Below are 576,716 nucleotides of genomic sequence, written 5' to 3' on the forward strand. Positions count from 1 at the left end.
CAAGTCAGACAGAAGTAACCTACTCCTTCAGACCAGTGTCTAAAGCAAAGGGCAAAGGGAGAGCCTTGTGGAGGAAGCCTTAACCTACGGAACTGAAGGTTGTCTCCAGGTAGAGTTTAGATTGAGTTAATTCAGAGAACAAAATCTCACACGTTCAGTCACTGAGATCTGCATGTAGAGTGTGTGAGAATAGGAAAACAAATTGGTTTTCCCAACCTCTTGCACCTGCACAAGCTGAGAGTCTCTCAGAGCAAATAAAACCCAATTGTTTTAAGACAGCAGGTTTGTGTTCATTTGTTTTGGTAGCCCTAAGAAAGCATAGAACCATGAGTAACTTAGAAACTGAATGCCTCAATTCATGATTTCCCTGAAATAAGTGCTAAATTTTCAAATCTTCCTATATTCCAGGTGGGTTGTTTCTTGCTTTAATGACATTGTTTGAAAGATCACAGAAAAATGTGAAGTGCTTTGGCATCTGGCCCAAGGTGTTCCTAGGTTGCACACTGCCTCACTGCCCCTAGAAAGTGTTGTACTCAGACGGTGTGTATGGGCCTTTGGAGTTACACAGGGAGTGAGGCCACCGAGCAACACCTTCTACAAAGCAGTATCCATTTAGATGTAACATGATTGCCAGTGGCCAGGTTTATAAGAAAAGGCCAAGAAAAGAAGTTAGCAACAAGTGGAGGACCTGGAAAGGATGCTAGACAGAGAGCTCAGAGTGGGAGAAGAGGAAGCAGTCGCCATGCTAGTCAGATCCACACCTCAGTGCCAGATTTGCTTCCAAGTTTGAATCTCTGCTTTGTTCCCATTATCTATGTGTTTCAGGGTAATTCTTACTCTCTAACCTCCCTAATTGGGATAGTGATAGCACTTACCTTACACTGTAATTGTCAGTGCTGATGCATACAAAAATATCTTCTTGATATATACCTTAATAAATGTGAGTTGTTATTATGAACTAAAACATGGTATTATCAGGAGCAAAGTAAATTAGTATTGGAATTATCCTGGTATACATGAGAAAGAACATTCATTTGGTTGAATGAAGGGATCCTGTAGGGGCACGGCCCTTTCAGACACAGTAATGAGTCTTTCTTTGACTTGCAATTCAATCATCTGAGGCTGACTCATTTCTCATTTTTATAAAGTAAAATTTTACAGTAATTAATTATTGGGAAACTATTGGTCTTATGTAAAAATAATTAAACTTTTAAATAAAAATGGAAATAGAAGCGGTCATTTTGTATAATAAGTTAGCTAGCTTAAGTTAGAAAGAATATGGTTTTAGGGCTAGCATTGCTGCACAGCAGATTAAACTACCACTTGGAATATCAACATCCCATATTTTAATGCCTAGGATCAAGTTCCCCTCTGCTTCTGACCTAGCTTCCTACTACTGGGCATATCACAAAGGATCAGGTGATTGCGCAAGTACTTGGGTTCCTACCACTGATGTGGCAGATCTGGACAGAATTCCTGGATGTTGGCTGTTGTGAGCATTTAGGGAGCAAATCTGTAGTTGCACAGCAAGATCATGTTTTCTCTCTTTATCTTTCTCCCCCTTAATCCCCATTGCTTTGCCTTTCAAACAAAACAAACGTAAATAAAACTGCTTTGGAAAAAAGGAACATAATTCATTTCTGAGATAATATAGTTATAAAAAGTAAAGGATATCACTTCTCAGCCTTTGGCTAAGATCAAGTGTAATAAGCAAAGGATAAATGCAGACAGTATGGCATTGCACTAGGCAATGCAGTAGCCACTAGTTCCTAAGAATTTGAAATGTGGCTTATGTAATATAATTAACACGTTCATGTTGGAATATATTGGAAACAATTGAAATAATCTCATTTGTGATTTTTAATATTTCAATGATTTCATTTTGTTTACTTTTTTACTATGGCTGCTAGAATTGTTTAAAAGATTTATTTATTGTTTATTGGAAAGTCAGATTTACTGAGAAGAGAAACAGAAAGATCTTCCATCCATTGATTTTCTCCTCACATGGCTGCAATAGCCGGAGCTCAGATGATTCAAAGCCAGGATCCAGGAACTTCTTCCAGGGTTTTGAGCCATCCTCTGCTGCTTGCTTTCCTAGACCACAAGCAGGGAGATGGATGGCAAGTGGGGCAGCTGGGTACAATCCGGCAGCGATATAAGATCCTGATGCTAGCAAGGTGAGGACTTTAGCCACTAGCTACTGGGATGGGCCTAGAAATTTTTAAATTATACATATGTAATCAAAAGCTTTTTAATTAACAGGAATAAAATTACACATGTCTTGTATTTGCGTTCCCTGCTCTAGCCACTGAATATTATTGCATTAGGCAACAAGAGTCAGAAGCTCCTTCCACTCACTCATTCATGTAGCTCTCTACTATTGCCAGTCCCCTGACTGGGCAGGTTAAAAATGACACAATCATTCTGTTCACACAGTAGGATTGAAAGTCGCTTAAAGCAGAGTGAGATCCTTGGAGACGTGGCTCTGCTGTGCTGAATGAACCACCCCTACACCCCATCCCTTGGCAGCTGGTAGCATTTCTTACCCCATACAACTCGGCTTCTGATCCTGCCTTGATCTCTACCCTAACCAGTCTTTCCTCTATACCTCTCCCATCCACTGCTGCCCCTGCCACTCACCAGGAGTCCAGCACCAGGACCTGCACACATAGCACTGCATCCCCAGGGTTCACTCTCTCTACCTTAAGCCACTTCCAAGAGCTGACTCCTTAAGAGTGCCAAAGCAGCAGAGTCCTTTGTTTGATGGGTTGCTTTAAACAAATAAACAAACAAGCAATGCTAGACAAATACAGAGCTCAATGGCTTTCTGCCTTCTCAGTCTCACTTCCTCTCCCTCCTCTCTCTACTCTCCCTTGACTCTTCCCCAGATCCCATAATCTCTTTCGGATAGAAGAGAATATCACGAAGGAAGTGATTTCTTTACATGTGGATCTGCTTTGCTACAGTTTAGTCCCTACCGTATAGTTCTCACAGTGGAGAACTGGTGACCGTAGCAGGCTATGGGCACTCCCAGATGTTTCCATGCAGTTAATGAAACACCCTTTCTTCTATTTTCCTAATCAATAAATCTTGTAACATTTCTTTTTTTTTCTATTATTTGTTTTGGCTTTCTAACACCCTTATCTCATTGTAATTAGGTATCAGAGTAGCAAATTACCCAGATATGCTTTTCAGGTTCATATTTTCTAGAACATCTTTGTGTTAGGGTCCTTCTTCTCCCAAAGGTCTTAGTATTCCATTAAGTAATAAAGACAAAGCTTTAAAACAGAACACATGCAGCGAACAAAGAACACTTGCTTTCCACTTTCTAGGCTTTTATTCTTGCACAGTGTTCTTTGTCATAGTAACAGGACTATGTTACTGATTCATGTTCACTTCCAGCCCAACCCTCCAGCCCTTGCTGTCATTCTTGTATTATCTGAAATTCCCAACAGAGTGTTTCACTATCTTTCCTATTACCCTGAAGTTTTTCATCTTTTCTTCCATCCCGCTTACTTTAAAACAGGCAAGGAAAAGAAAACATTAAGAATGGTTGTTTTCAGGTCGTAAGTGAAATTGTGTAAAGTGGGAGCTGCAGTCTTTTTTATTTCCTAACTTATCTTATTCTCCAAAGTGAAAAATGCACCTGCTACTTAAACCATAATTCTTTTGGCAGTAGTTTCTTGGTCAGAATTGAATTTCCTTTGCCTTCAAAATAGCAAATACATCAAGAGTATTGTTTCATTCTCTATATTCAATTATAGAATACCCATAATATTTCCTGGCCCCAAAGATTTCTTAACGCCTTCAGTATCTAGTTCCCAATCACTATTGTTTTCAGACAATTCATCTAAGCAACATAAATGATATATGAAATTGGAGTCAGAAAAAATGTTTTTTATACATTGTTCTTATTTTAGTGTGTCAATACATGAGGCCAATTTTGGAGTTATGGGTGCAGAGTAGCTCCTAAGTAAAAATGCAGTGGATTATTAAAATAATATCTACCAGTTGATAAGAGTTTATCTATCAAAACCTAAATTGCATAGATTAAAACCATACATAAAATAAATACAAAATAAAGCATTAAAGAAATGAAATCCATGGCTCTAAAAATTTTTGCAGCCTTCATCAAAATGTCCTGATTGTAAAAATAAACATATATCTATGTTGGAAATCATAGTCATGTTGGTAATGGCATAAAAAAGAGATAAAATTACTTCCAAGAAGTGTTTTGTATATATACTTAATTTCTGCTGTGTTCTCAATGCCTGAGAATGCTTATTTCTTGTTGCCAGCCGCATCTGTATGTACTGGCCACATGCCGTACCCAAAATGGCGCCGGCTGGAGAAGCCACACCTTCGTGCGTGGTGGAGAGTCATGTAGCCTTCGCGGTACTGCGCAGGCGCCTAGCGCATGCGCAGTGAGCTGCGGCGTGGCCGGCACGTGAACACTGGGGACTGACGAATCTGGTCGCCCAGGACCCTGCGTGATCATGACGCCGACCTATCATCGGCGGAGGCGGGGCCGGTCAGCACATAAGAGCAGACAGCCTGCCGGGGTCGGGCGCCCTTTTCTTCCTCATCTTGGTGCGCGCAATAAATTTTACCGCAGAAGGCTTCACTTGCGTCTGCCTCTTATTGCGGGGCGATAAGACATGTGGGCGCGACAATTTCTCTTATTTTTCCCTTCCTATAGTAACTTAATTTGCTTTCCAACTCACATGTTCTCAATATTCAATGAGGTTGCTGCCGAGGTTCCTTCGCATTCTCTTAGTGGATGTCTACCACAAACTGCGTTTATTGAAGCAATGATTTTATGGTCCAGTTAGGTCTACTGGTATCATTAACTCCGAATCTATTTAAACTGCTGGTGTTTTTTAGGTGGCTCTGTGTATTCAATTCTGGAAGCTGACCTGAAACAGACACTTCTAGTCACTGTTCAAGTCATAGTGGTTAATTTTCTTTGGCTAATCTATGCTCAGATTTTATTTCCACAGAAATACAGGCCTCTCTCATTATTCCCAAAGCAGAAAAGATCTGGAATCAGAACACACATCCCAAGCTGCAGCCACAGTCACAGCCACAGCTCTGTTCCTGCCAGTCTCCATGTAATTCTGATATGAATAGAGAAGGTAGTGAGCAGGCTCATCCAACTTAATAAGCTTTCAATTTACCACCATCACTCTCTCCGACAATGTAAACCAACAGCGGCCCCAGCAATGCCAAGATTCTATTAGATTTCACAAATGAACATCCATCAGTTAGATATAGTCTAACAAAACAATAACTAAAACTTGACTACTAAAAAGAGCAATAGCGTAGTGGTTAAAGTCCTCACCTTGCACATGCTGGGATCCCATATGGGCACCAGTTCTAATCCGAGACCCCCCTTCCCATCCAGCTCCCTGCTTGTGACCTGCGAAAGCAGTCGAGAAGGGCCCAGAGCCTTGGGACCCTGCACCCGTGTGAGAGATCCGGAAGAGCTCCTGGCTCCTGGCTTCGCATTCGCTTAACCCCAGTCACTGCGGCCGCTTGGGTAGTGAACCATCAGATGGAAGCTCTTCCTCTCTGTCTCTCCTCCTCTCCATATATCCACCATTCCAATAAAAATAAAATCTTTAAAAAAAATAAAAAGGAGCGTATTGGAACTCATCGTTTATGTTTGCCAATTATGATGTTCCTAGGGATGGCACAATTGGCCCTTAGACATTTTTTTAAAGTGCACCTACTAGGAAATTCTTTATGCTTTGACTCCCAATAAGGTTATGCCAACGACCCAGGCAAAGCCAGATACTTCCAAAGACAGCACTAACATGAAGTTCTATACCATAGGTGAGGACAAATATGAACCTGAACAAATAATTTTGTCAAAATGGCAGTAAACACCCAGGAAACTATATTGTTCACTTTTCAACTGCATTTTTGTTAAATGTTATATCCCAAACCTTTGCCAGACCCCCATCTGTCCTCTCTCTGATTATATTATGCATTATGTCTTATTGTATTGTTAGCTTAACTCCACTTCCTCTTGATCTTGTTTTCCATTTTTATCTTAGCTTTTGAAGAAACTGAAACCCAAGCTTGCTTTAGCCTACCAAACACACAGCATTGGTCTGATATACTTCAGGATTTCATAGTAGCTCCACCCATGGACCCTACACGACCTCCTCACCTTTACCGTCCTCACTTATACAGTATTAACGACAGTGCCCAAGGGGTGGGCAGCACATCGGCAAAGATTCAGGAGTATAGGCCCAATTAGTAGCAGGATGAGAATGACTCCTCTCGTTTGCAACTGGGCCTTTAGAAATTTGAGAATTCCAGAAGTTCCTTTCATGTACAATACTCTACATGGGCCCTGGGAAGAACACAAAACCTCCAGTGCACTCAGATGCCTGCTCTCCACACAGGTACATAAGCCCAGCCAGATCAAAATGTAGCTCTGAATAAAATTCGAATAAAAGTTCCTTTCCCAGAAACAGCTCTCCTGGAGGCGACACTGAAGCTTAAACCCAAATCTTTTCTGTGTTCCCCCACTGGAGGCAATGGCAGGTGGCAATTTCCCTGAGCTCGGAAAGCCATTTAATCCCCTTCTGGAAAATATTTAAGTTGGCCTCACTCTGTTGCCCAGGCTCCCCTCTGGGATCCATGAGCATTCAAGGATATCTTGTCCTCATTCTGATAACTGCAGACTCTGGAACTCACCAGGCCTCCCTGGCCACGGGGGAAAGTACCCGTGATGTTTCCTTCGCTTTACAATCCAGCTCACCGAAGGTGAATTTCTTTCTGGTACTGATAGGAAAGTTTCCATGCACAAGTAATTAAGATAATATGGAGGGCAAGGGTTAGGAGGAGGATTGCCAGTTTTCTTCTTAGAACTGTATGACTTCTGCTTTGTAATTTAACACTGAATGCACTAAAATTAAACTTACCTGCACGTACCAGAAATTGAGATTAATGAAACCGAAATATAAGGTAAGGATTAACACTGGCTTTTACAACTGACCTTCTTCCAACTTCTTTGATTCCAAGAGATGTTTTTCTTCAAAAACTTTTTACAATGAAATTTAAGGTTCTCATACAAGGCTAAAGGCTGAACCTGAAGAAATAAGTTCAGAATCTGAAAATACAAGGACATGTATTGAGGAATTTTACCTAGACCCACACTTTGAGGGGATAGGGAGCTTCAAGGAAGTGGATGTGGTTGAAAAAGCAGCAGCAAAGCCCTCCTGGCAGCAGAGAGGAGAGACTGCATGGAGAAGCCACTTTATGATATAAGTGAGTTCAGATTTGCCCATTTAATTTTTTGTTTGTTTGTTATTTTTATTTTTTATTATCATTTATTATTTTATTTTGATAACCTTTACATAGTTGATTAGGGCATAAAGGGTCAAGGGCTACAGGAAAGTGGGTAAGATCTTTACTTCCACATTTTCTTTGTGTGTGGGGGAAGGTAAGGGAGAGATAAAGGGAGAAGCCCCACCCAGCCTCCCACCCATCCTAGGGTCCCCAACATGGGGCATACTCCAAGGACACTGCTCAAGTGGTTTTGATAGTTCAACATTTCTGAATTCTTGCCATCCCAAGCACGATGAAATCTCTCCAGAATCTACTGGCTGACATAGTTCATCTTAGAATCTCTGTTTGCCCAGATTTTCACTGCCAACACATGACTGGGATAAATGATCAATTTGTTCTGTCCTCTATTGTGGTACTAGATGTCCTCTGCAGGTTTTAATGGTCTGCCATATCCTATACATGCACTTGGATTTGCTGTTTATTGTTCCATCTGAGCTCTGAGGAGGCTCAGCTTTGACACTTGCACTGCATGATCAGGCCATGAAACCGGCACTTCTCTTCATGGTTGGGGTTCTGAGATCAGCAGTTCAGTTGGAGGGATCCCCAAAGAAAGAGATTTGCCTATTTTAAAAAGCACCTTCATGTCACGATTAAAAGATTCATGACCCTGGTTGTCCTGGTCACAAAAAAAAGACAGGAAACAGGAAAGCACAAATGGGCAAAACACAAAACATCCCATCCCTGTCAGAAGGGTTTGCCTCTGAGGAGGTGCAAGGATGGCTGTGTTGGGTCATTTGGGCCCAAGGCCCACCAGAGGAGACAGAACTCTACTCTGGGCAATCCGTAGGTTGTGGAGCACAGCCCAGAGGATGAGGAAAGAACCAGACAGCTAGAACACAAGTAGAGCACATTGGCTGCCTGGGCTCATTCCGGAAGCCAAGTGACCGAAGTGGGTGCATAGCTGATCTTGATTTTGTGGGTCCCATTAGGATGGTCTGGACTGAGCAACTGCCTTTAATCTTCCTCTGGAAGCTCTATATAATGTACCAATGGGTGCATCAGGAAATATGGGTGTGGGGCACATGAATACTGAACTGTGTGTAGGTCTGGCTCAATTGAACTAATATTAACCATCAGCTCTAAGTGTCCACAAAATAATAATGGTAACCAGAAAGGGTTCTATGAGTTATGGGATACAGAGAATTTGTTTTGTGATTGTGTACTTAATTTCACGTATGTTTCACCTGTTGGACATTTTCCACATTTTAAAGAAATACATATTCTTTTCAGTTCCAGAACGTTGAGGCCTCACATTATACGGCACATTATGATGTGGGAAGTCCACATGTGTGTCTGTATCAGAGATGAAGCACCTGGGCAGCACTGCATAGCGGGGCGGAGTAGGTGGCCTGGAGCTGGGCTATGGGCCACGGTCCAGGGCAGCCATGGAAGGGAACATCTCTGACAGAAGCATAAGGCTAGAGAAGTTTCTGGCAGGGAACACTAGTACTGCACAGCAGTACAAGTCAACTTAAGGCAGGCAGAGCAAGGAAGTTAATAGACAAACAGTGACACCACTTTCTCTACAAGTCTGTCTGGCTAACAGGCTGGCTGGCTCTTCTAGCACCCTCTTTTCTTAAGAGTTTTGACAACCATTGTACTGCCCTCCTACCTCAAAACAAATGTTGATGATGCACCATTTTGGATAAAGTTTTCAGAGAAGGAGAGGGTTGCCCCTTCTGGGCCCAATCCCAGTTGCGTTTCTGCCCGCAGTGGCTGACACCAAAGCAAGCAGTTCATTGGCTGGGAATGAAGCCTACAGGCCTTGAGCACCATGGAGGGAGCCACAGCTTCTGCACCAATACACCCAGAACCTAAGATTCTCCCCAAGCCCCAGGAGAATCAGTCTCTATTTTAACTCTGTCTTGCCACCACTGGCAAGGTCTTGCTCTCTGATGTCCTTCTGCTGTCTTCCACTACTAGCTTCCCCATCTGGTTTACACCATCCTGCCACAGGCCTCTGCTTGACACAGCAATGTCCCATCAGCCCTTGCACAAAATGCCTTTGGATGATGCTGATCCTTTAGGCAAAGGGTCTATACACAATAGCAGGAGTGCTGATCACTCAGGCCAGGCAGAGTGCCAGTGAGTGGGTAATGTAGGAGAATAGTCATTGAGACACATGAGAAGAAGGAAGTGGATAGGCAAACCATGGAACATCTTGGGCACACTTGTTCTCCCCTCTGTGACAGCCAGTGACACAGATGCAGCAGTTATAGTAATAATGAGATGCCAGGAGGGGAGGTGAGCATCACTGCTGGACAGAGCGTGTGATAACACCACAAATGGGCCTTCCTTCCTTCCTTCCCGACCTCAGTGTGGAGTATATTCCAGCTTTCTCTATAACTGTGCTATGTGTGAGTGATGCTCCTTTAGTTCTTAATTAATATGTGATGTGTACAAGAAATAAACATCAGGGTTATGTCATCGTCACAGTATACATTCACCTACCCTATCTAATATATCCAAAGATCTAAACCCTTCTTCCTAACCTAGACTGAGAATTTCCGCTCCTTGCACCCTTGGGTCTAAGTCACCCCCACTTTCATATATAATGTGAGTCACAGTAATGCAGAAATGCACCCAAATGCCCCTTGTGTGTTTGCATCAATCATCATTAAAGCTAGCAAGGATTCTCTCAGGAGAGTGTGATTGTGGGCAGTCCTAATTTCTGATCTGTGTATTTTCCAGAGTTTTCTAATTTTTCTTAACAGACACATTTATGTTACAATCAGAAGATATCACCCATCTCAGCACTAATCTCAACAAAGCATATTATGGCCCATATGCATTGCAATGTGGTTTATTACTATGGTCAACCACTTGCTGGTCCTCTGCCTGCCTCCCTTGTGCTTATGGCTGGGCTGTGCTCACAGAGGTCAGACTTCCATTCTCGTCACTTCCAACTGATTGTGCTGCCTCTGTGCTTCTTTCTGTCTTTGTGTTAGACCCTAAGCTCCATGACAGTCTTGAAATAAATTATGAGCACTCTGGGGCTCCTTCACAAGACACTGGGAGACTCTGCAGGCCTTCCCTGGTCTCTGTGACTTCTGGGCACCCCTTGCTTCGTTGTCTACACATCCCAGTCTCCATCTGTCTTCACATGGGCTCCTCCTTTGTGTGTCTGCCTTGGAATCCCACTTGCCACTCTTACAGGGATCCACATGATTGTACTCTGGGTCTAGGACAAACTCCTCCCATCCAGAGCCTTCACTTACCCACCTTTGGCCAGCCAAGGTCACATTCATAGACTCTAGGGAATAGAATATGAATATATGTATTTTGTTTAGGGACTGAGCAGAGATACCACCATCCTAGTCACAAAACCTAATATAAAATGAAACTTGCATTTTTCAATATCTATTGATTAGAATTATAAAAATGAATGGCTCCTCCAAGACTTGACCTCCACTGTGAAGTTCACCCGATGCAGGCTTGACAAGCCCATTTTATCTACTCCACATAAATTGTGCACCCATCCTTCTCTTCACATGCTAGAGTCTCTCTTTGTCTATGCACTTCCACACCCCTGCCAGCCACCTAAGATGTGTTCAGGACACCTATTTCCTTTTTATATAGTATTTATAAACAAAGAGGGAAATAGATCGTTCCATCTACTGGTTCACTTCTCAAATCTCAGGAATAATCAGGGCAGGGCCAAACCCGAGCCAGGAACCTGGAAGTCAATCCAGATCTCCTCCATTGGTCGAAAGGGGCCCACATACCCGCCACCACCTGCTGCCTCTCTTGGTGCACTGTGGTAGGAAGCTGGAGCAGAAGCAGAGCCATGAAGTGTGTTTTTACCTCCCTGCCCAGGCCCTGGCTCTGGTGCGGAGATAACTGCTGTTTAAATCAACAAGTAACCTCATCTTAATCACAGAGAATAAGGAAACCTAACCCCAGGTTATCACAAACCTCACCCTGAATTTTGGGAGCTTTTGGTTGAGTGGCACCGTATGAAACAGTTTCACTCTCTCTAGAAAAAGATACATGTGGACCGGAACCATTGTGGCCCTTGACCAGCCAATGGTGAGTACAGTGTTCTCTTGGAAGCTGCAGAGGCTCTGTCTCCCTTTGTCCAGTGGGGCGTTTAATGAAGTCAGTAGCATGCTGAGCAAACCCACATGGGGGGTCTGCAGCCCTTCCTCTCAAGGCTGATGAAAGAATTAATCTCCATTGGTGAGACTTTCTTTTGCAGTCCAGTCAGCAGGAGTTCCCAGCTGAGAGTAAATCTCACCTGCTGGAAGGCTAGAGATCCAGCACTGCTGAACATAGAGTCAACACTATAATTATTAGTCACATTAGTGAATCAAAGTAATTGAGTAGACAGCCAGCCCTGCTATGGAAGTCAGTGTAAGGGTAACTGGAGGGGCGGGGGAAGGGCATAGCTCTTCATTGACGTTCAAACCATGTTTCCCATAAGTGAGTCAAAGACAACCCAGTGTAGTGTGCCATCTGTATTCCTTTCAGGGACTTTGGTTCACTGCAAACATTTTGGGCCAGGATGATCTTGTGTGATGTAGATGTTGGAAATTCAGACAGTAGACTGGCTTAAGAAATATGTCTCTTCACTTCAGATCTCAGATGGTGTGTTGATATGAAGGCTCACTCTCCCTGAACCACAGCAGGGTTGTGAAGATGCTTTTGCATATATACAGTTAGGGACTAACTCCTCTCCCAGAACTGACAGCTGAGAAGAAAACTGCTGAATTCAGAGCCCTGACATTTGACAGCCCTACCTGCACCCTCCTTCCCAGACAGACATGACACAAATACACGTTTGCTACTGACATGAGGTCCCATGAGGAGTCACCCATGTTTACAAATCAAGGCAAAGGTCAGTGTTCTCACCATCAGAGAAGCCAGAACTACTGAGAAAAAAAAAATAAACAGGCGTAAAATTGGCCTTTCGGCAAAAAGACAACTGGCAAGAACTGTGTTTAGCTTTGCAAGGGCCAGGGCTTGCAGAGATCCTCAAAATATGGACGATGAAAAAAGGATCAGGTGGGGTAAAAGGGCACTCCCACTAACTGTTTCTGTCCCTGCGACCCAGTTGGCCCTGTGGCCTTGCCCTCTGTTGACTGGGTTGCATCACGAAAGCACCTGCATGCCATTGAAGGCAACGGCCACACACCTTTCCTGAGTCACTTACATTTGGGTTTGATTAGTTTAGCTCTTGCCTTCTTGAACACGCCCTCTCCTTAAAAACTACTGCAGCTTCCTGTTGCCTTGTTGTCTCTTGCTTTGTCCATCACAGCAGCAAACCTTGAGCTGCCAAGAAGAAAGAAAACAATCACCATTAATCCATTTTTTCAAAGCTATCGGTCAATTATGTTAGCTTGACTTTTGAAAAATGAAAATTCAAATTCTTTTGCATATAAACGTAGAACACTGGAAGAATGCGTGCTGCAATCCACACAGTGATGCTGTGAAAGGGAGTAAGAGAGGAGAAAGGCAACAGATTTTAACCATTTTTTCGTTTTGCTTAGATTTTTCTTGTTTGCAGTGAGTCCTAAAGTACCTTTGCAGTTAGAAGAAATCAATAGAGATATTTTCTATTTAAATAAAAGAAGAACAAGTTCATATTTGCTGCAACCTTTGCCAGGAGAGGGTGGGATGATCATTTTGAAATGGGAATTTGCAGAGGGATATGCTTGAGTGTGCATGCGCACACTTGCACTTATAATGCACTTATAAAGCATGCATCCACATGGAAAGTGCAGAGAGAGCAGAGCCACTCAGGGCTTTTGTCTTCTATCTGCAATACCACGAAGGGTGATTGTTTCACGTGCATTCCCCTAGCTATGCAAAAGAAAATGTTAACCCCTGTTCTGCCCCCTCTACACACACAAACCCTTCACCCGCCCCCCGCCATCCCACATTAAGAATTGCTGCATAAAAATAACAATGGAATACATCTAGAAGAAATGCAAGACAAGAATCTTCACTGTGGATCAGAAACAGAAAATCCTCCAGCGTAGTCGGCACCCACATCCTACTCAGAATTTGTCACTAGAGAAACTTGTGAGGTGCTAAAGGTAATTCAGAGTAATGGGACAATTCACTCTCAGCACCATGCTGGCTTCATTGATACAACTCCTCACTCAGAGGCCTAGTAGAAAAAGATGTGCTCACTTTAAGTGTAAATAAATCAGTTTGCTATCTTCTGTCCTAAAAATCGTGTATAACTTTCATAAATAAATGTGTACGTGTACACCACAAGTTTCCTTCAAAGAGCCCAAGGAGAATGCATGTTATAGGAAAACGATACATAAATTCTAAAACATAGTTGAAAAAAGTAAAATGCCTTTAATTTCTTTTTCCACAAATTTTGAGTACTATACATGATATATAAATAAATAAATAGAATATATTTAAAAATGAACAGAATTATCAGTAGAAACAGACATATAAACAACTGCCAGAACTATCAGGAAACTTAAGATAATGACAAATATATTAAAAGCAGTAATGAAAAAAGTGTAGATGTCACATAACATCGTACAGGAAATTTCATTAGAGAGATAAACTAGGGGCCCAGCGTGGTGGCGCACTGGTTAAGGTCATTGCCTTGCACGCCCCAGGATCACATATGGGCGCTGGTTCTAATCCTGGCAGCCCTGCTTCCCTTCCAGCTCCCTGCCTGTGGCCCGGGAAAGCAGTCGAGGACAGCCCAAAGCTTTGGGAACCTGCACCCATGTGGGAGACCCGGAAGAGGCTCCTGGCTTCGGATCAGCACAGCATCGGCCGTTGTGCTCACTTGGGGAGTGAATCATGGGATGGAAGATCTTCCTCTCTGTCTCTCCTCTCTGTATATCCACCTTTCCAATAAAAAAATAATAAAAATAAATCTTTAAAAAAAAGAGATAAACTATGCAGGAGAGTAAACATAAATAAAATCCACAATAACAGAAATGTGAAATATTTCCAACATATAGTCTAACACATGTAAAATTGAAATAGTAGAAAATAGAATACTATGGGAGAAATATTTGAAGTAATAATGGTTGGACCTAATGACATATGCTAACTATAGACTTGTTTCAAACAGAACGGAAACCATGTAGCAGAACACACCTACAGAAAGAAAACCTGAGTTTATCACAATAAAACCTCCAAAAATCAAAGACAAAGAGAAAAGCCTAGGATAGCCAGAGGGCAGAATAAATTCCTGACAGAAGCATATTAAGCTACATGAAATGACATCATGTATTTATTAGAATGACTGTCAAATGAGCTGACAATATCTAGCAAGGATTTGAAGGAAATAAGATTTACCTTGTTGGGGGAATATAAAATGGTAAAGCCAGTCTGAAATACAGCTTTCAATTATTTATAAAGGTAAGTCTACTACATGATGCAGGAGAAATGCTATTTATCTTGGAGAAAGAAAAATGTGTATTTACATAAATGTTTGTCACATTCTATTCATAATCATCAAAACTGGAATCAACTCAATTGGTTTTGCAATGGGTAAATGAGTAAAATATGTTGCATCCATTCAGTGGAATTGTTTAGCAATAAAATGGAACAAACTGTTGACTCACACTATCACATAGAAGAATCTCCAAGTATTGTGCTGACTGAGAGATCATTTTCATAATTTTACATGTTCTATGATTCTACTTGTATGACATTCTGGATATTCAAAATTCTCAGCATGGCAAACACGTTAGTGCTCAACAAGATTTGGTGGTTAGAGGACGGTGAGATTGGGACAAAGAAGCACCAGGAAAGCATATAACCAGGAAATTTAACCTTGTTCTTCAATGAACCTTGGATTAATTCATCCAGGTCAGGATTTTTTCTTAGCAGCATGGGATTAATTTTATTCATAGTAAAATTCAATTTATATGTTGCAACTACTCCCTTTGCCTTGTTGCCAGACAACATGAAACTTTCAGGTGAGTTGAAGTTATCTGTAGAAGTATGATATCCTGACGAAGTGACAGAGGACCATCAGCACTGTGGTAAATATGCATATCAAAAATTAACACTTGCTGGCCCACTCTATGCAACAGAGTCATGTTGAGCTAATTTCTGCTTTATTCCAATATTGTACTTTCCCACCTGCAATGCACAAAAGTAGACCGATTTTTTGTTATTTTGGTCTCCTTGCTTCAAAGGAGATTGGGACAGAAAACTGCAGATTTAGCCTGAAGTCATACTGTCTCCCTGGCCTTGGTTGGCCAAAACCTGAACTAAGTGGGGAGACTACATTGAGGATTAAACATATTGCAAAGTTGTTAGAATTTCTCTGAAGGCTAACCCATTGAGAAAAAGGGCTGAAATCTCTGGTGTTCCAATACCTGAGAACCCATATCTAACTACCTTCCAGTTCCCTGGGGGTGAACCTTGGTTAGAAAAAAAAGTGAAAAATGCTTGGGGAGGCAAATCTTTAAGCCTGGCAAGTCCCTAATGCAGTCTTTAGAACAGTGTTTCCATGGGTAAATGAAGCTTCCAGCTCTAAATAAGTCATTCTGCTCAATAGTGAAGTTGTGACTACAGCTCCCTTAATTAGTTTGCTAGATTCTCTTAGAAACTAAAAAGGACCAGGATCACCATCAGTAATGGATGATGTTAAATTTTCTACCAGTCTAGCTGTGTCCAACCTTGGAGTCAGGTTAACTCTGAAATAGTGAAACACTGTTACGTTTCTTGAATATAGTCAGTATTCAAAAATATGTTTCTTAAATACATTTCTTAAATATGGTCAGTATACAAGGTCCCATCCCTAAACTTAAATATTTTTATGCACCTATCATTTTCATGCTAGCTGACCCAGTTTCCAACTGCCTAAACCTCCAAAGTTGTTTCTCAAGGCTCTCAATTCCTTCTGGAATCACCTGTTCTGTAGGAGGGATGGTCTTTGTAGTATCAAAAACTTAAAGATGCCCAGGAGCAATCTACAACTCAGTTCCTTGCCTCTCAGGAAAGATAATGTTGAAACAGGTGTTTTGTACTGCTTTCAAAATTTCTAAATGCAATTCTCTCACAAAGGTAACTTGATTAATAAGTATGCATATTGCCTTCTTTCATGTCATTGACTATTTTTGCACTGATTTGATATTGTTTTCTTGAAAGTATGACCTATACAAACTCATTTGCACTCAAGTCTTTGTTTCACATCTTTTCATATACATCACATTTTTGTATTCCACATATTGGATACCACAAATCATTGAAAACATAAGACATTCACCTTTGAGAACTGGCTTATTTCACTAAGTGTAATTGTCTCCATTTGCATCCATTTTGTTACGAACAACACAAATACAGAAATAATTCTTTTTTATGGCCAAGTAGTATTTCCCCCTTCTCTCTCTCTCTCACTCTCTCTCTCTCTCTCTCTCTCTCTCTCTCACTCTCTCTCTGAGTGTGTGTGTGTGTGTGTATCACAGTTTCTTTATACAGTCATATGTTGATGGACATTTGGGTTGATTTCATATCTTAGCTATTAAAACTTGAGCTACTATAACCATGTGGATACAGGCAACTCTTTCATATACTGATTCACATTCATCAGGTAGATTTCCAGGAGTGCAATGAGGAGTAATACAATAAATCTGTTTTCAGGTTTCTTGAAAATCTGTATACTCTAATCCATAATGGATATACTAATATATTTGTTTAAATTCTCACAAACAATGCATTAGGGTACATTTTTCCTTACATTCCCTCCAGCATTTTTATTTAAAGTACAGTATTTACATAAGGTAACAATGTTGCGACTACACAATACAGATTTGGGAGCATAGTGACACGTTCCACTCCATCCGCCCTCCTGCTCATGTTCCCCAACCACACTCCTACTTCTTTCTTTTGTTTTTTTGAATGTTTACCGTTACATTCAGTTCACTTCGCAAACAGCTCAGGAAAGAATCAAAGCAAAAAAAAGCACTGTTTCTCACAAGTTTGTTTACAAAGACTGAAAAATGATAATCAAATATCAAAATGTCAATTTTGTTCATAAAGATGTACTCTTTATCTTTTGTACTTTTTGTACTCTCTGTACTATTTACCACAGAACAAGGAAAACATGATAATTCGTTTTTACAGACTGGTTTAGATCACTAAGTATAATAACTTGCATTCATTTTGCTGTAAAATATGGGATTTCAATCTTTTTATGACTAAGTAGTATTTCATAATGTGCATATACCAGTTTCTTTATTCAGTTATCTGTTAATGGACATCTGGGTTGATTCAAAATCTTAGCTATTGCGAGTTGAGCTGCGATAAATACTGGCGTACAAGTAAGTCTCTAGTACACTGACTTCATTTCATTTGGACGAATTCACAGGAGTGGGATGGTTGGGTCATATGATAGATCTATTTTCAGATTCTCAAGGAATTTCCATACTGTCTTCCAAAATGGTTGTGCCAGCTTACATTCCACCAGCAGTGTTTAGGGTATTGTTTTCCTCATATCCTGACCAGTGTTGATGACTTTTTGAAACACAGCCATTCTAACTAGGGCAAGGTGAAATTTTATTGCAGTTTTTAATTTAACTTTTCTGATAGTGATCTGGGACATGTTTTCACGTGAGTGCTGGCTATTTGTATTTCATTGTTTGAAAAATGCCTCTTCATATCCTTAAACAATTTCTTAACTGGATTCCTTGTTTTGTTACTATTGTTGAGCTATTTGAGCTCCTTTTATGCTAGATATTAATGCTTTAAAAGATGTATAAGTGGAATATATTTCCTCCCAGTTTGTGGGTTGCCCTTTTCTTTGATGTTTCCTTTGCTGTACAGAAGCTTTTTGACTTCATATCACCCCACTTACTTATCACTTCCTTGTGCTTTGGGGTCTTAGCCAAGAAATCTTCACCTATGTCAATGCCTGTAGTATTTCTCCTATATTTGCCTTTAGTAATTTAATGGTTTCAGATCTTAGATTTAGATCCCTGATCCATTGTTAGCTGATTTTGTGTAAGGTGTAGAGGAGTCTCATTTCATAATTTTGCTTGCGTAGGTCAAATTTCCCCAGCACTATTTGTTGAAGATAATGTGTTTTCTCTAAGAAGTGATTTTGCATGATTTACTTATTTATCCAAAATTAGTTAATTTTGCATGCCTAGATTAATATCTGGGGTCTCTAATCTGTTCCATTGGCCCACATGTCTATTCTTGCTCTGACACAAGTTTGCCCTTATTATAGCTGCCTTGAAGTCAGATGTTGTGATGATTAGTTTTATTTCTGTTGTTTAGAATTTCCTTAGCTACGTAGGGCATCTTATGATTGCACGTGAATTTTAGAGTCTTTCTTTCAGATCTGGGAACATCTTTGATATGTTTATTGGAACTCTATTGTATCTGTAAATTGGTTTGGGTAGTGCGAACATTTTTATAATATTAATTATTACAATATATTAACATGGAAGATTTTTCCATTTTTGTATGTTCTTATGTTTCTCTCCTTAATGATTTGTAATTTCCATTGTAGAGATCTTTCACATCCTTGGTTTAATCTATCCCAAAGTATTTAAATTTTTGTAGCTATTGTGAATGGAACTGATCTTACAAATTCTTTCTCATCCACAAAATTGTTTGTGTGTACAAAACTATTGATTATTGTGTATGAATTTTATACACTGAAACTTTACCAAACTCTCATAAATTTCAATAATTTCCTAGTTAAGTTCTTAATCCTGCTATGTATAGGGTCATATCATCTGCAAGCAGGAATGATCTGATTACCTCATTTCCCATTTATATCCTTTGATTTCTTTTTCTTGTCTAATGGCTCTTTCTATAAATTCCAAAACTACTTTGGATAGTAATGGTGAGGGAGGACTTCCTTGTTTGAATCCATGACTTAGTGAAAGTGCTTCCAATCCTTTTCCATGATGACTGATGTTTATCTTATTTTGTCTTGATTGTGTTGAGGTATGATCCTCCTATACCAAATTTTTAAGGAGTTGCTTTTCTTTTATCATGAAAAGATGTTTCATTGTGTTATGCACTTTCTCTATATCTATTACGATAGCATATGGTTTTATTTTCGGTTTATTGATGTGGATGTATCACATTTAGCAATTTGCATACATGGAACTACCCATGTATTCAAGCAATAAATCCAATTCAATTAACTTTTAGTTAGTATTTTTAAGTAATTAATAAAAAATAGTTTTAAAAGCATTTTACCAATTAATTTATTCGTATTTTGCTCAGTATTTTTGCACCTATGTTCACCAAGGATATTGATCAGTAGTTCTCTTTCTTTTTTACGTATCTTTTTCTGATTTGCTACTTAAGGTGATATTGATTTCATAGAAGGAGTTTGGGGAGGGGGGTTCCTTCTCTGTCAATTGTTTTGAACAGTTCAAGGAGAATTGAAATAAATTCTCCTGTAAAACGTGGGTAGAAATCAGCAGTGAAGTTACCTAGACCAGAAGTTATCGTTGTTAGAGGAAAGTCTTCATTAGTGATTCAATATCTTGGTTATTGGTCTAGTTAGGTTCTCTATGCCTTCATAAGTCAACTTTAGTAGATTTACATGTGTTAGTAAATCCACCAATTTCTTCTAGATTTTCCAATTTGTTAGCTTGTGGCAATTTCTAATGATTCTTTGTGGTATACATTGCAGTATTTCTTTTTTCTTCTTCATTTGGGTCTTCTTCCTTTGATTAGTTGGGCCAATAGTATAGCAATTTTAGTTTTAAAAAAAACAGTTCTTTATTTTACTGTTATTCATATCCCTTTTGTTTCAGTTTTGTTTATTTCATTTCTAATTTTAATTATTTCTTTCTTCCTAATAATTTGTGGTTTGCTTTGTTCTTAAGTTAGATTGTTAGGTCACTTATTTTGATGCCTTTAAAATGTCTTCTGGGGGCCTGGTGCAGTGGTCTAGCGGCGAAAGTCCTCACCTTGAACATGCTGGGATCCCATATGGACATCAGTTCTAAAACCAGCTGCCCTGCTTCCCAACCAGCTTCCTGCTTGTGGCCTGGAAAAGCAGTCAAGGATGGCCCAAAGCTTTATACCCTGCACCTCCATGTGGGAGACCTGGAAGAAACTCCTGGCTCCTGACTTCGGATTGGCTCAGCTCTGGTCATAGGGGTCAATTGGGGGTGAATCATCGGACGGAAGATCTTCCCCTCTGTCTCTCCTCCTCTCTGTATATTTGACTTTGTAATAAAAATAAATGAATCTTTAAAAATAAATAAAATGTCTTTTGTAGAAATTGCTATAAAATTTCCTTTTACTACTGTTTTTGCTATATCCATCAGTTTTGACATGTTGTGCTTTGATCATTAGGATTTTTTAAAATTCTACTTTTTATTTCCTTTATGATCCATTGTTCATTCAGGAATATATTATTTAGTCTCTGTGTGTTTGCATGTTTTCTTTAGTTTCTGAAGTCTTCAATTGCCAACTTCATTTCTTTGTGAACGGAACAGATAGATATTTCAATTTCTTTTTTTTTTTCTAATTCCCTGAGATTTGTTTTACTGACTAGCATATAATCTTTCCTGGAGAAAGTTCTGTGTGCTTATGAAAAGAAGGTGTATTCTGTATCTGCTGGATGAAATATTTTATAGAAATCAATTAGATCCATTTGGTCAGTAACGTTTATTAGCTCTGCTGTTTCCTTGTTTGTTTTATCTAGTTGTTCTGTCCACTTGGATTGTTTCTTTTTCCATGCTTTCAAGTTCATTACTTTTACGTAATGTATAACCTCACATTGATGACAGCAATTTTTCTTGAACCTAAAATCAAACGTATGTTTTGATTAGCATTCTTCTGAGGACTCAAGATGGCACTCAGCACAACTCTAGTTAATTCTCTGTGAAGTTCTCTGCTGTCTTGGACTTTGTTCCGTACATTGCAAACACTTGGGGTCCCCAGACCTCCACTCAAGAACACTTCTGGATCCTACCTAAGTGTTTGTTCCTCTGCGGTGGCCAGGGAACACAAAACAGTAAGCCAGAACAACTGTAAATGTCTCCTGATTTAGGTCCTTTCTTCCAGGATCACTGTTCAAAAACAGATAAAATATGTTTCATGCAAACAAAAGCAACAATAGGGAAAAAGACAACTGACCTATAAGAGTACCTGTGTCTGGGTCCCAGCTCCAGTTCCTAAATCCAGCTTCCTACTAATACAGACCCCTGAGAGAGAGAGAGCAGTGACAAACCAAGTAAGGGAATTTCTGCCCCCCGTGTGCAAGACCTGGCATCCCAGTTTCAGATCCAGCTGTGGAAGACATTGTATTTGAGAGTGACCCAGTTCTCTTCTCTTCTCTTCTCTTCTCTTCTCTTCTCTTCTCTTCTCTTCTCTTCTCTTCTCTTCTCTTCTCTTCTCTTCCCTTCCCTTCCCTTCCCTTCCCTTCCCTTCCCTTCCCTTCCCTTCCTTTTCCTTCCCTTCCATTCTCTTCTCTCTTTCTCTTTCTCCTCAAATTATTATTAAAGAAATATTTTCAAAAGCAAAGAGAACTCATCACCAACAGATCTTTAACACAATATTAAGTGAAGTTCTTCTGGCAGAACAAAAATGACACTAGATGGAAATTTGGATCCACACAAAGGAATGAAGAATGCCAAAAATGTTAAATATGTTGATAACTATAAAACTCATCATTCAAATGGATATCCGGTTTCCCCAGGACCAATCATTAAGTAGTACATGGTTCTCCCACTGAAATGTGATGCCTATTTTAATGCACATCAAATTCCTTGTATGTAATTAGATTTGCTTGTGTCATCTCTAGTCTATTCATTCTATTCTACTGACCTATCTGTCTATAATTATGTAACAGTGCCATTCCATTTTTATTTCATTCATTATGTAACTTAACTTTTGTTAGGGCAAGTTCACCTCATTGTCACTTTTCTGAAATTTGCTTGATAATGTTCCCATGTTTGTTTTATGGCATTAGCTTAAATGTCAGTGGGCCCAAAAATATAAAACCCAGTCAGGATTATGCCTTAGACTGCAATAAATACATACGTTAATTTATTTTCAGTGTAACGTTTAGCTAAGAACAAATTTCTATTAGGAGGCAAGATAGAAAAATCAAGACAATCCAGGTTTGGACAGCACCATGAGATGTTGCATTGCATGCTGAATCTGTGACAGCTCATGAGTCATTCAACAGATGCTTTGTTGAATGCAAACCAGTCAGGGGACATTACTGGAGGGGGTTGGTGTGCATTCTGGGCCAACCAAGGAAGGCAGGGAAAAAAAGAATGCATGAATACTCTATTAATTCTGACGTATCTAACTAGATAGTCTTCATTAGGGTCATAGTCAGTTTTTCTATGAGGAGTAACCTTAGTGCCAAAAAGATTCATCTAGGGAAGAAGGGGGAAAGGAAGCTATCATAAATCTAATAGAAATACACAGTCAGCTGGGGTAAAAGATTTTAATCTTTGATCATGGAGTTCTGTCAGACATGCCTGTAGGTGCTATTGGCTTCTCAAGGAGAAGATTAAAGAAGATAGGGATGTTGTGCTGCAAGTTGCTTAAGAGTGGAGACTGTGGCCCACCTGCATGGTTGGTGCTGGCTCTGTGAGTCCCAGGAGTGGTGTGTCCGGCAGGGCCTGGGTCATCTGGCCTAGGTCCATGGACCTGACTTCATGATGGGTGTTGGATCTGTGAGCCTCAGGTGTGACCTGGGTTACCTGATCCAGATCCTTGGGCCTATCTGTGCAGTGAGTGTGGATCTGTAAACCCCAGGGTTGGGGAACCCAGTGGGGCCTAACTCACCTGGGCCAGGGCCTAGAACCCACCTGCATGGTGGATGCTGGGTCCATGAGCCCCAGGGGTAGGGTGTCTGGCAAGACTCGGTTTGCCTGGCCCATATTCTTGGGCCCATCTGCAGGGTGGGTGCTGAGTCAATGAGCCTCAGGGTTGAGGGTCCTGCTGGGCCCAGGGCCATGGACCCACCTATGAGAACTGATCCTCCACTGTGTAAAGGATGGAGTGCTTGATGGCAGATCATGGTGCACATAGATATTGTAGCCCACGGGAGCCTGCACAGGACATCTGCTACCATAGTACAGACTGGAGAACAAAACATATGGACAACTACCCTAGCCAAACAATGGCAGCAAATATCTGAGTGAATGGACAGTCTAAGATCAACTCTGTCAGCCCACGGACATTGGAAGAAATTCCTCATCCATAGATTGGTGAAATCGACAGCATTTCAGAACTATCACATCCACCTGGGCAGAACCCTCATGTTTGTACCACATTGTGACCCTGGGTTGATACTGGATGTCTATTCCCCATCCTCAGGTTCCGGGATAATTGGGAGGCTGAGTATGGCTTCTCCTCTTATCTACTCCCAGCTCCCACCAGAAACAGGAAGAAGAATGAGAAAGTTTAGAAACAATGATCATAGGCATTTCTCCCTAGTCCTAGACCCTTCCATCCCTAATCAACTATGTAAACATCACCTAAAATAATAACAATAATAAAAGAACTTTAAAGAAAGAGAGAGAGAGAGAGTGGAGGTTGTTTCACCCAACTTTGTGCCCCTAGGACCTGGATCCCCAAAATAGATATGCAAAACTGAACACTTGCTTAGGACACTAAATGAGGAAAATGGATGATTGACACTGAAGGGTTAAAAAAAAAAAGAGGATTCTTATAGGCTAAGATGAAAGGAAAGTCTGCATATGACCTCGATTCCAAAATTCCTTGTGAATGAATTTCTATTTCCATTGATCTTAAGCTCATCTTTCTTTTTTTGTACTACAAAGCCTGAGATGGAAATGGAGTTCCAATGAATTTCTTTTTCTTTTTTTTTTTACCCAATGAGAATCAGCTCCTTTATTCATTCTGCAAATTTTAGTTAACTCGTGCCACATGTTGTCAATGCTGTTTCAATGTCCATGGGTTTAAAAGCAAAAAAAAAAAAAAAAAATGTCAAGCATTGTCTGCTCCTGAAACTCCCAGAAGTCACTGGGTCCTAAAATGGCCTCCCCTTGCCTTTGACATCCCCATTGTGCTACAACACCTTCTCCAAGTCAGGCTAACACTTGCTTTTCTTTCTCCTTGAACCTTAAGAATGAGGTGAACTCCCATTTGGATTCCTTCTATTGGAAGGCAGTAAGCAGATTATCCCCCGGCCTTCAGAGATCTCTAATGAGCAGAAACTGTGACACTCAAATTCTATGATGACAGTTTCTTTAGGGAGCTTCCCTTGGGAAAGAATGTCTGGGCAAAATGTACTTATCTGTACCATGCATAATTCTCTACTACCAGAGTAAGAATGGGGTTGAAAATAGTTTAGGACTCTATAATTAGTTGCAAGATCCTCATAGCAATAAGGAAATCAAATGGGAAATCTACCCCCTGTGTCTTCCTTTCCTGCTCTTAGATGTTGGTCCATTTTCAGGTGCACCTTCCCAAGGTAAAATATACAGTCTCCCACAAACATCTATTCCGTGACTGCTAACGTGCCCCCAGTCCACCCTCTGACGTCATTGACTGTGTGCCGGGTCTCTGATTTTCTCTGCTAAGTCCAGCTTAACCTCCAAGTTCAATTGAACAGTTTAGCTAGAAAATTGGAAAGACGGGAAACTGATGATCAATGAGTTCAATATAGTGTTATTGAAAAACAACTATACCCATTCATTTATGTATTGTCTAAGACTGCTTTATATTACTAGAGCGGAGTATAATAATATCTGCTTTCACACTAGGAGAGATCAGGCTCGTGGGGATGATAGGAAACCCAGGAATGGTTCTCTCACCATGGCTTTGGTCACACTGAGAGTCTGAAATTTATTTAAAGAGGATAAAACTGTCTCTAGGAACCCTCATGCCTAAAATACTTACTATCTGGACTTTTACATAAAGTCTTTGCTGACTTCTGTTATACTGTGAGAGGGATTTAGAACACAAATTCTGTGGCTTTGTTGCATGCAAAACACAGCTGATTATGTGAATGGTTTTATATTTAAACCTATTTTTTGAGCAAATATGAAGCTTATATGTTGACCAGGGTAGTTTATCCTAAATTGTAATAATAATAATAATAATAATAATAATAATAATGGTATGATATCTCTATTCCTGGTTTGTTGATTTCCAGAGTCATTAATGCTACTCATTCCACTGGGTTCAAAGCAAGACTGATAAGTAGGAAAGGAGATGTTTGAGGCTACCCTCTCACAAAGTTTCTCAAGCATTAGAACTTTGATAGCTCTAATTCCACAGCACTGGATTTGGGAGGGTCAGTTTACTTTCACATGTGTTTTTCTTCCTTGAGTCATTTGTCAACAGAAGGAATAGAAAAATAACTGAGACTTTCAAGGATTTAAAGGAAATTTCAGCTTTTCCTAGGAAGCAGGAATTCATGAATACTAAGTTATTCTACTATAGATGATCTTCCTAGGGGACCATAAGAACAGAGATGCCCCATACTGTGCAAGTAATAATTTTGGTTACTTTGGGATGAGACGATCTGTAGGTATAGTTGCAGCTAGTGGATAAATTAATTGGTATAAATTTCCCTTTATTTGCTAGAAGTACTTCTTATTTCCACTGGGAGGAAATGATGCTTAGCTAAAATTTCTGACAAACCTAGATCAACACAGTATCAGGAGCATGCTTGGTCACCGCCACCCAGTGGCTGAACAGAATAACTGCTTTACCCTGGGGATGGGGGAAGGTGAAGAGTCCCAGGAATAGGTTTCACACAGTGGGCCTCAACTGGGTTTGGTCACATTGAAAGTCCAAAATCTACAGATTTAATTGCATAACTGTAAAACTAAGAAGCTTTATTAAAGTTATCAGAATTAATAAGGATACTTAGTAAGAGGTTGGAGATAAGACAAGTATACAAACCTGTGGCTGTTCTTTATAATGGCAATAACAAATTTGAAGTGGTAAATGAAACTAATAATTCTACTCATCTTAGTTATGAAAGCTTGGGGGTGGGAGAAAGCTGGTTTGAAGCATCCACTAATACCCACAAGATCCAGGACTGGGAACAGGACTGGTAGACGAGGTCTGAGGACTCCTCTGCCAGGCTCCCCTGTTGAGTACAAAAGCTGGGGCTGTGGGCAGACTTGTCTGCACCATCCATCAGCCTACATGTTGGCTGGGTTTGGAAGTAGGTCAGACTAGGCTAGGTTTCAGCATTTGTTGATACTCAAGAGAGCCAGAATGAGTGTGGGACAGGATGGGCTAGGCTACAGCACCCTCTGCGGGTACATGAGAGCCAGGTTTAGTGGTGGTCCAGGTTGAGCCAAACTGCAACACCCCCCAATGAAAGATGGATGAAGGTGAAGGTCCATTGAGTTAGGCTAGAGTACCCACTGGTAAGTGCCAGGACTGGGTGCTGCCATGTCAGTCTAGGCTGAAGCACCCACCCGCACAAGTGAGATCCAGAGCTAGGAGCAGGCCTGATGGGGGAACTTGAAGAACACACCTGTTAGGCACAGCTCCTGCTGGTGTGCGCAAAAGCCAGGTCAGGCTAAGATGGACTGCAGCAGTAGTCAGCAAATGTGTAAGCTAGGTCTGGGCTAGGCAAGTCTACAGAATGTACTGGAACAAAGGAAAGCCAGGACAGGGTGCAGGCCAGGCTGGGTTGGACCATAACACACACCAGTTCACATAAGGACTGGGGATAGGCCAGGATAGGCTACATTGCTGCACATATCAGCAAGAGCTAGGACTGGAGGCAAGCCATCCCAGACTAAATCATAACACCCACAAGCAAGCATAAGTGGGAGTGGGCCTAGTAGAGAAACTCCGGTGACTCCCTTGCTGAGTGACTGTTTCCACTGGTGAGAGTGAGAGCTGGAACTGGGGGTAGGCCAGTCTGGAAGCATACCAGACTAGGAAAGCCCATGTCAGGCCAGGCTGCAGTACTCATCAGTGTTTGTGTAGGCTAGGTCTGGGGACAGAACAGGTTGGGCCAGGCAACAGCACCCTCTGGCATGTACAAGAGCCAGAATGACTGTGACACAGTAAGGCTAGGCTGCAGTACCCATTGGAAAGTGTCAGGACTGGGTATGAGTCATGTCAGGTTAGACCACAGTATCCCCTGACAGGCTCAAGGTCTGGGCTAGGAGCAGACCTGGAGAGGAACTGTGGGCACCCCTGCTGAGCTGTAGTTACTGCAGTGGTGTATGAGCGCCAGGGCTAGGTGTAAGCCAAGCTGGTCAAGGCAGCAGTGTCTATGTGTAAGCAGGGTCTGGGAATGGGTCAGACTGAGCTAAACTGCAGCACCAGTGGGTGTGCTTGAAACTGGTTGTGATACAAGACAGACTGGGCTAGACCATAGCAGGTGTTAGCATATGCAAAAAACAAGGTTTGAGCAGGTCCACCGTGGTTATTGGGGGTTGCTCCCAGCTGGGTTGTGGCCATCTACTGGCGTTTGTGAAGACTAGGCTTGTGGTGGGTTGGGCTGGGCTAAGTTGCAAAACCCATCATTTCATATGAATTATGGGACTCGGAGCAAAGTTGACTAGGCAGCTGCATCCACTGGTATGTGAGTCGGCTGGTACAGGTGATAGACCGAAACTGACCCTGCATTAGCTATCTCCCACAGGAATAAAGTCTGAGGTCACCGCAGGTGAGGTTTTCTTGGGGGAGCTCCCTAACTAGTCCATTGGACTCAAATCCCAGGCACAGGGAAAATCAGAATATGTGTCATCCAACCTTGGAGTGAATACATTAGGACTGAGCCTCCTCAGTTGCTGATGCTTATTCATCGGACAGTATGCCCAGATGCATACAGGGATCATAACAGCCAGCTCATATAGGCCAGTAAAGGATACTGAGTGTCTCATCACAAAGTGGAATTCAGAACAGGTTGGACCACTCTTCTGGCCAAGCTCTACAACATGTTCCTGGACCCATGGATGCACTAAGTTGGACTTGGCCAGCCAATAGACCTTGGAAAGATTGTCTCAATCCTGGTGTAACAAAGCCAGTGACATCTCAGACCTATCAAAACCACTTAAGTAACACCCGTAGAATACTTTTTCTCACGTTGGGGTCACTAGGCATCATCAAATGACTGTCTTCCATCCCTGGGATGTGATACACTTGGACAGGAAGGAGTGTCCCTCTCTCCTTCCCCCCAAAATGTGTGTGCCCAGAAAAACATATTGAAACATTTGTCCTACCCACCTTCTTCCATGCCTTGACCATCCCCACCCTGATCAGAAACCTACATGTGTGTGCAGCCCTCTCGACTATGTAAACAACATTAAAAATAACATCAAAGAAAAGAAAGCCTGGGGAAGTGAACCTCCTTTGCACCAACAGGATTAGCACACCTTTAAGCAAATTGTGAAGACTTCCCAATCTTCCCTGAGACCTTCAGCTTGTTTCTGATACTTGTTTTACATCAGTCACCTCTGTAATCCTGAGTTCTCCCATTAGTAGTTTATATGGGAGTTGTCAGACTCCGCACTATGTTCAGCAAGCCATTACCCCAACACACTCTCCACCACTCCCCTCACTCAGAAATTCTTTTATTGAGCTCTGTAAAACTCCTACTCTGTGATCAGAAACTGAACCTCTAAGTGCCTATCCTGACTCCCTTTGACAAATGTAACAGTCATGTTCCACAGGACCAGGAGGGAAATAACCATTAGTCTTGCTCACTCCATGTCCCCCAAAATCCCTTCTGATGACCTAACCCTGTACATTACTGAGAGAGAAAGAATCATCATTAAAGAGATGCCTTCCTTACTTTAAATCTGTAGAGTAGTGGTTCTCAACCAAGGAAAATTTTGCACACCAGAGAAAATCTGAAAAATGCTTACAGAGATTTTATATTCTACTGCAGGAGGAGAGTGATACTAGCATCTGTTAGCTGGACATCAGGAATGCTGCTAAATGTCTTATAATGGACCAGACAGGCCTCAACCTCACAGAACTATCTGGAAAAAATGCCAAGCGTCAAGATTTTGAAGTTTCTGATAATGAATCAACATGCATGGACACTTTTATTCTTTTATTCCAATGAAGAACACACTCTACCCTGCCCCCATAGAATTCTGTATTACTCATGGTCAGGAACTTCCTTGATATTGCTACCTCTCTGCGTAAGCCTTCTGTCCTCACTCTAATATACACAGTCAAACATTCAGCAAAGATTACAAATCAGACATCTTTGTGCTAAGGATACAAACCAGGTATGAGTTCCTGCCCCTGTGAAACCTGCATTCCAGGGAGGGGAAAAAAATAAACATTATCAATCAGTGAAACATACACTCTGACTAATAGCTTGAAAGGGGGAGAAACCAAGAGAGAAAACTAGAAGTTGTATGAGAATACATATGCTGAATTTTAAATAGAGTAGCCAAGAAGAGCTTTCTCACATGCTAACAATCCAGTGAAATCCTGAAGGAAGTGAGAGAGAGACGCATGCAAATATCTGGAGGAGGAACATTGCAAATAGAGGGGAAAGAACATACAGATCCAGCTCACCACAATTTCATTTTCAATTTTTTCAACTTTGTGGTGCAATAACAGTACATGTTCAGTAGAAACTGCACTTAAAACACTAAATTTGTGATCTTTTCCCTTGCTAGCAATTAGAGTGGTACAGCATGATTCTTTGTATTTCATTTTACTTATTTACTTCAACAATTCTAAGAATATAATAATATTCCCTTCCTGCCTCCCTCCCTCCACTTCCTTCCCGCCTTCCCTTTCCCTCTTTCTCTCTCCCTTTCTTTCTTTCAGATGCTAGGCAGTAACAGTTGAACCACAGCTGCCAGTCAGACATGTGATCACAAGAGGCAACAATGGATCCACTACAGTGTGCTGGGGGTTGCTAAGTGATAGCATTCTATAGTAAGGTGCCTTAGTCACATTTTCAACCTGCAGTGTTTTCAATGAACAGTGGGTTTATTGGAGCTTAACCCCATCATAATTGGAGGAGGATGTGTAAAAAGAAAGAGAAAACCTGGTATAGGGTTGTCTGAGGGGTCCGACAAACAGAGAGCTAGGCTGCTGTAGCTGGAGCAGGGTGAACTGGAAGGGAATTAGAGCAGATAGAATCAAGGTAGGTAGGGAGGTTTTCACTAATTTGAGGTCAAGATCCTTTGGGAGATTTTAACAAAGCATTTCATCACCTGACTTAGTACTTTAACACAGTAGATAACAAACTATGACCACCAGCCCATTTCTGCTTTTGTAAATAGTTTTTATTGAAATACATTCATTCTGTCATATATTGTCTGTCATTGCCACCAAGCTACAATGGCACAAATAAATAACTGGGACAGAAACCATATGGTTCACAAAGCCTGAGATAGTTGCTGTCCAGATCCTTATGAGGTGTATGGATTTTCCTAACAATGTCCAGTCTGAACAAAGCTAAAGACAGTAAGCTGAGTGAAATAATTCAGGATGCATCCCTGACCAGGATACAAAGAAACAGGTGCTTCCTTCCATTGATGCTGGGACAATGAATTATTTTAGACTTTCGAAAAAAGGTATTATGATGTAAGCATTAAAATGAAAACACATATAGTTCTTGAACAAGTAATCCCACATTGGGAAATCTACCCTATAAAAATAAAGCTAACAATTTAAACACACATAGACTATTTAGACATTACTTGTCCTAGCATAGACACTATACAAAAAAGATTACATATTTGAAACAAAAAGCTAATTTCCTTAACATACAAAGATGTCTCACAGAGCAATATTGAAATAGAAAACAATTAACTTGTTCTAAAGGAGATAGAATACAAAAGGACATTTTGTGGGAAAATTTTGAATTGCTTTAGAGACAGAGAAAGATACTCCTTCTCAGCATAAGAATAATATAGGTAGAAACTGCCCCCAAGATGTCAGTTCTCACCTATCATCAGCAAGACACAGGTCTTAGATGGCATACCACATTGGCAAGTGTTGGGGGCACTGACCATTTCCTGCCCTGTGATTGGCCCTTTGCCCTGATTGGTGTGCCTTGGTTCTCTTTAAGTTGATTGGTCAAGTTTGACAGTTAAGCGGGGGGCTTGGCGGGGGAGGGGCTGGAGCGTAACGGATATAACGGTGATAACGGTCAACGGACAACGGTCACGACGGGACGGAGGAGCAGAATAAAAGCGCCTTGGAGACTCTCTCAAGTGTCGGGTGATTTCTTCCGCGGGACGGGAGGACCCCCGATACCTGGTGCCGTGACTCGGATAGAAAGAAGATAACTGGCGCTGTGAATCGATAGAAGTCAGCTGGTGAACGCCAGGAAGGTAAGCTGAGCAGATCGCTCAGGGAGCCGCTTAGAGCGGGGAATTAGTTTACAACTGAGCTTTTTGCTCAGGAAGCCGCAGCAGCGGGGGGCCCATTTAAGCTGAGGTTTCAGGTTACCTCAGGGAGCCGCTGATAGCAGCGGGGACGTGCACGTCAAGTTCGCGGATTAGCGACGAGCCAAGTTCGCAGGGTAGCGACGAGTCGAGTTAGTCCAGTTTGCGGGTAGCGACCATTAAAGCTGGGTTTGCCGCCATTCAGGATCGCGGTTTGCCGCCATTCAGGATCGCGGTTTGCCGCCATTCACGATCGTGGTTTGCCGCCATTCACGATCGTGGTTTGCCGCCATTCACGATCGGGTTTCCGCCATTCACGATCGGGTTTGCCGCCATTCACGATCGCGGTTTGCCGCCATTCACGATCGTGGTTTGCCGCCATTCACGATCGTGGTTTACCGCCATTCACGATCGTGGTTTACCGCCATTCACGATCGCAGTTTACCGCCATTCAGGATTGCGATCTAGCGCCCATTCAAGTTCGCGGTTAACGATCAATTTCTCCATTTGACAATCGGTCAAGTTTGCAAGTTAGCGAAGATCAGCGGTGTTAGAAACATGGGCAATTTAATTTCTTCAACGCAGGAAGAAGCTTCCTTAAAAGGTGGAGATAGCAGTGAAGAATACTCAGACTCAGGCAGTCAGGCGGGGGCCTCTGGTGAGGATATTGATGAACTCGCGCAGAAACTAGAGACCGCTTCAATGCAATCAAAAAGGTCTATCTGGCAGCCGGCTCCCCCTCCGGGAGACCCCCCACTCACGCCAACTGCGCCGCCCTGGCAATGCCAGGAGCGAAAGGGAGATCGAGTATGTGCCCCCTCCCCTCGGGGTACAAGTTCATGGCGCGATTTTGCCGAGGCAGGCCAAGTGTTTCCAGTTACAGAGGATAGAACACAAAATCCCCCAGTTCGTTCCTGGGTCTCAATTGATTTCAAGTTAATTAAAGATTTGAAGACCGCTGTTGATTCCTATGGTGTTCATGCCCCCTTCACCCTCGCGGTGCTGGAACAGATAGCAAGCTCAGCATTGACTCCTGATGATTGGAAAAATTTAGCTAAAGCCACCCTGTCCCCTGGACAGTATTTGGTCTGGCGGTCAGCCTGCCGCGAGTTAGCATTAGACACTGCACGCCGTAATGCCCAAGCAGGCAATCCTGCATGGGACGTAGACGTACTCCTTGGGGAAGGTGCTCGAGCGGGACAGGAAAACCAAATAGATTACCCCGAGCCTGTTTATGCCCAGATAGCCACTATAGGGCGCAATGCTTGGAGGGCCCTTCATAGCAAAGGCGATCTGCGCTTTTCCATATCTAAAGTGATCCAAGGGCCTAATGAGCCCTATGCGGACTTTGTGAGCCGCCTCATGGAGGTTGCATCAAAATTGTTTTCTGATGTAGAACAAGCTATGCCATTAGTGAAGCAATTGGCCTATGAAAATGCTAATAAATGGTGTCGTGAAGCCATACGCCCTTGGAAGCATAAGGACTTGGATACATGGATTAAAATCTGTAGAGATGTGCATGATCAAGTTACAGCTGGAGTTATACAGGCAAGGGAACAGGCTAAAGTGATAATGAATGCTATGAAACAGGAGAAGGGGTTTAAAGGGCGGGATCAGATATGCTTCAGATGCGGTAAACCGGGGCACTTTAAAAGAGACTGCCGCCAAAGAGAGCCCACTCATCTTCCTCCTCAGCCTCGGCTATGCCCGAGATGTAGGAAAGGGAATCACTGGGCTAATGAGTGTCGCTCAGTGCGAGATATTTCTGGCCACCCCCTGGAAGGGAACTTTAAGCCAAAAAACGGGCAGAGGGGCCCAGCATCCCGGGGCCCCCACAGAGCATACGGGGTGCACCAGGAGCAGATAGAACAGACAACCAGGCAATACGCCGAGCCACGCCTGGAAGCGCAGGATTGGACCTCTGTGCCACCTCCCACATGGTATTAACCCCTGAGATGGGCCCACAGGCACTTGGTACTGATTTTCATGGACCACTTCCTAATGGCACAGTGGGATTGGTGTTTGGACGGAGTTCTAAGACCATGCAGGGCCTGATTGTTCACCCAGGAGTAATTGATTCTGATTATACTGGCATTGTCAAAGTTATGGTTTCTTCACCAAAGGGAATAACTGTTATAATTCCAGGAGAGCGTATTGCCCAACTGTTAGTCCTTCCTAGCTGTCATGAGAGTTGGCGGAGTCGCCATGCCACCCGTGGGGACAAAGGCTTTGGATCCTCCGGAGACGCCTTAGTTAATCTATCTGTCTCCCTCAAGGACCGACCATTGGCCACCCTTATGCTACGTGGCACCCCATTCGAAGGCCTTTTGGACACTGGGGCAGATGTCAGCATTATTAGGCAATCAGATTGGCCCAAAAAATGGCCCCTAAAGCAATCTAATCAAACCTTACGAGGCTTAGGAGTGGCTAGCCAACCACAACAGAGTGCATGTGTTATTTCCTGGGTGGACCACGAAGGTCACAAAGGGTCCTTTCAGCCTTATGTTTGTGCCATCCCTGTGACCCTATGGGGCCGGGAAGTCTTAAGTGCTATGGGACTTCGTCTTAGCAATGAGTCCTACCAAACAGGAAGCCAACAAGCATGGAATATCATAGAGAATATGGGTTATTCAGGAAAGGGTCTAGGTAAAGAAGAACAAGGAAGAATAGAACCAATCGTGGTTAGACAACACCCAGGAAGGGCAGGGTTGGGTTTTCAGCTGGGGCCACTGCGAAACAACAGCCATTGAAGATTACGTGGATATCGAATGAGCCCATATGGGTGTCGCAGTGGCCCCTAACCTCTGAAAAGTTAATGGCTGCCCAGGAGTTAGTGTTAGAACAATTATCATTGGGACGTATAATGCCTTCAGTATCTCCATGGAACACACCTATCTTTGTTATTAAAAAGAAATCAGGGAAGTGGCGGCTTTTGCATGATCTTCGGGCTATAAATGCCACTATGCAACCTATGGGTGCAGTGCAACCTGGTATGCCTTTAGCCACCGTAGTGCCTAGAGAATGGTATCTTATTGTGATTGATATTAAGGATTGCTTTTTTTCTATACCTCTACATCCACAAGATTCAGAGCGTTTTGCCTTTACTTTGCCTTCTATTAATCATCAAGGCCCAGATCAGAGATACCAATGGGTTGCACTCCCACAAGGTATGATGAATAGTCCTACTATGTGTCAACTATATGTAGCTCAAGCACTGTGCCCTGTAAGACGAAAGTTTTCTCGGCTTTGCATATATCATTATATGGATGACATTCTTGTGGCAGGAAAGCAGAAAGAAGAAGTGCAGGCCGCCTTAGTGTGCTTGAAGCAAGAACTGGCACGGTGGAAATTGCACATTGCCCCTGAGAAGATTCAAGAGGGCCCCAATGTAAAATATCTGGGACTACAGATGACAGCCCGTCAGGTTGCCCCATTACAGGTTAAAATCAGAATGGATGGTTTAAAGACCCTTAACGATTTCCAGCAGGTATTGGGACATATTAATTGGATCAGACCATATCTTCGTATTACCACCAAAGATTTAGAGCCCCTGTTTTCTATACTTCATGGAAACCCCGCATTAGATTCACCCCGAGAGCTTACTTTGGAGGGACGCAAGGCCCTTGAATTGGTCCAGAGTAGACTCCAAGAAGCTCAGGTTGAGCGTTGTGATCCTTCACAACCATTGTCTGTTCTGATTATACCTGAAAGTATTCCTGCTGCGCTGCTATGGCAGGGGGGGCCTTTAGTCTGGATCTATTTACCCATGCAACCCTCCAAAGTGCTTGCCACCTTCCCTGAACTTATGGGCCAAGTGATTCTTAAAGCAGTGGAGAGAGCCCGAGAAGCCTTTGGTGTTTATCCTAGCTTATGTGTTACCCCTTATTCTAGAGAAATAGTTGCCAGTCTATGCCAAACGGTAGATATTTGGGCCATTTTGCTATCCTGCTTTTCTTTGCAATTTGATACGCATTATCCATCCCATCCATGGGTGCAGTTTTGCAAAGAAGTCCCATTGTGCTTTCCCAAGGTGGTTAAGGAGCGTCCCATTAGTGGAGCGCGGCTTGCTTTTACAGATGGGGCTAAAGGTGGTACAGGGGCAGTTGTCTTGGATACCCAAATTTTCCCAATTGCGGTTGCTTCCTCTTCTCCACAAACTGCAGAATTGGCCGCCGTTGCTTTGGCCTTGCGGTTAGTGCCTGAGCCCCTGAACATTCTTTCTGACAGCTTATATGTGGTGAATGCTGTCAAACGCCTTGAGATGGTAGAATATATTTTACCTCGCTCTACAGTGCATGAGGCCCTGTTTCAAGTCCGACAATTGTTATTATCCCGGACCAATCCTCTTTATGTGGGCTTTATTCGGGCACATTCCAACTTGCCTGGATCTTTAGCCCAAGGCAATGACAAGGCTGACTCTGCTTCTAGATTCCTCTTAGCATTTTCCGTGGAGGAAGAGGCAAAGCGCTTTCACCAACGGTGGCATGTTAGCGCACAAACCTTGGTAAAGCGCTTCCCAATCTCTCGGGATGCTGCCCGCACTATTATTAGACAATGCCAAAATTGTGTCCCATTTTTATCCCAGCCTTGCTTTGGGGTTAATCCCCGTGGTCTTATGCCTAATCATATATGGCAGATGGATGTTACCCATGTTCCCAGTTTTGGTCGCCTTTCTTTTGTTCATGTCTCTATTGATACCTGCTCTGGGGTTCTTTATGCCTCAGCTCATACAGGGGAAAAGGTTCAAGATGTTATATCTCACTGCCTTCAGGCTTTTGCAGCCTGGGGAGTCCCCCAGTGTTATAAGACTGATAATGGACCTGCCTATGCAGCCAAAGCATTTGATAAATTTTGTTCTGAATTTGCAATTAAACACTCTACTGGCATCCCATATAATCCCACAGGCCAGGCTGTGGTAGAGCGTGCCCATGCAACTCTCAAAGCATTATTAATAAAACAAAAAGGGGGAGTAGGAGCCACCCTATATCCCAAAAGTCCTAAACATCAATTGGCTTTAGTTACTTATATTTTTAACTTTTTGATTCTGGATTTGGATGGCCATTCTGCTGCCGAACGCCACACTGTTGGCGCAGGCCCCTGCAAAGATTGGGTGATGTGGAAGGATGTTTTAACAAAACAATGGATGGGCCCGCATCCTGTCTTACGACGGACGCGAGGAGCGGTTTGTGTTTTTCCGCAGGATTCTGATGGACCGGTGTGGGTGCCAGAACGTTTGACGCGAGTGATAAGAAAGCCGGAGCAAGATGAACCTGTGGACGTGGTGGATGCTGACCAGCCTGATGTTCATTCAGATACCGAGAGGAGACAACCAGAATCTCCAGCTAAAACTGCACCATAAAAGGTGTGCAGCAAATATTGACTCGCTGTCTAGGGCCTTGGAAATGGCCCCCAGAATGGACTGCTGTCAAAGTACTGTGACTCCTAGAAGAGTAGCACCTGATCTTGCTGTGACCAATTTATTTCCTACCTGTTCAAATTGTGCCTTTGTGGGGTATAACTATATATATGGTAACCCTGTTCAATCTGTTTCTGCTCAGTCTTGGAATGTCTGGGTACTTTGCACTAATAGGGGTGGGTGTTCAGATATATCAGCTTTTGCATTTATTGATAAGGTAGTGATAAGAAATTGTAATTATAGTAGTAGTAGTTCTAGAATATGGGAAGAAAATGTTAAAGTTAATTGCAGTTGTTATGTTATCTATAATGCTATTTATGTATGTGTACAAGCTCCATTTATGTTTATTGTTAATTGCTCTGTAGTTAAGTGAGCCCTTAACCAGTGTTGGAATGGCTCTGGCACTGTGGTGCTGGTACGCATTCCACAACTTATTTCCATCATATGGGGACCTCCTGTGTGCTTAGTCTACCTGGAATGTGTGTCACTCCCTCTATTGTCACCAATGGTTCCCGAGCACTGAATTTGTCCAGAGAATTATCCGCTACGCTATCCCCTAGTGGAAGCTGGTCCATACGACAAAAGTAGAGATTGCCACAGTAAAGCAATGGACAAATTGCATACTAAAGGATCTTTCCTTTGCACACCAATGGGCTGGTATAGTAGCCATGGGCCTTATATCATTCTTTGGGGTCTGTGGATGCTTCATCCTTGAGCACAGCGTCAGCAGCAGTAACAGCAGCTGCTAGTGCAAGCTGTGCTTGCCCTTCACAGCAGATAATCCCTAAAAGTCTGGCTAGGCATGCTGGACCGGTAGCCAGAGACGGGTAAGTATCCGATATGGCTTCACCAACCTAAGACAGGTGCCACGTTCCTAGCCACGTGGTTAGCCCATGATGGGTAAGGGGAGCCTGAACTCGGAACACCTAAGACAGGCACGGTCCCTTGCTTAATAAAACAAGAAGGGGGAGCTGTTGGGGGCACTGACCATTTCCTGCCCTGTGATTGGCCCTTTGCCCTGATTGGTGTGCCTTGGTTCTCTTTAAGTTGATTGGTCAAGTTTGACAGTTAAGCGGGGGGCTTGGCGGGGGAGGGGCTGGAGCGTAACGGATATAACGGTGATAACGGTCAACGGACAACGGTCACGACGGGACGGAGGAGCAGAATAAAAGCGCCTTGGAGACTCTCTCAAGTGTCGGGTGATTTCTTCCGCGGGACGGGAGGACCCCCGATAGGCAAGGGTGACAAAATTCAACACTTGCCTTTCTGGAGGGACTGAAATTGGCACAATCCGTTTGGAGAGCAACTGAGCTACAGACTTCAAAACTACAATCACATATTTGACCTGGAAATTCCAGTTGTAGAGACGCTTCCTACAAACAAAATGATATATGTGTACACAATGACAGAGTTACAGGCTATTCATGTCTATAACAGTCAGGGTAGAGGAACCAGGGCTGTTATTAATGTGTGCGCACGTTAAGTGTACACTGGCCTACCCATATGATGGAAGCAAGGCAATCATTAAACAGAATGAAACCAAATAATAAAAAGAAGGAGGCAGCTTTGCATGTACCGCTACAGAATGCTTTCCAAGATGTATTATTAAGTGAAAACAGTAAGTGAAGACAGTGTGGGAAGAGTTCTGCCTAGAATAGAGCACATGTTTTCATGCACTGAATAGCTCTGTAGGGCTTCAGAAGGGGATTGGCGACAGTGATTGCTCTGTGGAGGAGAAATAAGTGGCTTTGGGACAGGAATAAAAGGAATACCTAATTTTCACTGAATTACACGTATTCTCTTTTCAATTTCCTTATCACATGCATATACATTACCTCAACAAAAATATTAAAATTTTTCATCTTTACAAAAAAGTTCTTCGGGTTGGATTCCAAAGATGTGCACACGATGTGATGAATAAGAGTAGGCCATGGCAGAATAATACTCCCAAGTGCAATATGATCCCATGTTCATTAAAACACTAAATAAAACTGAGAAATGAGACATGAACTATGACCATGCATCACCGTGATGGAAATTAATTTGGATAGAGTAGAAAAAGATGAATAGATTTTCCTTTTATGTCTCCTAACATGAAATCTATTAAAACAAAGCAACATTTTTTAAATGTTTAATAATTTTAATACCATAAATAAAAAATACCTGGGTGGGATTATGAATGATGTTTATTCCCCCATTGCATTTCTGGTAAATGTTCTGGTACGTATTGCAAAGCACTCAACATCACAAACAGTTGCATATGGTCAGAATCATTCTATCCCTGTGGTCTGCTGCCCAGACATTGTTTGAAGATACAATCTCATTTAATTCTGTTCTACCTACACATAAGAAACGCTTAAGAGTCCACACAGGTGCTTCTCTCTACTTGTTGCTTGATCATCAGTGTAATCTGCTATGTTACTGCAGATGTTCTGTGACAAACCATACTTGAGCTGGACACAAAAGGAAAAGAAAAACAATAACACTGATCCTGCCATTCCTGAATATACTGCTATATTGCTCATCATGGATTTTTTTTTGTCCTTTTATTTTTAAAATATTGGCCCACAACTTCTTAATGAATTTTCTGGAGCTTCCTTCAATTTTACAGCCAAGGTAAGAGCCTTGCTCACCTCAATCATGGCCAATTCCATTCAGATCAACAGAAAACGTTAAGGGGGCACTAAATTGAGCTTCTCCCAGGAAGCCAGAAGTTGCATCAGAGGCTCGTGCACTGCTAAGAGCTGCTTAGTAACTCCCATCTACCCAGTTACAGCAGATGCTCCTCTTGTATTTCCCACTTGCTCTCCAGCTGCTCCCTGCCCAATACAATAATCCTAGCCACATATGGCTATTCAAATACACATTCATTAGAATGACAGATGTAGAAGGAGGCTGCTAATATACTCTTGAGGAAGCTTAGAGGACTGATAGGAAGCTCCCTGGGGAAAATACAAAGCATAACTCATTGCCCAATTCACAGCAGGCATGATGGTATTCCTTCCTTTCTCCCCTCCCTCCTTCCTTCCTTTTCTCCCTCCTTCCTTCTTTCAAGAAATCTTCACCTTATACACATCCTGTGCTCTTCCAGGTGTCAAGGATAGAGCAATAAACAGACCCCACAGTCACTGCTATCATGGCATTTACTTACCTTAGAGCAAGGATATAAAGCAATAGATAAAATAAATGAGAAAATGCAGAGTTTATTGGGTGGTGCAATTGCTCAGAGAAGAAGCGGGGCTAGAATGGATATGTATGTGTAATATACTTCGGGGAGGGAACCACAGAAAAAGTCACATTTGAGAAAGAACTGCAGAAGATGGGACGGAAACAGATGTATAATTAAGGAACAGAGTTGAGGCAGAGGAGCTATGAGGACCTTGAGATGGGAGGAGCTTGAAGTGTTAGAGGAGCAGCAGGGAGGGCCCTGTGTCTAGAGTGAGGGTGAGTGGAGACTAAAGAGGTTGGCATGGCTACCTCTAGAACTCACTGGACTAGTGAGCTTTGGGCTCTTTGCTCAGGCATACATTTTGCTATTCCCTGAATCCTTTCTTGTTTGTCTTTCCAGATTCTCCCCTGCTTTAGGCTACCATGGGAGGAGACTCTGTTCCCCAAACCAGTGCTTCCTACTGGCCATCCAGAAACTCTCCGTCCCTAACGCTCCCAGCACTGCAGCCTCCCTTCTGAAACTTTGAACCGTGAGCTCTGAGTCTTCATTGATCTCTTTCCTTCCAAGTTCTACTCCTCAGCAAACAGCCACCACAGCAGTGCATACAGGGTGCCCCTCCTAGTCTGATTACTCACTAGAGCACTCCAGCTGCGATCCCCAACTCTCCAATTAGGATTTACAATCCACATTGCTTTTCTCCTTGAAAATCCAAAACAGTCCATTAGCACCAAGGGTGATATGCCACAGCGTAGCAGAAAGGACAGGGTCTGCCAAAGCATCTTGGTGCTGGGACAGGATCCCAGATCCCACTGTGCCATGTTAGCCCTTTTGCTGGGCCTCAGGAAGTGAGGGAGGCGATCAGAGAGGAAGAGACACTGAGGGGGTAGGATAATAGCTACTTCATATCCAGTAGAGAAGTACTAAGTAGTCTAACTGGCACACACAGCCACACCAGAATCTCTCAGCTCAACGCATGCCCTGCTTATGACCACACTTAGGACTTGATACAAATCACTCCAATTTCTGTCTGATGGCTTAACCTTCGATTAATAGCCATGAGTTCCTCCAGCAAAAATGATCAGAACAAGCTAAATTAATCGCTTGTCAGTGAGTCACTACTCCCATCAGTACAGCCCTCATAGAAGGGGCAGAAGTTCTCTTCTTACAGTCATATTTGCTATAAAGAAAGATGTGTGAGTGGATGGAATTCATCCACTTTAAATTGCTGAGATAATATGCCCAAGTATACCCCCACCAGCTGCTCCTTTTCGTATGGAACATTCGCCTCATGTTCACAGCTACTGAAACAACAGCACACGGGCTTGGCTTGCCTAGAGCTCAGACAATGAGCAGAATCTCGGGAGCTAACAGAAGCTTGTTTGCGACCCTAGCAAGTCAGCTTTGTGTGGAAGAGAGGGACCGCCTCCAAGTTCCTCTGCCCTCATGCTTCTCATTAAGTCCCAGAACACAGCCACTTCCTGAAAAACTCCTTAGCCCAAGCAGTTGTCACTAAAACTTCAGTCTTTGCTGAAGACTGCCCACTTCGTGGGTATCAGTCCTGCTGTGGAAAATGGGATGGGGATGGGGAAAGCAAAAGGGCAAGCACGCCTCCTCATGATGCCTCTCGCAAAAGTCTGGCCCCCTTGAACTTCTCTCTTATGAGAAGTCATTCAGCTCATGCGGCCTGGGAGTGCAAAGACCAGGAAGCACCCTCACTCCACATGTGCCCAGGTAATGCTTTTGGCTGTCTGTTGTTACTGCATTGTCAGCTAAAATACTGTTGGCCAAGGTTTCTCTTTTTATTTAATATTTACTTATGGTTCACTCCCTATATGGCCACAACAGCCCTGGCTTAAGCCAGGCTGAAGCCAGGAGCTACAAGCTTCAGCAGCAGTTCAAATATTTGACCCTTTTTTTGGTGCCTTTCCCAGGCCATTTACAGGGAGCTCAATCGTAAATGAAGCAACCTGGGAAGCAGACATTGCAGGTAGCAGTTTAACTCATGCCACATCAGCTCCTGGCAAAGGCTTCTGATATACGGTAGCAAACTAGGCATACATTTTTCCACCATCCCTCTTGAGAGAGCTTCTCTTTACCGGAATCTAAAGGTGTCAAGCCCCTTGCCCCAGACACCATCACCAAAGTGTTATTACAAACTGACAGTGCAAGGGAGAAGAGTCCCTGGCAGAGGTGGCTTAAACAGAGTACAGCTGGGGCAGGGGCTGGAATGGACCTCTGACAGCATGACCTGAGGAGTGAATCAGAATATGTAAATTAAGCATTCCATCGTTGGAACAGTCAGTGATTTGGGGAACACACAAATCAATAGGGGTTTCTATTAATACAGTAACTAGCGTTAAATCTCTTTGGGCTTAGTTTGTCTTAACTGTCACGACTGCTGTTTTGCAAGTCACAGCACTACCTACTGCTCACTGCAAATAGCGGTCTCTATTTTCAAATACAAAGAGAAATAAATCCAGGATAACAGGGTGAAACAGAAATGCAGAGACATCAATAAATGAAAAATTACACCAAATTCTGGAAAACAAAATGCAAATGAGAACAGTTGGTGCGTGAATAGATGGAAAAGAGGCAATCTAGACCATTCTCTAAGTTACCAGGAGAGGCCATCCTTTTGTGTGACCAGAGACTAAGTAGTAATTATTGTGTCACACAGTGCTTCCTGGGCCAAACATGTACCATGTGCTTCTTTACATTCTCCTATTTCATCCTTTTTAGAGTTGTTTTTTGTTTTTGTTTGTTTGTTTTTAATGAGCCTACCCCTACAAGAAGTAGGCCTAAGCCAGGCGATAGCTGGGCACCAGGAACTCACTCCAAATCTCACAGATAGTTGACAAGGACCCAACCACATGAGTTATCACCTGCTGCCTGCCACAGTGCATATTAGCAGGAAGCTAGAACTGGAAACAGAGCAAAGACTCAATGGGCACTCTGCTGTAGACCACAGGTATCCTAAGTAATGTCTTCACTACTAAGTCAAGCACTTGCCCCTCATTTAATCTTTACAATGACCTCAGGTCATGGGTGTTGTTATCCATAGTCCATGCAGAAAGAATCTGAAAACTCAAAACTAAATGAATCATTCTCTAATTTCTCACAACAAGAGACAGTGTTTGGACTCAAGTTCACAAAACCTGACTGCAAGCTCCCTATAGCAAGGATTGCACCTTGGTTCATAAGCTTATACCCACTACTCAGTTTAGTATCTGGCAGTAGACACTACACAGACATTCACACACACAAAAAGTAAGTGGATGCAAGTTTGTATGGGGTGGCAGGTGGTAGATGACTAGAAGGATAGATTATTTGATCAGTCGGATTCAAGTCACTATGGTCACCAGAACACAGTGTCTCTCCAAGGATCTAAAGAAGCCTGTAAGCAGGCTAGAGTTGATATCTCTAAGACATGAGTTAACACCAGAGGCGTACAGGGACTGATTCCCAGAAAGCAAAATTCAGATTTAGAATGAAGACAAAGTGGGCAACAGAGATGAAGGATGTGAGAGCTATAGTCAGACAACAAAATGTTAGGAAACTGGACAGAAGAGTGGAGAATGGCAAGTGAGGTCTGGGCCTCACCCCCTGGGCCAAAGAGAGTCTGCTATTATCTCATGCTTGGACTGAACCAAAGGCCAAGAAGCAGTGAAGCATGAAGTAGAGCCCGGAGGCTCAGGGTGCCAGGTGCTTACTATATTTGTTGGTGTATTTATACCCAACCTGCTTCCAAGAAGAGCATAAGGAGATTTGCAAGGACACAGAAAGTACACGGTAATGGAAATAAGAGCAAGATGAAACAAACAGTAAGGACTGGGTCATAAAAAGTCAGAAATGACACAGACATATACATCTTAGCATCTTGCACACGGGCTGTTAGAGAACCACATATCTGCCTTGTGATGTAGAGAGGACAATACTAAATACACACACACATACAACCTGAGGAGTCAATAAATCCACCCTGTTGGTGATATAGAAACCAGTTACTCAAGAGAAGCACAGTCCTCCTGTTCTTCAACCAGTCAAGAAGGTAGCCCTACTTTCAAAGACTCTGAACATCTCAGAGAGATCCCTGTGGAAGTTCCCACTACAAGACACCCATGGTCGCCCTGTTCCTAGCCCATCTCTGGTCTCAGGCATGTGGACCAAATCTAGGCAAGACTCCAGGCCATTCATACACGTGGGACTGAGGGACGTCAAGATCATGCTCCTCAGTCCAGATTAGACCAAACTGGTTTTCTCCAATTTGTCCTGGTTGTGTATTTACTGTCAAAGGTAAAGAGGTTAGAAAAAAAGAAAGAGAAAGAAAGAAGCAATTAGAAAGCAAGCAAGTCCTTTCATTCATTACAAGTGGAGCCTGTCAGTAGAAACATATATAACTATGTTCTCTGAAACAGGGATTAAAGAAGGGAGCCTCCAATGGAGGGACACTTCCAGAATTTTCCTCCATTCTTTTATTCTCTGTACTGATGGATCACCCAAAACCAATTGCTAATGTCTCTTGATTAGGTAAAGCTCTTCTTGTCAAGGGCTGTTACCATAGAGGATCTGGTTTCCTTCTATTCTCTACCCTAGACTTCTTGGGCAAGTGCATCTGGCTGCAGAGTCAAACCTTTCCACAAAAGGGCAAGTGCCAAGAGCTAGAACAGAGACCAGAGATGTCAGTAGGAGGCATTGGCAAGACCATTTTGCTGTTCATCTGAGCCCTGCATTCCAACCTTCCTGTTACCCTTTTCAACTTCCACGACTCAACACATGTTGTTTAACATTTAGGGAGGAGGATGACTATCAAGTTTCCTGAAAATTCTATGAAAAAGTATACACTATTCCTTGTTAAAAGATGAGAATAAGCCACTTGTTATGATTTGACTATTTATGCTCCTGCAAAATCCAGGTGGAAACTTAATCTCTGATATGATGCTCTTGGGATGCAAGGCCTTTCAAGACATGATTAAGCCAATATCACCATGCTATTTTTAGTGTTTGGCTTTCCTTATAAAATAGACTCAAAAGAGCTGACTGACCCATCTGAGTCTTCCATCATATGATACAGCAGCAAGATTTGCCATCATCCTGGAAGCAAAAGGGAAGTCTTCGCCAGACACCAGATCTGCCAGCACCTAGAATTTTGGACTTCCCAGCCTCTAGAATAAATCCTATTGCTTATGAATTATCCATTCTAGGAGATTTTGTGCCAACATCACAACTAAAATACACCTCAAGGGTAGGTACCATAATTTTTCTTTGCATTAGTATCACTTCTCAAAACACCTTGTACTGACTAACATGTAATTATCCACTTTGAATCCCTTGAAATGGGACATCTGAAAAGTTTCCAATTTCTATTACCAAAACTAGACTTTTGGAAATCTCAGCCCTGAAATCTCTGTAATGAGTATGTTGGAAATAACACAGTGGGTGATAGGGACCTAGTTTTGCGATAATGATCAGAGCTGAAACGACCTGAAACTCTTGGTATCCTGGATATTTTTCCATAAGAGCTGACTCAAAGCATTAGGAAGATTTTCTAGAGAAATCACAGGGGTTGTCCTTACAATTTGTAGAGAAAGAGGAAATGATGGTTCTGAAGCATGAGAAAACTCGCCACTCTTCCCGAGGAGCTTCAGGGGTCCTCATGTGACCTCATGTGAGGTTTAATCTATTTCTGGGTCCATGAGGAGCATCAAAGTCGCTATTCGGGAGCATTATCATCATGCTATTTTTAATGTTTTGGCACTGAAAGATCCCTGACTAATCAACTTTTCCAGCCCAGCTAAACCTCGCATCCAAGGCTCCTGCTCTGTCAGCTCCCCTTCCCTTTATTTCATCTTCCAGCCCTCAGAGACGACCAAGAACAAGAGGGTCCTTCAGCTGTGACGTTCTTCTTGGAAAGTGTCCATCAGCTGAGAGGATTCCTTAAGGACAAGGGTACACTGACCACACTACCCTATCAGCATTCTTCAAAACCTTTCCTTCTTTATCAAGAAAAGAACTAATGCAACTATTGTAGGAAGAATGTGGGAAATACTAAAGTTTGACTGTTTCCATCACAACAATGGAATGAAAATAAACAGGTGACTATTCTATCTGAGGAGTGCTGAGCAATCGATTTACACAGAAGAAAATACAGGCATAAATAATCAAGGCTAGCAATGCTTCTCTCTGAGGCATAAAATAAATGCCAATTAAAATAACTTTAGGTCATCCTTACACATCAATTTAAATGGGAACTAAGTCATCATTGGCGGATTTGTTTAAAAACCTGTCATATATTATGCTTTTAATTCCCTATGTTATTCTGTAATGGGTCAGGAGAGCAGAGAAATCTTCCACCTTCTTAGAGTGTGTGGGGAAGATGTTAAGTATAACCTATCAAGATTATAACAGGTAACTTACAGACAGCAGACTCGAATCTGCATTAGACATTAGCAAAAACTATAGAGACATACAGTGGGATCCAAGAGCGATCCTGAGAGCCTCTTAACAGGAGGTCAAATGCACAGAGCGGCGGGGGGAACCCCAGAATGGAGCAGGAGGACAGGAGGAGGCTTGTATTCCAACCCTGGAGACTCCCAGATCCTCACCAAGGACTATCAGTATGGGCACCAAGGACTATATCCCAATTGCCGAGGAGATCACAGGGAATTGGAATGCCCTCGTAGGCCGAGAACTCTGAGGTCATCCATTCCCTATTGGATCTCCCACACTGGATGGAAGAAGCTCAGATCCTTCCTCACAGGATCTAATGTCATCAGAACAACAGCCAGGAGCCCTGAGCCTGTTTCTGAGCCCTCAGAAACAGAACAATAAACTTCCTTCGGGACTCAGGAGAGGAGCTTTCTCTGGTCTTTACTTAGTTCGAACTTTGGATCCCCACCCTCTCTTGCAATGACCATCAGGGTTGCTCCGGATGCCCCCCCAAAAAAACTAGATAAAATAGACAAAGACCAATAAGGAAAGGTTAGAAGAGGCAGGAAGCAGTCAGCTTGGACTCACATATACCTTACTAGGTAGGACACAATGATTAGTTACTCTTCACTAAGGTATTGAAGATTTCTCTGCACACCCCTCCTAAAACTGTTCTGCTCCTCAATTGTTAATATTTGGCATGTTTTAGTTATAAGCCTGTCTGGACCAGCCTAAAATTCGCTAGAAGTTCAGTAGAAGTCATGCTTGAATACTATAAGCTGATAAATATAAAAATGAAAATAGACACGAGACAACTGAATAGTACCATATAACTATTTTAAGGTGTGTAGCAGCTGGTTGTGCATAAACTAAAATTAAAATGTCGATGGAGTAGTCACAGGATGTGGTTAAGAACTTACATTTTCTAACATACTGGTCACTCAATACCATGTCAGTTAACTTCATGATGTTGTAAATTGTTGTTGAAGTTGTGTGGTGGCTTTTCATTGGAAGAGATGATATTTTGCCAGCTCTACTTTCAGACCAGGGATGATCTCCCAATGAAACTGCTGAATTTATCTGGACAATGAAATACCAGACTTTCCACATGGTGCCTGCCCACAATGAAGGAATCAGGACTAGATATGAACTGTACTACTGCAACAATATGGAGGAATTCAGTTTGGAGGGTTTGGGGGAATCCCAGAGCCTATGAAACTGTGTCATAAAATGAAATTTAAAAAAAAAAACTGTCATATATTGTAGGAGAGCAGTAGTTCATCCCCATGTCTCAAAAGGTTTGATGCTTAATGCAATTTGATTTCATTCCATGAAATTTACTCAAAGCTAACAAAATCTGCTTTTCTATAAAATGCATTAAAATTTGGTATAAAAATATTTCAGGCAGGCGATGTGGTACGATAGGTTGAGCTTCCTCTGGGGAAACCCACATGCAGTTAGGATGCCTGATTGAAATCCTGACTTCTCTGTGCATCCAATCCAACTTCCAGTTAAAGTACTTGGGTCCTTGCTACTCACATAGGAAGCCAGGAGACCTGGCCTCCAGCTTCAAGCTGGCCCAATTCCTGCTGTTACAGACATTTACGGAGGGAACCAGTAAACAAAGACACCTCTCACGTTAATTGTAGTAGTAAAAAATTGTAAATCATCTGATTCCTAACACTGGGAAGAAGGTTCTTCAAACTGTGATAAGTGAATATAACTGTTTTTCTGCTTACTAGTTAAAATTTCTTTAAAAAGAACATTCAGTGAATTCACAGTTAACATAATTACTGATGCGCTATATATCTTTACATGCCTCATGGTTTTCATTCTTCCTCTGTCCCACTTTTGCTGTCTTTTTTGTAGCAAACAAACATATTCCAATGTTCCACTTTAATTCATCCTCATTGTTTAATTATCTATCTAATTTTCTTAGAGATTGATCTAGGAATCACAATGTGTAGAATTAATTTATCATAATTGACTTCGTATGGATGCTGATTTAATTTTGGCACAATACAGCAACTCTCTTCCAATAAACTTTGATTTCCCTTATCCTTTGTGTTATCATTGCTGTTCATATTACATGTTTTGTATCATATCACATACATTTACATGTAGTAGCATATATTGCATCAAATATGATATGTCTATGACTTTAAATATAATCTATAACCAATCATGTTTTATGTCATGTATTATACACCAACAATTTAGCATCATGATTATTACTTTAAGCAATCAAATTTTTGTGGAAGATTTTGAAGTGAGAAGAGAAACGTTTAATCTGTTCTACTTCTCCACGTGTTTAACATTTTTTGGTGATCTTCATTTCTTCTTGACTTGAGAGACTGGTGGAATGTCATCATAGCCTCACTAACCTTTCCCCACCTCCCTTGGTCACTCCTTCCTTCCCTCCCTCCCTGTGTCTCTAAATCTCAAATAAATAGATAAAATTTTAATAAAAGAAGTGTAAGCAGAAAGATAATCAGCATTAAAGACTCCTGTGATCAGGTTGGACTCCAGTAGAAACCCAGTGGGATGCTGGGAAAGCACCTGAGTTGTGGCACTGCAGACACAGCACTTCTTCTTGCGTGCATGATCTTGAGTAACTGATTAGCCTCTTGAGTCCTATTTTCAACCTGTAAAATAGAGCTAATAATACCTATTGTTGCAGGATTACTGCAAGGAATAGAATTTTTTTAAAGACTTATTTGTTTTTATTGGAAAGGAAGATTTTCTTGGAGAAAGAGAGACAAAGATTTTTCTTCTGCTGGTTCACTCCCCAAATGGCTAAAATGGCCAAAGCCAAGAACCAGGAGCTTCTTCTGGGTCTCCCACTTGGATGCAGAGCCCCAAGGCTTTGGGCTATGCTCCGCTGCTTTCCCAGGCCATCAGCAGGTAGCTATATGGAAAGTGGAGTAACCAGGACATTAACCAGCACCCACAAGAGGTTCCAGCCAATCGAACTATAGCATTGGGCCCAAGAATTATAATTATCACACAAAATATATGTGGCATACTATGTGAGACACAGTGAAAGTTTAGTAAGTGATCATTACTTCATTATTTCTTTTGTGTTTAGTATGTACTTATAAGTTATTATTATAAATACTGGGAATTGATCATTTATTCAGAGCCCTCATTTCTAGAGGACCTGTCAAGACACTGAAGGAACAAGGTGAAGACTCAGTTCCCTGAACTCAGAACCAAGACTCCACTTACTCGAATGGGGAGCAAAGATGAAAGCCAGACTGTGTTCAAAAATCACCTCTATCTTGCACTAGAATTTTGCATTCCTCCTTGAAGCATCTGATGGATCTCAAGCTAGCATCACTTAACGTGTTATAACTCTCCTTTTCTACAGTGGATCCATTATAGTGACACCTTATTTAGCACCCGTGACTCAATAACAAATTGCTCCAAAAATTAGAGGCTTAAGCAATAGCAATGCTTATTTTCTTATAAATATTTGATCTGAGCAGGGTTGGGCAGAGTAGCTGGAATATGCGCCACAGGGTGGTTGGCAGCTGGAGATGAAAATCATGTGAAGACTTGCTCCCTCCCTCAAGGCTAGCTGCCAGCTCAAGTCCTAGCAGGGAATGATGGTTGGAGCACTTACTTATGACCTCTCCATGAAACCTGGCCCTGGCTCTAGCTCTTCTCTCAAAATGAGGATTAGGTGTAAGAGTGACTAGTAAGAGAGGGATAAAACCCTAGCTTTAATGAAAAAAAGTCAATATTAAAATTTAAAAGGCGCATTTTGGATGGGATATAGCGAGAGAACTATCTCTAGAGAAAAGAAAACTGCCACTCAACTTTTATTTTATGCACATGTATAAAAACACATCATCAAAACTAAGTGAAATTAATTTAGAACAGTAATTTGATCTAAATGAAAAGCCATGATTGACAGAGTGTTATGGAATACACTCTCTGCAGCCACACATGTTAAATGACTGCTTTCAGGAAAAGTCTTCTTAAAATAATTAGTAACTTTTAAAATAAACATTGATGCTTCTTCAGTAGACTTATCCTTCCTGGCTTCCTTGCAGTCAGTGACAACTGGTTTCCTTAAACAAGTGAGAGATCTGAACAAACAAATACAAGCCAGACACTCATCATCAACCTACAGTATTTCATATAAAGTGAATTTTTCAATGGGATGCGGTAAGAATTTATTGAGGGGCCAGCGTTGTGGAATAGCAGGCTAAGGCTCCACTTGTGGTGCTGGCATTCCATATGGACACTGGATCAAGTTCTAGCTGCTTCACTTCCAATCAAGCTACCTGCTTATGACCTGGAAAAGCAGCAGATGACTTAAGTCTTTGGACCCTTGTACCAACATGGGAAACCCAAAAGAAAGACTTTGATCCTAGCTTGGGATTGGATCAGCTCCAGCCATTGTAGTCATTTGGGAAGTGACCCAGCAAACAGAAGACACTCTTTGTGTCTCTCCTTCTCTCTATAATTCTGCTTTTCAAAATAAATCAGGGCCAGCACAATGGTGTAATGGGTTAATCCTCTGCCTATGATGCCAGCATCTCATTTGAGCATCGGTTCTTGTCCCAGCTGTTCCACTTCCCATTCAGCTCCCTGCTTACAGCCTGGTAAAGTAGAGGATAGCCCAAGGCCTTGGAACCCCTGCACCCACATGGGAGACCTGGAAGAAGCTCCTTGCTCCTGGCTTTAGATCGGCTCAGCTCTGATGGTTGCAGCCATTTTAGGGGTAAGGCAGCAGAGAGAAAAGTTTTCTTTTTTTTGTCTGTAACTCTGACTTTCCAAATAAAATAAATCTTTAAAAAAGAGTGTTTGTGAAAAATTAACATGGAATTCCACATAAAGTATAAGCTGACATATACATACAATGGACTGTCACTCAGCCTTTGCTGTAATGTGGAGGAACCCTGGAAACATGGTAAGTGAAATAACCCAGGACCACACTCTATGATGCCATGTATGTAAGTTCTACACACTTGATCTTAGCCAAAAGGCCGAGAAGCAATCATGTATGTAAATTCTAAAACTGCCAAAACCACAAAGATGGCTGTCAGGGCCTAGGGAAAAAAACCTTGAGGAGTTAATGTTTATGAATGAAGGCTGATTTCAATTTGGGGAAGAAGGGTGAAATTTGGCAGATAGTGGTGATGGTTATAGAATAACATGAACATACTTAATACTATACTCTTTCAAATGGCTAAAATAGTGAATTTTATCATTTATATATATTTTGTCACAATAAAACCATGTGAAAAAAATAAGCCAACTGATGTATTTTTTTTATACTTGCTAAATGGCAAACTATCATTATCCAATGATTTCTATTGGAGAAACTATCACATCTCCCTATCTGGTGCCTATTTCTCTCGTTATACCACATCCAGAATCCCCTACTGTCCTCACCAACCTACAGCCTTGTTGAATCACACATCTGGGTCCCGTGAGAAGACATCTGGTATACCTGGTTTTCACCAAGAGATAGTAGTGCATCAAATACTTCTCCCACCCTCACCTGCATGTCACCTTGCTTAAGAATGTGTTTATATCCTGCATGCTGCATCCAGGAGGTGCTATACCAGGTCTCTCCCAGATTTAACTCATATTAAAGTGAGAATTTTGTTCCCTCCACATGCTCCTTACCACTACCACACAAGACCACAGTGGGAACTGGATAAAGACAGTTATCAAACCTAGCCCAGAGGATTTTAATATAACTAATAATAAAAAAATAGCCTTTTAATATGAAAACATCTGAGAGAAAGTGTAAATGAAAGGGAAACACTGGGATAACAACATAAAATAGGACTTCCTTGGGTACATTAGGACTTACCGTCACCCTAAAATGGAGATCGCAGTACAAAGTCACCATGAGAACTAAATGTGGTCATGCTGTGAGAGCACTGTGTGCGACCTAAAGAATTACACAAGTGCATATCCATATATCGAGCATATATCGTTCTTGTGCGCTGATTACTTACCATCATTTTCCAAATTTCCATAGTGTCATGCTGTGATTTTCAATAGGCATAGCATTAAATCCATTTATTAACCTTGGACACATTGTCAGCTCCACTATTTCTAGGCTTTCAGATAAATAGCGTGATAGTTTCTATCTACTCTAGCCTGCCTTTATTGTCCTTGTTTATGGGGTTGAAGATTCTAACGAATCTCATTGTCCTGGGTTATGTTAATAGGCAAGGATTTAATATTCTGTTGCTATTTTAACAGAATCTCTTACCACTGCATTTTCCCCTCCTTGCGTCACTGGCATATGGAAATATATTTTGTCTGTTTCGTAAATTGATCTTACATCTTCTCACACATTCATTACTTTTAATCTCATTGCCTCCTAAGGTTTCAATGCCAAAATCTCTTTTCCAAATCCCTTTTCCCCAGGCACCAAACAGATCCACACACCTCTCTGTTGTCCGCATATCTCACAGACCCATGAAACTTAGCATAAGCAGGTAATTTATCTTCCTCCCAGAACCTTCTCCTCCTTTGATACAAAGGAACTTCAACAAATCCATGAAAAAAATTGAATTAATGATAAGTTTATTTTGGGGTGAAAATGAAATTTAAGCATAGTTTTTTTTCATAGTAGTCATTTCTGTGACCATTTTTAAAAGATTGATTTATTTTGTTTACTTGACCTACAGTTACAGAAGGTGAAAGTGAAAGAGATCTTCTAATCATTGGCTCCAGCCTGCTTAACCTGCTGCACCAGCACCCGACCACTGCACGAAGACCTCACTCTGCTGTTCCAAATCTTAATGAACCACACCTGTGTTAAAGTCAGAAGCTCAGATATCAATCCTGACCCTGTTTTCTCTCACATTCACACATCAGTTCTTGAATATTTTGCATCTCCTCTTTTCTTGAATACAATGTTTTTGTGCTCCCCATGTTCAAACCTGAAAATACGAGGGCTTTGTTTTCTAAAAACCTCTTCTCTCTCTTCCACATTGCTTGACTCTTCCCTTCTCTTCATTCCCCCCTCACACTTACATGCAAATTGTGCCTCACATTTCTGCAAAAATGATATTTCTGAAAGCACACTGCGCCTTCACTTAGAATCCTTCCAAAACTAACCAAAACTTTTTGGAGAAAGTACGAACTTCATCCTCCTCCTGAGAGGATACATAACACTCAGGGCTTTTTGTAGCTGTAATTGCATCCTTACCTCTCAATACTGAACCAGGATTCGTCTTCATTCTAGTTGCACGGATTTATTTGCTGCCATTCAAAAAAGCCATTTCATTCTCTGGACTTTGGGTGGCTCCCATTCTTTCTTTCTAAGGACTCTTTCAAGTCCTTCAGGTCTGCTGTAAGAAATCAACCATCTTCAAAAAGCCTTCTTCTACACCATTTATGTCTCCACCCCAGCTCACTGAACAGGGACCCACGTGGTCAGTATAGCATGAATGTGATGCATGGATGGGATTGTCTGTGACATATCCTTGCCTTCCCAGGGAGCTTGCTATTTGCTGTTGACTTGACAGGTTTTAGTTCCAGCTTAAACAATAAGGATGGTTATTTGTGGGCTTAATACTTGCAGAGGTACAATGATGAAGGACTGTGCAGATGGAGACACGTGGAGCCATGGTGGTAGCCTGCTGGATTCCAGGTGAGTGATCACAGAAGGCGAAGTAAGCAAAGATGTCAATAGAATGTGTTTTCAGCATCCAGCGTGATAGCCTAGTAGCTAAATCATCACTTTGCATGTACTGGGATCACATATGGATGCTGATTCATGTCTTGGCTGCTCAACTTTCAATCCAGCTCCCTGCTTGTAGCCTGGAAAAGCAGTAGACCACAGTCCAAAGCCTTAGGACCCTGACCCACATGGAAGATCCAGAGGCTCCTGGTTTTGGATTAGCTCAGCTCAAGCCATTGCGACCACTTGGGAAGTGAACAAGCAGACAGAAGATCTTTCTGTCTCTCTTCTCTCTGTAAATTTGACTTTACAATGCAAATAAGCAAATCTGTTTTCTAAGGGAAAAAAAATGTGCTTTTATTTTTTCAGTGTGTTTCTCTCTTTAAATGCATTGAAGGAATACATGAACAAACCTTAGTTCCAGTAGTTAGTCATCAGTGTACTAGAAAATTTTATCATGGTATAACCAGAGGGACCACTGACATATTTCATTCCCAACAGACAAACTGCCCTCCCTCTGCCACTGATGCCGACTGGGAACAGGGCTAGCCAGAAACTACAGCACATCTTATTCACATAGCATTGTGTATTCTAACTTTCAGTTCAATTGTGTCAGTTTTGAAAATTGCTCTTATGGGCAACTGTCTGACAAATTCTGATTTGTTGTGGTTGTTGCTGCTTTTTTTTTTAAAGATTTATTTTTTTTTTTCTTGGAAAGGCGGATATACAGAGAGGAGAGACAGAGAGGAAGATCTTCTGTCCGATGATTCACTCCCCAAGTGAGCGCAACGGCCGCGATCTGAAGCCAGGAGCCTCTTCCGGGTCTCCCACGCGGGTGCAGGGTCCCAAAGCTTTGGGCTGTCCTCAACTGCTTTCCCGGGCCACAGGCAGGGAGCTGGAAGGGAAGCGGGCCGCCGTGATAGAACTGGCACCCATAAAGGTGAGGACCTTAACCACTGCGCCACCGCGCCGGGCCCTGCTGCTTTTTAAATTAGAAATTAACCTTTCTTCTGTAATGGCTTGATTAAGCTTACATAGTCTGGGTATGCTATCCTGTAAACACCACTATTTTTATGCTTTAATTTTTTATGTAAAAATAGTGTAGAAATAAGCTACATTCTTTAATTTTAAAAACTGAAGTGAAATATAACCTGCTTTTAACCTAAGTTTTTTTTCTCTCATTACCAAAGGAGACATCCAGCAGAGATAAGACAGGTAACTGGGTTTTTCTAACTTCTCACTTTCCTTAATTGCTTCTATGATTATATCTGTTTTGAAATTCTATCTTCACACCTGGTAGTATTCAGAAGATTAAACTAATTCAGTGATTTATAAACTGAATCAGATGACACATCTTTTTAAGTAGTCAAGATGTTCTCATATTCATTAGAAGATCATAAATATTCATTCACTAAATAGTTATTGACTACTATGTGCCAGATTTAGGATGTAAAGAACCTATTCACGTTTTTTAAAAGATTTATTTATTTGAAAGACAGAATGGCAGAGAGGAGTAGGGGGAGAGAGAGAGAAAGTTGTTCCATCTGCTGGCTCACTTCCCAAATTGCCACAACAACCAAAGCTGTGCCAGGCTGAAGCCAAGAGCCAGAAACTCCAGTTAGGTCTCCCACACAAGTGGCATGAACTCAAGTACCTGAGCTTGCCAGATGTATTAACAGCAAACTGGATTGGAGTTGAACTGGTTCTCGAACTAGCACTCCATTATAAGCTCTGGGCATCTTAGTGGTGGTTTACCCAAGTGAGCAAACATATCTGCCCTACTATTCACATTTGTTGCATACTGGTCAATTTTTCATCACCACTATGTGATACCTGCAGCAAGCTAACTTTTTAAAAAGAACTTATTTTGCCTCATGGAGCTGAAGTTTTACAGTCTAATGAGTTTCACACTCCATTGGTTCAGCCTTTAGTGACAATGTTCTTGCTGGCAGAGTCCTAGAGCGGCAACAGGCATTGCATGGAAAGAGCCAGGGGAGGCTGTGCCCACCTTTATGCAATCTGTTACCACCAGGATTCATCATGGGGACTCCACCTAATGTACTAATCCAATATAATCATGTGTGAAAGGTTTCACCTCTAGATGCCATAACTGGATTAAATTTGTACCTACTTAGTGACATAAACACAAGACTTTGGTAATTAAACCTGTGAGTTCAAGGTGACAAATATTCAAACCATTAACACATTCCAGATCACCTCTAAACTTTATCTCCTAAACAGCCTCTACATATTGTTTCCTACAGTTGTGGTGATGGCAGGATGGTTCTGCTTTAGGCAAGTGGGATGACATCTGTTAGGCTTGCTTCACATGTCTATCAGCTGGTAGGTTAACCTGTTAGATGACCTCATTCATGAGTCTCACAGCATACAGATGTTGGCTTTGGTGTCTAGATTCCCCTCCGTGGCACTGTTCTCTCTCACAAGCTAACGCAAGCTTTCTTACCTGGCAATCTCAGGGGTCCAGATGCAACAAGTCCCAACACAGCTCTACTGACATAACGCTATCTGATATCCTCTTGTGCAGAACAAACTACATAGGCAGTCTAGTTTCAAAGGATTGCAAAATGGGCTTTATCTCTTATGGGAGGTCACATTGCAAACGGTGGTTGCAAAGGAGGTCACTGTGACTATTTTTCTAGGCTTTCACAGTTTCTCCAGCCACAAATTGATTGTATCTTTCTCATATGTAAAGTTCTCCAACTCCCATCCTTCAATAGCTAAAAAATCTTATCCAATGGTGAGCAAGTTTGAAGTCCAGGATATCATGGCCTAAATCAGGGCCACAGGAAGCTTCTCTTGGTCCAAAGACTATGAGCTCTAATAAGTTGCCTGCTCTATCTCTACCACACCTAATCTACAATAAAAATAGTTAGGGCAGGCTAACTGCAATAGGTACTCCCATCCCTAAAGGGAGAGAATAGAAGGGGCCTACCAATAATTAGTCCATAGCAGCAGTGAACTATAGTCTTTCTTATGTTGTTAGGATCCCCTGCAGGCAGTGTGGGAGGCCATGGTGTGCAGACTTGATTGTTTCTTGATCGAGTCCCAGGTATGCTCCCTGGGAACAGGGACAGATATCCCTGACAGTAGATATCTGTCCCTTGTTCACCAAATGTTGTAGATTCTCCTTCTGGAATGTAGAATTTCTGAGACGTATTTACTTTTCCATTAGAATGACTTGTATTTGCAGTTGTCTGCTGTTGGAAGAGAATTCTCTGTGGATATTTAGCAATTTTGCACTTCCTACGGAGACACTGGCTGCTTTTGGTTCAGGCTACCTTTTTAAAGTACGTATAGTGAACAACTTTGGAATGCAGAGATAATGCCTCCTTTTTTAAGAGAATGTTTGTTTATAGCCTTGCAAGATAGACAGAATATGTCCCTTTGGACCAATGGGCAAGCATAATATTGTCTAATACAAAGATTTCAGTTCCCTTTGGCAATGCTCTACAGTGGTGCAATGCATTGTGTGTACAGGTGCCATTTGACTCTTTTCCTATAATCCAATGGGACTGGGCTGCCAGAAAACTAACACCAACATGCTCATGCTGTTTACTGTGCTGAAAGTAATAAAGTTGGTTGGCTCTGAAATGAGGGGTTCATGTCTTCTAACGGTACCCATGCAACTATAGAACACTGACTTGTTAGGTTGTCAGTAGAATAAAAATTTCAGACGTTTCACAGTTCTTGACACAGGCTTTCAACATATACAAAGTTTACAGGAGACCATAAACTTCTTTACAATTTGAGCAAATCCCTTGGGATTTTTATGTCCATTCTCTTGGACAGACACTACATGCACAGTTCTTTATAACGAAGTCCTCTCTCTACTTCAAGTAGCATCTTATGCTACTATATAGTGTAATAACTGAAAATTCTTATGTCTGGGGAAATCCAAGGTAGATGAATGAGAAAAATGCATGATGTTTTTGACTTTGGGAAGATAACAGAAGAAAATCAGAAATGCATTCTCAGAAGAGAGTTGGAGAGAAGTTTGTGGAGGAAATTCTACAGAAGTAAGAGAGATGCTATGGAATGGCATAGACAGTACAACCAAGAAGCAACAAGCAGGAATATTCCCTGCAACTGCCACAGCTGGGAGTTGGAGGAGACATCGTCTTCTGGGAGCAAGGTGAGAGCAAACTGGGTTAGCCCGTGTCACTGGTGATAGTGCCTGAGGAAGAATCATGTGAAACAAACTGACTGAGACCCATTTGGAGTGTTAGCAGGAAGGCATGATGCCCAACTACCCCATGAATACTAGGTTCTCTCCATTTCCCCACAGGGGAACTCTTGACTAGCAAAAAGAGAGTACTATCTTAATATCAGTAGGGGCCGTGTAATGCACTGATGGATTTTATCTAAGGGATAAATTCACTTTCCCCACTGACTTTGAGGACTGCATGTATGACTGGCAGGCGGCTGAAGGAGCTGTGAGATCCTGTCATTCCCCTACCCCCACTGTATCACAGGTTCCTGGGTTCAACTGCCAAGGTGAAGCATTCACATGCAGCTGTTTCTGGGAACACCCCTGCTCTCTGCATAAAAAGAAAGGCTCCCAGGGCTGAGAGTGGATCCTCTCCACCCTGTGACTGTGGATCCTTGTACAACTGTGGATATTTTATGAGTGTATAAAATGGCTTAGGGTATAGTTGAGTCTTTGAAAATCACCATGTCTTGTTTCAGGGGCTTCAAGTTCCCTGACTGCCTGGTATGGCTCACTTCAGAGGGTTCTGTGCTCAAACCGGGGTTGTAGAGATCCTTTGTGTGGCTCATGCATCTGTGAGAGTAGGGATTGTAGCACCCGAAGCAGAGAAGTGAGGTTGCAATCACACTAGCAGACGTAAACTTACCCTCCTCCCTACTGACAATAGAAATCCATGATGTCCAACATGGGTGTCACTTTGCATTCTTGTGCCACCCTCACGCACTGAACAGAGCTCTATGGCCCAAAACAGCACACACCTTTGAGTATCCACTGAAGGAGCAGTCACTCCATTATGTCACAGAGGTGTAATTCAAAGATGAAAACCTTCAGAGGAGAAAAACAAATGTTTCCACAGCATCGGCCATTGCACTCACTTGGGGAGTGAATCATCGGATGGAAGATCTTCCTCTCTGTCTCTCCTCTCTGTATATCCGCCTTTCCAATACAAAAAATAATAATAATAAAAATAAATCTTTTTAAAAAAAGAATATGAAGACAAGAGATTGATGTAATGCCTGAAAATAAAATTTTTAAATTTATCATAATATTACTCAAAAATACATAGAAATAAATAAATCTGTACATGACATGGATGAAAAATTTTGCCAGGAGATACAGATATTGAAAACAAACTAAACTGAAATATTAGAAATGAAGAGTTCATTTTGCCAAATAGAAAATTCAGTGTAAAGCCTCAACAATGACCTGGTTATGCAGAATAAAGACTATCCAAATAAAAGATAAATTCTTGACAATATATGTCAAATAAAAAAAATTAGAAAATGTGAATGTAGGATTTAAGATTTATAGTAAGCCAACATTCAACCAAACATATTGTCTTAAGAGTTCTTGATGGTGTCGAAACAGAGACTGAATTAGAAAGCCTATTCAGCAAAACAATAGCAGAAAAGTTTCCTTATCTGAAGAAAGACAGGTACATCCAAGTACAGGAAGCACATAGAACTCTTAGTAGGATCAAAAAAAAATCCTCACCATGACGCATTTTAATCATACTTTAAACAGTAAAAGACAAAGAAGAGATTCTAAAATGTGCACAAGAAAAAATACCAGAATATCTCCAGAGAGTCCCTACTTAGATTAACAGCTGATTTCTTATCAGAAGCTGTGCAATACAGAAGAGAATGGACAGATACAGTCCAAGTCCTAAAAGAAACTGTAAACCGATAGTCCTGTACTCATCAAAGCTTTCATTTGTAAATTAAAATGAAATAAAGACCATCCAGCCTCATAAACGATTCTTAAGGATGTACTGCACACAAAAACAGAGAATAATAGCTATCATTATGAAAAAAAAAAAAATGAAGGCAGAAGATCTCTTAGTAAATCTGTGAAGGAAATCCAAAGAAAGCAACAGGAACATTTATGAGAAAACATTAGGACCAAGTCAATATTTACCAAAGGAGCCTTGAATATAGATGGCCTAACTTGCCCAATCAAAAGACACAGACATGCTGAATGGGTTAAAAATCAAGACCCATCTACTTGTTGCCTACAAGAAACACTCATCACCAACAAAGACAAGCACAGACTGAAGGTGAAAAGATATAAAAAGATATCCAATGTTGACAGAGAGCAAAAGCAAGCTGCTGTAGCTATCCTAACATCAGACAAAATAGACTTCAAAGCCAAAATTGTTACAATAGGCAAATAAGAACAATCCAACTAGAAGATGTGAATGTAATAAATGTACATGTACGCAGTCAGAGCATATGGAAATTTAAAAAATTGTTAATGGATCTAAAGGGAGTCATATACTACAATGCAATAATAACGAGGGATTTCAACATTGCACTTTCATTAATGGATAGGTCAACTAGACAAAAAACTAACCAAGAAACAACAAACTATTAAACAAATGAACCTAATTGATATCTATAAAACATTTCATCCCACAGTTGCAAAATACATATTTTTTCCACCATTGCAGGGAACGTTCTCCAGAATAGAATATATAGGAAGCTATGAATCAAGTCTCAACAAGATAAAAAGAATTAATCAGATTATGTATCTTTTCCAACCTCAATGGAATTAAACTGGTAATTAACAATGTGAGAAATTTTAGAAAATAAGCAAAGACATGTTCCTAAATGCACAGTGGGTCATTTCATGGAAGAATCAAAAACTCTTGAAAATGAAAGATGATAACACAAAATTTAAAAACTTATAGACTTCAGGAAAGTCAATGCTAAGAGCAAAGCTTACGTCAATTAATATCTAAATCAAAAAATTGGAAAGGCATCAGACAAATTATCAATCAATGCATCTCAAGAATCTATAAAATGGAAAATCAAACACAAAATTAATAGAGAAAAGAAGTAATTAAAATTAGAGATTAAATAAACAAAAATGAAACAAAAAAAAACACACAAAAGACCAGTGAAATTAGGAGCAGATTTTAAAAATTAATAAGCAAAATAGGGACCCAGTACGATGGCCTAGTGGCTAGAATCCTCACCTTGAAAGCACCAGGATCCTATAGAGGCACAGGTTCTAATTCCGCAAGCCCCACTTCCCAGCCAGCTCCCTGCTTGTGGCCTAGGAAAGCAATCGACTACAGACCAAGGCCTTGGGACCCTGCACCTGCATGGGAGACCTGGAGGAAGTTCCTGGCTCCTGGCTTCAGATTGGCACAGCACTGACCATTGTGGTCACTTCGGGAGTGAATCATTGAATGGAAGATCTTCTCTGTCTCTCCTCCTTTCTGCATATCTTACATTTTAATAAAAATAAATAAATCTTTTTTTAAAAGGATAATTTTTTAGAAATAAAATAAACAAAATTGATACACCATTAACCAACTAATGAAAAAAACGAATGAAATGCATAAAATCAGAAATAAAAAAGGAGATGTGACAACAGATACCACAAAAATTAAGCATCAGGCATTACTACAAATGTCCATATGACAAAAAATTGAAATCTCTAGAAGAAACTGAAGGATTTTTGAACATACAAAACCTACCAAAATGCAGTCATGAAGATATAAAAAACTTAAATAGATTAATAATCAGGGCACAGATTGGATCAGTAATAAAGAATCTCTTCACAAAGAAAAGCCCAGGGCTGAATGATTTTACTGCTTGATTCTATCAAACTTTTCAAAAACACCTAATTCCACTTATTCTCAAACTATTCAAACAATTTAAAGGGATGGGGAATCCTCCAAACTATGAGGCCAGCATCTCTTAAATCCAAAACCAACCAAAGAAACAACAACAACAACAACAACAACAACAAAAAAAAAACAGCAAAGAAAGAGAATCATAGAACAATATCCTTGATAAACGTAGACAGAAAAATCCTCAGCAAAATGCTAGCTAATGGAATCCAACACACATCAAAAATCATTCACCTGGACCAAATGGGATTTACTCTTGGAAATCAGCAATGCTTAAGCATATGCAAATCAGTAATTATGATACCTCACATTAATAAATTGAATAATTAAAACAACAGGAGAATCAAGATGGCGGAATAGGGTAAGGACATGTTTAAATGCATGGAAAAACATTTAATCAGGATAAAGCAGAGAGGACATATTTCAGGAAATAGGAAAGGACAGAACACCAGCAGAGGGTTACCTGGAGACTGCCAGACACAGGAAAGCAGAGGACACAACGGTGTGATGGTGCAGTGACTGATATTCCAGCAGCATTCAGCTAACGGCCATCTGAACTCCACCAGCAGCCAAAACTCCACCAGAAACCAGGTAGGAAGGGACTTTCACTAGGAGCTTGGGAGCTGAACCCAGATAAAGAACTGTCTGTCCTGCTGGCTCATTTGATTTGACCAGGAGCAGAGACAGAGCAGCAGAGCCCAGAGGAGCAGTGTGAGAACAGGATGGATTTCACAGCCCAGTCAGCCCCCTAGAGCCAAATTGGGAGCCATTTTGTGTAAAGAAGCAAAAGCAAGGGAAAGGACTAAGCATATGCTGAGCTGGGAGTGAACTCATTTCTGACTCAGTGAACTGCAGCAATGTGGCATTCTACAGGTTCCACCCGGGGCAGGTCTGGGTAGTCCTCAGACCTGATGGCCAGCAGATCGAGAGCTCTAGTGTGGTATGTCAGGCGCCATTTTGTACACTGTGACAATGGCTTTAGGCCTGCAGAGATAACAGTGAACTGCACATGTGCTGAGCTCGTGAGAACTCACTGACATCAGGGGATTGTGCTGGCCCCACAGGAAAATAATACTGACTGTGGCATTGTATGGGTCAAAATAGGTCCATGTGGCACCCAGACCTAATGTCCAACAAGTTCTGACAACATCAGCGCCACCAACAACATAACTATATAGGATACCTGGTGTCTCTCTAATCCTGGGACCTGCTCCAACTGGAAATGGGAGAAAGATTGCAAAGACAGCAGTGCAGCCTCAGCACAGTATCAAAGGAGGAAAGTGGTGAGCCAGGAGCTGGAGCTGTGGAGACCACGGTAGAAATCTAACATAAGAACCCAGACCTGGAACTCGCCGGAGGTTGTGGCACAAGTGGCTGCAAGCAAAACAGTGTGTACCAACTGCAATAAGTAAAATTGCATTGTAGACCCATGGGTGACACAGCTTAGAAACCTGCCCCAAGGAGAAGAATCTGATAACCAGAAGTGCAATGACCAAGAGCAAAAGAAGAGACAAAGGCACAATGAATATTACCGAAAACTCCCCGGCAAAGAAGCAAAACCCTATGCCAACCTCTGAGTTAACTGAGAAAGACATCGAGAAAATGGGGCATACAGAATTCATAAGACTCATTTTGAAGATTCTGATCAACAATCAGAAGCACATAAAAGAGTTCAAAGAATTTAAGGAAGAAATAAAGCAAATCAAGGCTGATATATCAGAAATTAAGAACACAGTAGAGCAAATTACAAGTACAGTGGAGAGTCTCCAAAACAGAATGAAGCAAGCAGATGAAAGAATCTCAGAATTGGAAGATATTTCCTGTCATCAGGGGGAAGCAAACAAAAAGTTGGAAGCAGAGCTGGATCAGGCAAAAAAAAAGTATTCAAGAATTGAAAGACACTATTAAGAGGCCAAATATAAGAGTTATGGGAGTCCCAGAAGGTGCAGAAAGAAAAGCTGAGTTTGCAAATGTATTTAATGAAATAAAGGAAAATTTCCCTAATCTGGAGAAAGAATTGGGAAACAACATCCTGGAGGGGCACAGAACTCCCAACAGGCTTAACCAAAAGCGATCTTCACCAAGACAAATGATCATCAAGCTCTCTTCAGTCGAACATAAGGATAAGATCCTTAAATGTGCACGTGAAAAAAATCAATTGACATATAAAGGAATGCCAACCAAACTCACAGGAGATCTCTCACAGGAAACTCTATAGGCAAGAAGTGAATGGAGCAACATATTCCAGATTCTAAAGAAAAAAATTGTCAGCCTAGGATAACATATCCAGCAAAGCTTTCTTTCATCTTTGAAAATGAAATAAAATTCTTCCACAGTAAAGAAAAGTTAAAAGAATTTGCCTCTTCCAAACCTGCCCTACAAAGGATACTTCAAGATGTTCTCTTGACAGAATTGAAGAATAGCACCTACCAAAACCAAAGGCAAAGGGGAAGAACATCCCAGTAAAATGACATCAGAAGACTAAACCAATGAACAACCCCTTCCTAAAATGACAGGACCAAAGTATCATCCATACATATTAACCCTGAATGTAAATGGCTTAAGCTCAAATGCCATAGATTAGTAGACTGGATTAAAAAACAAAACCCTTCTATTTATTTTCTAGAAGAGACACTTCACCAACAAAAAATCAGCAGAATCTGTATTGCATGGGTTTTGTTGTTTTCGGTTAGTTTCATCTCTTCAAAACACTTTCTTCTGATTAAACCATTCAATGACTCATAGAAGGTTCTTGATTTTCATTTCTTCAGCTACACGTTAGTCATTTAGTAGTATGTTATTTAACTTCATGGTGTTGTTAATTTCTTTTTTCTTCCTGATGTTGATTCTGTTTTGTGGCTTTTCATTTAAAGGGATGTATAGTAGCTGTGTAATGGAGACTGTCATATCTAGTAACATGTCATTTAACTTCATGGCATTGTAAATTTCTATTTTTCTTTCTATTGTTGATTTTGTATTATGTCTTTTCATTTGAGGGGATGAACAGTAACTGTGAAATGGAGATTAACATCCAGATGTGAGGATACAATGCAGTGTGCATTTCTACTTCCAGACAAAGATGGACTTACAATGAAACTGTTCACTATTTCTTGACAATAGGATTCTGGACTCTCTAACATTGTCCATGCCCGCAATGATGGACATATGACTGTGTATGAAGAACTATATTTTAGTGATGATATAGAGGAACTAGGTGCGAGGGAGGGAATTGGGGAGGGGATAAAGGAAATGCCAGGAGCCTATGGAACTGTATCATAAAATGATAATAATAATAATAAAATGTTAAAAAAGAAAAAAAAACATGATTATCTCAATAAATGCAAAGAAAGCACTTGATAAAATACACCATTCTTTCATGATAAAAACCTGAAGCAAAGAACCTACATTATGGCATAGTGGGTGAAGCTGCAATCTGCAGTGCTGGCATCTCATAGGGGCACTTGTCCAAGCCCCAGCTGCTATACTTCCAATCCAGTTCCCAGCTAATGTGCCTAAGAAAGCAGTAGAGGATGACTTAAGTACAGGCTTAGGCTCCTGTAAGTGTGTGAGAGACCTGGAAGAAGCTCACGGCTCTCACCTTATCCTAGCTATGTTCTAGCCATTTCAGCCATCTGGGCAATGAACCAGAAATGGAAGATCTCTCTCTCTCTCTCTTTCTCTCTCTCTCTCTCTCTCTCTCTCTCTCTCTTTCTCTCTCTCTCTCTTTCTCTCCCATAACTCTGCCCTTCAAATTAAAAAAAAAAAACTTACCCCCCAAAAGTTCTAAAACAAATTGGATACAGAAGGAATATTTCTCAAAACAATCAAGGCAATAACTGACAAAATCATATTGAATGGGAAAAGTTGGAAGCATTTCTGCTAAGATACGTAACCAGATATGGGTGTGCACTTTCACCATTGCTATTCAATTTAGTTTTGGAAGTTTTACCCAGAGCCATTTAGGCAAGAAAAATAAATCAAAGGGATGTAAACTAGAAGGAATAATGTCGAATTATCCTTGTTTGAAGATGACGTGATTCTATATATCAGAAGTCTCTAATAAGACACTATTGAGACTTAGAAGTTTAATGAAGTTAGTTTGATATAGTTGCAGTTTACACAAAAATCAATCATCTTTCTATACATAAACAATTTCATGGTTGAGAAAAACTTTTAATATCAGTCCCATTGACAATAGTTGTCAAAAAAGATAAATACCTTGGAGTATAGTCAATAATGTGAAAAATCTCTACAATGAAAACTGGAGAAGTTAAAGAAAGAAGTAAGATACTGAATTAATGGAAGAATCTTTACGGTCATGGATTGGAAGAATTAACATCATCAAAATGCTCTTACTGCCCGAGAAATTTACAAATAAAGTACAATCCCAATCAAAATACTAAGGACTTATTTGCTTCTCAGATCTAGGAAAAAATTTTTTAAAGATGTTGACATTCATATGGAAACACAGGAAAGAATTCCCAAATAGCTATAGCAGCCTTAAACAACAAAAACAAAATTGAATGAGTCACAATAACAAATTTAAAGACATACTAAGGGCAATTATAATTTTTAAAAACCTAGAACTGGCACAAATATTGACTTATAGACTAATAGAACTGAAGAAAAAAATCCCAGAAATTAATCCATGCATCTATAACCCACTCAATTTTAACAAATGAACTAAAAACAATCCCTGCAGAAGAATCTCTTCAACAAATAGTGCCCAAAAACTGGATCTCTGTGTATGGAAGTATAAAACAAGAACACAACCTTACACCTAATACAAAAATCAACTTTAAATGGACCAATGACACAAATCTATGACTTACAAGACCAAATTATTAAAGAAGAGCATCTGGAAAACTCTTCAAGATTTTGGCATAGGCAAAGACTTCTTGGAAAAGACCCCAAAAGTGTAGGCAATAAAAACAGAAATCGACAAAGAAATCAAGCAAAGAAACTTCTGCACTGCAAAGGAAACTATTAAGAAAATGGAAGAAAATATTTGCAAACTATGCACCTGATAAAAGAAAAATACCCATACTCTATAATAAGCTCAGGAAACACCGCAACAACAAACAAACAATCCAGTAAGGAATGGGCAAGGAAGGTGTATAAGTCTGAGCTATCCTGCTGAAAAATAAGAGGCACCTGCAGAAGTAAGGGGCTCCCTGAGCAGACCTCTAACCACCTTACACACTGCAGAGTGCTATTGCTCTTTGAAAATGGTCACAAACCCTTTCTCTTCCTTTACTCCTGACTTTACATCCTTTAATAGCATGTTACGGACTCCGTTGACCACAGATGTATTTGTAAGTTCAACATAGACCAGCTGAAGTGACCTGATTCTAAAGAGCCAACTCAGGGCTGGTGCTGTGGCGTAGCAAGTGAAGTCACTACCATCAATGCCTTTATCTCATGCAAGTGGCCAGTGGGAGTCCCAGTTGTGCTACTTCTGATTCAGCTTCCTGCTCATGCTCCTAAGCAATAGAAGACGGCCCAAATGTTTGGTGCCTGAACCCATGAGGGAGATCTCAAAGAAGCTTCTGGTTACTGTGTCAAGCAAGCCAGTCGACTGTTGTGGCCATTTGGGGAGTGAACAGTAGGTGGAAAATCTCTCTCTCTGTCTCCCTTTCTCTCTCTTCCTCTCTCCCTCTCCCTCTCTTTCTCTCCGCAATCCTACTTTCAAATAAATAAATTCAAAAAGTCAATCCAAGAAATCATGACAACAAGTAAATGTTTATTGCTCTGATTTGATGTAAAGCAAAAATTGTATATGCAAAAACAGACTTTCCATCTCATCAATTAAGAATTTTATAAGCAAAGAAGTATGAGATCACAAAAGGCAATTAGCAATAGTTTCTTTTCATGAAATTTTTCAATAATATGTCCTATAGATTCATTTTCTCATATGGAAGGTAAGTTATAAAAAAAATTGATGATCGGGTGAGTGGTAAATTGAGGAAGTTGCATAGTTCACCTTATCTTTCTGCAAGTGGAAAAATATTGAAATCATTTTATTTTATTAGTGGAATATTGAGATTTTGCAGAAGGGCATTTTAGGATGACATATCTAATTTACCTATTGATTTTATTTAATAACATTAATCTTGCCCTTTGGGGATGCTCTAGTCCACTTATCTCTTATTAGTGTCTTTCATCTACTTTCAAATCCATAAAACTCCTTGTAATTATCCTGTCAACTGGGAAACTGCAGCAACCCATTTGGGCTTTTCCAGTCTTCATGCACTTCTACTCCAAAACCAGGCCTAATATGGATCAGCTGAGACAGACAACAGTGACAGGACCAACTATGAACTGGGCAAAAGTGCCAGTTCAGGTGTGGCTGTTGGAAAGCATAGAGCTCTGGCCTGTTTAATGTTATTGTGTTTTAGGACATGCTGACATAGGTAGCTTTTGTTTTGTCTGCCAAGATATTATTGCTTTGCTACCAGTGCCCACCCTGCTCTTGTGCACAAAGCATGATTATTTATATATTCACTTTGCCTATAAAACCCTGTTTTCCATCCCAGCAGTGTGCTATCCTGTGAGATAGCTGCCGCCCTGATCCATAATAAATTCATTTTCCTTGAAAGCTTGAAGACTGTCTTCTGATTTACCACAAGGCGTTATATAATTATAACCGTTTCTCTTTCATAAAGATTTTTTTTCTCCAAAGCCCTTGTTTGAGGTCAACAAAATCATTCCTACTTTGACCTATGTAGAAGTCATTTCTACTTCCTTCTGAACACCTTAGAAGTGTACTCTAAAGTTGTTATTTCACTCAGCAAGTATTTACTGAGCATCTATAGTACGGAACATACTCTGTGTACGTTGGAAGTCACCAACATGCCTTGCCAGTATAACCTCACACCTGCTCTGCTATTTCTTCTCATACTGTGATTATTCACAAATCCTAACTCGTATGTAGTTTTTCTCCGCATTAGTTGTCTCTTGGAAACTTGGCTTTGATTGAACTTTGCTCAGCTGTGGTCTTGAATAGTATCAGTTATTCAGGGAGTGGTATTTCTCTGTGTCACCTTTATGGACTTTTTTTTCTGTTCTCATTAAACATGATTCAGATTGCACATGTTAGTTGTGTTGTACAGGACAGTGAAGTGTTGAGTGTTGGCTGGCATAGCTGAGCATTGATGATGTCTGGAAAGGCTGAAAGTGAGATTTCCAGTCCCAAAAAGTAGTAGCAAGTATACAACTCTACTCAGAACTGTAACTAAAATTCTTGCCAGGAGAGAAAATTTGATTGTAATTATGAATTGCACTTTTGCTTACCCTACCACATCCAAAGCCATTGACATTACAGCACAATTGTTCAGAAACCAGGCTCTGTAGTTCTACCCCTTGTGATCCTGGGCAGATAGTCACTTTTCCGGTCTCAGTTCCCTCATCCGATGGAATGCAATGCAAATGACCTCTGTGGAAAGTGAATATGAGAACTCATGCAAAGAAATTAGGGTTGTGCTTGTTAAAAGGTAAATATTTAACAATTGGTAGTTACTATTAAGATATCTGCCTCTAATACTGGATTTTAATAAATGAGAGTGATTGATTTTTGCATCTTTCTATATCTCCTGTGAATTTGATCTCATGTTATTTTAATTATGTGTTTATTCATCTGATCATTAGAAAATCATGAATTAATAAGATTTGATAATAAAAACATAAGCAAAGGGCAAGTAAATATATTCCTTCCTTGTAAACATAGGCCAATATTTGGTCATCATGGCATATATTGCCAACTGGATTTGGAAACTCTCCAAACAAAGGCATAAATGAATGCTCTTCTACTGCCATTTAGCATTTTAAATTCTAAGACTTATAAAATGAAAAGGTAGAAAACTCCAGCATGTCTGATTTGCTTACTGGTCTTCCAATATTAATCTGAAATGAGCATGATTTTCAAAATGCACATGGAAAATAAGAGTATTCACCTTGTAGAAGTGTAGACTCAAAAGCGTTAGTGGTGTGATAACATAGCATGCTAAGTCTCTGACTGCAGTGCTAGCATCCCATATCGGATTGGTACCAGCTTTGATTATTCTACTTCCCATCCAGCTCCCTGCCTGTGGCCTGGGAAAGCAGAGAAGGATAGCCCAAGTCTTTGGGTGCCCGCACTCAAATGACAGACCCAGAAGAGGCTCCTGGTTTCTGATCAGCCCAGCTGCAACCATTACAGTCATCTGGGAAGCAGATAAGCATATGAGAGATCTCTGTCTGTCTCTTCTCTCTCTGTAACTCTTTCAAACAAACAAAAAAATTTCAAGTTTTAGTGCACTTTACAATTTTTAAAAAGCATCACTGTTCACAAAAATAAAATCCTTGTAGAACTGCAACAGTGAAATTAAATGGCCAATACAAATTCCTAGAACAGCCAAAGAGAAAATGAAATGAAAGTAAAATTTGTGTCATTGAGCTTCTCCATTCAAAGCGAAGCTGTTCATTCCATTCTCATCATGTTTGGAAGCTGTAAGAAATTTTTCACATGACTGTTTTATCATATAAATATGCAAACTATAGCTGACAAATTCTGAGAAGACAGAAAAGATGAAGTGAAGTTTATGGATTGGGGAGAAGGCCCCTCCTGACAGAGTTGCTAATCCTGTCGTCTTGGGTCTTACGGAGGGTTTGGCACCTGCTGGAAGAGTTTAACGCCATGCAATGTCTCCAGAATCCCTAGGGCAGGACTTCCCGAGGTAAGACAGTGTAGCTGAGCTGTGTGCACCGTTCAGAGCCCAAGCTCTCAGCCAGCCGCACAGATGTAGATAAAAAACTTTATCCCCCAGCTGAGCTGGAGAAAGAAGACCTGATGTTTGAAGACACTAAGAAGATTAAAGCATTTGATTTTTTTTTAAGCTTCAAAACATTATCTTCCTTATGGCCCTTACTGGAAGAAGGGGATTTGTTGGTTTTAAATGTGCAAGATAAAAAAATCCTTAGACTCCTAGAATGTGGCCCTTGCAGACCTAGACTTTCATTCTCCTTCTTGGGTAAAGCTCTTGACCGAAGACACAGAGGGGCCTCACCAAAACTCCACACAGAGTCTTGGGGGCCTTCCTCTCCCTGAGGAGATAGGGCCCCACACCTCAAGGATGTGGAACATCAGGCAGTGATGGTAGGTGTGAGGCAAACAGTGACCACAGCACAGCTTCATATGCAAAAAAAATATACGTTAGCATCATTGCCACTGGCTTACTCCTTGTCCCGGCTGTCAGTTACGTGAGTCAACACACAGGAGAGTGTTGGTCTTATTTATGCATGCTTGAGACAAGGTTTAAGGACGAAGCTCTTCGTGCATTTCAACCAGGATTCAAGAGGGTGGTGTGGTTTCTGGTAGGACATTTTTAAAAACATGAACCAGAAGGAAGACTGGAGGTGAGAAGCATCACCGGTTTCATTCAGTGGCTCAGCACGTTAAGTCACAACTTGAAATGTCCACATCCCACATCACAGTGCCAGCTTAAGTTCTAGTTGCTCCTTTTCTCATCCAACTTCCTGCTACTGCACCTGGGAAAGCAGGTGATGGTTCTAGTGCTTGGGCCCCTGCCACCTAGGTGGGAGATCCAGATGGAGTTCCTGGCGCTCCTGGCTTTAGCCTGGCCCAGTCCCAGCCAGTTGGGGCATGAGCCAGCATATGGAAGAGATTTATGTCTCTCCCTCTCCTCCTGTATCTCTACATTTCCAAAAAAAAGAAAAATAACAATAAAGTAAATCTTAGAAGGAAAATCCATTCAAGTTGCTGACAAAATGCCCCTTCTCAGAGCAGCGCAGTAGGAGATGGTAAACCAGCACTCTCTTCTGCTTGACCTGACTGATGTTCTCTAGCTCTTATCTCTGTAGAGTTCATTTTATGTTTCTTTGTGTGTTCAATTTTTTCATCCATTCACTTCTTATTGATGACTCACTCTGGCAGGCTTTTTTCTCAGCACTGGGATGATGGCACTAAATTAAACCAACCAAGTGACTACTCTTCTAGAATGTTCATCCCAGTTAACAATAATAAACAAGTACCATATCTGTCAGATAGCAGTAAGTGCATCAGAGAAAAATGATGCAGAACAAACGTGCAATGATGACCTCTGAGGCCTCTGAGTTGACAGGGATACTTTCAGGATGAACCATCTAAGTCAACAGGAAAGGCCTGGCAGAAAAAATGACAACTGAATAGAGATACAGGTCATGAGAAGGAGACAGCTGTGGCTATCTGGGAGGACAAACTCTACCAAGCAGTGCAAACAGTGAAGACAAAAGCCCTAAGGCAGGAGTGTGTGATGTGTTCGAGGTGTAGGAAGGAAGATGGGGCATGGAAGAAGTACAAGTAATAAGACAGTTGTTAACTGGTAAGCTCAGAGTGACCCTGAGCTCAGAACATAAAGAATACCTGGAGGGACTTTGCCTTCAACACTGAATAGGCTGGAAAGTCATTGGGCTAAGTTAACAAAATGAAAGAGAGGACACCATGCAAATTTGAACTTGTAATATATAATGATTGTTTAAATATATGTCAGATATGCATGGGATATGCCCAACTAATTCAGTCCTTGCTGATTACTGAAATTCTAATTTAACTGTATATTTTATATATTTTTTTCATTTAAAACAAAATATGTTGGGTCCAGCACGGTAACCTAGTGGCTAAATCCTTGCCTTGTATTTGCCCATATGGGCGATGGTTCGTATCCAGGCTGCTCCACTTCCCTTCCAGCTCCCTACTGTGGCCTGGGAAAGCAGTGGAGGAAGATCCAAAGCTTTGAGAACCTGCACCCATGTAGGAGACCCAGAAGCTCTTGGCTCCTAGCTTCGAATCAATGCAGCACCAGCCATTGCAACCATTTGGCGACTGAACCAGTGGAGGAAAGATCGTTGTCTCTTTTTCTCCTTCTCTCTGTAAATCTGACTTCCTAATAAAAATAAATAAATCTTGTGTGTGTGTGTTTGTGTGTGTTTTATTTGGCCTAGCATGATGGCTCAATTGCTAAATTCTCCCTTTGCAAGCACCAGAATCCCATAGAGGTGCCCAGTTGTGTCCCAGCTGCTTCACTGCCCATCCAGCTCCCTGCTTATGTCCTGGAAGAGCAGAGAAGGATGGCTCAAAGCCTTGGGATCCCTACACTCACATAGGGAGACGAGGAAGAAGCTCCTGACTCCTGGGTCTTGTGTCCTGGCTCCAGGCTTCAGATGGGCTCAGCTCCAGCCATTGCGGCCATTTGGGGAGTGAACCAATGGACAAAGGATCTTTTTGTCTTTCCTTGGCTCTGTTAACCTGATCTGCCTTTCCCATAGAAATAAATAACTTAAAGAAATACATTATTATTTGAAATCTGGAGGCAGCACCTATCTCCTGATTAATTCCCCAAATTTCTGTAAGAGCCAACACTAGACCAGTGTAAGCTGGAGAACTGGGAGCTGGGAACACAATACAGACCAGAGGTTTGAGCTGTTGATTACTGCCAACCAAGGTGCCAGTCCACAGGCAGCTACAGTCAGAACAGGAATGATCTGAATCTAGACATTCTGACGCAGGTTATAGAGACCAAACTAGGGGCTAAACCACTGCTAGTCAAAGCCTACAGCTCAGGAATCCTGCATTTTTCTTTGCTAAATCTGGCAACCTTATATTGGAAGCTTTTAACAAAGCACTGACTCAATGTGAGTTCTCTGATTTAGAGACTCGGAGAACCTTACCAACTGTGGAGCAGGATCATCACTCTAACTGCAGAAGGATGTTCTTCCTTACAAATAGGTACAACACCAGCAACCTTACATGTGCCTGGGCTCCCACAGTAAGAAGCCCAGAGTGTGAAGATTCTCATGACTCAATAACTCGCCAGTCCCCAGAATGGAAAAACACGTCCCTTCTCACACCCAGCCCTCTACAGAAACACGATGAGCTGCACAACCCAAGTGGTGTCCTGCTGTCCCAGCATGCCAGCACTAACAGAAATCACCAACAGAGAACTACCACATGAAGAACTATTCCAAATCTGTGCTTCAAAATCCCCAGTTGAACCTGTGGGCCTCATGTGAGCTAGATAAGGGAAGGGCCACAGTGGGCTGACTGTTCCCACTGGTGCAAGCAAAAATTAGAGTGGATGAGGGTTGGTTGGGCTTAGCCGCAGCATTAGCTGGCAGAGGCTGGCACTGGGAGCTAATTCTGTCAAGTGAAATGCCAGAACCACCTGGACAATGCATAATCTGGGAGTGGGAGTGGCCTAGAAGGGAAATAGTGGGCACCTCCCTCGGAGTTACCACTCTCACTGGACAGCACGAAACCCAGGCTAGGAACAGGGGGGGCTAGACAGAAAAGCACCTGCCAGTATGTGTGTGGGCTGGATAATAGGTTGGTTGGGTTGAACTCGGCTTCAATGTCCATTGACATGTGCGAGAGCTAAATGGGATGTGGGACAGACTGGACAAGCCTGCGGTACATGCTGGCAAGCATGGGTAGGAGGCAGAACTGGCAGGGGTTTTGGGGAGTCGCCCCAACTAGGCTGCAGCTCCCACTGGGTTTGCATGAGGACCAAGTATGAAGTGGGTAGGATCGAGCTGGACTACAACACCCGTTGGTTCATGAGGAAGACAGGGCTGGAAACAGAACTGACCCAGGAATTGCAATGACCGGCATGTGCATAAGCTGATTGGTGTGACGGACGGTGTTGGAGTCTGTACTGGCAAACTCACTCAAGAATCAGGTCTGGGATCATCTCAGATGAAGTTTCTTTGGAGATCTCTCTAATTGAACTGCTGATCTTAGAACTCCAACCATCAAGAGGCTGTCAGCCAGTGGACTCTGAATAGGTTTCATTGCGATTGGAACTGTGAGATTGGCAGCAATCCACAACTGATAACTATCAAAACTATTTGAGCAGGACCCTCGGAGCACGCCTCCTGTTGGGGATTGGGGATGGGTGGGAGGTTGGGTGGGGCTTTTCCCTTTGTTACTGCCCTAACCCCAGATACAGGGGAAAGTGCTAATATTAGCTTGGAAACAATGGTATTACCCACTTTAAAAAACAAACAAACAAAAAATCACCAGTGAGAAGGCAGTGCTGAAGGGAAAGCACAATCAAGGGACGCCAGGGCTGCAGAAGACTGGGGGGAGCTCCTTTGCTACTCTCACAGCCTTGGGCACCCAGCTTCTCCTTTCCTTAACATAGCATGAGCATGGGAAGTGGCTGAAAGAAACAAGAGAGGAGGAAAAGGTGGCCCAGTTCTGGCCACCAAGTAAATCCAAGAACGGGATAGATGCATATTGGGGCAGCTGGGGAGAAGCTTCTTGGTGTCTTAGATAGCTTCAAGAAGAGCACACGGTCCTCCTTCCCTGCACAGTATAGGACACAACGGCAAAGGGCTTGGAGGACCAGCCCTGTACCCCTACAACATAAAACAAGGAATCCTTGCAGGTCAGGACAGAGGAAATTGATTGCTAAAGGCAAGGACTGGTCCCAGCACCAGACATCCAGCTCTGAACCCAGCACTGTGATCTCAGGTGCATCGAACACCTGTGCAAGGGTTACAGCCTCATCAATGCCCCCTGAGCTGGCATCTGCACAGCAGAGGAGACTCTTTCTGCTCCCTCACTTTCTGAGAGAAACCTGAAGCTGTGGAATCACACCTGACCTCCCCAGCTTGCCTCTCCAATTCCATCCAGAGCAGCAAATAAGGATCTGTCTGATTGATGCTTTTGGGAGAGAACGAAAACAGAAAAATAACAGTCCACCTCCTGGAGACTCCATTGCTGCTCCTCCACAATCCCCAGCTCCAGCTATGGTTAGTGCTACCAGGGAGTAGGTGGTGCCTCTTGGCGAGCTCACCAACCCACAACACAAAAGCCACATTCTCCAACCCAGCTCTGTCAGTCATAAGCACCATGCTTTGGTCCACCTTTGTGTGAGAATAACTCCCCTGTCTTAGTTGGTTCAATTCAGGAAGTCCTTTCACCCCATTGATTTCACAGGGTAAAAGCTACATCACATAACAAAGCAGGCCAACAGGATGAGGCCTGTTCTCTGCAGCATAGGAGAGGTGGCCTGTGGGTTAGAAGCAGCTCTTATACACACTCAATAGCCCAGTTTTTCCCATTTGTGGTTCCACCATCCCCACTATTGGTTTCCTACACAAAATGAAAGCTAAGTCATTGTCTCAACCACCCTCCAGTCCACAGGACGGGAGAAGGGAGGATGGGTGCCATCCTCTGCTCTGGCCCAGAATTTTACTTAACTCCAGATCCAGACCCATGGCCACAGCTGACGGCAAGCAGAACACAACTGTACCTGGATGGCTGCAATTCCCAGACTGCTGCTGTCTTTGGATGTTTCATTGCCTCCTTCCACCAGGTAGGGTGATCATATCCAATTGGGTGCACAAAGTTGGGCTGGGTTTGAGCATCTGTGGTGACCAGGGTCTCTGCTGCACAGTGACTACTCTTTCCCAGGCTGCCTCCCCACAGCAGTGCTTGGGCCTTTTCCTGATCCTTACAAGATCTGTGGCAGAGTTGAGGTGTCTGTGCTCAACAAACTCAGCAGCCATGATACAGGAGCCAGGTTCAGTCTTACTTGGGGCACAGAAGACAATCACGAAGAGTTGAGCTACAAGCAAGTGGGAGAACAGACTTATTCCTCTTCACAGGCCAATGTCCTTCCTGTGGGCTACCCCAGAGTGTGGCACCCATTCCCAAGTGAGCCATGTCCATGCAAGAACATTCTGAGATTTGTTCTTAGCTTTGTTTACTGTCAAGAGTCCTGCTCTAAAACATACTATCCTCTCCAATATCTAAGAGTTTTTTTTTTTCTTTTTTGTTTTGTTTAGGTTTGGGTTTTGTTTTGTTTTGCTTCGTTTCGTTTTATTCCTTCTCAAGTTTCATCTGCTCGATGTGGCTATCTCTGGGATTCACTCTCTGAGGTTTCAGTCCTGAAGGCATACAAACATCAAGCGTCTATACCTGCTCAGGATCAAGGGTGTGTAGTGGCACAGACCCTAGGGAGGGGCCCTCAACCCAACCTACAAGAGCTTCAGCTCTCACTGAACAAAAAGGACCACCATGTGTGGACAAAAAGCAGATTCTCCAGCTCTCAAGTGTAACAGGCCAAGATGTTCTTTCGCAGCCCCACGCTTCAGCTACAAGTTCTGTGGCTCAGTTTCCCCTGCTTGAAACCATGATCAGGTGCTGATTCACCACATAGGTCACTTGATTCCTTCAATTCCCTCTTGTCTTGTCTTTTTGTGACAAGGCTGTGATTGGCATGGATCCCTTGACAAGCCTCATTCCACTTGCCAAGTGCGTTAGCCTCTGGTAAAGTTAATGGAGAGTGCAGTGTTAAAAGCACTCTTTCTTTTAAAAGCTGTAAAATCGTGAATCTGCCTCCATGGCAGTGTTCTTTAATGGGATTTGAAAATCTCCTTTGTATAAGAGAACTTGTCTTAGTGGACAGGTAAAATGACTGAAAAAGGAAGATTTCAGTGGCAATGCTTTTATCCTCCCTTGGATCTTTTGGAGTTGGAAGATCAGGTCCCAAGTGCTATAAAGTAAAAAGTAGCATTGCATTGCACTGAGGGAAACTCATTCATCCTGCCTGAAAGGAGAGGCAGGAACCAAGAGAAGGGAGCAAGGAAGGAGGAAGGAATCTCCTGCTCTGTCCCTGAATTCTAGCTCTGTCACCAAAGGGCAGCGTCTCTCTGGCCTCTTCTCCAAAGGCCCAATTGGCCAGGGCACTGACATTAGGTTAGTCAGGCACTGATGCTGGCAGAAAAGCAGAGCCTTCAGCTGCTGCGTGCTCCCAGAGGTGTTAAGAGGTACAACCCCTTTTCTGATTCCCCTTCAGGCTGTGTGTGTTGAATGGGTAGGGAGGAGTGAAGGTGGATTTCTCGGACAGTCACATAGCATCAGCAGAATCAACAGCAAGCTGGAGGAATGGAATGGGATGCTACAGTGATTGGAGGGCAACCAGGACTCAGACGTGTCTTTGCATCCTCAGCTCCCATGATGAAAGTGCCTGCCTGCAGCTCTCCCTCATTTAGAAGAGCCATGTTTACCACTGCAGAATGTAAACAGTCTGTACCCTACCAGGAGTGGCCTTCCTTTTCTTACGGTTTTGCAAAATGCTTCCTGGGAGAGATCTGAGTATTGTGCTGAGAGTGCTCTTCTGCACCCTTTAGCTCCTCACCGATCCTTAACCACCGTGCATTGAAGACGTCAGCCCCCTTTCCTATCCTCCCAGCCCTTGTGCCTGGGGATCAGGGAAAAATCTGTTTCCCCACACCCAGAAACACAAGGACATGGAATTGGGATACAGGGGCTTTGCACCCTACAGCAGTCACCTGTGTAAACATTTAGAGCCTCCAAAGAATGACCAGGTCCCACAGCCAACCCAATTATCTGAATCATAATAGGCAGGCCTTGGACATCAGTGACCACAGGGATGCATTGGAAATCTCCTGAGAGAAGTTTCAAGGTTCTAATGTCTGATCTGCAGCAACAGTTTGACCATCAGTCCAGGAAAGGGCAGCAGCAATTGCCTGTGGGCTGCTGGGCAGACGATTCCCATTCTGTGTCTGCCTCCTTCTGACCACTTCTCCATCACAGGTAGGCCCCTGGGGTCGTCAGGCATTTGCCAGCTAATCATTTGGGATTGGGAACACAGACCTGGTAAAATAATAATGCTAATAACAACTGCCAAGTGCTCTGAGGCAGGCATTATGGAAAGCACTTTTACATATATAATCAAACCTAATCCTTTAACAGCCTTACACAGTAGACCCTGACACACAATTGGACAAATGGAAAACAATCTCAGACAAGTTAACCGACTGCCAGGATCACACAGTTATTAAACAAAGTGCCAGACTCCCAACCCAGCTCAACTGATTCCACTGTGTGTTAGCTTTTCTGCATCTTCTTGGTTGGTATGCAATGGGGGGGAAAGACAGTTTGCCAAAAGCTAATCTGCCAACCTGTCAAGTCATCAATAATTTCCAGGAACTATCTGAAAGGTTCATAGCCATTGTAGGACACAGGTAGTTTCAACAAATTTTTAAAGGGTTTCCCCCGTAAGATCGGGAAAGGCTCTGTCCCTCCACTGCAACAGGCTTCTGCTCCAGATGCTCACACTTGTTATATGCTGTGACTGGCCTTTATCAATGCCTGCACATGTGTGCTCCACCCCTAGCTCTTGGCTAGAGCCAAGGAAGACAGAGCAGGAGATGACCCCCTAAGCAGAACATCAGAGAGATGTACCCCTCCTCCCCACGCACCCCAAGCAGGCATTCCTAATCTATCAGAAGCAATGAATTAGTTACTGCTCTTAGAAGTCATTGACAAGCGCCTTCCAGTTCATATCCCTCTGTACTATGGTGGCATCCTGTCCCAGCCTGAAACAAGCACATGTTATGCTGTGTCATAAATATCTGCTTTAAAAATAGCATTATTGTTCATTTGTTTGTTTGTTTGTTTGAGTGGCAGATGGAGAGATCCCAATTGCTGGTTCATTCCACCAAATACTGGCTAAACCAAAGCTAGAGACAACTCATTGCAGGTCTCCCCCTTGGGTGGCAGGGACTCAGTTACTTGAGCCATCATTACTGTTTTCTAGGAACTAGGAGCAGAGCTAGGACTCAAACCTTGATAGTCTGGTTTGAGCTGCAGATATCTTAAGCAGTGTGCTGAATACTTGAACCTTCCTTGTTAAGTTCACAGGAATGACCAATCCCAGCAATGTCTTGCATGTGAGTGATTTTAAACATCCAGCCAGCCAACATCCAAGGGTTTCCTACCAGTAGTTTTCCCATACTCCAATTTTCTAAGGACAGTTCTTTTCTATGCCTGCTATTCTAGTATTTCATCAAGTTATCACTCTCATCCTCACAGTTTCCTGGTCTGAAGGAGATTATTATGGTCATCCCAATAATAAGAGACAGGCTTTCCAAGAGAAACCTCACATATTATGAGCCACAAACTGAATAGCCAAGGTGTTGCCTCACATCTAGTGCCTGTGCCCTGGTCCCACAAAGGAGCTGATGAAATAGCAATCTGGCACAGAGGAAACACTATAAACATTTGTGTAATTGAATTAATACACCTTTTTATAATACAAGGCTAAGGTCAAGAATGCTGTGAGCTTTTAAATTGTGTCTTCCAGAAGGATATTTTTGCACTAACTCCTGATGACCATGAACATGACCTTACTTAAATAGGACCTTTGCTGAGGTAACCAGATTAAGATAAGGTCATGCCAGTAAAAGGAGGGCCCTAATCCAGGAAAATAGAAGATGGACACAGATACACAGGAAAGACTACCACATGAAGATGGTGGCAGACACTGGAATGATGTGTCTGTAAACAAAAGAACATTGAGGGTCATCAACAACCTTCAGCAGCTAGAAGGAGGACACAGAACACAGCCTCCCCTGGACTCTGCAATGTGGACCAAATCTGATGACATCTTCATATTTGCCTCTGGCTTCTAGAACTCCAAAATCATCAGTTTCTGCTCTGTTGAGGCAACCAAAATGTGGCAGCGGACTCCAGAAGCTAGTGCCGATCATGCCTTTTCACTATGAACAAGACATTAAACCATCGTAACCTGATACATGCGGTTCTTCATAATCTTACCTCAAACTGCCCCTCCACCCTCCTGGCCTTTCCTTCTTCACTCCTTTGGACATCCTCTACTCAAGCCATGTGGACTTTTTTTTTTTTTTATCATTTCAGGGACATTTTTGGATTATGTCATGATTATGTGTCTTGGTATGTGTTGCTCCCTCTGAGTTTGTCTTCCAAATCTTCCTTACATGGCTACCTTCTCTGGTGGCCTTCTCTAAATCTTCCCAAAAGGATGCAGGGCTTCATTCTTCAGAATCCTGTAGAACATTCTCATCTCACTCCTGGTGTTCATTGCAATGACCTTTATTCTTGTCTACTTTTCTTTTTTGGATATTAAGCCTTTCTAGGACATGTGCCTTTCTCCTCTATAAATCTATGCTGCCTACCCCAGCACCTGGCACAAAGTTGGGGGCCTGAGGAATTCAAATGATTAGATTGCAGAAATGAGAAGGGGGAGCTCAACATTTCACTAAGTGGAGGTGAATGTGCAGCTGCTTGCAGTGGAAGATAAGGGTAAGAAGGAGATGTGCCGTAGGAGAATGATTCTCATGAAAGTGAAGAGAAGACACAGTGGAAAATATGTAGGGCTCAGGAGTGTCCTTCCAGGTGAGAGATGGAAAATGAATGAAGGGAGACAGAAATGAAGTGCTTCACCTGGACTCTAGAGATGCAAGAGATGCACTTTAGACACAAGCTGGAGTCTCGGTGGCCAACTTCTTGAATAAAACAGTAGAGGACAAGAACTGAGGAGTCTGAGGTTTCAGCTCATGAACGCAAATAGGCAATGAACTCCTTCAGCATGAGAGTGATGAGGGCCCAGGACTGGGGATATCCAGGGAGCAAGTAGGGTTCTGGACCCTCCTGGAAATTCCTGGAACATAGTTGTCCACATGATTCTTGAGCTCACATGAGATGGAGGCTAGAGGAAGAGCTTTGGGAGACAGTAAGTACAGGGAGAGCTAGTCAAGGCTGAGGAAGTGAACACAGTCCTCCAGGGAGAATGCCACAGCAGACAAAGCAATGGGCTGAGGACAGACCGCTGGTGAGCATCAAGCCAGGACATCCTTCTCCCAGGTCTTCAGGGTGTCCTCACCAGGGACAGGCCCAGGACTGCCACGTGGCTCTGCAGCAGCTGTCCTCAGAGCGCCTGGCTGCCTCCAGAGCCACTCTCTTAGGAGGAATAATTCTTTCAGTCTGCCATCTCTCAAAATTATTTTTCTGTTTGCTAATAATATTCAGGCACAAAAAAAAAAAAAAACCTCTGGCTCCCAAGCTTAAGTTTAATGTGATGAAAATCCATATTCACCTTGAACAGGCTATTTCAGATAAAAGATATTTATTTGATCAGACTCCATTATGCCCTGGGCTAGATCCCCTGCCTGCAACAAAACAGGCTCAGTCCAAGGTTTTGGAGACCATTGTTCAGGGTCCTTCAGTCCCTGGAACACACAGTAACCACAAGAAGAGACAGATTAAAAATTAATGAATGTGCTGTACTCAATATCTTGCCGTCAAGGATATTTAGGTAGATGAAAGAGCTAAGGGGGAGGGGAAGATGTTATTGCTAATGTTTTTCTTTATAAGTATTAGGTGGGAAAAACTGGTGAAGAAGGCGGGGGAAGAGGCAGGGCAATAGAGACAAGATGAAAGGCCTGCACTAAGAAGCAAGGCCAGCCGAAGGAGGCTCTTCAAACAAAGGGAGTATTTCTAGTCTTGTATCTTGAAGTACAAAGTGGAGGTGTGTGTGACAATGAAGTGTGGCCTGTGGTAGGCGAAAGGGCAGGACATTTCCACCCATTGCTTCCCCAAAGTCTGGCCAGTCCTGACTTGAATAATGAAACTGTCTGGGCAAGCCTGAGGCCAGTAACCAATACTTTTCTAACAACAACAAAAAAGGGTATAGAGATGTCTTTGGCTTATCTATTTTCCCCCAAAGAAAAACAGAGTCTTCCTGCACAATCACATCTCATGGTCAGAAAGCAGCTTTGTGCAGCTACTGGCCAATGTGTGTTTCTGAAGATGTAAACCAAAATTAAAACCACTCCTCTCGCTCCAAATACAGAAGCCCATCTGCTGAACTTTGAAAGAGAACAAACCAATACTTTTAAAAAATTAATTATCAGATCAATAAGATTTTCTCAAAACAGAAGAGACAGATGGGGCAGACACAATGGCTCAATGGCTAATCCTCTTCCTGCAAACACGGACATCCCATATGGATACCAGTTCCTGTCCCAGATCTTCCACTTCCCATACAACTCCTGCTCATGGCCTGGGAAAGCAACAAAGGATGACCCAAAGCCTTGAGATCCTGCATACATGAGGGATACCTGGAAGAGGCGCCTGGCTTCAAATCGGCTCTGCTCCAGCTATTGTGCTGTTTGGGGAATAAACCAGTAGATGATAGACCTTTCTCTATCTTTCTCTTTCTATCTCTATCTTTCTCCCGGTCTTTCCTTCTCTCTTTAAATCTGCCTTTCCAATAAAAAAAAAATGGAAAAGAGAGATAGAGAGAGAATCTGGTGAACTGGAAACAAACCTGCTATTTCCTAATCGTGTGGAGTATTACAGATCCAGAACATCCTTTCCAAATCAAGCCAGAAACAAAGTAAGATTGTATGTGGATTGCTTGAGAGCTGAGTTATCTGCACAGCAGCCTGACTTTTGGTAAATTGCATTAATTCCCTATGGCTTGGGAAACAATGGAGACAAGCTCAGGGCTGCCCTTCCCTGATGGCAGAGCTGGTGTGAGGGTCCTTTTACAAAGGAAATATTCCAGAACCAAGAGCCCAGGCCCTGTAGAATGCTGTGACCATCACCATGCCTCTGAATCCCATCCTTGAGGCTTGACAAACCCATGGACAAACAGACGTCGGCAGAGCCCCAGGGCCCTGGCATCTGAGGGCATGCAGGCTCTCCCAGCGATCCCTACGGGCAGTCACGGTGACAGCCCTGTCTTCAGCCATGCTAGCCCCCCGGCTGATGCCCTACCCTCCAGTCACACTCCATCCACCGAGTGTCTGCACCGGCTGTAATGCTCAGCCATCCTGAGAGTGAAGACAGTCGGGACTGTCTCGAACAGGCAGCATGCTAATCTGATTTCTTTTCGGAAGGTAACTGGGTATGCAGGGCAACAGAAGGGCTGGTGTGGGAGAGCTCGAGGGCCAGGAGAGCAGCTGGACATTTAACCTGTGCCGGCTATCAAGGCCATGGAGGAAGGGCAAGCAAGGGCTGGAAGCTACTGGAGAAGGTCCAAAAAGATGTGTGACAAAAAACCAACAAATTTGGTGACTATATCGGTGAAGGAGAAATTGAGGATAAAATTCCAAGCTGGGGAAATCAGGTTAAGAGAGATAAAATTAACTGAAAAATAAGCCCAACTGATTTGGGAAAGAGAAAAGGCACCCAACTGCCTGAAATATTTTCTTGCATTTCTCATCTTGGGCCCGGGCAGGGCCGGAGCCGATAGCACAAAGCTGACGTTGCATTGAACCCCTAGTGTCTCTTTTCCTATGCAACTCTGAGCTGCCCAAAGGAAAGAACTGCTAATGTTCTTTTTTTTTTTTTTTTCAGCCTCAGCATCTAGTCCAATAAGCACATAATAGATATAGGGCATATTTTTGCCAAAGGGTGAGTGACACAGGGACAATGGGGACAGCCTCGCTGGAAAAATCTCACTGTTACAAGTCAGCCTTAGGACTAAGATGGTTTCAGGTAAAGAGTTGTCAAGATTCCTGCTTTGCCTGGGCTGCAAACGGCCTGTATGTCTAATGTAGTATCAGCAGCAGCCCTTGGGAGGACGTGTTCATGAGGCAGGAGGTCAGGGTGCTGGTCTTGTGCTTTGGTTTTCAGGATGGGCAGCCATTAATAAGGACCTTGGTTCAAGGGAAGTGCCATGTCCCTGAGGGGGGAGAGGGGACAGAGGCAGGAGGCTGGAGCCATGAGAACAGAACCTGCATCTATCCTTGTCCTAGACACACTGGCACGCGGGAGGGGAGGCCCCAAGGAGCTGGAAGTGAGCCTGAGGATGTGTTCCCCTGCTCAGCCATGGAGAAAACCCTTCTGCGTGGGTCATGTGAGGGAGCAGTGCTACAGGAGAGCGATCCCTGCCCAGAGCCTGGAGAGATGGACTGTTTGCCTCGGTTTCAGAACCACTCCTCTCTGCTCTCAGATCACCTCAGGACACCCCCTTCTCCAGAGCTGCTGAACATGTTTGAATAATCAGTAAATCAATAGCACTGATTATTGGACATCTGCAGCATGCTATCGGAGAGGAAAGCATCAGTGAGTAGACTGGGGGGACTTGGATGCAACTGGCCTCAGAGGCGCCTCCAGCACCATTTGACCTGTGCTCTGTTCCACCTCTTAAGTAGCCTGAACCCTCCTAGACCAAGAAATTGATCATGTCAGCAAGAGTTAGATTTTTCACGCAATGTCTCCCTGCCTGATTTTTTTTTCTACGAGCATCTCCTTCTCCCCTCCACCTCTCCACCAGTCCCCAGAAAGTGGTGGGGTGCAGGGGACAGCAATGCAGGACCACTGAGAAGGACCTGACACAGGCTGCTCGGCACTGCAGGGAAGACTTCATTTTCACATTGCCTGGCCGGAAGTCTTACCTCCCCATTTCAGGAGGTAAGGGTGGATGGTCCTTTCCCTGCCTGTGAAATCCTGCGAAAATGTGTGCTCATGTTCACTGGCCAGAGGTTTTCCCTCTTGCATTTCTCATTTCCTTCATATCAGAAGTGAACAAATTTCCGTACTGAGAGAGTCGATGGGAGCTTGAGGCGACAGAAAGAACAAACAAGGAAGAAGAAGGGAAGACGAGAAATAAAAAGTAGGAAAAAAAGGAGCTGCCAAGAGGGTGTGAAAACAACTTGCTGGCTTCTGTTGTCTACCGTGGCCTTTTGTTTCCCAAGCCCAGAACACGCACAGTCCCCATCTTATTGATTCCCTTCTGGGAGCCTGGTTCAGCTTCCGCATTGCTTGATGAGCCTCTAGCTCACTCCCTCCAAAGGCATCAACCATGGTAGTGAAACTCTGTTGCAAGTACTCACAACAGAAACTGGAGAATTTAAGCTGTGAGACACAGAAAAACAGTAACATATAAATATGTACAGTTTTGCTCTCTGTTTTTTTTCTGCCTGAGAATGTTCTGGACTTTTTCCTATAAATTTCATAGACCAAGCAGAGGAGAATCTTAAAGTCAGACTAGGTCTGCTTCATAAATAAGGGGCGCGAGGAGAGAGGGCCCTTGCTCCCAACAGGAACAAGCTATGGGAACAAGCTTAGGATAGCTATGGTGGGGGAGGGGAGAAGCTGCATGTCCTTCTATGGGTTACGTGTCTGAAAACACCAAATTGGAGACATGGCTGGCCAGGAAAATGGCATTAGTGGGAGAGGGAAAAATGAGGGAATCGTGACAGTTTAAAGAAACCAGGCTCAATTTTCTGCCAGACCATCCCTAAATTCTGTCACTCAAGGAAAAATGACAGTCATGAGATCCCAAGGGTGCTACTGACACACAGTGAGTCCCGGGTTCCCAGATTCCCCCTCGATGGAACAACCTCCTTCTTGTCACTGGATGTCAGTGAGTGGTTTCCTCGGTGACCAGCGCTGCGAAACCAACCCCTCCCCCAGGGCTAATTGGGAGACCCTCTGTCAGGAGGGTGGGACTCGTCAGCTGGACAGGCTGTTAGCCACGCTTCACCAGGGACAAGAGGCTGGCTCCCTTGGCGGTTTAGCCAGTTTACCCGGAGTATCCACCACTGCAAGGGCTGAAGGGAACAATCCTCCCAGAGGGTTTACTCAAATTATTAGGATTCCCAGAGGTGGGAAGTCACTTTCTAGCAAAATGAAATTGTGAGGAATGACTCAAATAGCAGTCCTAAAAATTGATAAGACCCCCACCATTTTGGATTTGGAGCTATTTTCCTCATAATCCTGTTCTTCACAAATCCACTGTAACTCCATGGCACCGTGCATGATGGCACTATCCACCAATCCCTTGCAGCCCCTCACCCTAGTCCCCACCCACCTCCACGCCTACCAATCCCCTGCAGCCCCCACAGTCCTATCCACCAATCCTTCGTGACCCACTCATGGTATTTGCCAATCCCTCGTGGTCTCATGATACCTGCCTTGCCTCGGCCCCGCCCCTTCTTGCCATCTGTCTCTTCCTTGGAGCCCCCCTCCTGTCACTGTGGCAGGAGATCTCTCTTTCTCTTCCTCCCTCTGCCTCCATTCTCTTCCCTGCGGCCATCTGGAACAAAACCTCCTGCAAGGCTCGCTGAATCTTGTATTTCAACCAGCAAACTAGAAAGAGCTCATATCGAAAAGAGCTAACACTGAAAAGACCTAAACAGAGTGTTCTGTTCCCAAAAGTAACCGTTCTGGATTCAGTGGGAAGAATGTTTGAGATTGGCTGGCAAGTGGATGGAGGTATTCCCAGCCCTGATGCCACAGCTGCAGCTGCCTGACATTGAAAGCAGCACAGCTGGTTAAGTCACCACTTGCAATGTCCATATTCTCATAAAGAGTGCTGGCTCAAGTCCCTGCTCCCCTGCTTACGATCCAGCAGAGAGATGGCCCGTGTCCTGGGGTTCCTACCACCCCTACGGACGGGAGACCTGATAGAGTTGCCCCACTCCTGACTTTAACTTGACCCAGCATGGGCATTTGGGGAGTGAACCTGCGTAAGAAAGATCTCTTTGTCTCTTCCTCTTTGTATATGACTTGAAAACAAGCTGCATACCTGGGCCCTAGCTGTGGTCAGTGAACCTGGGAACCCACTGCCTTGGTAGGGAACATAAAACCTCCAATCCTTCAAACCTCCAATCCTCAGGGAACACATGGACTTCTCACACCTAGGAGATGTGGTTCTGCCCAAACAACCACAATAACTCTACCCCAAGAGCTGAGTCCTATCAGTAGCCCTGGGAACCTTCAATTCTCCCCAAAGTCCAGGGGAGCGCTTTTGTGCCCAATATTAAAAATTCAATAATCTCTGTTAAACAATGTAACATAGATAGATGCTGAAAACAGCCCCTGTCACTATGAAAACTAGTTTCATTTTCTCCATCCAACAAAACTTTTCTATTTTCCCAATTTTCAGTCATGATCACGTAAAACATTTGTAATCCAAAAATGCGGTTTTTAATTATGAAAAGAGCTAAAATCCCTTGCTGTTGCCCATTGCTCCAGAGTAATTAACCTCTCTAAGCCTTGGTTGTCCCATCTGTGAAATAAGAAGGTTGCACATGACTTGTTTGCCAAGATCCCAATCAGCACCAATATTCTGGAAATCTGTGAAAAATCTCATTACTAGTTATACTAACATAGCCACAAGAGAGCACAATCCTCAAAAGTTTGTGAGGAATCTCAATTATTTGTACCTAACTTAACATCCACAAAAATTAAACTTGCCTTGGCTAAGGAAAGTCAGTATAAACATTGATTCCATTTTATCTTTGGGAGAGGTTAGCAACCTATTCAATTATCAGACATTATTAAAAGTCTGTTATGTGCTAGGAACTCTGCCAAACATTGTTGTAATCATCACAATTCTACAATGTTGGTGCATTGTCAAGGAAATGCTAGTTACTGCATCTCACTCATTCCAGGATTAAAATGTACATTCCTAAATGGTATAGAAGGATTTTCTCATCCAAAAAACAACCTGAGTGCTAAGGCTGTCTCATTGTGTTCCTCCTGCCTTCAACACGTGACTTATGAGATCCTAGTTTTCTCCCTGAATTTGTAAGAGGACAAGAGCAGCATGAAAGTTTTTAAAGGAGTGATGTCGTCAGCTGTCCTCCTAAGTCCCACTGATGTCCCAATGGTTCTCCATGATAACATAGCCCTGTGTAAGGGGTTGCCTGGTCAAGCCTTAGTCTTCCTTTGCCTCAAAGGGATTTATTTCTGCAGGTGAGGAAACTAAGCTTAAATGGTAAGAGATAACTCTAGAATTTAAATGCAAGATTTCTGACTGTAAGATAAATACCACATTCACATAAATAACAAATAGATTATAATTATGAATTCTGCAATAGTGATGTGGAAGCAAAAATGACCAAAGACCCCATGGGGGAAGGAGGTTAATGTTGTGTGTCAGAGATGATGGGAGTCAGGATCAGAGATGTTATGGGAACTGCTCAAGATCACACAGTCAGTGGCTGCACTGAGGCTCCAAGTCCAAAGGCCTACTCCTACTGGTCTACCTGATCACCTGAAGGATGGAGACCTGCTTGCCAGCTGACAAAAGGCGGAGTTTGAAAGAACAAGTTGTCTGAAGGAGCCACAGGCGATTTGTGGACAATGTATCCAATGGGGAAAATAAACCTATGCATAGGTTTCAAGAGTTTTTGCACTAAAATAAACCTCTTTTAATTCCTTTCCCATGGAGAATCCTCCTTAGTCTGGAGATGGGACAAAGCCTCCGGAGAAAGACCCAGTCTGCTACAGATGGCCAGTTATCTGTTACAAAGGCAATCAAACTGTCTATAGCCAGGCCATAAGTAGATTACGTCTGCAGAATATTATTTCTTGGATAACTCAATTGTTAGATTGCTTGTCAGCTTTATTTTTGCATAAAATTGAACTTTATGGTTTTAGGATAATAAAATCTTCCCATTTATATCATGTTCCTACCCACTAAGCTTTCACTAAGATATATTCTTTTATGTAAGAGCTATATACTTTGATTAAAGCAGTTACAGCTACATCTCATTCCTCACTCAAATAACTGTCTTGATCAATTTTTATTTTTCATACTTTCCCTTCTGCTCCATTACGCCATTCCTCTAGAATGGCTCTAGGATATTTGCAATCTCTGGCATTTTTTTTTTCTGTGTATAGGTGTTGACCTATATGTTTAATACTTGTGCAAATCAACCTGACTTGATGTTCTTCTTCATCCTTTGCAACCTGATTAAAGTCATGAATCTCTGAAATATAACTGTGTTTTCAAGATTGTCATCTAAATTATGTAAATAACTAGCACTGTAATTAGCTCAGTCTTCTTTGATGAGCTTCCGCTCAGGTCCAAGGTGCTTGCATCTGTATTTATGGGTTCGAGATGTGCTCGTCTCCCAGATGGGCAGGCCTGTGCAAGAGGTAAGCCTCTGCAGGGAAGTATCCAACAGCATCCTGACTGATACACAAAGATCCACACGCAACACACACGCTTGCAGTCCATCCTCAATCCTGAAAGATTCTTTCATGGATGCAGACAGTTGAGTCTGTCTCCTAATTCCTTTCTGGACTTTATAGTGGAACACTGTTTTCCTATCCAAATCTTTCTAGAGGAACTCTGCCTGCTTCTTGCCTCCATTTAGAGCAGTTAGGCCAATTTCCCTTCATAATCAATGGCTCTTCTCTATATGCAATAAGAGGTAAGGCCTTCAGACTGACTTTCCAAAGGAGTCCGTCCCTGAAACTCCCATTGGCAGCATTCCTGTGAAATAAAGGGGCTTTAACCAAGGTTCTGCCACTTAGGAGTATGAGAGTTCAGCTCTTTGAGCATGGGGCTTCTCATTCTGATGAAGGAATGATAATATTCATCTTACGGGGTCATCATGAAAACCCAGGGTCGGGGCTATGTACATCAGGATCTCTGGAAATGTTGCTTCGGGATGTAGTGTTGTACTACAATTGTATGCACAAGCTCTGGATCAGGATGACCATCTACCGCTTTTCAGAGATCTTGTACAACCTCCTCAATTTATACAGATTTCAGTTTTTCCGCCTGCAAAACAGGCCAACAGCCCCCATCTGACCGGATTGAGTGTGAGTACCTGGAGCTGAGCTAGGCATTCTGTGGCTGAGTTCATTCTGGTCTAACACAGAGAAGTAGCAAATGCTCAGGAGAGCTGATTCCCTGAGTTCTTCTCACAGTGGCCCCAGCACAAGATTCCAGGAACTTGCTGCCCCCTCAGCAAATTGGAACACTGCTCTATTACCAGGAATGGCTTCTTGCCCTGTCTCTTCACAGACAAAACCATATATCCATAACTTCCTTGTTTTTTCTTTCTCTGTTTTAAGCTTAGTGTGGCAGGTGGGGCCATTTGGAGTCTTTCATCTTGACTTTTCCACCTTTGCCCATTACTCTAAGTGTCCCAAGTCCATGCTGCTCAGTTACTGACCTCCCAGGAGTTTGCCAGACCACAGACTCATCTGGTCTTTCTCTTGTGCTGTATTGGGTTTTTTTTTCTTCCTTTCTTTTCAAATGATCATATGGCAGTAAAAAAAAAAAAAAATTATCAGTATAATCAAGATGGAAGAACAGGGAGTAAGGACACATTTAAACAAGCAGAGAAACATTAAACAGTGTGAAGCAGAGAGGGAAATATTCCAGGAAATAGGATAGGACAGAATGACAGCAGAGGGACACCTGGAGACTGACAGACACAGAAAAGCAGCAGACACAGAGATGCGATGTTGCAGTGACTGATACTGCAGTGGCATTCAGCAAGCAATGATACGAACTGCACTGGCAGCCAGAACTCCACTAGCAACAAGGTGGGAAGGAGCACTGGGAGCTCAGATGAGCCCAGACAAAGAACTGCCCATCCTGCTGGTCTGTTTGATTTGACCAGGAGCAGAGACAGAGCACAGGCTCCAGACAGGTAGTGTGGGAACAGGGTGGATTTCACAGCCCAGCCAGCCCCCTAGAGCTGAATTGGGAACCATTTTGTGCAGGGAGACAAAGACTATGGGACAGGACTGAGCATGCACTAAGCTAGAAGTGAATTCATTTCTGGCTCAGTAAATTGCAACAACTTAGCATTCTACATGTCTCACTCAAGATAGAGCTGGGTAACCCCCAGACATGATAGCCAGTAGATCAAGAACTCTAGTAGTGACATATCTAGTGTCATTTTGTACGATGTGATAAAAGCTTTAAGACTACAGGGACAACAGTAAGCTGTGCATGCACTGAACTGAGAGCAAACTCACTGAGCTCACTGCATTGCACTGGTCCCACAGGGAAAATAATAGTGACGTTGGCATCATATGGGTCAAAATAGATCCATGTAGCCCTCAGACCTAACTGCCAACAGATTCTAGCAAGATCACCACCAACAACAACCCAGATATAGGACTCCTGGCATCTCCCTAATCCTGGGAACTGCTCTAGCTGGAAGTAGAAGATATGTTGTACAGACAATGGTGCAACCTCAGCACTGTATCACAGGATATGGAGACTGGTGAACCAGGAGCTAGGACTATGGAGACCATGGTGGAAGTCTAACATAAGAACCCAGACCTGGAACTCGCTGCAGGGAGCGACACAAGTGACTACAAACAAAGAACTGTGTACCAACCCCAATAAGTAAAATTGAACTGTAGACCTATGGGTGACACAACTTAGAAACCTGCCCCAAGGAGAAGAATCTAACAGTCAGAAGTACAATGACCAAGACCAGAAAAAGAGACAAAGGAACAATAAATATTACTGAAGACTCCCCAGCAAACAAGCAAAAGCCTTTATCAACTTCAGAGTTAACTGAAAAACACATTGAGAAAGTGGGAGATACAGAATTCAAAACACTTGTTATAAAACTTCTTATCAACAATGAGAAGCACGCAATGTAGGAATTCAAGAAGTTTAAGGAATATGTCATGCAAGAAATGAATCAAATGAAAGCTAATATGCCAGATATTAAGAATACGGAAGAGCAAATTAAAAGTACAGTGGAGAGTTTTCAAAATAGAATGAAGCAGAAGAAAGAATCTCAGAATTAGAAGATATTTCCTCTAACCGGGGGAAACAAACAAAAAGCAGAAAATAGAGCTGGTCAAACTAAGAAAAGTATTCAAGAACTGAAACACACTATTGAAAGGGCAAATATAAGAGTTATGGTAGTTCAAGAAGGTGCAGAAAGAGAAGCTGGATTTAAAAATACATTATTGAAATGATTTTTAAAATTCCCTAATCTAGAGAAAGAATTGGGAAACAACATCCAGGAGGGGCACAGAAATTCTTAATTATATCTTGGCACTAGGATGCTGGATTCTCTGTCATTGTCCATGCCTGCAGTGACAAACATATGACTGTTTATAAAGAATTATACTATAGTAATAATATAGGTGAATGCAGTGAAGGTGAGGGGATTTAGGGAGGGGTTAAGGGAAATCCCAAGGCCTATGTAACTGTATCATAAAATGATAGTAATAATTTTAAACATTTAAGAAATTATCAAAATTAGGGGGCAGGATGATGGCTCAACTGGCTAATCCTCAGCCTACAAGCATCAGAATCCCATATGGGTACCAGTTCATGTCCCCACTGCTCCACTTCCCATCCAGCTCCCTGGGTATGGTCTAGGAAAGCAGCAGAGGATGATGACCCAAAGCCTGACAATCCTGTACCTGTGTGGAAGATCAGAAGCTTCTGACTCCTGGCTTCAGATCAGATCAACTCCAGGTGCTCTTGCCATTTGGGTAGATGAAAGATCTGTCTCTAGGCCCGGCAACGTGGCCTAGCAGCTAAAATCCTCGCCTTGAACGCCCGGGATCCCATATGGGCACTGGTTCTAATCCCAGCTGCCCCGCTTCCCATCCAGCTCCCTGCTTGTGGCCTGGAAAAGCAGTCGAGGACGCCCCAATGCTTTGGGACCCTGCACCCACGTGGGAGACACGGAAGAGGTTCCTGGATCCTCGCTTTGGATTGGCACAGCACCGGCCATTGCAGCTCACTTAGGGAGTGAATCATTGGATGGAAGATCTTCCTCTCTGTCTCTCCTCCTCTCTGTATATCTGATTTGGGAATTAAAAAAAAAAAAATCTGTCTCTGTCTTTTCTTCTCTCTTATAAATCTTCCTTTCCAATAAAAATAAATAAATCTTTTATAAGAGAGAATATTTCTAAGTTAACTGGTGTTAAAGGGTGTACAACTGTGCATAGTCAAAAAATCACTAAATGGTACTGGTTAAAACGGTGAATTTTTATAGCTTGTAAATTATATCTCAATAAAGCTTTCTTTCAAAAAAGAAGAATGGAGTCCTTACATGATCCCATCCTGGAAAGGTCTCTATGTTCTGCCAGTCCCCCTTGGGAGCTGCCAGGAAGCAGCTGTGCTCTTGGTACAATGCCACAAGTCGTGAGGATAAGCATGAATATTAATTGATGATTACATTTTCAACCCAGCTCAGTGATTCTCAACTGGATGTGATTTTGCCCCAAAGAACATTTGGTCACATTTGATGACATCTTTGGCTGTCACAACTGGGGTGCTACTGTCATCCAGGATGCTGCTAAACTTCCTCCCCTACCAGACAGCCACCCTAACAAAGAATTATATCTACCCCAAATGCCAATAGCACTGAGATTGGAAAACCAGTTTTAAAACAATGTGACAGGCTCCTCTTACCACCTCTCTTTCAGTGCAGGGTTATTTGTTGACATACCATAAATGAATATCTAAAGCATTTCAAAATTTTCCCTTCCAAGTATTTTTCCTTATGGATAATTGTAGCAATAATATTATAGTTCCAATTTATTCAAATTCACAAAGAAAACAGTTGTCCTATAATTTCCCAGTTTATGTCTCTTTTGTAAACAAAACTAAGTAAATTCTTTATAGAGATATGAGACTTTCTTTAAATCAAAAGTTTTTATGTCTAAATTATTCTCTAAACTTTCTACATATCCCTCAGGGTACAAAAAATGATTTTATTTAACTGAACAAAAACAATACTACTCTTTCTTTTTAAAATGAAATGAATAAAAATATGGAAAAACAGAAATGTGTGTCTACTTATGGAGTATCAGAATCAAGAAGTAGTTTGGTGGTTAGAAAAGCACCAAGACTTTGAGTTGGACTGAGTTTCATGCCAGCTCTGCCTTGATCAACTGATCACTGCTCCCTCCAAGCTTCCAATTTCTCTACTGGAGGAACAGGAATGTTCTCATTCACTATTGAAAATCAAAGCACAAATGTGCCAAGCAAATCCCTTTAGGATAGACAAAAGGAAAGTGTTTCTACAACTGCTACACTGGAGGGCTTTACACCATATTAAGAAACTGACACCTCACTCAGAACTTAGTACCACGTTTACCTCTCTCTGACCCACCTGACTCTAAGCCAGCTGCAAGGAAGCAGACTCACATGGATCCACCTCTAAGCTGAACATCATTAACCTATTTTAACTTAAGCTAGCATATTTGGAATACTGTAATGCTCTAGGACCGAGTCTACCTGGCTCCAGTTAGCAATGTCTAGAAAGTCAAGAGCAGATTAAAAAAAAATCAAGCCACCCAATCAGATTTAGGAGTCAAATACACACTTTCAAAATCAAATGGTCACCTCCCTCTTGAGTTACCACTCCAATTGGAGAGCATGAGAACCAGAACTGGGGCAGGCATGGTTTGACAGAATGGCATCCACCAGCATGTGCGTGGACTAGATAGTGGGTCTGGTTGGGTGGAACTAGGCTTCAATGCCCATTGACATGTATGAGAGCTGAATGGGATATGGGACAGACTGGACCATGCTGCTGTACATACTGGCAAGCACAGAAGCTAGGACGGGGGACAGGCCTGGTGGAGGTTATTGTGGGTTGCCACAACTAGGCTGCAGCACCCACTGGTTTGCGTCAGGACTGACTGTGTGGTGGGCAGGATCAGGCTGGACTGCAACACCCATTGGTTCATGTAGAACACAAGGCTGCAAACAGAACTGACTCAGCGATTGCAATGACCAGCATATACATAAGCTGATTGGGGCAACAGATTGTGCCAGGCCCTGTACTGGCAAGCACAGGTCTGGGATCACCTCAGACGATGTTTCTCTGGGGATCCCTCCAATTGAGCTGCAGATCTCAGAACCCTAACCATGAAGAGAAGTGCAGGTTCCATGGTCTGACCATGGAGTGCATATGTCAAAGCTGAGCCTCCTCAGAGACTCAGACAGAACAATAGACAGCAAATCCAAGTGCATGTAGAAGATATAGCAGTCCATCAGAACCTGCAGAGGACATCTAGTACCACATTAAAGGACAGAGGACAGAACAAATCGATCATTTATCCCAACCATGTGTTGGCAGTGAAAATCTGAGCAAATGGAAACGCTAAGGTGGACTATGTCAGCCAGTAGATTCTGGAGAGATTTCATCGTGCTTGGCAAGATTGGCAGCAATTTAGAACTATTGAACTCTCCAAGCCATTTGAGCATGCCCTCGGAACATGCTCCATGTTGGGGACTCTGGGTGGGTGGGAGGCTGGGTGGGGCTTTTCTCTCTATCTCCCCACTTACTCCAGATACAGAAAAAAAAAATAATAATAATGTGGAAACAATGGTCTTATCCACTTTCCTGTAGCCCTTGGCCCTTTGTGTTCCTATCAACTATATAAAGATTTTCAAAATAAAATAATAATTTTTTTAAAAAATCAAATGGTACCAGAGCCTCAGCCTTCAAAGTGTTTTTAATTTTAAATTAAAGCTGTGTCATTTCTCATTTCCCATGGGTTAGAAACATGTTTATAGACTTCTTCATGGGCCAGGTCAGCTCTAGGTGAGAAGGAATCATGTGCCCATCCATACACAGTGCTATACCCTTTGAGCAGTCTGGTTTACACCCCAGAATCCCAAGACAACTCAAATGGACCCAGAGGTTCTGTTATACTGTGAGCCAATTCTCTGCCCTCCAGGAAGTTCTCTGGCCGTGGGAAGCTCTAGAATCAATAGGATACCTCCTTACTCACCAGTCTGAGAACAGACCACATGCTGCAGGCCAGCTCTGAGCTAAAATCAATTTCCAAGTCCAGTGCTATTGTGATTTTGAATTAGAAATGCCCTCTGGCATATGAAACATGGGTAATGGAATGTAGCCAGTAGTCTGTGTTTCATCATATGCCACAGGAGCAGGAGTAAAGGCCTCATTGGCTTGAATCTTTATCAGAGACCCCCTCAAGTGACATAGCCCTCTGCTTAGAGCACCTGCTTCCATACGTCTCTCCCTCAACAAAGATGGTCGAAGTGCTCACACACCCACTGATCAAATTGTTCCCTCTTTCCCCCATTGAAATTCCAGCAACTATCGTACTTGAAGTAACCTGCTTAGGGTTGTAACTGCCCACAGACTGAACCAGGGACAGCAATCATGTTTATTCATGGTTGGGGTCCCACTGCCCTACAATACCTGGGCCAAGCTGTGAGAGGAGAGAACCAAGGAAGAGGAGAGTGAGGGAAGGATATGGTGGTGGAGGTGGGAAAGAACAGAATCCAATAGAGTGTAGTACACTTATGTTCACATTACCCACAAGAAATGCAATGGCAAGATGGAATTGGATTTGTTTTTTAGGATCATCGCAAGGAATCCCCACCAGCTTGCTAGCTTAAAGCAATAGAAATGCATCCTGGCTGGTGAGGCCACAATCCCAACGTCAATGTGTTGGTGAAGGATTCAGGGAAAAGCCCTGCTTGACTCTTCTGTTTCTGGTAACCCCAGGCTCATGGTTGCATGATTCCCTTCTCTGCCTGGCTTTGCACTTGGACTTCATGCTTACAAGTTTCTAATCTGTTCTTTCTCTTAGAAGGACACCATTTGTTAAATTTACAGTCTATCCTAAATGCATGATATTCTTACTTCTACATCTTAACCTAACCACATCTGCAACTAATAGGGTAATATTGCAAATAGGGTCAGATTCACAGCTACAGTGGCTTAGGGTCTGCAATTTCTTATGGAGTAACACAGCTCAATCCCCTACAGAAATAAACTTCACATCCTCAGATTCCACCCCACACATTCCCAGCTTGGTCCTCCCAGAATGAGGACCCTACTTCAGGGTTTGCCAACCTTACGTGCACAAATAGAAATGTGTAGCACATATGGAAATGACTCAAGTGTTTCAAAAATGCACTGAGGCAAGGGGGCTCCAGCTGTCCTAGGCCTGTCCTAGGGCTCCCCACTGAAGGGACCACTATTTCTACAGCCTTGTGACCCATTTTCAGCAGCTTCAGCTACCCACCAATGATCTGTGAACACGTCAGAGGAGTCACACAACCAGGGCTCACCCTTTCCAGCTTCATGCTATCTAAAGCTGGCAGAAACCTTAATAGCAAAAATCCACTGTTGGAAGCTTCTCCTTCCCCATCTCTTCCTCCTCCAAGTTCTGTGCCACCAAAAGTTCTTGCTCTCCTATCTTGTCCTCTGAACGAGGAAAGGCAAGACGGGCTGGTCTCCACCTTCGCCTGTGAATCCTCAGATCCTCAGAAAGACTCAGGATCCCGTTTCTCCCCAGGAACTTCCTCCAGCCATGTGGAATGGATCTTACCTTGGTTGCTTCAAACCCAGGGTGGAATCCTCTGTTTTCAAGCTTCTCTTCTTATTCCTGGGGCTTCTGATTGTGTGAAGGACATGTCCAGCATTTTCAGACGACAGATACCCTGGTACCCTTTGCAATTTCACTCAGGCATGTGGATGGGGAGGAGTTATTATTCTTCAGTGTGGCAGGTATTTTGGCCTAAAGTCTTGAAGTGAGGAAGCTGAGGATTTCCATTATGTGAAGCACTCCCATTCAGCCCCAGTGTGAAATTCTGGAAAAGGCAGTTCCTAGATAGAATTCACTTCACATATCTACTTTGTATTCTGACAGTGATTGGAGTGTAATCTGTTCTTCCTGAAACACCCTAATCAACTGACTTGGCCAAGTTCTTTCCTAAACAAACCCTGTGCAGCTTCCAGTTCTTTTTCTGCAAGAAATACCAAATTAGCTGCTTTGTGGTTTTCTGGTGAGCCCTGAGACCTTCATTTCATTATCAGGCACTCCCTGGTCTACACGGAAGTCTGCCCAGAATATCTAACATTGTCTATTGTTGAAATTCATTTCATTTCATGTCAGTGCCTGCTTCCGCTGGTGATCTCACTCATGGGCTGTATGTCACAGTGTTACCAGTAGAATGGGTGGGTAGGGGGAGAATGCAAAAATAAGATGGTTATGATGGTGAAAGAATCCAATTCCTTTGAAATACCTGTAATTTTTTTTTTCAGATTTAACCATTCATCCTTTCACCTGTGCAAGGCTGGTAGTCAACACTGGCTGATCATAATCAGTGAATTCTCCTAGAAATATATTCTCAAACAGGCTGCAAAATAAATGTGTGACTTAGCTTCCCACATTTGCATGAGAGGTTGCATTTATAAAGGCGACTTCTGCAGAGAAAGGCCATTGTGGCGGGTGCAGTCTTGTCTGCTGTGGCAGAGCTCACATCTCCACGAGGGCCCTGATAACCCTAGGAATTTGACAGGGCTCATTTGCAGCTTCAGAGACAGGAACCATTTAAATTCACAGCCCCCGTAACAGCTGGATATAAGAAATGGTGATGATGCTGACATTTTGCCCCTTAACTCAGCTCTGAGTCAGAACTCAAACTATCACAGTGCCAACATTTTCAAAGGATGATTTTAATGTTCTCAGTTACATTAAGATGGGCCATCTATATGCTTGTACTGTAGCCTATGACCCCTCTGGGATGACTAAATGGTTTAAAATACAGGGACCATACTTAACTAGTCAATGAGGGCAAGGGGAGAAGCCAAGTCAGGATTATCTCAAGTGAACTTGGAAGTTTAGTCACACTAGCCAACCTCCAGCTTCCCTGTCCTTCCCACACCCCTGGTTCCTCTCTTCAACACACCACATTTTTGGCAGCCACACCGTGATGCTTCCTGTGACTTTGTGGATAGCTGTGATATGGGAAGAGGACAGGGATGGGTGGATGTTGGCAGTTGTTACCTCTGCAGTGCCTACTATCACTTCATGGCTGCATTTTTGCCATTGTCATTGCGTAAGACAAAATGGACATGGCTGACTGGGGCTTTCAACAGAGATGTTTGTTCTCCTCATGTGCTCCCGCAATTCTTCCCTCCTCACAGCCAAAATGTATGTGAGGAACATTCTTGTCTTTATCTAGTCTGTTGCTCAATTGTCAATACCTCCCTTATTGCAGTTCCCACCTACTTCACTCTCCCCAGCTCTCTCAATCTATTTATATCATGGAACCTAAAAGCACATGAACTTGCAGTAGGCAAGTGACATTTAACTCCTTCAACTAATCAATGTTTATCCAAAAGAGACTAAGAAGCATAGATTTGGAAGAGCATTTGACAGCATAACTGCTCCAACCATTGACCCTAAAGGAAATTGTTTTAATCTTACAACAATAAATTGTCAGAATTTGTCTAGAGATGAAACTTCCAAAACATGTTTCCATAAGTCTGTTCCCAATATTTCACATTCACTGCAGTGATGGCCTTATTTGCTCTTGCTTGCTAGAGGAGAGTAGTCTTTAGAGAATTTTCCATCCTCCTTCCCTTTCTTACAAACACTTCAATCATCTGTCTTGTTCCATGTGGCTTCATAATCATATTCATTGCATTAACTACCAGCAAGTTGACTTAGGAAAGCTAGTTTTCCCACCTATTTATAGATCCTAAAAATATGTCCCTTACAATGACATCATTGTTCATAGGTCTATATGTGAATACTCGCATGCTATTTATCTCCTTGGCCATAGTCAACCTTCACCACCTGTTTCCAAACATGGATTTTATATCTAGAGAGTCCAAGGCTGCTTTGCATGGGGCTATTCAAAAATGCATATATTTGTTTATTTTTATTTGAAAGACAAGACTTACAGAAAGAAATGAAGAAACAGAGGGAGAAATCTTCCATTCACTGGTTCACTCCCCAAATGGCCAAAACAGTTGTTGATGAGCAGATTGGAAACCAGGACCCTGGAGTTTTTCCTAGGTCATCCACATGAGTTCAGGGGGCCATGAGTGGACCATCTTCCACTGCTTTCCCAAGCAAACTGGCAGGCCCTGGATTGAAAGTAGAGTAGCTGGAGTTTGAACTGGACCCATAAGGGCTGCATCACCCTAGGTAGAGACTTAACTGTGCCACTGTGTCAGCTTCAGCTCCTACATCAGGGCTTTTTTCCCCCTAGATGGATGGTGGTAATTTTATTTCTTTGAAGAGCAGAGTTAGAAAGACCTTCCAACTACCAGTCCACTCCCCAGATGACCACAATGGTTGGGTCTGAACCAGGCCAAAGCCGGGACCCAGGAGCTTCATCAGATCCAGGTCTCCGACATAGGAACCTGGATGAGCACATGAACTTTGGCCATCTTTTGTTGCTTTACCAGGATTAAAAGTGGGACAGCTAGGACTTGAACTGTTGCCCATATGGGATGCCGACACTGTAGGTGGCAGCTTACCATTGGCCCTTGTATCAGGATTTCCCCCCCCCCCCCACTCAAACTTTGGCTTCTAACATCTCTGATTTATCAAGGACATTTTCCCCTCATAATTCTTTCCCTCAATTAAGCCAGCTAAGAAGAAGAAAACCATCACAAAATTAGTGACCAATAAAAAGATCCATAAGAATCTCATGTGGGGAAGACACATAACACCTTGCATTTACTGGGCACAAAATGTATTTGTTGGTTAGAACTCATTTCAAGTCCAGACTGTGCTCTTTAAATAAATTTCCAAACATGCTTGCCATGAATGTCTCCAGTGAGAAATCTGCTAGCATGCCCCCCAGGGAGAGAGCAGGGCATAGATCATCCCTGGGAACACCTTGCTTCTGGACACACGTGTCACACTTGGCTGAGGGACCTGGAAGTTCACTCTGCCTCTACAGCTCGTTGTCTCCACTCACAAGACAGGAACCGTACACCACAATCACATGTTAAGCTCTCAGGTCATCAGTTCCATGATTCTATTCCTTTCCTTATGCAAACATTGTATTCCTTAAATTAAATTTTTTCATGTGAAACCAAAAATATACCCAAAACATTACAAATGAGTATTATAGTTATTAATCATTTACCAAGAGTGAATAGTTCGTAAAGTGTTATTCTAATTCCTTGAAATCTTATCTTTTAAAAAAAAAAGCACAAATGTTTGAAGCCTCAAGTTTGAAACAATTCACTGATGCCTTCCCTCTGTCTCCAAAGAGCTTAACACTACGCTAAGACAGATAAGCTTTTCATTTCCAGCCTTGCTTCATACTTTCAGAATATGTGCAGATATCCACAAACTGTAGCTCATATTTCTGTGTGAGCAGTTTTAAATCTTATATAATGATGTCTTGGCCTAAACTCTTCAATCCTTCTTTCTTCTAAAGCCTCACATGTGAAATCCCTGTTTTTTTTTGTTTTCCTCCTGGGAGTTCCTTTTGATTTATTTCCATCCTCACTTGAACTCTTTGCTCTTCCTGTCACTATCTGAAAATGCACATTCTTGAAAAGGATAAGAAAATTTTCACCTCACATTCCAGAATTTAAATGTTACATGATATTAAAAAAATACAGAAAGTGACATCATTTTGTGATATAGTCTCTCTCAATGGATCTGTAGCAACTTTTAGTTCATTTGTCCTATAGAAAAACAATTTCTCCAGGATGTTGAATGACAGTTTGATTTCATTTATTACTAGTGGCCTTTGGGACTGCTTCAGGAAAAGCTGCTAAACACTTGGATGGACTGGCAAATTTCTCATACTTATTCATCAACATTGTCTCTCTGAAAAGGTAAAGCACCAGGGAGCTCTCTGTCTGGTGGAGTGCCGCGGAAAATACAAGTTCTTTGATAATTGTGGTGACAGTCACTGTTCTGGATATAAAGCATAGGGAGAAAAGGACTGAGACAAATCAAGGCAGATGTTAACCTTTATTTGTACTACAATCACATGCCCTGTAATTATCAGACCAAAAGGAAATTAGAGTCAGCATTATTAAATCCCTTCAGCTAAAAATGCAAGAGGGTGATAATGACCATTCTCTTCAGAACATTTCATATCAATATCAGAGTACAAAGCAATATTCCAGCATCTGATGGAAAAACATAGCTTTTTGCATTCCAGATTTAATGCTCTGAGATACTGAGAGTCCTGACTATTAGCTAAAATTACGCAAGTCAACAAATGGTCAAGCCAGAATTTGAACTCTGGCACAACGACATTAACCATTCGAAGATCTGCTGTTAGACAACAAAACATCTCTAAAGCCGATGAACTGTCATGCACCTGGATGAGTAAATTAATTCCACATTTTGGTGAACATCTTCCAGATTAGTAACTATCCACCTGAAGAAATGATCCTTTTCTAAGGTCATAAGAGACAGGAAACGTGAGAAAGGCCAGCTTAGTACCCAACGGAGTATGTCACATGAAACAACCAGTTGTGATGCTAAATCATGTGCTATCCTGCATCTGAGACTCCAAAATCAAATTTCAAAAGCAAACGCTTCTTTGAACACCTTTTCAGCTTCCTAAGAAAGTATGACAAAAGGCCCTCAGGAAATCAGATATGATGAAGGGAATTTCTTAGCATGAAAAAACAATCTTCACACATAAGGCACTGTTACTGATCCTTTAGAAAATAACAAAGGGAAGTCCAGCTTCAAGTGCAGCCCGTAGTATTTTATTCCTACCCTCTGACCACTTCCCAAGTTCTTCTCATCACCAATTAGTGCATTTCATCCTGTTCTCACCTGATGGGAAAACATCAACTTAAAATGTTTAAATATTAAGTTGATTTAATCTTTTCTGCCATCACCATAATGATGGCTAATATTTACTGTAATACTGCTTCTTTTGAGGCACTATGCTCAGCACTTTATATGCTTCGTCCCTTGTCATCATTAATATGATAAGTTGTATGAAGTAGCATAGGAACAGGATAAGTAGGTAACTCAAAAAATAATTGACCTAAGCATGAAGACAATGGAACAGAAAGTCCAGAGCTGGCTTCAGATGCAGAGTTCACTGCTTGGACCAGTTTTCTTTCTCTCACTCGATGGCTCTACTGTCCATGGATTACCTCTGTTCATTGTCTCCACTTTGTTTGTGCCAATGGTTACTGTGTAAGGAGATGGAGATCACTACACCAACAGAATACTGTGGTTGCACACTGGAAGACAACATGGCACAACCAGATTATATCTTCCACTCAAATGAACAGGCATTGAATGAGACACTGAAGTCATTATATAGTCCTGAAGAAATAAAGTTGTGAGGAAATAGATATATTGAAGCATTAGAAAACTGAAAGCAGAAATGTGATTCAGATGCTTGTTTTTATTAGTGCATCTCAAGCCTTGGCTTTATTGATATTGAGTTCAGCTTAGGTGTGTATATGAATACTCCTTTGAACAGAGCATAGAAACCAATAATGTGACTGTTTCTGAAATATTGATGTAATCATTGAGATTAAAAGTGTTGTGCTCTCACAATCTACAGAGATCTAGACAGTATTGTTGGCAACCCCAAGGACCACTGAGGATTTCAGGGGCCAAGAGAAGCTACACTGGCTATTAAAGAGAACTTTATGTGGCCTTGCAGCTGTGTAAAGCTGGGGGAACTCTGCAACAAGTGCCTGTATCCAAATCCTGTTTATAACCTCCCAAGGTGTCAAAGTGACATGTAACAGTGCTCAAAGTCTCTTCTGTCCCCATGACTGGACTTGGAAGGGATGTCAGGAAATCAAAGGAAGAAGAATTGAGATTTTTTAAAAATCTAAGCAGTCCTTAATATAAGACTGCAAATCTTTAAGGTAAAGACCTGTCAGTGGGATTCACTATTTCTTTACCTCCAACAAATCAGTCCCAGAAGGTAATTCAAAAAGCCATTTCTCAGGCTAAAATGTCCATAGGTGTAATTCTCTGGCTTCTCTTAAGTATGCCAGTCCTGGCAAGGGGACAGTTGAAGCTCTGCAAAGGTAAGGGAGGGGTATGTGCCAGCACAAGCCTTAGTGCCCATCACCTGGGACCATGACATGAAAGGGGACCATGACATGAAAGAGGCCCATGTGTTCCCACAGAGGAGAAATTGGAAAGTCACTGAGGTTTTGGATGTGGGAAGGCATTAATTGCAATGAACTTTCCTCTCGGCACTGCCTTGACTGTGCCTAACAAGGTTTTCATTTTTGTTAATGACTTCATTCATTTCAAAAGAATTTTTTTTTCTTCTTTGATGTCTTCTATAACCCACAATCTATTTGGCAGAATGTTGTTCAGTTTCCAAGTATTTGAATATATTCTGGTTTATTTTGGCTTGTTGGTCTCCAGCTTTACTCCTTGGTGGTCTGAGAAGATGCATGGTATGATTTCTTTTTGTTTGTTTGTTTGTTTTTTTAGCTGAGGCTTGTTCTGTGGCCTATAGTGAGATCAATCTTGGAGAAGGTTACATGTACTGATGAAAAAAAAAGTGCATTCCGTGTCTGAGGGATGAACGGTTCTGTAGATATCAATTAAGTCCATTGTGGACTCTCTTGCTTCCTTGCTGAGTATCTGTTGTGTTCATGTCTCCACTGAAGTTAGTGGGGTGTTAAGGTCACCCATATTACTGTGTTGGAGTTTATTTCTCCCTTTAATAAAATGCACTAATATTTGTTTTACATAGCTAGCATCCTTGGCATTTGATGCATATACATTTTTTATCATGACTTCCTCCTGTTACATGGGGTCCTCACTCATCTCTGTTTATGCTTTTCACATTATCTGATATTAGAATTATTATCTGATAATATTAGAATAATTACATAATATCTGATGCTAGAATGGCTATACCAGTTCCTTTTTCTTTCATTAGCCTGCAATATCCTTTTCCATCCTTTCATTTTCAGCTTCTGTATGTAAATTTGTTGCTGAGATGTGTCTCCTGTAAGAAACAGATAGACTGATTCTGATTTTTTTTTTATCAATTCTGTTAACCTATGTCTTTTGACTGAAGAGTGTAAGCTATATAAATCCAGGGTTAATAGTGACAGATAGTGATTTGGTAGTGATTTTAGCATCGGGTTTCTCATTGTTTGATTTAGTTTTCTTTTGAAGTTTTATTGAGATGGTCTCCAATTCTGCCTTTGGATTTGCTAGGTGTTCTTTTTCTCTGCCTGGAACACATCTTTAAGGAACATTTGTAGGGCTGGTCTAGTAGAGGTGAAGTTGTTCAATTTTTCTTTGCTTTCCAAGTATTTTTATTTCATTTTCCAATACAACTGAGAGTTGTGTTGCGTATATTATTTGGGGCTGACATTTTTTTTCTCTTTTAGGGTCTAGACTATGTCATTCCATTCTCTTCTTCCCCAAAGGGTTTCCTCTAACAGGTCAGCCATGAGCCTGACTGGTGCTCCTATATGAGTTGTCTGAGTTTTTGCATTCATATTTAAGTAACTTTTCTTTATGTTCAACTAAAGAAAGCATGATTATAATGTGTCATGGTGAGGATTGCTTCAGTTCAATCACGTGCGGGGTTCTCTACCCTTCCTGTACTTGGATTCCCCTTTATTTCTGCATGTTGGGGAAATTCTCATCTATTATTTCATTGAATACATTTTTAAAGACTTATTTATTTTTCTTGAAAGGCAGGTTCACAGGAAAAAGTAGAGTCTTTCATCCCCTAATTGGCTCCCCAGATGGCCACATGACCAGAGCTGAGCTTCCAAAGCCAGGAGCCAGGAGCCTCCTCTGAGTCTCCCATGGGGGTGCAAGGTCCCAAGGACTTGGGCCATCCTCCACTGTTTCCCAGACCACAGGCTGAACATTGGATCAAAAGTGGAGCAACTGGGACATGAAGTATAGGAACTGATGCCATAGGATGCTGGCACCATAGAGTGGAGAATCAACCTGTTAAGCTAAGATGCCAGCCCCAGTAAAGCAACAATTAAACACTTTCAGGAGTTAGAAGACCAAGAGAAACACACTTGTGAAGCACTATGTTAAAAGTGAAAGGGTACAAAGCTCACTGAACATATTTTTCAACACAACTTCTCTCTCCATGCCTTTAGGGACTCTCATGACCCTTCTGTTTGGTCTTTTGATCATGTCATTTAATTCTTGTATGGTTTTCTTAGCTTTACTCAGATCTCCCCCAAATTTTTGATTGTGTAAATATTTTTGCATGTGGCATCTTCCAACTCTGAAATTCTTTCTTCTGAATCACTCATTCTATTATTGACTCTTTCAACTGAATTTTGTGTTTGCTCTATTGAATTTCTCATTTCAGATTGATTCTGTTTCAATGCTGTCATAGCAATTCTCTTTAGTTCTTTATCTGGCAGTTCTTTGATCTCTTCATCAGTTAATTCTGAGATTGAAATAGTCTTCTGCTCTTTTTCAAAGGAGGTATCGTTAACCTCCTTCTACATCCTCTATCTCCTCTTTTGCCTTTGCATCACAACTCAGATCACTGAGTTCTTCTCCTTGGGGACAATTTTTAAGATTTGTCATCCATAAATCTACAGGTTGACCTTACTAATTTTGATCCATGCCTGGTTCTCCATTTGCACCACTCAATCCAGCGAGTTTCAGTGCTGGGCTCCTGTACTATACTTCTGCCATAGCCCCCACAGCCAGGGCTCCTGAGTCACCATTCTTTGTTCCCTATGATCTGTGTTGTGGTTGCACCATTGTTTCCTCAGCCATAGATCCAACAGTTCCAGAAATTAGGGAGACACCAGTTATAACTTTATACCAGATCATGGGGCTGTCAGCAGCACTTGTCGCATAGACTTCTTTTTTCCTTTCATCTTCTTGCTAGAACCTGCTGGAAGTTAGGTCTGGGGCCAACTCAGATCATTTTGGATGGAACCTGAGGAACACCAACCCAATAATATTTTCCCAGTGGGACCAGTGCCATGCATTGAGCTGAAAATGAATTCTTTCCTGGCTTCGTGCATGCACATTTTGCTGCTGTCCCACCAGGGACTTTGCTGCAGAATTCAAATAGCACCCAATGTGGCACAGGTAGGGGTCTGGGCCATGAAATCCACGCCAATCACACACCTGATCAAAAAGGGCTCAGCCACTATACTTCTGCTCATGATCAGATTTTTAAAACTCAGTGACCCACAATTCTATGACTTGATTCACCTTCTGCTTTCCCAGTGATTTCCCCTTTTCACATGACCATTGGTGGAACTGCAATCACTGCTAGGATAGCCACTGCAGTGTCTCTCCACAGTCTCTGCTGCTTCCCCGTGTCCACATGTCTTAATGTATCATGCTGCCATTGACACATGACCAGCCATTCAGTGGGGGAGGGGATCTGTAGCTGGGCTCTTGGGCCAAACCATTAGCACAGCTGGACAAACAGAATCATGTTCAGTTTGAGGGTGGCCTGCTCCAGGCTCTCGCGGCTATGCTGCTATTCCTTACATGGAAGGCATGATTAAGGCTTAAACAAGAACTTCTGGAAGGGTATGTGTAGGCTCAAGTATAATTCGTGGGGACCTGGCAACCAGCATGGGATCGTCTGAGCACCACAGGGTGTCCCCCAAGCCTGACTATTCTCCCTGCCCTGAGTTGTCACCACACACCTCATCAGACCCCATGTTCTCACTCCTGGAACCAGGCACTCCTTGTAAACTCCTTGTGAATGAGTGCTGGAGAGTGGTCAGGGTGTGGCAGGGTCTCTCTTGTTCTATCTATAACCACGTTGACATATTACATAGCTTATTTTGGAAAAACACTGACCTTAACAAAAAGAGCGATACTGTAACTTCTGGAGCCAGAAATCAGAACTTTCTAAGCTATATGCTATCCCTTCCATGTCAGACAAACCACTATTCACCACTGCTTAAAGCATCTCAGATTCTTTCACTGGAAAGTAAAGTTAAGCTTACAAATATTTTCCCCTTACATCTCACCAGAGGCTGTGAAATGTAACTAGAAGGCATTTATGATCTCTGATGAAAGGTACTCATTAAGCATAATTGTTATCATTACCTGAATTCTATTTTTACTTGCCTCATCTTTTAATATATAGATGGTGTGACGGGTGTTCAAGAGCTGCGGTGGCAGCATCTCCCCCACTCTCCTTGGGGCTTGTCCTGGACTAGACGGTGAGCATTTCAAGACCCTGGGTCCCAGGTCCCTGGGCACTGCCCTTGCGGCACCCAAGGTCTCTCACTCCTGTTGGGGGCGTTTCCTGCCAAGCCTAAGATCTCCTTTCAACACCAGTACACTGAGGTTTCGCTTGCTGTGGATACAATTAGTCACCTTCGCAAAATGAGGAGCAAAGGGCTAATCGTTCCACAAGTGGACAATTGCTGCTGTAATTATTAGCCCTGTAATTTTTCATCCATACATAATTGCACACACTGCCGAGTCGAGCATGGCTGCCTTCCTGCGATGCCACCCAGGAGGTGCCTCATTGTCACATTCAGCTCTTTTCCACTTGGGCTGGTCACAGTTGGTTGTGCTTTTCCATGATGGTCATTTTCTTCTCTGAAACACAAATGCAGAAGCAGTTTTGCTTTTTTTTTTTTTTAACTTCCTGGGACAACTTAAACACTGAAGCAGCTCTCAAGTTACATGGTTTGTGGTAAGTGTCCCTGTAGCATTTACAGAGACAAATGTCTCTCCAGTTTGTAAAGAAGGAAGCTAGGGAAGGGACCAGCATTGTGGCACAGCCCAATAAGCCACCATGCACAATTCCTACATCACTTATGTGCACCAGTCCTGGCTGCTCTGCTTTCCATCCAGCTCTTTGCTAATGTACCTGGGAAAGCAGAAAGAGACGGTCTAAGTGATTGGGTCCCAGAACCAATGTGTGAGATCTGGATAGAGTTCCAAGCCCTTGGCTTCATCTTGCCCCAGTCCTGGCCATTGCAGCCATCTGAACCAGCAGATGGAAAATCTCTATCTATCTATCTATCTATCTATCTATCTATCTATCTATCTCTCTCTCTATCTCTTTCCTCCACATTGCCTTTCAAACTAACTAAATTAATTAAATAAATAAGTAAACAGAAGGAAAACAAAATGAAGAAGGAAACCAGGAAAGCCCCTATCGGCTTGCAGTGCCAGCTTTCCCCCGGACTAGGCTCCTCTTCAAATCACTAAGAAAACAAATTTCATCAAAATCTCATGCCTCAGACTATAAAATGTCCCAACAATGTGCGCCCAAGCTCAGCACGAAGTGAGCCACTGGTGTCCCCAGGCATGAAGGAATGTAATTTGTAGACCCAGGCCTGTAGCCAGGAGCCAGTGTGAGAGATCAACTAATGTGCTTAGATTTCACGTGTGAAGTTTTGGCCAACTCTCTCGAGGGGCTGAGCTAGCATCTGCTGGGCTGTGTTTCGGCTGCTTCTCCCAAATCTCCGTTCATGGCAGAAGTACACGTGGGTGATTGAGGAAGCCTGGGAGGAGACTGTCTCCCTCTAACTTACAAAGCTGCTGGAGAGAATTCTGTGTACCAAGGGCATCCTGCTGTTCCCTTCTTCCCCAGCAAGGCTGGATGTCGTGACAAACAAATTTACCCCGGCCCCCGCTGAGCCACAGACTCGCTCACTCACTGGTTTTCAGCTGAAGACTCGCAATACTCAAGAGAAGTCTTTTTAGCTTTGTGAACTCACATAATACAAGAAGCCACAAAGCTTGGTAATGCAGGGAATGGCAAAATTGACTTAAAGGATTTGGGGAGAGTCATGCTATTAGGCAACCCTTTGATTTTTTTTTTTTTGCATGTTCTTTCACTGATTCCAAATAAAAGCTAAACTCCCTAAAAGATATATTATGTACCTGCTGAAATTGAGAAATAGACTCCATAAAATCATCTGCTATGAAAGAAAAATCTGCCTATTTGTGGAGTGCAAGCATGCACCCATGTACCCGGCAGCGAGCTGCCCTTTCCCGAGGACCCCTGGGAGCTGGGAGCTGGATCCCACTTAAGAATGCTAATAGACTCTATGAGATTATGCATTGCATTGCCAGCACCAAAATTCCCTCTTTTTTTTTTTTTTTTTTTTTTGCCTTTGTGAATAGGATCCTAAATGTGCCACATTTGCCTTTGTGAGGATGTATCTACTGCTGGGCCTCCATGCAAGCCCAAGTGCTTCAGCAGTGTTGATAAGAGGGATGGGAAGCTGAAGAGCCTTATTTTTGGTCCTACTGTTCACCCCAAAAGGAAATGTGCTTCTTACTAATAATAGAGGATGTGACCAAAAACACTGAGTCTGTTTATTTGTTCCTAGTTCATTTGCCAAGGCTGATATTTCTCATCAGACCGCTTTTAGAAAGGCTAAGACAATTAACCTCTTTCTCACTTGCCCTGCCAAATGCCAACGTCTGGCAGATTTTTGTTGAGGAAGTTAACTGAAGCCCAACCCCTTCCCACCCGGCCAGCAGCCAAGCCAAGTGAGCGCATCTTGGTGATGACAACAACTAACATTTAATAGGGCTAGGAGCCAGGCATCGCTGTAGCGTCTTGTAAGTTAAGGCGGTTAATCCTCACAATGATCCCATGAGGTGGCTCCCCTGATTCTTCCCATTTCAAAGTCGTAGGCAATGAAATACAGATGCTCGGTAGCTTGCCCAAGCTCAATACAGCCAGTAAGTAATGAACATCAGCAGACATTGCCTGTCCTCCAGGCAATGTTTGGGACTTTAAGAGGTCATGAGGGGTAGGCTCTTAGAGGCGCAGTGAGGGCACTACTTGGGACTTTATATTAGAGTGCCTGTTCGAGTCCCTGTGCTGCTCCCAAATCTGGCTTCCTCCTAATACATAACCTGGGAGGCAGAAAATAATGACTGTCAGATTGATAACCATCTAAATGAGTCCCCTGACTCTAGTGTACACTGCTGATTTACCATGAATGCTGCAGTATTAGCATATAAAAAGGCAACATGTTGATCTGGTTTCTCTTCATATACCATCTGTTGATGATCTTTTGTTAATCTGCATGTAAGTACCTTTGTTGGACTAGTGTTGCAGTATACTATGTTATGTCATAGCCCAATATGCTAGAATCCATGTGGGCACCGGTTTAAGTCCCTGTTGCTCCACTGTCAGTCCAGCTTCCTGCTAGTGTGCCTGGGAAATCAGTAGAAAATGATTCAAGTACTTGGGCTCAAGTACTTTGGCTCAAGTACACAAATGGGAGACCTGGAGGAAAGTTCTGGCTCCTGGCTCCCGACTCCTGACTCCCAGCTTCCAACTCCTTGCTCATGGCTCATGGCTCCTGGCTCCTAGCTCCTGGCTCCCGGCTCCTGCCTCCTGGATCCCAGCTCCTGGCTCCAGCTCCTATCTCCTGTTTCCCAGCTCCTGGCTCCCAATTCCTTGCTCCTGGATCCTGGCTTCTGACAGCCCCAGGCCTGACATTGTAACCATTAGGACAGTGAGCCAGGAGATGGCAGATTTTCGCTCTGTCTCTTTCTTTAATTCTGCTTTTCAAATAAATAAATAAATCTTAAAAAAAAAGCCCTTTGATATTTTAGAGTAAGTTTCCAGTAACTATTAACTTTTGCAATAATTTGATGATCACTGAAATTTTTGTGGGATTTTTCAACAAAAGTTGAAATTTTTCTTTTCAACTTTTTATTCTGATAAAATTCCTTTACCCTCATTTCTAATGGCTTCTGCGCTTTGTGTAGGTAAGGAGCTGAGAACCAGAACTAATGCCAAACAGGGTAGAGTTACAGAGCTTCAGTCTGGATCAGATTAACCTCGGCTTTTAATTTTTTAAGTTTTTGTTTAGTTTCCAAATAAATTTCCTTTAAAAAATATTTATTTGAAAAGCAGAGTTACAGAGTTAGAGAAGGATAAATAAAGAGAAAGATTTTCAACTTCTGATTTACTCCCCAAATGGCAACATGTCCAATACAAAGCCAGGAGCCAGGAGCTTCTTCTGGGTCTCCCATGTGGGTGCAGGGGCCCAACCTCTTGGGCCATCCTCTGCTCCTTTCCCAGGTGCATTAACAGGGAGCTGAATCAGAAATGAAATGTCAGGATTCAAACCAGCACTCAAAAAAATGCTGCCATTACCTGTGGAAGATTTACTCACCAGCCCGTGTTTTTAATTTTTAATAGTTTTTTAGATTGTGTGTTTCATTTATAAACCACTTAAGCAGCTTGAGAGTAATATGTAAAACATCTCACTGGTTCCCCAGCCCAAAGTCTTCCAAGCTTGCCTCTCATGCCTAACTGTTCTTCTTCAGAATAATTAAATCCAGGAGAAACGAACAGTCTTTCTCTAGGTCCACCTTCTTTGGTTTCCGACTGAAAACAAAAGGCAAAGAATGCCATACTTGGCCCATGGCCCAATCAACCACTTGCCTTGCCAGAAGTGTGTTCAGCAGGGGCTGCAGCTTGCCAAGGCTGGGACACTCAGACCCGGAGCCACAGACTCCTGGCCCTGTCCTGCATCCAGCTTGCTTCTGCATCCTCAGGAAATTGATTATGGTGAACAAGAGACCTGCAGACCACAGAAGATGATTTTTTTCCCTCCACTCCAAGCAAAGCAAAGCACAAAGCCCCAGTTTATCAAAAAGGCAATTTCCCCGCAGTACTTTAATTAAGTGTTAACCTTTCTGTGAAGAATTATAAATTGCATTGGAACATAAACGTCAAACGACGACATTTAAGACCTGAGCTGAACTTATGTAATGTTTCCAATAATAAGTGTGTCTATTTAAGATGCCAGTTAAAAGTTCAAAACCCTGATTTGTGGGTGCCACCACAGAGAGTGGGTGGAGCCTACAGTGTGGTAGTCTCTGGGGAGATGTTCCAGAGTAGTGACAGATTTTTTGGACCAGAATTGAAGCTTGCTTACTTTGAACCTGAAGATCAGTTCTCTTTCCATTCTCCTGGGACTCCTCCCAGCAGCCGTCGGGGACATCCTAATAATACTACACATGTCCACAGGTGAGATCCAGGTTCGTTCTACAGTCAAGGCTGATAATACTCTTTCTCCTTCAGAACAAGCTGGGAACCCCTGACTGACAGCCCGTCTGGCCACTGGGTTGATATTCCTGATTCCAATCTTCCAAACTCCTTTCAGTCGGCTTCTGCGTAAGAGACAGTTTTTCCATCCCACCAGCTGACAGGTGTCATCAAGCACACATTTACTTTGTTAGCCCTAAAGTCAGGGCATCAGTAACATCCGTAAGAACCAGGTTGATCATCATCTCCGAGTATAAGAGTGTCTTGTAGGAAATTAGATAAATGTGAACTCCTCCACACTGTCAGGCTCATCACTCAAGGCCACCTGAGTCGTGGTGACAGCCGGTGACAGCAGGATGCGGGGAGTGCCACAAGACCCATGTGTTCGCCTACAGCTCTCCCAAGCTGTCTCCCTCTTAGTGCCAGGCAATAAGCTTGGCCCCAAGAAGAGCCCCAGCCGACAGCCCTGGGGACCCTGCCTTGGAGACGCTGCTTTCCAGGCCACTCCACAATCTGCTGACTCTAAGGATGAATAATTCATCACCCTCTGGGTTAATATCTGTTTACAGAGAGTTCTGGGACAGAGGTTTCAGTCACTTGTGAATTCCTTTGCTATTTATTCCCAGGAGAGTGAGAAGACCTGGGAGGCAAGAGGGAAGCCCTGGTAGGACTGTCATTACAGTTCATAGGGGCAACTGTTTTAACAAAGAAATGAAGCATATTTCCAGGTCTCTGAATTGACCATTGCTAGAAAGCTTCTGCTTATTTAAGTTACTTGAGAGAAAATGAGAGAAAAAGAGAGAGATCTTCCATCTGCTGGTTCACTCTCCAAATGACCCCAGTGGCCAGAATTAGGCCAAGTAGAAGTTAGGAGCCAGAAACTCCATCTGGGTCTCTCATATGGGTGGCAGGAGGGGCCCAAGCACTTGGGTCATCTTCTTGGGTCTGCTTTAGCAGGCACATTTGCAGGAAGCAGAATCAGAAGTGGAGCAGCCAAGATTCAGACCCACTGTACCACAACACCGGCCCAGACTACTTCCCATTTTTAATGAATCAGGAAGGCATCTCTTTCCCTTGGGTTACAATTGTGTCTTTTGCTGCCGTGGACACTTTTAATTCAGACACTTTCTCTTGCTCTTCAACAGCCCTGGCAGAGGCTGGAGACCAGATCTCCCAGGCACTGAGATCCATTTCCAGCCACCAACCACAGCATTTAGAGTGCCCCCCTAAATGAGGTGGTGCCTCCAAATGCTGCAATGACATACTGCTCACTGCGGTAGTGGCCCTGTGCCCTCGGAAAATCCTCCACTGAGTTTTCACACCTCATGTGTTTATGAAATTCCAAGAACAGCTCCAGCAAAGCCTTGTCACAGACACACTTCACTCTCAGGTCCCTAAAACAGTCCTCCTGGTCTGAATACATTCCCCACAGCCACCACCACCACAAACATGACTGTGATGATCATGATAGCTCCAGCATCTGCTGCTATCCTCCTTGTCTACCTAGTTCCAGCCACATACCTGAACTTCCCAGTTCAGCTCCTACCTTGAGGGCTTCGCTTGGGATTTTGCATTGTTTCTTCCTCCCATATGTCCATTTAATTCACTCTTCCATCCATTTGGTCAAGTGCTTGACCCTTCACCTCCTGCCTGCCAGAGTGTGCATCAGCAGGAAGTTAGAAATGCAAGCAGAGCTGAGAGTTAAACCCAGGCACTCCAATACATGATGCAAACATCTCAGGCAGTTTTATCTGCAGCACCAAATGCCTCCTTTACTAATAATTTCATACCAGGTCCTGTAAAGATGGTAAAGTTTGCAATAGATAAACATTGTTGGACATATTCAGACCATAAATAAAGGAGGATTGGTGAGTAAACAGACTGGGGAATGGAATGCTAGACAGATGAAAGACAAGAAGAAGGGAAGGGAGGGAAGGGAGGAAGCAAGCAAGGAAGGAAGGAACGAAGGAATGAAGGAAGGGAGGAAGGAAGGGAGGAAGGAAGGAATAGTTGGATAGAAGATGGTCATACAGAATTATGAAAGAATAAATGGAAGGAAGAAGGATGGATGGTGGAATGGATGAATGGGTAGATGGAACAGAAGAAGGTAGGAATGGAGGGAGGGAAACAGAAAAGAAAGAAGGAAAGCAGGCAGGAAGAAAGGGAGGAAAGATGGATGGGTAGAGGAAGGAAGGAGAAAAGGGAGGGAAGGAGGATAGGCAGATAGATAGAGGAATGGAGGAAGGATGAATGGATGAATGGATATAACTCTGCAGAACTGTGCCTCCAATTTAGTATGTCCTCTCGAGGTCCTGATCCGCCCCTGGCATTCTGACCCTCACCTTCTCACCAGCAGAGCACAGTCCTGCCTGGTGGACACATCAGGAACCTTGGGCTTTGATCTCACTATTCCCGTGGTCCTCAGCCTCTGCTGTTCCCCTTCAGTTGCCCTCTTCCACACATCTCTCTTTCCTCCCAGCCTTGGTTCTCCCATCCCAAGAGCTCTACTCATTCCTGGTCTCTTTTTGCAGCATCATCAACCCATCCCCACACCACTGGGGTCCCCAGGAGAACAGATGAGTCTCTTCCTTTGATGAAGGCCCCTCTCCAGATACTGTAACTGGCTTGGCCAAGTTTCCAGAAGTGGATGCTTTGAATGGCCAGGTTCACCCCATCCTGTGAGGCTCCCTGGGGTTGCACTTTTGATCTTTCCATTTCTTCCCTTCCTCGTGGGGCTGGAATATGTGCTCTGGAGCTGAACAGCTTGAACTTGAACCTTGCTCTGTTACTCTCAACCGTAAAACTTTGAGCTGCACCTCAGCTCAGTGAGGTAAACACTGTCTACTGACAGTTCACAATTGCTCTACTCAACAATTCACAAAGGTACTTTTTGAGTTTAGCCCCACCCTTGGGTGCTATTGGTTGCATTATCCCTTTCCAATACACCTCTGCTTTTCCTATTTGTTTTAGTTTAGGCAGAACAAGGGCTGTCGATGGGCTCACATAGCTGGGAAGAACAGAGCAGAAGTTAGGCAAACCTAGCCAGGCCCTCCAGAGGTTAGCCCCCTGTAAGGTTTATATGTGCCTGTGCAACATATTTTATTCCTAAGGTGATGGCCTGGTGAGGATTTTTCCATTATAGCCTCACATCTTGCAGCTGCCCAAAACTCTGTGCTTCTGACTTTCCCCAAGCTTCTTAAGGCAACTCTCTTTCCCAGGAGGGAAAAAAAGGAAAGAAAGAAAAATCATGATATCAGAGAACAGCCAGGTAGAATGGATCTCACATGATACTCCCCCATCTTCTATCCTCCACACTGGCATGTATGCATTTATGATGATAAGCATTTAAGCTAAAGCAAAATATCTCCTCTTAGCAGTTGAGACAACATAACCAAAAAGCAGGGCCAGCTCAACTTCTCCTTATTCAACCATGTAAAATGCATACAACATGAAGTTTGCCATCTAAGCATAACTCTACAGGTGCCATGTGCATGGCTGTGCAGTCAACACCCCATCCATCTCCAGAATTCCTCATGCTTGCAAATCGAAATACTAATCTCATTTAAACATTAAGTCTCAGTTCTACTAACCCCAAAGCCCCGACAACCACCACTGTCATCCTCTAGGAAGTTTACTCTTCCAAGTACCTTGTGCAAGTAGAACTATCCTTGTGGTGGCTGGTTTATTTCACTCAGTCAGGTGTCCTTAAGGTTCACCCTTATTGTTGCATGTGTCCAAAGTTCCTTCATTTTGAAAACTGAATAATAGTTCTCCATATACAAGTGAAAGCCTTTTAAAAATCATTTCAGCTTCCCAGCTACAGACTGTCTTGTACCTAAGCAAGTGTTACACTCCTGGGAGAAAAGCAGGCAGCAGCTGGAGGGCATTCTGGGCTTGGTTACTGACAAATTTATATTGACTACACCAGTGTGCCAGCATAGTTGTGGGAGACCTAGGTTGAGCTACATACCACACACTGGCACACATGAAAACAGGCTTGGAGGCATGCCTAGTTGCACTACCCCTGTGAGTGTCATCGCACGGGTTAGGCCATGGCAGACTGGGCATAGGAGGCAGATACCACAGGGGACTTGTGGGCTCACCTCTGTGGTACTGTAGCACCCAGTAGTTGACTCAAGAGTTGGGGTAGTAGAAGACCAGCCAGGCTGTACCACAGACACTTGCAGGAGCTAGATCTGGGAATAGGCCAAGCTGGGCCAAGCTTCAGCACCTTGTGCCATAGACAAAGGCCAGGAATAAGGACAGATCATGCCAGGCAGAGCTGTGGCACCTATCAGCATGCAGCATGTGTAAGATCTAGGGCTGGGAGCAGGCCTCTTAGGAGAGACTGGCAAACTCCCCTGAAAGGCCACAACTCCCACTGAGGAACACAAGAGCCAGGGCTGGGGTAGGCCAGGCCAGGCAGGGAGCACAGCTGGAAAACCACTGAGATTCAACTCAGGACTGACTCCACAGGTCATGACCTTTCTGCCTCCTCACAAAAAGTGGGGCCAAACTGGAACTGATATGAACTATGTGTCTAGATGGAAGAAGGCAAAAGGCCTTGTGCCTAGCAGACAAAACACATTTTTCAATACAGAACTAAGAAAAGCCCAGAAAATTTGGCCCAAAGGTCCCAAGTGAAGCTTGATTCTCTACTTAGAACTGTGTGAAAGGGACAAGGAATTCCCAAAGTCTGCCCAGAAACACGGAGGAATGGTAGAGAGACAGCATACCAGGCAGTATTCAAGGCTGTTGAGTGGCTAGAGAAGGGATAGAAGAGTTTTAATGAGGAAACAGTTACAAGGAAATGCATCCCCAGAAGACACCCCCAAACTGGACTTAATAGGAAGATTGCTCTGAGCGCACAGACGAGCTCTAGGCTACAGAGCGCCTGGAGTAGGCACGAGCTAGGCAGTGCCAGGGAACACAGAGCTTCCTGAGAAAGTACTGGGCATCACTGGGAAGGACGTTAGTCACAAAGAAGTTAATGAAAACAAAACCTCCTCCAGGGTAAACATGGGGTATTCTTTAGCACAATGAGTAGATCCCATGGTGCAACATGGAGAGGGGAAGGAGGAAGCTCCTCTGGATATATCAGCACAGCCTATTGCTGGCAGTGGAAAGCTCGAGATGATGCTAAGCATCCTCAGAGATGCCCCGTGAGCGATCTGAGACACCTATCCAGCCTGAGATCCGCTCAGCACACACATCCCTAAGCATTGGGTGTGCTCCTCTGGTGGTACTTTGTGGCAACAGTGGGGCTGTGACCAGCATGCAGGGAAGCAGGTATGACCACAGAAGCCCACGTGGAGTCCCAAAAATGAGCCCAGAAGCTGTCATGTGCACAGTACAATGCGCACCTGGAGGACCCAACCAGGAGGTGAAAGAAGTCAGTGCTCTCCCTAGCCAGGTGATATCCTGGAGCCCCTCTACTAGTCCTAGCTTGTCTGTGGGTGCTTGATCTTGTGGTTTGGGACAAGAAGAGTAGGAAGCTGGAACAGGCACTGTCACACACTGATATTCAGTCTCAAAGAATGGGTATAGGGTTTCCAAAAGAGACCAAGTTCACCCCACACCCCAATCCTGGCATCCAGTCTGACCCAGCTCTAGTTGGGAGAAGAATTTTGAGCTGAGGTTGTGAGATTCATTCTTAGTGTCTTGCCTTTGAAACACCTTACAAAACATGCAAATCCAAAGTGCTTCCTCTGCTGCCTGGAATCTCATGTGAGGACAATGACAAAGCTAAGACTTCCTATGCCCCTCCCAGCCAGCCCCACGTGTAAGTACCACCACTTCCCCTGCCCCCAACCCTGAAGGGTAGGGCCCTGCCCTTGTCCCTGGGTCTGGCAGGTGAGCCTTGCCTTGCCCTGATCCAGGAACCAGGCCCTAAGCTGGGTTATGGGTGGCCTAACTCAGGCTCCCAAGGACCACCTTGAGCCAGGTTTGGTCCCAGGAAAGAGGCCACCTGTTAACAGGTAGGCTCAAGTTTAGTGAGACAGAAGGGAATGTGTGTAGGAGATAGAAGATCATCAGAACATATGGGGTAGTGGGAAAACCATATTGTGTAAGACAGGCAGCCAATCAAGCTCCCTCAGTGCCAGGAGGAATGGAATTGGTGGAAACCCAGTGCGATTGCACAGCTACCACACTGCACAAAAGCACCCCACAGGAATAGGAACGGGGGCAGAAGCTGCACATAGAAGATGCTAGCTACCCTCAGCCCCAGGTCAGAGCTGTGGCCCCAACACCACCGTGAGGATTAGGAGCTCTTTCTTATTCATGTGAAGATGCAGTCTGCACCTATAAGCCCCCCTGAGCTTCTCACAAAGGAAACACTCATCACATATCACTGTCCTAAATACAAGACAAATGAAACAAGTATGTCACCCCCTTTCTTCTTTAGCACATTTGGGCTGCACAATGAGAGATAACTGTACCTGTGCTCAATAGGCCAGCTCAGCCAGCTCAGCCTCAGCAGTTGACTGACAAGTGCAGGAGAGAACACTGCATAGGTCCTGAGCATCCTTATTCCATAGGCCAGGAATCTACCTGATGTTGAAGGGCTGGGCATCACTCAGAGTCTAACATTGCAAGAACCCTGAATGGAGACGTGTCCCCAGTCAGGGCAGTTGGACCCCTACCCACTGCCACCCATAGGCACAAGAATCCTTCATTCCCATTAGCCAGGGTGCAGGGGATAATACCCTCCTGGTGGCTGCTCTGCAGGGATGACATATAAGAACCCTCCGAAGTGCATGGGATTGACCCTGCTCCACAGCGCTCTTTTGGCTTAGTAGGAACAGCTGGCCAGTGAAGTGTTTGCTAGCAATTTAACAAGGCTCAAGCAGCAAGAGGCATCTGCCGATAAATCAAAAGGGAGCGCCCAGTGAAATGAGGCTTAATTTAAATTCCTATCTCGAGTTGAGAGCAGAGCCTTGTGTGCCTGCCGGTAGTATCAGTACCAGCAAGAGCCTGGCCAGTTTGGCATCAGCTGGAACTGGCTTCTCTTTCCCCAGTAAAACTAAGCCAAATTGCTCAGAGCAAGGTAGGAGAAAACAGGAGAAAAACAAGATGCCATTTCTTCTCCCACGGCAACAGAAGATCTGAACTCAACTGGGAAGCCATAAACTCACAACACATTCACTATGACTGTCCTTGGGATTAAAGAGGTCAGGTCCCACACCTTAGAGCATCAAGTGCCTGAGTGACCGGAGGACTTGTCCTGTGCAAACGTCACAGCCAGAGCCATGGAGACATCAGGGAAAACAAAGACTGCTCCTTGCTCACACCGGGCTGGCACAGACCCCACCACCCCCACACAACCAAGGATTTGAGCTCAGTCGTCCCCAGGCTGTGAACTGCCCAGAGCCTTGGTATTGCTATGTGCAGCTGCCCCGATCTAAATGTACTTGATTTGCCCCCTTCCCATCCTGGACTTTTCATTAGGTAATCAACTTCCCTTCATCACATGCACACTCACTGCATGTGGCTGTCTGACAGAAGACAGTGCAGGCAACTGAAGCCGTGAGTCATCCCAGCTGCCATGACTCAAAATTGTCTGCAGAAAACTGTGTGAGTGGCCTGTCCCAGCTGGACAGCTCCCAGGATCCCTTCTGCAGGGGAACAATGATGGCTTCCAAGCACTGTGGTACTGGATGTAACAACAGGTGGCTGAGTGATTAGAGCCCATTGGCATCAGAGGAACCTTCTACCACTTAGAGTGTGGCTTAAAGTGCCTTCAATGAGCACACTCCATCCTTTCTGAGGTGAAGTCAGTCCTCTTCCCCACCTCCAGCCTCCTCTCAGCTTCTCTGCCAATGCTGACTTCCTCCAGGACTACCTGGGAAACCAGTATGTGCTCTTCAAGAACCATTCCTACCAGAACCCTTCTCAAGGCTGACCTGCCCAAACAAGCCTGAACGATGGGCAGGCCTGAGAAACTGTGTCCACCTGCAAGGAAAAATGAAAAGAGACAACATAAACATTTTGTGGCATAGGCCTCAATGACCAAGGTCCCTTCCACATGTTGAGGCTATTGCTGTAGCTACTAGCTTTCATTCTCATTGAGCCAAGATTGATGCTGGGTTAGCCAAGATTGATAGATGGGTTTCCAATGAGAGCAGCAGACACCCACAGATTAAAGCTCTCACACCCATAGTGCAGGTAGGAGTCAGAGGAAAGAGGAAAGGTGAGCACAATAATAGGCACATTATAATGGCTTGTGTTTTAAATAGCTTTCTCAGAAGACTCACATACTAAGCTCATGGGCTTGGCAGAAACCTAATCATGTAACTACACCTATCCACCCATCTGGGAAATGGGTCTATCAGCTGGGCATAGTGTCACCTTCTATAATAAATTTTTTTTTAATGAAGAGGAGGATGGATTCCATTATGCCATTGCATAGGTCTTGCCATGAGGGTCTGAGATGGGGCAGTAGCATCTACACTGGGTAGCTCTACCCAAGCAGCGTCTCAGAGGATGTGACGACCTCACCAGCATTGGGCACAATGGTTAAGATGTCTCTTGGCACTTTCATTGCCCATATCAGAGTGCCTGGGTTTGAATCCTGACTTTGCTCCCAACTCTAGCTTCCTATAAATACGAACTCTTGGAGGCAGCAATGATAGCCTAAGTACTTGGGTTCCCGGTCACCCAGGTGAGAGAACTAGGCTGATTTCCTGACTTCTGGCTTCAACTTGGCCCAACCTCAATTACTGCAGTCATTTGGGGAGCAAACCAGCAGATGGAAACGTGATCTTTGTTTCCTCATCTCAAATTAATTAATTAGAGGAAAGATACCCTACTTGAGACAGAAGGCTATAGCAATCATCACAGAACACAGTCCTGGTTGCAAACACCATCAGTGTCTTGGATGAACATTCCTTAAAAAACAAGATCTTGGCCCCAGGGAGGAGCAACATGCAGAAAAACAAGTAAACGCTCCACAAGGGGACAGGAGAGCATCTATTCGGGAGCCCCCAGGGAAGCGTTTCCAGGCAGCACAATTGGTACAAATCCAGGTGATTTGTCTTAATTCTGACCCTGGACCACGCCCCCCCCTTGGACAGCTCTGACATCCAGGAAGATTTAGACACATACGGAAATAAAACTCCTTTCAGCATACTCCATGTCTACACTTAGCAAATGTTGTGGTGATTGGTCCGAACTCATCCCAAAATCTCATTACATGGGTTTCCGATGGGAGACACCCACAGGTTAAAGATTCCTCCACCTTTCTCATGCAGGTATTTTGAGCATGGGAGTGTTTGTTTACATCGGTCTTCAGATGTTTTTTGACAACTCGGAGGTATTTAATGGTCTGAAGTAAGAGAAAGAAGGGAACAGGAGAGCCAGAACCTTCCCACATTGCAAGTGGGAAATGAAATATTGTGTCCATCCTGGAGAAGAGTTTGGCAGTTTCTCACAAAGGATGCTTCACATCCTTGCCAGCAATGGGGAGGGTCAGGGCTTAATTTTAGTCATTATAATAATGATGTCGAACATTTTTCTATATATTCTTACTGGCCACTTATAAAGCCCTACAGAAAGTCTGTGGAAAGATGGAATTAAAACATAAATTTATTTTTGTGCAAAAAAGATTCCAAAATCCGTGCAGCTTCTTATAATATGTCTTTTCCATGTCTTTTATGAAGGCCACCCAGGTATTCTATCCGGTGGTGCATCATTAAAATGTTTTGCCCATTTTCTGCTTATATTGTTTTCCTGCTGTTGAGGGTTAAAGAGTACCTGGCAGCTTCTAGGTGTAAATTCTTCATCAGGTATGTGCTTTGCAAGTGTGTTCTTCCCACCTGCAGCTTGTTTATTTATACTGTTAAGAGGAGCTTCACCTAGCAAACTTTTTTTTTTTTTTGCATTTTGATGAGTCCAAAAGAACAGTTGGCATTCATGGATTGTGCTAGTGGTGTCCTGTCTAAAGAAATCTTCATCTATCCCTCAATCACAAAGACTTCTCTAATGCTTGATGCTGAAAATTTGCATTTACGTTTAAATTCATGATCCATTTTGAATTAATGTTTGTAGAAGCGCAAAGTTCAGGTTGAAGATGCCATTATTTTTTGTTTACCTTGCCTTGAATTATGTTTTGCAATTTTATCAGAGATCAGTTGGTTATACTTTGAGGGCTTATTCTGCACTGCTGTGTTTTGTTGATCTATATAACTGACCCACACTGTTACTAAAACCAGATACTATGGGGCCATTTTGTTCCAAATGGTAGGATTTCATTCTTTTTAATGGGATGAATAGTTAGAAAAGAAAAAAGCATTACTATCTTCACATATATGTGTTAGACTCAATCTTTCTATCTTTGTAAAAGATCTTGCTGGTACTATCTTAGAATTGCTTCAAACCTATAAGTCAACAGAGAACTTGGTCACGTTGAGGTTTCTGATCCCCAAATGAACTATGCACTCCACTCATTGAGTTCTTAAATTTTCCTCAACAGCATCTTGTAGTTTTCAGTTTGCAGACCATGTATCCCTAAGGAATTCATTTTATTTGAAATTGTTCTGAATGGCATTATGTTTTTAATTTCAGTTTTCAGTTGTATTCTGCATTTTAGTTTTAGTTTCAGGATATTTACGTTGATTATAGGGTTTTCTATACAGAATCATATCATTTTCAATTGGAGAGATGTTTTATTGACTGTGATATATCATTATGTTTATATGTTACTGAGTTCAATTTGCTGGCATTTTAGTGAGGGTTTTGTGTTCATGGTCATGTAGGTATTAGCCAATAATCCTCTATGTCTCTCTACTTTTGTTCAGCTTTGGTATCAGGGTAAAGTTGGCTTCACAGAATTAATAAAAAGTGTTCTGCATTCTGTAAGAGATCATATAGCTATTTCACTAAAGTGCTAATAGAAATAACCAGTAAATATGGAAACTTCTTTTTCAGAAAAAAAAATGCAGTGACGGGACAATTCAGATTATTTTTCTAATCTGGAGTAAGTTTTCAATAGCTTTTAGTTTTTGAGAAATTGGTCCATTTCATCAAAGTTGTCAGATTTATACGTGTTGAGGTCTTTTTAGTTTTATCTAGGCATCCTTTAAATATATTTGGGATCTTTAGTATTATCCGCTTTCATCCTTGATATTGATTATTTCTGTCTTCTATGTTTCTTTTTTTGTCAGTCTTGTTAGAACTTAATTTTATTAGTCTTTTCAAAGGATTAAATTTTAGTTTTATTAATGTGCTGTGTTATTTTCTGCTTTCAGCTCTTATGGCTTTTTATCTTTTGTTTGGTCTTGTTTCCTCTTCTTTTTCTAGTGTCTTGGAATGAAAGCTTAGATTATTGATTTGAACACTTCTTTCCAAATGTAAGCAGTTAGTGCCACAAGGTTCCTTCTACGCACTGCTTTAGCTGTACTCTATCGATTTTGATATGCTACATTTTCTTTTCATTCAATTCAACATCTTCTTAGTTTCTCTTGAAACTTCCTACTTCACACGTGGATCATTGAGAGACGTTCTTTTCTATGCATTTGAAGATTCACCTAGTTTTTCCTTTATGCTGTTGTTACTTATTTAGTAGAGAATATACTGTACTTTAGATGATTTTAATGTGTTTGAATGTTGGTAGGACTCAATTTATGGATTCACAATATGATCTACTTAGTGGATATTTGACATGTACCTGAAAAGAATGTTCCATCATTGAATAGATTTTTCTATACAAGTTAATTAGACCATGTTAGCCAGTGAATCCTTCCATATCCTGGTTGAAATCTTACCTAGTTAGTTTTCTCAGTTGCTGAAAGAGCAGGTGTTGAAGTCTGTAACTACCTTTGGACGTCTTTTGGTGTGTCAGATTTCACTTCAAATATTGAAAGCCCTGATGTTTGGCAGATTCACACTGGGTTGTCATATCTTCTTCCTAAATGAGCCCAAATCATTAGAGAAGGTCCTTCTTTTTCCCTGGCATTACCTTTGCACAAAAATACAAACTGCCTGGTGTGAAAAACTGTATCTTCTTGTTGATCAGTTTTGCATAGTATGTATATATTTTTTTGAAGATTTATTTTTGTTATTTTTTTATTGGAAAGGCAGATATATAGAGAGGAGAGACAGAGAGGAAGATCTTCTGTCCGATGATTCACTCCCCAAGTGAGTTCAACGGCCAATGCTATGCCGATCCAAAGCCAGGAGCCTCTTCTGGTCTCCCACACGGGTGCAGGGTCCCAAAGCTTTGGGCCGTCCTCGACTGCTTTCCCGGGCCACAGGCAGGGAGCTGGATGGGAAGCGGGGCTGCCGGGATAGAACCGGCGCCCATATGGGATCCCGGGCGTGCAAGGCGAGGACCTTAACCACTTGCGCCACCGCGCTGGGCCCAGTATGTATATTTTTTACCTTTTGACATTTAAACCATATAACACTACATTTCAAGTGAGTTTCTCATAGACCTACGTCATTGGGACAATTTTTTTCTCCATTCTGCTAATCTCTTTGTAGTCTTTTGTCCCCCATGTCCTGTTAATGAGAAAGTATAAAGACAGGTCGAGACCAAGAGAAAAACAGAGAGAGAAAAAAAGAGAGACAGAGGAACAGAGAAAAGAGAGCGAAAGAGATCTATTATTTGCTGATTCATTCTTCAAATACATCAAAGAAGGTTGGGACAAGCCAAAGGCAGGAGCTCAGAAATGGTCCTGGGTCCTCAGTGCAGGTGGCAGGACCCAATCACTTAGGCATCAGCTGTTTCCCCTCAGGGTGCACATTAGCAGCAATTTGGATTGGAAGTAGGGACAGTCCTAGAACCCAGGCACTCGGAAATGGAATGTAGACATCCTGAAAGGTATCATAAGTACTGAATCAAAGGCCTACTCCAATTTTCTGTCTTTTAATAAGCAAATTTAGGCACAACACGCAATATAGTTGTTGGCATTTGGGGATTTAAACCTGTTCTATTGTTTTCAGTTTGTTCATTCCTTTCTTATGCTTCTTTACTTCCCCTTTACTGCCTTCCTTTAGGTTGCTGGAACGATTTCTAGAATTCTATTTCCATTTATCAGGAATAATTTCTGGTATATGTCTTTTACAAAGTGGTTGCCCTAGTGATTATAGCATGTGCACACACTAAACTCATAGTAGTCTACAGTCACCAACAACTTACCTGCTCAAGTTACCTGTCCAGACCTAACGTCTGTGTCAGCTTTTCTACCAACATCCCCACTGGGTGCACTGGGACCACATCTCAATGTTACTGTATTTGCTTCCAATCATCAAAATTCTTTAAAACTCAAAGGAAGCACAATTCACTCTTCACTCTCCCACTCCTTTCTGCACATGAGTTCTCTTTCAATCTGCTTTGTGCTTGAAGAGCTTTGGGTACTTTTTTTCCAGCAGGTATGCTATCAGAAATTCTTCTGTTTCACTTGAGAAGGTCTTGCTTTTACCTTCATTCCTAAGAGATGTTTGTGAGACGTAGATTCCTGAGTGACATTTCCATCTGGCCTCATGGTTTCTGATGAGAAATTCATTATCATTAAAATCCTTTTGGGCCTGGCGCAATAGCGTGGTGGTTAAGGTCTTGCCTTAAATGCACCGGGATTCCATATGGGCACTGGTTCTAATCCCCTCAGCTCTACTGCCCATCCGGTTCCCTGCTTGTGGCCTGGGAATACAGTTGAGGACGGCCCAATGCTTTGGGACCCTGCACCTATGTGGGAGACCCGGAAGAGGCTCCTGGCTCCTGGCTTCAATCAACTCAGTTCCTGCCATTGTGGCCATTTGGAGAGTGAATCATCAGATGGAAGATCTTCCTCTCTGTCTCTCCTCCTCTCTGTATATCTGCTTTTTCAATAAAAACAAATAAATCTTTAAAAAAAAAAACCTTCTTCCTCTATAGATAAGGCATGTTTCCTCTATGATTGCTTTCCAGGTTTTCCTTTGTCTTTAATTTTCAAGAATTTCTTTCCTCTGTCATCACCATTCTGCTATTAAGCCCACCCTTTGAGTTTTAAATTTTTGATTATTATACTTTTCAGTTCTAAAATTCCCCATTCTTTTTTTAACACCTTCCTTCTTTTGCAAAGAGTCTGTAATTTTCTCTTTGTTTCAAGAGCTTACTCATAATTACTTATTGGAACATATTTATTATAACTACTTTTAAATCAGCATCCAACATCTGAGTGCGTGCCCTAGTCCTAGCTGTTCCACTTCCAATTCAGCTTCCTGCTACGTAGCCTGGAAAGCAGTAGAAGATGGCCCAAGTGCTTTGGGCTCCTACTACCTATGTGAGAAATCAGAATGCAGTTCCTGGCTATATATTTTTCATATTATTATTGATACCTTGGTTTATTATTTTTTGTCTTAATGTATCTCACTTTTTTATGTATTACATAATTGATTAGGGCAAAAAAGGGTCAAGGCCTACAGGAAAGTGGGTATGACCATTATTTAAACAGTAATATCATTTTTTTCCCTGTATCTGGGATCAGGGGAGAAACAAAGAGAAAAACCTCACCCAGTGTCACCCATCCCAGGTCTCTGATGCGGGGCATGCTCCGAGGGGCATGCTCTGAGGATCCTGCTCAAGCAGTTTTGATAGTTCAACAGTTCTGAATTCTTGCCGGTCTTGCCACTCCAAGCACGATGAAATCTATTCAGAATCCACTGGCTGACACAGTCTCTTCATGGTTGGGGTTCTGAGATCAACAGTTCAGTTAGGGGGATCCCCAAAGAAACTTCGTCTGAGGTGATCCCAGACCTGATTCTTATGTGTGCTTGCCAGTACAGGGTCCAGCACAGTCCGTAGCACCAATCAGCTTATGCACATGCTGGTCATTGCAATTGCTGGGTCAGTTCTGTTTCCAGCTCTGTCTTCCACGTGAACCAATGGGTGTTGTAGTTCAGCATGATCCTGCCCACTTCATACTCGGTCCTCACGCAAACCCAATAGAAGCTGCAGCCTAGTCGGGGCGACTCCTCATACCCCCACCAGGCCTGCCCCTGCCCTGGTTCCATGCTTGCCAGTATGTACAACAGACTTGTTCAGTCCTCCTTGCATCCCATTTAGTTCTCGTACATGTCAATGGGCACTGAAGCCTAGTTTAACCCAACCAGCCCTGCTATCCATCCCACACACATACTGACAGGTGCCTTTCTGCCTAGCCACCCCTGCCTTAGTCCTGGTTTTCATGCTCTGCAGTGGGAGTGGTAACCCAAGAGGAAGGTGCCCACTACTTCCCTTCTAGGCCACTCCCACTCCTGGATTATGCACTCTGCAGGTGGTTCTGGAGTTTAACTTGACAGAATTCGCCCCCAGTGCCAGTCTCTGCCAGCTGATGCTGCAGCAAAGCCCAACCAACCCTCATCCACTCTAATTGGTGCTTGCACCAGTGGGAATAGTCAGCCCAGCCTGGTTTTTCCCTGATGTAGCTCACATGAGGCCCACAGGTGTTGTAGCCCTGCCTGGTCTGGTCTGCCCCATCCCAACTCACGCTTTCCAGTGGGAGTGGCTGTCCAGTAGGGGAACCCACATTCCCCCTACTGGCTTTGCCCCCTCCCTCCCTGGTTCTCACATGTGCTGTTTCGGCACCACAGCCTAGTCTGGTACGGTCCACCTCACCTTGGCATTTGCTAGTGGACGTTGTAGCCTGGCCCAGCCCAGCCCACCCCCAATTCCAGCTGACACTGGTGACAGTTACAGCCTAGCCCAGCCCAGCAGGCATCCAATCCCAGCCAAATGTGTTGCAACCAAATCTAGCCCAACCCATACTCTGTTCTGGTGCTCAGATTCGCAAGCGGGTGATCTGAGCTGGTTCAGCCTGGTCTGCCTCCGACCTATGCCAAATGTATGGCAGTGGGTATCTTTCTCTGGCCTGGTCTGGGCTGCTCCCTATTGTGGCTCTTGCGTTCACCAGTAGGGACTGTGTCTCGACAGAGGAGTTTCCCAAGCTCATCCATCAGAACCTCTCCCTATACCAGATCTTGCGGGTAACAGTGGATCCATGGCTCAGCCCTACTTAGTCCACCTCTTGTCTTTTTCAGTAACAGTGGCCTTTCCTGACTGGTCTTCAACCCATTTCAGTCCAGCCAAGGCTCATCCATACCCAGACACTGCTCACACGTGACTCAGTAGGGGCAGAGATGTAGGCTAGTCTGTCTTACATCTATCCTGGTTCTCCAAAGCACTAGATGGTGCTGGTGTCTATCCCAGCTAAGTGCATTCAATCCCAGTTCACACTTGTGCCAATGGAGACTGCAGCCATATCCAGACCAGAACGCAGCCCCTACTCTGGCCCCCACCATTGGGAACCCCAACCCAGCAATGGTGTATTCTCATAGCTCCCTAAGTGGGCCTATTCCCAGCCCTAAATTACGTGCATGCCAGTGGTTGTTGTGTCCCAGTTGGCTTAGTCCCTCACCTGTCTCAGCTTTTGCCTTTGATGCTGTGGCCTAGTATCCCTGCCTCATGCAGACCAGTCCGTGTCACAGACTAACTTGGCATGACCTGTGTTCCATCCTGATTTCTGTTCTTCCTTGTGAGTTAAGATTTGCTCAGCCTTGCCCAGTCCATCCCCTTCAAGTTGCAGCTTGACTCATCCCACATTCTGTTTTAGGATGCACATTCAGGTGCTGCTGCCTTGACCTACTCAGACTGTTGTAGGTTCCTTTATCCATAAGTGATAGCAGGTTCCATGGTCACACCTAACTCAGCCCATCACCATCCCAACTCGTGAGTTAACCAGCGGGACTTGTATTTCCATAGGGTTGTGCCCACACTTCCCCCACAGAATCTAACCCCAGACCTGGTTTTCTCACTTGCTGGTTAGTGTCTTGACCCTGCCAAGTGTGATCTATCTCCCATTCCACCACTCAGTCAGCTACTGGTACCCATGCCTGCCAGACAGGCCCCGAGCCATATCTTTCATATGGACTGGTGTGTGGCAGTCATTGATGCTGTACGCTAACAGCCCATCTCAGTATTTCCATGTGGGCTGGTGAATCAGTCTGGCCCAAATAGAACTTATGGACTCTCCTCTTCAAACCACCAGATCTCATTCCCCACACTTGCAAGCAAGTTTCGTGACCCCGTTGCTGGGAATCACACAGAATTCATCCCTCACCTTCACTCACACTGGCCTTATCAATGGACGTCCCTAGACAGCAACTATATAACCTCAAAACCCTAGAGCTAGTTGCCGGGCAGCCAGCAGACAGAGCCTGGTGCCATTGGGCTAACATGCTGCCCGACAGTCTAGGACTTGCTCACCATGTGGCGACAGTGTTCTTGGGCTGAGTCTCAAGCATTGGGTCCGACCTGGCTTGGACACCCTTCGCAGCTGCCACACTGCAAAGGGCTCCTTTCACCCCAGTCCCTGGCCGCACTGGGTTCTGGCTTTAGGCTTTTACCTGGCCCAGCTCTCACTTTTGCAGCCACTTGGAAGAATAAATCAATGGAAAATTGAGTTCTCTCTCTCCCTACTTTTACAAATAATCCTCACATTAGTATTATGTCAGGTTTGGCATTTGTTGATTCTACATTCTCATCTGAATCTGATTTTTCTTCGTTGCTAACATGAAGATTATTTTGATTTTTTTTTTTTTGATACTTTGATGAGACTCTGGCACCTATTAACATGCTCTGTTTTAGGAAGCTGTACGACCTGTTTAGGGTCAGAACACACTTCTGAGGACTTGTAATTTCAGTACTGCTTTAGCTTTCTAGGACCATGAAACGCTATTTTCATCTGTCCCTCAGTGTGCTAACCTGAAACCTGTGCAGTGTGGTTTTGGTTCTCAAACCTATAGCTGAGATGATTCTGAACAGTCAATTATAGGTCAATTGAGAGTTTGTCCATGACTTCATTCCTAGATTTGTTTTTTAAAATCTCTTTCTTCAGAGAAGATTACAGAGAGACCCGGTACTCCCTCCCCAGTCTCCGCAGCTGCTGGAAGAGTTGCAGTGAAGGAACAATGCTGCTGACACCCACTCAGTGCACAGGCTCCATCCCACAGATGGCCAGTAGGGAGGGACTGGGCTGATTCCCTAACACAGCAAAGGAATGGTACAGGGGCTCTGAGCACCATCTCCACAGCCATGTCTCTTGGAGGGGAGGATGATGGCTGTAGCTTTTCCTTGTCTTCATATACACAGGGTGGGCACAGTCAAAGAAGTTTTGACTGTTAGAATCACCTTTTGCCTGGTGCCTTATCTAGGCTAGGCAACTTTTTCCCAGGGTTTTTTTCCCCAGCTTTTTCCCAGTTGGCACTTCCAAGTTTGGGATCTGTGTACAACCGCTGAGCTTACCACGGGGTCTGACTCAAATCCGCAAAACCAACAGCTTGCCACTTGCTTTCTTCCTCCTTTCAGAGTTCTTTGGCTAGTGCATCACATGATTTGTCCAGGGATCTGATTGGCATGAGGAACGCTCAGCTTGGGCATTAGGGTAAACCCAGCCTGGGAAGCAGGCACCCCTGAGGCCAGCCTTAACTGCCAGATTGTAGGCTGGGGCAACCGTGGCTAAAGCTGGCATTGCATTGGGCAGGTGCATCTGTTCTTTGCATCACATGAGAGGAGAAATTTTCACAGACAGTGGTAGTATGCAGCCCAGCAATTGATAAAATTTGGGGGTAAATCATTTGACTAGACAAAGAAGCAAGCAACTCACGGGGACTTCATTGTGCCTGGAGATGGGTACAGAAGAGAGATGAGAGACAAGGTTTTTGCGCTGGGCAGGGCTGAGAACCAGCATGATGTGGCTGTTACTGGCACAGGCCACTTTCAGAACTCCTGAGACAGCAACAGCACCAGTGCACACTTTCCAGGTCCTTTCTTTGGCTTTTTGGCTTTTCATTTGGAGGCAAACTGGCTCCAGCAATTTGCTGCAAAGGCAACAAGCAACAGCGAACAAGCAGATACAGAGAATAGGCTGGGAGGAAGAGAGTCCCTTAGTCACCATGCCTCTGTCCAGAAGAGCCAGGGTGAGTAGGGCAAACTCCTCGTCCTTGTCCCTAGAGCCCATGCTCTGGAGGTGCTGGGCAAAAGTCTCTTCAGGCAGGGCACCAGCAGCACTGCCTCCTTGGAAAAGCAGCCGTCGCCTCTCCTCGGCAGCTGAGGCAGACTGTAGGGGAAGAGCCAGCCAGAAGATGTGCATCCTTGGCATGCCACCCAAACCGAACGTGTTTTCTCTGCTCTCCCTTTGCGATAGCAAGTGAATTCACATTTCTTCTGTTTGTGGTGTCTTAAAAGCCAACATTTTCAATGTGTTGTGGGTGTGGAAAATGATCATCCTACAATTGGCATGGCAAGATTATTTCTTAAGCGAGGCATTTCCTCAGAGACTGAGCTGCCATTTGCTCAGTGTTGTGATTTAAGATTGCCTGGCTGCTCAGGGAACAGAACGACATAAAGAGATAAACTTGCCCAGCGATGTGGGCGCCAGCCTCAGCCCCTGGTGGAAGAGAAGACTGGGTCTGAGTGAGCACCCAGGCAGCCAGTGCTCATCTGCCTTGTGTGGGCACCAGGTTCTACATCTGCCCATCTCCATCCTCGGCCTGCTCCAAAGCCCCAGCAGGTACCTCTTGCTGCAGCAGCAAAAACTCACTCAGGGAGGAAGGGTAGAAAATGGCCTTTTCTTGAGCCATATCCAAACAGAATGCAAAATCTGTGCAAGCAAAGTGGGCATGCTTGCTTTGCCACCTGGTCTTGATGCCCGTTCCCTATCCTTGTTCATTTCCACCTAAGAAAAACAGTTGGGTTGGGCTTTTGGCTTAAATTTACAGATATGCCTCAGTGAAACACACAAGACTGGGCATTCATGCTGCCTAAATGAACTTACTCTATGGTGTTGGTTGATCATTCCCCTCAAGGAAAAAGCATTGGCTCAGACTAACAGGATTTCGGCTGCAAACAAACCCCAATCCCTATATAGACATCTCTGGGCCTCTTGCTGCTAATGTTCCCCTGAAATCAGATTCTCTCCAACACTAAAACTATAGCTGAATTTTTCCATAGGAATGGCCAGCCTGCCCCAGAGGGAAACAGGAGCTGATACTGTTGCTATTCACAATAAATTGGATCGTGTCACCCTCCACCGGTCTCTTCCATGATGCCACTCTGCAGGGCTTTCTTTCAGCCACACATCTGTCACATAGATGGATGGATAGACATAAGGATAAATGGGTGGAAGAGGGGATGAGCAAAGTAAAAGGGACCAACAGTAGGTTGCCCGTGAACTAACTCATGAAGTTAAGGTCTGTTGGGTGATGGGAACCCACCAGTCTTTGTCTTCAGTGCACTATGGGAAAGCCCAGCTCGTTCCTGGCTCTGAGCCTCACTGATGGACAGAGAAGGTGGTAAACAGGACTTGGAGCACTCTCTCCCACACTGACCCCTATGCCTCTTCTTGGCTGATTTAAGAGCATGCTCTCCACCAAGAAAGGACCTTTGCTGAGCAGCCAGACACAGAGCAATATGGTTGCAAGACCAAGAAGAACCAGCCTCCCCTGTCCTAATATTGCTTAGAAAATGATTCATGAGACTGGAGAATGTTTAAAAATATGAGTTTGAGGGCCCGGCGGTGTGGCCTAGCAGCTAAAGTCCTCGCCTTGAACGCGCTGGGATTCCATATGGGTGCCAGTTCTAATCCCGGCAGCTCTGCTTCCCATCCAGCTCCCCACTTGTGGCCTGGGAAAGCAGTCGAGGATGGCCCAAAGCTTTGGGACCCTGCATCTGTGTGGGAGACCTGGAAGAAGTTCCTGGATCCTCGCTTCAGATCGGCATAGCATTGGCCCAATTGTGCTCACTTGGGGAGTGAATCATCGGACGGAAGATCTTCCTCTCTGTCTCTCCTCCTCTCTGTATATCTGACTTTCCAATAAATAAATAAATCTTTAAAAAAATATGAGTTTGAAAGCTCTGTAGTAACTGCCTTGATAAATTCCAGCAGGGTAGGAACAGCAGCAGAGAAACTCCACGCCAGGAAGAGCCATCACTCTGCAGCTTCTGGGCAGCACATCCAAGGGGGTCATCCTTCCATCTGGTCCAGGGACTGGGACCTGCTCCCAAGCCTGAGGTGGTGGGTCTAGGGGCACTCACCAGCAAGACCTTGGAAGGAGTCATGTGGGAATAGGATTGCAACATATGTTCACCAGAGGGTTTTGCAGGAGCTGGACTAGCTCTTCCCCTTTCATTTCCCTGGGATTATTGCATCCCTGTCACTCACCTTGAGTAATATACTCCTGGCTCTGAGCTGGCTAGTGAGGTGGGCATGTATACACCTGGGTTTAAACCCCAGAGTCCAGCTGAGGCCTTCTTGATGAGGGAATCCCCACAGTCTGCTTCCTCTATCATTCATTCTCTGACTGGTCCTAAATCCTTCCCTCTTTCTTCCATTGTCTTGCCTGCTGGATTGCATCAGATGGGTAAAATTTCTTGATGGAGCTACTCTCACCTGCCTCTCTCTTCCCAAGAACATCACAAGAGCTGCAGGGACCCAACATCCTCCTCTGTCAGGCAGATCATCAGGCCAGAGGCTGTCTAGGCTTCCTAAGGGCCCAGAGTGTTTCTCTGAAGGCCTGGTGAGTTCTTACCTTCTCATTCTCCAAGGCCAAGAAACCTGCTCCACACCCTCCTCAGCTGCTCAGCCCGCCTGCTCCTGCTTTGCCCAGAGCCACGGGAGCACCAGCCACCCATGTGAATATCAGCTACCCATGGCTCTGCATATTACAATGGAAGGTGGTGAAAACTACATAGCTCGATAGCTACCTGCTGGTAGTGGCTCCTGCAGAAGATGATGCATTTCTATCATCTAGAGAACTCTCTTGGACAGACTCCCACAGGGTCTAGATGCAAGGGCTAAGAAGGGGAGGTTGGTAGAGGGCAGAGGTGAACCGGACCGTGGCAGTGTTCCCCAAGGGGTCTGGCCACTCATTCTGCAGTCTAGGACAATGATTGAAAATGCAATATCTGACCATGATGTGTGCATTTCTCTGGCCAGTGCAGGCTGGGATTAAAGACTGCCTCAACTTCTAACAGAGCCACTCTCTACAAAGTAGGTAGGTCCCATGTCAATGGGACCAGGATTGGTCTCTTGCTTCCCTTTCATATTCTTCCTTTGCTAGGTGTTAGGGTCTGCAGCCTTCCTCCCCCATCCCACCCCCAGCACTCCTGCCTGTGGAACCTCGACTTCCCTTTGTCACTCACAGATCCCTCTGCCTGTCTCTGTCATGTAATGCTGTGTTTCTTGCCTCTCCTCCCACACACTCTCTTTCCACTCTGATCATTTATGCTGGGCATGTTCCACTCCCTGCTGCTTCTCTCCTCCTCTGGCCTCCAGCTGGGTTCAGCGACAGGAGAGCTGGAGATATTTGTGACCCTCTCCTCTTACCACCTGCACTGTCTTACGGAGATTCCTGGGGATACATGCTTTTCTCAGGTCCCTGTCACACCTACTAAGTTCCCCATCACACTGCCTCCTTGCTTTGGTCCCTTCCTGCCAGGAGGCAGGCACAGTCCCTCCTGGTTATTGGGCTCATAGCTCACCATCTCTCATCAGTTCTCTTAACCCTGCCTGTGCCCCTGTAAATGCCCACTTCTTCAAACATTCCCCTCACCCCTCTTGAGAAGGTCTCTTTGCTTTTCCCTGGGATGCAGAATGGCACAGTATGCTTCCCTGAATGTTATCTGTCGCTGCACTAGAATCCCCTGGAATCTCCTAGAATGTGTCCTTACAGCCACACAGGGAGCATTCTTCCTTCTGACAGCTCTGGTTGGCCACTGAGCCCAGCCTGCTGGCTCTCTGCCAGTGTCTTCCCAGGGCTGTGGTCAGACAGCGGCTGTGGCTGGAGGTGTCTTGGGGGCTCCTCACGTGTCTGATTGTCTCTTGGGCTTGTTCCTCATCTACAGCCTTCCCACGCGGCTGCAGCTTCCTCACAGCCAGGCAGCTGGGCTCCCAGGCACAGGTCCAAGGAAGGAGCTGGGTGGAAGCTGCATTGTCTCTCAGAGGCCCACAGTGACACTTCTGTGGCTGGTTCTGATTATGAGCTAGCCATAAAGTGAGTCCAACCATATTCAGGAAAAGAATTAGACAATGCTTCTTGTTATTAGAAAGTTTCAGTTATTTAATCGACAGGCACAGTGTCAGAGAAAGGGGAAGGCAGAGACACACAGAGAGAGATTTTCCATCTGCTGGTTCATTCCCCAAATGGCTGCAAAAACAGCCAGGGATGGACTAAATGAACACACCAGAGACACAACGACTGAGTCAGCATCTACTGTCTCCCAGGTGCATTAGTAGGAAGCTTGATAGGGTACAGAGGCAGGGCTCAATCCCAGCTGAGACATGGTATGTGCGATGGCCAAGCAGTAGCTTAACCTGCTGTGCCACATTACCCATTGCAGATCTAGCCTCTTAATGTGAATAATATTCAAGAATCTTGGGGGATGGGTAGGAGCAGCACTGTGGCTCCACAAGCTAATCTCCTACCAGCAAATGTTGTTATCCCATATCGGCACTGGCTACTCCACTTCCAATCCAGCTCCCTGCTGCTGTATCTGGAAAAGCAGTGGAGAATGTCTCAAGTCCTTGAGTCCCTGGCCCCACATAGGAGATCTGGAAGAAACTCCTGGCTTTGGATGGACTCAACTCAGCTCCAGCCATTATGGCTATTTGAGGAGTGAAGCAGTGGGTGAAAGATCTTTCTCTATCTCTCCTTTCTGCAAATTTCCCTTCACAATTGAAAACATTATGTTGGGCCCAGCGACGTGGCCTAGCAGCTAAAGTCCTCGCCTTGAACGCACCAGGATCCCATATGGGCACCGGTTCTAGTCCCGGCAGCTCTACTTCCCATCCAGCTCCCCGCTTGTGGTCTGGGAAAGCAGTCGAGGATGGCCCAAAGCTTTGGGACCCTGCACCCATGTGGGAGACCCAGAAGAAATTCCTGGATCCTCACTTTGGATCGGCATAGCATTGGCCGTTATGCTCACTTGGGGAGTGAATCATCGGACGGAAGATCTTCCTCTCTGTCTCCCCTCTCTGTATATCTGACTTTCCAATAAATAAATAAATCTTTTTTAAAAATTATGTTAAAAAAGAATGCATGGATGCTATAAAATCAGCACAGATGGCAAAATCTTGACTCCTTCTCTAGTCACCATGCACAAGCCATGTCAGCCATGCCCTCTTGGATTCCTGATGTGTCATGGAGCAGCTCATGACACATCAGGGTCCCACACACCTTGGGTCCCAGGTCTTATGGACCCCTTCTCTAGCTTCTCTCTGACACTTCTCCTGTTCTCTGGCCCTGCTGCCCCTGTAGGAGCTGGGCCTGCATCAGGTACCTGTACCATGGGGATGTACTACAGTACATATCACCACCCTCCTCTTTCCCAGCAAAGAACCAGGTGCCCAAATCGAAATGGACTCACTCACAACCAGGCAGCTGACTGGAGGCAGCTGACTGGTACCTAGGGCCGGGTGCCACCACCACTTACGACCCTCATTGCCTGGGGGTCGATCTTTGGATGTTCTTCAAAGACCTTCTGCCATTAGAATTCTGGGCTGGCCTCTCCATTTCTTTATTTTAAGCCTATGTGTGGTCTCAAATGTTGGATTTTGTAAAGAAGCTTTTTTTCTGGGATATTAAGTGGCTACTTTTACTATTTTATCTATTCCAATTTACCATGTAAAGAGGCAATCCAGATTCCGGGTGGCATCATTGTGTGAAGGAACTATTCTTGCTCTGAAGGAACTTCCATTCTAAAATTACTCAAGACGCAGACAGAGGAGACAGACGCACGCGGAGACTCTGCTTGGCTTTTTTTGGTAAGGGCTAGGGGAAGCGCAAAGAAGGGAGAGAAAATAGAAAAGGACAGAGGAAGATCAGCGTTGTTCACTGGATGCAATTAGCTTGAGAGATGGCAGAGAACTCGATGGCTCTGTCCCCATCTGAGGAAAACGTGATTCCAAAGCTGCCCACTTATTTTTTGCATGTGGAATCAGCCATTTTATAAGACTGATAAAAATCAAAGACAGCCCCAACTGAGCTTTAATTTTGGATTGAAAGTGTGATCTTTCATTTCCCCAAGAATTCCCCTCCCGCAACATCTGAAATGACTAAGTAATTGTGGAAAGCTCTGGCTCCCCTGGCCAGCAACCCAGCAGAGTCCAGATTCACTGCCTGTCAGAGATGGAGGCACCAGCAACAGCCCCACGCTTGCTCCTGCTTGGGCATTAAGGAGTCTACACTTGCTCCTATGGGCATTAAGGAGTCTACACTTGCTCCTGCAGGGGCATCAGAGTCTGGAGTTTAAGGACGCACCTTAGGGAGCAGTGTTTTCAGTGTTGTTGGCTTGTTTAGTTGGGTCAAGCCAGCATCGGGAAGAAAACAGCTCCTCTGGACCCCCTGATGTATCTGAGCTGCCACTTTTAGGTTGGGGAAATGGCGGGTTGGAGGCAGCCACATCTCACTCATGAAGGAAATGTTCCTTGCACCTTCATGTTCCAAAAAGTGCTGTATTTCTATCAACCCTCAAAAATAAATCATTCCTCTCTCCTCCACATCTTCCCACACTTCTTGGCCAACCTGGACCATGACAGCATAATGCCTATACCCCTGTCCCCTCACTGTCCCCAGCTGGCCTGCACACATGAGCTGTCCTCTCTCAGCCTCAGGCCCATAGCTACTGAGTGTCAGTAGCAGGGCAGCAGCCACCTCCCAGGATGGTCTGGAGGGCATTTGGCACCAGGTTTGGCACAAAGTTGGGGTTCAGAGAATGCTTGCCAGGGCAGGTATTGGACATGGCATTGAACACATTACTTGGAACAGCCACATCACATATGAAAGTGTCTGGTTCAAATCCTGGCTACTCTACTTCCCATCAAGCTACCTGTTTATGTGCCTGGGCAGCTTCAGCCTGGGGATCAAGTAGTAGCATCCCTGTTACCCCAACGAGAGACCTAGGTGAAGCTTTAAATTCTTCCTTTTGACCTGGCCCACCCTGGCTGTTGCAAGCATTGGGGAGAGTAAACAAAAAACGGAAAATCTCTATCTTGCTATCTGCCTTAGTCTCCCTGTTTACCAAATAACATGAAAATTAACACATTTTAGAAGCACTTGCCATTGTTGCCACCCCTCTTGCCATCACCATGCAGCCTGCAGTGGCTCTGGGTTCCTGCTGCTGGTTCGTGCTACTGGCACGTGGCCCCTCCTGCTGCAGTCAGAATCTGTCAGCTGGAGGGCTCTTCCTGCAAGGTCTGTGGGCCTCCCCATGGTGCTCTCACCATGTCCGCTTGACCAGGAGCACAGAGAATGATGCTTCTCCAAAGAGTGCCGGAGCTGGGTCCAGTTAGGGCTGGGGAAGAGGCAAAGGCCGAGTTCATCTCTGGTCTTACTCAGGGGACAAATTGTGAGCCGGACCTGTGGGTCAGTCAGGAGCTGCCACGGGTGGAAAACCTGACCTCTCCTTCCTAGGAAGGACAGGGTATGCCTTTGGCTCTGGTATCACATGGGGATTGCTGGGTGAGGGATCGCACAGGGCCAGTGTCTTAGACCTTCCCTCCACCCCTCCATAGATGTGTCTGAGTCTTGTTCCCTCATCAGGTCTGGGCTGTATTTCCTTTCTGCAGGGGGAAGGAGAGGCAGCAGCTGAGTCTGTGGGGTGGTTGGGATGACGGGATATGGGGAGAGGGAGCAGGGGACAGGGACTTGGGGTATGGAACTGAAAGTGGGCTCTGTGAGGGCTTTCTGGAGGAGGAGGAGTCTGGAATGGAACGGGAAGGGTGAGCAGGCGCTAGTGGCTAGCCAGATCGTAGGGTGGATGAAGGACAATTCAGAAACACCATGTGCATGTGTTTGTGTCTATGCAGTGGTGTACATGTTTCTGTGTATGTGTGGTGCATGTTTATGGTGTGCATGTGTGTGTGTGGGTGTGGGTGATGTGATCAGTGTGGTGTCAGTGTTATGATTTGTGTATATGTGTACGTGCTGTGTGTATTTGTATAGTGTGTGTAAGTGATATGGGTGTGTGCAGTGTGTGGTGGTATGTGTGCTGGATGTGTATTTGTGTAGTGTGTGATATGGGTCTGTTTGTTATCTGTGGTACATGTGGAGTGTGTGCAGTGTGTGTGTATTTGTATCGTGTGTGTGACATGACTATGTGGTGTGTATGGCATATGAGGTATGTGTGCAATGTGTGTGCATGTTTCACTGCTATAATCCATTCTAGGTGGGTGCAGCTGCATGTCAGAGGGCTCGTTCCTGGCAGGGTGTGTTTCACAGAGGCGCTGAAGGCTGCGGTTTTTCTCAGTTGAGCTCTGGTGGGCCCTCGGGGATGCTGACAGGTACCACCAAAGGTCTACATGTGCCTCCTGGACACACGTGCCAGGGGCATGCGTGGGCCTTGCAGAGGTTGCACACCTGACTGCTCCACTTCTGCTGGAGCGAGTGAAGAACAAGGCTGCACAATTTGTTCATGCGTTCGCTCAGCAATTGGAGGCAAACGAATCTATCTTCTAAGACTTCAGAAGCTGCACTTTTGTTTTCTTATCGAAGCAGCACTTGTCTACAGGTTAAGAAGTCAAACATGACCACAGGTGTACAATAGGAGACAGGTGTCAGGCCCCTTCTGGCTCCCTCCCCATTCTCCTAAAAAACAACATCTTTCTGGTATTGACCTCCGTGTCTATAATGCTGCTGGAACTTTTATTTTTCCAGTTTTAGATTTGTTGTGGAAGAGCAGGTCAATTCTCTCACAGAGGGCCCACCATAGCTCACCTGAGAAGAACCACAGCCTTCAGAATTCCTTCCTGACTTTTCCCAACAGTTACATCTCTGCTTCCAGTTAAATCAGCAACGAGTGCTGGCTGCACAGCCAAGCTCCCTTGTGCCACAGGGTTTTTGCACATCGTCATGGTGGTGATGACTATCATTGCTTCGTTTATCTCTGGGACTGTTTGATTCGTTCCCAACCTCCCTACCCCAACTGAGCCCAAATCTCCCTTTCCACTTTTAGGCACAATGAGCCACTTGCTCTCATAGGTGCTCCCAGGGGTCACTGGGGTCTCTGCTTCATCAGGTAGGAGGAGCTACGTGCAACTTTTTTGAAAAGCTAGTAGAAGTTTAGACATTGTTTTTGAACCATATTGGAAAAACACTCTAATCCACGAGTGTGCCATTGCTGTGCTTTGATACCACTACAACCTCTGCTGTCCTGGTCTGACACAACGACATGAGAAAATGCAGCTTCCTAGATCATACATGGGCATTTAACTAAATGCTATCTGAGACTTTCCACGTTAAAAAAAAAAAAGCCTCCTGGGCTTATTTTAATGAATAGATAAAGCTAATTTGTAATTAGTACATTTTGTTGTTAATATGCAAATGAGGATTGCTGGTATCCGTAATTAGCACATTTCTAATTGTCAAGGAGGCTGTTAAGGCACTTAGGATAGCCTGTAATCCTCACCAGTCCCTAACTGCTAGTGACCTCTGGCCTCACCTCCTGCCAGGATTCCCCTGCAAGCTCCACAGGCTCCATCCACCTCATTGTCCATCAGACCTCACCTGGTGCCTGGTTCTAGCATGGAGCACACAGTCTGTGTCCTTCCTAAGACACAGGAATCTCAGCCATTGTCTTCCTTTGCTACCTCCTCCTTCTGCAGAGTCCTCCCGGCAGGGACCTACCACCATCCACACGGGTTGCCCCACTACCCTGGGCCGCCTAACAGATCCCTGCTCTTCCTCTCCCTAAGCCTCGCCATCCCACATCCAGTCTCTGTAGATCTGTTGGCTCCTCCACTTGCAGCCAGCATGGGTTTTCCAAACCACGCTTTTTTTTTTAAAAAGATTTATTTTATTTTTATTGGAAAGGCGGATATACAGAGAGGAGAGACAGAGAGGAAGATCTTCAGTCCAATGATTCACTCCCCAAGTGAGGGCAACGGCCGATGCTATGCCGAAGCCAGGAGCCTCTTCCAGGTCTCCCGCGTGGGTGCAGGGTCCCAAAGCTTTGGGCCGTCCTCGACTGCTTTCCCAGGCCACAAGCAGGGAGTTGGATGGGAAGAGGGGCCACCGGGATCAGAACTGGCGCCCATATGGGATCCCAGGCGTGCAAGGCGAGGACCTTAACCACTGCGCCACCGCGCCGGGCCCCAAACTACGCTTTAACCTCACATCCATCAGGTCTCTGTTCCAATGTGGCATCTGCTGGAAGACACCCAAGATACCTGATTCCTACTTAAGTCTGACACAAGGGTATCTCCCAGGCCAGGCCATAGCCCCCCAGACTGACTGTATTTGCCTATGGATTTGTCTGTGTTGCTCCTTAGGCGCAGGGCCACACACAGCCAACCCCTCAGCTGACACACAGGAGGCCATCAGTAAATGCTTGTTAGAGGAATGACTGAGTTAGTCATTCCAGATCATTTCCAAACGTTCCCCATGAATTTCCATGATTGGTGTCATCTGCTCCACAAACTGACTTCTGCCTGCGTCATACAAGGGTGACCTTTGCCTTGAGCTTGAGCAATTGCTTGTGAATTCTGTACTAGGAAGGCCTGCGTGGCTGAGGTATCTGGTTCTACTGCTGTTCCCCACCCTGTCCCCACCCAACCAGGTAAGTACACAGTCCACTCTGAGTGGGGTTGCAGAGTAGTCAAGAAGAGTACCCTGCCCCAGGAGCGAGGAGGTCTGGGCTTCCACACACCTGCGGGCTGGGGCCAGATCCCATGTCTGGCTTGGGCAGCTTCAGCACAGGGATGGGGCCAGCCTGTATAGCCAGGGCCCCTTCATCTCTACACCATTGTGTATGACTTGCTTGCCTCCTTCGCCCACATCTGCAGCCGCCAGCCTGCCCGGCCCCAAATGCAGATGAAGTTTTTTGATGGCAGGCTCTAAACGCAGAGGAAGATTTTTTCTCTTTGGTGGGAACGTTGGAAAATAACATCTTTCCAAGTGTGTCGGAGATCAGAATATGAATAGGATGGGGTGTGGTAGGAAGGAGTTGTGAAAGGAAGGGGGCCGGACCACAGCTTGGACCAGTGCGGAAAGGGGCGGTGGTGAAGTTTGCTTGCTTTTCTCTATGAAATGACAAAATCACTGTGGGGACATTTACAGCCAGAATCTGACATTTTTAAATCTCTGAAATCTTCCAAAATAAAGAAATAAATAAAGCCTTGGGCCCTGTGTGCTGGCAAGGAACAGTCTTAAGGTCATGGGGTTGTTTCAAAGACCCCAGCAGTGCTGGCTAGTGCAGGGGCAACTGAACTGTCTTTCAGGTTGCTGGCAGTGGTTGCTCAGGCTGAAGGGAGCTGGGGTGGACAGCTGCGTTCCTCTGCAGCCCCAGCCAGCGCCCAGGGTCCCTGTCTTCCCTGCTTTGGAATGGAGGGCAAGAGACAGCAGTGGAGACAACACCGCTCACTGAATCATGACCACCTTTACCCTTGGGTGATCAGGGCCAATCCCATACCTGGCGCTCACCCACAGGAATCTAGAAGGTTGGGGCCTCCGCTTTTTAGCACAGGAACCCATGAAGGGCACTGGAGCCTTGAGTTCCTGCCTCACAGTTTGTGACCCTAGGACAGTGAGCTGGGGGTTGAGGAGGTAGACAGTACAAAGCTCAGGAACAAGCACTAGACCCAGAAGACAGAGGTCAGCCAGCTCACACCCCAAAACTCTTCCATGGGGATTTCATCATGCTATCTGCTGCAACAGCCATTGTCCAGCTGTCCTTTAGGAAGCAATGTGATGCCCACGCCCTGGCAAAGATGCTGGTAGCACCTTCAGGGAAAACCTTTCACATTGCAGAGGTGCTACCCTCAGGATGGAAGATGCAAAAAGGGCAAGAGAAGAAGCCAGACTTGGTGGCCCCCTCAGAGTATGGGCCAGAGGTGCTGGTGTAGCCTGATATAGATTCCTCAGCACAGGCCACACCCTTGTAGGAAGCTCCGGACACAATGTGGTTCCAGGTCTCAGGTCCCCAAGTCAGCAGGTTTACACTGCAGACAGCTTTGCAGTTCTCAGGGTCCACCTGAGTCCTACAACTCTAATCCACAAATGTACCAGTTGGTCATTCCATTTAGAAACAGAAGTCAAGGTCAGCTGTGTGTCTGGCCTGCCTTTACAGTCATCTTTACAAATGCCTACCCAAGGGTACCGAGAATAAAGAAATCTCTTGACCCAAAGTTGTTTCATGTCAGTAGCCCACATAATGCACTTCTGCGTTTTGGGGAACTGATGTGCTCTAAAACACTGCAACTTCAGGCTTGTCCAAAATGTTTTCCCATGTTCTGAAACTTATTGGCTCCCCACAGCTTTTGTGTATCGAGCAGGCAGAAGCCCAAGACTCTCTTGCTGAAAAGTTCTTCCTCATAATTTCCCCCAGATTAACCTTTTGGTTTTCAGAGTTGACAAAAATGTCTTTCCCAAGAGAAGAATTCTTTGCCTTCGTGCTCAATTACAGAATTCTCCTCGAATGCATTATCAATGGCCTGTTTTATCTGAATTCCAATAATTTACAACCTTGCAGTTCCATCACTGCTGATAAGCAGGGTATGCCTGCGCTATGAAGGAACGAGGCTGCCCAGAGAATCAAGGCTGGAAGGACCTGGTTTTCTTCAGAACACACATCAATCACAATCTCGATAGTTTCCAGATACTGAGTGGGAGTGCATCTCTGCTATTTTCTTGCCACCTTTTTGCTTTTGATCATTTATCTGAGCAGCACTTCTCTGTGGTAGGTTTAGTGACAATGTTAGCAATGGATTTCATGCAGGTTTTTCAGTACAGTACATCTAAGCTGGGCTTCCAGGCAGCACAAGCATCCGGTGCCTAACAATTGGAAAAGGTGCTGGTTGTCAGGCTAGCTTCTCTATTTGGTTACCACCTTTTACTCCCCAGCACCTGAAGTGCACTGTTGGGAGTGATCCTCAGAATGGCAGTGGGGGATGAGGAGTCACTCTTCATCCACACTCTAGCTGGGTGATGTAAGTGCAGTGCTGGGCCGAAACATCTCTCTGGGGACAGCGAGGCAGAGTGAGCTTTTTGGCAGGGCACTGGCTCTCCTGAGAAGAATGGAAGGGACGAGCAGACCGGCTCCTTACTCTGTGTGGTTTGTGCCCTGCTGCAGACGGAGGAGGGCTGGAGCCAGATCACTGTGGCTTTAGCAAGCCCTGCAGAGCTGTGCTGCCTTTGCCCAGAAAAGGCAACTTTTTGTTATTCTCAGAGGATCAGTACAGGTAAGGGGAGGTTCTAGAAATGGCACCCTGTGGCTGGATGCAATGATGGGGTGAAGGAAAGGATCACAGACATGAGTATCCAAACCTTGGGCTCCTACAAGGACAGACAGGACAAAGCCCAGCAACCCACATGGCTTTGGTATTTGAACAAGAAGTTGTCTTAGCTTCAAAAGAACTCAGAAGCAGAGAAGTTGGTGGTGGATGAAGATCAGCCAACTTTCTGCTTACAAGCTGCTGCGATTTGTTTCCCAGCATTTTCACAATAGACACCTTGTCTCCTCGAGCTTGGGTGAGATCAAGGAGAACGGAGTCTTCTGTCTTTTAGGTCCTGTCAGGCTGCCAAGCCCAGACATGAACTTGCAGAATTCAGTTTTTATGGGCTCATCCCTTTGTTCCTGCTTTAAGGGGTTCACTCCTGGGTGGAATGTGTTTTGTTCGCCATAGAGCTCCCAACAGTGCTCCTCCATTATGGTCCTTCTTTAAGGAAGTGGCTTTCTAACATCCAGACCCTGTCAGCCTCCTTTAAGCTTCCAGAGCTAGTTATGCCCACTCATCTTCTGCTATGTATCACTGATGATTCATCTGTGCAATATGCTGGCTATCCTCCGCCCTAACACACCTTAACATTTGTAAATTTTGAGGGTCAAGTGGACAGCCAATTCAGCTTTATACCCACTAGATCCTCTAGCACACACCAGGGTTAAACACATGCTGCTTGGATTGAATCGTTCAGTGTTGTGGGATAAATATTCAAGTTCCAAGAAGAAACGCTGCATAGACACCCCAGTGGTGATGCTTCAAACTTGAAAATTTCCTCTGCAATAAAACTGTGTTTTTCTATCAGCAGCAGGCTTAGCAAGCCATGTGAATAATTTTAAACAGCCTGAAAAATTACCATTGATTTCAAAGCATTGATTTTCTGCACCGCAGTAACACATTAAATCTCTTCTCTGAAAAAGACAAAGAGAACTAAAAGAATAAACTTTCACTTCAAAGAGTGAGGGTAGAGGGGTATTTAACACAACAAAATAAATTTAATAAGTTGCCTGTTTTTATACCGATGACCTGCAAAGGACATTTTGCTGCTATCCAAAAGAAATAATAAATAAATAAGTAATAAAAAAAAACCTGTTATATAAAAAGGTGAAAGCTCAGATGTACCCCAAGGCAAGAGGGAGTGGGTGCCGTGCCCAGGCATGGGCTGGCTGGCTGGCTGGCTGTGATGCGGTCATGGGGATGCATCCTGTGGCTTGGGCTCTGGAACCCACCATATGTGTGGTGAGGAGCCCCAGAACAAGGAGCCAAGCCATGCCGCTCTATACCCCCATGTGATCAGCTAAAGACAGATTCTTTATCACCCTACTTTCCCTGCAACAAACCATTTCTGTCTGGTTCTAACTGGCTCTAGAGAGCCCCAATGATTCGGTCTCAACCACCATGATCAGAAACATCCAGGAGGAGGAGTGGGGCAAGCATCTAATGTACATTTTAGTGGTCAGCAAAGAACCTATTAACAGCATTTGGGCATGCACAAAGGAGGAAGCCTTTGGCTTTTTTTTTTTTTAAGATTCATTTTTCTTGGAAAGGCAGATTTACAGAAATAAGGAGAGACAGAAAGATCTTCCATCCACTGGTTCATTTGCCAAATGGCCACAACGGTTGCAATTGAACTGATAAATCCAAAGCCAGGGGCCAGGAGCTTCTTCCAGGTCTCCCACACACAGGTGCAGGATCCCAAAGACTTGGTCCACCTTCTTCTGCTTTCCCAGGTCACAAGTAGGGAGATGGATGGGAAGTAGTGCAGCCAGATCACTAACTGGCCCATCAGGGATGCCGGTGCTTGCAGGCACAGGATTAGCCAATTGAGCTCTCATGCCATCTGTCTTTGGCTTTTGGTGACCAATGCTTCCTCCCTTGGAACCCAGCAGATCAGAGTGTGACCAGAAATTGAGCACTGGAACCTTTTTAGAAGTGGGGGCATCTATTGATCCAGAGGATACGGTGCTGAGGTTCTCTGAATTGGAACTTACCTTATCTGCCTCTGTGCATAGGTGGTTCTCCCTCACCTGCCCAGACCCAGACGCAAACCTGGGGCACATTTGCTTTGCTTCCAGGTGTTTGCCAGTGAGGTGAAACCCATCCAGTCTCTTCTCCAAAGCTTGTGCTACTATGTTTGCTTTAGTGCAGGTCGGGCAGTGGGCCTCTGTTGCAGCTCAGTGTCTTCCTTGGAACTGAAGGTTGGGCAGCAGGCTCCTGTTGCTGCTTAGCACCTACCTTGGAGTTCAGTGCTGGCTTTAGTGCAGGTCAGGCACTGTGGAGTTGTGCGCAGGTTGGGCAGTGGGCTCCTGCTGCTGAGACCTGGACTTCAGCTCTGCAGAGGGAACCTCTTTAGGCAGTGTTTTTAATGTATCCATTTCCTTTCCTTAGCAGATTTTGTCTCTGTGACCTTCAATTGTCATTATTTATTCCCAGTAGAAAATGCACCAAGCTAAAATAGTATAGCTTTGTTTACATTGAAAACCAACCCTCTCTCCCCACCCCTCATTTTTTATTTGACTTTTTGAAAGGCACAGTTACAGAGAGAGGCAGGGAGAAATTGATCCGTCATCTGCTGGTTCACTTCCCACATGGCCGCAATAGCCAGAGCTGGACTAAGTGGAAGCCAGGAGCTCAGAGCTTCACCTAGGTTGTCCACATAGGTTCAAGGGCCCATGAATTTGACTCATCTTCCTCTGCTTCCCTCGGCTTATTAGCAGGGAGCTGTATCGGAAGTAGAGCAGCCAGGACTGGAATCATTGCCCATAAGGGATGCCTGCATCGTAGGTGGAGCTTAACCCATTAGCTTACAATCAATGCCTCTTCCTTTATCCTACTCAGCCTGACCAGAAAAGTTTCTGGAAAACTTCCTTAATTTGGTTTCAAGCTCATAAGAGATTTTAATATTTATTTATTTATTTTTAGAACACATCAGTTAAATCTGTTCATCTTTTTTGAGTTGAGGGACTGGAAGAAATCACACATCGTTTCTGATGTGATATACCCATGGGCGGTTTTGCATCCTACCCAAAGATAGCTCAACTTCATTTTAAGATGTTTTTCCTTCTTTGGCAATCAAAAAGTTTTCTAAGTGGATGCATCCTTATGAGTTGCACAAAGCTGAGAATATATCAGTGTTTCCTGTGGTCTTCACTTTGTCACGGGAACACTCCCAGTGACATTACCAGCCTTCTTAATGGCCTTTATGAGTGTCAACCCATTGAAAGAGGTTAAGGAAGAGTCACCTCTGGACAATATGTGGACTTTCTCAAAGGTCAAACTGTCCAATTGGACAGGTTTTTTTTTTTTCCATCCTCACCTTTACTGCCACGGGAAATTATGCTCAAGTCTCACTCTGTCACCTGTAAAATGGGAAGCAGATGCTCTCAAAGGCTCAAAAATTGGTATTACGTTTTTCTTTTCTCTGGGATGACCTTAGAAGATGTTTAGGGTCCAGGAAGTAGTTCCATTCTCCCTACATTTCCTCTATTACGTCTCATGCTTGTCATTATTTTTCTTCTATCCCATGAATAGTATATGAAGCCTAAGAAGACAGGCAAATAACACCAGGAACTGAGAGATTACAGAGTTCCTGGATCAAGCCATGCCTAACATCTGCCCTCTACAGTTACTTACAGTGTGTTTACTGTATTTATAGAAGGAATATGATAATAATATTTTTTAAAAGATTTACTTATTAAACCTTAAGGGCAGAGTTAGAGGAAGAGACAGAGACCTTCCATCTGCTAGCTCACTCCTAAAATTGTCCCAATGGCTGGAGGTGGGCTGGTCTGACACCAGGAGCTAGGATTTTCCTCCAGATCTCTCAGGTGGCCACAGGGGTCCAAGCACTTGGGCCATCCTCCATTGCTTTCCCAGGCACATTAGCAGGAAAATTGGAAGTGGATCAACCAAAACTCAAACCGGTGCCCATGTGGGATGTCAGTGCTATAGGCTGCAGCTTTGCCCACTACATCACAGTGCTGGTCCCAATAATAATATAATAACAGCCCTGATACCTAGGGTGAGGCAACATAGGAAAATCAAACATAGGAGGAAGGGAAATGGCACCTGCCATTCTTAGTTCCCTTTTACTTTTGAAGCTAGCTAAACACTCTGATCTCAGAATTTGGTCTCCTTACTCTTTCCCATTCTCCCAGGCTACCAGCCCCTTCTGATGTTCCTTGATTTCTTACCCATCTGCAGGAAAGTCCTTCATCTTTTCAACACTCTTCTATTCTCACCCTGCCATTCTCTGAGCCACCAGGACAATGGCCTTTCACATCAGAGCAAAGATAGAACATGAACGTTTAGTGTCAGCCCCAGGTAAACTAAGGAAGTAGGATATCTACCTGGGTCTTGCATAATTACGATGAGCAAAAATGAAAGACAAACTCTCAGGAAAGAAATGGCTTTGCATGAAACCTTGAAATAAATCCTTTTTGAAACATTTAATGAGAAACTTGAACTTGCTTTCATGAACATACTTTTAATATGGGGTTTAATGCTTTAAATGGCTGTCCTCAAATCCTGATCAAAAGTTTTTAATGATAGTTTCTTCCAGTTCTTAGTCGTCACTATCAGTGAGGAATTTTGCACATGTGGGAAATTAGAAAAAATTTTTGCAACTTTTCAAAAATGTCAACGGTTGAGATTATATTTAAAGAATCAACTTTTTCTCATCTCTACATACAAACTTCTCATGCTGCTTCACTGACATTTCATGTGATAATACAAATGGACTTCCGATCCCATGGGATAATTTTCACATTAATTCATTCCAAGGAAGATGAGGCCTTGATGTGCAGAATGCAAACGCATTATGAAATCAGTTTTCCCAGTACTTAAAATGAAGACCTCCAAGCTGCCTGTCATATCAGAATTCTCAGGATGAGCCCCTCCCCGACCCCCCCCGGAGCTTGCACCTGCCTTCTAGGTCCTCCTTGTTGTTGACACAGGCCTTGGGGACCAGCCATGTTCTCTGTCTGTGTCCTTGCTCTGTGGCTGGCCCTGGCCAGTTTCCACGGTGCAGTGGCTCACACCCTGTGTATTGGATTTTGCCACTGTGCTTTCACTATTGGGGACCCCAAAGTGTTCCCCGTGGTTGAAGGCCATCCCAGGTTTCACCAGGATCAAAACCTGTAACTCCTCAGTGACACAGCAGGGCATCGCCCAGTAGTACTTGGTAATCCAGGCGGCTCAAGCCATCACCAAAGGAATGCCTGCTGCATGACTATCGCCCTAAAAGAGCATCAGTTGATGTGCTGACACAGATTCAACTCCAAACTCCCTTTTCTGTTTCTTTCTCTTGACCCAACCATTCCCATCATACTTTTGTAGGCCACCTCCTCCCCAGATTCAAGGAATTTTCTGTCTCTGGCTCCCAGGACTTTCCTGGAATAGTCAAAATTGTCTTCTGCTTCCTCTGTCCTGACACATTTCTGCTTTGATTTGTGGAGTTGCAATCTCTTTTTGACACCTTCCTTTCTTTGCCGTTACTTTGTTTTTCTACTCACTGATACTGAGGTTTCTTCTCACTTCATCATCTGACTCTCTTGACTTCCTGATCTTTCTCCTCACTACTTTTTGCCATTTCTGATATTTGGACAGATTTACAACCTTTCCGACCACCTGACACATGCGGCTCCACCCCTAAACTTCTGCCTTCTCTGTGAACAGGTGAACCCGTCTCTTGTGTCAGCACCTCCAGTCCATCATACCTCCAGAGTTCCCTCATTCTTCCCAGACCTCCCTCTATCCCTAAACAACTTATCCTCATGCTCCTGTTTCTTGAATTTCCCCTTCTGGACTCAAACCCTGGCAGGCAGCCCTGCTTCTTAACTGATTGAGCCTGCTCAGCAAGTTGGAGAAATAGCAGAGCAGCCAGTGTGGCTGTTCGGAATGAAGAAGGACTGGAGATGAGATCAGATAGGTGCAGGGGCCAGTTTTTGCAGGGCCTTGTGGACTTTGATGTGCATTTAAGACTTTGTTCTGAACAAGGTGGAAGGAACTGAAGTTTTTTTGACTAGTAGAGTGACATGTTCTAAAAAACATGATACTGACAGCTATGTGGAGAGGGGGGTGGGACACTGGTTATGAGGCTATGGCAATAGTCTAGATGAGACAAGAGGTACTAGAGAGGTGGAGGGGTTGTCAAGTTCTGGTTCTATTTTGAAGTGAGTTCTGACAACATTTCCTGATGGATTGGACGTGAAGTGCGACAGAAAAGAGAGTCAAGGATGATTCAGAAGCAACTGGAAAAACACAATTGCCATTAACCAGGCTTCATAAGAAGACTGTGGGATGAGGAAAAATAGGAGGAGGAAAGTTCATTTTTTTGGTATGTTAAGTTTGAGGTGACTTTTTAGATATCCCAGTGAAGATGTCAGGTTGTCAGCTGGATATCTGAGTCTAGAATTCAAGACAGATCCAGGCCAGAAATGAATCTGAAACTGCTCATGTCTAGATGGTGTGTGAATTTACATGGACAGAGGGCAGTGGACTGAGTCTGGCTCACCAAACACTGGAAGGTCAAGTGTCAGCAGCCAAATGCAGAGTTCAACAAGGAGAGCCTAGTCTGTGACTTGTTACAAACTTGTCTGGACAGGTTAGTGTACATGTAAGCACACTGTCACAGACTTCGCATTACTGGGTTGATGTAAACAGCAGTTTATTTTACTGTTTACTTTGGGGTGGCATGTAAGAAATTATGAACTATTCCTGATAGTTTGGTTATCTAAGTGGATTTGACCCCATGGAGGGCATTGGCAGCAGTGACCTGAACAGTCCCAATGGAGATGAAAGCCTTTTGGCAGTGAGCTCAAGAGAGACAAGGAGGAAAGAGAAAAAACAAGTGCCATCAAATGCTTCCAGGAAATTTTCCAGAAACGAGAACAGAGAAATGGGTCAGTAGTAGCTGGAGATAGATCAAGAGGCCATGGGCAGACAGCTGGTTAGTTTCAGAAGGAATGACAGCTGAATTTCTGACCACTGTACCACTGCTTTAGTCACGCCCCTCCACGGCACCCTTCCTTACATGCGCTGTCCACACTACCCCCATCCGATTCCTTCCACCCACCCACCAAGGCCAGATGACCCACATCACCTACCACATCCTGCTTCCTGCCAGCTGGGGGCGCTGTCTGCAGCTGCTCACTTCTGACCTCCATGCATCATTTTCCAGAAGTGTTTTCGTGAGAGGGCTTTGGTTGTGGGGTTCTACTGGTCTCAGTAGCTTTTGTCTGCAGTGTGTGTCAGAGTTCTCTGTTTTTACTGTAGATCAAAACTGCACAATGTTCCCCTGACAGTCTTCAGAGGGGAGGCAGAACTGCTATGAAAACTATAAAGTTTCGGATTCCTTTAGATCCTGGAAGGTAGCATTCGGTAGCAGCAACAAGAATATCTTTCACTTTCCTTCAAGGCTGGAAGGGCTGATTCACACTAAGAGAGCAGGGACTGGAACTTATTTTTAAAACCAACAGAAAAGCCTCAGCAGTTACCCAGGGCTTTCTCTTTGAAAAAAACATCAAAAACTGGGTAGGAACGGTAGGCAGAGAGAATGAGCCTTCTAGTTTAAGATATAGCAAGCTCAGTGAAACTCTAAACAAGATACAACTACAAACACTGCTTCGCTTCCAGCTCCCTCGGGGGTGTGTCACAGTGAGGGGGCCAGGGCACTTCCTCAGGGTCTTCCTGTGGACCAGCTCCCTGCAGAAGCACCAGTGTTCAGCACTTTTAAAAGGTGAGAACAGAGTGCTTGTGATCAGGATGAAAACACAACAAGCATCAGAGATGGCGTGGGAAGAAATTCCTAAGCAAGAGAGGCTGTTAGGACGCCTGAGCGGCTACCCCGAGAGATCACAGCATAAAAGGTGCTGGCACCTCCCCTCCTTAGTCCTGATGAGTGCCCATCATTGCCAAGCTGTCTTATGGGGTCATGGCATAGTCTAGGGCCCCTTCTCCCCAGCAGATGGCAACTCAGATACAGTGCAAGATCCAGGAGGTTGGTTGTGGGCACGATTCCCTGGTCTGAGATGTAGTGAGGCTGCAGGGGGAGTTGAGCCAGATGCAAGCAGCAGCTGCATGTGCAAAGGCTCCTGGCCTCAGATCTGCTGGGAGGAGCAAGGAGTCACTTCTCCTTATCACAGGGCAGAAATGAGCGCCAACCTAGACAGGAGGAAAGCGGAGCCCCAGAGGCTTGTCTGTGATGTGCCTGGCAGCTCGGGAGGGACAGGGCTAACAGGATTGAGGTTTGGAGTGATCACTCTGGTGGCAGTGATCTCAATCTGGAGAAGATGTGACTTTTCTCTTGGTCTGTTTTGTGGTTAGATTCTGGAGGTGGGCACTTAGCCTAGTAGGTTAGAACGCCTGTTATGGGGGCTTTGACTGTTGGCTCCAACTCCAGTTTTCTGCTGAGGCACACCCTGGGAGGCAGTGGTGAAGAATGAAGGGGTTGCGTTCTTGCCTCTCACCTGGGAGACACAGATTGAGTTCCAGCTCCCTGATTTGGGCTGAACCCTGAATGCTGTGGGCTTGTGGGAGGGTAACAAGTGGGAGACAGCATTTGGTCGCTTTTTCTCTCTGCTTCTCCACAAAATATTAAATAACTGAAGAAAAGTCAAATTCTGTTCTTCCCTTCTAGGTCTGACTATGCTTATTTTTGGCTCCAACAGCTGAGAGTTTTGTCCTATTTTTTTTTTTTTTAACATTCAGATAATTGCATTTTTTCACCTATACACCTAGGTCACAAGGGCACAAGACAATCAACCCCTATAATGAACCATTATGAGGTAATTTACTGTGGTCAACTCTGCTTATGAAAATGACCATCAGTTACAGAGCCATGAGCTGCTGTGGCTTTGAGGGTTTCCATGGCCCCTCACCTCCAGGCGCCTGGCTGCAATTTCAGCAGCACAAAAGCTGCCCACCACAGTCCTTGGGAAGTTCTCATCAGTGTGGGGTGAAATGGAGAGAAGCCAAGAACAACGTCGTCAATCTTTCACAAAACAAAAGGTGTCTTTCCAAAGGCCTGCTCTTCTAAACTACATGCTACTTCCATTTTGAGTGTTAAGATTCCCTTCATTTTATTAAGTGAGGGCAACACAATGTTTTTTAAAGCCTTAGGTGGCAACATAGCTGGTAATCTTACATCCAAGCACTCACATATATATATTTTTAAATGTGAGATTTCAAAGGCTGGGTAGGCCTGGTGTGGGGGCTCTCCTCCTTGCTGGCAGGCACAGTGGTCACCTGCTATCGGTCAGGTAGAGGGAGGGGGCTCATCTAGACTAACCAAGGCAGACAGCGAACTGGGCAGACAATCAGGGAAAGGTTGCCAAAGTGTAATTTCATCACATGCCTCTCTAATAGCTTTGGAACTTAGCATTTTTAAAAAGCTCTCTTGCTCCTCTCCCTCTCTATCTGAAAGGCATACAGAGACACAAAGAAGAGGGAAAGACAAAACTTTTTAATCATCTGGTTCAATTTTGCCATTAAACATGGCCCTGGCCCAGGACTTTTCCTATTATGAGTTTCCAACTTAGGAATATTTGGTTCCTCACTCTCAAGTTTCGTTGTTGTTTTTTAGGTGAGGGGATTTGCTAGGAAAAAACCTATTCATAGTTCAAACGAACTAAAGTGCTAACTGCATACTACAAAAATGCACAGTCAACAAAAACAGTAGCTTAGACGGCATCGTTTCATATTTATTTTTGAGTGTTCGAAAAGGATCAAATGCATTAAAAATAATGTAACAGCAGACAGCTCAGACAGAGGAACAGAAATACAAACACCATACAAAGATTTGTCTTTGCTGCCCCCCCTTCACTTCAAAAATTAAGTCACCACCACCCCTACCCCCTGCACGTCAATCTCATTGGTTGGTTTCTCAGGAAGAAAAAGAGAGGATTTCTGCAAGCCTCTATGCTAATCTCTAGAACACAACAGAACCAGACGGACTGATTATACCAGGCGTGGCTGGCAGCAGCAGGGACGCAACACGTCACCAGTACAACAAAGCAGATAACACACATGCTGGTTTTTTAAATCAGTAGTTTTATTACAATTCACACTGACACACAATTAGCGAAGGAATGTTCTGACACTTTCTGAGCATTTCACGGAAAGCAAATGTTAACTACCCAGGCAGGAGAGTCATCCACACCTTTTCCAAACAAAAAGCAAAAGTTTTTACATGTGGTAACTGAAGGAAACAAAGTTCTCGAATTCCTGTCTGAAAACAGCCTGTGTTCCAGGGAAGCAGACTGAAAGAGGAAGTGTCCTCCTCGCACAGCGCAGAGTCCTGCCACCACACCCCAACCTTGACCTTTCAAGTGACTTCTGGGGACACTGCAGCTGCCGGGAGGTGTTCAGGGGCTACAAGAATCTACTTAGAGGGTTAGCTATTACACTTCACTGTCATTGAAAGGAAAGGATAAATTAAGACAGTTAAGTTTTCCTAAAATGCACAAAGACAAGGGAAAAAATACCTGGGTATATAAAAAATGAGATGCTCTTTTCACATAACTCATTTAAAAGGTTACAATTACCATAAACATTTAACTCCATTAGAGATCACTGGCAAGGCTTGCTTTTATATATCTGCAAGAGGGCCCTGCCTCTGCCCAGGTCTGGAGCCAGCAGTGTGTGTGCCAAGTCACCGGCCCCGGGGAAGCAGGCGTCAGACTACTGGGAGGGTTGCATAGGCGTTTTTCAGATCCACTGCGTAAGACACTATGGGATCTTGAGAAGTTTCCTCTCTCAGTAGTCCTCGTGCCTGTCATGTGCTTCCATCCCTTTAGTGTCCAAACACACCAAGCGTTCTGGGAGAAACACACCGAAAGGATGTTTTAGATGAATTCACCACACATTATGGTACTTGGGAGCAGCAAAGGAAAAGAGCCTAATCCTGACCCTGCTATTTTAAATAGAAAAGCATTACAGGAGGAAACTAAAAGGAAAAAAAAAAAAGAAGACAGGCAACTATCAATAATTTTGGTAAATCTGAGCTATGGAGAGAAGTCCTTGTCACATTCCGTCCACTAGGGAACCCATTTGGATTTTCATGTCTGACTGCATCAGCAGAAGATACACTGCTGCACATATTTACAGGTATGTGCATGCACAGTTATAAAATTCATATCATGAAAGTCTTTTAGATACATACACATGTAAAACCTGCACCCCTAAAAAATAAACACATTAGCCAGTAGTCAGTTAACTCTGTAGAGTTTCTTCACAAACCAGTCAGAACAGTCTCCCAACAATGGCACACGACCAGCTGGCTGCCCTCTCAGGTCCATTACCTATTGATAAACATTTTAAAATTCAGATGTCTAATAGAACATCCCCAGAATAGAACATTGATGGAATTATGGCTTTGCAAACAAGGATCTGTATTTCCTTGATGTTTCATTTCTATCAATGTTGAGGCTTTCCCTCTGTGTTTGCCCAGCAGTGGGAGAGCATTTGCTCAGGACCACATTCGATACTGTGACACACCCTTCTTATCAAAGGACTGTAGCTGGTATTTCCTTTGCTGTTTGCAGTTTCCTTTGCTGAGGGAACCATCACAACATTGTGTCTCATGCTGCTGGTGGATCACAGTGAGTTGTGTGTGTTCCAAGGTAACTTATGATGTGTGGATATCTTTGAGGTGAAGCAGAAGTTGCTCTGGCATTTAAGAAATGAAAAAGCTTCCCAAGAGAAAAACATAAAGGACTGGGTGGTGAACAACAGGCTCCACGAAGGAACTCAAAATGTTGCCTGAATAAACATGCTGGATATCTGACACTGTAGTTTAAACAAGACAAAAACACTCAAAATACTTCCTTTAGAAACGATGCAGTTCGCAAAAATGGAGTATTATTTTTTTTAACTTTTTCATTCTCCCCACCACAAAAACCTTGAAATAAAAGAAACCACACCAAGTTGTTTAGTATAGTACAAAACTTAACAACCTTGTCATTTGCATTTGAATACAGGAATCTCAGAAATATAGAAAATCCATGATAATGATAGCAAGAATGTTTAATGCCATTGCCCACATTTTTTAAAAGGAAAATTTTTCATAGTTGATACAACTTCTAAAAAATATTTTTTTTTCGGATGTGCTCACAGTTCCAGATTGCTAACCTATAAATTAAATGGGAAAAGTATCCATATATATAAACAAGGCCTCTTGTTCATTGATTTCAATCTTGGTTAAACCTTTGGATATTTCAATCTTCAGATGTCATAAGGTAAGGCTGAGTTCATTGGATATAAATAAAATGTTTAAGTCTATGATGCACTGCAGCACTAGAAAAACAAACGCATCAAATATTTACAGGTCGGCTACAATATCTTAAGAAAAACTAAACTGTCTATCAGTATCAAGCCACACTCATTTCTGAACCCTTTTAGTTGCAAAAATAATAATAATAATAAACAACAGGAATTTTTTTTCTCACTCCTGTCTGCTCTTAACCCTGAAGTCAAGGCAGGTCTTAGGTGGCAGGGCGCGGTCTTTTGGGAGGCGGTGGGGGCATGAGCTCTGCGTCGGGGTCCAGATGATGCTTTCGCTTCTGTCCTTGAAAAGCTGCAGCACATCTGTCGATGAACTCAAACAGCATCTCCTTGGTGACAGGGTTTGAGATGCTATTGCACACAGCTGGGGACAAAGGGAGGCAAGGGTCCCACGTGAGGGTTAATGAAGGCAGCTGACTCACCACAGCGGCTTTCCATCCCAATATGCTAAATATTTGCATTTCACCAATTTGGGTGATAAACTTCATTTAGCTTACGCCAATATCCTCCCCCCCACCCCACAACCTAAAGAAGTCTCCAAGGGCCACGCTTCGTGGCAGTATTTACTTTAAACTCAAACTTTAAGTATTTGGAATAGAGCGTGTGTCTGCACTATGGTTTTCTAGCCCTCCAAAACAATTCTTAAGGGATTTTTGATGTAGCTTGGTACACTGAACTCCAGAAAACATGCACTCTAATCCTACCCAGCTATCACCCCTACAGAATGAAGAGGCCACACTGCAGCTGGCAGACTGTATTACTATAATAACATTTGAAGATTCAACAAAATAACCTAACACCTAAAGCACCTTTTCTTAAGTGATTAAAATTTTGCACCAGTCCTTTTAATTTTACTTAGTCTGTCTTGAAAAAGACACTGACTTAATCATTTCTGTTTTTGAAATTAACTAGCTTTGTCTGAACACAAAGCTAATTAATTTCTATTTCTAACAAGAATCACTGAATGTGCAACATTGATTTTTAAACTATTGAGTTGCCTAACCAGGCAACTTTCATATTTCCCTCATAAGCTTATCATATTATCATTATCATCACCATCATCAACTCAGCATTGTACAAAGTAAACAATCCTATACTTGGTGTTCTTCAAATAAGAGCAATGGTACTAGTAGTGTGTACCTCATAAACTTTGTTTTGTTCCCCATGAAAGACTATTCTGAATTCCCAAAGTGCTCATCTTGTACCAAAGAAGGAAAACTTAGCTGATTTTTTAAAATGGTTTTCATTTACTTTGTTCTCTATTATTTCTAAAGCTATTTTAGGAATGGAAAATTACATTTCCCCCTGCTAATTTTGTCTTTTACCATCTGGCAAACAATGGTTTTATAGTTTTGAATAGATCTGAAATTATCTGGTTTTTACTATTGTTCAAGAAATTCAACTTGTATACATCCCAGTGTGTTGCACTTTACACTTCTCTTTTAGGCATGTAGACACCAATTTACCAGTCCAGGAGAGCTCATGAGCCATCGGGAGTCAGGGAGGGCACTGACTCAACACACCATCTTTTTGGCTAAACAAGGATTGGGTCCAAATGACCAGCTCTTATTAAGGCAACAAGGACTGCACATCTGAGCTCTGCGACCTTGACTCTTGTGTGTGTTCCACCGAGAGGCTGTGGTACTTACCCATGGCAGTGTTATAGGCATTAGGAAAACTTTTGTCTGTTCTCTGTCTCATGAAGACCCAGCTGTTATTCTCAAATTTGCATTCTATGATTTTGTTGTCATACTGTTTTAGCTCTTTTGTCACCTGTTTTAAAAGAAAACCAAGGAAAATATTTAAATCATTTGAAAGGCTTTTTGCTTGCACTGTGTGACAGCCACATTAGGATATGCCAGAAACACCCCAGTAACTCTTCATGTGGAGCTCTTCGTCAGCCGACGTGTCTCATCAAGCCTAGAGCCATGGAGTGCACTCCCTTGCACACAAGCTCATTTATCCAACATCTTATAAACAGTCGTGAAAATGGCTGTCAATACATGGCAATTAAAAGAAGTTAAGTCGAAAGCAACCACTTCTGGGCCAAAGGCAAGTATGTTACCACGGGGACCAATGCCTTTAACACTGTTTGGGTCCCTATGGCTTCCAAAACTGCATATACTGTCTAGGATTACCAGTTTTCAGGAAGGTCACATCATGTACATTCCTACATCAAAACCTAAGAAATGCCCTTTACTGGTGGAAAGAGAAAATTACACATAAAAACGAAACACTAGGATCAAATTCAGGCAATGTGCAAGTTAAATGTAATGACTTCCCAAAAACCCTAGATCTTTTACCCATTCTATCTCCAAACTAGTATGAATTTGGAGCTGAGGTGACTGTTTACTTTAGCTGGTGGGTTTCTGGCTTCTTTACCCCAGATGATGGAATATGAATTACAACTTACTCTATCAAAGCTAACAAGTATCCATGGTAACTACAGAACTCCTTTAAAACTCTTTTTAAAGGAGATTTCATTGGGCTGTGAGAATGGTTTTCATAAATAGGAATCTAAGCTTATCTTTGCAGTTTCAAATCAAATGCCAGTCATGGTAATATTTTAATTTTGCCTTCATCTTTCATAGCTAACAACTTTTCCTCACAATATAGTAGATTGCAATCATTTAACTTCATTAGCATTATTTGAAACACTCTCATTTTTCTATCCTTCTATTCACTACCTACCTAGGACCATGAAGGGAACAAAATTTCTTAAAAATGCTTTTAATTCACACATTAGGCAGTGCATGTCTTCATTCAAAACTTTCAAACTGTTTCATTTTTCCTTAATGGATATTAGGTTTGACTAGACTACTTGCATTTTCAATGAGTCCAACAGGACTAATATATTCAGTGGTTCCGGAACTAAACCTGCCTCCAAAATGATATTCCAAATGCCAAATCTGCCAAGCTTTTTCTCGAATATTCATTATTTTAGTTTCAATCTCCTTCTGATGCCAGGCCAAGGGACCTACTTCCTTTTATGTCTGATACATAATTTATAGCTAAGTATTGGGAAATTGTACTTATGCATACCATACGTAATGCTTAACAAAAGCTAAGTTTCTAAATCAGAGTCTCTTTTCTAATTCCTGAAGTGAACAAGTGAACTCCAAATTTATTGCGTCATTGGAAAAACAACAAACAAAAGTGTCTAGTACACAGCAGACAATTAGTAAGATTGCTAATTGAAAATAAAATCAGGGCCTAGCATGATGGCTCAATGGTTAAATCCTCGCTTTGTATGTGCCCGGATCCCATAAAGGTACTGGTTTGTGTCCCAGCTGCTCCATTTTCCTTCCAGCTCCGTGCTTGTGGCCTGGGAAAGCATTAGAGGATGGTCCAAGGTCTCAGGACCTTGCACACCCATGGGAGACCTGGAAGAAGCTCCTGGCTTCAGATCAGCTTGGTTCTGGCCACTGTGGCCACTTGGTGAACGAACTGGTGGATGAAGGCTCTTTCTATTTCCTCCTCTGTAACTCTGCCTCTCCAATAAAAACAAATCTTAAAAAAAAAAAAAACACAGAGTAGTTTTTTTTTTCTTTTTAAAGAAAAGGAAATTAAGCAGTAAAATTTTGCTTTTCAAAAACTGGTTAAAAAAAAAAAGGTAGTATTAAAGTTACCACCATAACCATTTAAAGCATGTAATTCAGTAGTGTTATACCATTGTGTGCAACACATTTAAACTTTACTAAAACTCAGGACCTACTAAATGCTAATTCCCAGCTCTTCTGCTGCACCGACCTTGATCACCACCTGATTTCTATGATTTTGACTACTTTGCATAAGTCATACAGTGTTGGTTCTTTTGTGCTTCTCTTATTTTGCTTAGTATAAAGTTTCTGACGTCCATTCATGCAGCATGTGACAGGAGTCCCTCCCTTTTAAAAGCTAATAGTCATATATATATATGCATATATACAACTGTTTATTTAACCATTTATCTGTCAATGGACATTTTGGAGGCTTCTACTTCCCAGTTATGGTGACTAACAGTGATGAACTGGGGTGCAAAAACGGCTCTTGAAATTCTACTTTGGATTCTTTTAGATATATACCCAGACATGGAATTCCTAGATCATATGTTAATTCTCTCTCTCTCTCACTTTTATTTAAGGACCTCCACACAGTTTTCTAGGGTGAGTACACTGTACCCTTTTCACATTCTCAATAGCAGTGCACAAAGCTTCCAAGTTCTCATCAAAAAACATATATGTTTTTCAAGGATGGCTTGCTAATGTGCACCCTGTATATTATTAGCCAACAGTGTGGTGAGTTTTCTTTCTTTTTTAAGATTTATTTTTATTGGAAAGTCAGACTTTACAGAGAGTAGGAGAGACAGAGAAAAAGATCTTCCATCTGTTGGTTCACTTCCAAAGTGGCTGCAATGGCTGGAGATGAACCAATCCAAAGACAAGAGCCAGGAGCTTCATCTGGATCTCCCACACAGGTACAGGGTTCCAAGGTTTTGGGCCATTCCCTATTACTTTCTCAGGCCATAAGCAGGGAGCTGGATGGCAAGTTAAACAACTGGGACACAAATTGGTGCCCACATGGCATCCTAGTGCATGTAAGGTGAGGATTTAGCCATTAGACTATTGTCCTGGGCTTAGTGTGGTAAGTTTTATCACGTATCTTACCATTCTTCAGTCCCCAGCTCCAGAATTCTTACAGATTATGTGGTGTTCAAACTGATTATAGCAATTAAGCAGCATTACTAACTTTTTGTGTATCTGCCTGTCCATGCATTAACTGTCTGGGAAACAGAGCCTTCCAGAAAATGCACCTATCACTACTAATTTAACTATACTTCCATGTTTCAGTGCATACACTGTTCTTCATTGATCACCCTAGTCAGATTGCCAAAAGAGACACACTGTAAGGCACTCATCTGGATAGTGGCAAAGTATATTTAACTGATAAAAAAAGATATTATCTCCCAAATGTGTACAGACAAAAGACAGTTTTCACGAGTGAGATGAAAAGGATGATTGGCATACACGGAAGTGATTTAACTTTAGTATCCAAATGCTAATTCATTACTATGACAATAATCCTCCCTGGCCAATCACCTATCAATATTTACCAAAGCAGGACCTCCACCAGGTCTATACAGTCAGCCCTGCATCATAGTTAATACAAGTTTCAAAGTGAAAAGCATAATATATTTGTAAACCAAAATTTTACATCCGCATTTCTCATTTGCATCAGATTAATAAGGTGCTATTATTTTGGATACACGTAAAAGCAACATAGTTTACACCGAAACTTGCTCATGTATTATATATTTCATTATACCATTTCTATTATCTAATATCTTATTGAGTACTGCACTCTCATACTATTTGGATCTCCATAATCTGGGGTTAACAGACTGTCAGAAGAACCTTACCCACTACCTCTGAAAATTTTAAGTGACCAATTCTAAGGTATTAAGTACCAGGAATGAGGGTGCACCTCCCCTCATCCACAGACAGAGAGACTAATAGTTATTCTAGACTGCCAATTCTTCACAGAATTACTTTTTGTAACCGAGAACACTACTGAGTCACAAAGACACACAGTCAGTGTTGCCTCAATGGGTCTGCATAAAGTAAGCCAGGATTATTTAACAAAGCACCCTAGAACGTATCGTTTGGTTTTGCTATTACGAGTTTCTCTCCCCCTCCTTCCCTCTCTTTCCTTCTCCTTTTCTTCCCTCCCTCTCTCTCCTCTCTCAGTAGTCTGAGAAAACAACCAGGGTTTCTTTTTTCTTTCTTTAATTTTGAAATCATTTTAGATGGACAGAAAAGTTTGAGAGACAATTCAGGAAATTCTTGCATTTCCTTCATTCAACTTCTCTATTTAACACACTTATTAACTAAAAAAATTACGGCAAGTACAGAACAATGAACTATAGTTTCTGCTCAGACTTGTCAGCTTCCCTGCTCATGCCATCACCTATGTCAGAATCCAATCTAGGAAGCCACATTGCGTTCAGTCCTCTGTAGTTGGTCTTAACGCACAACATCCCAGGTTTTCCTTCATACTTGTTTTGCAGAACTTTCCTCAATTTGGAATTGCTCTGGTGTTTCCTTAGGATTGGGCTGAGGTCAGGGGGCTGGAAGAGGAGGGTGCAGAGGGGACGTGCCCTCACTTTCTGACATCCGAGAGCATGTGACAGCAACATGACAGCGCTGCCGACCGGGCAACTGGCATCTGCAATGTCTCGCCACTGCAGAGTAGGCTTTCTCTTTCCAAACTGTATTGATTAGCGGTGGGTCATTACAGTGATCCCATACAGGGAGCGGGGAAATGAAGCTTTACTTTCTGAATCTGTAGACATTTATTCAAACAGCCACAGCAAGTATAAATTTCTGGGGGATACTCTGGTGCCATGCAAAAACTCTGTTTCTTAAAGTTTTCCTCATTAATTTTAGCATTCATCTGTGAATCTTGCGCCTGCAGCAATTACTGCTGGGGTGTTCCAATGGCGTTTTCATTTTCCCCCATTTCTTCTACTTGTATTATCTGAACTTCTTGTACAGGGAAGCTATGTGCTTCTTCCTTTGCTTCATAAGAGTATTCATCTTATTCTTTGCTTTATAATCAAACTTTATCTTCACTAACATTGTTGCTCAAATTGTTCTAGCTTTGCCACTGGCTCCTGAGACTTTATAACTGGCTTCTAGTTTTTTCCCAGAGGAGCTCTTTACCAAGATTTTTTTTTCTTCAGAATAAAACTACCTTCTAAGTCCAGGCTACAGTAAGCAAGTACTACCAGTACTTGACTTGTCAAAATTTAAAACTTTTGTTGAAAGGAAGGGATGAAGCGGAAGAAAAAGTAGCAAGGGAAGCAGAGGAGTGGATTTATAAATACATTTTTACTTAGAGGTTTCCACCCCACCTTGTGGACAATGTTGTCTGCAGTTAACTAAGTTGGTCCTCTCCACTGCAATTCTACTTTTTGGTAGTTCAAGCTCAATTTCTGTAGTGGCACAGAAGGTGGGTTTTTAAAACCTACCTCAAATAAATGAACATAAATAAGAATTTCTATGTAAATTATTTCATTTTTGAAAGGTTTATGATGGCAGAGAAAGCAAAATTATATAAACTTTCACTGTCAGAACAGTACAAACAGCTTACGTTTGAATTACCAGATAATGCCATTTAGAACGGCCACTTAAACTAGGGTTGTGATGTAATATCATTTTTTTTAAAAAAATGCAACCATCTATGAAGAGCATAAGATGTTCAGCAAGTCAGTTTTTGCTTTGTTTTATTTCATTTGTTTTGAGAACACATTACACTACGATTTCAAAAAAAATTTTCCCCATGAGCCTTGTGTTGTGGTGCAGCCGGTAAAGATACCGCTGCTGGTGCTAGCATCCTGACGGGGTCCAGTTAAGAGTTCCAGCACCTCCACCTCTGATTCAACTTCCTCCAAACACTCCTGGGAAGCAACAGAAGATGACCCAAGCTTGAGCCTCAGCACCCAAGTGGGAGACCCCCGAAGAAGCTCCACGCTTCAGATCAGCCCAACTCTAGCTGTTGTGGCCATTTGGGGAGCCAATCAACAGATTAAATTTCTCTCTTTTTCTCCCTCTTTCCCTCTCCTTGCCTCTCTGTCTGTCTGTCTGTCTCTGTGGGCATGGGAGCTGGTGTGTCTCCCCCTCTAACTCTGCCTTTCAAATAAATAAATGAATCCCTTTTTTATAGTGTCTCTCCACTAGAAAATGTTGGCTTTTGTTCTACTGTAATCAAGAACTACTGTGTAAATGACACACTTTACATTAGCTAGAACAGAAACACAGCAGCAGGAAATCTCTCCTTTATGAATAGCTGGATTTTTAAACCCTTAAATCAGACACTTTACTAATGAAAGTAGCCAATTAAAAATGAAGCAGCTACAATCCCAGCTTACTCCTTTTAATGTCTTTACTGACAAGTCACAGCTCCAGGGAATGAAATTCACACTAAACTGTAGATTACTACCTTCCAAGGAAATCAAGTTGAGTAATAATTATTCAAATTTTGATATATCTTTATATAGAATAACTGGACAGATAAACAACGACATTCATTCATAACTGGTAGATGCTGAATAAGAAATAATTTATCCTTTGTTGCCTGTAATATTTTCCAAGCTATTATTTGAAAAAAAATAATATGAGAATTCCATAATACGCTATGCATCAAAGATGACAACCTTCAGGGCCTGGCATGGTAGCTTTGTGGTTAAAGTCCTAGCCTTGCATGTGACGGGATTCCATATGGGTGCTGGTTCATAGCCTGGCTATTCTACTTCCCAACCAGCTCCCTGCTTGTGGCCTGGGAAAGCAGTCAAGGAGAGCCCAAAGTTTGGGGACCTAGCGAGCACATGGGAGACCCAAAGGAGGCTCCAGGTTCCTGGCTTGTCTGATTGACTCATTTCCGGCTGTGCAACCACTTGGGAAGTGAACCAACAGACAGAAGATTTCTGTCTCTCCTACTCTTTGTAAATTGACTTTCCAATAAAAAAAAATAAATCTTTAAAAAAATATGACCACCTTCATATTGGCTTCTAATGCAGAGAGGTACTCCTGGAGTTGCTGCACACTTATGGGGACATTTGGGGTATTTTAAATGTTTAGATAAATGTGGTGATTGCTGCTGTACCAATTATTACTTAGAGGGACTTACCTTTTTTCTTTTTTTTTAAGATTTATTTTACATACTTGACAAGCAGAGTTAGAGAGAGAGAGAGAGAGAGAGAGAGAGGAAAAGAAAGAAAGAATGAGATCTTTCATCCACTTGTTCACTCCCTAAATGACCACAATGGTTGGGACTGGACCAGGCCAGGGCCAGAAACCCAAGTCTTCCACATGGTGTCAGGGGTGCTAATACTTGGGCCATCTTATTCTGCCTTCTCAGGCACATTAGCAGAGGGCTGGACTAAACTGGAGCTGCCAGGACTTGGACTGGTGCTCATGTGATATGCTGGCATCACAGAAGACTGCTGTCCACAATACTTGCTCCACAATTTCACAGTTTCGATACTAGGTTCCTTAAGATATCATTATATTTGCAAAATCCGAGTTTCTGACAGTTACTTTGGCAACAGAACTCAACGTAGAATAGAACTTGAGGTGTTGACCAATTGATTCCAAAATCTGAAAAGTTATGCAGCCCCTAGTATATGCTTGGATTTATCTACAATAAATGGAACTGGAAGGTATTTGTTTCCCTTAAATGTAGGGTATATGAGGCCATAGCAACCAAGAAAATCTGCTCATTTCTGTCTTCACTCTTCTTTATCCATTCTTCCCCAGTTCCTGGTCTCTAAAATTACATATGCAAATTTATCTCCAGCACTTAGTGGAAACCAACCAGGTTAGAGCAGCGAAAGATACCACTGGAGCCCCTATCACCACATACCACGGAAATATCTACCAATTTAATACACTAAATATGCAGACTTAAACCATTAAAATTTGTTCTTCTGATTGATCTTCCGACTGCCACAGTACTTGGTTTGTAGCAGATCCCCGGGGAAGATGTTTACAAAATTCAAGAGGATCATGTAGGCTACCAACCTGCTGTACTGTTGACAGCTATTTAAATATGGTTTAAATATAGCCTGGTATCATATTGGAGCATTCTTCTGCCTTCCTCTCTCCTTTCAGTTTTTTCTTCCCTCCACCAAAACAAAGCAGTTTGGGGGGCTGCAGGAACAGAATGAAGGAGTGAGGGGAAAAGAAAGCAAAGGGGGATGTCTTCTTAAACATCCTTTTTTATTGGTCAGGCAAGATCAATTGTTTTTGGAACTGCAGAATTTATTTTTATATAAATAAATAACAATCACTGAGCTGTCAATATGGGTCAAGCATTATAAAATGATTTGTATCTGAGTTCAAAGAAAAGCTGGGGGAAAAAACAGGTAACATCTATTTCCATGAATTTGTGACACAGTCACACAATCTCATTTAACATGGACCACAAATTCATGATGTAAGAATTCCATTGTTGCCCTTTTACAGGTGCCATTTTCTATCCCCCGACTGCTAAGGACGTGGAACCCAGAGGACAAGAAATGCAGGATGAGCCAAACAAGGTCATTCTCTTGCTTGGATTTTGGCTGAAAACTGGCACAGGTACCTCTGCATTCATAAGCATAAGAGCTACCCATATGGAACACAAAGCACTTAGCTCCAAGTGTCCCTATAGCTGGCAGTCTATTCCAAGATACTAAAAGTGGGCTCTAGTGGAGATACCAAAGTGGGCTCTAGTGTACTAAACTACAAAACCATTTTTCAAACAAGCTTTTAAAAAATCTATTCTTAGTTACACACAACCTATTCCAACACTACCATCAAAAGAGAAGCAATGGTTACAGTTAAATACCAAGTTTATTAATTATTCTTAATTACTAAGTACCTGTGTGCACATAAAAGTGTCAGGAGACACATAGAACCAACCCCAAAGACAGCGCTCCTGGATGGTAAGCATTTTGCAGGCAATTATCTGTCTACTTTGTATTTATTAAGATGTCCATCAGTCTTCACCCTACTCAACTTTGCACCAGTGAAATGTTTCTTGAGCTCATCAACGACCTCTTTGCTGTTAAGTCAAAAGGACTCCGATCATTTGATCTCTCAGCCCTGTCTTACACAATTAACTACTGTCTCTTCAAAACATTTCCCTTGTAAGTTGCCAGGACATCCCAGGTAAGCTTCTTGTGCTATCCTTTGCTGCTGCTCCTCACGTTTCTTTGTGGATGATTTTTCTTCTGAAGGCTGCAAACTCCTAGGATTTGTATCAGGTTCTTTCTCTAGCAATCCTGTACACCTTCACAGTTTTAAACACCATCTATATGTGGGAAAACTCTCACATTCTATCTCTTGACACATTTTCTGAGCTTTATACCCATCAATCTTCTCACCCAACAAATACCATGCAGCAGCAACATGCCAGGCACAGGCTGCAGACTAGTGAGACATCCATGTGATACCACTGACATATCATAAACAAGGTAGCCATAGTCTCTGCCCTTTGTGAAAGGCAGACAATAAACCAGCAAATAATCACAAATTATGAAAAGGCCTGAGAAGAGCAGGTGTAACAGACATGACTGTAGGGAGGACAACTTGGTTTTGGGTGGGTTGGCATGAGGAGATGATATTAAACTAAGGGATATTAAAGTAAGACTTAGACAATGGTAAGAAGCCAGCTTATAGATGGGAAGAGTAGGAGGAAGAAAATGAATGAGAAAGGATGAGTGGATAGGAGGAACATACGTTTTAGAAAATGACTAACAGTGCATACAAAGGCCTGAGGTTACAAAAGACAATGATTTTGGCAAGCTGGAGCTGCAAAGGTGGTACAAAGGCATTACAATTGAAAATAAAAGCCGTCTCTAAGAGGCTGTAAAGCTGGTCCCACAAAGATCTACACTCTTCAAACTTCCCTGCTTATATCATCTACCCACTTACCCATCTACCCATCCATCCATCTATGAATCCATTCACCCATCCCATGTATCCATCCACCCAGCCATCTATCCATCTTCTAGCTATAATTCTACTCTCCGAGTTCAGAAACTTTGGTGTCCTCATGATCCTTTATTCCTCCCTCACGCAATCTATTACCAAAGGCCAATGAATTTCACTTTTCCAAAATATTCTGACTATACTTATTTTTACTATCTTTTACTGTTATTTCACAGTCTAAGTCATTATTTTCTTACACATTCCTAAAAGAGCTCCCAATCTAGCCTTTTCTATATGTCCTTATCAACTTTTTTACAGTGCAGCCAGATCTGTTTTTGAAAAGTGGCAGTCCTCTATGTCTAATAAGAGACATTTTCCACTATGCACACACATATAAAATGGAACACTCGCTCACATTCATGGATTCTAAGAATTAATATAATAAAAACGTTCATACATTTTGATTTTCAGAGTTAACTTACAAATATACATATTTAATATGATCCCAATCAAAATATCAAAGTTGTTCTCAGATCTGGAATGAAATGACCCTAAAATGCATATGGAGTTGAAAAAGGCCTTAACTAGCTAAAGCAATCTTAAACAATAAAGCTGGAGGCATCACAATACCAGATTCCAAGACACATTATAAAGCAGTTATAATTAAAACAGGCTGGTACTGGCACACACACACACACACACACACACACAAATAGACATGTGAACCAAGGGAACAGATAAGAAATGCCAGAAATCAATCCTATGATCTATAACTGACAGATTTATGACAAATGAGCTAAAAATCACCCCCCAAAGAAGGGGCAGTCTCTTAACAAGCAGTGTTGGGAAAACTGGATCTCTGCATGCAAAAGTGTCAAGTGAGATCTCTACCTTACAGCCTATAAAAAAATCAACTCATAATGGATTAGGAATCTAAATCTAAGACCTGAAACCATCCAATTAGTAGATGAGCACAGTGGAAACACTGAAAATCTTTTAAAAAGTAAAATTATTTTGTGTGCCCTAATCCTTTTGCTTTATATTACCTATCACTGTTTGTAAATTACTCATTGATTATCAATTTGATATCTGTCAACCACAACGGTTAGCAATTACTGAATACTTACTACACGCTAAGTATTGTTCCAGGTGATTTACATGAGTTAGTTTAAACGTCTCAACTGCCCAAAGGACTAGGTTTTATTTGTATCTCCATTTTTATGGACTTAGGAACAGAGGTACAGAGGAATTAAGTAATTTGATCAGGGTTTAACAGATAATAAATGGCACAAAAGTAAAGTGTATTGCTTCTTGGTTTTTAGTAAAATAATTTAATATGAATAATAATTCAGTGAGATTTCTAAAGGTGGAACCTGTAGCCACAAAGTTTAAGGAACTTGTATAAAGGATAAATTATTCCATTATCAAAATCCAAATCTAGGTTGCCATGAATGAAAGTAAGCTCTAGTTCAAAAAAGTTTTTAAAAGAGCCCAAGGTATATTCCACTTATGGGCCTTTGTATTATAAACTATAATTTAACAAATTATTTCTATGAATTACAATCCACTTGGGAGAATGTGTGGGTAGAAATAAAGTGATGTATAACTGATGAAGAGCAGAGGGTAGAACATATGGTCTTGAATCAAGCACAGTATCTGTCAAATTTCTTTGAGTTCACTTTCCAAATGCACATCATTCTGACCTGCATGCTTTCTGCTGTTTGCTATTCTAGTGGCAGCACAAACCACAAATCATAGCAAATTGCAGAATTTCTCAATCATTAAGGATTTACAATAGGTTAATTTTAAAATGGGCTGTGTTTCACAGCTGCAGAGCTTTTGTCTGCTTTCTAGACCAAATGAGAAGCCATTATGGGGTGGAATGGCCTTTCCATGGGCATGACTAGCAAAAAGAAAAGGTCATGTGCATAAAACAGGCAGCTCTATTAGGTAAGGTGAGGCAATAGTTAGGGCTTACTTAGGAGAATGCCAGGCTCCATAGCAAAATATGTTGGTTCCTTGTCTACTCAGTACCAAGCATGATGAGAAGTATAAGCAGATCACAGACTCATTGCATGCTTTGGATAATAAAACCAATTCATAACCAAAGAAGGCTTTACAATATACTATTAACAAAGGCAGAAGGTTAAAAAGCAATACATACATCTAACAGTTTGTTTTTTCTTTAAAAGTGCTCAAAAACAAAGAGTTACCTGATCCCGTTAATTTATCTGAAGTATACAACCAATGTAAATAGTTCATAAAGTATATCTGCCATATGAAACTTGATAATTGCTCTAATTTTGACAGTGATGAATATATAATTTAAAATCATTTAGTAATGAAATGTACATGTTTTAAAACGTTTACAAGGTACTGGACTTAACATTTGAACTAAGCAATTCATTATATTTTAGTATACAGTTCAAATATACTTTATGTGTCCTTCACTTATTTTCAAGGTCTTGCTAACAATTTAGATTCAATGTTCTTTTATTTCTCCTTCTGCAACACATGCTGGTCATGTTTAACATGACTCAACTACTCAACTATGTCTTTCTTAGGTGGTAGAAATCTCAAGAGAACTGTTCTGCAGACAAATCAATGAGGGAATATGGCAGATATATTTCCGTAATAAATCAAGGTCTCCTTCCTTCTAATTCTAGCACTTAGAACATCAATCATAATGCTACAATTCTTTTCTTTTGATCATTAAGAGTGGATTATTTCTTATAAAAAATCACTTGCCTTAGCAACATCTATAATTACCAAAGGCCATGGATTCACCTAACTTTTTAATTACTAGCTACACAGAAACTCAAAACAGTAAAAACGTTCTTGTGTGGATCAAGACTTACCTGGGCAAACCCAGCCAGCTTCTTACTTCCTCTCCTTTTTTTTATTTTTTAACTTTAAAGGTTTATTTATTTATTTGAAAGGCAGAACTAAAAAGAGAGAACTTCCATCTACTGGTTCACTTTCCCAGTGGCCACAACAGCCAGGGCTGGGCCAGGCTGAAGCCAGCAGCCTAACTCCATCCAGGTCCTCCAGGTGGGTCTCAGGAGCCAACCACTTGGGCCATACTTTGCTGCTATTCCCATGTGCATCCGCAGGGAGCTCGATTCGAAACAGAACAGCCAGCACTCATACCAGCATATACTTGGGATGCCAGTATTATAGGCAGTGATGCACTACAACAATCCCCAGATTTCTTTCTTAAAAGTATTTAAGTCAATGCAGCCTTTCAGAGGCCTTCAGCCCACAGCAGCCCACCTTCGCTGTGCTGTCTCAGCCATTTAGAAGCATCATTTTACTCTTCTCTGACACACACAAATTAATGTGCCCTTAGACATGCTTTCTCAACAATTACCTTGCTTGTTTGAGAAAGAAATTCAGTGGTTATTGACAAAAAATTCACAAAGTGATAACACTGCTCCAAATCTCAGGATTCTACTTTGTGTCCCTATGTGTTCCTTGAAAGACACTGATGACAGACTTATTTAAACCCAGCGCATAAGCTCCAGATACTGAGGTTATCAAAAACAAACTCCACAAAGTATTGCTTTAGTTTCCTCGGATATATATGAAAATAGTTATGTCAGAGATATTTGCACACTCACTTTATAGCAGCACTATTCATAACAGTTAAGAAATGAGAGCAACCTAAGTAACCATCAATGAGTGGATGGATAACAGAGGTGTGGAACATACACAATGGAATACAACCCAGCCATAAAAAATGGAATCTCTTAACATGGATGGAACTGGATGTCATCATTTTAAGTGAAGTCAGGCAATCACAGATTATAAGTACTGCATACTCTCACACACAGAATGTATAAAGGTAAATCTGAGGCCCGTGTTTGGCCTAGCAGTTAACATTTCAGTATACATTCAGCTCCTGATTCTAGCTTCCTGTTAGTGCATGCAACTCTAGGAAGCAGCAGAAACAGTTCAAGTGACTGAGTTCCTGCCAGCCACATGGGAGACCAGCAAGGAGCTTCACTCTCCTGGCTTTGGCGCCAGGGCTTCAGTGACAGGAAGTGACATCAGGAAGTGGACATGGATGGGAGTGTGCTTACCTTCCCTCTGTCCCACTCCTTCTCTACTTCATAAACAAATAACTGGTCTCATTAGAGCTGAGACCATAATGGAAGGATGGAAAGTATAGGAAGAATGGGAAAAGAAATTTAATGAATACTAAGTTATAGTAACACAGGAGTAATAAGTTCAGGGGCTACATTTAGTACAGTACTACGGATAATGAAAATGGAGAAAAAAAGCAAATAGAAAGGATTTCGAATGTCTTAACCATAAAGAAATGGTCAATACTTGCGGAAATGGATATGTTTGCCCCTACTGACCATTTGCAATACACACTTGAGTCAAAAATACTGTAGTACTCCATAAATATATAAACTATTATATGTCACTTAAACATTAATCATTCAGGGGTTAGTGTTGTGGTACAGTGAGTTAAGCTTGCACTAGCAATACGGCATTTCACGCGTGGATGGTTCAAGTCCCAGATGCTCCACTTACATTTCAGCTCCCTACTAATAAGCCTGGGAAAGCTGATCCAAAGCCAGGAACCAGGAGCTTCTTCCAGGTCTCTCAAGTGGGAGCAGGATCCCAAGACTCTGGACTGTCCTCAACTGCTTTCCCAGGCCACAAGCAGGATGCGAAGTGAAGGGAGCTGGATGGGGAGTGGAGTAGCCAGGACATGAACTGGCACCTATATGGGACCCCAGCACACGCAAGGCAAGGACTTAGCCACAAGGCTACCGATCCAGGCCCCAAACACTTTTAAAGATTTATTTCTTCATTTAAAAGTCAGAGTTAGAGTGGGTGAAGATACCTTCCATCTACTTGTTCACCTCACCCATCAGATGACCACAATGGCCAGGGCTGAGCTAGGCCAGCCAAAGCCAGGAGCCAGACTTTACCCAATTCTTTCACATAGGGTGGCAGGAGCCCAAAAACTGGGACCATCTTCTGCTGCCTTCCCAGGTCATTAGCAGGGAGCTGAATGGTAAACAGAGCAGCTGTAACACAGGTGTCAGCTTGACTGCTACACATCAATGCTGATCAATTCAAACACTTCTACCTCAAATAGCCAAACAATGATGTGGACCGCACTATCTCTACCAATTAGTGCACATTTATGAACATTCATATACTGAAGTAATATTAAACTAGAGAAAACAATATATCCACTGTTTTTGACAACTTATACCTGAACTTAAAACGTTCAGCCAAGATATTTAAGTTCAAAGATACTTATTTATTTTTAAAAAATTGACTGAGTTGCTTCCTTCAAGTGGAAAGAATGGGGAAATATTAGGCATCTCTGGATATGGCAAACTACCTTACACCTTCAAAATAATGGGGAAATTAAGGATCAGCATACAATTCTTTTACTATTTTGTTTGGGTCTAAAACACTATATTGTATTATATCTTGCTACTAATTGAGAGAATTTTCGTTATTGCTGGCCCCTAACGAAGAAATGATTAAAACAACAAAATCAATTAGCTAATGGAATTGAGCTAACAGTCTCCTATGCAGCCACCTAAACCAAAGGAAACACACGGACTCCAGTAGGTCATGTTGAGTTCTGCATAGCATAATCTAAATCGCATGGCATGAAACATGGTTGCATGAGAAGAAAAGATAGACATAAACACATGGCCTGCAGTGCCATGCATTGTTTACATCCATCTGAAGAAATCTGGAAAGAGCCAGGACAGACGAAATGAAGAAATCTCAGAAGTGGGTAGAAGATGCGGAGAAGGATACAAAGGTTTTTTTTTTTTTTTAAAGATTGGTTTATTCTTACTGCAAAGGCAGATATACAGAGAGGAAGATCTTCCGTCTGATGATTCACTCCCCAAGTGGCTGCAATGGTTGGAGCTGAGCCAATCCATAACCAGGAGCCAGGAGCTTCTTTCAGGTCTCCCACACGGGTGCAGGGTCCCAAGGCTTTGGGCTGTCCTTGACAGTTTTCCCAGGCCACAAGCAGGGAGCCCGGCATGTTCAAGGTGAGAACTTAAGCAGCTATACTATCGCACGGGCCTGGAGACAAAGATTTCACTGAGGATCAGTGCTGTTTGAATTGTTGGCAGGCTCCAGTGACTGGAAATAGCCTTTTCTGGGGGCAGAGCAGTCGCAGAGCACACTAAACTTCCATCTGCAGTGCTGGCATTCCATACTTCAAGTCTCAGCTACTCCTAGGATTTCCAATCCTACTCCTTGCTTAAGGCCTAGGAAAGCAGCAGAGGATGGCCCAAGTCCTTGGGCCATTGCACCCATTTAGGAAATCCACAAGAAATTCCTGGCTCCTGGCTACCGACCAGCTCAGTTCTAACCATTGCAGCCATGTGAAGAGTGAGACTACAGATGGAAGATGTCTGTCTCTCCCCACTTCTTTCTGTAAATCTGCTGTTCAAATAAAAATACATACATATTAAAAAGCAAAAGAAAGGAAAAGAAAAAAAGCCTTTCTAAGGGCTAGCATCATTAAGCTGCCACCCAAAATACCTGCATCCCATATGGGTACCAATTTGAGTCCTGGCTGCTTCACTTCCAATCCCACTCCCTGCTAAGGCATCTCAAAAAAAACAGAAGAAAATGGCCCAAGTTCTTGAGCCGCTGCTATTCATATGGGAGACCAGGATGGAGCTCTTGGCTCCTGGGTTCAGACTGGATCAGCTTTGGCTGTTGTGGCCAACCGGGGAATAAGCAGATGGAAGACCTTTTCCTTCTCCTTGTCTCCCTCTTTCTCTGTAATGTTACCTTTTAAATCAATAAATGAATAATTTTTATTAAAAAAGTGTAATAACTTATCCTGGCAAGTAGTTTTTTTTTTTTTTTGCTTTATTTTCAATTTAGGAAAAAAGGGGACAATCCATGCATATTAGTTTACGTGCATGTAAAATGGACATAATACATACTATTATCTGACAATTTCTACATTTAAAAGTATCTGCCTACTCTTTGCAGAATTCAGCTTTTCATGATTCATAATTTCTAAAGAGTATATGTAAAACAAGATTAAAGTTTCCATTTTGTTCCTCCTTCCCCACTTCCCATACACCTTTACGTTTTTGTTCTAGTCCTGGCCTAGTAGGGAATGTCCCTCAGTGAGAAGAAAGAACAAAACCACCCTTTTGAATGTTCACCACTTAACTTCTCTTAGACAATCTATGCTAAATAAGGCAGCTGTGGTTACCTAGTATTTTCTGGGATATTATTTTCTTGGCACATGAAATTATGTGGAAGGATAACTAAGGCTTTTCACTTTTCCTCTACAAAGTATCCCCACATAATGTTGGTGCCTAATGAAAACAATGTCAGGCAAGTGATATGCTTGGCAGGAGTGCTTTCAAATTGTTAGTAGTTTACAGGATATTTCCAGCCCAGTGTGTCTCCCTCTCATTTTGACCAAATCAGCTCAACTCTATATGACTATTACAGACCATTACCTGAGTTCTTGGAGGAGTACAACTCCTACTAATGCCATGCTGTGTCTTTGCCAACTTTTAGCTAGGTCCACCTGAACTCTAAGTGCCTGTGTCTTCCACTGTAGTGGGTGGAGGTGCCAGGAGTACATCTGCCACATGGGGGTCTTTCTGTAGTGAAATTCAAATATAGAAGGTATATAGAAGCTGCTCTCTGTGCTGACTGCCAAGCGCCACACGTGGCAGAGTTCATCACCTTCTGACACTGTGCTGCATCCAGAGACTCAGCAGCAACACTGCTCCGTCTTGCCACTACATGTCAGAGGTTAATTCTGCTATTTTCATTTTTGCTTATAGAATAGCCCAGGGACAACAGTCCTCCTGATGTTGCCATCTAGTTGGCATGTGATGTTTACAGATATTCTTACTTTCCTCATTCTAGTGTAAAATGGATATTCTAGTCCTTGTCTGCCCCAAGAAAAGGTGGGAAGAAAAGCTCTCTCTTTTAAGCTATCGCATAGCCTGGGGTTTTACTAGCAGATGAATGCTGCTGAACCTCTCCTCCAGAGCCTGCTCCAACTAGCCAGCTGAATTTAACCCTAAGTTAATCATGCAAAATGGACTTGGGTTAAAACAAACTGACAATGCTTTGTAAGTCAGGGGAAGAGGCAAGGTGAACATTTGAGCTTTTTTTTTTTACTTACTTTTTTACTGACACAATAAAAGGAAACGTAAACTCAGTTACATCTCCTTTTTCTGCTTTTGTTTTTCAGTGACTCATTTTTTGCTGAAATAACTTTTTAGAAATCAAAACCCAACAGTGAGAACAATTATGTTAATAATGCCAGGAAATTTGTTTGCTTTGTTAAATTGAGCTTCAAAAGCACTTCAATTGAACATACATTTATGATTGCAAGTAATGCCTATTCTTATATCCATTTAAAATGTTTGCTTTATTATAGCTTATTATAAATGTGAAGTCTGAAATGCAGCACCATGGCTGCTCAATTTTCAGGCCACAATTTTATGATAATGATATGAAATGTATTCATGTGTCAACAGATCTGCCTAACAATGCCTCAAATGGGGCCACTGGCAGCACTGTCTTTCTGATGGTCACAGTTCTACGCTTTACAACATTAAGGAACTATTACTAGAGAAGAGCTTCTTATTTGTGAGTTTTAACATGGTTTATAATACACTAATTTCTTACACTTTGTGTAATTTAACTGCTACCATCTCAGGATACAAATAAATTCCTATGGGCAAAAGAACCCTAAGGAATACCCAAGCATGAATGGCATAAAAGGGTCCCATGGCTCTGCCGTGCAATATATGGCTGGACTCTCATGAGCAGCAGAGGGGTTGAGATTGCAGAAACCTCCAGTGCCTGATACATTTTCTCTCATACATAGTGGCAAAAAGGGGCCTCAAAGATACTCCTATCATTTGGCATCTTACAAAGGAGCAATGATATGAATGTATCATTCAGGATGTAGATTCAGTAGCAGGAAATTAATACTGGGTATAGGGGCACTCACGCCTCCCAAATACATGTTTCTCTGCAGCATCCATACCTCCGTGACAAGTAGCACACAAGCAACCTAAATAATACTGTTTAATAAAGGGGCTAAGATTCCTAACAATATTTTCCCAATTGTACATATGAGTACTGTATATGTGCCACATCAAATGCTTTTCTGCTTATTATTTTATTCAGAAAATCCAACTGCATGCACTGGATCATACACTTGGGGAAACTAGAGTGAGTGAGGACCCAGGACTATGTCATCATAGGAAGCCATATTTTCACCTCAAGCACTTAAAAAAAATACTTTTCTGGGCTGCTAATAGACACACTGAGGCTCACTAGCAGCCTCTACACGTCCACAGAAACCACCTCCAGATACAGGATTTGTGGCATCTCAGTGCAAGGCACTGGCTCTGATGTGGTCTATAAGACAATCCTCAATCAGCAAAAGGGGTAACTATATAGGCCAAAGTTTTACTTATAGTCACACAAGTTTCACCAAACAGGAAGAAAGAAATGTTTCATCCAGTTTATCTGAAGCATGAAAAACAGATTATACCAAGTACACACACACACACACACACACATACTTCATTAATTTTCCTACTGTGTGCAATACATTGTGCCACTTCCTCTGGTAATTTACTTCACTAAAGCAAGACTAGTTGAAGTCAATTAATTTCAAGACTAACTATGGAGTTGAAAACACCTTACAGGGTATTCTACAAAGAAAATAAGGAGCTGATTTCAAGCAATTCGTAAGGAGTAGGGGAGACATTTAACCTTTTTTAGTTTTGGATTACATGGACAGCACAGGTGGACAACTCTCAGGACAGGAGCCTTTCTGCTCAGCGTGCCAACTCAGATCCCACTTGCCGGCTTCAGTACTCTCCATCTCATGGTGTCCACATGTAAAGCAGCTGCCTAACTCTTCCACAGTCCCTTTAGTATCAGCAGAACACCACTGACACTTGATTTTGGTCATATTTTTCTTCAGAGAATTGTGCTTATCCTAACATCTACTTATTCATATATTACCTATTTGCAAAGCAGAGAGACAGGGAGATCCCCTTTCTGCTGGATCATTCCCCAAATGCCAACATCAGCTAGGGCTAAGGCCAGACCAAAGCCTGAAGCACAGCACTCAAGTCTTCCAAGGGGTGACAGTGGCTCAACTAACTGAGCCATCACCTGCTGACTCTCAGGGTGTACAGTAGCAGGAAGTTGGAACTGAGAGTGGACCTAGGATTCAAACCCAGCTACTCACACATTGGATATGTACACTCCAGGCATTGGCTTAACTATTGTACAAATCCTTGCTCATATGACTATTTTGTATGCTCTCAAAATATTGTATGGCATGTTAACTCTATAATTCATTCCGTCCTGTTTACATCCCTCTGTATTAGACAGTAAATTCCTTGATCAAATCAAACAAGAGTTTTCATTTCATTTGCTACCAGATCCCCCACTGAACATATAAAAGAGGCTTAATAATAGATGCTGGAGAAAAATATCCGAATGCACATTAACAAAATTACAGAAATGGCATCAAATTTCAAAATGTCCCAGGCATTACTACATGACTTCACCTCTTAAACATACAAGCTCTCTTGCTCCATGCCTTTGTGCTTCATTCCTCTCTGGGACTACAACAGTTCTTTTCATTCTCCCTGGCTAGCCACTTTCATTTTACCAGAATAACTTTCTTTAGAAAGCCTCTGATTATTTTCTTTAGAAAGTTTCTAATCTCATAGGTTCTGGTACTTCACTGATAACAGTGTTCTTCCCTTAGCTCAGAGAGATGGTGAGTTGAATTCTCTCTCTCAACTAGACAATATCAACATGGTCAGACCTTTATTTAAAAAGTTGCCTTGTACAGTTTTGCTTAGTTAAAACTTTTGCACAGGGCTGGTGTTGATGGCTAGTGGGTTAAGCCACCTACTTCCAACACTAGCATCTGATATCAGAATGTCAATTCAAGTCCTAGCTGTTCTACTACCAATCCAGCTTCCTGCTCATGCACCTTGAAAAGCAGAAGACAGCCCAAGTGTTTAGACCTCAACTCCTATGTGGGGGACCAGGGCAGAATTCCTGCCTCTTGACATAGGTCTGGCCTCAGTTCTGACTATGTGACATTTGCAGAGTGAACTAGTGAACACAAGACCTCTCTCTGTTACTCTGCCTTTCAAATAAACAAACAAACAGAAAAATCTGTAGACAAAAAATAAAGCTGCCTATATACATGAATGCAAAGTCATGCACTCTTGGCCGAAAACCCAAATCAAATGGAAACAGATTAAACATAAACTAATGATCCAGTCACATGGTACTTAGACAAACTGGACCAAATATAGCTTTCTGAACACAAGTTTAGGCTTTTTCAAATATTTATTTATTTATTTGTTTGTTTTTGATAATTTTACTTAGTTATTAGGGTACAAAAGGTCAAGGGCTACAGGTAGTATGGATAAGACCATTGTTTAAATAGTAATATCATCTTTTTTTTCTCTGTATCTGGGGGCAGGGGAGAAATAAAGGGAAAAGCCCCATCCAGCCTCCCTCCTATCCCAGGTCCCCAATGTGAGACGCTATCCAAGGCTCCTGCTCAAGCAGTTTTAATAGTTCAACAACTCTGAATTGCTGCCAATCTCGCCATTCTAAGCACGATGAAATCTATTCAGAATCTACTGGCTGACACATTCACTTCGCAGTTGGGGTTCTGAGATCCCCAAAGAAACTTCGTCTGAGGTGATCCCAGACCTGATTCTTATGTGTACTTGCAATACAGGGTCCAGCACAGTCCATTGCTCCAATCAGCTTATGCACATGCTGGCCATTGCAATTGCTGGGTCAGTTCTGCTTCCTGTCTTCCATACGTACTAATGCGTGCTGTAGTTCAGCCCGATTCTGTCCACTTCATACTTGGCCCTCACGCAAACCAGTGGGAGCTGTAGCTTAGTCGGAGCAACTATCCATTACCCCCATCAGCCTGCTCCCTACCCTGGTTCCCATCCATGCCAGAATGTACAACAGACTTATTCAGTCTGTCCAATATCCAATTTAGCTCTCATACATGTCAATGGGCACTGAAGCCTAGTTCAACCCAACCAGCCCTACTCTCCAGCCCACACACTTACTGGTGGGTGCCTTTCTGTCTAGCCACTCCTGCCCCGTCCTGGTTTTTGTGCTCTCCAGTGGGAGTGGTAACCCAAGAGGGAGGTGCCCACTATTACCCTACCAGGCCACTCCAAATTCCGGATTATGCACTCTCCAGATGGTTCTGGAGTTTAATTTGATAGATTAAGCTCCCAGTGCCAGCCTCTGTCAGCTGATGCTGCAGCAAAGCCCAACCAACCCTCACCCACTCTAATTTTTGCTTACACCAGAAGGAACAGTCAGTCCAACCTGGCCGTTCACTGATCGAGCTCACATGAGGCCCATAGGTGTTGTAGCCCTGCCTGGTCTGGTTTGCCTCCATCCCAACTCACACTTTCCAGTAGCAGTGGTTGTCAAGCAGGGGAGCCCACTTTCCCCCTGCCAGCTTTACCCCTCAGCCCCCTGGTTCTCACATGTGCTGTTTGGGCGCTGCAACCACATCTGATATAGCTCATCCCACCTCGGCATTCGGTAATGTGCACTGGTTTGTGTCATGACTGAACCTGGCCTGACCCACACTCTATCCTGGTGCTCAGATTCACCAGCAGGTGATGTGAACAGGTTCAGCCTGGTCTGCCCCTCCCCACCTATGCCAAATGTATGCTGGTGGGTATCTTCCTCTGGCCTGGTCTGGGTTGCTCCCAATCATGCTTTGTGCGCTCACCAGTAGGGACTGTGTCTCGACAGAGGAGTTTCCCAAGCTCCTCCATCAGAACCTCTCTTTATGCCAGATCTTGCATATACTGGTGGTTCCAGGGGCCAGCCTCATTGCTGGCCTTCCATCCATTCCAGTTTTTGGTGTTGGCTGTTTCAGCCCAGCCAAGGCTTATCCATACCCAGACACTGTTCACACATGGCTCAGTAGGGGCAGACTCAGCCTAGTCCGCCCTACAAAGCTTTTTCAAATTTTTACGGATGTTAGTACATTCCAAATGTACAAAGGAAGAAGAGAGTACTGTCTATCAGGGAAACATGAAGGAGAAACATGAAGAAGAATGCCAGCAAGCCATTCACATGTACTTTTACATCAGACAAGGAACAAAATAGTTAAAAAGTTTGCCAAATCATCTTCATTATGAACTAAGAATTTTTTTCTCCTTATCAGAACATGACAGATAACTTATTCACTCTGCATTTATCATTATTACTGATAATAGGAAAAACAGGTATCTGTACCATTTTCTTTTATAGTAGATAATACACACAGTAAAATGTAAAATTTAAGTAAGAAACATTTATATAGTATACATGATAGAAACTCAAAGACAGAAACTTAAAAGACTAACCTTCACATTTTTGTGGACTAGTTTTGCAAAAATCCTATTTTAAGCAGTGGACTTACGGCCCTTAAACACAAGGATGAATTTAAATTAGGCTTCTGTCTCCCTACTTGCACTCTAAAATCAACTTTTATTTCCTTATTAATTTTCCATAATAAAAATCTAAAGAAATATCTCCATTGTAATTTCCCACCAAACCTGTAGAGAAGAATCAACATATTGTCTCAAGAAATATAATTTGCTAAGTTAGTTCACATTAGTCTTATTGTATCTGCATGAGGCTGAAAGGCCAGAGGCTAAGAAAAGACATGTAAGAGACACATAACAAACGACTGGGAGTTCTGAGTGTATGAAGGATTGTCTTCAAATTCCTAATAATTTGTCACTTTATTAATGACCTAAGAATGACTTACTGAATAGTCTATCAGTACGATATAAAGCTCAATTTGGGGATATTTTTGAGTCTTCATTAGGAAAAAAATAATACAATGAAAGAATCCCAGAGGAAGTTTTCCACGAATGACACACAGGAAATAAAACTTACAAAAAATATAAAAGATGGAAGTCTGTGCAAATATTTGATATGAAAGTAAAAATAGAAATATTATCACAGTGGAGAGATGATATTAGACAGAAAATTAGAATAAGGCTTATTAGGTGACATATTACATCGACATGCTATTGTTACCATGAATAGTTCTTGCTCGTTTTAACAGAGTTATGTTAGTGCAGCAGCATGTAGGAATGTGGAGAAAACACTCTTGAGAGAATCAAAAGCCATCCCCATGGAGCTAACAACTGTGGATCGAAAATGGAGCTTCAATTTGAGCAGTAGTTTGACAGCCCCATGCTTTTGTTTAGCTCTCTCTTTACAGTTACACAAAAACTATAATAATCCCAGAAAAAAGTAACAAGGGGAAAAAAAATCTACAAAAGCACTTTTTTTCATTATTCTTTTTGTTTGGGCTATATGCATGGCTTGCAAGTATATGTGTACGTATCTGTTATATAGGTATAAATATTTTTTTCTTATCTTTATTTCCATATCTAGAGCTTTTAGAAAGGATGTAGTTAATATCTGGATGGTTAAAAAAATACCTGAAATTTAGAAAGAGGAACAAATTAAATCTCCTTACTGAAGCCACAACAGGAACAGAAATCTTCCAAAAAGTAGAAAGGTGATTAAATCTTAGTTTCTAAATGCGCAAATGCAAAACTGGCCATGTAGTCAGAAAGTAAGAGATTAGAAACAAGAATCATACATTCTGAATGACAGATGTGATTTTCATAGCTTAGAATCTCTTGTACTTACTCTGTTATTTGAAAATATTTAATAGATTCAATCTTCTATTCTTTAGTATAAAAAAAGCACATTTTCTTTTTAAAAGTTGTTATAGTTATTTTAGGAAAGGCACTTTGGTTGCAGCCTAAGGACTTAACTTCTGCAGAATTCTGCAAAGTAATAAATATTATTTTTGAATAATTTCAAATTATTACTAGCATTTAATAGTGAACATCCACAAGAGTACAAAATTCTTATCCTCATATTCTGAACAGAATTCTGTAAGACTCCACTTTACTCTGGATAGCTTTATCTTTGTTTTACAAATTCTTTAAGTCAAAGAATCCTAAAGAACTGCATTTTAGATTTTGATTTTAGGAAATATAAACTAGAAAAGAAACTCAATGTCATTTATTGAAAAACAGCATCTATGATGTTAAAAAGTTGCTTTATGTCAAAGTCGAGAACTGCAAATCTCATGCCTTATTACAAGCTCCTTCCAACATATCACACTGGTTTCCAATTCCCTCTTCCCAAACCACTATACAGTGTGCAATTTAAGGACAGTTCTGTATAGCATCCTTCCCATTTTTTTAGATTTGTGAGACAGTTTGGGAAAGAAATTAATCTTTGTTTTTAAAGCACATATTATCCTTTTAGTGTCCAGCTTGATATATAAAATAAACACCAAATAAGATAGCATATAATCTTTTATATGCAGATATGGTGTGTCCAGTATAAACAATTTGCACATTGTATCATTACATCACATCAGAATAACTTAAGTATGCTCTAAAGAAGGTGGACACTCACAGCTCAGATAAAATGCACAGAGGAGTTTTTCTTTCTTCTTTTTTTTTTTTTAAAGGAACCTTTACAATGTTTTGATTCCTGTTCAGAAAGGATATAAACTATGGAATTGACAGATTCTGACCAGTTTCGTCTGGTTTTCTGATATGTAATAAAGTAACTTAAAAAAAAAGTTTTGAGGGCATGGCTCAGTGGCCTAGTGGCTAAAGTCCTCGCCTTGAATACACGAGATCCCATGCGGACGCTGGTTCTAATCCTGGCAGCCCCGCTTCCCATCCATTTCCTTGCTTGTGAACTAGGAAAGCAGTCAAGGACGACTCAAAGCCTTGGGACCCTGATCTTGCATGGGACCTGGAAGAAGCTCTTGGCTCCTGGCTTTGGATTGGCTAAGTTTCAGTCTTTGCAGCTACTTGGGGGAGTGAACCATTGGACAGAAGATCTTCCTCTCTGTCCTCCTTTTCATATATCTGACTTTGCAATAAAAAATAAATTAAATTTTTTAAAAAAAAATTTTAGCAGGAAGAACAAAATTTAAAAACTATTTGAATGAGTTACCATATATTTGTAAAACCATTTGGAAAGACCGACATAAACAGCAAAAACTTGGAACCATTTCTCTTTAATCTCTAATTTTAAGTGATTGTTCCTTGGTGATGCTCAAAACAAATATGGCTAGGGGTTGTTTTACTCATCTTCGTAGGGAATGGCTTTTTCTTGTTTCAATTTGCAGTTTTGTGGTGTCACAATTATTTTTGCTGTGAATTTTACCTTTTTTGCACCTCCCAGTCATCTTTTTTTTGGGTATCTTTTTCAATAAGTTCTTGTGATTCATTAATTGATCATCCATAAGAAAACTGCTTGCAAACACCTAGATTGTACTTGTCCCTCTTAATACCGTTTTTGCTATATCTCATGAGTAATGATGTCCTAGAGTTTATTGTAATCTCCTCAGTGTCACATGGGTCATGTACTAGCATCAGTTTCTACAAGAAGGTTTTTGATTTTCTCCTTCATCACTCCAGCAACACACTGGTATTTTTGTAGCATGTTCGTTACTTCATGCTGGTGAAAATTTATCATTTCTCTCCCTGTTGTGGACTGAGTTCGCTGGCTCTGCATTTAAGAGGATGCATAATGGAAGTGCAGCAGAGCATGTTCAGATGTGCAGAAACAATGCAGTATGTCTCTCTGCATTCAGACCAAAGATGGATTTCCAGTGAAGCAGCTGAAAATATCCTAACGGTAGGATACTGGACTCTCCGACATTGCCCATGAACACAATGTTGGGGAATACTTCAATAATAGCATGATGGACTTATGACTGTTCATGAGAGACCACCCATTGTGGTACCAGAGGGGAAATCAATGGCGGGGTGGGGGGGACAGGGAATCCCAGAGCCTACGAAACTGTATCATAAAACAATAAGTAGTAATATTAACAATAAAATAACAAAAATTGGAACACATTAGAAGACTCAACTCTGTTGTTTGCCTTCCTATGATTTTCTGGAATTATACTGCATTCAATTTATGTAGAAAAGTATGAAAACACATTACATAAACAGTAGAATTTTCTTCAATCCCATTTCTTTCAACCTCCACTTTAAATTAGAAAATAAAACTAGATAAACTGAAGAACTTAAAGCCCATGCAGTTTGCTCTTATTTTATATATCCCTTAGCATCAACCTGTTAATGGTAGTAAAGGGGAAAAAATTGGCTTCTATTCATTTTGCTGTCACCCCAAATTAGCAAAGACCCTGGCTATTAATGAAGTTGTAGGATAAAATCAAAATAAGATGTGATTCTGAAACAGATGATCTTGAGCTTGAAATGTGTCCCTATGTTGGAACCAGTAAACACAGTGGCCTCTGTGCCCTACTTGTGCCAGGAATGTAGATCAAGTTCTAGGGTCCAAAGCAAAGATTTAGAAAACACATTCTGTGGTTCTATGCCCAGTCTCTCACATCACCATTTCTCATAGAAAGGTAACACATAAAAGCAAGGTACAACTGATGATGCTAATAATCTGCATCTCAAGGCAATAAAAGATGATTTACAACTAACTCCCAGGGAGAGGGAAAGGACAGAGGCAAGAGAACTGGCCTCAAGAGAGGTGCTGCTTCATGCTAGTGCTTTAGTCAAGGCGTCCTATACAACTCAGAAATGCAAGTACATTTTATCATTCACTTTAATAGACAAAAGAACAAGTTACACCTACTACTAAATCGGTAAGAAGCCTACCAGGTCTGTCTAGGCCTAAAATCTGTCCTAAGGTGCAGGGATTAGTTTGCTAATCAACTGAATAGCAAATCATCCTTGTGCATTTTAATAGAGTCATGAAAAAATTTCCATACCAATTTCTGAAAACTAATTATAGAAGTTAATCCTATGCCCTATAAAGAGCATAAACACGTCTTATTTAAGCCTGCCACCCCTCCCACAATCAAATCCTAAAAGCCAAAGCAAACTAAAAAACTGAGGAGTTCTATTCTTTTGGGTGAGACACTTTTTCTCTAATCTGCCAAATTTCAGTATTGGCTAGATAGTATGAGCAAGTTTCTCACAGGAAATCTCTTATATTTATAGCAAGCTAATTGCTTTTTAGAAGTGACTGCCACATGTATATGGATGGCTTTAGGATTCAATTTTGTCAAAAGCTGGAAAATTAGTTCATGCCTCATCCCATGCAAATCTCATATTTTAAGAGATTTAAGGCATTTGCAAAGACCTATTTCCATGGAATTTCTGAAATCTACTCTTAAACAACAAACCCATTAATGTACTTTTAACAATGAAGACATAATCCAAAGACTGAGGACATTATCTGCTGTGGGAAGTTCAATGTTCTACTAATTGTGATGGAGACTTGTTCCACAAAACAGTTTTACATTTTAAAATTTACACCAAGAATTCAACTTGTACATTCATCAGGAATATATTACATTCATTCATAAAAACAAGATTCCAGCAAACCAAATATTAACTTTCTTTATCTTTCAGTAAATGAGATCTATAATATTTACTATAAAGCGTGAGGTGTTAACACACTGGCTTGAACCCATTCTCATCAACTAAATGAGACAGTTTACTATCTTTAGCTTTCTTTCAATATACTTTTTTCTTCCTCAAAGACTACAAAACATCACTTGCTACACAAATATAATTTTCTCTCAAGAGAGCAATGTGGGTAACATTTAAAAAAATTATTAAAACATGTATCTGTCTTTGGGCCTCTTTATTTTAATCAGTGAAACTGAATTATTCTGCCTTTTCTACTATCAAACAAAAATAATTTTGAATGGTTATCAATTTTGACACCCCTCATATTTTCAGTATTTTCAATATTCATTGGCAACACATTTCAAAAATGATGTTGAACATGCCAATACATGTCAAAAATAATGCTAAAGATGGTATTTTAAAGATCTTATTTATTTGAAAGGCAGCAAGAAACAAAGAGGGAAAGAGGGAAGGATGCAGGGAGGGAGGGAGGGGGCTAGAGAGAGAGAGAGAAACACCAAGAAAGAAATCTTTTATCCACTGCTTCATTTCCCCATATAGCTGTAATGGCCAGGGCTGAACAAGACTGAAGCCAGGAGCTAAGAGCTTCTTGGAGGTCTCCAATGGGTGCAGGACCCAAAGAACAGCTGCAACTACAACTGGTATCCATAAAGATACAGAGTTACAGGAGGTGACTTAATTTGTTAAACCACAATGCCATCCATCCCTTATTTTAATTTTTAAATACGATCTCATTTATTTGAGCAGCACAGTTACACAGGGAAAGAAAACTCCTCCATCTTCTGATTAATTCTGCAAATGGCCTGAATGGGGCCCCTGGAACTCTGTCTGAATATCCCATGTGTATGGCAGGGGCCCAATCACTTGACTCATCTTTTGTTGCTTTTCCAGCAGCATTATCAGGGAGCTTGATTGGAAGCAGAACCACCAGCACTCAAATAAGCATTCATTCGGATGATGGCAGCTCAGGTGGATATTCAACCTGCTGTGCTATAGTGCTGGCCTCCAAAAATGCCATTTTATGAAAGCAAAATATTAGAACAGACATTTGGTGAAATCAACAGATGGTGCCATGAAAAGCTTTTTTCTTTTTTTAATGTCAATGAAGCAACATCCATTTGTTCATCTACATTAAGTCCCTCTAAAGTACATAATACTATTCTAATAAAGCTCTTGAGCAGTTATGAGATTGCTCAGAAAAAGAATTCTGAACTATCCAAATAGTCAATTATAGTATGTACTTTTCACTTGAATCTTACGAAAAATTTCAGTGATAAGAGAAGATATACAGAGGTAACATTTTAAAGAACAAGTAAGACTATAGGAAAATACAGTATTTCACAGGCAGCACTTAAAATGGCTAAGTAAGTAGCACAAAACATCTTCCAATTCCAAAGAAAATAAACTGTACCTTTCCAGAAATCAGCATCCATCTCCCTGAGGGCCTGCTAGAGTAATCTTTGCTTTTTAGCCATTTATATGTGTATCTTCAGATTGCTGAAGATAGATTTTATATATTTTCATTTATGAATCCCACCACAACACTATAAAGTACCCAACACTTGGTCAGTTCCCAGTGTATGTTAATAAGAATACCAGAATGCCAGAATGATTGATGGTGACTCAGGTCCAGGCACTGTCCTAAATGCTTTACACACATTAACTTGTGTACTAGTAGTTACTGCTAGTTCTGACTGGCCCCGTCTCCTTACAAATGAGAAAACTAAGATCCAGATAAAATAAATAGCTCATCTCTATTTATCTAACTCCTCCTCTTCACTTTTCAGTTCTTGGCTTAACAAAGACTTCATCAGGGAGGATTTCTGCACCGCACTGGACGTGACTGGCATCCTTGCCAGGCGTCTGTATAGTGCATCCTTGCATCCTTGCCAGGCGTCTGTATAGTGCATCCTTGCATCCTTGCCAGGCGTCCGTATAGTGCCTTATTTTCCCACTCATCATACTCATCTCTCCTCCATACTTATTCAGTTGATGGAGCACTCCATGAAGGGAAGGGCTATAAGGTTCCAATTCACCACTTGACTCCCAATGCCCATCAAAGTACTTGGCACATGTGTACCAGTTAAATAACTGAATGATGCACAACACATGGTAGGTATACATAAAACATTCATTTAAGGAGTAAATACCAAAAATGAATGAATCCGAGGTAATGATAAAATGGAAAAACAGAATAATGAAGATTAAGATAAAGAATTGAGTCACTCACAGATTAGTATTCCAGAGTTATGACAAAATCACAGCATTGCAGTTAATCTATTTCTGAGAATATACTATTTATTTATCAGGAAAATTCAGAAATATCTGTTTAAGTTGTAAGCTCCCAAAATAAAACCTCAGAAAGGGTCCCACTTAACTGAAAAACAGACAAACAAAAACAGCCCAGAAAATCATTCTTTAAGAGGTTGCTTTGTCTGATATGGTTTGTTCCCATGTCTGATAATATATTGCTTCTAACACGAGTACCTGGAATCTGACACTAACTTGCTTGCAGTTGGGTAGCAAAGCTCCCAGTTTATATTAAGACTATTGTATGTGTCCTTTAAAATGATGAAGCTGAAATATACATGATTACATACCATAAGCTCTCAGACACCAGAGATGAGCTCTGCAGGGCAGAACAAGTAAACTGAATCTCCTCAAAGACTTAAGTCAGCAAAGTACAGAACAAAACACACTGTTACTATTAAGACAAAAGCAACACTTCTAGCAAGGTACCAGCTGACAAGAGAATAGAAAGCAGAAGTGATTCAGTCATTTTGCTGCAGAAACTTTTAGACACACATGTGGCAACTGAAGTTGGAAGAAGAAGCATTTTAAATCTCAAATCTGTTTTACACTGCTTGGGACGACTGTGAGTGGCAGTGACAGAGACGTCAACCTGTTGCCACAGAAGAAAGGGGGATTTTTTGAGTAAAGGCAGCAGTCTCATTGCAGAAAAGAAAATATGGCAAATGAAAGAAAACACTCAGAGCATAACCACCGTTGCTATCTGGCTTCTCGGCAGGAGTATCACATTCAAACTGGTTTAAAGAAAACAGAACTAAAAAGAGGGGAGGAGGTGAATGTCGGTGTAATGATATACATGTCTAGGGAAGGGCAGAGAGACAGCTTCAAGTTCTCAGGCCGATATTTGGAATAGATAATTAGGTACAAATGAAGGTTATAGATTTAACAATTTTAGTTTCCCTAGAAACTTTGCCAACTCCTTAAGTTATTGGCAGAAACATAAAAATCATAGGCAGCAAGATAGGAACTGTCAGAATGTAGCCATGAGAAATGATATGACAGGAAATCAGCAACCACAGAAACAATTCCCAGGCAGAGTTTTGATACAGAGGTTAAGCTGCCATTTGGGATACCTACATTTGATATCAGGGAATTGGCTCAACTCCTGGTAGTTCTGCTTCCGATCTAGCTCCCTGCTAATGCACCTGAGAAAACAGTACAAGATAGTCCAACCACCGGGGCTTCTGCCACCCACATGAAAAACACAGATGTTACTCTCAAGATCCTGGATTAAGCCAGGGCCAGTTCTGAATGTTGTGACTATTCAGGGAATGAATCAATAAATGGAAGATCGTGTGTGTGAGCATGTGTGTGTATCAGTCACTCTAAGTTGAAAAATTATCTTTCAAAAACCAATCTAAGCTGAGGGGACAAGATGATGGCAGGTAGAGCTAACAGTGCAGAGAGAACTGGGAGAAAAAAAAATAGGTGGAATAAAGAGCTGAAGAAGAAAAGTCACTTGGGTGGGGAGAATGAAGCTCCCCCTGTGGCCACCGGAGGAAAGCTGGACCCACACAGACAAGAAGAAATTACCAAAAATGTCCAAAGTTGCAGCCAGCAATCCAAGAGAAAGGTGAACACAGGCAAGCTATGGGAAAGCACCAAATCCTAGCAAAAGCCTAGTGAATTTGGAACCAGCATAAAGGGAACAGGCACAGGCAGACTCCCAATGGGAGCCTCCTTCAGGAAATAGTGGCAGGCAAAAACCCACAGGGCAAAACACTAGTGAAGGGAGACACTGGTGTGGAAGCCTGGAGGATTTGTGCCCTAGATCCCCTAAGAGATACTAGAACCACCCAAAAGGGAGATGTGCTGGATCCCTGGTGGCAGAATCTGGATTTAGAGCAGATGTATGAATACTGGTGTGAGCAGCAGTGACAGCCCAGGTCACTCAGCCACCAACGACGGGAATAACTGGAGGAAAATAACACAGGGGAGTGGAGACCTGCAGAGGTGTGCACACATCCACAGTAGGAACTGCCTGGTGGTTTGTTCAAGCAATCCCAGTATAACCGGGAAACCAGCAAACTGAACATTTTAAGCAGTCGCCGCAGAGGTGAGTGTTGACCCTGAATAAACAACACCCAGCAAAGCTCTCATTTGTGTTTGAAAATGAAATATTTCCACAGTAAAGAAGACAGCTAGAATACTTTGCCAACACCAAGCCAGTCCTAGAAATGCTACTCAAAAATTTGCTAAAGACAGAAATAAAGGTAGCTTGCCCTCCTTAACAATGGCAGTGGGGAAGATCTTCCCATTAAAGCCTGCAAAGCAAGCCAAAGTTAAATAGAGATTCCCAACACAAAAATGAAAGGACCAAACCACAACCTATTAATTTTAACTTGGAACACAAATAGCTTAAGTTCATCAATCAAAAGACAACAGATTAGCAGAATGGATCAAAAAAGTGGGATCCATCTATCTGTTGCCTACAAGAGACATATCTAATCAACAAAGATACATGGAAGCTGAAAAGTGAAAGGATGGAGAGGAACATTTCATGCCAATGGGAAGGAAAAAAGGCCAGTGTAGCCATTCTAATATCAGACAACACAAACTTCATTACAAAAACGTTAAGAGAGATGAGGAGGGACACTACATAATGATAAGAGAACAATTCATCAAAAAAATCACAATAATAAATGCATACATACCTAATACAAGGGTACCCTGCTACATGGAATAATTATTGATGGACATAAAGAGAGATACAGATGCCAATGCAATAATAGTGGGGGACCAAACGCCCCATTAACATCAATAGACAAGATTGGATGAGACAGAAACTCAGTAAGGAAGCAAGAGACCTAACATAGACAACAGAACAAATGAATTTAATTGATATTTATAGAGCCTTTCATCAAACAGACACTGAATTTACTTTTTTTCAGCTGTACATGGAACCTTTTCTGGGATCTATCATATTCTAGGTCAGGAAACAAGCCTCAGAAATTTCAAAAAAATCGAAATCATCCATGCACCTTCTCAGACAACCTCAGAGTGAAACTAGAGACCAGTAAATGGAAATATCCCAGAAAATTTGTAAGTTCTTGCAACCTGAACAACTTGCTACTGAATGTACAATAAATTAGAGAAGAAATCAAAGAAGAAATTTAAAAATTCCTTGAAGCCAATGAAGATTCAAACACAACTCACAAAAACCTGTGGGACATCACCAAGGCCGTGTTACGAGGCAAATTTATCATAATTAGTGCCTATATTATGAAACGGGAAAGACACCAGGTAAGTGAACTAAGCATATACCTGAAAGAGCTAGAAAATAGTAATAATAATAAAAACAGCAAAACAATCTCAAGGTCAAAAGAAAAAAAAAAAGAAAGAATCAAAATAAGAGTAGAAATAAACCAAATAGAGACCAGAAAAACAATATGCAAAATCAATAAAATAAAGATTTGGTACTTCGAGAAAATAAACAGAGTAGACACCCCACTGGTCCAAGTGTTTCCAAAAAAAAGGGTGGGGGGAGAGAAGACAAGAATTAATAGTATCAAAGAAAAATATGGGAGCATAACAACAGATACCACAACCATACAAGGAATAATCAGAAAGTACTACAAGAAACTATATGCCAACAAATCAGAAGACTTTCAAGAAATGAATAGATTCCTAGACACATATCACCTATCAAAACTGAGTCATGAGGTAACAGAAAATCTAAATAAATCTATAACCAAGACAGAAATTGAATCAGTAATTAAATCCCTCACAACAGGCCCAGAACGGTAGCCTATTGGCTTAAGTCCTTGCCTTACATGTGCCAGAACTCCATATGGGTGCTGGTTTACATTCCGGCTGCTCCACCTCACAACCAGTTCCCTGCCTGTGGCCTGGGAAAGCAGTGGAACAGAGCCCGAAGCTTTGGGAACCTACGCCTGCATGGGAGACCTGGACAAAGCTCCTGGCTTTGGATCACCTTGGCTCTGGACATTGTGGCTACTTGGGTAGTGAGCCAGCAAATGGAGGATCTTTCTCTCTGTCTCTCCTCCTCTCTGTGAATCTGATTTTCCAATAAAAATAAATAGATCTTTAAAGATAGATAGAGTAAATAAATAAATAAATCCATCCCTCCCAACAAAGAAAAGCCCAGGCCCAGACAGCTTTATTGCTGAATTCTACAAAGAATTCCAAGTAGAACTGATCCCAATTCTTCAGAATATTCAAAACAATACAAAACGAAGCAATTCTTCCATACTTTTTATGAGACAAAATCACCTTAATACCAAAACCAAAGACACAGCAGAGAAAGAAACCTATAGACTGATATCCCTGAATATAGATCCTAAAATCTTCAACAAAATACTAGCCAAAAGAATATATCAGACAGATCACTTAACCAGGCCAGGTGGGATCGATTCCTGCCATGCAGGGATGGTATAACATACACAAATCCATAAATGTGATATATCACATCAAGAAACTAAAGAACAAATATCATATGATAGTCTCAATAGACACAAAGAAAACATTTGATAAAATCCAACACCTTTTCATATTAAAAACTCTAAGCAAGATAGGCACAGAAAGAACATTCAACATAATCAAAGCAATCTTTGAAAAACCGAATGCCAGCATCACACTGAATGGGAAAGGTTGATAGCTTTCCCATGAGCATCTGGAACTTTACACTTGCCACAATGGGTAATAAGAAGTCATTACTGGCTTCAACTTAAAGGTAAGCAAATAATGCAGCAGAAATTTAGCAACATTTCTAAAAGCCATATATATATATATATATATGTGTGTGAATTTATGTCATTTATGAATTTATGAATAAAGTGTCAAGACACTTCAAATAGAGAATGTTGAGGAGTGTAAGGTGTTGAGGAGAAATACAACACAGATCTATCTGAAGGTGTTCAGAAGGGGGAGCTGTTAAGTGTTCTGGCCCACAGAGATCAGTAGGGCTAGTAAGGGGGACTGGTACTCTACCAAGAATGAAAAGAACTCAAAACAACAGAATTGTCATTACTTTGTTCTCACAAAGTATACTTTTTCATGATTTCATTTCTTTATTAAATAATTCAAGCTAATAAAAGCTTTTGAAAACCAGCATTAAACTTTACCTAAGGTTTTATTTATTATGAAAAAACATGCCTCTGAAAAGAACTGGATACAATGGCATGAATAATTTATGTCCAACAGTAACAGCCCTTTGTGAATACAATTTACACCTTTCTCCTTCTGTGGCTCCATCCCAGACATTGCCACTTAGTGACACAGAATGGCCTATATAGTGTGCATATTACTTTACTTCATTCATCTTTTTGCTACACCATAACTATCCTGGGGAACATCTCCTTGATTATTCTTACAGTCACTGCCTTTTACATCTTGCAATTACCCTTGTGCTATGTAACCAACCTACTCATACTGAAACTTAACAAACATCTGTTCCTTCCCCTTCAACTATGCTATAATCCTTTCGCAGCTAAAATCAGCCCTGAGTCATCAAAATGCCTCTAAGATTCACTGATCTTGAAAAACACCCAATGTCTCGGTGCCAGCTATGTTCACAAGGCACACTCAAGTTTTAAGCTAGAAATGAGAAACTATTCTCACAACATCTAGCCTAACTGCTATATCTGCTCAAAAAAAATTCTTGCAAATGAGATATTAATTTTATTCTTCTGAGCTAACGAGAGCACTCAAAATACACAGGTGATTTGTTTATATTCCTGATGGCCTATCTTCCTGTTCCTAAATAAAATAAAAATCTATAGAGACTGCTTCAAATCAGTAACTATGTAATACTTTTGGCCAACTCTTGTAGATATTCAGAAGCGACAAAAGTAAAAATTGGTACATTTAATACAGATTTATTATTTACAGAAAAAATGAGTAGGGCTGCCCCTTTGAAAAGCCAAGATTAGGAGAAAAATGCTTCAAACTGGAGCATTCTGGGAAAAGAAAGAAAAGTAATTTATAACTATATCAAAAGACACTACAATTAGAAATTCTTTGGCATCTCAGAGATTTTCGAGTATTCCCCTAACAGGAACTCTGAGCTCTTGCTATTAAACAAGTAAACAAATGTAAGCACTCAAGAATGATTAAGTAAGGAGCAGAGGTGAAATTGTAGCTTCTAGTTCTCTAGACTCCTAACTCCTTACATAAACAAAACACAATGACTCTGTATTTTTTTATCTTTGAATTATAAACACATTCTTTGGACTTGACTCTTAATCCAGCTATAGTTTTAATTACTATAACATACACTGCATAATTCTGATCTATTGTAGAAGCAGAACTCGTTGGGCAATTAAAATAACCATTTAAGCCAAAAGTATGAACAACTACACTTCTAACTTCTAAAGTTACTTTGGCTATCAAATAAAATATATATTTATAGCCAACATCTGTTCAACATTATGTGTCAGGCACTGCCTGAATTCTGAAAAACCAATATGTAAAGTGTAGATATTTTAACATTTAAATTCAGGAAGGCTCAGTGACATGTTTCCATAACTAAAGCTATTTCTATTCCCTCCTATAACAAATGCATTATTCCATTTGGCTTTTTCATATTAGAAAGTTATTAAATACTGAAACATATTATTTCTAATATATATCAATATGGCTATAGCATTTTGTGGCAAAACTTTAGCCGCTAGACCATGTCGCCGGGCCCATTTTGTGGCAAAACTTTATATTTAATTTATCCCTAATATACAGTAATTTTTAAACATTCTTTTAATATATATATTCCCTTCTCAATACTGTAGCCACTCCTCCACTTTCCATATAACTGAGGCAAATTTCCCACTAAACAACTAGTTTTACTGACAAAAATAGAAATCTAATATGATATTAAAATATAGTAATCTACAGAGAAATTCTGGGTGGTTAAATAACCTAACATTTTAACTTTGTTCACATATGTTTCAGGCAATTTTTAAAGTGTTACACACAGACATACATACTTCAAAAAGTTAATGAGTGGGCTGGTAGCATGGCCCAAAAGTCTAATCTTCCACCTTAAAGTACTGACGTCCCATATGGACACACCAGTTTGTGTCCCAGCTGCTCCAATGCCCATCTAGCTCCCTGCTTGTGGACTGGGAAAGCAGTGCAGAATGGCCATGGTACAAAGACTGATGGTCCCAAGCATCTTGTACCTACATGGGAAACCCAGAGAAGCTCCTGGCTTCTGCATTGTTGAGCTCTGGCCATTGCAGCCATTTGGAGATCAAAAGAGTGAACAGAAGGTTTTTCTCTCTATCTCATCTTCTCTCTGTTAATCTTTCTAATAAAAAATTAATAAATCTTTTTTTTAAGTTCATGGAAAATGGAGGGGGATAAACTTATTTTGGTACCCCCCCACAAAAAATCAAATAAACAAGTGCTTATGTCGTGGTACAATTAACAAGCCACTTAGGACACCCGCATCTCATATCGGAAGGCTTGGCTCAAGTCCAGGCTCCTGCATCTTCAGTCCAGCTTGGTGTTAAGTCATACCCAAAGAAGCAGCAACAGTAGGTGATGGCACAAGTACTGGGGTCCCTGCGGTTCATATGGGAGGCTAAGATGAAGTTCCAGACCCCTGCGTACTAGCTATAGTAAAAGGACAGGTAGAAGATTCCTCTTTCTCTCTCTCTTAAGTAGATGGAAACAGTTTAAAAAGAAGTGAGAGTAATTTCTATATTGAGGAAATCACATGAAAGACAGAACAGCCAGGGATCACTCCCTCCCCTTATAGAGAATAATAATTTTTGATACATAGAATAGCTTTATTTGGCTCCAAAACACATCTTCAAGTGATTCTCATTTATGTCTTCCCATACTTTTCTCTGTTCTCTCCCAAGGAGCTATCTTTTCCTTCCTCTTCACAGCCACACTGAGAGCTACCATCAACTCAGGAGCAAAGGTGAGCCTCCTCACTATCCTATGGATCACTCCAATGAAGCATTCTTATGCCAGAAGTTTATAACCATATCATCTGATTAAGTCTCTACTCTGAAGAAATGTTTGCCAAGCTGTGAATTATGATCCATTTTCCAGAGGGAAATTAATTTAGTAGTTTGAGATCAGCATTTAAAACCCAAATCAACAGAAAAGAAACAAAATGGCATCACACCAGTTTTGGAACTTCAATTTATGTTGCATGCATGTAAAGAAATATACATATGTGTGTGTGAATTGTATCCTGATAGAAATGTATTTCTAACATTTAAGTTTTGGGTTGAATACAGGTGGAGAGTTTTCCCCGAAGGTTTATGTGCTGCAAGCCTGGGCCTCACTTTGTCTGTGCTGCAACCTCTAACAGGTGAACCTAACAGATGGAGCAGGGTGAGTGTGAACACTGCCATCGGGACATACAGTTCTCCCGGGATCTAGTTAGTTCCTGCAAGGGAAGGATGCTGCAGAAAGACTGGCCTGTGAATCTCTCCAGGAGTCGGCCTCACCCTGTGGCCCATTGTGCATGTGTGCCCATCACTGTAATGCCACCTGACATAAGGCCCTCACCAGAGACTCAACACATGGGACTGCCTGATAGTACACCTTCAGCATCCAAAACTGTGAGCTGAATAAGACTTTCACTATCTTATAAATTATCCAGACTCAAAGATTTTTGTTACAGCTACCAAAAAAAAAAAAAAAAAAACCCAGACTAGGACAGTGGTAAAAAAATTTGCAAGTTGCTGAACTGTAACCACTAATTTCTAGGAACTACATCCATATTCTCCAGATAGCTTAGAGATTTAAAATATTGATGTTAAATAGTTTTGTTTAGTATGACTAGCACTGATATGCTAGGTTAAATATTTCCTAAAACATTGTCAGTCAGTAAACAGACCAAATCATTATCACCAGTTTTCCTACCATACTTCAGTTTCTCATAATAGAAATGTCAAAAAAAAAACCCTTTATATTTAATTGTCCTAAAAATTAAAACTGACTTGTTATCTGTCTCAAAACAATTTTTAAAAGAACAAATAGAACTCAAACATCTTAATGGAAAAATATTCTACACCTTTTTATTTGTGAGAGAGAAAAGAAAGAACACACGCACCATCTGCTGGTGTACTCCTCAACGGCCAAGGTTGGATCAGAGCTAAGACCAGGACCTCATTCCGGCTCTCCCATAGGGGTATCATGAATCCAACCATTAGTCCTCACCATCTCCTCTGAGCGACAGTGACAGCAGGAAGCAGGAATCCAGAGCTGAAGCCAGAAGTGAGACCCAGGCACTCCGCTGAGTGATGCAGGCATCATAATGGTATCTCAGGTATAGGCTAAGAGCATGTTCCTCTACTTTTTTGGTAATTAAGAAAATGAGGAAATGGCTTCATGGATTTTTCCAAGTGACTTAACAAATGAGATAAATATTTCTTTCCATCTATTATATAAGCACACAAATACAAATAACAATCTTTAGTTTCTTTGGCCATCAACAGATATCTTAGAATTTCAGCTCAGAAAGCTCACACTGTGTGACTGTGACTGATGGTACCAGGCACTCAGCAGCAAGGGGACAAGTCTCCAAGACACCAAATAACCCAGCCATACCAACTACAAAATGCCACCTCAGAAAAGCTATCCCAAACAGTGTAAGTGCTTACTTTTCACATATGGTTGCTACATTGACTTCATCTTTTAAAATGCAGCAGCCAGTTTACAGCCTCTCTGCAGTGTGAGAGTGGAAACGTGAGCCTGAGTCAGCTTCACAGCCTCTCACACTTGTCGGGCTGTCAGAAATGAAGAGGCAACCAGCACCACGCTGTGCATGGACGGACAGCCCTGTGGCCTTGAGTCTTCCCGTAACAACCCTTTGGTTAATTAAAAGGGATGCTGACATGCTTCAGTCCTTCTCAGTTTTAGATTCTGGCTGTTACATGGAGCCCCTAGGATTATAAACCCATGAGACTTGGTATTAAGATTTTTACTAGGCTACAAAACAACACAGAATAACAGACATAAAAGGAAGGCTATTACTTATATCTATAAAAATAAGGTTTGAATAATAAAATATATCCACATATGCTTGTATAACTCAGATAAGAATATTATGCAAAGATATATCTAACTACTGCAACCCCATAGGGGACTTTTTAAAAATATCTGACAGCTTCAATGTAGATAAACAGGAATAAATTAAAATTTTATTTTAACCAAAATTTCCTTTTTAATTTCAAAGCCTACATATGAAGGGTAGTAAACCATATCTCTTACTCAACAAAATCTCAGATTGCACAGAGCCCAAAATATTTAAAATTCTAATCTCTACATAGTTAAAAGAAGTGAATCTTAGATTGAAATCCATTTCACTGGGGCGGGAGAGCAGAAAAATCTCCCAACTCCTTAGAATGTATGAGGAAGACGTGAAGTATAGCCTATCAGGAACATAACAGGTAACTTATAGACAACAGATTCAAATCAGCATTAGACAAGAGTAAACTACAAAGACATACAGGGGGAATCGGGCGATCCTAACAACCTCTTAACAGGAGGTCATATGCACAGAGCAGGGGGAGACTGCAGAGTGGAGCAGGAGGACAGGAGGGGGTTGCCCAACCCTGGAGACTCCCAGATCCTCACCAAGTACTATTAGTACGGGCACCAAGGACTACATCCCAACTGCCAAAGAGACCACCACAGGGAACTGGAGTGCCTTCGGAGCCCGAGAACTCTGAGGTCATCCACCCCCTTTTGGATCTACCACACGGCATGAAAGAAGCCCAAATCCTTCCTTGCAGGATCCAAGGTCATCGGAACAACAGCCAGGAATCAGAACAGTAAATTTCCTTCGGGACTAGGGAGAGGAGCTTTCTCTGGTCCTTACTTAGTTCCAACTTTGGATCTTCACCCTCTCTTGCAATGACCATCAGGGTTGCTCCAGAGTACCCCCCACCCAATACATACACACACACACACACACACACACACACACACACACACACACACACACACAAATTAGAATAGACAGGCAGAGAACAACAAGGAAAGCTTAGAACCAGAAGGAAAAGGTCAGCATGGACTCACACATACCTTGCTAGGTAGGACACAAATACTAATTACTACTCACTAAGGTACTGAAGATTTCTCTGCACACCCCTCCTAAAACTGTTCTGCACCTCAATTGTTGACATATGCCTCGTTAGAGTTATAACCCAGTTTAGACTATCCTAAAATCTGCCAAGTTCAGCAAAATTATGCTTCAACACTATAAACTGCTAAATACTAAAATGAAAATAGACATGAGACAGCTGAATAGTACCCTATAGCCATTTTAAGGTGTATAGCAGCCGGTTCTGTGTATAAACTAAAATCGAAATGTCAATGAAGTAGTCCTAGGATGTGGTTAAGAACCTGCATTTTTTTTAACATACTAGTTACTCAATATCATGTCAATTAATTCCATAATGTTGTAAATTGTCATTGATGTTATGTTGTGGCTTTAAATTGATCAGAATGATATTCTGCCAGCTCTGCCTTCAGACCAGAGATGGTCTCCCCAAGAAACTGTTGAATTTACCTGGACAATAAGATGCTGGACTCTATGCTTGGTATTCTCTTGCAATGAAAGAATCTTGACTGAATTTGAAATGTAATACAGCAACAAGGTGGAGGAATCCACCATGGGGGGAGGGTATGGGGAGAGGTTGGGGGATCCCCCCAGAGCCTATGAAACTGTGTCAAATAATGCAATGTAATTAATAAAAGATATACATATTTTTTTTAAAAAAAGAAATTCATTTCACTAGCCACATTAAATATTAACTGTGAATATGTGAAACAATTCCTTCCTTACATCTTATTATAATTCACTATAAAATGATCAGTATTTTCATTATTATATTTTAGGGTAAAACAATCATTAATATTTAAAACCAAGTTCTTAAAATGACAAATTTTCTCCTAAAAAAGATTTTTATATATTCAATTTCCTTTTTCAGTTAATAAAACTTCGCAAAATGTTCATTTTTTTAGGGTTTGTAATTTGGGATCCTCACATGCACTTCAGTAGAAAAGTCTGTGGGTTTGCAAAATTTTTTAAGGATTTAATGATTTCTATTGGAAAGGCAGATTTACAGAGAAGGAGAGACAGAGAAAAAGATAATCTGTCCACCGGTTCACTCCCAAACGGTCACAACAGCCAGAGCTGAGCTGACCTGAAGCCAGAACCCAGGAGCTTGTTCTGGGTCTGTCACGCAGGTGCAGGGTTCTCAAGGGATTGGGTCGTCCTCTACTGCTTTCCCAGGCCACAAGAAGGGAGCTGGAAGGGAAGTGGATCAGCTGGGGCATAAACCAGCATGCATATGGGATCCCAGCAATTGCAAAGTGAGACTTTGGCCATTGGGCCATTGTGCTGGGCCCAGTTTGCAAACTTTTCTAGGCAGAGGAGTCACAGTTCTCCTAGGATGCTGGTATTGGTTAATGATCTGAATATAGAGTCACTGACTTAAATCAAACTTGTATCTAAAAAGACCTTTAGTGACAGTGTTGTGGCATAGCAAGTCAAGCTGCTGGACTATGGTTCATGTCCCCCTTCTCCACTTTTGATCCAGTTCTTTGCTAATGCACAAGGGAAAGCAGCAGAAGACTGGATGCCTGCATCCATCTAAGAGACACAGATGGACTTCCAGGTTCCTGGCTTTCGCCTGGCCTGGCCTCAGCCATTGACACCATTTGGGGAGTGACCAGCGGATATAAGATACCCCATCCCACTACTTTCTTATTCTCTCTGTCTCTCTTTGTAATTCTCTACAACTCAAATAACTCAATTTTAAAAATAAATATTTAAAAGGACCAAGTTTATCTGGAAAGAAACCTCCTTATGATCCAATTGTAAATGTTAAGAGATTTAAAAGTTGAAGTCACTGCCCTTGACAATAATAAAAGCTATAACATGTTTAAGAGTGCTGAAGTCTCATATCTATACTTAATTGTCTTCTTAGGAGTTGGGTAGGAAACTGGAGCCAAAAAACAGGTAAATGATGGAAGAGAATATGTGTTGTTAGTTCAGCTAAAAGAATGGTGACAATGACCAATGTCAGAGATTAACACTGCATGTTATACTATATTTCTCAACTCAGTCATCACTGATGTAAATATTTATTATTCTATTTGTATTTTTCTTGTTCTCTTTCCTCTCTTTATACAATGGAGTTCTTCTTCAGAAATACAACTGTAAAATATCTCTTAGCAGAGAGCCTCTAATGCCAAACCACCAACAGTGGAGAATTTATTAAGTCCCTTGATGTTAATAAATGGGAATTTCTTTTCCTCAGTAATCAAATAAAAATTTCATAACCTGACTTATTTGCAAACATCAGCAATCAATGTTTGTAATGAAAGCAAAAGTTTCCATTTTTAAAAGTTGCATCTGATATCTATGATGCAGAATATGTAATCATTACATTTAGTTTACTAGAAAAATGAACATAATAAATAATAGAAATTCAAGCTCACAAAAAGTCAGGTATAAGGCAAGGTAGCAAATAAATCTTAATTTCTAGCCTGATCTCAAACATTTAAACTATATTTTCTTAGTTTTCTCCAATTAACTTATAAAGTATTCTAATTAGGCAAGGCTTTGATTAGGGAGAGTCATCGAATTTATAAACAACTTCTACAATTAATAAATAAGTTCTTTCCACATTAAGCGAGAGGAAGAGACCTTTCCCATAGCAGCATCAAAGCAAAATCACAGAGTTATCTTGATTATCTAGGCATGAAGGATTTACACAGGCTTGACCTCTGTCCTTGTGCATGTTAGGAAGGGCCCACATAAACGGAATGTTATGGTAATCAACCGTAACAGAATTACTATCAAGCATACACTGAGACTATGCTTTTGAGATACTATGTATACTATGTAACTCACAATCACATATAACTCCCATGTAACTCATGCAAAAACTAATCCATCGTAAACATATCAGATAGGCCCTCTTCTCTTTGGTTATTTCAGTTCTAGTAAGCAGAAACGGGATTTTCCAAGTCACTGGAGAGAAAACAATTGGGCTGTCAGAAATGTTCCTGCTGAAACTTGTTAGAATTCCTGGCTATGCTGCTGAATTGAGTAGCTGGGATAGTAAGGGGTCCAGGGAGAGATTCCTGCTTGAGTTCACAGATAGTAAGAAACTGGAAGGGAGGAAAGGCCAGACCTGAATGCTTATCACTGCTTCAGAAACCAGAAAAGTTCAAGAGGGCTCACAATTTAGGATAGCAATAATAGAATCTTCAGAGTATTTTGATGTATGTTCAATTAACGGAGGTATTTAAAGAGAAACTATTGCTACAGTAACTGAAATGTAAGATTTCTCATTTAAAAATACTGATCCTGAACATATGCATTACCAAATATCCTAATGTCCTATTCAGGTTCAGTCTTCACTGAATTATCATTCCTTCTCAAATCTTAAAAATGTCATATATGCAGGTAGAAAGAAGCTAAAATCACAATCCTCAAGCTGCCATTCTAGCTAATGAAGCCTAGAAACAAAAGAAAACTCAGAAAACTGAGAGACAGTGAGAACTCTCACAAAATTTCAGACGCCCTCCCAAAATATGAATATGAAGTTATAAAAATATGAATTGAAGTTATAAAGCAAAGAAAAAGGATGATCTCAAATCTTCCAACAATCATTTTGAATGTTAGCAAAAGGCATCAACATAAGAAAATTGGTGTAAAGATCTAAAATATTGTTCTATAAATTTCAAAATCCCAATGTTCAAAACTTGACAAAATGATTACACACACACACACACACACACACACACACACACACACACACACACACACACACACCCAGGCTTGGGCCAGCATTATGGTATAGTAAATTAACCCTCCACTTGCACTGCTAGCATCCCATAAGCTCACTGGCTTTTAGTCTCATCTGTTTCACTTCCAACCCAGCTCCCTGTTAATGTTCATTCTTAGAGGATGGTCTAAAGCCTTGGTCCCCTACACCCACACGAGAAACCCAGAAGAAGCTCATGGCTCCCAATTTCAGACAGGCCCAGCTCTGGGTGTTGTAACCATTTAGGGAGTGAATCAGTGGATGAAAGATAATGCCCTCTGTATGCCCGCCCTTTCTTCCTTTCTTCCTTTCTTCCTTTCTATAACTTTGACCTTCAAGCAAAGCTAAAAAAGAAGCTAAAAGAAGGTGAGGTCACTGGCTAATCCATGTCTATGGCACTGGTACCCATATGGGCACTGGTTTGTGTCCTTGCTGCTCTACTTCATATCAGCTCCCCAGTTTTGGCTTGGGAAAGCAGGGGAGGATGGCCCATGTCCTTGATTTCTTCAGCACAAATATGCAAAAGTCAACAGAATCATTACTTCAGAGCCGCAATTTTTACATGTTGAGGATTAGTCGTAAGTTTTCAGTGGATTCAAAACAAATGAACAAAGGGAAAGTGCTATGAAAACATACCTTGATTTGTGCAAAAGGTCTTTCGTAGCCTCCAACATAGAGAAGACCAAAATTCTGAGGAAGTAACCTAAAAAAAGAAAAAAAAAAGCATTATTTACAAAATACCATTCTTCCTCAAGTGTAAGAATGTATATTTATCCAGATTTCTTTGGCACTTACTATAATAAAAAAATAATATACGTATTAGGAAAAATCAGGTATGGGTTTCAACTCCTGTGTCCATCAACTGACGACTAAAGAGGATGTGGTAGCATACAGTCATTAAAAAGAATAAGATCCTGACTTTGGTAACAAAGTGGATGCAACTAGAGACCATTATTCTCACTGCAATAAGCCAGACTGAAAAAGACAACTATCATGCATCCTCTGATTTGACAGTTAATACACAGAGTGCCAAAAAAAAAAAAAAACCACCCTGAATGTGTAAATCAACATCTTACAATCTTTGTTTACAGTCCATGTCTAAATTCCTGTGGAGCAATGTTCTTCCTACATTTCACTTGCTGAAATCTAAATTTAGAAGAACATTTAGCCTGTGATTACAAAGTCAATAGATAGTACATTGTTACAAACATTAAGAAAAAAAAGAGCTATTGTTCTGTCCTTACAATTATATATATAGAATAAAGTCTATTCTGTTTACATTAATTTAAAAAATGTTTCTTTCTTTTTGTTTTTTAAAGATTTATTTTATTTATTTGAAATACAAAATTAGAGAGGAGGGAGACACACACACACAGGGAGAGATCTCCCAATCACTGTTCCACTCAGCAATGGCCACAATAGCTAGGGCTCTTACATGGATGTCAGGGGCCAAAGTAACTGAGCCATCTTCTGATGCCTCCCCAACTCCCTGGGGCATTAACAGGGAGCTGGATCTGAAGTGGAGCAAGTGCTATAACTAGTGCTCATATGGCAGACTATGGCCTAAACCACTGTGCCACAATGAAAGCCTATGCAGGGGACAGCATGCCAGATGCACATGGGGAACATAACAGCCAGCTCATTGACACTTGCAAGGTACATCCACTGTCATGGCAGAGGCTGGAGGGCAGAACAAACTGGTAACTCTTCTGCCCAAGCTTTGACAGCAAGTATCTGGGTGAGTGGAGACTCTAGGCTTGACTATGTTAGTCTATGGACATTGGAAGAATTGCCTCAACCTTGGTGCAACGAAATCAATAGCATCTCAGAACTATCAAAACCACTTAAGCAGTATGCTTGGAAAATGCTCCAAATTCTAAGATGACATCCAGTGGCCATCCCCCATCCCTGGGTACTGATGTGGTTAGGTTGCTGGGAGCAGCTCTCTGCCCTTCTTCTCCACCCCCAACCAGATACAGAAAGAAAAAAATTTGGAAGGAACTGCCTGTTTCACTTTCTCCAATACCTTGACCCTTTCCACACTAATCAGTAGTCAACATGGGAATACATCCTTCCCAACTATGTAAATACCATCAAAAATAAAATCAATTTAGTTTAAACAAAGAATTCTAACAGCTGATGGATACAATCCTGAATTAAATGACCTTAGTGAAAAGTTAACTAATAAAATGTGATGACTTTTTGTAATGCATTTTAACATTGTATTTTACAAACATCACTAATGACATTTATTTGTCAGATTAAAGTAGAAAGCGCAGGAAATGTCCACAAATCTCAACAGTGAAATTGAGAATTGCTTAGCCATCATTTGAAAAATAAGAAATTTATCAAGCTAATAAGAATTCAAAGTGAAACTAAGCCCCAATTTCCAAAGCCTTAGATAAGGACTTTACCAGGCCCTAGTTAATCTCCATTAGTATGTTCTCCCTATTTGTACTTTGATGGTTACAACTTAAAACTCACTAAAAGTTAATTCAATAATTAAAGCAGTGGTGCTTGGGTTCAGAAGGTCCCACAAGATCTAAAGATCACAGGACTCAGAATTCAAGAATCACCCTGAGTTTACCTCCTAGACTTTACTCAATATGCCTCATGGGAATCCCAGATTCAGACAAAAGTAACAAGCAAGTTACCAAACAAACACAGGCATCCCAGGTTCAGATGAGACATGTAACAATGAAGCTACCCAAAGACTTCAGGAGGACCACAGTACTGTGTGCTTTTTCAGATCAGGCCAGTTTCCTATTGGTGATTAACTAAAGGAAGGCCACAAGAGGTGTTACCAATTGCAAACACATAAGCTGATGACGTATTGTTCAATCTCAACCTTAGCAGAAAAGATTTAACATTTTAATGCCTCAAGGGTTTCAGAACTGGACAATAGCTACCCAATTCCTTGTTCAATACAATTTTTTTTTTCTTCCAGAGGCAGGCATAGTGGCACAGTAAGTTGAGCCTCTACCTGAGACATTTGCTAAGTCCCAGCTGTTCAGCACCTCAGATCAAGCTTTCAGCCAAAGTATCTGAGAGGCTACAATTGAGAGCTCATATCATTGGGCCCCCGGCACGTGCATGGCAGACCCAGATGGAGATCCTAGCTCCTGGCTTCAGCCTGGCCCAACTGTAGCTGCATACATTTGGGGAGAGAACTAGTGTGTGGAAGAGCTCTATCTCTGTTTCTGCCACCCTGCCTTAAAATAAATAAACAAATCTTTAAAAAGAGTGAAAAATAAACATCTGCTTTCTTCAACTCCCCATGCCACGATGGGTTTGCTGCATATCGGGCAAGCAGATGCAGGCTGTGTGTAGGCTGCTACAATAAAACACTGCTTGCACCACAAATCCAGTGTTAGCTAGACAGAGTGCTGGTAATTTATTTCCTAAATAACTAAGTTCACAGAAAGCTTGATAAGCCTCCTTCAGAAGAACAGTTCATACAACTAGATGCTAGAAAAGAAGAAAATAAAAGCTGGATGACATTTAAAAATCAATATGCCTCTAATGACTATGCATATGTATTACAGAAAGCTTGCCAATATACTATTTACTGGGCTCTGCTTGCTAACTTGCCTATTAATAAACACTCTTCTTAAACAAGAAGTTTTTTAAATGCACCAAACATGCACACACTCTCACACCTTCCAAAATGCTGCTCTTTCTTGTTCATGAATCTATTAATCCTTACGATACATCACCATCTTTACCGGAGTGGGTTTAATATGTACCATAATTTCAAAGATTGCTATGCATAACCTAATTAATACTCTGAGAATACAAGGTTCCATTTTTAAAACAGAACATTTCTTTAAATGTTTTTACCTTAAAAATTATTTTGCCAAATGGTACACATAATTGTAGTCAAGTACAGGCACCACTTTACAATCACAGGGTGCTCGTGGGCAATCTAGCAATCACACATTACAAAATCCCAGAGCAGGGTATTAATTCATAACTGATAGATGCCCTGATAGCTATACTTTCAACTGAAACCCTGGCTTATTCAATGTCAGGTAATTTTTCCCCCCATAAAATAAGGGAACATTACCATAACCTTTACACAAACATGAACAAGCTCTACAATACTTGATTCTAACTAAATGCTTCTCTAGCATGGCTGTCAAAAAGGATGCTTTGGTAAAATACCAACAGAGAGGCTCTGTTGCACTGGCAATGTGGGTGGCAGGAAAGACTCTATTACAGCTTTTAAAAAAGCAAGGGTTAGGCAAAACTGACGTTCATTTTGCTTTCAATTTCTACTAATACATTTTTAAAGAAATATCAAAGGAGGAAATCAGCTCCAAAATTGTTTCCAGAGAAGTTCCTCAAAGAAAAACAATCTCCCAGGTAATAGAATGAATACTGTTTAAAAAGGTGCTTATTCATAACATAGAGATACCTGAAAAGATACACTGATATGGGCCCGGCATGATAGCCTAACGGTCAAAGTTCTAGCCTTGAGAGTGCCAGGATCCCATATGGGCACCAGTTCTAATCCCGGTGGCCCACTTCTCATCCAACTCCCTACTTGTGGCCTGGGAATTCAGTTGAGGATGGCCCAAAGCCTTGGGGCCCTGAACCCGTGTGGGAGACCCAAAAGAAGTTCTGGCATAGTTTGGATAGGCATAGCTCCACCCACTGAGGCCACTAGGGGAGTGAATCATCTGATAGAAGATCTTCCTGTCTCTCATTCTCTCTGAACATGTCTTTCCACTAAAAATAAATATATCTTTTTTGAAAAAGATAGACTGATACATTCCCCACACGTGGATATACATTCTTCATACTATATAGTGATTTATCAGACACAGAAACATGACTTGAAAAGGAAACTTGAATTCTGTTCTAAGAATATGAAAGATCTGATGGCCTATGAGAATACACACAAAATATTTTTTATGAAAAGGTGCATTTTAAAGACCATTATCATACTCTGTCCTCAGTGGAAGACTTTCAAGAGGGAGGAGGTTGCATATGAGCCAACAATTATTCCAAATCAAGATTGAAAAAATAAAAGGATATTCTTTTTTAAGATTCATTTATTTTTACTGGAAAGTCACATAGATATACAAAGAAGAGAAGAGACATAGAGGAAGATTTTCCCTCCTCAGATTCACTCCCAAAGTGGCTGCAATGGCAGGAGCTCAACAGATCCAAAGCCAGGATTCAGGAGCCTCTTCCTGGCTCCCACACAGGTGCAGGGCCCCAAGGCTGTCCTCTACTGCTTTCCCAGGCTACAAGCAGGGAGCTGGATGGGAAGTGGGGCTGCTGGGACAACAACTAGTGCCCACATGGGATCCTGGTGCATACAAGGCGAGGACTTTAGGCCTCAGGCTACCACACTGGTCGCAGGGAAAGGAGAGCTGTTTAAAAACAATTTAAACAAAACAAAATTATAGTTAAGGTATTACTGAATCTGGTTTAAGCATAACAAAATATCTTAAAATAATTTAAAGTAGCTAGAAACTCAAACTTTGTGATCAGACAAGTCAATTATGCAGACCACACAACTTCAAATATGTGGTTCTACCTGAAAAAAATGTTTGGAAAGTTTAATGTGGGGTTAGCAGTTTTATTCTTAATTTTAGAAAATGCCTATAACTGAAAACTTGTGCATTATTCTTTTTATTCTCAAATAGAATATAAATTTTAAAACTGTTGAATAAAGCAAGTTTCAAACAAATGAAATTATTCATGTTACAGTCTCAGAAAGCAATAATTCAGCTTGAAATCAATAAAATTAATATAACCAGAAAATCTCTATACCTGAGATGTACTTATAAATAACCAATAGGTCAAAAAAGAAATTTCAACTCAAATGATAAAATATGTGAAACTAAATAATAAAATATCAAAACGTATGAGTATAGCTAAATTCAATTCAGGGAGAAGTTTACAATTCTTTCTATCAATCAATCTATCAATCTACCAATCTATCTATCTACCTACCTACCTACCTACTGTATGGTCTCAACTATATGACTATCTGGGATAGGCCAAAGTAGTACAGAGAAAGGTCAACTGTTGCCAGGTGTTCAGGGAAGAGAAAAGTGACTGGGCAGAACAAAGAGGCATTTTTAAGGGCAGTGAAATGAATCTGCATCAAATGATGAGTCAATACTTACCAAAACCCACAGAATGCACAACAGTATCAACAGGGCAAACACTGCTGAAGGAGCAAAGGTAAACAGAACTCTGCACATTCTACTCAAGGTGTTACAAACATTTTTTTTTTAATCTAAAAGCTCAAATGTTACTTTTTAAAAATGCAATGGTAAATCATAGACCAATTTAAAAAAAATTCTAAGAAAAATTCTGGTGAAAGTTTTGAAGGATGCATCAATCACATTACTATCAAATTTGGTTTATCCTAAAAATCCTTTCACACTAGATAATTCCCAGCTGTAATTCACCCAATGAGCAGAATAGAGGGTGAATATCTTATTATTATACTGGTAGAATTTATATTCATAGAAATTAAAACAGCCTTGTAAAAGAGCTCTCAGTAAACAAGGTGGACAAGCTTACAAGCTTCAATCCAAAGGAGCTAAATAATTAAATAAATAAAAATAAGTAAATACGTCCTCGTCTTGCATGCCCGGGATCCCATATGGGCACCGGTTCTATCCCAGCAGCCCCGCTTCCCTTCCAGCTCCCTGCCTGTGGCCCAGGAAAGGATTCGAGGACGGCCCAAAGCTTTGGGACCCTGCACCCGTGTGGGAGACCCGGAAGAGGCTCCTGGCTTAGGATTGGCTCAGCTCCAGCCGTTGCAGCTGCCTGGGGAGTGAATCATCGGACGGAAGATCTTCCTCTCTGTCTCTCCTCTCTGTATATCTGCCTTTCCAATAAAAAAATAATAAAAATAAATCTTTAAAAAAATAAGTAAATAGTTATAAATGGCACATAATATATGGGAAGCATTAACCAATAAAATTATAAAATTTTTGCAAGAGTAACTTATTAAGCATTATTTTTTTTCGACAAAGTTGTGGGAATCCTGGCCAATGCAAGACAGAACCCACCCCCTTCCCCCCAAAAAAAACCTTTCATCTTTATGTATATATGTGTATGAATTACCTCAAAGAATAAAAACTTTTAGAATGAGCAAGTTTAATTCCTAGACAATAGTTCAATTAGAGAAAAACAAATGTTATCACTGTATCACCAATAAGACATCAGAAAATGAAATGAAGCGGGGTTGGCACTGTGATACAGCCAGTTAATTGCCCTCTGTAACACTGGCAACCCAGGTGAGTGCTGGTTGCAGTCCCAGCTTCTCCACTTCCTACCCAGCACCCCGGTAATGCACCTGAGAAAGCTCAAGATGACTTACATGGAGTTCTAGACAACTCAAAATAAAATTATAATATGAAGTTAATTTTTATATTTGAGAGACAGAGGGAGAGAGAGAGCACTCCCATCTGCTGGTTCACCCCTCAGATTCTCAAACAGCCAAGGCCGGGCCAGGTCAAAATGAAGAGCAAGGAATTCTACCCAGGCCTTCTACATGAGTGGCAGGGATTCAAGTACATGAGATATCACCTTCCGCCTTCCCAATATGCACATGAGCAAAGGTGGGGTCGGAAGCTAAAAACAGGACACACATATGGGCAAAGATGCGGTCCGAAGCTGAAGTAAGACTCATCCCAGCTCTTTGACGTGAGATGTGTTCTCACAAGCAGTGGCTGAACTCACTGTGCCACAATGCCTGCCCTCTCCAAAACATTTTTAATATAGGAATAAAACTTACAAAGGAAGGGAAAGCCTTCATCTCATAAAGTTATCAAACAATACTAAAATAAATTTAAGAAAGCTTGAATAATTTAAATATGTTCATATCTTACAAAAGTAAAAAAAAAAATTAAATGAAAAAATCCAATCTTCTTAAAACTACAACCAGATCCACAATTAAAATCAATCTCAGAAATCCTGAAAGAATGTATCTATTAAATGTCATAATATATTTCAATGTATGTGTGGGAAAGCAAAAGAGTAAGAATACAAAAGAGTTCTCTAAAGTAGAAGAAAATAGAGGACTTGCTTCTCTAGACGGCAAGTCTTATAAAAGCTTCAGCAGTAATAAAAACGTGTCGGCCAAGAACAAACTACTCAGTGGAATGTAAGACAAAGTCTAGAAATGAACCTACAGAGATATCATTTCATAACAAAGGCAGCACTTCAGAGCAGTGGCAAAAAGAGACCTTCTAAGGTACAAGGACTGGAATAATAATCTATTCACCTAGACAAAAATATAAACAAAAAGACTAATAAATATGACATTCAAATTAATAATCTGTTCTTCAGGTATACACTAAAATCCAAAATTCACATAGTTCACAAGAAAAACAACAACAAATGGATTGGAAATCAAATACAGAGGTGGCGGGGAGGGAAGGAGGGAAGGAAGAGAAAGGAGAAAGAGAGACTGGAGGAGAAGGGGAAAGAAAAAGAAAGGAAAAACCCTGCATGTAAAAGAAACAAAATGAATTCTTCAATCTTGGTATTTAAGACAACAGAAGAAAATAGTGGGAAATCAAGACAATAAAAAACTTCTGGCATGGTTAAAAAAAAAAAACAGTACAAGGCAAAAGATACTTGACAAATCAGGAGAAAATATTTTAAACACAAACTACGAAAAATGGAGTGAAAACCCTAATTTTTATGCAACTCTTAACAATTAAAAAGACCAAAGAACCACAGGCAAAATTGTAAAAATCACAAAAATTAAAAATTATGGTTATTATGAATATGTAAAAATATTCGTTCATTCATAATTAGAAAAATGCAAATTAAAACACTGAGACACCATTTCTCACTTATCGGATTGGTAAAAATTAAAACGTTTGGACAATGTGTTCAGTTGGCAAGGACTTTAGCAAACAGACATTCTCACACACGGTTTTTACAAATGCAAACTAGGACGACCCTTCTGGAAGGAAATTTGGCAAAATCTAACAAAACGACATATGGACTTAGCTTTTGACCCAGTAATCTCTCTTCCACCAATCTGCCGTGAAGACATACCTCAGAAAACTAAATGAGGCGTCTATACAAGGTTATTCCCTCCAGCATTGAACAACCTAAACGCTCATAACTAGTAGAGAGGTTAAATATACTAGTTAGGGTAAATCTACACAGTAATATGAAGCTGTAAGGACAGTCTTTAATTACTGAGTCATTTCCAGCATATATTTGCTGCTAAATTAAAAAAAAAAAAAGGGTAAAGCAAAAGAGGGTATGTCTATACTACCTCCTGTGTAAAGGAAACATGTAAGAAAACATTCACGCCTTGGTTCATTTGTGCAAAAAAAATTACAGAAGGTTAAAACAAAAAAGTAGAGATTAGGTTTCTACAGGGAATGGATGTAGAGAAGAAATACTGAGGGAATGGATGGGCGATGCAGGAAGAGGGCAGAGTGACACAGTCCAAGAATGCCCCTATGTTCAGAACCATCATAATTTCTCATACACCAAATTAACAGCTGAAATCACTCAGTATACTGAGAAAACCCAAAACGGAACAGAAGTAATTATACTACAAATGACTAATAGCTCACATGAAGGAAGATGGATAAAAGAATGAATGAACTTAAAGAAGCAGTATTTTGACTGGATTCTGATATATTACAAACAGAAGAAACAGCCATGTGCAAGCAAGTATTGCTCTTGAGCAAGTATCTCCCAGGGAAATGGGTTGGTAATTCTGAAAGGCCCTCTACATGCATAAATGTGAAACAAATCTGTCATGGATAACAAGATGCACATTTCTCACTGCACAGAGTTACAAGTTTTAAAAGGGGAACAACTAAAATGAATATTACCATGCTGAGTGAAAAATCAGTGGCATAAGCGGGACATCATGGCTTTAAAATACTCATAGATGGGTAATAAAATAATAAATGTGAGCATTTGTGCATATTAAACAGTCTTCACCCTAATAGTTCAAAGTCTGGAATGATCCAGCTTGAAATGGCATTCAATGGCCCCACCTAGATCTAGACTTCCGTTTTTATTATTCACCAATAAAAGATACCAGCTTCAAGCCAGGCGTGGTCCTCGCCTTGCATGTACTGGAATCCCAAATGGATGCCAGTTCATGTACTGGCAGCCCAGCTTTCCATCCAGCTCCCTGCTTGTGGCTGGGGAAAGCAGTCAAGGACAGCCCCAAGCCTTGGGACCCTGAACCTGCCTGAGAGATGCGAAACAGGCTCCTCGCTCCTAGCTTTCAATCAGCACAGCTCCAGCCATTGTACCTGCTTGGGGAGTGAATCATTGGATGAAAGATCTTTCCTCTCTGTCTTTCCTCCTCTCTGTATATCTGACTTTCCAATAAAATATAATAGCTTCTGGGGAAAAAACTTTAATTAATGGGAAAGAAGATCCTGGAACATTTTGCAGTATTAGATATCAAGGAAGTACTGAAAAAACATGGGAAACAGGTGAATACTACTGAGGACAACTTGAGAAATTCTACATAATCAAAGGACACACACCAAAATAAGCTAATATTACTGGATTATTCCCCAAGGAATAAATACTCACAAGCCTGTATTACCATAAGCATATAGCCCAGAAGGGACAGTTCTTTTATAAGCAAAGTTCTAAGGCATATCCCCCCCACCCCTCAAAAAAAGAGAAAAACTGAAATTCATCAATGTTAAATGTCCACCAAAATGAAAAACACCATAATAGTGACTGCTGTGAGCAAAAACTGGCACAGTACTTACATCAAAAGATGAAAGTATATGAGGAAAAAAAAGATTTTCACAGACTCAAATTATTGGTAATCATCTCAACCTGCCGCCCACATAGATGTCTACATATAACATACTATATACCAATAGTCAGAAATGGATTGCACATAACATCATGGAAAATTTTTTAATCACAATATTAAACAAAAACAGCCAGACTTAAAAGAAAATACAGTTGCATTTATGTAAGGCTCAAAAACATGAAGAAGCAAAGACAGAGGTTTACAGATCCACAGATAAATATAAAGAGGACTAAGAGAGTGAAAAACTGACAGAGATTGGGGTCGCAGGTACCTCTGCAGGAGGCTGAAGGCCATGATTGAGAAACTGCATGCTAAGGCCTCTGATGTGCTGGCAACACCTCCTTTCTTACCTAAGCAGTGGTTACATGCATACAGGCTACAGGAAGTTTCTTTAAGCAGTACTTTTATACTTTGACATATTATACTTCACAATATAAAAAATTTTCAATAAATATACAAAAAACATAAAGAGAAAGCACCAGCATAAGCAATCAACAAAAGTTGGAAACAGTTAATTTGTTAATACACTGTAGTATTTCTGTATGATTAGGTGAGTATTTTAAAGATTGAGCTTCTACAGAGCTAGAAGGACATCTTATTCTCCTGTAGAATTGAAGCTGCATAATCTATGGCATTTGTATAATACAAAGCTAACAATTCACATATTTGGGCATAAAAGTGTTAAATGCAAAGTCACAAAAACTGAAAAAAAAAATGTTTAAATGTATTAAAATATATACATGCAATTTCAACTGCCAGGAAAAACAGTAACAAGGAACAAAAAATGCCCTAACTCCCACTACAATTTAGAGGCACAATGGCTTTCAGGACCCGAACAAAAGCGAGCACAGATGTCTGCTACAAGAGATAGGGGACACGAATGAACTACCTCCTAGGACTGTCTGTACCAGCTCTCTGAAATGTTGCAACCACACACACAAATGCATATGTGTATGGACCTCAACTATTCACAGATTTTAGAAAATGTACAGGCTTCATCTTCCAACTTTTGTTAATTATATGAAAAATCTACATCTACAACTATTCACAAATGATATAAAGAATTAAAACTACAAATAATTGGCAAATAAAATGTTTTTTAAAACCTTAAAACAAACAAAAATGGGGAATTTCACACACTAAAACTTATAAGATGCAGCAAAAGTAATCCTAAGCCCAAAGTTAACAAGAAGAAAATAATAAACGGTAGAAATAAAGACTAGAAAAAAAATGGGAAAGAAAAAAACCAATGATGTTCACAGTTTTCTGAAAAGATAAATGAAACCATCAAACTTATGACTAGACTAAAAAAAATGAAAGACTCAGATAAATTAATAAAATAAAATATTACATTTAAACTGATTTCACAGAAACACAAAGAACTGTAAGACATTACTGCGAATAATTATGCACTGATAAACTAAATAACCTAAAGGAAATGAATAGATTCCTAGACACATAAAATCTACCCAAGACTTAATTAAAAAGAAATGGAAAATCTGAACAGACCATTAACCAGTAGAGATCAAATTGATTGATAATAAAGTTTCCCATCAAAGAAAAGTCAAATGCTGATGACTTCACTGCTGAATTTCACCAAACACTTCAAAAAAGATTAACAATTCTTCTCAAACTCTTTATGAAACTGAAAGAAACAGGAATGCATTAGAGCTCTTTTAATGAAGCCAGTGTACCATTCTGATACCATTGTCAGCCAAGGACTTTAGAAGAAAAGGAAAAACAGCCTGGTACTAATACAGAAATAGAAGAATATCAATGGAATAGAATAGAAACCCTATACAGGAGCCCACGCATGTACGTCTAACTATTCTTCGACAAGAGAGAACTGAAAATAACCAAGGGGAAAGCCTGATCTCTACAATAAATGCTGTTGGAACAATTGGATAGCAGCCTGCAGAGGAAAGACGTCAGACCCCTACCTTTCACCTTAAATCATCTCTAAATAAGTCAAGAACCTCAGTCTGCATTCAGAAACCATCAAACTATTACAGGAAAACATGGGAAGCACACTCCAACATATAAGAATTGGGAAAGACTTCTTAGAAAAGTCAATAAAAACACGGACAGTCAAAGCCAAAACAAACAAATGGAACTATATCAAACTAAAAAACTTCTATACAGCAAAGGGATTTATCAACAAAGTGAAGAATGGGAGAAAATGTTTGTGTACCACACAACTGATGCAGGATTTTTATCCAAAAAAAGTAAATAATAACCCATTGTGCCCGATGGGCATAGACATGAAAATTTTCAACTAAATGTTATCAAGCCAAATTAAACAGGACAACAAAAAAAAGTTTGTTTATGCACCATGATCTTTAGAATTTGTCCCAGGGATGCAATGACAAATCAACATACACAATTCTATAGATTCGAAAGACCATGTTAACAGAATTAAGGATAAAGACCAGAAAATCACTTTATTATATGAAGAAAAAGCAAATGACAAAATTCAATGATCTTTCAAAACAAAACTCAATGAAATGAAGTAATGTACTTCAACACAATACAAATTACATAAGACAACAATGTACCATTACACTACATTTTACAGTGAAAAAGTTGAAGGTTCTTTAAGTTCAGCTACAGTCAAGGACTGCTTACTTTTACTATTTCTTTTCAACTTAGTCCTTGAAATTACTTCCAGAAAATGAAAAAATAATAAAATAAAGGGAAAGGAAAGCAAGTAGCTTAACTTTTGGTGTCTGTAAAATATAGAAAATCATAAAGACTATCAAAAAATCATTAGAATAAACCAATGAATAAACTAAAGCTGCAGGACACAAAATCAACAAAAGAAAATCAGAACTGCTGCTAGGCACCAACAACAAACTATTCAAAAAGGCAATCAAAATCCCATTTTACAATAGTTACAAAGCAAACAAAAATTTAGAAGTAAATTCAACCAAGGAGCTAAAGACCTACAGAAATTTGTACATTGATGAAAGAAGTTAAAAAAGACACAATGGAATGCTACTTCTTATTCATGGACTGAAGAATCAACATTGTTCAACTGTTCATATTACACAAAGCAATCCACAGTCAATGTTATTCTTACAAAAACTCAAACACATTTTAGAAGAAATTTCTTAAAGATCTGTTTTTTTTTTTTTAATTGGAAGGACAGCTTTACAGAGAAAAGAAGAGACAAAGATATTCCATCCACTGATTTCCTATGCCACAATGGCCAGAGCTGAGCCAAACCGAAGCCAGGAGCCTCCTTCGGGTCTCCCGCACAGGTGCAGGGTCCCAAGGCTCTGGGCTATCCTCAATCGCTTTCCCAGGCCGGGAGCTGGATGGATGGTATAGCTGAGGGGATTAGAACCCGTACCCATATGGTATCCCAGTGAATGCAAAGCGAGGACTTTATCATTAGGCTATCTCACTGGGCCCAGAAGAAATTTTTTAAATCCTAAAATTCAAAGAGAACTCCCCATAATTCTAAAATAGTCGAGGAAATCTAGAGTAAAAAGAAAAACTTTTTTAGTGAATATTTGATTTCAGTATGTACTAAAACATCATGCGCCTGGCATAAACACAGGTACCGAACGAGCTGACAGATGAGCTGACATTTACAATGATCTGATTTTCAGCAAACACACCAAGAACACACAATCAGGAAAACAAAACTCTTCCAAAAATAGCTTTAAGAAAACTGGTTATTCACATCTAGAAGAATAAAATTTGAACCTTATCTCATACCATACACAGAAATCGAATCAAAATGGATTAAGAATTGCTAGGTTTTGAATGCGTCCTCCAAAAAGCATGTGTAAGAAACTTGATACTAAAAGGGCAGTGTTGAGAGGTGGATCTGCCGTTGGGGTTCTGCCCTCCCAAATGGACTAAAGTTGTTATCACAGTAAAGGGTTTTTCCAAGAAAGGAAAAGCTTGGCATCCTCTCAGCACTCCTAAACTGCTCTCTTGCTATGGGATGACACAGCATGAAGGCCTCCACCAAACCATGGACTTCCCAGCCTCTACACTAAATACCTTTAATGTTTCTTTTCATTATAAAGGAAAAGAGTCTGTAGTATTAGTTGCACAAGACAGACTTAACCCAACTGTAAGTGAACAAGTCAAAGAGATATCTTCATTCCCATGTTTACTTCAGGATTATTTACGGCAGTATCCATCAACAGACCAGAAACCATAAGAAAAATGTGTTATAGACACACAAAAAAATACTAGTCTTAAAGAGAGATCTTGTACCTTGTAACAACATGGAGGAACTTGAGGACATCACTAACTGAAATATGCCAGTTACAGAAACACAAATACCCCATATGCTCACTTACATAGAGAACCTAAAAATTTAATTGAACTCACAGAGGTAGAATATAAAATGTTGTCCCCAGAGGCTGATGGATCACAGGAACAGGCAGACATTGCTCAAGGGATACACACTCTCAGTTAAAGGGAATAAGTTTTTTGGGTTATATTAGACAGCATGGTGAATGTAGTTAATACTATATTATATACTTCAAAACTGTTAAAGAGTGAAATTCAAACATACTTTCACATGTTGAAGTGGTAGATATGTCAATTAGCTTGATTCAAAACATTCTGTATTGCATGCAGGTCTCACAGCATCACTTTGTATCCTATAATTTGTCACTTTACAATAAGTTTTTTAAAGATTTATCTATTTTTACTGGAAAGCCAGATATTCAGAGAGGAGAGAGCAAGAGGAAAATCTTCCATCCATTGGTTCATTCCCAAAGTAGCCACAACAGCCCACGCTAAGTCGATTCAAAGTCAGGAGCCAGCAGTCTCCTCCAGGTTTCCCATATAGGTGCAGGATCCCAAGGCTTTGGGCCATCCTCAACTGCTTGCTTTCCCAGGCCACAAGAAGGGAGCTGGATGGGAAGTGGAGCATCTGGGACACGAACCAGTACTCATCAGAGATCCTGGCACGTACAAGGCAAGGCCTTAAGCCACTAGTCTACCACACCCAGCCCATTGCAATAAAATTTAAGATGGCAAGAGGAAAACCATTTCTGAATTAATCTCCCCTTATCATTTTAAATAAAAAGTCGATTTATTATCTGAAGAATTAAAACTGTAGAATATTGAAAACCAAATTTTAACAAAGAAATCATTAAATATATAGTTTCCTGCCTGGTTTGCTAATAAGCTTAAGAAATGATCATGAGATAAGCCCTGTGGCATAGTGCGTTAAACTTCTGCCTGCAGTTCCATCAGGTTTGAAACCCGGTGGCTCCATTTTGGATCAAGCTCCCTGAAAGTAGGCCTGAGAGAGCAGCAAAGATGGCCCAAGTGATTGAGTACCTGACTCACATGCACCAGTTCCAGTTATTGCAGTCATTTGAGGGGTAAACAAGTAAATGGAACCTATCTCTCCTCTCTCTCTCTCTATCTCTCTCTCTCTCTAACTCTGCCTTTCAAATAAATAAATTAAATCTTTCACCGCACTGGTGTCACACACTGCTGTTAGTTGGTGTCTGAGCTGCCCCCTGCTAATGGCCTGGCAAGCAGAAGAGGATGGGCATAAGCCTTGGGCCCCTGCACCCACACGGGTGACTTAGAAGAAGTTCTTGGCTCCCACCTTTGGACTAATCTAGCTCTGGCCACTGAAGCTGTTTGGTGAGTGAACCAGTGGATGGAAGATCTTCCTGTCTTTCCCACTTTTTCTGGAACTCTGACTTTCAAATAAAGTAAACTATTTTTGTTAATTAACCTTTATCTATAAAATAAGAGGAAATAAAATAATTTATTTATTAGACTCAAATCTGAAATCATCTGAATCAATGTTGTATTCTTAAATTCTCATCTCCTTAACACTGACTTTATAATGGTTATGACAATCAACACCCTGCAGGCCAGATAACAGTACTGCTGAAACACATATACACAATATGTAAAACATTTGTTCAAAGTCCAAATGGAGTAAAAAATTTCTTTCCTATGTCAGAAAAAACTGAATCTTATTTTTTCCTCTCTGCTTTTCCTATAAAGAGCTTCCCTGTATAGTCCAGGCTATTTGATAAAGATATGTGACTATGAAATGCTCCTTTTTCCACTGGGAATATGTAGCAACATTGTGTTATGAAGCAGTTTCTGCAGAAAACGAAGTACAAAGGAAGCTCTGGGACTAAAAACAGAGAAATTTAAGCTGAGTGGATATAATTCTCAAATCAATTTTTCAGTCTACATTATAATACTATGTCACATGTTAGCAGCTGGTTCAATAATAGCTATGATCAATCAAAGAGAAAAATGTTGTTTTTAAAATCGCAGAACCCAGAATGACTGAGATTGTTATATTTCACATTAAAAAGAATTACTGCAATTCTGAATTCCAAGATTACTTCAGCTTCACAAAACTCTACACAAAATGTTGACACAAGAACTAGAACCAAAATGCAAAGAACTGCCGAAGTATCAGAATATACATTACAGTAGTCTTCACTGTGCTATTAATTTCACTGGGAATATTCCTTAGGTGGATACAATACTTGCAACTCTTTCTTAAAATATACAGTAGGCATTGAATTATTTCTTCATTACTAGGCAAAGAATAATTGCTAGCTATCTTTATTCTCAAAAGTAAATAAATCTTTGTAATTTCCATTACTATAAATATTTCAGTTTGAGCTAGCTCAATATTCAGTGCCATAATTCAATCAGTAACTTCCTTTGATCAAACAGAGTAACTGGTCATAGTTTTATAAGACCCTGAAGTAATACTTTACCTAGATAAATAACTCATGTAAAACAATCTGAACTAAGACACCTTATTCTATACTTTTTAACACTATCAGTTCCAAACAAAGGTATATTATTATTAAATTAGAGGCATTTTAATCAGCTCAAATTTAAAAGTAATAGATTAAGTATTTGCCTTGCAAATTACATGCTTATCCTTGATATATAGTTAGTCGATTAAAAATTAAGAGTTAATTAACAGGCATTTGGTCTGGAAGTTAAGACACCTGCATCCCACATCAGAGTTCTTAGGTTCAATTCCTGCCTCTGGCTCCAAACCCTAGCTTTCAGATAACACAGACCCTAGCAGGTAATATCACAAGTAGTTGGGTCCTTGCCATTGACCTGGAGGATCTGAACTGAGTTCCTGGTACTCAGCCTTGGTCCAGCCCTGACCTGGTCATTGGGTGAATCTGGTTAATGAATCAGCAGATGGGTAAGATTTTTTTTCTTCTCACTCTCTGGGATTCCCTATCCCTATCTGTCATTCTTTTAAGAAAAACAAAAAGCTAATGAAGTACAGGGCAGCTCAATAATGGTAGCATAAGAAGTATAATTTAGATGAAGTTCATAATATCATATTTTCGGCTGATAATAGGAAGTTATGAAATATCCATTAGAAAAGAATCTCTTACTGGATAGTGCTGGCAATGCTATACGGAATGTTTAACTTTAAAATAACTAGCAAATGAAGTCAGCACTATGGCATAGTGGGAAAAGCTACCCTCTGTAACACCTGTATCCGTATGGGCACTGCTCAAGTCCTTTCTGCTCCACATTATTCCGTCTTCAAAGAAATTAAAATCATGCAATTAGTATGCTGTTAAATTATTAAGCCAAAGCAAACAAAAGGATAAATATTATATGGTGCTACTTTTATGAGGTTTGTAGCATCCACAAACTCATAAAGACAAAATATTGAATGGTGGTTCTTACGGATGGGAACGGAGAGGATTTGGTTCAATGGGTAAGAGTTTCTCTTTGGGATCATGTGAAATGGACACTGGAAATGGAGACTGTACAGTTGTATAACACCGAGAATGTGCTTAATTGGCACTGTTAAAGTGCTTAAAATATTAAATTTCAGGATATGTATTTTACTATAACAAAATGGCAAAAAAAATCTATTTTAAACTCAAATACACTGACAATTTCAAACATTTCTTTCTAATTCAGCACTGAAGATTTCCACATAGCTTTTTACATATCTCTTTACCTCAAACCTCTTCAATTCTATCCCTGGCTAATTTCACTCCAAAAAGACAAAAACAACTTTCATTTCACACTCAAAAGAGCTAGTCTTAAGCTACAACTTGTATACACGCCTCAATTCATTTGTTATTTCTACACATATATTCTTAGCTTTCCTTCTCAACTCCTTGCTAAAGCTGCTCTTCAATCACTGGATATGTTCCCAGCTCCAATACTTATTTTTTCGTTTCTCAAGGAAAACATCTGTTATCTTTTTTGTGCTTCCACTCTACATGGTGATAAAGAATCTTGCAAGGGCAGAAAAGGATATTCTGAAGTTGACTCAACTAAAGAAAAAAAAATCATTGCAACATGTATAATATTTATGAAAGTAGTCCATTCTACAAGTGATGACTCACAAATGGAGACTTCTAGGTCCTTTGCTTTCAGGCTGTTGTGATGATGTGGGAAGGGAGACTTGAATTGAGTAATTGTGGTATTTATTAACTACAGATTGAATACCCCTTTTCTGAAATGCTGGGGATCAAATGTGTTTCAAATTTCTAAATCTTTCAAATTTGGAATAATGAGATATCCTGGAAAATATGCATTAGTGTTTCACATATAATATCCAGAAGGGAATTTTATGTAATGTTTTCATTGCACCCATGTTTTAAATGTAACACATCATTGTGGGATCAGGTGTGGAATTTTCAGCTTATATTGGGATACTCAAAAATTCAGATTTGGAAGCACTTTGATTTTTCAAATTAAAGGTATTCAATGAGAACACAAGTTTAGACAAGTCATTTCACAGTGGATTACTGGATGAACAGTTAAGACTACACAAAAATGTTCTCAGAATTAAATGAAATAATGTATGAATACATTAAAAGATATAGTTTATTCTTGAAATATGATAATTTTAAAAGAAAAAATGCCCTTATGAGTTAAAGAAGTTTTTGTTTATAAACAAGAGAATTTACATACAAACTATCAAAGTTCATATGGCACATGTAGGTATACACTGTGACATGGGGATAAAAAGAAAAAGGCAGATGGGCCTGGTGCAATGGTGCAGTGGTTAAGGTCCTTACCTTGCATGCCCGGGATCCCATATGGGCACCAGTTCTAATCCCAGCAGCCTCGCTTCCCATCCAGCTCCCTGCCTGTGGCCTGGGAAGGCAGTCGAGGACGGCCCAAAACTTTGGGACCCTGCACCCGTGTGGGAGACCCGGAAGAGGCTCCCAGCTTAGGATTGGCTCAGCTCCAGCCGTTGCAGCCGCCTGGGGAGTGAATCATCGGACGGAAGATCTTCCTCTCTGTCTCTCCTCTCTGTATATCTGCCTTTCCAATAAAAATAAAAAATAAATCTTAAAAAAAAATGAAAAAGGCAGATGGACAGAAAAGACTTACTGGTAAAATCAGCAAAGATGATCATCTTCTGTGCTCCACGACAGTCTAGACAGAATACCCTCCAAGAGCACCAACACTTATTCTTCAATAACATATTCAAAGAAGCACTCTTGTGGCTGGCACTGTACTTGGTGAGTTAAGCAAGTTTCTGATGCTAGGAATCCCATACAGGCACCCATTCAAGCCCCAGTCACTCCACTTCTGGTTTAACTTCCTACTTATCTGCCTGAGAACACACTGAAGCTGGCACATGGAGGAGACCTGGATGGATTTTCAACCTCTTGGCTCCAACCTAACCCAGCCCTGGAAATTGTGGCCATTTGAAGAATGAATCAGAGGATGGGAAATCTTTCTGTCTCTCCCTCTCTCTCTGTAACCCTGTCTTTGAAAATAAATGAATCCTTTTTAATAGAAATCTCTGATGACAAAGTTTTACAGGCAGGTGAGGTATTATAAACAATAAACATGAACATATTAGGAATTTAGGATCGCTATTTCAATCTTTTTGGTAGAAATAAAAAAATGAAACTGGTTTTGATTGCATAAAGTAAATATTCAGATTATCTCAGGGATCAGATATACTTTTACAAGAACATAGAGGTATATGTGTATTTTACTTTATAGGGTATAAACTTTACTATCCGATTCAACATCATAGCTTATGAGAACAAAATGACACCAGGAATTTATCTATTGTATATAAATAATTCACAGATAGATGCAAGGAAATGTCACCACAAATGAAAAATACCACTAATAAATTTCCTGTCAGATATGGAAGAAAGGCATATTAATTTGATTCGGTAATTTAAGCTGCTTCCACAGAGCAAGCTCTTTGGAAGCTTACACATATACACACAAACCAGAATTCTACTATAACACTTACCATGGAAGCTACAATTGTTTTAACATTGCACAATAAATGCAATCTACTAAAGAAAAATCAAGGTACCTTAAAACAAAGCCAAACAATTTTCTATGTGTAAAAGGCACAAATTTAACTAGAACTATAGGTAAAAAGGAAAAGTACCATTTCATAAGTGCTAAAGTTAAATTTCCCCAAGTATGTCATGTATAGAGGTCTTGAAAAGAGTTCATTGACAGAAATGTCTATCTGATTCTATTTGTTTGCTTGCCTTAACTAAAATCACCCCCAAATACTTTACTTCATTTTTTTGCACATGCAATGGTGCTTATCAGTTACCTACCCATGTTATCTAAACAACCTACCACATTTGTGTATATTAAAGTTTTAGCATCGTTTTAAAATCACTCTGACAGAGTAAATCATAAACTATGTGGTTGCTGTTAAACCACAAAGAGCATAACACTTTCAATTATAACCATTCTGGGTTGTAAGAAACACTACTGTAAAAACCTCAAGATCCAATATAGTTTGAAATGAAATTTCTAAAGCATTAAGTGCATGTTAATGAGGTTAACTGAGCCCAATCTGGTCATTCAGTTTAAGCTATTGATGCTTTATCCATCTTTCCAGGGGAGATGAAAGGAGCAGGCATCTGTCCTCAGTGTTGGGAGCAGAATGAAAGGAGAGGACTTCACACACATTAGTACTACTTCACAAATGAGACACAACATCATTTCTAGTTTCTTTGTAGCAATATTTAACACTTCATTCAATCTTGTGTTCTTTTGAAATAAAATTTTATAATGTTTCTCACTGACACTTGCCCAAAAGGTGTTGCGCAAGGATCAATGAGGAAATGAAGCCAGTAAGATATAACAATAAATACAAAGATCTAGGCTTTAAAAGAGAAAAAAGAGCACCAGCAATGACAAGAAACCCCTGGCAGTGATAAAAGGGTAGAAAGATCCTGACACATAGAATGTGCTGTGTATCAGAGAAACTGACAGGTCAGTATTCATATGAGAAACTTGTGGTGACAAGTTCCTATGCAAGCATACTTCCAAAAGCTGTGGGAAATGGAATTAAAATATAAGTTCACTTTTCAATGTGAGGAAAATCAAAATCCATGCATATAAATGGATCTTTAAAAATTTATACTGAATATGTATTATGAAAAACTGTCATGTATTTTTACACCAAGCATTTAAGTATTTTGCGCTAAAATAAACTTTTTATTATTTTAAGATTTACATATTTATGGTGTGTAATACGGGCACTGGTTCATGTCCCAGTTGCTCTATGTTCAATCCAGCTCCCTGCTCATGGTTTAGGAAAGCAGTTGAGGATGGGCCAAGCCTTGGGACCCTGCACCAGTGTGGGAGACCCAGAGGAAGCTCCTGCTTCTGGATGGGCTCAGCTCCGGCCACAGCGGCAATTTGGGATGTGAAACAGCAAATGAGAAGATCTTTTACTTTGTCTCTCCTTTTCTCTGTGAATCTGCCTTTTCAATAAAAAGAAATCTTAAGAAAAAAAGTGAGGGCCCGGTGGTGTGGCCTAGTGGCTAAAGTCCTCGCCTTGAACGTGCCAGGATCCCATATGGACGCCAGTTCTAATCCCAGCAGCTCCACTTCCCATCCAGCTCCCTGCTTGTGGCCTGGGAAGGCAGTTGAGGATGGCCCAAAGCTTTGGGACCCTGCACCCACGTGGGAGACCTGGAAAGAAGTTCCTGGTACCCAGCTTCGGATTGGCGCAGTACCAGCCATTGCGCTCACTTGGGGAGTGAATCATCGGAGGAAAGATCTTCCTCGCTGCCTCTCCTCCTCTCTGTACATCTGACTTTGTAATAAAAATAAATAAATCCTTAAAAAAAAAAAGTGAGGTATTCATCTTGCTCAGAGAGATAGCGTGAATGAGTGAGTGAGTGTGCACACCCACTTGCTAGCTTAGTGTTCAAATAGCTACCATGGTAGAGGTAGTCTAAGGCAAAATAAAAAACCTGAAGCTCCCACCTGGTCATCCACAATGGTGGCAGAAATTCAAGTATTTGAAACACCCTCCACTGCTTTCACATACACACTAGCAAGTAGTAGGATCAGAATCAAAACAGCAGGAATCAACCTGGGGTAAGGAACGGGTTATCTATCTATCTATCTATCTATCTATCTATCTATCTATCTATCTAAAAGGTAGAGCAATTGAGAGAAGGCTAGATCTTCCATCTACTGGTTCACTCCTCAAATGGCCACAACAGCTGACCAAGTTGAAACTAACAAGCTGGAAGTTCTTGATCTTCCAACATTGATGGAACTTGATCCTTCTTTCCATTGTCTTTCTAGGTCCTTTAGCAGGAAGGTAGATTAGAAGCAAAGTAGCCAGAACTCCAGTATGTGATGCCAGCATCACATGTGCTGGGTTAATCTACTGGCAACACAACAGCCCAAAACTGATTTTTTAATTCCAATTTTCTATAAACTTTTTGAAGCACCCTCATATACTTGCAAAGGAAGAGTTGAAACTGCCTCCACTACAAAACTAGGCTAACAACTCAAGACAAAGAGTTGGATCTTTCTCCAGATTTGTGTTGACTGTGTTCTTTAAGGGATGACTTTCCTGGTAGCTTTTTTTTTTTAAAAGATGTATTTATTTATTTATTAGAAAGTCAAATATATAGAGGAGGAGAGACAGAGAGGAAGATCTTCCATCTGATGATTCACTCCCCAAGTGAGTGCAACAGCCAATGCTAAGCCGATCCGAAGCCAGGATCCAGGAACTTCTTCCGGGTATTTCACACGGGTGCAGGGTCCCAAAGCTTTGAGCCATCCTTGACTGCTTTCCCAGGCCACAAGCAAGAAGCTGGATGGGAAGTGGAGCTGCTGGGACTAGAACCAGAGCCCATATGGGATCCTGGCACGTTCAAGGCGAGGACTTTAGCCACTAGGCCATGCCACCGGGCCCTTCTGGTAACTTTTTATAAAGCACCAACACAAACCTACTGCTCTTACCACATTTCATTTCCCTCTGTGAGACTTAAAGACCAGTTGATTTCAGTATATATTCACTTAGCAGTAGCTACTCCTCCTAGCACAGTCTCCATGGAACTAGTTTTTACTTCATGCACTATTCGAATTCCAGCCCCAAAATACTGTTTGCTTCAAGAGATTAAGTATATTGCTGCTGAATGAAGAAATAAAGGGAAGGCCTTGCTAATACCATTTTATTCTTTGCTTCTCAGAAATTATATGTTTGATGACTTTGTTAAACTAGCTTGACACTATTTCTGCAATTAAGTTACCTATTTAAAAATTTACTTAAGAGTGGTTTTCAAATCATATTTGAAAAACCAGTAACCACTTATCACATGAGGCATTTTGTAATGAATCTAAGCAGTGCACATCTTTGGGAGGAATCTCCTAAGTAAAAAGGTAAAGAAAGGCTAACTACCTAGATAACGCTTCAAAACCACCAACCTAGTTAGTGCCTTTAAACCACAAAGCTAGCTGTGCCCTTAATGTCATTTCCTCACACTCTACCTTATATTAATGGGCAACTGTCACATATTATGTACACACTGTCCTTAAATAAATCAATGTGGCAGCAATAAAAATACTTCAATGCTTCCATAACATTTTTTAAATGGTAAAACTATAGAATCACCACTTCCTTTCTAATCTTACTAAAGTCATTAAAGAAGATTGAAATGACAGCAACCTAGTTTTAAAAATACTAATTTTTCCTCTTTCTCAAGCTCACTACCATCACAACCTGAAAAAAAAAAAAATCCCAAAACTTGATCACTCCAAGATCAAAAAGTGTGCGTAGGGCATACATGTTGTCCTGCAGTTAAATCATGGAGATGTTCACATTCTATACTGGAGTGTGTGAATCCTGGCTCCACTCCTAACTCCATCTTCCTGCAAAGGAACATCCTAATGAAAGGTCATCACTCAAAAGATCCACACTGGCTTCAAGGCCCAAGTTCATCCTGGCCCAAGTCACTGCAGGCACTTGAAGAGTGAGTGACCTAGTAGACAGGAGCTGTGTGTCTGAGTGTCCGTTAGATGATTAAGAGAGGAACAATGTTGTGGCACACACAGCGTGGTAAGGTGCTACCAACATCCATTATGTATTCAGGCTGCTCCAGTTTTAACCTATCTCCTTCTAACGCCCTTGGTAAAGCAGTGGAAGACGGCCCAAGCGACTGGGTTCTTATACTCACGTGGGAAATCTCAATTGAATTCCAGGCTCCTGACTTTGGTCTGGTTCAGTCCTGGCCATATTGCATTAACTAACTACTGAAAGATCTTTCTCTCTCTGCAACTTTTACATTCAAATAAATAAATATTACCAATGATTAAGATAAGCAAATAACTTTTTAAATATGTCTGAGGTTTTAATTAGATGGAATAAACTATTCAATTAATATAATGTGAGTAAATATGTAAGACATAAGACACAGGAGTCTACCTTAGTCATATTTCCGTTTTTTTTTTTTTAAGTTTCACTTGCTAATGGTCAACTGCAGTCTAAATATATTAAATGAAAAATTTCATAAATAAACAATTTATAAATTTTAATGTGTGTGCACTGGTAGCTTAAGGCTATATCACATTTCCCTTCACATCATCTCATCTTGTGGATGATTTATCTAACATCCTAAAAAAAGAAGGCAGCTAAGGACAGAACAATAAAAGAGAGAGAGCACATTCATTCTGTTGCAGTACATTCTTAGTAACTTTTAATATTATTACTAATCTATTAAAATTATTAAAAATTAAATACTATTACATGTACCAAGTACAGAAAAAAGCATAATACCTACATTTATGGCTCAAAGCTAACCATGGTATCAGAGATCCACTGGGAGTCTTGGAATGTAGCCTTCTCAAAGACTATACAGTGGGATATATAATATGTAACAAATAATAAATCTGCAACATAAAACAAACTGATTGCCAAATACAATACTTTAAAATATGACTCTAAATTTTTTTATGTCCCCAAACCCTGTATCAACATACTTAAGCTATTTTGTGTATGACTAACAATATAGTAAAATGCTCTCTCTTTTTGAACTTTTGTAAAGATTCATTTTTATTAAAAAGTCAGATATACAGAGAGGAGGAGAAACAGAGAGGAAGATCTTCGGTATGATGATTCATTCCCCAAGTGACCGCAATGGCCAGAGCTTAGCCAGTCTGGAGCCAGGAGCCTACTACAGGCCTCCCATGTGGGTGCAGGGTCCCAAGGCTTTGGGCCATCCTTGGCTGCTTTCCCAGAACACAAGCAGGGAGCTGGACAGGAAGTGGGCTGCAAGGATTAGAACTGGCATCCATATGGGATCCCAGTGCATTGAAGGCAAGGACCTTAATCACTAGGCTACCACGCAGGGCCCCTAAAATACTTTCTATATATAAAAAATCGATGCTACACAGAAAACAATAATAAGCAATGATTAAAAATTAAACATCTCCTATTAAAAAGTAATGACCACAGACAGAGGCTATCTGAAGTTTTGAATAAAGCAGAAGTACAGCCATTAAACTTACAGATACAGGCTTTATTTCTATAATCATTTCACCATGGTTGTTCTAAGAGCAGTGAAGGTAACAGAGGGCTGGGAAGTAGAGCTGATTTCCTGAAATCTCATGGGATTGAGAAATATATTTTTTATAATAACTATATTCTTCATAATACTTGGCTATTCCGCATTTGGAAACTATGAGACACAAGAGCTAAGCCTCCAGCTCTCCCATACTGTCATTCCAACTATACAACTATATATTTAAAACCAGAGAGTGAAGGCTTAGTTTTTCATAAACTTCCCACAGCTGAATTTGTTTCCGTGATATCCTAACATGAGTTGTGAAAAGTGAACATGCAAAATGTCTAGTAACACAGCCAATAAAGGATAACACAATATTAGGACAAAAATGAAATCCTTAGTCTTTTTAACTCATATCTTTAAGAAATATACTGTAAATATGGAACCAAATGACAAGCCATTCCAAACAATCTTGTTATAGATATCAGATAAGGTAAATAACATCAAACAAATTTCCTATGTTTAATCTCATAAATGACAGCATTATAAGAGAAAACAATGCTCGACACCAACTGCAAAGGCATTATTTATTTCCTCTTTAGACAAATGTGCCGAGTAGAAATCCAGTCAGGGAAAGGAGAACTGTCAAGTCACGTCAACTAGATTCTCCAAGTGAAAAGGGTGGAGCAGTGGACACAAGCCCTGTTGTAAAAGAGGAATATGGCAGCACATTTGGTGCTGGAGCAGAAGAACAGAACTGGACAATTATCCCAAGCAAACGGCGACAAAAATCCCGGTGAATGGAGTCAGTGGACATTGGGAGGGTGACATCATCCTCGGATTGGTGAAATCAGTAGCATTTCAGAACTATCCAAACCTCTTGGACAGAACTCTCGGGATATGCACACATTGAGACTCTGGGTTGATATGAAGTGGTGGCTCTTCATCACTGGGTACTGGGATGTGTGGAAAGTCATGAGTGTTTTTCCCCTTTGTTTCTCCCCTTACCCCGAATCAGCAAGAAGAAATAGCAAACTTGGAATCAATTAATTCACCCAATTTCCCCTAAACCTTAATCCTTCTCGCCCTGATCAACCATGTAAGCATTATTTTTACAATGAAATTTAAAAAAGAAAAAAAGTTTAGAATATAATTTTTCATTCTGTGAAATGATCAATAAAAAAAATTAAGCAGTCACAATTGTGTAGAACACAGATGGGATGTGACAGATCTATTTTGTAGCCAGTATGATTAACTGTACTCCACCAAGGTGTTGGTTGGCTATACTAGAAAGGAACAAATCACAAATTAGGGAACAAACATCACTTGGTTTTCACAAAGCTTTATCATAAGTCACAGAGCAATTCCATGAAATGATTAAATTATTTATCTGTGACATGGCATCTTACAGCAAAAGAATGGAAATCTTAGGGGTTGTATTTTTTCAGGTCAACAAATGGATAAGGACTATTTCTCAGAAAATATTTTTACGGTTCTCTGAAATATAGTGTCACAAACAAGGTTCATTCTTTGCTGACCACTTTTTCCTAATTTGGAGAGAATCTGATAGCAATCCTGTTCCAGTCTTGATAACTGTTATTACTTAAAGTATTAACACCATTTTCAAAGTCTAAAAGGACTTTCAGGACACAGGAGCTATTTTCTGCAGGAACAGCAGATTCTACTCTTCAAAATACATTATAGTGAAAGACACTGAGAAAAAGTCAAAATCAGCAATTCAATGTGATGCACATTTATTCTAGTGCCAGGGGATGTATCAGGGAAGACTTCATCTGCCATTATATCTCACTTGTCTTTTTCATGTTGTTTTTCTCTTATTTTAATAGTATACTTATATTGATACCATATCAATATCAATATACTTTGCAATTCCTAGTGGTGCAAATTTTCCTGGACCAAATAATGTGTTTGATGGAGGTGGATACTTGGCACAGTGTTTAAGTTACTGCTTGGGATGCCCACATGCCATATCTGAATGACTGGCAATGACACACCATTCAGTAGAGTCATCTTCAGCCCAGAAGTCACGCTTTTAATAGAAATACATTCCATCCTACCCTTATCCCCATTTGATTTAAATTAAATGTGTAATCATGTTATTTGTTATCTTGAATTTTTAATAATCTACAAACTCACACATCACATTACTTTGCTTACTTTTTCAAGCAAAGAATTTAAACCACATTTTTCAGTCAGTTGGCTATTTACTGTGTTTCTCTCATTCAAGTTCAGGTTGTAATAAAAATGAGTAATATGTTAAACACTGTAAATAATATATTACTTATAAGCAAATACATGCAGGTGAAACTGCTTAGTGATTCTTTGGAATTTTTTGTTTTTCTTTCCATAAGAGTAAATATATTTACAAAAGAAAAACTTGTAATTAGCCATTTCTTCAGCAAGTTGCTTTACAAAGTCAATAGAAGTGAATCTGCAAAAGTTTCTAATCTAAAATAACAACATTTTATTACATATATATGTATTTGAACATTCTAAAGGTCATCTGAATGCTGGGACAACCGTCTTTATCTACCTAAAATCATTAAACTGGCCCTTAAGCCATGATCAGTACGTTTATTAGGACAACAAAAGTGAATAAATAATTAAAAATGATATCTGCATTAAACTCATCATTTTATTAGACTTAGGATTTTAACTATCCTCCAGATCTTTCCCACGACAGTATTTCAAGTCCTTTTCTTTTTTAAATATTACCTTACAACCATGTCCATCTAAACATAATAGCGCAATCTGTTCATAAAAATTGGCGGGGGGAGGTCTCAACAGCAAAGAATCCCCACAAGTACAATTTTATTGAATAAAAAGCCCACGGCACTTGTACTACACCATTACATACAAATGCAAATGAAAAACAAAATGACACTAGAAAGATGTTAAAAAAAGAAAAAAAATTGCATGTTTTCTTTTTGCACAAAGATACAAGTTCTCAAAGATCCCAACCAAGAAACATGCTTCGTTGATTTTTTAAGTTATATTATTCTTAGAAAATTGTTTTTGCTTCAAATTAAGAAAATCAGATATTATTAAATGTACTTAAATGTTTTCTTGAGCGAAACTGTGAACGTCTGCCAATCACATTAAACATTTTAACTATAAATAGCTATTCTATTTGTTTCTTTCATTATTTCTAATGGAATAAGCAGAAAATCTAGCCTTGTTCTTGAATAATCCCTTAATCTTCATCCTTCACTGTCCAACCTTTCAATAGTTCGTAAAGTCAATATGAATCATGTTATTTAAAATGAGTCCCACAGCTTCACATTTTAATTACAGCAATAACATTTAGAAAACTGCTTTTTAATAACTGGCTATTAAGAGCATACACTGCACAATTATTAGTTCTTTATCACTTTTCTTACACTGACATCCTTTCAGCTATCTGGGAATATCTAAAGATATGTTAACCAAGAATTAGATACTCCTGTACAGCGTAGTTCTAATCTTCGCAATCTATACAATTCCGTCTATATCTTCAAATAACATATTCTAGAAATATACTTACAGTCCAATAATATCTTGAAATATGCTATATCAGCTTTAAAACAACAAATGGACTAGCCTTTGTGTAGTAGTTTACAATTTATAGATTCCTTATATATGTGTTATATCTCATTTCATCCATGCAATAAGCTTAAACAAGTCTGAGTGAGACCTAACCTGTCAACTTCCTTTGGATTACTATCAACCTAGTACATCTTAACTGAGGTAGTTTTTACTATTAAGGAATTAAAACTAAGACGTTTTTCAAACAAATGCTTAAGCATAGTAAACATAACTATAAATACCTAAACAGGTAAGAAGTAGCAATGATCCATCCATTCATTTAGTGAACGTTTACTGTGTGACTGGTTTTGTGGTTGGACTGAATATTTAAATCAATTATTGAAACTATTAAAAAGGAACCCATACTTACGGGTCAAATAAGAAGTTAAAAGGTTACGAGGAAAACAAAACCCTAACAATCTAACCAGTTGAAATATACTACTACTTTTAACAAAGCTAGAATAACTTGAAGCCTAATGAGAAGCAGCTGGAGTAGTAACAAAAATCAACAAGTCTATATTAAAGGGCCAGACACCAGAATGGGATCATGTGCTCATCTTTCCTTAAGGAACCTAGATTCAATTCAAAGCATTCATTTGAAAAAGGACAAGCCAACATACATATTAACAAAAATACTGGGATTTCAAAGATACGTAGAATTAGTTTTGATGGGAAATAAAATTTATAATGATTTTGTTTCATTTTAGGTATCTCTAATCTTAGATAATTGAGACTTGTGCTTTAAGTTTCTTCAGTCTAACCCCAAATTGAAGCACTTTACAGAAAACAGACCAATTGAAAAACAGAAGCAGTGAATGACAACAGCAATACATTACCCAGTTTTATATTACATTGACTACAATTTTAACAATAGACTATAAAATGAGAAACCTAGGACTAGGAGAAAAGGTGAAAAGAAAAAAAGTACTAATGATATCACCACAACGCTTCTAATAACCAAAGACAACACTGCAGATGCGCTCCCATGAATGTGTTAGCAGAATAACGAAGAAACTGAGAACTCAGGCCCTTAATTTTTAGCGATGACTTTTTCCTCACATATTACAACATATTACTGTGAAAAAGAAAGCGCGTCTGTGGGTTACGAGCTACATAGCAAATGTTCCCTCAAATTGCATGCTGAAACCCTAACCCTCAGTGAGATGCTATTAGGAGTTGGGAATATTTGGAACATAATTAAGTCACAAAGTTGGATACCTCATAATGGGATTAGTGCCCTCAAGAGGAGACAGGCAAAGAGCTTTCTTCTTTTAATGCACTCCATGAGTGTGCAGTAAGAAGGCAGCCATCTGCAAGCCATGTAGAGAGCCCACACAAGGATCAGGCCATGCTAACACTCTCATCTTAGACTTCCCATCCTGAGAACTGCGAGAAAATAATCCATTACTGACCTTACCGAGTTTACAGTTTTGTCATCACAGCAACCCAAACTGATACTGTAGTTGAGTAAGTGTTACATATTCAGAAAGCAAAGATGAGATGGAAGGTGGAGTTATGAAGAGACAGAATAAGAGGTCTTCTATCTGCTGGTTCACCACCCCTGCAATGCCACAACATCCTGTGCTAAGCACAGCCAAGGCCAGGATCCAAGAGCTTCCTCTGTGTCTCCCATGAGGGTGGCAGGAGCCCAAGCTCCACTACCCTTGCAGATCATAAGCAGGGAGCTGGATTAGAAGTGCAGAAGCCAGAGTACAAATAAAGGCAAAATAAGTTGTAAAAACAAAAACAAGGCCAAGGACACCTACCTGTATAGTCAAAAAAAAAAAAAAAAAATCCAGGTCCAGTAAGATTAAAATAAAGCTCAAACTAAGGGCCTATTTATGTCAGTTTCTGTTACTCAATAAATAATGACCAGCATTAGAGCATACTGAAAGGTAAGAAAAGCCAAATCTTTAAGGAGACAAAGTAAACATCAAAACTAGATTCAAGTATTTCACAGAATGTGAATTATCAGGCCGTAAACAAGTATTATTTATCACAAAAAAGGAATGGCACAAAAAAGAAATGATGAAGGGGTAACTAAACAGCAAAGAAACCTTGCAGGACAGTCCTACCCACGCAGTCAGGGTTAACATCACCCTTGACTCTCTGCTAGGATGCACTAGGGAAAACAGAAGTGCACAATCAATAAAGAGAAAAGATGCAAGGGTAAAACACACTGACATTAAAATGACAATACACACATTTTGCTGAATTTTTAAAATGTTGTCAATATCAAGGCTCTACATCTTTATCACAGTTACTACAAAAATTTAAATTATATGTGACTCACACATTCCTATTGCACCACACTGGAGTAGAAATACTTAAGAAATACAGAATGCCGACAGCCATCATTTCTTCATTACTTGGCTGGTAAACTTGCATAAAAACGAGCTCACCCTTTGGCTACCTGAGACACCTTTTATAATAAAAGGCAGAAGGTAAAAAAAAAAAAGGCTCAATTTACCTTATCTGTTTTTAAAATGATGATCCGGTCCCTTTACATCTGCCAACAGTTAGTGTCAGATACCAATTTACTGCCTCTTAGCTCTAAAACGATCCTTCTTGCCCTGCTTTGTGAAACCAGATTAAGACCCTGAAACTGTTTTTCTTTGCCAGCTGGCACAGTGGTGGCTTTGTAAGTACACAGCAGAGAAGAGGGATAGCAAGGCCACAGCCTAGCTTCTGTCTTTATTTCCTACAGTGTAGCTGGCAGCTGAACGTGGGATAGGAGGCCTAGTGGCACCCACTCAGAAGCCACCCAGCCTGAGCCAACTGGGCATTCTCTGACAACTTTCTCTACCACCAGGGAGTGGCTTCCATCAGTCAGCCTCAGGTTTTCCACCACTCTTCAGGAAAGTGATCACCAATGACCTGCTTCCTGGGGTACAGTTCTGGCCTGTGGCCACTCCTCATTCAGTTTTCAGACATCAGCAAATCCCAACTGCAAAATGTCCTTGATGGAAATTGAAATAAAGTCTCCATAAGCAAACACCCTGAAGTTCTGATACATAAATATATGCTATAAACTGTGTGCCTATTGTCCCCATAAAAGCCTGGCATTATATACAAAGTAAGTGTATCATGAAGAAACGTAAAAACCCATACCTTGGGGCCCAGTACAATGGCTCAATAGCTAAATCCTCGCCTTGCAAGTGCCAGGATCCCATACTGGCAATGCTTCATGTCCCGGCTGTACCACTTTACATCCAGTTGCCTGTTTATGGCCTGGGAAGGCAGTACAGGATGGTCTAATGCCTTGGAACCCTGCACTTGCGTGGGAGCCCAGAAGAAGCTCCTGGCTTCAGATCGGCTCAGCTCTGGCCATTGTGGGAGTAAACCAGCAAATAGCATTCCATTGTCCTCTGTGAACATTTATAAACAAAGAGATTATTGAGATTCAATAATTTCTGTCTATGGACATCTCCTTTTATTTATCCTATAAATTTTAAACTGAAAATTAAAATTTTCAGTATTAGCAATATAAACCTCACTGCTTGGTGAATAAGGATGTTAATATTTTTTATGAACATTTGAACTTGAGAATGAGTTAGGGCCATTAGTTCACCTGGCCATTGTTGAGATATCCTTTGTGCTAAAACTGACTACAAGGCTTTTGCTTTCTTTGCTGTCTTTGGTGTTTCTTTCTTTTTTTGTAAGTGGATTTTTAGGTATTTTTTAATGTAATGAGTTGATGGATTTCCTGGAATTTTGAATTTCTTTTTCTTGCTTTTAGTTTTTAAGATTTATTTATCTTTATTGGAAAGGCAGATTTACAGAAAAAAGGAGAGGCAGAGAGAAAGCTCTTCCATCCACTGATTTACTCCCTACTGGCTACAACAATCAAAGCTGAGCCAATCCAAAGCCAGGAGCTTCTTCTAGGTTTCTCACGTGGATGCAGGGTTTTTCAAGGCTTTGGGCCATCCTCTTCTGCTTTGTCAGACCAAAGCAGGGGGCTAGATAGGAGGTGGACCAACCAGGATAGGAACCACTGGCCATATGGGATTCCTGTGGTTGCAAGGTGAAGAATCAGCCACTGAGTCATTACGTCAGACCTGGCCTTTGAATTTCTGGTGAGATTTTCAAAAAACACTTTCAGGGTACTTTAAAAAAATCATTTATGTTCATCTTATTGAAAAGGCAAATACTCTGAAAAAAAGAGAAAGATCTAACCTGATATTTGGGAGTCCCTAGAGTTGGGACTGTTTCTTATCATTGTTCCAGTTGAGGTACAATGGCTGCCCCTTCAACCTTCACATAAATACACACCAGTAACAATAGGAAGCGTAATACATGAAATAATTGTGACTCTTAGAAATCCTTGACCTTGTAGGATCTATGAAGCATGATGCTTTCAAGGGGGATTTTAAAGTAGTAATAAAATATGCTCAAGAAGGCAGAGAGAAAGCTGTCTATTGCATGTGTCGTAGCCATATGAAGGTTGCACACTTTGTTTCACACATTAAATAAATGCTTCATATTTTCAGTTTAAACTTTACAGAATAAATAAAAGGACATATTCATAGACAAAAATTATCGAATCTCAATAATTTCATTGTTTATAAAGGTCTATATAAATTCTACTTTAGGAGACAAACCTCTCACCATTAGCCAGGTTTTCTTCTCAATTGCCTGCTTTGTTGTCATCACCTCAGGCCCACCATGAGACACCAAATGTGATAGCTGCTGTTTTACCTTTTAATGCCAAGTATCACACATTTCTCATGACCAGCTCTAATCCAATATTTAAAAAGGAACCAAATTCTGGGAAATGTAATAGAGCAAAAACCATCTCCATAATATATTTTCAACAGATAACCAGAATTTAACCACTTCTTACCATCACCAATGTTACTAGTCAAGTCGAAAGAACTACAATAAATTGTAGAGACTAGTGTCCTGGCACCAGGTCAGTCCAAAGCCAGCAGCCAGGAGCTTTATTTAGAATTTCCATGCAGGAGGCAGGCGCCCAATCATTTGAGCCATCTTCCACTGCTTTTCTCAGGCACGTTAGCTACAGGCTGGCTCAGAATGGGACTAGGCAGGGTAGGAACCAGCACTCCTCTGGGACACTGACATCACTCCTGATGGTTTTACCTGCTACACCACAATGCTGGCCTCACTCCAATCTTTATCAATGAGAATCACAAAACTTGAAATTGCCTCTCCTTCGCCATCAACTCAGAATTCCAAATTCCTTAATGCTTGCCTCCCTATTATTTATTCCAAGCATGGATTCCTTTCAACATATTATTTATTATGCCTTAAATCCATCTTTCTTGGCTAAAGTTTAAATGCCAAGATTCAGGGATGCAATCTCTGACAAATGTATCATCAGCCACTTAACTAGTAACTGCCCAACAGAGGGTGCCCAATATTTACCTGCTTAGTAAATAAATCAACTAGGATTCCAGAGAGAGATAAGAAAAAAATAGAGTAAATGTTATAATTCAATAAATAACTGTAAGTAATGTTCAGAACTAATGGAAAACAATAACAGACTTTCACAAGTCCAATAAGTTCCAGTTGGGAAAAAAAATCTACAGTTTTATCAGAATAAATCGGCAAAACACACACACACACACACACACACACACACACACACACACATTGGATACTAAAAGCAAGCACAAAGACAAGAAAGGTTACCATTCAGGAAACAATTACATTGACAGCTGATTTCTCAACAACAACAATGAAAGGCAAAAGACACTGGATAAAGCCATGTATATGATGATGAAGAAAATAACTGTTAACTTAGAATCCAAAGCCCAATAAGTAAAGGCAGAATAAAGACTGTCACTGAAACAAATAAATTTGGTCTCAGCAGAAACAAACAACAAAAAATGTTAAAGGTCATATCTATGGGTAGAGTTTGAAAAATGTTAAAACATTAACTGCTAGTAGAAGTTTAGTAACTCCATATATAAAAATTCATATTCAAAAATCGATAGCAAAAGGTGTTGTGAATATGTTGGAAAAACTGAATATTAATACAAAATTAACAATTTGTTATAACAATGTAATAATCATAACACTTTGCATTATACATATAAAATATGTAATCATCATATACTACAAATTACAAAGGTAATCATTTCTTACTCTTTACACCAAGAGATAGAAAAAACCTACAGAACATCAGAGCAGAGTGACAAGACTAATACCTTCTACAGAGGTAAAAATGTTAACTTGAGACTTATTCAATCAAACACGCATCCTAAAATTTCTAGAATAACCACTGCAAAAATAAAATGTGAAACTATGGATGAAATTGAGCAAGGAAAGAAATAATGAAGAAAAATACCAAAGGCAAGAAACAAGGTAGAAAGTAAATGTAGAAAAATTAAGACCAAATAAAATGGCAAAAACAAATTCACATTTACAATTAAAACAAAGAAAATAGAACTCTTCTATGCAAAAGGCAAAAACCACCAATTTTTATAAGCAGGAAATATATCCAACTGAATCTTGTTTATAAGAGATAAATCTAAAAAACAAGGTCACCAAAAGACTGAAAGTTCAAAAAAAAAAAATACACATACTACAAGCATGCTTTTTCTAGGGTTTCTGAGACAAAACATCACAAAGTATATGGGTTAAACAAAAGAAATGTATTGTCTCATAGTTCTTGAGGCTGGACTTTGAAATCAAAATAAAGATAGGGCCACGATCCCTTTTAAATTTGTTAGGGGGAACTCTTTCTTGCCTCTTGCACTAGATGCTGAAGGACAGGCATATCTTAACCAGTATGATCTCATCTTAACTTCCTAGTTACATCTGCAAAAACTATTTCCAAAAAGAATCACAATCACAGGTATCAAAGGTTAAGAATATTGAATAGTAAACACAAATCAACCATTACAGTGGGAAAGAAATAATGAAAAAAAAAAAAAGGAAGACATATAAAACTGGCAGTCTCAATAATGTCTCCTTATGTCAGAGAATGTACTAAGAGAACAGGGGTAGTACAGTTAATACTTTAAAGGTTATCACAGTAGCCCAGGCAATATAAGGCTATTTTTAAATGAGACCATGTCTATGGAATAGGGAAAAGTCAACAGATTTAAGCAATAATTAAGAAATAAATTGAACAGGGTTTCACTAAAGAGACAGATGCAAAGATAAAAGACCCAATATGTGAATTACAAGGTAAACAAAACATTCTATGATAGTTCCCTGTAGCCATTGTCTGAGTCCAGCCGTCTAATTGGGGAAATCCCCCAATACACCTCACCTGGGATGACTTCAAATTTGACTCTTTTGTGTACCAGCCAGTGCAGGGTTAGATTCAGTCTGTCGCCTGCACCAGCCAACACACATACTGCTGAGAGTAGCTTCCTGGTCAGTTCCACCCCAATCCTCTCTCTCTCATGAGCTGATGGGTACTGCAGCCCAACCTGGCCAGCCCACCATAGACCCAGTTCTTATGCATACCAGTGGCTGCCACAGCCTAGTCAGGGCGACCGGTAATAACCCCCACCAGGCCTGTCTCCACCCCCAACCCCTCGTTTTTGTGCATACGAGCCTCTGCTACACCCTAGGTTGGCCCAGCCCACATCCCATTTTGTCCAGCATGGTCAGCCCCCAGCCCTGGTTCTTGTGCTCACCTGTGATGGGTACAGCCTAGCAGGGGAGTAACCACAGCTCCCCTGTCAGACATGGTCCCAGCCCCAGATCTTGCACGTGCCAGAAAATACTGCAATCCAGTCTGACAGGACTTGCACACAATCTGGGCACTGGTCAGTTGACACTATGGCCTAGGCCAGACTGGCAAACCCCCAGCACCAGCTCTTACGCTCACCAGTGGAAGCAGCAGCCCTCCAGAAAACCCCTGAAGTTCCTCTACCAGGCCCCTTCCCAGCCCTGGGTCTTGCACGTGCCAGTGAATGCTGTGGCCAAGTATGAGACGCCCCCAACCCCAAACTTCAGCATTCACCACCAGATGTCACAGCCTGGCCTCACCCCAATCTGTCCACAGTCCCACCTCTTGCTGGTGGGTGCAACAGCCTAGCACAGTTTGGCCCACACTCAGCTATCAGGGTCACTAAGGCATCATCAAACAATTGTCCCTCATCCCTGGATGCTGATGTGGTTGGACAGCAAGGAGTGGCTCACTCCCACTCCTCCCCTGTGCACACAGGAGAGAAAAAAGAAAAGGTGAAACATTTATTTCACTCACTTTCCTCCATACCTGAACCTCTCCACCTTAATTGGAGGCCCACACAGGCATGCATCCCTCTCAATTATCTAAACAATAATAAAAAGAAAATTTTTAAAAAAGAAGAAAGCAAAGACTACTTCTAAGCTTCCTGGCTTGTAAAACTGAATGGACTATCTAAGTAACCTCTATATTCAAGCCATAATTATTTTGAGAAACAGTTTTAATTCATTCTTACAATCTCCACTAACTCTCTAAGGAAAGTCCTAATGTGTTAACCATTCTATCACAATCTGGCCCTAGTCTACTTTATTCAAGTCTCCCACTTGCAAAAACTCATTATTTGACAAATATTCTAAAGTGGCATGCCTTCTTTCAAATTCCACTTTCTATCTCATATACTATTCTTATAAATTTACGAAGTTCTTCTCATGTGAGCTATTTTTGTCCTACTACCAACAACTAAAACATTTTTCTGTATTTTGTCTTTAAATTTTATATACTAAGATGTAACACTGTCTGGTCTCTTGCAGTACTTTTTTCACTCTAACAGTAAAGCACCTGTCACACTGATAACTCTTTATTCCTATCTGTTACCCGAGTCAAGATATCCACCCTTCACGTGGTGCTTACCTATCTCTTTACTCCCAGGACGTAATAATATGGTTTGCACATAGATAGTTTTCAATAAATGTTGACTGAAAAGCAATATCAGTTATAATTAGCACTGCTACTTACAGTACTGGAAATTTAAAAATAAATGAAAGACAAGTAAGGCAGTGAATTTTTCTCATAAATTACATTCTGAAAAAGATGAATAAAGGTCTTTGTTCCTGAATAATGAATTCATGTAATTTACAGCTAATTTATTCTAAAATCCCTTGAGGCCATGCAATATGATCTATACTTTCTACAATGAATCCTTATTCAAATGCCCAAACTACTTTTAAATCTAAATACCACATACATATATCAGCTCTCCTTATAAAAACAAGAGAAAGTGAGAATTAATAGCATTAAAGATGAAAAAGGCAACATAACAACAGACACTGCAATCATTAAGAAAATAATTAGAAATTACTACAAAGAACTGTACTCCCACAAATTTGAGGACCACCAAGAAATAGAAAAGTTCTTGGACTCCCACCACTTACCAAAACTCAGTCCGGAGGCAACTGCAGAATTAAATAAACCCATAACCGAGGTAGAGATTGAAACAGTCATCAAGGATCTCCCAACGAAAAAAAGCCCAGGCCCAGACGGCTTCACTACAGAATTCTACAAAACATTCCGAACAGAACTAACCCCAATCCTCTACAAGCTCTTCAAAACAATAGAGGAGGAAGCAACCCTCCCAAACTCATTCTATGAAGCCAACATCACCTTAATCCCAAAACCGGACAGAGAACCATCAGAGAAGGAAAACTACAGACCTATTTCTCTGATGAACATTGATGCTAAAATTCTCAACAAAATCCTAGCCAATAGAATTCAAAAAATCATCAGACAGATCATTCATCCGGATCAAGTAGGATTCATCCCTGGGATGCAGGGATGGTTCAACATTCGGAAATCCATAAATGTTATAAACCATATCCAAAAACAGCAAAACAAGAACCACATAATAGTTTCAATAGATGCAGAAAAAGCTTTCGACAAAATCCAACACCTCTTCATGCTAAAAACTCTAGCCAAAGTAGGCATAGATGGGAAAATCCACAACATAATCAAAGCAATTTATGAAAAACCCAACGCCAGTATCATACTGAATGGAGAAAAGCTAGAACCCTTCCCACTGAGATCTGGAACAAGACAAGGGTGCCCGCTATCACCACTGCTATTCAACATAGTCCTAGAGGTACTTGCAGAGGCCATAAGACAAGAAAAAGAAATCAAAGGCATACGTATAGGAAACGAAGAAGTCAAGCTTTCACTATATGCAGATGACATAATCCTATACATAGAAAAACCAGGAGACTCAATACAGAAACTGCTAGAACTTATACGAGAGTTTGGCAGAGTGGCGGGGTACAAAATTAACGAACGAAAATCAACAGCCATAGTGTACGCAAATAACACCAAGATGGAAGAAGATCTAACCAACAGGATACCATTCAAAATAGCAGAGAGAAGTATGAAGTATTTGGGAATAAATCTAACCAAAAGCGTAGGAGACCTATTCGAAGAAAACTACAAACTATTTAAAAAGGAAATTGAACAAAACCTCAAAAGATGGAATAACATCCCGTGCTCCTGGATAGGCAAAATCAATATCATTAAAATGTCTATACTACCACAAGCAATATACATTTTCAATGCAATTCCAATCAAATTGCCCAAAACATTCTTCACGGAACTGGATACAATGATTCAAAAGTTCATCTGGAAGCACAAAAAACCACGAATAGCTAGAACCATCCTGAAAAATAAGAAGTCAGCAGGGGGAATCACAATCCCGGACCTCTGGACATACTATAGAGCAGTGGTTATCAAAACAGCCTGGTACTGGCACAAAGACAGAAAGGAAGATCAATGGAATAGAATAGAAACACCAAAAGGGAACCCACACAAATACAGCCAATTAATCTTTGACAAAAAGACCAATGACAGCTCAAGCAAGTGGGAAGGCCTCTTTGGTAAATGTTGTTGGGACAACTGGCTGATAGCCTGTAGAAACAAAAAAATAGACCCACATCTATCACCATACACTAAGATCCAATCTACATGGATAAAAGACCTAAACCTACATCCAGAAACCTTCAAACTCTTGCAAGAAAATGTAGGAAATACCCTGCAAGACCTAGGAGTAGGTCCCGACTTTCTAAGAAGGACACCAAAAGCAATAGCAGTTGAGAACAGAATAAACAAATGGGACCTCATCAAACTAAGAAGCTTCTGTACAGCAAGGGAAACAATCAACAAAGTAAAAAAGCAACCCACAGAGTGGGAGAAGATCTTTGCACACGATATAGGCGATAGGGGGCTAATTTCCAGGATATATAAAGAACTTCAAAACAACCAAAAAACCAAAACAAACAAGCCACTCAAGAAATGGGCACGGGAAATGGGCAAACATTTCACAAAGGAACAAGTCCAAATGGCAAACAAACATATGAAAAAATGTTCCAGCTCCCTAGCAATAAGGGAAATCCAAATTAAAACATCGATGAGGTACCACCTAACACCAGTAAGATTGGCCCACATAAACAAGAACACCAACGACGCTTGCTGGCGAGGATGCGGGGAAAAGGGAACCCTACTCCACTGCTGGTGGAGCTGCAAATTGGTACAGCCTTTATGGAAATCAGTCTGGAGAACACTCAAACAACTCAAAATCTGCATACCATATGACCCAGCAATAGCACTCCTAGGAATATATCCAAAACACCTGTTTTACGACAAACCAACATGCATCCCTATGTTCATTGCAGCACAATCAGTAATTGCAAAAACATGGAAGCAACCGAAATGCCCATCAGCAGAAGATTGGATAAGAAAGCTTTGGTTCATCTACTCCATGGAATACTACTCAGCTATTAAAAAAAACAAAATGCAGTTCTTTGTGGCTAAATGGGTACAACTGGAAACTATAATGCTAAGGGAAATGAGCGAATCCCAAAAGATTAGATACCACATGTTTGCCTTGATTTAACCTGTAATTTTTTGTTTGGTTGTTTGTTATTTTTTTTTTTTTTTTGAACCTGTCATTGATACTGTCTCAACCCAGATGTTTCGAAGAAGGGAACTTGCATTATTTTTAACATATTGTTTACCCAATACTATGTCAATTAATTCCATAATGTTGTATATTGATACTGTGGCCTCGTTGGGGCTTTTAACTGACTGGATCTTTACTCTGTTAGACCTATTTTCAGACCATAGAAGGTCTCCCCAAGAGGCCACTGAACTTATCTGGACAATAAGACGCTGAACTTTATGCTAGGCATGTGTCTGCAAGCAATGAATCTCAACCGAACTTGAACTATGGTTATGCAACAAGGTGGAGGAATCCACCATGGGGGGAGGGGTATGGGAGGGGTGGGGGGAATCCCCAGCGCCTATGAAACTGTACTACACAATACAATGTAAGCAACAATAATAAAAAAAAAAAAAAAAAAAAAAAAAACAATTTAAAAAAAAAAAAAAAGAAACCTCACCCATGAAAAAAAAAAAAAAAAAAAAAAAAAAAAAAAAAAGAACCTGGGCTTTTGCACTCATGTGGGAAGCTAGGCTGGAGTCCCCGACTTCAGCCTGGACTAGCCCCAGCCATTGTGACCATTTAGGGAGTAAACCAACAGATTCAAGATCTCTGTCTCTCCCTCTCACCATTTTAAATAAATTTAAGTTTTAGAAACTAGAACATACAATGTTGGAACATGCAATGTTTGAACATAAAGAAAATAGTAGTTAGGTCTTTAAAAAAAATCTCTTTACCCTTGCAATAGAGGTAAGTATAATGCAATTTATAAAACAAAGGGCAAGGATTTTTAATAAAATCAGAAAAAAGAAAGGTGGGTGTTGTGGCTCAGGGGGTTAAACTGCCCACTAGGACTTGAACCTACATTGACCCATCTGAGACTTCCCTTCCAATACAGCTTCCTGCCAAAGCTCCTAGTTGGGGGAGACAGGGGAAAGGAGGAGAGGAGATGACTGCCCAACTACGTGGGTTCCGACCAGCCACACTGGAGATCTGAGCAGAGGTCTACACTCCCGCCTTCTGATCAGCTGAACACCATCTGTTGCGGGCATCTGGTGAGTGAACAAGAAAATCCAAGATCTCTCTTCCTCTCTGTCACTCTGCCTTTCAAATACACAAATAAAATGGGACTACTTGGAAATTAAAAACAAAATACTAAGGCCTCTAGGAAGATGATCATTTAAACACATCTCCCTTTTCAAATTTGATTCCAAATTATAAGCTTTTCAAACCAATGATCTGTTAAATAAAAGTGATGCAAAGAATTGGAGAGATTGCTTTCAGAAGTGAATCGTAGCTTTCTTCTCATGAGAGAAAAGTCTGAAGATAAAGACGAAAAAAATCAGCAAACTCTGAGACAAGCACAGGCTACATAAATCTGTGAAAATCCTAGATACAGTCAATATTGACCTGGTTTATACGCCTGACTTCAATCCTCTAGAAGCAAAGGCTGAACACAAGTCAGAGATGGGCGACTACATGTACAGAGATGTAGACCCGGGGACACTTTCCCCATTTATTTAGGATGAGGAACTATGTAATTGACCCACCAGGACAAAGAACACATATTTCTGAATACATATTCTTTCCTTCTTATGCAGACTATCACTCCTATAGCACTTCTACAACCAGACCTGAGCCTCTGGGAAACTACAGAGAAAAATAAGATCAAAATAACCCAAAAAGAACAAAACAACCAAAAAGACAATTAAATAGGCTCAAGAGAACTACATCTCAAAAATTATATATCCAGGAAAGATATTTATCTGTCAGGAAACAGAAAATTATTTACAGACTGGCAAGAATCCAGATTAACAACCTACTGAGAAAAATACTCTAAAGAACAAATTCATCCAAATAAGAAAGGGGAAATGACAGGAAAAAATTACAAGCAAAGAATCCTGTAGTACATAAGCACCACTAAATTTAAACTGAATAATGATAGACTGGCTAAAAACGTATAATACTGAACCCAAAGCAAAGAACCCTTAAAATAAAACTTACATACATGTGGCTATATGAGAAATGCTAAAATATACCTGAGGATCAAAACTATTAAGATGTTTCAGTAAAAGGAGTAGGGATTGGATTGGAGAGATTGTTTCAGTCAACATTCCAATGAAACCTATGGATGAGAATAAAAATATTCCAAAGGTTTCATCTGGAAAAAGAAAAGAAAGACAAAGTGTTACAAAACGTTACAAAGTGTTTCAAGACCCTTGTACCACCAGGGAGCAGGGTGAAAAGAGCATCTTGGGGATGGGCACGTGGCATCGCACGTTAAGCCACAATTTATACAATAACAGTGAGTGGCTTGAGTCCTCGTTACTCCTTATTTCTGACTGAGCTTCTATGCTATTGCGCCTGGGAGGCAGCATAAGATGATACAAGTACAGGGATTCCTGCTGCACACATGGGTAACAGAATGAAGTTCCCGCCACTCCCTTGCTTCAGCCAGGCATAGCCCCAACTGCTGTGAGAATTTAAGAAGTGGACCAGTGGATGGATGATCTCTCTCTCTCTCTCTCTCTCTCTCCCCACCTTCTCTCCCTCCCCACCCCCACCCCCCGGCATTGTGTCTTTCAAACACATAAACACATCTTTCTTCTTAAGAGCCATCTTGGCTAAATTAGTCTCTTACTTTCAAAAAGAGGAGAAACACATGGAATAAATAGATGGAAGGATCAGCTACAAAACTCAGCACACTACTTTGTAAATTTATTTATTTATTTATTTATTTATTTGAATACTACATTCACACAGAGAAGGGACGAGACAGAAAGATCTTTCATCTGTTGATTCATTCCTTAAATGGCAGCAATGGCTGGAGCTAGGTACAATGGAATCCAGGAGCTAAGAGATTCTTCCAGATCTACCAGATCTACCCAGGACCCAAGCACCTGGGTCATCTTCCACTGCCTTCCCAGGCACAAAAGCAAAAAGCTGGATCGGAAGTGAAGCAGCTTTGATTCAAACTGGCACCCATATGGGATGCTAGCACCACCCAGAGCAGATTTACTCACTATACTGCAGTGTCAACCATTTTGCATTAATTTTAAATGGACTAAATTCTCTTGTTAAAAGACAGGAAGCTTTATGCTCAGTGAAAAAGTCAAACCCCAAAGGACAAATGTCATACGTTCTCTGATATAAGCCAAGCTTCATACAAAATACAAAATCAACAGATATAAAGGTAAGCGTATATGTGTGTGTATGTGTGTGTGTGTGTGTTTGATATATATACACACACACACTTACAGGCTCTATAAAATGTGGTCATGTATACTATGAAGTAGAGATACATTGCAGTATGCATCTCTACTTTTAAATAAAAGTTAAATATATGTTGACAACTGGATGCTGGACTTTATACCATTTTGTATAACTACAATGTCAAGATATACTCAAATAGCAGAATTTGTGACTGTAGTTACAATATACGGAAAACAGTGGGGAAAACGGGGTGGGGGAGAGTAGAAGGGTAAATGCTTGAGCCTAAAGAACTGTATCATAAAATATAAATAATTAGCATTTTTCATTAAGTAAAAGTATCTAATAAAATATTAAAGGAAAATTTCCCTAATCTAGAGAGGAAATTAGTAAACAACATCCGGGAGGGGCACAAAGTCCCAACAGAGTTGACCAAAAGTGACCTTACCCACGATACATGATAATTAAGCATGTGTCAGTTGAACATAAAGAAAAGATCCTTAAATGTGCACGTGAAAAAAATCAATTGACATATAAAGGAATGCCAATTAAATTCACAGGAATCCTCTCACAGGAAACTCTACAGGCAAGAAAAGAATGGAACGGCTTATTCAAGAATTCAAGATTCTAAAAGAAAAAAAAATATTGTTTTTAACATACCCAGCAAAGCTTTCCTTTGTCTTTGAAAATGAAATAAGATTCTTCCCACAGGAAGGAAAGGTTAAAAGAATATGCTTCTTTCAAACCTGTCTTACACATGATACTTAAAGACGTTCTCTTGATAAAGAAAAGGAATAGCGCCCACCAAAACCAAAGGCAAATGTGAAAACATCCCAGTAAAATGACAACAAAAGACTAAATCAATGAACAACCCATTGTTAAAATGAGAGAACCAAATTACCACCTATTTTTATTAACCCTGAGTGTAAATGGCTTAAACTCATCAATCAAACATCATAGATTAGTAGACTGCATTAAAAACAAAACCCATCTATTTGTTGTCTACAGGAGACACATCTCATCAACAAGGATCAGTGGAAACTAGATCTCTTACGTTTTCTTTATTAGTTTCATCTCCTCAAAACACTACTTCTGATTAAATTCTTCAGTGACTCATAGATCATACAGTAGCATCATTTTCTTCAAGAAGGTTCTTGATTTTCTTTTTCATTTCTTCAGTGACACATCAGTCTCTTGGTAGCAAGTTATTTAACTTCATGGAGTTGTCAATGCCTTTTTCTTTTTTCTTCCTGTTGTTGATTATGTTTTGTGGCTTTTCATTTAAGGGGATGTATAGTAACATACTACTCTATTTCTTCAGCAACATATTAGTCATGTGTTAGACTTTGGAGCTTCTACTAATTTATTCATTTGGAGCTAAATCCTAATCATGTGTGGGAAATTACCTAGAGTGAAAGTCATGAATGAAAAGTAGAGAAAGGGAAGATTACTGAGTTTTTTCATGACTCTTGTATCTATGAGGTGAAAAATTCTATAACTTTATTATTAAAAATAACTAGTCTTTACCAAGCCATCATCCAGTTAAACGATTAAGTTGTCACATTACTATATTATCTTTTTTATCAACTGATTTTATGAAAATTAGTCATCAAACACAGCTGTACTGTAAATGTGAAGCAGTTATCGGTCCATGTGTGATTATAGACTTCTGATGTTCAAAGCTTAGAGGATGTCAAGGTGGTAGTTAGGTCATGACCTACATACTACAATGAACAGAAAAGTTGGAAATAAGCAAGCAAAAACCACCACATTCACTAAAAAAAAGAAAAGAAAAGATGCAAAATAGACAATATTAGGCCAGGAGGAACTGGGGATCAAAAGCAATAAATGAAAAAAAAAAAAAAAAAATAGTTACATGGGGCCCAGAGTAGTAGCCTAGCAGCTATAGTCCTCACCTCACACACACCATGATCTCATATAGATGCCGGTTCTAATCCTGGCCACCCTGCTTCCATCCAGCTCCCTGCCTGAAGCCTGGGAAAGCAGTCGGGGACGGCCCAAACTCATCCTGCACTTGCATGTGGGAGACCTGGAAGAGGCTCCTGGCTCTTGGCTTCGGATAGGCTCAGCTCCAGCTGTTGCAGCTGCCTGGGGAGTGAATCAACAGACGGAAGGTCTTCCTCTGTCTTTCCTCCTCTCTGTATATCTGACTTTGCAATAAAAATAATAATTTTAAAAAAAGATACATGCTAAAACAACAAGAAGCATGAATATCACCTGAAATTTGAACAAGTAAAATCATATATCATCTAAATGTCAATTATTAAGTTAAACAAAAGGATCCAAATCTACCTTCGCGGGTAATTTGAGCAAAGACAATAACTAACACAATAAAACAATTCTGCTTCATAAATATGGAGAAAATATTACACTCCTTTAACATAGAAAATAATGATTTCTGTTCTTGAAATGCTCACAGAATATTAGAAAAGCTAATGTATGGTGCTAAAAATGACATTAACAGAATTTTTAAAATTATTTTAATAAGTTACATTTTCTATTTAAAATGCAATAAAAGAAAAAATTACAAAGGACAACAAAATGTGTCTGCTTGAAAAGACAGAAGACTAATTTCAAGGTCAAACTATAGAATTTCAACAATATTTAAGATCTGACACATCAGTCATAAGACTACACGTCACATCTTCACAAATTAATCTAACACTCTGTTGAGAATATTCAAGAATTTTTCCCAGGAAGTATGTAAAGGTAAATTTCACTCCTATCTTTATTTGTTTAAGTAATAATTTTAGGCAAGTTCTTATGTTAATCATTTATTTCTGTTAAAATTTCAGTTTGCCATACTTTGAACACATTATTTGATGTAAAAAATGTTTTAGACTATTTTAAAATTAATCTTAAATATTCTTTTCTCGTACAATCCCTCCAATTCGATTATTTTCTCAGCTCGTTCTCACTCGCGCCTCTGCCTCTGCTGAGTCACCAAAGGCCAAGCTGCTTCCTCATCAGAAGAGAGAGGAAAACAAAAAGTCCTGAGGTGATTAGTGGTTGGCAGAGTGTGAATTGTTCCATAATAATTAAAAGCTCCTTTGATAGGAAACTGCCACAATGAATTCTGAAATGTGCTGTGATCATTTAAATATCGGTTTTCAGGTTAGAAAATAAATAATGAATACATCCACAGCCTGGGACAGAGGGGGACATACAGGAACTAGGGTTCAACAAGGAAAAGGAAGGCACTGCAGGAGATATGCCTCTCAGAGAAATTCTGTCTGACCTCTGAAACTGTATGCGATATTTTGTGCACACGTGTCAATTTTCATGCCCCTGACACAGCTGAATAATGCAGAACCTCTCCCCGCCTTGGGAGGGAGGGGGCAGAAGAATGCTCGGTGGGCATCCACAGCGGTAGCCACTTGGGATGCCAAGGTATCATACTGGAATGCCTGCTTCAGCTCATGTCTTCATTGTGCTAACGTGTCCACTGGAGGGCATCAGACATTGGCTCAATACGTGGGTCCTACCACTCACACAGAAGAAATAAACTGAGTTTCCAGCCTCCTGGCTACGGCCTGGCCCAACGCTAGCTCTTTCAGGCATTTAGCGGGTGAAATAGGACACAGAAGATCTCTTTCCTATCTTATTTTTTTCTCTCTCTCTGCCTTTCAAATAAAATATAAAAAGAATGCTCCACATAAATCATTATTTAATGTTTTCTCATTATTAGATTTAAGCTGCACAGTCATAGTCAGAATACCAGGTAACTGAAACACATGATGTCTGTTATCCTCACTGCTGACATTAATTTTGATAAACTTGCCAAGGGGTTGTCCAATTTCTAAAGAAAAAGTTATTCATTTTTTGCCTTTGCAAGTTGTAACCGATCCTTACAGATACTTCACAACCATGAAAACATACTGCTTCTCAATGATTTCTAGTGCTTGCTTCAATAGCACATATACTAAAAATTGGAATGATACAGAGAAGACCAGCACGGACCCTGCACAAGGATGACGTGCAAATTCATGAAGCATTTCATATTTTTTTTAAAAAAAGAATTTCTTCCCTATATTATTCTCCATTGATTATTTTTGCTTGAACTCATCTTTACTTTGATAGTAAGAAATGTTCTAACTCCCAAGATTTTACAACTCCAAGATTCCTTCCAATTAACCAATTCAGCATTTTAGTAAAAGCCAAATCATCTCCTCTTTTCCCTTTATTATTAGTATGGACTCACAGCTTTCTCAACATTATCACTGTCTACAAATTATAACTATTCTTGTCACGTTCACACTGCCCCAGAGCCAGCCAGTGGGAGATCCTTCAAGCTGGTTCCCGCATCCTTCTGATACACACTTCTAGAGGGGTGCAGGGATGTTCTGACATAAAGGGCTCTTTGCTTACCCTGCACCCTTCCTACTCAAACTCAGAGTACATAATTTATCTGATGACTTACAGTTCTTTGTACTATTAAGAAATGCTTTTAGGCATCAGTCTCTGGGTGTTAAATGTGCTTGTTAGTGAGAGGAGGTCTTTGTTTCTAGGTTCTGCCAGCAGACAGATAGGAAATGTATTTATACATATATCAGCTACTACATACGCATATATACATACTGATATATACCTTCAATACATGCACATGTGTATGCCTGCATTCTTTAAATTTGTTTCAAGCTGTGGGGGGAGTAGAGTGAGGGAGAGAAAGAAAGAATCTTCCTTCTATTGTTTCATTGCCAAATGACTACAACAGTGTGGGCTGGACCTGGTGAAAGCCAGGGCACTTGGAACTCCATCCGGCCTCTCAGGCTGAGTGGCAGAGGTTCAAGCACTTGGGCCATCTTCCACTGCTTTCTCAGCCGCATTAGCAGGAAGCTGGAAATGGAGCAGCTGTGACTCCAAATAGGCTCATATGGGAAGTCAGCACTGCAGGCAGTACCTTAATGTGCCGTGCAAAAACTGGACCCATGTATGCATTATTTTAAAACTCTTATCTAACAGAGTAATTCACTGCATATCATCATTTCATTTGTATCTTTTTCCTTCTTAGCTGAGAGTCCTAATTTCCGGCAAGATCAACAATCATTTGTTCAATCCTGTAACACTGCTGAAGCAGTTCAGAGGTGAGTGACATATGGGTAAGTTCTGTCCCCTCCCAAGCCATATTGGAAATAAAACAGCATCAAGAATATTGATGACAGTAGTAGCCATTTTAACATCAAAATCAAGCAAGTCTTTCTCCTCAAGAATGTCTGGGTGATGAGAATATATTCCACCTAGAAAGCAGTTGCTATGGGCCCTTTTCTAAAAATGTTATTTATTTTAAAATATGATTATCTTTATGCCAAAAAGCTTAGTCATTAAATACGTTGCATGATAATAGTGACTACTTTATATAGAATTGTATTTCTTATTTAACATCTTTAAAATATGTTCTGAATGAAATATAAATGAAACCATGTACTATTTCACTTCAAACCAGAGGCAGGCGGGGTGGAGTGCTATGGGGGAGACTCTGACCAGCAAAGCAACAAATTTTATTAGCTATAGTTTTGTTGACTTACTCCCTTCTTGTGTAAGAATACTTCTTCCAACGTTCTAATTGATATTTTACCACTGCAATTTTTTCCAAGGAAATAATAACACTAATAAACAACATCTTTTTTTTAAATAATAGCATCTTTTTAAAAACTCTAAGCAAAAAGGAAAAATCTAATCAACAGGAGGATTTTTTTCTAACAAGAACTATGGCAACAGCATCTGGTTAATTCTAAACATTTCATTACGTTTACTGTTAAGTTACCATTTTTCAACTTTAAATGCTCAGGCAGCTTAATAGATAGCTTAACAGACCTGAGCCCCTTACCAGAAACAGAAAACTAGGTATCATTCTAGAACACAGCAACAAGTACCTACTGTAAGCACATGACTGCCATACTGTAGTTCACCACCCAAATTTGGACTGACACATGTCTTTATTAATAAAGTTTCAGCTAGATTCACATACAGAGCTTACTGCTATATGCTAGGGTTCGTTATACAATGGAAAACGGAAACCCAGACCACTTAGAAATTAACAGACACTGACTTTAAACAAACATTGTCAAAGTCCTAAAATGCCATTGTGGTCTGCTCACTAAAGAGGGAATTTTAAGTACTCAGGTGAAAATGGCTCAAGTTTAATTAGGGTGGGAGTGTTGGCTACGGGAGGGGTATTATGGTGCTATAGTTAAACTCCTGTTTGGGATTCCCACAATCCCTAACACAACGCATAGAATCTAGTCCTGTCTCTATTTCTAATCCAGCTTCCTGCTAGCACACACTCTGGGAAGCAATAGATGACACTCAAGAACCTGGATCGAGGCCCGGCGCAGTAGCCTGACAGCTTAAGTCCTCACCTTGCACACTCCAGGATCCCATATGGGCACCAGTTCTAATGCTGGCAGCCCCACTTTCCATCACTGCTTGTAGCCTAGGAAAGCAGTTGAGGATGGCCCAAAGCCTTGAGATCCTGCACCCATGTGGGAGACTCGGAAGAGGCTCCTGGCTTTGGATTGGCACAGCTCCAGCCATTATGGCCGCTTGGGGAGTGAGTCAACGGATGAAAGATCTTCCTTCCTCTCTATCTGCCTTTCCAATAAAAATAAATCTTAAAAAAAGAACCTGGATCCCTGTTTATCCAAGTGAGACTCCCAGGCTCCCAGCTTCAGCCTGGCCTCATCTTTAATGTTACATCATTTGGGGAATGAATCATCTAGTGGAGCATCTCTCACTCCCACCCACTCTTACTTATGTACAACTCCTTCCTTCCTTCCTTCTTTCCTTCCTTCCTTCCTTCCTTCCTTCCTTCCTTCCTTCCTTCCTTCCTTCCTTCCTTCCTCTCTTTCTTGCTCTCTCTCTCATAAGTCAAAGAAAATAAATATAAGTGGATGATTTTCAAAAATAAATCAGTCAAGTGCAACAGTGTGTTCATAATATATAATCTGTGGTTATTTTCCACCTACTGGATGTACAAGCAGAGGAAAAATTCTCAGCATGTGCAAGCATTTCCATACTAGCTCTCTGATCTATGGAATAGTGGTCATTATGCTAGGACACGCCAAAATAAAACTTTTAAATTTGCTCTCCCTCCCCCCCAAAAAAAGAAACCAAATGCACTAAGGCATCCCCAGCAGAAGTTAAGAGATGAGTGCCACCATCAAGCAGTTGGAATGACTGTGCACTATCATAAGTTAAATCAGGTTGCTGTACCATTTGCAGGTGCTGTTCCAGATGCAATGAAACAAAAACACGTCCTCTGAAACCTTAAAGGCAAATACCAACTACACATACTCTGTCTCTATTCCAATCTGAGATGGCATTAACCTCTGTCTGGTACAACCAGTTCATTTCTCATACAACATTGTTCTTTTTCTTTCTAAATGTAAAATCCACAGAGACAGTCATTTTTCTTAAAAAAAAAAAAAATGCATAAAATGCATATTGGGCCTGGTGCGATAACCTCGAGGCTAAATCCTAGCCTTGCAACCCCTGACATTTCATTAGGGAGCCAGTTCATGTCCCAGCTGCTCCACTTTCCATCCAGCTCCTTGCTTGTGGCCTGGGAAAGCAGTCAAGGACAACCGAAAGTTTTGGGACCCTGCACCCAAGTGGGAGACCTTAAGGAAGCTCCTGACTACAGATTGGCTCAGCTCCAGCCATTGTGGCTAGTTGAGAGTGAGCCAGTGGATGGAAGATGTTTCTCACTGTTTATCCTTCTCTCTTTCCAATAAAAAAATAAATCTTTTAAAAACAATAGTGTATATTTAATATTTAGCATTTACCATGAGCCATTTAATTTTGACATTACCACATTAAATTCCCACAAGAATTATCTGCAATACAAAGCAACAGAAACTCTGGCAACAATGCAAAAGTTTGAGTAAAGACAGGCAGAATGGAACGGAGAGCCAGATGATCAAATCTGAGAACCGTTTGCTTAAGAGGCTCCAAAGCATCAGTCTGGTGAACGGAGGAGCTATGTTCACTTGTACATTTAAATGTTGCCATAACATTGGGTTGTTTCCATCCTTTGGCTACTGCAATTAGTGTTGCTATGAGGAACCTGCTTCTATTTCTTGTGGGTATAAAACCAAACAGAGGACATACTGGGTCATATGGTAAATCTATCTTCAATACTCTGAAGAACTACCAAGGTTTACCAAAGCGGCTGCACCAATGTACAATGTCAACATCAACATTTAAGGGTTTCAGTTTCTCCACTTTTTCATCAACACTTGTTATTGTCTTACTAAATTTCCAAACTGGTGATAACTGACCTTCAGAATAAACCACTGACTAACAATGCTTTTGACTGCTGGGGTTTAGCTTATTGGAAGGGAGGAGAGGAGGGAGGAAAAGTAAAATTCCTTAGACACCACAGTAAGACCGCAGATGAGAGATAAAACCCACAGAAATGAATAGGTAACCCAGTGACTTAGTGAAGTTTGTAGGGCTTCAGTATCTAAGGCCTGTCAGGACAGCCTCTCCAAAGGGAAAGACAACTGACTTGTCTTTGCACTGTCTACTAATACAGGGAGGTTTATTATGTTTTTCTGCATTTTAGAACACATTACATCTCATTTGAAACCTGCTAGGTCACCATTTTCAAGTTAGGATCAGAGTAAGAGAAGATTCTGTGCTGAGTCCAGACTGTGCCATAAGCTGTTCTGCCACTTTGGGATCTTATGATTCAGTCTAACTCTTTTGAGCCTCGGCTGCTAGCAAGCTCCGGCCAGATGTCATGGCACAAATCTTCAGGATGTTCAAGTTAAAGCTGTCCCATTTTCTAAAGATCATTATACTTTTGAGAAATAAACCCCGGGCTGTTACTTAGTCTCAACAAGCATTGAAGATCTAAGCATGGGAACCAAGTAGGCATGTGATAGTAGCCACTCATGATGAATTAGATAGCTAAAAAAACTGGTGGCAGTCAACTCTGCCAGTCCTGGTTGGTTCTGCTGAAGTTTATACTGCAGTCCTGGAAGCAACTTTAATAACGGGCATTATCTGAAACACAAGTACCTGCTGGCCAATTGCTCTTTCTCAGAAGTCTGAGCAGAATCCTGGCACCCCTCTTGTACGAGCCTGAAGCAAGAACATCTTATGGATGCTGCAAGGGTTCCTCCAAGTCTTCTCATTTAAGTCAACAATCCTGACTCCTCTGTTCTTCTAGTCCTCTCCTAGGTAAATGCTTCCTGCAGATCCTGGCTTCCTCTAAAAGAGTCTTGGGTCTTTTTGCTGCTTGATTTTCCTATATTAAATTCATACTGCTAAAATAGTTGCTGCTATTTCCAAACTGACACATCTATCAACATCAAACAACTGTGTATGAATATAAAATCAAATAACAAATTAAGATGTTAAGTTTGACTTCAATCTCAAAGTTCCAAGAAAGTCTTGCATCTCAGCAAAAATTTAAGATGCAAAAGGCAGGAATTCTTATAGAAAAAAAAGGATGGAATATATCCAACTTTTCACTATCAAAAGTGATACTTTCTAGAGTGGCAATTTGCCTAGTGCTAAAGACTCAAGGAGTCTGCAACCCATATCCCAAAGCCTGGATTTGAATCCCTGCTCTGCTCCTGATTCTGGCTTCCTTGTAACGCACACTCTGGAAGCAGCAGCTGGTAACTCTCCTGCCACTCACACGGGAGACCTGGACTGAGTTCCCAGCTCCCAGGTTCCAACTGACCCCATTCCAGCCGTTACGGACATTCGAGGACTGACCCATTGGCAAGGTGTGTTTGCTTATGCCCTCTTTCATTCCATTTTTTTTAAACTAACACTTCAGTTAAATTCTTTTGCACAAGCCTTTTTGAATTATTATTTGTCCATATGTTCCACTAATTACTATTTTTGGAGAGCCTACTATGTCCAGCCATCATGCTGTTGGGTAATAGAAACACAACTATGCACAAGATACACAGGAGTATCTCCTTTCACAGAATCTGAGCACATTTCCTCAGGAGATCTTTATTTATATACTCACATAAAACATACACACCAACTTACTGCTTAGTAGAAGAGTTGAACACAACTTGTTTTCCTAACAAACAGGTTAGAAAATGACCTGCTTACTTAAAACCTAATCAAAAAGGGCATTGCAGATATTTGCAAAGTGATAATCAAAAAATTAAATATCACTGCTATTTTAGAAGGTACATTTCTTACAAAGAGGAGAAAAATTAATTCTTGTAATTCCACAGCAAATTACAGCTGTTTCATCGAAAGCACTTATATATTTCCCCTTGAAAATACCAAGTATATTCTGAATCTATGACTTACAATAGATTCTACTGATTAAATTAATAACCATGAACATTGAAATGAGAACATGAAATGTCTAGTGAGCTCTGTTCTGAATTTGCTTGCATTAGTGATTCAATCCTCATAACCTGATAAAGCAGTATCAGTTTTTGCATTTTTGCCAAATAGTTAACTCCTCACAACAAATTACACCTCTTGACTGTGGCCATTTTACAGACGAGAAGCTTAGATGAAGAAACAGACCACACAGTAAGTAAGTAATGAAACTGAGCTTTTGCCCTCGATAGTCTGATCCAATAACTGTGTTCACACCGACTATACACACTATCAATGTTATTCTAAGAGACTTCTACAAAGAAAATGCACAAGGACAAGTCATGGGATTTTGCTGTGGTCTCACCCTCTGGATTTTTAAGAACTGCCAACTAATTATATAAATAAGTTAGAGATCATTTTAAAAGGAAAATGTCAACATGGAATACAATCAAATAGGAAATGATTCACATAGCTGTACTGAATATGACGCAGAAGGTAGCAGACCTGCAGGAGTGGCAGGAAAGAAGAGGAACTTGTAAACCTATTTTAATTAAAACAACAAAAATAATAACAAACATTTAAATCCTTGCCATATGCTAGATCCTGCTCTAAATGTTTCACGTATATTAGCTTTTTAATTCTTGAGGGGTCAATTTCTATTTTACTGATGATCTGGTTCACGAAAGAAGGGATATGCTCAAAGTCAGAGGTAGGACACAGATTCAACCAGGATAGGTCTAGCTCTAGAATCTATGCTCTAAACCACCACATCATATAAATCCTAAGTCTACACTGTAAGTCACTGACACCGATCAAGAGCTCATGACTTCCAGAGTGACTACATTTGTAATTCTAGTGGTTGCCAATTTTCTTATGCAAAGTTGTTAAAGCAAAACAGTAAAATGTTTAAAATAATAAATGATGTTAAGATGAAAATTAACTATATATCTATAAAATTCAACACAAACCCAAAGATACACAAAAATTATTTTAAACTACAACAAATAAGTTAAAACATCTCAAACTCTTAGAAATGATAAAGAATGAAAAAATTTTCAGATTCTAATTGCCATCACTAGGATATTTAACACATAATATCTACATGCATGGTCTAACAGCCACATACATTATTACCACTTTATCACAGCAGCTGAATAAGACTCAGGATCGTAACCAGGGAGGGTGTTTAACCTGGGAGCTAAGATCAGATTCCTATATTCGACATCGGAGGAGAACTGGATTTCATTCCTGGCTCCAGCTCTACAGATTCTAGCTAACTTGCTGCTAACACAAACCCTGGGAGGCAGCAGATGATGGCTCAGGTAATTAGGTTGTTGTGATGCCTAAGGGAGGCCTGCATTGTGTTTCCGGCTCCCAAATTTGACCCAATTTCAGTCATGACCATTGGAGGATTTGGGGAAGCATTGTCCCTCTCTGCCTCTCTTGGTTTTTCTGCCTCATAAATAGTTACATTCATAAATTAATAAAAAAATTCGCAAATTTTGGTAGGGGGGTGGGGAAGAGAAGGCTCAACACCTAAGATTTCATGCAAAAAGCCACTGCAAATATTTTTCAATGTTGTATGCCTCTTAAACCTTTCACGACATTCAATCCATTTCTGGAAGTACACATGAAAAGAAACTAACTTACTCTGTGGTATGTTATTATCTTCATCACATTTTGTTATATATAACTAAAAAATTCACTACACTCTCCTCAAGTTGCTACAGTTTCTCTATTATACTTAGCGGCTACTAACCAGCATACATAAACTTATTTGTTTAGTGAAAAGTCTTATACTGGCTAACATTCTTTATATGGCAAAAGGTGCATTACTTTGCCTAATCAAATAATGCATGCTGGGTCTGGTGTGGTGGTATAGCAGCTAAAGTCCTCACCTTGAATGCACCAGGATCCCATATGGGTGCTGGTTCTAATCCCGGCAGCCCCGCTTCCCACCCAGCTCCCTGCTTGTAGCCTGAAAAAGCAGGTGAGGATGGCCCAAAGCCTTGGGACCCTGCACCTGTGTGGGAGATCTAGAGAAAGTTCCTGGCTCCTGGCTTAGGACCAACCATTGCGGTCATTTGGGGAGTGAATCATCGGACAGAAGATCTTTTTGTCTCTCCTCCTCTCTGTATATCTGACTATGCAATAAAAATAAATAAATCTTTTTTAAAAATGCATGCTTTATGTAACAGCTATCAATTATGTTTCAAATTATTATTTTTTTAAAACTGACATCCATGTTGCATAAAATATGTGCCTGCACTGACGTAGCGTACATATTCCTATCTGTAAACTACCTTTAATGGTGATATTGATACATTTAAACATGACTAGGATAAAAGAAATTCAGAATTACTTCTAAAAAGACATAAACAGGACTCAAATTTTTAAAGATTATAATTAGAACAGACTAATAGCAAAGCAAAAACCAGGATTAAAACATGTTAAAATAATGACCTTTTGCTATGTATCATGACAACATACAATTGCAAGAAAAAATATCAGTTTTTGCTACTTAGAGAAATGAACATTCTATGTACAGCCTCATATTACAATCTGTAAAAGATAAAACTGAGCAATTTTTCAAAACGCAATGATATAATCAAGAGAAACACAGAGATTTTTCCAAATGTTAATAAATGTTGCTGCAGTCGGCAAAACCAAAAGCTTTAGTAATAAATTTAACACAGTCTACTTTCACTATTCCCCAAAGAATCATATTCATCCATAATTTTTAATAATTAGAAAAGTGTGCCAACTGAATTAACCATCAGTCTCCACTATTTCAGAAGCACACACTTCTGAAACTAATATCACTTCCAGAAATTATCACTACCAGCACTTCCAGAAACGAATACCAAGCCCATACCCATCTCCCATGATTCCTGGTGGACAGGCTCCACAGGTAGCCTGTGAGCTACCTGTGAGCTTCTGGTAGCCCAAAACACCTGTACATAAGATCTTTTCTCAGACAGAAGAAACTGGAATTCACCATGTACTGACAGTTATCCAATATTATTATATTCTACATTGCTTTTGGAATATACTCAATCATTTCTGCGTGTATACATGCATTTATGTGGGGGTGCAGAGATCTTAAAACTATCCTTTGATTAAAAAGCAAAGCAAAAAAAGCTAAATACCTACTTGGGGGCTTCAGAACATTTTTAGAGTTATGTTAGAACATTTTTTAGGACTTTATTTTATTTTTATTGGGGAGGCAGACCTACAGAGAAAAAGTTAAACAGAAAGATCCTCGGCCACAGGCCATTACATGAGACTCAGAACATTTTTTGGACATTAAGTCCACATAGTAAGTTAAGTCACAAAAATTTAAGGATGTAAAATACTAAATTATCCTATTTTTTGAAAGTTGACACCCATATGCCTTAGTATATCCTGTTTTTAACATAAAATTCCCCATGTGGCACAGCATCCTTTCTCTAGAATTCAGAGATATAAGTAGGTACGCACTGCTAAACTGTAAGAACATCAAAGTATGCACTGATCGATAAACTATAATCTCTTTGCTAGCATTATCTGTCTTTTTATTATTTCCTTGATAATTTCTTTTATTTTATCCTACTAGACTAAAGTATAATATGTGTGTAAAGTAATATAAGGCTTTGGAAAAATAATGTAAATACTCATGTTAAAACATCGTTTAATCTAAAGTAACATCCAAAGAGCATAAAAGGAAGATTAAGCAAGAAATGAAAAAATTAATACTTAATGAACATTATGAAAGATATTAGTCAAAGTCAATAACTAGAATGTGGAAAAATAAGAATGAATGCAATCACAAAGTCAATTCCTCCAAAGCTACTCCAATGTACTCAAGCATAATACCAATAATCACTGTCCACATATATAACTCATTTAACAGTATTATTTGAGTGAAATCTATTTTCACTTTTACATTTTAACAAATTGTTACTGTATTGTTTTTTTAAAAAAATCTTAAGACTACAAGTAAAGTCGACAAGATATTATTAAAAGTATAGCATAATAATTGTGATAGTTCCAAAGAGTAATCAGTGAAAATGAAATAGATGTATACGTACAGACATGCACACACCTAGGCAAAATACATTGTAAAGCAGCTTAGTTTCTTTTCATTGAAGTAACAAGCTGCAGGTAGGAAAGCCTTCTGCAGATAATTATTTCTTGTGAAAACGGTGCAGGAACCAAACTGCATACTCACCCTTCTCCTCCCATTCTTGTTATTTTCAGGCGAAAATCCACAGAATTCAAACTGGGAGGTTTCCACTTCAAAATATCATCACACCGACCAGGTTTATACTTCTGTAGAAAATTAAAAATGATTATAATACTCAATAAGAAACTAAAAACTAAAGATGTAATGTATTCAACACAATACTATTTTTTATTATGAAAAATTACTACTAGTTTTTTCCTCAAGCAGCAAGGGAGGTTCGATATCTACCTTCTTATTGATGTCTTCCTCTTTTTCCTAACAAATTCACTTCTATGACTTTATAAAAGGCCTAACAGATACATTTCTATGACTTCAAAAAAGCAATGAAATGGGCCAAAAAGATGCTCTCTTGTCCAGCTTCTCTTAGAGACAATGAATACAATTAAACAATGACAAAAATCAGAACAGAGTATCACATTACTCTGAAAATGCTGTCTTTAAATGGCTGCAATCAGGTCCCTCCCTCAACTCTGTCAACAGTGACCTAGCTAACTTCTATCACTGTTCCACTTTTCCAACAATGTAACTGAAATACTCATGCTTAACAGGAAGCTTTCACAATGTTTCCATGCCTGGAAATACAGGAGTGCTTGTTCTTTTTATTGCTGAGCAAGACTTCACTATATGGATTCTGCTTCCTTATCTATTTACAAGTTGAGTAACAGTAATAATAACAGGGAAAAATAATTAAACTCTGTAAAATATTTGTCAAGTGTTACTTAAAATTATTTTTAAATTGATACTATGAAACTATGAAATTAATGATGTTCACTAAAAATTATATATCCATTAACTATAAAAAGAAATATTTTCTCATGAATCTCAAATTAAGAGGAAATATATAAAACAAGGGACTTAGCCTTTTAAATTCAAATTTCAGGCCTGGTGGGATGGCTCAGTGGCTAAATCTTAGCCTTGCAACCACTGGGATCCCATAAATGATTATTCATGTCCTGGCTGCTCCACTTGCCATCCTGCTTGTGGCCTAGGAAAGCAGTCAAGGACGGCCCAATGCCCTGGGACCCTGCACTCGCATGGGAGACATGGAGGAAGCTCCTGGCTTCTGGCTTTGTATCAGCTCACTTCCAGCCATTGCAGATACTTAGGGAGTGAACCAGCAAACAGAAGATCTTTCTATTTCTCCTTCTCTTTGTAAATCTGCCTTTCCAGTAAAAATAAATTTTAGAAAAATTCAAAATTCACCAAACTTGAAATACAGAATCTTGGTGACCTGAAAACATACAAAACCTTCTTTCAAGCTACATGTCTTAGGGTTTAAAAGAAGAAGGAGTGTACTTTATTGAATTAATTAATTAGTTAATTAATTAACTGTTAATGCTTTGAGAGTCAAGGGGGAAAGAAAGACAAAGAGGAAACTCCCATCTCCTGTTCACTGCCCAATACCCAGCAGATCAAAGCAGGGCCAGCCTTAAGCCAGGAGCAAGGAACTCAAACCAGGTCCCCAATGGGAGTAACTCAGACCCAACCACTTGAAGTACTGCATCCTGTTCCATATTAGCAAGATGCTAAAATCAAAAGCAGAGCCAGAACACAAATGCAGGAACTCTGATTTAGACATCCCAAATGGCATCTTAACGGCTGCACTCATCACAGGGACCACTTCAAATTCAGTAAATTAACCAGCTCACGTCTAGGTTAAAATAAGGATCAAAGCTGCATTTCTGGGTGGGCGTTTAGTCAGCAGTTAAGACACTGCCTAAAATGTCTGCATCCCATCCTGAGGTCAGGCTTCAACACCCAGGTTAAGCTCCTCACTCTAGCTTCCTTCTGCCCTGGTAGCAGAAGATACCTCAGGGTAGACTTAGACTGAGCACTTGGCTTCTACAGAATCAAACATGATTTTACCAAGTGAGCTAAGAGAGAGAAAATGAAGATCTGTTCTAACTGCAGGCAATCACCAACATAAAAGTAAGACTGCCACTGCCAGCTTAGAGGAATCATGCACTGATGCCATGACACACCAGAGAGCAGAACATCGGACTTATGACCCGGGGAGTAGGGGGCCGGTGGGGTGGGGGGGGGGACTGGCTATGGGCAGGGGATGAAGGAGAGAATCTCTATCCCTAAAAAACAGGGTTAAGAAACTTTCACCTAACAAAAGTAGAAACCCACTTAGATGTATGGGATGGCCAAATGCCAAAGAAAAGTACAAAGAAAACTGACTGAGGAATGAGTGACACATCTGTTATGTAAAGCAACAGTTCTCAACCACGGGTCTTCCCACTTCACCCTAGCCTGGCGGCCTGCCCTAGGCAATGCCAAGAGACATTCTTTGTTGAACTCAAGGGAAGGGGATGCTACTGCCATCTAGTGGCTAGAGACCAGAGACAGGGCTAAATCAACAACCCACAAGATATTTGCCCAGGACAAAGAATCACCCAGTTTAAAAATGTCAGCTATAACAAGGTTTAAAAAAAAAAAATACTGATATAAATAAAGTGGTAGTAATAACAGCATAGCATGTGAGACAGTTTCTCTCAGCCTTTACTAGGAAAACGATTTTTATAAGCAAGCTCTATTTGGGCATTATTTTCATTATGGGCTGTATCTTGCCTCAAAACAGACATCCATATCCAAATACCTACAATGTCCAGCAGGACACCTTGTTCTATTATTCCCAACTGCCGTGTTAACAGAATGTACATTCAGCTCCCACACTGAAACCTGAGAGGTAAAGTACCTTCTTTGCAAGAATCACACCTGAAACTAACAAAAATGGGTGTCCTCATTACAATAATAGCTTTATCATTTGTTGTTCTAGCACTTACTTTTAAGTAAAGGTGAAGAAGTCTAGATGGTAATGTTGCTGAAGAATACTAAGGCAATGAAATCAATAGGGAATGCATATCCTTCAAGCATCTAATCTCTGCTTTCTTTTACTGTTATTACACAAACCACTCTTCTAAGCCTCCAACTACATCCCCAATAAATATTACTCCCAAAACTTCATCGCTGGTCATAATTTTTTTCCCAATATCTTGATCCTTGTTTCCAAACACAAAAGCATGTCAAGCACAAGCCTACTGTGATAACCTAATAATTACACCTCTCACCAACAAATACAACCTAATATAACAACTGATCCTGAATACATCTGGTTGATGCGCACAATACAAGCTTCTCAGTGAATACAATACAGGTTTCTCAACCTAACGAATAAAAATCTCCACCTATCATATTTAGCCTTATTTCTCCTTTCTAGTTCTATCCCCCTACTGTTTCTCTTGGACCAAACAGATAGCAATAATTAGCAATGGTCGGCCTTTACTGAATATTATTTTCTCCCAGTTACTGGACTATATTAAATCATTTTATTTTCAGAATAGCTTTATGAGGTAGGTTAATTTATTATTACCACCTCCTTCATGGATCACAAAACTGAAACATAAAAAAAGTTGATACAGTACAAATAGACTTCAAAATATTCAAAGAAAATTCTATGGTCTTTTAAGTCCATTGTTCCCTTAATTTTTTTCAGTCCTTCCCACACACATCCAACTCCAGAATCCCAAATATATTCTTTTTTTTACATTTTATTATTATTATTATCATTTTATGATACAGTTCCATAGGCTCCTGGCATTTCCCTTATCCCCTCCACAATTCCCTCCCCACCACCTAATATATTCTAATAAGAGAACAAGAGTATAAGCAACAAAAGTGAAACAAAAAGAGAGAAAGAGGGAGACTATATCAAACTTAAGCACTATGACACAAAAGGAAGTAAGCAAAAAAAAAAAAAAGGAAGCCCAAAATTTTGCAAATCATATACCTGATGAGCTGATATCCAAAATGCATTAGGAAATCACGCAATTCAACACTACAAAGAACTTGATTTTCAAACGGGAAAGCAGCAGAGTGGGCATTTGGCATGGTGGTTAAGACACTGATTGAGATGCCAACTTTCAGTAACAGAGCGTCTGGGCTGGAGTCATAGTTCTGCTCCTGACTCCAGCGAGGAAGCAGATGATGGTAATAAGCAGCTGAGTCTGTGCTACTCACGAGGCTGACCAGGATTGGTCTGCCATTGGGGGCAACTGGCGAATGAACAGAGAAGAAGGGCTCACTCTCCTGCTCTCTACCTCTTAGATAAATAAAAATAAAACTAGGGAGTCAGTGTTACAACACAGTAAGCAAAACCAACACTCTGGATACCAGCATTCCATACTGGAATACCTGATTCAAATCCTGGCTTCCACAGACTTCTGATCCAGCTTCCTGCTAATGCAGCTGGGAGGCAGCACATGAGTACACAAGTACTTGGGTTCTTACCATCCCTACGGGAAACCTGGATGGAGTTTGTTCATTTGTTCTCCTTCTTCCTTTTGCAACACATTAATGTATTTACTCACTCATTTACTTAGAGGTGGCACAGAGGTTAAGACACCATTTGCAACATCAACATACAATATCAGAGTGGCATAGATTCAGCTGCACTCCCACTGCAGCTTCCTACTGATGTGCACCCTGCCAGGCAGCAGATGATGGCCCAAGGACTTGGATTTCTTTCACTCTCACGGGAGACTGATGCGATTCCTAGTTCCTTGATGCAGCCTGGCCCAGCCCCAGCTGTCAGAGGCATTTGAGAAATAAATCAGGGAGTAGGAGCCTACACTCACACTCTCGTTGCTTTTCAAATAAACAAAAGTAACAATAGGACATCAAAATTTTAAATGTCTTTGAGTGGGCTAAAGAGGTATACAGACACTTCTCAGAAGACATTTTAACAACCAATAGGCATATGAAAAGGTGCTCAGCATTGCTAATCAAGGAAGTGCCTCAAAGAGATATCTCTACTCTGTTAGGATGATAATTATCAACAGGTAGATTAAAAGGTCAGTCATCTAGGATATGGACAAAATAGGACCCCTGTCCACAGTGGTAGGAATATAAATGGGTACATGCATCAAGGAAAACCATAAAATAGTTTCTCAAAAAAAATCAAAGATAGGATATCATTTGATTCACCAATCCACTTCTGCATATATATATATATGTATAATGTTACATATATGTATATATGTATATATAAAGTCTTTATATATTTACATATAAATATATAACTGATATAAATATATTTAATATACTTATAAACTAATAAATAATTATATAATATATAGTATATAAGGTTTTATATGTTATATATGTAAATAGGTATATAACTTTATATATACATATAAAGTTCTTGCATATACATATATTTTAAAAGTTCTTGAAGAAATATCAACAAGAAGTATATGGGTCCAGAGTTTGTGTCATAAGTTAAGCTACCATTTGTGATGCCAGCATCCCATAGCAAAGTACAAGTCCAGCTATTCCACTTCTGATCCAGCTTCCTGCTAATGACTCTTAGGAATAAGTGGAGGACAGCCCAAGTACTCATGGCAGAGACAAAGATGGAATTTCTGGCTCCTGGCTCCTGGCTCTCACTTGGCCCTAACCTATTCTTTGTAACCATCTGGAGAGCAAACTAGTGGATCAAAGACTTTTAGTATGGCCCCACCCCAACACCCAATCCCACTGTCACTCCAACTTAGAAATAAATACATACATAAATAAAGTGATTATGTAAGAACAGAGAGAGAATCTGCTCCTATGTTCACTAAAGAATTATTCACAATAGCCATGGCTTGAAACAGAAAATGTTGCGCACACACTCACACACACACACACACACAATGGAACATTATTCAGTTTTTGAAAGGAAGGAAATCCTGATATCTCTAACACATGCAACTGGGAAAACAGAGAGCACTATGCCGGCAAAATAAGCAAGAAAAACAAAGAAAAATAATGGCTGATCTCACATGTGGGATTTAAAACAGTCAAACTCAGAGAAGCAGAGAGGAAGACAGTGGTAGTCAGAGCCTTCAGAAAAGCAGGACTGGGATGGTGCTGGTTAAAGGGGACACAAATGATAACCATGTAGAAGAGATCAGTATGTTAATCAGCTGGAATGCAGTGATTATTTTAAAAATGTATATCAAAGCACAAATTGTGTTATTTTAAAAATTAAGCTGTCACTAGATAAGGAATTTAAAAGAAACAATTCAAGGTGTTCACTAGTCGAGTATATTCAAAATCTGGCCCTATAAATCTGAGATAATGTGAAGAAGCAGCATTCTCTATCTGTGGGCAACAGCCTAGGTTGTCTTACACCTAGGCAAGTGTTACAGTGCTGGGAGAAAAGCAGCTAATAACTGGCGAGCAACCTGAGCCTGGCTAATGCCAAGCCTGTGTTAACCATACCAGTGTGCCAGCACAGTTACATAGCCTACTCTATTTTTTTTTCCTCTAAAGATAATATGAAGGGATGCTGGGTCCATGAGTCCCAGAGGTGGGGGATCCACCGAGGCCAGGGTCAAATGGCCTGGGTCCTTTGTCTAGGCTACACAATGGGTGCCAGGTCTGTGAGCCCCACAAGTAAGGGTTCCTGCAGGGCCAGGGATATCAGGTCGGGTTTCTTAGGCCCGCCTGAACAGTGGGTGCCCTGTCCACGAGTCCTGGGGGCAGGGAGACCCAGGTCACTTGACTTGAACCCTTTGGCCCACCTGTGCAGTAGGTGCCAGGTCCATGAGCCCCATGAGCAGGGGGTCCAGCAGGGTCTAGGTCAGGCAGTTCAGGTGCCTTCCTCAGCAGCTGAGAGCAGTGGATGGCAGGCACAGATTTTCATGGAGGATATGGTAGCCCATTAGAGCAAGCAGAGGACATATGGTTCCATGGCAGAGGAAGGAGGGCAGAACAAATCAGACAACTACCCAAGCAAAGACAACAAGTATCAGTGCAAATGGAGACTCTAAGGTCAACTATGTCAGCCAGTGGACACTGTAAGCATTTCCTCATTCTTGAACTGCTGAATTTGACAGCATTTCAGAACTATCGAAACCACTTATGCAGAAGCCTCAGAACATGCTCCACATCAGGGACCCTGGGTTGGTACTGGGCGACCATTTCCCATCCCAGGGCACTCAGGCCATTGGGAGGTTGAATGTGGCTTCTCCTCTTATTTCCCCATATACAGAAAGCAGAAAATTTGGCAACAATAATCCCTCCCACTTTCCCCTAACCCTCAATCCTTCCCATCCTGATCAACTAAGTAAACATCATCAAAAATAAAATTTTTAAAAGAAAAAAAAAAAAAGGAAAAGCATTAAGTCCAAATACGAATCAACACCAGGACCAGGTAGGTCTGTTGTGAGGGCTGTTCTGTGTCTTACAAGAGTCTAGACAGTATACCTGGCCACTAAGAAATGTCAGTAGCAACAACTATGCACCCTTAGTAGCACCAAATACATTTCCACATAATGCCAGGTATTATCTGGGAGGCAAAATCATCCCAACTAAGAAACACTTGTCATAAGTATACATTCACTTCCTCTTTTTTCCCAATAAATGTCTATTAATCCTTGCTATGTCTCAGTCAACCACTGTGCTGGAGGCTACAGGCATAAAGACAATGCAGGACTGCAGAGAGATAAACAGCTACAATAAATTATAAAGAATTTAATAAAATATGAAGTTCAGAGCACTGGGACATCATGTAATAGGAAATACAACATGATTTAAAAGATCAAGGGAAGTTTTCTAGGGAAATTTAAGGTAAGCATTAAATAGGGAAAAAAGAACAAGTGACCAGACAGATAAAAAAGTACAATGAATCTGAGGAATTAAACCATTTGGAATGCACGTGCATGCAACCCAGTACCTTTGTCCCTCTGTATCCATGGAGATTGATTCTAGGAACTCAAGGATTCTATCCCACTATCTACAAATAATCAAGTCTTATACAAAATGGCATAGTATTTGCATATAACCTATGCACATCTGCCCATACACTTTTGAATATATCACTAGATTATCTGTAATATTTAACTATAAGTACTTGTGTTGCAATGTTTTTAAGGAACAATGACAATGGAAAAAATCTATACATGTTTAGTGCACCTATCTTTAAAACTTTTCTCCACTCATGGTAAGTTGAATCCACAGGTGTAGAACACACGCACACAGAAAGCCAACTATACCTAATATTCATCTCCTTGTAACTTACTGTTCTAAGCACTGAAACTATCCACTGTGACTGAGACAGCCTTGGTCGCTGCCTTCCGGATACCTACAATCCAGTAAGAGCAAGGGAAATTCCAAAGAACTAAAAATCAACACAGTGCTAAGTGCGTTGGAGCCAGAGTAGCATGTGAACACATGAGGCACGTTCACCCAGTCAGGTTTCCCTGAGGAAGCACACCTGTTTGGATATTCAAAAGATGGATGAGAGTAACACAACAACACACAACAAAGAAAGCATATGAGACAGCAGGAGTGGCCTATTTACATACTCTTTGGAGGTAGTTCTCACACTATGAATTGGTCCACCAGTGGAAAGAGCCACTTAGATAACACTGAACTACACGCAACAGAAGGAAAACCAACTTTCTTATTCTAAACTGACACGATGTGTGCCTTTGAATGTTTTCTTCTAAAATTCAGAATTGCTGTAAGCATACATGACAGAAGATGTCAGCAATAAACTTTATCTTTTTCTGTAACTCCATTATGTCTTGAAATGCTAAAATTAGGACATTAAAAAAATATGTATTAATAAGTACACCTAGACAACTTTGGGGAAAAAATTGAAAAAAAAAAAATAATGTGCTTCCTTTCTTGAAAACTGAGTACATTTGGATTTGATTATAAATGTGTAAGAAAATTATGAAAAGATAAAAACTAACAACAAATAACTGGGGCAGTAGAAAACTATAAAAGCTTTTTAAGCAAGAGCTAGAATTTCTGAACCTCATGAATATATTGTCTAGATTTAAAACTACAAAGATACATCATTGTAACATGCAAATTTTAAAATGTGTATAATTAATAATCCAACATTATATATTACTTAACGAAGTGCTTAAGTATTGTAATATGTACCATTTATGTGAGAATTGATCTTGTACTCCGATCTTCACCCTCTAGGAATTCACTGCTTCTTTCACTCTTTGTGAAATCATTATTTTTCTCTTAACTACTAATATAACTAGCATTGCTTTTAGTTTACAATAACATTACATATCCATGTCCAGCTGAAACTGATTACAAATTATTCATTTGTATTTGTTCATTTTGTCAACAAAAATCAGTGGAAAAGCAAACATTTTATGCATTAAAAAAACTAGAAAATTATGTTGTTTTTCTTCCTTACACAAAACAAGCTAAGACCATTTTGCTGTGCTCTAAAAGCTGAGCAAGGGAAAAAATTTTAAAACAATCAAAGTGTATTTTCTTTTTTGGCACTTCAGTGTAACAATTCCTTGGAAATTATATTTTTCAATAAAAAATAACACATTTGGAGAAAAGATAAAAATGACACTTTTCCAGTCTGCTCGGAAACAGAGCCCTTCTTCAATTGAAGATCTATCAAAATATGCAGGCAAATGTCATGGAAACAGAAGCCCTCACCATGGCAACATCATCCCGGCCTCAGAAGAAAACCACTCCAATTCGTCATGTACTTCAAGACAGGGCATTAGACTAATTCCAACTTTCATTTTACAATCAATCCATAGCATTCAATATAGCTAGCGGTAGTTAAGATTTACCAAAAACATTAATATTTCACAAGAAATGCAATATTAAAATCAATGCTGACTCTAAATTTACATGGAAACTAACTAATACCAGGGACATTAAATCAAGCTGACCCGCCTTAAAGGAAATCAAGATAGTGATGAAATCATTAAAAATTACATCACTACTGTTTGGGTAAACATCCTAGACTCAATATAGAAATAATTATGCTTTCTTAAACACAGTAAACCCAGCAGATAAAGCTAGTTTTGCTTAAAAAAATACATTTTTAAGATTTTTATTCTCACCCCAATTACACAATTCATTATAAACAATTCATTATAACAATCTACTGATGGCAAAAAAAAAAAAATTCTTCTCCAGAAACATAAATGTCTCCAGACGATAAAAGAAAATTCAAAGATGCTTGGTGAAGGGTTAAAAATTAATAGTTTAATAATTACCATCAGTAAAAATTCAATATGCCACATAAAATACAATGAAAATCCACTTACAAATAAAAGCCAAAAAAGATAAGATCTAATATTATCAACTTTATAAATTAAAAAACAATGATCTAATAACAAAATGTACTACTTAAGGCATATTAATATGCCAAGCTGTCAGTTTTAAAGATTTATTTTAGGAGACAATCAAATCATAGAATTGAAAATCATATAAGTAGCAATTTAATAAAACCTACTTGTTTTATAATAATACAGACTGGTAAAGAGAAAACTCAATTTAAAATGCCTCCTTTTTAAAAATGACCATTTCAGTTTTACAAACATGTAAATCTTAGAATGAATACAGAATTCAGTTTATAATGAAGATAAGTGGCTAGCACTGTTCTTCTGAAAAAAAATCAAAATCTTATCAAAATATTCAAATATCTTATCAAGTACACATTACATTTCAAATATTTTTTAAAAACACTGTATAACACATGGAATGTCTGTGTCCTTCCTGTGCATCACATGTTGCAATCCTAATCCTGAAGGTGATGTTATGGTGTGGGGCCTTTGGGGACTCACTAGGTCACGACGGTTGAGCCATCATGATGGCACTGATGCCAACATGACGGAGGCCCAGAGAACTCATTCCTTGCAATCCATAATCCCTGAAACAGACCTTTGATTTGCCAGCTGACTTTCCCAGTGCCTTCATCTCAGACTTACCAACCTCCAGAACTGTGAAAATTACAGTTCTGTTATTGATAAGCTGCTTTTGACATGTTGCTACAGCATCCCAACTAAGACACACTGATACCGAGTAATTAAGCCATTTTAGACAAAAAGTATTGAAGTTACTTTTGAGTCAACAGTGAAACACATAAAGAAAGCCAAAGGCAGCATGTGATAAAGAACAGAACAAACTGGAGGGAGATGACAGTGGCTGCTCCAAGTTCAGTTACAGCACTATTATAGTTTTTCAAGCAAGAAATGATGAATGACAGCTAGGCTACAATTGTGGTATGATACTGACAAAAGGGAAAAGGGCCTAACTTAAGATTTACTCAGGAGATAAAACAAGACTCAAAGATAGAGAAAGGAAAGGATGGTTGTCAAAAATCACCTAGATTTTTACTTATGTTATCACAGCAGAAAAATGCTAGAGAAGAACCAGTATGTAGGCTTGTTTCATCATTTCTTGCTTTGAGTCCAGCCTTAGATGGTAAAATGATATAAACTGGTATCAACTGGTATCAAAGTAAACAATCAGAAAAAAATAATCTGGAGCTCATCAGAAAGTACAAATCTGAGCCCTACACTGAGAGGTAAAAGTAAAGCCACAAGTACAAATGAGATCCTTCTGGGAGTGTATAGAAAACAGAAGACCAATGGCGCAAGACATGCAGCACACTCAACACTTCACAGCTACTAAAGAAGGAAGAGCTTGTCTGAAGTTAAGAATAACAGGCCAAACAGTAGGAGAGAACTTAAAGTGTGAAGTGTTGAAGACAGAGAGATGAAGAAGGGAGGAAAAGACGGGACAAAAACAGACTAACAGTGGATGATCAAGTTCTAAAAAACCTGAGAAATTATCCTGATTTTGCGATAAAAGATCACTAGTCACCTTTTTATAAAAAAGTGGCTGATTCAAGTATCATCCACTTAGCAGGCAAACCTTTTTTTAAACACATCAGGGGTCTCCAAAAAGTTCATGGTAAATGTATATTATAAAAACATACATATGGTTCTCAAACTTTTACAAACCAAAATAAATAAAATGATACTCTAATCCCAGTTTTCCACAATTTTTAAAATACCCTCACATTCATGCCCAGAGATATAAAGTATAAAAGTAATAAGCGCATGCTGGTGTCTTGTTAGCAGAACACTTACCTAGCAATGTATACCTCCATGGGGCTTCATGCGGACACCCATAGAAACTCTGAACTTTACGGATTAATGTTTTGAAATCAGTTGACTAGATAATCCAGGAGAAACCTCTGCTAGCAATTCTGTAATGTAATTTAATCTGCCTTGCATGAATCAGGGCTTTCAAGATGACTAATAACCTTACTGTGTTACAGTCAAAACTCAAGATACTGGCAAATTCCTTTATAAACATAAAGAAAATGTCCTAAACTTACTGACTTGATTAAACTATGGATGAACTTTGCTTTCCCTTACAAAAGTAGCAAGTAATTCTATGTGCAATTCTGGATATTTTATGTCTCTAAAAATAGACAATTAAATAAAAAACTAAACAAGTTTTCTTCTAAGCTTGTTTTAGGGGCTGTTCTCAAAAGAATTATTCTCTTAACATGGCAATTATAGCCTTTATCACCATCCTTCACTACTTTGCCAGGATTCAAAATATTTTCTTCTTAGCAGTACTAACATCTTTTATCTTGTATTCAATGGCAATTCATTCATTATAATTAACATTAACAGAGCAGAACTAGGTTCTTGCTAAGTTTTAAGAAACTAGCACCACACCATGGAGTTTTTTTCACAAGTACATACACCAAGAATCCTCTTCATCATTTACCATCTTTTGCCTTCAGAAAAGCTCTACGGTCACAAAGGAAGGCTTTCAGGTTAGTCAAGTTTGGTCTGCCCTTCATTCAAAACAGCATTTCCTTGATTGACTTGAATTGCTGGCTAAAAGATACAACACTATGTTGTGACATGTTGAAGATTTTCTAACAAACATGGGAGAATAAGCATTTATATCAACCTCCACTTAGATTTAAAACCTCAATAAAATAAGGATTACAGAAAACAGCAACAGCAACAGAAAAAGGAAAATAGTATCAGGAAAACACTGATACATTTTTGAAGCACTGAACAAAGAAAACTGAACATCAAGAATTTTTCAATGGCTAATGATTCAACTCTCATCAGAACAGGTCAGCTAATACAGGTACCAGATAGCACAGAAGGTTGCCTACTCCATGAAAACATCGAGGAACAGCAAGTCGAATCCAGAAGGTTCAAGAAGAGAGATATGAAACCTGAAGAGGCAAGTCAACATTTACCTAATGAAGAACGGGTCCTGGCTTACTTCTGTACTCCACCAATACCAACAAGCAGGCAAATCTAAGAAACCCAAGCACTGATCTGATTAATGGTCCTAAACATCTCATTCAGACTTAAATTTGCCTTTAATAAGCCAAACAAAGGAAGATAATTTACAAATCTTAGTAGGGCAGAGTCAAAAGTTATACTGCTTATTAGGATCTGTAAATATTAGAATATTAGCTGAAACACCCTGTCAAGTGATAACTGCAATACCTGAAAGCTGGACCCAAAGTTATGATCTGGGGGGAAGGGCGTGAGGGCCTAAACACAATCACAAGGATTTTTACAAGAGGGAGGGAAAAGGAGATTCCACACTGAAGATAACAACATGAGTTCCACTGTTTAATGCTTAATCTGCAGACACTTCCTAGTGGTGCCTCCCCAACAGGAATACTTTATAAAACACTGCCCCCTATACAGAGCCAGCTCCTCAGTGGGAACAACTGTGTTCTTCATGGGAAATTAGCCAATGTTTGCATAGGTCTTTGGAGGAGAGTCACTGGCATCTAGTGATTAGAGGTGAAGGATGCTGCCAAACATCCTGCACACACAGGACCATTCCTGTAGCCAATGATTATCAGGCCCAATTTACCAACAGAGAGGGCAAGAAACTGCTGTGGAGTAAACACAACTTACTCCAAATACATGACCTGCCCATTACGTTGGTCAAAGTTCCTCAGTGCATTCCAGTAATTCAACAGAGAGGGCCTGTGTTGTGGCACAGCACATAAAGCCACTGCCTGCAATGTCTGCATCCCAGACGAGTGCCAGTTAAGAGTCCCAGCTGCTCCAGCTCCGATCCAGCTCCCTGCTAATGCATCTATGAACACAACAGAAGATGGCTACCTACTGGGAGACCCACATGGAGTTCAAGGCCAAGCTGGTATGGACACTTTGGCAATGAATCAGCAAATAAAAGGGGGGGGGTGTGCGTGTAGGGGAGTGTGCACACGTGTATGTGTATGTATGTGTGTAACTCAGTCTTTAAAAAGTAAAAAGAAATTTGTCACAGAATAAATATTCAAAAATCCTATTTTTTCTTCAAGTATTGACAACCCTTTTAATTACAGCAAAATGAAGTTGGAAAGATAATTAGTATTTAAAAGTATACTAGGTTAAAACCCTATGGACCTATACCATAAAATTCAAAATATAAATAAGTAAATAAATAAATAAAATAGAAGTATACTGGGCTATAAAAGGATATGTGCATTTAATGATACTAGTAGATACCTAATAAAAACATAAGAAAAAATTGAAAGAAAAAATTATACTGAAATATTGAAACTTTCTTCAAAAGCAAAGAGCAAGAATGTTATTTCTTGAGTGAAAAGCAAAGAGGCATTCATCCTAGTGTCATAGATTTGCATATAAATGAAACTTATACAGTAAACAATTTGTTTTTAAGCAGTGATATAAGTAATAGTCTGGAGTACATATGCCTAACAAAGACGTACTTTACATACACACACACATGCATGCATTTATGTGAACACGTGCCCATGTGCATGCACACTCAAGGAGACTTACCCCGATGGGCTGAAATATAAGTCCATCCATTTCATGACTGACTTCTTTGGCAAAATTTCCTTCAAGCAGCTGTAAATAAAAAAGCATGAACTTGTGATAAATACAGTACTCCCCACATAAAAAACCTAATACATAAGATATAAGAACTGAAATATGAAAAGAGGTGGACTCAGGGGAACCTATGATGATATATAGCAACATGAAGACAAAATACATGAAGATTTCTACTGCATGCTATATACTGAACAATAGTCCAAGCTTCAAGAAGTAAAATAATGAGTACAATTCTGACATCACCTTCAATGCAAATGCTTACTGATCACTTCCACCGGCACATTATACAGTGTAAATACTTAGATGAGTTCTCTAAATGGCAAAGAGTACTTTTTAAAAGTATTTTTAAAATCATAATAGTTTTTAAAACTTCCGGTTAACACATAGTACATATCTTTATGGGTACCACGCAGTATTTTAACATATGTTTCTAGCACAAATTAATGAATTCAGGCGACTAGTCCTTCCACTTCCTTATTTCTTTGCTTTGGAGCCTCTCTTTCAGCTCTAACGTATTTATTGTATTTAGTTTAAATATATTATTGTGAACTATAGTAACCCTGCTGTGTTGTGGAAAACCAGGATTTACTCTATTTGATTGGGATTGGAGACCCATTACTGACTTCCCTCAAGTCCCCAGTTAGTGAGTGCATTAGGGACAGAGCTTGGTAACTGGATAAGGTTGTTCGGGTGGAGCCCCTCTGATCAAATCACTGTTGCCTTAAAGTCTAAATCAGGGCACATGGGGAGCACATTCCTTGTCTTTCTGCTTTGTGGCTTGCTCTACGATGGTCCATCCACATGCTTTCTGCTATCATAAAATACCAAAACAATGGGCCACACAATCATGGGACTGTAAACCTGCAAAATCATGATCCAAAATAAACTTACTTCCTTCTACAGCAGCTCCTTCCAATCTACCATCTATTGTACGAAATGGTTCTAGTCATGAAAAGGTAACTAAAGCACATCCCCTTCCTAAGCTCTAGTAACTATTATTTAAGTTCAGACTGATATATCTTTCTGGTTTAATTTACTTAACATAATGATCTCCAGTCCTATTCACCTTGCTGCCAACTGTTACGAATTTGTTTTTTATAGCAAAATAATATTTAACTGTGTATGTTTCAATCATCAATGGCCATCTAGGTTGATCCTATGTATTGATGTAATGCACAAGATAACAGAGGGCAAACGTCTCGTTCATATGCTTATATTAACTCCTCTGAATATACACCAAAGTGGAACAGGTAGAATAAAGGGTAGATTTGCTTTTAGGTGTCTGTAGTTTCTGTACTTTATAATGGCTGCATTCCATCCAACAGTGTTTGCGGGTTCCCTTTTCTCCACATGCTTGCTAGAATTCCTGTTTCTCATCTTTCTGAAAATAATCATTCTATCTTTAATAAGATGACACCTCCTTGTGGTTTTATTTTGCATTTCAATGATGGAAAGTGATATTGATTATCTTAAAAAAAATCTGTTAACTATCAGTATTTCTTTTTGGAGAAATATCTATTCAGAACCTCCGCTCATTTCTTAACAGGATTGTGGAAAACACACTTTTTAAAAAGATTAATTGGGGCCCGGGGCGATGGCGCAGTGGCTAAGGTCCTCGCCTTGCATGCCCGGGATCCCATATGGGCACCGGTTCTAATCCCGGCAGCCCCGCTTCCCTTCCAGCTCCCTGCCTGTGGCCCAAGAAAGCAGTCGAGGACGGCCCAAAGCTTTGGGACCCTGCACCCACGTGGGAGACCCGGAAGAGGCTCCTGGCTTTGGATCGGCATAGCACCGGCCGTTGCGCTCACTTGGGGAGTAAATCATCGGACGGAAGATCTTCCTCTCTGTCTCTCCTCTCTGTATATCCGCCTTTCCAATAAAAATAAAATAAATCTTTAGGGCCTGGCGCGGTGGCGCAAGTGGTTAAGGTCCTCGCCTTACACGCCCAGGATCCCATATGAGTGCTGATTCTAATCCCTGCAGCTCCACTTCCCTTCCAGCTCCCTGCCTGTGGCCTGGGAAAGCAGTCAAGGACGGCCCAAAGCTTTGGGACCCTGCACCTGCGTGGGAGACCCGGAAGAGGCTCCTGGCTTTGGATTGGCATAGCATCGGCCGTTGCGCTCACTTGGGGAGTAAATCATCAGACGGAAGATCTTCCTCTCTGTCTCTCCTCTCTGTATATCTGCCTTTCCAATAAAAAATAATAAAAATAAATTTAAAAAATAAATCTTTAAAAAAAAGATTAATTGGAAAGAGACAAAGAGAAAGAGAGAATTTTCTATCTGCTTGTGGAATCCCCACTTGGTTGCCATGGTCAGCTGGGTTGGGCTGAAATCAGGAGCCAGGAGCTTTATCCAGGTCACTCACATGGGAAAGAAGAAACAAAACTGCCTTTTCCATAAATGACCTACTATTTATGTAGAATATGAAAGAGCAAGCAAACATCTCCTGAAACTAGTAACATTACAGGATATCTACATAATCCACAAAAATCAATCAAATCATTATATACTAGTAATGAGCAACTTAAAATCCAAAACACAATACCATTTATATCAGCATCCAAAAAATAAAAAAGATAAAAAATAAAGGCAATTATAGAAAACTAATAAGAAAATCTGTTAGAAAAACTATCACCGTGCTGAAAAAATCAAAAAGTAATAAAATGGGGCATAGCACAATGGCTCAGTTAGCTAATCTTCCCTTTGCAAGTACCAGGATCCCATATTAGTGCCAGTTTGAGTCCCAGATGCTCCACTTCCCATCTAGCTCCCTGCTTACCACATGAGAAAGCAATGAACAATGGGCCAAAGCCCTGGGACCTTCTACCCTCATAAGAGACCTGAAAAAAGCTCCTGGCTCCTGGTTTCAGATAGGTCCAACTCCCACCATTGCAGCCACTTGGGGAGTGAACCAGCAAATGAAAGATCTTTCTGTCTTTCTCCTTCTCTGTATAAATCTCCATTCCCAGTAATAAATAAATAAACCTTTTAGAAAGTAATAAAATAAAGAGATATTCCAAAATGTAAGTAGACATTTTGACCAGCAGAACAGAATCGAACTAAGAAATAGTTCCAAATATACTCAAGTAACCTTTGACAAAGGAGCAAAGGCAACAAGATGGGTAACAGTCAGTCGTTTCAACAGTGGTACTAGAATTATTGGAAAGCTATACATCAGGGAAAAAAGGTATAATGCTGCTAATTTATGACTCACATAAATTTACATTGTATTATGTATCAGTAAGAACGTTTATCTAAAAATACTACATAAAGAATATACAAACTAAAGTTTGGAAAATATATGCTTTATAGTCTCAAATTTCTGAAAGTCACACTAAAATATACAGTGAGTCAAGTATGTTAACAATCAGAAAAATGAGATACAGAACATTTGCATTATCTTCAATAATACAAAGGGAAGAAAAAAGGGAAATGGAAAATAGACAAAAAATACATTGAAGAAAGATGTAAAATACATGTTGGAATTTTAAAATCAAAAAACATACACTAGGAAAAGCTACATAGTTATTAAGAGAAAAAATGGGGCTGGTTTTATGGTCACTTAAGGAATAAACCAGCAGGGGAAGATTTCTTTATTTTTCTCTCCCTCTTTCTCTTTCCCTCTCCTTCTTTCCTCCTTTTCTCCTGTTCTTTTAAATAGACAATAGTTACTAAGAAAAATTTGAAGAGAAGTACTACAAAATAACATTTCTGAGTAAAGCAGGCCTAAGCAAAACTCAAACAGGAAGGGAAAAATCTATTTGTTAGATATTAAAATTGATCATAAAAGATAAAGTGACAATTGTTTGTCTATAATTTTTAATATATTTTTAAAGACAAAATTATAGCAAAAAGAAATTTATAGGAAATTTTAGCATTAAACAAAAAAAGCAAGTGAGGAAAAATGAGTTAGATATAAAGCATAAAAGCAGATGAATTTAGAAATTTCAAAGGTCTGCGATTCGGTCAAAGTCAATGAAAATGGTTTCTGGCTAGGACTAAGCACCCTATGGCCAACAACTCTACCGAGAACGGAAAGGGTCGAAGCTGGGTACGGTAAGGGTCAAAGGTGGGGTCAGAAGGAAAAGTCCGGAGATGAACTGATCCCAAGAGGCCAGTTTTTCTCTGGGCATATTTTCTAATTCTAAACCATGGAAAGATTTAAGTAATCCTGATTTTTTCCCTGAGCAAAGGCCCACTGTTAATGGACAAACAAGTTGAGATTTTGATAGACTCCACAGAAACACGCAAAATTAGGAAGAGATTCAAACACTGGTGGGGATTTTCAATCTGCTCATTTATGTTGTCCTAAGGAAACAATGCTGAAAAAAAAAATCAACTTCAGACTTATAAAATTCCCTAAGAACTTTAAAGAAGTAGCCACAAAACAAAGGGCAATTCAATACAGAGCATAAAGTATCTTGAGTGGCAGTACCAGCTGGCAAGCAAAGAATGGATGCTGGGGTCCGTGTGGTGGGTGTGGAAGACAGGAAGGTGTGAAGAGAACTGTTCCATTGCAGGCAGGGCTGCAAAGAATTTCCCACTGTATGGCAGGGCCCAGCTGATGTCTCTACAACCACCTGAATGCAGCTTCACCTCCCTTTGCGTGGACACCGGACAACCCCGCTGAGATTTCTATAATTTATTTAGGCATTGTCTGCCTCTGGGGAGTTAATGTTTACTACCAATGTGAGCTTGGAAGTTGATGTTGCTGATACAGTTTTAGTAAAAGGGCCTTTCATTACTGCTGTCTCCCATTGACCACATGCTAATCAAGGGTGTTCCATCCCCAGGTGTAGTAGGAATCTATTCTTTCCCTCTTTCTTTGATCTTAAGGTCCTTCCTTCTGTAATGCACTTCCTCCCTTAACTGATTCAAGACTAAATTGTAGAATGAGGATTGTAGTAGAAATGTGTTACTGATGGATATGCACCATCTACTGAGAACTTCCTAACCACAGCGCCAGGATGGATAACATCCTGCTTTAAGGTGAAACAAATGGCAGAATCATCCTGAGAAACACCCACTTGACCATGACGTAAAAAGTCTGAACCAGAGTTTGACTGGTTCTGTATAAACAAAGCGGACAGCTTTATTGCATTGTCCACAATGATCATGGAATCCTAGTGGTCCGTCTCTCTCTCTCTCTCTCTCTCTCTCTCTCTCTCTCTCTCCTTGTGCCTCATCCACGTAACCTTCTCGAGTTCTGAACTCAGCTGGAGCTGGACTCCGGCAAATGGAAGTAAAACAAAATAAGCCACAAGGTAGGCAAGAACTACATTAAAGAGGTTACTACACACAGAGATAATTTAATTTCACTTTCAATGCAAAAAGAATCTATGGCAAAGGCATAAAAATATTGAATATCAGAAAATTAAGTAGTTTTTAAATATTTGCTTGCTTGTTGGAAAGAATTCACATCTGCTGATTCACTCCTGAAATGCCCACAAGAGCTGAGGGGAGTGGAGCTGGGAGGCAGCAACTCAATCTAAGACTACTACAGGGTGGCAGGAACTCGGGTTCTATAGACATCACTGCTGCCTTGGGGCTCCTCCCAAGCAGGAGATGCAATCAGCAGCTGGAGCAGAGAACTCAACAAAGATCTGATGTGAAACGTGGTATCCTGTACAATATCTTAACCACTAGTCCAAATACATCCCCCTAGAAATGCATTAAGTTGTACTGTGCAATATAGCAATCACATGCAGCTATTTTGATTTAAGCAAACCTAAATAAAATTAAAATCCCCAGTTGTGCTAACCACCCACAGCTAAAACCCTCAGCCATATGTGGGTGTTAGGTGTTGAACTACACAAATTTCAGAATACCTTCCCTATAACAGAAAGCCCCCTGGTGCAAAAAGCAAAAAAAAAAACCAGGGTCCAGCAGCTAAAGTCCTTGCCTTGAACACGCCGGGATCCCATATGGGCACCAGTTCTAATCCCTGCAGCCCCACTTCCCGTCCAGCTCCCTGCTTGTGGCATGGGAAAGCAGTCGAGGATGGCCCAAAGCCTTGGGACTCTGCACCCGTGTGGGATACCCACAAGGGGTTCCTGGTTCCCGGCTTTCGATCGGCACAGCATCAGCAGATGCACTCACTTAGGGAGTGAATCATCGGATGGAAGATCTTCCTCTCTGTCTCTCCTCCTCTCTGTATATCTGACTTTGTAATAAAATAAATAAATCTTAAAAAAAAAGCAAAAAAAAACAGTAATACCAGCCCCCCCAAAACTAAGAAATTTAAAACATCTATATTTTCTTTTTTAAAAATTAGAAAATAAGGACTCTATGCTTGGTATACGCTTGCAATGAAAGACTCTCGAATGAATTTGAAATGTAATACAGCAACAAGATGGAGGAATCCAACATGGGGTGTGGGTACAGGGAGGGGTTGGGGGAATCCCAGAGCCTATGCAACTGTGTTAAATAACGCAATGCAATTAATAAATATATATATAACTATTAAAAATGAAATTTAAAAAAATAATACATCAAAATATGGAAAAAAGTTAGAAAATAAAACAAAAAGGATCAACTGATAGGGCCTGTACTAAGGGTGCAGCAGGTTAGGTTGCTACCTTGACAGCTGAACTCATATGATTCAAGTCTCAGATGTTCCTCTTGCCATCCAGCTCCTGAGACATCAACAGAGGACCCAACGGCTTGGGTCCCTGCTGCCCACAAGGAACACCAGAATGAAGGTCCACACTATTAGTTCTGGCTGGGACCAACACTGTCTTACTGCAGGCATTTGGTCAGTGACCCAGTAGATGGAATTGTGTGTGTGTGAGAGAGAAAGAGAAAGAGAGGCAGTCAGTGGTCTGTGTCACTCTGCCTTTCAAATAAATGAATAAAGCCTAGAAAAAAGAAGAAACAGAAAAAATTAATTGTGAATTGCCAACATTCTTTTTTGTTTTTTTAAGATTTATGTGGGAGGAGGAATGGGGAGAGTAGAAGAGAAATTCCCTGAGCCTATACAATTGTATAATTAAAAGGCAGATTTATACAGCGAAGGGGAGACAGAAAGAGATCCTCTATCAGCTGGTTCACTCCTCAAATGGCTGCAATGGCCAGGTCTGAGCTCATCCAAAGCCAGCAGCCTGGAATTTCTTTCCAGGTCTCCAGTGTGGTTCAGGAGCTCAACGACTTGAGCCATCCTCCATTCCTTTCCTAAACCATAGTGAGTTGGACTAGAAGTGGAGCAGTAGGGACACAAACCAACACTCATTTGGGATATCAGTGCCACAAGCAGAAGATGGGCCTGTGTGCCACTACACTGGCCCCGAAATGATAACATTATCAGTAAGTGAAATTGCCTGAAGGAATTCTGCCAGCTATCTTAGAGTACACAATCAAAGCAGAGTCAGAGCTGAGGCTATAATCTGATAGCCCTCAAACTGTTGCATCACATTTCCCATTTACGGGTCTGTAGCAAACTACAGATCTTACCCACAACAAACAAGAAAAGCATGGTCATCTAAGAATTCTGCAAGCCTGTGGAAATAGGTGGTGACATAAATTTTCGACTATATTTGGTAGTAAGGATTAAAATCTAAATTCATTAAAATTTACCTTCAAAATCCTCATGAATTTTCTCTTCAGTTATTCATTAAAATAATAACAATAAAACTGAGTAACAATCTAAATATCCAATTAAGAAATACTAACAGTCTTGCCCAATTTTGTATGCACAGTATGCTGTTATGTAATATGGTGTTATATATATTCTACATGCTAGTTTCAGGAACTAACAATCTGTTTTCAAATTCTCTGTGTATATATATATATATATATACATTTCTTATCTAAACAGAGGTATTTCAACTTTATGGAAATAGAGCTAAAGAATGTCAATTTTCGGTGCAAAAGATTTTTTAATTCAATGCAAAATTATTCTATAATATGTATTTCCCAAGAAGTTCCGAAGATCTTTCTTATGTACATGTTCTAAAGGTTTGTTTTAACATATTCACATTTTACCATTGCTTTATGGTGAATACAAAACCACCACAATTTGTTAGGCAATTGGAAAGTATACAATTTGTTAGGCATTGTAAAGTACATGGTCTTTATTGATCTTCTAATGTAACAGTTCACTGCTACATCCCAGCAATCACTCACTACACAAGCTATTGATCTGATGATGAGGACTGCTTTTAAATGTTGCCTCAGTACATGATATTTATGGGTGCAATGTTCCATGTGTTCTTGTAAGCACTTTTTAAATTTGCCACTATCTTCCCTCTCATCCTTTACTAAGTAACTCGGGTTCAGCTAAAGCAAGAAAAAGAGCACAATGATAGGAAACAACCAATTTAATGATGGCTTCAATCTAATCTATTTGAATGTGTGGTTTAGTAGAACAAATTTTATAAGGAAATAAAGAAAATATGGAAATCCTCCTTCTATTAGAAAACACACACTTCACTGTTTCAAAGTCCACAAATTTTAGAAACAAAACATTTTTACACAGCCCAGCACAATGGCTAACTCCTTGCCCCATCAGTTCCTGTCCCTGCTGCTCCGTTTCCCATCCAGTTCCCAGCTTGTGGCCTAGGAAAACAGTAGAGGATGGCCCAAAGGCTTGGGACCCTGCACCTGTGTGGGAGATGAGCAAGAAACTGCTACCTCCTGGCTTTGGATCAGCTCAGCTCTCACCACTTGGGCCGTTTGGGAAGTGAACCTGCGGGTGAAACATCTTTCTCTGTGTGTCTCCTTGTCTCTGTAAATTTGCTTTTTCTAAAAATAAATTAAAATCTTTAAAAATAAAAAAAAAAATTCTGACAATGAGTCTATCATCATTTGACTAGGAGAGGTCCCACTTATCCAGTGGTGCATAAAATAAAGCATGAGCTTCTCACACCATCTTATTAACATAAGATAAGAAAACCTGGTTCTAAGAAGACAGCAGAGCCATTGATAAGCTTCCCTAAGTTCATCCTTTATGCAAACCAGTTATGCTCTAAAATCACAATAATCATTTTGTTTACATGTATGTGTCTTCAAAGTCTTAAGTCTTAGGCTGTTTGAACTTCGAAGTTCAAAGGATTCACTGAAGTGCCTTCTCAAAGTATTTTCAGGAATAAATGCAGAAATATTTAGACAACAAGATGATGCCACACATCAGAAGCAGGAACTCAGTGACTGCCCAGTTAGATCAACTTCTTCAATGTTTCAAATCTGCCCTAGGAAGTCATTAGTATGGGCTAAATATTCCATGACTAAACATCATATAGCATATTAGAAATAATACTGCAAGAAGCAAGAGAGTATGTGAAAAACAGCCACAAATATATTTTTTTTAAAATAAAAAATTATTTTAAAATTTAATTGCAACTCTTCAACAGGATACAAATTTCTGTGTTTTATTTCTAATAAGACTGGTTCTACTGAGGAATAAAAACTACTAGACATGCGTTCAATAACTTTCAGATAGAACTCGATTTAAAATGCCCTGTGTGTCTGATTCTCCCTATCTACACCAGAAGTTTGTAGTTTCTAAATCCTTTCTCTGGCTGCATTTTCATTTACACCTCTTGACCATCACGGGAAGGGCGACTTAAAGACATACTGCAGGTTTTAAGAAAGTCTGTGCTTCTCAAATACCTACTCTTCCATCATTGTGATGAGAGAAGCAGTGGATTCTTTTTTAATTTCAAAAACTAAGACATACTGTAAAAAGTACTATTAAACTCATATGCCCAAGCTGGCACTGTGGCATAGCATATTAAGCTGCCAAAGTGGGTGTAGGACAGTTTGGGTTAGGTCTTTGCACCCACTGAACCATGTGAAAGCTAGGTCTGGGGATGGATCAGGCAGGGTTTGCTGTAGCACCCAACAGTAAGAGCCAGAATGGGTGTGGACCAGTCAGGCAAGGCTGCTGTAACTGCCAGGACAGGAGATGGGCCAAGTTAGGCTAGGCCAACAATCTACCGGTGTGCATGCTTCTGCAACTCGGAGCTTGGGGAAACTCCTCTGTCAGGACACAGCTCCCACAGGTAAGCACAAGAACCAAGGTTGGGAGTAGCACAGGCCAAACCAGTTTATAGTAACCTCCAACATACATGGGGGTTAAGCCCCCAGGGACGGGGGGAAGGTCCAGGAGGCCAGTTTATACCACCCACTGGCAGATGTGAGAATCAGGACGGGTGCAGCACAGGCTCGGTTGGGTCACAATACCAGCAGTTCACATTAGGGCCAGAACTGGAGGTAGTCCAGGCTAGGACTGGCTGCAATATCTGCCAGCATGAGCTAGAAGTGGGGGCAGTCTGGGCTAAGCTAGGCAGCAGCATTCACTGACGAATACCAAGGTGAGGTGGGCCATGCCAGTCTGGACCACAGCTCCCATCAACATACATAAGATCCAGGATGAGGGGCAAGCCCAATAGGGAACTGTGGGGGATCCCCTGCTGGCCACTGCTCCCCCTAATGAACGTGAGAGCTAGGACTGAGGACAGCAGAGCACGCTGGACAGGGCTAGAACACCCACTGGTCTGCATGTCAGCTGGGTTAGGGGGAGAGTCAGACTACACTAAACAACCATTTCCACTGGGGCAAGCAAGAGCCAGAATAAGTGCAAACTGGTTGGGCTTTGCCACACCATCAGCTAGCAGGTGTGGGGACTAGGGGCAAGTCCTGTCAGGCTAAAACATAGAGGCATCAGGAAAGTGTTTATAAGTACCAGGAGTAGGCCCAGTAGCAAAATGGTAGACATCTCTTTGATGGGCCACAGCTCCCACTGGTGAGCATGAGAACCAGGGCTGAGGGCAAGGTTGGATGGACAAGTGGTGACCTGCCGGCATGAGTGTGGGCTACATAGCACATTGGTTGAATTGGGCTAGGCTCCCAGGCCAATTGATGTATATGAGAGCCAGGTGGGATATGGGATAGACTAGAACAATCTGCTGTACATACCGGCATGTGCAGGAACCAGGGCTGGGGGCAGGCTTTGTGGGGGTTATTGAAGGTCATTGTGATTAGAATCTGCAGTTCCTGTTGGTGTAATGAGGACTGAGTGTGTCATGGGCAGGGTTAAGCTGGCCACAGCATCCACTGGTTTTTGTATGATATGGGGCTGGGGACAGAACTGACAAGGTGACTACAACCATCAATGTGCGTGTAGACTGGTGAGGGTGACGGACTAAGTCAGACTCCGACATGGCTAACACACTTAGGAGTCAGGTTGGGATCACTTCTGGCAAGGTTTCTTTGGGGTGTCCCTTAACTTGATCACTTTATTCAGAAATCACAGGACCTGTGGTCTGATCATGGCGTACATTTGTCAGAACTGGGTCTCCACAGATGCTGAGGCCTGTGAAGTAGATGGCATGCCCAGATGCTCATGGAGGACTTGACAACCAGCTCATTGAAGTTTGCAGAGGACATTCAGTACCAGACGGTAGAACAAATTGGACAGTTCTCCAGGACAAGCTTTCACAGCAAGTATCTGGGTAAATCAATTGACCTTGGGAGGATTTCCTCAACCTTGGAGCAATAAAACCAACAGCATTTCAGAACTATCAAATCCACTTAGGCAGTATCCTCGGAACATGTTCTACATCGGGGACTCTAGGATGACATCAGGTGGTCTTCCCCCATCCCTGGGTATGTGGCTGGGCTGCTAGCAATGTCCCTTTCCCCTTCCCAACTTTCCCCAGACACAGGAAGAAAAAAGACAATTGGAGGCAGTTGTCCCATCTGACCCTCCCCACCCTACTCAGTGGTCCTCATGGGCATGCATCACTCTCAACTATATAAACATCAAAAATAAAATAAAATTTAAATAAGAAACATTTGATATTTAACCCCAGATATAATGATTTCTTCCTATTTTAGTGAATAGGATTTGACATCCTAAAAGGAGTTTTCTGGAACAACACATCTTCAGTTTCACCATCAAAACCCATCAAGAATTCCCCTAATCATGCATTATTATGATTTTTTCAAATTATCCTCTGAAAATGACAAATGAATGAGATTAAAGACTGCATTAGGTCATATTCAATATCAGGACATATTAATAGATAATACAAAACTGAACACCATAAATATGTAAAGATATATTCTCATTTTATCCTGTACCTGCCTTTAAATGAAAATGCAGTTTTACCATTGTAGCTTTAATTGCATTAAAAGGCAGATTTGAACCATGATATTGAAAATCTGTATGTATAAACTATTGTTACGAATATTCATATTTAAGCAAATATTCCTTCCTCTCTTCAACCACAGTAGTAATAACAAAATTTCAAGGGATTTCTTTTACTGTGCTGCAAAATAAAATATTGATACAGTCATAGAACATTTGTATATAAGAATAACAAAACTTATGGATGATTTTCTTTATGAATTGTTATTCCCTTACAAAAGAACTACAAATTCCTATTTCGTGATAAAATAAGGAAATAAAGAAAAACAGAAATATCTAGACAACATATCCAAATGTCAGATGAAACACCTAAAACCTAAATTTTCTACCTAGCAAAATATGTACATAACATATAAACACATAAAATTCTTTAACTAGATGCACATCTTTGAAAAATGCAGAATTCCTTTATAATATGCTCAAGATGTTATGAGAAACGAAATTTTAAGATATACTCTCTTTATCCTATAGAGCTGATATTTTAATTTCAGAACAGCAATGAACCAATTACTGTAACAATATTTTCCCCCAAAATTTCCTACTCTAGCAAAATATGAGAAAGTAAGATGATTCCAAAAAGAGAAAAGGTATGCTGCCAAAAACTTTTCAAAAGTGTTACTTGGTCGGTCTGTGTGTGTGTGTGTGTGTCTCTCTCTCTATTTTTTTTTTTTTTTTGGCTTGCTTGTTTTTGAAGTTTGAGAGTATGAAAAGGGACAAGACCTGTTTCAAAACAAGCATACTTCTTCATACCATTTAAAATGATTTCTCCCCTGTTTTCTGACTGGACCCTAAGTACACCCATATGAGTACCAGTAAGAGAAAAGTACAGGCAACTTAAGATTTCAATAGAAACAGAACTTTTGAAGCAGAAAATAACCCAAGTTCAAACATAGTCATATTAAAGTAAAAATAAGAAATCTGTTAAGGAAGATAATGAGTCATTATTTTTGCAAATTAAGCAAATTAGCCAAGTCAATCTTAATACTTTACAACTTGCCAGCTATTGTAAAGTGGCTTTTCTATTCATTTAAATAAACAGTTAAATATTTTGTCCTTAAAAAGAAAAAAAAAATCAGAATAAAAGACAAAAACAGCTTCGCAGACTGAATAATAACTTCCCATTTAAAATACTGTCTGCCCAGCAGCAATGACACAAACTTGAAATGCCTATGCACATGATCAAAGCTTTAAGCCATACATGAACACAAACAATGAACACAATACCGAAAGGCATCTTCTGCAGGGTTTGCCAAGTATTCACAGACCCTTGGAGGTCCCTCAACCCTGTCAGAGGGTCCATGTGGTCAAAACTACCTTTATCATATTGCAAAATAACTTGCTCTTTTCACACTCAGTCTGTTATGATTGTACAGCTGAGGTTTGTCACAGTCAACAAAGCATATGACCCTCAACATACTGAATGAAAACAATGATTTCAGATATCCTGAATTAAATCATTCTTTAATATACAAAACCAATGTCACTCTTTGCACTAAGTTGTCTTTTTCCTTGGCACATTTAAGTGGTTTTCTCTTGCACACATACAAACACACAAGCACACAATTTCTATTAAAATAGAATAATTTATAATATGATAGATATCAGATTTAGCCCACCTATATGGAACCTTGAGGTCCCTCAATAATTTTGAATCATAAACCAAAAGTCAGAGCTGCTGGTCAAATAATTTAGGCCTTTTACACAACTTTACTCTCTTCACTAAAATCCAAGAAAAAACTATGAAGAAAGTGTGCACTGCTCATAAGAGTGCATTAGTTTAAAAAAAAAAAGAGAGAATCTCAGAAGAAAGTACACATTAAAACCATAATATTCACCTATTCTATCTGTCCAAATGATGGTGCAGCACAGATGAACAGTTCATGCCCCACAGCACAGCTCCAGCCAGTCAATCTCATGCTAAGAACCACCATTCCAAATGAAACTCGTTGAAACAGAGCATACGAGAGCAATCAACCAATAAGCATTGGAACTGGGTGAATCTCATCATTTAAGAGAAATTATGTCATCATGAAAAATAGAAGAAAAGCAGAACTTTCCAAATAAGATATTTGAAAATACCAAGAGATATGAAGGCCTATACTACTACTGTAGCAACATGGGGAAAATCTGTCAGGCGGTGGGGTTTGGGGGGGTAAATCCCAGCCTACATGAAACTGCACCATAAAATTCAAAAATTCAAAATAAAAACTTAACCAAAAAAACAGAAAAAAAAAAAAAACAAAACAGGGGAGGGAGGAGGAGGCGAGTAGCCTCGTGGCTAAGAGGCATCACCACGCATGTGCCAGGACCCCATATGGGTGCCAGTTCTAATCCCAGTATCTCTGCTCCCATTCAGCTTGCTGCTTGTGGTCTGGGAAAGCAGTCGAGGATGGCCCAAAGCCTTGGGAATCTGCACCCACATGGGAGCCTGGGCTACCTGGCTTCAGATTAGCTAAGCTCTGGTCATTGTGGCCACCTGGGGAGTTAGTCAACGGATGGAAGATTTTCCTCTCTGTCTCTCCTCTGTCTCTGTATATTTGACTTTCCAATAAAAATAAAATAAATCTTTAAAACAAAAATAAAAATAAAGATACCAGAAAACAGGAATAAATTTGCAGAAGACTTCTGTATGCTCCATAGGATTTCAGAGAACAAAACATCTTCAAGATACTAGAAAATTAAAATAGCAAAACCAGAAAATAATTTGATTAGGAATAAAACAAAACTAAAAGGATGGAAGTAAAGGAGAAAAAGGTACAAAAAAATAAACACTGCAGAGAAAGGTAAAGATTAGATATTGGAGGAGAGAATTGATATTAGAGAAAGTCAAATATTTCATTTGAAAACCAACATGCAGATTTCCAACAATGTAAAAATTTAAATCAATATATAAAGATAATCAAGAGCTAGATTATTTTAAATATGCCCAAAGAAAGCACAGACAGTACTTAGAACTGATGCAACAATAAGCAGCATTTAACACACCTTTCCTGAACACGTACTGATCTTGCACTGAAGATGGTGCACACTTTACCCTCCCTACTCAGGAATGCCAATGAAGTTACAGGAACGGAATAAACTTAATAAAATGCAATTACAGAAGGACTAGCTATCAGAAGATTTTAAAGATCTCAACAAATTCCTGAAATGTGACAAGAAATTGTTGGCAAATAACAGCACATGCTCCTAACTGTAAAGGTAGCTGAAGCACAGGGGAAAGGTGACCGCCAGTACAGCGACAGGTGGGAGGTCAATTCCTGATCTACAAGGCCATCAAACAACAGCAGAGGGAACCAAGCACCACCTTGATTTTATATCTGGAGGTATTGGTCATTTTTGTACCACATCCCTAAAATCTGGTCCGATTTACCATGTGGGACATTTCTACCATAAACACCGGCTAATGTTTGCAATTCCTTTTGTCTAATAGCAGCAAAATAAACTCCAGTGACTAGAGCATACGCCCCACGGGGACCCAGACTGGGATTCCACACAGATGCTGTAGTCAAAAATAAATTGCATGATGTGAGACCTCAATGCCATCTCCAACAAGAACTACAAAAATGTTTGGCATTCCAATCAAAACCAAGGCCTTCAAATTACTGTTGGTTGCATATAAATGCAGCTTTTTCCTCCTATAGATGAGAGTTAAACAACAGAGAAGTTTTTAACTGACAATGTAGCCCAGTTTTCAATAAAATTCAGAGGCAAATATAATCCACAGATTACAAAATTAAAGCACCGTTACATAAAATTCAGCTAAAATCCCCAAAGAAATGTCAAAAGGGGAAAGGGCTAGCTCAGAATATGCCTGGAAGGACTAGCAACAAGTCTCAAATATTGTATACAGGAATATATTCTCTATGAGTTTGTCCTGAATTGCAAAAACTAATCTCAATGACCAAAATACTAAGTGCAAAACTCACAGTGAAAAGGACTGGAGACAGGACACACTTCAGCTGCTGGCTGACAGCAACAGATCTGGTAAGCTTACTCCAAAATGTCACCCAGCAAAGCCATGCTACCTACAACAAACTTGACTTCATAGTAAAAATGAAGCCTGCTGGGTAGGATGATCACCAGAGGTGAGGGTGTCCTGCAAGCCACACAAGGCCCATGACATCATTTGCTCTGGCCCTGCATAGACAACTGCAGGCAGGATTTGAAATCAATAAATCTCTATCAGGCTATAATTCTGAATGGCCTACAAATTGTTATCAATATTCAAATGGCCTTGGCAGAAGCTGCCCATCACTGAATTACCCCATTCACATTCACTTCTTGATGGGAACGTCCTGCAAAGAAACTGATCCAGGAAAATTTAATTTATTTAAATATGACTAATATTAAGAGAACTGACACAGCATCAATATACAATTATTGCATTTCATATGCCAAATGAAAACTGAAAATACAAGGTGAACAGGCAATGTAGACTTGAAAGAAAACCACTGCAACAGCAAAGATGAAAGTTACCACCAAACATCTTATCATGAATTTTTAAAAATGAATAAAACTCTTATTGCTCAAAAAAACAAACAAACAAAAAACTACAGGATCCGGCACTGTAGCCTAGCTGCTAACCTCATCTTGTACACTCTGAATTTCATATGGGTGCCAGGTCTAATCCCGGTAGCCCTGCTTCCCATCCAGCTCCCTGCCTGTGGCCTAGCAAAGCAGTTGAGGACGGCCCAAAGCCTTGGGAACCTGCACCCATACAGGAGACCCAAAAGAGGATCCTGGCTCCTGGCTTCGGACTGGCACAGCTCCAGTCATTGCAGCTGTTTAGAGAGTGAATCATTGGATGGAGGATCTTCCTCTCTGTCTCTCCTCCTCTCTGTATACCTGACTTTCCAATAAAAATCACTAAATCTTAAAAAAAAAAAAAACAAACCTACAAAGCAGACATGTGAAAGCACAGAAAAAAAGGTGGCAAAGAAAATAAGATTAAAAGGACCATAAAAACATACCAGAAAAAAGCTACAGGGGGTGGAGAAGGGACATTTCACAGAAATAAAGGCACAGGGAAAAAAAATACAAAAATTTTAAGGCAATTAGAAACACAGAGCATAACAAAATAAAATGCAACTAAAGATAAAGAGACTTAATGCATCAGCAAAACAATAATGTAGCAGTCCTCCAAAAAGTTCCCTAGGCTAGCAGAAACACGTTCAGAAGTGTGAAACTATTGAATTTAGAGGTTACCCAAACCTACCAAAGTCAGAAAATCTATTTTAACATGCCCCAAGTTCAGAAGCTACAATTTATAAAGATTCAACATAGAATCTGAGCACAGTCTCAATATTCAAAGAAAACCAAACAATACAAATTGCAAAGACTTAAAAGATGCAAGTCAAGAAAACCAAAGAACTGATTCTACAGAGTCCAAGTCCCGAGGAAGCTAGGACAGAGGCCCAGAGAGAGCTAGTGAATCAGTGAACTTCAGTGAAGAAATAATCTACTTCAAAGTTACACCTCCACAGGCTCTGAGATTTCCCTCACCCCCTCCCCAAATAATAATAAATAATAGCAAAAAGGGAAATAAAAATTTTTTTAAAAAGATATAAATCTTAACCCCCCCAAATTCACCTATTCAATTAAAAAAATAAATAAGTCCTTAAAAAAAGAAGTAAACAAATAGTGAAAATAGGAAAAACTAAACACCAGATAGTATCCTGTTGAAAGGCACAGAAAGAATAGAGAAGTCAGGATGGATGTTCCATCTGTTGGTTCATCCAACCCTCTGGGCTACAAATGTGCGAAACCACAAGTACATATTCACCTTGTGCCATGGCCTTAACCAGTTTATACTTAACTTCTCTGGAACATTTCATAAGCAGTTTTGTCTATATTCTTAAACATTCAAAAACTTTTTTTGCATGTAGTGATTTTATTTATTAAGTCGCTTAAGGATATAAATATAGGGCCCAGCGGCATGGCCTAGTAGCTAAAGTCCCCGCCTTGAACACGCCCCGGGATCCCACATGGGCGCTGGTTCTAATCCCGGAAGCTCCACTTCCCGTCCAGCTCCCTGCTTGGGCCTGGGAAAGCAGTTGAGGACGGCCCAAAGCTTTGGGACACTGCACCCGCGTGGGAGACCCGGAAGAAGTTTCTGGATCCTGGCTTCGGATCGGCATAGCATCAGCCGTTGTGCTCACTTGGGGAGTGAATCATTGGATGGAAGATCTTCCTCTCTGTCTCTCCTCCTCTCTGTTTATCTGACTTCCCAATAAATAAATAAATCTTAAAAAAAAAGATATAAATATAAAATCTCTAGCTCACACTCAGCCTATAAGTATTATTAATTTATTAAAAAAAAAAAAAAACGGGTGTGAACAGGTGTGGGCCAGTGGGTTCAGCTGGTACTTGGGATACCCACAATCCCGAGTGCTGGCTCAATTCTAGCCACTATGCTTGCAAACCACCTTTCTGCTAATACACGCCAGTAGGTAGCAGGTGATGATTCAAAGGGTTGGCCCTTGCAACCCATGTGACAGACCTGGACTGGATTCTGCTCTTGGCTTTAGCCTGTACCAGCCTTAGCCACTGCGAGCAGCTGAGAAGTGAGTCAGTGAACAGAGCTCTCTGTACATCTGACAAGCCGTGTCTGTCTCTCTCTGCCTCTCAAATAAATTTTAAAAAACTGTTTAAAAACTAGGAGCTGGGGTTGTGTCTCAGCATATGAAGCTGCCACCTGCAATACCAGCATCCCAAATGAGTGCTGGTTTGAGTCCCACTTGCTCCACTTCCAACTCCAGCTGTTAAGGCACCAGGAAAAGCAGAAAGTGGCTCAACCACATGGAACCCTGCCACCCATGCAGGAGGCCCAAATGGAATTCTTTGCTCTTGGCATCAGCCTGGCCAGCTCCAGCTCTCCTATACAGCTGCAGCTCCTTTTCTATCTCTTGCTCTTTCTCTGTGTTTGAAATTAATAAAACTGTGTAGTTGAAAGAACAGGTGCAGCAGAAATGGTATTAGAAAAGTGGAAGATGAATCAGCAGATGGAAGACCTCTTTTTCTGTAACTGTCTTTCAAATAAAGATAAATCTTTTATTTAAAAAAAAAAGAGGAAATAGGAAAGCAACCTATTTTAAGTTTCCATCACTGAGAGACTCATGAAAAAGGACATGTCATAGAATTTTGCATGTGTGGCCAATTGCTGTATCCAATTCAAGTACTTGCTGGTAGTCAGGACTACCGGGCAGCAAAGTATCACTAATCTTCCCCTCACAAGATAAATTACAATAGGAAGCACTAATTAGAAAACAAAATAAGCAAAAACTTTACCTTTCTTGAAGTATGAATGTCAAAAAATGGCTTATTTCTGACACTGAATGGTTCCTGTGTTTTGTCAATGAGTCCGGTCTTCATTTTTTCATGCCGAGGATTTATAATTTCTCGTTCTATACACTGCAAACGGATATTAAAATCGCAATCTCCAACTGGTTGTGCCTAACCAAAACAGACAAACATTCAGATGTTAACACTGGCAACTATTTTATCATCATAATTATCAAAACTGCCATACTGCGTGTGGCAGCAGTCTATGTAAACAGCATCTCTTCAGGTTGTACAGTATACATTCTGCACAACCATACAGGTCAGTCCAACAGTTAGCCTGACTCATGATAGAAACTGTCTAAACACACATATACACACACACACAAAATTATTTTCAAATTATAATTGCATAAAATTGTATGGAAAAATAGTACAAAACTAATCAAGTAAGTTGATTCAAATGTTACCACATCTGAATTAAGGGATTAATACACTCACATTCAACTGTATTACTTATGAATTTGCAAAAATATTTGTTTAGAAACTACAATGCATATAATTAAATAAACTTCAAGAAAATAACACATAAAAATTAGGATAGACACTCACAGTGGCTTTTGTGGTTTAAAGTGCTAACACTTTACAGGCATCAATACGTAGGAGATATTTACTAGATACATACATCCTTAACTCTGAAAACACACAAAAAAGTTTATATTCAGTATGTCCAAGTTTGCTCTATGACAAAAAAAGACAAAGTTTTCTTCTCTTTTTACCCAATATCTTGTGCACTACTATCTGTAAAACCTATTACGTGTGGGACCAGTGCCAAGGCATAGCACTTGGGAAGCTGCCATCTGCAACGCAAGAACAACAGGTTGTCTCCGGGCTGCTCTGCTTGCCATCCAGATCCCTGCTTATGGCCAGGGAAAGCACTACAGAATGGCCCAAAGCCTTAGGACCCATCATTCACATAGGAGAACCGGAAGAAAGTTCCTGGCTCCTGGCTTCGAATTGGCTCAGCTCCAGCCAGAACAGGGAATAAAACAGAATGGAAGATCTGTCTCTCCTTCTCTCCGTAAACCTGATCTACCTTTGCAATAAAAATAAATAAATCTTAAAAAGAGTCTCTCTCCCTCCCTCTCTCACTCCCTCCGTCTACTTATCCACATCTAGCTGTCTCTAAAGTAAATAATTTTAAGAAAAATACACATATACTTGTGTATAGCTTGAGGGTGAGAAGCTGTTCTAACCATATGGTATGTGGGACGCAGCCATAATAATCACCCAGATTAGTAAGGATCACTTCAATAGCCTAAAAACTACTCAGTATTTTCTGAACTGGAGAACCTTCCTTTACATACATTTTCCATCACCTTTTCAGCCTTGTTTCTCTCCCTCCATCTGTATTAATCACCCGAGAAGTTACTCAACCTAATGTTTACAGCAAGAGAGCAGCATTTGCTCAAGAGGTGAGCAACATTAGCTATGCTTCAAATATCTTCTTCTCAGCTTTGAAAGGATGACAACTTGGATATCCAACAACAAACAAAACAAGACAAAGGCAGAACATGTTCTCTGCACAAAGTTCTACAAATGTCTGTAAAGTACTGTTATTGAGAAATGCTAGCAAACAACTCCACAGTCCAGTGTCATCTTTTGTATGCAACCCATGTCATCAACAAGGCTGAAAACCTAAAGGGTAAAGTTTGTCCACTGGGCCTAGTAGACAAATTCAGATGCCTAGAAAATTAAAATGGAACAAGCTTTTTCTGAGAAAAGAAAAAAGTTGAACAATTGCTAACAGCAGTCTCAATTCATTCCTAGCTGCTTTCCACTCTAAAATATTAAAAACTCACTGCCACAATGAGAACAGAATGAAAGCAAGTTCACCTTGAACTGCACAATGCCTACAGCAAAGGAAGCCTATATAAGACAGGTGTTAAATCATTGAGGATAGATGAGAAAACATACTTAATAACTACTGCCTAACCTGCTCTGGGTTTGCTAAGTTCTACAACACTATGCTGCCACTGGAGTTATCTTTGAAAACAACTGAAAGTATAATTACAACATTACAATAATGAAAGTCCTTCCATAGAGTCCAACTAAAGAACACATTGGAAGTCAGTGCTAGAAACAGAATCAACCCAGCAATTGCAACCACCAGCTGATCGGGGCGATGGACTGTGCCGGGCCTTGTGCTTGCTAGGACACACAAGAATCTGGTTTGGGAATACCTCAAAGTTTCTTTGGGGATCTCCCCAATTGAAATGCCAGACACAGAACCCTAACCAAGAAAAGACAGAAGACAGAACAAGTCAATCAACCACCTCAGCTATTTGTTGGCAGCAAAATACTGGGCAAATGGAGACTCTATGATGGACTATGTCAATCAGTGGATTCTTCATGACCTCATCGTGCTTGGAGTGGCGAGACTGGCAGCCAATCATAACTGGTGAACTATCAAAAACCACTTGAGCAAGTATCTCAGAGCATGCCCCACATCGGGGACTTGGGGTGGGTGGGAAACTAGGTGGAGCTTTTCCCTCAATATCCCCCTTTACTCAGATACATGAAGGAAACAATATGGAAATAATAGTCTTATCCTCTTCCCTATAGCCCTTGAACCTTTTTACCCTAATTAACTATGTAAAGATTGCCCAAAATATAACAAGAAAAATAAATCACAAAAAGAACACTAAAATGCCATCTTCAAGTAATCTGACAGCCTAATCATCAATCATTCCCAAGCCTTGCTGTGCTCCTTTCATCCAAAACTCAGTCCTTCAGAGTTAATTTGTGTCCCTGTCCCTGTCTGCAGTGCCATTCTCCAGTGACTCAAGCACACTCAGTGCTAGAGTTTGAACAGATGTATACCAAGAGGTAGTAAAATCATGAAATCACAAGCACAAAATTTAATGTAAGCTCCTTCTGTTCAAAAAACTCAAGAGCAGGATAAAACTGCAGAGAAAAAACGGAGTTATAATCATTTCTTATTTAAAAAAAAATAATTAGAAGAAGAGAGAGCAAATGACTTAACCAAGGCAGGTATTAAGCCCTTGAGTATTGCCTCTAGTGTTCTCCACACTCTTCAAGTATTAGAAGACTGCCTTCTAAAACACAGGCTGAGAGGCAAGCCCATGCAGAACATAACTTAAAGAAGAACTCGCGAGCAAGAGGCAAAGGAGGCAGCACTTTGCTATTCACAGAGCAGCAAAGCCTCCCCCACCCCTTATGCCTAGTTATAGGCCAAAGATTGTAATTCTGAGAACTGTGATAAGATTAAGCCAACTCTGGAAAGAACTGCTCTCCAGGAATATAGAACAGAACAAAATTTAAATGTCATGTTTTCTAGCCTTGAGATTCAGAATTTCAAATTTAGATATCCACCAACAAAATCAGATACATACATTGAAAACTTCCCCCCTCAAAATAAATCGTCCTTAAGTAACCTGCTTTAATACAATCCTTAATCATAATATAGCAAACTATTAACACAAAATATACATCAAAAATGAGTTTCTTAAAAAATGTTGTCACAAATCTTCAGAATCTTAATACTTCATTATGTTTTTGTTTCTGTGCTTATTTATCTGAGAGAGTAACCGGGGGTTGGGGGGTGAGGGATAAGAAAGAGATTGCTTTCATCTACTGGGTCACTTTCTCAAATGACCACAATAGCCAGGGTTGGTCCACAATAAAGCCAGAAACCTGGAACCCCATCCAGGTCTCCTACATGGGTGGAGCAGTCTAAGTACTTGGGCCATCTTCTGCTGCCATCCTAAGTATATCAGCAGGAAGCAACACCAGAACTGTAATCGGGACTCGCTGGTACTCTGATATGGGATGCTGATGTTGAAGCAATAGCTTAACTCACTGTGCCACAACACCAGCCCCAAAATAAAAAAAAATTTAATTTGAGAACTCTTCTCTGCTTTCAGCTTGGTTTGAAAAATAAATAATTACTGGAGCCAGTATGGTAGTGCAGCTCGATAATCTTCCACCATCCCCCATGCACATGAGTCTGTGCACCCTGGTTTTCCACTTCCGATCCAGTTCTTCCTTGTCACCTGGTAGTAGATGATGGCCAAGACCTTGGGACTTTGGACCCACATGAGAGACCTGGAGGAAGCTCCGAACTCTCAGACTTGGATAAGCTCTGCTTTGGCCACTGGGGCCCTATAGGGAGTGAAACAGAGGATGGAAAACCTTATCTATCACTATTTCTCTTTCTGTGGAGTCTTTCTTTCAAATAACACCAAATAAATTTTCTTTTAAAAAAATAACTATTATCTGATTGGAATAAAGTATGGGCAGAAAATTGATTACAACTATTTAAAGATAACCATCATTGGCCTTGCAGAATGGCTCAGGGGCTAAATCCTCGCCTTGCAAGTGCCAGGATCCCATATAGCCACCAGTTCGTATCCCGGATGCTCCACTTCCCATCCAGCTCTCTACTTGTGGCCTGGAAAAGCAGCAGAGGAAAGTTCAAAGCCTTGGGACACTATATCTAGGAGACCTGAAAAAGGCTTCAGAACAACTCAGCTCTAGCCACTGCAGCCATTTGGGGAGTGAACGAGCACATATAAGATCTTTTTCTCTCCTCCTCTCTGTAAATCTACCTTTCCAGTTAAATAAATCTTTAGAAAAAAATAAACACTATCAGATTTATTGCATTTCCAAAAATCATACTGTACTGTCTAATTCTGACCTTCATACCATAAACTAATCATAAATGGAAAAATGAGTCCTTGGCTAATCTAAAACTACAGGAAATGGACAGAGAATATAATTTATAATGCTTTAATAATTACCTAAACATGAATTATTTAAGATTGTTATTTTCATTGGAAAGGCAGATTTACAGAGAGATGAAGAGACAGAGGAAAAAATCTTCCATTTGCTAGTTTACTCCCTAAGTGGCCAAAATGGCCAGAGCTGAGCCGATCCAAAGCTAGTAGCCAGGAGCCTCTTCTGGGTAGGACCCCAAGGCATTAGAGCATCCTTTGCTGCTTTTCCCAGGCCATAAGCATGGAACTAGATGGGAAGTGGAGTAGCCAGGACATGAACTGGTGACCATAATATGACCCAGCTGCTTGAAGGAGGAGAATCAGCCAATTGCACCACTATGCTGGGCCCCCAAAACAGGAAATTTTGTATTTTGTTTTTGTTACTTCTATTCATAAATAACAACTTCTATCTTGAAATTACACATGCTGTACTTTAAAAAGACTTTTTTTTAACAGAGTACAGAATAACTAAAATCAAGAGACTCACTTTATAAAATGGTTGCCTTACTTATCAGAGTGAAATTGTTTTCTTTATTCACTTGAAGTTAGAGAAACTTAGAGGGTCAGTTCTGTAGGATAAGTCGAGCCACTGCCTGAGACACCTGCATCCAATATGGACATTGGTGTGATTCCCAGGTGCTCCACTTTGAATCCAACTTCCTACTAATGTGCCTGAGAGTTTGGACCCACACACTCACAAGACCTGAATGCAGCGCCTGGATCTTTTTGACCTAGCTCAGCCCTGGCTATTGCTGCTAACTCAGGAGTGATACACTATATGGAACATCCCTCTATATCTCTTTGTTTCTCTAATTTCTGCATTTCAAATAAATAAATACTTCAAAAGAAAATGAAACTTAAAAAGATAATGGAATAGCAAGGATTAGCATAGGTTCCCATATGGATGCTGATTTGAGTCCTGGCTTAAGAATTACTGATTTTTATTGGAAAAGCAGATTTACAGAGAGGCGAGACAGAAAAAGATCTTCCATCTACTGGTTCACCCCCCAAATGGCAACAATGGCCAGGGCTGGGCTGGTCCAGAGCTGGGAGCCAGAAACTTCTTCCAGGTCCCAAGGATTTAGGCATCTCCTCTGCTTTCTCAACCCATAAGTAGGCAGCTGGATTGGAAATAAAGCAATCAGGACATGAAACAATGCGCACATGGGCAGAGGATTAGCTTGTTGAACCACCATGCGAGCCCCATGGCTGCTGTACTTCTGATCCAGCACCCTGTCAGTGTCCCTGAGAAAGCAACTAAAGATGGCCCAAGTATCTGGGTTCCTGTCATCCACATGGGAGATTCAAATGGAGTTCCAGGCCCCTGGCTTCAGCATGAGCCATCCCCGTCCACTGTAGCTGTGTGAGAAGCAAATCTTTAAATAGAACAATGTCTCATTCACTTTCTCTCCCTCATTCTCATTCATTTTTGCTCTTTCAAAAAATAAATAAATCTTAAAAAAATAAGAATGCAAACTATGAATAAGATATAAAAAGATGATGACCAATCAAAAACCTAAAATTTTCACAATTTTCTTCTCAGGCAATAGCAAATACTTTTTGTTTAACATAAATTTATTATTTCACTGATAACTTTTATTTTCTAAATTGTAAGCTTTAACTAGTACTTACATTGAACTTAATGATGTCATATATCAAATATCTAGGAACAGCCTGTCCATTTACTCTGTCAATAATCATCTCCTTGAAAGAGAAAAGAAGACAGGTTTTTTCATTTTTAATAGCAATTTTTGACTGAAATATACCATATACAGAAGCACATAAATCATAAACACATAACATGATACAATATCCCTGTGAACACGTTGCAACCAGCTAAAATCAATAAACTGTCAGCATTTTTAAATCCTTATCATGCAAAAAAAAATCACGATAATAACACCGTATCGTAAACATGTGAATTAGTGTGCTACATGCTGTTTTCTGCTTAAATTACTACAAAACAAACACTTAAGACTCAGTGACTACAAATTGTTAAGTTTTAAACACCAGAATGACTTATTAAAAGAATTTGCTCAATCATTTCTTATTTAAAATTTCATTTTATGCCAATGAATGAAATCATAACATCTAAAATTATAAATGTCCGCCTTATTTATAGATTTGATTCTCATGTGACCTATGTGATCTTGGTTGCCCATCGCATCACTAGAACTTGTTGGAGGGAAAAGGACAAAGATGACAACCAGGTTGATGCAACTCCACCACAGCATTCAAAAGTCAAAATTAATTCTGCATTTCAATGAAGAGACAGGGAGACTAACGGCTGATTATATGCATAATAAAATAGTAAGTAACGGAGTATTTTATAAAATTTAATTCTTGGGCCTAGTATGATAGCCCAATAGCTAAATACTTTTCTTGCATCCAACAGGATCCCATGTTGGTACCAACCAGTTCAAGTCCCGGCTGCTCCGCTTCCCATCCAGATCTCTGCTTGTTGCCTGGGAAAGCAGTCAAAGACCAGCCCAAAGCTTTGGGATCTTGTACCCACATGGGAGACTGGCAGAAGTTCCTGGTTCCTGCTTTTGGATTGGCTCAGCTCCAGCCAATGTGGCCACTTGCGGAGTGAACCAGCAGACAGATTCTTCTCTCTTATCTCTCCTTCTTTCTGTAAATATGACTTTCCAATAAAATAAATAAATAGGGCTCGTCGTGGTAGCCTAGCAGCTAAAGTCCTTGCCTTGCACTCGCCAATATCTTATATGGGTGCTGTTTCTAATCCCGGTAGCCCCACTTCCCATCCAGCTCTTTGCTTGTGGTCTGGGAAAACAGTTGAGGATGTCCCAACGTCTTGACCCTGCACCCATGTGCGAGACCCAGAAGAGGCTCCAGGTTCCTGGCTTCAGACAGGCTCAGCTCCGGCCATTGCGACCACTTGGGTAGAACCTGTATATAACCATTTAAAATTGCAAAGAACTCAGTTTTGACAAAAGATTTTTTGTTTTAAAAAATTGGTATTAATTAATTCATTTGTTGAAAATGTGTTTGTTAAGGTACATTCACTTATGGTTGGCATCTTTAATCTATCACTTGACCTGAAATAAAGCATATTTAAACTGTTCACTGAAACATTTTGATTTAAATGCTTTAAATCAAATGATTTAAATCTTAGGCATTTAATATGCTAATAAGGTGATATTGACTTCAGTTAAATGTTCTTTACAAAAAAATGCTTGGAAATTGACAGATCTAAACAGCAAAAATCACAGATTTTTTTTCCCCAAAAATTACTTGATGAAATAAACAAAAATATGTGTTTTTTTAAAACATAACTTTTAAAGGCCTAGATAAAATGCATTTACAAAAAACAAAAACCAGTAAAAAGGGAAAAATAAAAAATCTGATAACCAGTACCCACATTGTGGGTAAAATTACTTCCTGAGATGGAGCACTCTGAAACGAGTGCTAGTTGAGACTCAATTATTCCACTTCAGATCCAGCTCCCTGCTTCAATAGACTAGGAAAGCATCAAAAACAGTCCAAGTGTTTGGATCCCTTCCTGGGAGACAAGAAGAAGCTCCTGACACACTCTCTCTCTCTACTCTGTGTGTGTGTGTGTGTGTGTGTGTGTGTGTGTGTAGTGTGTATGTGAGAGAGAGTGCTAACTGTGAACTTCAGATAAATTAGTTTTAAAAAAAAAAAACTGACAAGAAACTTCCAAGATTGTGATAAGTAAAAAGATACAGCTAGGTTCAGTTCCCATCCCACTAAACCTTCAGAAACTCCAGTGGGAAGCTGACAAATTCCTGGCAATTTTTGAAATGTAAATAGAAGCAAACTGTGTGGTTACTCTTGTCTTCTTATCTCCCACCTCTTCTAACCGAGGGGTAATAAAACTAACTGAAGACACTTTTTCTCTGAAGTAATGGCTTCAGAGATCCACATTTAAATGGAGAAATCACCTGAGTTTTACTAGAATAGACTATGGTTCCCAACTAAGCAAGAAGATATTTGCTAAACGTTCTTAACAGAGAATAGAATGCATGGATTCTAACAAAGATTCTAACTCCTAAGCAGAGAATTCTAAAACATTGGGATTACCCAAGTGCTTCCACGCGTCTCCATTACCATGTCTCCCTCCCTACAACTTCCACTACTGCCCCAGGCTATGAAAAGTAAATAAACATCAAATATGTAAGCTCCAATCTTAGTTAGGAAACCTGGAATCTTTGTGTACCACTGATGGCACTGTATATGATTTTTTAAAAAATGGAACTAACATATAACCCAGAAATTCTCCCTTCTGTATATATAACCACAAGTACTGAATGAATGCAGAGTCTCAAATAATTATTTGTATACCCATATTTGTAACAACATCATTTTTACTAGCTAAGATACAAAAGCAATGCAACAGTCCCTTGACAAACAAATAGTTAAACAAAATAGGGGTATGTTCATATGGTAGTATATTATGTAGCCTTAGAGGACATTATAGGATGTGAAATAAGCCAGTCACCAGATAAATACCGTATGATTTCACTGACATGAGGTATGTATAGAACAGTTGAAATCAGAGAAACAGAAAGTAGAATGATACTTGCCAAAGTTTAGGCAAAGGGAGAATAAAACGTTGCTTAATGGATACATAATTTCAGTTTTATAAAATGAAAAATTTCAGAGATCCATTGTACAGTAACAGCAATATACCTGACATTATTGAAGTATATACTTAAAATTCCTAAATTGCTAAAATGATACATTTTATGCCATACGGTTTTAACCACAATTTTTTTAAATTTTTATTATTTTTAAAAAGGTGAAGAAATGAAAACAAACTTCATCTTCTAACCAAAATGCTTAACAGGGAATGGACTTACTCATCTGTTGAAAATAACCAAAAGCACGAACAAAATATAAAAGGCAATCATTTCCAAGACCCTGGACACCCAGCAACAAAGCTGAGCAGGCAAACTCAGCACAAACGACAAACAAGGTTAGCTCCAAGTGTTAGAGAAATGAACAGCAGTTTCAGAAACAGAGGGGAAAAAAAATACTGAGGAAGGTCCAATTAAGAGTTAATAGTTTACCTTCAACTATACATAGAGTAACAAAAATAAACTTAGAATTTCAGAGAAAGCGTTAATAGTTTTAATAGCAGATGGATACAGAGAATAACAACATAGCTTGCTGTCCAAATCACAATACCTTTGGGAGTAAAACGGGCTGCTATTACTAACTATACTAAACAAATGGATATCTGCAGTATCCCAGCCAAATTAGGGCATATGGTGCATGCCTAAGTAGAAGAAATAGTTGTTTCTACTTGAAGAACAAGAGAAAACTTGCTCATCTTGTACATAACATGAGATGGATTCTGAAAGACAGGGGACATACTCCAGGAGGACAATGGAAGGATTAAACTGTGTAAAAAAAAGGCATGAAAAAGACTGCTTGGAACGCCAGGAGAGAGGCACTACATGTTAATCTAAGACCTGCAAAACTGATTTTCTACAACAGTACACTGGTTCAAGTCACAGCTGTTCTTCAGACACAATTCCCTACTAATTTGTCTAGGAACACAGTAGATAATGGCCTGAATATTTGGGCCTATTCCAAAAACTCCAGGTGGGAGACCTGGATGGAGCTCTGTGCTCCTGGTTTGAAGAGTGGCCCCGCATTGGCCACTGCATCATTTGAGGAGCCAACCAGAGGATGTAAGCTATCTCTTGATGTCCCTCAATACGATGAAATCAATCTCCCTCTTTCCAATGCTCAGCACCTGTATAAACTCAAGAGTCAGGGACCACACTAAAACATGAAGCTGAAGACACACACATGCCTTATATAAAAGGGCTTTAATCAGTGGGTATCAACTGTTTATGATCACTAACTATTGTCTGGAAAGTGTGAACTAGCAAAACTCATTTGTGTTACCCATTCCTCAAAATCACTCATATAAAGCTTTGGTTCTAACTAACATAGTCTACGCAGGTGATAAAATATTCTATTTTAGGTAACAGAAATGCTTACACAACCTTGTGAACATACTAAAACCACAGAGTTAAAACACATTTAAATGGTGAATCTCATGGTAGAGTAAATTTTAGCTCAATTTTTAAAAATAAAATTTAAAAAAAAAGAATCTTTAAAAAAGCAGTTCTTTAGACTCAAGAAAAATGATAGAACCTAATACATAATATACATTAATGGTCAATTACATATCAATTATACCTGCTATATAATATAGGTATAATTAAATGACTAAAAATACAGCAAAACATTAAAATTAATATCTTCTTGACAGTTTACTAAATAATTTACAAATTTTTCTAAAATTTCAACAATGATCACGTATATGCTTCTATTACAAAAAATCAGTTGAAGAGGGCACATGCAATTTTTTCAAGATTCTTGCTAATAACCTTAATGATTAACTACTAGATCTTTTCTCTTAGCCTGAACATTAGGCTGAAAAAACTGCACTAACTTGTATCAAGTGTATTAATGCCATATTTCTAAACACCTATTTCCCACACTTTGTGTATCAAGGAAGATTAGTCAGCAATGCAAAACAAAAGTACCAATGCTCAATCCTGACAGCCAGAAAATTAGGTGGTTTCAGTTATTCTTGGATTTGGAATTTTACAAAAACAATTTTCAAATGAAAATGTGGAAGAAACAGGAAACTACAGAGGGCTGTTTTAATTAACTAACTGGAAAAACAGATATTGCAACTATAATTCTGGCCCAAGTAAATTGACATCATGAATCACACTGCTATTTTAAAAACTCATAAGAATCTAGTATGCTGCTCTTGGTTATCCAAATTTGGGGTGAAACTGCAGAGTACTGCTAAGTTAAATCTGCAAATGACTATCTAATTGCTTAAGTGCTGTTTCCTACCTAGAATGCCCTTTGCCCATGTCTCACAAAAACTATTTTTGTGTGGAAATTGTCCCTTGCCAATAACAACTGCTACATAAAACATTCTTAATTTCTGACTAGCTAGATGTGCTTTTATTTCCCTCCAAACTAACGTAAGACTTGTGTTAAATTGAACTCTTTGGGTTATTGTTTTATTGGAAGATATACGTGGTATCTCAGTAACAACTGTTGACCAGTGATAAAACAGAAAGTAGGGCTCTTAACTACTGCTATACTGTTCTGTAAGATCCAAAAATCACTGGAGCTGCCATCATGGTTCAACTGGCTAATCCTCCCCCTTACGTGCCAACATTTCACATGTGCTGGTTCATATCCCAGCTGTTCCACTTAAGATGCATCTTCCTGTATATGGTCTAGAAAAGCAGTGGAGGATCAAAGCATTGGGACCCTGTACCCACATGGGAGACCCAGAAGAGGATCTTGGCTCCTAGCTTCAGATCAGCTCAGCTCCAACCATTGCCACTATTGCAGTATGAACCAGCAGATGGAAGATCTTTCTCTCTCTGTGTCTCCCCTTCTCTTTGCAAACATACCATTATTTAAAAACAAACAAACAAAAAAGGTCATTCTTTCACCAAATTAGAAAATATTAAATCAACAACTGATTCAGATCAGGTGCAGATCCTCTATACATGGCATAACTGTACATTTCCTTAATTTTACACATGCCTATTTCCATAGCTTCCTGGAAACAAGGATGGCATTTATACCAGGGTCTTCAAAATGTTCATGAAGGGGCCCAGCACAGTAGCCTAGCAGCTGGGGTCCTCACCTTGCATGCACCTGGATCCCATATGGGCGCCATTTCTAATCCCGGGAGCCCCACTTCCCATCCAGCTCCCTGCTTGTGACCTAGCAAAGCAGTCAAGAACGGCCCAAAGCTTTGGGACCCTGCACCTGTGGTGGGAGACCCAGAAGAGGCTCCTGGAGCCTGGCTTCAGATCAGCTCAGCTCTGGCCTTTGCAACCGCTTGGGGACCAAATCAGCAGATGGAAGATCTTTTTCTCTGTTTCTCCTTTTCTTTGTATATCTGATTTTCTAATAAAAATAAAGATTTTTTCATGTGCATGGAAAACATGACAGAAAAACTACACATGCATTTCTTTAAAAAAAAAAAAACACCTTTCTGCACAAAAACAAACTTGTGCTAATATACTGTAACATGTCTGAAGAGGATCAGTTTCAGGAAATAAGAGAAATAAGACATCCGTTTGAAAGGCTCCTATCAAAACAGCACAAAAATCAAGAGGGAATAGTGGGAGTTAGGCAGCAGGGGCCTGTTAATGTGGCTTCATGCAGTGATCTGCTGTCAGAGACACCCAACAAGGCCAGTCCACCCTCCAACAGCCCCTGCCTGTGATGTGGGAAGCCAGGGAGTCAGAGACACAGCTGCCCAGAGAGTCACGTCAGCTCAGCCAGGAATCGGGCCACTGAAGGACTGAAGGACTGTCAGAACTTCTGTAGGACTCAAGTTAAAAAGGCCCTCCAAACTAGCTTCCAAGTTAACCACTGCTAATATAGGGGATGGTCTAGGGTCAGTGACACAGCAGGCATTACTGTGGACCAACCACCTATTCAAACCAGCTTTCCTCCTAATCCAGCCAGGTAACGGAAGTCAATGGGATTTTCCCCCTAAAAAGGTTCCCATCTTCTCTTCCCAGATTAAGGGATCAGATCCTGAAGGAAATGACTAATCAATCCCTCTTAGAATATCTTCAGTCTCTCCAACAGATCCAGGGCGCATTACACTCCTGCGTCCGAGAGACACTGCCCATCTTGTCCACCTCACTGTGCCATCACTTGCAAACTAGGGACCTGTTTTATACCAAAAAACTGGCTAATGTTTTCACAGAAAAACACCTGCAAAAGTTCTGCAAGACAATGCTTATCGCAATCCTACTCCTTTCCTCTCAACAAATAAAGATCACTTTCTCCGGGTTCCGAAGACATCATCAGGCTGACACCATTGTTCTTCTCTGTTTAATGTTTTCTCTAGCCATTTTTCCTTAGTTAATACACAAAACGATTCCACTAACCTGATTCAATTTCTTTGAGAACACACTAAATGCCTGATGTCATTGCTTATAAGAGTGGAAAAGTTCATATTTTTAACAGATATTTTCAACCCTATAATTTTCACAATCAGGATAGCTTGGAAAGCTGAAATAATGGGTCTTTATACATTAAGACATTTATACAGAAATTATGCCCCCACAAATACTTAGCACAAAAAAAATGCAAAATACATGTAACATTTGGTTCTACTCAAGCAAAATTATCTAACTATCTCTGTGCATACATATTTGACCAGAGCCCTCATCTTCAATGAGATAAGAGGTGCCATGACTAGAAGTTCGCTGAAATGAGGTCCCAAGCTTTCAAGAGATTCTGATACATTCTGACCCCCTAAGAATCTATACTCTTAGTTCCTATTACTGATATGAATGTGTTATATTCCACAGGGACAGAGGTATGACTGAATGCCCTAGGACAAAGGAAAAAGTCTGGAATGAGGATCACTCAAATAAATGGTTGCAGTGATTGCTTCAACATTAAGAGATCATACAATTTAAAAAAAAAAAAAGAAGAAAGTTCAGATTATTTTTATCAGTTTGTTAGTAATCTGCATCATTGTTATTTGAATGAGCCAATACCTTTGGAATTAAGGAAAGAGCAAATATTTGCATGATAGGAAATCAAAAATTTTTAATCAAGTAGTTTTGTGATTAATAAACACATATCTTCTCAAGCCAGGATTGTGGTACAGTGAGATAAGCTGCCACTCTCATTACTACTGTCCCACATCTGAAGGCAGGTTCAAGTCATGGCTACTCCGCTTCTGATTCAGGGCCCTATGGATGCACCTGAGAAGGCGGTGAAAAATGGTCCAAATACTTGAGCCCATACCCGCTCCCTTTGGGAGACTAGGATGCAGCTCCAGGATTCCAGCTTTGGCCTGTCCCCACTGTGTTGCTACAGCCATTTGGGGAATGAAACAGCAGATGGAATTTGGCTCTCTAGCTTGCCCTCCCCACTTCCCACTCTACCTCTCTCCCTCCATTTTCCTACCTTTTCACCCTACCTTTCAAATAAATAAAATACTGACTCTTTAAATAAATACATATTTTCTGAAATGAGAAATTTTATCAGCTTTAAAAATTCAATTGTAAAAGTACTGGTTACTTTCAAAACAAGATTCTCTCTTACAACAAAGATTATCAAATTCTTATCACTAAAAATCAATGGAACAATATGGCATGTCATGGTTCACGATTAAAATCAACTAAAGTGAAATAATAAAATGTCTTTTTCAACAAAATTGCTTTTTCAGCCACAAAGAAAACAAATCCAGATTTAATTTTTGCCCTTTATTCTCATACCAAGTATACAGAATTAATTTAATTCATTTTAACAAATTTCTCCACTGAAGAAGAAAAGCTCAAAAATCTATTTAGGTTCAAAACTTAAGTTGGCTTTTTCCATTTTAAAAAGAACAACTTCAATGAAACTTGGCATCGAAATAAAAGCTAGATTTAATTATAAACTGTTATTAAATGCACATTTACTTAAAAGGAAAAATTACACCATTTAATTTTTTTAATATATATGTATACACAGATAAAATAAATATGACTTACCCCATCCAAAAGAGTATTTGATAAATGTATTCGAAGATCTTTCCGAAATGGAAATTCCAGATTTGAAACATGAAACACTGAATTATCTCTATCAATCATAAAAACTTCATTTGTGCCATCAATCAACATCATGTAACTGCAAATTAAGCATGAAAAATGAAAAAATGAATAGTAAAATATCAAGAATAAAAGGAGTGAGTATTTAGCCTAGTAATTAAGATGTCAACATTTTATAATGGAGTACCTGGGTTCAATTCCCACCTCTGGTTGCTGGCTCCTCCTTTCCCTTCACTGTAGATACTAGGAGGTAGCAATGATGGCTCAAAGTAGTTAGATTCTTGCTACTCACTTAAGAGTACTAGAGTGAGATTCCACCTCCCGGCTCTAGTCCTGCTTGAGTCCTGGCCATTGCAGGCATTTGGGGAATGGATCAGCAAGTTGGAGTTCTCTGTCCATATCTCAATATCTCTATCTCTGTAACCCTCTCTCCTTACTCTCTGTCCTGTCTCTCAAATAAAACATTTATTTTCAAATATTTATTTTTATTTGAAATGCAGGTTTACAGAGAGAAAAAGAGAAAAGAGAAAGAGAGGGATCTATATGCTGGTTCACTCCACAAATGATCAAAACAGTTGCAACTCGGCACATCTGAAGCTAGGGACAAGGAGCCAGGGGTTTCTTTCCAGTCTTCCATGTGGGAACAAAGGCTCAGGGACTTGGACCATCCTCTACTGCTTTCCCATGCTATAAGCTGGGAGCTGGATCAGAAGTGGAGCAGCCAGGACGTTAAGCAGCGCCCACATAGGATACTGCCACCACAGGCTAAAGAGTAGACTGATACATAGCAACATGCTGGCCCAAAAAATTATTTTCTAAAGATTACAACAATAACAAAAATAAACTGGTTTCTCTTAGACTTAAAATATCTTTGTAGGCTGACATTTACTAGAGTCCATCTCTCTACCAGACAAATTAAAATAACACAAACAGAGGTATGCACTTGGTCAACAGGTAAAGTAACAACTGGGATCCCATAGCAGAGTGCCTGGGTTAGCTCCATTCTCAACTGCAGCCTCGTGCAGTGCGGACAACAAGGGATGGTCAGGTAGTGGATCATAAAGATCCAGACAGAGTTCCTCAGCTCCTATCTTTAGCTCCACCCACAGTGGAGTGACTGTGGGCACTTGAGGAATGAATACATACACAGGAGCGCACTTACAGAATTCTTTCTCTGCCTCTCAAAACACCAAAACAAATAATTTTTAATAAAAATACCACAAATGACAATGTTTTCATTTCCTATATTAAGCAACATATATATAGAAATCTAATTTTTATGAGGATAATCTGTACCCAATAACCTTCTGACTCATCTTTAAAATTTTTTCTTTCATTTTTAGTTAGCATCAAAATGTTTCAATGTTTACACACAACTACTTGTTACTGGCCTAGCAACTATATGAATTATGTATTACTTTCTCCACTTGAGAAAGAAAAACACTGAGTAATGTACACTTTAAGCTGTTCAATGCTCTTCCTACCACACCAGTTAATGAATGAGTAATCCCTCTCCAAATCAATATTATATACAGCCAGGATATCACAATCTCAGACACAATTTTTCTTCTGGCTCATGTCCATTCAATTAAAATGTTTTTAAACATAGTCCATAAGAACATTTAGTAACCCTGGTCTTTTTTTTTTTAACCCTGAACTTCTTACATACCACTAACATAAAAGAATTTGTCATTCTTCTAACAATCAAGTTACCATCTCTGACTTCCCAGAAGCAGATTATCAAAAATGGACTTTTATTTCACTCTATAATAAAGTCAAGTTCAGGTAGATCCAAATTGAGGGAATTTTACAGACAAGGCACTGTGGTGAATAAGACATTATCATGCTCCAAAGACTTCAAAGAGTAAGCAAAATTGACAGCAAAAAGAATTAGAACCAAAAATATGAGCCTCAAAGCAACAATCATTTTGTTAAACTTTTTTGATTGATGCTGAATGTGAAAAGAACTGAAATCGGAGGAGCATGTTGCTGAGGGGGACTATCCAAACTCTGACCCATATGTGTGTGTGTTTACATACATACAAATGTGTGTGCAGACATAATTCTTTCATTAAAAAAAAAAACAACAACCAGCAAAAGATGAAGCAAAATCAAAAATCACAGGTAGAAAAAAACGTTAAATGAAGAAATGCGAGACAGCAAGGTATATGGAGATAAGTAGAACAAAGGACAATCGATTTATTGTAAAAAAGTGTCCCAAAGAGCAAATTATGTATCTTTAGATAGGTAAGAAGAGACAAGAGAGCTGAGGAAGGTTAAAAAAAGGGAAAGTGTACAAACAAAGGAAGAACAGCAAGGAAGACCAAAGAGGCTTATATTCGAGGACTAGACTGTGAAGTGGGCTATTTGTTTCAATAATAATTATTCTAGCACATCTCTGGAAAGGGAACTGACAGCTCAGGCTGTGAACACATACTGAAATAGATACAGTCCTAGTAGATGGGAAGTAGAGACTCAAGTCCTAACAAGAAAAGTAAACTCAGCCTCAGTCTACACTGAGTATACACTGAGGGACTCCTGGGCCAAATGCCAGCACAACAGGCTTGCTCACTGGCAATAGGAGTACCTAGTTCCAAAGACCTCTCGCACACAGTTCAAAGCAGTCATGCATTCCTCATGGGTAGAGAATCTTGGTGTCACAGAAGCAAGCACTGCCCTGAATTGTGTTTCAACAGGAATCTAAATCAACATGAGGAAAGGTTTAAAAAGGTGGAGGGAGGGAGAAAGTATTTATAACATTGTCTATAAAATGAACATTCACCAACCCTAATGTTGTTATGGGATCGACACCAGCATTTTGTGAAGCTCAATGCTCACTAAAAAGGTTCATGGCAAAATAAGCTAGAAGAATGTTGTATCTTTCCTCTCACAAAGATACATTTTAAGATATGTGAAGTCGTGAGTACATAAACTAAGGAGTTTATTTCTTATTTTAGTCCATTGTTTTCTAAACCTAAATCTCATTTTTTCTTAAAGATTTATTGCATTTGAAAATCGGGAGTTATGTATAGAAAAAGAGAGAGACTCCCCACATGGCCACAATGGTCAGGGCTGGACAAGGTCTAAGCCAGAAGTCAGGAGCTTCACCCAAGTCTCCCACATGAGTGTAGGGTCCCAAGGACTTGAGCACCTTCTGCTGCTTTACCAGGAACATTAGCAGAGAGCTAGATAGGAAGTGGGCCAGGCAGGACTTACACCAGCACCCATATGGATGCCAACATGAGTAGCAACAGCCATAGCATCAGCCCCATACACTTAATCTCGATAACTGTTAGTATTTACATGATTAATACTCAATATTCATAATTTGAGAAAAGCTAATTTATACTAATAAATTCAGAAAAAAGAAATGGCTTGCCTCTTCTAAACTAATGATGATGACAGAAACTGTATTTCCCATTTCATTATCCACTCCAAAGCTCAAATTAAATTTTATGTTTGAATAGAATGTTAAATTCCATTGCACTGATACACATGTACTTATGTATTTAAGATGGTATGTTTTGTAAATGTGTGTTTGTGCATGTGTCTAACTATTGGACCTTCCCTTTTAAGTCAAACAGGCTATCAAATTAAAGAAAATATTATCTCCCACTAGACTGTATCTCCTGTTGATGAGTGTGAAAGCCAGGACTGGAATGGGCTAGGCCAGAAAGCCTGTGTGTGAGCTGGATCTGGGGACAAGCCAGTTTTGGCTTGGTCCTACCACCTGCTAGCATATGTGCAAGAGTTCAGACAAGGTGCAGGTAAGCTAGGATAGGCCACAGCACCTGCTGGTTCACATGAGAGCCAGAACTGAGGGTAAGTCAGGCTGGGGTCGTAGGCCATAGCACCTGTAAGAATACCCAAAAAACTGGGGCAGAGGGCGGGTTTGGTAAGCTTTATTGGGGTTTGTCCCACCTGGGCCATAATACCCACTGATATGCATGAGAGCCAAGCTTGGGACAGGTTAGGTTGGACTAGGCTAAAGTACCTGCCGATTCACATGAGAGACAGAGTTGCAGGTACAACTGACCAGATAGCTGCATCCACTGGTACATAAGTTGGCTGGTGTGGGAGACAGATTCAACCTGACCCTGCACTAACTCGCACACACAACAGTCAAGTCTGAAGACACTCCAGGCAAGGTTTCTTGGGGGACTCCACACCTACATCACTGAACTCAAACCCAGTCATCAGGGAAAAACACAAAATAATGTGATCTGACCTTAGAATTCATGTATCAGGATCAGTACCTGCTCAGCATCCCAGCTGCACTGGGGGCCATGACAACCAGCTCATCTAGACCAGTAGAGGATGTGGAGTACCTTACCAGAAGATGGAGAGCAGAATAGGTTGGACAACTCTCCTGGCCAAGCTTTGCAGCAAGCATCTGTGTCTGTGGATGTACTAAGGAGGACCTAGTGAGCCAGTAGAACCTGGAAAGACTTTTTCAGCCCTGTTGCAGCAAGACTGACAACATCTCAGAGCTATCGGGGCTGCTCAAATAGCACTCCTGGAACATTCTTCCATATCAGGGTCTCTTAAGACATCAACAAATGACCACCTCTCATCCCTGGGTATGGTCTGACAGCAAGGAGCAGCCCTCTCCCCTTCCCCCGCTGTGGACACTGGATTAAAAAAAAGAAGAAGAACTGGAACATTTATCTCACTCAACTTCTCTATACCTCAACCTACCCTAATCCCTCTTAACTATGTAATCAACATTAAAAATTTGAAAGGAAAGAAAGAAGGAAGGAAGAAAAGATGGAAGGGAAAGAGGAAATGATATCTACATGCACAAGAGTAAGAATAGAATTGAAAGACCAAAGAAGAGATTGTAAAGGTTACAATTTACCACAAAGTTTTGTTCTTGGGTTTTGGTTTGTATTTGCAAAGATATCAGAGAAATTATTTGCTAGTTCATATTTAGGGGTTCTTCTATACATAAAAATTCTCAGGCTTTGGTACACGAGTGTCCAGGCTAAGATTTCTGGCTTGAACTCTTATCATTCCAAATCATAAGTTCTTTTGTTGTGAAACACTTACAAAAAGTGATACTATTTCATTTTAAAGAAAGAATGGTTAAAAGATGTAGATAATGTCTGTATCACTCCATAGTCTCAGTATTTAGGTGGACACTTTAATGAAGAGAATACTATTTCACTATCCAGGACACTCTGAACAGGAGTCACTGGTACAAGGAAATTTATTAATTAGGAACTATGTCAATTTTAACATTAATATTCAAAATTACTAACAGGTATTTATGTCTCAGCCACTGTCACTGGAAGACAAATTTTCATTCAGCAGGAGTTCACTGGTTCAGAAAGCACTGATTCACAGCTTATACCAAAGCGTTTACATCAAAACTACATAGATGTCATGAAAGCCAACTTAAAAAGCACTTCACTGTAAATACATTCTTTCCATACTGATCAGAAATAATCTTTTGCTCTCAGTTGCTCCACTGTAATACATACGACCAACTAAAACCACAACATACATATTAATAAATTACAGGAAGCACACAATTTCAAAAGGGAAATGAATACAAAATATTGGTAACTAATACCACCTTAATCCTAACTCATATCCCTCCTAGTAGTCTGCAAACAAAATGCTTTGGATCAATTTATTACTTAAGCTTGTCTCTAATTAAGACTCATCATTAGGCCCGGCGGCATGGCCTAGCGGCTAAAGTCCTCGCCTTGAACACACCAGGACCATATGGGTACCGGTTCTAATTCCAGCGGCCCCACTTCCCATCCAGCTTCCTGCTTGTGGCCTGGGAAAGCAGTCGAGGATGGCCCAAAGCTTTGGGACCCTGCACCCGTGTGGGAGACCCAGAAGAGGTTCCTGGTTCCCAGCTTCAGATCGGTGCAGCACCAGCCTTTGCGACTCACTTGGGAAGTGAATCATCGGATGGAAGATCTTCCTCTCTGTCTCTCCTCCTCTCTGTATATCTGACTTTGCAATAAAAATGAATAAATCTAAAAAAAAAAAAAACAGACTCATCATTAATTAAGGAGAAAAGAGAGAGGAAAAGGGATGGGAAGGAAAAGAAGGAAGGGGATGGGGAGGTGAGGAGAAGAGAGGAAAGCAATTTATCAGAGCAACCAAAACAGACTACTAAGTGATTCTTGGGGATTCTATGATTTTAAACTGGTCCCTTAGGATAGGCACAACAGCACAATTGGGTAATGCTGTGTGTGAAAGCACCAACATCCGATATTGGCACTAGGTCGTTTCCCGGCTACTCCACGTCCCATCTAGCTCCCTGCTTGTGGCCTGGGAAAGTAGAAGGAAATACCTCCAAGTACCGGGCCCCTACATCCACGAGAGAGACCTAGAAGCTCCTGGCTCCTACCTTCAGACTGGCTCAGCTCTGATTATGGTGACCATTTGAGGAGTGAACCAGAGGAAAAAAGACCTTCTCTGTCTCTCCTTTTCTCTGTATATTTACCTTTCAAACAAAAATAAATAAACCTTTTAAAAGGAAAAAAAAAAGTATAGGTTCCAGTTCTAGCTGTTCCGTTTCAATTCAATTCCCTGCTACTATACCCAGAAAGCAAGAATAACAGCCCAAGCACTTGGACCTCTTATTCCCACATGGAAGACCTGGATGAAGCTCCAGGCTTCCGGAATCACATCTGCCCAACTCAGACCACTGCAGCCATCTGCAAATGAATTAACACATGGAAAACTTCTCTTGCTCACTCGCTCGCTCTCCCTTCCTCTCTGTAACTATTTCAAGATAAATAAATAAGCTTTTTTTAAAAACAAGATTAATTATCTTTATCACTTCATTAAAGGGTCAATAGGTCCAGACAAATTGCCCAATACTTACGACATAAAACTGAATGGCACAGACTCTCTTTTCAACTTTATATAATTTATACTCTTAACAAGAAATGAAGCCTTAAACAAAAATCCCCAAGCACAGTATGCACTGAAAAGATGAAGCACAATGTGCTGCAGGAGCATATTAAAAGGTAGCACCTATCACAGCGTGAAGGTCAAGAAAACCTGGCCACAGAAATCCACATGCAGCTAATAACAAGAGTTTACACTTACTGAGCAATGACTACATGCACAGTAGTGTTCAAAGCACTTTATTATAATGCATTTACTCCTCACAACCTTAACATGTAGGTAAAATTACTATCCCACTTTACCTCTAAAGAAATTGACACATACATAAATAACTTGCTTAAGGGCATAAAACCGACATAACAGTAAAAGTCACATTAAAATCTAGACAATATGGAGACAGCGCTGTGACAGAGAAAAGTTATGCCTCTGCCTGTGGAATCTGCATCCCATATGGGTATTGGATCAAGCCCTGGCAGCCTCACTTCCAATAAATCTCCCCACTGATGCATCTGGGAAAGCAGCAGAGGACAGCCCAAGTGCTTGGTCCCTTGCACCCATGTGGAAATCAAAGAAGTCACTGGCTCCCAGCTTTGGATCAGCCCAGCTCCAACCAGTATAGCTATTAGGGGGGTAAGCCAGAGGATGGCGATCTCTGCCTCTCCCCGTGAGTGTGTGTATATATGTGTGTGTCTCCTCGCTCTTTAATTCTGTCTTTCAAATAAAATAAATCTTTATTTTTAAAAAAATACCTTAGACAATAGTTTTTCTCAGTGTTAAGTACTCCCAACAAAGAGTTTTAATGTACTTTTTTAAATTCATTTTTTTGCACCCACACTGTAGACTGGTAAAAATAATAGATTGGTCACGAAGCTGAGTGTGACTTTTTACGAATTAGTTTATATCTACAGTCCCTATAGCATACTGCTCAAATCTGCATTATGTTGGTATTAGTCAAGGGGCTTGCTGATGGGTGCATAGGTGGGTGGGTGGGAGGATAACAAGGGATAAGACAACGGCAGCCTTGAAGTAAAGGCTAGTAGGTACAATGTCCTTAAGACACACATAATGTGGCATGTCCAGACAACTAGAAAAGGTTTAAAATTACTGCAGCATGGAGAGTACGCAAGAAATAGCATGGTATGAAATGACCAAAGTAGCCTGGGACATAGTCACTACAAAAACCTTTTATTTTTAACACTTGTATGAGACAAATAGAAATCACAATGGGTAATTCAAGCACAAGAGATTTTATACAGGAAATTGGTTACACAGATACTGGAAAGTTGAAAATAAGAAATGGGAAGATAGAAGAAACCCAGAGATCAATAACTGCAGGAAGCACTATCACCAGCAAGTCTAGGGGAGCAAAATGGAACAGGAGCAGGAGTCTGAAGGAAAGACACTCAGGGCTTACGGTTGGAAGAAAGAGGAGGCCGACAAAGCTAAATGCTCAATTGCTAAGAAGGTGGCACCATTCAGCTGCCACCCAGACATCTAAGGAGAGAAGCCCTGCAGCTCAATTCTGAGTTTATATGGGGGTAGGGGAAGGGGGACAGGATGCTGAGAACATCAAGAGAAAACAGCCCAATGCATAGGAAAGTAATGTCTGGGGCACTCCACCTAAGAAGCCCTTTCTAGAAGCTGGTACTGCTTAGAGGGAGCAGCAACGCTGGTGAATGTTGAAGAAAAGAAATGGAGATACCCTTACAGAAATGAGAAACAGGGCAAGCCCCTTCCACCTTCCAAATCCCTGCCAGTATTCACAAGAGGAAAAACTCAACAGGAAGCAATGTGGCAAGAGAGCCTAGGAAGTGTTATTTGTGAAGCCCCAGCTCCACCACAGTTTAAAAAACTAAACTGGCTAATGGCAGGAGCTGATCCACACTTTTTCAAAATTCTCACCCAAGTAATTTACATTACAAATAGGGCAAGTGCTAATTGTAGTTAAGAGAAATTATGGGTCCTTTGTGGTAGATCAAGTGAGAAATCACAGAGGCTAAGACTAAAGTGATAACAATATTTAGAAATCAGTGAAAAAGACATTTAGGGGGTAGACAGAATATGCTATTTGCTAGAAATAGGGCTGAGAGAAAAGGAAGAAGTCAAGGATAACTTGCAAGCTTCTAGGTACATTTATTTACTGAGCTATAGGGTAGAGTAGGTAAGGAAGAAAACAATAATTGTTCCGCTTTGTACGAAATGACAAAATTTTTGAGCTCAATTTCATTTTCAAAACAGAAACCAATGGTCCAGATTGTATCTAACCCTGTCCCTAGCAGGGTAAAAACAGGCTCAGGATCTAACGCAGACAATCAAATGTTCTTTTCCCAAGACATTTAACCTGAATGAATGACAGATACAAGAATAGCTGAAAAGGTGGACCGCAGGATGGGGCATCTCATGCCTAGATCCCACACACCAGCCACCATGTGCACGTGGTAAGCTGTCCCAGGGCCTGCCTTGGCTCTGGAGGCTGCTCCCATGGGGGGGAGTACAACAAGGGGGTAGGTCTTCGTGACTGGGTAGGTCCAGGGCCCACACACCGCCCCCATTGGGTGGTGAATGTGATTGGGAAGGGACGCAGCCTTGGGCCTGGGGGTTGAAACTGGGTCTCAGGATGGGGCGTCTCATGCCTGGATCCCACATGCCAGCCACCATGTGCACCATTTGGCTTTAGGCTCTGCCGGGAGCTCTGGGGTTTTTGTTCTTTGAATCGCTGCTTAGGTAACTCCACGTTGAACCCACTGTGATTCCGGGATGTGAGTCAATCCTAAAGATTCCCAAGGACAGTAACTCTTCCTTTGAAGAACTTGTAATCACTGAACAATGCTGACCACCAAACACCAGTCCACTCAGGGCTTGTCCAGCAAAATATCCTATTACCTGACAGGATGATGCATCAGCAGACGGGTCACATTAGGCAGGGCCATGACATTAACTAGCACTCGAGAACCATATCCAAGGGTAGATTCTGTGGGGGATGTGGGAGCCACACCCCGTGGAAATTCTAGCCCCACTTGTTAGCTCAAGAGTTTGGGCAGAGATGGACTAATATAGGTGTGACCAAGGAACTTGCCATCACTCACAATTAAAGGAACCCACAACAGTCTGGACTGGTCAAGGCAGCACCCGAATGTGCATCTTGAGTAGGGTGTGGGGTGGGCCAGGCTGCAACATTCACCAGCTCATACAAGACCAAATGGAGGGGCCCAGCGCGGTGGCACAAGTGGTTAAGGTCCTCGCCTTGCACACCCGGGATCCCATACGGGTGCCAGTTCTAATCCCGGCAACCCCGCTTCCCTTCCAGCTCCCTGCCTGTGGCCTGGGAAAGCAGTTGAGGACGGCCCAAAGCCTTGGGACCTGCACCCGTGTGGGAGACCGGGAAGAGTCTCCTGGCTTCGGATTGACATAGCATCAGCCGTTGTGCTCACTTGGGGAGTGAATCATTGGACGGAAGATCTTCCTCTCTGTCTCTCCTCTCTGTATATCTGCCTTTCCAATAAAAACATAAAAAAAATAAATCTTTAAGCAAGTGGTTAAGACCAAATGGAAAGCCAGACTTCACCGGGCGCTGGCCTAAAACCCAATGGTATGTATGAGAACTGGGTCAGGAATGGATCAAGTGGAGGAACTTGGGAAACTTCCCTGGAGAGTCGTAGCTCCTGATGGTGAACATGTGGTCCAGACGTGGGGACGGGACATGCTGGGCAAAGTAGCTCCAACAGCTGGCCAATGTATAAATTGGTAATGGAACGGGGTGTACCGGGCAGAACTAAGCAAACCTTAGCCCACAAGCAAAACTAGAAACCAGCATGGTGCACAGGTCATGCCAAAATAGGCTCTTGCACCTACTGGTCTGCGTGAACCAGGGATGCTAAGCCACAGTGTCTAAGGCATGGGACGGGACAGGTGAAGGACTGAGCAAAGCTGAGTCAGAGCAACCACTGCCATGCGCGTGATCTATTGCTGGGAACAGGCCCAGTTGGGGAGTTAAGGGGAGACACCCTAACTGGGTTGAGGTTCCCACCAATGGGCGCATGGGCTGGAAGGGGGCTTGCGTTCTGATCAGGAAACGGTTGTAGTCTCCCTTGGCACAAGTGTGGACTGCGACTGAAAGCACCAGGCTGGGCCAGACTGCAACACCATCTGGTGTTCTGGAGGACCAGGGTAGATGTGGGATTGACTAGACTAGGTCTCAACCCCTACTGAACCATGTGTGCGCTGTATGTGAGTATGGACGAGCCATGGTTGGACTGAAACATCCAACAGCAAGAACCAAATGGGGTTGAAGCCCAGTCAGGAAAAGTTACTGTTCCTGCTAGGACAGGAGGTAAACTGAGTAGGTCTAGCTCATGGATCCGCTGGTATGCACGAAATCTGGCATTGGGAGAGGTTCTGTTGGAGGAGCCTGGGCAACTCCCCTGGGAGGACAGAAACCCTGCAGGTAAGCACAAGAAGCATGATAGGAACAGCCCAGAACAGGTCATGGAAAATTTCCCACTGGCATACATTTGGCATGGGTCAGAATACAGTGTAGGTCAAGCCAGGTGTGGTCGCGACAAAAACCAGTGTACAATACGGAATGCCAAAGTGAGGTTGCTTGTACTGGATGTGAGTCGCAGCACCCAACCAGAACATGCGTGAGAACCAGGAAGGGAGGGGGCAGAGTTGGCAGGGGGAATAAGGGAGTGGGGTCCCCTCCCGGACAGCTACTCCCACTAGAGCTTGGGTTGGGATGGGGGCAGACCAGACTAAGCAGGACTACAACACCTGTGCGCCTCATGTGAGCTAGATCCAGGAAAAGCCAGGCTGGGCTGATTGTTCCTACTGGGGCAAACAAAATTAGAGTGGGTGGGGGTTGTTTGGGCTTAACCGCAGCATCAGCTGGCAAAAGCTGGCACTGGGGGCTAATTCTGTCAAGTCAAATGCCAGAACCACCTGAAGAGTGCATAATCCAGGAGCGGGAGCATGAGAAGCCAGGGAGGGAAATAATGGGCTCCTGCCTCTTGGGTTATCACATCCACTGGAGAGCACAAAAACTAGGACAGTGACTGGGGTGGCTAGACAGAGAGGCACTCAACAACATCCATGAGGGCTGGATAGTTGAGCTGGTTAGACAGAACTAAGCTTCAACACCCATCGACATGTATAACAGCCAAATGGGATGTGGGACAGACTGGACTAGTCTGCTACACATACTGGCAAACCAGGGTAGGGGGAGGGCCTGGTGGGGATTATTGTGAGTCACTCTGACTAGGCTGGAGCTCCACCTGGTTTATGTGAGGGCCGAGTATGTGCTGGACAGAACCAGGCTGGACTGCAACACCCATGGGTTCCAGTGGAAGTCAGGGCTGGAAACAGAACCAACCCAGCAATTGCAACCACCAACTGACTGGTGCGATGGACTGTGCTGGTCCCTGTGCTTGCTAGAACACACAAGAATCTGGTCTGGGAATACCTCAAAGTTTCTTTGGGGATCTCCCCAATCGAAATGCCAGACTCAGAGTCCTAACCAAGAAAAGACAGAAGACAGAACAAGTCAATCAACCACCTCAGCTATGTGTTGGCAGCAAAATACTGGGCAAATGGAGACTATGATGGATCAGTGGATTCTTCAACAACCTCATCGTGCTTGAAGTGGCAAGATTGGCAGCCAATCATAATTGGTGAGCTATCAAAATCACTTGAGCAAGAACCTCAGAGCATGCCCTACACCCAGGACTTGGGGTGGGTGGGAAACTGGGTGAGGCTTCTCCTTTAATATCCTCCTTTATCTCAGACACTTAAAGAAAACAATAAGGAAGTAATAGTCTTACCCCTTCCTTATAGCCCTTGAACCTTTTTCCCCTAATTAACAATTTAAAGATTGTCAAAAAAAATAGCTGAAAAGTATTCATACCAGTAGCAGACACTGCCAGCAAGCACCTTGGTTTCCTGTTCAAATGGCTCTTGTGCCCCACCCCTTGCCTCTGATCCTTCCTGCTGGCTGCCCTTGACTTCTAGCCATTTTCCCAAACTGGTTCTCCCCACAGCTTTCCCATGTATCATTTTATATAAATTAGAAAAACTGATTCTACATCTTACAATCAATAATGCTAACAAACATACTGGTTCTTTGACCTCATCCTCTACTATACACAGTCAAGTGCAAAAAAATTAACTGCACTTATGATGTAACCTCACCAGTATGTTAACAATACAGTCTCAATATCAAGGATTACACGATACCAGCTATTTTCCAAGTAAGTTCATGCCAAGAAGCAAAAATATTTATTTCTCATCATCTACAAAAAGAAAGACACCCTTAGCCCAGAATTGACTCTCCTAGTGCATTTTTCTCTCAAGAATCCAGTGATCAAGCTGGCATTGTGGCATGGCAAATTAAGCTACCTCCTGCAATGCCAGTATTCCATGTGGTGCTAGTTTGAGACCTGGTTGCTCCACTTTTGATCTAGCTCCCTGATAATGTGCCTGGGGAAGCATCAGAAGATTGCCCAAGTGCTTAGGACCCTGCACCCAGGTAGAAGATTAGCAAAAAAGCTCAATGTTCCTGCCTTTTCCTTAGTCCAGCCCTGGGGTTTACAGCTATTTGTGGAGTGAACCAGCAGATGGAAAGTCTCTGTCTGTCTGTCTCATTCTCTTCTCTCCTCCCCCCTTCTCCCTCTGACTTTCAGATAAATAAATAAATTTCAAGAGGGAAGAAAAAAAAAGAATCCAACATTACCAAATCTGTTCTTTCCATATCATTCTGCATTTCTAGTCTAAATAGAACTGGCACACATTACAAGATTCCACAAGGATGTAAAATTATACTGAAATAAACTCGGATTATACTAATATTTCTTTTGAAGAAAATTCAGAGCTTAGAACACTTTTCCAGATAGAATTTATGAATGTTTGTGACAAAACAGCAGTTGGGCAGACCCTGCAATTTCCTAGCAACATCTGCCATAGCTTGTCCTAAAAAGTATTTAAGAACTAACTTGCCCAGCTACAGCTATTTCCCTCCACAGCCTATGGGGGATATGTACACCTCACCTATTTCTCACTACCTTACTGTTCAGCAAATTCACCTATTCATTTTTCCATCTTATTTTGCTTCTTTTCTCTTAATGATAAAAAAGGACATTCTCAGTTAAGAATATTTATGGGCCGGGACAAAGGTGCAGCACATTAATCCTCAGCCCTACAGCGCCCGCATCCCATATGGGTACCAGTCGTGTCCCAGCTTCTCCACTTCCCATCCAGCTCCCTGCTTGCAGCCTGGGAAAGCGGCAGAGAATGGCCCAAAATCTTGGGACCCTGTACCCATGTGAGGGATGTGGAGGAGGCTCACAGTTGTTGGCTTTGGAGCGTGAACCAGCAGAGGGAAGACTCTGTCTCCCCTTCTCTTCATAATTCTGCTTTCATATAAAAATAGCTTATTTTAAAAATAGACTATTATACAATTTAGGCACCAGCATTGTGGTAGGGCAGGTGTACCAAACCACTTGCCATACCTACTTCTCACCAGTATCAGAATGCTGGTTTAAGTCCCAACTGTTCTGCTTCCAATCCAGATTTGTGCTGATGTTGCCTGGGAAGGCAAAGAAAGGCAAAGAAAGAAGACCTACATGACTGGGCCTTCACCACTCATGTGAGGGACCCAGATGGAGCTCCTAGCCAATAGCTTCAGCCTGGCTGATCTTGGTCTACTGCAGCCATATTGGAAGAGAACCCAGTCCAGGATAGCCAAAAGCCTTGGAACCTGGTACCTGCATGGAAGATCCAGAAGAAGCTCCTGGCTTCTGGCTTTGGATCGACTAACCTCCAGCCACTGTGGCCACTTGGGGAGTGAACTAGCCAATGGAAGGTCTTTCTCTTGATATCTCCTCTCTGTAAGTATGCATTTCCAATAAAAGATTGATAAAATTTTTTAATGCTACTCAAAGCTGGTGACATCAAACAAAATTTAAAGTCATTATTAGTAGATCCAAATAAATGTCAGAAAGCCCCTTGACAACCTTACTCTCTAGCTCATTCTCATATAAAATCAAATCAATTTTCCCATGAATTTTTAAACTAATAGAAATAGAGTTCTTGTAAACTTCCTGTGCTACAATTAGAGTTTGTTTATCGGTATCACAATTTTTTACAACAAATATATATACAGCAAGTAATTTATCTGTCTTAGGGATTAAACAAGTTTCATAGACTCGATTTGAACCTAACTACTATTTATACTTCAATTCTATGGGATTAAAACCTACAGTAAAGGAATCTCACAAAAAAAGATTGCAGATAACTTAAAACATTCTTGTTCATATCATTTCCACAAAAAAAATTTTTTTGAAAATAAAGCAATACACATAGACTCTCCAATTTTAAGCTAGTAGGTATTATCTCTATTTCTTTTGGTAATATGGACATTTTGATTATGTTGATCCTACCAATCCAGGAACATGGTTTCTCCAGCTTTTAATGTCTTTTTTATTTGTTTTTTAATGTTTTATAATTTTCATAGTAGAGATCATCCACATTTTTGGTTAGGCTAATTTCAAGTTATTTAAGATTCCTCTCTGCTATTTAAAGGGGACTGTACTTATAATTTGTTTCTGAGCCATGGAGTTATTTCTGAATACTAACACCATCAAATCACATTCATTTTGTATCCTGCCACCCTCCCAAAGTCTCTTATGAGTTGTTAACAGTCTCTTGACTGAGTCTTTTGGGTCTTCCATGTAAAAAAATGAGGCATCTGCAAAAAGGGATAATTTCATTTCCTCACTTCCAATGTGAATTATTTTAATTTCTTTTTCTTGCCTAATAGCTCTGGCAAGAACTTCCAAAACTATATTGAAGAGTAGTGGTGACAGCGAATATCCCTGTCTAGTTCCAGGTTTTAGTGGAAAGGCTTCAAATCTTTCCCCATTTAGTATGATGCTGGCATTGGGTTTTTTGTAAATTGCTTTATGTTGTAAAATGTTCCTTCTATACCTATCTTACTTAGGATTTTCAGCATGAAGTAGTGTTGGGTTTTACCAAATGCCTTCTCCGCATCTATTGACATAATCATACAGTTTTTATTTTTCAATTTGTTCATGCAGTGTATCACATTTACTGATTTGCAAATGTTGAACCAGTATCCCTGCACGCAAGGGATAAATCTCACCTTTTCTGGGTGAATAATCTGCCTGACATACTGTTGGATCCTGTTGGTTAGTATTTTGTTGAGGATCTTTGCATCTATGTTCATCAGGGATATCGGTCTATAGTTCTCTTTCTGTTATGTCTCAATCTGGCTTTGGTATTAAGGTGATATTGACTTGGAAAGAAAGTTTGGAAGCATTGCCTCCTTTTCTATTGTTTGGAATAGCTTTTGGAAAATTGGGGTAAATTCTTCTTGAAACATTTAGAATTTGGCAGTGAAGCCATCTGTTCCAAGGTTTTTCCTGTTTGGGAGGGATTTAATAACTAATTCAATATCAGTCCTTGTTATAGGTCTATTTAGACGATTAATTGCCTCAAGATTCAATATTGGTAGATTGTATGTGTCCAAAAATCTATCCATCTCTTCTAGGTCTTCTGAATCATTGGCATATACTTGCTTGAATTCCTAATAATTTTCCTTGTAAATAATTCCTAATAATTCTTTGTATGTCTGAGGTATCTGCTGTTTTATTTCCTTTTCCGCCTCTGATCCTATTGATTTGTACCTTCTCTCTACTTTTTTTGATTAGCTGGACAAACGGGGAATCTATACTGTTGAAGAAAGTATATTTAAAGGTGAAGTACAATTTTACATCTTGCCAGAATATCAAATGATTCATATTAAGGTCCTAAATTTCATTTAACAAATGGAGAACATAACACTACAATAATCACTTTCAATGTGTTACTGCTGCTGTGAACAATCACTGAACTTGGGCATAGTTCTAGTGTACGCCATTTATCAAAAGCAAACAGGCATGGGGGAGGAAACTGAATCAGTGCCATGGTTCAATAAGCTAACCTTCCGCCTACAAGCACTGGCATCCTATATGGGTGCTGGTTCATGTCCTGGTGGCTCCACTTCCCATCCAGCTCCCTGTGCCTGGCCTAGGAAAACAGTAATGGATGACTCAGGTACTTGAGACCCGGCACCAGCTAGAGAGACCCTGCAGAAGCTTCTAGTTTTGGATCAGCTCAGCTCTGGTCTTTGCGGCCATTTAAGGAGTAAACCAGCAGATGGAAGATCTTTCCTTCTCTGTCTCTCCTTTTCCCTGTTAATCTGTCTTTTGAATAAAATAAATAAATCTTAAAGAAAAAAAAAAAGCAACACAGAGGGGCAGGCATCTGACATGATGTGTAAGATGCCCACATAAAATACTGCATAACCTGGATTCAAGTCCTAGCTTCAGCTGCTGACTCCACTTTCCTACTATTTCAGACCCTGGAGACTTGTGAAAACTTGGGTCCCTGCCACTTACATGGGATACCTAGCTTGAGTTCCCAGATCCCACCCTAGCACCAACTCAGGCCAAACTGGCACGGACCTCAGCATAGTAGGCATGTGGAACATAAACCAGTGAATGCAAACTCTATGTGTCAATCTAAATTTTTCTCTTTCTCTCCATGTATCTCTCTCTCCACCCTCCCTCCTCCTCCCCCATACATCAAATTAAAAAAAAAAAAAAGACTTCAAAATTTTCATTAAGTATTATAAAAGATTCCAATTCTATAGATATTTTTATTTTGATATACTGATTCTATAAGCACAGGACACTTCTTCAGGATTAATGAGCTCCTCTTTTCATCTTCACATCTTATCAATTTTACAGAGAACACATCTTATCCATGAAATAGAGATGATTAAGATATTATGATCTTAAACTCACTTCAAACCCACAGATTTATTCTATTATGTGATCACTTTCATGCACAACAGTAATTAAACAGACATCATGTATTATTTAATTTTAAATTACAAAACCCATTCACTTTTCTACCAATTTAATTGTCAAATCTGTCTAACCAATCTTTGATCTTGGAATGCTAATTGTATACTAAATGGCAGCCAGCAGCATACCACGAAAGATCTGCACAATTTGCTAACATTTAAACATCTTCCACAGAAGCAGAGTCATCTTTATTTTGTATGTTAATGCCACAAATTTTTTACTATGTTCTGTTCATTTAAATGTTGTTTAAACTCAGAAAATTAGTATTTAATAGCCTACAGAAAAAGATTATCACCTCTGTTAGATTTTTAGTTAATTCAAAGCAAGTAAACCTTGAAGATGTAAAGAACTGCAAAATCTCTAAGCTTTCTCAAACTGCTGTGTGTGCTTATTTCTAGTAACAAACATTAATCACTTCCAAAATCATAGATGCTTCTGATTCATGAAAGCCTCTTCAACCAGCAAGATTCAGAGTCTTGTGCAAATCTTCCCACCAACAAAAAAATTCAGAATTTTACAGTATCAGTTACTAGGTTCTTCCCTCCCACACCACAGAACTAATGATGCATGATACAAATAATAAAGTAGAATAAGGTGAAGAACAAGTTTGTATGACTCCACCCAACAATTCAAAAGAAATCTGCTTACATGAATTGTCAATGGCCAAGACCCATAACATTATGAGTTTTGGAGGAAATTTTCCAGTTCAGTTCTATAGTCTATAATTTCAGTTTCAACAGAGCTTACCATTTAGACCTCAACTACTCCTCCAAATAAAAAATTTTAAAAAACACACACAGCAGGTCAACTAGCACCCCAAAAATCCCATCTCACAGAATAACTATTTATATGACGTAGCTTCACAATTGCAACACTTTTGTTTTCTTCTGATGTGGCCATGCTGTACTCACTCCCAAATAATCCTGTTTCTCTACAACATCAGCCTGTCTCAAAATGCAGCATCTTCAAACTACCACTCAAGGATCTTTCATGAAATTTCATGTATTTGAAATAACAGTTCCTATCCCAGATCCTTTTTCCATTAATTACATATTTACTATGTACAGTAATCACCTCATAGGAGATGACAAGCATACCTGCAACAAGTAAGAGCTTAAAGCCCAGTTTAAGAAGTTGCAATCTTATTTGGGAATTGGACTGATTCATATTTGAAATGCAACACTAATAAAGAATATACTCTGTACATTTTTCCTCATTAATATTGAAAACATCTGTATTACAGATAATATATTATATGTTAACATATAGTAAATGGGGTGAATATACATGTAGGTGAAGCAGAAGGTATCAGCATAGAAAAATCTGAGTCTCCTATTATGGTTAAGTACATACGTCCCCAAAAAAGTAAAGGTTCTCAATAAATATGTGATTTTTTAACAAGTTACTTGACTGCTCTAAGTCCCAGTTTCCACATCAAAATCTCTTGCTTCCTGAGACAGTTGCACAAATTAAATGAGTTAATGCACTCATATTCATAGCAGCATCATTCACAATAGCTAAACCATGGAAGCAATCCAAACAGTCATTGCAGGATATATAAATAGGCAGAACTGGCATATACTCTTACATACAATGGAGTTATTCCACCTTCAAAAGCAAAGTAATTTTCTGACATATGATACAACGTGGGTTAACTTAGAGGACACTGTGCTAATCCAGGCACAGAAAGCCAAACACCCAAGGATTCCAAAGGAAGTAAACTAGAGTAGCTAAAACCATACAGACAGAAAGTACAATAGAGACTGACAGAAGGAAGGGGAGAACAAAATGGGGAGTTATTGTCAATGGGTGTACTGTTTAAGTCTAGGATTCTGAAGATGGACAGTAGTGTAGGTTACACAACTATAATAATATATTTACCACTAAACAGCATTTTTAGATGGTTAAAATGATACATTCTATGTACATTTTACCAGGTTTAAAACACAAATAAAGAATTAAATGAGCTACAGGGTACATAACAATGACCTGTAATTACTAACAAACTATAAGCTTGGGTCTTCCATTAGGCCTAGCGAGTAAGATGCCCATTATTACTAACAATAATAGGTACATACATACAATGCATTCCCACTTTCACTTCCTGGGTCTGAAACACAGTAGTGACAGCCCAAGTAGTTCAGTTTCTGTCAACAGATTGGACAATGGATTGAGTTCCAGGTGCCCAGTTTGGCCCTCTCTCCAGCCACCAGTCATTACAGGTATCTGAGAAGTGATTCAGCCCAGCAGTGTGACATAATAGTCCAAGCTTCCGTCTGGGCCACTGGCATACCAAATGAGTGCTGGTTTGAGTCCCAGCTACTCTGCTCCAAATCCAGCTCCCTGCTTATGGCCTGGGAAAGCAGTAGAGAATGGCTCAAGTCCTTGGGAACCTGCACTCACGTGGGAGATTGGAGCAAACGCCCAGCTCCACGCTTTGGATTAGCTCAGCTGTGGCCACAGCAGCTATCTGGGGAGTGAGCCATTAAAAGGAAGATCTCTTTGTCTCTCCTTCTCCATGTAATTCTGCCTTTCTAATAAAAATACACCTTTTAAAAATTGACCCAGTAAATAGAAGCTCACTTCATGTCTGTCTCTGTCTCTCTCTCTCATTCTCTCTCTGCTTCTCAGATAAGTAACAAATATCAGCTATTGTTATTATACCCAAGGCTGAATACTGAACTTGTACTGGAAGTTTAGCTTAAGAATCCTGTCAACGTGTGAGAACAGGATATCCTCTCTGAACAGAGGAGAAAAAGACAAGTGAACACAGAAATTTCACAATGCAGAAAAACAATCAGGGAAATCTCACTGCATCTACACATGGGCCATAAACTCAAGCTTATAAATATACTTACACTCACAGACACAAAACTTAGTAAACTGTTCTGTTCGTGGACTTTTTGTGAATTGGTATAACTAAAGTAAACTATAAAAGCTGCAGCTGCTTTAGGTTTTAGTGAAAAAAAGTGAGCAATACAATTCAAATCAGAAATCAAATAAAAACTTGAATCAAGCAGGTCTCTCAATCTATACAGAAGTACTTTCTAAACACAGGAATGATAAAAATAAACCCAGAACATAAAATACTCCAACACACTGAAGTAGCATAACTGTTTTAAGATATACTGACAATAACAGGTACATATACAAAATAAATTCAAAAGCTATTAGACACAATGGAAAATTAGCAAACTCCTATCCTATAATCTCTCATTAAAAATTAATAAACAGTAATTAAATCCACATAGTCATATTTTCCTCATGTTTCACCCACCAAAGACAAGTGTAAGAATTTTCACAATTGTGCCCAGTGTGGTGGCCCAATGGCTACATCCTCACCTTGCACATACCAGGATCCCATATGTTCACAGCATCATGTCCCAGCTGTTCCACTTCCCATTCAGCTCCCTGGTTCTGGCCTGTGGAATCCTATATGGGTTCCAGTGTGTGTCCCAGCTGCTCCACTTTCTATCCAGCTCCCAGCTTATGGACTCGGGTAGCAATAGAGGAAAGCCGAAGGCCTTGGAACCCTACACCTGCATGGAAGTCAGAAGTAGCTCCTGGCTCCTGGCTTCAGAACAGCTCAGCTCTGGCCATTGCAGCCATTTTGGGAAGTAAACCAGTGGATGGAGGACTTCTTTGTCTCTCCTTCTCTCTGTAAAATATGGTCTGCCTTCCCAATAAAAATAAATAAACATTTATAAAAATATTTGATTGACATAGCTCCCCATCTCTAAGTTTATAAAATCAATTAATTAACAAGACTTTGAAAGCTACAACAAACAGAATATCAAAGCATACCTTTAACTAGTAAAAGAAAAAAGGTCAAATCAGGACTGAATTTATTTGCTATCAACAATATAAATCTTACTAACTGCCTCTTCTGTGAGCTACAGTATGTTTCCCCTTTCCTTTACATCAACTGAAAAAGAATCAGAAGTATGGGATCTTCAAAGGGCTAGATGAATTTTTCAGCAATCCCAGTCTACCCAACTAGCATATGCCTCCATATTTACATTTGCTGCAATTCCAGGTACACATACCATGGTCCTAACGATTGTTAAGGCACAACAAAAGCAAGATGTAATTCTAATGTAAGCAAGAAGAAAAATTTTCCATATGAAAACCACCAAAGATCCAAAAATTCCAGTTCCTGCACTACCTCTGGTTTGGAAATGTCTATAAATCGAGTATTCATGAACAGTCACTTTACATAAATAAACACACGACTTATCATATCAAGAATATTGTGCCTCAAAAACAAAATTTAATATAATAAAGATATTTTAATATATCCTAAGATCACTTGAATTTGTCTCAAAGTGACCATTTACAGTCGAAAATGTATGAATTCTAAAACAGTCATTGCTGAAGAGGTGTATCCATGTGTTTACACTTCGTCAAATCCTCAAAAGCAATAAGTTTAGAAAAGAACACCGTGGGACAAGCATAGCAGCATAACAAGTTAAGCCTCTACCCGCAGCCCTGGCATTCCATATGAGCACATGTTTGAGAACCGGCTGCTCCATTTCTAATTAAGCTTCCTGCTAATGGCCTGGCAAAGCAGAGGAGGAGAGCCCGAGTGATCGGGTTCCAGTACCCATGTAGGAGACCTGGAAAAGCTCCCTGCTCCTGTCTTGGAACCAGCCCAACTCTGGCCACTGCAACCATTTAGAGAGTAACCAGAACAGTCAATCCATCTGTCTGTCTCTCCTTCTTGCTCTGTACCTGAGCCTTTCAAATAAAAATAAATAAATATTTAAGAATGAGAAAGAGAAAAACACCTTAAGATACATCCTCCTAAAGATTACAGTGACTTAAACAGATATAACAAATTAGTTTGCCTATTAAGCAGAGGTGGAGTAAAATAAGAAATATGACTTTGGCCCAGAGCGATAGCATAGTGGCTAAAGTTCCCACCTTGCACATACTGGGATCCCATTTGGGCACCTGTTCTAATCCCAACAGCCCCACTTCCCAACCAGCTCCCTGCTTGTGGCCTGGGGAAGCAGTAGAGGATGACCCAAAGCCATGGGACCCTGCACCCGTGTGAGAGACCCAGATGAAGCTCCTGGCTCCTAGCTTCGAATCGGTGCAGCTCTGGCCGTTCGCTGCAGCCACCTGGGGAATGAATCAATGGACTCAGTTATTTAAAATATATATTCCTTGGAAGTTGGCACTATAGCTCAATTAGTTAATCCTTTGCCTGCAAGCACAGGCATCCTATATGGCCGCCAGTTAGTGCCCCCAACTGCTCTATTTCCCATCCAATCCCTGCTGTGGTCTGGGAAAACAGTGGAAAAATGATGGGTGGGAGGCTGGGTGGGACTTCTCCCTTTATCTTCTCCTTTACCCCAGATTTTAAAAAAAAAAGAACAATGATGTGGAAATAATAGTCTTAACCATTTTCCTATAGTCCTTGACCCTTTGTGCCATAATCATCTATGTAAAGATTGTCAAAAATAAAGGGGGGGGGGAGATAATAATGGAAAAAAACACTAAAACAAAAATAAATAAAAATGCTATTTACTATAGCCTTAAAAAAAAAAAAAGTGGAAAATGGCCCAAGCCTTGAGACCCTGCACCTGTGTAGAAGACACAGAGGCTCCAGACTCTCGGCTTTGATTGGCTCAGCTCTAGCCGTTGCAGCCATTTGAGGAGTGAACCAGCAGATGGGAGATCTTTCCCTCTGTCTCTACTTCTCTCTTTAAACCTCCGTTCCCAATAAAAAAATTTATCCTGGGTCACACCTTGGCCTTTCTGAATGAGAATCTGCATTTAATTAGATCCCTAAGTGACCTATATGCACATAAAATTGTGAGATGCATTAGACTAAATAACCACCAGTCATCCTTAGCACTCAAACTGTAAAATGTAACAGGAAATTTGGAGTAGACACTAAAATTTTTAAAAAGAAATTAAAATTCAAAACATGTGAAAGGCAGCAGCATTCATTTGTACCATCAGTAAGTCCCCACTGGCAATGTCTGCATCTCATATCAAAGTGCCTGGCTCAACACCCAACGATGTCTACCCCATGATGCACACCCTGGGCTAGGGGTAGGGACAAGGTGGGGAAGGAGGGGAAGTAGATGATGGTTCAATTATTCTTCTAACCACTTGGGAACCCAGTAATCTGTTCCAAGACCCAGCCTCTGCTGGACTTGGGGGATGATTTCAAAAACACTGAAAATATTTTAACTCATTAAAACATAAAAAAGAAAAATGTGAAAAAAGAAGATTTCATTAACAAATTGGTCCCAAAGCTATATTCAATAGATTTTCCCTGTTTTCCTTTTTTGGAAAGAATTTATGTATTTATTGATTAACTCACTCACTCACTCACTCACCCAAAAGGAAAAATATCTTACGTTCTCTCTGATATAAGGCAACCTTCATACAAAATACAAGATCAATAGACACACAGGTAAACATGTACGTACGTATAGTCACCTAGAAGAACTGAATAACAGACTATCATATCGAGATGTGAAGATCCAATGCAGTATGCATCTCTACTTCCAAATCAAAGATGGACTTCCAATGAAACTGTTAAATATATCTTGACACTACTTGACACTAGAATACTGGACTTTGTATCATTCTCTACACCTACAATGTCAGGATGCACTTAAATATGAGAATAATAGATTTATCACTGTTTTTGAAGGATTATTCTATTGCAATAACAGAGGGGGAAACAGTGGGAAGAGATTTGAGGAATGGGAAATCCCACAGCCTATGGAAATTATGATAAGCAAGCTTTAAAAAAAAAAGGTGCAGCTATACAAGCAGCCAGCCAGCAGTAACGATTTTCTTCCTTTAGTTCAAGCACGTAACAGCTCAGGGCTCCAGCCCCAGGATTCTGGATTCCCAACATTCGTGTGTGAGCTCAGTCCAGTTCAGGCTGCTTCCACTTCTTGATTTCCTTCTTGTTGCTCCCCTGCCCATGCTCATCCCGCACTAATCCTCCTCCTCAGAACGCCCACACACTCACAATATACATCATGTCATTTCTACACTGTTACGCTGCCTGTTTTTCCCTCATGCATTCCCATTTTAATGCTGCAATTAGATTTTTGAGTCATTTAAGGAGATGAACCATATATTAAATTTTTTTTATTATATGCACAAACTCACTTTCCTCTCAAAAACTTAATGATTACTGAAGTTGACCACATCATAACACTTTATTTGGTGGTTCTGAATATGTAGGAAAGACAACAACTATTTAGTAGCCATCAGAGACTGGAAATTTTCTTTAAAGAAGTGGTATCTTTTTTCAGACTCCCATGTTCATTCTACCAGAACAACAGATATCTTCCAAGAAAAAAGGGGGTAGAATTTTACTGAAAAGGATTTAGTCTACAAGAAACAGCCGATTTTATTTTCCATACCAATAAGACTCTTTACCATAAAGATCCTCCACTATTACTTTGGAATTTAGAAATGAACTAATCACACAACGTAGATATTTTTAAGAAAGATAATTAAAACTACATATGGAAGAGGTTCAAAACAATGATGGCTTGATTTCACTTTTATTCCTCCAGGCACACAGAAAAAGCTAACTGTTTCTACGTATTCCAAATTTGTAAATGCATTCTCATATCTCCCCTTGCTATTGTCAAAAATAAGACCAACTTAGAAACAGTTTAAGTCTATTGTGCAGTAGGTATACAAAGGAGATCTGAGAGACTTCTAATCTTTGATTCAGCATTTACAGTGATTTATAAAGCATAAAAGACAAGCACTTCAACCTTTTCAATGACAGGTTGTTATAACATTCTCTTAAGGGCAAGTGGAACCACTGCTGTCTATTAGCTGACTGGCTTAATTCCACTGACTCATGCTGACAGGGACAGAAGGCTCATATTTTGTTTCTTTTGTGAGTAGAGATAGCATATCAGAAAAATGAGAACAATTTGGGTTTCGGTTATGTGGACAGGCAGGGAGGTTGGCCTTAGGGTAATCTTACATTGTGACCTGTATTTTCATACTAAAAACCTTAGGCGAATAGGATTTAACTGATTGTCACTAATATTTGTTCATGCTTAGATGTAAGTACCACTAAAAATTCTAAGCACATCAGTTCCAACAGCTAAACACTAAATATAAGAAGCTAACAAACAAAAATAAAAAGACCTGTAATATGAAACTCCTAACATTAGGACAATCACTAAAAATAGATGACAAAGTAGTCTCAACATGCAATTGCTTGAAATTTAACAACTTAAGGAGCAATTTGACTTCTAGATATGTATCATATTCCCTAACTCCAGACAGTAGTCTACATTCTATCAGGCTAAAATAAACACATAAAAAGGCTTTAACATTCCAAATAGTTCACGGAAGAAAAAATTTTAGTCATCTGTCCACGCAGATGGACTTAAATATGGCTGAACTGTTTCTACAAATAGTTTTCAAAGTGGCTTCTCAAGGTCATCCACAAATATGATGATATATAATACACAAAAGAACACGGCAGCATTACCAAAATGGCTATGCTTTCAATAATACTGTACACATGATCTCACTAATCCTCACTAAATTTGTAATGATATCAAGCTATATTGAGATGTATTAGAGGTATGCGGCACTGGACACCCCTGGCATTGACTACACAAGGGCAAAACTGCTCCTCTGCTGCCATCTAGTGAAATCAGAAAACACCAAATTCAAAAATCACAGGAAAAAAATTTCTGATGAATCTTCCTAATAAATCATCAAAACATAGTAGTGATTTCTGAACGTGGTACTTAAAATATCCACGCGACACAGCGGGTTAAGCCACTGCCTTTGAAAAGCAGGCACCCCATGTAGGAGCTCCAGTTCAAGTCCCAGCTAAAGCACCTGGGAAAGCAGCAGAGGATGACCCAAGTGCTAGGTGGTGACCACTTGGATAGCAAACCAGAAGATGAGAAAACTTTTTCTGTCTCTCCCACTCTCTGTCACTCTGCATTTCAAATAAATCTTTAAAGAAAAAAAAATCACTTCAAAAAATTAAAGTACAGGACCCAGAGCGATAGCATAGTGGTTAAAGTCCTTGCCTTGCACACACCAGGATCCCATTCAGGCGCCAATTCTAATTCCGGCAGCCCCGCTTCCCACCCAGCTCCCTGCTTGTGGCCTGGGAAAGCAGTCGAGGATGGCCCAAAACTCTGAGACCCTGCACCCTCAAGGGAGATCCGGAAGAGCTCCTGGCTCCTGGTTATGGATTGGCTTAGCTCCAGCCATTGCGGTCCCTTGGGGAATGAACCTTTGGACGGAAGATCTCCCTCTCTGTCTCTCCTCCTCTCTGTATATCCGCTTTTCCAATAAAAATAAATAAATCTTTAAAAAAATTAAATTATAGACTTCATTTCAAAAACATGTATTCCCATATCTTCTTTTGCATACAATATAAGTGACAAACTACTTTAATAAAGTATCAGATGAATATTCATTTAAAAAAAATTCTCTACAATATTATCACAGTATTATTATGAGAACAAAAATTTTTAAACAATCTAGGTTTTGAATCTAGAACCAGAACCATACAGGACCTGCCAGATAAGATATGATACACTCAGTAATCCAGAATGATTCCAATTCTTCCCAAGAAGCTGCCAAGCCGTAGCAGCACTGCTTTTTTGTTTTCTTTTTAAAGTATAAAGCTCTCCAGAGATTTTTAAATTAAGTTCACATGAGACTGCTGCAGTGGCACAGCAAGTTAATCCTATGCCTGTGGTGTGGCTTCCCGTAGGGTGTCAGTTCAAATTCCAGCTGGTCTACTTCTGATCCCTCTCTCTGCTTATGACCCGGAAGGCAGCAGAGGATGATTCAAGGCTTTGGACCCCTGCACTCACAAGGGAGACCCAGAAGAGGCTCCTGGATCCTGAATTGGGATTGGCTCAGCTTCAGCTGTGGCAGTCAACTGGGGAACAAGCCAGCAGGTATAACATTCTCTTTCCCTGTAACTTCATGTAAAGCAAATAAACCTTAACAACTACAAAAAATAAAGATGTCCACACAAAGAAGCATTTGGCAGAAGCAATTAAGTCACAACTTGGGATGACCACATCCTATATCGAACCTGATTACAGCCACTCCACTCCTGTCACAAAAACAAACTGTACTCTCAAACATTAAAATTGCATTTTAACTGGAATAATTCATCAGAAAATTTTAAGAAAACTAAAGAGATCTCCATAAAGTGGGAAAAAATAAAAGCTGATTTAAATTATAAAGACAGAATTGACATTGTGAGGTAATGGCTTAAGCTCCACCTGCAACACTGGTATCCCACACTGAGTGCCTGTTCAACATTCTCATTTGTTCACTTCCAGTTCGTCTCGCTGCTACTTTGCCTGCCAAAACAAGGGGAGATGCCACCCACGTGAGACCCTGGCTTCTGACCTAGCCCCAGCTGCAAAGGCTGTCTGAGAAGTGAACCAGCAGATGGAAGATTTCTCTCTATATTCCATTCACTGTCCCTCTTCCCTTCCTTCTCTCTTCCTCTGCCCCTAACTGCCTTTCCAATAAATAAAATCTTCAAAAATGATAAAGTTTGAGAAATAAAAAATTCAAGCAATCTAACTATCAACAGCTCTGGAAAGGAAAACAGGAAATACAGTATCAGAAATGAGATCAAATTTCCCTGAATGGAAATATGAAATAAAACACATTATCAAGTTCAAGGAAATTACCAATTGCCCAGCACAATCAGTGGGGACTGGCCAGGAGAGAGTCAGGGGGCATGCACAAAAAATTAGATATCCACTGGGAAATTTCAGACCAAGAATGAAGAGAAAATTCTAACATGTTTCAAGGCACTTAGACTAGAATTTGAATAATGCTCGAGCTTTTATCAGAAACAGGCTGCTGAAAGATATAAAAGGATAAGGTTTTAATATTCTGTGGCAGAAAAAAAGTCCCAGTCTAAAACTCCAGACACAATGAATTCTTAAATACAGGACAAGAGCAATAGCATTTTCACACACCCAGGGATGTGCAGCGGTCACTTTCTGTTCCTTCCTCAGAAGGGGTAGAAAAGAAAGGAGGACAAGATTGGGAAGTGTTGGGGTTTTCTATCTACACGAACTTTTCAGCTTAATCTAACTCAGGTTCTTGTGGGGCCTGCTTTTCAGAGTTGGATCAGCAGTCTGTCCGGTGAGGGACCTGACCTTGTTCACAAAGAAGGGTTCTTCTGTTCTTCCGAGGTTACCTCCCGGAACAAGGTCTGGGTGGAGTGACGGCTCTGCTCAGAGCACCTGCTCGTCGCGGGCAGTGACAGGCATATGGAGTGTCTGCATCTACACTAAGAGGCCTTGAAGAGCAAGGGTCACACGTCTGAGTTAGTAAGAGGGTCAGCTATCGGACACCTTTGTTGTAACCAGGAAATAAACAGATCCCTGTAATAACAAATTGAAAGAAACAGTAAAAGTGCTGTCTGCGAGCAGCTCTTGGGTCTTGGATTCCTGTGTCATCTCTGTCCCTTTCAGAGTTCATCTCTCAGTTTTGTTTTCTGCAGATATGCTGGCATGTGACAGGGAAGGAAAGCATGGAACCCAGAAAGCTATCCCAGTCACGCTAACAGTTGGGAATAGGACTTTACATAAAGGTAATAAATCACCAAATGCTCTCAATAAGAAAAGTTCTAAAAGTAAAAAAAATTTAGCTAATACAGGTGGGCATTTGGCAAAGTGGTTCAGACATTAGTAAGGTATACCCACATCCCAGGCTGGAGCTGCACATCCAGGGCCTGGCTTTGCTCTAGGACCTAAGTCCTGGATATATCCTATCTTGCCACTAGTCCAAATCCTAGGAGGCAGTGGGTGATGGTTCAAGTACTTCGGTATCCTGCCAATCACAGAGGAGACAGTGGTTGAGTTCCAGGGCTCCTCGGCTGCGTTTTGGCCCTGCCCTGTCTTCACAACTGAGGAGTGAAGCAGCAAACTGTAGGTAAGTCCCTACCTCCCTCAACCCGTCAGCCTTTCACATAAATACATCTTTTAAATTAACTGAAAGAAGAGATAAAATGACTAAAGCTTTGAAAATTCTTGATAACAAAGTAAAAGCAATCAGTGAAGTACAAAACTATTCACCATTCACTTTCGACAGAAACCTTGTACTTGCAGTGGCAGATGGATCATGACCCTGAACTTCCGGAAAGTTGGCTGTCTTATGATGGGTACCTCTGTTCCTTGAATGGTCTCTGGTCTAGACAGCCTGCTTTGGGAAACTGTCTACTCTTTCCAGACCCCCCTGTGAGCTCAACCACAGCAGCCTGGGAAAGGTTAAAGGAAGAAAAAGTACTCCTTCCCAGCTGCTGGCAGAATGCGAGGCAGTAGAGGCAGCACTGAAGCCGGGGGTCTTGCGTGGGGGGTTCTGAGTGGGCAGGCTGCACAGAGCAGCAGTGACTGGAACGCAGCAGCAGCAGCCCCTCCAGCCCATCAGCAGCAAGCGCTGCCAGGCTCCAACCAGAGGCAGCTGGGGCAGCTCCCTGCTCCTCAACTGGACTCCTCCTTCCTTTCGTTTTTTCATCTTTCAGTGACTTTGTAACCAAGTCCAGCTATTTAACTCTTACACATTTTATTTTTTAAATATGTATTTATTTATGTAGGAGAGGCAGATTTACAGAGGGAAGGAGAGATGGAGAGAAGAGAGATGGAGAGAAAAATCCACCTGCTGGTTCTCTCCACAAATGGATGTAATGGCTGGAGCTGAGTCAATCCAAAACCAGGAGCCAAAGGCTTCTGCAGGGTCTCCCAAACGGATGCAGGATCCCAAGGCTTTGAATCATCCTTCACCATTTTCCCAGGCCACAAACAGTGGGCTGGATGGGAAGTGGAGCAGCCAGGACATGAATCGGTGCAGAGCTGAACTGCTGGCACTTGCTGGTAGAGTCAACTAAGCCATAATGCTGACCCTCCCCCAAACCCTAGTCCTTATACACTTTAAATAACAGACTGATTTCTGTTTTCTTGTCATATAAATCAAAATTTACTTCATTCCACTAAACAATAGTTTCAGTGGAAATAATTTTTTAAGTATTTTCGCAATTTTAATTCAACCATAACAAGTTTTTTTTTTAACCCATGTTTACCAGACACATGCAAACACAAACAGGGTTGGTAGCGTTAAAAGTTCATGCTGACCTAATTCAGGAGGAAGATAAAAGTCAGGGACAATCTATGGTCCTCACCTTACAAGACGAACAATCAAGAACGCTGAACGGGTTATTAGAACAAGGAAAGGCAGTCACACAGGCACGACCAAAGAAGAACGAACTAAATAGACTTCTGTTTGCAATACATCTTCCTACTAACACAGCTGGGGAGGAGGCGAAAATCGAGTTCCTGGCTCCTGGCTTCAGGCTGGCCCAACCCAAACTACTGCAGACATATGGGCAGTCAACTAGCAGACAGGATATCTTTCTCCCTGTCACTTAACCTTCGCAATAAATAAAACTTTAAAAAAAAAAAAAAGAGTATGTTCTCCCAGAGCCAACCCAAGCCTGAGCTGAATCTCTGAACATTTTCCCCCATGGATGGTAATGTAACTGGTGTTTAGGAATTACAACTCTCAACAATTTCACAATAACCTTAGAGATCATCTCAAAATGCAACCCAAACCTCAAGTTTCCCACGCAGTACAACCACCAAAGTAGTTTTATTTGTTTCCCACAGGGGGCTCCCAGAAAGCCTACAAAGGGAGGCCAACAATTTGTACAGCTTCTCAATCAACTTACCGCTAGCTATCACCACCTACAGCTTCAGATCAGTAAGTATTATTTCTGACTCAACTCTTAATTATTCTATTAGCCTGATGTTCTCAAGTGGGAGAAAGAAAAAGCAGCAAAGAAAGAAACGCAACAGCCACAGCCTTACTGTGTCCCTCCCAGTTGCAACAGAGCCTTTAAGAGCAGGCATTTCACCTAGCAGCAAGACCCCCCCTAACACCACCCAGAGTGCCTGGGCTGGAGTCCCGACACCAGCTGTCCCCTCCGCTGGGAGGCAGGAGACAGGGCTCAATTAACATGAGTTTCGGACGCACACATGAAGATCTACACTGCAGTCTCTGATTCTGACCAGGACAAGAAGAGCTCTTTCTGCAGAGTCAATCCGTGTTGTCTGTCTCTTTCACACTGCCATTGTATCTCAAAGAAAAAAAAACTTTTTCATTAAAAAAAGCGCTAGATTATAAATTATTTGAACTACTCTATATTTTCCCCATTGACTCAACACTTGCATATATTTATTCAGCTTATTTATTTATTACTAAAATTTGTATATTTAGTATAACATTCATTTAATGGTGGGGGGAAATCACCTTAAATCTAATTAACTCATGTTCAATTAATATTTTAGATAATAAAATATTAAAAGTTCAAGTTTGAAACAATGAGAAAAGCTACAGAATGAAGATGAATGATAGTTGCATTGTTACTTTTGCCCCTTACCCACTTGTATAATATAAAGCAAATATTTTACTTTTCTGGATCCTGGTCCCTTAAATACTCCTACAAAAAAATTTTAAATTTCCCCCAAACAGTTAAAAGCTGAACAATTTGTTCCAGGGCCCTAGTTATCTACTAGTGAGTTTCTAAATGTCAAATATGAGGTCATGGTTATAACTAGAATTTATTGGTAAATACTAAAATGAAGCATAAACTATTATTGATCACCAATATTCTATTCACTACCCTGAAGTTCTTAAGCTACATGTCATAAAGAACTATTCATTTTGCTGTGAAAAAGAAAAAGTAAAATACATACAAATGAATATTTATATTTGGCCTATTCTCTTCCCTTAAGTGGAACTGAAAAGCAGCTCCATGGACAGCTTCAAATGAAAGCAGTAAACACAACACTCAACTGACCATCATTTGATCTATTCATTCTACATCTGAATGGCACATAGTTTGCTTTGTTTTTGGTTCACTGGAAATTACTCCAGAGACATCTGAAACATCTTTAATATTCCTCTCCATCTGTAAGACCTTGCTAATCTGGCATTTCATTATCTTATCCATGCTGCTCCTGTCTGAACACTCAGCTCCGGTCACTGGAAAAACATCTTACAAACATTATTAATGGAATATATATCAAGAGATCCAAGCAAGCTACTAACCACCTGGAGTAATTACACATGCTGCATTAAAGCCATTAATCAGCAAATATAAAAGCTGTTTGAACATATTATACAGTTTATTCATACAGCAGCCATTTCGACAATGCCCTATTCACACATACTTGTCAGAGCACATATAGCAGAAAAATAACACTGAGCTCCAGGACATAACAATGACATGCAAAATTATTTCCATACGAAAAGGAGATGGGTTTAAGTTGTCATTCAATTGTACACAATTAGCAAATAACTTGCCATAAAAATCTTCTCAAAGCACCAATAGCTCAGCAATAACTAAACAAAAAGCAATTTAAGTTTTGTTTTAAAGATTTATTTATTTTTATTGGAAACTCAGATATACAGAGAGGAGGAGAGACAGAGAGGAAGATCTTCTGTCCACTGATTCACTCCCCAAGTGGCCACAATGGCCAGAGCTAAGCCGATCCAAAGCCAGGAACCAGGAGCTTCTTCTGGGTCACCTATGCGGGTGTAGGGTCCCAAGGTCCTGGGTCATGCTCGACTGCTTTCCCAGGCCACAAGCAGGGAGCTGGATGGAAAACGGGGTCCCTGGGACACGAACTGGCACCCATAAGAGATCCCAGTACGTGTAAGTTGAGGACTGCAGCTACTAAGCTACCACGCCAAGCACTTAAGCTCAGTTTTTATACATAGATAAACAGTAGAACATCGGAGATATAAAGACTATCATCTTAAGGAAAATGTACTTTGTCATGGGCTGGAAAAGAATGGCAAGTATCAGCTGTGGCCTACTGGTTTGTAAGTCAAGTTTTCCTGAAACCAAGCTACCATCATTTCCATAAGGCAGAGCCATGGGATGTGGCTGCGGGCGTGCTGCAAGAGCAGTGTGGGTAAGACACAGCCCACAAGCCCACCATGCCTGCAACATTTACTCTCAGGAAAAGCAGTCCTGTTCCATGAAGCACCTAAAACAGAGCCCTGGGTAAGAACATTTTCAATGTAATTTCTAAATGAACGACAGCAGATTCTCAGATCCACGTGCTGGGGAAAAGATGAGTCTGTAATTTCCTTTAAGAGACAGCACCACAAATACATCTCATTTACACAGATGTGATGGTAACAACTAATCCCACTTCCATAAATTCTTAAATAGCCTTTTTTTTTTATTTTAGTAAGAATTTTCCTTATAAATCAAGTCAAGGGACTCCTATTGTGGCACAATTGGTTGAGCCACCACTTGCAACATCAGCATCTCATATTAGACTGCTGGTTCAAGTCCCAGTCGCTCCAGCTTTGAATCAGTTCTCTGCCAATGGCTATAATTCCTGGCTGGCTTCAGCATGACCCAGATGGCTACTGCAGCCAATAATGAATTACACAGCACTGGAAGACCTCTTTCACTCTCTCCTTCATTCTCTGTCACTCTGCCTTTCAAATAAATAAGTCTTATATATACCTTCAGTTCCTATTTATTTTTAAAGCTGCAGCACCCACCAGCGAGCACCAGGACTGAGGGAAGGCCAGACAAAGTCAGGTTGCAACACATGCCAACGAATAATGACACAGTGAGCAAGGCCATGCCATACCAGGCCATGTACATGAGGACTAGGTCTGTGGTGGGCTGTCTGGGCTAGGCCATGGAACCTGTCGTATCACATGAGATGAGGCCGGGGGGCTGGCCAGGCAGCTGTTTTCACTGGTATGTACATTGGCTGGTGCAGGTGACAAACCAAACCTGACCCTGCACTGGCTGGTACATCCACAAGTCTGAGGTCACTCCTGAGGTACAGTTCCTTGGGGCATTCCCTAACTGGATCTCTGGACTCAATCCCCAGGCACAGGAAAAAAATCACAATGTGTATCATCCAACCTTGAAGTCAGTGTAACAGAACAGGGCCTCCTCAGTTGCTGTTGCCTGTGCAGTGGACAGCATGGCCAGATGCACACAGGGGACATGAGAGCCAACTCATCCAGCCAGAAGTGATGTGGATTGCCTCATCAGAGAATGAAAAGTAGAACAGACTGGATACGTCTCCTGGTCAAGCTTTGAAGCAAGTGTCTGGGTCTGTGGATACACTAAGGTGGGCTCTCTCAACCAACAGACTTTGGGAAGATTTTCTTAATCCCGGCATAGAGAAGCTGACAATGTCTCTGAATTATCAAAAACACTCAAGTAACACCCTCATGACAATGTTCCCCACATCTGGGTCTCTAAGGCGTCATCAAATGATGGGCTTTAAGCAACTGATCATCAACGTTGCCACTTTCCTCAGTACTTGAAGAAATGATTCCCTATATAAAAGTCTGTACATTATATCGTGTATAGGTCAGGACCAGGGCTAAGTGGATTAAGTTGCTGCCTGTAGTACAGAGTGTTAAGTTGCTACCTATGATACCAGCACCCTGTGAGTGCAGTTTTCAGCCCTGGCTGTTCCACTTGCGATCCAGCTCCCTGTGAAAGTAGCAGAAAATGGCCCAAATGCTTGGGCCCCTGCCACACATATGGGAGACTCAGATGGAATTTCTTGTCCTGGCTTTAGCTTAACCCACTCCTGGACACCTGGGTAATGAACTAGAAGACTGAAGATTTCTATCTTCTTCTTTCTCTATCTCTGTAACTCTACCTGTCATGAAATACGTGAATCAAATGATATACGTGAGAAGTCAAAGAATTCATAGAAAATAGAAAAGCATTTGAGATATTTTCTACACCAAAATAAATTTACTTCTAAATCCCATTTTCCATGGGCTTTTTGAAATACCTTAGCATATATACTGTACAAATTAGTAATTAACTTTAACTAAGGAACTACTACATATGAATTGCCTTAAATTAGCTATGTCATTAAACACTAAGGGTAACAAATCGTTCCTATATATATATGTATTCTATATTAACCTAAACAAAAGAAGCACTTTCTCTAGTCTATCTAGATTTAAATTTTGCCCTAGTAAATCACTTTTCTTAAAATAATTTTTTAACATTTTATTCAGCGGTTTGTATTTCTCTCTAGAGACTAAGCGTGAAATGTGATCATGTTTTTTAAATCTAAAATGCACAATCATCATAGGCCCTTTTGTATCTTTAATAGCAGCTTTTTACTGACCAATTCAATAAATAGGAATGCCTGCCACACACCAGGAACTACTCTAAGTCTTGAGGACAAAAGCCCCAGCCTTTATGCAGCTTGCATTCATTATGATTATAATTCATTATAAGTTTTAGTTTGAATAGCACAAGTTACTCCCATAGCCTTAAATTTTTCCTTATTTTTCCTGGGTCAAACATTATCTATGTTATCGTTTTACTTACCATTCGCATTACAATAGTTATATAAAGTAATTTTGTTTGGACCTAGCTAATCAGAATCAGTGAAATTCACATTTATAATATTTAATCTTTCATCAAAAAGAATTAATGCAAAATGAGAGGATAGTAATTCTAAAATTTGTACATAATTCTCAATATTTACCACTTTCAAATGGCTGCTTATTATTTAGCTGATCATTATTTTTATTGCACTTCAAATTCTGCTAATAAACTAAGCATACAGAGAAATTCTATTACAAAGTTCTAATTACCTCTTCCTAGTCAGTCTCTGAAAAAGCATTTCACAATTGCAAGGCAATTCGATGTCAACAGTAATTTGTTTCTCTTCTCAAACTACTGCAGCCTTTCCCATGTGGTAGAATTACCTCTCTCCTTCTGTTAAAGCCACAGAAAAGGATCAAGAGTCCTCAAGCCAAAGGAAACACCAATGTTAAAATATAATGCACTGTGAGTACTGTCAGAAAGTCAACGCATTCCCTGAAAATTAACTTACTAAAAAAAAGAAGTGGGATTGGCATTGTGGTATAGGTTAGGCCACTGGCTCCACACCAGCATACCACAAGGATGCTACTTTGAGTCCCAGCTGCTCTATTTCCCTGCTAATGGCCTGGAAAAAGCAAAAAGATGACCCAAGTGTTTGCGACCCTGTCACCCATGTAGGTAATCCAGAAGAAGCTGCAAGCTGCTGGCTTTGGAATGACCTATCCCTGCCCACTGTCACCATCTGGGGACTATCCAAGAGGAGGGAAGGCTTCCTTCTCTTATACTTTCTCTCTCCATGAAATTGATTTTTCAAGTAAATTGAAAAAGAAAAAAAAAAACTTTAAAAAAGAAGAGACAATATAATAATGGAACCATCAAAACTTACAAAGTGATTATCAATTATGCCTGATGACATCTCCTTGAGTCTTATGGTTTAACACAAAATATGGAAAGAGGTTAGGGGACACTTAAATTTCAGGACACCTTCACCAATATTACAGTTGAATAATGCATCTTATTTTATCACATGCACAAAGCATTTTCATCAAACTCTTACAGCTTCAGTTTTCACTTCATTAACCTGCAGAAAATGCTTGCTGTGTGTAAGCCCAATGACTAACACCCAGCCAAATCAGTCCTATCAAGCAACAAGAAAAAAATTTGACTTTGTTTTTACTCCAGATACACTAGTTAATCAATGCCTTGTCACAATTGCTTCACATCTGCATTGTGATGTAAAACTGACTAGCACTGACGGAACACCCGGCCATCATTCTCTTGGATGAAGAGAAGCTGCTTTCACCACCTCTTCACAATGTTCTCTTTGCTCTCTCAAAAAAAAATTCTCTGTAGGAGAAGATATTCTTTAACAACAGTCAGGGGACAGGGCCCGGCACGGTGGCGCAGTGGTGCAGTGGTTAAGGTCCTCGCCTCACACGCCCAGGATCCCATTTGGGCGCCGGTTCTATCCCAGCAGCCCTGCTTCCCTTCCAGCTCCCTGCCTGAGGCCCGGGAAAGCAGTCGAGGACAGCCCAAAGCTTGGGGACCCTGCACCCATGTGGGAGACCCGGAAGAGGCTCCTGGCTTTGGATCGGCATAGCACTGGCCATTGCGCTCACTTGGGGAGTGGATCATGGGACGAAAGATCTTCCTCTGTCTCTCCTCTCTGTATATCTGCCTTTCCAATTAAAAAATAATAACAATTAAAAAAAAAAAAAACAGGGGACAAAAGAAGGGGAACTCCTTAAAGGAAAAATACCATTCCTGCAACTAACTCCCACTGCTTTCAACTCCATACTGCTCCACTTTGAATCCATTCCCTGCTAATGTGCCTCATAGGGCTGGGGATGATGAACCAAGTCCTTGAGTCCCTGCACCCACGCAGGAGATCAGAAGAAGCTTAGGGCTCCTGGTTTGATCTGGTTTTGCCCCGGCCCTTGCATCCATTTGCAGACCAGCAGATGCAAGTTCTCTTTCTCTTGTCTCTCTGTAATTCTTTCAAATACTTAAATAAATGTTTTCTTTACAATGTGTGGAACTGCTTGCTAGATTATGTATAAGTTAAGTCTTCCAAGTTTAAAAAAACTAATAAAACCACACAAATACAAGAACAAATATTAAGGCATTAATTCTCTAATCTCAATATTAAGAAAAGCCACTAACAATCACTCAAAACACAAAGGTAGTAAGGGATTAATGAATCTGACTACCAGTAGCATTTGGTAATAAAAACAAGAGAACAAAGTCAAAAGACAAAATAAAAGGGCAAGGTCAAATATCTCCCAAAAATATAAGTAGCATAAAGTGAGTATAAAAATGATGCTCAATCTAATTCATAATTAAAACTTCATTAAGACATCATTTCTTGCCTACACTGGTGAAAATATAAAACCCAACAAATATTCAGTTAGCAAGACCATGAAGAAATAGGTCTCCTCATCCACTGCCTCTGGGAATATAATCTTCCTTGCCCTTTGGGGGCAGTATTTCTCAGTGCCTATTAAAACTAATATATTCCTAGCCTTTGGCTCATTAATATTTTCCTTAAAAATTTTATTTACTTTTCTTAGAAAGGCAGATCAGATCCACGGAGAGGAGAGACAGAGAGGAAGACCCTCCATCTGTCAATCCATCCCCAAAACAACTGCAACAACTGGAGCTGAACCAATCTAAAGCGAGGAACCAGGAACCTCCCCAGCCCCCAACACAGGTGCAGGGTCCCAAGGCCCCAGGACACCCTCTACTGCCTTCCTAGGCCACAAGCAGGGAGCTGGATGGGAAGTGGAACAGCCAGGACACAAACCAGCACCCAAATAGGATGCTGACACCTACAAGGTGAGGTTCCAGCCACTGAGCCATCCTCAATAATCCTTTCTTCCAGTAATTTACAGTGAGGTTAAACCTTCAACAATGTAAGGGAGAATTAGGCTCAAGCGTGTTCAATGTGTCATCATTTGTAATGTCAAATACCAGAAACACCCTAATGCCCACAAGACAGTGGAAAAATAAAATACCGCACATCCATACAGAGTACTTCTCACCTTAAAAAACAATGAGGAAGATAGCTACAAATTTATATGCACTGATTTCTAAACTACAGCATGAAATGAGAAAAAGCAACGTTTAAAAAGATTATACAGATCTGAAGAGTATGATATCTTTCCTGTAAGAAAAGGGAGGGGGACTATAAAATACCTGCTCATCTAAATAAAAAGAAACATGGGAAAGATAAACCAGCAAACTAAGGAAATGACTGATCTACAAGAGGTAGGTAGGAATAGGAAGAAAATATAGGAGATTGGGAAAAATGAAAGTGACATTACTCAGAGAAAGCTATTTTATGCAGTTAGATATTTAGAATTGTTCATTTTTCACATACTCAAAACATTAAAAATGTAAATCGGAAGAGGGGAGTGAACCAAGGATACAAACAGTAACAACTGAAACTAACTGTATTGCAAATGAAATAACAGTATACTGCAGGGTTTCCCACGAAGCAGGATAAAATTTTAAGTTAGGTTGGAATACAGTACATGTTGATTACATACCCTAATAATAACATCAGGCCAACTGTACACACAGGCTACATTCTAGACAGGGGAGTTTGAGTTTGGGATAGCAATTTTAAAACTACTTTTTGTGTAATATACTAACTACTATAACACAAAGGAAAGAACAAAAAGATTGATTAGATCTTGATTTTCAAACTAGCAGTATAAACTCATGATTTGGAAAAACTGCACAATATGGGCACGGCAGGATGGCTCAGTAGCTAAATCTTTGTCTTGCATATGCCAGGATCTCATATGGGCTCCAGCTGATGTCCTGGCTGTTCCACTTCCAATCCAGATCCCTGCTTGTGGCCTGGAAAAGCAGTAAAGGATGGCCCTGCACCCATGTGGAAGACCCAGAAGCAGCTTCTGGCTCCTGGATTCATACCAGCTCAGCTCCAGCCATTGATGCCACTTAGGGAGTGTCTCAGCAGGCAGAAGACCTTTCTGTCTCCCCTTCTCTCTGTAAATCTGCCTTTCCAATAAAAATAAACAAATCTTTCAAAAAGAAAAAGAGAGAGAGAAAGGGAGGGGGTGAAAGAAAAGTAGAGAGGGAGAGAGAGAAAGGAAAGAAGAAAGGAAAGGAGGGAGTGAGGGTGGGACAACCTGCACAATATACACAGGAACACACATACAAACACACACCCAAGGAGACACACATATGTGTCCCAGGGCCTGTAAACAGGACAGCTCTGTGCTAATGAGCCCACCTGGTCCCCAGCAACTGAATTTCCCCATCACTCTCGGAGAAATGGAAGATCCCAAGGCTGAAGGAGGAAAATCACAAGATAAGCTTACACATCTGGGAGTGTCAGAAAGCAAGTGATTGTTCAGAAAATTATAAGGAGATGCCAGGAAAACAGGAGTCAACTGACAGGACTCAGCAATGCCAAATTTCAAATACTGTGTGCAATGTTCATTAAAATGCTAATACATATATTATAACAAAGAAGACAACACAAATCTGTAAGTCCATGCTGAAAAGGTAAAGGAGAGAGTTCTTCCTTACTTTGTATTATTACCCTATTCTACTTCCCAAACATTTTAGTTGTACTCATATATACTTCAGGCAAGAATTCTCAATAAATGTTAAAATTATGGAGTGAAGAAGGATATGAAGCAGAATATTTACAAGTCTCTGGGCATCTCCTCCACAAGATTCCTCACCACAAAGGGAAAAATGGTAACTTTCTCATGCACAAACATGGCAGATATCAGCTTCACCCAGAGATCAAAGCTAACAGCACCAGTAATGGGACACTTGGCCACTAGGAGCCTGCTGAGATGACACAGCATTACTTCTATGATGTTCTTTAAAACGCACAACCCTAAGCTATGAGGAAATGTCAGAAAAACTCAGTCTGAAAGACTATAATATAATGGCACATCATAAAAAGAAAAACTTAAGGAACTATTCCAAAATAAAATACATATCATCCCAACACAACACGTGATCTTGGATGGGATTCTGAACTCTAAATAGGGTATTATGATATGTAGTGAAATTTAAATGAGGCTAATGGTTGGATAATATTAAAGTATTTCTTAAGTTTGATCATTATACTGCAACTATATTACATGTTAATGTGAATCTGGAACTTTTCCTAAATCTGACATAATTCCACATGCCAAGGTTTTTTATTATTCTAATTAAAGCTTAGAGATTTTAAAATAAAATCAAAGCAGTCTGTTATAAAAGCCAAAGTCTCATTTAAAAATATGGGGGCAGATTTTTGGCAGCTGTTAGGATATCACTTAAAACACCACAGTCCCAAACTTCTAGCTTCGGCCTGCTCCAGCCCTGGCTAATGCAGGTTATTTGGAGGGATGAAAAAAAAAGAATGGAAAATCTCTATCTTGGGGGCACTGCAGTAGCATAATAAGCTAAGCCTCCACCTGTAGCACCAGCATTCCCTATGTGCACCAGTTTAAGTCCAAGTTGGTCCACTTCCAATCTAACTCCCTGCTTATGGCCTAGGAAAAGCAGTAGAGGATGACTCAAGGCTTTGGGCCTCTGCACCCACGTGGACGACATGGAAGAGGCTCCTGGCTTTGGATCAGCCCAGCTGCAGCACTGGGGCTTCTGGGGAGTGAACCAGTCAATGGAAAATCCTCTCTCTGTCTCTCCTTATCTATGTAAATCTGCCTTCCCTATAAGAAGAAATACATCTTTAAAATTTTTTTTATTTTAAATAAGGTATGACTTCACTTTAAGGGACAAGTGTTGTGAGGCAGTGTGTAAAGCCACTGCTTAGACAGCCTGTACCACACACTGGGATAAAGCTGGCTCCTCTGCTTCAAATTCAGCTCTGCTAATGCACCTGGGAGACAGCAAATGATGCCCCAAGTACCTGGGCTCCTGCCCCTCATGTAGAAAATCCAGAGGGACTTCCTGGGTCCTAGGTTTAGAATGGCCTACCCTAGCTGGCTGGGGAGTGAACTAGCAAATCAAAGATCTCTCTTTCTCTGTCCTCTCTCCCTCTCTCTGTCACCCTCTGTCTCTCTTAAACCCCCTCCCTATACCTCCCCAGCCCATCTCACCCTCTATTACTATGCCTTTCAAACAAATAATGAATGAATAAATGATGAATGCATATTTTCAAAAAGACAAGGTTGTGAAAAGCATATGTATCAAAAGTCACAATATAATTGAGATATATGTTTTCAAACACAACACTCAATAAAATTTATATGAAATTAAGACAGCTCTGAAAGCAAAAACTAAGCATAATTAAAAATGACTGTATTATATAATCTAGGAATACTATAAACACTATTAAATAAGCTAGAAACTAGTTATACACGTTTTTGAAATGCACTTCTTTCACTGTGCAAGTCAGAAATTCACACTCTGAAGAGCACAAACCTTGCCTAACAACAAAGCAGTATTCTTCAAGCATTACAATTATTTGTATAATTTTTCTTCAGAAGTCCAACTCACCGAGTACCATCTGCTTTCCAGCTTACTTTATATGGCTTCTGCTCTAAAAGTTTAATATTTTGCTTGTCCATGGAAACGGGCTGTGCTCCAGGGAATCCAGACCTTGGAGAAGAACATTTTATTGCTATCATGGCTGGTATCCACACAAAACAATACATGTCTTAAACTAACCTCAGATGAGTCATGCATTTATCATGATATTAATGCTAAGTAGAATAAAATCAGTTTCTAAAAAATGCTAAAGAAGCTTATCAATTCCTTTACATTTCAGCATGTAAATTAATAGGTTTCTAAACTGTACTGTATAATTATTGCACTAACTTTAAATTACTAGCATTATGATGTAAATACTTAAGTATTATATTCACAAATCTTTACTTCAGGAAGAAATCTAAATCTTGTCTTACATTATTATAATTATTATTATTACTACTACTATTATTATTACTGTTACTAACAGAACTCATGTTTCCCCAGCATGATATGCCTACCTAACAGGAACCATTAGGGAGATTGAGATATGCTAACATTCAACATACTAAAAACCATTATTATTTGTTTATTATCTTAATCTTTGACTTAAAATTAATTCTACCTGATCTGTTTTTAGCAATAATAAATTATCTTTACATTAGAAATTTGTCTTTGGGATTTTTCTGCATTACAATCTTTCTTCTGAGCTGGCAATGATCAAGATACGTAATTACAGGATCCAGGCACAGGATAATATGAGAATGGGAATCTTTGTGCCTGCTCCCAGGAAATGGCAGATAAACACTGGCAAGCCATGGTGGGGAGCAGAACATATTAAAAGCTGATTTTCCCAGCCTTCTGATCACAGAAAATCTGGAAAATGAGGAACAATCAGGTTTTACTTCTTGTCCCTTAATAAACTCATAGATAAGCCCAGCCCAAACATTAATCAGTGGCAGAATCAAAGGCACACACACAAAAAGAAAATACTAGGAAAGAAAATACAATAATTTCTAATTGCTTTAGGAAGACATATGAGTCATCTACTTTTTCCTAATTCTAGTCTTTATCATTATCTTCCAGAGAACACTGTCGATTTGTGCATTAATTTTAAATGTTGCAAAGTTTTACTTAAAACATTAAAATGTTTATTACCCTTCCCAGCCACAGAATTGATGACACTTCTGTTGTACCTCTCCTAACTTTGGTTGAGTTGTTACTTGAGTCACACCTTTCACAGTTATACCTTCCAAGAAAATAGCACCCTTTAAAAAAACAGAAACAAAAAATACTTTGTTAGAATTCAAATACATTTACAAAAAAAAAGTATTTTACTAATTTAGTTAATGAGGATATTAATTTATTTTAAATATTCTTATATGACTGTATCTTATTCATGCTAGTTTATAAGTTAACATTCAGGAATACAACAGTTAACACCCTTATTGTGAATGTATAAACACCATAGGTTTTTTTTTTTTCTTTCAGTTTTATATGAAGTTATCCAGCTACATTTAGAAAGATGAATTTCTTCCTTAAAAAAAATGTATTTAACTTGAAAGTCAGAGTTACATACAGAGAAAGAGAGATCTTATATCCAATGGTTCACTCCCCAAATGACTACAACTCCCAGAGCTGAGCCCATTCAAAGACAGGAGACAGGAGCTTCCAGGTATAGCATATAGGTCAAAGGGACCCAAGCACTTGAGCCATCTTCCTCTGTTATCCCAAGCCAGAAGCAGGGAGCTGGATAGGGAAACAGAGCAGCAAGGACTTGAACCAGAGCTTATATGGGATGCCAGCACAGTAGGCAGAGGATTGCCATGCTACACGACCACACCAGTCCCCAGAACATGAATTTCTTAAGCAAAGAAATACTTTGAACTGTGAGTTAAATAAAAGCAAATTTAGCCTAACTTCTACAATGCAAACACTACTTCAGAAAATGCAATCGAAGAATCAAGATGGCGGAATAGGGTAAGGACACGTTCAAAAGAACTGAAAACATTTAATCAGGATGAAGCAGAGAGGACATATTTCCAGGAAATGGGTAAGGACAGAACATCAGCAGAGGGGTACCTGGAGACTGACAGACCCAGGAAAGCAGTGGACACAACGGTGTGATCTTTCAGTGACTGATACTACAGCAGCATTCACTTTACAGCACGGGATAAAAATCCACCAGCCGCCAAAACTCCACCAGCAACCAGGTAGTCAGGGACTTTAACTGGGAGCTTGGGAGGTGAACCCAGACAAAGAACTGTACATCCTGCCGATTCGTTTGATTTGACCAGGAGCAGAGACAGAGCAGCAGATCACAGACAGGTAGTGCCAGAACAGTGTTGAAATTTCATAGCCCAGTCAGCTCTCTAGAGACAAATTAGGCGCCATTTTGCATAAGGAAGCAAAAGCAAGGGAAAGGACTGAGCATACACTGAGCTGAGAGTGAACTCATTTCTGACTCAGTGAACTGCAGCAACGCAGCATTCTACAGGTTCCGTTCAAGACAGGTCTGGGCAGCCCTCAGACCTGATGGCCAGCAGATCAAGAACTCTAGTAGTGGCATGTCAGGCGCCATTTTGTACACTGTGGCAATAGCTTTAGGACTGCAGGGGACAACAGTGAACTGCACATGTGCTGAGCTAACGAGAATTTACTGAGTTCAATACATTGCACTGGTCCCGCAGGAAAATAATACTGACAGTGGCATTGTATTGGTCAAAATAGGTCCGTGTGGCACCCAGACCTAATATCCAACAGATTCCAACAAGATCAGCGCCACTAACAACCTAACTAGATAGGATACCTGGTGTCTCTCTAATCCTGGGACCTGCTACAACCGGAATGGGAGAAAGGTTGCAGAGACAACGGTGTAGCCTCAGCACAGTATCACAGGAGGTAGGGAGTGGTGAGCCAGGAACTGGGGCTGTGCAGACCAGGGTGGAAATCTAACATAAGAACCCAAACCTGGAACTCACTGGAGATTGTGGCACAAGTGGCTGCAAGCAAAAACTTGTGTACCAACTGCAATAAGTAAAATTGCATTGTAGACCTGTGGGTGGCACAGCTTAGAAACCTGCCCCAAGCAGAAGAATCTGCCAACCAGAAGCGCAATGACCAAGAGCAAAAGAAGAGACAAAGGCACAATGAATATTACTGAAAACTCCCTTGCAAAGGAGCAAAACCCTTTGCCAACCTCAGAGTTAACTGAGGAAGACATCAAGAAAATGGGAGACACAGAATTCAGAAAACTCATTTTAAAGATTCTGATCAACAATGAGAAGCTCATGCAAGAGTTCAAAGAATTTAAGGAAGCAATAAAGCAAATCAAGGCTGATATATCAGAAATTAAGAACACAGTAGAGCAAATTAAAAGTACAGTGGAGAGTCTCCAAAATAGAATGAAGCAAGCAGAAGAAAGAATCTCAGAATTGGCAGATATCTCCTGTCACCAGGGGGAAGCCAACAAAAAGTTGGAAGCAGAGCTGGATCAGGCCAAAAAAAGTATTCAGAATTGAAAGACACTATTAAGAGGCCAAATATAAGGGTTATGGGAGTCCCAGAAGGTGCAGAAAGAGAAGCTGGGTTTGCAAATCTATTTAATGAAATAATCAAGGAAAATTTCCCTAATCTAGAGAAATAATTGGGAAACAACATCCAGGAGGGGCACAGAACTCCCAACAGGCCTGATCAAAAGAGATCTTCACCAAGACACATGATCATCAAGCTCTCTTCAATTGAACATAAGGAAAAGATCCTTAAATGTGCACGTGAAAAACATCAATTGACATATAAAGGAATGCCAACTAAACTCACAGGAGATCTCTCACAGGAAACTCTACAGGCAAGAAGAGAATGGAGTGACATATTCCAGATTCTGAAAGAAAAAAATTGTAGGCCTAGGATAATAGATCCAGGAAAGCTTTCTTTTGTCTTTGAAAATGAAATAAAATTCTTCCACAGTAAAGAAAAGTTAAAAGAATTTGCCTCTTCCAAACCTGCCCTACAAAGGATACTTCAAGATGTTCTCTTGACAGAAGTGAAGAATAGCACCTACCAAAACCAAAGGCAAACGGGAAGAACATCCCAGTAAAATGACATCAGAAGACTAAACCAATGAACAACCCATTCCTAAAATGACAGGACCAAAGTACCACCCATACATATTAAACTCTGAATTTAAATGGCTTAGGCTCAAGTAAACATCATAGATTAGTAGACTGGATTAAAAAACAAAACCCATCTATTTATTGTCTAGAAGAGACACACTTCACCAACAAAAAATCAGCGGAAACTATATCTCATGCATTTTGATGTTTTTGGTTAGTTTCATCTCTTCAAAACACTTTCTTCTGATTAAATCATTCAATGACTCATAGATCATGCAGTGGCATCATTTTCTTCAGGGAGGTTCTTGATTTTCATTTCTTCAGCTACACGTTAGTCGTTAAGTAGCATGTTATTTAACTTCTTGGTGTTGTTCATTTCTCTTTCTTCCTGATGTTGATTTTGTTTTGCGGCTTTTCATATAAGGGGATGCATAGTAGCTGTGTAATGGAGACTGTCATATCTAGTAACATGTCATTTAACTTCATGGCATTGTAAATTTCTATTTTTCTTGCTATTGTTGATTTTGTATTATGACTTTTCATTTAAGGGGATGTATAGTAGCTGTAAAATGGAGACTAACATCCAGATGTGAGGATACAATGTAGTATGCATTTCTACTTCCAGACAAAGATGGACTTTCAATGAAACTGTTTACTATATCTTGACAATAGGATGCTGGACCCTCTGCCATTGTCCATGCCCACAATGATGGACATATGACTGTGTATGAAGAACTATATTTTAGTAATGATATAGAGGAACTAGGTGTGGGGGAGGGAATTGGGGAAGGGATAAGGGAAATGCCAGGAGCCTATGGAACTGTATCATAAAATAATAATAATAATAAAATGTAAAAAAAAAAAATGCAATCAATATTCAACCAAGGCTTTCCTACAATATTATCACAGAAAGTTTAGTAAAATAAATATGGCTGAGTAAGGTGAATATTTTTGGCTTTATACAACAAGCAAAAGTGGAGCATCAGTCAGACTTGAATATTGAATCTAGTTATAAAAAATAACTCCAACCATGCTATAAATTTCTATCATCCATTTATTATTATTTATTAGTATTTATTATTATTCTTTAATGTTTCCTTCCTTAATTTTCTTTAATATACAAACTTCTTTGCCTTTTCTAGATTCATCTATTTTCTTCTGCAATACTTACCAAAAACAAAAAGTAGCAAGCAGTCCAATAAAGACAGCAAGTATTACACTCAGTATTTTCCAAACTCAGACTAACATAATTGGCTGTTTAACCCATTATAATGGCTTCTTCTGACAAATTACTGAATAATTCCAAAAAAGATCATTACTTGTGAATTAGAAGCATCAATGACTAAAGTCTGAAACTATTTTCAAATACACTATAATTGAGTTTCAAAGTCATTGACATTTTAACTTTTCAGGCTACCAGGTTTTTGTTTGTTTGTTTGTTCATTTGTTTTTTCAGGGGGATGGGAGTCATAATAACCTTCCCGTTATATAACACCCATCATTTTCTTACACAACTTGGATCCTGGATCCTAACAAAAAATCTAACTTCCCCAAGTAGAGGACTTCCTTTTTCCTTTTTTTTTTTTTTTTTTTTGACTGGGAAGGAAGATTTTAAAACAGATGGGGAGACAGAGAGAAGAGAAAAGAACTTCCATCCTCTGGTTTACTCCCCAAAAGTCCCCACGGCCAGAGCTAAGTTGATCTGAAGCCAGCAGCTTCTTCTAGGTCTGCCATAAAGGTGCAGAATCCCAAGGCTTTGGACCATCCTCTACGGCTTTCCCAGGCCACAAGCACGGAATTGGGAGGCGAAGTGGAGCAGCCAGAAATCAAAATAGCACCCATATGGCATCTTAGCACATGCAAGGCAAGGATTTAGCCACTGAACCATCACACTGGGCCCAAAGACTTCTCTCTTGAAACTATTAATTCTCCCATTGTTCAGGTCCCACAGGAGCACTGTAACCTGTTCTCCCATACTCTCACTGCTTTCTCCATCTCTTTCCAAATGCTCTTTCATTTAGACTAATTTCAACTGGCCACAGCCCTCAGCTCTCCACTGTGGTTAATGGCAGAGTAAATCTCAAAAACTGCCCTCCTTACTGGTGAAGACAGAGTTACATAACATTGTAAGATAACATCCAAAGTTGCTAGAACTCTGAGTCTTTCATATGCTTGCTCCTGATAATCTGGAATTAGGACCCCTGTGTTACAGCACAGCAAGAAAAACTAACACCTGCAATGCCAGCACCCTACTTAAGCACCAGCTCCCATCCTGTCTGCTCCACTTCCAATTTAGCTCTCCACTAATGGCCTAGAAAAAGCAGTGGATGCCTAATTATTTAGGTTCCTACCACACATTTGAGATCCACATGAAGCTCCCTGGTTCCAGTCTTCAGACTGGCTCAACACTGCTTGCTGCAGCCACCTGAGGAATGAGCCAGAGGATGCAAGATCTCTCTCTCTTTGAAACAACAACTTTCAAAATAAATAAATAAATAAATAAGCCTTTCCCATGAACTCCTAGGCACACAAGGAATCATGAAGACCATCTTGAGAGACAATAAGAAGGCCAATACAAATAAAAGGAAAACGGCAAACATGACTAATCATGAAAGAGTGAAAACCAGGTTCTCATCATTTTCCAAGTCCAGGATCCAGTACTGTTTAGAAATCTGCCCTTCTATGCCTATGTTGGTTTTACCTACCGATTCATAACACAAATTCTCCCTTATGTTTAAGCTAGTATGAGTTATTCTCTGCTATTTGCAACCAAAGAGCCTACACTATTCATCTATTAAAGGACAGTCAGCAAAGGCAGTCAATCCTTCTCACTACTGTAACCTCCACTTGCGCTCAGCTACCCTGACTCATCAAACAAAAGCATCATGTCAAGGTCCAGTGAACTTCACCCACCTTAAACAATCTTCTCTATGGTCAAAAATAATCACTTACTCAAAAAAGTTCAGTTAAAAGATCAAGAGAAGAAAAACTAAAAGAATCCACAGGAGATTCACATATTAGGTAACTGACAGATTAAAAAAAGCTGTAATTTGTTCAAAAATCTGAAGAACTTGAGAAGTGAAAAACACTTTTAAAATCAAATATAGGAGCAGTCATTATGGCACAATGGGTTAAGCCACCACTTAGGGTGCCTGCATCCCACATCACAGTGCAGGTTCAAGTCCCAGCTTCACTGCTTCCGATGCAACTCCCTGCTGAAGTATCTCAGAAGAGAGCACACAAGAAGGCCCAAGTCCTTGGTCCCTGCCTCCCATGTAGAGAACTATATACTGTTTATGGCTAATTTGTTTTGCCTGATATCGTTCTGGCTATTTTGTCCATTTGGGAACTGAAATAGCCTATGTTAAAACCCACTCTCCACACCCATCTCTCTGTATTTCAAGTAAATTTTAAAACAAATCAAATGGAAATTGCAGAAGAGAAAACAAGTACAATTAAGTATTTGTTGGATGTTTCGTAGACAAAACTAACAGAAACTGAAAGATGGGTCAGAAAAAAATTATCCAAACTGCAAAATGAAGAAATGATAACATCATGGAAACTGTTTTAAAATATAGAAAAGAGTAAAAACAGGTTTTTTTCAAAAAAGAAAAGTCTGTTGCATTAAACAGAGCACCGGAGGAAGAGACAAAGAAGAGCTCTGATACAGTATTTAAAAGATCATGGCCTTCTGAGGAGTGTGAACAGGGCAGAACCGGGCCAATCTTGGCCCACCAGTATGTACAGCAGCCAGGCTGGAATGCAGCTCATGCTGGGCTAGGTTGTCATACCTACCAGTATGCATGAGCCAGGGAAAGGAACAGGCTGGGCAGGGATGGATGGGCTGCAGCAAGCACCAGCAACAGCTAGGACTGGGTGCAGCCCAGGACAGGCCAAGCTGCAGCACCCAATGCCAAAGGCCCGGATGGGGGATGGGCTATGCCAAGCTGGGTCAGAATAACTACTAACACCCATAAGATCTGTGGCTGGGAACAGGTCTGATTGGAAAGCTAACGGAACACCACAGCTGGGTGGTGGTTCCCACTGGCAAGCATGAGAGCCAGAATGTGCGCAGCAATCTGGGCTGGACATGACTGCAGTGTCCCTCAGCATGGATATGGACTGGATCTGAGGTGTGCCAGACTGGGCTTCACTCTGGCACCCACTGGTGCTCGTGACAGCCAGGGTGGGTGCTGGATGGGCCAGGCTAGGTCTCAGTTCCCACTGAACCTACTTGAGAGCTGTGTCTAGGAGGGGACCAGGTGTGGCTAGGCTACAACACTCAACAGTAAGAACTAGAATTGGGTGTGAGCCAGTTGAGTAAAGTCGCTATTCCTGCCAGCACAAGAGGTAGAACTAAGTCAGGCTGGGCCAAGGACTTACCAATGTGTGTGAGTTCTGCCACTGGGAGGAAATCCAGCGAGGAGCTTGGGGAACTCCTTTGTCAGGACACAGTCCCTTTAGGTAAGCACAAAAACTAAGCAAGGAACAGCCCAGACCAGGCCAGGCTGTATTACCTGCCAGCATATGTGTGGCTCAAGTCTGGGTGTAGATAGCTAATAAAACTCACTGGCAGATCTGAGAAACAGGATGGGGTACAGTATTGGCCAGGCCAGGCCTTTACACCAGCCAGTTCACATTAGGGCCAGGATTGGGGGCTAGGCTAGGCTGTATCACCCACCAGTATGAGCTAGAACTGCAGGCAGACTGAGCTGGACCAGGATACCGCATCCATCGGTATCCAATGCCAAGGTGAAGCGGACCATGCCCAACTCGGCTGCAGAACCCACCAGCACACGCGAGACATGGGTAGGAGGATACAAGCATGGTGAGAGGTGCTACAGAGGGTGGGAAGGGTCCTCTGTTGGGCCACGGCAGCCATTGGTGAGCATGAGAGCTCGGACCCAGGGCAGACCAGGCCAGGAAGGGCCACAACACCTATTGTCCTGCATATGACCAAGGTTAGAGAGAAAGCCAGGCTGGGCTAACTGACTGTATCCTCTGGTGCACACATAAACTAGAGTAAGTGCAGGTTGGCTGGATTTTGCCGCCACATTAGCTGGTGGGTGCTGAGACTTGGAGGAAATCCTGTCAAGTTAGACCACAGAATCATCTGGAAAGTGCAAGATTCAGGATTGGGAGTGGGCCCTATAAGAAAATTGTGGGCACTTCTCTGATGGGCAGTCAGTCACACTGGTGAGCATGGGAACCAGGGCTGGGGGCAGGCCTGGCTAGACAGGCAGTGGCACCCACCAGCATGAATGCAGGCTGGAGAGTGGGGTTGGTTGAGCTAAGCTAAGCTTCAATGCCCATTGACATGTACAAGAGCTGAATGAGAGGTAGAACAGACTGGACCAGTCTACTGCACATAATGGCAAACACATGAACCAAAGCTTGGGGGTGGGGCACCTACTAAGGGTTATTGGGGGTCTCTGACTAGGCTGCAGTTCCTGCTAGTGTACATGAGGGCCAAGTGTGTGGTAGGCTAGGTTGTGCTGGGATGCAGCACCTACTGCTTTACAAAAGAGATGGGGCTAGGATCCAGCAGTGTGGCCTAGCGGCTAAAGTCCTCGCCTCAAACGTACTGGGATCCCATATGGGCACCAGTTTTAATCCCGGCAACTCCACTTCCCATCCAGCTCCCTGCTTGTGGCCTGGAAAAGCAGTTGAGGATGGCCAAAAGCCTTGGGAGGATGGCCCAAAGCCTGCACCCACGTGGGAATCCTGGAAGAGGCTCCTGGCTTAGGAACAGCTCAGCTTCAGCCACTGCAGTCACTTGGGGAGTGATCATCAGACCGAAGATCTTCCTTTCTGTCTCTCCTCCTCTCTGTATATCTGACTTTACAATAACAATGAGTACATCTTTTTAAAAAAAATTTTTTTAAAAAGAGAGAGATGGGGCTAGAGACCAACCCAACAATTGGAACTACCAGTCTATGTGTAGGCTGAGGTGGGTGATGGACTGAGCCAGTCCCTATACTGACAAGCACGCATGAGTCAGGTCTGGAATCACTTCAGACAAGGTTTCTTTGGGGCTCCTCCTCCCACCCCCAGCTGAACTGCTGACTCAGAACTCCAACCATGGGGAGAATCACAGGAGCTGTGGTCTGACCCTGGAGTGCATGTGTCAGAATTGGGTCTGCTCAATGCTTAGAGCAGTGGGATGGCATGCCTAGATGCACACAGAGGATATGGCAGTCCACTGAGGCCTGCAGAGGACATCTGATACCAGTACAGAAGAATGAGGACAGAACAAATTGGTTAACTACTCCAGCCAATCGTGGACAACAAATATCTGGCAAATGGAGACTCTAAAGTGGACTAGGTCAGCCAGTGAACCTTGGAATGATTTTCTCTCCCTTGGATCTGCAAGATCAACAGCATTTCAGAGTTATTGAAAGCACTTGAGCAGAACCCTCTGAGCATGTTCCAAATCGGGGACCCTGGGTTGATATCGAGTGGTCATTCTCCAACCCCGGGCACTGAGGTGGTTGAGAAGTTGAGAGTGGCTTCTCCCCCTATGTTTACCCTTCCCTAAGATACAGGAATCAAGAAAAAAAATATTAGAAACAATAATCACACCCCACATTCCCTTAATCCCCTGTCCTTCCACCATAATCAACTATGTAAACATTCCCACCTTAATCAACTATGTAAACATTCCCACCTTAATCAACTATGCAAACATCATCAAAAAATATATCTTAAAAAGATCATGGCTAAGAATGGTGTAAACTACAATAAAAAGAAAAATCCAGTCACAGATTCAAGAATCTCTACAGACACAAAGGAGGATAAAAACAGAGAACAACAAGGAGCAATATAATAGTAAAACTGCTAGGGAAAGAAACAGCCATCAGGCAACAGGAAGACAGCTGACTTCTCACAGAAATGGATTCTGCAATGGGATCTTCAAAGTGCTAGGAAAAAGTAACTGCCAAGCACCTAGGTTTCAACAGTCAGCAGAAATGCTCTTCAAAATGACATTAAAAAAAGACATTTTCACACAAATACTAAGAGAACGTGTCACAGCAGACCACATAAAAGGAAACACCACAGGAGTGCTTCAGTTGGGAGAGAAAATGACTCCAAATGGAACCACAAAAATAGAAGAAAAATTAAGAAGAATATCAGAAAGGTTAAAGTATGTAGGTAACATCTAATGAATATTAATTAACTGTATAAAATAATAATGGTATTATTAAGACCCTAAAATATAGAAAATTAAAATATACAAAGTCAAAAAAAGCAGGAAGAGGTAAATCACAAAGGTTCTAAGATTCTTATATTGTCTAAAATGTGGTTAAAGTATTCATACCAGCCTTCACCAAATCAAAGATGTATACTGAAATATTAGATGACCACTAAAATACCCGTAAACAAATACATCACTCACAAGCAATGAAGAGGGTGATAGAATAACAAAGCCAACCATACAGATAAGAAGGGAAAATAAAATGGAATTTCCCAACAAGGAAAAATAAAAGACAGCTAAATTTAAAGTAAAATGGCCATTAGCTATAGACAACTGCCGAGGTTGCCTTGCACATACACAAGTGTTACACTGCTAGGAGAAAAGCAACCAGTAGTTGGCAGGAATTCTGGTCCTGGTTAATGCCAAGTTTGTCTTACTAATACCAGTACACCAGCATAGTTGTTTATTCTTTTTTTTAAAAACATAATAAGTGGGGAAGGCAAGGAACTCCAGGCCAAAACATGCCATCTCGGCCTCCCAGATTAAGGGGCTGCAGATCGCCTGAGGAACGGGGTCCTAGCGATATACTAGCGTGGGGGTCACTGAGGGCATGTTTGACCAGGGAGGAATGACTTCTGGGGTCTCAAACACTGTGGGAGATTGCCCCTTGGACCTCCGCCTCCTAGCCCAAATGGCAGGCCACAGGCATATGGCACGGTGTGCCCTTGGCTAACAGAACCCAACATGGTCTGTTCACTGGGCATGCAGTGAGAGCGGTGGGCTGCACCCCAGTATCTCTTAACTACTCTGCTAGGACTTCCTTTATAAATAACTCTAGGAAGTCAAATGTTACACTCATCCTGGCTTTCAGCACCTAAGGTGTCTGCCCTAAGACGCAACTTCCTATGCTTCCTGACCTCTAACTTCACTGAAGTTATTAGCCAGTCACAATGTTGTTGTTGACTGAAGTCCTGTTGGGAACCACCCTTCTGCCTGCCTCCTTCTCCTATATAAGTTTGTGACTTCTCTCAAGCACACAGACATCCTTCACCACCAGTTAGCCTCCAGTGTTTCTGCTGCAGAAGAGTACTGTCGCCTCACCCCTTGGTGGTCTCGGGGCCTGCTGGACAGAAGATCTCCAAGAAAACATATGTCTCACACAAGAGAAAAAAAAAACTGAAACATAAATGTTCCACCTACCCTCCTCCATACCCGACCCTTCCCACCCTAATCAGAGGTCCACGTAGGCATGCATCTCTCTCAACTATGTAAATAATATTTACATAGTTAAAAACAATATTTTAAAAATTTAAATATGTAAATAAAATGGCAAAAATATGTTGACCAGATAAATAAAAACCAGCAATATGATACCTGTAAGAAACAAACCTTAGGAGATGATACTGTGGGCAAAGTCATCAGTTGTGACGCTGGCATCAGTATCTAAGTGCCAGATCAAGGTCCAGCTATCCCATAATTTCGACTCAACTTCCTGCCAATGGGTCTGTGAAGGCAGCAGATAATGGCCCGAGAACTTGTCTCCCTGCCACCCATGTAGGAGACCCAGATGGAGTCTGTGATAAACAGCCTGGTCTAGCCTTGGCTCTTTTAGGTATTTGGAGAGTAAATTGGAATGGAATCACTCTCATTCTCTCTCTCTTGTTCCTTCCCCCTCTCTCTGTCATTCTGTCTTTCAAATAAATAATTCCTTTGGGAAAAAAAAAAAAAGAAAGAAATACACCTTAAGGAACAAATAAAAATGAGAAGTAAAAAGATAGTTCAGTGTGTTAGCGTAATGGCTAAATTCTCGCTTTGCATGCTCCAGGATCCCATATGGGCACCAGCTGATGTTCCAGTTCACGTCCCAGCTGCTCCACTTCCCATCCAGCTCCCTGCCTGTGCCCTCAGAAAGCAGTGGAGGATATCCCAAAGCTTTGGAATCCTGCACCCGCATGGAAGACCCAGAAGAAATTCCTGTCTCCTGGCTTTGGATCAGCTCAGCTCCAGGCATGTGGCCGCTTGCGGAGTGAACCAGCAGATGGAGGATCTTTCTGCATTTCTTCCACTCTTAATAAATCTTCCTTTCCAATAAAAATAAGTAAATCTTAAAAAAGATAGATGAAAGATACTTCTAACACTATCAAAAAGACATCCAAAAGTTCGTGCAACTACACTAGTAATGTGCAATAATGCTGGACATTATAACACATATCTGCACGTATCAAGTAGTAGCAACTCAAAATATATTAACAGAAAAATCTGATATAACTTCAAAGAGCAATAAGTAAATTGATAATGAAGGTAGAAGTCTTAAAAACATTTCTCTTAGTATCCAACAATACCAAACAGATTTCCTAGTTATGCAATTTACTAACTTCAGACACCTCAATCCCAGAAGCAATAATTAGCTTCAAATAGTGATTAGATTTAAAAATAAGTTCTTTCAGGCCTGGCGCGGTGGCGCAAGTGGTTAAAGGTCCTCGCCTTGCACACCCGGGATCCCATATGGGCGCCAGTTCTAATCCCGGCAGCCCCGCTTCCCTTCCAGCTCCCTGCCTGTGGCCTGGGAAAGCAGTCGAGGACGGCCCAAAGCTTTGGGAACCTGCACCCGCGTGGGAGACCCAGAAGAGGCTCCTGGCTTCGGATCGGCATAGTATCGGCCCGTTGCGCTCACTTGGGGAGTGAATCATCGGATGGAAGATCTTCCTCTCTGTCTCTCCTCTCTGTATATCCGCCTTTCCAATGAAAAAATAATAAAATAAATAAATAAATAAATAAATAAATAAAAGTTCTTTCAGGGTTGTTCCCCTTTTTCAAAGTTATTTATAATTAACTTGCTCTTAAAATTGGAAATGTGTAAATAAAATAAAAGTGTTTTTTCAAACAAAAACTTAAATAAATAAATAAACAAATATATGATCTACATAAAATAATGAAGGTGTTTCCTTCTCAACCAGGGAACCTTGACCTCTGAATAGATAAACAGTGATGTGTGCTGCTCCTGCATTCAGACTCGCCGTAACCACACCCTTCAGCCTATACCAAACACTGATATGTGCACTTTTCTTTTGACAGTTCTCTTGCACCAAAGCCAAGGCCATAATCTCATATGTTCCTGTTGGTCCTTTTATATCTAGAAGACTAATTACAGTGAGCTAGAAAGGAAATAAGTCTTCTTGCTTCATCTTTATGGAAAGCATTAAAAAAACACTACCATACGGATTCTGGGGAAAGCAGAGTTCATACATAAGTTATTTTAACTGTGACCATTTGTACAGTAATAATAAAAGTCTTCATTAGCTATTCACAAACTATCTACCCATATTTTGCAGAAATATTAATAATAAATTCAAAATCTAATAATGTCTAGTTCTTTGATTTAACTCAGAAACAAAATTCATTCACACAACTGCAGTTCTTTCCTCTTAAAAAAAAAAAAAAAAAAAAAGGAGTATGACTGTTAAGAATCTAAACCGAATGGCGGCCAGTGTTGTGGTATGGCCACAAGTTCAAATACTGATTTTCCACTTCCAATCCAGCTCCCTGCTGCTGCAGCTGGAAAACCAGCAGAAGACGGACCAAGTGTTTGGGTCCTTGCACCCTAGTGGGAAATCCAGATAGAGTTTAGGTCTCCAGGCTTTATCCTTGCCCAGCACTGGCCAATGCAGCCACTTCGAGAGTGAACCAGCAGACTGCAGATCTGTCTCTCTTCCTCTCTCTCCATAACTCTGCCTTTCAAATAAATAAACCTAAACAAGGAAGGGAGCAATGAAGAAAGCAGAGGAGGAGGAAGGGAGAAAGAGATGGAGGGAAAGAAGAAACAAAAGAAGGAAGAACAGCCAGAATGAAGCAACCTTACAAATCTAGCTAAAGAAACTCAATCAACATTCCATTTTTATCCCTCTCAATAAGCTTGCAGAAGACAGAAACTATTATAAACTTATTTTAGCATTACCAGTTTCAACCGTTCTTTTCTCCTTTTGCCAAAGGAAGCACTTGATCCAGGTTCTGATTCCTTTTTTCCATCCTCTTCCTCATCTTCATCTTCATCATCTTCAAAACACCAATCTGGCAACAGAGGTGGGGGTGGTGCTTCTTCTATATCACCATAGCGCCGAAAGAGTTCCTTCAAATAATCACCCTTATAGATTCCTGGTGGTCTGGCTTGGGCGAAAGTAGCAACTGCTGCTTCAATACTACAGAAAACAAACAGCATACAATTCCTTCTCCATTCTCCACTTAAACAGTCAACACAATACATTTATTACATTGAAGGGAACATAGAAAGTATAAGTTTATAAAAATGGACAAACCATGGTTCTCATTATGAAGGCAATCAATCTTTGAAGAGACATTGTAACTCTGAAACAGTTTTAATGTGACATATGCTGATCATTCCTAAACTGCTATGAGATTTAGGAGAGCTAGGTAGGATTGGAGAGGAATTTAAACAAAGCCTTGAAAGAACAGCAGTCACAGCAATACAAACAGCAATGTGCACAAACGTGAAAGCATGCTGGCTTTGTAGGCGCAGGCACCAATGTCAGCTGGGCCATGCCAAGATAGGCTGAGTCACAAAGAGAAACCAGGATTAGGGTATACTGCATCTGAGTGGTAACAGCTAGAAAGCGCATGCAGGTGCCAATCCTGGCATCCCAAGAGCGCTGGTTTGAGTTCTGGCTATTCTGCTTTCAATTCAAAACATGTTCCAAGTACTTGGGACCCTGTCTCATATGTGGGAGACCTAAACAGAGTTCCAGGCTCCTGACTTCTCAGGACACTATGGCCACTGGGAAATGAACCTGCAGATGGAAGATCTCTCTACATCTCTCCTTCCCTCTGCTACTCTAGCTTTCAAATAATAAATAAATAAATCTAACAAAAGAGAGGCAGACAGGAAGGAAGGAAAGAAGGAGAGATGGAAGGAAGAAATAAATAGTAGAAAACCACTGCGGATACACACAATGAACAATTGATTCTAGCTTATTCCATCAAGAAAGGACCTACTATGTGAAAGACTTTGTAGACATAAAAAATGATCCACAGTCAATAGTAATATCTCATTTTCTCAAAAAATACAGTAACTACAGTTAATTTCCCAAGACCTATAAATGCACTTCACAAGTAATAGACAGTCAGTAAGAATATGTCAACTGGTCTATACAGAGTTACCTGTCACAAAATTCCTTTCTGTATATCTCAGTATAAGCTTTGCTTCATTTTCAACAGCTACAGAAAGGTACTATTAATGATTACCAAGGCTGAATATAAGCACAAGATACTAGCAGAATTTGTCTGACAATTCTAGAAAACATGAAAAAAATCAGACTGCAAATAAATAGTTTACAGACCTCTTAAGGACTCAACTAAAGTGTTACCTAGTATGAGAAATGGCATTCTAAAAATTCACCGTATTTAAAATGAAAATCATCCTATCAATCATGAATTTACCAAGAACTTAGCAACATAATGGGGCAGGTGTGTGGCCTAGCCCTGACGATCCCTACTGGCACATACACGTCGCACCACAGAGTGCCTGGGTTCATTCTCGGCTCCATTCCTGGGGACAGTCTCCTGCTAATGTGCTCCCTGGGTGTCGGCAGATGACACCCCAAGTTTCCAAGTTGCTATCTTCCACAGGAAAGATCTGGACTCAGTGCCCAGCCTCCAGCTTCAGCCAGGCCCACCTCCAATTTTCGTGGGCATATGGAGAGTAATCTCGCAGGTGGACACTCTCTCACTCACTTGTTCTCTCTCAAGTAAATAAATTTTAAATTATAAAATTATCTTTTGAGATAGCAATATAAAATGCTAAAGCTGAAATATCAGTAAGTCTTTTAACAATCACTAAATATATCCTCTTCCATTATAAAAAGACACAAATACCTCCAATCCATTTTCTCCACCAAAAAGGCACATATGAGGAAGCCAGTGCGATTGAAACCGTGGGTACAATGAACACCTGGAAAATAAAGCAGCTTTGGTTTAAAATTAATGAATCATTTCAAGGGTCACATTTTACCTCAAAATCCCAACTTGTAGTCAAAACATTTCCATCATTTTATAAAATCACATTTTTTAAATCTTAAAACATTATAACCTAGTAACTTCACAATCTAAAATATCAGCTACAAGTTTAAATATACTATATATACATTATATTGGCTTAGGTTACAAATCTTAACTGCCTAGAAAATTCTAACTACTTCTTTTAAAGATTTATTTATTTTTATTGGAAAGTCAGATATACAGAGAGGAGAGGAGACAAAGAGGAAAATCTGCCATCCGTTGATTTACTCAAGTGGCTGCAATGGCTGGAGCTGAGCTGATCTGAAGCCAGGAGCCAGGATCTTCTTCCAGGTCTCCCACGTGGGTGCAAGGTCCCAAGGCCTTGGCCTGTGCTCAACTGCTTCACCAAGCCATAAGCATGAAGCTGGATGGGAAGTGTGGCTACTGGGATTAGAACTGGCACCCATATGGGATCCCGGGAAATGCAAGGAGAGTAATTAAGCAGCTAGGCCTCTGCGCCGGGCCCAATTCCAACCATTTTAAATAAGATCTTCCACTAAAGACATAAGCATACACACAGATATGTCCAATTCACAAATTCAATAAATTTTCCACTCTCCCCTATAGCCAATGGGAAATACTGACAAGTTAGTCAGAAGACAATTTTTATAATACACGAGCAGGCATTCGGTTAGCAGTTAAGACACCCATACCCCACAATGTAATGTCTGGATTCCAAGCTCCAACTCCTGAGTCCAGCTTCCCACAGTGCAGACCTAGCAAGCACCAGGTGACAGTTCTAAGTGAGTCCTCACCACCACAGGGGAGTTCTGGACTGTGTTCCTGCACCCCATGTCAGCCCTAGCTCCACCCTGGCTCAGTGCTGGCCACTGCAGGCAAATTTTTTTCTTTTTTGTCTTTTTGCCTCTCTAACTGTAAATGAATGAGTCAAACAATGGATGAATCTAGAAAATAAAGCATAATAAAGAAATAATGGGAACATCAATTCCTCTAAAAGTTGATGTTAACAGAATGTAATCAACCACAGTTACTGTCTATGGAAAATAATTAATGAATATGTAATACAATAAAAATATTAAAACTGCAACAGTTCTCTAGAAACCAACTGACTGTATCTTTACAATAGCTTTAATTTTTTGAATAAATGCTTATGGGCAGGTACTTGACAGTTAAAATCTGTTTGGGACATCCAACATTCATCCAATGTTCCCAGCAGTATCAAGGTCCACTCTGCTTCCAACCCAGCTTCCTGCTAGTGCCCACCCTGGGAGGCAACTGACTGTTCAAGCACTTGGGTCCCTGCCAGCCACACATAAGGCCAAGAATGACCTCCTAGCTCCTGGTTTCAGCCTACCCTCAGCAGTTGCAAGCATCTAGGGAGTAAACCAACAGACAGAGATGTCTCTTTCTCGCTCTTATACTCCCCTCCCCCAACTCTCTCTGTCACTCCATCTTTCAACTAAACAAAAAATAAACAAATAAACTTTGAAAAATAAAATAACAGCAAGCACTGTGGCACAGTGAGTTAAGTTACCACTTACAATGTCAGCATTCCATATCAGAGAGCTATTCGTAACCCAGCATAGTCACTTCTGATCCAGCTCCCTAATGACCCAAGCAGCCACTGTCACTCTTCTGAAGACAGACAAGGATGGAGTCTGGCTGTTAGTATAAGTCTAGCAATATAACCAAGGCCCAAAGCCTTGGAACCCTGCACCTGCCTGGGAGACCCAGAAGAAGCTCCTGGCTCCTGACTTCAGATTGGCTCATTTCTGGCCGTTGCAGCCGCTTGGGTAATAAACCACGGGATGGAAGATCTTCTTCTCTGAATGTGACTTTCCAATAAAATAAATAAATAAATAAATCTTAAAAAAAAAAAAAAGAAAGAAAGAATAAGTGCATTCCGTAACACCCTCGGACACTCTTTCCCACATTGGGGGTCTCTAACGTGTCATCAAAGAACCAGGCCCCACTCCCGGGTGCTGAGGGTGTTTGACAGCAAGGAGTGTCCCCTCCCTCTACTCCCCTGTTGACAGAGGAGGAAAAAACTGAAACATGTATTCCACTCACCTTCCTCCGTCCCTAAACTTCCCCATCCTAACCAGAGGCCCACACAGGCTCGCACCCTCTCAACTATGTAAACAATATAAGAAAGAAAAAAGGAAGGAAGGAAGGAATGTGCCAATTCAGTAGTAAGTCATGTCAAAGTACCTAATCTAAGAGAGCAAGGCAGGCATCTGGCCCAGCAGTGCGGCCACCAGCCTGGAATGCTTCCACCTCAGGATGCCTTCTTAGGCGTTTTGCCTCTGCCTCCAATTCCAGCTTCCTGCTAACAGACCCTGCAAGGCAGTAAATGATGATGCAAGTAGAAGAGTGCCTGCACCTCTGCGGCAGAATCAGACCTAGTTCTTCTCGACTTCTGACTTCAGCCTGGCCCAGTCACAGATACTGAAGGCATTTGGGGAGGGAGCTACTAAACGGGGGTTCTCTCCCTTCCTGTCAATCAAACAAATAAATAAGCAAAAATGGTTTAAGATTTACTTTTTTGAAAGGAGAGGAGTTAGAGAGAAATCTTCAATTTCCTGATTCACTCCCCAAATGGTCACAACAACGTGGCTGGGAGAAATCCAAGCCAGGAGCCTGAACTCCATCCATGTCTCCAACAGGGATGAAAGAGGTCTAAGCACTTCAGGCCTTCTTCTGTTGCTTTCCCAGGCATAACAGCAAGCGGCTGAATCAGAAGCAGGAACTCAAAAAAGAGCTCAGAGAATACAGCACCACAGGCAGCTACCTAACTCACTGTGACACGATGTCAGCCCCAAGCAAATATTTCTTTTAGTATAATTCCTCTTAATATTCTCTAAAGTGGAAAGGTTAAAGTTCTTAAAGCTTTAGTCTTATTACTCAATTGAATTTCAAAATATTAATGGATAACCCAATTCTAAAAGCAAAATAAGAACTATTAACATACAAATGTTCATCAAAAAAGATCCTACAAGGGAACAGCGCGGTGGCGCAAGTGGTTAAAGGTCCTCGCCTTGCACACCCGGGATCCCATATGGGCGCCAGTTCTATCCCGGCAGCCCCGCTTCCCTTCCAGCTCCCTGCCTGTGGCCCGGGAAGGCAGTCAAGGACAGCCCAAGGCTTTGGGACCCTGCACCCGCGTGGGAGACCCGGAAGAGGCTCCTGGCTTCGGATCGGCATAGTGTCGGCCGTTGCGCTCACTTGGGGAGTGAATCATCGGACGGAAGATCTTCCTCTCTGTCTCTCCTCTCTGTATATCCACCTTTCCAATAAAAAAATAATAAAAATAAATCTTTAAAAAAAAAAAAGATCCTACAGAAAAGCTTGGAAGACAATACATAGATATTAAAATTGCCATTAAATAAGTACTACAGGCTTAAGTATGCCTCTAATGTTTAACAAAGAAGCATTTTTCCAACTGTCTTTATTTTATTATGAGAATAGGTCCATCTAGTGGCAAAGAAAACAGTTTATATCTGATGGCTAGCTTGCTTAACTATTTCAAGGCAACTTGGTTTTTTTTTTTTAAGATTTATTTTATTTTCATTGGAAAGTCAGATATACAGAGAGGAGGAGAGGAAGAGAAGATCTTCCGTTGATTTATACACTCTTCAAGTGGCCGCAACAGCCAGAGCTGCCCCAATGTGAAGCCAGGAGCCAGGAGCCTCTTCCAGGTCTCCCTTGAGGGTGCAGGTCCCAAGGCTTTGGGCCATCCTCAACTGCTTTCCAAGACCACAAGCAAGGAGTTGCATGGGAAACAGAGCTGCCTGAATTAGAACCAGCGCCCATATGGAATCCCAGCACACACAAGATGACTTTAGCCACTAGGCCATTGCGCCAGGCCCTCAAGGCAACTTCTTATTCAGATCTATCTTTATTTATCTAGGCAAGCTAATACAATAAAATAATTTAACATGACATAAGTCAAATTAAGAAAAGACACCAGAAAGAGCATTATGGCAGAAGATTAAGCCACCTCTACCTACAATGCCAGCATCTCATATAGAGAGCCAGCTTAAGTCCTAGCTGCTCTGCTTCCAATCCAGCTACCTGTTAAAGTACCTGGTAAAGCAGCAGATGGTGTGGGTACCTAGGCCCATGCCACCCACATGGGAGACATCGATCAAGCTTTAGGTTCAACCTGGCCAAGCCCCAGCGTAGTGCACATTTGAGAAGTAAACCAGGGAATGGACAATTTCTTTCTCTATCTTTCCTACTTTCTCACTTTGCTTTTTAAATAAACTTTTAAAATTGTATCAATCTCTAACAAGGGAAAGATGAGCTATAGCTATACAAACACAAATGCTATACTTTTTTTTTAAGATTTATTTACTTTTTATTGGAAAGTCAGATATACAGAGAGAAGGAGAGACAGAGAGGAAGATCTTCCGTCCGATGATTCACTCCCCAAGTAAGCACAACGGCCAGTGCTATGTCGATCCGAAGACAGAAACCAGGAACTTCTTCCAGGTCTCCCACATGGGTGCAGGGTCCCAAAGCCTTGGGCCATCCTCAACTGCTTTCCCAGGCCACAAGTAGGGAGCTGGATGGGAAGCAGAGCTGCCAGGATTAGAACCGGCACCCATATGGTATCCCAGCACGTTCAAGGCTAGGACTTTAGCCGCTAGACCACGCCACCGGGCCCAACAAATGCTATACTTATAAACCACAAAGCAGTGGCTTATAAAGGGCTGGTGACAATATACTTTTTTCAATACAGCCTGGCCTCAGTATTTTTAACTTCTTTCTCACTAGCTGGATAAATTTCTAGGACAAAAAAAAAAAATGTATCTGACCAGTGTACGTCAATAGCCCTCCAAGGAACATTAGCAGCATAAGGACATGGCTTGTTAGAACTGGAGAGAAAGTAGCAGCATGTGAAGCCACAGATGCTTCCGAACATCCTTCAAAGCACAGAGAAGCCCCTCACCACGCAGATCTACCAAGTGCAATGTGTCAGCCCACTGAGGCTGAGACACCAGCCCAAATGAGAAAAAAACAAGGACAAACAAGAAACTGAATAATGAAAAATGAAGGCATTGCGCGGCAAATAACTGAAATTTTTATTGATTCAAAGCAAGCCATCTTCATATCAAAATAAAATGTGCTACTAAGTGGAAATACCAGTTCTCAATCGGGATAATTAGTAATATCTAAAATACTTAAGAGTCAAGAGCTACCCTATGTATTTTGCTGTACACTTGACCATTCAAAAGGAAATTGGCTCTTTCTCTTTCAACATAAAGCTAATTCTTAAATTTTTCCACTCTACAAAAGCCTGACCCTTGGGATAAGTGCTGTGGCACAGCAGATAAAAGGCGCCAATTGCAATACTGCCATTGCATATAGGCAAGAGTTCAAGGCCCACTGCTCCATTCCAGTCTAGCTCTCTACTAACACACTGAAGAAAGCAGAGAAAGATGGCCCACGTGCTTGGGTCCCTGTCAGCCAAATGGGACACGAGCAGAGTCCCAGGATTCTAGCTTCAGTGGCAGCCATTTGGGGAGTGAACCAGAGGATGGAAGATCGACCGACCGATATCTCTCTCTCTCTCTCTCTTTCTCTCTCTCTCTCTCTTTCTCTGTCTCTCCTTTCTTCACTATAAATTTGCCTCTCAGATAAAAAATAAATCAATCTTTAACAAAAGTCTCACTCATAGTTTATTTCTGTATGCATAAGCAAATGCAAATCAGCTCCACAATCTCTCCTACTAATTACAATCTGAAAAAAGCTCTGAAAATTATATTTTGCTAAATTGTTTAGGGATAAAACTTGCCCTGAGCTGATATGGCATGAATCAGTGTATTTTTCCCACTACGATTAATATTATTATATAACTGCACAAGCATACATAGTCTTTAATAACAGGATATACTGTTTTAACACCTAGACTACCTCTAAATACTATCTGTCACTTACGGAATCGGACCTCACGGTAAGATAACTGATTCCAAGCCTGAAAAACATCTTTTGTCATCAAACAAGAGAATAAAACATTGACCGTGTAATATTAAAATCAACTTGCGTGAATTCCCACTGGTGTAAAACAGAGCCAGTAGGGTCTGGTGCGATAGCATAGTGGCTAAAGTCCTTGCCTTGCACGCACCGGAATCCCATATGGGCGCCAGCTCTAATCCCAGCCTGCTTCCCATCCAGCTCCCTGCTTGTGGCCTGGGAAAGCAGTTAAAGATGGCCCAAAGCTTTGCGACCCTGCATCCACGTGAAAGAGCTCCTGGCTCCTGGCTTCAGATTGGTTCAGCTCCAGCCGTTGTGGCCACTTGGGAAATAAACCATCAAACAGAAGATCTTCCTCTCTCTCTCTCCCTCTCTCTGTATATCCACCTTTCCAATAAAAATAAATCTTTGGGGGAAAAAAAAAAACAGAGCCAGTAACAAAAAAAAAAAATATTTACTGAAATTAACTTAAATACATCAACTTGGGGCAGGTGGTATGACATAGAGGGTAAAGTTGTAACCTACAGTGTCAGCATCCCATATGGATGTTGGTTCAAGTCCTGGCTGCTGCACTTCTGATACAGCTCCCCATAAATGGTCTAGAAAAGCAGCAGAGGCTGGTTCAGACGCTTAGGCCACCATACCAACAAAATGGACCACAAAGAAGCTCTAAGCTTCTAGCTTCAGACCAGCCGGGCTCCAGCTGGTGTAAACCACTTGAGAGGTGAGCCTGCAGATGGAAGCTTACTCTCCATCTCCCCACCCCTATATTTTGCCTTTCGAATGCATTCATCTTTTAAAAGTAAATAAATACGTAAATAAAAATAAATACAAGTATAGAAAATTCATGAGTGCATGAATACTACAAAAATAAAATGGATCAGTCACCAATGGAGATTGCTAAGGTGCCAATTCATTATTCTGAAACTGAAAAATAAAAGAAGCCTGGTTTTGTCGCTGTTGTGTTCCATGAGCCTACACCTAGCACACAGAGCTACCTACAAAACCTGCTGCAGGACCTGCTCATCGGCAGAACGCCCATTCACAACAAGATACTACGCTCTAGCAAAAACGAGCTATGGTGACATACATCATGGGTCACTCCCAGAAATATCCTGAGTGAAAAATATTTTGAAGCACTCCATGTTAAGTGCAAAGTTATGCGGAAAAAGTTTACATATATATGTATATAAATATATATATATACTTATATCTATATATATTTTATTTTTTTACAATTTTCAGATGTATTGTATTTCAGGTAGAAGTTCTGAACAGTGTATCTGAAGAGGGTCAATTAGGGCTTTACCTCAAAAAAATGGAGAAATTACATAAATACACTTGTTGTAACTCAGAACAGTTAGTTCATTAATTTAATAAATAATAATTGGTCATTAGAAGAAGAAAAAGCTTTTAATAACAAGTCACACGTAAAACTGTAAAATATCCAATAATAGTTAAAATAACACAGACATACCGATAAGTTCGGGTGGAGTTCTGTCATGAAACCGCTCACACAGACGAATAAATGTATTTGTAACCTCGGTTGTAGGGCACTCACCATGTCTAGTAATATGAAGGAAAATTAATGAAAAATTAAAATGTCAATAAAAGGTTTTGGTATTATACAATCTTAACACATAACTTACCCTTTACACTGAAGTTTTATATATGCAATTCCTTCTTTTTCTATGTCATTCCTATCATAGAATCTTGAAGTATTTGTCAAGTCTACCAATAAGCTCATTTTAACCTTCAAAAGAAAAAGAAAATAGGAAAAATTACTAAAATAGAATTTGTTCCAAAATGATTCCAGCTTCTTCCTCGTGTGTGCAGCATGTAATGGCTCAAGGGTTCTAGCGCAGAGCCCAGAAACGATTTAGTGGCTCCCAGCTTCAGTGTGGCACAGCCCTGAACTCAGCAAGCAACTGGGGAATGAAACAAACAATAAAAGCTCTATCTCTTTCTGTCTCTGAAATAAATGTTTAATGAAAAAGATTTAAATTAGAATAAAAATAAAAGCATTAAAGTAGAATCACATCTTAGACAGCTGACTTCCAAAAGAGTATATTTGCAAAAAAAAAAAAAAAAAAAATTCCATTGTAAATTCCTCAAACAGTCAGAAATGCATACACAGCCGTATACCATGTGATCTCACTGGAGACTTTATGCCACCTCACAATGAATCCATCAAAGCCAATCTTTCCTTATGGGGGTTAAACAAAAATTGTTATTCCTTTTGTTGAACACTAACTGAAAAAGCTGGCTAGTGCTGCAGGGGCCATGTGGTGTGGAGAACCTCAGAAGACTCCAGTCACATGCAGCCTGGCAAGCCAGTCTCAGTGAGCAAATGCACAGCTAACCTGAGCCCAGACAAAGGAACAGCCAATTCACACGTATTCCACCTCCTTCTGACACATAGGCTCTCGGGCAGGCGCTGCAGAGAAACAACCTGTACTTGTAAATCATTCTTCTCTCCATTTTGTTGCTTTTACTGACTTCCTAATGTCAGACTTGCCTAAATAATTACACTCCACTCTAAGGGAGGAATTAGGACCAAAACATTTAAAATCACATATTACACAATAGGCAAAAATAATAGGAGTCTTCAAAAAATTCATGAAAAAATGTATATTGAAAAATTGCATGCATTTAAAAAACTTCTGCATATAAATTTTATCTTTTTTAAGTCCATTTGCCATGAGCTTCCTGCAGTGCTTGTATTAGGATCATGCTAGTTTCTGTCTCAGTGCAATGAGACTTAGATTCAAACCTTACTCTTTGCCAAGCACTGTTCTACATACTGTACTGTAAGATGAGGAAAATGAAACACAAAGAGAGTATGCAACTACCTCACACATTTTTAAGTGGCAAATGGGGATTCAAACCCAGGACACACAACTTCCAAGGCCAAGGTCTTAGCACACTACCAGGAAAGTAATCAACGCTCCACAAAAAGCTATGCTTTGCAGTATGATTACTCATAATGAAAACAAAAAGCTTATGTTTAAGAACTATAATAAAATTAACAAACAAATGAGTCAAAGCTTACTAAGGAATAAATAAGAGGTTTCCAAAACCTAAGTGGTTATTACTTAACTATTTCATAAGATGAATCTTGCATATATGGAAGCTCAGGTTCACTCAGTGTATGAATAGAGCACATGTAAATAAACCAGGAACAATGATTGGAATTTTGAGTTGAATTATGTCATAGGAAGATGTGTTCAGGGTTGGCATTGTGTATAGCAAGCCAAAAGTCACCCCCAGAAATGCCAGAATCCCAAACGGGCACCGCTTCAAGACCCAGGGAATGTTCAACAGAAAGAAAACAGTAGAAAATGGCCCAAGTGCTTGGGCCTCCTGCACTCATGCGGAAGATCCATAAGAAGCTCCTAATTCCTGGGTTCAGCCTTAGTCCAGCCTTGGCCATTTGGGCCATGTAATGAATGAACCAACAGATGGAACATATTCATATCTGTGTGTGTGTGTGTGTGTGTGTGTGTGTGTGTGTGTGTTTCTTCCTCTATGTAACTCTTTCAAATAATAAATCTTAACAAAAAAAAAAAAAAAAAAAAGGAAGAAGCTGTGTTCAAACTCCAAGCACCTATAATCACGATCGTAACAAGAACAGGCAGCAGGGTCCGTGCAGATGTGATCAAGGTAAGTCTCCCATTATTACAACCTGCTCTAATCACCACAGCTCAAGAAAGCGGAAATACAACTTGGACCAGGATCAAAAAATAGTGGCAAAAAAAAAAAGTTTCATTTACTCTTACAAAAAAGCTACATGGAAAGAAAGCACATAAAGGGCCCAGCACGGTGGCCTAGTGGCTAGAGTCCTCACCTTGGACATGTCGGGATCCCATATGGGTGCCAGTTCTAATCCCAGTGGCCCCACTTCCCATCCATCTCCCTGCCTGTGGCCTGGAAAAGGAGGCCACACACCCTGCACCTGCATGAGACCTGGCTGAGGCTCCTGGCTCCTGGCTTCGGATCAACTTAGCTCCAGCCGCTGCAGCCGCTTGGGGAATGAATCAGTGAAAGGAAGCTCTTTCTGTCTATCTGCCTTTCCAACAAAAAAATTTTTTTAAAAAAAGCAGAAGAAAAGCACATAAAATGGAAAAAACACTCTAGAGACAGTTTGGTAGTTTCTTATAAAACCACGCATCTCCTTAAGCTATGCCTAGTGACCAAACGCACAGAGGGTACCACTCCCAGACCAAGGAATACTTACATTCACACAAAATGTGAGACATGAATGTTCACACTGCCTTAGTCATCCCACCGCTGGAAAGCCCCAGTTTCCTTCAGCAAGAGAATAAACTATAGTGTTTGGACAGACCTCAGGAGCATTATGCTGAGGAATGGCAAAAAAAAAAAAAAAAAGCTCATGTCCTATGCTATCTTCTATCCCACTTACGCAACATTCTCAAAGAGACCAAATTACAGCAACAAAAACAAATGAGCAGCTCCCAGGACAGCAGGGAGAGGGTCTGACTACAAGAGGTAGCATGAGGGTGTTCCTTTGGGCAGGTGTAGCAGTTTTGCCATCACAATCACCAGGAATTTACACGTAGGATTTAACTGTACAGAATTACACACATGCTCACAAAGATCCCAAGTAAAGACTATGTCAAAGCCAATTTCCTTAGGCTTCAGATAAAATGTCACAACTGGGAGAAGCTGGGCAAAGTATTTTCTGTACAGTATTTGCAACTACCGAGACTATTAAATATTTCAAACGAAAAAGGTTTCTTTAGACTTACCTGAAGAACAACAGAACCTGTATATTAAGTCAGTAGCAACAAGTTTGTGTTCTTACCTTTAGACTCTTGAGATAATTTGAGAGCATGCTGGGATGGAATCGATTTTCTTCAGCAACTTGACTATCGTATCTTGGTCCCAACATTGTCTTCAAAGGCAAGAATCTTCCTAAACAACATTAAGATAGACAATAACTTTATTTAGCAAAGAAAACATTCCAAATTAAAGTCCTGCAATTAGCAACTTATAAAACCACCTCCTTATAGCATTTTAAACAAAAAAAATAATAATAACAATCATCTGTTAGTGCAATTGTTCACAGAGCACTAAATTGTTATAGTCTGACTATCTTCCCAACCAACTCGGGTCAGTCTCCAAAAGATTTTGTTAATGGCACTGAGAGCAGGAATCATAACCCAATCACAGTGTTTGTTGGCTGGTGCCTTGAGTGGAGCCCCAGGGGTGAATCCTGAAGAAGGGCCACACAGAGGCAAAGACATGCACAGTTCTTGTCTCTGGCCATGAGGTACCCTGTGCCACCTCAGGACTCTGCAAACCAGATCACCAGCTCCAGAGACTGAACCAATGAGGTCTGCCCAATTTTACACTGTGAGTCTCTACAACTGCAGCCAAAATAAACATCTCTTTATAAAGTAGTCTGCCTCAGTAAGTTAGTGCAGTATAGCAAACAAATGCTGACAAATAGATACATTTTTTTGACAACCTTGGAAGGGCAGTGGCATAACATGTTAATCCTCTGCCTGCCACTACTGGCATCCCATATGGACACAGAATCATGTCCCAGCTGCTCCACTTTCCTGTCCAGTTACCTGGTTGGCCTAGGAAAGCAGGAAGATGGCCCATGTCCTTTAGCCCCCCCCCACCCACCCACGAAGGAGACCTAGAAGAAGCTGCAGGCTCTCAGCTTCAGACAAGCCCAGCACTGCTGCTATGAACTGTCGGACAGCAAGTCAGCAGATGGGAGGTATCTCTCCCTCTGTCTTTCCCTCTTTCTCTGTAACTCTGACTACCAGAAAAACTACCAGAAAATGGAACTTATCACGTAAACTCTAAGCTCTAAATTACTACATTAAGCAGTTATGAACTTAGAACAGGTGTTGTGATATAGCAAGCTAAGCCACTGTGTATGGAGCCCACATGCAATACTAGAGAGCAAGTTTAAGTCCCGGTTACACCACCTCCAACAGAGCTTTACACTAACGCATCCGGGCTGCAGCAGCCCGTGGCCCACGCCTGTGGCCCTGTCACCTGAGACCTGGGTGGCTTTGGCCTGCCCCAGACCTGGCTGTTACAGCCACTGGTAAGTGAACCAAAGGATCAAAGATCTCTATCTCTCTCTCTCTCTCTCATTCTGACTTCCAAGCAGATTATTATAAACTTTTTTTTAAAAAGCTAATCACTGGCTCGGATCCCTGACTCCAGCCACCATGTACACGTTGTGAACTGTCCCCAAGCATGCCTGGGCTCCAGGGCCTGCTCCCTTCTCAGTTAGTACACCATTAGTACACCAGGCAGGAGGTGGGTCTCAGGACCGGAGCAGGCCCGGGCAGGCCCAGGCAGGCCCGGGGTCACCTGCCGGCCCCACTGGACAGTGGATGGGATGGGGAGGGGTATGACCTTGGGACTGGGAATTGAAACTTCCTGCAGCCTGCCTGCTGCTGGTTGGCGCCAGGCCGGGGCGTCTCCATATTCAGATCCCTGACTCCAGTCACCACCTATATGTGGTGAGCTGTCCCTGGGCGGCCATGCGCCATTTGGCTCTAGGCTCTTCCTGCTGGCAGTCCGGCCGGGAGCTCTGGGGTTTTTGTTCGTTGAATTGATGCTTAGATAACTCCACGTTGAACCCACTGTGCTTCTGGGCTGTGACAGAAGTAACGACAGAGTAACTTTTCCTTTGAAGAACCTGTAATCACTGAACAATGCTGACCACCGAACACCAGTCCATGCAAAAGCTGAGACTCAGGGCTTGTCAAGCAGGATCATATCGTATTACCTGACAGGATGATGCATCAGGAAACGGTCACATTAGGCACGGCCTTGACATTAACTAGCACTCGAGAGAACCATATCCAGGGGTAGATTCTGTGGGGGATGTGTGGACCAAACTCCGTGGAAATACTAGCTCCACTGGTTAGCTCAAGATTTTGGGTGGTGATGGACTAAGCTAGGTGTGACTAAGGAACTTGCCATTACTCACAAATAAAGGAACCAACAATAGTCTCGACTGGTCAAGGCAGCAGCACACAAATGTGCATCTTGAATAGGGTGTGGGGTGGGCCAGGCTGCAACGTTCACCAGCTCATACAAGGCCAAATGGAAAGCCAGATTGTGCCAGGCACTGGCCTAAAACCCAATGGTATGTATGAGAGCAGGTTCTGGATCAAGTGGAGGAACTTGGGAAACTTCCCTGGAGAGTCATAGCTCCTGATGGTGAACATGTGGTTCAGACCTGGGGATGGGAAATGCTGGGCAAAGTAGCTCCAACAGCTGGCCAATGTGTAAATTGGTAATGGTACGGGGTGTACCGGGCAGGACTAAGCAAACCTTAGCCCACAAGCAAAACTAGAAACCAGCATGGTGCACAGGTCATGCCAAAATAGGCTCTTGCACCTACTGGTCTGCGTGAACCAGGGATGCTAAGCCACAGTCTCCTAGGCAAGGGTCAGGACAGATGAGGGACTAAGCCAGGCTAAGTCAGAGCAACCACTGCCATGCGCGTGATCTACTGCTGGGAACAGGCCCAGTTGGGGAGTTAAGGGGACACAGCCTAACTGGGTTGAGGTTCCCACCAATGGGCGCATGGGCTGGAAGGGGGCTTGCGTTCTGATCAGGAAACGGTTGTAGTCTCCCTTGGCACAAGTGTGGACTGCAACACCATCTGGTGTTCTGGAGGACCAGGGTAGATGTGGGATTGACTAGACTAGGTCTCAACCCCTACTGAACCATGTGTGAGCTGTATGTGAGTATGGATGAGCCATGGTTGAGCTGAAACATCCAACAGCAAGAACCAAATGGGGTTGAAGTCCAGTCAAGAAAAGCCATCATTCCTGCTAGGACAGGAGGTAACTGAGCAGGGCTGGCTCATGGACCTGCTGGTATGCACGAAATCTGGCACTTGGAGATGTTCTGATGGAGGAGCCTGGGCAACTCCCCTGGCAGGACACAGACCCTGCAGGTAAATGCAAGAAACATGGAAAGAAACAGCCCAGAACAGGTCATGGAAAATTTCCCACTGGCATACATTTGGCATGGGTCGGGGGCAGACCAGGCTGAATCAGTTCACGTCATCCACTGCCAAAACCAAGCACCAGAATAGAGTGTGGACCGAGCCAGGTTCGGTCACGACAAAAACTGTCACTGTCGCCGATAATAACATGTTTAAACCCTGACTGATGGTCAAAGCCGAAGTTTATTAGTGGCATCAGACTTTACACACTGAGGGTCATGTGGAATAAGGGAAGAAGTATTGAGCTCCTCAACAAAACCCAGTAACAGTTGCTATGCTTTTGTTTGGAACTCCTTTTGTCTTGCATATTCCACCAAGTGTTCTCACACACATACTGTCCATTCAACTGTTCTTATACAAATGATATCGAATCAGGTATACAAAAGGTAGCCATTTGGTTGTTCTCATGCAATTATTAGCCAATCAACTGTAATCCTGTGCTCGCTGACCCTCTTGGGTCACAATGTCCTCCTACAAAAAACAGTGCACAATACAGAATGCCAAGGTGAGGTTGCCTGTACTGGATGTGACCACAGCATCCAACCAATACCTGTGTGAGAACCAGGAACGGAGGGGGCGGAACCAGTAGCGGGATAATGGGGGAGGGTTCCCTTGCCTATGGCTTCTCCCACTGGAGAGCGTGAGCTGGGATGGGGGCAGACCAGACTAAGCACAGCTACAACACCTGTGCACCTCATGTGAGCTAGATCAAGGAAAAGCCAGGCTGGGCTGATTGTTCCTACTGGGGCAAGCTACAAGGAGAGTGGGTGAGGGCTGTTTGGGTTAACTGCAGCATCAGCTGGTAGAAGCTGGCACTGGGTTTAATGGTTAAACCACACAACCACCTTCTGAGTGCATAATCCAGGAATAGGAGTGGCCAGGGAGGGAAAAGGGGACTCTTGCCTCTTGGGTTACCACTCCCATGGGAGAGCAGGAAACTGGGACAGGGCTGGGGTGGCTTGACAGAGAGGCACCCAACAACATCCGTGAGGGCTGGATAGTGGAGCTGGTTAGATGAAACTAGGCTTTAATACCCATTGACATGTATGAGATCCGAACGGGATGTGGGACAGACTGGACTAGTCTGCTACACATACTGGCAAAACAGGGCAGGGGGAGGGTCTGGTGGGGATTATTGTGGGCTGCTCCGATTAGGCTGCAGTTCCCACTGGTTTGTGTGAGGGCTGAGGGTGTGCTGGGCAGAATCAGGCTGGACTGCAACATCCTTTGGTTCACATGGAAGACAGCACTGGAAACAGAACCAACCCAGCAACTGCAACCACCAGCTGATCGGGGCGATGGACTGTGCCAGGCTCTGTGCTTGCTAGTACATACAAGAATCTGGTCTGGGAACACCTCAAAGTTTCTTTGGGGATCCCCCCCAAATGAGCTTCTGGATTCAGAACCCTAACCATGAAAATACAGAGGACAGAACAAGTCAATCAACCACCTCAGCTATATGTTGGCAGTGAAAAATTGGGCAAAGAGAGACTCTAAGATGGACTATGTCAATCAGTGGATTCTTCAACGACCTTATCGTGCTTGGAGTGGTGAGATTGGCAGCAATTCATAACTGATGAACTATCAAACCACTTTACCAAGAATCTCAGAGCATGCCCCACATCAAGGACCTGGGGTGGGTGGGAGCCTGGGTGGGGCTTCTCCCTTAAAATCCCCTTTACCTCAGATACATGAAGGTAACAATACGGAGCTAATAGTCTTACCCATTTTCCTGTAGCCCTTGAACCTTTTTACCCTAATTAATTATGTAAAAACTGCCAAGAAGATAATAAAAAAAATAGAAAACGTTACAAAAAATGTCTGTGAGAAGGATCAGGGCACAGCCTTTATAAAAACAGAGTGTCTTTGCAAGATACTTTTTATCTTTTTAAACTATTTTCCTTTTCTAAATATAAGTGCCAATAAAGGGTATATAGTTAAAAAAAAAAAAAGCTGATGACTTGAAATTCCTAAAGACATGGTACTAGAAAATTAACAATAAAGTAAATTAATTCAATCTTACTATTAAGTCAATATTTGCTATTCCTGATTATATGGTTCTTAGGCTGGAATTTTCCCCAACTGATGAACCTTAAAGATAGTAATACTAAAATATGCTGCCATGATGACGATGAAAGCCAAGCTCACTCTCCAATTACCAATGATGATAGTTTCCGCAAAAGACCTTTTTTTTCTGCATCACTTAGGGGAAAGTCACCTAACAGATTCAATTTTTAAATGATCTATTTTTGACTGATACATCTTTTCTCTATTTTCAGAACTTATTTTAGGGGGTCAGTGCTGTGGCATAGCAGGTAAAGAAAGCCACAGCTTGTGGCACCTGTATTTAGTCCCTGACACTCCACTTTTGAGCTAACTCCTTGCTGATGCACCTGTGAAGGCAGCAGAGCTTAGCCCAGGTCCCTGAGCCCCAGTATCAGCAGGGGAGACCTGGAGGAAGCACCTGGCACCTTGTTTCAAACCAGCTCAGCTCCAGCCATTACAGACATTTGGGGAGTGAACCAAGCAGATTAAAGATTTGTCTCTCCATTTCTTTATCTTCATTACTTTGACTTTCAAATAAATAAAAACATCTTTTAAAGAAAATGTCCAGACTGAAAACTCACATTTTAACAAAATTAAAAAAAAAAAAAAACAACTCAAACTCACACCCACATGAGATGCCGGCATCACAGGCAGCAGCTTGACCTGCTAAGCACAACACTAGTCCTGATGTACAGGTTTTCCAAACAAAAGCAACAATAAGAAAATACCTAAGCTTCACTCAGTCACCAATAATCTCCGTTTTGCTAAATTCACATAAGAAACCTAAGAAACAACTGATTCAGTTCTTGAACCCTTTTCTTCCTCCAGCTTCCAGGATATTCCACCCTCCTGATCTGCTGTGTGTTTCTCTGATCTCTCCCCAGCCCCTCTGCCTTTTGTCTGAAGGCTCAAGACCTGGAGCTCTTTTCTATCCGTGCTCACTCCCCTGAGCTTCAGCAATGAAAGCCAGGAATGCGCTGATGATCTGTAAACTTAGACCTCTAGCCCACAACTCTCCCTCAACTTCAGACTCAGATATCAAATTGTCTGTGTGACACAGTTCCGACTTCATGTCTAATAGATACCTCAATTTGGTATCCAAATCTGGTCCCTCAATATCGCAACTCAGAAAGCTATTCCTTGAACAGTCTTCCCCATCCCAGCAAATGGTAACACCTTTAGCAGCTCAGGCCAAACCCTTTGGGGCTATCCTGGACTCCTCTCCTCTCATGCACTACATTCAACCTGTTGGTAAATCCCATCAGATTCACCTTCAAAATGCTTCCAGCATCTGGTCATTTCCCACCACCGTCACCATCATCTGAGCTAGATTATCATACTTCACCAGTGAGTGAGTGCCTATAATACAACAGGCTTTGAGCACATGGATAATCAGTGGGGGAAAAAAAACACACACAGGAAAAAAATCTGCTTCATAACACACACTTTTGGAGAAAGCGCACGATAGTGAGCAAATGCAGTAAGTAGCTGACATGATAAGCAGGAAGCTCTGTCCCTTTAGATCCTCTCTCTCACCACAGTCTCTGAGGCCAATCCTATTTCCATAAGCTCCTTCAGGCTGCCCTTTACCTCACACCAGAGCTTAGCACCAATGTCCATAAATACTCTTGACCTCTCTCCTTGTTCCACCCTCCTTACCCCAGTCACACTCGCCTAAGAAAAACCTCTATGAACTCAATTTCCTAATTCTTTTGGGCCTAAACCTCACAGCTCAAGACACGTGACGCAATAGATCCTAATCACCAATCGCAAAGGCAATCCTTCCACACACCACTAACTCTCATCTATAACGAACATTCCCATCTTTTCCTGCATGTGAATTTGGCACAGCAGTTAAGCCACCACTCAGGATGCCTGCATCCCGTAGCAGAGTACAGGGTTCAAATCCCAGCTGCACACCCTTGGTGGTAGCACACATCTGGATCCCAGCCACCTACATGGGAGACCCAGATAGAGTTCTGGACTCCTGGCTTCCTCAGTCCTAAAATATACCAAGCTTACCGTCCCCATTCAACGTTATACCTAACTGAAAACAAAGGGGAAAAAACCTAAGTCATTAATAATAAAGCCTTAAAGAATAAATGAAGATTAAAAATAAAAAGACAGGGCCTAGCATGATGGCCTAATCCTCGCCTTGCTTGTGCCGGGATCCCATAGGGCTCTGGTTCGTGTCCCAGCTGCTCCACTTCCCATCCAGCTCCCTGCTTGTGGCCTGGGAAAGCAGCAGAGGATGGCCCAAGTCCTTGTGACTCCGTGCCCATGTGGGAGACCCCAAAGAACTCCTAGCTTCAGATTACCTCAGCTCCAGCCATCGCAGATATTTGGGGAGTGAACCAGTGGTGGGAAGACCTTCTCTATCTCTCCTCTCCATAAGTCTACCTTTCCAGTATATAAATAAAACGAATAAATAAATTATAAAAGGCAATCCTTCTTCCATACCCATTTTCAGTATCTCAATCTGTTAGTTCATTCCTACCAGCACTGAAACAACCCCTAACACTTTCCAACTTCAGTTCTGTTTTCACTCCTTGTACTATACACATTGTTTTTAAGGTTTATTTATTTTTTATTGGAAAGTCAGATATACAGAGGAGGAGAGACACAGAGGAAGATCTTCTGTCCGATGATTCACTCCCCAAGTGGCTACAACGGCCAGTGCTGCACCAATCCAAAGCCAGGAGCCTGGAGCTTCATCCGGGTCTCCCACACGGGTGCAGGGTCCCGAGGCCTTGGACTGTCCTCAACTGCTTTCCCAGGGCACAAGCAGGGAGCTGGATGGGAAGTGGAGCTGCCAGGATTAGAACTGAGGCCCATATGGAATCCCAGTGCATTCAAAGTGAAGACTTTAGCTGCTAGGCCACCGTGCCGGGCCTATACACACATTTTTTTTAAACTTTGAATACACACACTCTTATCCATACTTCCTCATCACAAATTCACTTACACATCATGTGTGGGCAAGAACATAGTAACATTACTTCATTGTCACTGAACAAAATCTAGCTGTTGGTCTCCTGTTTAAGATAGGCCACAATCAAATCAGAATGCTTCTCTCTTCAACACCCCACCCCCACCTCCACCCTTCAGTCTCTTCTCCTGGAGGTGACTACATTCTGAGGAGTTAAGAGACCTGGCCCAAGTAGAGGGTAACTGTAACTTTGTATACTGCCTTTTGTCCTAACTCCCAGCAAACTGACCACTGCACTTGGTGGTTGAGTAACAGCTTCCATGCCAGCAGCACCTGCTGAGATAACCAAAGCCTATCCTCCTTAATCATCCTTCTATGCCCCACTGCCCACTTACAAACCATCACTACTGTATTTTATCTAGACTAACCCAAGTTCTTGACTACTCTCCCTATCTCCACTCTTGCTACTGTCCATTCATTAAAAACACAGCAAAGTTTTAAATCATCATATATTAATGTTTAGAAAGCTACATCTCCTAACAGTGCTTAGAAAAAAAATGTGTTGCAAATATTAAGCTTCTTCATCCCCATCCTAATAAACCTTAATAAACTGACTCTCAAACGTCCTACCTTCACTTACAGAATATATGCTTTTTCAGTCCATGATTTCCACCAGTATCATCCTTTCCTAACAGGGCATTTCCAAAAAAACACCTCCTAGCTGTCCAGCTGCCATAATTAATATAAATATTGTATCACTGCTGTATTTATTACAATAGAATTGTGTTTCACATTGATGGCTGACTATTCCCAACAATGTGCTTCTAAGGTGACGTTCTATATCTCTTAGCCATCTCCCTAGCTCCAAAGACGAGCACAAAGCAGACACTCAAATATTTGCTAATGGAAATGAACTCAAAGTCACCACCACTGTCAAAAAAATATGTTCTTAGTAAGTTTCTTACATACTCATGCAAAACAAGTTTACGCTGTATGATGCACTTTAAAGAAATGAGACGCTCATTTCCTTCACAATACTACCTGAGATCTATTACCAAAAACAAAACAAAACAAAACTTTCAGAAGAGCGGCCCTATCTCTTTTACCAGAAAGCTAGCAGCATTCAAAAAATTAAAATGACTTCCCAGGGGAACAAGTTCCACCCAGTCGGTGTCATGTTTTTTCTGATTCAGAAAAAGTATGAACTTCAAGTGCTGATGAGGGGCATCCTGGTCAAAGACCAATCTAGACAGCCAAAACACGTGTTCCTCTTTCAAAGAAATTATTCAGTGATTGTGGATTACATTTATAATCAGAAACAAAAAGGTAAAAATTGAAAACGGGAATGTGTGTGTCTTATTTCCCGCTAAAGCTTTCAAGAATATTGCTACTATACCCTGCCCTGCTAAGCCCACATTTCCAAACTACATGTGGTCCTTGCACACTGCTGCAACACAGAGACACAGAACTTTAGGAGCACGCAGAGAAACCTGTCAAGAAACTTTAGTTTCTAAAAGTATCGAGAACCAAGGATGAGGCCCAGGGTTCTATCTGGAGAATACACTCAGGTAGGCAAGCTTAGTAACTCAATCACAATAATCGAGTCTAACTTTGGAGGCCAAAATATGCCAGCAAGAGGGAAAAAAAAAAAAAAACAAAACTCTGCATTACCAGCAGAGCATGATTCTTTAAAAAGGCACCCAATACCGCTATCGATCCACAGCCAGAGCCAAACCTGTCCTATGCTTCTAGCAACTGTCGCTGCCACTGGAGGGTCTGTCTTAGGGAACAGGGTTGCAATGGGGAAAGCTCCAGCAATCCACACTGGTGCTGGTTCGCGTCCCAGCTATTCCACTTCCTGTGACTGGCCTGGGGAAAAGAAGGGAGAAACGGCCTCTGCCCACCAGCATGGGAAACTCCTGGCTTTGGTCTGCCCAACGCTGGTCACTGTGGCCATCTGGAGAGTGAAGCCCTGGAAGAAAAGATCTCCATCTCTGCAACTCCAACATTCAAATAAATAGATAAATCTTTAAAAACACAAATTTGATTTATAAGCTGTCTTTCTAATCCCAAATACAAAACGTTTGAACATTTGCTTTGACAAGAACTTCTGCAAGATCTTGTTTTTTCCACAGTAAACAGCATAATAACTAACCCAGGCATCCAGGGAATTCCTCAGGCTGGCAAAGCCAGGAACCGAGGCTTAAGGCTTTCCTCACAACTCCACAGTGAAGACCATATTCAGAAAGATTTCATACTAAGCGAGAGAGAATACGGGAAACAAAGTCAAATGCAGCAGAAGAGCAATGCCTACAAAGAAACTATAAATCACTGTGACCAATCTGAAGCACAGTGATGACCAAGTAGAGCCGTTTTCAGTACAACAACAGGAATATACAGAGATGAGTAGAGCACCAGGAAATCAGCTGCCTCAAAGAACACATTTCCCCACAGATTTTCTTAAGTCATCTTTACTATCCCCTTAATCCACTGTTTATTTGGCTCTGTGGAGGGTTTCAGATGAAATGTAAAGAAAAGCTGACAGAAGAGTCTAAACAAAAAGTGACTGCAATAATCTCTTCTTCCATAATCTGAAAAAATCAGGCACGCCTACTATAAACAGATACATAATTACTAAGGACTCACAGCTACAAATCTTTTCATTTTAAAACTAGCTTCTAGGGCCCCGCGCGGTGGCGCAAGTGGTTAAAGGTCCTCGCCTTGCACACCCCCGGGATCCCATATGGGCGCCAGTTCTAATCCCGGCAGCCCCGCTTCCCTTCCAGCTCCCTGCCTGTGGCCTGGGAAAGCAGTCGGGGACGGCCCAAAGCTTTGGGACCCTGCACCCGCGTGGGAGACCCAGAAGAGGCTCCTGGCTTCGGATCAGCATAGTATCGGCCCGTTGCGCTCACTTGGGGAGTGAATCATTGGACGGAAGATCTTCCTCTCTGTCTGTCCTCTCTGTATATCCACCTTTCCAATGAAAAAATTATAAAAAATAAATCTTTAAAACTAGCTTCTAGAAAACTAGTAGAAACTAGTAGAAAACAGTAGGTTGAAGTCAGTTAAAACACTCACCCTTCAAAAGAAACTCAAAAAGTAAGGCAGAGACTTCAACAGGCAATGTGTGTTTGCAACATCAGGAGCTCTAACATAAAGAGAAAAACAGCAAAAGATCCGAATACTTCACAAAAGCAGATATAGCAAAACTCTGCTATTCCTGTAAAAAGGTACTCAACACCAAAACACCGTAACATCTCAATCCATGTCTATTACAAAGACTACAACTAATAAGATCGATCATACCAAGTGTATGGAAGCAGGTGGGGAAAAAAAAAACAGACTCCCATGCGTTAACAGTGTTGATGGAAAATGTTACTGCTTTAAAAGTCTCTTAGAAAACACCTTTAATGTGACCCTGCAACTCCTCTCCCAGGGATTTTCATATAAGAAATGCACCATTTATGTCTACCCAGAAAACATCCGTGAGTGTCCACAGGAGGTTTACTTGTAATCGTTAAGAACTGGAAGCAACCCAAAGTACCATCAACAGAAAAAGACATCCCTAACGAAGCGAACTCTACTTAACCCGGAGAAGAAATGAGCTACTACTACTTGCAACGATAGACATACATCTCAAAGTAGCAAGGTTGAGCAAAATATAAGCCAGACAAGTACGCCCCAAAACACAGCATATACTGTAGGTTTCTACAAAATACGTCTAGACTGTCAAAGGGACGCAGAAGACGCAAACTAACCTACAGTGACACCGAGTAGATGAGTGGTGGCCTACAGAGGAGGGGATTGCCCAGAGGCAGGCAGTGTCTGTCTCCTGGGATACATCTGTGTGTCGCGTCTACATTTACCAAACTGCACGACTAGGAAGTTTATGATGTCTCAACCTCAAACTGCTACGAAACTCGCTTCGCAAACGCCTGCCTGCCTGCCCGTCTTGCTGCAGCTCCTGACTTAGAATCCGTCCCGTCCCCTCCCTCGGGAGCTAGAAAGTCCTTCCAACAAGTACCTGCGTCCTGCTCTCTGGCCACACTCGGCGAAGCAGGTGCAGTGACGGGTCCGTCCTCCCTCCTCCCACCATCCCGTCCCAGCTCCCCAAACGCTCGGCAAACCCAGCTTCTTGGGAGGAAAGCGCCTACAGCCGTGCCCGGCCGGGGCTGGACCACCTCCCGCCCAGGGTACCTGCAACCGGCTGGCCGCGCCGCGGACAGTTGAGCCACCGCGGCGGGATCTTGTTTTGAGCCATGTCTCGGGCCGTGCAGTGCGCTCCGCCTGTCGGACGCCCGCCGCGCCTCGACCGCCGCCTCCCCGCCGTCCGATCCCCACCGGAGGCCGGCGGCACCCGAACGCCGAGCGCGATGCGAACGCCGGCCGCTCCCGGCCGGGACCGTCAGGGGCCGCGCGCCACTTTCATTCAGGCTGCACTCGGCGGCTCAGGCGAGCCCACAATGCACCGCGACTTCCGCCCTCTCAAGCCTCCGCCTCCTTCTTTCCGAGGGCAAAGGGGAGAGCTGCGGGGAGTTAAGGCCAAGGCGAATGGGAGGAGCGGATCTGGCCCCGCCCCACGTGGCCCCGCCCCCGCCCGGCCTGGGCGCGTGCGCAGTCGGCCCGCTCGGGCTCCCCCTCCCCCAGGGCTACGTGTCCCGTATTTTCTTTTCCCACGTACGTCACTGACAGACACGCCCGGATGGAAGGGCGGCGAGCTGTTCCTCGTCACGCCTGCTGCCGCTGGCCGGCCGTCCTCCTGAAGGCGCCTGTTGGACTGGGCCTCCCTCCACCGTCACAACCCTTGCTTTGTGTCCGGGCCCTTGAAGCCGCTGAGATCCCAAGCGTTTTAACAATTCTGCTTGTGGGGCAAAATTTGCTATTTTTTAAATTTACTTACTTTTGAAAATTTATTTTTATTGGAAAGGCAGATATGCAGACAGGAGGGAAAACAGAGAGGAAGATCTTCCATCCGATGGTTCACTCCCAAGAGGCCAGAACTGCCAGAGCTGAGCCAATCCAAAGCCAGGAGCCTGGAGCTCTTCTGGGTCTCCCACGCGGGTGCAGGGTCCCAAGGCTTTGGGCCGTCCTCGACTGCTTTCCCAGGCCACAAGCAGGCAGCTGGATGGGAAGTGGAGCTGTCAGGATTAGAACCAGCGCCCATATGGGATCCCGGGGCACAAGGCAAGGACTTTAGCTGCTAGGCTACCTCGCTGGGCCCAAAAATTTGTTTTTTTACGATACGGCTCCACAGCACAGGGGTTTCTCCATCAACCCTCCTGTTCCCCGCCACTGTTTTCCCCCATGGTATTTCAATAGGGTGGTCCTTCAGCAGCAGTCACAAGTCTCTCATTCTGCTATTTAGTTTATCATGGAATTTTAAGTGGAGCAAACTTTGAACAAGTACTCAGGGGGCCTCTGGCTCAGGAAAGAATGGTACCTAATGCTAACACGGTGTAGTTAGGCGCGTCAGACAGGTGGGCATCTGCTGTCAGGCGGCCTTCAGATCCAGCTTCACGCTGAAGCCTGTCTGGCAAGTAGGTAGGACAACTAGCCAGCTTGCCCAGGCCATCTCTGCCGCTCAGCCTTTAAAGAGAAAATAATTAAAGTTGAAGCGATTGAAACTGTTTCCTATGGAAACAGGAATATTGAAACAGGAAGCAATTGAAACTGTTTCCTATTGAAAACTTCAATAGGAGCTGCATGTTAATGGGCTCCTTTCTTCCAGCCTCCTGGGTAAATGATCCCTCTCTGTTTCAATTGAGCAGAGATACTTGAAAGCACTTTTTAAAAATTATTTTTATGGGGCCTGGCACAATAGGGTAGTGGTTAAGGTCATCGCCTTGAACGTGCCGGGATCCCATATGGGCGCCAGTTCTAGTCCCTGCAGCCCTGCTTCCCATCCAGCTCCCTGCATGTGGCCTGGGAAAGCAGTTGAGAATGGCCCAAAGCTTTGGGACCCTGCATCCACGTGGGAGACCCAGAAGAGCTCCTGGCTCCTGGCTTTGGATCGGCACAGCTCCAGCCTTTGTGCTCACTTGGGGAGTGAACCATCAGACGGAACATCTTCCTCTCTGTCTCTCCTCTCTGTATATCTGCCTTTCCAATAAAAATAAATAAATCTTTTTTTAAAATTATTTTATGTATTTAAGAGGTACAGACACCTTAGCCCAAATGGTAGCAGGGCTGGGCCAGGCCCACGCTAGGAGCCAGGAACCGCGTCAGGGTTGGTTTCTGCTGTTTAACCAAGTGCATTAGCAGGAAGTTGAATCAGCAGTGGAGCATCCAGGACTCCAAGCAGCTCCTATGCGATGCCAGGCATAACAGGCCACAGGTTAACCTGTTGGGCCACAATGCCAGCCCCGCGAAGCACTTTATAATTGCCTCTTGTAATGAGACACAACTAAAGAATTAAATATAAAACTTAATGATGGCAAATTAATGATGAAGTGTTTTGACTTCAAACACTAATGCTGTTTGTGACCTGTTAAGAATGTGAGGCTATAGAAAATACATTTTTAAATTTTTTTAAGATTTCTTTTTCTTGAAACGGCAGTTCTACAAAGATTGCCGGAGTCCAGCTCCAGCTGAGTTTGGAACTAGAGAAGGATGCGTCCACATGGACCCCAGCAAAAGATCTTCTATCTGTTGGTGCACCAGTTCAAGAACTGATGTCCATATGATGATGGTGCTTGCAGGTGGAGGATTAGCCAACTGAGCCATCACAGGTGCCCTAGGAAATAAATTTTTTAAAAAGATGGATTTAGGGGCCTGGTGCAGTGGCCTAGAGGCTAAAATCTTCGCCTTGCACATGCCGGGATCCCATATGGGTACCAGTTCTAATACTGGCAACCCTGCTTCCCATCCAGCTCCCTGCTTGTGGCCTGGCAGTCAAGGATGGCCCCTGCACCTGCATGGGAAGCCTGAAGAGGGCTCTGGACTCCTGGCTGTGGATCAGCGCAGCTCTGGACTTTGTGGCCACTTGGGGAGTAAAACAACGAATGAAAGATCTTCCTCTCTGCCTCACCTTCTCTCTGTATATCTGACTTTCCAAAAAAAATTAAATAAATCTTTTAAAAATGCATTTACTTTTATTGGAAAGGAAGATTTACAGGGAAAAGGAGAGACAGAAAGATCTTCCATCTGTTGGTGCACTCCCCAGATGGTCACAATGATGGGAGCTGAACCAATCCAAAGCCAGGAGCTTCTTCTGGATCTCCCATGTGGGTGCAGGATCCCAATGCTTTGGGCCATCCTTGACTGCTTGCTTTCCCAGGCCACAAGCAGGGTGCTGGGTGGGAAGTAAAGCAGCTGGGAAAAGAACTGGTACCTATGTAGGCTGCTGGTGCTTGCAAGTGGAGGACTAGCCAGTTGAGCCATAGCACCCAGGAAATACATTTTTAAAGAAGCATTAGAGAATTTTCTAGGAAGCTCAGCTCTGCTATGCCTGGGCCTTTGCGGTGGGAGTCAGGATTCTCTCACACTCAGAGAGAAACGAGTGACTTTTTCTCCAAGACTTCCTGAATTAAATCCACGCCCAGTGTGCTCCACTGAGACCCACTCGACTTCTTAGGGCCAAGGGGAAATCCTCCTCACCCCCCGGGTGACAACTTAGACCAACTCTCCTTGAAGAGGAGCTATCTACACAACAGCACCCAGTTAGGTCGCTTCTCTGCTGGCGGGATAGGCTGCCCATAGTGACAGAAGGTTTGATCCCCCAAGTGTGAACATGACCATGGAAGAATAGCTCACTGCTATGAGTTGACTATCATTTTGTCCCCAGATGTGGGTAGTTGGTTCCCAAGGGAAAGGAAGTATACTACAGTGAGGGAATGCAGAGATAGGGCCTTTCGGAAAAGACTGAATTGTTTTGGGTCATTAGGATGGAGCCTCTCTAAATCCTGGTGTTTGCGACTGTAGACACAGATTAGCCCTCACATGCCTTGTTTCTTTGCAAGCTTGTACCACCAGGACACACCATCACTGGAGGCTTGGGCGATGGTGACTGTCTAATTTGGGATTACAAAGCTTCAGAGTCATGAGCCAAGATCAACTTCTTTCCTTTCTAAAGTAGCCAGCTTCAGGGATATCCTTGCCCAGGCACCTTTTCCTTCCGGGAACAAAGGCCCTTGGAAGCTCTCTCCCTCATGCCTGTTGTGTATACCCAGGAAGCTCACACCTGCACACAGAAAACTAATTACACACCCTGCTGAGCAGCTGTCATGAGTAGTAAGGCAACAGTGTTTGCGGAGTTTTACCAACCTCCACCCACCCCTGCTCCTCGCCATGATGCCCTCTCTGTCCTCAGTGCTGCAGTTGGGAAGGACACTGTGGCTGCCATGCCCAGCTCAGTGCAGGGCAGAGTGGGCCCGCTGTGAGTGAAGCCTTCCGCTCTCCGTGCTATGCGTTTCTGCCTGGGTTGCTCCTGATCCCAGGCCTCCCTGTTCAGCAAGGAGAAAAACAGATGCTCAAATTAAAAAAAAAAAAAAAATCTATGTGTGTCAGCTTTACTGGAAATAAAATGTTTTGTAAAACTTCAAATCATTGTCAAATAGACAGAAATCGTAGTTTTCACGATTTTTGTGGTTATTTTCACATTAAATGGATGAAGTTGAACATCTTGTTTTATTATTGTTTATATCCTTTGCCTCATTTCCTGCTAGATTAGGATCTTTTATGTGTTTAGGTTTCTATTTAGTAAAGTCATTAAGCCTTTCACTATAATGCAAATTCGAAATGTTATTTTACAAAAATAATAAATAAAACATGGTTAGGAAAGTGGATGCCCACACAGGAAGCAATAGATGTCCTAGAACCCCCTACTCAATCTCCCGAAATATGACTTGACACCCTCTTTTAAAAAAATAAAATAGGGCCCGACATGATAGTATAGTGGTTAAAGTCCTCGCCTTGCATGCGCAAGATGCCATATGTTCGCTGGTTCTAATCCCGGCAGCCAGAAGACATCACCCCTTACCCCTACAGAAGTAGGATATGGGATTTCAATAGGAGGGGTCTGAGACCATCCAGGCCTGCCGAGGTCTTGGCCACACCTTCAGGTGGGCGGCACCAGCATTGCCCCCACCCGTTTTCTAACTAATTAAGAGACCACCAATGGGGAACATCTTACCTGTAGGTTCGCCGCCCAACAAGGAGGAATCAGGGAATGCTTAAAACCCAAGACCCTTCCTGAAATCTTTGGTGTCTCTCCCTCCCTTTCCAGAGGCACCCCAGCTCCCGGTTTTCTCTCTGGTGGATGGTGCTTCCCCTTCCCTCCCTTCCCTGCTCCCCTGGTCCCTTTGCAAAAAAACTTTTCTGTCTGCAACAGATTCCCAGCTTTTTATTTCTATACTAAACTGAGGAAAGAACCCACTGGGCATTTCTGGTAACAACTGCAACACCACACCGTTGTGTCCTCTGCTTTCCTGTGTCTGTCAGTCTCCAGGTAACCCTCTGCTGCTGTTCTGTCCTCTCCTATTTCCTGGAATGTGTCCTCTCTGCTTCATCCTGATTAACTGTTTCTCCCGTTTGAACCTGTCCTTACCCTATTCCGCCATCTTGATTCTCTCGATATGTATATAAATCTTTGTAAATGCTAAGTTGTGTAACTCTTGCTAACCTTTGCAACCTTCTGTGTGTGTGCTGAGTGTGAGAAGCTAGGTCTTCAAATGTAAATATAAATGAAGATAGTGACCCAATCCACCCCCCTTGGTGAGGCTATTTCTGGGCTGTAACGTCTGCTTATGTTAGGAAAATTATTGTTTTCCCTCAGATAATGGCAATTAACTGATACAGCTACCTACTTCAGTTACCAGGTGAACCAAGGACGAAGTGTAAAAGAATCTCCCCGGCCCTTTAAATGAGGACAAGTTACTGTTTTGTCTTATGGTCCTGTATGTGATGAGCTGAATATGCTCGGCTAAGTTCAGGGTGAATTTTCCTTCTTTGTAATCTCAGTCACAGATTATGGGGCACATTACAGTTTGATTTAATGTATGGCTGACAATAAAACTTGTATTGACTTTTCTACATTTATAGAGAGAATTTTCTGGATTGGCAGGAGATTGTATTCTAGACGTTTCTATTACACCTATTAAAAGCAATCACAAAAATGTGCCCCTTCTGAGGCTGAACACTGCTCTCACACGCCTCGCTGTGGAGTCCAGGCTCATGCTATATCCATCTCCAAGCAGGGTCAATCAGAGGCTCAACATACTGGCCGGTGTTGTTCCTGCTTCAAGCGATGGGAGAAGTGCAAATGGAGAATCATGGTGGTCTAAGTCTGGAATCAAGCAGGATTGCTACATTCGTGCCTCACATGGAGCTTTAAGTTCTAGACTTTAAGGTTTGGGACACTAGAAAGCAAATCCAAAAAGACCCTCCATTCCTGTCTCTTCACTTGAGCACCACCTAAGGCAGGCCCTGACTGGCACTTAGGGCCATGTTGTGTATGTTGCATTTCCACAGCCAGATGTGCCTCCCTAGGAAGACTCGGTTCCCACCTTCCTGCTGGCTACATCAGCTGCCTCTCTCGCTTGATGCCTGAAGTGGTACAGGCAAAGTCACAGGAGATACATTTGGGCAGGTCACTGGCATTGCAGTCAAAATGACACCTGCCAGCAGTTATTCAAATAACATAAACCAAAAGATTTCCTACAAGGGTTTCTATTTGCATTAACTCCTGCTAAGACCTAAATCAATGCTTTACTTTTGGATCTCTAATTGTATAAAAGGGTCCCCAAAATTACACAAATTCAGGTCTGTTACGGTTGAGTTGTGCCCACCATGAGAGATATGTTAAAGTCTGCTGTAGCTCAGTGTGATTTATTCTCCAAATACATTCAGGAATTTCATCTCCAGCATTCCACATTGATTACGTTAAGAGGATGGAAACTTCATGTGACTATCGTGCTCAGAGGTGGGATTTTTTTTTGAAAATTTCAGGTTGGTGTAGGCTGTCCAAGTGGAGCCCGTGATTGAATCCTAGTGACTTTGTAAGGAGGAGAAATCACACAGATCCAACCACTCTGCTCCCTCCCTGTCTCCTGCCTCACGATAGAGGCCCTGTGCCAGCATGAGTGCCTTCAACATAGACTGTGCCACTAGGCCCATTGAATCTGGGCGTGGGAAACCTTCAAAATGTGAGCCAAATGCACCTTTAAATACTAAGAAAAAAAAAATAAGGAAAGGTTCGGCTGGGGGAGCTGGGACGAAAGGAGCCCCTTTGCAGTGTGGCGACTGCAAAGGGTAACCGAGCCAGGTCGGACCCAATGCTTGGAACTTGGCCCAAGGACACCATCGCCACATGGTGAGAGAGACCTAGGAGTTTCCAGGCCCAAGAGATTTTATCCCTCGGGATAAGTACACCATGAGGGAAACTTGGGAACTGGATTAAGCCCTTGACTCCAACCTGCCACCACCATCTTGTGGCAAGAAGAGTCTGGGCAGTGTTCAGCAGGAGGGTATGGGAGGTGATGGGGAAGGAGCCCTTTGCAGTGTGGCAGCTGCGAAGGGTGCCCGAGCCAGGTCGGACCCAATGCTTGGGACTCAGCACAAGGTCACCATCACCACATGGTGAGCAAGTCCTAGGCTATAGGGCAGGCAGTGTGCCCTTGGGTGCCAGGCTCTGCCTGCTGACCACCTGGCACAAGCTCTAGGGTTTTTAGGATATGTAATTGTTGCTTAGGAATATTCATGGATAAGGCCAATGTGAGTGTAGATGAGGGATAAATTCTGTGTGATTCCCAGCAACAGGGTCATGAAACTTGCTTGCAAGCATGGGGACTGAGATCTGGTGGTTTGGAGGGAAGAGTCCCTAAGGTCTATTTGGGCCAGACTGATTCATCCCTGAGAAGGGCTGTTAGCATAGGGAACCACTGACTGCCACACACCAGTCCACACAAAAACTATGGCTGGGGGCCTGTCTGGCAGGGCTAGGTACCAGTAACTAACTGAATGGTGGAACAGGGGATGGGTCACAATTGGCAGGGTCAAGACACTAACCAGCATGAGACAACCAGATCCAGGGCTAGATTCTGTGGGGGAAGTGTGGCCCCAACCCTGTGGAAATACAAGTCCCACAGGTTAGCTCACGAGTTGGGGGTGGTGATGAGCTGAGCTAGGTGTGACCGTGGAACATGTCATCACTTACAGGTAAAGGAACCAACAACAGACTGGGCAGGTCAAGGCAGCAGCACTCAAATGTGCATCCTAAAACAAGATATAGGGTGGGCCAAGCTGCAACTGGAAGGGGGCGGACTGGGCAAGGCTGAGCAAACCTTAACTCACAAGGAAGAACAGAAATCAGGATGGAGCACATGTCACACCAAGCTAGGCTCTTACATGGACTGGTCTGCATGAGCCAGGGAAACTAGGCCACAGCATTGAAGGCAAAGGCTGAGACAGGTGAGGGGCTAAGCCAACTGGGTCAGAGCAACCACAGTCACACACATAATCCAGGGCTGGGAATAGGCCTGGTTAGGGAGCTGTGAGAATACACCCTTACTGGGTTGGGGTTTCTACTGGTGAGTGCGGGGGCTGGAGTGGGGGCTACATTCTGGTCTTCCTTGGCACAATTGTGAACTGGGGCTGGGTACACCTAGCTGGGCTAGACACCAGCACCATCTAGCACTGGTAGATGTAAGACAGACTAGGCTGGGTCTCTGCCCCTACTGAGCCATGTGTGAGCTGTGTCTGAGTATAGATGAGCCTTGGCTGGGCTGAAACATTCAACAGTAAGAACCGGAATGAGTTGAAGGGCAGCAAGGAGGGCTGACCCACAGACCTACTGGTATGCACAAGATCTGGAGGAGGGAGAGGTTCTGATGGAGGAGCTTGGGAAATTTCTCTTTTGGAACACAGTCCCTACAGGTGAGTGCAAGAACCACAATAGTGAGCAACCCAAATCAGGCCAGAGAAAGATACCCACCACCATACATTTGGCATAGGTTTGAGGCAGACCAGGCTGAACCAGTTCACATCACCCGCTGGTGAATCTGAGCACCAGAGCAGTGTGGGTCAGGCCAGGTTCTGTCGCAACACATACCAGTGCACATCATGGCTGGGATTGGCTGCCTGCTGGACTGGGCTAGGCTGTAACCCTCACCAGCATCAGCTGGAATTGGGGGTGGGCTGGGCCAGGCCAGGCTACAACATCCACTGGCAAATGCCAAGGTGAAGTGGGCCGTACAAGACTTGACCGCAGCGCCCAAACAGCACATATGAGAACCAGGGAGGGAAGGGGCAAAGCCGGTAGGGGGAATGTGGAGGGCTCCCCTACTGGAGAGCCACTCCTACTGGAGAGCATGAGTTGGTTGGGGGCAAACCAGACCAGGCAGGACTACAGTACCTGTGGGCCTCATGTGAGTTAGATCAGGGAAGGGTCAGGTTGGGCTGACTCTTCTGACAGATGCAAGCAAAAATTAGAGTGTGTGAGGGTTGTTTGGGCTTAGCCACATCATCAGATGTCAAAGGCTAGCACTGGGGGCTAAATCTTTCAAGTTAAACTCTAGAATCACCTGGAAAGTGCATAATCTGGGAGTGGGAGTGGCATAGAAGGGAAGTAGTGGGCACCTTCCTCTTGGGTTACCATTCCCACTGGAGAGCATGAAAACCAGGACTAGGGCAGGGGTGGCTGGAGAGAACAGTACCCGCCAGTATGTGTGTGGGATGGATAGTAAGGCTGGTTGGGTTGAACTAGACTTCAATACCCATTGACATGTACGAGAGCTAAATGGGATGCAAGGCAGACTGAACAAGTCTTTTGTACATACTGGCAAGCAAGGGAGCCAGGGTAGAGGGCAGCCTGATGGGGGTTATGGGCAGTCGCCCCGACTAGGCTGCAGCTCCCACTGGTTTGTGTGAGGGCCAAGTATGAAGTAGGTAGGATTGGGCTGGACTGCAACACCCATTGGTTCACATGGAAGACATGGCTGGAAACAGAACGGACCCAGCAATTGCAATGACGAGTGTGTACATAAGCTGATTGGAGCGACAGACTGTGCCAGACCCTGTACTGGCAAACTCACGCAAGAATCAGGTCTGGGATCACCTTAGACGAAGCTTCTTTGGGGATCTTTCTGATTGAACTGCTGCTCTCAGAACCCCAACCATGAAGGGATGATGTCAGCCAGCGGACTCTGAATAGATTTCATCACAATTGGAATGGTGAGATTGGCAGCAATTCGGAACTGTTGAACTATCAAAACTGCTTGAGCAGGACCCTCAGAGCGTGCCTCACACTGGGGACTTGGGATGTGTGGGAGGTTGGGTGGGCCCTTTCCCTTTGTTTCTCCCCTGACCCCAGATACAGGAAAAAAAAAATATTAGTGTAGAAACAATGGTATTACCCACTTTCCTGTATCCCCTTTGTGTCCTAATCAACTATGTAAACAGTATCCAAATAAAACTATAATAATAACAACAACAACAACAATAACGTTATCCTGCCTCCGATGTTTCACTGTAGTGTGGCCCTGGCACTCATGTGGGACAGTGCCATTTAGCTTTTGGGTCCTGGCCCAGCCCCAACTTTTGTACACATTTGGGTCATCAACCAGCAGCTGGGACAGCAATTCTCTGTTTCTGCCTCCCTCTAACTTTCAAATAAATAAAACAGAACTCAATGACAGGATGAATAGGTCAGACAACCAAAGCTTTAAGTATCTCTGCTCTAAATAAGAATGCCTCCAACCAGCTCCAAGAACTCTAAGGCTGTTGTTTTAAATATAATAAGCAATATCAAGGGGCCAGTGTCATGGCACAGCTAGCTAAGCCTCCACCTGTGAAGTTGGCATTCCACATGGACTCCAGTTCAAGTCCTGTCTGCTCTATTCCCAATCCAGCTTACTAATGCGCATGAGAAATGAACAAGTGAAAAATGGACCAAATGCTTGGGCCCCTGCCCCCAGGTGGGAGACCTAGATGAAACTCCCAGCTTCGGACTGACCCCGCTCCTGCCATTGCAGCCATTTAGGGAGTGAATCAGTGGATAAAAGATCTGCGTTTTTCCTTTTTTCTTTGTAACTCTGCTTTTGAAATAGAATAAATATCTGCAAAAAAATAAACAACAGCAAAATGTACGTAGTGGGTTATTTCTTCCAAATAGTGAGATCATGGGTGCAATTATGTTGAAACTACTATGTAAAAACTAGAAATTCCCCAGAATTTTACATCCAAAATCTGAATCACATATGGACACAAGATGGCGCTAGAATCCAAGTAATCTAGCCTTTCCTGTATTGAGCATGAAGAAAGTAGGTCAGTGTCTTCAATTATATACTCGGTATATGAATGTGCCTATTCCAAACGCTGCATTTGGCCCGATCCACCAAAACTCATAGTAACAGAAGCTAGCTTCACAAACCAAATGATTCATTTACAGTGACTAGCAGAGTACCCGTGTTTTTCCACTTGTGTAAGATTTTCACTGGGAGATAACAAAGACAAAAGGTTAAAAAAAAAAAAAACAGAAAAAGAAAAAACAGGTGAAAGTATTTAGCCCAGGGTGAAGATGGCCATATTCCACACTGGCTTCTTCTTCTTTTTTAAAGATTTATTTATTTTTATGGAAAGTCAGATATACAGAGAAGAGGAGAGACAGAGAGGAAGATCTTCCGTTCGACGATTCACTCCCCAAGTAACCGCAACGGCCAGCACTGCACTGATCCAAAGCCAGGAGCCTGGGGTTTCATTCGGGTCTCCCAAGTGGGTGCAGGGTCCCAAAGCTTTGGACCATCCTGGACTGCTTTCCAAGGCCACAAGCAGGGAGCTGGATGGGAAGTGGAGCTGTCGGGATTAGAACCGGCACCCATATGGGATCCTGGTGCGTCCAAGGTGAAGACTTTAGCCACTAGGCCACCGCGCTGGGCCCTTGTTCTAGATCTTAGGTGGAGGGAAACATCCTTTAAGGTCTGTTGCTTGGATCTGGCACGATAGCTCCATCAGCTAATCCCCCCTTGCAAGCTGCAGGATCCCATATGGTTGTGAGTTCTTGTCCCAGCTGCTCCACTTCCCATCCAGCTTCCCACCTATGGCTTGGGAAAGCAGTAGAGGATAGCCATGGGACTCTGCACCCATGTGGGAGACCCAGAAGAAGCTCTCGGCTGCTGGCTTCGGATTGCCTTAGCTCTGGCTGTTGTAGTCATCTGGGGAGTGATCCAGTGAATGAAAGATCTTTCTATCTCTCCTTCTCTCCATAAATCTGAACTTCCAATAAAAATAAGTCAATCCTCAAATGCTCTTAAAAAAAATAGCACTCACCAAAACCAAAGACAAATGTGAAGAACATCCCAGTAAAATGACAACAGAAGACTAAAACAATGAACAACTTATTGCTAAAATGACAGGACCAAATTACCACCTATTTGTATTAACCCTGAGTGTAAATGGCTTAAACTCATCAATCACACATCATAGATTAGTAGACTGGATGAGAAAACAAAACCCATTTATTTGTTGCCTACTGGAGACTTATCTCACCAACAAAGATCAGCGGAAACTATATCTCATGGATTCTGATTTTTTTGGTTAGTTTCATCTCTTCAAAAATACTTTTCTTCCTGTTGTTGATTTTTGTATTGTGGCTTTTCATTTAAGGGGGTGTATAGTAACTGTGTAATGGAGACTATCACATCCAGATGTGAGGATACAATGCAGTATGCATCTCTACTTCCAGACAAAGATGGACTTATAATGAAACTGTTAACTATATCTTCACAATAGGATGCTGGACTCTCTGCCATTGTCCATGTCCACAATGATGGACATATGACTGTGTATGAATAGTAAAGATATAGGGGAATTCAGTGAGGCGGGAGAGAATTGGGGAGGGGATAAGGAAAATGCCAGGAGCCTATGGTACTGTATCATAAAATGATAATAATAAAAAGAAATAAAATTTTTTAAAAATCCCAGCTTCAGAATGGCTCAGCTCTGGCAAAATAAATAAATAAATATCAAAAATAAAACAAATAAGAACAAAAAGAAAGAAAAATTATTAACCAAAAAACAGCAGTGTTTTGTGAAATTACTTTTTATATTGTTTATATAGTCAAGAGGGCTGCATGCACATGTGGGTCTCCGATTAGAGTGGGGATGGTGGAGGTATTCAGGGAGGTGGGTGGGACAAATGTTTCAGTATTGTTTTCTGCTGTGTCTCGGGGAGAGAAAGGGATTCCTTGCTGTCAAACTTTATCAGCACCCAGGATGGGAGACAGCTATTAGATGATGCCTAGAGACCTCAATGTAGGGAAGAATATTCCAAAGGTGTTACTTGAATGGTTTTGATAGGTCTGAGATGTCACTGGCTTCATCACACCAGAATTGAGACAATCTTTCCAAGGTCTATGGGTTGACAAAGTCCACCTTAGTACATCCACAGGCACAGAAACATGTTGCGAAGCTTGGCCAGGAGAGTGGTCCGACCTGCTCTGAATTCCATTTTCTGATGAGGCACTCAATGTCCTCTACTGACCTAGATGAACTGGCTGTCATGTCCTCCATGTACCTCTGGGCATGCTGTCCACTGCACAGGCATCGCCAACTGAGGAGGCCGGTTGACATATATACTCCAAGGCCAAACCACATATATTATGATTTTCTCTGTGGCCAGGATTTGAGTTCAGCATTTTATTTGGGGAGGCCTTAAGAAATCTTGACCACATCCCTTATGGCTCTCATGCACATCCATGTGTGTTGCAACTTAGCTCAGCCCACCCTGCCTCCAACCCCGGCCCAAATGTATGCTGATGGGTGCTACTATCTTGACCAAATTGGTCCAACCCTAGCCCTGGTCTTCATAGTCACCAGCAGAAGCTGTGGTCCAGCAGGAAAGTGTTCACAGCTCCCCTACAAGACCTATTTAAAGCCCCATATCTTGCACCTTCCAGAGGGTAATACAGTCCAGCCTGACATGACTTGCACCCAGTCCTTGCACTTGCCAGCAGGTACAGCAGCCCAGTCGCTCAGACTGGCCCACCCCCAGAAAAAACCTACATGGTGCCTGATGGGTGCTACAGATCTGCCTAGAGTGGCCTGATCCCAGTCCCAGCTCTTACGCTGACCTGTGGAGGCAGTGGCCTGGCAGGAAGTCCCAGAGTCAGGAACCTTGCCTGGATTGCACTGGCATAGTGAGCAGTCGAGATGGCCACCTGTCCAGCATTGTAGCATGTGTTCAGCTGGTTCAGTCTAGCCCACCCACAGGAATAGCTCTCACAAGTGGGTGCCGTGGCCTAGCCTGGCCTGTCTTATACCCACTCTTCCTCTCACAAGTGCCAGTCTGGCTTGCCTGAGATTCAACCTACATGCATGCCAAAAGGTGCTACAACCCTGCCCAGCCCAGTCAGCCCATAGCCCTGGCTCTCATATTCCGCAGAGGGAGCTGTGGCCTAACAGGGAAGTCCCCAAAGTTCCCCTCTCAGGCTCATTTCCAGCCCCAGATCTTTCATGTGTTAGCAGGTGTTTCAACCCAGTCTGGCATGGCCTGCGCACAGTCTCATCTTTCACTGGTGGGTGTTGCAGCCTAGCCCAGCTAAGTGGGGCTCATAGCCTGTCCTGGCTCTCCTGTGTGCCAGTAGGTGCTGAGGCGTGGGCTAGCCCAGCCTGTTCCCAAACTCAGCCCACACAAATGCTGATGAGCGCTGCAACCTTGCCTTACTTGGCCCAACCTCAACCCTGGCTTTTGTGCTTCCCATCAGGAGCTGGGGGTTAGCAGGGCAGTTCCCCAAGTTCCCCTACCAGGCCCATTCCCAGTCCTAGATCCCATAAGTGCTAGCAGGCACAGCAACCCTGCTTGGTGTGATCTGCCCTCAGTCCCAGACTTTGCATGTGCCACTGGGTGCTGCAGCCTGGCCCAGCCCTGCTTCCTCCCAGCTCTGGCTCCCACAAGTGTCAGGTGAGTTCTGTGGTCAATCCAGGCTCAGCCTAACCTCACCTCCAGCTCTTGCACAAACCAGTGGGGTTGCAGTCTCACAGAGGTGAGTCCACAAGTTCCCTAGGGAATCTTCCCCCAGATCTGTTTTTCTAGCCTTGTGGTGGGTGCTATGGACCAGCCTGATGTGACCCACTCCCTGCTCTAACACTGATAGGCAGGTACTGGAGCCTAACCAAGCCAGGCATGCCCCCCACCCCAGATTTTGCATACTTTAGCAGCCAGGTCCTCCACATGGGTGGATGCCTTGGCCTCACCGTTTCCTCTTTCTAAACCATCTCATCTCAGCTCCCTTGCCTATCCGCAAGTGCAGAAACCAGTTCAGAGAAGACCCCAGAGGTCACTCCTTCCCTGTCAAACATGCCCTCAGCTGTTCCTACTCCAACAGTTCCTCAGATCTTTTCCCTGGGCAATCTGCAGCACCCCACCCTCTTGGCCTGGGGCTGGGATGGTATAACCTGGCCCAGAGTTCCCCACCTTCCTCACATATTAGAAAACAAACAAAAATTAAGCAGCCAGGCTGGCGCACTGGTATAGATAATACAAATTTGGCACTAAGCAGACCCAGAATGCCTGCCAGCTACTGGCTGCTTTTCTCCCTGCAGTGTAACACTTGCCGAGATACAAGGCAACCTAGGCAGTTGCCCACACCTGGGGAAACAACGTGTCTTAAATACACAGTCACTAAGAAATCTCATTACAATGCAGACTCTGCTTAAGAAGGTCTGTGGTGGGCCTGGGACTCTGCATCTCCAACCAGCTCTGGGATGAAGATGGTGTCCTTATATGGAGAGCCACACTGAGTAGCCTTTGTATTGTGAGAGCCTAATAGCCCACATGTGCAAGGGCCCCTCAATGCCGAGAAATGGGCAAATCTCAGGTCTGCATCCATGTTTGCAGTGTGTGGTATTCACTGAGAGCTGCTGAGTTCAAAGCAGAATTTGTTGCTTGGTGTTTATCTGTATTTCACATCATTTTATACTGCTCGATCAGATCCTACTGGGCAGCAAGGCTCTGTTGTTCCAGTCGTGAGCCCTCAACACACACTTATCATTTGCATCTCAGTTCAGTTGTTTTCATTCCTGACTGAAAGCACACCTGGCATTGCAGAGGGAACCACCCCAGATTTCCTCTGTAACATTTGCTACAAAACCTTATCTTACGTCTCTGCAACATGAAACTCTGTCATCTTTTCCTAATTGTATGCTTTTGTCAGCGTCATATTTCTCAAATAACTTCTTTCCATTCTGGGTTGCTCTTATCTTCTCACGGATTGCACTTGCTCACTTGAGAGTTTTTAACAGTATCACATACTTACAGTCTGAGACATTCTGTGTTTTCCCTATGTTATTGTACCTATTAAAGGTTTATAAAACTGACCTCACCCTTCTTATCTGCTTTGATCTTATACTGAATGAATCAGGTGGGGAACATGCTTTCCCCTTGCAGATGAAGACACTAATAAGTTATGATACAGAGGAACCCATACCAGTGTCACCTGATTCGAAATGTCATGCATCCTTCTCTTATCCGCACTGCTCTCCATCCTGGGGTTCAATGGTCACACAATTCTCTGAGCAATGAATGTGTCCAAGGGCTGATGATATGGCATAGTTAAGTAAAGCCATCATTTTTCTTCAAAGCAAGCTATTATTCATTCTTTACTAGTAGCCACTGGGTGACAGGCAGGTCTCCAAGGCCAAGGTACATGTGGTTACCTACTAATCTGTAATACACTCCTACTACAATCCTATCTCTATCTCACTTACTGAGAGAAAATATGTTACAAGGGGAAAAAACATAAAGACCCAAGACAAAAGTTTCAAACATTAAATTCCCCTACAACTACAGGCTCCACAACACCATAAACAACCAACCATTAAAAATATATTTCTGGAATGTTAATATAAGCATCCTTTAATTCCTGTAGCCAAAGGATCATAAAAGCAGCTGAAACAGATACATTTTCTATGCTCCAAAGAAACTGTAAAGACAGGCTAGCCCATAAGGTTGCAGTAGCTATATTTATCACCACAACAGTTTTGGCTCATTCTCCCATGATTTTCATCAATTTTTACAACACTTATTAAGTTGTTTCCCAGAAGGTATGCTATGTGTCTTGGCCAGGTTCCAGGGCAATAGTTAGGCACACAATCAGGTGTCCAGAAATGGCATGGGCTTAACCGTACTCCTGTGTGCATTAATTTTTATAAATTCTTAAAGGTCCACTCACCAAGACATTTTCAGTAACATTAACTCGCAAGCTCACATCAGTTATAAAAATCATCTCACAAGGGCAAACAACAATGCCTCAATAGATTACAGAATTCTTAGCAGGGTGGTTGGGTGTCCACGCAAAGGGAGTGAAACTGCACTGAGGTGGTTGAAGAGATATCCGCCAGGCCTTGCCATACAGCAGGAAGCAACTCGTGGCCTTGCCAACAGGGCAGCTGTTCTCTTTACACCTCCATGTCACCTCCATGTCACCCACTGCAGAGACCACAGAAACTTCCAATCCCAGCTCCCTGTTAATGTGCCTGGGAAAGCAGTAGAAGATGGTCCAATACCTTGGACCCTGCACCCATGAGGGAGACCAGGAAGAAGGTCCTGGATCCTGGTTTTGGACCTGCCAGCTTCAGCTATTAAGGCCATTTAGAGAATGAACCAGAAGATGTTGCTCTTTGTAATTCTTTCTAGTATACAAATAAATCTCTAAAAAACTATGTGTCCCTGCTGAATATAGAGAAAAAGGAAAGAAGGAGATAGTGGGATGAGTTTGGGATCACTTTATAAAGAAATAATAATAAGTCAATAATAAATCCCGCTGATGGCTTGGGGAAATTTCTAGTGATATATCCCAATACTCCATGTTTTGGTTCTACACAGTCATAACCCCAAAGGGCACTGGCTCATTTACAGACTGGGTAAGTTAAATTGAATACTTTATCAACTTACTTAATCCCCTCTACACTGGTTTTCTCCCCCTTAAAATGGAGATAATGAGTTTCCATAAATGGAATGAAATGAGTTCATATGTGCACAGTGCAAACAAGCAACACCCAAGGTCCTTTTTTGGGTGTTATTGACCACCTTGTCCTGCCAGATAAAGAGAATTTTATCTGCTTTCTTCTCATCTGTAATCTGCCACAATGTGATCTCTCCACAAATGTTTGATATTTTCTAGCATAGCAATGAAGACACTTCTCACAGAGAGATGGAGAGACACAGATTTTTCACTCCCATGATGGCTACAAATGGCCAGTTCTAGATTAGGCTGAAGCTGGGAGATTCATCTGGGTTTTTGATGTGAATGGTGGAGACCCAAACACTTGGCCCATCATTTGCTCATTTCTCATACCATTAGCATGGAGCTAGACCAGAACATAAAGCAGTTGGGCCTCGAATCAGTGCCTATATGGGATGTTGGTGTCATAGGCACTGGCTTCACTCGCTATGCAACCATACTGGCCCTGCCTGCATCCCTTACTGTGTGTCTGGGCTCAAATCCCAGCTCCATTTCTGATCCTGCTTTCCCTTGATGCACATTTTAGAAGTCAGCAAGTGATTGCTTAAGTAGCTGGGCCTCTGTCACTCACGTGGAAGACCCTGAAGTTCCTGGTTCCTGGCCTCAGCCTGGCCCAGTCCCTGTTGTTGCAGGCATTTGCAGAGTTAACCAGCAGATGGAGGATCTGTCTGTTTTTCTACCTTCCAAACAAATAACACTTCAAATTTTAAAAATGAATTAAATAGACAAAACAAATTTCCAATATGTGTGGGTATACCATTCAACAACGTACATTGACTCTGTGGTTCAAAACATTAAATTTGCTGATAAATTATGTCATACCACTCTTTTAAATGAGTTTTGGAAAATTACAAAAAAAAAAGAAACTGATAGTAATGCTTCTACAATCACAAACATGATTAAGGGTTTGATGTTGTGGTGCAGTGGATTATGGCACCGGAATCGCAGATGAGTGCCAGTTCGAGTCCCAACGACTCCACTTTTGATCCAGCTCCCTGCTCATGTACCTGGGAGGGCTGAAGAGGATGACAGCCAGGTGCTTGGGCCCCTGCTACCCACATGAGAGACCCAGTTGGTATTTCTGGCTCCAGGCTTCAGCCTGGCCCAGCGGGGGCTGTTGCAATCATTTGAGGAGTGAACACATGAACACAAGGTCTCTCTCTCTCTGTCTGTCTCCTCTGCATCACTCAAAACAAAAAACATATGAACCCTAAAAAATTAGGGCTAGACATCAGGGCATATGTTTTATCTCTATCATCATCCAAGTCATATTTATCTTAGATCAGAAGAAAAATACTCAAGAATGATAATAGTTAAACACTAAAATTAGAGGATTTCAGTGGCTATACCTAATTTTATTTGTTATCACATCATTTTCTTCCTCTTAATACTAAACTGAGAACAGCTTTCAAGGAGTCTGACCACTGAACTCTAAGGAGTAATCTAAGGCTGCCCTTTTAACAGCTCTGTAAACGTTTCCCAGACTCACTCCAGGCACTCCTTGACATGTGAGAAAATCATTTAGGAGGCTTCTGCCTTATGAGTAATTAATAACCTGTGGGGAAGATGATGAAAGGGATGTACAATGCATCGATGAATCATCCTTAAAATACTAATATTTTCTCTAATAAGCTTCTGTGATAGGGAAGAATTATACTTCTGCGCAAGCTTTATAGAGTCAGTAACCCTTGGAGACAGGCAATCTACTGGCTAGACCGCCTGGAAACAGCTTCTGGACCAATCACCTGGCTGGAAGCAGAGCTTGGACCAACTAGTCACCTAGAAACAAGAGCTGGACCAATCAGCCGCTCTCTGAGAACTCTTCTTCCTACACTCTGCCCCTGCTGCCAGGCAAACCCCAACCAGAGAAGCAAAACATACCTGAATTATTCTGTGCCGGCCTCACGTGTCCTAGGCCATCTTTGATCTATTTGACAAGTGCCCGGAACAATGTGTCCCTCCCAGAATTCATTTATACTGAACAATTCTTTTAGCCACATCATACACCCTTTATGGAATGAGCTAAGGAACAGATAAACGTGTTTTACAATATGTCATGTTGTTCACTGTAATTGCTCTAATGTTGTTTGATAAGAGGATTTCTTTCTTTGCCACGTTTATTGTTCCTCCTTGGGCTGTACATTATAATCACCTGGAAAGTGTTTTAAAATCCCTAGGTCCAGACCTCGCCCCGGAGCAATTAAATGCAAATTTCTGTCATCAGTGTTTGTAAAAGTTACACAGTGTACATCTTAAATTGAAAATCACTGCTTGACTAACTGAAGATCAGAACTCAGCCACAGGAAAAGCAGTTTTTCCTCCTTCTCTTGCTTGATCTCACTCCATGCTTGCCTGGCATAGTTTTTCTCTTTAGACTAAGCAACCAGTTGACAGTAAATACACGAAGAAGGTACGAAACAGTACCCAGGACTGGGAGTAAGGTCAGGATTACCTCATCCTGTGAGCTCACTAAGCAGCTACAGACTAACAGTGGGATTCAGACCTGCGTTTGATGCAACTCCATCACCACGTAAGGCTCAATTTTAAAAGCAAGTGCATTGTAAAATGGGGAAGCAAAACTATCTCTTGGAGGGGGTGCCACTGGTTTACATTAGCAAATGTACATAAAACACCCAGCTTGGGGTCCTTGCTACGCGCTCTGTGAATAGCAACGACAACAAAAAGGATCAACACCGAATGGTTGTGATGACCCACTTCCGAAAGTAATTCTTCCTATGAGGTGATTTGCACACTGTTGTGTGCAAGCTCGAAAGTAACCTGCAGTGACAGTGCTGCAAGTGTGTACTCACGCCTGTCATTTAAAAAAAGCAAGTGTAATCTAATCACTTTGCCTGCAACTTGAACATTCGAAATTATCATTAGTTGCACAGGCGCGGCGGGGCTGGGATGGGGAGGCACTGGAGATGGTGGGTACAGGCCGTTTTTGGTGCAGCTCTTACACCGAGTGAGAGAAATAGGAGGAACTTCACCATAGGAGCTTTAGCCCCAGAGTCAGGAACCTTGCCTGGATTACTGGAATGGCAAGGATCTGTCCAATTGTAATGTGTCTGGCAGTGACAGGCCAGTTTGGAAACATCTTGGGAAACTTCCTGGGGACCATCCATCCTGACTAGTTCCATAACCTCCAAATCTAAGAGCCAGAATCACACTGCAGCCTGATCTTTTGTCCTCAAGAAATTCATGTCAGAACACTGTGAGTCGTAGGAAAAGTTTTCCACTTTCAGGGCAAGAACCTCTCTTTGTTGTTAATCTCGATTAGTCCCAATGATAAAGCCAGGTCCCATATAGATGCAGGGCACACAGAAATCTTGATTCTTTCTATTTATAAAAGATGCCTTAGCAAGAAATCAACTAACTCCTGCATGCCAACCAAGTCACTGATTGGTGAGGTTTCATTTTGAGCAAGAAGGTAGCACCTGGTCCTCCACCCCCAGCTAGCAGTTTCACAAATATATATATATATATTTGCCTGCAACTTGAACATTTGGAATTATTATTAGTTGCACAGGCTCGGCAGGGAGTTAGAAATGTCCCCACTGAAAGAAGAAAGAGAAGATGCCTCTTACTGTTAGTGTTGGGGGTGGGGAGGGACAAAAGAAGATTAGTTTTCTTATGTCATCTAGGACATAAAGTATTATTTAATGAATTAGAAGAGTTTTCTAAATGACACCCTGATGCCTTCAGCATTATTGCCACCCCTTAGCAATCTTTCCTTCATAAAATAGTGCTCCTGTGGTTTGAGAAAACTGATATAGCCAAATTGATTTCCCACAACATAGATAACACAGGCTCAAAACTGTCATCTGTCATGAATATATGCTGCAACTGTAATATATAATGCCAATTTTTCTGTATAGATTGCTATTTGTTCCAGGCACTTTTGCTGATCTGACCATCATTTTATCCGTTGAATTTCCAGGACACCTTTGTTAAAAAACAGTTAACTGTATATAGGTGGTATTGTCTCTACATTCTATTCTGTTACATTACTTTAACTATACCAGAAGCACAGGTTCTTTTATTTGTTTTCTGGCTCTGCTTTTAAAAAAAGAAAGAAAGAAAGGGGCCCAGCATGGTAGCCTAGTGTTTGAAGTCCTTACCTTGCCCGTACCAAGATCCCTGTTAGTTCATATCCTAGAGGTTCCACTTCCCCTCCAGCTCCTTGCTTGTGGCCTGGGAAAGCAGTCAAGGATGGCCAAAAGCCTTGAGGCCCTGCACCTGTGTGGGAGACCAAGAAGAAGCTCCTGGCTCCTGGCTTTGGATCAGCTCAGCTCCAGCCATTGAGGCCACTTGGGGTGTGAAATCAGTGGATGAAAGATCATCCTCTCATCTCTCTTTCTCTCTGTATGTCTGCCTTTCCAATAAAAATAAACAAAATCTTTTTAAAATAAATAAACAAAAAGAAAAAAATGACAGAGGAAGAGAGAGAGACAGAAGAAAAGAGAGCCCTTCTCCACTGATTCACTCTTCCAATGCCCTTAAGGTCTGAGGAAGCGCTTAAGCCAGGAGCGAGGGAGTGAAGCAGGTGCTCTGTGAGGGTGGCGGTCACGCCAGGTGTAACTGCTGCCTACCAGATCCACATCCGCAGAGAGCTGAAGTCAGGAGCCTGAGCCAGGTGTGGAACACGAGCATGTTTACCAGTAGGTCTTGTTGTGGTCATAGATAGCTAGCCCGGCTAGCCCCTCCCCTGCCTGCGTGGTCCTTTCTGCCCGCCTGTGATGCTCACGCATCATCACCTGGAACCAGAGAGGGAATGGTGTTGTGTTGTTGCTGTGTAGCCACGCGCCTCTCAAGCCCACACAAAGGCCCATGATAGGGAGGGGCTCTCTCTCGTTTGCACGCTTCTTGGCCTCCCCGGGACCTGCTTGCTCTCCTTTTGCAGACACTCTGAAGACAGGTAGCCCATGAATTTCTTGGGCGAGTCAGTGAAGATGCAAATGCTAAGATGCTTTGTATTTCTAATTTGTGTACTTTCAAGAGTTCCAGGAGAGGTAAGACCTAGCAGTAATGGAATGTGGACAGAGAAGCCAGGAAAAGGTGAATCTTTGCAGCTTTGTGTATCCAGGTTGTTCACTGCATGGCTTTAAGTATAATTTATATTATTGGGAAAGCTGGGACATAGGTCTTCAGTTTAACGAATGGGTTTCACAGTAATGATCAGTTGTTTCTCTCAGGGTTTCAATTCAGACCAGATTGCCATGATGACTTCATTTGCTAATTTCTAATGAGCATTGCCATCACCAAACTTGGTTAATAAAGACACCTTGATACAGCCTAGACTTGTCTGGTGTGAGCTCTCTCTCCCACCCACAACAGCTTTAACAGCTAGACCAAACATCCACCACTGCTACATATATTTTAATTTTGTGTATTCCTCAGCAGCCTAAAGTGTTATCTTAGGGAGGCAGCATTGTGACACTGTGTGTTAAGCTGTTGTCTGGGATGCCTGCATCCCATGTGAAGATGCCTGTCCAAGTGCTGGCTACCCTGCTTCTGACCCAGCTTTCGGTTAATGCACCCGAGAGGGCAGCAAATCATGGCCCAAGTATTAGGTCCCTGCAACCCATGTGGGAGACCTGGATGAAGTTCCAGGCTCGTGGATTTAAACTGGCCCAGCCCTGGTTACCATGGGCATTTGGGGAGTGAACTAGCAAATGGAAGACTGCCCTCTCCCTCTCTCTCTCTCTTCCCACCCCCTGCCTTTCAAATAAAGAATTCTTTTTTTTTAAATGGTGTTAACCAAAAATAGTCTGCAAATGTTGGATAATCTAATCATGTCAGATCAGGTCGTAGAGAGTATTATTCAAATCTTCATATCCTTATTGATATTCTGTATACCAATTCCATCACTTATTGAAGAAGGAGTATTAAATCTGAGTATGATTATAGGTCTGCTTGCTTCTCTTGGTGATTTTTGCTTTCATATACTTTGAAGTTCTGTTGTGAAGTGCTCATGTACTAATGATTATTATGTCCTGTTGATTTATTGGCCTTTTTACCTCCAAAATGGTCTCCTTTATCTTTGAAAATACTTTTCTTTAAGTCTACTTAGCCTGATATATGTAAGTACTAACTCCATTTTGCTTAGTGTTTGTATCAGATTTAATTTTCTACTTTATGCTTTATATTTAAAATGCAAGTCCTATAAACAGTACACAGTTGGGGTTTGCTTTTTATCCGTGCTTAGTTCTGTTTGCCTCTGAGTTGAAGCATTTGATCCATATGTATTTGGTGTGAAATATTAAGGTGATTTAAGCATGCCATCTTGCTTTTTGTTTTTTATTTGTCCTCCTCTGTTCTTTGTTCCTTCCTTTTGTTCTTCTTGTGTTGAGGTGTTTTGCTTTGCTGTTCATCCCAGTGTATAGTCTCCATGGACTTTTTAGCTAGTCTGTTTTTAAAAGATTTATGTATTTACTTATTTGAAAACCAGAATTACAGATAGAGATCACCTATCCACTGATTCGCTCCCCAAATGATGACACCCAAATCTAGGACCCAGGAACTCCATCCGGGTCTCCCATTTAGGTGGCAAGGAGCCAAACACTTAGAACATCTTGTGCTGCTTTTCGCAAGCCGTTAGTAAGGATCAGCCCATATTTTTACAGTGATTACTAGTGATTATAATGTGTATGCTTAATACATCACAGACTACCTTAAGTTGTTATACTGCTTTCTGAATAATGCAAGGTTCTTCCAACAATATATAAGAACAAATTTTTGATAACTTGTGTATTTTCTGAAACTACACATGTTATACACATATTTGCCCAAACTTTACCAAATGAGATGCTTAGGATTTTTACATTCCCTGGGAGAGGACTTGCATCTCAAAGAAGAGAAGCACAAACAAGTATTGAACTCTTGTTCATGATGTACATGCTGAACATTTCACTTTCTGCAATGTCGATCATTTATGCAGTGACACTTCTTCAAGAGCAGACAGAAACAATGCACAGAACGGCGCTTTGGCGCAGCCTCAAAGCTCTGCCTCATTGTCACTTGGCTTTTAGACTGCCACACCTGGCCCCAGCGTCAAATTGACAACATTGCTCATATTTCACCCTGGCTGCATTTATAGTCTCATTTAGCAACCCCTTCTCCCTCTCTGAAATTCAAGAAGATGAGCTGCAAGGTTCCCTAAATTCCCCAGACACAAGCTTACCTGAGGCCTCAAGGGTCCACGTACATGTTTCTGTGTCTGAGCATTGTCTTTAACCGTCTTATTCTTTTGAATAAGTTGTACTCATCATTTTGGTTTCAGCTGAAATTTCATTTCCCCAGTGAAACAGTTCATTGTCTCCCTAACTAGGATGGCCTCCTCTTTGGGTCTGGAATTCCCCCAAGCCAGCAGGAACCATGAAATTTTGTTCTCAAAGAAGCAGATGTCCTGAATTGGCTGTGGCCTTTGTAAATGGTTCTTTGTAAATGCCCTTTGCAGAGACAAGGAGGATTACATGCAACATCCAAAACTCTTTGGTTAAAAATATTTTTTTTTTGGTGTAGAAATCATGGTCACTTGCTTTATTGTCATCCAAGAAGAGAAATATAGGGTCCTGTGTGATGACTTAGTGGCTAAATCCTCGCCATGCAACCGTCAGGATCCCATGTGGGCACCAGTTGTGTCCTAGCTATTTCAAATCCAGCTTCCTGCTTGTAGACTGGGAAAGCAATAGAGGATAGCTCAAAGCCTCAGGAACTTGCACCCATATGGGAGACCCAGAAGAAGTTCCTGGCTCCTGGTTTCGGATCAGCTTGGCTCTTGCCATTGCGACCATTTGGGGAGTGAGCCAACAGATGGAAGCTCTTACTGTCTCTGTAACCCTTTGTCTCTGTAAATCCGTCTTTCCAATAAAAAATAAAATTAATCTTAATAGAGAAAGAGAGAAATATATAGTTTAAGTACCTTAAATAAGATTATGGGTCTGAACACCAACATGCATGCATACACACACACACACACACACACACACACACACTCTGGAAAACCTCACCTGGGTCTCCTTCATGGTTGCAGGAGCCCTCACACTTGGGCCATCTTCTGCTGCTTTCCTAGGTTCATTAGCAAGAAACTGGATCAGAAACAGAGCAGCTATGATTTGAAGCAATGTACATAAGGGATGCTGGGGCTGCAGCTGGCAGCTTAACTCATTGCACCATAACCCTGGCCCTAGACTAAGTCCTAAACCATGCACATTTAAGTCTCTACCATGCCATCTCCTGACAAGGAGAGCCTTGCAAGTATTTATAATCTTTAATCTTAACATGAAAATAACACAGAATGAGTTCATTAAACATCTGATCCTCTGGAAATCCCCTCCATAATTAATCTCCTGTGTGGGTTTGAGGAACAGGTCCTCAGAAAGCATCATTTTATCTTGATGTTGTTAGTTGATGAGGCCACCTAGAAAAGTTCAGTTTTGAAAAGAACATTGAGTCCCGCACAAAACCCTGACATGGATTTCCTTTCTTGACTTAATGACTCACCGGTAGAATTGGAAGGCTGTGTACCTTGCAAGATTGCCAAGTTAGTCACCGATTTATTTCCCTGCGTGCAATGTAAAAGAACCTGCTGTTTAAATCTGTGCGCTATAAAGCCGTAAACTGTGAATCTTTCAAAATCTAGCTTTCCTAGGAGTGATGCCTAGTGCTTGAGAACAGAGTCACAAATCAGTGGCTAGGGGCTGTGGAGCCTTTACTTTGTTAAACCTCTGGGACAAAACTTCTACAGGACCTGCACTCAGAGAGACCCCAGCAGGTGCAGCACTGGTGCAAGCAGAGAACTGGATCCTGGGGCAGGCAGACACTACCTTCCAACCACAGCAATTAGCACTGATGCCTCCAGGTCACGTAAATACTCCTGGGTTCTTGAGTTTATCTCAGGAAAGAAACAATAGAAACATATTTTTGTAGACTTATATTTTATTTACTTGAAAGGCAGAAAAAGAGAGAAGCCAGAGATCGTTTATCTACCAATTTACTTCTCTTATTGCCTTAATCTGCCTGGGCTGGGCCAGGCACAGCCAGGAGCCCAGAACTCAATCTGGATCCTCCGCGTGGGTGGCAGGGACCCAAGTACTAGAGCCAGCACCTGCTCTCTCCCATGGTCTGAATTAGCAGGGAGCTGGAATCAGAAGCAAAGCCCAAGACTTGATCCCAGGCACTCTGATATAGGATGTTGAGCATGCTGAACAGCATCCCAGCTGCTGAACTAGGCTCCTGAACCAGAAATGAGTTCAATGTATAATTATGGCTTTTGGCAAGTGTTGTAAAGGTAAAGCGCCTGGTATCATGGTAATGGCCTATAGTAGGTCTGACTTGCTCTAGCAATGTTAGAGGCGTTCTCTTGTGGTGACTCTCAGTTATCTATTGCTGCAAAACAATCTATCCCAAAATGGAATGGATTAACACAACAGCTCTGAAGCAAATGAAGGGATAGAGAGAACCTATTTTATCTGCTTGTGTGAAAAATTTGGGCCCGACTCAGCCGTCACTTCCTCTGTTGGTTTGTTGGTGGTCACCAACACAGACACATCTGGCTGGCACATAAATTATGACCCTGCCAGGATTCTTTTATGGAGTCTCTTCAGCAGGATAATCAAATTTTTCTATCTTGGCTAGAGCTTTCCAACACATTAAAAGCAGAAGCTGCTGGCCTTTCTTAAGGCTTCCATTTGGAGGGAGCACAGCATGGTGGAATGCACACAGAGAACCCAGAGGGAGGGGACCACACAAGGGCATGAAAACCAGATCTGTAATTTCTCAAGATCAGATGATAACAAACTACCAAAGTGAGCATCTGCATGATGAGCCAGAGTTAACTGGACAGAGGAGGAAGAGCATTTCAGGCAGGGTAAAGCAATTATGGCAGAGGGAAACAAGGCCTGAGTGGTGGAAAGAAAGACAATGTAGTTGGCGTGTAGAACTCAAAGGGAAAGTTCCAGGCAGGAAAGGGACAGACCCCATGATGCTACTGTATCCCTTAGCAACTTCCAGGAGGCACGTGGTAGACTTTCAGTGCAAACTGGCTTAAGCAAAAATATAACCAAAAACAAAGATAGAAATAAAAACAAATCTAGAGAAAGAGAGGGAGCTTTTTAGTTTTCTGTTCCTGAAAATTCCAAGGCCTAACTGCCTCAAGCTGACCTGTATACAGGGCTTCAAATGATGCTCTACTTTGAATAGGAATTATCCTCCCAAATCATGGGAGGGTTTAATCATCGAAGTCTTAGGGCAATGAGGGTGGATGCTTGATCAGATTGTGCTGTTTAGACCCAGGACCTTTGGGCAATGATTGGATCAGATTATGCCACTAGGGTGGAGCTCTCATGATTAAATCCTGGTGATTTTCTAAGAAGTAGAAGAGACTGATATAAACACACATGCACACTCCTGCGTCTTGGACATGGCATTCTGCTGCCTCAGATCTCATCAGACATTGTACCTCCAGAAACATGGGTTAAACCTCTTTCCCTCCTAAAGTTAGGTATTTTGCTATAGAAATAAAAACTGGAAGTATTTAAGTGACACCACACACAGAAATGGGTTCCCTTCTGTCTCTTAACTCTGCCTGGAACTCTAAGCTTAATTCACCCCAGCTTTAGAAATGAGAGCTCCTTTCAATCTTCAGACAATAGTCCAGGATTTTATAAGCATCAGTCTGGGACTCAGAGACATACTCAAATTAGGATAATAACCCAGAGAAATAACTTTTTTTTAAAAAGATTTATTTATTTTATTTGAAAGGCAGAGTAATAGACAAAGAAAGGGATAGACTGAGAGAGATTTCCCATCACTAGTTCACAACCTAAATGGCCACATTTAGTAGTGGGGCTGGACTGAAATCAAGAGCCAGGAGCTTCCTCTAGGTCTCCCATATGGGTGAAGGGTGAAGGGGCCAAAGTCCTTGAACTATCCTCTGCTACTTTCCCAGGTGCATTGGCAGGAGCTGGATCAGAACTGAAGGGTTGGGACTTGAATTACTGCCCTTGTGGGATTTCAACACCACAGGTGACAGCTTTACGCTTTATCCACTGCGCCACAACACCAGCCACCGTGGAATGCTAAAGCTGGATTGTAACCATCTGTGGAAATTGGCATTTCCTCCCAGCTATGCATTTAGTGATTTCACATCATGGCCTAAAAAGGGCCATGAAGCAACTTGGCAACTTGGCAACCACAGCAGTTGGCAAGCGCGGTAAAGCAGGACTTCCCCCATCCTACCATACCTCCTCCCACAGCCACCACTGGGTTGTTTACAAAGGTGTAGAGAAAGCTTAGGGACCCTTCCAGGATGAAGATTCACAGCTGCTGAAGTTCAAAGCAACAAGGAGAGAGGGAGGTCAGCAGAACCCAAAAGGACAGAACTGCCTGAGGGCTGTCACAGCAGGGGAGTTAGAGGGTAAACATCCTGACCTCACTTTCCCTTCGTCTGTCGCCTAGGAGGCCCTCTACTGGCCACAAGGTACCAGAGCTCTGCTGATAAATGCTGGCTATTGTGCAGCTATATGGTTGGAAATGGATGGATATAGCTGGTCCAGAGGGACAAAAGAAAGATATCCCATGCAGCAATCTCAGCCATCTCATTAAGTCACAATGCCATCCTCAGACTCCTCATGCAGACTGGCGCGGTGCCATGCTGACGGGCTCAGCCTATGTCATACGCCTTCCTATGGAATTATCTACATCCAAACCCCTTGGAGTAAAAGTAGCATAAACTCAGAGCACTTTTTTTTTTTAGTGTCTTGCACTCATTTTTATTAAAAAAAATTTTTTTTTAACTGATTACATGGTTGATCAGGTTAGGAAGCATCGAGGTTTAGGGAAACTTGGGTGAATTCATTGCTTCCAAATTTGCTATTTCTTCTTCTTGTTCCTGGGGGAAGGGGAGAGACAAAGGAAGACACCAGCCATGACTTTCCACACGTCTCAATACCCAGGGATGAGGAATTGCCACCTCATATCAACCCAGAGTTTCAATATGTACACTTTCTGAGGGTTCTGTCCAAATGGTTTGGATAGTTCTGAAATGCTGCCAATTTCACCAATCCGAGGATGATGTCATTCTCCCAGTGTCCATTGGTTCTGTTCACAGAGATTTTTTGCTGTCATCGTTTGTTTGGGGTAGTTGTCCAGTTAGTTCTGTTGTTCTGCTACAGCACCAAATGAGCTGCCATATTCTCCTTTTACAACAGAGCCTGTGCCCATTACTCCACCTCTTTAATTAAGTAGGGCATGTCCTTGCAGGCAGTCCAAGTACGTGGGCCAGGTGTTCCCAGCACTGCCGGATCCCACACCCTTAGGGTTCAGGAACCTGGCATCCACCTAGAAGGCAGGCCCCAGGGTCAGGGGCAGAGACCCAAACCCTGCCTAATCTCCCTCCCCTAGGGCTTATAAACCCAGCACCCACCTCACAGGTAGTGTCCAGGATCCAGGCCAGGTGACCTGAGCCCCACTGGAACCCCCACTCCCAGGGCTCATGAACCAGGCACCCACCTAGTAGGTGGGCCCTGGGACCCAGACCATGAGACCCAGCCCCGCCCCATCCCCCACCCTGGGGTTCACGAAACCAACACCCACCTAGAAGGCAGGCCCCAGGATTTGGGCCAAGCAACCCACACCCTACCAGTTCCCCCATCAGGAACCCATCCGCCACCAAAAAGGTGGGCCCCATGATCTGAGCCAATGTACCCGAGCCCTGTCAGATCCCCTGTGCCTGGGACTCATGTACCAGGCCCTTGCTGGGCCCAGGCTAACAAATTACTTCATCTCAGCATCTGTAGTCTTATTACACAGCCTGGCCTAGTCTAGTCTGCCCCCCTGTTCTGGCTCCTGTTGGTAGGTGCTGCAGCCTATTCCAGCCCAGCCTGATTGCTGTCTCAGTTCTAATGTGAACTGGCCCCATCTGACTCCTCCTTTCCCTACCCTGATTGTCAGATCTGCCAGGGGGTGTTATGTGCTGGCCTAGACTAGTGTGTCCCCAGACCTGACCCACATGTATGCCAGCAGGCACTGTAACCGGTCTGGGCTGCTCCTTGCCTTGCTTCTGTGCTCACCTGCAGGGGCTGTGCTCCAATGAAGCAGTTTCTCAAACTCCTCCCAAAGTCTCCTCCCAGTGGCAATTCTCGCACATACCAGTGGGTTGTTGTCGCAGGTTGACTTTGTCTACTTCCTGTCCCAATAAGAACAGTGGGTTTGGTCAATTGGCTGCACCCATTCTGGTTATTGTTGTTGGTTGTTGCAGCCCATTGCTACCTGGTCTGCACATAACCCACACGCAGCTTTCACACAGTTCAGCGGGAACCAAGACCTAGTCTAGCCTGTTCTACACCCAAACTGGCTCTCATGAGTACCCGTGGGGGCTGGAATTAAGCACAATCTGTCGCTCCACCGTCCCAGTGCACACCCGCACTGGTGCAGTCTATAGTCATGTACAGCCATGCCTGCTGCACCTAATCCTACTCTCATTCTCACCAGTGGAAACCCCAACCCAAGTGGGGTGAACCCTTAGCTCTCCAGCAAGGCATGATCCCATCCACAGTTCTTGGATAGGCAGCAGTGACTGCAGTTCCACAGGGTTGAGACCACATTGCCCGCACAAATTCGGCTATCAGACCAACTCGCTCACCCTAGTTCTCCCCTCCAAACTACTTTGGTGTCAGTCCCCTACATACATACACATATCATGGACTTATCAATGGAATTGATAAGTAATCAGCTGTAATTCCTAACCTAGTCTTAAAAACCACAGGTCATCTCCCACTGCCACCTGTGAAATCTCATCATCCCCCTGTAAATCAAGACCCTCTACTCATGAGGGTTCACCCCCAGGCAGCCTGAGGGGCTTTGCCCAGCACCTTTGGTGCCTGGGACACCCAGCTATAGGCACCTGTGAGGGTCAAAAAACCTGGCCTCCAGGATGGGGTGGTCCTGGAGGCCTGCCGAGCTTCCCTCCCCCCAGGGAGTTAGTGCTTAGAAGCACTTAAAAAAAAAAAAAGATTGATTTATTTTCATTGCAAAGTCAGATATACTGAGAGGAAGATCTACCATTTGACAATTCACTCCCCAAGTAACTGCAACAGCCGGTGCTGTGCCAATCTGAAGCCGGGAGCCAGGAACTTTCCTCTAGGTATCGCACACCAGTGCAGGGTCCCAAAGCTTTGGGCCGTCCTCGATAGCTTTCCCAGGCCACAAGCAGGGAGTTGGATGGGAAGTGGAGCTTCTGGGATTAGAACCGGTGCCCATATGGGATCTGGGCGCATTCAAGGAACAGACTTTAGCTGCTAGGCCACGCCGCCAGGCCCACTCAGAGCACCTTTTATGGTAAGGGAAGAACAAGGGAAGGAGCTGGTGTTCAACAAGCACATCATTTTAGTTTTAATTTTATTTTAAGACTTATTTGTTTTTTATTAGAAAGTCAATTTACAGACAGCAGAAGAGACAGCAAGATATTCTGCCCACTGCTTCACACCCCAAGTGGCTGCAATGACTGGAGTTGAGCTGAACCAAAGCCAGGAGCCAGGAGCTTCCTCCAAGTCTCCCAAACAGGTGCAGGGTCCCAAAGCTTTGGGCCGTCCTCTACTGCTTTCCCAGGCTGTTCGTTGTCCTGCAGCGATGGACTTGGTGCACAGAAGTATGAAATAACATGTGTGGGGTACTGATTGACGTCGATAGCCAAAGTTTATTAACAGCACCAGATTTTTATTTTTTAACTGTTATTTTTTATTGTATTTTTTTAAAGAATTATTTTTATTATGTTTTTATTGGAAAGGCGGATATACAGAAAGGAAGAATTTCCGTGCGATGATTCACTTCCCAAGTGAGCACAACGGCCAGTGCTATGCCGATCCGAAGCCAGGAGCCTCTTCCGGGTCTCCCACACGGGTGCAGGTCCCAAAGCTTTGGGCCGTCCTCTGCTGCTTTCCCGGGCCACAGGCAGGGAGCTGGAAGGGAAACGGGGCTGCCGGGATAGAACTGGCGCCCATATGGGATCCCGGGGTGTGCAAGGCGAGGACCTTAACCACTTACACCACCGCGCCGGGCCCTTTTATTGTATCTTTTACAATCTTTACATAGTTAGGGTAAAAGGGTTCAAGGGCTGTAGGAAAGTGGATAAGACTATTATTTCCATATTGGCTGTTTCCTTCATGTATCTAAGGTAAAGGGAGATATTGAGGGAGAAGCCCCACTCAGTCTCCCACTCACCCCAAGTCCCTGATGTGGGGCATGCTCTGAGAGTCTTGCTCAAGTGGTTGTGATAGTTCAACAGTTATGAATTCCTGCCAAGCTCACCATTCTAAGCATGATGATGTCATTGAACAATCTACTGATGGACATAGTCCATCTCAGAGTCTCCGTTTGCCCTGTATTTCAGTGCCAACATATAGCTGAGGTGGTTGATTGACTTGTTCTGTTCTCTGTCTTTTCATGGTTGGGGTTCTGAGTCCAGCAGTTCGATTGGGGTGATCCCCAAAGAAACTTTGTCTGAGGTGTTCCCAGACCAGATTCTTGTATGTACCAGGAAGCACAGAGCCTGGCACAGTCCATCGCCCCAATCAACTGGTGGTCGCAATTGCTGGGTCAGATCTGTTTCCAGCCCAATTTCCACTGGAACCAATGGGTGTTGCAGTCCAGCCTGATTCTGCTCAGCACATACTCAGCCTTCACATAAACCAGTGGGAGCTGCAGCCTAGTCAGAGCGACCCACAATAACCCCCTACCAGGTCCTCCCCCTGCCCTGGTTTGCCAGTATGTGTAGCAGACTAGTCCAGTCTGTCCCACATCCCATTCGGCTCTCATACATGTCAATGGGTATTAAAGCCTAGTCTCATCTAGCCAGCTCAAGTATACAGCCTTCATGGATGTTGTTGGGTGCCTCTCTGTCCAGCCATCCCAGCCCCAGTCCTAGTTTTCATGCCCTCCCGTGGGAGTACACACTTCATTTTAAATCAAGTTCTGCATTTGAGCTACAAGAAGCTAGGGAGTAATGAAATCAGAGAGTAGGAACTGGAGTGAACAAGCAGGTCAATTTACTCAAAAAAGTCATTCTGAGGCAATATGAAGGATAAATGCAAGGGGAGAAATGTAATTTTTTTAAAAAGATTTATTTTTACTATGTTTTTATTGGAAAGGCAGATATACAGAGAAGAGAGACAGAGAGGAAGATCTTCCGTCCGATGATTCACTCCCCAAGTGAGCGCAACGGCCAGTGCTATGCCGATCCGAAGCCAGGAGCCTCTTCCAGGTCTCCCACATGGGTGCAGGGTCCCAAAGCTTTGGGCTGTCCTCTGCTGCTTTGCCGGGCCACAAGCAGGGAGCTGGAAGGGAAGCGGGGCTGCCGGGATAGAACCGGCGTCCATAAGGGATCCCGGGGCGTGCAAGGCGAGGATTTAACCACTTGCGCCACTGCGCCGGGTCCGAGAAATGTAATTTTATAATCAAAGAAGCAGCCTTGCTTCTTTGGGACAGGAATATACTTGATGTATAATTTCATCCTAATTTTCTGTATTAAAGGAGACAATATTGTGTCATAGATTTCAGAAAGAAAAGACTAAAATGACATGTTCAATTGGTAAAGCAATTATATTATAAGGATGTGTAATTTTTTCACAGCCAGTTTAATTGCCAAATGCTAAAAAGTACAATGCCCACTTGAGAAAGTCCCCATGGGCCTGTATTGGAAAGTCCCGGACCAGACTGTTCGTGGAGCGGGTCCCAGCTCTCCTGTCAGGCATTTCTTCCTTCTTTGGGTTTCAGATTCACTTCAACATATGAACTTGAGGGTTGCCCTTTACATGGAAATTTAGAATTTTTTTTTTTGGTAAGTATGTCAGGGGAGGAACAGTGGACTAAACCGCTTGTTGGGAGCTCTGTATCCCCATCAGAGAGGCCAGGATCAAGTCCTGAATACTCTGCTTTTGAGTCAGTTTTTTACTAACATGCTTGGGAGGCAATAAAAAATGGCCCAAAAACTTGGAATTCTGCCACGCGTGTGGGACACCAGAATGGAGCTCCTGGCTGCAGACTCTGACCTGGCCAAACCCAGCTCGTGCAAGCATTTGGAAAGGGAATCAACAAACAGAGGGAGATTTTTCCCTCTGTCTGTTTCTCTATTATTTGCCTTTCAATAAATACATAAATAAATGAATATTTTGTTAAAGTATTTGAAAACAATGACAAAATGATAATCTATAGATAGCATTGGGACCATGGTCCAGGCATTTGAGAAATGAAATAAAAAGTAGATCCCTACTTCATACCAAGACAATATGCTTACAATCTTACAGATGGACAAAGCCTTAAATAAAACACAAAGAGCGAAACCATGAAGTAATGATCTGATGGGAAATATCTACAGATGTAGGCAAATATCACACAGACATTTTAATACTACTAAACATCAAAAACAGAAAAGCAAATACTCCATGGAAATATAAGCAAACATTTGAAAAGGCAAAATTATGAATAGATGTTCAATTTGACTCATAATTTTGAAAATAAGAATTTACTTTCTACAAATTTGCTTGGCAAAATTTACAGTTATTATATCTAGTGTTATATCAATTAAATATTTGTGTGCATATTATATATATGATATACATACAAAGGTGCATTTAATACATATATATAATACATATATATTATATACATACAAAGGTGTTTTTTTTTTCAGGATTTATTTATTTATTTGAAATGCAGAGATACAGAAAAAGAGAAAGCTTGAGAGAGATGTGGTCCAGAGTCTTGAACCATCTTCCACTGCTTTTCCCAGACCTTTAGCAGGAGTTGGGTAGGAATACAGTAATCAGAACATGAACTTTTGCCACTATGGGATGCCTGTGTCACAGGCAGTGACTTTACCTGCTATACCACAATGCCAGATCTACAAAGATACTTTTAAAAGTTCATGGATTGGGCTGGCGTATTGGCTTAGCAGGCTAATCCTCCTCCTGTGGCACTGGCATCCTATGAGGAATCTGGTTTATGTCCCAGTTGCTTCATTTCTGATCCAGTTCCTTGTTTATGACTGGCTCAAGTGCTTGGACCTCCACACCCATGTAGGAGACATGGAAGAAACTCCTGACTCCTGGCATTGAATCAACTCAGCTCCTGTCATTACAGCCATCTGGAACTACAACCAACAAATGGAAGATCTCTCTTCTTCTTTCTGTAAATCTGCCTTTCAAATAAAATAAATAAATCTTCTTTAAAAAAGAAAGCTCATGAAAAATGGAATTAATAGAAAAGTTTATTTTGATGTTAAAATGCTTGAACTCCATGCATAGTTTTTAAAGATTTATGTTTTATTATTTTTTTATTGGAAAGGCGGATGTACAGAGAGGAGAGACAGAGAGGAAGATCTTCCATCCGATGATTCACTCCCCAAGTGAGCACAACGGGCCGATACTACGCCGATCCAAAGCCAGGAGCCTCTTCCGGGTCTCCCACACGGGTGCAGGGTCCCAAAGCTTTGGGCCGTCCTCGACTGCTTTCCCAGGCCACAGGCAGGGAGCTGGCTGGGAAGCGGGGCTGCCGGGATTAGAACCGGTGCCCATATGGGATCCCGGGCGTGCAAGGCGAGGACCTTTAACCACTTGCGCCACCGCGCCGGGCCCTCCATGCATAGTTTTAACATAAATTTTTTGCACCAAAATAAACTTATCTTTTAATTCCATTTTCAATAAATTTTTTATAGTAACCATGTGTATGTGTTTGTGGTGTCTGTGTATGATGAAATTGATCATTTTGAGGCTGACATTGCAGTGTGTGGATTAAGCTGCTGATTGTGGCACTAGCATCTTGTACCAGAGTCCTATTCAATTTCTCCTGCCCCACTTCCAAGCCAGCTTCCTGCTAATGTGCCTGGGAGAGCGGCATAGGATGATTCAAGTACTTGGGCCCCTGTCATCTACAGAGGAGACCCAAATGGAATCTTGGCTTGGGGCCAAACCAGCCCGGTCCTTGTAGCCATGATGGGGAGCAAACAAGTGAAAAATGTGTGTGTGTGTGTGTGTGTGTGTGTGTGTTTGTGTGTGATTTTGCCTTTCAAATAAACAAAGTGAATCTTAAAAATAAAAAAAAAGTGTTGTTTCATTCACTATGAGAGGAAGTGCCACTTCATCACGGATCTGCATCACTTTTTTTTGTTTGTTTTTTGGTTTTTTTTTCGATTATTGATTCATTGATTACTTCACAATATCTTATTGCATGAGATACAGGCTGTTTGGGGTTGAAATAATATTACTGTTTCAGATTGACATCAATTCATTAACAGCCACATCAACAACAACAGCAACAACATCGACAACAAAGTATATCACCCTGAAAAAAAGTAACACCACTGAATAGCCAGCACAATCTGCATCACTTTTAAACATGAAACGTGTATATCCATTCGAACTTCTCAGTATTTGCTCTAGATAAATGTTTAAACATGTGCATGGATATGGAAACACATACAGAGATGCTCATCCCTGCCCTGGTTGCGAAATAGGAAACTGGAAACAACCTGAAAGTCTGTCAGCAAGGGAACACTAAACAGATGAGTGTTCATTCATATTATGAGCAACTACATAACACTTTTCAAAGATCAAATCTATGTATTTGGATTGACAGAAAAGCTCATGAGTGAGAAAAACCAACATTAAAAAATACAATATAAATGGAAGTATAAAATACAGCAAAAATCCACACTTAAAATTCCAGCATTGGGGCCCGGTGGCATGGCCTAACGGCTAAAGCCCTCGCCTTGAACGCCGGGATCCCATATGGGCGCTGGTTCTAATCCCGGCAGCTCCACTTCCCATCCAGCTCCCTGCTTGTGGCCTAGGAAAGCAGTCAAGGACGGCCCAAAGCCTTGGGACCCTGCACCCCTGTGGAATACCCAGAAAGAAGTTCCTGGATCCTGGCTTCGGGTTGGCATAGCATCGGCCATTGCGCTCGCTTGGGGAGTGAATCATCGGATGGAAGATCTTCCTCTCTGTCTCTCCTCCTCTCTGTATATCTGACTTTCCAAAAAAAAAAAAAATTCAGCAATGCATTTATCTGTAAAGAAACCAGCTGAAACAATGAAGATTTATGTATCTTTGAGAAAGCTAAAGGATTAGAGTAGTTTATCAAGGGAGTAACATAACTTTATCCACGTTGTTTATTTTTTAAGATTTATTTATTTGAATGAGTTACAGAGAGAGGGATAGAGAGAAATAGAGAGAGGTTTTTCATCCATTTGTTCACTCCATAGCTGGCCACAATAGTCAGTGTTGGCCAGACAGATGCCAAGAGCCAGGAACTTCATCTGGATCTTCCACATGACAGTGGCCCAAACAGCTGGGACACTGCTGCTTTTATCCAGGCCATCAGAAATGAGCTAAACTGAAGTGGAGCAGCCAGGAGATGAACCAGGACTCATATGGGATGCTCACACAGGACATACCACAGCACCAGTCCCAGTGTTTGATTTAGATTATACGAAGACAGAATTGTTGATTTGTCAAACTTCTAAATGCCATGCTTTGTCTTTTTGTTAAATATCTTTATTGAAATATAATTCACATACTCTGGTTTCTCTTCAGATCGTATAAATCTTTCGCCCTTTACTAAAGAAATAAAATTCACGTATTTGGGCAATTCATCAATTCAAATTCTAAAATTCAGTGACTTTTTAGTAATCAGCAGAGTTGTGCGGTTGTCACCGTAATCTAACTTTAGAACATTTTCATCACGAACCAAAGAAATAGTCATTTCCCCTTCCACCATGTACTTGCTAACCCTAGGCCCATGAGTCAACTTTCTATGGATTTTCTATTCCTGGACATTTTGTATAAATAGAATCATATAGCAGGATTGTTTTTAAGCACTTAGTATCATAAAGGTTTCAAGTTTCATGTTGTGATACACACGTCAGTAATTCACATCCCTTTGTATAATATTCTGTTGTAGGGAATTCAACACGAACACAGCAACAACCCCGTTTTTTGCCTCACACAAAAGAAGACTTTTCATGCAGAAAAGCTCTAGTTTGCAAAGTATGAATTATTTAGGAAAGAGAGCTTCTGACTTAGAGACAGAAGGGGGCTCTGAGGTAGGAAAGACTTGAGGAAATGGTGGAAATGGTGCTTTTATGCACCATCTCAGGGAGGAGGTTCACATGGGTCACCCCAAAGTCAGAAAGAAAAAAAACTTACTGTGATGGGCGGTAATGTCTACCACCTTGCCCCGGAAACAAAAGGAGAGACTTGCAGTTTCCTCCTGAAGTGATCAAAGAGAGGCCGTCTGCTTGCTCTAGGAACTGGGGATGGACATGTTGATTCTGTCCCTTTGTTCCTTCCCTGAAGGAGGAAAAGTATGGAAATATCGAGATGCCTCATTTTTAGAAACACAATTAACATCTTTTTTTTAAGATTTATTTATTTTTATTGGAAAGGCAGATATACAGAGAAGAGGAGAGACAGAGAGGAAGATCTTCCGTCCGATGATTCACTCCCCAAGCGAGTGCAATGGCTGGAGTTGAGCTGATCTGAAGCCAGGAGCTGGAGCTTCTTCCGGGTCTCCCACGTGGGTGCAGGGTACCAAGACTTTGGACTGTCTTCAATTACTTTCCCAGGCCACAAGCAGGGAGCTGGATGGGAAGCAGGGCTGCCGGGATTAGAAATGGTACCCATATTGGGATCCCGGCACATGCAAGGCAAGGACTTTAACCACTACACTATCGCGCCGGGCCCATAATTAACATCTTTTTTTTTCTTCAAATTTTTTTATTGTTATTATTTTTCATGATACAGTTATGAGGGTAGAGGGATCGCCCCCTGCTATTCCCTTTTCCCCCTCCCACCATTTTCCCCCATATTATTACAGTCAGCACGTGGGGACGGAGACAATCATTTAATATTAGCTTGGAGACCCTGATATGGGAAAGAAGAATGTTCCAAGGGTTTTGCTTGATTGATCTTGATAGTTCTGAAATAGCATCGGCTACATTGCACCAGGGTTGAGAAAATCGTTCCAAGGTCTATTGCATGAACAGGTCTGCTTTGGTGTGTCCACAGACCCAGATGCTAACTGCAAGGTCTGGTCAGGAAAGTTGTGCTTTGCATGAGGCACTCAATGTTCCCTGCTGGCTTACATGAGCTGGATGTCAGGTATTTCATGTACATCTGGGTATACTTTCTACTGCACGGGCATCAGCAACTGAAGAGGCCCAGCCCTGATTCCTCTACTCCAAGGTTGGATTATGCATCTTGTGATTGTTCCTGAGGCTAGTATCTGAGTCCAGTGGTCTAGATGGGGAATCCCTCACCAAATCTCACTTGGGGAGTCCTTAAACTTGACTCACATGCAACAGCTAGTGCAGGGTAGGGTTTGGTCCATCACCCACACCAGCCAATACCATACCAGGCATTTCAGATATGTAATCTCAAATCAGTCCAACAAACTGACAAAGTTAATTCCATCATCTTAGAAAACTTTTTCAGAAAGGTTTAAAAATCATGTATGTGATCATAGAGCTAGTAGGTGGCTGCACTAGGATTCAAAATGAGGTCTTTCTGTCTCCCAAATCTGTGTTCATACCAAAATACTTCATTTCACCATCACAGCTCACTGGCAGAAAGACTTGGGTCCAAGTAGCTACATACACCATTAAGAGTCAGAGTTGTTAATGAGTAGGTTCCATGTCACAGATCAAGCCAGCGGGAGCCAAGAGTGGACTCCACCTTCACACTCTGTGTCGCATGCTCCCTCAGGAGACCCAATCACAGTTCACGTGGTATAGTTGCATGGTATTTATGGATATAATACAAATTTTTCTGATTTCTGAGAATCTTAAAGCTTGCTATAAATATGGCTTAGCTTCAGTACAGGTCTGAGCCATGGCTGATTGATTCTAGACCACGTATGGATCAGCACCAGGTTCAGTTCCTTTGTATGTTCCAGGATCCTTATGGACAGCAATGCAGTTAACATAAGGACACAGGCGCCCTCCACGGGACTTGATTATCCTGTTCTGGGACATCCAGACAGGGCCACCAGACAAATAGCAGAGTATCCCGAGGTGTTGCACACATTATCTTCCAGGGATCTTCCCCTTTATTTGTCAAATGACAATGAGATTGTCATAAAAGTCCAACGAGGAGTCCAGCTGCATGAATTCAGCTATCAGAAGCAGGCTCCTAGAGGAGTTTGTCTTTCATCCTGGCAGGAAGGTGTTTTCTTCTTTGAGCTGCCTACACTGCACCCCCACACCTGGGTTCCAGAAGCTGGGACTATGGTATACTGTGACCAAGACATGATTTTTGAAAAACAGCAGACACGCATATGGTGCCCCGACAATTCTTTATTCTGCTAAGGGGGCACCACACCATTCCTTTAGCAGTCTCCATTATTCTAATTCCCTTCTGGGCACCCTGTCGTAAGAATGTGCTGACAAAAGTTTCTAAAATACAATTGAGAAAGCCGGCCCCTGTGATTGAAATCCTGCCTCTTTGAATGAACTCTGTCCAATTTGGATTTTCCACACTTTCCCGGAAGACAGATTCTTCCTTTAAGGATGCGTACTGTGTCCATGTAAGGCAGTGACTCTGTATTGCCATGTTTCTTTCCTGAGGATTGAGCCAGGATTCCTCTTCCAACCAGATACTGGGTACCTTTAAAATGCTCACCTTCCTTAAAATTCCTGGAACCACATTCTTACAGACTGCAATCCTCTTTCAATAGATAACCCCTGTTGACTCATCTCTTGTTTCCTCCACAATTTTTACAGAGATGACATTTTTGTCCAGAGGGTTGGGGTACTTTCAGAGGAAGCTGGCGACCAACGGTCCCTCTAATTCCTTACACAATTCCATCAGATGAATACAATATTCCATTGTAAGGAAATGCCACATTTCATTTGTTCATTTGTCAGTTGATGGCTACCTGAATTATTTCCACTTTTGGCTGTCCGGACTAGCACTGCTGTGACCATCCATGTACAAATATTTGTGTGGACATATGTCTTGGTTTCTTTTGGACACATACCTAGCAGTGGAATTGCCAGGTCATCTCACAGCTCTATGGCTAATGGTGTGAAGAACTCCCAGACTGTTTTTTGAACTGACTGCAGCATTTCACATTCCCGGCACCGGCTTTGTCTTTTGAAAATTCCACCGTGGATTCTGAGAGGCAGTGGCTGTTTCCCTTCATGTAAACTACCTTTTACAGCAGTCTACCCCTGAGTCATGGTGTCACGAACAGTGCTGTTTTTGAGGTGGTGTACGTATGTGAAATAAAATGCAGATGGAAGAGCAAAGCTCTAGGCAGAGATCGTGTTGAGAAGTCCTCCTGGGCTGAGTAGAAAGGAGAGGGTAGGTGTAGGATCTGGCAGTTACTAGTTGAAGAAGTGTCCCGTCCTCCCCCCCCCCGGAACAGTGACCTGAGACAAGCAGGCATCTCCACATGGAAAAGGAAGAAAGCTATTTGTATTGTGGGCAGTAGCATCCCGGGCTAGGCTTCTTTTGTTTTTGCCTCCATGTGTGAAAGAATTCCAAGTCGAGGCACAAAGGTATACAAGAACATAGGGTGCATTTAGGGCAAAGCTGAAGTGCACTTTCAAGAAACAGACCAGAGAATAGCCCAAACACAAAAACCCCTGAAAAGAAAAGCCACCTCAGAAGTATTGGCTTTCTCTGTGTACCATCTGGAGGCAAGGGAGGTGATGTCTGGAGTGGAGCTGGAGTTGGCCTGAATATTCCAAAGGAGGCAGGGTTTGGGTGGGACTTGAGTTCTACCCATTTCCCTGCCAGTTTTTAGAAACATGAAGTGTCACAGTGTCAGATGTTTGACAGGAATGTCCCACATCACAATCTTATTAATGGCATATGATAACCTAAAGGTCATGGGGAGGGAACACATCCTGCAGCCATATTGGATATTTCCAGCTTGTACTGGTTCTGCCTCTACTACAGCATTCCAGAACTTGCAGTTTCTGCTACGTGGGATGGATGGGCATGGGGGTGAGGGGAAAGGGCTTGGTGATGCACGGAACACAGGCCTAGACAGGGCCCAGAAAAGGAAAGGATTTGGGATGGTGCATAGAAAGTGGATTATTAGGCATGCCTGTGCCCACTTGTGAGGAGGGTGCAGGGTTCGTGAGCCCAGGGGTGGGGGATCTGGCAGTGCTCGCGCTGCCTGGCTCAGGTCCTTGGGCCACCTGCTGAAACTGTCCTCCTCAGTGAAAAAGCCGGAGCAGTGGACAGCAGGCCCTGACATACATGGAGAATATGGCAGCCCATTTGGTGCTGTAGCAGAACAAGGAGAACAGAACAAATTGGACAACTACCCCAGCCAAACGATGACAAAAAAAATCTGCGTGAATGGAGACTTGAGGTTGACTGTGCCAGCCAATGGACGTTGGGAGGGTTGCATCATCCTTGGATCAGCAAAATTTACCGCATTTCAGAACTACTCAAACCACTTGGGAAGAACCCTCAGAACACGCACACATAGGACCCTGGGTTGATGGTAGTTCCTCATCCCTGGGTACTGGGACATTTAGGAGGCCAGGTGTGGCTTCCTCTTTTATCTCTCCCCTTGTCCCAGAAACAAGAAGAAATAGCAAATTTGGAAACAATGATTTCACCCACTATTCTTAACCCTCAATCCTTCCCACCATGATCAACATGTAATCATAATCAACAAAGAAATAAACAAACAAATTAAGAAAATGCATTATCTCACAGACTGGTCAGGTTCTAGTCCTACATCCTGGGACTGCAGCAGATGAAGTGATAGAGTGCGCTTGTGGAGAGTCAGGCATACCAAGAACTGGGTAACTGAGGAATACATAGTTTTTCTGTTCCTAGGACTGGCCTGCATGCAGTATCACAATATCATGCCACTGAGTTTCAAGGAATTTGTTTATACTCCCGCTCATTTGCTCACAACCTGGTGGGCTGGCTTGCCCAAGGACCGTTATTCTTCCAACCTATCTTGAAACTTGTCTAACTTGCCAGTTATAACTTGGTGTGGATTTTCACAACTCCTTCCTAAGCCTTCAGATAAGATGTAACTAAGGAGGCTGGTACAACTGGGTAAGCTTGGGCTCCTGTCACCCATGTGGGAGACCTGGATGAAGCTCCTGCCTCCTGGCTTCCATCTGGCCCAGCCCTTGCCATTGAGAGGTCATCCAGAGGATGACATCTTTTTTCTCCCTTTTCCCCTCTCTCTGTAACTCTGACTTTCAAATAAAGAATAACTCTTTAAAAAAATATAGCTCAAAAAGCTCCCCAAAATGATACTTCTTTCCTTTAGTGTTTATTTTCATCTACTTGAAAGAACAACAAAGCACAGAGCAACAAATAGAGAGCTCTCATTTGCTGGTCCACTCCCCAAATCCCTGCAATAAGGTAAGGGAAAGTCAGGTTGCAGCCAAGAGCTAAAAACTTTCTCCGGGTCTCCCAGTAAAACCTTTCTCCTGCCACTCCCAGGGTGGCAGGGGCCCAAGCACTGGAGCCATCACCTGCTGCCTCTGAGGATGCATTAGCACAAATCTGAATAGGACGTAGTCATAGTAGACTCAAGGTGGAACTCTGATATGGGATGTGAACATCCATGTAGCAGCTTAACACTCTGTGCCACACTCTCACCCCAAAATATTATTATTCTTTAAATAGTCGTTCTAAGTGCAAATCATCTTAGGTAAAAATTCATCAATAAAAGCCATTTGCTTATGATCCATTTTTAAAGATTTGTTTATTTTGCTTATGATTATTTTATCTCCTATTTCCACTATAAAATATAAAATTGCATGTCCTGGGGAGAGGGAAGCTTTATGATAATGCTCACTTTTCTGTGGTTCATGTCTCTCAATAGTTTGATTTTGTGATAATTATCTTTTTAAATAGGTAACATCTTGTAATATATGGCAGAGATGAAAACTTCTGATAAGCAATATTATTCCATTCAGAAGTTCAGTTAACATGGAAATCAGTATGAAAAGTGCTTACAGAACTCCAAATAAACCTGCCATATGACCCAGCTATCCTGCTCTCAGAAATATATCCAAGGGAAATGAAAACTACGTATGAGAAGGTGATCTGTAATCCTATATTTACTGCAGCACAATCTACAATATCAAAGATATGGAAACAACCCAGATGCCTGTCCAAAGAAGAGTGGTTACAGAAATTATGGCACATCTACTCCATGGAATATTACTCAGCCATTAAAAAGAATGAAAGTATTCCATTTGCAGCTTGATGAATCTCTCTAGAAACCATTATGCTCAGTGAAATAAGTCAATCCTAAAAGGATAAATACCATATGATCTTTCTGATATAAGGCAGACTTCCTATGAATTTTAAGATCAATATCCCTTTCCACACTGTTTTTGCTGCAACCCATGGGTTTTGGTATTTTTGTTTTTATTTTCATTTCTTCCAAATAGTTTTTTTTCTCTTATCAAATTCTTCACTGACTCATAGGTCACATCGTGGCATCATTTTACCCAAGAAACTTTTGTGTTTTCCCTTTCATTTCCTCATCAATACATTAGTTATTCAGTTGCATGTTGTTTAACTTCATGGTGCTATACATTTTTTGCTTAAACTTCATTCCTGTTGTCGATTTTATTTCATGGCTTCTCATTTAAGGGAATGTATAGTGATGACATAATAGAAACTATCATATCCATATCATACAACACAGTATGCATCTCTACTTCCAAACCAAAGATGGATTCTCAATGAAAGTGTTGGATATATCTAGACAATGGGATGCTGGAATCTGGCATTTTCTGTATCAGCAATGTCAAGACACACTTAAGTGACAGACTGATGGACTTATGACTGCTTATGAAGCACTATACTATTGAAATAATATGGGGGAAATCAATTGCAGGATGGGAATTTGGAAAGGGAGTAGGGAAATCCCAGACCCTATGGAATTATAACATAAAATTTAAAGAAAAGTTTAGTCGATGAGGCTGCCCCTGTGTATGATTCAAAGGCATTCCCAACAAGATGAGGCAAGGAGATTTTGGTTTTCTTCCTTTTAAATTCCACCCAAATTTTGCAGATGTAAAAAGCTGTGTGTGGAAACTTGAGTTAACAGACACTGAGTTCTGATTTGCTCACCATGCCTCTTTGGGACACCTTGGGCAATAGCTGCCCAGTGGCATGCATCTTAGCTCTGGCCCTGTCTGCAGCTTTTTCCCTGTCTTTAGCCACAGCTCGTGGAGTAAAAGTCTGTGTTTTAGTACCTGCTCCAGAAAGAGGATTCCCTTTCAATTTTGTTGGACTTTCAGGGTTGCTGCCTGCTTCTATTTTTTCCTAGGATTTGAGAAAATTATCTGATATTCTTCATGAGTTTAAGTCTAAGTTTCCTGCAAATTGAATCTTTTGTACCTGTGCCACCATAAAATTCTCTCTGCCCTGATCATTTTTAGTGTCCTTCTCTGGGTCTTTCCTAGCTCTATGTTATCCTTAACAATAGAGAGGCCAGAGTTTATGATATATTCATCTTACAAAGTAGGATGGGGCCAGAACTACTTCAGTTACAGTCACCTGCCTTTCTACAACAATCTCCAGGCTTATTGATGGTTTGTTTGGTGGTTTTTATTTTATTTTATTTTATTTATGATACAGTTCCATAGGCTCTGTTCCATAGGGAAGATTTCTCCTCCCACCTTCTCAAGTTCTCTCCCCCTCTTCCCCACCGGTTTCCCCCATATTATTACAAAAGTGCAGTCTTTCATAAACAGTCATAACTCCATCAATTTGATATGTAAGTGTATCCTGACATTATAGATATGGACAATGGCAGAGCCCAGCATCCTTTTGTTAAGATAACAGTTTCACTGGGAGTCCATCTTTGATTTGGAAGTAGGGATGCACACTGCATTGTATCTTCACATCTGGATATGATAATCTCTATTTTTTAATTCATTATTATTATTATTATCATTATTATTTTATAATGCCGTTCCATAGCCTCTGGGGTTTCCCCACCCCTCTCCCCAAATCCTGTCCCCCCATTTATTTCTGCCATATTATTATAGTGTATAGTCCTTCATAAACAGTCACATGTCCATCATTCTGCTATTTAAGTATATGGACAATGACCGAAAGTCCAGCATTCTTTTGTCAAGACATATTTAACAGTTTCTTTGTCTAGACTTGTTTTCAGTCATTTGCCCTGACATGTCTCCCAGACCGGCACTTGATGGAGGCTAAACCTTATTTGAGAATGCACAGCAGGTTCCTCCATTTTCACATGAACTGAATCCAGCCAAAACAAAAATCACATTTGGGTGGATGTTGAAGCACAGGCGTTAAACCCCCATGTGGGACACCCACATCTCATACTAGAGTATCAGTCTGAGTCCCAGTTGCTCCACTTCCAACCTGTTTTCCTGTTAATGAAGCCTGGCAGTCAGCAGATGATGGACCAAGTGCTTAGACCCCTGCCACTCACATGGGAGATCTAGATGGGTTTCCCAGCTGCAAACCTCAGCCTGGCCCAGGAATTTGGCAGTTGCAGAGTTCTAGGCAGTTGGGGAATGAACCAGTAGATGGAAGAGTCAGCTTCTCTCTCTCTCTCTCTCTCCATCACTGCCTTTCAAGGAGGTGGAAATACTTAGTATTTTAATTTTTAAAAATTACAAATTTAGGGGCAAGCATGGTGGGCCAATAGGGTAATCCTCTACCTGTGGTGCTGAAATCCCAGATGGGTGCTCGTTCATGTATTGGCAATTCCATTTCGGATCCATCCCCCAGATTATGGTCTGGAAAAGCAATGTAGGATGGCTCAGGTCCTTGGTCCCTGCATGCATGTAAGAGATAAAGCAGAAGTTCCTGGCTCCTGGCTTCTAGCTTTAGCTCATCTCAGCTCCAGTTATTGTAGCCATTTGGAGAGTGAATCGGCAGATGGAAAATCTCTTTCTGTCTCTCCTTCTCTTTGTAGCTCTTTCAAATAAAAATCATATTATTTAAAAATTAAAAATTAATCACACTTCAGATGATAAACTTTGAGGAAATGTCAGGCATGTGGCCAGCATTGTGACATAGCAGTGAAAGCCACCATCAGCAACACTAGCATTCCCTTTGGGCACGGGTTCAAATCATGGCTGCTCCACTTCCAATCCAACACCCTGTTAATGCACCTAGCAAAGCAGCATAGGCTAGCCCTTGTCCTTGCGCCTCTGAATCCATGAGGAAGAACAGGAAGAAGTTCCTGGCTCCTGGCTTTGACTTGGCCCAATCATAGCCATTGAATTATTTGGGAAGTGAATCAGTGAGTAAAGATCTCTCTCTCACCTTTCAAATAAAATAAATAATTTTTTTTTTACAAAAATTAACAGAAGTTTCAGACACTGTGCCAGGTATGTAGAGGTGGAAATGAGTAGCAGCATTCTTAAGAAACTTGCAGTCTAGGGTCTGGCCTTGTGGGCAGCTGGCTAAGCTACTGTTTATAACACTATCAGAATGTCCCCAAGCGTTTCACTTTTGACCCAGCCTCCTACTAATTCATCTGGAGAAGGAGTGGATTTTGGCTCAGGTATTTGGCTTCTCTGACCAACTTAAGAGACCTAGATGTGATTCCCTTGCTATTAATTTTAGGCTGATCCAGTCACAACCATTGTAGCCATTGAATGCACGGTGCACAAACACACATAAAACTAAGAATTACACAGCACAGGTTAAGCCACCCTGTGGGAGGCCTACATCCAACAGCTGAGCGCCTAGGATCAGGTCCATCTCTGTTTCTGATCTGACTTTGTGCTAATGCACCTGGGAAGCAGCAGATGATGGCTCAAGTACTTGGGTCCCTGCTTTCCACATGGGAGACCCAGATATATATTTTTTAATTTAAGATCTATTAAGTAAAATTATTAAATAAATATATATATAATATTTTTAACTCAAAAATAATTTTATTTAATAGGTATTAAATAATATACAGAAGGAAAAGGAGCTGGTGTCAAGTTCTATTTATGTCCCCTTCTCTACCCTAATTCTCGGGTCTTGCCTACTGTTTTCGGCATTTTTTAGAATGGGAATCTTCTAGCTCCTTGGCTTTATAATAGTGAGGAGCCACTTCCAGAAGCCAGCTGCTCTCAATCTCCAAAACCTGTCTCATGAACTCCTTGGTGGTCAAGACCAGTTCATGATAGAGCAGCCAATGTGGCTGTTGCTCGAAGAGGGAGGAGTTGGGGTGGATGGGCACTGCTGCTGTTTCATTGTGCGGTAGCCGCTACGCGTCAGCCGTGCCATGTGGTAGAAGTAACCAGCGGTGATGGCCTTGCAAACACGGACATAGTCTCCCTGGCAGGAACTGAGACCAACTTCCACACACTCCAAGAGCCCTTCCAGCTGTTCCCACACATCCCTGGCTCGGCGCATTGATCTGAACTGGACGAAGTTTTCATAGCACCACTGGGAAGAGTAGCCGCGCTCAGCCCACTGTGTGTAGACATTTAGCAGAGCCAGGCGGTCTCCACCAGGGAGGTAGAAGTTGACGCCGGCATTGTCGTATGGACAACCTTGTCTTTGGGTCGGTAGAAGATGGAGTTGTTAACAGAGAGCATGGCAGCCACTGTGAGATATATATATATATCCCTTGACTTTTGAGTGACAGCAGTTGTTGACCTTTCCTGAGTCTGCGTGAGGTGTTTTACTACACAGTATACATCTATGTTCTCATTCAATCTTTACACCAGCCCTCAAGGTTCGTACCGTTTTCATTTTATGGAGGAGGAAAGTGAAGTTAGGAGATTACTTGGCTAGCATGCCAGCTAGCAAGCAGAGGAGTCAGGATTTGAATGAAATGTTTGAGCCAAGGACTCTGCTTACATGATGAACAGAGAAGAAAGCCATTTCAGGTTAAGGAAAACCATGTGCTAAAAGACCCAGAGGCCTGAATGAACACAGGATGTTTGAATTACTATTAGGGTGAGGGTGTGAGGCAAGAGTGGCACAAGACAAAGGTGGAAGACAAGGATTCATTGGTGATGGGCTTTGTGTAGGGTTTTTTGTGTGTTTGTTTGTTAATAGATGGTGGTGAATCATTTAGAGACCCACTCCCCATAATAGTTGCCTTTCAAAAATATTTATGTATTTGTTTACTTACTTAATTATTTGACAGATAAAAATAACAGCGAGCAGCATCCAGGTTTCCAATTCACTCCCTAAATGCCCAGAAAGGCCAAGTTGGAGTTAGATCAAACACAGGACCCAGAAACTCAATCCAGGATTCCCAACTTCCTGAGCCACCTGCAGGAAGCTGGTAACAGAAACCAAGAGTTAAACTCCAATACTCGTCCCTGGGGCTCAGACATTCCAACTGGCCTAACCACTAAGCCTCACACCCATCCCCATCCAAGGGTCATAGAACGGAGAGTTCTGTAATGTGATCCCATGCTCCCATGATCTCTTGATTAAGAAAGATAAGTGTGGCAGCAGGCCTGCTAGGGGAGTGGGGGGTTATTTTGAAGATCCTGATAACACAGAATGAAAGTCTGAACTAAAACCTGAGGGTGAAGGAGGATCAAATCTCTTGAGTCCTGCTGAAAATATCAAGAACGATATTGTGGGAATTGAGAGAGAAACATTAGGGACATCTTGAGTTTCCAGCATGGGCATCTAGGTGTCATGGAGATACCATGTATGCCTACTAAGCTGTTATAAAAAGCCTTCATTCTGATTGATAAATTAAGTGAGGGCTTTCCAGCCTCTGGAACAGAGCGCTGATGCAATGAGTCAATCCCCAGCCCCCAGGCCTCCATAGACTGCTCTGCTGACTGAGCATGCCCAAGCAACCTGCTGGAGCCAGACCAGTGCTTCAACAAGCTGAGCTGCCACTGATGGAGACATGCTCTAAGCCCATACCATCTTGATCTGTGAGTGGAACAGACAAGCCAAGAGGACCCCTGACCTCAAAGAATAGGCCTTTTATTTCTCTATAAGGAGGCTTAGGGCAGAGGAAATAAGATAAACGTCACATGAGGCAATAAGAAAAAACTAAGAATGTGCCAATTTATGAAGGAAATTCCACCCAGAGGAAAGTGCAGTGGCTATTGTCACTCTACAATAGCCAGGAAAGATAGGAATTTTTATGAACCTTGTGTATTATTAAACCACTACTTGGGAGGGTTTGTTGTTTTACAAAGAGGATGAAAGAACTTGCCCAAGTCATGAGGCTGCTAGGTGTCCAGGAAGCACAGCAGCAAGAGCTGAGTCTGGGAGGCACATCATGTATGTGACTTGGGGGTGGGTGTATGTGGGCGTGTGGGTGTGGTTCTGACAGGAGGAGTGCAGCTGGGAGCCAGAGAATCACGTGGGCCATGTCAAAGGACAAGGTGTGGCACAGGTTGACAATCGATACAGAAAGTAGACATCCTGGCTGGAGACTTTTGTTGCTGTGTCTACCTGCTGCTTGTCTGAATCGTTTTAGTGTGGCAATTAACATGTAAAGTTGTGCAAGAGGCCCAAGCTCAACTGTTCAGTGGCTGCTCAGCAGCACAGATTGTTACCACACGATCACAGCTGTGAAAGGGTTGTGACTAAGTGGCTCCCACCTTAGCCTGTCTCACCTAGGGTTTTCCAAAGACTCTAGAAATAGGCCAGCAAACATTCAAGTGGCTGATCCGCACGAGTCACACTTCAGCTAGGCGGTGTTACTGCTGAGAAGGATGACTCACCTGTGGGATGATTTACATGCAAGTTCCAACTTGGCCTTCTTCCCCTCGTCGGCAGATTCTACTGCTATCGTCTTCCTCCTGCAGTCTTACAAAGTGTAATACTCCTGGCCATGAGACACAAGCTGACAGCCAACAAGAACAGAAAGCTGAATGAGAAATGCGGAGATGACATGGGTTGGACTTTACCAGGGAGACCGGAGGCCAAGGAGTGTTGCAAGAGAAGAATTTTTTAGAGCCTTATGCAATCTCCAACAATCCTGAGCCATATTGCAGTTTCACTTCTGGTTTATATTAACTAGCACTAGAAACATAATGAGTGGCCTAGTTCTTTTCTAGTGGATTGTCCTTCTATCAGAGCTGTGCCTGATAGGTTGTTAAATGCATTTTTGAAAATATTTATTTATGATCTGAGAGGCAGGAAGGCTGACAAAGACAGTGAACTCCCTTCTGCTGATTCACTTCCTTAAGTGTTGCAATGACTGCACTGAGCCAAATCTGGGAGCCGGGAGCTCAGCCCAGGTTTCCCACACAGGTGGCACAATCTGAAGTATTTGAGCCATCAACAGGTTCCTCATTAGTGGGGAAATGAATCAGGAACCAGAGCCAGATACTGAAACCAGGTATTCGAATCTCAGACACAGGTGCTACAATCAGCATCATAGCCACTGAGCGAAATGTTCACGTCCTGTTGAACAATTTAAAAAACCAGCACTAAGGAATGCACATCTGATACCACTTGGGACAATCTTATTTCTCTGAGCATCAGTTCCTTGCTCAATGTGCTGCCCACAGCCATCGCCAGCCAACGCAATGTGCTTGGCATGATCTCTGGAAGAGCACTCTGCAATGGTCTGCAGTTGTCTAAGTAGTGGCTCAGCCTCTCTCTCCACCTTTCAAATAAAATAAATAAGCTTGTTTAGAAACCAGCACTGGATACTACGACTTTGAGCTTGAACTTAACTTTAAATTGGAAATAGGTCATTATAATATTTAATGAATATGAATTCCATTTTTAGAGGTTTCTTGACATATGATTTTATATTCCATGCACTTTTCTGTTTAGGGACCGACATTGTGGTAGAGCAGATAGTTACCACTTGTGATGCTGGCAACTCCATACAGGTGCTGGTTTGTATCCTACTGCTCTACTTCAAATCCAGTTCCCTGCTAATGGTCTGGGAAAACAGAGATGATGGGCCATGTGCCTGGGCCTCTGTTGTCCACATGGGAGACCTGGATGAAGTTCCCGGTTCCTGGCTTAACACTGGCTTGTTGCAGCCACTTGCAGAGTCAATCAGGAAGTGGCAGCTCTCTCTCTTCTCTCTATATAACTTTGACTTTCAAATAAAATAAACAAATCTTAAAGGAAATCTACATTTAAAGCACACAAATCAATCATTTTAGTATATTTATATGGTTGAACTCAGTTGATTTCTTAGTGCTAGCTTTATTAGCTAATATATCTCCAGAGGAAATGTCGGGAACCCAAGTTATTAGCTGGATTTTGAGTGTGGCTGGAGAGGCCAGAGATCTCCCACACTGTTCTCTCAGACCAGAGTTTGGAGAACAAAGTGCGTCCAGATGCTGTGGCTTGTTGTTCCCAGCTCATCTTGCAGTTACTTGTCAATGTCCCCTGAAGTGACTGCCGAGTAGGGAGAGGGCTACACGGGGCCTCATCTTCACACAGCAGCCAGCAGCCAAACAAGCACTGATGTTATTTCAGTAAGCTCCTTCAGTGAACCACAAGTCACTCACTCCTCATGGTTCTTGGCAGTGCCTGTGAGAAACCCCTCATGGATGAGCAAGGTCAGGTTTTTGTATTTTGGTTTTCAGCCCTGACTTTGTCCTCACCCACTTACATCAGTCATCATGACCTTGAAGTGTGGCTCAATCTCTTCCCAGCCTTTTTCTTTCCCATGTGGATCTTAGTGACCTTGACTTTGGCTTGCTTTACTTTATGTGTTTTCTCTTTTATGCTTGAAATGATTACTAATCTCTTCACTGAGTCAAAAGCATCTTCTTTACTGTCTCCTTTTTCACATCTGTTCCTGAACTGTTCCTTCAGAGTATTCCAAAAAAGTTTGCTGATGAAAGCTTTATATACAGAAATTTAAAACTTGGCCTAAACACCTTCTAAACGAAAGGTCTTGAAGCAGGCATTAAGCTAGCAGTTAAGAGGCCAGTTAATGATACTCACATCCCATATCAGTGCACTAAGCTCTGATGCCCAGCTCTGGTCCCTGGCTCCAGATTCCTGCTAATGCAGATACTGGGAGGCAGTAGTGATGGCTCAAGTCATTGGGTTCCTCATACTCACATGAGACTTCCAGGCTGAATTTCCAACTCCCAACTTCAGCTATTATAGGCATTCAGGGTGTGCCTTTAAAAATTGTGGATGGTAGCTCTCTCTGCCACTCAAAAAAAAATTGTTTTTAATTGGACTTTATTTCTCTAGGAAGTTGCATTCAAAACCTCAGTCCCAGGCATCCTAGTCTCGGCTCACCATTTCCTGCCTATGTAACTGCAACTTCAACCACTCTTCTATCAGAGCCTACAGTCTGTTGAACTCCTTCAGTCTCCTTTTGTCTGTTCTTTCCCTGCTGCAATCCATGCTCATTACTAGTTTTTTTAAAGGTTTATATTTATTTGAAAGGCAGAGTTATTCAGAGAGAAGGAGAGAGAGACCAAGTGAGAGAAAGAGAGATCTTCCATCAGCTAGTTCACTCCCCAAATGGTTGCAACATCCAGAATTGGGCTGGTCCAAAACCAGAGACAGGAGCTTCTTGAGTTTCCCATATGGTACAGGAGCCCAAGGACTTAGGCTGTCCTCTTGGCCTGCTTGTCCAGTTGGAAGTAGAGTGGCCAGGACTTGGACTGGCACCCATATGGGATGCTGATGCCACAGAGACCTAACTTGGTACAACATAGCTCTTGCCCTGGTCCATGGTCATTACCACCTGCTCCTCTCCCTTCGTGAAATTTGCCAAGAACGGTAACTGTCCACCAGCTCCTCCTTTGCATCAATGTGGTTATACATATCTCAGGAAAGCAGTTGGCCACATGGAGTGGCTTGCACTGAATCACGTCCATTCATTGCAAGGGTGTCTCACTGCTGCCTGACAGTCCCACAGTTCTGTAAACCTTTCACTTTTTCCCACTTTCCCCTTCTTGACTTAAACCTGACTCTGCTAATGATCTTTTTTTTTAAAGATTTATTTTTTAATTTTTTATTGGAAAGGCAGATATACAGAGAGGAGAGACGGAGAGGAAGATCTTCTGTCCGATGATTCACTCCCCAAGTGAGTGCAACGGCCAGTGCTATGCCAATCTGAAGCCAGGAGCCTCTTCCGGGTCTCCCACGTGGGTACAGGGTCCCAAAGCTTTGGGCCATCCTCGACTGCTTTCCCAGGCCACAGGCAGGGAGCTGGATGGGAAGCGGGGCCGCCGGGATTAGAACCAGCGCCCATATGGGATCCCGGGCGTGCAAGGCAAGGACCTTAGCCACTGTGCCATCCCGCCGGGCCCCTGCTAATGATCTTGCCTTTCAATTTCCTAAAGAGAAAGAAGCTAGCAGAACAACAGTCTTCTTTTTTTGTAGTTAAAAAAATAATTTGATTTTTAATATTATTGTTTACATAGTTGAGAGAAATGTATGCCCATGTGAGCCTCTGACTAGGGTGAGGAGGGCTAAGGTATGGAAGAAGGGGGTAGGACAAATGTTGCCATGTTTTTTATTTTTCTCCCATACCCACAGAGAGGGGTGGGGAATCATTTGTTGCTATCAAACTAGATCAGCACCTAGAGATAAGGGACAGCCTTTGATGATCCCATAGAGACCCCAAAGTGGGGAAGAATGTACCAAGGGTGTTACTTGAGTGGTTTTATGGCTCTGAGATACTGTTGGCATCATTACATCAGGGTTGAGAAAATCTTTCCAAGAAAATCTTTCAAAATCTTAGCTGACCAAGTCCACCTTAGTGTATCCACAGACCCAAACACTTTCTGCAATCTTGGCCAGGAGAATGGTCCAACCTGTTCTGAATTCCATCCTCTGACAAGGCATTCAGTGTCCTCTACTGACCCAAATGATCTGGTCGTCGTGTTCCCCATGGGCTTCTGGGCATGCTGTCCACTGCACAGGCGTCAGCAGCTGAGGAAGCCCAGGCCTGATATGGGCGCTCTAATGTCATGATTTTTCCTTTGTCTGGGGTTTGAGTTCAGTGATCCAGTTGGGGAGTCATCCAAGAAACCTCGCCTTGGGTGACCTTAGACTTGACTGTTGTGCGAGCCAGCCAGTACAGGGTTAGTTTGTTCTGTCACCTGCACCAGTGAATGCACACACTGGCGGATGCAGCTGCTTGCCAAATTCAACCCACAGTCTCATCTCTCATCAGAACCCATGTGTGCTGTGGCTTAGCCCAGCCCAGCCGGCTCCCAGACCTGCCCACAGACATGCTAAGTGCTATAGCCTTGCCTGACCCCCCAGCCCTGACTCTCCTGCTCCCCAACAGAATCTATGGCCTAGCAGAGGAGTTCTCCTACCAGACCTGCTCCAAGTCCCAGATCCTACATATGCCAGTGGATGCCGCAGACCGGCTTGGCATGATCTGCCCTCAGTCTCAGCCTTTGCATGTGCTCTCGGGTGTTTTAGCCTAACAGTGCCCAGCGTCTACCCAGTCCTAGCCCCAGCTAGAGTTGGTGTGTTCCTTCATCCAACCTGGCTGTCACCATCCCCAGCTCTTGCACAAACCACTGGGTGCTGCAATCACACAGAAGTGAGCCCACAAATTCCCTACAGCAACTCAGCCTGACATGGTTCACCCCCTTCTCGGACATTCACTGCTGGGTACTGCGACCCAGCCCAGCCAGACATGGTCCCTATCTCCAGGATTTTTGTGCGACGATGGGTGGCGAACGATCCAACTTAGCCCATCCCAGGTCTCCCACGTGGGTAGGTGCCTTAGTCTAACCCAGACATGCGCTTTTGTTTCCCTCTCTAAGTCACCTCACCTCAACACCGCATCTGCCTGTGAATATAATGGCTCAGTCCGTGGAAACCCCCAGGAGTCACTTCTCTCCTATCAAACATGTCCTCAGCAGCCCCCACTCCTAAACCCCTAAACTCCCTTCCCTGGGCAATGTGCAGTCCCCCAGCCCCGCTGCCCAGCAGCATGCAGCTTGCCTGGGGGACAGAGTGGCGCAGCTCACCTCCGTTTCCTCCACCTTCCACACAATTCTTTTTTAAAAAGAAAGAAAAAAGAATAGAAGAGGAAACTATGCTGGCACATTGGTAATCTTAACACAGATTTGGCATCAACCAGGCCAAGAATGCCTGCCAGCTATTGGCTGCTTTTCTCCCAGCAGTGTCATACTTGCCTAGGTACAAGACAGCTTAGGCATTTACCTACATTTAGAGTGACAGTCTTCTATACATTCCCTCACCCCATCTACCATATCCTGTGTCTTCCGCACATTGTCATAATTAAGCTAGCAACTCTTGTTCAGGATTATTGTCCCCACTTAGATATCAAACCCAAGATTCTCCTCTAAAATTACCCCTCTCTCCTGCATAGTCAAATTTTCCTCTCTATAAAGTCCTTCCCACCAGCCTGTCAACAGGTTCTAAAATATGCTCATTCTCACATAAATCAACACCAACTTTCAATTCCACATCTCTCTGGTGTCTGCCCATTTTTCTATCCCTTTAAATAAAACTTGAAAGTGTTGTCTTCACCTGCTGTCTCCAATTCCTCTCCACCCATTTTCTTTTGAATCTACTCCACTCCAGTTGTTATTTTTATTAAAAGATTTATTTATTTATTTATTTGAAAGGCAGAGTTTTGGAGAGAGAGAGAAGGGAGACACAGAGAGGTCTTCCACCCTTCTGGCTGACTCCAGGACTCAAACACTGAGCCATCTCTCACTGCTTTCTTAGATTTAGCTGGGAGCTAGATTTGAAGTAGAGCAGCTGGAACTCAAATCAGCACTCATACGGAATGCTGGCACTGAAGGAGGAGGCTTTACCTGCTACACCATAATGCCAGCTTACCAACACCTCTCCCCAGTCATGTTTTTAATCCCACCACTGCTATTGTCAAGATCATCTGTGCAGTTCCGGTGGGCAAGTATAAGTTCATGTCACATTAGCCTCTTAGCAGCATTTTCCCAGGTCTTCCTCTCCAACTTGGAATGCGTTCTTTGTTTGGCTCACAGGGCGCCATTCTCATATCTCCTCCGTCTTGGGTGCACTCTTTCTCTGTCTCCTCTGCCAGTTCTTCTGCATCTCCCAAATCTATGCTTGTGGGACAGCTGTTGTGAACCCTGGGGACTTGCTCTGTGATGAAGGATGAGGCAAACCAAGAAGACAATTAAGCAAAATGAGTTTTATTAAAAAGAGCAGAGTGACAGAAAGCAGCCAGGAGAGGCTTCTGCAGCAGGAAAAAAAAAAAAACTATTGAAAGTTACCTTAAGGGAAGGTTGAAAAGAACCTTGAAGAGAGAGTTCAAGAAGTCCTTCTGATCGAGGCCAAGCCCGTGTACAGTGTGAGGCCGGTAGCAGCCCTTCTCCTCCCCCCCACTGCCCCTCCCCACCAGGCCCGGGTCTTCCTGAAGTTGGGTTGCTTGGAAAAAAAAAAAAAAGCTATTGAAAGCAAATTATTTGGAGGTTTCATGCTTGTTGTGCAAGGTCCTTTAAGAAAAGCATTTCTGAGAGTCTGCACTGTAGCATACTGGGTTAAGCCACTGTTGACAGTGCTGGTATCCTATAAGGGATCTGGTTCAAGTCCCAGCTGCTGCAGTTCCTCTCCAGCTCAGCACGGGCCTTGCGCAGTCTAACCTCTCATCTTTGTTTTCCCCTCTGCCCAAAGGTAATTATAATTCCTTCCTTATGAAAAAGTGGCACAGATTATGTAAGAATTTAGAAATCCCAAAAACTACATGCAAAAGCAATCTAACATTGTAATATATTATCATATATTAATTATGTATTATCATACACAATTATGTATGCTAACATATATTTTATGATATATGTCCAAAAGATGGAAAAGTAATACGTGCAAAAGACCTATTAAAGACAAATGCTTATCATGTTTGATTTTATTTAATTTTGACTAATCCAAATATAAACACACTAAAGTATATTCACCAATGAAATAGATAAAACCTGGGCCAGGTATGATGGTGGAATACTGGGTTGTTTCAAGTTGAACCCCACTTACCATACCCACAATGCATTATTTGAGTCCTGGTTACCCTACTTCTGATCTAGCTCTCTATTGATGCTCCTGGCAAACAGCAGAAGATGGCTCAAGTGTAGGGGGCCTGCCCCCCAGGAGGAAGATCCAGATGGAGTTCCTGTATTCCTGACTTCATCCTGGCCCTGCCTCAGCTGTTGTAGCCATTTGGGAGTGAACCAGCAGATAGAAGATAGCTCTCTCTTATCTTATCCTTTCTCTCTGTCACTCTGATGTTCAGATAGATGGATGGATAGATAGATAGATAGATAGATAGATAGATAGATAGATAGATAGATAGATAGATAAAATAAAAATAAACCTGAGCATATTTGGCCCAGCAGTTAAGCTGCCAGCAAGGATGCCTGGGCCCTGTATCTGAGTATGTGGGTTCAGTCTCCAGCACCATTCCTAACTCTAGCTCCCTTCACAAGTGGACCCTGGGAGGCAGCGGTGATGACTCAGTGGTTGGATACCTGCTACCTATAAAGGAAACCTGGATTGAGTTTCCAACAGGACTTCAGTCCAGCCCAAACCAGTCTAAGACATAGGGAGTGACCAGCAGCAGACAGGGGCCTCTCATAATTCCCCCATATATGCATGTATATATACATGCATATGTATTTTTATATATACATACATATATACATATGCATATACATGCATATGTATATATACATGCATATGTATTTTTAAAGATAGAACCCAATTTGAAGGCCTGGCACAGTGGTTCAATTGGCAGATCCTCCCCCTTCACGTACTGCCAGGATCTCAAATGGGTGCCAGTACATGTCCCGGCTGCTCCACTACTCATCCAGCTCTCTGCCTGAGACCTCCAGCCCTCTGCTTGTGACCTGGTGAAGTAGCAGAGGTTGGAACCCTCTATTCATGTGGTAAGAAGCTCCTGGCTCCTGGCTCAGCTCTGGCTTTAATGGCCATTTGGAGAGTGAACCAGTGAATGGAAAATCTTTCTCTTTGTTTTTCCTTCTTTCTGTAAATATCTTACTTCATTTTCTTTCTCTCACCCTGAACCTTTCACTTCTATTCTTTATGAAATAGTCAGCACTCAAAATCTTTTTTGGAATGATACACATGTAACTGCCACCTAGGCCTTGATCTCCCAAAGAATGGGAAGTAGCATTTTTGGATACCATGACCTTGTGGGCATTTCAACAAACTAAGCACTCTTCCAAAGTCAGTTAAGGCAGACTGTGCTCTGTTTGTACAACTTGTTTGCCCATTATTGGGTTCCTCGAGGTTTTTCCTTATGGTTTCTCAACCTGTGGTTTTCATTAGAATGTCTTGAGAGCCATGTCTTTTCTCAGCCACCAGGCCTTCCCTCGCTGCTTGTGTAAGAGGGAATTGGTCAAACAACTGGAGCAAATCTGCCTTCCAGAAACCACCTCTTCCTTTGTTCTTACTCAGCCCTGGAAGGTCAGCAACCCAACCCAGAGGGAGGCTTCCGCCCACAAGAGCCGCCGTTCAGGTCTGTGTGTTTTGGTATGCAGCTAGGTGCACTGGTGCCAGAGCATGGCAGCACCAACTCCTCCTGAAGGCACCGTGGTGAGGCCTCACGTCTCTCAGAGCCACCTTCTCAGTCAGGGTGCATGTCTTCTTAAAAGCCAGGAGTCGGAACCCCATCTAGGTCTCCCGTGTGAATGGCAGGGACCCAAGTCTTTCAGTCATGACCTGCTGCCTCCCAGGATATATACTAACAGGAAGCTTGATCAGAAGGCTGAGAAACTGACATTCTAACATTTACCCCAAGCAGCATCACAACCCACTGTGGATTTAGAGGTCAGAAACCAGTCTATCTGAGGGCGGAGTGCTGCATCGCGTAGGCATTGCAGTGGCCCGGCCAGCCTGGGAGCTGCCTTCAGACATCAGTTCCCCGGGGATCTTCAGAACATGATGGTTTCTTCCCAGGCCTTTGTGTGGCCCTGAGAAACGTGGACCCAATGGACTGTCTAAGTCTTGCTGTCCCTGTTTGTGGAATGAGGGTTCTAATGCGTGGGAATGGAAAAGTACAAGGATTAGTGCTGGAGTACAGCTCTAGCCGAGTTCAGAGCTTGGGAAGGGTGCATGGAGTCGGCGATAAAGAAAGACACAGACGCTGACACTTGGTGCGTTCTCACAACAGCCCAAGAAAAAGCTGTCCTTTTTATTTACTCAGACACCCCACAAGCTTCTACACAAACGACTAATTATTCTATTTTTTTACTTCAAGACTAAGGGGGGCGTGTACAGACATTTGGTCACTCTGTTTGCACTTCAAGGCTAAGCAGGTGCCCCTAAAGATAATTTTGCAAAATACTGTATTTATATTCTTCAAAGTGAGCCATAATTTATTTTTCAATAATAGCCATGGAGCAACAGCCAGGACTTCAAGGTCACGGCACATGCGATTACTTGCTAATCAGTAGTACATTCCTACCACATTTCTATTTCTACAATTTACCCATTATTTAACGGGAAAATAGGTTACAAGGGAAGAAACCTAAAATCTTTTTTTTTTTATAAGAAACCTAAAATCTAAAACAGAAATTTCAAATGTAAAATCCCTCTACAGCTATAGATTCTACAACCCCATAAACAATGAAACAATAATCAAAAGCATTTTTCTTTAATAAAAGCATCCTTAATTCCTCTAGCTAAAATTATAAAAGTGGCTAAAACAGCTATATTTTCAATGCTCCAAAGAAACTACAAAGACAGACTAGCCTTTGAGATAACAATAACTATATTTATTGCCATAGCAGTTTCAGCTCTCACTCCCATCACTTGCATTAATATTTAGGATATTTATCAAGCCCCTTCCCAGAAGGTGTGCTACATGTCTGGGCCAGATTCCGAGGCAATGGTTAAGTACCCAATAAGGTGTCCAAAAATGGCATGGGCTTAATTGTGCTCCTGTGTGTAGACTGTCAAAGGTCCACTCACTAAGACATTATCAGAAACATTTACTCCCAGTCTCTCATCGGTTGCAAAAACCATCTCACAGGGGCAAACAACAATGCCTCAATAGATTACAGAATTCTCAGAGGGGTGCTTGAGTGTCCATGCAACCAGGGGGTGAAACAGCGTCAAGGTGGTCAGAGACTTCCACCAGGCCTTGCCAAACAGCTGGGAGTTCCCCTGAGCTTTGCCAAACAGTGGAGCTGTTTTCTTCACACCTTCATGTCATCCACACCCAATGCACAGACCCCAGCAGATTAGGGGCTGCTCTAAGACTGAGTCAGAAGACAAAAGAATGGATAATTCTTCGATTTCCCTTGACCATGAAAATTACTTAGGGTGACTAAAAATCCATATGTTTTCGTACAGACTTACTGAAACGATCTAGGAAAGAAAAACAGTACTGTATAATGAGATTATTTTCTTTCCATAGAGCTGAACAATCAAAATTTCTGACATGTCGTAGAGATTCCAGTACATGGCACTCTTGTGAGCTCTTTTGAAATGTCTGTATATCTTGAGCTTGGGATTAATGGGCAATTTCATTTTCTTTTTTATTTTCCTGTGTCTTGTATGTAGCTTCCATTAATAATGAATAGGATTAATCAGATTGACTTTATTAATTATTTCACTGGAATTGGCAATTTTTGCTTTAAGATTTTATATTATTTATTAGAAAGGCAAAGTTATAGAGTGAAAGGAGATGGGGCCAGTGCAATAACTCAATTGGCTGATTCTCCAACTACAAGTACTGGCACTCTATATGGGCATCAGTTTGTGTCCTACCTTCTCTACTTCCCATCCAGTTTCCTGCTTGTGGCCTGGGAAACCAGATGATGTCCCAAAGCCTTGAGACCTTGTACTCACATGGGAGATCCCAAAAGGACTTTTTGGTTCCTGGCTTTGGATCAGCTCAGTTCTGGCTATTTAAGCTTGAAAGATATTTAGTTTGAAATATTTGAGTTGGGACACACTTGTGGAAAGTATTTCTGGCAATGGAAATAATGCTGATAAAAGAATGAGAGGTAATAAATTTCTCCTTAACAATGGAAAAACACACACACAATAAATATTTCAGAACAATAGTTCATCATCACAGAAAATAACAGGAGAGTAATGACACGCACACACCCTCCAATGGAAAACCTTCCTCAACAGAGGTTTTCCTTTGCTACCATATCATTTTATATAGACAGTGCAGTCCTTGCCCCACCCTCAGTGAGCACTTCAGAGCTCAGCTACTTCAGGCTTTTGAATGTTGGTTTTCTTCTAGTCTGCCTCCTGGCTTCAATGATCTGCTGTCCTGCTGTGGCTGAATCCATTGAATTGCATAGCACATTTCAGGAAATTGGATCAATCACATGACCCAGAACAGGAGACAAGCCATATGCTGAATGAATATTTGCTAGGTGAGGAGCTGATATTGAGGTGCTGCCAGCTGGTTCGCTGCCGTTGGTGATGTTGATAACCCGTAAGAGTGCCTGCTCAAGTCTACTTTCCCGCCCAGCTCCCACTACTGCTCCTGAGAAGGCTGCAGAAGGTGGTCCAAGTATTTGGGGTCCTCCCGGCCACATGGGAGACTCAGATGGAGTTCCTGTTTTTGACCATTTGGGGAGTGAACCAGTGGGTCTTGCTATCTTTTTGTTACTCTGACTTTCAAATAAATAAATATTTTAAAAAACTGTACTGGATGAGTGAGTGATTGCTATAGTCACAGTCCTCTTAGATCTTTTACCCCTTAGAGCATCATGAGGAAGGACTGCAAGATGCAAGGAGGAGCCTCGACCCAACCACATCAGGTTCTCAAGCGGCAGGGAGCCCAGAGAGCTTGAGGAAGCTGCACCCTGGTTCTGTGGAAACTGCTCCTGCTGTGCAACCCATCCAGCTTGGATTCCAAATCTACCTCTGCTTACTCAGATTCCAGGTAATCCAGTGCCAAATATTTCCTGTGGGAGAAAAAGACCTGCTCATCCTGTTCTCATTATCTTCCTGCAGTCTCTGCTATCTCCTTTCTCCCTTGGGACTAACAGGTGGTAATATTTAGATTTCAATTTAGGAGAAGGAAGGGGTTAATCCAGCCATTCTTGCAGACACAAACTCAAGATGAAAAGAAAATGCTGTCACACTATAGCTCTGATGTGCAAAAAAAAAGTTTAGAGACAGAACTTAATTAAAGTGTACCATTCTTTTCAACTAAGACAGTAGCATGCTGTTAGAGCTGTTTCCCTCCAATCTTCTTTTCCTCCTCAATATAATGTTGGGGGAAGGGGTGTTTGGGGACAGCATGATGGCTCCCAGCCCATGCCTGACCTTCTCCTGTGGATGGTCGCCAACCTTGCTGCACAGCAGTTGGGCTGGTCTGGTCCCAGAGCTGCCAATCCTAAAATCTGCCATTCTGGCTCCTTATTATCCTCTACCTGGGATATATTCCTTACCAAGATCAAAGTACACACCGTTTCCCCACGGATCTACTAGCAAAAAAGCTTTAGGTGGACAAACTGAAGAGAAAGAGGAATATGATACGCACACACACACACACACACACACACACACACGCACACACTGCCACATCCCTCTCCTTTTTTTTTTAATGTAAAGACTTATTTATTTTTATTGGAAAGGTAGATTTGTAGAGAGACAGAGAGAAAGATCTAACATCTGCTGGCTCACTCCTCAAAAGGCTGTAACTCCAGAGCTGAGCCAATCAAAATCTGAAAAGCATTTCCCAACCTCCTGCAGACCTCCCAAACTGTGTACATGTGGTCTGCCTGACCTGAGCCCTCAATGAGATGGGGGACACCCTGGTCACTGACCAGCTCCCACCAATCCAGGGGCCTCAGTGGGTCATGAGATGTCCCCCCTACCGACTGGCCCTCCCTAACGGGAACCAGGTTCCCCACCAGTCTGAATTTCAAAGTGGGGACGCCTTCTTTGTGTTTAGATTAGAAGTGAGATACTTTATGGGGACAGGATGGGTAACAAAATGTCTTGAGCCTAAGATTCCTAAACTCCCTTAGAGTGTTGGCCAATTTTAAAACTCTAGGCCTAGGCCAGGAGTTACACTGAAAAAGCCTTGTCCAATTTTCAACCGTGGCCTGGACACAGTATGTGTTGGACAACAGCTCCGAATGGCTGGTAGAAGGCACATTTGACTTTCAGATCCTTAGGGAATCGGGTCATTTCTGTCATTGTGAGAGTAAATGGCCTCCATATGTGGAAGTTTTTTGGAATCTCCATTCCTGCCCTTCCCTATGCTCCCCCTGTTCCACGACTCCAGTTCTCCTGGCCAAGGCTAAGTCCTCCCTGTCTCCTGTGGAGCTCTTGGACTTTTCACCTAACCACACTTTTTCCGAGCTGCAAGAACCTTTAGGATTCACCCCGACTGCCCCTTCTCTTGCATGGGGTAGAACCCGGTCCACCATCTTGCCTTTCTCCTCCACCTGACGGGACCTTGCCCACCATCTCGCCTTTTTTTCATGTGACAAGACCCTGTCTGCCATTCTGCCTTTCTCCATTTTCACCCTCAGCCTAACCTGCATTCCTTCTTGGGTTTTTCTGACTTAACCCCAATAATGCCTGTTTCCCTGCTGCTGCTGTTGCAGCTGCAGCGACTGGTTTTAACCCTTCTTTCCGTCATCTCCACTCCCACCCCTTAGCTAGGAGAGGTGGGGTAAAAAATAAGCTAATTAACATCTATAAAAAAAACCCTGCTACTAAGTTTGTTCTGTAACTTAACATTTGTATATCAAAGTAATCCAGTATAGAGTTGTTCTAACCCACTGCTAAATTATTCCAAGCCATGAGGTAAACCCATGTGTTCTTACCAAATGTTTTACAGAATATTTCCAGATTAAAGTATGTTGCAGAAGGAATGGGAAGTAATGAAAGTTTTGAGAGGAATACATCTTGTATGGTTTATGTGCAATGTAATTTATTATTGTCCTTAAAATTGCCTCTAGCATTTTTCTAAATATTATCATTTATATAATTGCTTTTTCTAACGTACAATATTGGTTCATTGTAAACCTGGGCTTGTTTCAAATTTGTAACAGACATCAGACCTTTGGCAAATATTTTCTAGAACTTCTGTTTGAGAGTTTTTCCTTGACCATGTTATGTAATTGATATGGTGTTTCCGATTCCTTTCTTCACTCCTCTCTTTCTCTCTCTCTCTGACACTGAGGGACTCAGGCTGCACAGTTTGATCTCCAGACCTTAAAGGGATGGCTAACTTGGCAGACCTAGGAGCCTAATTATCTTCTTGTAGGCATTACCTTAAAACTGTCAGGACTATGCCTGTAACTACAAATTCCTAGATCAGCCCATTAAGGAATTCAGGGATAGAACTGAGCATCCCGTTGGCTGACATCCCATGGTTGCCTCTGTGGCCCACTTTAACTGGGGCCCAGAGGAAGAGTAGTGAGCTAGGCATCAGGAGGCTCATTAATGCAGCTTTATACAGTAACCTGTTCTCCAGGAGACCCAGCAAGCCTAGTCTACCCTCAAGTAACACCTGCTTGCAATATGGGAAGCCAGAAAATCAGGCAACCAGCTGCCAGTGATAGAAGTGGATTTCAAAGAAAATTGTTAGCTCTGCCAAGAACCAGGCCACTAGAAATGGAACTGCCCTGGGAGTCCAAGTATTCCTGGGTCAGAACCATGGTGGGCCACAAGCTAAAAAGCCCTTCACTCTGCCCAGCTCCCAAAGCATCCGTTGCTGTGGAAGGATGGCCTGGTGTCAGCAACATCACAGGTAAAGCTGTATATTTCATCCACAGACACCACCTGTTCTGTACCAGCCTCCGTTTCAGGCCGGCTCTCCTCTCTGTCCACCCAGGTAATGGGAACCAATCGGGTGTCTCCCCAGTTTCACACTTCCTTTATGATGTCTCTTCCAGTACCCCACGTGAAGAGATAGATGGTCCTGGACCTTACATGCACCTGGCCAACTTTTGGATTTGGGTAACAGCAGAACTTTCCTGGGTGCATCGAGACTTGAAATTCCAGTGTCCATGTGTGTAAGACCTTAGAAACAGTTTTTGCTATCTGGCACTGTATCCTTAAAGGCCACTGTCTACTGGAGCCCTGGCCTTACCATAGGCCCTGACTTGGCTTTTGCTAGCAACCAGAGCCCCCATGAGCAGAGGGAGAAAAAGAGTACAGGATTAGAAGCAGGACAGATTATATATCCTGTTTCTCAAGGCCACACTAGATAATCTTAACCAGTTTTCATGCATGTTCCTCCCTAAGCCTCCCTACTAATTCCATACAATAAAAGGCTGGGATATCGGGGCTGAGTAGAGGCATCCCCAGTTCCCTGCCAAAGTCAAACGGACACTCCATCCAAGAAGGGGGCCCAAGAGCAGATTTCCAATAAAGCTTCCGTTACAACTATGGACAACATGCTGATATTATTCCACCAGTGGGCGGGTGGTAGGTGGTCATCATCTAACAGTCTGTATACAATTTTTGGCAACCTATGGAAAAAGAATTGAGAAGCAGTCATTATCCTAAATATTTCATGAAACTCTTACAGATTATTTCTTATGTTATTTCTACCATTACCCTGTTAAACTCTCTCAGTACACTAGAGGAAATTGTTCAGAGGTATTCTGGTTACTGCAGTACGCTCAGTTGCTGAAAGAGTATGTGACATCGTATAGTGTAGTTGTGAGTGGTTGATTACAGTTGCTCTTTATGGGTTTACCCGGTTCAGCTCTCACTGACAATCTTATTTCTCTGAGCCTCAGTTCGTTGCAGAGCAATACACAAAAGCTCAACGTGCTGCCCACAGCCATCACCAGCTTGGAGGTGGCAGTCAACACAATGTGCTTGCCATGATCTGCAGTTGTCTTAAGTAGTGGCTCAACACACTGAATCACAGCACCAGTTCTAATTCTCAAACTGTTCAATCCCAGGACCCCCTTGTACTGTTCAAAACTCCTGAAGGGCTCAGTGTGCAGGTTCAAGTCCCAGTTACCCCATTTCTGATCCAACTTCCTGCTCATACAACTGGGAAGGCATTACATGACAGACCGAGTGCTTGGGGTCCTGCTAACCATGTGGGAGACCTGGATGGAGCTACAAGCTCCTGGCTCAGGCTGACCCAGTCTGGCACTGTAGCCACTTGGGTAGTATATAAGAAGATGCGGATCTCTCTTTGTCTTTCCTTCTCTTTCTGTCACTAATTCAAGAAAAACTCCAGAAGGTTCCCAGATATTTTCTTTGTAACAGTTATATCACTATTTATGATGTTGAGGAGAAAAGCTTGCAAAATTAATTACTTAACAGAATACATTGCATATTAGCATAAATAAGCTGGTTTTATTTAAAGCATGGCCATATTTTCCTGGTGCAGATAATAGACTGCACCTGACGCTGCATTGGCTGGTGCACAAGACTGAGGTCACCCCAGGCGAAGTTTCTTGGGACACTTCCTGAATTGACTGCTAGACTCAGACTCTGGCCGCAGAGAAAATCACAGTATGTGTAGCCTTGCTTTGGCGTGTGTGTATTAATGTGACTGGGGCTTCTCTCTTGCTGATACCTGTGTGGTGGACAGCATGTCCAGATGCACATGAGGGACATGACGGCCAGCTCATATAGACCAGCAGGAAACATCAACTGCTTCATCAGACGATGGGAAGTAAAACAGGTTGGACAGTTCTGGCCAAGTTTTGCAGCATATCCCTTGGTCTGTGGATGCACTAAGGTAGACTCTGTCAACCAATAGACCTTGTAGAGATTTTCTCAACTCTGGAGCAATGAAACCAACAACTTCTCAGATCTATAAAAACCACCCAAGTAGAACCCTTGGAATACTCTTCCCCACAGCAGAATCTCTAAGGAATCATCAAATGACCATCCCTCATCCCAGGTGTTGTTGTGGTTTGACAGCAAGAAGTGGCCCTCTCCCCTTCCTCCCCTGCAGACATAGGAGGAAAAAACAGACCCTGATTTTTCCCACCCACCTTTATCCATACCTGTAACTCCCCACCCCAATCAGAGGCCCACATGGGCATGCATTCTTCTCAACTATGTAAACAATATTAAAAATAAAATAAAATAAATACAGCCATGTTTTCCAAAAACAATCATTACTAAAAATAAGCATTTATGTATGTGCAATCTCTTATGTCTGGCTTTTTAAAGGCAGCTGCATTTTCATTATTTTCATACACCTTCAGCTGGCTGTGATGTGCTTGGGTTCGAATGTTTGGGTTGTCATTTGGCCTGATGCAGATATGTTATTGGAAACTAGAGGATCTAGGGGGCCCCAGGACTTCTGTGACCACACTCTGAAAATTGTTATGCTGCAGCAATAGCTGTCACAGCACTGAGAGGCAGCTGAGCCCCAGCTCACCACATGGAACCAAGATCCTTAGATCCTTACCCTGGCTATCACTAACCTCTTTGTTTGCAGTAGTTCTGTTCTTTAGAAATGTATAGGATAGCTGGTAACCTTAAATGGGAAAATGGGGGTGGGGGAAGGCAGGTATAAGTGGCTAGGGGAGTCTGGGTAAAATGGAGGGGCTAGACACCTAGGAAAGAGATGAGGGAAAGAAAGCCCATCCGGCATTTTCAGTAAGGAGGCAAATCAGGTGTACTGAAGAGCAAATCCATCTCCTAGCCAGAGGCTGAACCAAGGAGATCATAAAGTGGAGCTCAGCCTGCTGGGTGTGTGTTGCAGGAGCTCATTATCAGAGAGGGAGGAGCTGAGGAACCTCTGTAAACAAGTAAGAATCCAACCTTTGTCCTTGGAACTTCCCAAGGCTTTTTCTTAAATACTAAGAACACATGTAACTATCTCCCTGCACTTTGCCCTATCCTGGATGGTGACATTGCTTGCACTATTGCACCACATTGCTGTTTAGGTGGCCTTGACACCTTGACTATTTTGTTGACCAGAAAAATCACCAGATTTAGTAGTGTTTGCAACAAAGCAGACATGTGAAGTGCTTAGTGAATGAGAGTTAAGTGAATGAATTTTGCTGGTCTTGTTCAGTATGCACCAAAAGCATGTGTTTCTCATACATTAAACCCATTTAATTGTTCATTGCAGTAAACTGAGCTTGTTCCCTCAAGAAGGTACAAGCTGTTCAAAGCAGGAAGTGTACAGTTGAGGTTTCTAAAAGATTTTCTGCAGGGGACCCAATACTTTATTATTTATCAGAATGCTTCTCAATACCTTCTGAAAGACATATCTTCTTTTCAAAATATTAGAAGTTGTATTTAGCATTTTACTATAGGGTAGGACTTTTTGAACTTACTAGCATTGAGGCCTAATGATATCTCCTACTACTCAAAGTCCCAGCTAACTGATTTGCTTGACTATTGTATAACCAAATGCGATTACACATTAAAACATGACTAAAATCTTTATAAACAAAACAAAAACCTGTGACTAGGGGAAGCACTGTGTTACAGCAGGGAATTAGGCTTGGCGTGCCATCATCCCTTATCAGACAGCTAGGTCTCTGCCAATGTGCTTGAGAAGCAACAAAGGATGGCCCAAGTGCTTGGAGCCCTGCCATGCGCATGGAAGGCCTGGATGCAGTTCCAGGCTCTCAGCTACCGTGTGGTTCAGGCTGGCTGTTGCAGGTATTTGAAGAGTAAGCCAAGAGATGGTTTTCTCTCCCTCTCACATTGCCTCTTTCCTCCCCACCCTATGCCTTTCAAATAAACGGGAATAAACAAACATTTAAAAACAATGAATTAGGGACATGGGTAATATCATAGCTGATTTGGCTGCCAAAATCTCAGTATCCCATATGGGTGCTGGTTCATGTCTCAGCTACTCTACTTCTGACCCAGCTCCCTACATATGGCCTGGGAAGGCAGAAAAGGATGGCCAAGAGCTTGGGATCTTGCATCCATGAGGGAGACCTAGAAGAAGCTCCAGCTGCCTGGTTTTAGCCTGTCCCAGCTGTAGTCATTGTGGCCATCTGGGAAGTAAACCAACATATGAGAGATGTTTCTCTTTCTCTTTCTATCTATAGCTTTGCCTTTCAAATAAATAAATCTTAAAATAATAACAAAAAACAAACCAGTGGGCCCAGCGTGATGGCTCATGGGCCAAATCCTCTAACTCTAAGTGCTGGGATCAATCCCATATGAACATCAGTTCATGTCCTGGCTGCTCTACTTCCCATCCAGCTCCTTGCTTATGGTCTGGGAAAGCAGCGCAGGATGACCCAAAGCCTTGGGACTCCGCACCCACGTGGGAGACCAGGAAAAAGCTCCAGGCTCCTGGGATTGGATGAGTTCAGTTCTTGCTGTTGCAGCCATTTAAGGGGAGTGAACCAGCAGACAGATGTTTCTGTCTCTCCTATTCCTTGTAAATCTGCCTTTCAAAGAAAAATAAATAAATCTTTTAAAAAAATTAACTGTATATGCTGACAAATGGAGATTTTGAGATTCTGGTGTGCTGTTATTTCAAAGTAATCAGTCAGTGGACTAGAAACAGAAATCTGATTGTTGGAACCCTTGAGCCCATCAGGTGACTGCCACAAGCCTTCAAAATCTAATTTTGGGGGAAAACAAGCTAGTCAACCTACAAACTAGTGTTTAGTTTAGGATTTTAAACTTTAGGTGACTTAAAAGTCAGTAGCTCACACAAAAATCCACCTCTTGCTGCAAGTTACTTAGTCCCACTTCCCACCCTTTCAATTTATTTTTTTTAATTCCTTTTTCCCAGTTTTTAAATTATATTTTTGACAATTTTTACATAGTTAATTATGGTAAAAAGGTTCAAGGGCTGTAGGAAAGTGGATAAGACTGTTATTTCCATATTGGCTGTTTCCTTCATGTATCTAAGGTAAAGGGGGATATTGAGGGAGAAGCCCCACTCAGTCTCCCACTCACCCCAAGTCCCTGATGTGGGGCATGCTCTGAGAGTCTTGCTCAAGTGGTTGTGATAGTTCAACAGTTATGAATTCCTGCCAAGCTCACCATTCTAAGCATGATGATGTCATTGAACAATCTACTGATGGACATAGTCCATCTCAGAGTCTCCATTTGCCCTGTATTTCAATGCCAACATGTGGCTGAGGTGGTTGATTGACTTGTTCTGTTCTCTGTCTTTTCATGGTTGGGGTTCTGAGTCCAGCAGTTCAATTGGGGTGATCCCCAAAGAAATTTTGTCTGAGGTGTTTCCAGACCAGATTCTTGTATGTACCAGGAAGCACAGAGTCTGGCACAGTCCATCGCCCAGATCAGCTGGTGGTTGCAATTGCTGGGTCAGATCTGTTTCCAGCGCTGTCTTCAACGCGAACCAATAGGTGTTGCAGTCCAGCTTGGCTCTGCCCAGCACACCCTCGACCCTCACATAAACCAGTGGGAGCTACAGTCTAATTAGAGCGAGCCACAATAACTCCCACCAGGCCCGCTCCCTGCCCTGGTTTGCCAGTATATGTAGCAGTCTAGTCCAGTCTGTCCCACATCCCCTTCTGCTCTCATACATGTCAATGGGTATTAAAGCCTAGTTTCATCTAACCAGCCTGACTATCCAGCCTTCACGGATGCTGTTGGGTGCCTCTCTGTCTAGCCACCCCAGCCCCTGTCCTGGTTTTCATGCCCTCCCATGGGAGTGGTAACCCAAGAGGGAAGAGCCCACTATTTCCCTCCCAGATCTCTCTCACTCACGGATCATGCACTCTGCAGGTGGTTCTGTGGTTTAACTTGACAGATTTAGCCCCCTGTATCAGCATCTGCCAGTTGATACTGCAACTAAGCCCAAACAACCCTCACCCACTCAGATTTATGCTTGCACCAGTAGGAATAATCAGCCCAGCCTGGCTTTTCCCTGATCTAGCTCACATGAGGCGCACAGGTGTTGTAGCCCTGCCTAGTCTGGTCTGCCCCCATCCCAGCTCACGCTCTCCAGTGGGAGAAGCCATAGGCAAGGGAACCCTCCCCCCATATTCCCGCTACTGGCTCCGCCCCTTCCCTTCGTGGTTCTCACGCGTGCTGGTTGGGTGCTGCGGTCACATCCGGTACAGGTAACTTCACCTTGCATTCTATAATGTACACTGTTTTTTGTCGCGATCTAACCTAGCTCGATCCACTCTCTATTCTGGTGCTCGGATTTGTCAGTGGATAACGTGAACTGATTCAGCCTGGTCTGTCCCCAATCCATGCCAATTGTATGCCAGTGGGACACTTTTTGTGGCCTTTTCTGGGCTGTTCCTATCATGCTTCTTGCACTTACCTGCAGGGTCTTTGTCCTCCCAGGGGAGTTGCCCAGGCTCCTCCATCAGAACCTCTCCCAGTGCCAGATATTGTGCATACCAGGGGGTCCATGAGCTAGCCCTGCTCAGTTTACCTCCCGTCCTAGCAGGAACAGTAACTTTTCCTGACTGGCCTTCAACCCCATCTTGTTCTCGCTGTTGGATGTTTCAGCCCAACCATGGCTCATCCATATCCACATAGAGCTCACACATAGTTCAGTAGGGGCTGAGACCTAGCCTAGTCTGTCCCACATCTACCCTGGTCCTCCGGAGCACCAGACGGTGTTGCAGTCTGGCCTGGCTTGGAGCTTTCAGTCCCAGTCCACACTTGTGCCAAGGGAGACTACAACCGTTTCCTGATCAGAACACAACCCCCTTTCCAGCCCTGCACTCTTTGGTGGGAACCTCAACCCAATTAGTGTGTCCCCTTAACTCCCCAACCGGGCCTGTTCCCAGCCATAGATCATGCTCATGCCAGTAATTGCTTTGATTCAGCTTGGCTCAGCCCCTCACCTCTCCCGGCCCTTGCCTTAGACACTGTGGCTTAGCGTCCCTGGCTCACGTAAACAGTAGGTGCAAGAGCCTAGCTTGGCATGACCTGTGCTCCATCCTGATTCCTAATTTTGCTTGTGGGTTAAGGTTTGCTCAGTCAGTCCTGCCCAGTCCACCCATTCCATTACCAAATTACACATTGGCCAGCCATTGGAGCTACTTTGCCCAGCTTGTCTGACCACCAGGTCTGAGCCATGTGTTCATCAGTGGGAGCTATGACCTGCAAGTGGAGTTTCCCAAGTTCCTTCACTTGACTCACTCTCAGACCCAGTTCTCATACATGCCAATGGGTTTTAGGCCAGTGTCTGGCATAGTCTAGCCTTCCATTTGGCCTTGTATCAGCTGGTGAACATTGCAGCCCGGCCCACCCCACACCCTATTCAGGATGCACATTCAGGTGCTGCTGCCCTGACCAGTCCAGACTGTTGTGGGTTCCTTTACCTGTGAGTGATGCCATACTCCTTAGCTCCTTAGCTCCATCACCACCTCAACTCTTGAGCTAACCAGTGGAGCTAGTACTTCCATGGAGTTTGGCCCACACATCCCCCACAGAATCTACCCCTGGATATGGTTCTCTCGAGTGCTAGTTAATGTCATGGCCCTGCCTAATGTGACTGTTTCCTGATGCATCATCCTGTCAGGTAATAGGATATGATCCTGCTTGACAAGCCCTGAGCCTCAGGTTTTGCATGGACTGGTGTTTGGTGGTCAGCATTGTTTAGTGATTACAAGTACTACACAGGATTTAAAGGAATTTGGTATATCAGTCTTATCCATAAAGATCATCTGGTCCCTCTCCTCCAACCTACCAGGTCTCATTACCCTCGCTTACCTTCAAAAGAAAAGTTACTCTGTTGTTGGTATTCTTTAGGATTGAGTGACATTCCAGAAGTACAGTGGGCTTAACGTGAAGCTACTTAAGCAAAATTCAAAGCCCCAAAACCTGAGAACAGGTCCAGGGACAGGTCACTGAGTGTACGCGGTGGGTGAAATCACAACTCCGAGCTTGGAGACAATCCCGGCCCAGCACCCATCAGCAGCCAACAGGCTGCTGGAAGTTTCAATCCCCAGGTCCCAAGTTTGCCCAGTCCCCAGTCCCATACACTGTGCAATGATGGCTGTGGGTAGGGCCCCTTGGGCCCGCCCAGCCCTCCAGACTTCCCCCTTTGGTCTACTCACCATGAAGGGAACAGCCTCTGGAGTTTCAGTAGGCCAGGGACAGGTCACTACATGCACATGGTAGCTTGAATTGGGGCTCTGAGCATGGAGATGATCCAGGCCTAGCACCCATCAGCAGCTAACAGTGCAGGTGGTGTCTTGATTTGCTATACCAGTGCTGGCTGTGGTGGTCACCTACACAGTGAAACAGCAGATGGAAAACTTCTGCTTCATTGTCTGTCCCTCTCTGTAACTCTGACTCTCAAACAAATAATAAATGTTTAAAATTTCCTTATATTAGAAATATCTGTGAGCCCCACAAGTTTCTACTGCCCTTTAATGTTTTGTTTAATTTGATCTTTGAGAATCTGGTGACCTTTGTCTGATTACTTATGTTTAGGATTTGGCCATAAGAAGGTGATTGTTAGTTCTGTTTACAGGGCATGTATTATCAACTACTGAGTGTCACTATGGAATAATCTGATGTGTGTGTATCTTAAAGCATATTAAAATGGAACCCGGAGCAGTAGCCTAGTGGCTAAAGTCCTCACCTTACATGTGCTGGGATCCCAAATAGGTGCCAGTTTGTGTCCCAGATGCCCCACTTCCCTTCCAGTTCCTTGCTTGTGGCCTGGGAAAGCAGTAGAGGACAAGGATGGCCCAAAGTCTTGGGACCCTGTGCCTGTGTGGCAGACCTGGAAGAAGTTCCTGGATCCTGGTTTTGGTTTGGCTCAGCTCCAGCCATTGCAGACACTTGGGGCATGAACCAGCGAACAGAAGATCTTTCTCTCTGTATATCTGATTTTCCAATAAAAATGAATAAATGTTTCTTTTTAAAAGTATACTGAAATGTAAGAACATAAGAAGTTCAATGTAGTGAACCCTGCTTGAGATACCCGCATCCCATGTTGCAGTGCTGATTTGAGACTGGCTATTCTGCTTCTCCTCTAGCTTCCTGCCAGTCCATTCTCGCAGGCAACACAGGACAGCTCAGGTACATTGGGTCCCTGCCATCAGATGAGAACTGCACTTCCTGCTTCCTGACTTTGCACTGATTCAACCTTGGCAAATGCAGCCACTCCAGAAGAAACCATGAAAACATAATATTTGCCTTCTCTGTCTCTTTCTGTCACTCTGCTTTTCAAAGAAATAGCTTAAGAAAAAGAAGACAGATTCAATATGGATGCCAACATTTAAAGTGTTCATATTATATTCCTTTGTATATTTTAAGAATTGGAATACACCAACTTGCTAGTTCAGCTAAAATATCACTCCCTTCTCCTGCCTGAAAGCTAATGACATCATTTTAGATACAGCATTTATAGCAATGAGTCAGAGTTGGCTGCAAGTCACAATCATTTCTAAGACACAACTTGGCATACTACCAGCATCACAGGGAGCTGGGCACTTCCCAGGGCAGGTAGCTGTCATGCTCTCCAGCTCCGCCATCCACCCGCTCTTTTAGTCTTTCTCTGCATGCTCAGGACGTTTTGTTTTGTTTTGTTTTTACAAGTCACAACTCACAGTTTTTGTGTTCTTCTTCTTTTTAAGATTTATTTATTTTTATTGGAAAGGCGGATATACAGAGAGGAGGACAGACAGAGAGGAAGATCTTCCACCCGATGATTGACTTGCCAAGTGAGCTGCAATGGCTGGACCTGAGCCAATCCGAAGCCAGGAGCCCAGATCCTCTTCTGGGTCTCCCATGTAGGTACAGGGCTTCAAGGCTTTGGGCCGTCGTCGACTGCTTTTCCAGGCCACAAGCAGGGTGCTGGATGGGAAGAAGGGCCACTGGGATTAGAACCAGTGACCATATGGAATCCCAGGCGTGCAAGGCAAGGACATTAACCACTATGCTATTGTGCTGGGCCTGAGTTTTTGTCTTCTTGTACAAACCTTACATTTTCTTTCTTTCTTTTTTTAAGATTTATTTATTTTTATCGTAAAGTCATATATACAGAGAGGAGGAAAGACAGAGAGGAAGATCTACTGTCCGATGATTCACTCCCCAAGTGAGCCGCAACGGCCGATGCTATTATACGAATCCGAAGCCGGGAACCAGCAACTTCTTCCCGGTCTCCCACACGGGTGCAGGGTCCCAAAGCTTTGAGCCGTCCTCGACTGCTTTTCCAGGCCACAAGCAGGGAAGTGGAGCTGCCGGGGTTAAAACCGGCACCCATATGGAATCCCGGCATGTTCAAGGTGTTCAAGGTGGCCGCTAGGCCACACCATCAGGCCTGTCAAATCTTACATTTTCAAGGATGAAATGAAAATATGGCAAAAAGAACTCATGGAACATCACTTTGACTGCTTTTTCCCCTAAGTTTTTTGGACAGTACAAGGATGTGAAAAATCTTGTTTTCTTAGGAAGAGTCACCAAAAAAAAAAAAAAAAGAATTTGTGGTAAATCTCAAAATTTGTGGTAAATTTTCTTATTTTCTGGAGTGACAATCAAAAGAAAGGAACTCTATACAGTTTTGCTTAGGTTTTGCAATCATACACACTTCTCCAAAAACAGCCTTCAATTTAAAACCTTTTACTAACATATAGTTGAAAGAAACCTGGAACCTGGAGTGCTACTCTCAGATCATTCTAAATTCAGGCACCGTAAGAACTGGGGCACTGAGGTAGTTTGTAAAAATTGAAATATGCCCTTTTCCTTATGGAATTTTAGCTGACTAGGACAGGATTTAATTGCCTGTTCTGGGACCCCAAAAATAAATGAGATTTGGCAAGGGTACATTTCAGTCCATTTTCCTTAATTTATTTTAAGCTTCTTGGAAGTGGCTTTACTTCTATTTTCTGGAGATGTCAAGTAAAATTAGCCGAGTTAGCCAGTTTGATTAAGCACATGCACTGCTACGTTTTGCACCGAACAAGAATTGGAACTTCTCTTCCATCAGGAGTTCCTAGGCCAATTAAAAGCAAGTTAATTATTTGAGGATTTCTTTATTTCTCAGTGGTAAAGCATAACATCTTCAATTTATTTGGCTTTAAGATGGAAAACCAGAGAAAAAGGACTTGGGTCAACCACAGCAATATTTTCCATAGATCGTCCCACCTGGATTTTCACATTCCCAGCAGAGCTGTCACGACTCTCTTCGCCAGCCAGATTTAGAAATCTAGGAGCCTTCTCTTCCACTCTCCGTTCTTCTTACCTAGCCTCACCTGTGTGGCCTCCTATTATGACCCTGTGTCATCCATAGCCAGGGTTCCGCTTCTATTTCCCTGTCCATCTTTCCATTTCTTCTTCACTTTGTCAGCTTGAGTTTTCAGCTGCCTCAGAGCTGCTCTACTCTCGTCTGTCTCCTTGCTTGTACTGTATGTTCTTGGAATTTCAAGCTTCTTTGCCTAAGGTCAGATGAGTAAAGGAGTCACATGAGCTGGATGGGCGCAGGCCTTACCCCCAGCCAGTCGTTGCTTCCTTGAGGATGATGGAATACCATGGTTGCAAAGTCGGTTTTCCAAGGAAAGTCAGAGAACTCTGGAGTTGTACTAAGTCTCATGTCAGACCAGGTTAATGTTCCTCTACAGCTGTCATCTGGGTTGAAGATCGCTTATTTCTTGCATAGGTGCCCATGTGGCCAATGGGGAGGACTCTTATATATATCTCTTTGATCTCTTTGACAAGGTCATTAACCCATGCACAAGGACCTCTTCATGACCTAACCACGCAAAGCCCCTCACCTACTAATACATGTGCAGTCACCTTGAGAGGTTAGGATTTAACGTATGAGTCAGGGAGGGAGACACAAACATTAAGATCATAGCAATTCAGCTGTCTAGTGCTCCCAATGCTGGTCATGTCCACAGCCTTTGAAGTGGTCCCAAATGGTTCATTATAGAAAGCTGCATCATTATCATCTGGGCTCACCATAAAAAAAAAAAGTTATTTGTATTTATTTGAAAGGCAAAGTTAAAAAAGGAGAGATAGCTTTCATATGGCTGGAGCTGAGCTGATCTGAAGCCACCAGGAGCTTTTTCCAGCGCTCCCAAATGGGCCCAGGCATTTAGGTCACTGTCTGCTGCTTTCCTAGTTGCATAAATATGGAGCTAGATTGGAAGTGGAGCAGCTAGGACTCAAACATGCACATGGTAATCTTTTTAAAAAGAAATACACTTAAATCATGATAACTTAAAAAATGCTTGTCCTAATTGCCTCTCTTTTGGTCTCTGTCCGTCTCTATTTGACTTAATAGAGAGCATTGTTTTTGCAATACTTAAGAATATCTGTGTGGTCAGTATTGTGCTGCATCAGGTTTAACTGCCATGGGTTGAGTCCCACCTGTTCCATTTCAGACTCAGCTCTGTGCTAACGGATCTGGGAAGCAGTGGAAGCTGGCACACATCAGTGACCAGAATGGAGTTCCTGGCTCTTTGTGCCTGGCCCAGATCCGGCTGCTGCAGCTATGGGTGCAATGAACCAGCAGATGGAAGATCTGATGTGTGTGCAGAGGTGTGTCTTCCTCTCTGCTCCCCTACGTTTCAAATACATTTTTAAAAGCAAAGAACATTTGTAACTTAAGCAAAAATACATTAATAAGAAAAGTTGTGTCAATATTCTAGAATGCATTCTGCCTTGTACACACAAAAAACATGGTTTCTTGTGGCTTGATCTAGTGCAGTTACAAGTCGGCATTGGCCTGGATGTCTTGACACAGAGCACCATGGAGCTGGAATTACATTTCAGTCCCATACATGAAAGAAGACTGTTGGTGATGTTAGCAAAGAGGCAACGTGGAGATAGAAAGCAGACAGATAGGAGAAAGTGGAAGGAGAGTCACCTTAATCTGGTCCATGGATGCTAAATCATAGCTAAGTGAGAAGTTACGTTTGAGGGTACAATAAATAGCAGCACAAGAGGTAGAGATTGAAGATTATGTTGAAAAGAGAATGTAATTGGTTTACAATGGGATATCTTAAATGATTTCATGTTGGAATAAATTGGAATTTAAATAACCAATCTAAACTTGTGAATTTCTTTTATTTAAAACAGCCTAGCTGTGACATAGCCCTAATTCCAGCCTGCACAGGTGACATGTTACGATATGTTTTGTTTCTCTCTTCCACTCCTGTCACCCAGCAATATAAAACTCTTACATTGTCCTAGGTGATAGGACTGTCTCGCTATTCATAAAGAGTTTTTTTAGGGCCCAGCGCAATAGTGTAGTGGTTTAAATCCTCCCCTTCAATGCTCTGGGATCCCATATAGCCGCCAGTTCTAATCCTGGCGGCCCTGCTTCTTATCCAGCTCCCTGCTCATGGCCTGGAAAAGCAGTCGAGGATGGCCCAAAGCTTTGTGACTCTGCACCACGTGGGAGACCCAGAAGAGCTCCTGGCTCCTGGCTTCGGATTGGCTCAGCTTTAGTTGTGGCAGCTATCTGGGGAGTAAACCAGTGATGGAAGATCTTTTCCTGTCTCTCCTCTCTGTATATCTGACTTTGCAATAAAAATAAATAAATCTTAAAAAAGAAAAAAAAACCCAAAGACTTGTCTTATTCCCTTTAGACCCTTCCTTTATGTCACACACTAAGCCAGGCTTCAGCATTAGGTGTCCCTAAACAACAAGGCTTTGTGAAGACTAGAGACATTCAGGAACATGAAATCTAATCATCTGGTTTAGAAAATCTGCATCACTCTCTTCTGGTGGCCCATTCCAGGCTCCCAATCATCATTTTTTTTTAGATTTATTTATTTATTTATTGGAAAGTCAGATATACAGAGAGGAGGAGAGACAGAGAGGAAGATCTTCTGTCCGATGATTCACTCCCCAAGTGAGCCGCAACCGCCAATGCTATGTCGATCCAAAGCCAGGATCCAGGAACTTCTTCCGGGTCTCCCACACGGGTGCAGGGTCCCAAATCTTTGAACCATCCTCGACTGCTTTCCCAGGCCAGAAGCAGGGAGCTGGATGGGAAGTGGAGCTGTCGGGATTAGAACCGGCACCCATATGGGATCCCGGTGCGTTCAAAGTGAGGACTTCAGCCTCTAGGCCACGCCGCCGGGCCCCTCATCATTTTTTTTTAAGAGATCTATTTATTTATTGGAAAAGCATTACAGAGAGCAGGAGAGACACAGTGAGAGACTTTCCATCCATTGGTTCCCTCCCCAAGTGGTTGTAACAGCCCTTGCTGAGATGATCTGAAGCCAGATGCCAGGAGCTTCTTCTGGATCTCCACCATGGGTGCAGGGGCTTAAGGCCTTAGACCACCCCTCTGCTGATTTCCCAGGCCATTATCAGAGGGGTGGGTCAGAAGAGGAGCAGCCAGGACTCTAACTTAGCACCCATACTGAGATGCCGACACTGCAGGAGGAGGTCTGGCATGCTATGCCGTGGTGTCAGCCCCTCCTGGCTCCCAATTATTGGAGAAGCCTCCAAACTAGTTGGAGGTGTTGTATAGAAATTGTAAACCTGGATCTGCCTGCTCAACATGCAGAAAGCCAATCATTGACACTGGGATGAAAGAAAGATTTATCCAAAGCTCAAAGCAAGGAGTCCCATAACTATTAAATAATTCCTGGGCTCCCAGAGGTGTTAGGAGTGGAATTTCTTCTTCTTTTTCTTCTTCTTCTTCTTCTCCTTCTTCTCCTTCTTCTCCTTCTTGTGTGTGTGTTGGGGGGTGTGGGTAAGACTATTATTTCCACATTGTTTCCTTTTGGGGTAAAGGGGGATATTAAGGGAGAAGCCCCACCCAGTCTCCCACCCACCCCAGTCCCTGATGTGGGGCATGCACTGAGAGTCTTGCTCAAGTGGTTGTGATAGTTCAACAGTTATGAATTGCTGCTAATCTCACCACTCCAAGCACAACGAGATTATTGGAAAATCCACTAATTTATATAGAGGAGTGGAATTTCTTATACCTTGAGAGATGCATGTTCAGTTCACACCCACAGTCCTGGCTTGTCAGCGGTGCCCATGGCCTTCCTTTTGTTCAGACAAGCATACTCTTTAGGGAATTTCTGTGGCAGTCAAGTGAACTTCAGCAAGACTGGAATTTTACATGGAGGTAGTGGTTACGTTCTGCCCTAGACCTAGAATTTCCCTGCTGGGGTCTGGTATTCCCCTAAAGAAACCCATCTGGACACTAGTGGCCAACAAGGTTTGTCACCAGTTGCAGAAGCAACAGACTCCTGGAGCCCTGGGAGGAGAATCTCACAGACTCAGCTGTAGCACGCCCACAATTCACTGAATTCCTTCAGCCAGCTTAAGGGCCAGGGTGCGAGGCTGGGGTCCAGGGATAGCCTGTTTGTACTTTTAGGGTTGCTTAAACAGGCATTCAGTGTCACTATCTGCTGCTCAGGGGTGAGCAGCCCTTGGCATCCAGCACCCACATGGCACAGCTACGAGGCTTCCTTTCCCATGAGCACAGAACACGGTGCTTCACATGAGACCCTTCAGGGGCACCATGCAACAACTGAAGAAAGCACATTCACCTAAGATTCACACACAGTAACAACCACAACAACCACCACACACACACACACACACACAAATTGATAGCCGCTGAGCCGGCAGTCAATTAAAGGTTCCCTGAAAGGTGAGTTCTTTCTCAGGGCAGTATGATAAAGTCAAGCTTCTTTGGGATATACTAAAGAAATCACTGGACTAGATACCAAAAGTTCAAGTGATGGGATTTCTGATTGATCCAGGACAAGTTAGAAGCTTCATTTGCAGTGTGTGTAACTAGGACCCAGTTCAGTTTCCCTGAATGGTTACAGCAAACAAAATTAGATCAACAGGAAAGGTTTTGAAAAAATAACAATACTTACATAAATGAAAGAGTAGCTAACCTACCTTCTGTAAGTGCCACATCTCTGCCTATCCAGCTCAACCAACTACGGCCAAACTGTTTTCATCACTTCCTAAATCCAGCTGTCCATCCTGCTGCGCCGTTTGATTTGACCAGGAGCAGAGACAGAGCAGCAGAGCCCAGATGGGCAGTGCGAGAACAGCGCGGATTTTATAGCCCAGTAGCCCCCCTAGAGCTGAATTGGGTGCCATTTTGTGTAAGGAGGCAAAGGCAAGGGAAAGGATTGAGCTTACACTGAGCTGAGAGTGAACTCATTTCAGACTCAGTGAACTGCAGCAATGTGGAATCTACAGATTCTAACCAAGACAGGTCTGGGCAGCCCTCAGATCTGACAGCCAGCAGGTCAAGAACTCTAGTAGTGGCATGTCAGGCGCCATTTTATACACTGTGGCAATAGCTTTAGGACTGCAGGGGACAACAGCAAACTGCACATGTGCTGAGCTCACGAGAACTCACTGAGTTCAATAGAATGCACTGGTCCCGCAGGAAAATAATACTGACTACCTGGTTGCTGGTGGAGTTCAAATCGCCCGTTAGCTGAATGCCACTGGAGTATGAGCCACTGCAACACCACACCATTGTGTCCACTGCTTTCCTGTGTCTGTTATTCTCCCGTACCCCTCTGCTGTTGTTCTGTCATCTCCTATTTTCTGGAATGTGTCCTCTCTGCTTCATACTGATTAAATATTTCTCCATCCATTTAAATGTGTCCTTACCCTATTCTGTCATCTTGATTCTTCCTATCTCACACTTTTATAACATCACAATATCTGATATTTTTCAGCTTTGTAGTGGTAAGCAATGAATATCTATAACAAGACATGTTTTATGGTTGATAGCAAAGCTAGAAAAATAATACTGACTGTGGCATCGTATGGGTCAAAATAGGTCCGTGTGGAACCCAGACCTAATATCCAACAGGTTCCGGCAAGATCAGCGCCACCAACAACCTAACTATATAGGATACCTGGTGTCTCTCTAATCCTTGGACCTGCTCCAACTGGAAGTGGGAGAAAGGTTGCAGAGACAATGGTGCAGCCTCAGCGCAGTATCACAGGAGGTAGGGAGTGGTGAGCCAGGAACTGGGGCTATGGAGATCATGGTGGGAATCTAACATAAGAACCCAAGCCTGGAACTCGCTGGAAGGAGTGGCACAATAGGCTACAAGCAAAAACTTGTGTACCAACTGCAATAAGTAAAATCGGACTGTAGACCTGTGGGTGACACAGCTTAGAAACCTGCCCCAAAGAGAAAAATCTGATAACCACAAATACAATGATCAAGAGCAAAAGAAGAGACAAAGGCACAATGAATATTACTGAAAACTCCCCTGCAAAGGAGCAAAACCCTATGCCAAACTCAGAGTTAACTGAGGAAGACATCAAGAAAATGGGAGACACAAAATTCAGAAAACTCATTTTAAAGCTTCTGATCAACAATCAGAAGCATATACAAGAGCTCAAAGAATTTAAGGAAGCAGTAAAGCAAAACAAGGCTGATAAATCAGAAATTAAGAACACAGTAGAGCAAATTAAAAGTACAGTGGAGAGTCTCCAAAATAGAATGAAGCAAGCAGAAGAAAGAATCTCAGAATTGGAAGATATCTCCTGTCATCAAGAAGCAAAGAAAAAGTTGGAATCAGAGCTGGATCAGGCCCAAAAAAGTATTCAGAATTGAAAGACACTATTGAGAGGCCAAATATAAGGGTTACGGGAGTCCCAGAAGGTGTAGAAAGAGAAGCTGGGTTTATAAAGGTATTTAATGAAACAATAAGAGAAAATTTCCCTAATCTGGAGAAAGAATTGGGAAACAACATCCTGGAGGGGCACAGAACTCCCAACAGGCTTGATCAAAAGAGATCTTCACCAAGACAAATGATCATCAAGCTCTCCTCAATTGAACATAAGGAAAAGATCCTTAAATGTGCACGTGAAAAACATCAATTGACATATAAAGGGATGCCAACTAAACTCACAGGAGATCTCTCACAGGAAACTCTATAGGCAAGAAGTGAATGGAACAACATATTCCAGATTCTAAAAGAAAAAAATTGTCAGCCCAGGATAATGTACCCAGAAAAGCTTTTCTTCGTCTTTAAAAATGAAATGAAATTCTTCCACAGTAAAGGAAAGTTCAAAGAATTTGCCTCTTCCAAACCTGCCCTACAAAGGATACTTCAAGATGTTCTCTTGACAGAGAAGAAGAATGGTACCAAACAAGACCAAAGGCAAATGTGAAGAACATCCCAGTAAAGTGACAACAGAAGACTAAACCAATGAACAACCCATTCCTAAAATGACAGGACCAAAGTACCACCCATACATATTAACCCTGAATGTAAATGGCTTAAGCTGAATCAAACATCATAGATTAGTAGACTGGATTAAAAAAACCAAACCCACCTATTTGTTGTCTAGAAGAGATACACTTCACCAACAAAAATCAAACTATATCAAGTTGGAAACTATATCAAATTGGATTTGATGTTTTCTGTTGGTTTCATCTCTTCAAAACACTTTCTTCTGATTAAATCATTCAGTGACTCATAGATCATAGAGTAGCATCATTTTCTTCAAAAAGGTTCTTGATTTTCATTTCTTCAGCTACACGTTAGTCGTTAAGTAGCATGTTATTTAACTTCTTGGTGTTGTTAATTTCTTTTTTCTTCCTGATATTGATTTTGTTTTGTGGCTTTTCATATAAGGGGATGTATAGTAGCTGTGTAATGGAGACTGTCATATCTAGTAACATGTCATTTAACTTTATGGCATTGTAAATTTCTATTTTTCTTGCTATTGTTGATTTTGTATTATGACTTTTCATTTAAGGGGATGTACAGTAGCTGTGGAATGGAGTCTAACATCCAGATGTGAGGATACAATGTAGTATGCATTTCTACTTCCAGACAAAGATGGACTTTCAATGAAACTGTTTACTATATCTTGACAATAGGATGCTGGACTCTGCCACTGTCCATGCCCACAATGATGGACATATGACTGCGTATGAAGAACTATATTTTAGTAATGATATAGAGGAACTAGGCGAGGGGGTGGGAGAATTGGGGAGGGGATAAGGGAAAAGCCAGGAGCCTATGGAACTGTATCATAAAATGGTAATAAGAAGAAAATAAAAACAGTGTGAGATAATTGTGACTTTCTAAACCTGCAATTTAGTGTGGGCACATTTACTGGTGTGTTCCTAGGCAGTTGTTGCTTCTAAATTTTAAAATTTATTTATTCAAAATGCGAAGTTCAGAGAATGACAGAGATCTTTCATTCCTGGCTCAATCCCCATCAGCTTGCCCCAGGTCTGGAATTCCGTCCTGGGGGCCTACAGGAGCAGCAGGGAGTTACTATGTGTCAGCAAAGAGCTGAGAAAGCATTTCCCCAGTGTTCAGTCAGCAACGAAATACACTGTCTCGGAGTTGTTTCACACACTGAGATACACACCAGCTCGTTCATTGCCTCGCTGGGTATCAAGCATTGTCACAATTCCAGTCCCACTGTCCTTCCGTTTGAACAGGAAGGCAGCAAAAATCAAGAGTCACTTAGAGGTCAATGGAGAACTTCACATATAAACATATATAAAGTAGCTAATTGCATCACTAAGTTACTGCCTGAATTGTTTCTCCCATCTCCTGGGTTAATATGTAGCATTGCTGAAATGAGTAGATTGAAAATAAACTTACACAAAAGTAGGCTGATCCTAACGGCTACCAGGGAAGAAATCCTTATAAAGTACTTCCTCATCTTTTAAACAATGATAATGCTATGCAGGCTGGAAGTAAGATACTTCCCCAAGGTCAGGGGCCGGGCAGGCTTCGCTGGCCTTGATGTGCCCGGATTCCTCCTCCGCTCTCTGCCACCCCCAGACACAACCCGACTCTTTCCGTTTGCCCGCTGGCCCAGGAGAGGGAGAAACGGAGGGTGGGTGCGGGGACCCGGCAGTGGGGACAAGGCAGTGGGGAGGGACCCGGCAGCGGGGACGCGGCAGGTGGGACCCGGTAGCACCCGGCAGTGGGGACCCGGCAGCGGGGCGGGGGGAGGTGGAGCTGAAGCCTAACTTCATTGTTCGCGGCACCGACTCTGGCGCCTGCGCGGTGCGCGCTCTTTGTGCCAGGCCGCAGCTAGCGGGTTGTTTGTGTCTGTCTCTCCCAGGCGGGGCAGGCGGAGCCAGGGAGGAGCGGCCTAGCCTCTCGCAGCTGGATTGGTTATGTGGAGGGAGGCAGGCGGGCACAGGGCGGGCACAGGGCGGGCACAGGGCGGAGCCTCCGACAACAACACTGGAGCCGGAGCCGCGGCTGTTTGTTGCTGCGCCGCCGCCACCGCCCGAGCCATGGTCCGCGCTCCTCTGTGCTTCTCCTAGCAGCAGCAGCCACTGCCGCCCTGCGCTCCCTGGCTTCGCCGCCTCGTCCCGCTCCCGCCGAGCCACCTGCTCCCCAGCGCTATGACCGTTGTCTCTGTCCCGCAGCGGGAGCCGCTCGTCCTGGGCGGCCGCCTTGCGCCGCTTGGCTTTTCCTCCCGCGGTTACTTCGGGGCCCTCCCGATGGTGACCACGGCTCCGCCGCCTTTACCCCGGATCCCGGACCCCCGGGCACTGCCCCCGACCCTCTTCTTCCCTCACTTCCTAGGGGGAGACGGCCCCTGTGTGACCCCGCAGCCTCGCGCTCCGGCAGCTCTGCCCAACTGCAGCCTCGCGACGGCGGCAGGCACCCCTCGGGCGGCGCCCAAGAAGCGGAGAAAGAAGAAGGTGCGGCCCGGCGTGGCGGGCCAGCTGCCCAGCCGCTTCCACCAGTACCAGCAGCACCGGCCCAGCCTGGAGGGCGGCCGGAGCCCGGGGACGGGCCAGCACGGAGCGCCGGACGGCCCGGGCCAGGCCTCCGCCTCGGGCCCGGCTCCCGCGACGGCCGGCCGGACCGAGGGAGCGAGCCCGCCGCCCGGGGCGCTGCGGCCCGCGGCTCCCGACCCCGCCGCGCTCAGGAAGGAGGTGAGGGTCGGCCCGGGGGTCTCGGGGACCGTTGCGGCCGGGCTGTGGGGGGCGCGCTGCGGCTCCCGGCCTGTTGGAGCCGGGGGGCCGGGCACCGAGGGGTCGGGGTGGGGGCGGGGCGGGGGCGGCTGTTTACTCGCCGGGGAAGTTTCCGTGACGCCCGCCCGGCCCCGGCTGGGGGGCAGGGGGAGGGCAGGGGCCGCCTGCGCTGGCGCCGCCGATTGGCTGCCGGGCAGCAGCCAATGAGGGCAGCGGCTGCGCCCCAGCAACAGCCCCGATTTAGAAGGCTGGCGGCGTTCCAGGGGGTTTCGGCGTTCGGGGCGTGCGGGGGGCTGACGTCAGCGCGCGCTACGTGCGGCGCGCTCGGGCGGTCATGAAGGAGGACGGGGCCCGGGGTCGGGGCGCTCCCGGGGCCGGGTGTGCAGCGCCCTCCGGGCCGGGTGTGCAGCGCCCTGCCCACGGCGCCCCGAGTCCCTCGCCCGCCCCGTGAGGGGGCCTAGGGCCCGGCCCGACCCGCTCGTGTGCTGGCAAGCGTGCCAGCCGGTGGCCGCGGCCTTGGCCTTCCTGGCCCTCGGAGGCCAGCGGCAGTTTTGGAGGACGCGATAGGATCTGTGCGCTGGTGCGCGCAGCCTTGGGGCTGAGTGGTGCAGTTGTCACGGCGCCCTGCTGCGCGGCCGCTGGCTGGGGTGCTTGGCCAGAACTTTCCCCGAGAACTTAACAGCTGAGTTGACGCTGTGCTAACAGATTTGCACTTGGAGAAAATGGCTTTAGAACTAGAACGGGAATCGGGCTTTGGTAGTAATTTATCCGAGTGAAAAGTGTTTTACTGACTTCCATAGTAAAAGTAAGCTGCTGGCCGTTTGAAAGATTTACTGGATTGAGTTAAGACATCGGCGGTTTGTCCTGGGATGAAATTGCCAAGTTTACCTGTCATGTTTCCCTGAATTTACCTCAGATTCCTTCTGAGTTTTAAGATTTCTTGTCCCTGTTGAAATAAAGGCGATATTCTAAAAGTGAGCTTTTCTTACTTCCTGGCCATGGGATTTTTTTCTAGAACGGCTCTTAATACTGGCAGGCCAGAATGTTCCATTGTGGCAGTGGCCCTTGTGCTCCAGCCAGGGAGGGGGCCGTTTCTAAAAGTGAAAGGAATTAGAAGCAGAAGCTTATCGGTATACCAAAAGAAAAATTTACATACTACTTGGAAAACGTGTATTATGAAAATATTTGGATTTAATTCATACTTTGATTACACATCTCCAGGCTTTAAGTGTCCTGCTTAGCTACCAGAACGGTGATCTAATGGGTCACCTTTAACTTCCCGTGAGGTCCACATCGGTTAAGAAAGTGGCTGGAATTAGTGAAGTCAAGTTTTAAGCGGTTGAAAGAGAGGTCAGACAGAACATTGTTTTGGACTCAGACATTTGAAATGCCTTATTTACTTTTCAAGAAGGTGGAGTTGGGTTTTATTTATTTTTATTTTGACATTTAAAAATTGCTTATGTTGTGCGCTGGTTAGCAATAATAATATTGCATTTAAAATGGAAAACAAAATAGAGATTTGGTGATGGAATAGAAACACTCAGGTATTCAGTGCAGGGGACCAAAGTCTAAGGGAACTTGTTAGGAAAACAGAATATATGAGGTTTGTATTTTGGGTTGTTCTCTTGATACTGTGTTCACATTTGTGTTCCTTGCCTTTGTAGGTTTTAAAATCAAAGATGGGAAAACCGGAACAAGTTGCCCTTGGCCACGGCCAGTTTGTAAATGGTATACACTTGAGTGAACAACCAAAGACAAACAGACAGAAAAGCAAATACAACTTGCCATTAACCAAGATCACCTCTTCAAAGAGAAATGAAAGTCACTTTTGGCAGGACTCGGTTTCATCTGATAGAATTCAGAAGCAGGAAAAAAAGCCTTTCAAAAATACTGAGAACGTTAAAAATATACATTTGAAGAAATCAGCGTTTCTAAGTGAAATGAACCAAAAGGAAAATTATGCTGGAGCAAAATTTAGCGATCCGCCCTCTCCCAGCGTCCTTCCCAAGCCGCCTAGTCACTGGGTGGGAAGCACTGTGGAAAGCTCCCAGCAGAACCGGGAGCTGATGGCGGTGCACTTGAAAACACTCCTGAAGGTTCAAACCTAAGGTTTCAGGTTTCAGTGTGTATGTAAAACATATTTTTTTCCCTAAAATTCCTGGACTCTAAAATTGATACAAATGTGGAAATTGACCTTGTTGCATTGTAAGCATACAAAAGATGAGTTTTAAGAAGTTACATGCAGCAGCTGTATTATATTTTATATTTTGTAAATACTGTATACCATGTATTATGTGTATATTGTTCATACTTGAGAGGTACATTATAGTTTTGTTATGAAAATATGTATTTTGCCCTGCCCATGGCAGGTGTTTTGTATATACATAATGGAGAAATTTTAAGTGTGTGCTAAGGCACATGGAAGACCAATTTATTTGCACAAGGTACTGAGATTGTATCAGAAACAGCTGTCAAATCTCAAGGTGAAGCTCTAAATGTGAACAGTTTACTAATGCACTACTGAAGTTTAAATCTGTGGCACAATCATTGTAAACAATGGAGTTTTGTCTGTTTCTCTAAATTGATTTCTGCCTTCTATAATTACTGGAAAAACTCCTATTCCCATTTTTACCAAATTTAATTTTTTGTTTTTGGTATAACCATTATTCAAATTTAAAATGCCTCTAATTTCAATTGCCAACAAAATCGGTTGTAATCAAATTTTAAAGTAATAATAATTTGGCCTCCCCCCTTTCAACTAGTCTTGACTTTTTGTGTGTGACTGTTCTGTGTGTGATGAGGACGCATGACTGGATTTTTAACTTCCTATTTTACTGGCTTTGGCTTTACTGATTAGCCTTTCCTCTTCAAAATTTAGAACAATTTTTTTTTTTTAAACATTTCTACCTCAGAAAAGGAATTGCCCATTACAAGTGGAAATGGTAGCGGACGAAGTAAAACTGGTTGATTTATGACTCGGCATATATTTAAATGTGAACTTTTTTATAAAATGATTTAATATATAATACATTTTTCAGGAGAAGACTGACACCAACTTTATTTATTACATTGGGCTTAAATGGTGGTATTTGTGCTAAAAAGCAAACATAATTGATGCGGACGGTAGATGGAGATTTTGGATGCTGAGTCTTGCTTTAAGATAAATATGTCAGTTGAAACTTTTTTCTCAGTGCATTTCCAACTCAGATTCTAAAAGGTCGTTGCCACATGGTTTGGGCTTTACAAGCCAACAGAATTTTCTGAGTTTGGCAATGTTAGACACGAAAGGCAGAAGCGGTGTTAAAGGTCTACAGGGTTGCATGTGGTTCTTCAGGTGGAATTCATGAGAAAGGCACTGCCTGGTTTTGTCTTAGGTCTTAACACAGCTTTGCATTAAGAGGAGAGTGAAGACATTCAGCTTCCTGTTTGATGTTTAGTAGTGTGAGCATACGCTTAGCATTTTAAGTTGGTAAGTAGTGCTAGCAGGGTGGTTTGTGTTAGGTAGATGTGCTGCAGAATCTAGGTGGAAGCAAGACATGCTATCTTGTGTATTGCTAGCTCAAGCCAGCCAGCCAACCATTCTTTTTCCATGCTTGTTCTTAGAGAAATTCAACTGCTTTAATCTTAGCTTAATATTAGAAATGGTTTTGAGGAATTGGTGCTAGAACTAATGTGGAAGTACATGTAAACCTTTAGCTTTGGAGTTTCACACTTGATAAACAGAATAGTTTCAAATGGTTACCGTGTTCTAAGTCTTATAGTTAGGAGTGCAATGTAATTGAATTATACCAGGTATAGTATATTCAGTGAGGAAGTAATGAATTTAAGAGTTAAATAGTTTGTAGTGTTTTAGTAAAAACTGTCCAATGGTCCATTCTTAAGCCACCTTTGTTTTTCTCCTGTTGGGATTCTTTGCAACGTTCTCTCCAAAGCTGATGTGGTTAAAGTTGCTTTTTTTCCCAGCTTCAGACACAAATTTAAATTAGTGGCCTAGGAAAGAGGGCTTTTAATTTAAAAGGAGTAAAAGGTTTCTAAGTGTATATGTGAGTGGAAAAAACTGACAGTGGTACTTGGTTAGGCAACAGATAATATAGTTAATATTTTATGCCTAAGTTTATGATAAATGTGTACAATCTGATAACTGAGTTTACATGAGTAGGTGATAGATGCTTTCATTTGCATTAATCTTGGTAAGTTTTTGCTAGTGTCTGTAGAATGGACAAAGGAAAGGCGATAAAAGATCAAGTTACAGTATTACAAGGTTGACAGGAGCCCTTTTATTCAGTCTTTTTTTTTTTTTTTTTAAGATTTATTTGAGGAGAGACAACAACTTTCATTTTCTGTTTGACTCCCCAAATGGCTGCAATGGCTGGAGCTGAGATGAACCAAAGCCAGGAACCAGGAGCTTCTTCCAGGTCTCCCATGTGGGTACAGTGTCCCAGGGACTTGGGCCATTCTCCACTGCTTTCCCAGACCATAAGCAAGGAGCTGGATGGGAAGTGGAGCAGCCAGAACTGAAACTGGTACCCATATGGTATACCAGCCCCATAGGAGGAAAATGACTGTCACGGCATTGGCCCCTTTAATAAGAATAGTTTTAAATTTATAATGGCTTTGGGTTTCTAACTTAAATGTATTAGGCAAATGTATATTTTTTTAGGACCAACATTCAGTTTTGGGGCATAGTTTTGTGTTCCCAAATAACTCATTTCCCTCCCTGAATTTTCATGGTTAGGTAGTAATGTGGTACCTAATTGGGGAGTTGAATAAGGGTCGCTCATGTTATGTTTTAAGATTTATTTTTATTGGAATGGCAGATTTGCAGAGATAAGGAGGGACAGATCTTGACTCTTCATCCATGGTTCACTCCCTAAATGACCACAGTGGTCAGAACTGAGTCATGTCAGTAAAGCCAGCAGCCCACTCAGGGTCTCCCATGTGGATACATGGTTCTCCAGGCCACAAGCAGGAAGCTGGATGGGAAGTGGAGCACCCAGGACATGAGCCAGCACTCAAGGAATGCCAGTGCTTGCAGCCTGAGGATTAGCCAATTGAGCTATTTTGCTGGCTGCTGTATTTTAGGGGATGACTGCAGATTATCTTTAGCAACAGCTATCTGCTTTTTTAGTCTACAACTTTGTTGAACTTAATCTGAGAAGGAACAAGACAGCAACTCAGCCACAGTGTTTCTGCCCAGAATGAACCTAGAAGGAAGGCTCATTTGCTGCTGACCTAGTGACAACTTAATTAGGACTGAAACCGTGGCTATGGGGGATAAGCCTAGTCAGCCCTGTCTGCCTACCACAGTGAATTCTCATTAGTCATTGGAAGTTTGGGGCTGTCCCAACAAAGTCTTAACTTCCAAAAGCAGTGCTGTCAAGCCTCGTTAAAAGGCTTCAGCTGATTCCAAAATAAATAAATGAGTGGGGCTCTGTTTAAAAGGCAGAGCTTAAGAGAGACTGATCTTCGGTTGCTTTGCCCAAACTGTCACAAAGGCCTGGGCTGGGGCAGTCTGCAACCAGGAACCTGGAACTCTTAAGCACCTGGGCCATCTTCTATTTTCAAAGGCACCTCAGCATCAGGAAGTGGGATTGAAATGTAGCAGCTGGGATTCAAACCAGCAGCTTAACTCCTTGTGCTATAACACCAGCCACGGGAAGTCCATTTTAGAAGTCCACAGTTTGAAAACTGAGTATTAGCTTTGTCTAATGTTTTGTAAATATTTGCAATAATGGGTTTAAGATAGGCGAGTTTTGACATTTCCCAAATCTAACAGTCTGTGATTCTAAAAGGAGGTATTCATAGGTTTAATAAGCACACGTGTGCATGTAAGAAGTTCTTATGTGATGAAATTAGAGTTTTTGTGTTTTAGGTTAACTACTTTAGTTCCCTTTCTTTCTTAATATTTCTTAGCTCTTACATGCCATTTTTGAGCAGCATGTCTGTGATTTAATGTGTTGGGACTTAGTTGTAAGTCATGTTCAGGAAATACAGGCATGAATGGTAGAGCTGAAAGTTAACTGTAGACAAAGCTGTGTTCCCTGCATGCCCAACAAATGCCTGAAGTAAATATGAAGGTAAACTTGTCTCTTCCAGGAAGCAGTGACTGAGTAGGAGTGCGACACCTGAAACAGTACTGAAGTATATCTTGAAGTCAGTATTTCACAGAAGTAAAAGTTCTCTATTGGTAGTGATCTTGGTAGTTCAAGTGATGTAGACTGTCCAGAAGCTCAAAAAAAGTGCAAGGGTGGAGGGCTCACTGTGCTTGAAAGGCATGCTAGGGTCAGCAAATACAGGGCCTGTGATATTAGTCCGCAGCGCTTGGACTGTATTCTAGCAGAGCAGAGTCCTCCGAGGCTGGAGTAATAGCTTGGAAGGAAAACACTTGAAATAGCAAGACCTTGTGAGTATTTTAGTAGCTTGAGGGCAGAAAGGATCTATGGGGATATCAGAGGGAAGTCCACACATTTACTTTGAGAGTGGTGTTTGTGGAAATGGAATCAAGAACTGAGCTTGTGAGTGAAGGTGGGGAAAGGTTTTCAGATTGATTAGGAAGTAAAACATGTTTCAGGAACTGTGCAGAGGGGAGGGGATTATAGAGGCTGATGATGGATCTGGCATGCTAAACTTTGAGATGCCTGTAGGACACATACCTAGAAAGGTACAGGAAGTAGATAGATGGTGGTCAGACCTAAAGATACAATAATACATAATGCATAGGAGCAACATGAAAATTGACCTATTTTCCTGTATCCTTTCCCCTTTCTATCCTATAGCTTAGCCCCTTTACTAGTACTCTTGACCTCATAATCATTGACCTGAAATGTCATCTTTGATACTAAATTAAATTAGAAAGCATTTCTTGGTGAAATATTGGCTAGTTACTTACCTATGTAAACTTAAATTCTGAACTCTGATAGCAGGGCCCAGTAGGTGGAGAGAGGAAGAAAGTTTTCATTTTCTTAGTCTGACATTTGAAGTTGGGTGAAACTGTCCTTTTATAATCCTTCTTGTACCCTTCCTATCTCCCAATCTCCTAACTATCATACTGCCAAAGAAATGATCTTTTATGATCATTTTATATGGAAGGCAACTGGTAGACTTTAGGTTGAGGTAAGTATGTGTATTTACATGCACTTAGGTCCCAGCACCCACTTATATTCAAGTTTTTGAAAGACGTTGTTAAAATATTTTAAGATTTGTTTGAAAGATAGTCTCCATCTGCTGATTCACTCCTCAGATGCCCACAGTAGCCAGCATGAGGCCAGGCCCAATGGGAGTGGGAACTCCACCTGGTTCTACACATGGGTAGTAGCAATGCCAGTACTGAGCCATCTGTTCTCTCCCAGACATATTCAGAGGATGTATGGAATAGCTGACACTCAAGCTAGGCACTCTGACATGGGATGTATACACTCCAAGTGGTGGCCTAATGTGCTGTGCCACTGTGCTGACTCCTCCTCTTTGTTGATTGTTGCACTGAATTCCTTTCTCTTTTGAATCCATAAATCTGAGAACTCAAAAGTGTCTTGTAATAGTTCATATAAGCACAGAGTATATCTTCAGAAGTGAGATAGACAATCATGTAAGCACAAATTGTGCCATTCCAAAAATATCTTTCAAATATGACTATCTAAATTGACTATTCTATATTGCTATTTATAAACACATATCAATTTAATCTTCAAAACATTTCCTGGAAGTTAGATAGGATGCTCTAAATAGGTTTGAGCTTGTGGTGATGAGCTTCCAGTCATTTTTCATATCCTTTGTAATTCTCTATTACATATACTATAGTGTATTTCAGTAACAACCAGGATTCTATTTGTCAAATTCCAAATTCCAAATGCTCTAAATTTAATTACAATTTAAGATTTATGAAAGGATTTGCCTTTACTAAGCGTTTTTTTTTGTTTTGTTTTTCTTTAAGGTAAAGTTAGGGACATTCATGCAGGGAACTGGATCAGATGTGGAGTCTCTGGGTCTTGTACCAGCACCTGTAAGAGAAGCCAGTGTCCCAGGTAGCAGCTTAACCTGCTATGCCATAAAGCCAGCTCCTAGGATTCATTCTGAAATTACAGATGGCATTATCTGGAGTTAATGTGTCCTTAGAATAGGACTTGGTGCACAAACATGAAGTTTCCTTTATTAGAAGAGTAAATTACTTTGAGTGATGTGGCTTTTTTTTTTCTTTTCAATTCATTTACTTATACTAGAAAGATTTACAGATACAAGGAGAGACAGATCTCCCATCTGCTGCTTTCCTACCTAAGTGGCCACAATGGCCAAAACTGAGCAGATCTGAAGCCAGGAGCCAGAAGCTTCTTTGAGGTTTCCAATGCAGGGTCCCAAGGATTTGGGCCATCCTCCACTGCTTTTCCAGGCCACAAGCAGGGAGCTGGATGGGAAGTAGAGCAGCTGGGACTTGAACCAGCACCCATATGGCTTCCTGGCATGTGCAACGCAAGGATTTAGCCACTGAGTCAGCATGCTGGGCCTGGGTTACATAGCTTTCATTACAGTTGCCTACTTAAGGAATGACAAAAAGGGACAAAATGGGAGGACTGATAGAAGCAACCTATTTAATAAATGCACATGCACATTTGTCATCTCTTCTTCTTCTGGGTCTCCCATATGGATGTAAGATCCCAAGCACTTGTACAATCTTATGCTACTTTAGCAGGTGCATCAGCAGGGATTTGGAACAGAAATGGAACAGCTGGGACTCTGGCATCCATATGGGATGCTGGCACTTCAGGCAGTTGTTTTACACTCAACACCACAAAACTTGCCTTTTAATTCCATTTTTTTCCAAACTTTTTGAAATACTCCTAGGTCATGCCAAGAAGAGTCTTTATTTATTTATGAGTAAGATAACTATTAAAATGGGGCTGGCACAATGTTGCAGCAGGCTAACCTCCTGGCCTGTGGCACCAGCATCCCATATGTGCCAACTCCACTTCCGATCCAGCTCCCTGCTTATGGCCTGGAAAAGCAGTGGAGGATGGTCCAAGTCCTTGGAACCCTGAACACATATGGGAGACTCAGAAAAAGCTCCTGGTTGCTGGCTTCAGATCAGTTCAGCTCTGGCTGTTACAGACAATTGGGGAGTGAACCAGCAGACAGAAGGTCTCTCTTTGAAATCTTTCAAATAAAAATGATACTTTATACACACAATTTTTTTAAATGCCATACAGTTTCAAAGGGTGAAAGAAAGCTCCAATCCTGGGGATAGGCATGTGTCTGAGTGCTGGTTTGAGTCCTGGCTAAAGTGTCCTGGTGGCAGGGGGTGGGGAGGATGAAAGGGTGGGCAGCAGATCAGGCCTCAAGTGACTGAATCTTTCCATGCATGTGGGAATCCTGGATGAAGTTCCTGCCTCTTTGGCCTCTCCAACCCTGTTTTCAGCATTTAGAATTGTCATTCTGCCTACATGTACATTAAAATAAACAAAAAAAAAAAAAAGAGAGAGAGAGAAAAAGCAGATCTGTTTTATAAGGATTTTATGATTCTGACAGCAATGTGAGGAAAGAAATGGGGGGTAGTATTAGATGGCATTAGATCTGTTAAAAGGCTCTTGCATGTGATCTATTTTTTTTAAGGAATTAATTTTAAAATTTAGATTTGAAACTTAAGAGTGAGTGTGGGGGTGGGGGAGATCTTCCATCTGCTGACTTGTTCCCTAAACAGTTGCTATGGCCAGAGCTGAGTTGTTCTGAAGCTGGGAGCCAGGAGCTTCTTCTGGGTTTCTCCCAGCGGTACAGATGCACAAGTACTTGGGCCATTTTCTGTTGCTTTCCCAGGTGCATTGACGGGGAGCCAGATGGGAAGGGAGCAAGCAGGAATTAAACAAATGAGTTCAGGGTTTCAGGTAGTGGCTGAATCCAGTCTGCTTCAGTGCTGTCCCCGGGGGATCTGTTTGATGATTCTGACAGAAACATGAAGGAAGAATTGCAGGTAGTAGTAGAGGTGGCATTAGTAGATCGGTTAAAAGGCTCTTCTTGCATGTGATCTATTTTCATCTGGACCATGCTTCTCAATGTCACTTTTCCTTAAAGAGAACCATGGCTCTGGATGGGAGGCAGCCTGCAGGTCTGTGGCAGGAAAGGCACAGGAAGCTGATAGATCTTGTCAGGCCAGGAAGAGCAGAGCCACTGGAGGCTTCTAGCAGTGGGACAACCTGAGTGTCAAAAGAACAACTGCACGGTGGCATTGGTGCAATGGTTAACCACTGGGGACACCTGCATGCTACAGTGCCTGCTTCAAGTCCAGGCTACTTTGCTTCCTGTTTAACTTCTTGCTAATGTGTGCCACAGGAAGCAGCAGGTGATAGCTCAGATACTTGAGACCCAGGTGGAGTTTCAGGCTCCTTGTTGAGGCTTGTTTGTGGCAGGTATTTGGGAAGAGACCTCTATCTCCTTATCTTGTGGGGAAAAAAAATGACAATGAAATTATTTAAGTAATAAAACTCTTAAAGGTGGCTATAATAAATGCTGGTACAATGGCTCAACTAGCTAATCCTCTGCCTGCAAGCACCAGCATCCTATATGGGTATTGGTTTGTGTCCTGGCTGCTCCACTTCCCATCCCTGCTCCCTGCTTACAGTCTGAGAAAGCAACAGAGGACGGCCTAAAGCCTTGGTCCCTGCTACCGTGTGGGAGACTTGGAAGAAACTCCGGGTTCCTGGCTTCAGCTCAGCTCTGGCAGCTGGGACTATCTGGGGAGTGATCCAGAGGATGGAAGATCTTTCTGTCTCTTTTCTCTTTAAGTCTGCCTTTCCAATAAAAATACTTAAAAAAAAAAGTTGCTGCAATGAATTAAAACTTATTGAGTACATTTAAATGTTTATGCTCATACTAGTTTTTAAAAAATGCTGACTTTATCCTACTTTAAGGCTAATTTTCCCATACAGTTACACATAGGTTGGAATTAACTTCATATGGACTAGACCAGCAGCTCCATGTCCTAGGACACCCCACACTAGATTATGTCTCATTAAGTAAGACACACTTATTGGTACAAAGTATGCCACATCTCCACCATCCTGCTTTGGGGAAAATTTTTTTTATTAAAAACATTTTTATTATTATTTTATGATACAGTTTCATAGGCTCTGGGATTGGTGAAACATTTTCAAATAAGGAATTAACTTTTTTTAATTGAAAGACACATATACAAAGAGGAGGACAGAGAGGAAGATCTTTTGTCCACTGAATGACTCACCAAGTGCCAGGAGTCAGGAGTCCTCTGGGTTTCCCACACGGGTACAGGAACAGAAGACTTCGGGTCGTCCTCAATCACCTACCCAGGCCACAAGCAGGGAGCTGGATGGGAAGCAGGGCTGCCAGGATTAGAACTGGTGCCCATGGGATTCCAGTATGTGCAAAGTGAGGACTTTAGCCATTAGGCTACCATGCTGGGCCCCAGGAATTAAAATTTTAATGTAGGAGGATTATAAGTATTTTGCTAAATATTTATTCTATTTATATTTGTGACTAATTTGCTTCTGTTGAAACAGCAACTTGCAGTGGCATTATGGTGCAGTAGATAAAGCTGTCATCTTGGACACTGGCATCCTATAGAACTGGTTTGAGTCCCAGACGCTCCATTTCCCATCCAATTGAGAATGTGCTTGGGAAAGCAGCACGAGACAGCCCACATACTTGGCCTCTGCCACCCATGTGAGAAATGTGGACTGAGTTCCAGGCTCCTTGTGCCAGGCCTGGGCATTGTAGCCATTTAATGAATCAGCCATCAGAGGGAAGCTTGCTTGCTTTTGTCCACCTCTAACTCTCTGAAGTAAATAATTTTTAAAAATAAAAAACAGTAACTCTAACACAAGAGTGCTTCTTAATAGTTCTGTCTGTAGGAGATAAATTAAAAGTCCTGAGCTTAATTTACATTTAAAAATAAATTACTTCTGTGGAAAAATAATTAAATCCTAGGCTCTAAAGAGCTGCAAAATACTAGTTATTGAGCGGAAATTATTTGGGCATTAGCTATGGGGAGAAAAACAAGCTCCTGCAGTGGGCATCTGTAACTTATTGTGCATGACCCTGAACATGGGTGGCAGGTAACCCTACACTAAACTTGGGAATTACCTAGATAAAATTATTTCTTTAAAGTCATAGTTACAGAGGAGGAGACAGGGATGTCTCCATTTGCTGGATCGCTCCCCAGCTGGCTGCAAGGGCCAGAACTGAGCAAGGCTGAGCCAGAAGCTTCATCTGAGTCTCTCCTGTGGGTGCAGGGTTGCAAGGCTTTGGACCATCCTCTACTGCTTTCCCAGGTCACAAGCAGGAAGCTGGACGGAAAGTGGCACAGCCAGGACATGAATCAGTACCCTTGTGAGATGCCAAAGCTGAAGGCTGATAGTTTTATCAATTATCCCATCATGTTGACCCCAACATATACCCTTTTTCAAGGAACTGGTCACACATTTCTAACATTGAAAACATCTGCTTTACTTGTTACAATGTTACCATATGTGTCTCTTCTGCATAGTTCAAAAAGCAATCCTATGACAAAAGTGAATGCTGAGATTAAGGGATCTCCAAAAGACAAAATTTCCAGGATACTCAGTCAACTAATTTTCACTTAGAGCCACAGTCATTTTTAGCTTAAGTCTATGGACATTTCTATTCCTCATATCATTATTACCTTAATTTAGCATTTGCCAAAGCCTTTTTAAGATTATTTTTATTTCGAATGCAGATTTACAAAGGACTGAGAGAAGAGTTCCATCTACTGTTTCACTCTCCAAATGGCTGCTATGGCCAGACCTGAGATGTTCAAAGCTGGGAACCAGGAGCTACTTCCATGCCTCCCACGCAGGTGCAGGGGTCCAAGGTCCCCCGCTGTTCTCTACTGCTTTCCTAGTAATCAATAGGGAGCTAGAATGGAACTGGAACAGCCTGGTCCTAAGGTTATAGGCAGAGAATTAACTTGCTATGCTACTGCAGCTGCTGTGCTAAAGACCTTTCTTAATGTAACATAACAGTGAGAGGCCTCTCAAAGCTAAAAATGGTATATGCCCTTGTTACCTAACCACTCTACACCTGCTTCCTTGACTGTCAAGATATTCACAGGACTGTTGGCGATGGTTAAACTTATGAAGCAGTGCTAATCATATTGTAAAGCTTCAAGAGTTTGAGCTACAATAATCCCAGCTTTTCAAAACATTTATTTTGAAAGCCAAGAATTAACAATCAGACCTTCCATTCAGTGGTTCACTCTTCAAATGGCCACTAGGGGCAGTACCGGGCCAGGCTGAAGGGCCCAGAGCTTCTTCTAGGTCTCAGGTGTGCAGCAGGTACTCAAGCTCCTGGGGCATCTTCCTCTGCTTGCCCAGGCAATTAGCAGAGATCTGGTTCAGAAATGCAGCAGCCAGAACTCGAACTGTTGCTCATACAAGATACTGGTGGTGGCTTTTGCTATTATGACACCATGCCAACCCTCAAATCACAAAGTACTCTACCCAACTAAATAGCCTAGAGTTTAAATGGAAAATCAACTTAGAGGCAAACAAAAGGATTAAATCTATTCAGGAAAACTGTCTTAACTTTTTACTGACAGCTAAATGACTTGTGAATGCACAGTAAAGATAGTAAAATCAATTCCTAATAATTATACAAATTGATCTGCATGTATGAGAACTCATTTACATTAATAATTATGATTACTACCTGATTTTTCAGACTCCTCTTTACATTTTAAATAGTGACAGATAATTGTATAACTAAATTTTATTATAGCGGAACACTTCAAAGAGTTGTGATTTTTAAATAAATTTGGCATGACTGAATAGAGGAAATCTTTTCATAAAGTACAATATACACGAATTTGGGGTATTTGTCCCAATAGTCCCATCATACAAATTATTCTGTAAAGTTGTTTCTCACTTAGATGATCTAAAATGCAAAGGAAAATGCTATTGTATTCAAAACAAATAGAAGCAATGCTGGCTCCTATATACTAAAATATAAAACACGACATGTTTTTCTGAAGCACTCTAGATACAAATATTAACTATACAGACTGAGAACTTTTAAGTTTCAATAGTGTAATTCAAGAAGGTATACAAGTAGAGCTCTACAAATATATCCCCCATAATAATCATATGCAAAATCATTTTATCACAAAGACTACCAAAATCCTCTGAAAAATGTTAACTACAAACACATTTTAAAAGAAATCTTAGTATAACAACTACAAAACAGTAAATATCAACAAAGTTATTTGGTTTAAAAAAAAAAACAAAGGTAGTGTAATGTAAAATTCAAATGCTGTAAAGTTGCTTTTGACATCGTAGTCCTGAACTTCATAACAGGTACTAAATACTCTTTCAAAAATAATAAGTCTTAGTCTATATAATTTAGCATCTTGAGCTAGAGCTCTAAAAAGAAAAAATTAAGCAGATGATAAGTAGGCATGTAGAAATAATGGTATAAAATGACTATACAAAATGTACTACTCTTCAAATGTATAATCCCTAATATAAATATCTTAAAATTATGACTGTTGTATATAGTAATCAAATTTCAGTATTTCCAGGAGGTTTTGATATTTCTGAAGTGAATTCAGTGCAGGATGCAATTTTATACACACACATACACACACACACACTCTGTCCTATCCAATAAAACGTATCTTTGAGCTCACAAGAAAATTTATGTTTTGGATATTTGAACTCTATATATAAATTTTACTTTAGCGGGATGTCAGATTTTGTAATTTGAACTGATTTTCACAGGAATTGGTCCAGGTTTAAATATAAGATAAAACAAAGAAACATGTATCAAACAGTCTAATCCATCTTTTGCAATTATGTCATCTTAATTACTTTTTACACAAATGTAAAGTGCTTTAAAATAAAAATATCTAAGAGTTTTTGAATTAGTTCAATCTTACCCTCTTCCTTTGAAAAGTATTCTGCTGCAGTGTAAACAAAATGCTATGTAAAATGTAACATCAGACACATAATTTGTGGTGTGGGCCCTTAAACTGAGACGAACGCTAGAGATTTTATTCCTTCCACATACCCAAAGTAACTACTATCAACTCACACTTTCTGTAAGCCTTGAAGAATTTTTATTAAACATAATAAGAGGTTTAATAATTTATATTAAAGACTATGTAGGTACTCTTGTTGCTATTCACCAACTGTTTTTATGATGGTAACTCCGATCTCGGGCATGTGATCGGAAATGAGAATGCCTTGCTGTCTGCGCTGTGCCTTCTGAGTTGGTGTACCCTTTGGGAGACTGACATGGGGATCTCGCTATGGAGTCAGAATGTCTTCCACGTGATCTGGATTTTGTTCCTGAGCTAGTCTGCTTTTGAGGCGAACTTGATTGTGATTTTCCTATTGACTTGGACCTTTTCTGTAAGGACTTAGACCTTGATCGTCCTCTAGAGCCAGAATTCCTTCTTGGAGTTCTCGACTGTCTTGCTGAGGTAGACCGCCTTGGTAACGATTTGGAACGAGATTTCGATTGGCTGTAAGAGAATCGCCTGTACCGCGACCTGCAAATATCCATAATTTTAGAGCATGTTATTTTTCACAGAACAACAGGTTAAAAAACACTCTCAGGAACCTAGACCTTTACGTAATAGTAGCTATGTTTTTACTAGATAGCATATAAAAGAAAAAATTCTGAGTTTATATATACTTTTACTTCAAACATGAGAGGTTTGCAATATTTGTTATACTACAATATATGACCAAAATATTTTTTAAGTGACTTTAATGTTTTTTAAACATTCTTTTTTCATTTGAAAGGCAAAGAGACAAGAGAGTGGCAGAGACTTTCTTTATCTGCTCATGTACTCCCCACTGACTGAAGGCAGAGAAACCTACAGAAGCACAGCCTGAGGATCTGTAGCATGTTCTACATCAATATACTTACATTTTCTTTTGTTCTAATTTCTTCTACTAATTATTTGTTTCTATTTTCATTAATTTTTATTGGAAAGTCAGATATACAGAGAGGAAGATTTTCTGTGCGTTGATTCACTCCCCAAGTGGCCACAATGGTTGGAGCTGAGCCAATCCAAAGCCAGGAGCCAGGAGCCAGGAGCCGCTTCCAGGTCTCCCACATGCAGGTGCAAGGTCCCAAGGCTTTGGGCCGTCCCCAACTGCTTTCCCAGGCCACAAGCAGGGAGCTGGGTGGGAAGTGGAGCAGTTGGGACATGAAATGGTGCCCATATGGGGTCCCACCGTGTGCAAGGTGAGGACTTTAGCTGCTATCTACCGCACCGGGTCCTGATTATTTGTTTCTATCTGGGATCACATTCTTCAGCCTGCAGAATTTTTAGTATTTCTTAAAGAACGAGTGCTGGCAGCGATACATCTGGAAGGTTATTTTTCTGGGAGTAGCAGAGTTTTTTTTTTTTTTCCCTTTTTCTTTGCCATTCATTTGTTTCTGAAGGGCAGAGTGACAGAGAAGAGCTCTTTCATCTACTCCAAAATGCCTGCAGCAGCCAGGTGTAGGCCAAGCTTGAAAGAAGCTGGAGCTCAAGCCAGGTCTCTAACACCAGAAGGAGAAAGGATATTGTCTTCCATTAGCAGGGAGCTAGACAGAAGGGGAGTAGCCAGGACTTGAACAAGATGTCTCAATTTTTATCTTAACCCACTTTGGAACAACATCACTATAGTTTTAAATGAAGTCTTTCTGCTGTATTTTCTGATACCAGTCAAATGTGAGTCTTACTGTGTTACCATTTGAAAAGTGATCTTTTAAAAGATTTATTTATTTTTATTGGAAAGTCAGATATACGGAGTGAAGGAGAGACAAAGATCTTCCATCTGCTGGTTCACTCCCCAAATAGCTGCAATGATCAGAGCTGATCTGATCTGAAGCCAGGATCCAGGAGCTTCACCCCGGTCTCCTATGTGGGTACAGGGTCCTAAGGCTTTGAGCCATCCTCTACTGCTTTTCCAGGCCACAAGCAGGGCCTGAAAGGTGATCTTAAAAAGAGCTAAGGCTGGGGCCCAGCACGGTAGCCTGGTAGGTAAAGTCCTTACCTTAATACTCCCAGGATCCTATATGGCACCAATTTGTATCCCAGTAGCCCCATTTCCCATCCAGCTCCATGCTTGTGGCCTGGGAAAGAAGTCGAGGATGGCCCAAAGCCTTGGGACCCTATACTAAGCATCAGAGAACCAGAGGGAGCTCCCGGCTCCTGGCGTCAGATCGGCTCAGTTCTGGCCATTACCATCACTTGGGGAGTGAATCAATGAACAAAAGATCTTCCTCTCTGTATATCTGACTTTCTAATACAAATAAATAACAAAATCTTAAAAAAAAAAAAAAGAGCTAAGGCTCTACTTCTGACCCAGTTTTCTGTTGATGTGCCTGGGAAAGCAGTGGAAGGATGGCCCAAGTCCATGGGCCCTTGCACCCACAAGGGAGACCCGGAAGAAGCTCCTGGCAACTGACTTCACATTGACACAGCTCACTCCATTGCAGCCATTTGGGTATCTCTCTAAACAGTGAATTTAACTATGGGTCTTCTCTCTCTTGTAGAGAAAAGAGAGAATGGGAAAAAGGGAGCAACAGGAAGAATTCCCATATGCCCACAATGACTAGGCTGGGCCGGCTCTGGAAGCCAGGGGTTCAATCAAGGCATCCCGGGTGTCTTGCAGGCTTATGAGCCAGATGGACTCAGGAGCCAGAGCTGGGCATGACACCTCAATACCCCAGAGTGGGCTATGCTGTCTTCACTGCTAGGCTAAATGCCTATCCTGCTCATCATGCTTTAAGTCCTAAAGACATAATTTAGTATTTGAGTACAGAAACTATGTATCCCAGTTTAAATCTCAAATGACCAATGCTGTTTCTTAGCCATTGGACAAACTCAGATCATTCTCTATAAAATACAAAGGACATTCATACTGTTACTATACTAGAGAGGAGTCAATAAAAAGATCCAAATTCAAGATATGTTATGGATTTTTAAAAAGTAGTTCTTCAGTAATCTTGGTAATGGTGTTATCATGACTTGGTTATGGTTTTTTATTTGTTTTTTGGCTTAGAAAAGGAGCGTAAAGCTCTGTTACCTTCATACCTACTTAAGTATGGGCCAAAAATCAAAGCATATGATTCACATCAAAGGAACTCATCTGATATATAAGATTTCAGGGCTTTGACAAGGCCATATTTTCTGGCAATGAGTTTTACATATTAAAAATTCACAAAACGGGCCAGTGCAACCGTTCAACTGGCTAATCCTCCACCTGCAAGCATCAGCTTCCCATATGGACACCAGTTCATGTGCAGGCTGCTCCACTCCCCATCCAGCTCCCTGCTTATGGCTTAGGAAAGCAGTGGAAGATGGCCTAAAGCCTTGGGACCCTGTACCCACATGCAAGACCTGGAGAAGGTTCCTGGCTCCTGGCGTCAGATTGGCTCAGCTTTGGTCACTGTAGGCATTTGGGGAGTGAACCAGCAGATGGAAGATCTTTGTCCTTCTCGGTGTAAATCTGCCTTTTCAATAAAAATAAATGAATCTTAAAATCACAGAACAAAGATGAAGTTGTCTCATCCTTCGTTCCACTTGGTTGGAGGGATAGGAGCCATGCCAATTCACAGTCCTGTCTTTCAGAATAAACACTTCGAGCAATGACTTTCTTTTTAGCTCTTGCTAAACACATTTTTTTCTTGTCTAAGCTCTGGGAACTGAAAGCAACTGAGCGGGAACAGCCCTGGTGGTCATCCTGACCGGAAGCTCTGTGGCCTCTCTAGCTTAGCTGTGCTCCATGAGGTCAAGGAGATTGCTATGGGATGGATACTGTGAGTTTAGCAACTGTTGAATGCTTGCATCTCATATTGAAGCACCAGTTCAAGTCCCCACTACCTGACTTCTGACCTAGCTCCCTGCTAATGCTCCTGGGAAAGCAGTGGACAATATCTCATTTGAGTTCTTGCCAGCCACACAGGAGAACGAGATGGAGTTACTGGTTCTGGGTTTAGCCTGTGCCAGCATTAGCTTTTGCAACCATCTGGGGATAGAGCCAAACTACCTTTCAAATAAATAAAATTTTTTCAAAAGGTATATTTGTAACTGCTGATAATTCTGTCAGGACAGAGTTCACCTTAAAAATTCTACAAGTTGGGGCCCGGCACGATGGCACAGTGGTTAAGGTCCTCGCCTTGCACGCCCAGGATCCCATATGGGCACTGGTTCTAATCCTGGCAGCCCCACTTCCCTTCCAGCTCCCTGCTTGTGGCCTGGGAAAGCAGTTGAGGACGGCCCAAAGCTTTGGGACCTTGCACCCACGCGGGAGACCCGGAAGAGGCTCCTGGCTTCAGACCGGTGTAGCATTGGCCATTGCACTCACTTGGGGATTGAATCATAGGATGGAAGATCTTCCTCTCTGTCTCTCCTCCTCTCTGTATATCTGCCTTTCCAATTAAAAAACAAATTCTACAAGTCGGCCTGGCACAGCAGCCTAGTGGCTAAAGTCCTTCCCTTGTATGTATCAGGATCTCATATGGGCACCGGTTCTAATCCTGGCAGCCCCACTTTCTATCCAGCTCTCTGCTTGTGGCCTTGGGAAGCAGTCAAGGGTGACACAAAGCCTTGGGACTCTGTACCCGTGTGGGAGAGCCAGAGGAGGCTCTTGACTCCTGGCTTTGGATCGGCTCAGCTCCAGCCATTGCAATGACTTGGGGAGTAAATCAGCGGACAGATCTTCCTCTCTTGTCTCTTCTCCTCTCTGTATATCTGACTTTGCAACAAAAATAAATCTTCCAAAAAAACCAAAAAACCCTACATGCTGGGGCCGGAGCAGTAGTCTAATGTTCCCCTGTGGCACTGGTATCCTGCATGGGTGCTGGCTCATGTCCTGGCTATTCACTTCCAATCCAGCTCCCTGCTTATGGCTTGGGAAACCAGTGGAGGATGGTTCAAGTCCTTGGAACCCTGTATCTATGTGGGAGACCTGAAAGATGTTCCTGGCTCCTGGCTTCAGATTGGCTTAGCTCAGGCTCCAAAACAAATCTTTAAAAAAAGTCTATATGCCTAAGAAAAACATCACAGCACTACAATCCCAGATAAATACTAAACATGTTTAAGAACTCAGGTTTGTCAATACAATATCAGTTATTGCAACAGCTTTACCATGTAATTAATTTCCACTGTGATTTAATGTATTTTTAGTAGAAAAATTGGCTAGCAAAATAGAAATGTTGGAAATATTCTTTCCTACCAAGATTTACTATTATTTACATCTTGTTCCTCCAAAACTTTGAATTTTTTCTTGATAGTAACTCACTATTTATAATTAAACTGGCTTATACTAATGTTAGTTAACTTTCTCAAGTGACTATTTCTTTTAAGTTTAGTCATTTTCAGAACTCAAGATTTTGAATTGGTGGGCTTATTCAGGAGCATTTCACTTTTTAAATATTTCTCACCTTGTTTGTATTTTTCTTCAATACATATTATCTTTCCATTTTCAAAAGTTACACATGTCATGAAATAAAAAGCACTGGGAGGCATTCCATAAACCTACATTAATCAGCATGCTATGTGGAGAAGAGCTTGTTTTTCTACCAAAGTTGACAGCTTCCATTAGCAAGGTGACTCAGCGCCTCCCCGGCCCTACTGGGGTCCCCACACTCACTCTTTGAAGCTGTCGGACCGCCTGCGGTCCCTTCCCCAGGAGGAACTTCTGCTGCGCGTTCTCCTGAGGCTGGGGCTCCGAGACCTCCTGTGCTCGCTGGGAGAACAGGGGTGTCGCTCCTTTGATTTCATCTGACCTGGAGCTGGAACAGGGACAACAAGGCTCTCAGCCACACAGCCAGCATCACTTCTCACGGAGTTTGACATGAAAAGGTCTGTCACTATGGAAATTCATTCTTCTGAATAAGCAAGATCTAATGTTTAGTCACACTTACTTTTGCGATCACCTTGTGCAAACTGTATTTCAATTTGCCGGCCACATACCCACTTTCTATTGAGGTTATAAAGAGCATCTTCAGCATCTCGAACGTCTTCAAATATGACTAGCCGTTAAGGACACTTTGAACATCGGGATTCAAGTAAAAATATTTGAAAAATATTCTTGATATGTGAAATGGAATACATAGGAAAAACAAGTTTAAGTTATTAAGCTCACACCTCCCATATAATATGAATAATAAAAAAACCTGTCACTTTCTATTATAAAAACAAATTCCCCATTTATGACTTAGAAAAGTGAATCTGAAAATTAAAACAGAAACAAATAGGTAACTGTGCTTTTAATGTTTACATCTGACTGCAGTATACATGTATAATTTAAAACATGTTGTAAGAATAAAGTCAGTCCAAAATAAGCATTATAAAAATGCCCAGGACTCACTCCCTTCTTTTATTTTTTTTATTTTTTTTATTTTTTTTTATTGTTGCTTACACTGTATTACTCCCTTCTTTTAGATAAAGGATCCATCAGGCTTTTCACTGAAAATATCAGGGTGTAGATCCTTTATTCTGAAATTAAAATTACTCTTCCATTAAAAGGCTTTTAAATTATGACATTTACGAGAAATTACTTCGTATAAACAGAACTGCACACATGCAAATGAATTAAAACAGAAACTCATTTAGTCCTTTAAAAATGGTATTCACCGATAAACAGCACTATAAACATTACTTTATGTTTTAAGTACGAGATCTAAATATTAAAAAAGAGAAGCAATCTACAAACATTTGAAGTTACATAGCCTAGTTTGTAACACCCCTACTAAGCTAAACTCCCTTATCCTTACAATTACATAATATTAAACCTAACTGTTATGGATACTAGCTATATAAAATAACTGAATACAAAATAACTGAGTAGCTGTATTTCAGGAAGTTGTCCACTGGTTTATTTTTAAAAATAGCAAACAGAAAAAGCTCAAGAAATGCAATACAAAATGAGACTTTGGCAATTACCTCAATTTCACTTGATCTTGAACCTTGACCTTTACTCTTTATGGCTTGCAAGATGGACTTTATAAGAGACGCAGAAACAACAAAATCAGACTTGGCTTTGACTCTGGAACTCTGAGTAAATGGAGGAAAGCCGAAGTCTCAGCCTTGTCTTTTGCTTGGTAAAGACTTCCCCTCTTCAGGTCTGCATATCTGCGTCCACCCTCCCTCTGTACTCCTCGAGGCTTGAACTTTAGGTGCCTTTTGTCTTGCCTGCTCGGTTTATGCTTGGATTCTAGCTAACAGGTTGGTTCAAACTGGGGGGCGCTTGCCAGCTACTGTGCTTTAGATTTTCTGAGATAAAGAAATAAACACATTTAATTAGGCAATATCAATTTAGTAACACATGCTCCTGAATACATATAGGTACATGTATGCATTATATCCACATGCACACAGTGAAATAAAGGATATTGAACATAAGCAAATCCTCGTGGGCGGCGAGTGTAGAAGTCAAGTGGAATGTAAACGTCTACTATAGGGCCATACCGACCAAACTCACGGCGCAAGTCCTCAGGCCTGAAGCATTTTAGAAATAAGGCAAAGAAATATGAATAACTGGATTAAAATATTTTGCCTGCAGAAATTCAGTTGAAACCCTCAAAACTAACATCTAGACCAGCATTATCTAAAACTGCCCTGTAAGAAACACCTGAGATTTTGAAAGGAGCCTGGAGCTCCATCTGGGTCTCCCCCAAGGGTAGCAGAGGCCCAAGCAGTTGGGTCATCTTCCACCATTAGTAAGGAGATGGATTGGAAGCAGAGCAGCTAGAACTTAATACTTGTACCCCATATGGAATGCCAGCATTGCAGTTGGTACTATGCCAGTTTTAGGGAAAAAAATTTAAGATAGATTTATTTGACAGAGAGAAGGCAACACAGAAAAAGGTCCTCCATTCTCAGGTCCATTCCCAAGTGGTCTCAATGGGAAAGGTGGGACCAAGAGCTCCACTGCAGTCTCCAGAGTAGGCACAGGGGGCCCAAACACTCGGGCCTGCTTTTCCCAGGCCACCAGCAACACACTGGATCAGAAGCAGAACAGCTGGGACATGAATTGGCACGCATATGAGATGCTGCTACTAAGGCCATGGCTTTATGTCTATGCCACAGTGCTGGCCCTGTAAAATAATTTTTAAAAGTATAAATAAGCTCTGGTATTATGACTCAGCAGGTTAAGAGGGGCCAACAATGAGAGCACCCCATATTTGTACCAATTTGAGTCCTGCTGCTTCATTCCCAATCCAGCTCCCTGTTACTGTGACTGAAGAAAACAGTGGAAGACAGACTGAGTGCATGGGTCCTACTGCCCATGTGGGAGATCCAGACGGAATACAAGGCTCTTGGCTTCAGTCTGGCCCAGCCCTGGCTGCTGTGGTCACTTGGACAGTGAACCAGTGAAATGGAAGATTTCTATCTCCTCTCTGTCAGTCTTTCAAATAACTAAGCAAATCTCCGAAAAATCATGTAAAATTATTCACATTCATTTTATTTGAAAAGCAGGGAGATGGAGGCAGGCAGGCAGACAGAGATCTTCCCTTTATTAATTCACTGTACAAATGCCTGCAGCAGCTGGGCTGGGTCAGGCCAAAGCCAGGGAACCAGATCTATCTGGGTCTCAATGTGGGAGGCAGGTGCCCAAGAATCTGAACCATCATCTGCTGGCTCTCAAGGTATGCACTAGCAGGATGCTGAACTGGAAGCAGAGCAGCCACTACTTAACCAAACACTCCAATATTGGATGCAGGTATCTGAAATAGTAACCTAACAATTTTTTTTTTAATTTTTATTTATTTATTGGAAAGTCAGATATACAGAAAGACAGAGAAGATCTTCCATCAGATGATTCACTCCCCAAGTGAGCACAACAGCCGATGCTATGCCGATCCAAAGCCAGGATCCAGGAACTTCTTCCGGGCATCCCACACGGGTGCAGGGTCCCAAAACTTTGGGCCATCCTCGACTGCTTTCCCAGGCCACAAGCAGGGAGCTGGATGGGAAGTGGAGCTGCTGGGACTAGAACCGGCACCCATATGGTATCCTGGTGCGTTCAAGGTGAGGACTTTAGCCGCTAGGCCATGCCGCTGGGCCCCTGAAGTAGTAACTTAACTGCTGTGTCAAAAGCCCAACCCAAAGGTATCTGTACTTTTTATGAGCAAAAAAAGGGTAGAAGATTTTTATAAAGATTTATTTGTATTGGAAAGGCAGATTTTTACAGAGAGCATAGGAGAGAAAGATCTTCCATTCACTGGTTCACTCCCCAAATGGCAGTAATAGCCAGAGCTGAATTGATCTGAAGCCAGAAGCCTGGAGATTCTTTCAGGTCCTCCACGTGGGTACAAGGACCCATGAACTTCGGCCATCCTTCCTTTGCTTTCCCAGGCCATAGCAGAGAGCTGAATGGAAGTGGAGCAGCCAGGTCACATGCCAACACTGGAAGGTGGAGGACTGGAGTGTTGAGTCATGGCGCCAGCCCCAAAAGGGGTAGATATTTTAAGAAATACTGGCCTGGTACATTTACTTTTAAAAGTTATTCTCATTACAAGACTTAAAAATTAACTTTCCATAAGAAAGCTATGGTTCATCTACTCCATGGAATACTACTCAGCTATTAAAAAAAAAAAACAAAATGCAGTTCTTTGTGGCCAAATGGGCCCAACTGGAAACCATAATGCTAAGGGAAATGAGCAAATCCCAAAAGGTTAGATACCACATGTTTGCCTTAATTTAAGATGAAATGATGTTAATATGAAAAACAGTACCTATAAAATGTAATATTATTATCTCAACCTCTAACAGCCTATCACACATGCAATCAGATATTGTGAAGTAACCAACGAACCAACAATCAATGTGAGTCAGACTGCTTATGATCTACATCAAAGAATTGTAAAACCTAATATACTTTTAATTGCCTATGTTATTCCGTAATGGGGTGGGAGAGCGGAGAAATCTTCCATCACCCTAGAAGGTGTGAGGAAGACGTGAAATATTAGTTACTCCTCACTAGGGCATTGAGCATTTCTCTGCACACCCCTCCTAAAACTGTTCTGCAACTAAACTGTTGACATATCTTATTGGAGTTATAAGCCAGTCTAGACTACCCAAAAAAATAGCCAGGTTCAGCAAAATTATGCTTCAATGCTATAAAAGGCTAAATATTATAATGAAAATAGACACAAGACAGCTGAACAGTAATCTATAGCTATTTTAAGATGTATAGAACCCATTGTATATAAACTAAAATTGAAATGTCAATGAAGTAGTCACAGGATGTGGTTAAGAACTTGCATTTATTTTTAACATATTGGTTACTCAATACTATGTCAATTAATTCCATAATAACTTGTTGCTGATGTCATGTTGGAGCTTTTAATTGATCAGGACGATACTCTGCTGGCTCTACCTTCAGACCAGAGAAGGTCTCCCTAAGAAGCCATTGAACTTAACTGGACAATAAGATGCTGGACTCTATACCTGGTATATGCTTGCAATGAAGGAATCTCAACTGAACTTGCACTGTGGTTATGCAGCAAGGTGGAGGAATCCACCATGGGGGGAGGGTTAGGATAGGGGTGGAGGAATCCCAGTGCCTATAAAACTGTGTCACATAATACAATATGTAATTAATGAAATTTTTAAAAAGCCCATAGATCTGCTTCATTGTAAGCTCATATTTATATTAATTTTGTTTTCAGATAGAAAAAACTAAATTCTAAATAAGTCCTAAGATTACTTTTTAGGCTTTAAAGAAATATCCCATGTATTCTCACACTGAACAGGGTTTTGGACCTCCTTTATACTTTCCACTGTGACAGACACTGAATATTATTATTGTCTTGATGGTGCTACAATTTAAATGAAAAGATAAAATATTTAGCAGTAACAGTTGGCAGTTACAGTGCTTTTATCTATTACTCAAAATTCATCTTAAGACCACTTGATCCTCACAGACCACACTGATTCCCCAACTATGAACAACACAAGCCATCAAGTGAGAGCCAACATTGCGTTTCCAGCAGTAGACAGGCCTGTGTTCTTCACTCCTGCACCACAGTACCCTAAGCAGGTGGTGGGATTCAGCACCCAGCTAAGCACTAACTGGGGTTCAGGAGAAGGAAGGGTCATCACATTTCTAGCACAGAGAGGATTGACACGTGATTGCAAACCTTCTAGTTTGGATGAACACAAGAAATGCAGAAATTTGAGGTGATGCTGGAGTATCTGCAGAAGTCCTAGAAACAACTGGAAATTGTGACTGCAAATTACCCTCTAGAGACTAAAATTCAGGGTTTAAGGCTAGAGATGGGGACTTAAGAGTCATTACATAAAGACTCAAATGAACACTGGCTAGAATTCAACGTATGCCAGGCAGTGTAGTCAACCTCATGACCTACTTCATTTCACTTAACACTAACTCTATCTGCCTTCCTTGAGATTATTAAATTTTAGATGGCAACACTGTCTTTTATCTGTTCAGCAAATATTTGTTGAGTATCAATTGCATTCCACACTCCACAGAAAACGATGGGAAAACAAGAAAAACTCAATTTCTCTTCTCAGTTTATCAATCACCCTGCATTCCAGAATCTCCCGTGAAGGTGATGTTACAGAAACAGGTGCCACAGCCTGATGCAATAGCTTTGGAGCTAATTAGTGTTTTCTATAATAAGATCCACTTATGTTTAATTTTTGAGAGCATTTATTTTATACTTTTAAAAATATTTATTTATTTATGATTTTAAAGGCATAGTTACACACAAAAAAAGAAAGCAAGCAAGCAAGCTCTCCTATCCAAAGGTCCCTCCTGAAATGGCCACATGGCTGTCACTGGGCCAAGCCTAAGTCACAAGCTTGGAACTCCATCTGGGTCTCCCAGGGTGGCAGCGGCCCAAACCCTTGAGCCATCTTCTGCTTTTCCAGGCTTATTAGCAGGGAGCAGGATTGGAAGTGGCATACCCAGGCTGTGGGGCCCAACAGTATCATAAGAGCCAAATGGACTAAGGAAAAGCAAACTGAGTTTCCCCAGAGGCATTCACAGCCCATAACAGAGCTAGGTGGCAGAGCCAGAAGCTAAACAGAAGGTCCTCCAAATGGGAATGGCTAGCAGGAAACGAATCCAGGTCATATGTTGAAAAATGCCACAGCACTCTGTGTCACAGAGGAATGGAAATCTAAAGCAGCAGATCTCTTCCTACAAGCTGGCCACTATCTCTAATTCCCCACCTGCTAGGTGTTACTTTTTTTCATTCCAGCATTTTTGGTGTGATCTATAGGTCTAAAAAGCTTGGAGAATAATAAATAATTTATGTCCCCAACATTAATTTTATTATACTGTATTTGCTGTAACTTAAACATTTTAGGGGCTGGTGCAGTGGCACAGCAAGCTAATCCTCTACCCTGTGGTGCTGGTATCCCCTACAGGCACCAGTTCGAGTGGCTGCTCCACTTCCCATCCAGCTCCTTGTATGGGGCCTGCGAAAGCAGTAGAGGATGGCTCAACACCTTGGGCCCTTCCACTCAAGAAAGAGATGAGAAAGAGCTCCTGCTCTCAGCCTCAGAGCACCTTAGCTCAGGCCGTTACAGCCATGTGAGGAGTGAATCAGCAGAGAGACGACTTCTCCCTCTCTCCATAAGCAGAACATATAAATATTTACAACTCAGTGATAAAAATACAAATATTATAATTAAAAACAAACTCTGAAGCTCAGATACACTACCAAGTAAAAAATACATACAGGGGAGAATATTTCAGTGTCAAAGAGTAAGCCACCACTTGGGACCCCAAGAGCCCACATCAATGCAGCCAGCTTGAACTGAGTTCTGGGCTCCTGGCTTCACCTGGCTCAGTACTGACTGTTGAAGGCATTACGGGAGTGAACTAGCAGAGGGAAACTTCTCTCCACCTCTGACATTTCCAAGAAAAGTTAAAAACCACACACATATACAAAACTACCCAACAGCTACATAAAGACTGAAATGAGAAAGACTGATGACTGAAAACACCAACGGTTGATGTCTTGTTGATGTCCTGATGTCGGCAGTGTAGGAGTATTATACTCTGCTGCAAGAATGTAACATAGTACGATACTTTGCAGAACTGTTTGGCAGTTTCACAGAAGTTATTTATATATATACTCACAACATCCTCTTAGATCTAGCAACTCTACTTCTGGGTGCTTAACCAAAATAAACGACCTACAAACATATAAAAGTATTGTATTATACTGGCTCATTAGACAAATTAAACAACAGTAAGATATTTCCATTTTATTTTCTTTGAAATGCCAAGGACTGAAAGATCTTAATGAGGAGGTAGGGCAGGTTTTGTGGGCGGTGTTGGTGGGTTTGGCCATGCAGGAGATTATGTAGTGAAGCTGAAGATGGGTTTATACTCCAGCCCAACATTTCTGTGTCATTGATACAGCCTAGGAGGCTCAGCACAGCTCCAGAAAGCACATTTACCTTAAAGTACACCGCAGTACAGCTTGCAATTTAAAGCATTTTTAAAGGAAATATCTTAAATGTTCATTTACAGAAAGATGAATTACTACCTTGGTGTTTATTCAGAACTACATTATTTAGAGGAAAAATTATTGGGCCTGGTGCAATGGCTCAGCGGCTGAGTCCTTGCCTTGAACATGTCAGCATTCCATACAGCCATTGTTTCATGTCGTAAATGTTCCACTTCCCATCTAGGTCGCTGCCTGAGGCCTGGGAAGGCAGTTGAGGACAGCCCAAAGCCTTGGAACCCTGCAGCCATGTGGGAGACCGGCAAACAGCTCCTGACTTCGGACTGGCTCAGTTCTGGCCAATGCAATCATTTGGGGAGTGAATGGAAAATCTTTCTGTCTCTCCTCTCTGTAAATCTGCTTTTCCAATAGAAATAATTTTTTTCTGAAAAAAAGAGTGAAACGGGCCCGGCGCGGTGGCGCAAGCGGTTAAAGGTCCTCGCCTTGCACGCCTGGGATCCCATATGGGCGCCGGTTCTAATCCCGGCAGCCCAGCTTCCCTTCCAGCTCCCTGCCTGTGGCCTGGGAAAGCAGTTGAGGACGGCCCAAAGCTTTGGGACCCTGCGCCCACGTGGGAGACCCGGAAGAGGCTCCTGGCTTCGGATTGGCGTAGTATCGGCCCGTTGCGCTCACTTGGGGAGTGAATCATTGGACGGAAGATCTTCCTCTCTGCCTCTCCTCTCTGTATATCCGCCTTTCCAATGAAAAAATAATAAAAATAAATCTTTAAAAAAAATTAAAAAAAAAAAAAGAGTGAAACGGATTTTTAGAGCTATGTGGAAAAATCTTGAGGTGGAAGGAAGGCAAAGCACCAGAAATGCAAATGTTTATTGTCATTTATGTAAAATTATGTAGAAATTCTACATTTATGTAAAAACACACTCATACACATATATATTCATGGTAAAAATTAAATTATGCAAGGGAACAAGGAGCAGTAATGCTGTGTCTTTTTTTTTAAGGATTTATTTATTTTTATTGGAAAGTCAGATATACAGAGAGGAAGCTCTTTGTTCACTGATACACTCCTCAAGTGGCTGCCATGGCTGGAGCTGAGCCAATCCGAAGCCAGGAGCCAGGAGCCTCTTCTGGATCTCCCATGTGGGTGCAGGGTCCCAAACCTTTGGGCTGTCCTTGACTGTTTTCCCAGGTCACAAGCAGGGAGCTGGATGGGAAGCGGGCCTGCTGGGATTAGAACCTGCGCCCATATGGGATCCTGGCATCTACAAGGTGAGGACTCTAGCTACTAGGCTACCACACCAGGTACAGTAAGGCTATTTCTAAAGTAGGAGGGTATAAAATGTTTACTTCTTTTTCTAAGATTTACTCATTTTTTTTTTTTTTTAAGATCTGTATTTATCGGAAAGGCAAATCAGATTTACAGAGGAAAGGAGAAACAGAAAGAAAAGATCTTCCATCTGCTGCTTCACTTCAAATGGACATAATGGCCAGAGCTCAGCAGATCTGCAACCAGGAGCCAGGAGCTTCATCTGAGTTTCCCTTGTGGGTTAAGGATCCGAAGGCTTTGGGCCATCATTTTGCTGCATTCCCAGGCCATAAGCAGGGAGCTGGATGGGAATTGGAGCAGCTGGGACATGAACCATCAGCCATATGGGATCCTGGTACTTGCAGAGTGGTGGATTAGCCAATTGAGCCATTATGCCAGGCCCTAAGATTTCTTTGTATTTGAAAGGCAGAGTGATGAGTGAGGAGAAAGAAGGTTGGAGATAGAGATTGGTATCTTCTATTTGAAGATTTACTTCCCAAATACATATACCCCACCAACAGCTGGGCAAATCTGAGGGGAGGAGCCAGGAACTCCTTTGGGTTTCCCTGGGGGTGGTGGGGATATCATCTTTTGCCTTGCCATGTGCACTAGCAGAAAGCTGAGTATTCTGGAAATGAGTTCCTTGCCAATTATACATTCTGTTAATATGTTCACCTAGTCCTGGCTTGAAATTCTAAGTTTGGTGAAACCTAATTTACTGAAGCATTTTTTTTTCCCCTCTTCTTTTAAGCTAATTTCTTTCTTTGTAAGAAATGTTTGCCTAAGGGCTGTCACTGTGTCGCAACACAACACTGGCATCCTCTTATCTCCATTTTGGTTTGAGTGATATCTGTTCTACTGCCAAACCACCCTCCTGCTGATGTGCCTGGGATGGAGCAGAGGAAGGCCCAAGTCCTTGGGGCGCAGACGGAGTTCCTGGCTCAGGCTTACCTCTTCCCGACATTTGAGGACAGAACCAGCATGTGGCGATCTCTATGTCTACCCATCCCCATTGTATCTTCCCTTCTGTATCATTCAGATAAGAAATATTTAGAAAAAGGAAAATGATCTTTGCTTATCCCCAAGTTGTAACAATATTCTTCCAGGTTTTCTTCCAATAATTCATAGTCCTAGTTTTTATTTTTTGATGGATAATCCAGCTCAAAATATGACATAAAGTAGTTTGTGATTGCAGTTCATTTTTTCCTCGATGGGTATCCAGTTGTTCCAGCACTATTTGTTGGGAAGACTTTTCTTTCTCCACGGGATTGATTTGCAGCTTTTGTCAAAACACAATTAAGTTTGTAAGCATGCGTTACTTACAGGCTGTGTGTTCTGTTATATATTTACTTATTTATTGAAGATTTTTGCTACACAGTCAGATATATAGAGAGGAGGAAAGATAGAAAGGAAGATCTTCTGTGCACTGATTCACTCCCCAAGTTACTTCAATGGCCAGAGCTGAGCTGATTCAAAGCCAGGAGCCAGGAGCCTCCTCTAGGTCTCACACGTGGGTACAGGGTCCCAAGGCTTTGGGCCGTCCTCGACTGCTTTCCCAGGCCACAAGCAGGGAACTGGATGGGAAGTGGGGCTGCCAGAATTAGAAATGGTACCCATATACGATCCCATCGTGTACAAGGCAAGGACTTTAGCCACTAGGCTACCACACCAGGCCCAGTTGTTTTATCTTTAAAGATACAGTTATTCATTCCACAGTCAGACAGAGAGAGACAGAGAGAGAGATGTTCCATCTGCTGGTTCACTCCTCAAATGGCCACAACAGCTGGGACTGGACAGAAGCCAGGAGCCTCTTTGAGGTCTGCCATGTGAGTAGCAGGGACTCAAACACTTGGCTATCTTTCACTGCTTTCTCAGGCAACTAGAAGGGAGCTGGATCAAAGTGGAGCAACCTGGGACACAAAATGGCTCACATACTGGATGCCAGTGCCACAAGTGGCAGCTTTACCCACTATGCCACAATACCAGCCACCTCTGTTGTTTATGAATCTATTTGTCTACTTTTAGTCTAAAAATCAGTGTCTTATCTTTTTAGTTACAAAGTTTATTTTTCACTCTTATTTATTTGAAAGACACAGTAAGTGAGCAAGTAACAGAGATTGAGATTTCTCTTCTACTCATCTGTTCATTCTTCAAACCTGCAATAGCTGCCTCTCAGCATGTGCATTTAGCAGGATGCTGCATCAGAACTGGAGGTGAGATTCAATTCCAGGCACTCTGACACAGGAAACCAGTGTAGTGGTGGCCTGTTACTACACACCCCTGTTGCTAGTTCAAGTCCTCCAGCTTCAGTGTCCTTTTCCAGTATTATTTTAACTACTGCAAATTTCCTGCATGCAATATAGATATTAAAAAGAGCCCTGGGAAAGATGTTTGATGTGATGGAATGTCCATAGCTCATACTGAGATGCCTGATTCAAGCCCTCGTTCTGCTCCTGGTTCACAACCTGGCTGCTGCACGCACTTGAAGAGTAAATCAACAGATGAGAGATTTTTTTTCTCAAATAAAACAGAGTTTAAAATTTTTCTTAATAATTTGCCTTCTAATTCATCAACATCTTATACATATCAATTCATTTTACGTGTTTTAAAATTTCTCCTGGCAATATACTGTAGTTTGCAGTGCAAAGGACTTTGAATTTTTTTGTTGTTGTTAAATTTATTCCTAAGCTAGCTTTTAATTATTTTTAGCTGTTCACTATTTAAACAAAAAGTGCAGTTTTGTATTAGTTGTATTGATTTTTAGTGTTTTCTATGTAAACAAATGTCACCTAAGGAGATTGCTTTCACCACCACTTTTCCAATTCTTATGGCTTTAAAAAAAAAGATTTAATTTGAAAGAGTTACAGTGGGAGAGGGCGATCAGGAGAGAGAGAAAAATCTTCCAACTGCTAAATTCACTCAATTAGCCAGAATGAAGCCAGGAACTATTCTGGGTCTCCCGTGTGGGTTCAAGAGTCCAAGCACTTGAGCCATCTTACACTGCTTCCCCAGGCCATTAGCACGGAGCCGGACTGGAAGTGAAGCAGCCACATAGGATGATGGCATTACAGGTGGCCATTTATTTGCTATGCCACAACACTGGCTCCCAACTATTTTGAATTTCATTTTGTTTTCTTGATCTATTGCACAAACGATTGAATGGGGGGCAGGTATTTGGAGTGACAATTAAGTTCCTGGTCGAGTCCCAGCTACTCTTCTGATCCAGCTTCCCACTCACATGCAGCCTGGGAGGCAATAAGCAGTAAGTACTCGGTCCCTGCCGCCCACATGGTGCACCTGGCCTGACTTCCAGGCTTCAGGTTTGCGGCTGACCCAGTACTTCAGGAGTGAATCAGAAAATGGAAGGTCTCTTTCTTAAAAATCTTTATCTTTCAAATCAAATAAAAATTAAAGATTGAAATATATCTGAAAAATATTGAGAAGAGGTAAAGAGGATAGACATACTCATTATCTATTTTAAAAATTGCTTTACTTATTTAAAAAGTAGACAGAGACAGAGAGCAATAAAGACAGCCCTCATCCACTGAATCACTCCCCAAATGCACACATGGCTGGGCTATCCAAGCTGAAGCCTGGAACTCAGAATGCAACTGGGGCTCCCAACAGATGGCAGAACCCCAAATATTTGAGTCAGCACCTGCTGTCTCCTGGGGTGCATGTTAACAGGAGGCTGGAACTGGAGGAAGAGCTGGAACAGGAACCCATGCACTTCAACATGGGACATTGGCATTCCATGTGGCAGCTTAAAAGCTAGGTCAAAACTTGTCCCATGGTCATTAACCTTACAGGGAACACATTCAATATACCCGCATCTAGGTTTTTTGGTTTTTTACTGTTTCGTTTTTTAAAAGATTTATTTATTTTTATTGGAAAGGCAGATTTACAGAGAGAAGGAGAGACAAGAGGGAAAGATCTTTCACCTATTTGGTTTACTCCCCAAATGGCAGCAACAGCTGGAGCTGCGCTGATCCTAAGCCAGGAGCCAGGAGCCCCTTCCGGGTCTCCCATGCGAGCACAGGGTCCCAAGGCTTTAGGCCATCTTCCACTGCTTTGTACGGAACTAGGTGGGAAGTGGGGGCAGCCAGAGCATGAACTGAAAGCTATATGGGATTCCGGCGCTAGCCAAGGGGAAAATACGCTATTGAGCCATTATGCCAGGCCCTATCTAGCTTTTTCAAAGATGTTCTCTAATAACTGAAGAAATTACTCTCTATTTCTAGTTGGGTGAGATATTTCATCAAAAATGTTCTTGAATTTTGTGCAATGTTTGTACTGCACTGCCTCTAAACATATGGCTTCATAGACACTGCAGCTAAAGAATGCTCCTAGTAGTCCAAGAAAACTGCTTGACACAGCAGGATGAAATTTTGACATTACTTTCATTCAGTAGTACACTCTGCTTGACATAAAAATCTAAGCTTTGGGAGACTCAGGATGGCAGAATAGGGTAAGAACACATGTAAACAGAGAAACATTGGCCAGTGTGAAGCAGAAAGGGCACATTCTAGGAAACAGAAGAGGAGGGAACCATAGCACAGGTACATCTGGGAACTGACAGACACAGGAAAGCAAGGGACACAACGGTGTGGTGTGGTGTTGCAGTGACTTGTTGTGGGCTAAGGAGTTAATTAGTGCTCGTTAAGCTGAGCAGTAACAGGAAATGGGCTTACAGGCTAAAGGCACCTAGACTAATTGGACTCATTGGCATCCTATTTGGCTAAAGGACTTGAGGGAAGGAGTATAAAGGGAGTAATAAAGGAAGGCTTAGAGACTTCCACCATCACTGGTCTCCTGTAGGTGCTTCATCCCCAGACCCTCTCCCTGTCTACATTACTGGCCCCAGCGGCATTCAGCAAGCAGCAACCTGAACACCAGCAACAGGGTAGGAAGGGGTGTTCATCGGGAGCTCAGGAGGTGAACCCAAAGAATTGCCCTCCTGCTGGTCTGTTTGATTTGACCAGGAGCAGACAGAGCAGCAGGTCTCAGGGAACCTGGTGGTAACAGGGTAGATTTCACAGCCCAGGCCAGCCCCTAGAGCTGAATCAGGCTCCATTTTGTATAGGGAAAAAAGGCTATGGACAGTACTGGGATGCACTGAATTGGGAGTGAACTCATTTCTGGCTCAGTGAATTGCAACAACGTAGCATCCTACAGGTTCCATCCAAGACAGGTCTGGGTAGCCCACAGACCTGATGGCCAGCAGATCAAAAATTCTAGCAGTGGCACATCAAGTGCCATTTTGTACCATGTGGCAAGGGGTTTGAGACTGTGGGACAGTGCTGAGATGCACATGCACTGAGCTCAGTGAGAATGCGACAAGCTCAGTGTATTGCACTGGTCCCACAGGAAAATAATACTGACTATGGCATTGTACCTTAGACCCAACAGCCAACAGTTTCCAGCAAGATCAGCACCACTAACAACCTTGCTATATATGATACCTGGTGTCTCCCTAATCCTGGGACCTGCTCCAACTGGAAGGGGAAAAAGGTTGTTCAGACAATGGTGCAGCCTCAGCACAGTATCACAGGAGATGGAGACTGGTGAGCCAGGAGATGGGGTTATGGAGGCCATGATAGAAATCTAGCATAAGAACCCAGACCTAGAACTTGCTGGAGGGAGTGGAACAAGTGACTGTAAACAGTCGTGTGCCAAACACAATAAGTAAAATCGGACTGTAGACTTGTGGGTGACACAGCTTAGAAACCTGCCCCAAAGAGAAAAATCTGATAACCAGAAGTACAATGACCAAGAGCAAAAGAGGAGACAAAGGCACAATGAACATTACTGAAGACTCCCCTGCAAAGGAGCAAAACCCTTTGCCAGCCTCAGAATTAACAGAGGAAGACATCAAGAAAATGGGGGATAGAAAATTCAAAACACTTGTTATAAAGCTTCTTATCAACAACAAGGAGCATGTAACACAGGAGATAAAGAAATTTAAGGTACATGTCACACTGGAAATATATCAAATGAAAGCTGATATATCAAAAATGAAGAACACAGTGGAGCAAATTAAAAATACAGTGTAGAGTCTCCAAAATAGAATGAAACAAGCAAAAGAAAGGATCTCAGAATTGGAAGATATTTCCTGTCATCAAGAGGAAACAAACGGAAAACTGGACGCAGAGCTAAGCCAAGCTAAATAAAGTATTCAAGAACTGAAAGACATTATTAAAAGGCCAAACATAAGAGTTATGGGAGTCACAGAAGGTGTAGAGAGAGAAGCTTGGATTAAAGGTGTATTCAATGAAATAATAAGGCAAAATTTCCTTAATCTAGAGAAAAAATGAGGAAACAACATTCAGGAAGGGACATAGTACACCCAAACGGGTCGATCAAAAGTGATCTTCACCACAACACATGATAATCAAACTCTCTTTTGTCGAACATAAGGGAAATGTGCACGTGAAAAAAAATAAACTGATATATAAAGGAATGCCAATTAAACTCACAGGAGATCTCTCACAGGAAACTCTAGGAAACTCTACAGCCAGAAGACAATGGAGCAACATATTCCAGATTCTAAAATTTAAAAAAAAATTGTCGGCCCAGGATAATGTACCCAGCAAAGCTTTCCTTTGCCTTTGAAAATGAAATAAAATTCTTCCACAGTAAAGCAAAGTTAAAAAAATTGCCTCTTCCAAACCTGCCCTACAAATGATACTTCAAGATGTTCTCCTGACATAGAAGAGGAATAGTACTCACCAAAACAAAAGGCAAATGGGAAGAACATCCCAGTAAAATGACAACAGAGGACTAAATCAATGAACAACCCAGTGCTAAAATGACAGGACCAAACTACTACTCATTCATATTAACCCTGAATATAAATGGCTTAAATCATCAATCAAACATCATAGATAAATAGACTGCATTTGAAAAACAAAACCCGGACCCGGCGTGGTGGCACAGTGGTTAAGGCCCTCGCCTTGCACGCCCGGGATCCCATATGGGCGCCGGTTCTAATCCCAGCAGCCCCGCTTCCCTTCCAGCTCCCTGCTTGTGGCCCAGGAAAGCAGTTGAGGACGGCCCAAAGCTTTGGGACCCTGCACCCGCGTGGGAGACTCCGGACCAGCATAGCATCGGCTGTTGCGCTCACTTGGGGAGTGAATCATCAGACAGAAGATCTTCCTCTTTGTCTCTCCTCTCTGTATATCCGCCTTTCCAATAAAAATTTTAAAATAAACCTTTAAAAAAACCCATCTATTTGTTGTTTACAGAAGACATCTCACCAACAAAGATCAGCGGAAACTATGGGTTTTGATTTTTCTAAATTTAGTTTCATCTTTTCAAAACACTTTCACATTAAATTCAATGACTCATAGATCATACAGTAGCATCATTTTCTTCAAGAAGGTTCTTGATTTTTTTCATTTCTTCAGCAACACACTAATCATTCAATAGCATGTTATTTAACTTCACTGGGTTTTTAATTTGTTTTCTTCCTATTGTTCATTTTGTTTTTATGGCTCTTTATTTAAGGGGTTGTACAGTAACTGTGTAATGGAAACTATCATATCCAGTAGCATGCTATTTAACTTCATGGCATTGTAAATTTCTATTTTTCTTGCTATTGTTGATTTTGTATTGTGACTTTTCATTTAAGGGGATGTATAGTAACTGTGTAATGGAGACTATTATATCCAGATGTGAAGATACAATGCAGTATGCATCTCTACTTCCAGATCAAAGATGGACTCCCAATGAAACTGTTAACTATATCTTGACAATAGGATGCTGGACTCTTTGCCATTGTCCATGCCCACAATGATGGACACGTGACTGTGTGTGAAGAACTAAACTATAGTAATAATATAGGGAAACTCGGTAGGGGGAAGGGGTATGGAAAATCCCAGAGCCTATGGAAATGTATCATAAAATGATAATAATAATAAAAGTTTAAAAAGAACACAAAATTATTTTTATCAAAAAGATTTAGAGAGACAGTAGGAGCTTCTGCCCACTGATTCACTCCCAAAGTGGCCGCAATGCCTAGAGCTGAACCAGTCTGAAGCCTGGAATCAGCAGCTTCTTGTGGACCTCCCACATGGGTGTAGGGTCCCAAGGCTTTGGCCATCTTCCACTGCTTTCCCAGACCACAAGCAGGGAGCTGGATGGGAAGCAGAGCAGCTGGGACACAAACGATTGCCCAAATGAGATCCTGGAGGTTGCAGGGTAAGGATTTAGCCACCAGTCCAGGTATTTTTCCTGATCTATTTCTTTTTTCACCAGAGGAAATAAAGTTTAAAAACTATGTAAAAATTTTCCTTAATTCTTTCACTCAATTTCATTCACATCCAGATTTTGTGCAATATTTTTTAATGTCTTGTGATTTATCCTACATAGTAAAATAGCCAACTCAAAGAAATGCTTTAAATAAAGTCTGGCTGCATGTGAAAACTAACAATCTTCTTAAAAAATTTCTGGGACCCAGCGCGATAGTATAGCAGTTAAGGTCATAGCCTCAAGTGCACCGGGATTCCATATGGGCACCGGTTCTAGTCCTGGCCGCCCCACTTTCCAACCAGCTCCCTGCTTGTGGCCTGGGAAAGCAGTGAGGACAACCCAAATCTTGGGACCCTGCACCTGCGTGGGAGATCCAGAAGAGTTCCTGGCTCCTGGCTTCAGACTGGCTCAGCTCTAGCCTTTGCAGCCACTTGGGGAATGAATCTTTGGATGGAAGACCCTCTTCTCTGTCTCTCTTCCTCTCTGTATATCTGCCTTTCCAATAAAAATAAAATAAATCTTTAAAACAAATTTTCTGAAAACAGGAAAAAAGTACTAGCCTTTACTAATAAAGTTTTCTTGTCTCATTTTTCTAGATTTTTTTCTTAATTTTTACATCCTGCAAGTCATACATAATAATAGCATTTAACATTTAGTCCAACTGATTTTCTTTATAAGCATACTAAGCATTAAGACTAATTTAAAATGTATTTAGATGGCATACATATTGCTAGGGAACTAACACTGTATACCACATTTTACAAAAAGGTTGTTAGATTAACACAAGTTACACCTGATGGCTCTACTCTCAGTAACATACCAGACATGAATTCTTAGGCAACCTCTCTAAGCCTGTTTCCTATCTGTTAATGGAGCTAACAAAGAAAATATAGAGCTATTGTGAAAATTTACCAAGTTCATATATGAAAAGCTTATAGGATAGCTAATAGCACAGAGTGAATAATCAAGAAATATTAACAACCATTTTATTAATATCACTAACCAGCCCAGTGCAACGACTCAGTAAATCCTTGCCTTGCATGCACCAGGATCCCATATAACCACTGGTTCGTGTTCAAGGAGCTCCCATTTCCCTTCCGTCTCCCTGCTTGTGGCCTGGGAAAAAGGTAGAGGATGCCTCAAAACATTAAAGCCCTGCATCTGGTGGGGATACTTCAGATTGGCTCAGCTCTGGCCATTACAGACACTTGAGGAGTGAACCAGCAGATGGTAGATCTTTCTGTCTCTCCTCTCTGTAAATCTGCTTTTCTAATAATAATAAATAAAAGTTTAAAAATCACTAACCACCTAAGTTATGAGAGCCCCCTAGTGGTAGTACCAAAAAGGTGCTGAAGACGTTATTTTCAGTCCCATTAATTCTATGGTGTACCTGCTGGTAAAGTTATGCTTTGCCTGCACAACACTTAAACATTTTTAAGAAAACGTTTGGAATTACAAGATTGCCAACACTTCATAGCTTTAAATCTATAAAAAAAAAAATGGGGATTTCACGTTTTGACAAACACTAACATTTTGAAAATGAATTTATGTACACAAAATCTGGACTTCCGACTTCTTAAAATCCAGCTGGTGCGGCACCAAGCAGTCCTAATGAGTAGGGCAGCTGTACGGCTTTCAGAAGCCGCGTGTGCGGCTGCACCGGTTGCAGTGGGCACGGGCCCAGCGTGCCTCTCGCCCTCACAGCTTCACTCTACCACCCTTGCTGGCTAGTATCAGCATCATGACTGGGGCGGGGGACCAGGGAAACAGACTGCAGAGACCTGATGCTGACTCAGTTTTCATGTAGTCTAAACGGTGGCATTTTTTTTTAAACCCCTAAATCATAGATTTTTGTTTGTGTTGCTAAACAAGTTCAGGGAAATGTCAACAAGTCATCTTCAGAGGTTAGGTAAGATATGTTAATTGTCTGCAGTGGTGACATGTGTATTTGTAAACAAACACACAACAAAACCTGTATTCCCAAGGGTCAGTTATGATCACTACAGCTGGCCATGTGGCCAGGGCTGCTGGTTGGGGGGGGTGGCAAACTCGAGTTTCTGGTTTCCTGCCGTGTGTGCGCTAAGAGCACAGGGCACACTCAACAGGGGATGCTGCGGGGCTGGTTAGCCCTGGACAAGGAAATCTGCTCATGCCCGCCGTGCTGCAGCTCCTCATCACGAGAAAGTGCAGTAGAAAGAAATCCCTCCTGAGCATCCCTGTTTAGATTCAGATTCAGGAGTGGACAGAAACCCCCACGGAAGCGTGCGAAGGGATCAAGGCCAGGTCCACCCAAACCGTTACAAACAGGGTGTTAACGCTGGCAACAAAAACAGGCCTCTCGCTAAAGTTTTTTTGTTTTGTTTTGTTTTTGTGTTTTGTTGTTAGCCCCAATATAATTGTGTCAAGAATTACGATTCTGCCAGCACCGGAGGGAAGGCCCAAGGTGCGCATTCTCTTCGGGAGCCTTCTCCCCGGTCTCGGAGCGGCCACGCACGCGGCCAAGCCTCGTCCGACACCCGGCCACAAAGGGGCTGCGGCGGCAGGCGCCCGCCGGGCCTGGGAGCGCGGCCTGGGAGCCCCGCGGGGCCCGGGTCCCCGGGCGCAGCGCCCGGACGCGCGGTGCGAGGGCGGAGGTGCCAGTCCCGCCCAGGCCCCGGAGGAGCCGGCCCGACGCCCGTCAGTCCTCCCCGGGGGGCGAGTGCGCGTCGCCCGAGGCCCGAGCCGCCGGGCCTCCCCCACGGCCGTGGCCGTTACCCGCCCCTTCCCGCGCCCCACCTGCGGCCGCCGGCGCCGCCGCTCACCTGGTGGCGTCCGCCACGTTCCTGACGAACAGGGAGGTGTTGGGGGGCCTCGTGTAGCGAGACATGACCGCGTCGTCCCCGGCCTCCGGCTCTGCCCGCGGCGCTGGGCTCGCTCGCTCCCTCGCCGCCGCCGCAGCTCCGCCGGCCCCCGGCGCGACCCCCTCCCCTCGGCTCGGCCCGGCCAGCGCGCAGCCGCAGAGGCCGGCGCGGAGGGGGCGCTGTGCGGCGCGAGGAGGCCGCGCGGCCTGCGGGGCGGGGGTCCCGGGCCTCAGGTGCCGGGGGCCGCTGGGCCGCGCGAGGCAGGTGAGCCCGGGAGGGGGTTAGCGGGCGCGGAGAGGGAGTCCTGGGCGCACGGTGGGCGAGGGGCGAGCCGCCCGGGCCTCCACGGCAGCGTCTTCCTCAGCCCCGCACCTTGGCGGCGGTTAGGGCCTGCTGACCCACCGTATGGTCTTGACTGGGAGGGCAGGTTCCGTCGTGGTTGTCTTGATTTCCTGCGGACTTTTCATCCGTCATTCGCCTAGGGTGTCCTTTCCAGCGATGGAGCCCCGTGCGTTCACGTGTTGATTGGGCACCTGCCTTGTGTCAGGCAGTGTGGCTGGTCTGGGATGTAGCGGTGGACAGGCGAAGGCCCCGGCTTCCAAGTCTCCATTACGGGGATGGGGTGCGCAGATGACAAGTGAATAAACACATATTGTCAGAGAAAGCAGTTGGGGAGTTTCGTACGGTCCTTTTTCTATTCTCTGAAGTGTTGCTGCCCACCCATGTAGCAATCCTATTGCCTTCACACTAGCTCTTAGGTCAACATAGCCTGTGTGCTGAATGCTCAGAGCCCTTCCTTGCATCCTGTTTCACTGTCAAAAGTAGTCTGCTTTGTGTTGTAAAGGATACCGTCACCCCACGTAGCCCGCATCTCTCGCAGAAACTAAGAGAAGCTGCCGCGGCTTACAAGGGCTTGTCACTCATAGGAACAGGATTGCTGTGATCCCAGGACACAGGAAGAGGAAGAGCTACTGATCACACGGCTATAATGCTGCTGAGAAGGGCTGCTTGTGCACTGGTGAGCAGGGCTGGAGGGTCGCTTTTGCAGCATCTTGAAAACATGGCTGAAGATTGGTGACCTGGACCAGCATGTGTGGAGACCTAAAGGCAATACAGGAACTGAAAGGCAGCCAACAGCTTAAAGCTAGAGACAGGGATGTAGGGTGAAGGGTAGGGACAAGTTTATAAGGAGAAGCTCAGAATGGGGCAGCTGTTGGGTCAGTGCTTAGTGGGCCTTTTGGGATGCCCACCTCCTCTGTTGGAGTGCCAGGCTTCAGTCTTGCTTCCCCTGCTGCTTCTGGACTCCTCCTGGTGTGCACTCTGGGAACCACTTACTTTGGCAGCCTCGTGGATTTGACCTGGCTCAGTTCAGCGAATGAAGGATCTCTCATCTCTCTCCTACACACATACATCTCTTTCAAGGAAATAAAAATACATAAAAATGTTGACACAGTTCAGAGTGCTATGTGTATGTTAGTTTGCTAGGGATACTTGAACAAATGAGCCACACGGGATGGTTTAAAGCAGGCAGTTATTCCCAAAGAACTCTGGAGTTGGGTGTCTACAGGGCCATGCTCCCGTTGCTGAAGGCGTAAGGGGAAGATTGCTCCTGGCTTCTTCCAAGATCCCATGGCCTCTGGTGCATCTTGCTGCCTGCTTGGCTCCTATTTCTGCTTCTCCCTTCTCCTCTCTGACTTTGTCTCCCTCTATTATAAGGATATATGTCACTAGATTTTGGGTCCCCTGATTAATCTATAGTTATTATTTTTTCTGTTTTAATATTTTCTTGAAAGAGTTATAGAGAGGAGAGAGAGAAAATCTTCCATTTGTTGCTTCATTCAACAAATGGCCACATCAGGGCCAGGTGGCGTGGCCTAGTGGCTAACGTCCTCGCCTTGAACGCACCAGGATTCCATATGGGTGCTGGTTCTAATCCCGGCAGCTCCACTTCCCATCCAGCTCCCTGCTTGTGGTCTGGGAAAGCAGTTGAGGACGGCCCAAAGCTTTGAGACCCTGCACCCATGTGGGATACCCAGAAGAAGGTCCTGGATCCTGGCTGCGGACTGGCATAGCATTGGCGGTTGCGCTCACTTGGGGAGTGAATCATCGGACAGAAGATCTTCCTCTCTGTCTCTCCTCCTCTCTTTATATCTGACTTTACAATAAACAAATCTTTAAAACACACACACACAAATAAATAAATGGCCACATCAGCCAAAGCTGGGTTATTCCAAAGCCAAGATCCAGGAATCTCACACATGGGTTCAGGAGCCTAAGCACTTAGACCCTCTTCCACTGCTCCCCCCCTCCCCCCGGGTGCATTATTGGGGATCTGATCCAATGTGGAGCAGTGGGGATGCTGGCACTGTAGATTGCAGCTTTATTTACAACACCCTAGCCCCGATCTAGAATGACTTTGTCTCAGAATCCATCCATTGCTGGCTGAAATGCTTGGGCTCCCACCACCCTCCTGGGGGACCCCAGTTGGATGCCTGGCTCTTGGTTGCAACCCGACCTAGACCTGCTTGATGTGAACCTTTTGTATTGTGAACCAGCAGATGGAAATTTTTGTCACTACCTCTCCCTCTGTCTTATTTCTCCATCTCCTCTGTATCCCTGAATCACTTTCTGCCCTTCCAGTAGACAAAAAGTACACACTGTAGAAGAGAAGTCAAAGCTAAGCACCCTGCCAATCCTTGGTCTCACAAACATACTCACATCTATCTGAGTCCCAGCAGTTAGTTAGGCGTCACTTAGCAAGAGTATTGCTTTATTGAACATTGTGCTAAGGCACCAAATGGTGCCCTGCAGCTTAGAAGAATTAATGTTTTTCCTTAATTGCTGAAAGGAATCCCAAGAAGCATACCACTGGCAAACATGACAATTGTTTAATAACTCTGAATCATCTTTATAGCAGATTTTACTGCATTTTTTTTGCCATGATTATTACATCCTTTCCATTTAATGCATTTTAAAAATTACAGACTACTTAATGCCTCTCAGTTTTCTCCTAAGAGAAATCGACTTTGATTTGGAAATATTTTCAGAAAACTGGCACCACTTCTCAACTTAGATACTACCATTACCCTGTCTCACTCTTCAAAAATAAATGCATCTTAACTCTTCATGGAAGTCATACTTCCAAAGGGGAGTATAGGAAGAAAAATACAGGATCCTTTTTCCAACTTCTTAAAACTTGTCTTAACAGATAAGTATTTTAAGCCATTTGTTTATTTGAAAGAGTTACAGAAAGAGGGGAAAACACATACATAGACACACAGAGAGGGAGAAAGGTTGATCTTCCATCCATGGGGCCAGGCTGAGGCCTAGAGGTCCTTCCTGTCTCCCACATGGGCAGCAGGGACCCAAGTTCTTGAGCCATTTTCTATTGGTTTTTCTAGGCTGTTAGCAGGGAGTTGGATTGGAAACGGAGCAGCTGGGACATGAAGTGGTGCCCATATCGGATACTGGCATCATAGGCAGTAACTTTCCTCACTATGCAATTAATGCCAGCCTGCCTGTCTTCCTTCCTTCTTTCCTTCCTTCCTTCCTTCCTTCCTTCCTTTCTTCCTCTGTTCCTCTTTCTTTCTCTCTCTCTCTCTCTCAAGATTTATTTGAACTGGAGAAAGAGAGAAAGAAAAATATCTTCCATTTGTTAGTTTACTCCCCAAATGGCTTCAGTAGCCAGATCTGGGCCAGACCAAAGCCAGGAGCCAGTAACTCCATCCAGATCTGCCAAATGGGCACTAAGGGCTCAAATATTTGGGCCATCAGGCAATGCATTCCCAGGCCCATCAGCAGAAAGCTGGATTGAAAGTGGAGCAGTGGGCCCTGTGTGATAGATAGCCTACTGGCTAAATCCTCACCTTGCAACTGCCAGGATCCCATATGGGCACTGGTTTGTGTCCCTGCTGCTCCACTTCCCTCTAGCTCCCTCTGTGTGGCATGGGAAGGCAGTAGAGTACAGTCCAAAGCCTTGGGACCCTGCACCTGAATGGAAACCTGAAAGAGACTTCTGGCTCCTGGCTTCAGATCGGCTCACCTCCAGTTTTTGCAGCTACTTGGGGAGTGAACTAGTGGACAGAAGATCTTTTTCTCTCTCTTCTCTTCCCTGTAAATCTGACTTTCTAATAAAAATAAATACGTCTTAAAAAAAACTGAAACAGCTAGGACTCAAACTGACAGTCCAACACTAGATGCTAGCATCACAAACAGCAGCTTAACAGGATGTGCTGCAAAACTGGTTTATTTCCATTTTGTCAGTGGATAAAAATAAAAATAAATATCAAGTCTGTCATCAAGGAGTCAACTCATAAAAAACTAATATATTAAGTTTTCAAAAGCTTTTTACTTTTATATGCTTGCATACGCCAGGATTCCATTTGGGTGCCCATTCATGTCCTAATGGTTCCACTTCTGATCCAGCTCTGTTTATGGCCTGGGAAAGCAGAAGAGGATGGCTTGTGTTCTCAGGATGCTGCATCCATGTGAAAGACCCAGAAGAGGCTCCTGGCGCTTGGCTTTGGGTTGGCTGAGCTCTGGCCATTTGTAGCCATTTGAGGAGTAAACCAGTGTATGGGAAGACCCTCTCTTTCTCTCTCCTTCTCTCCATAAATCTACCTTTCAAGTACAAGTAAATAAATCTTTTTTAAAAACCAGGACCTTAAAGATGAGGAGTGATATGGGGATTTATAGAATGCACATGGACATTATACTGGTTCCTCCTGCACTTTGGCTTATAAACCACCATTTCATAAGATGTAGTTGGAGAATCTGTTCTTACGTGTTTAATTTTTCTTCTGAAATCACATATAAGGTCATTTGTCTGATAAAGTAACAGGAAAGGAATAAGCCAAAGCAATACTTACAGAAAAGTTAGTTTAGAGAAGGCTTAAATGATGTTGGATTTTAAAAATGTTGGAGGAACATGTTTCATCATTGCTAATTTATCAAATGTTTAATGTTGGTTTACTATATGTTATGTATAGTACTGAAGCTGGGAATGAAAATAGAAGCTGTTGGAAAGGATTTACCTATTTACTTAAAAGGTAGAGTTCCAGAGAGAGATTGAGATCTTCCATTTGGTCGTTCACTCCCCAGGTGGCTGCAAAATGAAGTGGGGCCAGGCTGAAGCCAGGAGCCAGGAGCCAGGAGCTTCTTCCTGGTCTCCCACGTGAGTACCAAGAGTCCAAGAACTGGAGCTGTCCTCTCTTGCTTTCCCAGACACATTAACGGGGAGCTTGATCAGAAGTGGGGCAGCTGCAACTTGAACTGATGCCCATGTGGGATGCTGGCCCAGCAGTGTTAACATCACCTATCAAACCACACTGCTGGGCTCGAAAATAGAAGCTAAATTCCCTAGTTCTCAAAGGACCTAGCCAAAGGTTGTCTAGACTTAAGTCCTTTTCACCCACTCTATGAAATTTTGGGCATAACCATGTACCTATTTACAACAACACATACTTTGAACTAGCTCACTTTCATTTAAAAGAAAACTGTTGAGCCAACTCTGGGATATACTAGACTAATTAATTCTCAGGCTGTGGGACTGGCATCCCATATCATGCTGGTTGGAGTCCCAGCTGCTCCACTGCCAATCCAGCTCCATGCTTATGCATTGGAAAGCAATAGAGGATGGCTTAAGTCTTTGAGCTCCTGTACCCACATGGGAGACCTGGAAGAAGCTACTGGCTTGGGATCAGCTCAACTCTGGCCATTCTGGCCATTTGGGTAGTAACCAGGAGATGGAAGGGCTCACACTCTCTCTCCTTCTCTGTGTAACTCTGCCTTTCAAATAAATGAGTAAACCTTAAAAAGAAGAAAAATTCTGCTGAGAAACCACACTTCTACTGACCCATAAGAAACCTCAGGGAACTCTCCAGTTACACCTGCAACCATCCCTTACTGGCAACCTAAAGAGGCCACCAGTGGAGCTGGCTGAGAGAAAGGATGGAATCAGATTTTCATTCCCAAGGCAGGTGTTTACCCTAGTAACTAAGACCTGCATACCACATTATAGTACCTGGGTTTACTATCTGTTTCTGGCTGCTGGGTCCAGCTTCCTTCTAAAGTAGACACTGGGAGGCAGTGGTGCTGGCTCAAGTGTTGGACTTCCTGCCTCCAGTGTCAGAGATGTGAATTCAGTTCCTGGCCTCTGGCCTCAGTCCAGGCACTTGAGAAGTGAACCAGTAGACAGGTGTGTGAGGTCTCTCTCCTCAAACAGATTTTTGAAAAAGATTATTTTCATGACTCTCCAATGGCCAGTCAAAGCGTGTGGGATGCATGTTGGCCCCAACACTGGTATTTTTTTTCTTCTGGGTAGAATGGCTGCCTACACTATTGAGCAGCACAGAAACAAAGTCTTTCCATCATCACAGGAAGTTCTACTAGCCAAAGTGGAGCTGCAGGCTAGACAGAAAGCTTTTAAAATAACTTTCTCCCAGGCCAGATGGGTGGGAGCTTTCTTTAGGAGGCTACACAATATCTGCTGGTTTCTCTCATCCATCCAGCTGCCATTAACCACCAAGGGTTGAAACACTGTACTGTTCTAATGCAATAATTCTTATTTAATTTTACTGACTGGAATATTTTAAGAAAAAACAGAACTCTCCTCACCGGCCATCTGAACTTCCCTGTGGTGTAACTTCACACTGGACAGTGAGTCTAATTTTAGCTAATTCATTATTTAGCTCACCCCTTCAGCCTGGTCTGTCTTTGATGGTGACAAAAGGAAGGTAGGGTAGTCACAGTTGACTACACTCCATTATTGAGCACATTCATGACAGGATAGAGTATTCTTTTTCACCAAAGGTGAAAATAAACTTTCTTTTTTAAAGGCTAAATCCTCACTTTGCATGTGCTGGGATCCCATATGGGTACTGGTTTGTGCCCTAGCAGCCACGCTTCCCATCCAGCTTTCTACTTATGGCCGAGGAAAGCAGTAGAGGATGGCTCTAAGCCTTGGGACCCTGTCCTCATATAGGAGACTCAAAAGAAGCTCCACATGGGAGCCCCAGAAGAAGCTCCTGGCTCCTGACTTTGGATAGGCTCAGCTCTGGCCATTGTGGCTCTTTGGGGAATAAACCAGCAGATCTCTTCTTTTCTCCTTCCCTCTGTAAATCTGCCTTTCCAATAAAAACAAATAAATCTTTTTTTAAAACACAAATGTCCTTGCTTTTTAAGAAAATCAACAACAAAGATTTACATATATGTTTGAAATGCAGAGAGAGATCTTCCATCAGCTAGCTATTTCACTTCCCCAAAGGTTGCAGAAGCAGGGCTATCACAGACCAAATCCAGGAGCCAAGAGCACATCTGTACCTCCCATGTGCATAGCAGCAGCCCAAGTATTTCTGCTTTTTTTTTTTTTTTTTTTTAGGTGCTTTAGTAAGGAGATAGACTGGAAGTAGAGCTGCTAGAAGCTGACCTGGCCCCCATTGTGGGATGCTGGCATTGCCAACAACGACTCAACCAGTGTGCCACAATACTGCTCCCAGATTCCGCTCTTCTTGACAATTTGATATCTGGTGATTAGAAGAATTTCCAGTAAGCTGACTTTTATTTACTTCTACTCAATTTAGAACTTGGTCCTTTTCCACAGTTAGTGTTATTTGTTGTGGGAGAAGGATACATTATAGCTTCTGGCCCTGTTCCTTTTCCTGTTAGGATCCCAGGTAAATTGGCATAACGAAAGTGACTGCAATAATGTAATTACATTCCACCAGACCCAAATCAGAAGCATGCCTAGTTCAACCTCCCCTTAGATAGACGCCAAAACACCTATAGCCACCGTAGTGTTACGCTGCGAGATCTTTTCCTCTTTGTTAGATCTGTGATTCTAAGGATCTTAACAACCAGACACATCCTTCCCAACTGAGACAGGTTCACTTCCTTCTGCTAATTCAGTGCAATTTATTTCTAAAATACTAAAACACACAAGGCACTTCTGAACGTTTATACTTCAATATTTTATAAAATTTCTGGACAGGTATTTTATATACTTCAGTTACTGAAAGTTCAATCCCCGTTCCCTGTGTCAACTCAAAATATTGAGGCCAAGGCTTGGATGTGAGGGAAATAGGAAGTTTAATCTGTCAGCAGGTGAGGGGAGCTCAGTGAGGATGCTCTGGGATTTTACTGAAGCTGCAGAGGACAGCTGTTTTCACGGAAATAGTAGCAGATCTCCCACGTAGCTGCGACAAAGACCAAAACCTGTCAGCCAGGCACACAGCTGCCCAGTCCTTCAGAAGGACTGCTGGTGGAGAGACGACCCTGCCTTATACTGGGCTACCCTATTCTGGCTACCTGTAAAGGAAGTTCAGATGCAAATTAAAGCAAAGGGCCCAGCATGGTAGCCTAGCACCTAAAGTCCTCGCCTTGCATGCGCCAAGATCCCATTTGGGCACCAATTAAAAAAAAAAGAATTAAAGCAAAAGGAGAAGTCAGCCACTTAGTCTCAAAGCGTAGCATCACACAGTAGTTTGTAACAGCAGCCTGCAAATGTGTAATTGGTTTGAATTAGAGGAAAGCTGTGCACTTTGAGACCGTGCCACTTTGCATTTGGTAATTCCTGTATTTTTATTTCACCCTGTCTGCGGTTGCGCTTTTGTTTGGAATAATTCCTCAATTTTTCTTTTACTACTTAATTTTCTAAATTTCCTCAGAATAGGTTTATCTTTTGATCAACTCTGTACTTTGTAAATTCTAGGAGGAAAGAAGAAAAAGCCTTGGAAATGCAGCAAAGGAATGCTGGGCGGTCTCTGGGCATAGCTGAGGCCCAGGTGGAGTCTGCACTGCGGCATTGTCACCTTAGAGCAGTGGCTGCTTTACATGTGATGGCCTCTCCAGATGGTTCTGCCAGCATTTACAGCTTTTCATCGTCAACAGACTTGCTGTTCTGTCATTATCAAGGGTTGGTTAAACTGGTTTTCCAAAAGCAAAGCAATTTACTTGCGTACACTGGTCTCAATCCTGCTGAAGCTTTAGTAATAATTGCTCTTTTGTGTACCAAGATAATCAAAGTTAAGTAATAAACACATATTGAATTAATGCACTGAGTAAAATAGACAGTGAAGCCAACAAAAATATTGTGATGCAGAAGTCCAAAAGGAACATAAGAAACATTTTATACAATGAATTCTGGAGTTTGGAACTGGAATCAAGTTTCAAGTATGTGGAATTTTTTTTTTTCTCACAGTCCCAGGTATATGAAGATCAAATTTTCTTGGATTCAAAGCTGCTATGAACAATTCTGTTGTGTAATGTGAAAGCTCAGGTTAGTAAGTCCTTTCATAATATGTTTGTAGGGATTAGCTTAAAATAGACAAATGGCTGATAATGAGTTAGCAACCTTGGCCTTTATATTTATTTGCTTGGCTTGCTTTTCTTTTTCTTCTTCTTCTTCTTCTTTTTTAATTTGTCCATTTCTTTACTAGAAAGTCAGATTTACAGAGAGAAGGAGAGACAGAGAGAAAGATTGCCCATCCACTGGTTCACTCTTCAGGTGGCTACAACGGCCAGAGCTGAGTCATTCGAAAGCAAGAGCCAGGAGCTTCCCTCGGGTCGCCTATGCGAGTGGAGGGTTCTAAGGCCTTGGGCCATCTTCTACCACCCTCCAGGGCCACAAGCAGGGAACTGGAAGGGAAGTGGAGCAGCCGGGACATGAACTAGCGCCCATATGGGATCCCAGTGCATACAAGGCAAGGATTTAGCCACCAGGCTACTGTGCCAGGCCCATGGTTAGCTTGCTTTTAAAAAATATTCATTTTGGGGCCCGGCGCGGTGGCGCAAGTGGTTAAAAGGTCCTCGCCTTGCACCCCCGGGATCCCATATGGGCGCCGGTTCTAATCCCGGCAGCCCCGCTTCCCTTCCAGCTCCCTGCCTGTGGCCTGGGAAAGCAGCCGAGGACGGCCCAAAGCTTTGGGAACCTGCACCCATGTGGGAGACCCGGAAGAGGCTCCTGGCTTTGGATCGGCATAGTATCGGCCCGTTGTGCTCACTTGGGGAGTGAATCATCGGACGGAAGATCTTCCTCTCTGTATATCCGCCTTTCCAATGAAAAAATAATAAGAATAAATCTTTAAAAAAAATATTCATTTTGCTTGAAAGAGTTGCAGAAAGGGAGAGAGAGAAATCTTCCATCTGTTGATTTACTTCCCAAATGACTGCAATAGCCAGATCTGGGCCAGGAGCTTCTTCTGGGTCTCCCACATGGGTAAAGGAACTCAAGCCTGTAGGGCATCCTCTGCTGCTTTCTCAGGTCTTTAGCAGGCAACTGGATTGGAAATGGAGCAGCTGGGACTTGAATCAGAGCTCATATGGGATGCCAGCACTGCAGGCGGAATATCAGGATGCTGTGTCACCATGCCTGCCCTTTAGCATGTTTGCTTAAACTTTACCTTCAGTGTGAAGGATATTCATGGACTAAACATGCATTTTCTATTTTTGAGTATTTTATTAATATTTGTTGGAGACTTGAATCTTAAAGCGAATCTTAGAGCAATCTTAGACCAGACCACAGCCAGACTGAAATCGCACAGTCACACAGCTACTTACGATTTCCTTACTCTCCATCTCTTTTCTTGTCTGCTTCATACTCATGGCACTTTTTGTTCCTCACAGTAGTTTTTCTAGTTCACTAAAATGAAGTTTGGGGGCATGAAATCTGTCTCATTCAACAGCATAACTTTGGTTCCCACTTGAAATGTAATTGCAGTTGATGTTGACTCCCGGGTATACACTGCTCCACCGTTGCCTGTCTTGTGTCAAAGCCTGCCATTGAATATTCTGGGCAGACCTGGACTTAGCTTTCAAAGCAACACGAGAGATCTGTATTACATGTCCTCATGGCTGGAGACCTCTGTGTAGTCGAGTGTTCCCAGAGGAAAAAATTAACCGCTGGGCAGCAACAACACCAGGATAAGATTATAAACTAATTTTAGACAAGAAAACCAATGACAGCATCAGTTGCTGCCATTTGATATGCATTACACAGTGAGTAAAGTATTTGTTTTTATGAAATAAAAAAAGTGACATTCTCAATTTTCAAAAACTGGCCACACATGTGCCTGAAAACTGTAAAAATACAGAATCCAGTGTCTCAGCCATACTTCAACTTGAATGACCTTTTTCCCTAAACTAAATTACTTTATAACAAAGGAAGCTAATTTTCTTGAATGATAAACAACTCATATTAATAACAATCATGAAATTTTGTTAGTTGCCATGAAAACTGAATACTCTTAACAGTACTGTAAAATGTGGCTTTTAAGAAAGCTTTTAAAATGATTACATTGCAGGGTGTGATGTAACACCCCATCTTCCCTGAAAACATTCAGTAAAGTGCCTGGTGCGGTAGCCTAGTGGCTGAAGTCCTCACCTTGAATGCACCAGGATCCCATGTGGATGCTGTTTCGTGTCCTAGATGCTCCACTTCCCATCCAGCTCCCTGCTTGTGGCCTGGGAAAACAGTCGAGGATGGCCCAAAGCCTTGGGACCCTGCACCTGCATGGGAGCCCCAGAAGAGGCTCCTGGCTCCTGGCTTTGGATCGCCTCAGCTCTCACCTTTGTGGCTCCTTGGGGAGTGAGCCACTGGTTGGAAGATTTTTGTCTCTGCAGATCTGCCTTCCCAATACAAGTAAATAAATCTTTTTAAAAAGATCCTCAGGAATGTTTGATCACATTTTCTTAATTTTAAAATGAGTTGTTTATTTCCACCTGCTTCAAAGCAGAGTGACACAGTAAGACAGAGAGAAACAGATGGAGAGGGGCGATCAGAGACAGTGCTTGCATCTGCTGATTCACTCCCCAGATATCCACAGCAGCCAGGGCCAGGCCCGGCCGAAGCTAGGAGCGTAGAACTCTTTCTGGGTCTCCCACATGGGTGCCATTCACTTGCCTTGTCGTCTGCCGCCTCCCAGGATCCAATAGCTGGAAGCTGTGTCAAAAGCAGAGGTGCTAATTCTCCTGACAGCACTTGGATGTGGGATGCAGGCTCACAAGCTGCAGCCTCATCCGCTGTGGCACTGTGTGGCCCCCAACCCTATTTTCCTGATGTGTTTTATAAGGAATTTCTCATTTGCTACTTGCTTCATCTTTTGTCATGCTTCTGTTTTTATTTTTTAGATCAAACATTTTTATTTATTAATGACTCTTCTTATCATATCTTCCATAGACATTTTTAAAGATTTTTATTTTTTGTTTGGAAGGCAGAGCTGTAAAGTGAAGAGAGAGAGGCTCTTCCATCTATTGGTTCACTCCCCAGATGGCTGCAATGGCCAGAGTTGGGCCAGGCCAAAGCAGGAGCCTGGAGTGTTTTCTGGGTCTCCCATATGAGTGCAGGAACCCAAGAACTTGGGCCATCATCTGCTGCTTCCCAGGTGCATTAGCAGGGAGCTGGATTGTAAGTGAAACAGCTGCAACTTGAACCAGAACCTGCAAAGGATGCTGCTATGTCAAGCCCCATATCTTCTTTCTTTTTTAAGTTTTTTTTTTTTAATTGGAAAGTTAGATATTACAGAAAGGAGGAGTGATAGAGAGGAAGATTTTTTGTCTGCTGATTCACTCCCCAAGTGAGCGCAGTGATCGGGGTTGAGCCGATCCAAAGCCAGGATCCAGGAGTTTCTTCTCTGTCTCCCACTCAGGTGCAGGGCCCCAAGGCTTTGGGTCATCCTCGACTGCTTTCCCAGACCGTAAGCAGGGAGCTGGATGGGAAGCAGGGCTGCCAGGACATGAACGGCACCCATATGGGATCTCAGCGCATATAAGGCAAGAACTTTAACCACTAGGCTAACACAACAGGCCCCTTTCTTTATTTAATAGCTAATATTTTATTATTTAAAAAATGCACTTGTGAATTAGCCAATCACATTTCTTTGTGATCTCAAAATCAATTCTGCAAACATCTTCACAGTCAGATATATGCAAAATGGTGAAAACAGTTGAGTTACCCAAAGGGCATGATTCTAGCTGAGGCTGAATAAGGCAATGCTCTACCTTCTCATCTCCATTTTCATAATGTGAGCATATATGATTTTGCAGTGCATTTTATGCTGCATGCTTTGCATTTTCCTGTGTTTCTGATGGCAATTTTTGGTTTCATTTTTAATATTATTTACATTTTGAAAGGGATGCATGCCCATTTAGACCTCTGTTTAGAGTAGGGAGGGTTCAGGTATGGAGGAAGGTAGGTAAGACAAATGTTTGGGTTCTTTTTTCTTGTTTATTTTTCTCTTCTGTTGCTGCTGGGGAGGTACACTCCTTGCTGTTAAACTATGTCAGCTCCTGGTGATGGGGGCCGGTCATTTGATAACACCTTAGAGGACCCCGAGGTAATGAGGGTGTTGCTTCAGTGTTTTGATAGTTCTGAGACATTGTTGACCTCATTACAGCAGGGTTGAGAAAACCTTTCCAAGGTCTGTTGACTGACCAAGTCCACTTTAGTGGATTCACAGAACCAGCAATATGCTCTAAAGCTTGGCCGGGAGAGTTGTCCAACCCATTATGCTCTCTATCCCCAGATGAGGCACTTGACATCTCCTGCTGGTTGTCATGTCTTTTGTGTGCATCTGGGCATGTGGTCCACTGCACAGATGTCAGCAATTGTAGAGACCCAGCCTCAATACATATACTCCAAGGATGGACTGTGTGATTTTTCCCCGTGCCCAGAGTTTGAGTTCCAGGATCTAGTTGGGGAGTCCTTTGAAGAAACTTTGCCTGTGGTGACCTCAGACTTGACTCTTCTATGTTTTATCCTGCGCAAGTCAGGTTTGGTTTGTCATCTGCACTGCCACCACACATACTGGTGGATGCAGCTGCCTGGCCAGTTCCACACACAATCCCATCTCACAGAAACCTTTGGGTTCTATGGCCTAGCCCATCTTCACACATACCAGCAGGTGCCATGGCCTAGTCGCGATGACTCCCAATAACTCCCACCAGCTCCAGTTTTTGTGTGTGTCAGCATGTGCTATGGCCTAGCCTGTCCTGTCCAGTATTAAATCTGGCTTTTGTGCCTACTCATGGGTTCTGTGGCTTAGCTCAGCCCAATTCACTTCCAGACTTACCCTACATGTGTGCCAAAGGGTGCTGCCGCCTTGTCCAGCCTGGTCTGTCCCCAGTCCTGGCTCTTGTGTTCACCAGTGGGAGCTTCAGACTATCAGTAGAGCACCTCCAGTTCTACCAGGCCTTCTTCCAGCCCTGGATTTCATGAGTGCTGGTGGATGTTGTAGTCCTGCTTGACATGGCCTGCCCTCAGTCCCAGCCTTTGCATGTGTTAGTGGGTGCTGCAGTCTGACCAAACGGACGTCTTCCCAGCCCCAGCTGCCAGAGGTGTTGGTAAGTTCTGAAGTCCATCCTGGCTCAGCCCGTCACAACCCGCAGGACTCCACACAAACCAAGAATTTAGCCATTGAGCCATCGTGCTGGGTTATGGCTAAATTCTCCCCTTGCAAGTGCTGGGGTCCCATATGGGCACCGTTCTTGTTCTGGTTGCTCCACTTCCCATACAGCTCCCTTCTTATTGCCTGGTAAGCAGAAGAAGATGGCCTCAAATTTTGGGACCCTGCACCCACCTGGGAGACATGGAAGAATATCCTGGCTTTGAACTGGCTCAGTTCCAGCCTTGTGGCCTTTTGGGGAGTAAACCAGCAGATGGAAGGTTTTTCTCTCTCTTCTCTTTCTCTCTGTGGATCTGCCTTTCAAATAAAAATTAATTCTTAAAAAAAAAATAGTGTGGGGGGGATCTGCCCTAAGATCCAGTTCTCTCCTTCCAGTAGGTGCTATGGGCCAAGTCCGATATGGTCCACCCCCTGCCCTGACATTGTGGGCAGGTATTGGGGCCTAGTCCAACTAGGCATGCCCTCCAGCCCAAGCTTTCATGTGTGCCAGAAGGCAGTGCTACTTAGTTCAGCCCAGCTCCTTCACGTGGGTAAGTACCTTGGTCTGACTCAGACATTCCCTCTGGTTTCCCCACTATAAACAACTTTATCTCAGCTCCTTCACCTATCAGAGAGTACAGTTGTCTGGTCTCTGGAAGTCCCCTGAAATCACTCCTCACCTGTCAGACATGCCCTTGGTGGTTCCCATTCCCCTTTGCTGAGCAATTTGCAGCCTTTTCCCCGCCACCTCCACCCTTGCTGCATGGCAGCATGTAGCCATCCTGTGGGTCTCGATGGTGCATCCCGGGCAACATCACCCACCTGCTGCTGTGCTGTGCTGCAGTGCACAGAGTTCCCTGCTTATCTGCAAAAACAATTTTAAAAATAGGATAACCAACTATGCTGGCCTACTGCTTAGTTAACACAGACTTGGCATTAGCAAGGCCCAGAATGCCTGTTAGCTATTGTCTGCTTTTCTCCCAACAGTATAACATTTGCCTAGCTACAGGGCTATGCATTTCTTTCCATAGCACATCTTGAGCATGTTAAGGATACTGTGACCCTCTGCAGTCCAGGGGTGGGGAATGTCCAGGCTGCAGGCTAAAATACACACACTGTGCTGACCAGAAAATCTAAGAAATGAATCGTTAGTAAGGGTAATAATCATAGCTGTGTGTGCATGGTCAAAGTATACACCTTGCTTTTGGGTCAGTGCGGGAATCACCCAGAGGACCCTCAGCCCAGCTGTGGGCCCAAACTCTGTATGTTAAATCAGTGCGAGTGGGAAAGAAATAAAATTCCTCCATCCATTTTCCTACCTCATCACTTGGGGATGAAGTGTCCTGGTCCACCACAAGCTGGGTTGTGGCATCTTGATTGTTGCCTCAGGGCTGAGAACCAGCCTGTCCCCTGAGAGAAGCCAGCTGTCCTCATTTCCAGGAATGGCTAAGGAGGACAGAGCAGCTAATCTCCCAGGCATGAGGGAAGGAAGCCAGAGGGTGCCTCAAGTCACTGAGGACCAGGACATTTGGGACTTTACAAGTAGTTGCCTTTACTTTGTGGTGGAGAAATCTATGCAGAACTTGAAAACAAGTCGAAGCAGACTCTCCCTCTGCAGAATGCCAGGCGTTTTGACTCATTTCCTTTGTTTTTGATTTTCCATGGTTGTTTCTTCACCTTAAAGGTTTCCTTCACAAGTCACCCACAGCCTGGTTAGTTAATTCTCCTCAGTGTAATCACTGTGCGTAGGATATATGCAGAAATGTGATTTCTCTCGGCTCCCCAACAACCTCCTCTTAGGCAGCTGTTTCCATCTCCTCTCCATGTGTTTAATGCACCGCTATCCACTTGCCTCTTATTCTCCTATTGCCTCTGTTTTGCTTAATGATTCTAGCACCCTCCTCGTCTCAGTTCTTAAGGTTAGAAAACATAGTTTTATGCCTTTTCTCCTTTTCCCTATCGCATCTCCCTTCCCCCAAAACAGATTTTCCATCAGGCTTCAAAGCTGGCCATTTCTGCCTGTGGAAAGTTTCTGGAATACTTAACTTTGTGGGAGCTTCTCAGCTTATCTCAGACCCAAGTTTCCCTGTTTGCAGTTCATCTTGGTTATGGTCATGGATTATTCTGATAGAGCAAAGCTCTGATCTTCTCTCCTCTTTAACAAAATACAATACTTTATCCAGTGGCTGGAATAAAAGTTTTTGTTGTTGTTGTTAGTTTTTAAAAATTTTATTTATTTGCTTACAAGGTGGGAGGAGACAGAGAAGGAGAGCTTCCATCCTCTGATTTATTCCCCAAATGGCCTGAATGGCTAGAACTGGGATGGTCTTGGCTGGAAGCCAGAAGCTTCTTCCATGTCTCCCTCATGGATACAGGGGCCCGAGCATTTGGACCATCTTCCACTGCTTTCCCAGGCACATTATTGAGGGGCAGGATCAGAAGTGGGGCAGCCAGGCCTTGAACTGGTGTTGGTATGGAATGCCCATGCTACAACAGGAACTTTACCCACTATGCCGCAGTGCTGGCCCCTGGATTAAGTTTTAATTCCTTAGCAGAGTGTACAACTCCTCTGTGTTCTTTCTGCTGCCCTGGTCTGGACTCTTAGTTCTCTGCTTTCTACCATGTGACAGATCTTCCAACTCTTTAGCCCAGATTGATTTCTTAATGTTCTATATCTAGTGTGAGTTACATGTTTACTCTGTTCAGATGCTTTCTGGAAATAACTCTATGGTGGATGGGGGAGGAGTAGATGCCTAGAAAGATGTTGTAAAGAACCAAATACTAGAGGGACACTATTTTGCTTATTCCGATGCTGCAGTGACAGCCATAGAAGCATACAGTAACCAGTATTTCATTCTAGATAAAATTGTCAGGTTCCAAATACAACTTTAATATGGTGTTAATATATTTGGTTTTCTCATTAAATCTTTCCTTGAATCAAATAGTTTTTATACCTTGTGTTCTCCACACACACACACTGACACTTTTGGTTGCCTTTACTTTATCCCATTCCGTTTTTGTATTATCAAAATATCTGGTTTTTTTGTATTTAGATTATGCTTTTCTAGTCTATGTTAGGGAATTCATTATTTTATTGTTCTTAATCCCAGTTCAAAGGTTATAAGACACACCAGGGTCTGTAATCCTGTCAAAAGGAGTTCTAAATCTGAAAGCCAAAATAAGAATTAGTACAGTCTTGTGACATAGTAGCGTGAAGTGTAGTCTTCTACATTTTGGCTGGTATTTCTTCATAAATGTTTCCTTCCATGGGAAAGGAAAAAAATTTTTTTCTCCTACTCTTTCTACTTAAGTACTCACTTGTTATAAATTTCCTGGTCTTAATATTATTGAGTCAATCACGATGGCAGTTGGCATTTTGAGCTGCTTAGGAGGAAGAGGCAACTTTATACTTAAAAATCTATTGTTGGGGCTGGGTGCAGTGGCTTAGTGGCTGAATTCTCACCTGGCAACCGCCAGAATCCCATATGAGTGCCAATTCGTGTCCCGGCTGCTTCATTTCCCATCCAGCTCCCTGCTTGTGGTCTGGGAGAGCGATGGAAGATGGTCAAAGCCTTGGGATCCTGTATCTGTGTGGGAGACCCAGAGGAAATTCCTGGCTCCTGGCTTTGGTTTGGCTCAGCTCTGACTATTGTGGCCACTTTGGGGAGTGAACTAGTAGACAGAGGATCTCTCTCTCTCTGTGTATCTCTATAAATTTGCCTTTTCAATAAAAAATAAGTCTTTTAAAAATTTGTTGTTGAGAGTTTGGTACGATGGCTCAACTAGCTAAATGCTCACCTTATAAGTCCCAGGACCCATATGGGCAGCTGGTTTGTGTTCTGGCTGCTTCATATCCCATCTGACTCCCTGCCTGTGGCCTAGGATGACAGGGTCAAGTCCTTGGGACACTGCTCTTGCATGGGAAATCCAGAGGAAGCTCCTAGCTGCTGACTTTGGATAAGCTTCACTCTGGCCATTGCAGCTGTTTGGCAAGTGAGCTAGCAGATGGAAGATTTTTCTGTTTTTCCTTCTGTCCATAAATCTGATATGCTGTTCCAATAAAAATGAGTAGATCTTAAAATTATTTTGTTGTTGTTGGGGCATGTGTTTGGCGTAGAGGTTAAATTGATACTTGGAGCAACCACATTCTCATGTTGGAATGCTTAGATCTCAGTGCTGGCTACTCCACTTCTGAATTTCCTGCTAGTACACAACCTGGATGCAGCAACTAATGGTTCGAGTGCCAGGGCCCCCCGCCACTGCCATGTGAGGCCTGGCTGGGTTCCAGGCTCCTGATGTTGTCTGGCTTAGCTTAGCTGCTGCCGATACTTGAACATAGAATGTTTGTCTGTCTCTGTTTCTGTGTTTTTCAAATAAAAAAAAAATTAAAGGTAAACATCAGTTCTTCAGTGAAAGCTGTCTTAACTTCCAACCACCAGAAAGGCAAACAATTAATACTGAGATGACTAGATTTGGAAAGGCTATTGTCTGGCTTCACTGGTTTACAGAATTATTCTCATCCCTTGCTCACTTGATGTAAAGGACCAAAAGGTTTAGGAAAAAGCATGCATCAGCAGACACAGTGTCTGCAGGTAGTTAGCGTGGTTTAGTGGTTAATCTCTGCCATTACTCGATTAGTTGACTAGACAAAATTAATTGACCATTAAATGACCATTGACACAGAGGAAGCATTGTGTCATGACCTACAGGGGTTCAGCTTGATGTGACTGCAGTCAAGTTGCCCTCTAAGTGACCTTGACAATCATCTCAAACCCTATGGAATGAAGTGGTTAAAATCATCTGCCAAGTTCCTTCCACTGGGCGCTTATCCCTGGAATGTCTCATCTGAAGTCTGAAATATTGATGTTTCTTGAAAAAGTCCAAGTAGGCTTTAGTTTGGTTTGGGTTACCTTTCTCCAGCTTAGCACCTCAACCATTTTTCTTCTACCTTGTGGTATGGGGGAATCTTCTTACCCTATTGCCATGAGAGAAATACTTCTGTTCTAAGTCCCTAATGAATTAAACTCTGGATTTATTTTCCTCTTTGGTCTCTTGGTCACCAGTTTTTATATACCTGGGTTTTTCCAAAACATGTTCATACTGTGATAGGTACTATGGAATGCAATGAGAAAACAAATGAGTTTAAATACTATAGGGAAAGATTTACATTCAACACATGATCGAGATTTAGTCCATAAATTCAGGCATGGTCCAGCCTTGTGGCCTGTGAGGTTAAATAGCCACCTGCAATGCCTACATCTGCTGTAAGCACTGATTTGAGTCCCAGCTGTCCTACCTCAGATCCAGCCTCCTGCTAATGCACCAGGGAGAGCAGCAGCCGACAACCCATGTGCTTGGACCCCTTTCCCTATGTGGAAGATCCAGATGGAACTCCTTTTTTTAATTTCTAAAGATTTATTTGTAAAAACAAAAATTATTGGAAAGGCAGATATAGAGAGGAGGAGAGGCAGAGAGGAAATATTTTGCTGATTCATTCCCAAGTGGCCAGAGCTGAGCTGAGCTGCACTAATCTTAAGCCAGGAGCAAGGAGCTTCTTCCAGGTCTCCCATGCAGGTGCAGGGTCCCAAGGCTTTGGGCTGTCCTCGACTGCTTTCCCAGGCCGCAAACAGGGAGCTGAATGGGAAGCAGGGCTGCCGGGATTAGAACTGGCGCCCACATGGGATCTGGGTGCATGAAAGGCAAGGACTTTAGCTGCTAATTTATCACCCCAGGCCCATCAGCTGGAACTCCTGGCTCCTAGTTTTGGCCTGGCCCAACCGTTGTCATTGCTGCCATTTGGAGAATGAACCAGCAGATGATGAAAGGTGTCTCTTTCACCCCCCCCCCCAATCTCTTTCTGTAAACCTGCCTTTGAAATAAATAAATAATCTCAAAAACAATTAATTCAAGGATACACAGTAACATGAAATAGAAATATAGCATTTCAACAACAGAAACCTAATGCTTGTGCATGTGTGCACAGGCATACACAGAACAAAGTTCAGAATAAATTTCTTTTGTTTCCTAAAGTGTTAGCTTTGCTTATTTGCAACAAGCAGTAAACATACATTAAATATATTTTATTTCATATAAATATTTTATACATATATATATATGTATATAAACCCGTCACTCTGAGCTGTTTATTGCTGACTGATGAGTCTTACTGATGACAGCAGGAAGAGTTGCGGCTGTAGGGGTCATCCTGGTGGCAAAGCAGGTAAAGCTGCTGCCTAAGAGACATCTCATGGATGCCGGTTCAAGTGCAGGCTGCTCCACTTCCAATACAGCTTCCTGATAACACTGGAAAAAAACAACATATGATGGCCCAAGTATGTGTGCCCTTAACACCAACATGCAAGACCTGGGAAAATCTGGCTCCTGGCTTCTGCCTGGTCCAGTTTCTGCCTGGCGATAGCGAACATCTAAGGAGTAAAGCAGCAGATGGAAGAATTTCTTTCCCTTTTTTACTCCCTCCTGTAACTCTTGATTTTCAAAATTCATAATTTTTTTTTTTTAAGTTGCAGCAGGGCCCAGTGCCATGTTACAGTAAAGTAAGCCTCTGCTGTAGTGCCAGCATCCCACAGGGGCAGTGGTTTGAGTCCCAGCTCATTTACCTCTGACCCAGTTCCCTCCTAATGTGCTTGGGAAAGCAGTGAAAGATGTCCCAAGTCCTTGGAACCCTGTGCCTAGATGGGAGATCCTGAAGAAGCTCCTGGCTCCTGGCCTCTGCCTGGCCCAGCTCTGGCCATTGGGGCCATATGGGGAATGAATCAGTCAATGGAGATCACTGTGCCTCTACTCTCTCTGTAAATCTGCATTTCAAATAAAAATGAGTAAATATTTGTTAAAAAGTTGCTGCAGTAGTTTCTTCAAAACAGGTTATTGTTGTGGGTTCTGATGGAAGCAGGTGAGCTGTAGATTCCTTTATAGATGGGGTTCCTGTTTACACAGAGCCTGGCAGGTTGAAGCAGTCCACTAACAGCACTCCAGCTTCTCTTCTCTGCTTGGTCCCATAGCTTGGTTTCATCACTGCATGGATGTTCAGCTGTAAAGTGATAACAAATGATCACATTAACAACCTCTCGAGCTGTGAGGAGGATTAAATGTGTAAACACGGAAATCACTTGGAGCAGTACCTGGCACCAAGTAAGTATTCTACACATATTACGGATTGTTTTTGAAGAACCTAGGTGTTTTCTGCCTTTTGTAATTCCTGCCTTAATGGCTTGGCTGGGAGCTATGTGAACTCCAGCCCTGATAGTCTACATACGTGACACCCGGCAGGACACCTGGCAGGTCACGTAGGCAGACCACTCCTTGGGAAAGAGGTACCTGGTGTTTGATAAGATTCACCACCCTATAGCTCATCAGTTTGTATTTTTTGAAAGTTGCTTGCTTCTGACCCACCAATAGAAGCCTGCTAAAGCTTGACTGTATAATTAATAGCCTGAAATGTATAAGAACTGGGGGGCTTGGACTCTCACTCTGGCTTGTGCTTGTTTTTGCCCTCCCTGCGGATCCTGCAGCAGCCTCACTGCGGCTGCCCCTCCCCCACCCAGCCATGCTGGTCCTGGGGAGGTGGCTGGAAGACCAAGGTTAACCTGAATAAACCAATAAACCACCTTTATGCCTTAGCACCGACTTCAGACTTGATGATTATCTGGGGATTTCAAAATCCGGCACAACATTTTCACTTTGACAGTGCTTTGTGTGTATGTGTGTGGGGGTGTGCATGTGTGCACCCCAACTGGGTACAGCTGAACTGAATCTCAAAGACGAGGGGGAGATCTTAGAAGTCTACCAGATAAAGTCTGTAAGTGTAGCCTGAAGGGCACAGGCATCTGACACCACTTTTGTTGTCTTCGGGGCTGAGTTCCAAGGTAACAGCAGAAGGATCGTGTGTTTGGATTGCAGTGTGACAGTTACTCTGTGACCGTCAACACTCAGAGTATAAACAGCACTCCGCAGTCTTTGTTAACTTCCGACAGCTTCCAAAACTACAGGGACGGTGTCCCAGTTAGTCTAGTTGTGGGAAGTCAAGGGAAAGGATTGGATAGAGTAGGAAGACCCACTAGAGGCTTTCAGTATGTGGGAACCCTTCAATAAAAAGCTGCACCATGTGATCAGGATGCCCGCCATCCCCCACAGCGTTCCACACACACTCTGGGCCCCACTCTGGAGAAAAACAGGAGTACAGCATCTTGAATTTCTTCTTTGGGTAATCTAACTCCCAGCTTCAATATGAACACCAGCTGCATATATCACGTTACTTGAGTTCGGCATCAATTAAAATTATAAATTAGTCATATATTCTCCATCAAAGCTGTGACTGCTTGATAGGAACAGTCTGGTTATAAGTGTTTATTTACTCCCATCTGCATCTACACTGCTCCATCAATACATACTTAAGTGGGTATAGATAAAAATAAATCCATGGGAAAAAAGGGTAGTAATATTATCAGTAATCTTAATTATATCCTTAATATCACTGCACTTGTATCTGAGATTGATGACCCAGAAATAGCTACAATAATAGACCTTTTCTGTAAGTTATGCTGTGACTTAATAATGGATATAGTGTGTATGTTGGAGCTTTTGAGCAGAGGTGACTCCATCTTCCTAAGCTGCTGGTGAAATGGGGCTCCTCTCCTATCACTGCTGTCAGACTCCCCTGTGTGCAAGCCCGCCTTTATCATCCTTGTCAAGAAGCTCCCATGTGCGTAAGCCCTCTCCTTTCACTCCTGTCACAAAGCCCTAATGTACGTAAGCATGTCATAAAAAACAAGTTATGGTAAAAATGATAAAAGAAGAAAAATGTGTCTTGATAAATATGTTAAAAAAAACATGTTTCTCAGAACTAAGAGAAGGCAGGTGTGGCTGATAGATAACATGTAATAACCAATCAAAACGTTGTAACAACTGCTTGCCTGACCCCCTGAATTGTATAAAAACCCACGCCTTGGTCCCAGTCACGGAAGCCAGCAGGCTCCCACTAGACCGGAGCCAAAGCGGTTGGGTTTCCATCTGAAACTTGCAGGCTCCCGAGGCCGGAGCCAAAGCCCAGCAGACTTCCGAAGTCAAGGGCGCTCTCGGTGGCTTCCCCTGTCCTGTTCGGTGTGTGCTCGCTTGAATAAACGCTTGATTGCAAAGCATCCACTCTCTCTACTCGTGGCGTTTGTCCGAGTGACCGGCTTGGTGTTTGCGACACTGCTAAAAATAACTCCACGTCAACAAAACAAACAGTATGAATATTTATTACATAGGGAAACTTTTACCTCTTTGGTTTTTAAACACATTAAAAATTCCTAGTTGTACTGTATTCAAATAGACTATAACGACTAGCACCTGTCGTGAGCTTACTCTCGGTGTTGTGAAACACGATATACATTTGCATCTATAGTGACAAAATCGGCTGGCTTCGTGGTAGTGTTAGGTAATTGAACCTCAAGGAGAAAACGGCAAAGACAGAACTGACAGCTAAGGTGTTGGAAGCTCACAGAGCAGAACTCTTCATTCTGACCCTCTTTTGGGAACTAAAAACCTGGTACAATACTTTTATTGTTAGAAAGAACAGAGTGTTTCGGTGGATTATTGTGTCTTTTGGTCTGCGCTTGTGTTCCTAGACACTGAAACTACTCTGGACCCGCCGCCGAGGGAGCAGCAACAAGAAGTAATCACGTCCGTAGGCGAGAATTCAATCCGAGAATTCAGTCGCCACGCCCGCCGGGGCAATGGAAGACACAACACTGCCAGCAGTCCAGAAAGTGCTTGCAAGTCCAGAACTCCGCCTTCCCCGGGGCGGGCCCGCGCGTCGCCGGGGTGAGCCGGGCTGCTGGGTGCCACGAAGGCTCAGTGGGCAACTGCGAGGCAACGAGCGCACGGACGGCCGAGGGTCACCTGCCCAGGACGCGATGAGACCCGGAGAGGAGCGGCCGGTGGAGGAGGGCGCGTGCGTCTCTGTCTCCGAGCTGGAGCTGCTGAAGCGGCGCGCGGCAGAGCGCATCGACGAGGCGGCCGAGCGCCTGGGGACCCTGAGCAGCGCCATCTGGAGCGAGCCCGAGCTGGCCTACGAAGAGCACCATGCCCACCGCGTGCTGACCCGCTTCTTTGAGCACGAACCCCCTGCCGCCTCCTGGGCGGTGCAGCCACACTATCATCTGCCCACGGCCTTCCGCGCCGAGTGGCAGCGGGCGGGCGGCGATGCGCAAAGCGCCGCATCGCGCCCGCTGCACCTGGGCTTCCTCTGCGAGTACGACGCGCTGCCAGGCATCGGGCACGCCTGCGGCCACAACCTCATCGCTGAGGTCGGAGCGGCGGCCGCGCTGGGCGTGAGGGGGGCCCTGGAGGCCTTCCCCGGACCGACTCCACCGGTCAAGGTGAGGTGGGATCCCGGGCGCGCACCTTCACCCTTCTCCTACTGCCCGGAGCGACCTGGGGATCCCAAGGCTTCTGTGCATTCTAATCGCTGGCAACGGTTCGCCTTTGCCAAAAGCCAGGACAAACCCTTGGAAGTGAGAGGCGGGAGTTCACATGCTGCCGACCCCGCGACCTTTTGCAGGCAGACTTGTGTGACCCCGTATGCTGGCGTAAACAACTCCATAATCTGTCCCTCAGGAAGGAGCATAGAACCAAGCCTGATTTTTCCTGATAGGTTATTTTTAGTGGCTGAGGCCACCGCAATCTGCAGTCAAGATTATGCAATCTCTAGAGCAAGTAATTTGTGTGTGTGCTACAGCCTCTCTTTAATTCTTTAATAAGTTCCAAAAGATGTGTGTGTGTGTGTGTGTGTGTGTGTGTGTGTGTGTGTGTGTGTGTGTGTATGACAATCGTAGGAGCTGCTGTGGGCTTAAAAGCCCTTGAAGTATACAATAAAACGAGGCTGATGAGTTTCTCTTAAGTCTTAATTTGTATTTTATGGTGTTAAGTCATATCTCTGTCTAGTCTTAGAGAGAGAAATGTCATCTATTGGTATTCCCGGCTACTCTGTTTTTCCAAAGGGTATATTCATTCTGGGAGTTCAGATTAACTTATCACTCAGAGTAAGGGGAAGACACCTGTCTTTATAGTCTTATTCTTTGTGTGTTTTTTGAAGATCAATTTTATTTATTTGAAAGGCTTGAGTTAGAGAGATGGGGCGAGACAGAACTTCCATTGGCTGGTTCACTCCCCAAATGAAGGAAGCCAGGAGCCCGGACGTGGGTGTAGGGACCGGAGCAGCTGGGGTCAGCCTTCACTGCTTTGCTAGGCGCTCTAGCGGGAAGCTGGATGGAATGTGGGCGGTGGGGCCTTGCACTGAGCCCACGTGGGAAGCCAGCATCGCCAGCAGTGGCTTTCTTCCCTGAACTGCAGCACTGGCCTGTTTGATATTCTTTAGTTCAGTCTTTCTCCATGTCAGTGATCTTTGTAACAGTTCCATGTTCTGTGGCCTGTTATCTTCAGTTGCCTTCTCTTTTCTGCTTCTGGGCTTGTAATTTTTACATTTGGTTAGGGTTTTTTTTTTTTTTTGAGGGAGTGTCCTTTGTCATCGCCTAAAACCCCGAAGAGACTCAGCTTAATGAAGTTTATGAACGATTTTGCATAACCAGCAACAGATATATCAAATTTTAGTCCTAAAAGTGAAGATCAGCTTAACTTAAACGTTTGGGTGTTTTATAACTTCTGAAGAAAGCTAGACTCTGGGAAATGTATAAATTTCTAATTTCAAATGGATATCCTCAGTTTTTGCAAGTTTGTCTGTCTTAACTGAAAATGGAATTTAACTTATTTCCTTTTGTAAGCCAAGGCTTTTTTTCTAGCTTGCTCCCTTGTGTTCTTACACTTGACCTTGAAAATATTAGTTGTTTAAACATAATTTTAACTTAAAAAAAACTGTTTGAAGAAGTTAAGCTTAAATATCAAAGTACATGTTTATTCTGTAAAGTTCTCTTTTGTTTAATTAGGTGTGTGGTGACCAATAAATCTGCCTGGTTGAACTGGTGGAATCGAATTAGTAAGTTTGTGTAATAGTTGGTCGTTTCTAACCATGGTATTAAGATTTGTTTAATGATTTTCCTAAAGGATGAGTGAGTTAAGACCCTGTATAGGTAGCCCAGTGAGAACTCGGAGTTCAGGAATGAAGGTTAGGACACCTGTTAATCCCAGCCCTGTCTGAAGACTTGCCTTGTGGCCTGGGGCAAGATCTTGCAGTGTGTTCCTCAAAAGCACACTGGCTGCCTTGGTGGTGGCACAGGTGCTCACCTACCTCACAGGGTTGTTGTGAAGCTAGCTAGCAAGTAACTGCCAAGTTCCTTCCCCCATGAAGTCCTTGCGGATCCTCATGCATGTACTAAACAACTTAGGAGGAAACTTCAAGAAATGCATTCTAACATATTTGACGGTGCTAAGTGTATCTCATTTAACTTGTCTCATCTCTGTCCCCAGTCACAGAAAATTGCTCTATTCTGGGGGAGAGCTTCCTGAAGTGTCTAATGCATACTTTGTAGCAAGTTGGTTTAACAATGTCAATCTGGGGGTTTCATGTAGCATCCTATTTGTGCACCATTGTGTAAGTGTCAGAGAGCAAACCTCTGTAGTTTAAGGACTTGCAAGTAGATTGTGAACACATAGGCAAGGAAACCTGCTTGATATTTCCTCGGGGGAACTCTGTGGCTTACTTTGCTCTGACATAGCTACCTTCTTCCAGGTGATTGTTCTGGGAACCCCTGCAGAAGAAGATGGTGGTGGCAAGATTGATTTGATTGAAGCAGGGGCTTTTCAAAACCTTGATGTTGTTTTTATGGCCCATCCGTCCCAAGAGAATGCAGCTTATCTACCAGATGTGGCTGAACATGAGTAAGTAATCAAGCAGAAGGTAAACTCAGCAGAAAGCTGCCCGCAGGCTGTGCAACATTTACACACACTCAGAACCTTAATCGAAATACATCAGAAGATAATGATGTGATATCTTTCTTGCATGACATTTGGCAAACCTCTTTCAGAAAGCCTGTTATTTAGTGATTATTTTGGATCTGTCTGGTTGCTTATCACCAGGATATAACAAGAAATGGTACTGATGCTAGGTTGAACTCTGCATTTACTGACTGTTGTTTACTTGGTATGGAGGCATTTTTTAAAAGGTTTGTTTCTTTATTGGAAAGCCAGTGAGGGAGAGAGAGCTTGTCCACCCACTGGTTCACTCCTCAAATAGCCACAGCAGCTGGGGCTGGCTCAGGCCTAAGCCAAGGCTAAGCGCTCCATCTCTGTCTCCCACGTGGTGGTGGTTCTTGGACCATCTTTCACTGCTTTCTTAGGTGCAGTAGCAGAGATCTAGACTGGAGGCAGAGTAGCTTGGATTTACACTCCAATATGGGACGCTGGTGTCGCAGGCAAGATCTTAACGTGCTGTGCCACAGTATCAGAAGCATCGTGTTTAGTGAAAAAATAATGTCATAAGTTGTCTCAGGATAAAATATATTTGAACTTTAAATCAAGCCCAGAGTGCTTTTTAAAAAAAAACCTAAAGGTAAATAGTATTAGTTGGATTAAAAAATGTTAACTAAGCTAGACAATCATTAAGCTTTATAAGTGACCAATATGCAATCCTTTTTCTAAACCTAATTTTTAAAATTTCATCTCAGTAGTTAGGCTGGCTTGAGAACTGCTTGTAAATAGAGTAGCAGTAATTTGTAAAATCCTAAAATATTAGTGATAGAAATATTTTTAAAATATTAATAAATTACTGGTTAGGAACAACTGACAATGCTATTGTGTCTTAGAGTAACGTTGTGAGTTATGTATAATCTAAATTTTAGATGTTGTCTTAACCTGCTTCAAATGCAGCTTCTTTTTTGTCTTGACCTGACTTTTGCCCTCATCAAATTAGGAGTTCTTATCTACTTTTGTAGCAGAGTAGCAGAGCTGTTATAGTATTGCAAAAAGGGGACAGGAACCCTTTACTTTGTAATTCTAGAACCTAGTACAGTATTGCATACTTGTTTGAATTGAACTACATACAAGTTTAGTGGGTGTAGGAAATCTATCAAGCAAAGTTCTCTTTTTCTCTTTTAGAAATGCCTTCTTTGTGTCAGACACTCTGTTTTGTAACTTTTTACACAAGTGAATGACACTTATAACTGGAAATCGCGTGTAAGTCACAATTACAGCCATGTGAGTGAACTTTGCATGAGGATTGGGCAGTTCTGAATTTTGTTACCTTAGTGATAATGGAAGAAACCCTTTCTTGTTGTTTTCTAGTGTGACTGTAAGATACTATGGGAAGGCTTCCCATGCAGCTGCCTACCCCTGGGAAGGAATCAATGCCTTGGATGCAGCGGTTCTGGCCTACAACAACCTGTCTGTGTTGAGACAGCAGATGAAGCCAGCCTGGAGGGTTCATGGTAGGAATGTCAACACCTTCTATAACGGAGGCTGCTCAGTGTGTTCAACGCGACAGAGCTGCTTAATTTTTAAAAAACATTTTAAAACATTTTGTATGCTTCTTATGAACATTCTGAACTTTTTAAGCTTATTTCCAGGCATGTCTGTGACAGGCTGTTAGGATATTAATCTGTACATGGGTAGGAAGACAGCTAAAATCATAGTAAATAAATGGAATTGTCATCTTTGAAAGAGAGATGCAAGTTTTATGGGGAGAGTTATGTTTTTTTCCTCCCCTGTGGGATTTGAAAATTAGAACTTGTTTGTTAAAAGATCATGATAAGGAACCAATATGGTAGCGTGACTCGCTAATCCTCAGCCTGTGGTATTGGTATCCCATGAGGGCACCAATCCATATTCTGGCTGCTCCACTCAATCTAGTTCCCTGCTTATGACCTGGGAAAGCAGCAGAGGTTTGCCCAAGTCCTTGGATCTGTGCACCCATGTGGGAGACCTGGGAAAAGCTCCTGGATCCCATCTATGGACCGTCCAGTTCTGGCCACATTGGCCATGTAGGGAGTGAACCAGCACATGAAGGTGTCTCCCTCTGCCTCTGTTAACTATTTCAAGTAAAATCAATAAATGTTAAAAATAAAAAAAATGATCATGACAAAATGTCATGACCCCAATTTTTAAGCAGGGTGATTCCTGGTTTCCTTTATTTAAAGTGCTATAAAGTTTTGAATTACATCTTTTGAAACTTTGGTACATCTACTCTGTGGAGTATTATTCAGCCATTAAAAAGAATTAACTTGTATAATTTGCAACTAGATGGCTCCAACTAGAGACCATCATGCTCAGTAAAATAAGTCAACCACAAAGAGAGAAATACCATATGTTTTCTCTAATATAACAAATTTATCATGCAAATTGGAATGTGTGGTGGTGGAGTAATAAAGACTATCATATCCAGAAGTGAAGACACACATGCACCTCTGCTTCCAAACAAAAGATGGACTCCCACCGGAAGTGTTGGATATAGCTAGACAATGAGATGATGGCTGTCTGATATTGCCTACCATAGTTGTCGGGGCACACTTAAATAGCAAACTGATGGAATTGTAACTCCTTATGAAGAGTGTGACATTATGGGAAAAATCAGTCAGGCAGCAGAAAATGGGGGGAGGGAAATCCCAGACTATACAGAATTATACGATAAATTTCAAAAATAAAAATTAAAAAACAAAACAAAGTGTGATAAAGTCTTGAGTAACATCTTTTAAAATTATATCTCATTCCAATGTAAAAATACAATAGTAAGTAATGCAGAAGCTTACTTCCTTATGATTTAAGACACTTTATACCTTAATATTTATTCTTTTATCTGATTTTCCTACAGGCTGGCATCAGTGTATAATTGTACTTTTGCCAATATCCTGCCTTAGTTTCTTGATCAAATGCATTTATAGAAATATTTTTTAATGTAGGTCATATAAAATTAGATCTTACATACATATTTGAGTTGTTAGTTTGGGTGAATAAATCTTTTAATAAGGTTTATTTATTTATTTGAAAGAGTTACACAGAGAAAGGAAGTCACACACACACATACTGAACTTCTCTGTTCACTGGTTTATTCCCCACCCCACCCCCATGGTTGGGACTAGGTCAGGAGTGGTTGGCAGGGGCCCAACACTTGGACCATCTTCTGCTTTTCCCAGGCCATTAACAGGGAACTGAATCAGAATTGGAGCTGCTGGGACTTGCATAGGTGCCCATGTGGGATGCCTGTGTCACAGGCAGTGCCTTAACTTACTATGCTACATCATCAGTCCCCAGAATGATAAATCTTCATTCTATATAGTTCTAAACAAATTGCTTTGTTTGGACTATTTACAGCATCTAGATGCCATGCGTTGGTTTCTTTTTAGCATTAAAACTATTTTTCTTAGATGATGCCATTTTGAAATATTCATGGAATTCTTAAAGTACAAGAATAATGATATACAAATACTTCAAAAAGTTCGTGGAAAATGACCTAAATTTATTTTGAATTTATTTTGAAAAAATGTCAATAGTTTAGCAAATTTTCTAATTATAATAAAGCCTACCAAAATAAAAATATTTTCCAGAAATCTCAAGATGTTGCTATGTTTATTTTTGTAGCTAGATAATTTCTATTTTTATTTTTTATTTTTATTTAAAAATTTTTTTTAATTTTGACAATCTTTACATAGTTAATTAGGGTAAAAACGTTCAAGAGCTATAGGAAAGTGGGTAAGACTATCATTTCCATATTGTTTCCTTCATGTTTAAAGGGGGATATTGAGGGAGAAGGCTCACCCAGTCTCCCACCCACCCCAGGTCCCGGATGTAGGGCATGCTCCGAGGGTCTTGCTCAAGTGATTTTGATAGTTCAACAGTTATGAATTGCTGCCAGTCTTGCCACTCCGAGAACAATAAGGTTGTTGAAGAATCCACTGATTGACATAGTCCATCACAGAGTCTCCGTTTGTTATAATTTTTTAACATATTGGCTCCTTATATAAATAATACTATTGTGTTCCTATTAATTAGGAACTAATACTCCATGTAAAAAATTTATATTGTATGAAATCAATATATTGGTGAAGGTAATAATTTAATATGCTCTTTATTTATGAACATTTCGACTGAAAAATTGCATGGGTGTGTTTAAGCTTAAAGAAATGGTCACCAAGCTTAATTCCAGTAATCTGATTCTTTTTGTAGGTATAATAAAAAATGGTGGTGTAAAACCCAATATCATTCCCTGTTATTCTGAATTAATGTACTACTTCCGTGCACCCTCAATGAAAGAGCTTCAAGTTTTAACCAATATGGCAGAAGATTGCTTCCGAGCTGCAGCTTTGGCTACTGGGTGCACAGTAAGAACCTTTCAGAGTTACTCTAAGTTAGAATCAGAGATATAGATGTGGGCTGGGTTGTTACACATAAAGTTAGATTGGAGCTTAAAATGCCTCTTTCATTTAGTGATACCTTCAGTGTGCAATTGAGTTGACTAAGCAGTTAATGTAGGAGTATTAAATGCTTAGACTTTTTACTTAATGTAGAATTGCCTTGTATAGTTCCTACGAAATTTATGACAAAATCAGAAGAAGCTATTTTTGGTGAAGTATTTCTGTAAATGTGCGATAGAGATGTAAATACTTTTGATTTATTGGAATGCAAATGGCAACAGTCACAGAAGTTAGTCAACAGGTATTGCTTAGTTGAACTTTGCTTTTAATTTATTTAAAAAAATATTCGTTTATTTGAAAAGCAAGATTACAAAAAGGGGGAAAGACAGAAAGAGAGAAAGAAAGAGAGGTCCTCCATCTGCTGATTTACTCCCCAAAGGGCCTTGGTGGCCAGGGCTGGGCCATGCTGAAGCCAGGAGCCAAGAATTCAAGCCGACGGTGGCAGAGAAGCACTGTATCTGAGCTAAACAACTCCCTGCTTCCCAGGATACACAGTCAGCAAGGAACTGGAAGCCGAGCCAGGACTCGAACCCAGGCACTCCAGTATGAGACATGGGCATCCCAAGTAACATCTCAACTGCTGTGCAGACGCCCTCCCCAACATCATTTACTTTCAGACCAGGCAGCTGTTTCAGTATCAGTTTGTGTGTTGTATCTTAGTAAGGCTTAGCTTCTTTTGGAGAGTGAGTCCTACATAATGTCCTTCAGAATGTGGTTTGTCTGCTTGCTTTTTGTTCTGTTTTGTTTTATTTTGGTTTGGAAAGATTTATTTGAAAGGCAAGAGTTAGAGTGAAAGAGGAGAGATCTTCCACCCACTGATTCACTCTCCAAAATGGCTATAGTGGCCAGGACTGTGGCAGTCCAAAACCAAGCACCTGAAACCCCTCTGGATCTCCCACATGGGCAACAGGGGCTCATTTATCCTAGGCAGGGATATTATATATCCTATTGTTATTACATTATAATATATAATACAAACATTATATATCCAGGGATACTAATATCCTATTAGCAGGGAGCTGCATTGGAAACAGGGCACAAGGACTTAAACCAGCACTCCATGGAATGCCAGTGTTGCAGGCAGTGGCTTAACCCAATACACCGCAATGACAGCCCACAAAGTGTGGTGTTTTAGACCTTCCTGCAACAGAATTAGGGATGACAATTAAGACAGAAATTTCCAAGCTCTTCCCACATCCTAGTAAGATGACTAAAACTGACACTTACTGGCTAGTATAGAATTTGGTGACGTTGTGTGTTTGGTGCATATGTAACATAAAACAGTATGCATTGTTTAAGGTAAAGAGGTTTCAGGGAGTTTTCATCTCGAAGGGAAACCACTTTCTCTTAAAATCTCTTCCTGTTAGAGAACTATCATTGCTTTGACAATTAGTGCATTTGAAAGTTTTTGTTTCACAGTTTGTTTTGTGATTTTTTTTTTACTAGATAGAAATTAAAGGTGGAGCACATGATTATTACAATGTTCTTCCCAACAAGAGCCTATGGAAAGCATATATGGAAAATGGAAAAAAACTGGGAATAGATTTCATTTCAGAAGATGCAACACTGAATGGCCCTTCAGGTAATTAGTTCTTTTATTACATCTTGAGGCAGTTGAGGAAGAGAGGCATGGTTTTTGGTTAAATGGTTTTGTTCTTTTGGAAGTTAGGTATTGATGATGTTTCAATCATCTTTTTCCATTTTCTGAGGGCAAAAAAACTGATGGACTCATACAATCAAAGAGTGTAAAATGTCAAAAGTACAGACTCAAAAAAAAAAAAAGAAAAAAAATACAGACTCCATCTTAGAAAAAGCCTGTGTACTCTTTCAGTCTATAATCTAAGCATTTCTAAGGTCTGCATTTGCTTAGTTCTGGTTTTTAATTTTTTTTTTATTTCTATTTGAAAAGCAGAGAGAGAGAAACCTTTGATCAGTCAATCTACTCCCCAAATGCCCACAAGAGCCAGGCGTGTTCAGGCCAAAGCAAGAAGCCTGGAACTTGATCCAGGTCTTCCTCTGGGTCCCAACCGCTTGAGCCATCATCTGCTGCCTCCAGGGTATGCCTTAGCAGGGAGCTATATCCGAAGCTGACAGGACTCAAACTAGGGGCTCCTGTATAGGTTACAAGTGTCCAAGTTGTTATACTAAACTCCTCCTCCTGCCTCAATTCTAACTTTAAGTCAAATCTGCTAAAGCAGAAAGTAACATTTTTGTTCATTATGAGTCATCTCAATAGGCATTTTTTAAATTACTTCGTTATCTAGAGCCATTTTAGTTTCCAAGGAGTGACAGATAACTATCGGAATGTAAAATATGTCACTTTAGAATTTTTTTTTCCTTTAAAAGCATATTACTAATGCTTTCTAAAATAATAATGAATGTTGGTGAAGTTGATCCGAAAGAACTCAGTAGGTGATAAAAATGGGGCATTAATATTGGTTGTTGAGATGAGGAGTTCAAAAGGAAGAGCAGGTTGCGGTAGCAGGATGATTTAGTTATTAGCTTGTCAAACCTGGGGTGCATCTAGGATTTCTAAGTGGAGCCATTTATTATTTATTTACTATTAGACCTCCTAGAGAAGTTTATGCTGGAGATTCAGGAGCTGTTGATATGTGGGAAGTAATCAAACACATTTCATTTGGTTCATTTGGTTGCCTGAGTACAGAGGGAAAAGATGCCTGTGGAGGAAGTCTGGGACCTGCAGCTTTTAAGAGAGAAAGGAAAAGAAGGGATCTAGAAAAGGACAAATAGAGGTCAGAGGGAAAGCTTAGCATCATGGAAGCCAAGAGAGGAGAGAACATGTAGGAGGGACGGAGGAGGGAATCATGTCAGGTGCTGTTGGTCGAGTGTCCATCAGATTAGCAGGGGAAATCCATAGAAGGTCAGGGAGCAAACAGTTGAAAAGCAGCAGGGCGTTGGCGGTGTCTCACTTCCCTACCCACTGCACTGAGTGGTGAGACAGAGCAGAGAGTGCAGGGAGGCTGTTCTCGCTTAAGATTATCTTTAAAGGGAAATAAAGCAGATACACGCTTATGGAGAAAATAATCTTATTAAAGGATGACACTTGAGAAATAGATGCAGGTGTGTTCAGGAGGTGGGGCAAGGAGTACAGAGATGCCCTAAGAAGTTGTTGGATTTAAGACAGAGAATTACCACCGAGAGGAGTTGGCCTGGGGCATGTGTACTTTCTGGACAGCACTAAGAGCTCAACTTAGCTTTGAAGCCCTCAGTTTGTTGTTGGGTAATCTTGACAGTCCTGAACTTTCACCCTAGCCTAGCAGCTTTCTGCAATTCAGCTGCAAGAAGGAAAGCATGTGGTGAAATGTCACCAGGGTTTGGGTTTAGCTAGTGTCTGGCCCTACAGATGAAATCCTGAAAGTGAGCAGCAGGCTTTTTGTCTTGTTCAGGGTTATGCCATCAATATGTGTGAAGTGTCTGGAGCCGTTGCTGGGCAGCTTGGTGCTCAGTGCATTACCTAAAACCCTTGCCTTGGCTTAGCTTTACCACAAAACTAATAGCTGTGAGACTGTGGGCCCAGTGTTTAATATCTATAAACTGATCTCTTCATATGCAAAATGAAAACTGTCCAAAATGCTAATCAGAATTTAAATTACACTGTGAATCACAATTTAAATTACACTGTGGAACTTGGTCATTCCAGATGAGTGTTCACTGCTGTGTTATATATTTTGCTTTTATTCCCTTACTACTTGCTTGCATGCAGTCTAACTTTGCCTGTCATGGTGTTTGCTATAAAAAGCATCTTAGAAATGTTCCCTGAATAAATATAGTTTTATATATAAATATAGTTTTTTGGGTTTTTAAAAATAATCTTACTTATTTGATTAGGGTACAAAGGGTCAAGGGCTACAGGAAAGTGAGTAATACCATTATTTCCACATTAATATCATCCTTCCCCACCCCCCCACCCCCCAGTATCTGTGGTAGGGGAGAAGCAATGGAAAAAATCCCCACCCAGTCTCCCACCCATCCCAGGTCCCAGATGTGAGGCACACTTTGAGGGTCCTGTTTAAGCAGTTTTAATAGTTCTACAGGTCTGAATTGCTGACAGTCTTGCCATTTCAATTGGGATGAAATCTATTCAGAATCCACTGGCTGACATAGTCATATAAATATAGTTTTACTTTGAGCTGTTCAATATCAAGGAGATAGTGTCTGAATGATCTGCTTATCATCAGAAGGGGAACGAGGAAGTTAACAATCCCAACCTTCAGAGGCTCTTTGTTTCAGAACAGGTGTTATTCAGAACAAATTCTTTCCTTCACTCGTGGAGAGACTCCCCTGAGATGGGGCAAAAGGACACCATTTCCACCATTGCCTCGTTTTTTGGTTTTTTTTTTTTTTCTTTGTTTCTCCTTCCACTATGGCAGGTGGCCTGGAGTTTTTCCTTGGGACACATGGAGCATGTGCATGGCATGGCAGGACACTCTTTCTCCATTTTTTTCCTAAATAAATCCTGCTTTGCAAACTGGAATTGTCTGCATGAAAATTCTTCTTTCATGTACAAGAAACGAGGTTGCTGCCATGCTTTGCGTCCTTCACCCTGCAACACAGGCAGAAGCAGCCTGGAGTCAGAGAGGGGACTTGGTGGCAGGTGAAGTGAAAGCAGGGGCGTTTGGATGCATGCAAACATTCACCGTCACAGTCTGCTCCAGCAGGGTGAATGACAACAGTCAAGTGCAGAGTTCTGATTATAGCTTTGAAAGTCAAAGAATATGGAAGTAACTATTATTAATTTGTGTTTTTGAAGGATCTACTGATTTTGGAAATGTGACCTTTGTAGTTCCAGGGATCCATCCCTACTTTTACATTGGCTCTGATGCCTTGAATCATACTGAGCAGTACACTGAAGCTGCAGGTGAGTGGGCAGGCGGGCGTGTCTGGCACAGGTCTTCTTTTCCTCCAGTAGTTGCCTTTTAACTGTTCACTGTAGCTGATTATTTCACTGCCTGGGAGAATGCTGCGGTGTGATAGGCTCTTGGAGATGCCTGTTAGATGCAAAGGTTTCCCTGGGGAAATGAAGTAAGTTTTTGATAAAAAATGCAGGTATTTTATCTTCTTTAGGTGCACAGGAAGCCCAGTTCTACACACTGCGTACAGCCAAAGCTCTGGCAATGACTGCATTGGATGTAATTTTTAAACCAGAGTTGCTAGAAAGAATCCGAGAGGACTTTAAATTGAAACTTCAAGAAGAACAGTTTTTAAATAAAGTAGAATAAAAGACTTAGGAGTCATTTATGAATCATTAAGAAGCAATCACTTTTCTCCTTTATAATCTTTTTTTAATGAAAAGATGCCACACTTGATTTCCAGTCTTAAAGGAGTTAAATTCCTCTCATCCAACAAGTGAGAAGAAAATATTACTTCATCGAAATGAGAAGTGTTGCAGATCTCCACTTGGTGGGACTGGGTACTTTGGAAGCAGGTGTGTGATGCCACTGGATGACACATAGTTTACCAATATTATTTTAATACATCTGTATGGTATGGAAGTATGTTACAGAAGATTTCAATCTAGATATTCAGAATTGACACCCAGGAAAGAGTTCTTGCTATTCTACTCATTATAAATTCAAATTCTGACTTCAGGGAGAGTTCATATGGAAAATGTGACTGTGTTCTGGTTTAGAGAGCATCTGAAGTAGGCATTTAATCAGAAATGCTTGTGGGAAACATCTAGGGAGGTAGGAAGAACAAGCTTTAGTTTCACTATTTGAAGGATACTGAAAGCGTTCTTTGTGTGTGTGTTTATAAACAGATTAATGTTCCCTTACACTTTTGTGGTTACAATTAATTATAATCAACTGCAATCTGAAAATATTAAATGGAAAAAGAATCCCAGAAGTTGGCAGGTCACATATTTTAAAAGTGTATGCTGTTCTGAGTGGATGCTAAAGTTTCCCGGTCTCCTGGTCCTCCTCCAGCACACTCAGATGGTGAGTGAGCTTGGCCAGTAGGGTCAGTATCGATGCTGTATAAACCACCTGCTTGTTAGTCACCTGTGGCCACCTTGGTTACCAGATTAGTTGTTAGGATTTTGCAGTGCTTGTGTTCAGGAACCTGTATTTTACCAAGGCACAAGGATAGTGATGCTAGCATTTCATAGTATGCCAAAGAAAAGTCATAAAATGCCTCCTTTAAATTGAAAGTTACCATTCTTAGCTTCACAGGGAAAGCAAAAAAGAATCCTATACTGAGGTTGCTAATATACCTGGAAAGTATGACTCTGTGAAATTGTGAAGGAAAAAGAAATAGTTGCTCACTTTGCAGATGCACTTCAGGCTGTGAAAGTTACAGCCACAGTGCATAGTAAGCACTTATGTAAAATGGAAAAGGCATTAGGTCAGTGTATTGATGTGTAGAAAAGAATAGTATTCCTAGGCATCCACTGATAGGTCTGGGACTGTATCCCCTGTGGGTAACTCTGGGACATGGTGTTAGAGGAATTCCTAAATTAAGTTAATGGTAGAAATGATACACTAACAGGACTGAACTCTTGCTCCAAGCTGTTTGCATCATAGTCCAAGATGTTCTGGAAGGGTAGGAGAAGCACCAGCTGATTTTGAGATCTGCTGTTTTGAATCTGATTGCTTGTGCCTGGCAGCTTGGGGCTTCTACGCAGAAGCTGGGCTGCCCAACCTGGCTGTCTGGTACCATTATTTATTGTGTTTACAAGACAGACTTGAAGCTTCGTAAAGCCTCTTGCTAGCCTAGTATTAATTTTAAATGATCATTTTTTAGACCTTAATTTAGTATGAATTTCTTCAAGATGATGAAAGAGAGGTAAAACAAATATTTTAAGCTGTGAATCTAGTAAAGCTATGTATAAACTGTGAATATTAGAGCCTAATTTTTCAGGGGAATTCTGAGATGAGAGTAAGCCTTCCAGGAATGGAAGGGGAAGGAGAGGAAAGTGAACAAGTCCTTCTGGCCCTGTAAGATCTGATCACTTACCCTTTCAGTCAGCGTGCCCCTTCTAAATGCACCTGCATGCTGAGAACAAGTGGCCTTTACATCTTTAAAATAGGTTGATTTGAGAGGCTGAGAGCTTCCTTTTGCTGATTCCCTCTCCAAATGGCTACAGAAGCAAAGTTAGGTCAAGCCAAGCCTGGAGCCAGGAACTCCATTCAGACCTCCCACTTGACTGGCAGGGCCAGATGTGCTGCTTCCCAGGCACATTAGCAGGAAACTGGATTGCAAGTTCAGGCAGCACTGGATCCCAGACACTCAGAATTCAATATGGGATGTAGGTGCTATGTCACAACACCCTCCTTGGATTTTTTTTTTCAAATTGCAGAGACTGCATGATGCAACAAGCAAAACCTAAAATAATGCACTAACTGGCCCTTTACCAAAAACTTTGCTAGCCCCTATTCCATGTAGCAAATAAAGTTTGTTTCTTTTTGACTTAAATCATATCATCAGCTTTCCTATGATATAACTTTTAAGCCTCTGAATTGAAAACATTTGAGAGGAATTTAAATCAAATGCCTTGCTAGTTTGGCTTTGAGGTTGTGATGCATGAGCAGTTTTTTTCTCATGATACTTAGAAATTTGTTCCTTTTAGCATTTCTCTCACTCTGGCACACCTGGTCCTCTATGTCATCCTTGTCAGATTATGTGTACTCTGCTTTAGTCATGGTTGGTGTCTAATGTGTATGAAACGGAGGAATGGCATGAAGCAAAGCTTCAGGCTGACTCAAGACACTGCTGAGACTTCTCATTTAAGTAAGTGCAAGAAATTTCCTAACTGGCCAACTTTATATTCGTTCTAAGTTCCTTATACAAACTCTTGAAGAATGTAATGTTATTTTCTGCAGCCTTGATAAAAGTCTACAACAGTCACTGACTTTCTGACACATACAGAGTCCAGATTTTGTCAAGCATCACTCACAGAGTGTTTGTTTTGTGAGTGAATTATTTACTTTCTAAGACAAACCAGGCAAAGTTCAAAGACTTACAGTGTCTATTACTGGTTCACTGCCCCTCTGATACACATGCTTGTGTAGAGGGACAGGATGTGAAGCTGCAGCAGAAAGTGGGGTTACCTGTACCAGTGCTCCCCACCCAGCCTAGTAAGAGCCCGCACTGGCATGCCACTGGGACTGGGTTCACATGGGCTGCTTCTGTGACACTTCCTTTCCACTTTGAAGTTTCATCAAAATATGGGTTTACGCATTGGAATGTGGTCACAGGTTTATCACTGCAGAGAACTCATGGTTTAGAGTATATCAAGACATATATCTCAACAGAACTGTCAGGAGAATAAGTTACCTACCTAACAACTGTTTCATGTAATTCAGGTTTTTGGAATCTCTTTTTCGTTTTTACATGCCATTGAGTTCATCGAACTGTGTTATGCTAAAAAGTAGAGTTGAGTCCAAAAATGTTGGGAGTCAAATTCTTAAATCCAAAGGAAACAACCTTTGAATCTAGAAGGAAGCGTCTTTTGTTATGGTAGTTTTTCCCTTTTGGAATTAATTTCTTTCTTCCCCTGGAACTTCAGTGTTTCCTAAGTGACTGCTGAATTTTCATAATCATCTATACTCAGTTCAAGTCACACATGTTGGTTGGTCTTTCTGGAGGAAAAGAGAAATGCGAGATTGTTGGTGCATAGCATCACTTTACGAGAAGGCGGGGCCAATTTAATTCTTTGTTCTTGAGAGATGAAGGCTGATGTTTAGGAGATTGAGAAATGAACAGAACTTTTTGAAATTTAAAACTTTGTGTATTGTTTTAGAAGGAGGCATGTAAGTTTATCCTCCCAGAAATAGTTCAAATGATGACAATTTATTACATTTAACAAGTTTGGTGATTGTACAAGGACTCGTCCAAAAGTTCATGGGAAATACACATTGTCTTTTAGTTTCCTTTTTCCATAAACTTTTTCAAACACTCTCACATTATTCCTCCAGTTAGGTCATATATTTAAAGTCGAAGTCTTTTTAATATGCATTTATATAGGTGTAATTCTCACAGAAACCAGCTTGGTAACTTTGTGAGCATTTAATGTTTTTTGAATAAGTTTTCCTGCTTCCTTGTTTGGAGTCATCCAGATGGTGATCCCTGGATGGGTTTAGTTTTGCAGTTGTAGCCATCTGTATAACTTGCAGAATAAAAGAGAATCTTAGTAGTGCTTTGCTTCAGACGCACAATCATCTGACATTTTGTTTTAAAGGCTAGCCTGACTTCATGAAAAGTTTGAAATTATATCACTTGAATCATATTACGGTTTCTCATCTAACCTAGAGATTATAGGTAGAGCTGCATAAAGTGGCTTTGTTTTTGCTGGAAATGTTTCTATTAAATGCCTTTTCCTCAGACATCAACTTCTGGTTCTTAATAAACTTTCAGAGGTAGAAAATACCTGTGTTCCAAATCAGTGTTGGAGTTTTTTGGTCAAGTTTCCCTCCTGAGTTCAGCTTCCTGCTGAAGGCTCAATGTGGAAGTCTCAGATTAAATTCCCAGTGCTTAGCTCCTGGCTTCAGTCTGTCCCTATCCTAGCAGTGTGTGGGCTTTTGGTGAATAAACCCACAGAAGGGAGTTCTCTCTCTATTTTAGCTTTTTCTCTGTCTGCCTGGAAAATAAATTTTTTGAAAAGCAAGCAGACCTGTATGTGGGACCTCCATAACAATTTTTTGGATATTGATTGGGAATTTTTTTCAGGTTGAATGTTTTTTTTTTCTTTGTATCAAAGTGTGGGGGCCAACATTGGGGTACAGCTGGTTAGGCCAGCCTCTGTGGCTTCACCTTTTCAGGCTGCCCTTATTGATAACAGTTCACCTCCCAGCTACCCTACTTCCGCTCCAGCTTCCTGCTTACGTACCTGAGAAAGCAGTAGAAGATGGCCCAAGTTTTCAGGCCCCTGCCACCCATTGATGAGACCTGTTTGGAAAGTGAACCAGCATAATAAATCTCTCCTTTTTTCCCTCCTTCTCTCTGTCATCCTTTCAAATAAATAAGTTTTAGAAATTTATTTTTTTGAAAGAGTTACAGAGAGAGAGATCTTTCATCTATAAGCTCACTCCCCCAAATAGCTGAAAAAATCAGGGCTAGACCAGGCTGAAGCCAGGGGCCAGGAATTCCATCCAACTCTGACCTATGGGTACAATGGCCCAAACACTTGGGCCATCTTCCACCGCTTTACTAGGCACTTTTGCAGGATGTTGGATTGGCTGCAGATGGAATTTGAGTCAGCAATTATGGTACTAGATGCTGGCACTGCAATCGGTAGTCTAACTCCGTAAGCCACAACGTTGGCCCTGAATATTTCTTCTCCAAAATGCTTGGGACCAGATATTGTTTCACACTGTTTTGAATTTTGGAATATTTACATAGGCATAATAGTATACATTGGGATTGTAACCTAAGTATAAACATTAAATTAATATATGCATAGTTTTTTTAGTATGTATGTGGTTTTGTTTCAGCTTGCATTATATGTTTATTTTCATTTTATCTGAGAGACCAAGAGAAATCTTCCATTTGCTGGTTCACTTTCCCAAAGTGCCTGCAATAGCCATACTGGGCCAGGCCAAAGGCAGGAGCCCAGATTCGAGTGTGGACTTCCACACAGGTGGCAGAGACCCAATTACTGAAGCTCTCACCTGCTGCCTCCCAGCATGTTCATGTAGAAACCCAGATCAGAAGCAGAGGAGGGACTCAAACTAGGCGTTTGTGCATAAGATGTCAGCATCCCAAGGAGGCTCTTAGCCCCTGTGCCCAGTGCCTGTCTGAGCATACATATATTTTGACTGCAACTGGCTGCGTGAGGTCACCAGTGTCAGTTCCCTCCTTGCGGCATCATGCTGGCACTCAGAATTTTCAGAATTTTCAGCACTTCAGATACTCAAAATACTCAACTATACAATCGATTACTAAATTGTTATGTGTCAGGTAGAATTGAGTTTTGGTGCATACTTTGCCTTTTTTTTTTTTAAAGATTTATTTTGAGGATATAAGACTGTTCATGAAGGACCACCCATTGTAGTGCTAGAGGCGAGATCTATCAGGGAGGGAGGAGGGAACTTGGGGAACAGGATGGGCAATCCTAGAGCCTATGGAACTGTATCATAAAACAATAATAAAATAATTTTTAAAAAGATTTATTTTTATTATTTTTTTTATTGGAAAGGCGGGTATACAGAGAGGAGAGACAGCTTGGGCGGTCCTCGACTGCTTTCCCGGGCCACAGGCAGGGAGCTGGAAGGGAAGCGGGGCTGCCGGGATTAGAACCGGCGCTCATATGGGATCCTGGGTGTGCAAGGCGAGGACCTTAACCACTGCGCCACCACGCCGGGCCCCATACTTTGCCTCTTAACAATTTTGAACTCCCCTTCAGTTTTAACAGATTCTATTATGTGAATTAGTCAGGAAATCTTTCCCTTTTAATTCTCTTCCTAGTGCTTGTAAGAGCCAGGGTGTTAAGGGTAAACTAAAACATTTTATGTGCTTAAGAATACTTCAGGGTTTTTTATTATTATTATTCCCACTCCATCAGAGGACTGTGATTTATTATTGATACTTACTGTTGATATTTTAGCTGTCATAATTTCAACATTTGAGTTCAATGAACACTTGCCAAGGGGTGCCTTTTTGTAAACATTTGTGTGTTAAGAAAAAGAGTAAGAAGTGGTCCACGTGTCCTAAAGCTTGTGGCTGGCAGTTAAGTCCTCACAAAAGTTACTTTGACCAACACTGGGTCTGGGAGAACATCTGAAAGTTACTGTCTTGGAAGTTTTTGAGGAAGTTTTCATGAAATATTTTAAAATACCTGAATCACTATAGTCTGTTTGGATGAAGAAAATTGGTATAAAGGTGTTAAAGAATGATTTTCTAATTTTGTAGTATGTTCTTTTTGGGAAAAAAAAAAAAAGAACTTTCTGATCATCAGTCTTGTGCCTTATGCATTTGTAAATTTGTAACTTTTTACCTAAAGTGCTATTTTTTTTTTTTTTTTAGTCTTTTAGAAAACATCCTACATGGTATTGGCCTTCAAAATCCTAAAGTAAATTTTCGTTGCAAGAGAAGTGATTTTAGTGCCTATAAGACTGTAAGTTTTAATACACAGTTTTTTTTTCTTTTTAGCATCAGCTGCATTTTGTAGTCTAATTTTAGTCTGGAGGATGCTATATTTTGATACGTATGAAGTTAATATTTCTAAGCAGTCTGTACTAGTGTAAGATTGTATTTTGATGGATACATTTTACAATGTATTAAATAATTCTGAAATGCTGATAAATATTGTCTATAGCAGTTGTCCTGTTTTATTGTGATATTATATGAAATATATATATGAAATATATGTAGGTAGAGCACAATTTCCCTAAGGCAGTGTAACATGCTGTGCTTTCTGTCAGAAATTCATTGGTATTGGTAAATGCTGGTCTTTCTCATATATTGTGAATTTAAAACTTTTAAATCCCTTTGTTGAAAAAATAAATATTTTGCTGTCTTGAAAGCTGAAAAATGGCAATTTGCTCCTTGCTCCATCGAATTTTCCAACTTCAGTGCAAAGTTACTGGATATAATATGAATGTGAAAGTGAATTTTTATCAATGGTTAATGTCTTATGAGAAAAATTAAATGGCCATGTTTCTTTGTTTAAACTGGATTTCCACAGAGAATACAAATTTTTATTCCCCTTGAATTATAGGATTAGCTTTGGTTGGCTCAGTGGATCACAGCACCCAAACACTTTAAAAATGAATCTCAGAAACAGGAAATGGAAATAATATCAGGTCAGGGTGTTCAATAGACAAGAATCTTGTTTAGGTCAATGACCAAGTAGACAACTGCCCCACTCCTGAATTGTTGAGGTTAATTTTGATTTTGATTTTAATTACTTACTTGAGAGACAGTGAAGAATTCCCATCCATTGAGTAGGTTCACAAATACCCGCATGGGTTGGGGCAGGGCCATCACTGCTGCCTCCCCTGAGTATGCATTAGCAGGGATCTGGAGCCAGGTCCTCCAGTGTGGCGCATAGGCATTTTAACCACCAGGCTAAACCCACCTGAGAGCTTGAAGGTCTGTGTTGTGTTAGTAATCATTAAGTGATTTTTTGTTTACCTCGAAAAATGGGAAGCAGTTAAAAAAACAAAAAAAAAACCATGTCTTTTCCACTTGGCTTTTCTGTACTCAAGGTATATACCCCAGCTTCCAGATCCTTGGATTACTGCTACTTATAAGTGACATGGATTTAGTTAACAGCCTAACAGCATGTCATCTGACCTGATGTGTTCCTCCAGGAATCTTCTGTTATTGTACAAAAACTTTTTTAAAAAATTTATTCTATTTTTATTGGAAAGTCAGATATACAGAGAGGAAGAGAGACAGAGAGGAAGATCTTCCTTCCGATGATTTTCCACTACAGGCCCAGATTTATTTACTTTTATTAGAAAGTCAGATTTATAGCTAGAAGGAGAGACAGAAAGATTTTCCATCCTCTGGTTCACTCCCAAATGACCAAAATGGCTGCAGCTGAACCAATCTGAATCCACAAGTCAGACCTACGCCCCCTCGGGTGCAGGGTCCCAAGACTTTGGCCATCCTCTATTGCTTTCCCAGGTCATAAGCAGGGAGCTCGATGGGGAGTGGAGCAGCTGTGACATGAAGTGGTGCCCATATGGGATCCTGATGCTTGCAAGGGGAGGATTAACCAACTGAGCTATTGTGCCAGGTTCACTAACCTACTTATTTAAGAAGCAGAAAGAGTCCTCCCATCTGCTGGCTCTCGCCCTAAATGCTTGCAAAGGCTGGGGCGGGGGAGGATTTGGTGCAGGAGGGGACAGGGCAGAAAGGAGGATGGGAGGCAATTGGTAAAATTCAAGTAGTAAAAAGTAGGAAAAACGCATTCATAATGCATACTAATAGCTGTTAGTTCTGTTTCCAACTCTCTTATGCAAAATGAGAGATGCTGTGGCCCAGCCCAACCCTGCCTGCAACACACTTGGCCGTCACATACACCAGCAGGAAATGCAGTCTAGTTGTAGTGACCCCCAGTAACCTCCACTAGACCTACCACCAGCCCTGGTTCCTGTCTTGCCAGTAATGTGTAGCAGACCAGTCTAGTCTGTCCCATGTCCCATTCAGCTCTTGTACATGTCAATGGGTATTGAAGCCTAGTTCAACCCAGCCAACTCCACTATCCAGCTCACACTCATGCTGGTAGGTGCCACTGCCTGACTAGCCAGGCCCGCCCCGATCCCTGGTTCTTATGCTCACCAATGAGAGTGGCAGCCCATCAGAGAAGTGCCTACAGTTTCCCTACATGGCCCACTCCCAACATTGGATCTTGGACTTTCCAGGTGGTTTTGCAGTTTAGCTTAACAAGGTTTTCCCCCAGTCCCGGCATTTGTCAGCTAAGGCAGCAAAGCCCAACCAGCCTGTACTTACTCTGGCACATGTATTCACCATTGGATACAGTTGGTTAGCCCAGCCTGGCTTTTCTTCTAACTCAGTTCACATGAAGGCCAACAGGTTTTGTAGCCCTGCCCAGACTGGTCTGCCCCGAGTCCCAGTTCTCATGCTCACCAATGGGAACAATGGCCAAGGAGGGGAGCCACCTGCAGTTCACCTACCAGCTTGTAGCTGCCCATCCCTCACACACACTGGGTCTCACAAGTGCTAGTGGGTGCTGCAGCGCAGTGAGAATGGCCAATCTCACCTTGGCATTGGCTGGTGGGTGCTGTAGCTTGGCCTGGCCTGGTCTGCCCCCAGTACCAGCTAATGCTGGTGAATGTTGCAGGCTAGCCCAGCCCAATCAGCCCCCAGTCCCAGCCCTACTGTGAACTGGCTTGTGATGTGACATGACCTGGCTGGCCAGCATCCATAACTTACCTACGCATATGCCAGCAGGTACTGTAGCCTGGTTACCTTGCTTCTTATACTCACCTGAAGGGACTGCGTCCTGACAAAGTAATTTCCCAAGCTCCTCTATCAGATCTCCTCCCAGGGGCAGACCTTGCACACACCAGTGGGTCCTTGGCCCAGACTGACTTGGTCTACCTCCTGTCTTGGTAGGAACTATGGCCTTGTCCAACCAGCCTACACCTATTCCAGTTCTGAGTTGGGTGTTACAGCCCCAGCCACACCAGGTCCACCCCAAGACATAGCTCTCATGTGGTTCAGTGGGAGCTGAGATATAGCCTAGCCCATCCTACACCCATCCTGGCTCTCATGAGCACTAATGGGTTCTGGAGTCAAGCCTAATCTGGCACACCCCAGACCGAGTTCACACCCCCGCCGAGGGAGAAGGCAGTCATGTCCAGCCCAGATTGCTGCCCCCATTCCAACTCATGCTCCCCACTGGGAACCACCACTAAACTGTGGCATTCCCTTAGCTCCCCAACCAGGCCTGTTCCCAGTCACAGATCTTGTGTGTGCCAGTGGTTGCTCTGAACCAGCTTGGCATAACCGATCCCCTATCCTGGCCATCAGATACTGCAGTCTGACCTGTCCTGAGTTGCCCCTAGTCCCAACTCTTACTGGTAGGTGCTGCAGCCTAGCTCTGCAAGTCTGCTTCCATCCCTGGCTCATGCAAACTGATAAGTGTGATAGTCTACCTTACCCACATACTGGTAGACTAAGGTTGGCCTGGTCCTGCTCGATCCACCTGCTTCCAGAACAACCCACACAAGGAGAAAAGCACAGCTGGGCCTCTGCAAACTGCAGAATTTCAGAATAGCTCCTTTGAGGCAACACAGCCATTTGGGGAGTCAATTAGCAAATGGAAGATCTGTCTTTTTAACAAATAGAAAAATGTTAAAAATTTTTAAAAATTTAAATGTTCAGCAATTGGGATGAACATGAAGGACGTATTATGAGTCAGTTTCCAAGCTTTGGAATTTCTTTCCTCGTAATTGCCTAAATTCTTTGTTCAACCTTGGATCAGCAGGACAGAAGAAAGCATATTTAGTCCAGAACCTAGAACATGGCAGAGGGTAATCAGAGTAGTGGCAACATCAGACCTGGGGGACCACATACTCAAATCCACTTGGAGAAAATATTTAATGTAGAAAATCTGTGAGAACCACATTTGTAATTTCTTCTGGCTGGAACCCCCTCTCTTAAAGAACACGTAACACGTGTGATTTGCTGGCAGTGGATAAAAGCCTTTGGAAAGCTATGGAAACTTCTGCAGTGACAGCTCTTCTACTATAGGAGAAATGTGGCTAAACACCAAAGGAAAGGGACTTGGATTTTTAACTTAGCTTTAGGCTTCTGCTGCATCTATGTCACTTCTCCAAAGGTGGCAACCTTCTCAAACTCTCAAGCAAGGAGCCAACAAACTTTAAATCTATTTGTTGTTAAGACCTACTCAGGTTCACATCAAAGTCTTTTTTATTATTATTATTATTGCATTTCATTTTATGACATCGTTTCACAGGCTCTGAGGTTCCCCCAACTCCTCCCCATGCCCTCCCCCATGGTGGATTATTCTACCTTATTGCAGTATAACAGTTCAAATCCAGTCTTTTTTCTTTCATTGAAAGCATGTGTATGCATAGAATCTAGCATCTTATTGTCCAGATCAATTGTCTTTATTTATTTATTTATTTTTGACAATCTTTACATAATTAGGGTAAAAAGGTTCAAGCACTACAGGAAGATGGGCAAGACAATTAGTTCCATATTATTTCCTTAATATATCTGATGTAAAAGGGGATTTTAAAGGAGAAGCCCCATCCAGTCTCCCACCCATCCCAGGTCCCAGATGTGGGGCATGCTCCGAGGGTCTTGCTCAAGTGGTTTTGATAGTTCAACAGTTCTGAATTGCCGCCACTCTCACCACTCCAAGCACAATGAGGTCATTGAAGAATCCACTGATTGACATAGTCCATCTTAGAGTTTCCATTTGCCCAGTTTTTCACTACCAACATATAGCTGAAGTAGTTGATTGACTTGTTCTGTCCTCTGTATTTTCATGGTTAGGGTTCTGAATCCAGAAGCTCATTTGAGGGGGATCCCCAAAGAAACTTTGTCTGAGGTGTTCCCAGACCAGATTCTTGTATGTACTAGCAAGCACAGAGCCTGGCACAGTCCATCACCCTGATCAGCTGGTGGTTGCAATTGCTGGGTCAGATCTATTTCCAGCCCTGTCTTCCATGCGAACCAATGGGTGCTGCAGTCCAGCTTGGTTCTGCCCAGCACATACTCTGCCCTCACATAAACCAGTGGGAGCTGCAGCCTAGTCAGAGCGATCCACAATAACCCCTACCAGGCCCGCCCCCTGCTCTGGTTTGCCAGTATGTGTGGCAGTCTAGTCCAGTCTGTCCCACATCCCCTTCTGCTCTGATACATGTCAATGGGTGTTAAAACCTTGTTCCATCTAACCAGCTCAACTATCCAGCCCTCACGATGTTGTTAGGTGTCTCTCAAGCCACCCCAGCCCCTGTCCTAATTTTCGTGCCCTCCAGTGGGAGTGGTAACCCAAGAGGGAGGAGCCCACTATTTCCCTCCCAGGCCACTTCCACTCCCGGATTATGCACTCTCCAGGTGGTTCTGTGGTTTGACTTGTCAGAATTAGCCCCCAGTGCCAGCTTCTACCAGCTGATGCTGTGGCTAAGCCCAAACAACCCTCTCCCACTCTAATTGTAGATTGCACCAGTAGGAATAATCAGCTCAGCCTGGCTTTTCCCTGATTGGGTCCACATGAGGTACAAAGTCAGATATACAGAGAGGAGGAGAGAAAGGAAGATCCTCCATCCGATGATCCACTCCCCAAGTGAGTGCCATGGCTGGTGATGTGCTGCTCCAGAGCCAGGAGCCAGGAACCTCCTCCAGGTCTCCCACAGGGTGCAGGATACCAAAGGATATGGCTGTCCTGGACTGCTTTCCCAGGCCACAAGCAGGGAGCTGGATGTGAAGTAGAGTCACCAGGACCAGAACCGGCGCCCACACGGGATCTCCAGATCATTCAAGGTGAGGACTTTAGCCGCTAGACCATGGCACCAGACCCTACATGTGACTTCTTACAAAGGGGTATTACGAAGTGCTAGGGTCTGTGCATTGGGTGTGGATGACATGAAGGTGTGAAGAAAACAGCTCCACTGTTTGGCAAAGCCCAGAGGAGCTCCCAGCTGTTTGGCAAGGCCTGGTGGAAGTCTCTGACCACCTTGACGCTGTTTCACCCCCTGGTTGCATGGACACTCAAGCACCCCTCTGAGAATTCTGTAATCTATTGAGGCATTGTTGTTTGCCCCTGTGAGATGGTTTTTGCAACCAATGAGAGATTGGGAGTTAATGTTTCTGATAATGTCTTAGTGAGTGGGCCTTTGACAGTCTACACACAGGAGCACAATTAAGCCCATGCCATTTTTGGACACCTTATTGGGTACTTAACCATTGCCTCGGAATCTGGCCCAGACATGTAGCACACCTTCTGGGAAGGAGCTTGATAAATATCCTAAATATTAATGCAAGTGATGGGAGTGAGAGCTGAAACTGCTATGGCAATAAATATAGTTATTGTTATCTCAAAGGCTAGCCTGTCTTTGTAGTTTCTTTGGAGCATTGAAAATATAGCTGTGTTAGCCTCTTTTATAATTTTTTAATTGGAGGAAATATAGGGTGATTTTATTAACATCATAGAGATATACTTTTGATTATTGTTTGATTATTTATGAGGTTGTAGAGCCTGCAGTTGCAGGGGGATTTAATGTTTGAAACTTTTTGTCTTAGATCATTATGTTTTTTTCCCCTTTGGCGTATTTCTCCCACTAAGTGATAGATAAGTTGTGAAAATAAAATGTAGTAGGAATGTATTACTGATTAGCAGGTAATCGCATGTCCCTTGGCCTTGAAGTTCTGGCTGTCACCTAATGGTTACTTCTGAAGAATGAATAATGGCTTGCTTTAAAGAAACTGATTATAGTATCTTACAGAATTATCTTTAACAGCACCTGGTTGACCATGAAATAAAAAATAAAATAATGAAACATCTGTGCATACCCACTGAGTCATGAAGTAAAAATAGAACAATGAAATGATTGTGCAGAAGCTTGCGATGTGTCTAAGTAAGCAGAAAGGACAGCTTCTTCTTGAGCTCAAACGAGAAGGCACCAAGTGACAGTGTCTGTGTCACCCACCCTTCTCGAGCTCCGAACTCAGCTGGAGCTGGACTCCGGCAACAAAGTTTCCTATCAATTATGTATCATTGCCAGCAAAGCACTGCCTTAAGAAAACATGAAAATTATCTCAATCAGTGCCAGTTTTAAATGCCAGTAGAGGT

At 42.0% G+C, this 576,716-nt stretch overlaps 4 protein-coding genes, 1 non-coding gene and 1 pseudogene across 10 annotated transcripts; 3 read left to right on the forward strand and 3 right to left on the reverse strand.

Annotated features, from left to right (window-relative positions):
• Positions 1-155,881: 155,881 nt before the first annotated feature.
• RNGTT (RNA guanylyltransferase and 5'-phosphatase) lies at positions 155,882-397,765 on the reverse strand. 4 transcript variants are annotated; one of them, XM_040983756.1, is made up of 16 exons: positions 397,496-397,730; positions 385,135-385,244; positions 381,959-382,062; positions 381,787-381,875; positions 374,187-374,262; positions 372,256-372,496; positions 358,152-358,261; positions 357,024-357,125; positions 314,271-314,406; positions 305,353-305,424; positions 298,931-299,095; positions 279,440-279,508; positions 264,783-264,880; positions 205,665-205,731; positions 159,605-159,728; positions 155,882-158,319 (listed from the first exon to the last, which is right to left on the reverse strand). In XM_040983756.1, exons 1-16 carry the CDS (start codon positions 397,557-397,559, stop codon positions 158,156-158,158), a joined length of 1,791 nt encoding a protein of 596 aa, XP_040839690.1. In that variant the 5' UTR covers positions 397,560-397,730; the 3' UTR covers positions 155,882-158,155. The 4 variants fall into 4 exon arrangements, with proteins under 4 accessions (XP_040839690.1, XP_040839691.1, XP_040839689.1 ...); XM_040983757.1 differs by having other exon boundaries at positions 155,882-158,258; positions 264,783-264,883; XM_040983755.1 differs by having other exon boundaries at positions 264,783-264,883; positions 397,496-397,729.
• On the forward strand, positions 254,166-254,273 carry LOC121158885. Its single transcript, XR_005884257.1, has one exon. It is a non-coding gene; the product is annotated as a U6 spliceosomal RNA (small nuclear RNA).
• Positions 397,766-438,598: 40,833 nt separating the features above from the next.
• LOC121158649 lies at positions 438,599-439,130 on the reverse strand (annotated as a pseudogene).
• A 45,052-nt stretch (positions 439,131-484,182) lies between these two features.
• On the forward strand, positions 484,183-487,660 carry PNRC1 (proline rich nuclear receptor coactivator 1). 2 transcript variants are annotated; one of them, XM_040983761.1, is made up of 5 exons: positions 484,183-484,761; positions 485,209-485,218; positions 485,338-485,352; positions 486,242-486,255; positions 486,570-487,660. In XM_040983761.1, the coding sequence occupies exons 1-5, from the start codon at positions 484,327-484,329 to the stop codon at positions 487,011-487,013; spliced, it is 918 nt and encodes a 305-aa protein (XP_040839695.1). In that variant the 5' UTR covers positions 484,183-484,326; the 3' UTR covers positions 487,014-487,660. The 2 variants fall into 2 exon arrangements, with proteins under 2 accessions (XP_040839695.1, XP_040839694.1); XM_040983760.1 differs by lacking the exons at positions 485,209-485,218; positions 485,338-485,352; positions 486,242-486,255 and having other exon boundaries at positions 484,183-484,866.
• Positions 487,661-500,010: 12,350 nt separating this feature from the next.
• Positions 500,011-525,755, reverse strand: SRSF12 (serine and arginine rich splicing factor 12). 2 transcript variants are annotated; one of them, XM_040983762.1, is made up of 5 exons: positions 525,691-525,755; positions 507,261-507,382; positions 505,807-505,914; positions 505,533-505,674; positions 500,011-500,428 (listed from the first exon to the last, which is right to left on the reverse strand). In XM_040983762.1, the coding sequence occupies exons 1-5, from the start codon at positions 525,753-525,755 to the stop codon at positions 500,059-500,061; spliced, it is 807 nt and encodes a 268-aa protein (XP_040839696.1). In that variant the 3' UTR covers positions 500,011-500,058. The 2 variants fall into 2 exon arrangements, with proteins under 2 accessions (XP_040839696.1, XP_040839697.1); XM_040983763.1 differs by having other exon boundaries at positions 500,059-500,368.
• Positions 525,756-549,941: 24,186 nt separating this feature from the next.
• Positions 549,942-562,977, forward strand: PM20D2 (peptidase M20 domain containing 2). The gene is made up of 7 exons (XM_040983077.1): positions 549,942-550,483; positions 552,790-552,938; positions 554,340-554,482; positions 557,214-557,368; positions 558,908-559,043; positions 562,233-562,340; positions 562,547-562,977. Exons 1-7 carry the CDS (start codon positions 550,019-550,021, stop codon positions 562,699-562,701), a joined length of 1,311 nt encoding a protein of 436 aa, XP_040839011.1. The 5' UTR covers positions 549,942-550,018; the 3' UTR covers positions 562,702-562,977.
• The last annotated feature ends 13,739 nt before the right edge of the window (positions 562,978-576,716 follow it).

Source organism: Ochotona curzoniae, unplaced genomic scaffold (assembly GCF_017591425.1).
Source record: "Ochotona curzoniae isolate NIBS_2020 unplaced genomic scaffold, NIBS_Ocur_1.0 contig_3819, whole genome shotgun sequence".
Taxonomy (NCBI): domain Eukaryota; kingdom Metazoa; phylum Chordata; class Mammalia; order Lagomorpha; family Ochotonidae; genus Ochotona; species Ochotona curzoniae.

Excerpts from the sequence above, each read along its gene's own strand:
- RNGTT (XM_040983755.1), bottom strand. The coding sequence starts at position 397,559 with ATGGCTCAAAACAAGATCCCGCCGCGGTGGCTCAACTGTCCGCGGCGC. Across the intron at positions 381,876-381,958 it reads ATAAAACTTCAGTGTAAAGG|ACATGGTGAGTGCCCTACAA; the intron begins GTAAGTTATGTG and ends TCATATTACTAG. Across the intron at positions 205,732-264,782 it reads ACAAGAATGGGAGGAGAAGG|GTTACTTCCTCAGAATTTTG; the intron begins GTGAGTATGCAG and ends TTCTTTTTTTAG.
- PM20D2 (XM_040983077.1), top strand. The coding sequence starts at position 550,019 with ATGAGACCCGGAGAGGAGCGGCCGGTGGAGGAGGGCGCGTGCGTCTCT. Across the intron at positions 552,939-554,339 it reads CCAGATGTGGCTGAACATGA|TGTGACTGTAAGATACTATG; the intron begins GTAAGTAATCAA and ends GTTGTTTTCTAG. Across the intron at positions 559,044-562,232 it reads AACACTGAATGGCCCTTCAG|GATCTACTGATTTTGGAAAT; the intron begins GTAATTAGTTCT and ends GTGTTTTTGAAG.
- SRSF12 (XM_040983762.1), bottom strand. The coding sequence starts at position 525,755 with ATGTCTCGCTACACGAGGCCCCCCAACACCTCCCTGTTCGTCAGGAAC. Across the intron at positions 505,915-507,260 it reads TCAATATCCTTTATTTCACT|TCATATTTGAAGACGTTCGA; the intron begins GTGTGCATGTGG and ends CTTAACGGCTAG. Across the intron at positions 505,675-505,806 it reads TGCACAAGGTGATCGCAAAA|CTCCAGGTCAGATGAAATCA; the intron begins GTAAGTGTGACT and ends TCCCTGTTCCAG.
- PNRC1 (XM_040983760.1), top strand. The coding sequence starts at position 484,327 with ATGACCGTTGTCTCTGTCCCGCAGCGGGAGCCGCTCGTCCTGGGCGGC. Across the intron at positions 484,867-486,569 it reads CCGCCGCGCTCAGGAAGGAG|GTTTTAAAATCAAAGATGGG; the intron begins GTGAGGGTCGGC and ends TTGCCTTTGTAG.